Raw genomic sequence first — 562,063 nt, forward strand, 5'->3', positions numbered from 1 at the left:
AATTGATATTCCTCCATGATCTCAAGAAAAAGTAAAATTTTAATTTTAATAAAAGTGAAACGTAGAACAAATAGACGTTTTAAACCAAACAATTAAGAATACTAAACGAACATTTGAAAAAGCAAGATACATATTATTTATTCAAGAGAAATCTCTTCGACAATAACTACCGAGTGTAGTTAAATGTATACCTATATTTTAATAACTCTCGGTAGCTCTTACTTTTTAATTTATATTCTAAAATATCAGTGTAAATCTTAACATCGTCACTACGATTTATGTGGCCCGAATTACTTGACTTGAAAAGGGGTCGCGCATTCAAAAGTTTAAAAATACAACTGTTAAGGAATATCTTTTAGTCCGGTCGAAAAAGGCAAAAGAAATGGCAAGCTAGTAATTAATACACTAGTACAAAGAATATTTATTTATTACTTGTTTGTAATGTAAATATTATAGTCCTGAAGTTAAAAATCCAATTAACAAAAAGCTCCTATTGTCGTTCCATGCGCGATTCTCTTTGGCTTTTCTTTTAATCATTTCGCGCGGGATAACAGCTTAAATTATTTTTTAAAGTTGTACGAATGACGTTCTAAAATTGATTGCAGTTTTATAAAATCGGATACAATAACAAAATATAGTTTATTAAATATAAAATCATAATATAAATGTAACTACATAAAGAAGTATTTCTGACACTAGAAAAACAAATCACAGCGTTTCATGAGGCTCGACGTGAGCGAAAATAAGATCGTCAACGTTACTTTTTCACCACGACCATCACAACTAGAGACGAGCATTTAAACGATTAAACAAGAACATAAATATACACTAAACATACACACTAAAAACGCTAAACCCACTATACCCAATTATTTTAATAGTAACGTTTTTCCCGTATCGAAAAAAGCAACTCGCTGTTTTCGGTATAATTTCGGGCGGTTTTTAAATTGTGAGAACAGTTTATAAAAATTGCTCTTGACAAAAACCATTAATTAATTTTTATCGAAAGTACAAATGTTAAAGTTAAAAGACCGTTACTGTAGTTTAAGCAGTTAAATATTTTTGTCGTTTAGTTGAACGTATCCAAGATGGCCACATGCTTGTCATTGTCAATGTCACTTATTATTTAATATTTATCACTCTTCGAGTCTTTGACAACCACCGAGTTTTGTCTAAGCAATTTGGATTCTCCTATTTTTTTTTTACTTATATTCTAAAACAGCTATAGAGTAACTTATAAGGATAACATAAAAATTTTATCTACAATCATAGAAAGTTTTGTTATATATTGTTACAATTGGATTGAATAAATATTTAAAATATTGTTATCCGTCATTCCAAAAGCACTAAGAGGCATTCACGTGTTTATATTATAATGGATAATAGTAATAAAATCGTACCACCGCATTTAAATGCTGAAGTTTATCGAACGGACACAACAGGAACTTGTACTCAATCATATCTCGATTACATTCGCTTACACACTGGTAACCTTTTTTTTTTATCCTAATGCCGGTGTTTATTTTATCCGAGAACTTACTTTAATATATTAACTAAATAATTAAGAAAATTTATTAGAAATATTCAATACAAGTCATCGTCTGTAATATCTTGAATAATCTCTTAAACAAACTTCTAAGTTTTTAAAAAATTAAAACAAAACTTGCAATTTTAGATGGAACTGTATTGGTGGGATGTTCAGAGTTGACTGGAAGATATTGGAATGGTGGTGCCAGTATATTTGAAAAGAGAGCAGAAGATAACAAAATTCACAAAACAACAAAAAAAGATGTCTATTTGACCAGTGGGACTGCAGATGGCTGTTTTGTAGAAAATTCAAATAAGGTACACAAATTATAAAAATAGTATTCTTTAATGTCTACTTCAATTACTTAATTTTCTATTAATATACTTTCCTGTCTTTAATAGATTTTTCTATGCGAAGACAGTGGAGCTGTAAGCTTATGGTCGAGTAAAGAGGATGATGCTTGGAATCAATGGAGTGAAGATCTGTCAGTAGCTGAACATGATGGAGCTGTGTTAAGCGTAGACTGCTTAGATCCTAACAAGGAATATGTTACTGCTGGTGCAGATGGCAATATTAAGGTAAAAATTATGTTTTAGCCTAAGCAACATGAAATGAAAAAAAAAAATTAAACAACAAATCTAACAGAGTAAAATGTTGATAGTAAACTGTACAATTTTACAATATGAAATTGTTAAATAGCTTTTATTTTCAGGTGTGGGATACAATAGACTTGATTTGTATAAGAAATTACTTTGCAGCTCATAGTAGGTCCATCTATGGAGTCTCAGTCAGACCCAGGTCTCATACAAGTTTTGCTACTGGATCATTGGATTATTTTGTTTCTTTGTGGTATGACAAAATTGATTTACCAGCTTTAGGTAAATATTATCATTAAAAAAAAAATTGTTTATATTTTCAAAATCATGACATAATTAACTTTTATTTTTTATTCCAGAATTATTTAAAAATGATTGTGGAGTCAGATGCTTGCAGTGGTTCGATGAAAATAATTTGATATTTGGTGATGAAGCTGGTTTTATTAGTTTGATAGATATACGGAAACCAGAAACTGCAACTAAACTTATCGAACTATCAGCTGCTGTCCATAAAATAGTTATTCAACCAGAGTAAGTTTTTAATTGCACATTTCATACTTAAGGTTCACAGAGTTGATGTCGACTCAAATTTAAAAACAGTAGTTTATTGACCATGATTTACTGTAATAAAAAGTCTATCAATGATATACTGATAAGATATGTTTTAAAATAAATATGTATTTTTTTTTTAACTTTAATATTTTTATATGTATAAACATCAGTTACTTTTGAGTTAAAGACAAATAATTAGTAAATGATCACTTAAAATAAAAATAATTGACTGTGAAAACAAAAATACAATGAAAAAATACATAAAAAATCACATTTCACTCCAAAATAAAGAAAGGAATGTAAATGCATACTATATCTATATCCAAATGTATTTTTTATTTCAGATGTAACAGACTGTCTGTGTGTTGTGATAATAAAATTGTATCAGTTTTTGACATCAGTGAAGATTTGAAACTGAGTTTAATTTATGAAAATAGAAATTTACACAGTAACTTTGTAAGAGGTATGGTGTGGGACAATGACGAGAGGAATGTCTTACATACCGTGGGATGGGATGGTGAATTAAAGACCCATAGATTACCATGTGATTAGGTATATGTAAGAAACATAATAAATGTAACCTTTTTATAACATTCTATTTTCTTTTTTTTAATCAAACCTAATATACTACACATAAAAAACTTTATTGTAAGATTTTCTTTTCAATTATGTCATTGAAAGAAAACTTTATTAATAAAAAATTGTAGCCCAATTTGGAAATATTTTTAGTAATCATGATTTAAAGCTATTTACATGCTTGTTGTACTTTATGAGTACCATTTATCAATAAAAATATATGACCTTAATCATAAAAATTGTGTAGCAGATGAATACCGTCTTCTTTGGAATATCAAATCAATAATGACAAAGGGAGAGAAATTAATGTTAGCTGGTACTAAGCTAATTTAACACGTTCAGTGCCAGCGACAAGCCTAGCGTGTTCATGCGAATTTCTATAGCCACGCCGCGAACACGCTAGGCTTGTTCTAAGAATTTCAGTGATATCTTAAAAACTAGGCTAAATTATTCATTCAAACTAATTGTGTGCAATCTTCAAGCGATAAGCTACTGAATTTTTAAGTGGCCCGTTAAAAATAATATTTTTTTTAATTTTAGAAAAAAATGTCTTTTGTAATGCCGGCGACACGCTAGGCTTGTTCACTTATTAAGGATAATCATAGATTGTCAAACTTTTTTTTCAACAAACCACATTTTATTTATGGCTTATTACCAATTTGTTGACAATTGAACTAATTTTGTTATTGTTTTCTCAAATTTGCGGAACTTTGTTACATTTTTTTTTGTACAAATATTATTATAAAAATTTATACACCTTTGTAGTAAAACTATATGAGCCGTAATTCTGCCATTTAATGACAAAGTTTATACTAAATTGTCTTACTTTGTGTTATGTTGATACTGATACTAATTATGTATTACAAGTACTTATATGTTAGTTCGATTAATCATTAGCTACCACATACATACACCAAATATATAAAATTAAACACTAAATAAGGCTGATTTACCTTAAAAATGTAAACTCATGTCAACTTCAAATTCGTGTTACAAGAATTGAAGTAATGAAACAATAAAACGAGTTTAGCTTACAAGAAGCTTGATTATTTTTTAATTATTTGTTTATTAATTATTACTTATTTAATTTTTCTTTATTATTATATCAAGACATGACACCGAATCGATATCCTATGACCTTTGAACATTTCTAGCAACTAATAAGAAAGTGAACGAAACACGTGAGATAAAAATTGATTTTAGAAATTAATAAGTTTGTATTTGAGAAAACAAAAAAAGAAGGTGGATTTTTATGGACACTTTATGAAGCGAAATTTAAACTCTGTTTTAATTTGTATTGAAAGTTCTATTTTATTTTATTTGATTGTACCTTGCTACTTTCAAACTGACCCGCGTCCTTTGCAGGGATACAACAGTAGATAACAGGTAACAGTATATATCATGAACAATTTTTTTATTGAAATACGAACCAAATCATAACGCGATAAGAAGTATATATCAAATTCGACACCAATATAAATATGATATGTGGGAATTTATTAAAAAGTTTTACAGCCACTGATGATGATGATGACACATTATGATGTTTACTTACTATAAAAGCGGTTTTTTGTCATAATTCCAGGATAAAACACTGACAACATTATTCTAAACACCTTAATTATTGCATAACATAAGAAATATTAACTAAAAAAGACCGTTTTAACAAAAAAATAATCATTTTTTTGTTCCTGTGCCAGTGGACACGCTACGCTTGTCCATACAATTTATCTTGCGATGCCGGGGACACGCTTAGCGTGTTCGCGGCATTATGTATGCCGGCATCGCTATAAGCATAGGAAAAATTTAGGTGGCAGTGAACGTGTTAAAATATAGTGAGGACAAATTGCTTCTTGTGGATCAGATGAAAAGCGTATATAGTTTACAGTTAATCAATTTAAGATCCTACTCATTATTCTAGTATGTTGCAGTTAAACTGTAAAAAACGTCAATTTTATGTACCAAATATAAAATTTTCTTACAAAAAAAAACATTCTTGGTCTCTCCTGTAAACATAATTTAGAGTATGTTTAGTTAAACACAGATTTATCTCATCTCTGTTATATTGATTTGGCTTTCCATTGAAGAAGACAACAATATTAACTAATTACTTCCTGAACACATAAAGTTGTTAATCCATTGAAAACTTATGGAAATCAACAGAACATGTGTTATTTTTATTTAAAAATAATTTGCAATTGTAATAATCTGCTAAGAATTCGTCGAACGGACACCCATATATTATAGTTAGTCATATGCAATACAAATAGACTTATAATTGTAGTAAGAATGTTCATTTATTTCAATTAAAACTTCATAGTATTCATAAATATAAAAATATAACTTAAATAACCTAGTTGCACCAAAAATAATATAAATTATATTTTATAATATGAATATAACAAACGAATATATATTTGCATACCTTAATTAGTTAAACGTATAAAATAAAATTTATAAATGTTAGTTTGTAATATTATGTTGGCTAAATTGGCCGGACTGAAGTTAGCTATCTGAGAACTTAAGAAGCCACTGATTCATACTCTTTCAAAGATTGGTTTGAAAAAAGTCTTTTTGTCTGATAGTTATCTAAATAAACCACAAACATATTTGACGTCGGTGCTAAGCCTCAGAATAAATCTTCATTAGTAAGAAATAAGAATTATATTCTATTTATTTTTTAATAGTATTCTTAATACATATTATCACAACCACTGTATTAAAACAGGAAATCGCGATTCCATACAAATAGTTTAAATAAAAGCATTACATTTGCTCATTGACTTTAAAAATCAACCGCCAACGAATTAAAACATTTTTTTCAAATTCAAATCGCTGTTATTTAGCCGCTAAAGTTACTAGACAAATATTTAAATATTGATAACATATATTATAGATGTCAGTCAAGTTTTAATTATAAATCAATCAATGATGTTCTAGTAAACAGATATGTTCTTAACGCGCAAAAAGTGAAGACTAGAAAACGTCCTAATTGGGACGTTTGCCTTTAGTCGTTTTACTTAGTAATACGTTATAATACATGATAATTACGTAGTAATACGTTTTGCGTAATTAAAACATTTAGTTATCCCTTTTACTTGTTTATTGTTTTTATCAAGCTATCCTTTTTACTTGTAACGAAATGTAAAATAACCGACCCTGGCGCGGCACATTTTTTTCTGTTTTTTAGTATGGGTATAACATATCTGTTTATCAGAATATCATTGACATCAATACTAATTTTAATTATACAATTAATGAAATAAAATTGATATTAAATCTAAATTGATAATCGATAATTGACTATATAATATTTATAACTGCACATGCGTACTCGCACATCAAACCTCTTTTGTTCCCATAAATAATTTCTCCGACAAACTTGATAATATTACATCATTCCGGCCAACTTAGATTGCGCCCACATTACTTACAAACTTAATACACTTTTGAAAAAAAACCCTAAACAGTCAATAATAATATATCATTTCTTTACAAAAAATACACTTAAAAATGATCTTTAAGTATCCGCAAAATTAAGTATAAGTGTTATACACGATGGTATAGAATATTTATTTATAATTTAAGGTATAGAAACATTTACAAAACGTTTTCTGAATACTTCCGTAATTAGTTGTTCTTTGGGGTACTCTAAAATCTTCTCATTATTGGGAACGTAAGAAAATCCATCGAAATGTGTAAATTCCCTCGCTATGTGATCTTCAAGACGATGAATTCGAAAAGGCGTCGTAACTGCCATTAAGTTTTCTGAAAAAAAAAGAAAAAATATATAAAACTGGTATAGTACGACACAATTTAGATGTAGCAGAGTACGCTCTCCTAAATTATCAATATTTATTTCTCATGTGAATATTATCTTTACACAAACGTAATAACTTGTAATATCATATGACCTGATATATTCGTCAATTTGGCACGTCGATTTAAATGCACTTGTTTTCTCGGGTTGAACTGACGCAAGAATATATAGCAACGAATAGCGTCGAATGGCGCGACAGGGAGCTATTTCTATTGGTCGTGTAAATCGGCAGTAATCGGTTTTATATTCATTTCATTGCATTTTCCGATGCTACATATAATTTGTGTCATACTATACATTAGAATGACATAAACCTTACGATTTTTCGAGAATTCTGTATTTTTTTCGTAAAACCCTTTCATATTTCTGTTAAACAAAATTAAATAATAATAATATTCTTTATAATAATAATATTCTTTATTGTACACCAAGACAGACACCAGACCAAGACAAGAGCAGAGATGGCCCAGTGGTTAGAACGCGTGCATCTTAACCGATGATTGCGGGTTCAAACCCAGGCAAGCACCGCTGATTCATGTGCTTAATTTGTCTTTATAATTCATCTCGTGCTCAGCGGTGAAGGAAAACATCGTGAGGAAACCTGCATGTGACAAATTTCATACAAATTCTGCCACATGTGTATTCCACCAACCCGCATTGGAACAGCGTGGTGGAATATGTTCCAAACCTTCTCCTTAAAGGGAGAGGAGGCCTTTAGCCCAGCAGTGGGAATTTACAGGCTGTTACTTTACTTTACTTTTACACCAAGACAAGTATAACACACAGGAAATAAATATAAGAAAATAAAGCATGGCACAAAAGGCGGCCTTATCGCTGAAAAGCGATCTCTTCCAGGCAACCTTGGGGCAGAGGAAATGGTCTATTAAAGGCATAGGTGTACAATCTTTTAAATATTTATTTGTACACAGATTTTTTTTTAATTTTATGAAATAATACCTTGAGCTACATATCTTTCCGACTGGTCTCCCGCAATAACTCGATAAAATGGCTGATCCCGCCCGAGGCCGAGATTGTCTTCAGTGGGTATCCGTAAGTGTGAGCCATCGAGTTCCCACCCGAGTATGATGCACATGTAGTTGTATACTTTATGGTAACATATCATACCCACAGCGAATGTTACATAACTGCGGTGTTTCTTAACTGAAACCTAAATTAATAAAATATTATATTTAAATATGTGTAAATCATGGCTTGAATTCTGATAGCTCATTCAATCAGCAGGGTTCAATCCTATAAGCTTTTTTTATATTTGAAGGAGTTAAAATAGTTTGCAAACTAACTAAAATGGTTTGTAAACTTTTGCGAGCATATATTTGTTTACTGTTGCTTAACAAATCCAAATATCCAACAACAAACGAGATGCAAGTCATTATATTTATTGAAAATATACGTGACTAATAACAAAAAACATTCAACAATTTGTAACAATAATTTTTTTTTTTGGCATGTTGCCAACTGTCACTTGGAAATGTTGCTCTACAAAAAGAGCGCTTTTACGATTCATTTGTGTTTATTTTTTATTATTTACAAGTAATAGCGACCAACCCCGGCTTCGCATGTAATTTTTTAATTACCAAAATTACGAATAATGTGCTACCAGTAAGAAAAATTTAGATTTGGATCATTAGTTCCTAAGTTTACACCCTACATAAAATATTAGAATAGAAGTTTAAATTAGTGTCTCATAGTCGAGACTTATACTCAGTGCGATAATTAATCCTAAACTTAAACTGGATTGGGTTAGTATTGATTATTAAATTTAATTTATTGTCACTTACGGTGTGATAAGCGACTTCTGGAGCCGGATTTAAATTTGCTAATGCCACCAACATCTGAAGATGTACATCATGTATCTGAAAGAATTTTACCACTTTATTTAATAGTCTATGTAATATATAAATACATATTTAAAATTATATAATATATAATAAGCAAATAGTTACATATGTCATATTGAGCGGCGTATCCATAACGGGAGTATCGGAGTGTTCTATCAGATATGTAAAGAAATTTTTGTAAGGATTGTGATTTATGTGTCTTGTACCGAGGAAGTCCAGAAGGTGAATCGCATTTTGGGTTTTGCTGAAAATTAAGATATCAGACACTTAACACATTTCATCCGAAGAGCTATTTTGCATTTTCTCTTATATGACGTTTTGTTTTTGTTTTATATATATTTATAAGTTTGTTTTTACTCCTTTAAATATCGAGGCTATTTATTTTCAAGGTGACTTTCAATTATCCACTAGGATGGAATGCATGGGCTAATATTTTTAACTCACTTTATAAAGTTCCAAACTCCAAGTAAATAGAGTACATAGGTTATTAGCTATATTAAACAATACCATTGTATTATTTTATTATTATTATTAGTCATACATGTTTACTGCATATATAACATATATAAGTTTATTTTTGTAATGTTTCCCATTTTGCACCAAAAAAATATTATTATAATATTAAAAAAAAAATATTTTTCTAAAATCCAAACAAGCTATTACTGGAAATTTATTTACCAATCACGAATAGCCCCTTTCGATTTCATATAAGACGAATATATGTACTGCAGGAGGGAGTCGGGAACGTATTCGTATTCACTGCTTGCGCTCTGCGAGAAAGGACACCGCCTCTTAGGGTTCACGGACCCGGTGATGAGGTCTATTGTGAACAACGGCGTACTTGGATCTTCATTGTTTTTCCATTCTAAGAATAAATGATTTGGAAATGCGATCAGGTCACATTTCACGCCAAGCCTCTTTGCAACAGCGTGATATATCACCGCATATGTTATGATGTTGCCATTGCTTTCATCTATTACCTGTAAAGTAAAACAAATCAATCTTCAATAGTTCATTGGAACTAATAGACTATTTGACAATGCGAAAAATAAACTGAGAATTAATGTAGTCAGTGTATATTATGCGTTTAAAAAAGGTTATTTACTAAATAAAGTTAAAAATAATACTTAATTTATTCAAAAATCCATAAATAAAAATTTTATAAACTTTGTTTTTCTACTATATATATCACAGATTAAAATACAGGAAAGTGACGTCACCGACCCCATTGCAGCGCCATATTGTCCAAGTAGCGTATTTGCGCGCTATTTAAATATGGAATTTTTAATATGATATTTTTACTGAAAGTGAACTTTTACTGGGTTCCCTAACTTCTAATAAATAATATAAAATGGATTTTAAAAACCAGTCAATTGCACCCGTGTGGAGCCGGGGCGGATGGCGCTAGTAGGAAGTAAGCGAATCACATTTTTGTTTCTTTAATTTTATTCTTTTTTACTAAAATAAATAAGCAATATTCTTTAATTAGTACCTTTACCAAGTTTAAGGTTTTCACTTTGGTGCTCGCGCAAACAGAAAACTTTTCATCCTTATATATTACTTGCGTCAACGCAAGCAGCACCTCTTTATCGGAATATTTGAAATCCTCTTTTTCGTTGCTATTTTTTGAGTTCTCTTTTAGAACATTTTTAACTTTCTCTACTAAACCTTGGATCTAAAAAGAGAGAAACATTTTTTTTAATATATTTTTTAAGTTCTAACATATAAATATTTTTTTATAAATTGCAATACATTTGAATCCTACATACATGCTACCCTAATAAATATAGCCCAGACGCAATTAAGATCTGTATTATATAAAGGTAAAATGCATGTAAAGTAGGTAGCGTGCCCTAGTGGTTTGAACGGATGTAGCTTAGCCGATAAACCGAGTAATCTATTTTTAATAAAATTGAAATTGCCACATGTATCACACCCATCAACCCAAATAGGAGCACGGCGTTGGAATGAGCTCTAAACCATCTTTTGAAAGGGGAAAGTTACTTAATCCAGTGTGATATTAAGTGGACTGCTTACGATAAAAACATTATTAAGTTGGTCCCTGAAGACAAATTTTAAGTAAAATACTTTAATCGGCGGCTGACAAATTCGTCTAGTGACTATTTGATGGGGCTACTGTTTGAGGAAACTATTCCTGATTTCCTCGGATCCAAGAGCTCGTTGCGCAAAATTCTCAGACCAAAATTTAATAAAAATCTACCAGTTGGTAGATTTTTATTATTAAGCCAAATTCTCCCTTGTTAAATAAAATTCCCCTTATAACGAACTATGGAACAGACAGTACATCTGTATGTGCACACACACACACACACATAGATGCATTATATTCGATTGTTATAGCTTTTCTTTGGTATATCGTGTGCTTTTATTTTGTAGTTACCGTACCTTAAACTCAACCTCTTCATCCGTGTAAATGTTAATCGGGTCTATCCACTGCAGGAAGAAAGTTATAACAATTTCTGGCGTCAGCATGTTCCTCATATGCAGCTTTACCCATTTAATAGCAAGATATGTTTGGATCAAATGACGAAGGACTATTTTCGTATAATACATTACAGTCAATGTATACAGCGGTCTGAAACATCGCATGTAATTTAGAATAACATTTACACATAGTAGATACATTGTATTTTTTTTATGGTATATGTTGGAGGACGACCTTATGGGCCACCTGATGGTAAGTGTTCACCATCACCCGTAGACAATGACGCTGTAAGAAATATTAACTATTCCTTACATCGTCAATGTGCCACCAACCTTGGGAACTAAGAGGTTATGTCCCTTGGGCCTGTAGCTACACTGGCTCACTCACCCTTCAAACCGGAACACAACAATACTGAGTACTGTTATTTGGCGATAGAATAACTGATGAGTGGGTGGTACCTACCCAGACGGGCTTGCACAAAGCCCTACCACCAAGTAAATTGTAAATTGTACTGAAACTATTTTTTTAAATAATTATTGCTTAAAAGAAATAAAGGCACCAAATATTATCTATTAAGTATGATGCATGGATAGACAGAGCAACAAAATATTTATTTATATGTACCAATACAATGTAATACTATATTCCAACCAAAAGAGGAGAAAAGTAAATTAAACAACGTTTGACAGCAAATCAATTAATGCGATATCTTTTGGGGCTTGATTAATCTATGATATTCATTATAGATTTGCCAAATAATGGCGTCGAACTTCAAATAAAACTTATCTGCATTTCGGAAGGTTGTGTTTGTTGTATTCGAAAATAAGTAGTTATATGTCATAGTGTTGTATTATAAATGAATTATATTAATCGTAAAACCCTAAATAGGGCACAATAAAGCTAAGTAAATCGAGTGAAATACGTAAATCTATGGTTTGTTTATCTATATTCCTACGGTGGAATATCTTCCAAGCCCTCTCCTTAACCCTATACTTGACATTGTGCACTTAAATACACATTAAATTTAGATTTTTTTTTAAACACAATATTACATGGAATCGTTTTAATAATAACTCCAAGTGACTTTGTAAACGTCTCTTTACGTAAGAAAAATAAATCTAAATCTGTCTCGCTCACATATTGTCAGTAGTAAACAAAATGGCGAGCCGTCGGTCGGTGCATGCGCAACGCTCTGTAAGTATCGTATTTTATCTTAATCAAATTAGGTTATAAGTACGAAATTGTAATAATTTTAATTTTTTCAAGCTTTACGCAATTGTTTGTTTATATTATTTTTGTGATAAATGTTTTGAATATTCAGTAATTTACATTTTACTTTAGGTGTGCATTGAAATACACACTGCCTGGTGCATGGTGATTGACACAATAATTGTTGTGTATATTTAAATGCACACTGCTTGCTTTGCTGTGAATAACACCCTATTTGTCGAGTACATATAAATACACACTGCCAACGCTATAGACTATTACTTATTGTGAATGTTGAGTCTATAAACGCCTTTGTTTGAGCATTATTAAGGCTTCTTAGTACATATTCCTTGAAATTCCTATTTTTTAGCTTGCAATATTTTTTTTCAGATGACTAGAAGTCGAAAAATTCTAGCTTTGGTGCCTAAATGCGGAGCTAAATCTGATGTAGAATCTAGCGAATCTTCTGAAGATGAATTCCAGACCTGTAGGCCTCATCAAGATGTCTCCGAAGACAGTTCTTCTGTCCGATCAATAGCGTCATCCGTCGAAAATTTAAAGATCTCCGATAGTGATGACTGTGAGTATCGAGAAATATACGCCGTTGCGTCTGTCCATGAAGAGCCGAGATTTAGACACAGCACTACCAACTCTACTCCGTACTCACCTTCTATTCTTCAACATGATCCTGACATTATACCGCCTTCACCATCAGTTTATATTCCACCGTCACCATCTATAGACTCAATCTGCAGTCCCGTATCTTCAGCACCTGCCGCAACCACCGCTATTACTGCTAATGCTACTGTGCATCTTCGGCGGTATAAGAAAACTCCGGTGATCGTAAAAAGAACCGTATTAAAACCTACCAAAATGTCTCCTAAATGGACAAGATCGAAGTTTCAAGGATCAGCTCATTTAGAAGATAATATGCTTTTCGATTCTGTTGGTATTGAAAAATCGCCGCTTGATTACTTTAAGCTATTTTTAACTGACGATATACTAGAACTTATAGTTTATCATTCTAATTTATATTCTGTACAGAAAAAGGGCACTTCAATTAATATAACCAAAGACGATATCAAAGATTTTATAGCTATGAATATTTTAATGGGTGTTGTAGATATTCCGGCATACACTGATTATTGGTCAAATGAACTTAAATACAGTAAAATTGCTGACGTCATGACATTAAAGAAGTTTCAGTATATTCGACGTTATATTCATTTTAATGATAACTTAAAAGATGACGGTGACAGGTACTATAAAATAAGACCACTAGTAGAAAAAGTTCGTCGCAACTTTGCATTAAATATTCCTGAAGGAAAACGTTTCAGCATCGACGAGATGATGGTGCCTTATAAGGGCACTAGAGCCGGAAGTCGAAAACAATATGTCCGGAATAAACCCAAAAAATGGGGTTTTAAATTTTTCGTTCGTGCTTCACCATCTGGCCTCGTGCATGATTTTCTTATTTATGGAGGAGAAGATACTTTTAGACTTCATACTTTTACAGAAAAAGAAAAAGGAATGGGTCTTGGAGCCAAAGTTGTGATAGCTTTGGCCAATTCTATCAAGCAAAAACCATGCTCTGTTATATACTTTGACAACTTTTTTACGTCCATTGAATTAATGCATCACCTAAGGAGTGAGTACGGTATATTCTCCTTAGGTACAGTCAGGACAAATCGACTTCGTGGGGCAGAAAAAAAATTACCATCTGATAAAGAGTTGAAAAAAAAGGGCAGGGGAGCTTTTGCACAAGTCGTGTCTAACGAACACAATATAGCTGTTGTGAAGTGGTTCGATAACAAGTTTGTTGTGGCTGTAAGTACGTATGTGGACGCTTACCCTGTACAGAATATAATGCGGTACAAGAAAGAAGAAAAGAAGAAAGCTTTGGTCACATGCCCAAATTTAACAAAGCACTATAACGGAAACATGGGTGGAGTTGATCTAGCCGATATGTTAGTTGCTTTATACCGTACTGATTTGAAAGGCCATCGTTGGTATTTAGTATTGTTTTCACAGATTTTGGACATCTGCATCAATAATGCCTGGTTGCTGTATCGTCACGAGAATAATGGGAAACAAAAACTATTGCCACTTAAAAAGTTTCGAGTCGCTCTATTTAGGCAACTGCGTTTTTTTGAGAGGAGTTCTAATCTACAACCTGATGCTCTATACAAAGCTGTGAAAATAATAAAAAAACCAGTAGCGGAGAGGCCTGATAATGCTACTCGTTACGACCTAACGGGACATCTTCCTGCGTTTACGACAAAAGGCAGATGTAGACTATGTACGAAACATCAAACCAAATTTGTTTGTCCAAAGTGTAACGCACGGCTATGTATAGTTGAAGGTCGAAATTGCTTTATAGATTTTCATACAAAGTAGTATTTAAGTTTTTCATATTGTTACATAATAGATAGATATGTAAGTAAACTTTGATCTCAGAGCTTTAGGACTGAATATTGTGATTAATAATGATAAGAAGTTTAACTTTGTTTGAAAAAAAATGTTTAACTTATGTAACATGCGTTATTTATTGACCTAGTTCCTAACAGATCTCAAAACTTGTTAATATTTTTTAAGATTTATATTATTTTTACATTTTTGTTTATTTTTTCGTTTAGTTATAACATGGCAGTGTGCATGTAAAACCACGTTCTTCTTTATATTTTTTTTCTTGTGAGCTTGGCAGTGTGCACTGAAAGACACATAATATATCCTGAAAACTGAAATTCAGAGATTTTTTATTTTAATTTTCCTGGTATCCTTATAATCCAATTAACATAGATAAGTAGTAAAACTATAATTTTTTAAAGATTAAATTCTGTGCCAAGTATAGGGTTAATGGGAGTGGAGGCCATTAGCCCACCAGTGGGAAATTTACAGGCTGTTACTTTACTTTCTTTTTATGCATATTTCCGTCTGCACGAGAACCGTCCGCAAATTATAGGTACCCCTGACAATATGTATGCAAAATTTTGATAATGATCCATTGGGTATAGATAATATTAGTAGTAATCTATATTCATATTTTAATGTGAAAGTAACTCTGTCTGTCTGACGCTCTTTGACGACCAAACCGTTGAACCGAATTTGATGAAATTTGGTATGAAGAAAATTTGAACTACAAGAAACAACATAGGCTACTTTTTTGTCTGACACATGTCAACCACCACCTAAAATGCGAGCGAAACTGAGGGCGACTACTAGTATATAATAAAAATAAAGCAGTGTTATATGTATCCTATTTTAAACGTATAATGATTACTGTAATTTGTACAAATAATTCTCTGTAGATAATTAAAGACCATGTAGGTATTACAAGATATATTGAGATGGCCCAGTCGGTAGATAGCGTACATCTTTATCAAACAATGATTGCGGGTTCAAATCGATGCAAATTAAACTGAATTTTCATGTACTTATATATTTAGGAAAACTTCTTGAGGAAATCTGTGTGTGTCTGATTTGAATCAGACATATTTATATTCACCAAACCACATTGTAGCAACTTGGTGTAATTAGCTTCGAAGTTCGAACCATCTCCACAAAAGAAATCCGTCGCCCAGCTGTATGACATTTACAAGGCATTCCTTTTTTTTCATTCAAGGACCCAAAATTCAGTTGTATAACTTGATTATATATATGTTTAATACTAACCAACATTTGGCCCCAAGTACACTAATACAGTAGTATGACGTATTGTAAGTGTTAAGCGTAACTGTCATGCACACCAAGATAATAATGCTAACTTGTATGTTTCAGTTATTTTGTACTACGTAGTATGATATACTATTTAGACATAAAAAAAATCTAAGATAATATATAGGTAGGTATCCTTTTTGTCTAATACATAACAAATAATCCCCTAAAATGAAAGTGAAACTGGGGAGGACAACTAGTATCTAATACATTACTCAAAAAAAATAAGTTTTTGTATGAAGATATTTTTGCAATGAATAATTATGTTCTTAAAATATAACAAAGTATTTCAAAATACATACTTTACAATTGTTAGAGCATCTAAAATCTTAGTCCCTTTTTTTACAATGCCTTGTAGAATATGTACTGTGTAATAAAAACTTAAATTTGTTTCCGTTGCAAATGCAAAGAAGCTTCTCACATCTTCAATTGATACTTCATAGACTCTCCTAAAAAATATATCATTAAATAGAGTAAAACATATGTATTTTTTTATGATTATGCTAACACCCAGTACCCAGTATAAAATACCACAAAAACATATAAAAAATTTCATAACTTTATATACACATATACACAACAGATGTGATGTGACATATATGAATTATACAAAATGCAAAATACATTTTTGTATTTTTGTTGAATTATTTTTCATGAAACATTTGTACTATTTCATTTATCATGTATTATCACACTCATCCAAACATTATTAGTATTTTTATGAATAACAGATAATTACAATAATAAACAATTATATTGCTAATGAAAACCATATATAACAATCTACAAATATAAAAATACAAAAAAATTAAATGTTAGATTATTATTTTAATAATGTACTAGATATACTGTGAATCATAATTATGAGCATAGTTGAGCATTGACTAAGAAACATATTCCTGAGAATTCCCTGCCATTAAAATATCAATATTATCAGTATTTGCCATGATATTTCAATATAATCATACAATAAACATATCCAAATACATATTACTTACCAAAAAGATTTTGGAGACATTGAAACTAGTTCAATAAATATCTTTTTCTTTAGTTTATAATATTGAATCATTTCCCTTAACCATATGCAACTATTTTCTTCAACAACCGTGACAATTTCTTTGGGTAACCTGAATAATATAACAAATATATATTGAACAGTTATTTAAACTATAGTTCTTATGAATAATAATTCAAAAAAATAACTTACATTTCAGAATACTTAATTTTCCAAAGGTAATCATTATTTATTACAATGTCATAAAACCGTTTACATGTAAGAGAGAATCTGATGATATCTCGAGGCTCAATGTTTGTAAGAATTAATGATATTATTTCATCAGGCAAAGACGTTAGGGAAGTATTTATTTTAATGTTTTCCATGATTACATTACATGAATATTGCAGATATTTATATTATATTATTTACTCCGAATAAGTATTTATTTATGTTATATGAATTGAAATAAAAACAAAAACTGGCCGTGGATCTATTTACTTTTTGTTACATAAATATAATTTTGTGAAAATTAAAAGTGAATATTTTTTATTTTCTTGCGCGATTAATCGAAGTCTATTACGCTTCTACACGTTAAGTTCAATATTTATAAATTAATCATTAGTAGAATTACGGAATAAATATAATACGAAAATATTTTTCACAGATTTATTTATAAAAACAAACATGAAAATATTTTGATACTTCAAAGATTAAAGTCACAGTACTTAATCAATTTTGTCGTAAGTGTTGCACGATACTTAAAATTATTAATATTATGTATTGTATTTATATTTATTTTATGAACACAGTATTTTTAAACAAATCCGCATTATTAATAGGCTATTAGCATACATTATTCTATACTTCGATATTGTTGTTATTATAGAAAGTTAAAATTTGTACAATACAAATTGATAATAATCTCCGGGACTAATGAAACACTTCTCAAAAAAATAGAAGATTAAGTTATTTCTTAGTGTTATGGGCTGTAAATTATATTTATATAATATTATTTTCTTAATAAAAAAAATATACTCATGCGAAGTTGCGGCGGGTCGCTAAATATTTAAATAACTGTGTGGTGTGGAAAATGGAAGTTATATACTATTTAATAAAGTCATTTATTATTTGGGTAATTTGGAGACTCTGACAACCATCGTATAGTAAAAGGAATAAGAAGCAATTATTTAAGTCCATTGTTCCCATCCAGATATAGACTACACGTTTTATCGAATGGTGGCGAAAACAGTCCACTGTAACAATCCAGAAAAAAATTCAAAGTTCCCAAGTTTAAATTGAAATTAAGTATATTGTCATTTATAAAAACTAAATAGCCCTTTATACGATATACCTACAAATTGAATAAATGTTTGCATTCCATCATATTATTATATTACGATTATGCTGACCCCGAGTGTCTTCAATTTGACACCTTATGACATTGCCAAAATGACATTTTATTCATTTGACAGTTGTCACATCTTTCTCTTTTGAAGTTTTTGAATAGTTTTTTATCGTATTTCGTACATCTGCGTAAAATTAAAGTTAGAGATCACTCTTTGTGTGAATGTGGTCTAGACGAAGGTTCCTTATCCCATATATTGTTCTCCTGCCCCAATCTCATTCATCCTATATATGACGTTCTCCCTCCTAAAGTCCCTCGCCCTATTAACGTTGAATGTTTGTTAATGTTTGTGTTTAGTCCATTTTGTAAATTTCTATGTAAATATATTGAACGTAATAAGATTAAGTTGTAAATTATTTTGTGATTGTTGTTATGCATTTTAATAGTAGTTGCCTTATTTTATTTACTTTTTATGTAATTATTATTGTTGTGTTGTTTTAGGTTATGGGTCTCCAATTCGTCTAGTGCTATTATGCCTTCAAAATTAATTTGAGCATGTAATCTCGACCGAACCGATCAATCTCCATCGTGTCTTCTCCATCGCACGTGACATTGGCGAAATAATCTGTGCCTCTTTGGCACAAATAAAAGCCACAAAAAAAAAAAAAAAAAAAAAATATCGTATTTCGTGACTTCACTAATATTCAATTTTATAGGTTGTTAATTGTTATTTACGTTGATTTAATTACGTGCCTTGCATCGTGATTACCAAAATTTAATTTTAAGTTTCTTCATATATATAGGCTTGAAAAGTTTAATTAAATATAAGGTAAGTTTTCATAATATAGATTTTTACTTTTTTTATTCATGTAGAAAGAAAAAAAATATCTTAAATGTATGTGTTTAATTGTATATAAACAGAATTAATAAACAACGATAGTTTTCACATTAAAAATGGCCAAATTGGAAATGCTACAAACTTTGACTGGTCATAAAGGAATTGTTTGGAATGCTTCATGGCACCCTCATGGGAAAATGTTTGCATCATGCGGTGAAGATAAAATAATAAAGTTATGGAATAAAGAAGGAGAAAAATGGGTTATGAAAACTGTTCTAGTAGATGGGCATCAACGAACAATTAGAGAAGTAGCCTGGTCTCCTTGTGGAAATTTTTTGGCTTCTGCAAGTTTTGATGGAACAACAGCTATATGGGACAAAAAAAGTGGTGTGTATTAAATTTAATACTGCTATCTACATAAAAACAAACCTATCTATAAATTTCATATTTCATTAGGTCAATTTGAATGCAATGCTACCCTAGAAGGACATGAAAATGAAGTTAAGAGTGTAGCATGGTCCCCATCTGGTCAACTTCTAGCTACATGTGGCCGTGATAAATCAGTATGGGTTTGGGAAGTCGCTGGAGATGATGAATATGTCTGTGAAGCAGTTCTGAATGCCCACAATCAGGATGTCAAGAAAGTTTGTAAAATATTTAAATAAAGATGCAAATATATTACAGCAAAATGCAGAATAATTGTTACAAGTTTTTGTTTGTAGGTAGCATGGCATCCATCCTCAGACGTTTTGGCCTCTGCCTCATATGATAACACAGTTAAACTATACAAGGAAGACCAATTGGATAGTGACTGGGCCTGTATGGCCACCTTACATTCACATGAGTCGACAGTATGGGGTTTGGCATTTGATAAGACTGGTAAAAGATTAGCAACATGCAGTGATGACAAAACTGTCAAAATTTGGCAAGAATATAACGCTGATAATCAGGAGGGTGTTATTGTTGCTGATAGAGACTCAATATGGAAGTGTGTTTGCACCCTCTCTGGATATCACACCAGATGCATTTATGATATAGCTTGGTGTCACACATCTGGCCTGATTGCCACTGCTAGTGGTGATGATATTATAAGAGTATTCAAGGAAGCTGATAACTCAGATCCCAATGCACCACAATTTGACTTAATTTGTACCAAGCTTAATGCCCATTCACGAGATGTTAACTGTGTTAAATGGAACCCCTCTGGAAACCAGGAGTTAATATCTTGCAGTGATGATGGTGAAATCAAAATATGGAAATTGATTGAAGACTAAACAAATGGTGGAGTGATTAAACAAAATGATGAAAAATGTGTACAATGTTATTTCTTTAATAATGATATTTAGATATCATATTTTTTTTGTTAATATGTAAATAAAAATAATAAAAGCACAGTATCTTTATGATTTGTATTTCATTTATATTGTAAATGTTATGTAAGAGAAAATTTAATTTACATTTGGATGTGCAGTGTATGTGTATATTGTGAAAATCACTACTATTTCAAAAAATTTTCTTTTTATTTAAATTAGTAATAAACAATTTTAAAACCTTCAATTTTCCCCTGACTAAAAAAACTAACTTTTGTTTCAGTTATTACACAAGATCCTAACTGATGTTAAAACTTGTTAGAAATTTTGTAAAAAGTACTCATTTACAAAATTATTGTTCAACTCTCTCCAAAATGTCTAATGAAGAAAAAACTGGAGTTAAATTAAATGATGTAATATCTGTATTGGAAAAATTCGCTCCTAAACAACTTTCTGAGAGTTGGGATAATACAGGATTATTGGTTGAACCATATACACCAAGGTACAATGATGTTATTACAGTTGTAGAATTACTGATTATTTGCCTTTAATGTATATATTCAAGACTACATTGCTGTGGTATTTTCTTGCAGAAATATAAAGAAAATTTTACTAACTAATGATTTGACTGAAGATGTTGCTTTAGAAGCAGAAAAGAACAATTGTGAAATGGTAATTTCTTACCATCCTCCTATTTTTGCTCCTTTGAAGACTGTTATTCAAAGGTGAGTTATTAAAAAATAAATAGTTTTGATGGAGATTTGAGATACTAAATATAAAATATTTTAATTATTCTCTCTTTTGCAGCTCATGGAAGGAGCGGATTGTGTCATTATTACTTGAGAATCGCATTACATTGTATTCACCTCACACAAGTTGGGATTCCGTCAAAGGGGGTGTTAATGATTGGCTGGCATCTGCATTTCCCTTTGTTGAATCAGTTCCTATCATACCCGGCGTAGATCCTACAACAGGAGCTGGACGGTAAATATTCATTAGTATAATGCTAACTTTAAACCACCTTTAGCTAAATAGATCACAATCATTTAGTGAATTACGTACACTTAAAATTTAAATGAAGTCAACTCTGTTTAATGGATTAAAATTAAAACATACGTCCATTTGTAAAATGCTAAAGTTTTATTATAATTATAATATGAAATAAAAGGATGCTTAACTCTCTGCTCAATTGAGAGAGTCATCTAAAGTCACATAGTGATAGATGTTATTTTTCGATGAAATATATCGGCCCAAAAGAAGAATCATTAAAATTAAAACTCAAATCAAGTAAATTATTTTTTAACCCATATATTGTAAATGATACTTATTCTACGAAACTTTAAAATAATTGAATTCAATTTTGTATTTCAGGCTTCTGCATATTAATGAACACTTCGACTTATCTGAAGCTATTGAAAAAGTTAAAACTTTAACAGGCTTAAAACACGTGCGTTTGGCCATTGGCAAAGGGAGAGCCTTAACTGATCACGTAAAAACTGTAGCCCTGTGTGCTGGATCTGGAAGTTCTGTATTAAAAAAAGTCGCCGAAGCTGATTTATTTTTGACAGGTATTTTAAAATTTGTCAAATTCTTTACTGCTGATATTTATTTAAATTTATAATAGTTAGAAGTATTGCCTTATATGAAACTTGTACTTGTAAATTATGCAAAGTATTGTTTGGTTAAATTGACGACAGTTGAAAAAGTTTAAGCTATCGTAAATTATATAATAATTTAAACTTCATTCCATTTAAACTTATTTTAACAGTCTTGTTTAAGTTCACATGTTAGTATATTTGATTGTTAAGCCTTGCAATTGAATTTTAAACTAGTTACACCCAACCAATTTGAACAATATACATGTATACTTTTACATGTTATTTCAATCCAATTTAGTATTGTACTCGATTTGTGATTGTTTTTAAAAATGTTTTCTTAATCTAATTTAATTTTTTTAAGGTGAAATGCTTCATCATGATGTTCTCGATGCAACACAAAGAGGAATATCAGTAATTCTGACGAATCATTCTGATTCTGAGAGAGGGTTTTTAAGTGGATTTTCGTCTCACCTTCAAAACCAACTGGACAACAAAGTTCTAGTTTTAGTTAGCGAATATGATAGAGATCCCTTGACTACAGTGTAAGGAAGAATTGCAAAATAATAAAGAACTGTGATTTGTAATCATTTATTATTATGTTAAGTAATAGCAGTGTTAGGTTGATATTAAAATAATATTAAATACTAATTTGTGAGATCATTATTAATATTAAACAATACAAACTATCTTCATCCATGTATTTTCTTTCGTACAAGTATATTTAAAATATATCACCTTAATAAGCACATGAAAAACATTGAGCTATAGAAGTTGGCAAGATCGTATGTGCGTACTTGGTATCCGTTTTTTGTTTCTTAAATCCTCTTTGATTGTGTTCGACTGTCCATTGATGAGCTGGACTGAAATATGTATGTTGAGGTATGACTTATCTGCCATTCTTTTATTTTATTATTTATAGCATGCACAACTTTACTTTTTCAAAGCAATTTTGTTTATAATTTTATCATTATTACATTCTTGAGGGTTTTTATTTTCAACTGAAATCAATTTTCTTGTATACGTACCAGGCACCGATTTTATTTTGCAAATGGAAGAGACAGTTCCATTTTTATCGTCATAATTAATTACATATTTACTACGTTTTGATTTTGAGGACCGGTCGGGTTTTGTGTTAGAACTTGAGGTCTTTACTGTTTTATTGGTACTTAATTTCATAGCATATTGAAAACTTTGATTTTCTTCATTTGATTTTGTGGACGTTTTAATTTCTTTGGAAATATCTTTAGGTCGATCTACGGTCTTAGTTTTAGTAGCGTTTCGTATATTTGCTTCATGTTCCGCTGTAGCTTTACCAATATTAGCTACAACCATCTTTGAAATATCTTTATTCTCTTTTTTCTTTAGAGAGTTAGTATTAAATACTTCATATTTATTATTGCTCGTACTTGTGTTGATTTTATGTTTATCGTAAGAGCGCTGTCTGATAAATTTGTCTTGTAAGTGATCGGGAGTGGTTAATTTTTCAGTCCGTCTTGGATATTTTTTAGGTTGCTGACTGCTATCTTTCTTGATTTCATTTTTATTGTTTCTATTCACAACACTATGGTGTTCCTTAACTTTATCGGATACGTCGCCTTTATCAGCCGTCGCTATACTTCTTATTTTGTTAGTAGAAGATTTACTTGATTTGGAGTCATTTGCACTTATTAAAAGTCGCTGATCACTTAATCTTTGATTTTTGTCTTCAGAGATGGGAGTCTTCCGGTCTGGTTTTGTTTGTAGGTTAATATATACTGGTGATTCCGGTATGTTTCTATCTGGTTTTGTGTTTCGTAACGACTTAGAGCTCTCATTTTCTTTATTGTTTTTAACTCTTTTCAAAGATGTAGATTTGCTCCTTCTGAAAATAAATTATTCATATATAATAACTAAATTAGTTTTAAAGCAAAAATACATGAGTGATGTGTTGTAAAATAGTGCTTACCCTAGTGATGAATAATCATTTGTAAGATTGATTTTGATATCTTTTGGCCTTGGCATTTTTTCTTTCGTATATCTTGAAGGTACATTGTTATCAAAATGCGAAGATTTATATGTTTCTTTGCTTTTTTTGGAATTTCGATCTCCATCGGATTGAGGAAATTTTTCCAAATCTTGTTCAACAATTGGTTTTAAAATTCTTGGTTCTGCCCCTTTTCGTACTTGATCGCTGTAGATCGAACGCGGTTTAGGAGTTGGCGTAACGGTCAAATTATAGTTAGGTAAAATATTTTGATACTCTGGAGCTTCATCAGAATCGGCTTCGCTATTACAAACGCTACTAGATATTTGTTGAACTAATTTCACAGAATGAAATATCTCTTCTTGCATATTATCTTGACTGTGGATAACTTTAGATTTCTCACTGTCGTCGACTCCAAAATAGGCTAATTCGCTTCCACGCAGTTCTCTTATCTTAAGTTTATTTTGTGAACGAGACACCGCAGAATTTTTCACATCAGATGACCTATGTTTTAAAGGTTCTATAATTGCATTTTTCGTTTGTTTATAATTTGAGCTATCTCGCAGCTGTGGACCTGCAAATCGAACGTTTTTTTTATTGAACAAATGCGTAAGAAAGTAAAAATAAATATGAACATAATCAGAATAAATTAACATAAAAATTAGAATATATTAACATAAATGTAAAATCAACATAAAAAAAACTTGTCTATATACCTTTACTTCCTGTCCCAACGGTATTATTGAGAACAGTACTCAAATCACTTTCGCAGCTAGAATTAGTTTCATTACTGTGTCGTCTTTCTTGGAGTTGACGATTAATTAAAGAAACGGCACTCATAGTTGCCAAATGTTTCTTTGTGTCAAGATCATTTATACTATCATTAAAATTCCCAAATGCCATGTTCTCTCCTAGAAGATATGGTTTGGGTTTCGGGATTTTATTCTTGAGAATACTTTTAGTAGCTGCTGTATTCTCATCCGTTTCGCTTGTCTCGGTGTTTGAGATAACACTTTCATGAATATGATTATCCGTTAATTTGCTTTGTTCTCCAAAAAGTGTAATCGATTTATCAATTTTCTCATTCAAAGGAACGAAAGCACTTCTTCTTCTTCTAAAATCGTTAGAAGGTGGTGGTTTTTCATCGGTAGCAATAATATTAACTGTTCCAGTATCTACTGCAAAATGCAACTCAGTTTTACAAAATTCAACTTTTTTGGTCCTTCGGTCACTGTCGTCATACTTGGATGTTTCAGTTCGCTTTTCTTTAAAACTTTCTGTAGGTAATGTTATAGTTACTTTTCCAGTTGATTTTACTGTTATTTTATCTTCATTTTTTTGAAGTTCTGGAACATGAATAGGTTTGGGTGGGCTCATGTCCTTATATGAAGTTGACCTATTTCTTGAAAGCCATTCAGTGAAGGTCTCTTCTTGATTGGATCCCATTTTTTCAAAAATATTATGGTGTTTCTTACTGTTTAGTTGATCATTAACAATTTCTGAGGATTTACATATTCCACTATCAGTAGATGAGTCTATGGTGAAAGAATTGTTTTCAGATGATATACTTTTGTCGATAGGAGATGTACCCTCAAAGCTATAACTTTTCCTTCTATTATTCCAGTCATCACTGCCGTTTAACAGAGAAGTATACTTTAGAGTACTTAGAGCAACCGGTGCATCCAACAGAGGAGAAACTCTTGTGTTGATATTATGAATTTTATTTATATCCTCATTATGTTTACTTTGAAAACTCCTTCTTAATGTGCTTCTGCTACTAGTTCTAGAATCAAGATCAATTATACTTGCATTATCTGCTGAAGATGATTCCTCGCTAGGCATTCGAATAGAATTTTTTCTTGTCGAACCTCTCCATTTAGACGGTTCAGATATATCATAGTCGTCTGGTTCGGTAACTTTGTAATTTTCATTGTCTACTTCACTGTCTGGTAATAATTCTAAAGGCGTTGAAGATATTTCTAATGGTTTCGACGGTAAAGATGAAGGTTCTAAAAAATTATACCCCGATGATATGACCTGTAAATTAACGTAATTAGACGTTACTATTGTTTTAAATTAAAGAACCAATTTGATATTTAACATTTTATGGATTGAGACATATTTAAATAGCGATACATAAAATAATAAAATTGATGCAGATATTTATACGTCATGTTTACTAGTTTACCTTCTATAATTAAATCGAGGAGACATAATTTCTTACTAAAGTAACAAAGATTCAAAAAATATCTCAACACAAGTACTTAGTACGTGATTTTGATAATTATTAATTCACAAATCAGTGTATCATGTGTAACGTCAGCTAAGTTTTGACTGTCAACTGTTTTTTTTTTTCAATCAAAGAATTAGTACATACTTGTCTGGAGGAGTGCATCATGTAGGAAGAGGCCGGTGCTCCCGGACCCGCCGAGGAGTGGTAGGCGGCGCGCATTACGCGCACCTTCGCGCCCGGAGCACTCGCATGCAGAACTTCCATAGCGCGAGCGACTTGTCGTGTAACACCGCCTTCTATCACCTGGAATTATAAAATATTTTATTAGTATCTATTACGAAACCTCAGATTAACAAATGTTTAAGTTTTATTAAAATTTCCAACGAATTAAAGTATTTTCAATAAATCGTTTTTTTAACGGATTTCGTTAAAACATATTTTAAATAATCAAACCATACATAATTTAATCCTTTAAATCTATACACATACTCAGCAATGTCTACTTTAATATATTACTTACATTATTTCGCTCGATTCAGATGCAATATAATGAATATAATTACCAAAGAGAGATTAAATGACTGGTAACTGAATATCTAATATCTCGTAAATTAGATCAAGTTTGCGCAACTTGCAACGTGAACTTGCAAATGATATAAAATGATTACTAACCGACACCAGAATTTCCTTAAAATAATAGATCGTATTAATAAATGTAATACAAAAATTTTGTTAAACCAATGAGTAGAGTTTATACGATGTATTACGTACCTACATTTTGGCAGTATTTAATTAGACGATAAATAAAAATACAATAAATTGAATGAATTAATAATTTAATTTTACTTTTGGGCTGAATGATGACATTTTGCATCTTCCTTCTCACAGATCATTTGCTTATAAATTTCCTAATGGCCAATAGGCGCTAAATCTCATTAAGATGTAATGGCAAACTATAAATCGTAACCTGGTGATGTGTAAATCAAATTACTCTCAATGTACCAACAACATCGATGAAAATTACGTTTAAAAACGTCTTCAGTCTGCATTATGTCTAGTTGTAGGTTTTGATGTGAATTTAATAAGCACATTCTCATTTTGACCTTCATTCAAAACAGGTAAGTACATATTTATTGTTGTGAATGACGTGAACGTTGAGTGTGGGGGCGAAATGAAATGGTGACTGTGATTGCGATATTTAAAATAAGCGACGCTGTAAAGACGCTCTATTCGATATTATTAATACCACGTTATGTTATTATTACAGAGCCATTTTTTTTAATTAAATCGTTAGGTTACATAACAATGCAAGTATCCTTCCTGATTTAGTAATATTTCTTCAATTATGCCTTAAATGAATACTAATCATGATAAATTTCATAAAATAACAACAAAAACCTATAATTGTTAACAGTAAAGTCGTTTTATTTTACTTACGTTAAAAGTAAACTTATTCTAATTAGGATTGTGTTAGTCGGAAATACGGCTGTCTGTTACCTACTGGTTATAATAATGGATCAAGGTGACGTAGCTATCGGGTGACGTCATTATTATGCCAAATAAAACCAAAACTAAGGTCGTAATCACGATTTTCAAGTAAGTAAATAATATCTAGTATACATTTTAGTTTAAATAGGTACGTAACGGTTACATACATAAGTAGGTATATACTCCGTATTCATTGAACTGCGTCGGGATATTAAAAAAATATACTTGGCAACTTTTGTTCGGTCAACTCGCGTTATTGACAAAAGTTTCCTTAAATTAAATTAATAAAGTTGTCAATAAAAACCATAACGTTGTGTATTTGTTGGTGACTTTGTGCATAATTGCAATTTGTTAAAGGTAAATCACCATCAGAATTGTGCGAATTTTAGAAATGACTATGCGATGACCGGATGTCAGCCGCGAGGGACGCGGTAATCGGTCGATACTTGGTCATTGACATCAATCTGCATAAAAGAGAAATGTATTAAGCGCTCCCAAACACTAATGGTGACATCTTCTAATTCACTACCTTTTTCGTTTTTGTTCAATTGACTATAAATAATTAATCTCGATGATGAGACTTGCTAACTGTGCAGTATTAAAATAATTTAATACACAGGTGTACATATGTGTAAGTGCAATTGCAGGGTTCAGTTTGCTTTTACTTTCATTATCTGATAGGATAGCAAATCTAAAAAGACCTAAAGGTCAAAAGCCTTGAATCTGGAACGAAAAAGAGTGGACCCGAGGTTAACCCTAGGACCTCGAAATGAGCTTATAAGCCCTTAGACCATGATGATTGACAAAAATTGGTTTAAAAAAACCTACCTACCAAGTTCTACGATTACAAAATTTTGACATAATATAAAAATGTTCTGCATGAGTGAGATAAGATATCCCATTGGAAAAATGTAACGTAGATCTAAGTTATAAACAGAAGCCTAAATATCGATTTTCATATCTCTGTCTAATAAAAAAATTTTACACATTTTTCCCCTATTAGGACATGATTTGTTTTTAAAATAATTAGGTACATAGGTACTATAAAACAAAGTCTCTTCCCGTTGTGTATCTGTCCCTATGTATGTCTAGATCTCTAAAACAACGGAATGGATATTGAAGCGTTTTTTTTAATAGATAAAATGATTCAGAGCGAAGGTTTATTTGTAAAATATATGCATAATATAGTAGAGTAACACTGATGAGTATTATACACCTTAAAAGATCTATAAAAAGGTCGTGATGGTTTACGTATTGCATATGCGTTGTGTATTGGTGATGTTTACTTTCTACGAGAAATAATTCCTTAATTCTGAGGTGATTTTAAGCAATACATCATTAATCCTTATCCAATTAAGAACCTTAAATGCATTATGTAATTTTTAAAAATCAGTATAAACTGATTTAAAAGCTGTAAAAGTTGTATATACAGACATTCTGCGATATCGGGTCGTGTCACTATTACATTAATACTCTTAGTTCTCATCTTTATTTCAAAGAATAATGTTATAAGTTAAAATGTTAATGTTAATAAGGTAAAATGTTAACCTATGCGATTCAGCAGTTAGAGCATTGTATCGTATATGCGAGCATTAATCATTTTAAAATTTTCTTCAGTAATTTGTAGGCTAGGTAAGCATGTGGTATTAACCCCATTGAAAACAATTAGGTATAATACTTATCCATATATAAGATTTTAAATTAACATGGTTATTCTTATTACTAAAGTTATTAATTTCAGGATGTTTACCATGTTTCCGTAATGTCGAAATATCGAGCTCCACCGAATAAAAATAAAAAACATGGTAAATATCCCGAAATTAATAACATATCCATATATTTCATTTGCTAGGTACTTTGCATCTGTAGTTGCAGTAACATACTCGTGTTTAGACCGTTTGTCGGTAGAATATATGACGTACAAAATATGCACCTTAAAAATTTATATATTTACAATAATAAATTAAAACCTTAAAAATTGTAATTTTTAAGGTTTTGCTCTATACTTTTGGAAGTTAACCCAAAGTATCTACGCTTTCCGCTTTATTTAAGTGAACTTACCTACCATAGGTTGTGACTTAGACAATACAAAAATTAATGCAGATAATTCCATATATTTGTGACGCACTATATTGGATTTGAATGACGAAAATTTCTCGGAGTCTCCGGTTTTTCCGTTGTGTTTAAAATTAGAGTAATACAGATCGTTCTTAAAAGTTTTACGAAACCTACGATAAATATGATGAAATGGTAATCCTCAGCTTACGATTTTCAATTCGTATTATATCTAATATTATAATTGTGAAAAAAATTAACGTATAAAATTATATTTTAATTTATTATGTACGTATCAATGATGTTGTAGTAAACAGATATGTTATTAACGCGCAACAAGTGAAGACTAGAAAACGTCCAAATTGGGACGTTTGCCTTTAGTCGTTTTACGTAGTAATACGTTATAATACATCATAATTACGTAGTAATACGTTCTGCGTAATTAAAACATTTAGGTATCCCTTTTACTTATTGTTTTTATCAAGCTATCCTTTTTACTTTTAAAGACATGTAAAAATAAGCTAAAATAAACGGTCCCCGGCGCGGCACACTTTTTCTGTTGTTTAGTATGGATATAACATATCTGTTTATTAGAATATCATTGGTATGTATAGTATGTGTAAACGTATCAAACTGATTATCAACATGAAGAAAGAGGAGTCTCTTGTAAAAGTTCACCAAGTACCTACTAGTTACTACAAGTAATATGAGTTATAGATGATAAAAAGGCCTGGAGTTAATACCTGTTGACTTCCAAGTAGGATGTATTAATTTAAATAATTGTATTTAACTAACACGACTTTGTATTTTTTAAATGTTAAAAAAGAGTAACTACTGAGATTCTTCCCGGTTCTTCTCGGTAGAATCTACTTTCCGAACCGGTGGTAGCTTCACTTAATTATAAAATGACGATTCAAAAATGCTTGTAAAAGCCTACTTCAATAAAGTTTATTTTGATTTAATTTGATTTGGATAGACCAATATAATTATGTAGTTACCAGTTGCTATGGCCATATTTTGTCTTGTCATAAGACACGCGACTATGATACTAAAGATGTAAATAAATTAAATGTTAAAATAGAAATTGTATAATTTCATTGAACCTTAAGTGTTCTTAAATGTTCTTTACAAGTGTTATAAAAATATAATTCCAAAAAAATGTACAGCCCAGAAATATACTATAATTTATAAAACACAGTTACAGCTTAATGTACATTGTATATCGGCAGGAAAAAGAACACAAACGAATACAAAAATAATATTCGGTAGGCGCAACCTCACAGTATGGCCTTTGCGCAGGATGGATTTCCGGCATATTACACACTCTTCATGAATCGTGCTCAGAGATGGCCAAAACAAAGCGCAGCCAAAGCAGTTACATATGATTACTGGTATATTATTATGTTATTGTTTTGTTTAAGTACTAATTGCACTATACGCTAATTATTATGAGTCCTGCAGCGTAGACACCCTAGTTATACAAATTATACTCGACCAAACCGTAGACTATAAATTTTAGATATAGATAATTTTCTTATTTTTTTACTTATTGATTTATGTTCTTACAATTTGAGGTATAATTAGGATCAAGCGTATTTTCTTATAGTTATACATAATTTAATCGTTTTTTCTTTGCTGGGACACAACGTGTCGCGTGCTTAAATCACTTTCACTTTGTAAATGCCAAAGTGTGCAAACACATTTCTCCAACAAGTAGAAATTAGATATTTTTGAAAACCATCTCAATTACTTTTATTTGAAATTTAAATATACAACACGAGAAATAAGTAGTCATGAGTTATTTTTTCCCATGATTTGTGATTCCAATATATTAAAGGATATTTTATAATGTATCCAAGATGGGTGGTCGAATGCCAAATACTAATTTAATCAAAATTTCTATATTCAAAAGTCAAAGAGTAAAAGACATCAACGCGTTTGTCGCGTTAATATTAATATAATTTAAACAACAAAATAATTAACATGTTATTTATGTGTATTGATATTTCTAGCATTTCTGATGGTACTTAATTAAAGCTGTACGGTTATTTGAGATAATTTGTAGGTAATATTAAATTTTCTAAATGGCTATAGCATATTAGAAAATAAAATAAAAAATCATCATATATAGTAAACAAATGTTTGTAGGAAGTAAATTTTCCATGAGTTAAAGTTTTCTAATAGTTAGAAAATAACGTACAGCAAGAAACCTGGTAGTTTCCTCTAGTTGACGCTTTCTACATTGATAATGACGAGTGCTTCCCGCTTAATTGAATATGTTAGCGCCTTTTGTGTTCACTGTGTTAATGTTTACTTACACATAAGGCTCGCAACAAGTACCATCTAATTCATATTATATGATTTAGTGTTAAGGAAGACAATATTGTAGTAACTGTCGTAACTTTATGTAGAAGCAGACTTAGATATCAAATAAAAAAAATAAAAGATACCATAATTACTGTAACACAATAAAATAATACTATCAATAATCTGTACCAGTGCGTACAGTTACTTTTAAATAGACAAATAGGTACTTATTCTTATACATATATACCTATACTTACTTACCTATAAATAATCTATATATCCTATCTAGCCATCTACGTGACTTGTGTACGAAAATTCAACCAGACAATGTATGTTATATAAAAATAAAATTGAATTAAATGCAATTTGTTGGAAGTACAAAGTTAGTAACAACACAAGTATTCGTACGATTTTTTTTATATTTGATAAATGGCTCCAAAGTTTTTGCAATGTATTGTAAAACCTTTTGAAGTATAAACTTTTTATTTTTATTTTGTACGTAAATAAAGTGATAGTAAGAAGCAAGAATGTCAAATTAAGTGATTCGTATAAATAGGTACCTTCCTCATGCATACAACATATACATAATAAATATACAAAGTGTAAACAAAGACACACAAAATATAATTTTAACTGTGACTTTTAAAACAAATACTAGATAAAACTTTCAACTCATCAACTTCCTTATTTTCGATGCATTGTGTTGTTTAACCAGGTACAATTATTGATTTATATATTCCCCGAAAATAAAGAAACAAACTAAACTGGTCCAGTCTAGATACATTAAACGAATTGCTGTTGACCTTTATATCATCAGTATGAATGATTCATTTTCGCCTATCAAGCTATACCACTTGCCCGGGCGGTCGAGTCACGTTGAGTTTTTACACCATATTTGGAAATGACAAGTTTACGCTTTTGGCAATGACCGCTTGTAAACTTAAATGCCATAATCGTTGTTAAAAGAACTAAAGATATCTAGTACAAAAACATATCCAAATTGTATTGCCTATCCGGACAATTTGTTTAAATGACGAAAAAACGGAAACTAAACTATTACTTAAACAATGTGCTCTATTTCAAAAGGTTTCTAAATCATTATTTTCAGGACACTGTAAGCTTACTCCCACAATCAATGGAGGACATAACTTAATTCAAGGGTAACTCATATTTTGATTAATTCGAGATTGTTAAATTATATACATTTTGCAATAACACTTTACTGTTATTCTATTAATTTGAATAAGCATGTAACTTCGCACGTTTCCCATGGTACCTTCCCGTATTCGGCGGTTCCAGCCCACTCCCGGCGCCATTGACCCGCCACTTCCATGCCTGAGTCGTTGTGTTCGTTTTTCGATCGCTGCAGCTACACTCGCGAGAGATCAGATGAATCGCACTTTTACAACGCGACCACGTTCGCTCTTTGCGCTAGCGCGAAGCCTACTGTCAGCTAAAACTACAACTCATACCACGCAAAACTTACCTCACAAACTTTAATAAGTTTTATTTCTTCTCTTCGCAAAATCACTGTAGGCACGAATTCGATGTCAACGCCCACTATACATTTTAGCTACTACCCAGACTCAGGTCATTTCCTACGCATTTTCATTGTTGCAACAAGCCACATGGTATGCAATTCAAGTAAATTTTAGTTTGCATTATACTGAACGTCTTTTTACACTTTTCAATAGTGTTTTTTTTTGTTTTCTATTACGTAGTTATAAAATATAATAATTACTTAAGAAGTTTTTTCTATAAATTTGTACAGCACAAGGTATTAGGGCGATGACCTCTAAATTATAATCATCTTGCCACGCTTGTCCAGCTATTACTTATGTGTGTAAAGTTGATTAATTATTTTTAAAAACAAACAAGACGAGAGGCGACTTTCGGATGAAATTATTCACTTAATGATTTAAGTATAAGTGATGACGTAAGGATGGTGTAATTTAGAGTCGCTGCTATATTTGCTGCTTTTGTTTAAGAATAGTAAACATAATGAGGAATAAATGATCATTTAGCAATGTCCATAACAAATTTCTGATTGTTATGTTGCAATTACACTACACATATAATAATTTAAATAAAATATTTGCATGTTTGCCAATATACATTTAATAAAACATAACACTTATATTTTAATGAAGTGTGTTTGTGAACAGTTCACATACGGAATAAGCGAAACTCAATAATATACATTTTTAATTTTCTTTGTATTGACGCCAATGATATTCTAATAAACAGATATGTTATATCCATACTAAACAACAGAAAAAAGTGTGCCGGGAACCGTTTATTTTAGTTTATTTTTATATTTCGTTAAAAGATAGCTTGATAAAAACAATAAGTAAAAGGGATAACTAGGTGTTTTAATTACGCAAAACGTATTACTACGTAATTATGATGTATTATAACGTAATACTACGTAAAACAACTAAAGGCAAACATCCCAATTAGGACGTTTTCTAGTCTTCACTTTTTACGCGTTAATAACATATCTGTTTACTACAACATCATTGATTGACGCAATTTTGTTTCAATGATTTAAAAAAAAACCAAGATTATACAGAATTAGCATGTAAAAAATATTCCCCAATGTGTTGCTTATTTATTTAAATGGAATTAGTTACTTTTTATTTCAAAAATAAATACACTATTATTTAAACAATTATAAATATAATAATTTCAAAAAAGAATACAATATTATTTAAACGGCTCAAATCCATTAATTGAAATTTCAGTTTATTTCCAGGCAATAATTTAAAATAATAAAAATCTTTTTACTATATAATATAAAGTTGTTGAACAAACATGAGGTACATATTAAAAAAATCCATGATTTGTGTATATTAGACCTAAAAAATAAATAAAGATAAATGGTACTGTATCAAGAGCTATGGGCGTCCAACCTAAGATGGTTTATATAGAAATCTAAAATATAACTATTTGACTTTTTCAATTGGTGGATCTGGACCATAACATCATTCCTATCTTTATTTCTAGTATTATTTATTCTGCAGAATAATGCTATGAGAACATTTTCATATTGGTTGGTAAGACAAAAATTATAAAAAAGCTTTTGTTCACAACTGAAATTTCTACTTAGGCCATCTTTAAAAAATCTATAAAATAGCTGCTGGCCATTACTGCACATATTTTCAATTTCTGACCATTCTTCCTCATTTAATCCAAATAAGAGTCCAATCATTTTTCCTTTAACCACACATGTTACTTGCCTTGGTCCATCAGAAACTTTTAAGATAGCTGTCGATGAAACTAAGTTAGGCTTATATCGATTTATTTTTACTGATTCTAAAAAATAATCTGTCAAAACACCCCAACCCTTTGAATTTAATTTCATATGAAAGCATTCAGTCAATTTCACGGGGGTTACATTATCTACGAAGTCCTTAAATTGTTTTTCTACAGTAGATGCTTTCATAACCTTTAAGTCTTCTAAATTGATTTATAGCTTTGTTGAATATACTTTTTATGAATAAAGATTTGTTAAATCATATGTATACTGTAGTTTAAACTATTAAGCCTTGGATAAAGAATATTTCATTTTTTCGGGATTCGTTAGTTTTTATTTAAACTAATTGTTTTTATTGAAGTCTTCTCACTTCTCTAGATCTCAGATAAGGATAAGTAAATAGGAATTAAGTACTAGGTACAACTATAATATGTATGAATCGTTTTTATATTGTATTATCATACCTCTTATGTCAGAACAAGACAACAAGTAGTAAGTACCACAGACTACATAGTAGATGCATGTCATAATTGTGTTATAATATACTATTAAACTGTGTTATATGAATAGCAATAATGTTACACCTTTGTGATGAATAGTAATATTAATCTCAAATATTGAAAAAAAAAAAACTTTTTTTCATTATATATATTAAAGAAGGGATATTTTTGTACCAAACTAAAACTACAAAACAAAAATATTTAAAAATCTATGGTGTTATGTACCGTTCGTTCAAATTTTAATAAGAATATAAAAAGAATAAAGGAATTATCTATATGTATAATATACACATTCTCATGGTCTAAAGATCCGGAACATTTGGAGATTTCTAAAATACCATTTTGATTAGTTGTACCTACAACAAAATACAAAACAACCATTAAATAAAAACAAATAACATGTATTTTAAATAAAATCAAATTTCCACAATATGAACATGTTCCATTTTCTAAATACCGAATTTATAGTCATAAAATGATGTATTTTATGTGTGAGCTTGTGTAGTGAAGGTAATTAAAATTTGATATTCGGCTCAGTTATTGGTATAGTACCAATGATATTTTAATAAACTACTTTACTAGAACATCATTGTATAGTACCATATGGAGAATTTAGAATCTACCAATAGTCCAAGACTTTTAGATATCCGCTCTGCATAAAATCCTTCTACGTGATTTTTCGATCGGATTATGTCGGAGGGTGCCCCCCAAGTATAAAACCGAGTTTCTGTCGCCCGAAACCGCGATCGTTAGCCGCCATCTTGGATAAAGTTTTTTTGCATATATCTCGGAAACGGTGAGTTTTACGTCAAAAACCGAAGGAATCTTTTTTGTAAAGAATAAAATTTCCCACCTTTTTATACCAAACTTTTCCTCCTATTGCTGATATTTTCCGATATATTATTTATAGAATCGGTATAGCAATAATTGATAACTTGACAGTTGACAGATGACATGAGTGTTGGTCTATTGGTGAAATTAAAATTTACATAGGTAGCTATGACCGCATAATTATAGATTAAATGTAAGACTGAAGAGTGGAAGATATATTTTTAGTTTACATTTTAAACTTTTAGGTTATCCGATATTTTAGCATATTATTAAATCTATTACAAAACCACTTACTACAACCTGTACACAATATGGACTTCTGATACTGATTGAAAATGAGAATTGGTTGGTTTCATAAACTGGTGAACAAATGGCCCGGAAAGAAAATCTTTGGCATGTATAGATTTCTTCCTATGTTTTTCGTTTTGGGAGCAGCATTAGAATATTCTATGATCAATTGGCAAGTAGGTGAAGTGAGTTTTTATAACACTTTTAAAAAAAGGCAAGCAAAAACCATTGTTGAAGATAAAATTAAGAAATATTCATCAGCCGTTTAAAATGCCTGCTGGAGTTACTTGGGGTCAATATATTTCATTTTCCATGGCAGCTTTGGTCTCAATGCTAGCAGGATCACAAATGGTTCATATGCGTTATCACCCATTGGACGATCTTCAAAAGTATATAAATAAAGAATTACAGAACTTTCCAGAAAATATCCAAGAAAAGATAAAACAGGAGCTCAAAGAAGAAGGGGTGTTAAAATGAAGTGTAACAAATGAAGAACATGTGTTATGTAATGTTGTTGTTAATTCAAATTTTATTATAAGAGTTACTTTTACCCATTATTAAAATTATGTAGATAAACTAGTATAATATTGAAAAAGTTGTTGTTTGATTTCTAACATCATTTTATAATGATTTTTAATATTTAAATATGAAATAAAGTAAAATATCATTGAAGATGCTAAAAAAATAGAATAATGGATACTGTTTTACATACATAACCAAAAATGTATAAATCATGATCTATTTAAATAAATATCAACCTCATTTTTATCATTAATATATTGCAATTAAGTACACAAAATGGACATAAACACAATATTTTAAATTATTTCTAGAATTATCCCATCATCATCAGATTAATATTGAACATCTATTTACTATTTCATTTCTACTGATTAGCTTTGTGAGGCAGTGATCACCAACAATCTCATAAAATTAGCTAGTGACTCTTAGTTAACACTTGAAACAGAAATATTAATAAAAATGTATGGGTGTATATAAAAAACAATTTGATATTAAATTAATTTATTTATAATTTGGTATTTAACTTTGAGATATATTTACAATTAATTTACAAATTATATATAAATACACTATAATCTAGGTCAGACAAGAAAATCATTAGAAGGAAGTTATGATATAATATTATTACAGATTTTATTGTGTAATTAACACAATGTAACTTATAAATAAAATGAAGTAATATTTAATGGCATTTTTCAGGAGGCTAGCAGTTTTTTGCTAAAACTTAAGCTAAACGGTTTTTTATTTATTTTGAATTTTTTTCTCATATAAAACAAAGAAACTATTCTAAACATATTAGAAGTATGTTTATAGAAAAACTTAACAATGTTTAATACCTATATGGACATACTACTGAAATTATAAATCTTTCTGCAGTCTTTAATGATCTCTAGGATAAGGTCACCTTGACGAATTAGAAATAGTCCTTCGAATCCAATCAATATGTGATGTTACTGCGTCATATATTCTCGGACGACCTAGTCCAATTTTTGAGCAAGCAATACGCCATCCAGTTACACCTATTAAGGACCAGCGTTTCGAATTATCATCAAAGCACATCATTGAACTTCCTGCATATTCTTCTTCCTAAAAATACAAATTAGTTGAATAAAATATACAAAATAAAATATATATATCTGTTAAAAAATTATGGGACAACTTACATCACAATCATCTTGGTCATATAATGGTTCAGCACATATTCCATTTCCGGTAGCTATGCTAACATTTTCACAGGTATTCATAGAGGTTGGAACAACGTGCACTCTTTGTAACTGATCTCTATTTCTCGTCCAACCAAGAGTATTACAGACACTATTCTCATCCATTTTAAAACCGTCTTCTGGGAGGCAGGCTGGTCGGACAAAGTCTGTCATTTCGACAGGTTCCTCCAAACGCACCATTGCTAGCATGCTTCCTTCAACTGGCGAGCGTACCATACCGACGATGCGCTGTTCTTGCTGCCATGGAGTTGTGCTTTGAATTCTTACTGTACCTAATCTCGCAGTCCATTCAGCTTTTGGTTGGCCCTGGGATAAAGTATTACATGTTTAATTTGTCGCCAAAAGTTGATTTTGATTCTACCTACTATTCTATAGTATGTATGATCAACAATCAAGGATTATTTATCCATGTCAAAATAGATAATGATGGACTCACTTGGAAACATGATGCTGTTGTGATAAGCCACGATGGGTGCACGAGCACGGCGTCGCAGGCGTGTACGTGGGATCGGATTAGCGCTGCGTGCCACGGCCAGTCGCCCGGCCGCGCCGACCGCGGTAACCCTTCCACTCCCAGCGCCACTTGGGTACCACGAGCTGATGCAAGGCCGCATTCTGTTTACATAAACATTATGCATGTATAAATAATTTATGTATATAAATATTGTTTTGTGACCACAGAACACGGGTAGAGAGTCAGGCGAGAATAAATCTTTATTCTATTTATTTGATTGCTCAATGTTTCTCCATAATAATTAAACTCGAGGAAAGAACAAGTTGAGAGGGATAATAATATTAATCTTAAATTAGGAAGAGGCAGCTGCCTAAGTATTAGAGGCACATTTAAAAAATATATTACCCAGTGTTTTTTTTTTCATTTATATTTTCAGAAGCAAATGTTTGTTGATAATCTATACCAAATGACTATAAAATACTATACTACTTTACAAGTGTTTATGAACTATGAACAATTGAAAATAATGTTTACAATCGAGTTATGTGTTTATATATAAAATGTATAATATAAATAAAATCTCAATTGAGCACATGATAGTTAATTAACGGTAACTATACAACGCTGATAAACAGAATCACTAATTTGAAATATTCATATTACCTAAGTGGTCACAGATTATTTTAATGACTCTTCGCTGCGGACATTCACTTTTTATGAATGAAATTTCAGGCGCCGAGGGGTCAACGATCTCCACATATTCAGCGGTTTCTTTTCGATATTTATCTTTTATAGTTGACTCAGTCGTATCTTCATCGATTTCCTCCTCCAAATCAGGTACCGCTTCTGCTGATACAGCAGACCTATAACCATGAAATAAATATTTAAATAATGGTGATCGGAAGTATCCTGATCCGTTTCAGTCACGGTGGATATTTTTGGGACATTTTATAGTGCACAAGTAACTGCGTCGTATGTCTAATGGATATAAGACTGGGGATCCTAAGTTGCTGGTTGCAAACCCCAGGCCGGACGAATAAAAAAGAATAGGATTTTTTCTACAGAGAAATTATCAGTAACAACTCGGAGTCTAGAAGGTAGGAGTTGAGTTTAGTCCTAAACTGTCTCGGAAAGCACAAATATCCGCCTGAACTCTTTCCGGTCATTCAGGTATGTGATCTCATGAGTTTCAAAGAGTGATGGAAGGGAGAAACAGAAAGTGAACCTATGTTTGTGTGCAAACACAAATGTCTTATGACTCTGACTCTTATAACCCGGTCACTCTTATAAATCATATTTTCAAAATGAATTGAATATAATTAAATGTGAGCATACTTAAATGTGAGCGCAGTACACAGAGACGTGGCGACGTTCATAAGCGCGCGGCGGTCGGCCTCGTACGGCGCCGCGCATATCTTGCCCGCGCGCCCGCGCTCCGCCCACACCGCGTAGCCGGCGCGGCTGCGCACCGCGCCCAGTGTCGTCTCACTGGTTTCCCTCCTCCACGTGGCCAGGGAACGAGCTATCCACACTAAAAAGCCATAGTAAAATTTTAAACTATCTCAAAAAACAAGTTCATTATCTTAGCTTTAATCTGTAATTTAAGGATATTTAAAAAATTATTACAGCAGCCAGTTTCGTCGCTTCCGTCTGCACAGTCCGGCGTGCCGTCGCAGCGCAGGTGTGCGGGCAGGCAGCGCGGCAGCAGGGCGCAGCGCAGCGCGCCGGGCCCCGCCGCCGCGCAGTGCGAGCAGCTGCGCTCGTCGGACGCGTCCGCGCAGTCGGGCACGGCGTCGCATGCGCGCCGCGATAGTGCTAGTCGTTGCAAGCTGCCCATGCAATCTGTTTTTAAATAATAAAATAGACAGAATATAATTTTTTTTATTTCTATTAACAGAGATTATTCTTGAATTTTTTTCTCTTTAATGTTTCAAATTAGGATACAATTATATAGGTATAATAATAATCCTATTTTTTATTTGTAACTCAATATATTTAAAATATCTACTTTATTTATTTGCAATCATTAAAAAAAGGTTAAAAACACAGTAGGCAAAAAATGTACCTGGTTCTGGGGAACAGGAGCCGGGGCCGAAGTATTCAGGGAAGCGGGCGCAGTCAAAGTGTGGTCGCAGGCGCTCGGGCAGGCGCGCGCCGCAGCCCGCGTGGAAGGCGCGGCAGTACGAGCGACACGGCCGCACGAGCCGGTCACCCTCGCACCGAGGTTGTAACATTTGACATACGAAATCCTAGAATGCAAATCAATAACACCATCAAAAACTAAATTACTGTATTCACGGTATCAATGCATTTGCTTACTAGATACCTCAAGTAATATTTGACGCAATGGGTATATACTTTTTTAACTAACAGTACTTATTTTTTTGATTGATTGAATTTCAATATCTACATTTTCTGAAACTCATCTGGTCCGTTTATTATATTCAAATAATCTCCATTAAATGTGTACAATATAAGTCACAGATTCACAATACATCGTCGAATTGCCCTTTTTTCATTATTTTCAAAAGATTCAACGCGCAGTGAGGTGTAAATAAATATTTATAAAAACTAGTCGATTGTCAAATGTAGGTTAATCGAAAAGATTGCTACTCGACGAAAGATAAAAAATAAAAATTACTTGTGCTAGATGAGAGCATTCCGCGTCCAACAGCTCCCTGAACGCGACGAGATCACGCAGTAAGACTTCTTTGGAGCTGTGTCCAACCAAGTTGGGGTAAGTGGTTATGTTGTAGGGCAGGTACGAACAAAGTGTCAAAGTCAAGGGAGAACACTCCCGCAGATCTTCCTCGATTTCGAAAGTAACGATTTCGGTGGTGGGAACTTCCGTGTTTGGTGCGTCACCTTCTTTTAAAGCTTGTGATGATATCACCGAACTTTCCTATTTAATAAAAATGATTAGCTTTTAATTGGAATTTTTATAAGTTTCCAAAAATAACATCACTTGCAATAAATACTTCATTCTTTGGTTTGTGATAATACCACTGACTAGTCATTCGTTTTGTCACAATAACAACAACAACAGCCTATACATTTTCCCACTGCTGGGAAAAGGTCTCATCTTATTTTGAGGCGAAAGTTTGGAACATATTCCACCACGCTGTTTCAATGCGAGTTGGTGGAAAACACATGTAGCAGAATTTCTAGGTCTCCTCACGATGTTTACTTCACCGCCGTGGACAAGATGAATTATAAATACAAATTAAGCATGAATATTAAGTGGTGCTTGCCTGGATTTGAACCGGCAATCATCGGTTAAGATGCACGTGTTCTAACCACTGGGCAATCTCGGCTCTGTAATTACACAACAAGTCCTGTCCCTATATCTTAGTTATAATGATTAAATAAAAAAAAAACCTCTATATGTAGCGTTGCTGGAAGTACTCCTAAAGTTTGAAAATACGGGGACAGCAGCTCTCGAGTCATTACCGCGGTCACGTCCGCCGTGCTCACTGCGGTAAAGATCGGTTCAAACGACACTTCGAAGTGCACTCGTGTTCCTTTCTCGGCGCTAAAACATTAACATACAAATTATATACTGATACTTTATTTCCTCACAAAAAGCTCTCAGTCCTACTATTTTTATGAGTATCTAGGAAAAAGAGATGTTTACGTCTAATTTATAAAACACTTAACGTAAGCAGAGACTTTATTAAATATAATTAGCTTTATATATCATAAAAATAATATAGGTATATATAGTAATGTTGTAAATGCGAAAGTACATCTGTCTGTCTGTCTGTCTATCAGTTACGCTTTCACGGCGAAGCCACTGAACTGATTTGACGAGCTTTAATAGAAGCACCTAAAATAAGGATTTAGACTACTTTTTTACCTTACACCTGATCAACATTCAAAATAAGAGCGAAGCCGTAAAAGTAAAAACTATTTGCCTAAAATAATAAATCAATACTTACCTCTGTGTACCTACCTACCTATCTACCAAGTATACTGTAAACCTAAACTATTTCATTCTATATTTATTGATTATTGTAATTTTATTCAATACATTTCAAAAGTTACTAATAAGATTACTTTGAACCTATTGAATGAAAAAATATATAAACAAATTGATAACCTCCTCCTTTTTGAAGTCGGTTGAAAAAATGTAAACGTATTTATTGGCTTTAAAAGCAACTAATTTACTTACTATCATTACAGTTCTAAAATCTATGTATATAAAAAAAGTTTTATTCATGGTAATAAAATCCATATTGTAAAATATGACACAGTAGGTCAGTTAAATGCAGTGATCCGTTTACATTAACCACGGTGTGATACTTTTATCATATTGACATGGGAAAGTTAGTGCGTGCTTGGGTTTCTAAGCTTTAAACTTTCTATGTTGTGCGTGTCTTAAACCTCTTTGAAGGTCATTTTGGCCCTTTCTTTTTCTGATCTGAATTATAAAATAGTGAAAAACGGAAACGAAATTTATTTGCATGACCTTTTATGATATTTTATTTTGCTTTATGATTAATTCATAAAGAATAAAAAAGTCAAAATAATAAAGAGATAAGCCTAAGATTAACCCCCACAGCTGGGCTTCTCCTCTCTAAGAGTTATTGTTATCAAGAGTAAAGAGCGTATTTCACGAATGCAGATTGACTATTATTGAAGATATTAATTAATCTGATATTGTATTCGTGACATCTCAATTGATGTTGTTTAATGTGAAAAGGATAACGAATCGGATGAATGATGTAAGGTTTTCTATTTTTGCTATCGGAAATAAAAAAAACGCGATCTCTTTGTTGTTAACAGCCCAGTAGCACGCTTGATCTTACCGCATGAGACTCTAGAAAGCGACTTTCTCCCACTTAAGCTACTATTTCTGAACAAGTTCCTTATAAGTTGCATGTTATAATATTAGCTATGAATGATAAAGCGAAAAAAAGAAAACTTTAACAATTTTTTTTTATTTTTTTATTTATTTCTTTTCATAATAAAACATACACATTAATATATTTTACAAGCCATTAAACCATTTTCTGGTTTGTATTGGCTAAGAAAAGTATTCGCATATACTATTTATTAAAACTAATATAAAACGGCAACATAAACGCCAAACAGCCCGTACGCCCAAACAATGCAAAACTGCATCCTTATTTTGTTATCCACTCATGACACTTTAACTAATATTTTTTTATTATAATTACTTACATACGTAATTACATATTACTACAAAAACATATATTTAAATATAAATATATATGAACCTATCAGGCGTTTCATAGTAAACAATAGATTTGTTGAGTTGCAGTACGATACGAGGTACGATAAATATTTTTTTTCATTATCAAAATATACTTAGGTAATTAAAGTAATGGTCGGTCATCGAATTGTTGAAAGACAATATATAATATAAACCTACCACTGGTATAGATTATTTTAACAGTGGTTAAATATTCTGTATATGTAAATGATACAACATGAACTTACTTGTCTAATGCGAGAATATCAGCGGCAACGAAGCAAGATCGTAACTCTGATTTTGTATAAGAGTCAAAGATCGCTTGTCTCAGTTCGCCCTCTCGTGTGGCGTTATCCTTAGCTTCAGGTATTATTTGATCTTGTGTGCCCCATGACGTAGCCACGAATGAACCACGAAATGTTTGCCGATTTAATGGATCTCCAAACAGGTACATATCTGCAATTAAATGCTTAATGTAATCAATTTTAATAAAATAATAAAATCGTGTCAAAAAAAAATTAATGACTGGTAGACACAAATAAAATACGTAAAAGGTTATATTTTTGCAATTTTATTTACGTTTTCGTATAAGTCAGAGAGAGATAATTTATTTTGAGTTGATTTTTACACGCTGTGTGTATGCTTTTTAATATTGATTGAATTTTTAATCGTATTATCATTGCTTCTCTTTTGTAATTGACTCTACCCGTCTACCCGTGACCACGAACGCTGTAAAGTGCTCGAAACGTCGGGATGTGAAAAATAATTAATATACGCGATTCAAATCCGTTATAACTAGTTTTATTTCAATGTGTAATAATCGCGAAAATTTAAGTAACTTATCTGTATCATTTTATGTTAATTATTTGCTTTTAATATGATGCCGTTAACTATAGCCTGTTTTTGTTTTTTTTTTTTTATATAATAAATAGAGGTGTACGAGTAAATAACACATCTGATGATAGCCCATTCGGTCATCACCGCCCACAGCCGACATTAGCTAAGAAATATTAATCATTCCTTACATCAACAATGCGCCGTCAACCTTGGGAACTGAGATGCTACTTCCCTTGTGCTGTATTTGCACTGGCTCACGCTTCAAGCCGGAATACAACAATACTTAGTACTGCTGTTTGGCGTTAGAATATCTGATAAGTGGATGGTACCTACCCAGATGGGTTTGCATAGAGTCCTACCAAGTAAATTTTTTATAATATGGCTAATACTGTTAAAGTATTTTTCCAGATAATGTGTAACAGCTTTTTGCTTTATGTATTCAGAGTAGAGACAAACTTATAGTAGGTAGAGGCGAATGCAAGGCCGCTCAGAACGACGGCCTTTTAACAGTGACGGGCTCAGTTAAATGTCACAGTATAGTCAGAAACATGCGATACCATTTTAATTAATTAAAGTTTACTTATTATTATTATCAACAAATCATTACTACTTGCCCTACTATCTTTGCCCCTTTTTTAATGTGTTATACATGGGATAATATACAATCCTAAAACACAACGATAGTATGTATAAAAATAAAACAATACTATTATCCAATTTTGGAAGAATTAAGAAAAATATGTATATAAAAATCTGTTTTCTTACGATACCTTTAATTTAAAAAAAATATCCCGGACAAACAGAGAGACATAAATGAAAATTATGTTTGTTTTGATATTAGTAATTTGCAATTAGATATAATTATGATTGATTGGTGACGGTGATATAGGAAGGTGATAAATGAAGGTGTTTATTTGTGTTCTAGCTACCTGTTCTGGCTACACACAGGTCCATGAAAGGACTTCTAAAAACTTTAAAAGACTACCTGCTAGGAAAGTTAAAATAGGATTCGATACTCTATTGTGAAATGTATTTATTATAAATATAAATCTTCCTCTCGAATTATTCTTTATTCATGATAACTGCATTAAAATCCATTACGTAATAAAAAAGGAAAGATAATAATAAACGACACATTTGTATGTTCCAAAATGATGTCGGTTTGGAGTATCAAACTTTGCGAAGTGATGTTAATCGGCAAACCAGAGAAATTTATTATTTTAAAACAAATGAATAATATTGGAGTATTTTTATATAATACTAGTAGGTACCGTAACTATCAGGACCGGTTCTCTAGTTTAGAGTCCCCAGGGCAGCGAAGAGACCTTACATATATTTGAACTCGGGGAAAACGAGTCATATTATTGAATAAAATATTCAAATTATTTGGAAGTGTATTATTTTCTAAAAGACAACAGCTTCCTGTACAATGCAAACTTGGAAGGGTCTATTGTGCAAAATCCCAGCATGAAAGCTTTTAATCACTTCCTCCGAACTCAGTCCTGGCTTTTCTAAATTTTAACACGATCTTCTTCTGGCTGAATTTGTCTGAATCTTTGGCATATAAAGGAAAGCAAAATATAATAAATTCATTATACTATGATGCTAGGTGGTATTGATAATAATAATTATTCTTGTACGTATAAAATCAATAAGTAGGGAAAGTAATTCATTATGTAGTTAATTGTAAATTAATTATTTGTTACAATTATTAGAATAAATATTTTATTTAACAAAATTATTCGTAACGATCTAGTATTCATAGTAATCGTAGATATTGAAATATAGACAAGCAGAATTGAGTTTCTTGTGCATATACCGTGTCCACAGTATTTATTCGGTGCCAAGATACATGACACGTGAGCCAATGAAGCCAAGGATTACAAGATTCAACGAGTGTTTAATAAAAGAATGAACAATTTATTACACCAGTATTAAGTTCCCTTGTACGTATGACGACAGAGAGACGTATTAATCGACACAATTAAAGAGATATAGTCGTTGAAGCAAATATTAATACGTACGTAATTCACCTAATTCATTTTTTTGCACTTAAAGTTAATTTCGAGTCATTTTCGAATCGAATAGACCTAAATACCGATTTTCAATCGAAATAATGTTCATAATAACTTTTATACCCCATTTAACTAGAAACATTCCATAAACGGTTAACTGCGCAAAATTCGGGCAGCGTGATGTGCGTCAGTTGGTCTTTTAAAATTTTATTAAGAATATATTTTTTTAAATAAAGCACTGGTAATTACGCTCACTTCCTTCTTTCACTTTTAACATTATATGAGAAAGATATGTGACTATCTATTTATTATGGTCTGACTGCGTTAGTTAGTAGCTTCGTAACAATTTATTATTTTAATTTCGGTTTTATTTTTTATGATGCATAAGCTGCGTTTAAAGTATATTAATAGAGGTACCAACGGCCGAGGTAGACAGCGACAGCAGCGAGCAGCAGCAACACGAGTAGGGCTGCAAGAGCCGCACAGCATCCTCGGCAAGACCGGCTGAGCTTGCGTCGTGTGAATCTGATGTCACTGCTCACTGACATGGTCGATTCCGGCGGCCGATGCGAGCGGCACCGACGCTGACCATTTCGGGACCATCCATAACCCAGCTGAAAACATTACATACTTTATTAAATATATCTATTTGTCGGGTTTGCATCATAAGTAACATTTAAATTAATTTTATTTTAGGATTCTTTGCCTCTGAGTTAGAGTATAGAGTGCAGGTAAATAGTACTAAAAAATAATCATTTACTTGTAATTATGATTTTTGTAAAATGTAGGTATAGCTTAGAGGAAGGCTGTTAAAATAATAAATTGGTGTTAACTATTTTGCGGAAGTGATCTTAACAACCTATTCATCATAACTAATTGGTATATTAATGTAAAGAGAAAGCTTTGTACCCCTTTTTAAGCATAAGCATTAATTCGAGTATGGAGGGGTATGAGTGCAGACAGGAGTTAAATTTATACAATATATGCGTAATAAATACATAGTATAAGGTTTTTTAAATCGTAATATGTCGTGCAGTTGAGTCGCAGTTTTCCTATTATTTCCTATTCCTACTTATTAATATAAATATTTGATACAAGCCATGAATTTCAGTCAAATGCCGACCAAATTATTCCCCTTTCAAATCAACTACCGAATAAGTATGCAATACTATTTTAATATGAGTCAGAAAAGCCGTTATAAGTATTATTTATAACGCTTTTAATTATTTTTAATTAAACATTCACCCAGAGGCAAAAATATATTTATATATCACTTCGTAATTTAGAAACTAAATCAAACAAACGCAAATATCGTAAAATACTATTCAAAGTTGCTTCTGTGCATCGGAAAAACGTAAATAAAACTTATAAAATTAATAATCGAAACGTATAATGTGTACTCATTTAGCAACTATTTAAATCTATCGGGGTACGAAAAGAAAGCGAATCGTTAAATTTTGTAGAACACAGCATTGGTGTGTAAAATAATGAGGACGGAATCGAACCGGTTAACGTTTTTAGATACAAAAACAACCTTTCGTCGTTTTAAGGTTAATTTTTACATTTATATGCGATTAAAAGATGACCTCATTATTTTTAAATATAACCAGAAACTGTTCAAATTCCACTTCTTATAAATAAATCATCTATATTTATTTTTTAATTATATTTACAATGTATTTTGTTATTGAACCGTTAGTAATTTGAGTTGAGTTTTATGGACTCATTTTACCTACTTTTAGTAATCTAAGAGTTTTAACCAAGCAGTCATGCTTCGACTCCGCTGATGAGTTTTACGTAATATGAGCCACGTAATTCATTATAGCTCTTACAAATAAGATTTTTCTGTGGCTCATTACGTACCTTGTGACTTTATATAGTGTAGTAAATGCAATAAAACTTGTACACATAATACTTTTTATGTAATTCGACGATTAAAAGGGATTGCAGAACAACTCTATCTGTAACAAGCTTTAAACCAAGTAAAGTAATTAAAAGAAAATGCTGGTTTAAACTAGAACAGCATTCAACATTTCGATTGTTCTTATTTTCTAGAGTGAAGCGTTTAAGTACAGTTTGAAAAACGGCAATACTCAATAGAATCATAAACTTTTTTAATATTTATCGTTATAGTAATTGAATGAATTTAACCATTTTCAAAATATAAACAAGATGTCGCTTTAGTAGTTTTGTGAGAAATAAAATTACAAAACTTAAAATAGCCCTACAATAAATATATATTATATGTGGAAATGGAAAGCTTATCGACATTCCGTAATAGGCTACATTAGGCCATAAGCGCCAGAAGCGGTCAAAATTGGTCATGTTGCGCCAACCGACTGGAGACTCCACGGGCAGACATTCAATCAAGTCAACACAAAGGTCGAACTGAAATATTGACTATCGTTTATTGGAAAACAATATTTGATTTGATTTGAAAGAGTTCGATGATCGTTGATTCGATTTATGTAATGTGAAAAAGACGTAATTTACTTAATCGTCTCTGTATTATTAGTTACAGGGTTAATAAACTTTGTAATTCGTTACTCTTTTTTATTTATTTTATAGCAATAAATAGAGAATCAAAGTAATGAATATTTACTAAAAAAAAAAGCCACATTTTTTTCAATACGAAATAATATACCGTTGATTAATACTTTTTACATTTCATATAGAAACGGTATATTTATTTACTAGATAATGGTTGGTATACTTAAATATAACTCAATGATATAAGTGTTAATAGGAGTAGTTAGTTGCTTTATTTTAGATTTTTTTTTTGCAACATGCACAGACGGCTTACCTAACAACCAAAAAATTACTGGTTATTGTATAGATAAGTTGAGAACACTCTGTGAAAATTATCTGATAGTTTATCGCGTTTAACTCTTTGAAAGTTATTTCTTGAACTTTGTAACAAATTATTTCGTAACAAAATTCGTAATACCGCAAATTATAACGAAATTATTATGTTCTTGCCATACAACAGAATACAAAACGCTGTCCGCTATTTCATGGCAACAAAAACATGACACGTTTATACGCTGGCAAACAACTGGCATTTGAAAATAAATACGCCGAACAAAGAGAATATCGAAAAGTGTTTGGAGTCAATTCCGTGTCTCAGGTCTGAGGTGAGGTGCGAGCAAGGTCATGCTTAGAGGTCAAAGAGAACTGAATTCCTAGGATGTAGAGTTGTTGTAATTTCAATAATTTAATTTTTTAATTAATAAATATGTAATTAAGTGAATTTATCATAATATATGTCTAAGAATATTTAGGTATAATGTGCTCTTTGTGTCAGAACCGGTGATATATGCGGAAATTAATGTTTCGTTTTTATTTATATTTCTAGCAACGTATAAGGCAAGGAAAAAATTTACTATTAATTAAATATCTTGATACACACCGTAATTTAAAGCCTATATTCACAACAACTGTTAATATTACAATTATATAATTAATATATATTAAACTGCTGATTGTTTACTGGTATTGTTATCTAGTATTTTCTCATGTTGTGACTTCGTTTGTCAATTTATTGATAAAGAACGTAAAAGGGTTTCCATTACAGCATGAATTGTTCCTTCTATTCGTTTAGTGAGGCATGTGCAAATTGCACTTGCCGCTACGACCTACATCTCCCCACGTTTTTGCTCTCAGGCGGCGGCAGCAAAATGCAAAGTCGGGCACGCCTTAGCCTTTTCGCCGGTTTCTATTGAGCTCTCCAGTTCCAACAATGCGAACACCTTCACTTTTATTCGGTTGCACAAACAATAAACTTTAATATTTTGGTAAACTCAAATGTCAATGACTGACTCTGTAGTATTTAATCTATAAACATATTTCGTAGGGTTCCAATATTGGTGGCTTTTCTAACAGTATATAAAATAATTATTTAAGGGATATTTATATTTATGTCAAATAAGTCTATTAGTAAATAGCGTACAACGATAAACAAATGGAGATAAAGTATAACTTAAATTTAAATTCCCAACTTAAACAACATCAACCAGAAAGAATTTAACCGAATAGTTTAAAACTTGTATTTAAGCTTACAAAAAATTAAGGCTAACAGCGTTTTTTTTTTAAATTATTTTCATATAGATTTATTAAATATGTATTGTAATGTTTGTGTCATTCAGATAAACTAGTTGTATATAATATCTCGTGACTCTTGTGTCATTACATCACAAGTAGATATGTAGACTACCGTTGTTAGGTGCTACCGGTGAGCGTAAGACATAAATAAAGATGGAAACTGTACGTCGCGAGCCGGTATGGAAGTGCCATGGAACCTTCATGTCCAAGTTTACATACACTTTATATAAATAATCATGTTATTTATACTAATAATATAAGCGCGAAAGTACCTCTTACTGTTACTATTTCGCGGTCAAACTACTTAACCGAATTTGATTAAATTTATTACGAAGCACGATTGTACCTCAAAATATGAATAGGCTTCTTTCTATACCCTAACAAGGACGAAGCCGCGGGCTAAAACTAGCAATATTATAACTATTCGTATGATTATTTTTTGAATTTGAGATTGATGACTTTTGATTTAAAGACTCAAAAAAGAAACCTTTGTTTTCGAACTGTTATACACCTCGGTAAGTACGCTGATTATTATTTCCTTCAATTGCTAATGAACTAATACGGTAAATTATTTATCATAATCACATTTCATTGAAATTACCCTAATTAGCACATAATTCGATCTTACATAAATTATAGTCGTCTATAGTCGGTCGCCGTTTCTATTTCTGCCCTGAATGACAGATGTAATTAGATCGCTGTTGCGAGTATTTAGTACCTCTTTTGCAACTTAAGCCACAGTTATGTACATACTACATTATGTATGAAAAGACGCGTTGATTACCTGTGTCATTTATTTAATCACTAATTAAATGTTAAAGGTATAACAGATTTGTATATAAATATATATTTGATAAATACGTAAAAAACTCCTCATTATAAGAAGTTCGTGATTTTGTTGAATATAGAAGTCCGTGAACTTTTAGGATTTGATCACCTTGTTGCAACGTTCTGTGGTTGGTTGTCGATTTTGTTACGCAATAACTAAAACTAATTTATGCGAAATTGGCATCTTAGCATCATAACCGTCGGAGATGGCGATAATATAATATTTACAACAAAGTATGAGACATAGATATCTGTCAAGAAGGCTTTCAATCTTCTTTGTCTTAAGACAATCGGCATTTATTTTTATTTGAAATATTTGTAAGGGTTCAAATTAATTTGTTTTTTTTTTTTTTTAATTCAATTCTTTATAAAGGTCGAATGTTTAAAATGTATCTTTGTATTGAAGGAGTTTATTCTTTTTGTGGAATGAACTTTAAGTTTAGGTTAGTTAGGTTTTAAGAGTACAATGCGAAACAAGTAAACATCTTGTATACATGAGACTGCCACCGTTCGCGTTGTGGTCAGCGAACTCGCAGCGACCCGGATCACGGATCACACGGCGGTCGGCGCCGTTAACATCCACTGACACACTTCCACTCTCGCTCCGTGATATACCGAATTATCAGCGAGAATACAGGTGTATTGTTATCGATGCGGCGAAACAAACCTCGCTTGTAAGATGGCGCGTTTCGTTCGCTAGATATTGAGATCTCTACCTACTTTTGGCGATATCTTTAATATTATTGTGTACAATTAACATAAAATACATAATTAAGGTTGCGAAATGCGAACAAATATCCGACAAGTGAAATAACAGTAAATTCTCGGTAAAAACTTTAATAATTTAGTTTCACGAACTTAATTTGAAACATGTATTTTTATATTATATTCACAAAACTGTGTTAATATTTATTTAGTGAGTGGGTTTCTCTGCGGAAAGATTCGCGAAGATAATTATAGATAGTAGAGTCTGCATTGTATTTAAAAAATTCAAGATGGTCGTTGCCGATCCATATGAAGGGAAGCCTTTATTTTGTTTTTAAGAAAGTAGTGTCTATAACTATATTCACTTATCTATAATAAGAATGAACCCATTCATACTCTTATTATTACTAATATGAAATCAGCGAATGTGACGCCCTACTTCTTAAAATGTATATTTTATATTTATGTATGTAAATGTGCTCATTAAATAATATGGTGTGTTAAGGCGTGCCTTTTTCAAACAAGAAGTTTTGGAGTTTATTTCATCAACCTTAAATGCAGGCGTAATAAACTCTTAGTAGTCTGTTCTTCATTCCTACTTCCATTAGAATAGACTGTATTTATATTTAAGTAAATTATTTTCGTATTTTTGAAGACTGTTTGTTACATACTACTATATGTATGGTACTTGGAATTAGAACTTTGTGCAATCCCTTCAGGGCCGGTAGCTCAGGCTCATATATTCTTAGAAGCAAGACGTTGAAAATTTGAATTCAAATTGAATAATATACATTAAATAAATAGACAGTATGCTATACTTTCCATTTATTGTCCTAGGAGACAATACTCATTTCGTTTGCATATATGAAACTGCTGAATCAAATTAAATGCAACTTCATCAGAAGTTCATTACGCTTTTACGCGTCTGGTGTTTATTCCGAGTTGATTAAATCATATTTTGTTCACACGATCAGTGAGACGAAAGAAACCATCACGACTACACACTTCGCTTTAAATGGGAAAGTATGTGCTGCTGTTAACAAATATATGAGACTAGTAGTCGCCAGCGGCTTTGTTCGCATTTAAGGGTGATGGTTGTCATGTGGTTGTAATGCGGTAGATAGTCAGTTTGTAATGAGTTCTGTCTGTGTGTACTATCGAAAATAATTCAATTACTAGTAGTCGCTCTCGGCTTCACTAGTGTTTTTGTATGTTGGTTGTCAAAAGTTGAGTCGACATGGCCCAGTGGTTAGAACGCGTGCATCTTAACCGATGATTGCGGGTTCAAACCCAGGCAAGCACCGCTGATTCATGTGCTTAATTTGTCTTTATAATTCATCTCGTACTCGGCGGTGAAGGAAAAACATAGTGAGCAAACCTACATGTGACGAATTTCATAGAAATTCTGCCACATGTGTATTCCACCAACCCGCATTGGAACAGCGTGGTGATATACGTTCCAAACCTTCTCCTCTAAGGGAGAGGAGGCCTTTACCCCAGCAGTGGGAATTTACAGGCAGTTGTTGTTGTTTGTTGTTGTCAAAAGTAGCCTACATGTCCTTTCTTGGATATCAATTTTCCTTTATACCAAATTTCATCGGTTCAGCGGTTAAGTCTTGAAAGAGCAACAGACAGACAGATTAGTTACACTCATATTTATAATATTAATTTAGATCTTTTAGTTTTTACTGTAATTTTTAGTTAAAGTTTAACTATTGTAACAGTTTATTATACAGTGATCTCTACAGTCTTCTTCGCCAGTTCATTAAGCATAAATCAGAGAGCCATTTATGGTTAATACCAAATACGTTTAAATAAAAATAAAAACATTTGATCAAAATAGCGACTTCGATCAATATCGTGCTCTATTTATAAACAGTCGGTACCCGCAACACCACACGATCCACGAGTGAGAGGCAAACGCAAGGACATGCGACATTAAATCAGTTGAACTAAGTTTTAAATTTCCTACTCGCAGCGGAATGTGCGACCAATGCTAGATGCTACAACAACATTATTATAAATGTTTTATAACTCAATACACTATCATTTTTTTATGACGTAGGTGGCAGACGAGCAGGAAGGTCACCTGATGGAAAGTGACTACCACCGCCCATGAACATCTGCAACACCAGGGGGCTTGCAGGTGCGTTGCAGGCCTTTAAGAAAGGAGTACGCTCTTTTCTTGAAGGTTCCCATGTCGTATAGGTTCGGAAAAACCGTATAATTTAAATGAGCAACTGTTAAGTTTATTGCCGGTGCCCGCGCTCCAGTCCACATTTAGTAGTAGTGTAGTCCCGGAGGTAGTTTCACGTGTAATTGAGATTACAGATACGTAAAACATCTATTGACCAATCTTTGTCAATTATGTTATGGTTACAAAATTACACTTAGTTATGCCTAAGATACAGGAATCTCAGAGAATATACGTTGTGATTAATTTAAACAAAGAAATAATGGACAGGCTGTGTAATATTGATTTGTCACGTTAAATTATTTATATTGAGCTGGTTATAATATTCAACTTTATTGTTCTGACCTACCAGATACGTCAATTACTGGCAGCGATAAATCATCGTGTGGAAATAATCAATTAGTACGGTGTTTGTGGATAATAGCATTTTGGTTTTTATTCAAAAGCTCAAATAAGTAACAAAGAAACGTTTTTGTTAGGAGTATACCAGATTAGTTTATAGAAGTTATCGTCGAGACGATTATCTTCACGTTTATGTTGCGACAGTGTCTATACACTGGATAGCACACAGAAGACAGGGTGAGTCCTTCGCCCAGTCTTCTGATGTTTTATCTTCTGCAGAAATCCTTTTCTGCCGGACTACAGTAATAATAATACATTTTCATATTCAGACATAACCGCCTCTAGAGATTAAGTATAGTAAGACGGTTATTAATAAAGAAAATTTTAAGACACTTTCCAATAGCAATATATATGTTAATACTCATTGAATATCGCATGTCTCAATGCTGGAATCTATTTTATCGTATCAATAAACAATAAATTACCAATACCGAGAAATAAAAAAAAAATCATTCTTCGTTATAAAATAGTAATACTTATAGTATTTATATCGCTGTGTAATTTGTACATGTTAACAAATTATTAAGCAAAAGAAATCTATATATAATATTACTTACGAAATGACGTCAGATAGAGAAGTATGGAAGAAAGAAGATGCTACGCCGACCCCAAGTAAATTGGGATTAGGGCAGGAGAATGATTATTACTAGTAGAACTTTTACATTTATACTTTTAGCCGAGATTACTGAGTTATTGACATTTTTGTTTTAGCAAAACTAGAATTTGTTGCCCAAGATTTTTTATAATAATATTTCTTATAAACTGTTTCCGCAATCTATAAAAAAGCATTTGTCAAGTTATTGCTATTATGTTATTACTACTTTTTGTGTCTTTTTTTATGCAATAAGTCGGCACTTGCGACTATATTTAACTGCGACTTGAATTTGTCACCTATCATAGTTAAGTTATAGAACAAAAAAATATTAAAGGATTTAAATTACCTAGGTAGTTCTTTTTCTATGGCATAAATGTCGAGGAAAAAACTTTTATCAAACTATTAGCACATTAATACCAGCAATATAATTATATGCATATAAGACAATACATTCGCTAAAATGTTACACAATAATTAAAAATCTTCTCGGTTCACATGCATTTTGAAATGTATATAATTACATATTACGCGATTAGGAAAGTGAAACAATTAACTGGCTATTTATACATCTCGATTACTAGTCTCGTCTGGTCTGGTATGGTCTCTGGGGTAAGACTACAGCAATAATAATTTTTCTTTTCATTGTTGATTTATTCAAAAAAGGGACGCATAAATCTTTCAATATTTTATTGTAATTTTATAAATTTAGAAAAAATACTATGAAATTAAATTAACATGGTATTTTCAGATCATAGGTTTCGTATAGCATGTAGCATATTAGACTATAGGACTAAGGATATGTTCATTTATTGTCCATCACAATAGATACAAATCATACATTCAATGATCCCAATGGCGCTGACAAAATTATAATAGATTAATTAGTGATTTATAACTGAATTATATCAATAATAAATAGCTAATTTCCGAAATATGTACGTTGATTTGGCCTCTCATAAGTACATATTTAACAAAAACTCAGTAATCACTGTTGAAATAATGAATAAATTCACTACTTTAGATAGATTAAATCTATTTGTTAGCACACTATCAGGTAATCAATATCCAAATAAACACTATAGTAATTCGAGTTATCATAAGACTCAGTAAAATAGGACATGTAATTTCGGAAATACTAAAATGCGTTTCACAGAAGACATTGAGGAAAAGTTAAATGACGCGTACGATAACTAAATGTTTTAACATTAAGTATTTTATTGTTTTAGGAGTTGTTACGTCCATGCGTATTATATTTATTAGTAACAGCATGTAAATTTCCCACTGCTGGGCTAAGGCCTCTTCTTTTAAGAAGAAGGTTAAGAGCATACTCCACCACCCAGCTCCAATGCGGGTGACACTCAAATTCAATCAGTGTTCAGTGGTGTGTACAATCTGAACTCTCGACTTCATTTGCACGAATGCAACGCGATACAGCTTTTTGACAAGTCCTGGAAACTTTTACATTGGTAACTAAGAATAAATAATTATGAAATTGTATTTATGTTAAAGCAATATGAATATACTGATATATTAACTACGATCAATTCAGAGGTTTCCGTGTAATATCTACACAGAAAGACATTTTATAGTATATGAATATATTTTGCATTATGCAGTAATTGTTGTAGTATTTTTGTATTCTTAAAGTTATAGTAAAACATTAGATTTGAAGAGACCCTCATTATCTTTGTATTTGTTATTGTTTACAGTACGATACATTTTCCACGGTTAATAAAAGTTCCGTGGGTACATAAATATAAGTTTGAGGTCGCGTGAAATACTCAGTGCACTATAGAGACCATAAAACAAAGTTTCTTACTGCAGAGAAAGTGACAATTGTTTAGCGGTTATGAAGAAATTGTCGCGCAACTTAATAGATATCCCATTGATAAATCTTTCTATTCATTCCGACCGCTGTGAATCACATGCGTGCCAGATAAATTAATTAACACTTCACATTGCATTAATTAAAATCGCTAAACTCACCTCTGATTCCCAGCTGTCTTTTACGTTATGCGGTTTAGTCTCCTTCATGCTTCCAGAGAACGTCATCGCTACCCCTTACTCAGGGCGTTGCACTTTGCACGGTTTGTTTTTGAAGTTAACTTCGTAGAAAAAAAAAACAAACTATATCGAGTCCACTGTTCACAATACAAACCTTCACTTAATAGAACACTATCGCTTTCTGTTGTCTTTTTGTCGGATGGATGGGCAGAGTGTAAACATCGCGTGGAGAGCCTCTAGGGTACGTGACAGCGTGACACGTTGCGAGCCGTCGGAGGCCGCGAGTCGACTGGCGCGTGCGGCGGGCGGCGCGCTAACGGGTCCGCAGTCGCACTACAGTTAACTTTCTCCCGCAGCTTGTACGGCCATAAGTTGAGCGCTATCGAAAGTTTAAGCTACCTCCGCGGGTCAAAGTCTTCATTGAGACTCGATCGCTTTCATGGAAATTATATGATTTCATATTCGCTCGTATAATATAAATTGCTGTAGTTTTCTCCGCTGTCCATTTTAGCCGAGCAGCTCGGTTGTATATTTAGTAACGTTAGTTTGGGTCTGAGGTAAATCAAAAACAATAGAGTATAAAACTTAATGTATAATCATAGTATTTACAAACTTATGTTATATAAAACAAATATTTTATGGCTATCATTATATACTTACTAATACAACATGTCATTAATAATTTACACAATATTCAAAATAAAAGCAACAGTAAACCAAGTACTGACAGCAATAGTTCTAATAGCACAAAAAGATACGCGATATAAATGGAAATAAAAGAGATTCCATAATTTACATGGTACTAAAATTATGTACAGATAAAAAGGAATAACTTTCGATACAATTGAATATTATTTTCGTTAATACTTTAAATAATATGGCGATAATTTTGCATAAAACACCATTTCACAAATGAAGCAGTCAATGAAGTGAGAGTGTCTCCTCTAATCGTGTGGAATATGGTATAAATAAAGTAACATTTCGAATTCATCAACAAATTTATTTGTAATTCAATTAATGTAAAAACGCTTAGTAATCCGATACTAGATATTGTTGTACAAAATATAACTCTACCATGAAATACAAATTTATAGAAGAAAATCAACGTGTTGCTTTAGGACAGCACCATTCGACATTTTTCAAAGTCTTAGAAATTTATACAAATGAAAGTTTAATGTACTTAAATAATTATAAAACACTACAAATAAAAGTCTTATCACATTTTATGGTAATTAAGTATGTACATACTGAGTGACGCCGGGTGAATATCATTGCAACTTATTTCTTAACATTACTATGATCCACTGCAAAACTTAGTCAGTAATTTTGCATAATATACATATTTCAACGATTGCAAAAAGTTAGCTAGCTAAAAGAATTTAGTTGAGCTTTAGATCTTTGGAAATCTGAATTTCTTACGATTACAATATCGATAAACATCTACGTTTTATCTATACAACTTTAATTGCGATCTAACAAAATTGTTTAGAAAAATAAGTCGTCATTTTGGCTTCCACTTTACCCTAAAAATGGAATGGTCTCACGAGCAACCATCTTATTATTACTGAATAAATATTGTATTACCCGAACATTTTGAGTGTCGCATTACTTCCAATTGATTTGATGCCTAAGACTCTGAGCAATCCGCAACGCATCGTGTAGTGTGCGACTGACGACACATCCCGCCGGTATCGTATGGAGTTCCGAATACGCATCTAATGGCACCGCTACTGAACAGAACATTGCTTCAAATGCATCTTATCTATAAATTATTTTACGAAGTATTAAGATTTTTATAAAAATGTTAAACATTAAACTTCAAACCACACCACGATCGAAATCAAAGTATAACTCAGCAGCATTATTGCTCTCTATACTATAATTATTTCGTAAATATAATAGTAAATAAGGTAATGTATCATATACGAAACGATGGAGTAATCTCGAAGGCTTTATAATTATCTAATGAACAGCTACAGTTTTAATTAATTGTTTATATTTAATCGTTTACTCGATATCATCCAATTTCGAATGACTAACATTAGTCGAAGGCTAGAGCGCAACGAGTTTAAAAGTTGTTCCCGCCGGTTGTCCGCTGGCCGTCTGGAGCGACTGCACCAACTAGGGGGCACCACCGAGCACTCCCTACTGTACTGTACTGTACTGTACTGCAATCGTACCGTGTGCGAGCGAAGACATTCCTTACAATGTTATTGCTATTATTCATTTTAATTACAATATTTTCGATATAAATTATTTCGTTAAAACGTCAATTTCCGTGTGATTACTATATTCCGCTCTAGTCGTAAGTAGGCTCGATTGTCACACAACTTTTCCGAATCATCATTTCGAGACTCGTTCATAACTATAACAGGAATTTTATATCGTATTTTTTATAAAGTATCTCCCTGTACTAATCAATAAATAATTATTATTATCCGAATTTAAATAACGAAAAAAATATAATAACCAATTTAATAATAATAAAAAAACAATTTACGTAACCGAATATTGTGATCAAGTCAATAGTTTAAAAATATAAAGATATAATGACAGTAGTTGTATTACAAAATTAATTATTACCTTATGTATGATACACCGTAAACAACAGTTTATATAAAAATCTATTGAGTTATTTAGATAAGGTTAATTTAAGTGCTAAAAATACGTAAATACATAAGTATGCTAAAGTATAACTGGTGGATGTTTAGTCTTTAATATTACATTAAAATAATAATGGTTGTTTAGTATTATAAAAATAAATTACAAGTTGAAAATCAAGTGCGTATGCGTTCCAAGTTTAATTCAAATAGGTTCTAATCTAGCTACATTTTTATTCAACTTTAAAATAATATATGTTCTAGAAATTAAACAAACATATATATGCCGAGATATTTTAAAATGTCGACGTCAACAAGCTACGTCACAAACTCAGCGCATACGCCTTATAGGAATTAATCAAGTTGTGACCAAAAAACGACTGCAAGAAATAAATACGATAAAAATCGAAATCTAGCTTAACGACTACTTAGTTAAAAGCTAGCAATATAAGACAAATAAAAATCACAATTCTACATAATTACTAAATCGGATACGTCTCACATTCGAATACGACTCGCTAACATCTACGAGCTTCATAAACTCAATCTCCAACCACAGTAACCAGTATCACTAACCTTTCGCGAAGGTCAATTCAAAGAATGTATAGGTACGCTTAGGATACGCGAACTAAATATAAATCGTACTCGACGAGAATAAAGAAGACGAGATCTCACCACGCACGGCTCACACGCGACTTTAGAATATTTAACACTTTACCGTTCGTCCTGGTAGGTTATTGCATACGTATCTTCCTCGGGGCGGAAGAAGTCAATATATATCGAGAGCATCACAGGCACGCCGTCGGCTCGGGGACACGGGCACAGCCGTCATGGTCTATGGAACCTGCGAACAAGTATTCATATTTGACCACCAATCTGAAATACATTCACCAACATACCATTTAATTATTTTAAACAACAAACACATCTCGTGTAGCGAATACTGGGAAGGCTATGTTTCTTGTCGAAAGTATATTTTTACGCGTGGTAACCTTCGTAACAAAGGTCAGATTAGTACTAGAGTACTTCTGCCATTGTTGCCAACGCTAATCGTGCCAAAATATATGTTTACAAATAAAACCTGTCAGAAACAATTATACAATTAATAATTAATCTTAATTTCTCATTATTAATTTCATAAAATTTACACGGCACGAGACCATTTAGTTACCATAGTAATGCTTTATTGATATGATTACAAAACATACCGCAAGTCTTTTAGCAACAAGGCGACCAAAAGATACTGTGTTGATATTGAATATATCGACATTTATTATTATTAATAAATGTAATATTTTGTTATCTAACTAACTTATTTTTATTAGAATACATATACATTTTATTTTTTAATAATCCTACATCTAAATCAAAATAAACTTAGGCTCTTATAAGCACTTTTGAATCGTCATTTTACAATTAAGTGAAGTTACCACCGGTTCGGAAAGTAGATTCTACCGAGAAGAACCGGCAAGAAACTCAGTAGTTACTTTTTCTCAACATCTAAAAAATACAAAGTCATGTTAGTTCAAAACAATTATTTAAATTATTATATCCTGCTTGGAAGTCAACAGGTATTAACTCCACGCTTTTTTATCATCTATAAAATCTTGTATCGAATAATATGCTTTTTCTACCAATGTATTTTTTACAAACGATTTGAACTTACTAAACGGCAAAGTTAAAAATTTCTGCGGAATTTTATTATCATCACAAACATGTATTTGAAATACAGGTTTTTGGCGTATATTCCAACTATTTGATCGATTTCGCATTTATGGCTGTACGTTTGGTTCGCTCGTTCAGTGAAAGCGGGGTGATTTAACATAGCGGTGTGGTGTAAGTATGGCGGTACCTGGTGAGGTGCTTGCTGTCCTCGTGCACGGCCATCTCGGAGCTCTTGAACTCGTTGAGCTCTCGCCGTATGGCCGCCTTGTCGCGCGGCGTCAGGCGCGTCCACGGCTTGTCCGCGCGCCGGTCGTAGTCGTGCGCCTGCGCCAACACACGCACACACGGTCACAAACACGATACATAACAGGCAGGGCCGGATTTAGGGAAGGGCAACCGGGGCAAAAGCCCTGGGGCCTCCAAGTGGGGGCCACAACGGTTTTCAGAGAGTTAAAAAATACCGAGATATAGTCAAATTATAATAATGTTAATAACATACTATCTTTAAAGTTACCGATACAAATAAATAAATCGTAGCTTAGAGATTGAAATAAAAAAAAAACACTTATTAGGGTCTCCACGCTCCTGTTAGTCTAGGGCCTCCACTGCTTTGTAGCCCCAGGGCCTTCAGACATTTTAATCCGACTCTGATAACAGGCAGAATGTTATCGGAATGTTTTCTTTCGGATAATTTATAACGGCTCTTGGACAACGATTCGATGCCAGATAAAACGATTAAATAATAAATAAAATTGCACGTTGTAGTTCTGACAGTAGTCAATATAAGTACCTGTGTGACTTCAATGTAGTCACTGAATCTGATGATTTTCTTCTCTTTAAGTTCGTCTACCGTCGGCCGGAAGCTGAGTTTGCGCAATAGGTATCGTTTCTTTTCCTCTTTCTGCTTCTTCTCTTCCGCGGGGGACTGACCTGTAAAAAGTGACAAATTACAATTATTTTAACTGTAGGTGCATGTTTCTAAATCTTAATAACATATTAACACTCAATTAACACTTAATATAAAAAATATAAGTATGGCGCAGTGTCCATTCACGTACTTTTGAGTATGTTTCTCTCGACGAGCTCCTCGGCGGTGGGGCGCATAGACAGCCGGCGGATGAGGCGCGCTCCGATCGCTTCCCACGACTCCTGCCGCTCGTGTTCGCTCTGCACCACCAGGATGTTCCTGCGTGCGAACCACAACGATTTCTTAGCATTTATCCGTCAACGCTCGCCTACGACATTAGATCTTTCGGGTCAACTAACGCGAGACGATCTCCGAACGCCTTCGAGGTACCGATGAGACAATACATTCGCTCCAACTGATCGCGCGCACTGGCAATTGGCCGCCGACACAGAATATGCCAAAGCTTGTATGATGCCGAAAACACGTTCATAATGTGCGATTAACATAAACTCTTGGCTTAATCCCAAGACTCGTAATCTGGTCTAGATTTAATTGATAAGCTCAGATAGCTCTCCTTTCGATCGACTGTTCAATAACTTAAAAAAAACTCAGAACTTAACATGATATGGCAAAATATTTAACGGCGATATCACTTTTTTGAAATAAGCACTTCGAAAACATTTTATAAACATAAATAAGAGCGTCATAATTGAATTAAAAATCGAATAGAGGAAGTAGTTAAAATATATGGGTGTGAGTATGCAAACGAAAATAAAACTCCCAGGCGTTCCTACGAGCCGCGCAAATAATACTGTCACGAACGCAGCGGTCGTACTACTGAAGACTACGTGTCTTATACAACAATAGGAATCAATGAGATTGATTATTCTATATGAGGTTAATTTACTGAAATATTGTTCATTTCGCTCAACTGTATAACTACTTCCTTGAGTGAGCTAAATAAAAACATGCGGTCAAAATCGGTACTATATAAATAAAACTTTAACATTCAAAATTATTTTGAACCAGTAGACGCCCGCAGCTTCACTCACATTTTAGGGTATTGGTTGTCACATGTTAGGCAACAAAACCTTATGTTCAAGCCTTGGAGTTCAAGTTTTCTTTAAACCAAAATTCAAAAAATTCGGTTCAGCGGTTTTGTAATGAAAAAGCGATAAACCGACGTCTGACTGTCTTTAGTTACTTTTGCGTTTATGATATTTCCTAATGTAGATTGACATCTGATATGTCTATCACAATTTATAATTATTAAAAATCATTTTCTTTGTTTCCAAACTTAATATAAATAGAACCAAGAATTACAAAAAAATACTAAAAGTTATGCACCCGTCAGTATTTTGGTAAATACACAAAAGTTGATACATTTCGAATGACATTTCCTAAATTTCTACAAACTTTTATCAGATCACGTATGTGTATTAACGTAACGTGTTTTTTCGGTTCGTAACTATTGAATTCTCCCAGCTGTTCTAGAGAATGCGCGTGCCAGAGTTGGCTCAGTGCCTGAAAGTTTGATTATATTGGCAGCGTACAAGGTACTTCCTACTACAATTGTCTATTTACTACGATTTCAAGTGCGAATAATACGTAGAATAGGATTACACTGCAGCTCTAATAATATATTTACAAGCACGATGACAAAACGTTCGCAGAAATTCGATAGATGCTCTCACGATTAGTATATGTCTTAATTTTACATAAAACTATTTGCAGCTGGGCTGTGATCGTTCTTTCTGCGGTTGCACAACTCATTATATTGGCACGAGTAACTGAGCGCTCATTAATGTATAATGAACATACGAGACATTCAAAGTCTACTTTGCTCGTGTGCTTGTCAAGAGGGCTTTCGGTAGAAGTCTATCTGACGCCTTATACAACATTGTTACAAAACCAAGTGTATCAAATTCAAAGTACTTTATTTTTCCTAAGCCAGTATTAAAATGCTGTTAGTACAAGATGTGTGAAATTAGAAAAGTCGTTGGATGCATTAATACACAAACGCAACCTGTTAGATATTTAGCGACGAAGCAAAATTAACCATGAGCAACTGTAACCGGAATATTAAAAGAATTTAGTGAACGTAACGAAATTAACGAGAGTCGAGACGGCCCAGTGGTTAGAACGCGTGCATCTTAACCGATGATTGCGGGTTCAAACCCAGGCAAGCACCGCTGATTCATGTGCTTAATTTGTCTTTACAATTCATCTCGTGCTCAGCGGTGAAGGAAAACATCGTGAGGAAACCTGCATGTGACAAATTTCATAAAAATTCTGCCACATGTGTATTCCACCAACCCGCATTGGAACAGCGTGGTGGAATATGTTCCAAACCTTCTCCTCAAAGGGAGAGGAGGCCTTTAGCCCAGCAGTGGGAATTTACAGGCTGTTGTTGTTGTTGTTAGTGAACGACAAAATGTATGAGATCGCTTCCTGCAAACGACCGGAGAGCTATCAGGAGCGGGTTTAACCGACGGCTTAAGCCAGGGGGAGTGAGAGGCCTTGGGGCGGCAGGCGTACCTGTTGATGAGCTCCTGGCGGTCGGGGCGCAGCGCCAGCTTGATGTTGAGGCTCTCCTTGCGCGCGAGCTTGGCGGCCACGCGCTCCGACTCGCTGGAGTACTCGTCGCGGTACTCGGGCGCGCCCTCCCACGGCCGCGCGTTCTCCTTGTTCTCCAGCGTGTTGCCCACGCGCACCGGCCGGCTGCTGTCGAGGGGGCGACTGCCGTTATTACTCCGATAGCTCTTTGTACTATGGGCAGGGAACGAATATATAAATAAATATAAATATATAAATATGAGACAACATCACATACATTACTCCGATCCCAATGTAAGTAGCTGAAGGCACTTGTGTTATGGTAATCAGAAGTAACGACGGTATCACAAACACCCAGACCCAAGACAACATAGAAAACTAATGGTAATCTACATCGACTCGGCCGGGAATCGAACCCGGGACCTCAGAGTGGCGTACCCATGAAAACCGGTGTACACACCACTCGACCATGGAGGTCGAATACAAATCCAGTTCAGATTATAGAATATGTGTCGGGCGCGGCATTGAGGGGACGCGTGAACATTACACTACACCTGTTCTTTGTCACGTGCTATTGTTATTTCATTAGAGGTATTTAAATGTGCGAAATTACAATGTCCCAGCGTTCTGGAAAACGAGAGAAAAGCGAATGAATGTAATTTTATCGCTAATTAGTAAGGGATCGTCGAGGCAGACGTGCGTGACCGGCGTCGCACTCGTCGCCGTTATATTCCACAGCACGCTATTGTCATACGTTAATGAGATTTTAGTATTATATATTCTATTTATTAAATTGAAATGAAACATAAAATAATAAATAACCAAGGAATGAAATCAGATCTAATACTATAAGTGATTAAAATAAAATTCTTACATAGTTTTAATGAACATAGCGTTACTATTTGGTTCGCATATATTCGTTACTTTTATATGCAATTTAACCGACAGATACATAAACATGCAGTACAGACATAACAAGAGATAGAACAATAGCATAAACAGCCAAATATATCTATAAACATTAACCATTCAACAGACGACATAGAACTACGCGACTTACGATCTGGTATGTCAAGTACATTCAATCAGTTGTGGGTGTGTATCAGTTCAGCTAATTGTAGGATCTATTGTGGCGCGTGTGAGCGTGAGTTTGAGTGTGAGTGTGAGTGTGAGCGTGAGCGTGTGTCGTGTTAATGATCGTCGGCGCAGAGGTCGTGGAAGTGAGCGGACACTAGGTACATGAAGACAGATGATAGTCGGAAGCGTGCGATGCACGATGCATGGGCGAAGGCGAAGCGGACCGTCGGGAGGTCTGTGAGGCGCGACAACATCGACATAACGAGAGAGTGTTACCATATGCGGATCCTCGGCTTGGGCGGCGGCCGCCTGCTCGTCCGCATGATGGAAATAAACGCACACTTACAACATGGCCGCGGAAACCGATTCGTTGGCGATCGCTCATCGTTTACAGTATGGCAGTAACAGTGCAGTGGTACAGGAGTTGCAACACAAATTGCGACTCGCGCGGTCTTTTGTGTAACCGCGCGAAATTTTCCTGTCCACGTTAAGTATTGCTAATGCTTCTATTATTTAAATTGCTAATAAGGTTTACCACACGTATGAACGTTTATTCAATTGTCCACGTTTAACGCGCAATAACTTATTCACGTGTGTAATATGTTAAATATTTCAAAGCGACAATATTTTCATGTGAATTTTATGCACTATTCAATTTATTATAATTCGAATTAATTGTCAATGAAATAATTATTGTTTTATTCGTGGAATTTAGTCTATCGCACTAAAATATCTTCTAAAACTAAACAACACTAATTAATTTCACAGAAATATTATTTTAACAACGGAAAGTTTATAAATTATTTTTATCATTATAAAGTAAATATTGTAATTGTTATAGTATTGTTGCAAAGATTAAGAATTTCTGTTACTATTGATATCTCAAGTCACGTATCTTGCAAACGGTTATGAGTGACGTAAGGGGCGTATACTGACTTAAAGCTGGCGTGGTGGTGGTCCTGGCGCGGCGCGAGCGGCGTGGCGAGCGGCGTGCCGGCGGGCGAGGCGGCAGGCGCGGGCCGCTTCTTGAGCGCCGACTTGAGCGGCACGGCGTTGAACAGCGGCTCCTTCGGCGGGATCTCCTCCACGCGGGACGTGTCCGCCGCGCCCGCATCCGTCTCCTCCTCTTCCTGCGAGTCTTCCTCTTCGGCTGACGAAGCGACCGACCGGATCGTATTAATTTGAGTCGTGCGAGGCGAAACTTATAAAGTTTACATTTGATCAAACATATTATACAAACATAAAATATTATATTATATAAAATACCGGGAAAATTACCCGCAAGCTGGTTGCATTTAAGACCAATATTTAAAATGAAGGTGCAATTTTATATAATTTGAATATATTAATTTGTAAAGAAGCATTTCGATTTGTTATTCGTTAATACTAACAATCGGACTGTGTGTTCGTAAGCTGATGCGTGTGGTGGTGTCGCGTGGGACTGGGCGAGCTGAACATGGGTGGTGGCGGGATGGGCCCGATCTCCGAGAGCGCGATGGGCGGTTCCGGCAGTTCCGACAGCATCAGCTGCTCCTCCGCACTGACGTCGCCCTCGCTGCCTCCACCCACGCCACCCATGCCGCCATACCCCACTACAAGTACAAATATTATGTCAGCGTAAGGCAGTAAGCTAGCAACCGAAACCTTTGTGATATAGTAAAACGTCCAGACAAAATTGTATGTATTGCGAGAGATATAAGTAGGTGGATATATATTCGAAAGACGTGGCACATATTGCGAGAATAGATATTTCATGGTATAGTAAAATAGGAAATCGTTGGCAATGTTATTCATACTCATCGTAAGAGAATAAATTTAAAATAAAATTTTGATATTACTAAACATCATATTTGACTTTTAAGTTTTAACTATACATGTATAACATATTTATAAAGCAATTCAACACACGACACGTTACGATGGTATAAAAATGAAAACGATAGAGAATAGATAACTCACAATGCGAAAGTTTAAGCATAACGCTAAAGGAATTTCTCGTCATTGTGAGTGGTATGACGGATGATTTTCCTTAAGCGGATGATAATGATGGCATTCGAGACGTGACTCACCGTCGCTTTGATAGCATATCCGCCTCGGGAGCTTGCCCGCGCTCAAAGAGTTCGGTCTCTCGGGTCTCACTAATTCGCCACCATTCTCCAATTTATCTTTCTTTGGTTCTGAAAAGATTGAAAGAAAAAGTTAATAAAACATAAGTTATTTATCCATTCGGAAGACACTTTCTGAAACAATGAGTAGAGCCGAATTTACTAATCTTACTAAATAATGAAACATTCATTGGTCGCCTGTTGCGTCATCGGTCGCCAAGGACCAATTACCATTGAGATTAAAGTCAGACGAATTAATCTAACTTTAATCAGCTTGTCAGAAACTAGACGTATTAGTGATAACATATGTAACTCCAAAGTCTCCATGTCATAAGTATAATTACCTAATTTATAGTTTATTAAAATAATTTAATTCAATTCAATTCTTAGTTTAATGGCTTGTAGTTGTGCCGGCAGGGCACAAAATAATTTATATTTAAGTTATATATCAAATGAAAAAAAATCTGTAACTGCTGCCATAATTATTATTAGTATTTTTTTATTTATCATACCAATTAAATAGATCCTTAATTAGTCTGGCTTTTCGCTGGCTGATGTTGTCTATAAACTTAATAAAGGTAAAATCTAGATTTAACTAAAGATAGTTCTCGTTAGACCTTGTTTACTATTACACATGGCGTTTGACCTAAATACTTTTATTCGATATTTATGGCACTAGTGGTTTATAAACAGCGTGAATATCAAAGTTTCAATGCCATCAGGAGTAATTGAACAAGCGAACCGGGAACGCGGCGTCACCATACAATGTCGATAGGACTAAAAATAGCGACAGTCGAGCGACGATCTGTGGCACGCGACTCCCATTCATTGCCGGCGCCGACACCTATCGGCCTTCAACACATGCCGCTGTTTATTATTAACACGTCCTGTCTCCCGTACCAGGCACGCAGTAGTCAAATCTAGATCGCCGACGAAAGGAGTCTGATATACGTTTCGATACTGATAATACGATAAGTTACAACTCCGTCGAGTGCCTAACCTTGCGTGACGAAATACAATAACTTGCACCTGGCAGCGCCACTTTGCTATTTTCACGATTCGCAATGAAATTGCTTAAGAAAAAATTTCATCATAGTTCTATTACATTAGAATTCCTTATGAAAGAAACATTACGTTGGCCTTTAACGAATGATTCGAGATATCGAATAAATGTCAATCTGTCTTATTATAAACTTTGCGATCTGATTATCGAATACAATAAAAGCTGTATTGGGATAGGATTGTAATAACTGATAAGACTGTGCACTATAATAGACCGGACATTATTTTAGATGTTATAAAAATGACACAGTATACCATGCTTACATTGCTGTGTAATACTCATAACATAGCCTCAACTTTCACCGATAAAATTGCCAAGTATACTCATTTGTCTATCGAATTGTTCGGAAATTCAAGTAGTTGTAACTGTTTTTATGTTTGAACAAAATCCCACAAAAACGGAAACAAAAACCTCGATAAAACGAAAACGTTGAAAATAAAACAATAATAGTCTAAAAATATTGAAATATATTTTAAGTGACGGTATATGAGTCAACATGCATTTTTATAATTGCGCAAGTAGTTCAGCGAGTGCTTTGATTCAACAGGCGGAGTAAAGTGGTGCGCGAGCACGATTCGGGTAGTGGGCGAAAGGTCCCCGGCTGCGATCGATGCGGCCGCCCTTGGCCAAGGCTCTCGCGGAGAGGATAAAAGTCGTTATGTAAGTTACTAACTACATCATCTCGAGGTGTTATAAAACATATTATATGACAATTTAAGATTTATACTAATACCAACATTAAGATCGATTACAAAGTAATTTTAAGACAGAGTATTTCATTGTTAAAACTTAACGTAAAACGGAACTAGTACATGTTAACTTCATACTGGTTTTTAAAAATGACGTCGTATGAAAAATATGTCAATAGCGTGAAGGATAGATATTGGATAGTCAGAGGAGGCAGCTCAAACATTAATAGCACACACAATGTCAAGAGTACGCGTAGTGAAAACGCGTAAGCGGCGCTCTCTCGTGTTTCTCGTCATGATGCGTAAAACGACGCCGAAGACGTTTCGACTGAAAGCTTGTTAAAAATAATCACTGCGCTAAAATGAAATGGACCCATTTATTTTTGCGTTACTATTATACATTAATTTAACGAAGTGTGTCCGTATGCTATCAAATATTTAACTTTGATAGGAGTAGAAGTGTCTTTTTTTCAAAAATGAATTTATAAATGTATAATTTTAAAACGAAAATTAACACTACGAATCGTTAATATTAAAATTATAATTCAAAATCGGCAAATGGTTTGATTAACTTGTAATCGAGTTCTAATAATTATAATCAGTTACAACTTTTGTTGAAATAATGAATGAGTAAAAATCACACAGCAACAATGATTTAAAAGTATTATAATTCAGATTTCAATTATTTCTCACCCCATTTAGATTTTGAATCACATTAACAATAAAATGTCATAACAAAATACATTTTAAATAGACAGATGTAGGTCGGCAATTGCTCACAGTAGTATTTGTGAGGCAAAAACGTTTGCGAAGGTGACGAAATGTAAGTGGGCGACTAAAGAGCAACAAGAAGCATGAGATAACATTCTCATACCGAAAGTCACTAAACTTTAGCGATTTACTTTGATATCTAAGTATATAATTAATAGCGTTGGCCTATTAAATATGTGATACAAGATCATTATATAAATGAAATTTTTGAGCTAATTTATATTACAACACCGTTCCTACGTATGTTTTGCGTGTTACAGAATAGATGTGATTAAAAATAGCTTTAGCTCTTCGTATTTACCGTCCTTGTCCTAATAAAAAGAAATTCAATCATGAAAATATTGAATTTTAGGAGACAAATATTAAACCGTCAAATTAAAAACAAACAAAGAGAATTGCTTGCTTCGGAATTCAACGTTAATTGCATGAGCATTAAAGGTATTCATTGAAAGGTATTCAAATTATTTACATGAAATTATTAAATCTTAAATGTCAATGTCGATTCGTACTCGTTACTTCCATAGCCATTAAAACGCATCCTCCACTATTAAGGACTAGAATCCGAAGCATAATAAAATATCGTCTGTTCGGATTGGCCAATGCACATTTTTCTTTACTGCGGAATACAATATCGCACTTATGAATTATTTAAAAATACAGAAATGGTTATAGCTGGAATTCCGATTACTCCTTTATGGTATAGCAAAGATGCGGACAAATAAGATTTATATAATAAGTATTTCCATTAAAAACTGGAATCTTTGTAAACAATAGGATAAATGGAGCATTGATATCTCAACCGGGAGAGACGGCCGTCACGGGCGGAAGCAGCCGCGGTGGGTCAAGGGCGTGCCGCGGCCACGACCGTCAGCCTTCTCTCTATCATACGCCTGGCATTCTTCGAATTATTGCCTTTAGGTATGCCTTTTGTCTCAGACAAAGACTATTATATAATACCTAGCGAGCTAGGGAACGACCATTGAAATTTCTTTTTATTTTCTTTAATTTAGCTTTCAACTGAAATAAAACATCCGACGCTTTATTAAACGAACAATTTAAAATAAAATTAGTTTTTTATTTAATTATTATAGTCGCAAATCACATATAAGGCTAGAGTTAATTAAAATGGCGCACCTTGTTCACGTGTAAAAGGCTTGAATCAAGAATATCCATACATTAAACAGTTAGAGGTCACGTCGCGACGCCTCTGTCTATATTCACTGGCATTGACACTCGATGACCATAGTCGGTTCGATTATTACGGCAAAATATCTTTCGAATATCACTTACTCTTCTTCAAAATCTTTGAATCTTGTTTGATTATCGATGTTTACGTTATGAGTTATTTCATTTGATCATTATTATTGTCACACACAACTTATTATGAATATTTTGGTTGGGGTGTGTAATTATATAGTCAATTAAAGGAAAAATTATTCATTAATCATATTTCAACGTCTTGTCCTCCCGAGTACGATTTTGAAGTGACAGATTTCGACGTAAGTCATTTCCACAAGTATAAAAGTTTGTATCGAATGTAGAATAAACAAAGAAACATTTTTAAAGAAAACATTTCATTATAACAAAGTAACTGATGAATATTTTGGTAATTCACTGTTTTGGGCATTGACATATAACTATAGTAAAAGTAACTCTATACTACATTTCGTATTGTATAATAAAATAATTAGTAAGTATTAAGTCTATTTTAATATTAAATAACGATCATAAATTTAATTATAATGAATAATTTTATTACACAATGTTCTTAATTATTAATGTAAGCTCTTACGAGCAGTTGTTGTTCGTAATTTGAAAAGTTTATATTCAATTTAAAGTTAGTTATTTTTTAACTATGTATACATTATACCGGTAATAAAGTAAGTACTTTCCTGCTTCTATCAATTAGATTGTAAAAGTATGTCATATTTAATAAACGAAATTATTATAAGTCCTTTGAAAATTAACGAATTCGAACTTTTATCATGAATATAAGAGACGAAGAAGTAACAAACATAATCAAACATTGTACGTTGTTTTGAAAAACTTAATATTAACAATCAAAAAAATATACAATAAATAAGCTTCCATTATTTAACTGCAAAAAATGACAGAGAAAAATAAAATCGTATGACTGTTACCATGAAATTAGAAAAATATGTTGCGTGCGATGATTTCATGGTGATGTTTGTATGGGTTTAATGAATGCAAGTCACTGGCTTAAAGTTCGAAAGGTGCTTAGCGCAGAGGAAGTGCATGGTGCAACGTGGACTAGGTGATGTACCATTGGAGCGCGCGAAGAGCGTAAGGTTAGAGGAGTGTCTGGGCACGGGGGACTTGCGGCGCACATAGTAGTGGTCGTGGCGCTGCGGTGGCGGCGGTGGGACGAAGGGCGGCGGCGGCGGCAAGCGCGAGGGCCTTCGCCTCGCGCCGCCCGCGAAGGCGTCCATTGCGGCGAGCGTCCCGACGTCGCTCATGCTCGCGGCGCGCTGGCGGCTGGAAGACTGCGGGTGCCCGCGGATCGTTACCCCTCGCCTGCCCGCCCCGCCCGTTCTACAAGCTCAGCTCCGCGCGCGCTCTTCGATCGCCGCCCGCCCTCCGCACTTTGCCGACCGCCCACACACCGCTTCGCTTTGTTTTGAATTTTTAATTTAACGCCATTCATCCCGCGGCGGCGCTACGTGAAACGAGAAACTAGCACCATTATACTTGGCAAAGTTCGGTGACCGGCATTCATTACTTTATCTAATATATATGGCAAATTAAAGTTGAGTAACTTCTATATGTAGTCCTCAAACCTAAAGCTTACATAAACAAACCAAAGTTCAAGTAAAGTTTCATTTGTTTTTCAGAACATCATTTATCTATCTTGCTGCGAAAAGGAGACCCAAACTTAACTTTACTTTAAAAAGTAAGTTAATTAGATAGAAAAAAACTATAAATATGTTACACTAAAAGTGTCTAAGCTAAGATGTGCATCATGTCACAGCTGATATCATAATAATTTGAGTGCTGTGTCCTTTAAAAATAGCAGTAAAAGTTCTTTATGTGCGTGTTTTCATTTATAATTCATCAATATAATTTCAAGATGTAAAAATTACAGTCCACTAAAAATAAAAAGTACCAAAAAAAATAACTTAAGAATAGATTTCACCACTACTATTTCACTCAATGAATTTTAACTGCTTGATGTTTTTTACAACACTACTTTTATCAATTCAGTTAAAACATAAACACAGCGGAACAAGCGTCATCCTCCTACGCGCAATATTACTTCTTCTCGGCATGTGCAGCCAGCTCTATGACGTCAGCATGTCACGGTCAAGTGCAATCATCATTAAACGCTCTTATTATTCTTGCCTCTATAATTATCCAGCAAAATATATTCAAACGAGTGCATGCAATATTTATTTATTCAGACTTGCTAAAAGCAGCATAAAGTCTAAAACTTTAACCCTTTCCAGAACAATGGATTTACTCTTTAAAAGTCAAGGTCATTCGAGTTATTCTCTTTGATATAAATAGAAAGAAAAATGAACAGTGATGTATAAATAATTCATTCATACGATAGAAAATTCAACTATTAATAGTTTACTAAGTTAGCAAACGACTCTACTAATACTATTAAAACGAAAGTTTGTATCTATAGATATTTGTTAGTCTTTCAGGCAAGAACTACTGAATTAATTTTAATGAAACTCTACTATAACACACAGGCTGTAATTTATAAAGATATTTTGTGAATAAAACTTGATAACCATTTCCAAAACCGCGAATGCAAACTAGTATAGTACGACACAAATTAGATGTAGCATCGGAAAATGCAATGGAATGAAAATAAAACCGATTACTGCCGATTTACACAACCAATAGAAATAGCTCCCTATCGCGCCATTCAACGCTATTCGTCGCTATAGATTCACGCGTCAGAGAAAGCAAGTGCATGTAAATCGACGCGTCAAATTGACGAATATATATTAGGTCATGTTACAAGTTATTACGTTTGTGCAAAGATCATATTCGCATGAGAAATAAATATTGATAATTTGGGATAGCGTACTCAATTCGGATGTGATCGGTTTTACGAATTTTGCCGATGCGACATCTAAGTTGTGTCGTACTATACATGTAATATTACGAAAAATACATTAAGTTAAAATATTACTCATTAATATCCATCGAAATACATCGAACAATAGTTTATATGGATTGATTTTGACTAACGGTAAGGTTTGTGTATTCTCCTACTTCCTATTCGGAACAACCAATAATTAATAAGTCCTTATTAACGTAATTTTTAATAGATTCTTTATAAAACTTATTCTCGACTCGTTATTCACGTTAATAAGTTAAAGGAAACATTAAGATAGATTAGTTTAAAAATGAAACGATACCAAATACGAAAATAACTTCGAAGCAGGCCAAACAAACTCAGTCATGAATCCAGCAAAATTGCTCTTTTTAAGTAAAAGTCTAACATCAGTCAATAGTACCGGCTGCCATTTTTCAGCTCTTAACCCAAATCTTTCTATGAAATATGAGAGTTATTTTTTTTTTAAATTAATGAACATAATGATGTATCTTTATATTAATGAAAAGGAATGTTTTAAAACTCAATAATACGCTACGCTAAAAATACGCTCATAAACACTGACTTTTTAAAGTGTGATTGAAACAAGACAAAGAAAATAAGTAACTGGTAGAGTCGGCGGATATCACTAGTGTTCGAATGTCATAAATATTTCAAATGTGTTTGCGGAGTCCGTAATCTATTAGTTATATGTGGCGTGGGATATCCCATTACATTATTCGTGTGAAGTTCAAATATGAATTTCTATCATCCTTTTGATTAATTACTGTATGAAAACTTTATATCATCTTGTATTTATACAACATTAATTACATAATTATACATTATTCTCGTATCAATAAATATACATTAGATTTTTACCTGAATATTGAATATACAAAAACCTAAAATACAAGTGATAGGTTTAACACAAAAAAATGGCTTCAAATCCTACTGAAAGAAAATAATTTTAATAAAAAAATCATACCGTATTTTTTTACCCTTACCGCCGGGGACGGAAGGCGCGTGTGCGGGCTTTTCAAGCCGCGGGCAGTTGCGATCACCATAGCGTTTACAGACTGACAGCGAAATACATATAATATATTAACGTTGTCTCGAGTTAAGTGTGTTTTCTTTTTAAATATATTCAATTTGGTAAAAAAACACTGGAGAGCATAGTGAACAAATTGCGTCTTAATTTCTTTTCACTACCTTTTCATAGCATGTTTATTAATATATAGTAGCGGCCCGGCTTCGCATGGGTGCAGTGCTGATACTAAATAAACTACAGAGTTTTTCTTATTTATTTCCATGTATTATATACAAAAACCTTCCTTTCGCAATGATCTATCTATTAAAAAATAGCATTAAAATCCGTTACGTTATTTTAAAGAGCTGAGCATACATAGGGACAAACAGCGTTAAACAATTTTGTTTTATACTATGTAATGATCAATGAAAATATGTCAACAATGTATATTATTTTCTTTCTGCTTTGGGTAAAAAATAAAAATCGTTGAATGGTAAATGTAAATAAAAAATATAAACATATTTATTAAGTAACTCAAATGCGCCTATGTAAAATTTCAATATCCATAATTTCGCAACGAATACTTTTAACGAATTTGGTACCGAGACTATTTCTATCACCTTTCGGGTCCCCTGACGCGTTTCAGATTCGCCGTTTACGCTTAGCGAATATTCGCAATCCTGTGACCAGGACGCAGTATCTACTTTTACCTTATTTTTGTTGAAAATTTTGCTTATTCTTTTAAAAAAATACAAACAGTTCATAAATGACGGAGTTCTGATATAACAAACAAAAAATATACCAAAATTAGCGGAAATACAAACATACGTATGAATACAGAGTGTCTATGTGTTTTGGAACAGTCTGTAAAATTCCCACAGCTGGACATAGGTCTCCTCTCCCTTTGACAAAGTTTGAAACAGTAAAATAGATTGTTAGTCTTTCAATATGAAAACTAAATAGATAATCATTGTTGAAAATTAAATAAAAACAGAAATCCATTCCGTTAATAAGTGCTATCAACCCACAGCAAATTCTCATTTCGGCTTGTGGTGAAATGTATACAAAACAAACCCCTACTACTTAATATTATTAGATTAGAAAACACGATTAAATCAAACACTCAGGCTTAGATAAACACCACTACGGCCTTTACAAATATTTGGCATGTGATCGATTTCGAGACCGTTAGTGCAGAAGCCAACCGTTTCAGTGAATATAGTTATGGGTCTATATGTATTATACATATATGTTTGTGCTTAGTTAGTGATCCGCAATAAAAGAATGGTTATAAATTTGAAATGATGTGTGTATTATTTAACTTATTTCGATAAATCATTTTATCACTGGACGGGTTATTTCTCAAAAGTGATCTACCCTTAATTATAGAGCTATGTGTAAAAAGGGAGTAATTTTCAATTTCTTACCTAATCCGTGGCCTAATTGAATGTATTAATAGTCTGTAAATTTGTTAACTTGAAAATAAGATTCGTTACTCTGCCTAACATGAACCAATATGCATTGGAAAACGTATATCAATATTTCCCATACAACAGCAAGTTTTCAGATCAAGCAAAGTTAAAAATTTACATTTATATTGTAAGTAATCAGCATGCTTGTTAAATTTAAAATTCCTACATGAAAATAAAACAATAGCATGTACTTTTTGGTGAATTTTTAAAAGCAAACAAATAATTAACCAACTACTTTCCACTCTAAAACTAAAAGGGTAACTTTGTCAAATTAAGGAGTTACAAAATACCAGAGTTCGTTATCATCAAAACGATATAAGTAAACGTTCTCAAAAGCAAACGATTAATTTTACTTCTGTTACAGAACAAAGGATAATAACGTACAGTTTTACAGAACAGCAACGTGAGTGTATATTGACAGTGATGAACCGCGACCAGGTGGTCTATTGTCTGCCTGTATATCCTTAGCAAACGTATAATCAAAACAAGTGTTTCAATCAAAAGCTACTATATCACGTAGTATTATATTCACAAGTATGCAATCAATACAAAAAGTATTTTTTTCAATGTAATGTATTTTTAACCATTTTTACTAGTGCTTAAAAGTAGTCGAAATTTAACCACTGATATTCCATTACTCTGACTACAGAACATTGCATTCATTCTTTTTAAAATAGGTATATACTTTAAATATTTTTAATTAAAATGTGTGGCTGTCACTTAAGGTTACATATTTTGTGTTAAAAACATATAAGAGTTAATGTTACAGTAATCATCGATCCTATGTTTGACAAGGTGAAGTGTTTGTATTACACTTAACGAAAAAATATCAATCGACGGTTTTTAATGAACGATTATGTACGATCTATAATTTATTTTTTACCTTTAACTTTATAAATATATACATATACAATCTGAACCATTTAAGGATTCATTTAAATAAACACAGTTTTTTTATACAAATCGTAAACACACAACAAACGGACTTTTCACTTTATAGTACACAAGATTTATCTACGATAAAGTGAAAAGAAAGAAAGTATTTATAATTGAATATTAAATTATTTTATGCAATGAATTTATATGCACAACTAAAAAGGTTAAAGGTTACGTTAAACAAAGAAAAATATGAAACAACTTCATTTCGTATACAGCTGTTGCTTTAATATTCAATTTTAATTTGAAATATGGAGACAAGGTTGAGAGACGATTTTCACAAACATTATTCGTATTTAGATCATAATATTACTCTAGAGGCTGGATTATGAGTTGCAAAACTCCTATTTCTGATTCAAACCCCAGGTCTGAACAAATAAATGGCTATATGTTAATTTATTAACCTAATAATGGTTCATAAATCAAGGTATTTCCGTATCAGCATAAAGTATGACAGTGGGTAGTGTCAAGATTTCTACGTCTGTATAGAACGTAAAGCTGTCCGAGCCTGAGCAATCTCCGTTTGTGTCGGATTATCAACCAATTCGTTTATTAGAGAGTGCACCCGTATTTGCACACACTCAAGTGACTCAAGAACCATTATATCTCCCAGACAATTGGCTATTCTTATCGTTGTCGCTGTAACCGAAATCGTTTAAAAAAACCTTAGTAAAATAAGAATTCAATATAGTTTTTGCGACAAAATTAAGATAGTAGTGCTTAACGCTCTCTTATTGGACTACTAAAAGTGATCTTAACTTCATGCTCTACATATCAATCTCTATTATCTTCATCCACACTGGTTTTATAGTTTTTTTTACAAAAAAGGGAAGTGATTTGTATGGTTTTTACAACACAAGCATCATCATTTTCTGAGAAATTAATAATATTTCTATTTACCCGTAATTAAATACAAAGTTGCTACAAAAATGTGGTAACCGCTTCCAACAGTCTGTAAACTTCCCACTGTTGGGCTAAGGCCTCATCTCCCTTTAGAGGAGAAGGTTTGGAACATATTCCACCACGCTGTACCAATGCGGGTTGGTGGAATACACATGTGACAGATTTTATATTAAATTAGACACATGCAGGATTCCTCAAAATGTTTTCCTTCACCGCCGGGAACGAGATGAATTATAAACACATCAAGCACATGAATATTCAGTGGTGTTTGAAACCGCAATCATCGGTTAAGATGCACGGGTTCTAACCACTGGGTCACCTGGTCCATCTTAATCGTCGTAATTGTTGTAATCGCTTGAGGATCATGATTGAGCCTGTTTGAAATATTAAGCTCCAAAACTTGTATAATTAAAAAATAGTTTACCATATATATGCACAGAAAAATTGATATCACAAGACGGTATAATTTCGACACGAGTTAATACAAACGTCGCAACAGCACACAATGACTGATACAATTTGTCTTCAAACTGTTTTTCTCCGCTAGTGAGTATTTGCAATGGCGTCTGCATTTAAAGAATTTTTCGAATGCCGGTTTTGTATAATTTGTGAGAGTGAAGCAAATATAACAATAGCGAGACAGAAAGTCTCAGATATGATCAATTACTTTTATGTGAAAGTTTTTGTTGAAAACATTTTAACGCTGCGTGCCGATTCGCTTTGTGAGGTTTTATTGTTAAAACAATTCTTTCATTCTAGAGCTATTATTTTAAAGTTTACATTATAATTACCGGCAAGTATATCCACCGTGACTCAATTGATATATTCATCTTTCCATCGTTTGAGTCAAATAAAAATATAATTACAATATAAATACAGAAGCGAGTTTGGCAACGATCTTGGCCAATAATAATTATTATCATATTGAGATTAAGCCTCTTTTGGCTGTCTTTTAGTCTATGAATATAAACGATAATTTCTGTACATACTGCATACATTGTAGTTGATATTTATTTTCATATGATTAATAAATCAATACAAGGAGATTTTAAATATGAACGTTTAAATAAGAATTTACTTTATTCATTCAATTAATCTCTAATTTAAAGTGCAAAATGCGATAGTACAAAAGAGCTGTGTGACCGAAGAAAAATACTAATATACATCATATAAAAACAAATCATAACAATCAGACGAACTTTCAGATAAAACCATAAATCAATAAAAAATTAAGTTTTCCTTATGATTTAGGTAAACGAACGTGCAAATGGGCTACCTGATGGTAAGTGGTGACTCGCCCTTCATTCTGATGAACAGATATGCTACCACCAAACAGCTGTACACAATATTGTTGTTTTAATTTGAAGGGAGAGTAACCACTTACCATCAGGGACGTACCTTAATATTGCATTAATTAAACTTTAAATGTTAATCCTTAAGTGTTGGTGCAATAAAGTATAAAAAATAAATATTTTATTAATTATTATAAATTTTACCCAAAACATAGTAGGCATATCGTTTACTATATTAGAATCAAGTACAAACAGAATATGATAATGATTCAACTGACGTTTGTACATTGTGTTTAACTAGAAAGAAAAAAATAGGAAAGAATAGACTATATCAGTACGTACGACTTATAAATTATTTTACAATATAAAAGTTGAGGCAAATGATTTAGAAGACTTTGAATTAAAAGAAAAGCTTAGCAATATTTATTTCGACTATATTCTACTTGTAGATTAGCAATTACTTGCAAATGCAACATGCAAAGAACTTTTATAATTGTGGCCTGCCATAACTGTGGTCAAGTATTAACGTGCCCGAGCAACTATTAAAAATAGAAAAAAAATACTTAAAACCACAATTGGATAACAGACTTTTGGTTCATTATTTGGCTTATATCAAAAAAAGCAATAAGTCAAGAAAACATAAGAAGAAAAACATAATAATCTTTCCTAAACGAGCTTCAAATGTAGATTCTATTAAGGAAAATCGACAAGTAATTCAATAGGTATATACCCTTTTTACTCATCTAATTGCATTTAAAACTTTATACAATGCAATTTATTTTATGTTAGTACTTAATACGTATTGCAAATAGTTTGTATAACATTACATAAGGCAAAAGTTATCGCAGTTGTGCTCATTAAAATACATTTTAGTTGACGGTCAGCTGTTGCCTGTTGATCGTAGATATATCATGTTTATATTACAACAGAACTTTTTTATTAAATCAAATATATTATATTTATTAGAATGACAAAAGATATTGCTCGAAAAATATATAAAAATAAGTTAATGGTGGCTAGAATGCGTACACCTTAATCGATGCAAAACACAAGCAACTGAATTTTTGTTTACAACTCATCTCGAGTTTGTCGGTGCAAGAAAACATCGAGAGTAAACTTGCATGTGTCTAATTTAAACGAAATTCTGCCACATTTGAATGCATTAGAGGGGAGGCCTTAGTCAAGCAGTGGGTAATTTACGAATTGTTATTATTATATTATAAAGTTAAATACAGTTAATATAGCAACATTTGGGTCGGCTCGCTTAGCCGATCTTCTTGTTATAAGTAATCTCTTACTGACAACATATTAATAAAGGAAAACTTCAGAAAGGAACTGAGACAGCGCAATTATTAGCTTTACAGTCGCATAATAATAGGGAACGACTTGGAATTAATTGGATAGCATAATCAAGAAAAAAAATTGTCTTTAGACCGATAAGAATGGAATGGAGTGAACCAGATTTTTTCTTTCTTTTTATCATACAGTTTGGGGGACGATAAGAGCCACCTGACGGTAAATGATCACCCATAGACGTTGGTGCCGTAAGAAATATTAACGTTCATTAACAACATCAGTGCCCCATCAACTTATAAACTAAGAGAATACATCTCTTGTGCCTGTAGTGTCACTGACTAACTCACTCTTTCAATTGGAACACAAATACCACTAAAATAAATAACAATCGTATGGCGGTAGATTATATGATGATTGTTTGATACCTAACCAGAAAGACTTGAATAAAACTCTACCACCAAGTGGTGGTTAAAACGAATCAGGTGAGATGGCATGTAAAAAAGATCTGGATATTCCCTATGGTCGGTTATACATTGGTCTCTTTTCTATCATATCGGTTACTGCAAAAAATTATGCAAAAATTTTAGAATGTATTATTACGTAACTAATAAAAACTAAACTATTGCGTATAAATTATTTATAAGGTAGTTAAAATCTTTCCTGAAAATATATTTGAATATATATAGATGATGATGCTACTTACTACGAACTAAAAAGTAGCTAAATTCCAAATATATCTAAATTGGAAATTAGAATATAATTATTATGTTTAACGAAATAGTTAAGTACTGATATTAAGTTAATACAGCGAAATTTAGTAATAATATCCAATGATATACTTGATAAGCAAATGAACGCAGACACAATGCGCATGCAATCAGTTGAAGTGGATGCACTCCGAATACGGAGCGGTAACGATATTGTCATCCACTAGTAATATACTTTAAGAAATGTATTTTGAATTACAGAATAATTATTGTTTAGTTATTTATATTACATAAGGACGATTTTTAAAATATATCTAGATGAGTCATGTATTTTTTATGAAATGGTTGGATCCAACTTCACCCATTGCCATCAGGAGTAGTATGTCCCTTTATAATTATACAGGTTATTTGTAAATTATATATAAACACAAATTATTAATTGCTGCTCGGCTCTGGAATATGTGACTAGTGAGTGTTACGGTACCTTTCCATATGGACTTGAAATACGAACCAACATCGATAACATTTTGTTGTATCTTATAGTCGTATTAATAAGTAGTCATGAGCTGGTGTGAACAGCGCTACGCACCTCTCAAACAAGCACATCCCATGATATAGCCCATCATAGACACCCGCGACGCAGGCGGCGCGGGCGGCCGTGGCTGCGGCACGCGCCTGCCGCGCGGCGGAGCTCGCGACACCGCGTCCGCCTTTATACACCACACTCGACTCTACCGCTCTCGCAATATTCGCTGTGACCGCCTCGGTACCGAATCACACTCGACAAACATCCTCTCGATACCCGATTGTGTACTAGATTTAAGCAGACGTCGCCTATATGTGATTCATGATTCAGTAAATCTTACGTTATTGACAGGCTAAACTACGAAGAAACTATCTAATGATGATAACCAAGCTACAGTTTTCTTTTAATCTAACGTAATTTTCGTAATGGTTCTCTAATTAATCAGCGCCATGGGAACACAGTCGGTGCAGCGAGTACGATCGCGTGCTGCGACCGGTGTCGATCGATATAGCCTGCTAAGTTCGCGCCTCGCGATCCCTACAGACCGCAAGCAACACACGGTTTTTATATGTAGGTTATAAGGACTATTGAAAACAGCAACATATTTTTAGTTAAAACATTTAAATAAGAAACAAAAAAATAATACGAAATCGTTATAAATAAGTATCCAAACAACTTATATCATTATAACAGACTCGCTTGAATTAAACGCATGAAATAAAAAAATAATAAAAAGAACTTTTAACTAATTGCAACCATTTTTCAATTACGTATAAAATTGCTCACACTTAATAAATGTATGATATTATATCATACATATATGATAGTTCAATATTTATATTGACTTGAGACACATTTTAAACGATCCGCGAAGGGTGTCGTTGTCGACATCGATTTTAAACGTTTGCTAACACTGGGTACGATGGTGTGTTATCATGGGGGCTACTGGGGACAACGCAGGTGCATGTGTCGAGGAGCAGTCGAGTTAGGTTAAGTCAGTGGGCTCGGAGCGCGGGCGGGCGCGGGCGCGGGCGGGCCAGCACTGAGGCGCGCGCCGGACGGCCGCCCGCGCCCGCGCCCCGCGACACCCCGCGCCTGCAGCGCCCCTGTCACCACCCGACACTCGATCTAGACTTCCTACATCACCCCTATACACTGTAAGCGTATTTTTTATAACGACCAATCGGTAAAGCCCTAGCTTGAAACCGATCGTTTGATTACATGGGACAGTGTCCTGTTAATATAAATTTGAATAAAATATTCTTAAGTAGACAACAACTACGGTTAGAATTTAATCCCGTCAATTATTTCGACTTTGATAGTTAGAATAGTAAGAACGATACCTAAAAAAAGTTAAGAACAAGGATATCGAAATAATTGCAATCGCTGCAAAGGGAGCAATCGGAGCTTGAAAGGTAATTAATTCGTATTGTCTGTCTGGTGCTGACGTCACGTGCCGTTCGTCCGCAGCGGCCGCGCGGAGGGCGCCGGCGGTGGCGCGGTGGCGGGGGTCAACGTTCGCCGCTCGTCCTGCCAGGAAGCCGCTAATTCCCGCCACGCGTTGCTTTTCTTTACTCGTGAATACGCGCAACACGTATTTTTTTTCCTTTTCAGCGGTGCGTTAGTCAATGAGAAAGCATTTTAAGTACAGCAGTGTAAAGCTTTCATACTGAAAGCTACTCAAAAACTGTTACGCATTTACTTCCGTTCTAAGCCATACTACTAACAAAAAGAAAATCAACCGCGCCTACTATTCTCACTTGTGAAAAAACACGAAATAAACGATCTAGTGAAACGACTAATAAGCTATAAGCTGTCGCTTAAAATAACAAACGTAAATAAATACAAATTATTTACATTATAATATGCATGCATATATATTTAGTATGTGAACAATGTGTTGCCAACATACCGATAACGTTGTTGTTCTGATGATGGTGGTGCGCGGCGGCGGCGGCGGCTGCGGCGACGGCAGCAGCGAGCGCGGCCTGCTGCTGAGCCAGCTGTGACGCGAGTTGCGCCTGAAGCGCCGCGTGCATGGCGCCGCGCTCCGGTACACCATCACGCTCATTCCGCGTTTCTTCACCGCCGTACGTGGGGGATTCCTCATCTAGGCAATGCGTATTCGTAAAATATTTATATAGTAAACAACATAAAGACGACTCTACATTACGGCAAAATAATATATATAGTACGACACAACTTAGATGTCGCATCGGCAAAATTCGTAAAACCGATCATATCCGAATTGAGTACGCTATCCCAAATTATTATCAAAATGTATTTCTCATGCGAATATGATCTTAGTACAAGCGTAATAACTTGTAATATCATATGACCAATATATTCGTCAATTTGACGCGTCGATTTACATGCACTTTCTTTCTCTGACGCGTGAATCTATAGCGACGAATAGCGTCGAATGGCGCGATAGGGAGCTATTTCTAGTGGTCATGTAAATCGGCAGCAATCGGTTTTATTTTCATTCCAATACATTTTCCGATGCTACATCTAATTTGTGTCCTACTATACTTTGCACGATATTGCTTGATCTAGTAACTCATCTTGATCACATAAAATTGTTAGGATTTTATATAATAAATTAATAATGATAATATGTAAGCGCTCGTAATAATCATTATGAAAGTAACATAATTAAACAAAGAATAATTTTCATAATAACAGTTACTGTCTAAATAAGTATATAATTTAAAATTCACTAGCAATTATTTGGAAAAGTGTTACCAACCAACTATTTTGTTGTTTGTAATAATTGGAATTCATATTATGTATTTTAAACAATAACGCAGAAAAATATGAAGCACAGGCAATTAAGGAATAATAGTTTACTACGAAATGGTGAGATTGCGCTTCAAAATAATAATGAATTATAATTACCGTTTGAATTAATTTTGTACAAAATCACCGTAATTTTATTAACGGATACTGAGATCTGTTCAATTGTTTGATAATTATTTTATCACAAAAGTTTGCGCAGATGATTTTACAGTTGCATTATTCTTGCTCACATTCGTATTATTATTTAAACAAAAAATGTATATTATACCCTTCATATATATCATATTATTTACCAAATTATTAAACTATTTCAATTGATTAAAACGTATTGAAAACTTATGTCAATAAACACACATTATATACGACACATTACCCATAAAATAAGCTTTCTTTTTTTTTAATTAAAAACGGGACTCCAATCGCTGGCTGTGTATGTCATTGTGGTTGTTAATTGCCTGGTCACCCTTTTTATCATATATTTACAAATGCTTAGGAGATGTTTAAAATATCACTATATATGATATTCATTTATATACTTCAAATGACTTGGAGAACCAAATCATCGTGGGAACACTGTATGTACAGCATAGAAAGCATATTTTATCTGCCAATCAGCAGCACATTTATGATTCGATTAGACCTTAAAACAAATAATTGCTTCGCTTTCTAGACGGTGTTACAGAAAATTTGATGACCTTTACTGACACAACAAATCAGAACATATTTTAATCAAGAGGTTCATAAAACAGAATCGTGATTTTACAGCGCTGAATTAAATGTTAACGGTTCGTGAAACCGAAAAATAAAGTGGACACTAGTTTTCTTATACGTTTTATGTACATATTATACAACTCGGACAAAGCTTTTTGCATGTAGTATGTGAATATACACGTTTGATCGGATTTTAAATTCCGAACAGGCTCCACTGAGATTTCATTTACGTTTATAATTCATCTCGTGCTCCATGAAGCCAAACATCGCAACAAAAGCTACTGCTATCGGATGTTATTCTGCCAGAATATTTGACATGGTTTACACCAATACCGCAGCGTGGAATAAACTCTGCACCATGTCATTAATGAAAGAGGAAACATTTGCCCGTAATGGAACATTTACGGGCTGTCATTATTGTTGTACAAACTTATGTCTATTTTGAGGCTCATTAATTATAATGTTTCAGTTCCGTCCAACTGAAAAATCGACTGTCTGAATCGATTTATCAGTCTGATGGTTAATTTTTAAAATCTACATTTCACACCATTTACTACATTTGTATAATTTTATAACTTAAACTATTTTTGTAATCTTAAACCATATTAGAAAAAAAGTATATCTTACTGTCTTCGGGTACTGGGGTCACCGGACTCTCCGGTAGAAGAATTCCTTTTTGAACTAACTCATCTCTATTCGCTCGGACGGATATCTTCCTCTCTAAGGCTGTAAATAAATATATTATTAGCATTTCCGTTTAAAAACATAATTATCGAAATATCGTTGAAAATAGTTTATATAACAGGAAACAATTAAATGAGTCTGTGGGGAAGTGTTTATAAATGAAATCCGGCTACTTAATGATAGAATTATGAGAGGTGTCAATTTCTCCATTCGAATTGTAGGATAAGAATATTAATGGTGCTAAATTAAAATTCCTAGAGATGTTTAGAAAAAAAATATATAAAATAACATACAATAAAATCCACCAAATTATAAGTATGTATGTATTTTAGAATTTGAATAAAGAATACTTCTGTAGTAGTATAACCTAATAACGCACACATGTTGAAATTTTCAACATGGCGTCTAAGATGGCCGGTTACGTAAAGAGTCTTATAAATTCCTTCTACTTGAGCTTTACAATACAAATCAAATATTCACAGATGAAGAATTCAAAAAGGAAATAAAAATGTTGTAATCTACAAAAATAAAAATGCGGTTAAACTACCGCAAATATAATAGTTATTTTAAGCACTCGCTTCCAAAAATAACAAACGTGCAGTCGAAACAGGTTTTAACATAACTTGACTCGTTTTATTGGATAATGTGACCATCAACATAATCAATTAAAAAAAAATCATGTTATCATTCAGTAAACGAATCAACATACAATATGCGATTGACTCATTTCTTTGCATTACAACTGAAACGTACGATAAGTTTAATTTTGTATGAAGCATCAATTATAAACTGAAAGTGTCAGCTACTCCATAAGTAAGCTTTAAAGCGCACGGATTTGTGTACCAAAAATATCTTAATTAATCTTAATATCTTAACTTATAAAGCCAAAAGAATTTTATCAAAAAAATCACAAGACACTGATTAGCTTGCTTCATTTTAATTTACCAAGTATTTCATGCTCTATCTTGAAAGAAAGCATCATGATAAAAACCATGCCAGTTTATCTACCGTAACAACCATGACGCAGGCAATTCAACCAATATACCGTGAAGCAGTGTGTTTTTTTATAATAGGTGACAATTAAAATAGGTTTGGTAAAGAAACGTCACCACCAATAGACTTTGGCGCTGTTAGAAATAAGAATAATTGCATAAATATCCTATACCCTACAAAATTGAAAGGTAAGTCCCACAAACCCTTGATTTGAATCACATCAATACTAAGTAGTGCTGTTCAGAGGTAGAATAAGTGATGAATAAGCTGTTTGGTTAAACAGCAGCAATAACATAATCTATAGACTACAAAATTTATTGGCATACTTTTGTCCTACCGATGTTTAAATATCCATGGAATAACAGTTTATTTATATAATTAAATATACATTTTATCGTTGTTCGTTGATGGTATGTTTTTGTGCAAACCATCCGTATCGTAGGTACCATCCAAAAATCAAACATTTTCCTTCACGTTTTGGAGAGTGAGTGAGCCAAATTAACTAAAATGGGAGAAAACAAGGAACATAACATTTTAATTCCCAAAGTTAGCAGTGCATTGACAATGTAAGGATATTAGGATTCTTTCAGATTTGTAAAATCGGCGATGGTGACCACTTACCATCAGGTGGCCTATTCGTCAGTCCTAAATATATTTAGATTTCGCCGAACAAAAGTCTTTTGTTTAACTGCGTTCCAGTTTGAAACATTCATATATAAAGGCGGTGGTTACCACTTAGCCAAAAAGGATTTCACTTCTTAAGTTCAAATAGCCTTGTGGGCTTTATTTTAATTCTGCCTTCTTATTTTCCATAAAAATAAACACTAATACAATTAAATCTACTTTCGGATGCACTTCCAAAAATCCCCCACTTCCGATCGCTTTAAAACGTTATACAGATGGTAGATCTGGATTGGATGTCCCAACTCCCAAGACAACTTAAAGAGGATTTTTGGCGCATATCGATATTTTCCGAGAATTGGAATTTTGAAAATTGGATTGACAGGCGCGTCATATCTATATACTGGGAGTTTGCTATAGTCGGTACTGTAACTGGTAATTATTTACAAGTGGTCCTTTTGCGAAAAATTGTAGGTTAGGGTTTTTTTAGGAAAGAAAGTTACTGCTAAAGTAAAAAAAGTAAAAAAAAATAAAATAAAGAAGCTGTAGGTATTTATGATTGGTATGTATATTTGTATATGTATGGCAAAAAAACATTGACCTTAACAACGGAAACAATTACTGGTGCTTAGTCAAATAGAGGCAAGAGTTCTATACAAAAAATAGGGGTTATTAAATATCATCGCCAAATGTAAAAAAATACAAAGAAATATATTTCTAGGAAAGTACTTAAGACTTAAGTTTCAATACATCAATTTAGATGTTATAGAAATGGAGAATTATTCAGTATATCGAATCTAACCTAATGGAATTTCTTCCAAAACGTCCATTAATTTGCTTATTATTATGAGTCGAATAAATTTTCGATCTGTAAGAGCTTTCTGCAAGTCCATCAATTGTCAGCTCAGGTATCGTGTCGGACTGTAGCAATACTTTGTATTGATGTATTCCGGTGTGAAAAATAAGTAAGCCTTGTAACGCAAGTGACACGCGGGCTTAAAACTTGCTTGACGATCTTGAATTCATTAATGGTTACTTTTTATCAGCCCTGCATTATTTATAAATCGCTTTTGTAAATAATTTGTCTCTTTACAGTTTTATGAGTTAAACTAGCAGGAACAACAAATATATATTGTTCTACGGAAGATTAAGAATTTTAAGCTACTTACTTCTAGAAGCTGCTTCGAACTTTTCAGACTTCTTTTTCCGTTTCCACTTCCACGGCTTGAAGAGTCTACCGAACGCTGAGAATTTGGATTTGGTTCGTTCCGCGGGCGGAGTGCGCGCGCCGGAACCCAGGCTATTGGTACGCACGGCCGAACCATTCTGTTTTTTTACTGCAACAAAACAAATTACTGTAAATAACACGAACATTGATATTATAATACTATTTTTGAACATCGCATAATCTTTATAGAACTAAAGGATGACACAATACTTTTAGTTCCATCCCAGAGATTGTAACCGAATACTTAATTTTTTTTTTATATATGAGGTAGCTTCCTGCTATACACTAACATTTTTTTTTAAATTGTAATAACTAAATGTGTAAAAAAGTTCTTTTCGAGTTTCAATATTTTTTATGTTAAATATAAATTAATACTTGTGATTAGAAGTTATACGCAAAAGGTACGTACTATCAATACAATTGATTTACCAAACAACCAGCATTGTAACTTTATACACGGCACACATGTAATACGTGATAATAAACAATTTGAGTTTGTATTAAAACACAATGACACGCCCCAGTTTCCCTTTTGTAAATCCAAACAAAAAATACAGTTATTTTTTTATTTTAGAGCAGAACAAATGTTGTTATAACGATTCAACAAGCTAAATCATGCATGTGACTTTTTCTCCGGACCGATTCGGCCACGACGGCATCACTAAGTGGGACTAGCGAATTTCGCAAAAGCAAAGAATAATTTTACAGTGCAAACGTCTGTGCGCAAACGGTGCACTTATGAAATGTCAAATCGAAATCGACCAGAGACCAAAGAACGTGAGTATTAACAAAACGAATTTCTAGTTACGTAAAGGGTTGTTTTCTGAGGATTTCATAGCGAAAATACTAATAAGTGTTCATAGCTCCAACACGAGGTTTGAACCTATGACCTCGAGATTGGCAGTCTTATTAGCTAACCGCTCGACTAGTAAGACAAATTACCATACTTCAATCGTATAAATTTTTTATGCAATTCAGATTTCTTCTATTTTAAACGGTTAAATATAACCTTGAAAACTCTAACGCTGTAGAATGTTATATAAATGGAGAACAGTGCTTGTTTTGTGCATGCCACATACACTTGCCTGAAGCTTTCTGGCATACCGCGTAGTACTGTTATCGTACAATAGGTGGCGTATCATAATAAAGCATTAGCTAATACTGAATACAAAACTAACTTATTAAGTAACTAACATTGACAATGCTTGCAGATTCTTATGAAACTAATTTGATATTTCTAAAAGACGAACCTACCCAATACTGTTAATTAGAAGTACTGACAATAGATCTGCTGCTGTCTATAATTAATTACAAAATAATCTGCATAAATACTTTCAAGTCAACCTATATTAAATATGCTAAATGTAGATTGAAAATAATTAGGGTACAGTGGTTTTTTGTTATACCAAACGAATGAAGCACTAGACCAATATGTGCACAAAACGTATATCAGAAGAGGCAGTTCTATTCGGCTGAGGTATTCATATACAATTATACAATATTCTCTTCGCAGTTTCAAGCACTTTCCAATTTAAACTATTGGCATGACAGTTTCATATTTGTACTGTATACCTATGTAAAAAAGGTAAATTGCATTGTGTGTTTTTAATTTTCAATAACAGTGTCAGCGTTTTCATTAAATTTAATGTGACACTTCTAAGCATTTAATTTGAATTGCTTGTGCGATAAATATTGTACTGTCCTTACTCGTGCATCAATACATATAAATTTTGGGTAAGACTGTAGTTATGCGAAAAGTAAGACGAAAAAATAATTAACCGGGGCAATAGCAATCATAAAGTAGCTTAATGGGTATTCTGACCATAGACGTGAGTATCATGGGAATTATTATTATTAGTCATTAGATAGAATATAATGCGGTAGGTAGTCAGCTTGTAAGAAATACAGACACAACGTCTGTGTTCCGTACTATCGAAAATATTTCATTCACTACTAGTCGCCTGCGGCTTCGCTCGTGTTTCAGTGTGTTGGTTTTTATGTGTAGGCGAAAAAATAGCCTCATGTCCTTTCTGAGTTCAAGTTTTCTTTAAACCAAATTTCATCAAATTGGGTTCAGCGATTTAGTTGTGAAACAGCGACAGTCATACAGACAGAGTTCCTTTCACATTTATAATATAGATTATAAGGTTCATATTTTATACGAACTATTCTATTGTCATAGTTAAGGACATATACAATTAATTTATAGCGGTATTGAATATGCCGCAACTTTTATAAACCTATCACGATTTCATAACAAGTTAGACCTTCGCAGCGACACTGAGATAAAATCTGACGAACGCACGCCAATACACGCTTACATGCCGCCCGACATGTTTCTACAGGCAAAACCACTCTCACATACACATCGGCACAATCAATGGCCCCATTACGTTGTGAATCTATTGTTAAGAATGTCTGCGCCCATCACTATACAAGCGGGAACAATTTAAGTATATGTATACTTCATTATATTATGTTCATTAATTTTTTTTTCCTATTAAGTTCTTGTGTATGGCAAACATCCTATTCTATTTTAGTATATTTTTTAAGGAGTAACTTGCTTGGACACGTTTGTATGACAAAATAAAAATGAAAAACATTACCAGTACAAAAAACCTTACCGGAATAATAGTCTTTTTTGCACTTTAATTTTTCTATAACAAATAAAAAGTGTGAATTAACAATAAAGAGGAATGAGAGCAGTCTATACGAAAAGTCGGAATAGATTTCGTTGCTAACCTTATATTATTTACAAAAATACAAATCAATAAAATATACATGCAATTTAAATCGAGTTTTAAAATGTTCTAATCACTCAAATACTGAACGCCATGACTATGATATAATGACATAAATTCGGCCTTCTCAAAACCAACAAAATATTTTGTTGATTAAATTTTTATCACTTACCAGGCAAGTTAATATTATAATTTATGCTAAATTCGTGAATCTTAATTATTTGATGAGCTTATGGGAATATATGAGGAGCTAATCATATATAAGAAGACAAAATGTACGTCTATGAGAAGTATAGACACTATGTATCATCGCATTGCTTTCCTCAATTTTGCATAGTTGTACTTAGCTGAATATCCATATGAATACAAAATATCGTGAGCATACTAGAAGTGTGACGTCATAAAAGAAACATGACTCATAGCTGAGTGTTTTCGTTGATTTAAAAATATTATATTAATAATACAAATATATTCAATAGAGAACATTATTAAATTAAAGTTAACATATATTTTATTGGCGATTCTAATACCCATATTATTTTATATTATTTAAAAAAAACTATCTAGAATAACCGAGTTCAAAAGATTTATTATATTTAACGACAATAGATTACACATAAGGTTGACAATTACAGTTTTATTTTTTTGAACGATGACGATCTTTAATACTGAAAGATGAGCATAAGAAGATTGAAGGATGAAAAGGGGAAGACCTACGGAAACATAATATGGATAGTGTAAAAAGAGGATTTAAGAGAGATGGATGTGAACGGAGATATTACGAATTATAGAGGAGAATGTAAAGAAAATACATTCCGACCCCAAATTAATTAGGACACGGGCATGGAAAAGGAGAACGATCTTTGTTTAATATTTTTTAAATTTTTCTTTATTTGTCACATAAACATATGAAAATCTTTCATAATTTCTTCTTGGTGTTAAATATTCGGATGTTATAAATTTATTAATAGCTATGAATAACCCTCTTTACCCTGCAGTAAAATTTAAGTAAATTGTTGTTTATTTATTTGTTGCGTAGAATTTAGTGCAGAGATTATAGCTTCGAAGTTTAATGCAATTTCATTATATGATCGAGACATTGAAAAAATTAAATAATGGTTTTTACATTATGATTTGAAGAACTGTACATCTTGGTCAGCACAGAATCACTTATAATATAAAAGGTTTTTTTTCCGTACTCCTGTAAAATCAGATCGTATGCAGCCACTGCAGGGCGACATTATGCAACGTATTGCTAAGGCCTATATAACAGTTCAACGTATCTTACATAACATGTTCCGTTATACCGGAGAATTATTTTTTCAACAACATTAACTAATGAATGGCTAAGGAAACAGGAAACACTACTCAAACACATTACTTTTACACGTACAACGGATATTGAAATAATTATTATTGATAAATTAACGTTTGCACTAACTATTCCCTCGCGGATTATGAATGTTTTATTTTTATGTAAACGTTCTGTGCCGTTCAATTTGGAATAAACTAACTTATTTAAAACACTTATTTAGAATTGTGCATCTCATTAATTACCATTTTGTTTGCCTGATTCATAAGCGTTAATTGTTTGATAATTTCCTTGTTCTTTAGTGGATGTCCAAAGCAGAATAAAAAAGTTAATCATCCCCTTATATAATTAGAATAGACTAAACACTTAAATATTATTTTTATAGAATATATTATTATAATGTTAAAGTTGTCGATATGGACGAATATGATGAAATGGATCAATCAGTCGTTGAAGTCATCAGGTGATTTTTTTAAAGTGTTGTAATTAAATAACTACTAATATAAATTGATGATTCATTCACCGATGAAAAATATAACTTTTCACCTGAGGAGGAGTCAAAATTTATGGTGAATCGACATTAGACGTCCAATTATATCTGTATTATAGTTCCTTTAGGGGATGGTCGTCTGGTGTTAGTCATAAAAAAGAAAAGCGTGTTTCTATGGAGTTCAAGTTTGCTCCATACTAAATTTTATCAAATTTAGAATAGTGTTTTGATTGTGAAAGAGGAACATACAGATATTTTACTAATTACTGATATTTAGCGTCAACAACGTGAGCAATGCAAAATTTTATACAAATCTACCATGGCGATCCTACAAATAAAATGAGGCTTTTGAACATTAAGTAGTAGTAAATGATTATGTAAATGACATATTAACACTATCCGTACAAAGTTGGCAAGAAGCGCTTGTGTAACGTACAAGGGACATCATGTCTCAATTAATAATTTATATTACATATTACCCTTAAGTCATAATAATAGTGATATATTACTTTAAGAACAAATACATAATAGCTATTGTCAAAATATGTGCTACAGAAAAACGTTAGATTATGCTAGACCTATCTTATTAGACATACCGGCATTTAGATTTTTATTCAGTAATACATATCTATTTATTACGTCCATCAGAAATATCATATATTTTGGAACGTAAAGGCATGAAGTCTACTTAATTATTGAGACAAGACACTGGTTCTGATTAGGAAATTTCATGTAGGATTTAAAGTATAAGGTCATGGATAATTTTTATTCTTCGTGATTTTTAATAGTTCTATCGCATGTACGCATGGAGTGGTAGTAAGTGCCTGCTTTGATAGAAGTAGGTTTTGAATATACCATGAACACCGGCCTAAGGCTTCTGTTTAACGTTTTAACCAAGAATAAGATTTTCTTACGATGCATTTAGAACGCGCTACATACAATGAATTGTGAGTAATGGAAGATAAGTTATTCATTGATTAGAAAATATACATGATTATTTTTAAAATAACTTAATACCTTGTTTCCTTCAAGCAAAGGATATTTTTACAAGAGATTCCAATATACAATAAATATTTTAAGGGTTAGTTGTATAACAGGAGAAGCTTCGTTCAATTGGCAAAAATTTTTCTTTTTTTAAATTTTCAAAATACGTTTTAAATACTTCAAAATTAATAATAATTACTTAATTAAGTAAACATCACTTAATTCATTGCGGCTTTGGCTCAAGGCATTGAACATGGTATGTTTTATTTGCGAGCAATAGTATTTAAAGCAATTGTTACGATCTAGTTCACTGCGATTTTAATATAAAGTGGATTTTATCATTTATTAGCGAACTTTAGCAATTCGTTATTAGTATAAAACATGTTGACATTGGTACAGGGGAAGAGGTGGTCATTTTCTGATTTAACTATCAGAACTATAATGTTATTAATTCTTTGTGACCTAAAAATGAAATACGAAATATAATAAGATCGGTGCCCAACTAGATAATATATGAACTGCACGCTCTGATATAGTCAGCTCAATTGGGAAAAAAATAACAGTATATTGATGTACGGGCGATGTACAAACACCAAATTGTCCTTGCGACGTTAAGAGTAAGATACAGAAAAATAGCACACATAGAGTGTTAGGTACTTACGGTATCTATCTTAATATATTATATCTGAGGCTCAAATGATAAAACTTAAATGTTTACTAACGCTTTAACAAACAAGATAATTTATTTTTAACTATGAATAATGATATTAATGAAAATGAATCTTCAAAAAGTTCTTGATGAATCTTCAAAAAAATGCTATAAACATCTTGTCACAACGTTTATTGAGAATAATTTAGTTACATACTTTTTTGGTCAAATTATTTAAACATATCTATCTGAATATAATGGTGTTTTGTATTGAAATAATTGTTTATAGGTACTAGTAATACTTATTCTTCATAATATTTGAAACTTGCTTTATCAACTAAAAACCTACTCTTTATATCAACAGTAAGTGTATTTTATTTTCTGGCCATATTAAAGTAATTACTGTATTTATTATTCTGGATTGTATTGTCACCAGCGACAACAGGTATAACATTTCAGCTTAATGGATAACAAAAAATGTATATTAACAAAAATGTTACCAACAGCTAAATAAACGTTAGCGCAAAAAACTTATAAATAAGGCTTTTTACTTGATGATAAAAAATCGTAGAGCTAGTATTTGGAACGGTTTTAAAATCCATTTGCAAGATTTGACCCATGCATTGATAACGGGTAAATTTAAAATATCGAAGGTTTTAAAACTGAAAACTTGTAACTGAAAAAATAATTTAAACTTCAGTGCTAATATGTGTGAAATATGGACCAAATCGTGACTTTTGTTGCATGACTTTAAAAACGAGGTTACAAAATATTGTAATTTGCTCAAAAAGGCCGTTAGTTTAAATACGTATTTAAAAAAAAAGGCTATTTGTTTTATGTAACCGTTTCATTTCTGCTGCAGTATATCGTTATATCGCGACATAACCTATTAACCTTCGAAACTATTCAACCGATGGATCTCCTTTGTTTTTTCCTTATCTTAAGTGTCAACCTGCAGACTATTTGGTTCACTATTTATGCTGATATCAGCTGTATACGTGAATTAAAAAATGCTGAAGTTTTCCACAGAGTATTATTTAAAATCGATTTTTAATATGTAGAAGATACAATTCTATCTTGTCACTTAGAGGTTACTGATTTTTAGGAACACCGCGAAATTTTCAAGTTAGTATTTTTTCAATAACTCACTGATATACACCGCATTGCTAAACTTGGAACACAGATTCTAGATGAAACAAAGGATGAAACGAAATTATTAGGAGTGAAAGTTTGTATGGAAATTTGTCATTTATTCTGTTAAATATGAAAATACGAATTTAGGCTTATGTTAATGAGTTAAGAAGGGTGAAACTTACGTTGAAAGTTTATTTGAAAGTTCTTCGTTTTCGCGTATTATATCAAAATCGGTATAAATGCTTCTATTTATTAATAAAAAACAGGTAATAAAATATAACTCAAGATAAGAATTTAGTCTTATTACAATGTTTAAATTGTGGAATGGAATACTAGGCGCGTATAAGTCCTCAAGCAAATCTCATATTTTCCTTTAATTAACAAGACACCCAACAATAGTCAGACAGGCGCGGTTGAAAGGAAAAATATATACTGCATGTATTGTTACATTCACAATGTGTTCAACAGCAACGAACTAGGATAATCGCTAAATAAATGATGTTTATCAAGGTATGCATATAAATTTTACACGACGAGCAATTTATATTCAGCGACCGTAAGCAGTGTTACGAGAACGAAGTCAGCTCAAGCATACGTCTTGTAATCAGCGATTTTAAACGCAAAAACTGTTTGATATAAATTCATACGATTGTAATAGGGAAACATTATTATAATCATGTACAACAAATACTACATTCCATAAATACTCTCCTTATCATCTTGTTCTAATTATCAAGTAACTTAACGAGTTGATAATAGTAGCTGCTGAGATAAGAAATAGGACCAAATAAACATGGCTGATGGATAGTAAGTCTGAAAAACCTTTGCGTGTCAGATAAACTGACAAAAAAAAAACAAAAAAAAAATTATGAAACAATATAACACAACATGCAATTCTTTATAGACGCTTTAATACCTATTACTAACAGTACACACCACACCAACGCAATCGTCGAACACAGACATGAAACATAAAAGTTTATAGATGGTCTATAATAACCACCTCTAGACACACATTCAAACAATACAGATCAAAGCCTGCAGAATAATATAATATGCTCTGTATAACTCTAAACTTGGGGCATTATTATAGATTTTACATTGTCTTTGTAACTAATAAGCAACTTTTTAACGAAATTTATGCGTTTTTTAGTGTACTAAAGTGTATGTCGTTAGTAGAAAATTATGTATGTGACACTGTAATCATTTAAATCTAACACAAAATGCTCGACTCGACTACACGCTATTTTTGTACGTGATATATTTTAAATAATCCAATGATTGCATGTCAACTTTCTGGAATTTTTACGTTCGAAATTCGTCTCTACATTACGTTTCAATTTTGTCCTCAAAGAACAGCTTCACTAGTTATGAATTACTGGCCAGTCTCACAGCGAGTCACCAATTCTTCATTATTCATATGTCTGTCCTGAGCACGTAGCAAATAGATTGAGATGTATGGCGACCCATATATATTCTTACTACAATCGATGCTGCTAATGAAATTTAATCAAGGCTTACACATAGCAAGGGATATATGGAACAAACATATTTACAGAACGATTATCTTTTTTTTATCACTGTAATATTAAAGGATGGTGTTGATATATTTTTATAACATGGAATTATTATGTAACTCTTTAGCTCAAATGTTTGTTGTTTATCTAGATTTTATATTCAACCCTAATCAGTCTATTAAATCTGTTTATATGTATTTGTTTAATCAAAAAGTGTAATTGCGTAGGATAAGCCTGGTAGTATGAATCACTTTCAAATCCTAATCTGAACTGTTACAAGTGGTCAATGTCCCAGTAATAATGGGCATATGACATCAGCATAACACATTCGTAATATAGTTTTTTGGCCTTACAATTATTGTGATATTTATTTCGAATATATTCAAAAGAAAGACAGACAGAATATAATTATTTTTATTATCTGTTACTGATTTATTTTTAAATTAAACTATGTGGTAACGTAGGATATGATTTACATTTTACTAAAAAAACGAGTTTTTTTTTAAAATATTGTTTGGCTATCGACTTTTAAGTCAACTTAAAACTATTTTTATAACTAAAAGCGGTGTATATATATATTAATAGATATATTTTTTATCTTTAAAGGAAACAGGTAATGGCGCCACATTTATATTGTACATATATTGTTTGTACGCTTGGAATAGATAATAACGTAACCATAAAAAGATTTAAAATAACATCTATTACATATGCGTTCATCAGTACAAAAAAAAACACTCATTTTAAATGAGTTAAGTTCAAGCGAACTAACCGGCAACAGCAGCAACTTCTTTAGCCCCGACGTGAAGGAAGTCTGTGAGAGACAATGAGCTAGCAATCAGCTGCCTGCGCTCTTGAAAATCAAGTTGGTCGAGGCTATTGGTCCTGGTACCGCGCACCGCCTGAGCAGGCGCGCTCAAAGACATGTCAACTACACACGGCCATGTCGCATGCACGACATCTTCAGTATTGACAACAAAAACAGCACTTCACTGGTATTCACTACCAAATAAAGACACGATAATCGACACGAACAACACTAATAATTACAATATATTCATGGTACCTGCGTCGCTAGGGACGCACACCGACGGACTGGCGCGCGGGTCGAGACGGGCGGCGAGAAAGGGTGGGGGCCCGCCTGCTGTCGCCCCTGCATGTTGCACTCGACGCGCTTCGTTCGCTGATCCGTGGCATAACTGCCATGGCGATGGCGTACTTTAGCGAAACTACGTCATGACGTCACAGCAACAGAGATCACTAATTACCAATGTACCTACTTAATCGTGCCGTAGTAGGTACCGCCCGTTGTAAGCCGTTCTAAGGCATTTAACTTTTCATTTCATGCCTTCGCACTGGCTTATTGCCGAGTTTTATATATGGATATACAAATATCGTATTCAAACGCATATACATTATAATGAAACTATAAACTCCCATCTCTGATAACATTATCAAGAACTATTAAAATAACAAGTCAATGTATTTTATTTTCAGTTTGAACAGGATATCTCTAAGGAGTATTATTAGATATACTCAACAATGTATCTCCAACAAAACTATATAATATAATATTAACAACATGTTCAAGACAAACTAACAATGGATTAAAATGCGACGTAGCTGCTAGCGGTTGATTGTCCATTGATATTCAAAACACAATGCTAAGCCCGTGCAGTGTTTGCAGGTAGCGAGAAGTGAACGAGTATGTGAAGTACGGGGATCGTGCATCGACACCAGCGGCGGCCGGCGACGTACCGGGTTTACTTTAACGAAAAAACCCCGCGGTCTACCCCACCTACGCACCCACGCCTGTATGTGCAGGTGCAATTCGTAGTACTTACACTCATTTAGCATTAACATTTACCTTAGAAACAAACTATTTTTATACATTATGGTGATGGATATACCAAAATATTTACACTCGTACACATAAATAAACTTCGAGGTATTTTAAGATGAAAACGAAGGTAATAGCAATTATTAAATTGTTATTGTTATGTTACCTTTTTTTCACGATTTCCAGAATTTTGTGAAAATTTTGATTGAAAAAAAAACCATTAACTTTTTGAAGTTAATGTAAATATAGTCTAACAATCAAACACAAGGTCTGTTTATCTGTATAGTCTGAGTGACTCGAGGAGTGCGTATATCTAAAAATTGTATATCATAATTTGGAAGTCATAGAAACCATTTCGTAACTTTAGTGAGGAGAACGTATCGATTATATAGTACCTACTTACTATAATGCATTATTTGTAATTAGCTACCTAGAGCCATAAATGTAGGTATAGAATTAAGTCATACTAAAAAAATCGGCCAAGTGCGAGTCGGACTCGCTCATGACGGCTCGCAGCAAGTAACACAATATAAAACTTCTTGTAGTTCGTTGTAACTTTGATCGATGTTTTAATAATAGTGTACTTTTTATTACTTAGGCGCCTATTACAGACTTATTAATAGAAAATAGTTCAAGGTTTATGTTTATGAAATTAAGTGTTTTTTTTTTATATTTGAGTTTATTGAATGAAAGGTAAATTACGATTTACGATTTAGAGCGTCTATTAAAAAAACGACTTGCTAGCAAGTCGTTTTTATTTCGTTCAAACCAATATTTGGTGAAAGTTTGCATGGTAATGTATGCAATATCACCATGAAAATTTTCAAAGCAATTCCAGTTCCAGTTTGGCATAGACAGACGTTAATGTGGGCAGATAGGGTTTTCCCGTAGAATTGACTAAAAATTCAACCTATCTTATCTGGCAATCGCAAATTGATCAGATTAAATATTAAAAATAAAAAAAAATGTGGTACCGATTCTGTGAAATAAAAAAAACGATGAAAAGTGATCATATATATGTAAGTATACGTTTAAAAATCTTTCTCTGTTTTGTGTAGATGACGATGAAAAAAAGGTTTGATATAGTAAGTATTATAACTATCTCTACTCTAAATTCTTCTTAATAGGATAAATCTTCGTTCGTCTTATAGACAAATATTCATTTCCTTATGTGACTGAAAAGATTTTCCGGCATTATTTAATGAAACCTTTTAGCAAATTAAATGCATTTTTAATATTTGCCTTGTAGGAGAGTATGTAATTTTTTTTTATTTCAGTTACAATACTGCAGAGATTTCCATTTATTAGCAGATTCGGATATTTTCATAACCTTACTAACTTTTTAGCAGATCTATCAATAAGTTCAAAATTTATGTTTGACGGTGAAGCACGTAACGATAATAAGACATTTCTAAAGCTTATAAAATTTGATTTTGTGTATGCTCTCATTTAAATATTTGCAATGCTAGCGCATTAATCCGTACACCGATCGTAAAAACGAGCAGCTACTAAGTTCCTTGTCGATTCTTTACAGTAAAATCTTTATTTATAATCGGTGGTATAAGTAATATATTAAGTTTAATCTTGAAAAGTAATTCAAAAGATTTGCAGCTCATTATGTTACGTTCCTTGCCTTAATATTCTTGTCGAAAAAATGAAATTGCATGTAGCGCGTGTTTGCCAACCAACTTACAAGGACTTACCACCGTCAATCTTACTATTCTAAAGTAAAACAAAGTAGAATCTCTAAATCTAAATCCTCTAATTCCTCCAACGCCCCCTAGGAAGGCGTTAGCTTTCATGGGGGTGAGCGGGCGTTATTCCCCCCACTGGATATCTCTAGTTTAAGTGTATTGTCTTATTAGAAGACAATGTTGATTATGGAAAATGATAATTGTATAATTAATAACACTTTTTTTACATTTTTATTTAATGAAAATGCTAAAAAAACCAATCCGTCCATTCGTTCTCTTTTTTATCTTACTAAACACTGAAACTATTGAAAACAAGTGTAAACAATAACTTTCATGAAAGACAGCTTACGAGAGCTAATTATGCATTACGTTTTACAGTTTTTTTTTAAAGAAACGTGATTAATATTATCCATCTATAAATACACATTTATATGCCTCCTACAAAATAAAAAGAGTTGCAATTATTTTCGACACCGTCTTTGTATATCTGTTAAATTCAACCGACTAAATACTTCAAAACAATGAATCTACATATATGAATTATAAATTTACTAAATAGCCAGAGGATATATAAAAGAATTATATGTACAAAGTAAATAAACATTTCAATGTTTAACTCATAATTAGAAATATAATCGTCGAGCGTACAAAGAAGAACAATGAAATATGGCTGGAGCCGAGCGGCGATACAAATGATAGCATTTTCTATTTGTATATATACATATGTATAAAATATACAATCCCATTTCTGCCAAGTGGCAGCAGACAATGATATAACAGTGCTGAAACATGGTGGCTTATACAGAGTGCTGTGAATTGTATGATGATTGTACGGAGAGCCATGGATCGTTCTATACCATGTTCGACATTAAGGTTAATAACCTTTTTAGCGCCGAATGTAGATTTATTGAAGAAATCTAACAAAGTAAAAAACATCATATACAAACGCTTCAATCAAAAAGATTGATACGAAAAAGATACGGCCAAACTTATTTATGGCTAAACTTACACTAATTAGTAGGTTTGACCTACACCTAGTAATTAGTATAAGTTTAGCTGTAAGTCCTGCTATGCCTGAGTAAACTTCGAATGTTGATGATGGAAGCGAATCGCTAGTTAATCATCCACACTATCGATACCATAATCGTTGTCATTTACTTCTCAATATCCATTTTCTCCTAATGGACTCTCCGTGGAAGAATTACTTGACAAACTTTTACGACAGGTTGGCTGTTTGGCGTCAATCCTCCATGGGAATGCATTTAGTTAATTATCCGCCACCATACAGGTGTTCAAATCGCGTAAGTGTTAGATTGATGGGTACGCCAACAGCGGATCGAGATGGAGCACCTCTATTCTACTCAGTCGGGACTATATTAGCTCAGACAGTTGCTTAATTTAAGTAACCTCGCAATGAATTAACGTGATACCATTTATATTACATTCACCTATTTTGAATTGCGCTTACATTTGAAATTACTTGAAAATACTTTTTAAGTCATGGTAAACTTTTTAAACATTATTTGCACCAAAGTAAACCTTTCAAAAATTAAAGTCAAATAATTGAATAATAATAAAATTATTACTAGAATTATTTTCTGCAATAAAACTAAAGTCTTATGTATCTAGATAGCAATATATGTATAAGGTGTGCGATGCGTAATGTACGTTTTCATACATATACATACATGTTATATTTTTGTTTTATAGATAAAAATATTATATCGTAATAATTTTACATAAACTCAAGTAGTAAATGAATTAGTCATAAGCGACCTTGTCTATTAGTTCTCATAATCTATTTCCGTACAAATCATATCGTATTATATATAAATGAATAATTTCTAATGAAGCAAATAATTCAGATTAACTTACATCTGTTTACATTCTTATCCAAAACTCCACTTTCACTTCGAGTATCGTCGTCTATCGGTCTGTGTCTAGTTGTAGACTCTTTTGTTTTGAGAGCTGAGTCGTCCATTTTGCACCACCATGAACACATAACCAAACATTTTAAATATCGTGATTCATTTATAAAGTTAACATGTCCAAATAAATCGAAATGTGAATTACAACTAAGACATTGAATAGAAACGATATAGATAAGATAACGCTTGATAATACGAGTATATCATACTCCTCTTTATAGCATAATTTAAAACATTATTAACAACTGAATCAACAATATATTTACAAACCGTCAACTAATCTTTTAATATTAAGAAAACATACTAAATATATATGTACTTCAAGTTCTTGGGCTATATATTCTATGAATCCACGGAAAAAATAGCAACCTAAGATAAGCAATAACTACTGTCATTCCTATACATTCTAAATTGAAGCAGTTATTTTGAAATCGGAATTTTGTTTACCGCACTTATACTGCAGATAATTCATATCTAAAATATTTTCTTGTAACAAGTAAATTGATCTTAACGTCTCATTTTTATCTACTAAAGAAAATTTTCTTATTTAGTTAGATGAATTGTAAATATGTAAAAACTACAAATTAAGCTCGTAACTACAAAGTTTCGTCAATGAGGATCTAGCTTTTTTTAAATTACATGTTCAGAGAAAAATTTACACATTCAAAGTTATTCTGTATACAACAAAACTTGGTAAAGAGAATTTTAATTTACTTCGAATATAATCATTTATACGTCTACGAGGTTCTCATTAATTGCAAACAAAAACCTATGTAACACACAAGTGTGATTACTTGAAGCGACAAATGTTATTAAAATTTTATATAAACATTATCTGGTCGTTGTCCACATTATGGCCGATTCTATCGTGTGCTCAGTTTGATTAAGCGTGTAACCTTTATTTATTAATAGAGACACTCTGTCCTAGAAAATAAGTCGAGCGTATTTTCAAGCTCAAACCTATTTAAGCATATAATATATGCGACGAAGCTTGAACTGTTAAATATAAGTAAAAAGTTTACCCATCCGATGGACCATTAACGCATTACTTTATATTAAAATATACATGAACACATTACGTGTATCTATCTACAAACTTCGAAAGACGGAAACTAAAATATCGATTTATAAATCTCTCTTCGGCTGCGAGCTTTATCTTAACTCTCGAACTAGACATTAACTTTCTGTAATTACAGATAGGAAATACTCGAGAATAAAGACATTTGTAGAACGCCTAGTATAAATACAAAGAAAATTGCTTTAATCGTTATGATAGATATTATTTTGGTCTAACACTTACATTTTGTTTAGTTCAATGCCATTCCAAGTCAAATTATATTTAGAAAGGAATATCCCCTCACCTCTTGCATAAATAGGAAAATCGCCATCAGATCGGCTATGGGTAAGCATGGGTCCGTAGCACCGCCACGGCGGCCTGTCGCGCGCCACCCGCGGCCCCTCCACGGTTTAGTTCACCTCCAAGTCATCAGTACGCAATCGTGGCACGAAGCCCTACATTTAAACGGCACTCTTTGTGTGGCATTTATCTCGTAAAACACACAATAATTTTCAGATGATGGCGCCACGGAGGCGAGGGTACGAATGGAGGCTGCGCGGCGCATCTTACGCGCGCAACCCTCACCCTATCCCGGTCCCCGCCACATCAAGCAACCTGTCATTCTCATACTATACATACTATTGGAGTATAAATAATGTCTATAATATAATTTATATATTTACATCTAAAATTTAACATACATTGTAAATTATTTGCGGAATAAATAATATTTTTAATTTATAAATTAGATTAATAATTAATTAAAGAATTATTAGAAGTAAAAAAGTGAACCAATGAATTAGTTACTAAAATTTCTATTTAAACTAACCTTAGGGAGTGGTGTAAATATTTCTATTATTTAGTAATTATAAGGACGCAAATGTCCAGGTTCTGGGGTACCTATATTTATCTACAGCTTATCTTTTCGTTACCGCTATCTGTTCGATAATTTTTGAAAGTGCGTTCCTGAGGAATGCAATGCGAGATAAGTCTCTGTTTATTTAGTTTAATCGTAAATGACTAATGTTTTACGTTTATCAGTTCCATAACACTATATGAAGGTTTAATTTGAGACAATACATCGAATTATAAGATCAGAGTAGGCGTCATCGGATATGGAAAAAAATATCTGAACTGAAGTGTTGCAATTAGACTTATTTAATTAAATTTAATTAAATTAGAATATATTAACTGCGCGGTTGATTAGACCCATGTGATAACGTTCGCAAGAAATTGTTTTCTCTCCATTTACATATACAGTACTTATCTACTTGATTTTCTTTCTAAAATTCATCAATCATTTCTACTGGCTCAATATATATTTCACGTAACTTAAATTCTTAACTTCACTAATAAAAACTACCTCAAAATCTCATGTCTACGATACCCTACACGATATATGTGTACGTATATATATACTAAAAGTCCATCCACAGAGCTCTAAGTTAAAGAATGAAAGTTGTGTCGGCGCTGTCTACTGGATCCATAATTATTGTTCAAATGATTACTTTGAAATGCCTTCTCCATTTGTCTATAATCGTCTGTTTTTACTTAGAAATCTTAAGCTCTAGTTGAAGCCAATAAATGCAGGGAATCCCATAAAAATCGAAAGGTAAGTATTTTACCTATTGTTGGAGATTTCTTCAGGCTAAAACTAAAAACCCTATCAGTACATATACATTATATATAACACATGGTATAGTCGTGAACTCGTGACAATTAATTGATCACCATCCTGAAGCAGCGGCTTCATCTGATGCCTTATAGGATGTAGACATCTGGTAAGAATAAATGATGAAATGAATCCGCTAAAGTTTTCCGGAACTCCACCCCTATTGAGGTAAAACGGCGATTGGCAATTTGTGTTTTATAAATCGTGCACGGATAAAACCGCAGGCTCAGCCAGATAATCATATGGTTTATCGCTTCTATCACTAATAGTATATTTGTTATAATGATGACATCATATTACAGATACATAAAAGTGGAATTAGTATTTGTTGATTTCTAGGTAAGATATATTTAAATTTAATTGTACTTTACTAACATACCCTGTAATTAAAAAGATGGAAAAGCGAACGTGAACGCGAGCGTGATGTTTTTCTCGGTAAATGTACGTTCCGAACTGTTATAGTCAATTTTACACCTTTTGAGTGTATTGACCAAAGAATTCATATTTTGATTTTGACTAATATTCTATTGGTCGGTTTTTGTAACTGGACAGATTGTTTAGTCACTTTCTATTATATTAATAGATACGTTTACCTACAACATTTTGCAGCCAGAATAGGAAAGTTTAATAAAAAATAATTAAATGCAACACAAAATTGGTATATAGAAAAATGGGCATTTTTTCACATAAGACATTTAACGAGAACTGTTTTTATTCAACAAATCGCTCTCTATGTAGGCACCATATACAATAGTTGTCTATAAATCATTTTTGTTACTAACTTACGAATTGTTTAAGAAAGTTGTGTGTGTTTTACCTTCAACTTATATTAGTAACAAAAAAAGACAAGAAAAGTGTCAAGTTAGATTGAATGACAAATTAAATATGTACGTAATTATAAAATTAATCAAGAGAATGAAATTGGTTAGTACAGAAAAAATCAATGATAAAATACACTTACTTATATCACCATTTGCAGCTGCAGAGTCAAAAGGTATAGACAGATGTCGCCCTCCTTTGCCAATGGAATGTTGTGCACCCAGGTTTAATTTATCTCCACTGTCACCTACAGGAAATATCAATTTAAAGTAATATTTATTCACCACATATTTGTGCTTTTCTGTCCTCGTACATATCAAATTAGTAAATCCAAACAGTTTATTTTTAGGAAAATCACAATTTCATTTGATGATTTTGAAGTCCTCCTAAATAAAACCTAACATGATCATACAATTAAAATAGGTACTAAAGTGAAAAAATATATATAGGCTCTCTATCAATTACTTATATGTTACAAAGCATTCATGGCAGATCTTAAAATACACGACAGACATGAATTGAACATAAAAACAACTTGGTCTAATTAATTATTGTGATTATCATGGAACATAATTATAGTCTGAATAATTTCTGATCCAGTCAATCTGAACTCTGGTGGGATAACATAAAGTATTCCAATCAATATGTGGCTTACAAAAAATATGGAAGAACTTTTTACATCTTAAGATTTAAATTATTGTTAAATTAAACGCTTTGTTTAAATGTTATCTGTTTTATTTTATATAATATACACATAAATGTACGATTATATTATAACATCCCATAGGGGATTATCAATATATGACACAAAATCTGAGAAATCCATTAAATCATGTAATGTTCCGGTCAATCGGCATGACCTTCTTCTTTCTTCTTTTTGAGCAATATATGTATCCTTATATAATTTTTTCCAATCATTTGAGTCACTAACTACTTCGGTAAAATCTCTTAGGAATAGTTTATGCCAGAGTCTTGAATTTTCCAATAATACAGATAATCTTTTACAAGTTTTAGCAACATTTATTATATCATTTATTGGCAAGGTCAATAGTATATTTAGGAGTACCTCTTCGGGAAGGCCAAAAAGACTTGCACTAGAGTAGCCACAATAGCAAAGTATTGAACTCTTAACTGGAGCTACAATTTTATTTTTGAAAATGTATGTCAATTGTCTTAAGTCCCGAAAAATCATAGGAATGGTTGCAGCTTCAGGTGATGCAACAAATGTGTTTATAGGTAAGCAAATGGAGTAAACCTCTGAATTAACATCACTGATAAAAACATTGACCAAAACTGTTGAAGCCAATGGACACATCAATAGTTTCACAGGAATATCATTAAAGCCCGTTAATATAAATGTTATCTCACAAGCTCCTGTATTTAATGTCAATGTAGATAATTGTTTAACATCTAGTACATCTACTGAATCACTCTTAATTGTGTCTTGAACAATTGGCACAAAACCATTTTCTACAAACATATAAATAATTAATGCTAGAAATATGTCTTTCTGGGTCAACTCTGGGGGTTGTGTTTTTGTTATAATTCCCTTTATGATTTCTTCAAATTTAGGAGGTATTTTTTGACAAGTGCTATCTTCTAGTCTAAAATTCATTTCTATATTTCTAAGCATATCCAAGCACAAGTTTTTTTTTTTTAGATAATAAGCAGTATATATTTTATGCTTCAAACATAAGTACATTAGACAGAATAAAAATCCAGAAACAAAGTTTTATTACTCTTCTGTTTGTTTCTGTTAAGTTCTTGTGTGTTAAGTTCTGTTAATTCCTAGCATTTAACGATAAATTTTACCAAAACAATAATGCATTTTGTAATGTCATTTGTCAGTTGCTTTAAGTCATCACTACGTCAAGCAAGTTGCCATGTCTAAAAAATCAATTTGCTTGAACATTCAAAAAAGATTTTTTTTTCATTAACGAAAATACGACACAATAATGTTCTATATAGGTACTTACTTACGTAGGTAATTGAAAAGCAAAAATTGCACATGAAATGAAAATTAAATCTGGTTAACTTTTAGATTGCCTCTAATAAATCCGAATTATTATTGGGGGTGTCATTTTATTTCGAATAACTAAGAACTCAGGCTTTATGTCATTAAATATAACGCAAAATTATACATACGTATTTTATATTTTATATCCATCAGTTTTAGCTTAAAGCTTTTTTTAATGTCATATTTTTACTATATACTAGATAAAATTTTCTAATAGCATATTTATGTACAAATTTAAATACATATATTTTTCTTTCAAATGCAGGATATGTCTTTTGCGACAATGATTACTTAGAACAAGCATTCATGATTTTTTATATCACTCATTTGTACATCATGTAACTTATGATTACAGTGTAGAATAACATCATGATAATACCTCACTTGAAATTCTAGGTAACATATAAACAAACTCATGTTAGATCAGTGTGATAGAATAACTCAAAACTATGGACTCAAGAAATTGAACTTTATGTCAGCTGCTATAACGCTTTCGTAGTAGTTTATCATAATATAATACTACAAAAGAGAAAGAAACTCTGTCCGTCTATTAATTTTCATATATAAACCATTGAACCAATGTTGAAATTTTGTAAGAAGTAAGCTTGAACTACTACCAGCGAAGGACATGGGCTATCCTAAAAAGGGGAAAAAACCCTTAAAGCAGGGAAAGTTGTAGAAAGAAAAGGGCACAGGTCCTGAAAGTTTCTTAAGTTATTTTAACGAATTATTAAATTTCATGATTCTACTACTCTGACCTAGCTTATTCTATGGCATCATAGAATAAGCTAGGTCAGAGCGGTATAATCACTAGATTAAGAAAAAGTATACATAAGCCTAAAATACTATTCCAGCAAAAAAATTATTATTAGTAGTATTAGACAAACTGGTATAATGTATATAAAACTATACATTTTAACATGCTAATCCTGACAGGATTTTATTGAATAAATAACAAGAAAAATTTTAAGAATCAATTGTATAAACTTATATTGACATCATACATAAAGTGTAAAAAGTACTATTTTTTTTATAAAACATACCACCTGTATGTTTATATATATATATATTGGTTATGGAAAGTAAGTTATTGGTTAATAGTTGTAGTGTTTTTTTATTTTTTCTTCTCCTAACCCGCTGCATTGAACACTTAATGATGAGCATAATAAATTTAAGCAAGGGACAAAGCTAAGGCTAATTTTGAACCCAGAAATGAAAAATCACCCAGTTTAATATCAGTAATGCCAGTAATATGTAACAATTTTGGTGTGCTTTTTATGTATATTACGTCCATTGCTCTCAGTATGAATAAAAGAATAAGAGAATCTGCAAATGCTTACAACACTGCTCTTTTAAAGTAGCCAAATCAAGATTGGTATAATTTTAACTAAGGAATACTATAATATAGGACTAAAGTTAATTTTCTAGATAGCAATTAGCCTTGTTTTTATTTCATATTCTATTTATAATAAAGTTTTGACTAAAAGAAAGTATAAATAATTAACAACTGTGATCTTAACATGAGTAACGATGCTGACTTTGTAACATAATAAAAAATATGAGAGGTTATAGTTTTTCGATGGTTAGAATACTTAACTCGGTAAATACATATAACTAAAAATAACTAAGCACTTACCTGTATATCCACCGTTGTTTTTCTTTTTGTTACTCTTTAAGGAACCATCCGAATTGTTGTAATTACTCAAACTTTTTTCGTTGTCACTAGCCATTGAAGGATTTTCTTATAAAAACATTTGATAAAGATTCATTGTTTAAAAATACACTCTCAAAATCGTAAAACAGCTTCTTAAATATTTTATAAAAATAAAAAAATAGTAAACAATTTTTATTATTAGTAAGTAATATGATTACTAATACATGTTTACACCCTCGACAACTAAATACTGTTTGTTCGAAAACGTTTAAGAACAAATATAAAAAGACACATATTGGAATGTTTAATTAAAATAACAAAATGATAGTCGTTGCATTACGAAAACAACATTTGAAATATGGAAAACAAAAAATTATCTTCAAATCATATAAAATTCAGTTTTAAGGCACAGTTGAGTTGTTTACGATAAAGTTAGGCTCTTTCATTCGTTTTAGTGGACAAGTTTTTTAATTATCTGTGTAATGATGTAACTGGTTGCCACTTTTCCTGCGGTGCCCGATGACAATCATACCTTCGAAAACTTTATAAAAGTTTAATCTTTTAAAATATGAAATTCTTATACTTTCTTGTATTTTAAGAAAATTATTCATATAATTATCACTTACAAATAATTACAGTTAATTAAGCTGGCAACTTTCAAAAACTAAAATATATTTTTAATTTTTAATCTATATCCATTTATCCAATAATACTGAATATTAGCAGACAGTAGTCCTGTGTTTGACTTGTTTGTTCTATATTTTGCTTTCATATTTACGCATAAAATTATAAAAGATCTTTTTAAAAAACATATAATCAAATATTAATCACTAACTTACTCTTACGTGTTAAGTGTTTTCATATAATATAGTGCATTTTGCTGATGTGATTTTACTGAAATGTCATCGTATATGGCAGGTGTTTTTGATTTAGATTTAGATGTGGATACAGTTACAGTCGGGGATTCTGATGAAGACGATATCATCGAAGTAGATGAGGTATTTCATATAAATTGTCCAAAAACCATTAGAGTAGCAATACCTAACCTAAAATTAATACATTTTCGCAGCTTTATATTCAAGGATTTTTCTTTTTTCTCATAATGATAATGAATCTTAGTGTTTTAGTTATATATAAGTGAAAATCTGAATTCAGTAAGCAACTTTGATGTATTCTTGATTTAACTTAAAAATGTTTTAACTTCTAATTCATCAAATATTTCCAAATACAGGTTGATTATGATCCTGAACTACACGTGAATAATATAGTGGAGTAAGTATTATTTATTATGTTAAAGTATTATTAATTTTGAGCATATTACGATTTTGTTAAAATTTAAAGGTCTGAAGGATCAGAAACCATACAACTTTCAGAAGATAATGTTAATCCAGGTCAATGTAAAAGACTTGGACCCCAAGATTTTGAGTTACGAAAAGTACTGGGAAAAGGTGGATATGGAAAAGTTTTCCAAGTGCGTAAGATTACTGGCCCTGACCCTGGAGCATACTTTGCAATGAAAGTTCTTAAGAAAGCTTCAATTGTACGTAATCAAAAGGACACTGCTCACACAAAAGCTGAAAGAAATATCTTAGAAGCTGTTAAGGTAAAGGTTTCATTTAATTTTAGAATTAATAAAACATGGTCCTTGAACATGTTTGGTAAGTTTTTGTTTTTTTAAACTTAATCTAATATAAATTTTTTTTTGTTTTTCAGCATCCCTTTATAGTTGAATTAGTATATGCTTTTCAAACTGGTGGTAAATTATATTTAATTTTAGAATATTTAAGTGGAGGGGAATTGTTTATGCATCTTGAACGTGAAGGTATTTTTCTTGAAGACACAGCATGGTTAGTAAAATATAAATTGTAAAGTTTCTTATGTTTGATGTCTCAGTAATCTTTTAAATTAATCTAAGTTATCCAAAATTATCTTATTTTAAATAAGCATTAGCAATATACATATAAGATAAAAATCATTATCAAGATTTAAAAAAACCTTCATTTTTATTTTTCAGCTTTTATTTGTCAGAAATAATATTAGCTTTGGAACACTTACACAGCTTAGGTATAATTTATCGTGATTTAAAACCTGAAAATGTCCTTCTGGATGCTCAAGGACATGTTAAACTTACAGATTTTGGATTATGTAAAGAGCACATTCAGGAAGGTATTGTCACACACACATTTTGTGGAACTATTGAATATATGTAAGTATATTAATAGATAATGAGACATAGCTTACACATTTTTTGTGAATATTTTTTGCCTTGATACAAAATTTAAAATTTTAAGGGCACCTGAAATATTGACCAGAAGTGGTCATGGAAAAGCTGTTGATTGGTGGAGCCTCGGAGCATTAATGTATGACATGCTGATAGGGCAGGTATGGTTGGATAATCTAATTATCAGGCAGATACTTTTGTATATTCAGAATTGCTATACCAAGATACAAAAATGTATCTTAATTGGTATAGTGTGTATACTACTATGAATTAATTAATAAACACATTTTGCACATTTACAGCCACCATTTACCGGTGACAATCGTACAAAGACAATTGAAAAAATACTTAAAGGTAAACTCATGTTACCGGCCTACCTCACACAAGATGCCCGTGATTTGATACGGCGTCTAATGAAGCGCTCTGAAACACAACGTCTTGGTGCTACTGGTGCAGCAGCAGTACGAGGACATGCTTTCTTTAAGCATGTACAATGGGATGATGTTTTTGCTCGTCGACTGGAGCCTCCTATTAAACCACGTTTGGTAACTAACAGTTTTAGTTAAATAAAACAAAAATGACAATGTGGAACCTTTTTAGTAAAATTTGGTTTTTAGAGTGACATTTTATTACATAAAACAAAGGTGAAATCATTTTTAAAATAAATATTAGTATTCATAGTATATAACATGAATTGCGTTTATTTCAGACTGATGCTACTATTTTTTAATATAATATTTTAATGATTTTAATGTTTACAGACTAGTGAAGATGATGTGTCCCAATTTGATACTAGATTTACTCTGCAGACACCTATTGATTCTCCAGATGAATCAACACTTAGTGAAAGTGCCAACCTTATGTTCCAGGTACAGTTATATAAACTACAATATTTTTTTTATTTTGTATATAACAATTGTCATATATAATTTTTCATTTTCTTGTAGGGCTTTACATATGTAGCACCATCAGTGATGGATGAGATTCATAAGCCACGCGTAATAACCGCCCGTTCTCCTCGGCGTCCTAGACCACATCACCATAACGCATTCACGGTGCCTCCTGCTTCCACTGCCCATTCACATCCACACGCTCAACAAGAAGACCTTATGGATGTACAAGGTTTACCTATATAGTGAGTATTATGTTCAATTTTTTTTTTTTTTATTACACAAAATATGCATAAAACTATACTTTTGCATATAGCATAGAAATGTATGATATAATAAGAGGAAAAGAAGCTAAAACAATGAAATTTCTTTTATTTCCTATATATTAATATTTAGTATATATACTATCACTTAAATACACAACAGTAACTTTGTTAACTTATGTGGTATAAAAATAAAATAACAAACTACTTTGACAAGGCTTTTTATTGATTTTATGAGTGTATTTAGTAACTTAAAGAAAAATTATAATTTTGCAGATATTGAAAGTAAATAACTGATTCAAATGGATTCTTGGATAAAATCAATCTATACTATAAATTATTTAAGTAGTTTTATTCTCAAAAAGGACCTATAGTAATTTCAACCCAAAATATACTTTTTATTTGCTATAAAAAGTAACTGTTATATTCCTCTCATTAAACTATACAGTATACATACTTTCATCTGTATGTTTATACAGATTAGAATCAATGACCTTAGATTTTTTTTTCAGGCCTAGAGTAATTTATATAGTTGACCATTTTATACAAAGGATGAATTCAACTACAAATGCTGCCCATCTATTATGTCCGTAAAGTAATGGTACTGTTTTATACAACTATTATTAAATGTACATTTTATACAAGTTACCGTTTAGTTTAATATTTTGGTAGGAATATAACATGTATTAAAATGTTCTAACCCAACTATTATGACAGAGATATTAAAATTAATTTACAATATACCTTGTTACCGTGCTTCATAAATTGAATTAAAAGGTCATTTTTATTTTGTAAATTGGAGTTTAATTTAAGGTAATCTATTCTAATCTGCCTCCAATCAATTTTCAAAATAATTTAATTTTAGTTAAATAAAGTTTTTTTTTCGTATTTATAATTTGGTTTTAAATTTTTTTTAGTTTTACATCCTCATCCTGAATCCCGTATACATTCGTTACTCTTTCTGTTATGTTATCTGGCTGTATATTTGTGCATTTTAAACAAGCACATGATCAAAGCAACAAAGTTTTTTTTAAATAGCAGTTCTAATTTATTTGTGCATTATCAACGAGAGTAAAACATTCCAAGTAAATCTGAAGATCCAAATTGTTGGTGTTGCCATGAGATTGCGCTCTCGATAGTGGAAGGTATTTAAACTTAGTCAAATTTGAGAATAATAAGACCTTCACAAAAATGGTAAAATTAGATTGATAATTTATTTTAAGAGATAAGATTTATATTAAATATTGTACTTTGATTATGAACTTATATATGAACTAAATAAATTGTTATAACACAAATGAAAAGAAATCATTGTTTACCATTGCCATACTTATTCAGAAGGTTACAAATATAGAAACAAAACCAGTAAGTTCGATTACCTTTTTAAAGGAAATTTTTGATAATGAATAAAAGCTTTTAAGTTAAACCTATTTCTCTAAACTATTTATGTTACATAAAATAACAACAAACAAAAAATCAGAAGATTATTTTATAATTATCACAAAGTTTCATAATCACTATTCTTTGAATCAACGAATTCTTTACTTTAGAAACATTTACAACCTAAAGTTAAGTAATAAAATACAATTTTGCAAATTTAAATATTTTTTAAATGTTTTCAATAGAATTATGTTTGTATTGGGATCTGTCACTTGAAAAAACAAGCAATCTACAATTTTTTATTATTTTTGTACAAAATTTTCAAACACCAATAATTTAACCTGAATTGTTTCTATTCAAACCACCTGATAGTATGTCAATGTTTGTGACATTATGACAGAGATCCCAAATAAATATAATTATATTTTTAATCGGATTCATGCAAACAAATAAGATATTATTAACTTCCTTTTTTTAACAATGTAAACATAAAAAACAAAAAAATTGAAAAAATATAATAAACAAAAGAAAGTTAAACAACAAATTGCATATCCATACAATTTTCACAAAATAGGTAAATATGGGAACTGCAGGACTCTGGAACGGACATGAACTGCACACTACCATTACAAACATTACCATGCCTTTCTAAACTTTCATGTATATGTTTTTTAATGTTTGCTAATGACATTTCAGTTTTTATTTCAATATTACATAATGAACATGACAAACAATTATTAACCAGAATAAAGTTGTTTTTTTGACACAGAAAACAAATCACGCTGTCATCTTTTTGAATTGCAGACCAGTCAATAGTATCGCTTTGTGATTTTTCATATTCTTCAATCCACCTAAAAGTTAATATATACATATTTAAAAAGTAATGTTTTTAATGGACTACATATATGGTAAAAAATTTTAACTTAAACACTTAATGTAACCATATCTTTACTACACATATGAAAATAATTTATAAAAATTGAACCATCTTCAAAATTAGAAACAGACAAACTAGAGATAAAAAAATATATCCAATAAACTATTAGACTAATTTTAATGAAACTTACACTGATTCCTAGGTTGAAGTGCATCTAAATTAGATTAAAAATGAACATCTCACTTTTATTTTTCAAGAAAAAGTACTATTTACACATCAATTAAGCACACATGCTTAATTAATGTCTAAATAGTGAATAGATAATGATACTCAAATATAATTCAATTCTGATAATGTTACATGCATACATGTCGAACTGATGGTTAAAATATATGAAATGCAAAACTTGGGCAAGAATTTTGAGTGCAACAAGGGAGTATATCTGAATAGAAAAAAATCATTGAATGATATTCTAATATGATAATAACATAATAAAGCTAATTAGCTAATTTTATTATGTTTGCTTAATTAAGTGTGGGTTGTTTCAATGTAAATATTTAACAACTTTAAACTACATAACTACTATAGCCTACTCTAAAAACAGGAGGACTAAAGATCATGAACAACCTTACAACTGAATTGACATAATATAATTGATGTTATTTTAAATAGTCCACTTAAATTTTTTCAGAAAAAAGTGTTTTCAATGTCAGTGAAGTTGATTTTGGAACTGTAAAGTAAAACTTATGTAGACCCATAAGTAGTGAAATTAAATAGTGTTGCATTATAATGCAATTTTTTCAAATTGCTTTATTTATAAATAAAGGTGTATGTATAGTACTATTAGCCAATTTGATGGAATATGTACATTTAAGGTTTGTTACATATATATTTATACCTTCAATTTGAGTTAACTATATGTAAAGTAATATTTGAAGTAAACAACATACCAATCTAATTCATTTTGTATGAGTTCATTTTTAATTTCTTGCAATATTTTTGTTTCTTCGTTATCTGTTATTTGCTCAAATTCAATATCATCTTTGTTAAAATTGTTAAATGTATTGTTGTAAATATCTGTTAATGTCAAGCGAAGATCAGCTTCCACGGTAACGCCACGAATTCTGTTTAAGAGTTTGTCACGACATGTTTTCAAATTGTTTTTATAATCCTGCAATAAATTTACAATACTTCAAAAATAAAGAACAGTGGAACGAAAAAATTATCCAACAATAAAATTTACGTTTCTTATCTTCTCTTTTAGTTGTACAGGGGATTGAATTTTTTTGGTCTTTAGATTTTTAAAAGACGGCGAGGTGCCAAGTTTATTCATTCTCGAAGACAATAACAGTTTTGATTACTATAAAATTGTAAAAATCATAATCCAACAGTAACTACTTAAAGGTTTTAAGGTCTTTTATCTGAAACCTTTCAATGTTTAAATACACGTAGGAAAAATAACGATTTTATCAATAAAAGCAAATTGTGTAAAATATTCTTCACAACGATTTAAATGTAGAATAAATAAATGAAAAAAGTAGTTTATTTGTACAAAAAGCTACTTTTTTACTTGCTTGTAGAATTATAACATAGTTATGGCAGACTTTTGAAAATGACAAATACTATTCAAGGTTGCCAAATACAGGCAAAAACAAAAGCACGTGTTTACTGCAGGTATGTGTAACATTGTTGACATTACACTAAGACTATAATATACTGGTGGTTTATGAAAAGTCTACTCATACAGTTGTGCTTTTGATTTTCGGACAATATTAGTTGTGCAAAATTTGAAACAAGTAATTCAGATTTCAGAACTTTTCGTAATTTACTTAGGGCGGATATAGCATCGGATAATGTCTATTCTATTGTCCTACTTTCAGTAATAGTCGATAGTAATATAATGACGAGAACATAGTATAAAGATCCATACACATCAATGATACTCTAATAAATAATTACTAGAACATCATTGATACCCAGTAAGTGTAAAGAACCTTTAGGTTTTTCTTGAATCTTTGCTGTAGCAACATTAAGTGTAAATGTCAGATGGATGGAAATGGAAAAAAACAATGTGAGTGATAAGTGAAAATATGGCAAAATCTAAAAGTTAAGTTTTATTAAAGTAAACTTTAGGTATATTTTTTTATCGACTAAGTTCCCTAAGTTTTATAATATATAAAATAATGACCCACGTCGAAAAACGCCAAAGTCGCCCAGGCAAAGAGGCAATTCATTCTGGACATTTTATGGTATCGCAATTCGAAGCTGAAGATCAGGACGATTTTGATGACCTAGCTATTCCTGTACCTGATGAAGAACAAAACGCCCCTAAAGAATCTGCAGTAGCCACCTACACATTGCCTACGACCTCTGAGATATTTCAACATTCAGATAAAGAAGACAGTAAACAACATCAACAACTTTCTATTGAAATATCACTTACAAAATTATTTAAATGTATGACTTTAGCATATCGGTAAGTACGAACACATCAGTATTTCTGACTATTATTATATTCTTTATATAGTTCCGTTTAGAAGATGTTTATCTGTATTTTGCCAATATAAATTCTGATAAATTAAAAACTTAAAAATATAGTACATATAAAAGGAGAGAAACAACATTTTATTGCTTTTAAAAATATGAAATGAAGATGCCTAGGGATTGCAATAAAACAGTTTCATTATCCTTTACTTGTTAACCAGTACGAACAGCACACAAAAGTTAGTGTTAGTATATAAATATAGCTAGTTTCATGTTTTGAAATATTTTCTGACAGGGAGGAAACATCCATTTTCTAAATGGAATTGGTTTGCAAAGATAACAAAAGGTCATCAGAACCCGTATAAAAGACACAGGTCACTTGTTGTGATAACAGTCTGTAATACTTAGTTATAAACATTCTGTATAATAATAAATCTCATTATCAATAATTATTTTTGCTTTATTTAAATAAATTATATTATTTCAATAATTCACTATCAATATTTTTTAATAAATTTACATAGAAATTTAGATCACATTTGTTTCTATGATTAATGAAGGGATTTCTCTAGAGGAAAGAACAATTCGCTTTTAACCTAATAATCTGCAGTCTGTATCTATTCAACTGCCACAGCTGATTTGAATAGTAATAGTACTTTCCATATCTCTTTTGGCATTGTAATATGATATGTAAATATTTGTTAATTATTAAAATATTGCTAGATTGATACTGACACTAGTATAATGTATAAATAAATAATGCAAACGCTTTATTGTAAATATACACAATGTAAACTTTTTTTTAATTATTTAAATTTATCCTCCAAGTAGCTGCTTACTCTACACCGATTTATATTATTTGAATAAACATATCTATTTGAAAGGAATTAATATTTTTTATTATCTTTCTTGTATAATGCTTTAAATGATAGTAAAATTAACTGACTGGTTTCTTGAAATATATTTTCTTTTAGAGCAAATAAATTTTACAATTATCTCATCTACATTTCACATACATGCCAAAGAAAAAATCATAATATTTATGGTGAATGGAAATTACTATTAAAATAATATATATATTCCAAGATGTAATGTATATTATTCTAATATCAGCAGCTAGCAATATATATACATGTCTATTTAGAGTGATAGAAATGATGATAAGATACAGTCAGGTTTCATTCTTATCAAACAGTTATTTATAATAAGCTTAAGATCACTTATTGATAGCAACAAAGATAAGTGGCTTACTGTGTGCTCGTACGACAACCTTGTGTATCCCCAGTACGGTTTTACCATTAAGACTGTACTTGTATTTTTTGAATTGCTTTAAATTATTCCTAAATCTTATAATGTATAATTCCAATCGGTTAAAAGCAAAAATGTTTCTAATGGGTTCTAGAACTTTTATAGTAAATTTAATTAAGAAAGTGCTTTTGTCTAACAATAGTTTGTTACGGTGAAGATTAGAAAAATATGGTAAGTTGGATTGAAATGTATTTTATTTAAATTTCTCAGACAAAAACTAACCTCACCAAAATGGAATCGTTTCAAAGGTATAAAACTCCGGTGGAAGGACAAAATAAGATTAAACAACGTCATATGGAGATGCTGGCACATGCAATGTGAGTTATACAATTTAATAAATTGACTGATTTAAAAATATATGGATGTGTTTAAGTATTCATAGCGTATAATAGATATAAACAAGTAATAATATATGAAACTGTATGAGGTTGATATCGCAAGACACATTATGCATAGTTATGTTCATCTTATGATTCTATTATATTGATTGTTTGTGTTCATCATACTGTTGACAGTGATACAAAATACACATGTAAATGTGTTCGCCGCGACTGTTTTATTGTAGACGCAGACCATTTACATCCTGACTTGTTTTTTATTTAGTATTTTTGATCAAGTATTAGGATATTTAATACATAAAACTTAAACTCCATGTTATAATTATATCATATATGAGAATAATAGTTTAAATTGAAAGTGTTTTAGTTTCGTTTAGTAGTTTGAAGTCGTACTTATGGGGTCGCCTACCTATATAGATAAATATTCGATAATACGTATTTATTACGAAACTGATTATTATGGGCAGTAAAGTGGCCCTATTATTGATAACGTCCATTAGTAATTGACAATAGTCGTCTTCTGTGCTCGAGCTGCGACGCTTTGAGAAGTGCTACAATTCTCAAAATGTGCTGTCTATATATCTTGCGATCACCGACGCGATGTAAAATTAAAATAAAAGTGTTATGATTTTCGTCTTGATGTCGATTAGCTGTCTTTGTTCAATATAGTTTTAACAATGTTTGTAATAAAGTAGTGTTTTCCAATTTCGAAATTATTTATCACCTATGGTTAAGGTACGAAAAGAAGTTTTTTTTTTTTAAATTCTTAAGTAAACTCGTGGATTTTTATAGTTATAAAGCATGGTTCTTCACGTGGCCGTCGATTCGACGAACGCAATGTTTCTTTGAATAATAAAGTTCAATTTTTAGTAAAATGGCTATATTAAAATGTCGTAAAGTTTCGTATTCATCTTATACAGAAAGTGTCAGTTTCAAATTCAAAATTCGATTTTGAAAATAAATGAGAGAATATAAAGATATGCAAATAATTTAATTGAAACAACCATTTTCAGTTATAAAGAAACAAAACACTTTAGTCTGCCAGTTCGCATCCCCATTGGATGTTGACACGCATGTGAAACCAGAGGTATGAAGAAAAATATGAAGATTCAATAATATTGTTCCTATACTTCGCTAAACGAAACAATTAATTACTTAAAATATTTTTAGACAACAATATTAGAAGGCAAATATTGGAAAAGAAGAGCCGAAGCTGTAATAGCTGAATATAAAAAATGGCGCATGTTTCATATTATGAGGCTCTTCGGCAAGGGGGACACCTCTGTCCAGGATTCGGTAAATTGTTTACTTAGTTTTTAGAGTCTGTATGTATTTAAAAAGCTTTTTGAGACTTAGCCTCGTTGCTAATTATTATTTTTTTGTATCAGTGTATTGGTCTAATTGTTAATCCACTCTTAATTTATAATTTTTCTTTACTACCTTTACATCCTCGAATGAGCCATCGCGTACACGTAATGGACGAGGCTGTTTACTGCTTTTCTTAAGTAATATAAATGCATCAATGCATCAATTTGCAGATGTCAAAACTATGCGGTTTTCAGATGTCGGACATGGACACAGTGGAGTCTCAGTGCAGCGACTTTGCTGCCAACATGCTCACCGATGAGGACTACCTGACCTTCATGAGCGACACACTCTTTTCAACCATCACAAATCATCAACCTTTCGCATTTCCAGATTGCAGGGAAATCGGTATTCTCATTTACTTGAAAAGCGAAAAACATATTGATCTCTATGTCGTGTCATACAATGTTGTTTTCAATTTTAGCCAGAGGTGCAAGCTTAGCTGATTTCATTCAACCAAGCTTAGGTCCTCTGCAACCAAATCTCGATGATTTGATGGATACTCTTGAACCGTTCCAAGGTACAGCATTAGTTTGAACATTCGTCTGAATCCTTTCAACGTTTTATTGGGAAATTTATATTATTTTTTGTTTATTCACTAGATCTTCTTTCAAGTTCTCGCTTGCCGCCTGTACCGGAAGAGACGACAATTTCTACTGAAGATCCCTTATACAGGAGTGGAATGTCAGTAGATTCTTATAATCCACAGAACTATATTGCTGACAATCAAAATACTACAGTCGCAATGCCTACCAGTCAGATGACTATTCATGGTATTTGCGCTTTTATAATTTTATTAACCGTTAAGTACACGTGCATAAAATTTAAATAATTCCTCCATTCCAGGTACTAACAGTAACACCCAAATGATACCGATGTCTGAGCCAGTTAAAAATGACCAATTGCGTGTCTACAATGGCCGGCTGTTCGCGCCGTCGGAGTTGTCTAATAATATTCTCGGCACGCAGGAGATGATGCCGTCGTTTCCCCAGAACACTTACGAACAGCAAAATGCAACGCATGCAGAACAAATGCATGGCAACGTCTACGCGAACAAGTCGCCTCGAGTACAGTATGTAAATACGCAAACCAAAATTCTCCCTCAGCAGGATACATGCTACCCTAAATACAATTCGGGTGAGTATCATATATACGGGACAATAGTAGAATCTACAGTAGAGCGATTCAACCTTAATTTGATAATACGGTCTGTTCCCCAGCTTTGCCGCCATCACAGACGGCGCCAGAAACTGTATCATTGCTTCAGCAGCCGGTACAGAATTCTAAATATGCTTCTACTTTAGTGATACAAGGAAGGAGTGGATACGGTAGAGAGAAGCCGCGGTCTAGGCTAAGTCATTACTCGGGACAGGTGGCGAACAACCACTACCAGGGTTACTCGCAACCTCTGCAAAACCCAGTGCACGTAGCACCGCAGAACTATGAGGTGCGACCGTCCGTAAGGCACTCCCCGCCCCAAATGCAGTACCTGCAACCGAACCCGGTAGACTTCAAGGCGAAATCCTCACCGAACAGCGTCAACACGCGATCATTCAAATTGCCTTCGCCGCCTCTAGTTCCGGTTACGTCACAACAGGTAAACCCTAACAGTAACATTTTGCTAGCGCAGTCGCGTCATTAACAAATTGGGCACATAACGAGACTGCGACGTCACGTCACTCAGGTGCAGGTTGCGGTGGGTGTAAACGTGGTGAGCGGCCTGAGTGCAGCTAGTGCGAAGAGCGCCCGTAACAAGGAACAGTACCGTTCGCACAGCTTACCGCTGGGTGCACAGCTCGGCGCAGACTGGGTGGTGAGCGCGCCCGCGCACACACATACGCCCTCACACACGCATACGCATGCCCACGCGCATGCGCACTCGCTTGACGCCTCCAGTACGCACGCCTCGCGAGTGAGTCATCAATATATTATGGCGTAAGATAAATATCCGATCTGGGAGAGTTAAATTATTAATCCGTCGACAGGCGCGCGAGGTGACTCCCGGAGCCATTCGCATCCGGTCGAGGTCATCGTCTAGCGGTGTGTCTGCGGACGGCGCGAGTGGCGGGGTGGGCGGCGGTGGCGGTGGTGGTAGCGGTGGTGGTGCCACGCGCCGCCCCCCGCCGCTCACGAGTGTGGCCTCCGAGCCCACGCTCCCGCAAGCCAGCGTCATGCTAGCCCAACTTCTCTCAGCCCAACACTGTTAGTTTGGTCTCTTGCCACATCCATAATAATTTTTTTTGGAAATTGTAATCCTTAGCAAAGTTAACCAATAATGATGAAACCAAAATAATTATTGCATGAATTGAAAGTCAGTGACAGTCAATCAGTTATTGATTGTTAATTAAATAGGCTTAACAAAATGTGGGTCTCTAAAGTATTAATAATATGTAATACAATGCGACCAGTTGACAGGTTTGAATTGCCGCTTCGTACAAATAAACTACACAAAGAGAATACACAAACACTTAACGTACATTATATGATAAAAAATTAAACACAAGCTTTTTACTTTCAGCTCAAAGCTTGTATAAATTGAATAATAGCGCAGAGGAAGGTGTCGGCGTTAGTGATCCCACAAAGTCCCCCATCCTCAGAGGACAGCCCTCGCCTATTGGGAGTGACATCATATCGCCACACCATGTAAGTATTTTAAACGTGATTATTGATTGTAATTTATTCAAATTCGTAACCTATGAGAAACGTGAAAGAACATAGCATAGTGTTATCACACCACGCCCCCCCCGACGCGCCTCTAATAATCGGGCTCGTGTTGCCAGTTTATCTTCATACTTTTGCAAAAGATATATTATTGCAGAATAATTATCCTATTTGTTTATCGATTTAATATTACTAAGCTATGATATTTATCGTCTTATTGAATTTATTAGTTTTTAATACTTTAAAATCCCTGTTTTGAAAAAAAAATTGATTAGCTTTTTTTTTAATGTACATATTCAGAATTTTAGGTTTAAATTATGACAAACATCAATTCTTTACTTTATATTCGGAACGCATCTTAGTACTGTGCGAAGAACTTCAACGTGATTTTTTTATTTGTTCCGATAACAATGCAATTAATAGATATTTTACATTACAACTCTTTAAGCTGACTATTTAAATTGTTGTACAATATCCATTATACATATATATAACAAGGAAAAAGTTCGCTGTAAAGATTTTTAGGTTAAACAGCGAGGTTAGAAACAATCGGTCGTATTTATCTAATAGACCGTCGGTTATCAGTTATTTGCGAAATTCTTATCCTAATCAACGTAGTACTGACGATTTGTGACATTGTTTTCATCGCGAATCACGCTCCCAACTTGTGCAAATTTCTGTCGCCTGATGCCAGACTTCGATCCCGCGCCCGTTATCTCCGCCGAAGCAATAAAACGACTGTTACTATCTGTCTGTTGGTGGGTTTCTGGCAACGAATTGATAAGATACTCGACAGTAGACGAGCAATGTATTTGCGTGTGTTGTAACCTCCGAGAAATGTATTACTTCCTATATTTTTAAATAGGTCAGATCAAGTAATCTATCGAACGATTTATTTGTGTACTTATACAATGATAATTTTTTTATCATCCACGAGCTGTTTTTTCTTTTTTTACATTTTAAATAAGATTGCTTCCTGCCTCTATATCTTTTTTATTACTGGTAGTATGTATATGTAACAAAATAGGGGTTTTATACTAGGAATCACCCATTTATCACATTCTACCGTCAAACAGCTTATAATTGCTTTGTTTCGATTCGAAGGACTACTAAAGGACTACCAACTATTTCTATTATGCTTCTATTAGGCAGTTGTGACTATTTACTACCAGCTAGCCCATTTGCCAGATGGCTTTACATATGGATTCAAATTAAAATATATTTTATTTCAATAAACTTTTATGAATCTTAATTTTACAGAATTGTATTAATTGTAAAGCTACCATTGATTCGGAATGTAGATTCGGTAAAGAAGAACCGAAAATAAACTGTTTGGTTGATTACTCTTCTCTGCAATTAGTATTTTTTTATTATATATTTAAGCTTGTGTTCAATAATATAATATTGCCTTATTTATTACGGATTTTTTTTCAAATGATTCACATAAATTAGAGAAATTAAAAAATCAACTTGAAATGAAAGAAAATTGAAATGATCTGTAAATCATATCAGAAAAATAAAAAAATATCGATTAGAAAAAAAAAACTCACAATACTTAAGGTACTAGCATAATCTTCATAAAATAAGTTATGAACATATCACTTTTCATTAATATATAAAAAAAAATTAAAGATTTTGTTTAGCATAATTCAGAATTCAATTCATGAACATTGATATTATATGCATATAAGTCTTGCACATTCCCGTTCTCGTGTGTTTTAATATAAAATATTTATTATAAAAAAAAAATCTATTCTATTAAGTTATATATCTACGAATGTCTTGTTCACGAGACAACATACGTGAACAAGACACACCTGAGTTGCTTTATTTTTATCAGTAGAAACACACACATACACACTTTTATTACACAACACTACTACATAAATATAAGTACCTTATTATTATACTATTAATATAGTACTTTCACTGTAAACATTGCTATATATAATATGTCAAAAATATTTATTCAAAATAGAACTGGTTACACTTTCTTATTGATAGTCGAAAAATCTACCACCGGTTTGGAATTTAACAACTCAGACCTGAGAAGAACCGGGGAAAGAAACTTAGCGGGATCAAGGATTCATATCATGTTCCAATATATATATTTTTAATATAAGATTTTAAATTAACATGGTTATTTTATTACTAAAAGTATTTCGGGATACTTACCATGTTCACGCAGCAAACGTACGAGAAAGGAGGTAGTTCGATATGGGCACTTCTAACATTATCAACATGTACCCGCAAACTTCAGTCTCGTGAACGGGACATTCGTAGATAATGTCGAAATATCGAGCTCCACTGAACAAAAATAAAAAACATGGTAAATATCCCGAAATTAATAACTTTAATAATAAAAATAACCATGTTAATTTAAAATCTTATATAAAATATTTATGTTTGATTTACTCATTTTACGGATATATCCTACAATGCAGACGTTTGGATAATTTTGAGTAGTGGTCATAGCATTTTATTACGAGATTACTATTAGATATAAATCAGTAGCTTTGGTCCAATATATATTAATCATCATCATCGTCGTCATCATCATAATCCCTATGAATATTTTAGATTAATTCATTATCCGATTATTATTATTTTGGATGTTTATGTATACTTAGTTTTTATCTGTTTTACACTTAGTTATATTCGTTAGAATAAAAAGAATTGGCTTTCTGCATTGTGTAAGAATATGTCGGATTAAAGTATAGAGTTATAGCACTATATCGTCAATACACTAATCGATACTCTGCCTGCCACGCATCATAACATATTCTACCGCTCAGCAGCGAAACTTATTATTAATGTGTTGAAGGCTGTGTGACTCCAATGTAACACAAGGGACATTGAATCATAAGATCGCAAGGTTGGTAGCAGTGTTGGGCAAATTTTAATTGCAGGAACAATTAAAGATTAACAATTAATTAATTGTTAATTGTTACTACTACAGTTAACAATTAATCAATTGTAATTGTGGAAAATCACAACTAACAATTATTTAATTGTTAACTGTATTAGTAACAATTAACAATTAATTAATTTTTAATTGTTTTGTTAATTTTAATTAAAAATAACAATTAAAAATACTGCTGTAAAATATAAAGACTTGAGCGAAGACGACGACTTGAAACGTTTTTTGTTTTATACCTACGCTGAAGAAATATTTATCAATGCAACTTTATATTATATAATATAAAAATAAACACTTTTTTTCTGTGGAAAGAGAGATTTAGAAAAAAATAGCTTAATACTAAGAGCCTTTGACCACATTTTTATTCGTCTGAAGTCTAATACTTATAGCTTAATTTTCCTAAATATTTACTAATTTCATTTTGATGTATAAAGTTAATTGTTAGTTTTAATTGTTTTACAAAACAACTAAAAAAGTTAATTGCAATTATTTTAATTGTAAGCTGCAATTGACATACGTTAATCAAATTAATTTAATTGCAAGGTGCAATTAAAAGTGTAATTGCGATTAATTTAATTGTAATTAATTTAATTGCGATTACTTTTTTAGTCAATTAATAAGATAATTGACAATTACTTGATTAATGCCCAACACTGGTTGGTAGCGCTTTGGCGTTGTTTAAAACGTTTGGCGTTGTTAGAAACGTTCTTACGTTGGGCACTTATCCATTTTCCCTATATATAAACACTAGTTGTGCTCACAACTTCAAGCGCGTTTGAATTTAACAAAAAGTTATTGTTGTAGTGAAAATATCATCCAAATCGGTCCCTTCGATCCAGAGATTAGCCGAAATAAACAGACAGACCGAAACAAAAATTGTAAAACATGTTATTTTGGTCTATGTACCGTGTACACATATATATGCATTTAGTAAAAAGAGGGATTATTTTAATATTACAAACAGATACTCCAGTTATATATGTAGATGTACATAAGTTTAGAATGGTGTTATATAGATATAACACCGTTCTACACTTAATAAGGCTTATAAGGCATTGCACCATTATTCAGGTTTTTTTTTAATTATTATAAACTTGATTCTGTGGTTTTGTTCGCGTGAGCAAGGGGATAGGAAGAGTGTATTTAATGTATTTTCTTATCGGTTTTCCTCCGCGTGACACGTGACGGTTGATATTTTAAGACGTAAAGACATTTATTTGTAAAAGAATATATCTATGCGTAAAGAAAAAACTTGAACATATTCACTTTGGCGTTATTAATTTTAGTTTTTACTAGCTAGGATATTTCCTACTAGACTATAACTTGACATGCGTCATTGTAGAGTATTTTTCGCTCTCAAATAGATTATAATATGGCCGGGATACTTGTTTCTATGCTGCGTTAATTCTTATCTCCACAATCCACATCCGATAGTAACAAAGCTAATGATTAAGCAAATATCGATTTTCTATTACAAGGCTGTTATAGACATAATCATAATAGGGAAATACAGATTGTAACATGTCTGTGTTGTTATTTCACACATCATATGATAATTATCATTATCATTACATAGTATAAAACAAAGTCGCTTACCCCTATGAATGGTTTGGATCTTTAAAATTACGCAACGGATCTTGATGCTGTTTTTTTAATAGATAGAGTGGTCAATATAGTAAGGGAACAAGAAATCTGTAGTATATTTAGTATCAGCATTGCAGCCGTGCGAAGCCAGGACGGGTCGCTAGTGAAATATAAATGTACATATATATCAAATTGTCTACAGGTTTTTGACAGTTCATCATTATCACTTCGAGCCTTAACTTTGTAATGTAACTTATATAATATTAAATCGAAAGGACACTACGAATGCTAAAAGAATTTTTCAGATTGCATTCGTAGTTCCACAGATAAACACAATCACATATATGTATAGACTTACTGTCCAGCTTTTTAATATACACACACATAATAAGTCATTGCTTAAATGCAACATCAGATAGGTGAATCTATTTATTTATTTATGTATTTATTTATTAGGGAAACATACAGCATATCGTATAGTAGAACTAATATAATAATTATATTTTAACACTTATGCCAGTTAAGTTTCCACTACTGTTTTAACAGGGAAGTAGACTAATTTTGATGTTACATAAAATATAACTATTTATGACAAAGTAAAATTTTAACGTAAATATGGTTTTGGTTAATTACTTGTATTTTTTACAAGATTATAAAATTTACTTCAACTATTTTTAAACAGATCAATGTGGTTGTATTTTCTATTATGACTATTACAAAATCTTAGAATAAAAGAATTTTTGAAATAATTAGTTTTACAAAAAGGTATTGAAAAAGTATCCTGAGAGCGAGCGTTAAAACGAGGACATTTAAATAAAATCTTACTGAGCAGATATGGAAAATCAATTAAATTATTTAAAATTTTGTAAAGAAACATTTGGTCTCTTTGTTCTCTACGTTCTTCAAGTGGCATAACAACAGAGTCAGGAAAAGTAAATTTGTATAGCAACCTCCTGATAAATTTGTTTTGAATATTTTCAATTAAGTTGACATATTTTGCATATTGTGGATTCCAAACAGTTGACGCATACTCTAAATGTGATCTAACGAAAGCATTGTACAAAATTACAAAGGTATGAATTTTTAAAATCTGCTCCTTGCCGAAAGATAAATCCAAGCATTTTATATGACTTCATCACTATTTCCTCAATATGCTTATCGAATATAAGTTTGTTGTCTAGTTGTACCCCAAGGTCTCTCACCTCGGTTACCCTTTTTAATTTAGTATTAAATATGGAATAGTCAAAAATTATTTGTTCTTTTTTTTCTTGAAAATGTAATTACACAACATCGTAGTAATGATCGCGTGCGATTTAAAATACGAATCTATTGCCTTTGTTATGGCATTGGTAGGCGAGCAAATTGGCAACCTGATAGTGAGTGGTCATCATCGCCCATGGGCATTGACAATTAATTCCATCGGCCATTCACCACCAATCTTGGAAACTAAGATGTTACGTCATTGTGTCTGTAATTACACTAGCTCACTCACTGCTATTGCTGTTTGCCGGAAACCTCCAACCCAAAACCCCCACCACCGAGTTACATATATATATATTTGATATGATGTGATAAATGAAGATAAAAATGTTGAAAAAAGTTATTGAACTGTTTTGTCATTGTCATATCTTTATATATGATCTGAGAGATTATAGCATACGAGGAAAAGGTTGAAGATGAAAAGGTGAATGGTGATATATGTTATTATTGATCAGATCTCAATTTCATAACTTACAATACGAACGTACGAGACATACTTATACAGACGATTATATGCTAAATAAAATATTGATATATGCATGAAACTCACGTGATTGGTATTAAATGGTCTTTATAACTATATCTAATACTTAGCCAACGTGTATACAATATTCCAGGAATATGAATTTGATATTCGGTGTTTATTTTGGAAACAATCACTTTTAATTTGAATTCTTATCGTAAGAATGCATTCAAAGGGATGGCTGAAAGTATTCTCGGTCCGTTTCATTCAAATTGAATATAGGTTACGTACAAGCAAATGGATCAGTTATTATCTAATGTTAAGTGGTCACTATCATCCATTATTGTCAGACATTGATGTAAGATATTTTCTCCATCAAATTGAATGGGAATATTGAAAGTGCTTCAAGATTTTCAAACGCACCCTACGATTGAAATTTGCACGCGAGTGTCATGCGGCAGTTGCATTAATGACCTCGATCGAATGCCGCGTAAATGAACTGCTAAGCGATTTGAGCTAATGTGTTCATGTTCGGCAGTCGCGCGCGCAGTCGCTGTCGCCGCCGGGCTCGCCGAGCTCGGAGCGCGCGGGGTCACCGCGGGAGTCGCGCGAGGCGCGCCGCACGCATCTTCACGCGGAGCAGAAGCGTCGATACAACATCAAGAATGGTTTCGACACGCTGCAGGCGCTCATACCACATCTCAACACCAATCCTGCCGCTAAGGTACATATTTAAATTGAAACCTGATTGCCAGAGACCTTGGCGGTCGCTACTATCAACTAACATTGCAAATGTTTGATAATTTTCAGATTAGTAAAGCTGCCATGCTACAAAAAGGGGCCGAGTATATTAAGCAGTTGAAGGCAGAGAGGAATCAAATAAAAGAAGAAATGGAAAGTTTACGACAGCAGATCGAATGCCTGAATAATTCCATTTCGTAAGTAACTTAGCTATCTCATAAATGCAGAAAGTAATTATGTTTCTTGCTTTTTCTAGAATTATCACATTCTAATGTGTCTATAACCACTAATATTACGAATAGTATATTTAGCTAAGTAAGCTATACAATGAAATTAATATTTCGTGTTGTCATAATAATGAGATAAATATCAAGCGATAAGTGTTTAAATAAAACTAGTTATTACGGATTTTAACGAGCACTTTACAGGTTTCGTGGTCACAGGTAGACCGAGAGTCTAGCCGTGACCACGAACGCTGTAAAGTGCTCGAAACGTCGGGATGTCCAAAATAATTAATATACGCGATTAAAATCCGTAATAACTAGTTTTATTTAAATGTGTTATAATCGCGAAAATTGAAGACAATATCAAGCGATGAGTGTTAACACGTGCCCCGCAGCAACTGCCACTCGCTGCTGCCGGCGACGGGCGCGCCCGTGTCGCGCGGGCGCGCGGGCCGCCTGCGCGAGATGTTCGCCGCGCACGTGGCCGCGCGCACCGCGCACAACTGGAAGTACTGGCTCGTATCCTTTGCACCGACCGATCTGTTCCTACTGTTTACTTTCAACCTCGTCCTCACTTTTTGAATCCGACCAGTCGTTATGTATGTACGAAAAAATATTAATGATTTCATGAGAAAATGTGATACTCATAGCATTGGTACAAGGAACAAACACAAACTTGCTACTCCTGTTACTCGACTACATAGCGTCAGTAACTCCTTTGTGGGGCAATGTATACGGTTTTACAATAGGATCCCAGAAAGCGTTCAAAATGCCTCTGTTGCCAAATTTAAGAAAATTATTAAGGAACGCTTGTGTGCAAAAGGTTACTATACAATTGATGAGTTTATGATCAATAGCACACCTTGGGAATGAAACGATCGCCTCCTGGCTATTTCATCTCATATTAAATTGTTTAAATAATATATGAGACAAATAAAAAAAAAAAAAAAAAAACCCGCTGAGTTTCTTTCGCCGGTTCTTCTCAGGTCGGGGTATTTTCTTTTCCGAACCGGTGGTAGTGTTTCAATTGACCATCAATAAGAAAGTGTAATGCTTCTATATTGAATAAAGTTATTTGAGTTTGAGTTTGAGTTAGAGACGATCGGAGAAGATTACGTTAATTTGTAGGTGTAACTACGATTTAATAATTCTTGTTTTGGCTTATAAAATCGTATGTGTCTTGCTAGAGCTATATTTTCTTAACAAGCGCACAGTTCAGCGTGGTGAGCGCGGCGCTGGTGGAGTCTTTCAGTGCGTGCGTGTCGTGCAGCAGCGCCGCCGACCTCGTGCGCACCACGCTGCTGTGGGCCGAGCAGCACTGCTCGCTCGTCGAGATGCGCCCCGGTACGTAACAGATAACGCCCGACTTCAATTTCAATCATATCTTACTTACTTTGTGGTAGGGCTTTGTGCAAGCCCGTCTGGGTAGGTACAACCCACTCACTAGTTATTCTACCGCCAAATAACAGTACTCAGTATTGTTGTGTTCCGGTTTGAAGGGTGAGAGAGCCAGTGTAACTACAGGCTCAAGGGACATAACATCTTAGTTCCCAAGGCTGGTGGCACATTGACAATGTAAGGAATAGTTAATATTTCTTACAGCGTCATTGTCTATGGGTGATGGTGACCACTTACCATTGTACATTGTATTGTTGTATATTGTAGTCTAAAGTAAGTACAACCAATTAATTCCGTAAACGCAACATAAATTGCTATTTCTGCAGCGGTTTTGAACTCGTTACGAGTTCTCTGTACGACGACCGACATCCTGACGAGTCCAGAGCGACTCGCGGACGAGGCGCGCGCCGCCGCCGCCGCCGCCGGCGTCAAGCGCGAGCCCACGTAGCGAACGCCGACGACGCCGCCGACACCGCCGACATCGCCCGACATCGCCCGACACCGCCTGACACCGCCTGAAATAACCAGCCATCTACCGACCTACCAGTAGCGAGAATTGCACTTGATGTGAATTTCAGTACTTTACCGCAATTATATTATTCAGTTAATTTGTTATTATATTCTATGATTTGCTCGTGAAGATGCCTGCAAGATGAAATTCACGTATCAGTGTCATTCTCGCCGAAATGGTCATAGTGTAAGTTTATTTGCAGCTCGTTAGGTATTAATTATGAATTGAATCGAACATTGCTCCGTGTTCGAGTAAATTTGTCTCGACGAATTCATTCGACGTACTTTAATATTAGTTACAGCGCGAAATAAAAACGGCGTGAATCGGCTCGGGAGTCAATGTTCTGAAATTTACCAACTGCGTGAAATGTTGAATTGATTAACTAAATGTTATTTAATGATTATGCAAACAAAACGAAATGTAATTGCATATAAAATATATTTACATTTATTTTATATACTTGTGACAGTAAAATTTACAGTTGTAACAAACAAATGTGAAACAAAATGTAAACAACTAATTTGAGACATGCAAATGAACAAGAGGTATGTGCTTATATATTTACAGAATGGGTAAGTTCGGTGTCTCCGAGCTCGCCACTAATAACCTGCTTTGTACCTAAAATAATTAATACTCAACAGAGGCGTTAATAAAATGGCGGTGTTTCCGGCCATATATGAATATGTGCAATTGTTTTGGTGTTCACGTATTGATCGTATGATCAGAGCGCACAATTTTTATTTTATTAATATTGACGGGTAACGGTCGAGCTTAAACAATTCCGTAGTAAAATTAAAGTGTTATTATTATCTGACATTGTAACAATATAACAACTAATTAATAAAAATAGTTAATTATATTAGCTCAATAATTAAAAATCAACGAATCTTAAATATGTATTTTTTAATCCACAGAGAGAATGTAAATACATACTAATATGAATTATAATCAATCGAATCAGTGGCTTAATATTGTGCCTTCTCTATTAATATTTGACGTAACGATGTGGCGTTTACGCCTTTGTAGTTTCTACCAAAGATTGCCTCGTCCAATCTTAACGCGCCGCGCGGGGACTCCCTGCCCAGCTGTCCCGTCCCGTTGCAAGTGAATACCAATATAGTCATTAAGCGAAAAAAGAGAATTTATTAAATATGTCGAGATTTAATTTAGAATTACTGTAAGTATATTTACGCGAGTAAGGTACTTTAAGTAAGTAAATATTTTTATATGGTTTGTGTCGTGACACAAATATTTTTATATAAACTGTATAAATCGGTGCCAACGTAAATATTGTTGTAATTTGTTATATAGTAATATAATTGTCTAATGTATCGTTGACTCTGGTAGCACGTTGTATTTGGAGGCGCTTTCGCCCTCGAGTGAGCTTTAATGAGTTATTTGCAATTGTTGTTCTTATGGAAATACAGTTTGAAATGAAAACTTATATTATTTTTATTACTCCTTTATTCAGTAAACTACAATTGTGATTTATTATTTACAAGTAAATTGTCTAAAGTGATCAAAATTACATTACATTATTATTGCTACAGTCATTCGGTGGTCCTCGAAGTTATCAAACCAATAAATACGAGCAACTTCAGTCTTCGTTTAAAGCGATACATTTACGGAATATTTCCGAATAAATAACCTCGGAGTCGTGGCTGAGACGCCGGCCTCCTCCCGAATACTGTTGGGCGTATTCTATTCGGTATGACCAGGATCGGCAGGCCCGTTGCTGCGTGCGTAGAGTGAGGCGCGCGGGCTCAGCGACTCGAAGTCGACGCACTCTGAGGCCGTGCCGCGCTCCAGCAACATGGCGCCGTCATAGTCGCGCACGGATGATATGCGGTGCTGAAGATACGATTAATATATACGTTACGAATGATAAATTTATACAGATATTATAAATACGACAGTAACACCCCACTGAACTGAATTCGCAATTTTGGGATGAAGCAAGGTTCAACCTCAAGAAAGGACTAAGACTAGTACTCCTGCAGCGCGAGCGAAACCGCGGGCGATAGCTGGTAATTTTACTTATGAATAACTCAACGAGTCTGCCTCAGGACAAAAGTAGGACAAACGCAAGATCGTTCTTCATAGTGCCTACGTGTCTCCAACGTTATTTTCGAGGAGAATATTAGGAATGACTTTAGTTTTTATCTCGACCCAATTATTTTTTTAGCAAATTTCAATTCCCTTTGTCCAAAGTTGACGCACACTTATTGCCCATTAAAAAAGGTATATTTTTGATCAATTGTCAGATTCGAAAGTTCAGAAAGGAAAATACACAGAACCTAGAGGTATCAGAGAAAAAACTATTTTTACTTTTAACATATTTGCATGATAAACTGTAGAACGTAGCATTCGATCTAGAATAAAATTGTTTTTACGCATCCGTCATAAAACATTTGATACATCAATCTAAAAAAATTACCGCGACGGTAAGAATAGTAGCGTTAGGCGCGACGCTAGCGATCGCCTTCAGCAAGGCGCGCTCGGCGGCCGCGTCGAGGGCGGCGCCGGGCTCGTCCAGCAGCAGCGCGGCGGCCGGCCGGGCGTGCAGCGCCGCGCGCGCCGCGCACACCCGCGCGCCGCGCCCGCCGCCCCACCCGCGCCCGCACACGCTGCACTCTGCACGGACGATACGTGTGTAATATGACCATAATTACTTAATCCTGACCGATATCAGACACGGCAGCGCATCTCTAGGGTGACTAATCTGAGTATATAAGTAACCAATAGTATCTTCTTTATCAATTCACGGTGTTAATGCATTATCCAGTTACATATATGAAAACGTACCTAAACCGGCTGGCTGCGCAGTTACATAGTCAAATAATCCGACGGCTCGTAAGCTTTGCCAAATTTCTTCATCTGTGTGCACAGCGAGTGGGTCGAGGTTCTCTCGCAGTGTTCCGGAAAAAATGACGGTTTCTTGTGGCAAAACCACCACTCGGTGTCGTAGCACCCGCAACGGAACGCATGCAATGTCTTGACCGTCGAGCAACACGCGACCGCTGCGAATTGTCGTTGCTCCGGCACAAGTTAGTAGAAGAGTGGACTTTCCGCTGCCACTACGACCACAAATAGCGATCTATAATAAATTAAAAACCAATGTAAATACTCGCTTTATTAACGTAACACGTATTGTGTTAATGGCGAAATCACCCTACCTTTTGACCGGGATTAACTACGGCATTAATATTTTGTAGCACCGGTGGTGATTCTGGTTGGTACTGAATAGTTACATTTTGGAATTCTATTTTACCGTTCCGCTGCCAATCCGTAGGAATAGCACCTTAAATATAAAACGAGAATTATCCTATCACATCTAAGTTCAAATGAATTTGGAGTGTTATTAATTAATGTTACAATGTAGTATATATGTATATATATACGTACAATCTTCTCTGTAATCCTCTTGAGGCACTTCGATGTCATTGAGTAGGCGTTGCACGGATGCCAGCAGCGCATCCAGATCTGCGCGGCACTTGCCGAGGTGGGCGAGGTACACGGGCAGTAACAGAGAGTAGGTGCCCGCCAGGCCCGTGACCGCGCTCCCGCTGCCGCTGTACAGGGCTGCGGCCAGGGACACGAATACGCTCCATGCGCCCATTACGTCCTGTAAATAATTTGTCTATATTGTAATTTCATTTTTACTTCATGTTTACTTGTATTTTAGTGAGCATTGAAAACATCAATATGAAACGTAACAAACCAGCACTTAGCAACGAAATATTATTATTATACGAGCTACAGTTGCAATATTTGCGCAGAAATATTTTTCAGCTAAAATCGAGATGTAATTTACAGTAAATTGACTGAATTAAATGTTTCTTTTTTAATTAAAATTTACTTTCATAGGTCTTTTACTAGACGTACTAGTACCTAGCCTAGGTAATTAAATATTAAACTTCCAGTGATTGTTATTACCAGTGTGAGGCTTAACCAACGATTAGCAGAATTGAGCAGCAACAAAGCATTGTGGTTGCGATCTAGTCGGCGACAGAAAGCGTCTCGCATGTGAGGCCGCAGATCTCCTGCGCGCACGGTGACCGCGCCCGACAGTGTCTGCGCTGCCAGCGACACTGCTCGCGCCGCACTCTCAGCTTCTGCGTGTTGGAGCGTCCTGAGATTTGACACACATTTTACATATTGTACTTTACATAGCTAAATTAATTAATAACAAAAAAAATGAAGTTTTTATCAGTTTCCCCAATCTTACCTAGCATTTTTTAAATATACAGATTGTAGTAAAATGTACATTGCAAACGCTGGAATCATTACGAGTAGGGTCCATGGCGACGCAATGGCATTAACAAGTATAGCAGCTCCGCAAAGTAATGCGAGTTGAGCCCATCTGTTCACAGCCGTTGGCAGCTTCTGCAATGAAAACAATTGGTATATCTTAACTAGGTATATACCTATATTTGTTTTTAAAACCAGTCGTTGTTCTAGTGGCTAAGGCCATACATCCCATTGTCATGATCACATAAATATTCCAAGTCTGGCTGCTAGAAATTATTACAGGTTTTTCGGTTGAAAAATTAGCAGTAGCAATAATTTCACTCATGTACCTTATCAACAACAAGTGTATCAGAAGAGAAGCGGTGTGTCGTAGCGCCAGCCGAGCGTGCGTTGTGATGGTGCAACGGTGCGTGGAGCGTGGCGTGCAGAAGACGATCGTGGAGAGTTCGCCTCGCAGCAGCACCGGCACATGCGCATGCGACTTGCGCACAGCCTGCAGCGCATATCGCGCCCACGCCCCACAACGCATAAATACGTATAATATTCCATGTCTGGAATATTAAAACCAGTGGTTAGTTTAATAACTTTAAGGAATATGTCCTTATTTATACTGTATTTATTTATACGTCCTTATTGTATATGATTAAACAGTTTTTATATAATTAGTATCTTTCGTTCGATCGTTTTTTTTTGATTATACGACTTTTCATGATTGTTTAAATAATATCAATTGTTTCAAACTGTTAAATTTATTTAAAATTGCAAAAATAATGAATGTTTGAACCTCTTGATCGGAGAGTGGTGAGCGGGCATTCTCTGCAGCTAGTTGCGAGAGCCAAAAATCTGCAGCGAGTGCCACCGCCTGCGACGCCACGGCGACTACCCAGTAAGCGGCACCCCACCATCGGCACGCTCGGCCATATTCCCACCACACCGTTAACTATGCGCGTATACGTGTATTGGCATGTGGAGTTATAATGAAAACAGGTTTAGTGTCACGCTACGATACATTGTAAGGTAACGTGATGACAGATTCATTATAAAATCAATTGCTGTAAAATACTCATAGTCACCTCGTTCTGGACAACTTCGTCTTCTGTGTTGGGCTCAGAGATGTCCTCCTGCGCAGCGATCGTGTCAATTCCATTGCAAGCGGTTGAGTTGAGCGTCGCCTCTTCGGGTGGCACTTCCACTGCTGTTCCTATATATTTTAGGTTCTATATGAATATATTTTAAGCTCTATGGTTCCGTATTTTTTTTACAATAAAACTTGAATAAAAATAGTACCATTATTTTGGGTTGAATGAGAGGACGTATCAGAATCAGAGCTTAATAATCGAAGTAAATTTCTTGGCGTCCATCTGTAAATACATATGTTTTACGTGAATATTTCCTAAGACTAATAATGCTAGTTTGGTGGCTTATATGCCAATAATCCTTACGATATTCGTGTTTTGTTATTATTACCTGGACAATGTATGATACGGTCGACGGTTTAAAAATCGACGCATCAAGCTTGCTTCATGTTGTAAGACTTCATTAGATTCATCTGCACTAACAGCGCGTCGTAAGTCCCGATATCCTCTAAATATTTATGAATTGATGTATATCAAAGACCTTCAAAATTGTAAAATTAAATGTACAAGTAGGAGAGTAATAGCTTGATTACTTGAAATTTGGATCTGTCGGAGGCGGGGTAGAAAATTGACGAGATATTGTTGGCCGCATTCGCTTGGCGATCTGACGCCAACTGCCACCCGCACACGTGGGAACTTCTGCGAAGAGATGGGCTCCAGCCACTTCGTTGATGCCCACATGCTGGCATAATTATATTTTACAAACATTGACAAAATTAAATGACAGTAACAATTCTTTCTACATTTGCCTAACATACCATCGCATCATCTGACATATTTCTCTGAAGCTGCAACCGGCTTATTGCTCGAAGTAGTTGTTTTCTTTCCCGCGCAGCGCCTCCTGTTGGACCCGCACCAGTTCGAGATGCTGATGCACGGGCATCTGCAGCCAGTCTTGCCCATTGGCTCAAAACGCTTTCACCCATAGTATTCAGACGACCGACTTGACATAAACGACTGTCCTCCATAGCTATTATCTGTTTAACACAATTCCATCTTTGCTTATTACTCTAATCTATAAAATATATTTTTTTGCTCACATAAAATAATGTAACTTACAAAGTCCGCGTAATGTAAGACCTCTAATCTGTTCGTGGCTAATATGATCGTACGACCAGATCGTGCGGCAGGAATGAGTGCCCTCGCGACTAAATGTTGGGCCAGTGTCGCGTCTAAAGCACTGAGCGGCTCGTCAAGTACAATAAGCCTCGCTCTGGAGTATAAAGCACGCGCGACACACAAGCGAACCCGTTGTCCTCCTGACAGTGGTGTCCCATAGCTTCCCAATATAGTGTCATCACCTTCTACAAATGAACAAAATATTAATTTTCCATGAAAGTATATTAAAAGTCAAACTTCTAAAGTTATGTTACCTGGTAACAGCTGCAAGTCAGGTCGTAATCCTGTGGCACGTAGTACGCGAGCGTACCTTTTTGGGCACCACGGATTATTCATTAAGATATTATCTCTTATTGAGCCTTCAAGAAGCCAGGGTGGCTGACCAGCGTACCACGTTGAACAACGACTACAAATGAATAATATTTTTTTAATTATAATGGCAACGTGGAATTAAAAAAATGGAGAACAAAATAATACTACTCTAAAATTTGAAATCGATTCGGTTACGTCTGATATCTAATACGAAGTCTTATTATGTTTCCTATTTTTTGAGCGGAAGTTAACTGAATCGTGACTGTAACTTGATATACACTGAAATCAATAGTATTAAAGTATTCAGATACTACTGTTTAGAAAGAAAAAGAAATTCAGAACTATTGTTTAGAAATTTTATCAAAAACTGTACAAATAGGTGCCTCGTAATATTCAATGATACCATACTATCCCACTGTAGTGGTCTGGGAATTATTTCGTAAACTTGGCCTTGGTGTTAAACTATAAAATATAGTTAAACTTACTAATATTGTTATTTTCATTTTGTACTATAATACTCTCTAATGTCTAGAAAAATCTATAAGTAAGTTGTTTAGAAATTCATCGAATTAGGAGTCATGAAATCATTTTCACTAGAACATTCTGGTACAATTGAATTCTGGTACTATTGCTAGCAATAATATAAATGTAAAAAGTAGCTCACACATCAATATTAAACTCTCCTTTTTCTTGATACATTTCTCCCAGTATTGCTGAGAGCAACAATGATTTGCCAGAACCAGAAGATCCAACTACCATTATTAATTTTCCTGAAACCAATTTTGATTAGTGTAGAGTAAGTATAAGGTTAACATTTTACAATATATTCCCTTAAATAAATATTTTAAAGTAGAAAAGTTTCAATTTCTAAGAATGTAAAATAACAATATAACAAGCTATAGCTACTTAAATGAGTCTGATTTAAATAGCTATAACTGCAAAGATTCTTTATGTTGCTTAGCTATTGAGTCATCGTCTTCTCTGATATCTATCAGTAATAAGTGAAGTACCATGATCACTTAGAAGAAAAACTTAATTATTTATAATATATTAATTTTATAAATAAAATTATTCAACTTTGGCAGGTATATTACATGCATATTAATTTTATGTACAGCTTACCTGATGGTATATCTAAATTATCAACCTCTAGCCACACATTATCCTTCATTTTCCAAGAGAAAGCAGCATTTGTAAACCTCATTAGATATTCCTGTCCGTGGACAATTGGCACATTGCTGAGACACAAATTATCTTCGTCATTATTTAAATCAAATTCTTCCCTTTCAGAGAGAAGATTATCTTCTGGAATAACATCAAGAAAAGCTTCGTATAAATTGTCCGTGGATTGCTTAGTAAATGAATCGTCATTAGCATCATCCCGCGTATTATAAGATTCTGGGAGTTCCAAGAAATCTTTTATCCTTTTTGTGCTGACCTAAACATTAAGATTTTCTTTATTTATTGGTAGTCTAACGTCGAAAGATAAATAAATGTCAGTAATTTGTTTGGTAGATACATTGCAGACTTACCATGGCTTGGATCATCATAAATATAGTTACAGGTAATATTAACAGTGGTATCGTCAGCTGATTGAAAAGTGCCAACCCAGCAAATACATTTATAGAGTTTAATGTAATTGTATTCTCGATATAATAATGTGTTGTAAACGTAATAATCGTTATAAGTGCTGCGGAAACTTGTGTCGTAAAATCTGCAATGCCAAGAAAAAATAATAATAACATTATTGAAATGTGCATACATTTTAAATAGAGCCTGATAACTTACTAAGTAATCCCCAGTACCACGAATCTTTATTGAGGAGTTTTAATTCGACTTCCCTCAATTGTAAGATTTTTTCATTGAACAAGTCTTCCCACACGTATAATTTGATGACATTCATCCCCTGTAAAATTTCTGATATTTTCGAAATTCTGTGGTCCGTGCATTTTGATATATCTCTAGAATTGTCTGATATTTTCTTGCCAATGAAGAGTTGCAATGGGGTTATGAGACACAGGCTGGCTACCGAGCCTATTATCGCACTAACACCCAATTTTGTGTAAAGTAAATACAGGATAACAAAAACCTTAAAGAAAAACATAATAATTACGAAAAAAACATATTACAGTTACAGAAAATATTTTAATTCATATTTAGCGATATTATAAACTATATTATAGCAATAAAGTGCAATTTTTATCCGTTTTTGTTTTACATTTTCATACTTGCCTTCAATGGTATGGCCCATGTGTAATGAAAAACCCAAACGCAGGACATAATGTTGTATGTATCTTGAGATATTAAATTGGTTAGAAGCCCTGATTGTGTATTAGCATCATCCTTGGGATTTTGAAGTAATGGTGACTCCTCATTTACATCTGCGTCTGTAGACCAACAAGCTAATCGCGTACATTTATCGTAAATCATGCTCTACAAAAAATTGTTCTACCAGATTACACATGGTTATTGGTATTTTATAACTGAAACATATTTATCCCGTTTCACTTACCTGTAAAGCCATTTTTAGTCTAGAGCCTTCTACCATTAGTAAATGAGTGGCATTTTGTGACAATAACGCTTGAAGAATAAGAGCTAAAGTTACTATAACTAGCACAACGTAGCCATTTGAGAAAAACTCTTGTATGGTCACTTCAGATTCCATACCGTCAATTTTCGTGATATTATCGATGTACCAAATTAAAGCAGCTAGGCCTAACGCTGGAACGACGCTTGTTAAGTCGCTGAGTAATCTTAATATTCCTGCAATATAGAAGTTCGGCCACACCATGCGAACGTAGCATTTCCATATACTAACGATCTGATCTTTGCCAATTATAGCCTGAAAATCATTTTTAAAATATGTTTAAAAAATATATAGAATATCGAAGAACGTCTATAAATTGGTTTTGAGTCAATACCTTTATTTTTTTTAAATATGTCCTGGAGGACTCCTCTCCAGGTACTTCTTTCAAATCCTCTTTATCTAGAGGCACACAATAGCCCTTATATAAAAGTGTATTTAGCCAAAAAAAGGTTATTTTCGAGTAAAAGTGAGTATCATTATATAAATACAACGTATTTTTAGATTCTGTAGAATTTTTTGTGCGCCAAAGTGAACGTTTTGTAACCTGAAAGATTAGAGTGGTACAACATTAGATATATATATACATACTAATAATACATAGTAATAATATTTTGTAAATTTCAAGTTTGCATTAAAAATCCTGTTCCGAAAATTATAAGAGCAGTGGCGCCAGACGTGCGTCTCGTGGCTGGCGTCTGGCGTCTGGCTCCGGCGTCTTACGTGAGTAAGTACTTTAAGGAAATTATTTTATTGAGTCATCATCCTCAGTCATGAGGGATTATCACTCAATTTTACATCCTATTATTATATTACCTTAGAACTACCACAACTCCATACATGAAAATGTGAAACCTTTATTTTATTCCTAGTAATTTTTTAAGTGTTGATTGATTAAGAAATTTAATTATTTAGAAGAGTATTTATTTTTATTCTGACTTATCGTTAACGCTCAACTTTAACAATAAATATAATTTTTTAATGCCACACTTTTACTACACTTTATCATCAATCAATTTTTCTATCAGAAAAGAAGGAAGATATCGTGAGGAAACAGTCTTTTACTTTTAACGAATTTAATGGAAATCGACTCTTTTATTATTTTACTTATTTATTTTATTATTTTACTTTATTGATTATATGTTTATTATGTAACTGTGAGATGTTTATTAACAGATAATCGATAAGCATTATTTTTTATTAAAAAATTAAATCGAGTAATTATCACATATTTTTTCGCGATGAAAAGCGCTCAAAACAAAAAAAATAAACTACTTACTTCGTCATAAAAGCAAAGCCAGTCCACTCCAGACATTATGAATGCTAAAATTATTCCGGCTCCATGAAGATATACTTCAACATGGTTGTAAGGCACCTCATTGAGTAGAAAACGATATGTTATTGTTGCCGACGAGGCTGACGATAACGTCCAGTAAATAGCCAAATAGAGAATTGGGGCCGTTGAGCGCCGAGTCCATAATGTGATATGCATTGCCGCGGCAGCCAGCCAGGATAGGGGAGCCATTAGTGAGCCAACTAGTCTCACGGTGTTTCCAGGACGAAGAGATGCTGCAGCCGCAGCGCAACACCATAACACTCCTAAAGCGAGACTCACTATTCCCCGCGTGTTTTGCCCTCGCCATTTAACACCAAACCTATAACATTATAGTTGTTAGTTCTCATAAAAAAATAATTTTAAGTCAAATTTCGTGAAAATTAGCTATCAAAGCTTATGTAGTAAATGCATACCAGTGAGGCCGCTTTGTGGAACAGCAGCAAATAAGTGCAGTGCAGATGCTGGCGCAATAGAGGTTGAGCGAGTGCAGCGCGGCGGCGAGCCCAAACGCCTGGCACAACGCATCGGTGTGCTGGCATACCGCATCCATTTCAATCACACCTCAACAAATGATTTGAGAAAATCTATATTATATAAACGCAAAATTTCACTAATTGATTAGTCAAGAAATATAAGAAGTATAACACCTACAAACTTAAATTCCAGCAGGTAGATTCCTTATGGGATAGACATCTACTAGGAACGGATTTTACGAAACTCAGGTACTTAACTAAGGGGGTAAAACGGGGATTTAAAGTTGTATGAACTTTTATGTTGTCATATGTTATTCAAGTTAAAATAATTGTATTTTAAATGATATTTAAATGATAAATGGTATTAGAATGGTTGAAAAAAACAACTTACTATTATATATATAAGGAGGGATGTTTTTTACAATAAAAAGTATTTTAGCGTGGACCGCGCGAGACTCGAAGTGTATAATGACATTATGCATAAAGATTTGTTTGTTTATAATGGATAGAATCTGAATCTGTTGAAGCGATTATATCCAGCAATAACATTTTATTTATTTCAATATAAATGAGACTCCTACAGTTACTAACTAAAATAATTACGGAAAAATCCGCAGGCATAGCTAGTTTTGCAAAAATAAGATGTGTTCGACAAAGCTAGTGCCAATATACGGTACTACAGCAACAATTACTCGTATTACTAACAAAACATTATTGATTTTAGTTTTAAAATCCGCAAAAGCGGATGAGAGCGTCTACCAGGAATATTGAATTTCAAAGTTGATGAAACTTTGAGCTCAAATGTTGAGCGTTGAACTCTCTTATGACGTCACTTCTCCGCATAGCTCAGTTCGCCGAGCTCCGTATTCAGTAGTGTGTGAGATTTTAATAGGTACATAGGTAAAAACTGCGCATTTATATTTTTTTAGGCTCGGGTTCCATCACGGAACACTAATTATTATAAGAAACAGCATTGAAAATCTGTTTATTTGAAAAGAGCAACTATGCAAGTTACTTTTTTCTTTCTTTTCGCTGGAGGCCGCTTTCTGAAACTGGGGTAGTATTTAACTATCGACGATTCAAAAAAATTTTTGATTGTGGAGTTTACTTGAATAAAATTTATTTGATTTTCTTAGTCTCAGGTGTTCCTTTACCCACGTCATCATTGGTAAGTATTCGCTATATTACCGGCGACTTCCATTAATTTTATGGCAAAACGGACGCGTCGATAAACGTCACGAAACGTAATCATGCCACACCAAAGTGAAAAGTTATCGATAAACTCGTACGTGCAACCGGAACATTTAATACTATAAAAGCGTACTCTTGTAAAGATACGTAGTAATATTTTTTTATGTATAATAATTATTATTCGAATCTGTATCACTCTTATCTCGAGCAAAGGAAAACACGATTGGAGAATTTAGTGCACTTGTACTTAACTTATATATCACAATAATGACAATATTGTCAATCACCACCAAATAATTATGATCGTGATGAAATTTTCTATATTATTAACCGTTTTCTATAAGAAATATGTGAATATAGTAATAAAAAGAAAAGAAAAATATCTACTGCTTGGTAGAGTTAGTAAATCTATATAGATAAGCCGATTTAACGTGTACCTAACTTCGACAAAGTAAACCCTAGGGTGAATCCTACTATATTTAGCACATTGTGTAAGTTTGGTCATCAGTATAGCTGAAAATAACTCCACCAGCAATAGCAAAAAGGCAGTTGCAATTTTTTTTTTAATGCAGCGTATATAACTTGGTGGTAGGGCTTTGTGCAAGCCCGTCTGGGTAGGTACCACCCACTTATCAGTTATTCTACCGCCAAACAACAGTACTCAGTATTGTTGTGTTCCGGTCTGAAGGGTGAGGGAGCCAGTGTAACTACAGGCACAAGGGACATAACATCTTAGTTCCCAAGGTTGGTGGCACATTGACGATGTAAGGAATAGTTAATAATTCTTACAGCGTTAATGTCTATGGGCGATGGTGACCACTTACCATCAGGTGGCCCATATGCTCGTCCGCCAACCTATACCATAAAAAAAAAATAAAAAAAAAATACACACCGAACCGCACCTAATAAGCACCTAAATGTTATAAGGAACAATCGAATAAGAAAGCTAGCATACTTATGCATTCATAGGTGTTATAACTGTAATGTTTACTAATCGAATGTACTAAAAACATTCAGTAATAATTTTAAAATTATAAAATATTTTATTTTTATTTTCTATACATTTACTTGTATATTTTTACGGAGTGTGTATACTAGTATAACTTTAAGAAAATTGCATTGAGAAAAAATGTGTGTTATATAACAAAATGATGTTTTTATACGTTTATCATGTATATAAATCGTATGTGTATAAGAACGAAATAGTCTTTATACATAGCGATTTGAGAGAATGTCTAGAAAAAGTCTATTAAACAGTTAGTTCTAGCAACATACATATGTATTCATATGTAACATTGAACTGCACTATTTTATTATATTTATCGTTCTTTTTCAAAGCCATGATGGAAAACAAGTAATAATTGAAAATAATTTATTATTTTGTGTTCGGTACTTAATGAATTATCTTAAGTGTGGATGTAATTTATTATATACATAATGATAGTAAAAAATACTTGACATACATTTAAATTTACAGTTGATAAATAAGTAAAATGAACTCTGTCATAGAAATACTATCTCAAATTTCGTAAACGCTTTTCACTAATTTCAATTATTAAATAGAAAGTTTTATTAAGCAACAATAATGTAAACTTAAAAAGAACGTCACAAAATTGACCGATTACGAAATAATAGCGAGTACTTGTAATTTTTTTTACAAAACTTAATCAGAATTTACCCTACCGCAGTGCGGTAAGCGGATTATTCTACTCAATTAATAATAAACTGCTCCAATTTATAATATCCTCACAAATTAAAATACATATCTAATTTATCAATTAAATATTATTTATATTAGATATCAGAATTATTACACATATATTAATTTAAGTCGTATGGTAATTGCGGTTTTAAATTGACATTTAATAGCGAAGTAAACCTTTGGCAATAAGCTGATAAATGAAAAAACTGTCTTTAAATAACATTGCTTGATACAAAGTTTGAATTCTAAATGCGAAAATAAGTGAAGCATTTCTTAGTGAAAACTATTTTCACTTGCTATCAAAAGAATTCGGAAGTGACTATTTTATATATAATTATTTATGTAGAAGATACGTGTTTCAACTTTCAAACTGGTATTCGTCTATTAAAACATATGTGATAGTGAAAATTAATCCAGTTTGTATGCTTTAGTGATCCAACAACATTTCCATGTATTTGTTACATGAAAATTAAGTAGGTAATTTTCACTTTGCAAATGGTACAGTTACGATCGGCGATAACAACTTTGAAATGTACATTTTTCATCATAAAACGGCCGACTAAGTAGGTATCAGCTGTATATGAAGGCTGCCTCCAGTCAACATCCTGCTGCGGCCGATGTAAACAATTCACAAGTACTGCTTCGAAAGAAATGCATACCATACGTTGTATGGATTGCTTCAAGTCTTAAGTCGAGTAGTCCAAAATTTTAAATCGGTTCTGATAGATATAATATATGAAAACCTAACATAATAATATAATGATGTTCAAGTTGTGATACCTACCTCACCACAGTAGTAAAAGTACTTGTAAAAAATATTTCTCACGCACATGAAATAAAGTGAATTATTTAAGTTATAAAAACACCGCCACCAATTTATAGGCAATATTTATATGTTAAACACTTGAAATTTAAATGTTGATAGAAGCCACTTCACATTTAAAACCGCACCGTAGGAAACAAGAATAAATTATAATATTTTTAAACGACTGCGCATTGTATTCATGATGATTATGCCGGATATAATGGCATGACGGTCGTTCGGTGTTTTACATTCGTGAGTCGATTGTGTCGTTAAGATCGAAGAGGCGCCATGCACGCGAGCAACACCAGCCTTCCGGACACACTGGCGAGAGACTGAATGCGACTAGCACATAGCGAACGTACTCCATTGTAGCGGCATTCAAATAATATTAAGTTGGAACCTTATTCTGTGCGGTTATCAGCCGCCTGCAAGTCGCTTTAGATCACTGCACTCAGCTTCGCAGTAACCGTTTCGTTTGATGCATATATATTCAGTTAATGGAGAAGTTTGTTGTTAGGTACACATAGTTTTTCTGTGTACTTTTATGTAAAAGTGTAATGATGTCCACAGCGGGAGCCGCGGTGAGAAGAGCGGGGTACGAGGTCGACCAGCAACCTACATTTTACTTGCCGTGTTTATTACGCCCTCCTTTTTCACTTAGTTGAAGTAAATTTTAATGCGCTGGTTTTGTTTTAATGCCGCATATATATAAGTCTATTAAGGTCGATTTTTCATTCAATTACATCACTTTATTTAGTCTCAAGATCAGTCATTCCCGTCCTTGTCATGAGTTGATCAGACATTTCGAATTATAAAAATTGATCAGTTTGGTAAACATTTTTATGACTATTGTAATAACGAAACAAATACGAAAATAGTTTATTCGAAAATACCCGTGATATGATATGTATGATTCAGAATGCACATATGATATACGTAAGCAAGATATTTTATATATTCAGGTTGTTTTTATTGATAAAATTGTCGTTGCAGCAAACAAACGTAAGAAAAGTTTGAAGGTGAGAATTGTAAACATACTAATACTAAATATTTGAAGAAAAGTCCCCGGTGGTTTATATCAATTTCGAAGAGATAAGTAATAATACACGTTCATTATTATGTTTATGACAAATATATGTTTTAAAAGAAGGGGAAAAAATTCAAAATAAGATTTAAGTTCATTTTATTTATGACACAGTTTTAAACATTATTCAAAAATAAAATAGAATATTATCACCATTTAATAAAATGCCCTTTTTTCACAATGCATTTCGTAAAACAATACATTTTGTAAAAGGAATATTATGAAAAAATAAGACTTAAGGGAAAATGTATTGATCACAATTTATTGAATATATTATATTAATTATTTATAAGTACAATATCCCATTGTTAGCGGTTTCTAATACGTAAGTAGTCTATTGTTGATGTCTGCTGATTCACATGTGTAAACCTTTTAAAGAGTTTATTTTCAGGTCGACCAGCATAATTTTCACTTTTTACATTGTTCCACTAATTAGATGAAGTAGTTTTAATTTTACTACAAACAATAATAAAAATAATTAACATAGTGACACATTTGCTACAACACAAACAAAAACTTAACCATCAAATTATCTAAATATCTCTTCAAAAACAGCACCATTTTCAGAGTATGTTATATTTAATCTACTCAGGATTAAGTATATAAAAGAAATACAATATAAGTGTATTATTTTGGTTTTTATCTTAAAAATTAACATCCCAGCCGGAGGTCTCGTCTGGTGGTAACTTATCTTTGGGATATTTTTCAAAGTTAGATAAATCGAGGTCGTTGGTAACAGGTTGCACCAATGGCGCCTTCATCTTGCCTTCACGCAAAGCTTCAAAGTCAAAGCCGAGGAACCATCTGGAATTTGAAAAAAATTATAAATTGAATTTATTTTGTATCAGTATTTATATCATATTTGGTATTGTACTATGTAATACCACATATATAGTATATTTAAAATGACATATTTGGTAAAATATAAAGATAATATAGACAATATTGCGATTTCCCAATAATATTTTAAAAGGTCTTTCGGTATTACTACAATTATTTAAGTAAAAGAAGGATAAAATGTTTAAATTTATATTCAAAATATTTTTTATGGTCTTCTTGAGAGTCGGTAGTTATAATGTTAATATTATCGAAGAAATATTCCTAAATAAAAAAGTGTGGTTTCCAAACATACATATTAACTTCAACTAAATCACTAAACATAAGCATTTGTGAGTCATTTCGAAATTTAACAGGAAAATCCTAAAAACAAGTGAGAGTTAAATGATGTCATAGTTACTTGTGATTCTTGATATCCGCGATGCCGTTTTTGAGGTATCCCAGACGCTCGGCGGGCACGGCGCGACATAGCTTGCGGATGAGCATCTGAGCGGACTTGGGCACGCGCGGGTGGAAGGCGACGGCATCGATGCCGCGCAGGATGAGCGTGTATGTCTTCATGTGATCTCCGCCCGCCGCGCGGAAGGGCGGCTTGCCCACCAGCAGCTCGTGAATGAACACGCCCAGCGCCCAGCAGTCCACGGCGCGGTCATGACCCTGCTCATTACAATAAAGATGTTGGTCAATATAGTGTTTGAGTATGTGTTGAATTAGGTCTATGGTTAGATGTAACGGTTTGATTTTTATACATACATACATTTATTTTCTACATAGCATTAAAAACCATGTCGTGTATTAGCACACGTAAGGAAACGAACGAGTGAGTGCGTGAAGCGTGACCGCATTCGATAAAAGTGCTTTGCGTCAGAAACGAGTTTGAGAAATATTCAATTCAAGCATCTTACAGCATTTGAATCTGGTTTTAGATCATGCCTACAATACGGATATTGCTAGAGTTACATTACAATATCAGAATCAGTGTACCCAAATATATGTGACATTAACAAATAAAATAGTAATTAATTGCAGTCGTTCGAAGGCTACGTAAAACGTAATCGTTTATCGATTCCTACAACTTTCTACTACTAGTAGGTACCCAGTATAATCCCCTAAGAAATTATTGATTACACTAACAGCTATACATATTGCCTTGACCTCAGAGGAAAACATTTATATAAGGTTAAGCGTAATGAAAACCGTTAAAATAATGTTAACACATTTTCTATAATTTCCGACCAGAAACTTCCAGTTCAAACACTTTTATTTCTTTTCTCGATAGAGGAGAAAAATTATTGAAGAAATATTAGTAAATATAACAGTGTCATTTTCAAAGACACTAAATAAAAATAAGTAAAGAAAGTAACAGTTTTAATTCATTAAAAACCATGTCTTACTCATGAAACTTGTAATTATTTTAATAATTTTATGAGTATTGTATTATATATTTTTTTATTTGATTAATTTTTACACTATTGTTTTTTTTATTTTATGTATGATATAAATGTTAATACCGCTTATGCTGTGCATTGTGTATGCATAATTATATTTGTCATACTAATTTATTTCAACAAACTGCTTGTAGTAATGTACTTATTTTCATTGTTTGAATAAATAAAAAAAATATTGTCTATTTATGAACAAGTTCGTATTGAAGCGATAATCACTCGATCTTTTCTTGTACTTAGTTTTTCGTTGTTTCTACTCTAAAGTATATTATTGTACTATACGGATGTTGGTTTAGTTAAGAAGAAGCTAAGTAACAGGGTCGACTATTCCAAAAATATTTTAAATCTATAGCAGGTGTACTGTAGATAAAAAACAAATGACCAAAAATTATCGAAATATCTTTTGGCGGTATGTGTTAAAAAGCAAGACCAAGAGTATGTTCAGTGTTTAAATAAGTAGAAAAAAAATTGAACGTTCATGAAACGTCAGATTGACAATGAAGATGACCTTCAGTTAATCAATAAAATAAAATACTTTAATATCTCACAATACCTTATTCAGCACAATCTCAGGTGCTACATATTCGGGGGTACCGGCAAAAGTCCAAGTTTTGCTGTTTGTCGTCAATCTCTTGGCAAAGCCAAAATCAACCTGCAATTAAAACTTGTAATAAGCCGTATGTTACTATATTATTTTATTAGAATATAAGAAATTTAATGGAGAAAGAGATAATGAAATACAGTTTCGTCGTTTCTGGATACAAACATTCCAAAAAAAATACCATCAATTTCGTTGTGAACGGTATTATAACATACATTATTTTGAGTGAGTTTTTTGAAGGTACTGATAGTATTTATAAATACTATTTACGTACTTACACGATATAAACATATTTTTAATAAGATAATAATTCTACAAAAAATGAATACTAATATTGCTAATAAATCTGTTCAAGTAACTTAATCTTGTCGTTTAATTCTTGTCGTTACAACCTACAGTAATTAAATCATAATGAATATGATAATGTAGATATATATAAGGTAATGTTTATTTTTATTATTTCTAGATAAGACGTACTAATTTAATGTAGCCCCGTTTATCCAACATCAAGTTCTCAGGTTTAAGATCTCTGTATATGATATCTTTAGAGTGTAGGTACTGGAATGCTTCGACCACGCAGGCGGCCATGAAGCGGGAGATATTCTCGGGGAAGTAGCGTTGCTTCTGCAGTATAGTCCACACATCACCGCCCAAAACCGGTTCCATGAGAAAATATATATACTTATTATCCTTAAATGTCCGATATAATCTGTAAAAAAAAATTATATCATGTAACATCAATAGCAGATATATAAGTACGTACGTATATGTATATTAAATTATTTTTGCGTCATAATGATTAGTCATATGATACGGCTAGCGGTTAGATATCACACGCATCACGTACGCATTCTGTTATAGTTCTCGTTTCGGTTGCGTTTTACCAGTAATATGTCATTAATTGCAACTATACGTCTGCGCAAGCAGACATATAATAATAACATATTATTGTTATTAAATAATTGAGCTTAGTCATCTATTCTTAACAATGCTGCTCTTTATAAGAAATTAATGATTTAAAAAATAAGTGATGAATTTTAAATTTAAACTACTTAGATCCTCATAATATTACATAATTGGACAGGTTAGTTTATTATTATATTAATATAATATATGTTTAACAATCATGTGTAATGTTGATATCTTAAAAATTTGTACCATATTCGAGATTGCCATAGTTTCCAGTTCTAAAATACCTACACAGTTACAGTGAAAATTTACCTGCATATGAATCTACTTTTACATGCCATCATAAGGTTTTTCTCGTTGAAAGCATGTTCCTGTTGCTGCTGCTGTACCATATCTACTTTTTTAAGGCATTTCAGTGCGAAAGTTAGCGTCGGGTCTCGCTTATACTGTACGAGTTCAACTCGCCCAAATCCGCCTACTCCCATGGTACCCACAATCTCCAGATCTTTTAATTCCACATATTCGTATTCTATCAAAAGAAAGAAATATTTTGATTACTAAAAAACTAGGTGTAAACAAAATAATTTTATATAAAAAAAATCGGTGATTTTATTTACTTCAAATTAAAATTATATTACTTTTTTACAAATATTTTTAATTGAAGTTTAATAGGAAATTAGGACAAGCCATACCGCTTTTGACAACTGATGTCTTTTTTTGCTGAGAGGGCCTTGGATCTGAATGTCTTACATTTTTCAATTCGTCCAAATTACCCAATAGTTCTGTGAAAGGTCTGTAAAATAAAATACACCTGTTTAAAATCATGCTGTAAAACTACCGATTAGATTTCGACCACTAGCCAGTTGTGTGTTTATTTTAAATTATTATATGAATAGGTATATTTTGAAATAAAGTACCCGCGTTCCAGTGTTAGGCATTCCACGCCGGGCGGAAGAGCGGTGACACTGGCAAGGCGGCGGTCTTCGTGGAGTAACGCCTGCTCGCCGAAGTATTCTCCTCTCCGAAGAGAACCTACGCGTCTTTCTCCTCCATCTTCTTCTCGTTTAGTTACTATTACTGTGCCCCCACGAATTATGTAAAATTTGTCGCCACGATCTCCTTGTCTAACCACAGTCGTCCCAGCGGAAAAGAATTCCTGCCGAAAAAGTAGCTTTCATTTTATCTTCAATTGGTTTACTTTGGTTTCTAATTTTAGTTTTTACATATCTTTATGATTGAGTTATAATGAAATTGTTGTCACTATTGATAAGTTTTACATGGATATTTATTGAGACTATAAAAATACGAAAGAGATAGCTAATATAAATAAAAAGTAGGTTATAATCTCATAACAAACCCTTTTCAAAAATTCTGCAATCTTAGCTAGTTCTATCGCATGGATGCCTTGAAGAAGAGGTACAGATGACAAGAAACGAATGTTATCTTCCATTTCTTGACGACCACTACGGACCATAATTTTTTGGAAAACTCGTCGCTCTAGTGTCCATACTTTTGCTTCAGTGATGCCTTAAAATTTTAATATTACCAAATTGAGAGTTAAAATAAAATACAACGGCCTTATAACATAATATGACATTTAAACCAAGACCCAAGTATTCCAATGATAAGAGCAACGAAATTTGATTGATTATTAAGAAAGATAGATAAATTAAGGTTGCAATTTAATTTCGTCGATCTATATATATATTAAAATCATTTATTATAGCGTACTTAATGGTGGAAAGTATTCTTTAAAAATACCTACAACGAATAGAAGCGAATCTTTTGGCTTTGTATAAAATGGCAAGTTCTCCGAACGCTTCTCCAGGGCCGAAGTTCTTTACCACTTGACCTCCTTTTAATACTTCAAATTGTCCATACGCTGAAACGAATAAATGACTTCCACTTTCGCCTTCACGAATCATGAGACTACCGGCTGGAAATTCTTGAGAACTCATTGCCTCTACGACTGCAAGAAGACGTTCTTCGTCCATTATATTTCTTAAAAAGTCATTAGCCATGATGGCTTTTTTTATTTGTTTCGATGACCTGTGGAAACAAAGTTAAATTAAAATGAAATTAAAAACAAACTTTTCGTTTAAAAAGCGATTCAATATTTTTATCTGATAAAGTGATAAATGTACATGTTTTTTGATCTTGACAATGTATTAACGGGAAATAATCAAGGTATTTAATATTAATCAGAAAGAAATAAGTTTAAGTGTGATAATAGACAGTTATTGTATCTATATCGTGAAAATTTTTCACGTAGTGCAATATTTTATCAGGTGACTACAACATTAGAAAAATATTTAGATTGGATGTCGTTACTCACGTTTCATCTTTAGTAAACTTCTCATAATTTAAGTCGCTCGGAAATCTTTCACCATCCAAAGGTGTATGAGGCGCAATTATACCTCGCTTGCGCCGTGCACGTTTCTCGGGATCGGTTTGAACTAAATCTGAAATGGTCTTACGACCGGCGCTACTTTTTCTCTCATCCGCATTTTCACTGTCAGAATCCCGTTGATTGCTAAAGCCGGTGATAGATTTTTCACTTTGAATGCTCATGTAACTCGACTTCTTACTGGATCCCCCGGGATCAACCGATAATGAAATACTTTTTTTGAAATGTGATGCATTTCCATTGATGACAATGTTTTCGACCTTGGGAGTTTCAGGGACTACATCGGGAAATCTCTGAAATTAGAACAGTAATTGGTGCACTTTGGTATATGGTTGGAATAAGAAATATCATCCTGAGCACTATTAACAATAGGGGGGTCTTAATTGTCGAATGCACCGGTACTGGTGAAACTTGTGAAGCCAAAGTGTTCTTTAAATAATCTGTATTATAAACAGGTACACTGTTAAACTATAAAAACTTTTTATATTACTCTATTGATACTACAATATATACAGCTCATATATTAATAGCGCAAGCCAATTTTGTCCCAGTGGTTATGGGACGATAGATGCATAAAATCGATTACGGTTCTTTTTTAAGAGCTCAGGCTGTAGATCTGAAGAAAAATAAAGAGGAGTCTTTATAGCAATTTAATAAATATAATTTAGTAAAACATGACTTTTAGTGCTTCATTAAAAAAACCTAAACAAAATTAAAGTAAATTCATAAGTATACAATAGTGTACACAATATATCAAATAGTGTATACTATTATGGTGTATAGTATAGTGATATACAACATTAAAAAGGTTTCATAATTTTCGCGCCAACTGTAGTGAGTGACGAGTGACTTGCAGTTTACGATTAAATTAATAATACAGCTTTTGAAATTCCTAAAAATATTTTGATTAAACGCGAAATTTTGAAAGCGAAAGGGCGACCTACTTGTATATTTAAAATTAAGATTATAAACAGCTTTCATCAAACTGAGGAAGTAGTATATTTTCTGGATTATTGTACTAATACTTCGGTTTGGGTTCAATAATGTATATTTAAGAGTATTTTAAACATTTATTTTAAAAAAGAAAAGTTAATTACTATAAAATCATGTCAAATAGAGTGTGTTTAATTTTGCGCTATACAGTAAATTAATACGTCATTTTTATACCTATTAGCATATGCTTATTACGTTAATATTTCCTTCAATGTCAAATGTTAGATATTGTATAAATTCAGAAAAAGAAATATTGACTGAAAAAATCCTTTGACTTATTAGTCGAGTCGAGTATCGAGTATGTATTTAACAGGCAGGTACGGGTGGGGTCTCTGCCGATGGATGTATAAGCAGTTACTATTGTAAGCTATTTAAATATAAATAATATGTATTTTACATAAATATGATTATGATTTGACTATTTTTTTAAATGTGAAAATATGAGCAAGGCGGGTAGCCAAATAAATTGTAAATGTAAGAAGGGTAAAAGCTTTTAAAAGCACTGGGTGAATAGATTCACTCTCAGTTCGTTTGGGGTTTTGATGGCGAAAGTAATTTAAGGTAAGATCATTGTACTAATTGTAATGCTCATTGTAATAAGTTAAAAATGTATTAATGTTTAAAATGTGTTGTGTAAAATAAATATACTATGTGATGTGTATGTTCTGTTTTATTTTAGTATAAAATATTAGTAAAACGTTTACACTATATAATGTAATCATTAGGTAAACTGACTTAAACTTAATAGAGATAATATACCTATAAGTAATTATGTTTATAACTATCGCCCTGGCTTCGCACGGGTTTAATACTGTTACTAAATATACCTACTACAGAATTTCTTCATTAACGACATCACATTAGAATCTTTTAAAATTATCAGTTTTTCTCTACTATATTGTCCATGTATTAAATACAAAAAAAAAACGCATAAAAATCCGGTGCGTAATTTTAAAGACCTAAGCATACATAAGGGTAGACAACGGTAAGCGACTTTGTTTTATGCTATGTAATGATGATACATAACCTATATCTAGAAATATTTTGATATGTATAAAATAAATAATATTTGAAAAAAAATAAGTCTCTTAAGAATTTCTTGCCAGTTGCTCGGTAGAATCTACTTTCCGAACCGGTGATAGCTTCACTTAATATAGTTGTTAAATGGCGATACACAAGTGCTTGTAAAAGGCTACTCGAATAAACTAACAACTCATAAAACTGAAAAAGGCACACGTGCTAGAAGGTACTGTATTTAGAGAAGCCATGAACATCGTTTATTTCTCTAATACAGACGTTTGAAATTAAAAATCTATTTAAATAACACATGTTTTTAATATTAGTTTTATCTTTAGTTAAATCTTCATTCATTTTGATTTATCATTAAACAATTTATCAGTAAAAATGCTTTGATTTAACGATTGATATATCCGCCTTGGAAGAGATCGATGGTTTTATAAAAAAGATTAAATTATTTTTTTATGAGTTATCTGTTTATTTGATTTACAATAAGTAATTAACAGTATATAATGCTTTGTATGTATATTAAATATGTTTCTTTTGATCTTAATTAATTAATAATTTACTCAAAGGTAAATACTTACAATAGGTACTTTTACATCGTGAATTAATCAGGCGGTAAATGTTTAATTTAAATAATTTTAGTGTGTTTGGATTAAGATTTTATTAGAAGTATTTCCTTGTTCCTTGTTTAATTCAGAGACGTTTCCAATAGATACACATCAGAGATGTTCCGAATTACACGCTATAGTAAATGTTCGCTTTCAAAGTGATATCTGCTTTCTAAGTATTTAAGCTCTCGTATGTTACAAGTCAAGTGACAATTACATACAAGGTAAAATGTACATTGCATACAAAAGCCGTAACGAATGTACTAATAAATACTTATATTTTTACACAAAATTAGAATTATTACAAAAATACATAAGTACCTATATATTTACTTTTAACTACCGATTCATTAGTATTAAGTTTAATAAAACATTACTCACATGCTAAAATTAAGTAACGTTTATATCATCAATGAATTGAAAATTCGAAGAAAAATAAAATAACAACTATATTAATATGGATTAATATTTTTATGTAAATGATAACATATATCTGGGCTAATTTAAGTGACTCAATCAACTGCTCAGATTTTTCAGGCAGAAGGCAATGTATAGGTAGTGGATACTATGTAAAACTTAATATATCATAGAACGTATCGACGTAATATAATCGCGCATGGACTGTAATGGCTTGTAATTCCAACTTATATGTTTTGAAAGTATTTTTATACTAAAGTTGAATTTTCATTTAACAATACATGTTTACGTAAATTTGTTAGTAGTGATTTCATGATGTTAGTATTATTTTACTTTTAATTAGTATTTTTTTAATAAATTATTAATTACATACAATTAATAATAATAGTTACTCAAAGGAAACTCTACACATTAATAATATCAGTAACGGCTTATGTAGCGTGTATTTTACCTACTTTCTATTTTATGATAAGCTAGTTGGGAATTTACACCCACGGCAATTATTTTTGATACGCAAAGGAATACTTAAGTATATTAAGTTATCCGCTCCAGATTTTTAAAGACAAACGCCTTATCTAGTTTAGAATCAAAAACAATCAAATCAAAATATTTAAATTGCACAATCGTAATTAATACATACATGTAGAAATAGATATTGTATATACAATGCTCGGATTAAAAATTAAACAAAAGATGAGCATCTGTCGATACTTACAATAGTTTCCCTTCGTTGTACGGAATCAGAGCGCTCTCTTACGGGAGTGGCAAGATTAAATCCTCCTTTGGACGCCCATTTGAATGGCGGACACAGCACCATGTTAAATAATTGTATGAACTTGTCAGATATTGTGCATTATAGAAGTAAGGCTATCGCGCGATGCGAAGCGTTCACGTTGCGAACTAAGACTGCTCGATCGGCGCACAAGCAGCCCTTATCGCAAACACTAGATAATCTTGCCATACCGATTGTTTTAATTATTCCGTAGCAAACGATGATTACTATTTATTATCGAAGAACCTTGCAATCTTATCGCTACAAATTGTATCTTCTCACCAAATCAAAACTATTCATAATAAAACAGTCGTTAGATATCAATAATAATTTTATAAATACAATCATTTTGGCTTGTCTAATCCACACGTAAAATAACGTCGTTAGGACGGTTTTATTTCTGACGACAACAAATCTCATTTCACTTCATTAGTTTAAGGATACAACAAAGGGCATCAGGAAATAAAAACACATTTAAATTCATACTATAATTTATTAATAACGTAAATGAGTACACAATGCCAATGGCTTTAAATGATTTACTTCATTCAACATTTTCCATTTGAAAAAAATATATATTTACAATAGGAGAGAAAATCAGCTCTGCAATCTATGATAAAATTGCCACACGAAAAATCTATTCATTACTTTATCACAAATCGCACGAGAGGGATCGCTGTGCACTCGGCTCGATAACATTCGACAACAAAAAACCGCACAACGGCCGGCTCTGAGCTTCCGCGCTAGATTAAAACGTGCATCGATTCTATAAAACGTGCCGAACGGAAGACAACCATCAGGTATAACAAACGTAAGTTTTAAGGTATATCAAAAAACTTGAAAACGTTTCAATATCATACGTACAACATACAGATACGGAAATTGAGCACGGTAATTAGTATCTATCAGTGCCGCCGGGGCGTCGACGAGTGCAATTGACGAACAAGTGATACTTATGAATTCGCTACGTTAACAACAGGCCGCGAACGGGCGGCGGCGGCGCCGGTAACATATGTACAGTCGGTCGGTTTGTGCACAGCGCTATCGAATGATTCGATTTGATTTAACATCTCTTAAAAAACGAGAAACAATCGTTGATACAAAATACATAATATTATCCTTAATTTAACGATTATTATATTATAATACATTGATCTTGATGATTTCTTTTCAAAACCTTATTGTAGCACACTAACCATTTTGTCAGATATGTCATTTAAATTCAGATTTTTCTCCGAGTAACAATTTGGCTTAGAATATGAAACACCTAAAATCTTAAATAATTCATTTCGTATATTTTAATTTATACTTTAATTTCATCAAAATCATCTATAAAAGTTAAAATAAAATTATAAAATCAGCATCGATTTAGAGATAGAGAGAGATCAAGTACACGTGGCGACTTTTGGGCCGGTGAGACGCAGCAGAGAGCGCTTTCCTTAAACCTAATCTTGTGCCTCGTCCAAAACGCGCTAAGTGTACTTGCTTTACAAAACGATACTCAAAAATTTGATTCAACACAAACATTTGTGACATTGTTCAACACGACTACGAAAAATATATAAAATCATAATCATCGATAAGATTCACGTGTACTTGTAACTGTACTTAGGTACAAAATTGCATAAAAAATCTAAAAAATCAGTAAAGTATAAAACTAAAACCTTAAAGATAAACATTCATACATGAGTATTTAGCGATAAAGCACAGTATTGTTCGAAGCTGCAACATGACTACAGTAACGTATAATAATAATAAATTTAAGCCTAAACATAAAGCCAGTGGCACTACTAGGTGAGTGAAGTATACCAAGTCGGCAATCAGAAAATATGACACATAGAACCTCTACAGAGAATATTAACTTACAGTTTATAATTCAGATATACCAAAAGTGTACTTCGTAGTTATCACATAAAACCAGTAGGAGCGACGCGAGCACCTTTAACCTATACGATTGTGCGCGAAAAGACTAGAAATTCTAAACGGACGTAATTAGAAACCGCAAATTTATCTTTGAACCTTTTGTCTTATTGTACAAATGAGCGGCTCGTCTCCATCGTGTACGTAATTAAAGCTATTCATGCAGACGGCACTGCGCTATCTCACGACTTGAAACGAATGCCGGTGTTGCGACGGCAACGTCGGCCTGGCGAGACTGTAAACGAAACACCTAAATCATAAAGAAATGCACAGTAATTGTTCAGACGTCGATGATGACAATCCACGGTCGTCTTAATCCCTTCGCAAACACAACTTTGTAACAGCGCACTTGAAATCAGATCTGTATGACGATAAAACGAAGGTGAGCTAATCAGTTATGAGTTTTGGTTACGAATTACGAATTACGTGCACAACTTGTAGATTTTTTAAGTTTTTCTAACTGAAAGACTATTAAATCTAATGAGAAGAAATGAATGACATGCAAAGCTCTGCGAACGTATGAATCGATGGGTTTTTGTGCTTTGGTATAAACGTTGAGCGAATCCATAGATGGTTACAATATTTTACAATCCTAATGCAAACGTTAGATCTAAACATTACGATTCCTAAGGGGTTGGACCCGTACGCATATTTGTTCCATAAAATGAAGGTTATCAGATAGCACTGTAAAGTTAGATACAGTAGAAGTAGTATTAAACATAATTACAAGGAGAAATCTCAGTGATATGTAGAACTCCACGGAGTACTCTTTACTTAAACTACATCTAAAGCATTACTCGCCTACCTTCCAGTAAGTTAGACATTAGAACTAACGACCGATAAACGACTCGGCCCACTCTACAGGACTGCAAAGTAAATATTCCAATTATTCTATAAACGACAGCGAAGTGTACAGCGTGACTGAAATAAACACTTATTTATAGAGTATCGCTTGGACTTCGGAGTCGGAAGCGCGGCGCAATAAAATAAGGCGTCGAATAACTGACGCACTACTCCGAGTCTAATTCATTTCGTTACAAGTGACGCATCGACGCACGGCACGTACGTGTGCGTCGCACGCACGTCACACACACACACACACGGCGACGGCAATGCGGTAAGACCCAAACGATACTCGGAATCCGTCTATAATTACATTAGTGGTTACGATCAAAATGTAGAAGGTAACAATTGAAAAATATACGTGTAAATAACAACCGAGCAAATGGCACCACTATCTATACGCACCACATTGTAAATGTTATTAAAATATACTACAAAACGACTAACTACATACCGAAACTATGTAGGAGGAATTTCAAATGTATCCTTGCGTCGAATACAATCGATCTATAATGTAGGAGTATACGTATAAAATACAGATAAAATAAAACACAGTATCAAAAATAACATTTCACGGTAAAACAAATTTAGGGGACAGCACACCGTTTCACACTAGTTCACGCCGGTTCACACCGGTCCGGACCGGTTCCAGCTACCCAAACGCGAGTGTGTTTAGTAGCCAACCACTTCATTCTAACTGTTGTCCGGCGAACTACTCGTAGTGGAAGCGTTAAAATAATGATTTATTAAATTAAGAGTATGTTGTAAAATTAGTAAAACGTGTTCGAATTCAATATTTACAATTTTTATATGATATGCAAGTGCAAAGCTCACTAAATATATCGTTACATGAATTTGTCTATTGTCAACAGTACGAACGTAACAACTACTCTAGGGCCGCACATCGACAACGTGTCGGCTCGATATCGTGTAACTCTTACAAATATCTAAGAACGAATGCATTCCGTTAGCTGCTCGCACTTGTATATGCATTTCCCACGTAATTTACAATACAGTTCAACTTAATAAACTATTTCTGTTAGAAATTTTAATGACTTTGGTATTTATAAGTTCCCGGCCCGACGGGCCGACGGGCCGACGGGCCTAGTTGGACTCTTGAGACCGCTATCCAAGCTTACTTAGACAGTACTCGGCTAGCACTATTATTACTGATACCTATAATTAATTTTTGTACGTTTACAAAGAGAGTTCATTGTCATGTTACGTAAAGATGACGAAGTTTTCATATTCGAGTAATAAAATCCTACTTTGTTCCACTGGCTTAGTATGGCGCGAATCTGTTGTATCCGCTTCTGTAGACGGCAGTCTGCAACAAAAACTTTCTAGTTCAACACTTTTACGTATGAAATCGAACACAAACTGACATTTTAGAAGGGAACCAAAAAATGTAGTTCATGAAGTCCAAGTCCCATTGACGATATGATAATTAATTATCACTTCTTCATCAAAAGTATAACACCTCGCCTCATTGCCTCCACTGGTGACAGGAGGGCTGGTTCGTTTTTTGCCCAGAGGATCGGAATTGCGATTCAACGGGGAAATGCTGCTATCATTCTTGCCACCATTCCACGCGGTCAAGATTTATACAGTAACTAGTTTTAGTTTATATCTGTATATATATATATTTAAGCATTTAATGTTATTAATTCTTATGTTAATAAATTATCACTGACAATAAATGACTGGCAATGTTTATCTACCGATTGTTTTTCAATTGTATTAATAAAAAATATAATTGACATAATATTCTTACCCCATATCCTGTCACTGGTCCAATACCGTGGCCTAAATATGGGTCTGCATACTCCCGACCGTACCTGTATAACCGAAAACAGATTATTTTAATCGAACTGAAGGACGAGAACGATAACTGACTCCTTTGATTTTATTATAGCAACACCAAAGTGAAGGCACAGGTATATGCATAATATGAGAATTCTCTAATTGTTTCTTATTCATCGTCAAGCACAAAACAAGCACACGAACACTCAGAGGTGCTCGAATCAGCTGGATATGAACCAGCATAATTTTAAAATTCAACACGACATTTCAGCTCGCTTCGTATAAAACCTTTCAAAAAGAATATGAAAGGGATTCGGCTATCATAGATATCAGATAAAGTATCGGATCCTCGCGATAGTTCCTCCACGAAACATCGCTTATTATATAGATGGGCTCGTTCTGTAAATATACGGAATTTTTTTTTTATGGTATAGGTTGGCGGACGAGCATATGGGCCACCTGATGGTAAGTGGTCACCATCACCCATAGACAATGACGCTGTGAGAAATATTAACTATTCCTTATATCGTCACTGCGCCACTAACCTTGGGAACTAAGATGTTATGTCCCTTGTGCCTGAAGTTACACTGGCTCACTCACCCTTCAAACCGGAACACAACAATACTGAGTACTGTTATTTGGCGGTAGAATAACTGATGAGTGGGTGGTACCTACCCAGACGGGCTCGCACAAAGCCCTACCACCAATCATGCGAGCAAGCGAGGAGTCCGTAAGCGACGTCGAGAGAAACAAGTGTGTAGGGGGGGCCTTACGTGGCGGCGAGGGGCGCGAGCGCGGCGGGCGCGGGCGCCGCGTTGACGGCGGCGGCGGCGGCCCGCGCGGCCGCGCCGTAGTTGGCGGCCGCGGCCGCCGCCGCCGCGTGCTGCGCCGTCGTCAGCGGGGACTTGAGCAGGGGCGCCGCCGCCGCCGCTGCCGCCGCCGCGGCCTGGAACACCAACGCGAAACACTCACCATCGTTTAGGGGAGGAGCGGAAGCGTGCGCGTCGAGAGACGCGGCCGTGTTGTGACTTTAAGTTATGCGTTGCGTTTTGCTATTTGTTAAATATATTTCTGTAGTCGGCCCGATCGTTACGTCTCGTTTAGCTTCTGCGATGTGTTGCATCGTGTATTTTATGTTTCTGATGCATTGCATATATTTGAACAATGAGCCCACAGAGGCGCATTCGTAAAATATATACATGTGTGATTGCAATATAAAAATTTGATTATGGGTATGGGTTAGTTCTGGTATGTTTCGAGATGTGTCGTTCGATACCTGATATATGTGGATGATATCTTACCGCGTCGCAATATCCGAGATCGATGAGGTGTCGCTTCGAATGTGAACATAGGCCGATAATACTTAAGTTTGATAGAATAAAGCATAAGTGATGCATAAAAAATATCAAAACACAATAAGTAAACCGTCGTGTAATTTATTTACATTATAAACATGCAACGTTCCTTAAACACAAATCTGCAATAGGTTTGTGATAAATCATATATTTTTCCGCAGCAACGTTATGTATCAGAGACATCGTTCGCTGTTGCAGAAAAATACCGATTCGAGGTGATTGCGAGTGAACAGACGATGGGCATGCAATACGCAATCGATAAGGAACAATAGTCGCGTATGACACAAACTACAACAGTACAGTACAAGACGCGGTGTCTTACTCATGTCACTAGGCTAAATACGTGGTGATGGTTAGTAGTTACGAACGACAAGACGTGATCGAGTGTTGTGGGCTCAATGTTCTACTCGGAGCATGATGTCGATTAGCATCTGATCGTCAACTCACAGCTTGCGCATACGCCTATAACTAAGTCACCCACCACAATACTAACGGACAAGAAACAACTGAATGGGAAGCAAAGGGCCGCGCCGCCGGCGTCACCTCAGTTACCACAGCACATTGTGCACGCTGACGGGACCGCACTATATAATAATAAACAGCAACCAAAATCCCAGCACTCACTCCACAATGATTATCAAACTGTACTAGCGCGGTGGAACATGAATTAGGAAGCGATAGAAATACAGATATAATATTATCGGAGTCGCATTCGAGAGAGATCTCGCGACTCGCGACGGTTACCTCGGCTGCGGGCTTCGCCGCCTGTAACAACACACGGACGGTCACGGCCGAAACCTCACATCATCTCATCACACTCGTATTGTACACAGCGTTAGTCGGGAAGTAATTACCTGGAGTCGGTAGTTGGAGTCCGCCGTCGCGGCTGCGGCTAAGAACGGGTCGTAATACACACTGTGGATTGGAAAGATCAGCAAATTAAAGGCATTACTTTGAAAACATTAACACGACACGGTTTTTTAAATTAAAGAGCTATTTAATTAACCCTTAATTGAGTCAAGTAATTAAGCGTTATTACATAGAAAGAGTTTTTATTATTTTTATTTAAAAATATAAATTTAAAATAACTCAAAAAGGAAAAGGAAAATAATAAAGTTATTAAGTTAATATACACTTTAGAATAGCATATATTATAAATTAACTTACAATGGGCTTTTTATATTAAAACATTACGCACAAAATCAAATTAGACGAAATTATATACTCCTTCTATTAAAGCTAGAACATATTTAATATATAGGTTACTGTAAACTTCTGCCAACAGCTTATGTGCTTAGCATTATATGGTTATGTTAGATAAATATTTAAAAATAAAACCGGTGAAATGCAACATTGATGACATAATATGTTCACTACACCACTACTTGTTAAGCGTTATACAAATTTTAGTGCAGAAGAAAAGTTAGCAGCAATTATTTAAAAAAGAATAAAATATATTCTATGTGTCGAATGATTAATTAGTTCTGTATTTACTTTGTTTTAAATATATTTAATGCGTACAAGGAAAAGAAGAGTAGAACAACAACATTCCTTAAGCAAATTATAATCAGTCTAACCAAATACTAATTGTATAACTAGACTATTAAAAATAAGTATATAGATCATATTTACATGATTAAAGACTAAACATCTATAGACATACAAAATGCTAAACAGACGGTTAATATCGAGGAACGATTAAAAAATATTCTATAGTTATTACGATTATAAGTTACAAAGTACTACGAGTTAATAATCAAGACCATGAATAATACTTTTATTACAGCTCAAAAAGCGTTTTATGACCGTGAGTAAGTTTTGTTATTACTAGTACAAACTAAAAGTATTATTTGCTCATACCAATGATGTTAGAAGTCGGACGGGATGCGGTAGGAAGCTTAATGGTAACGGTTAAGGGGAAGACTATCAAGGGACAAGCCTCGCCTCCTGTTTAAATTTTGGAAGTGATTTGTATCTGTACTGAAGGCTGGGTCGGACGATTCAAAGAGAAAACTTTCTTTGATATTATTAACTCTCTCTGTAGATCAGACAATTTTCTCTTTAGATCATGGGATCGTGCGTCACACAGCGCTCGAGCTCGATAAATATGTTTAGCCAAAGTCGTCGTCGAACAAAGTTATCGCCTCGGGCGTTAGCGACATCGCGGGCGAGCGTCGAGGCCGGTGCGGGTGCGGGTGCGGGTGCGGGCGGGATGTGCGGTGAGTACTCACGGTGCGTAGGCGTGCAACGGCGAGGCGTATGCGGCAGCGCGGGGCATCACGGCGGGTTGGAGGGGGTGGGGGTGCGCCGGCGCGGCGGCGGGGGGGCGCGGGGAGCGGCCGCGCAGCACGGCCGCGCCGCGCAACGCCGCCGCGGGAGCTACATGCAACACACATAGGGCTACTGGCATGCGGGTGCGGGTCGGGTGCGGGGTGCGGGGTACCTGCGTCGCTGCGCGGCGCGCGGCGCCAGCACGAGCGGTGGCGCGGGCGTGGCGGCCGGCGCCGCGCCCAGCCACGGCCACGTCACGCCGGACACCCGCAGCCCTGCGCACACATCGCGCCTCTACACACTGACTAGCCACTGCGACCTCTGCGCGACCACTGCGCCCTACAGACGGCGACTCCCGGCCCGTTGTCTATGAGTGGCGTCGGTCGCGATTCGTACCCGTTCGTCGTTTTCGTGCCGCCGTATGCTCATAGGTGGATCGTAGTTTTATCATATCGTCCTTGACGCGAAGCGATTGAATCATGTACTGCGATCGTCGGACGCGACCGTTTAGCCCGTATTCGGTGACAAATGTCTTTCAAATAAAAATATTGAAAACTATTTCGAGGAAATCCTTAATTTTTACAAGTGACGTGGCAGCTATTCCCTTTGAAATTAGATGCATACCCAAATGACTAATACGTTATTTTCAACAATTATTCACAAATAAACAATAAATCTATGTTACTATTTACGATGCACTAAAATGCAATTTCAATGACTAGGATGAATATTATTGACATAGACAGGTACCGGGCGAACCAAGGCCATGCCACATTACAGCACGACTGAGTCGTGTATCGAGAGGGTCGTAATGCTCACCACCGTGCGATCGATTAACACATATGTACCTACTGTCTGCTCTAAAAAGCATGGCCGTTAGGGTTGATTTTTACAGATGCCTCGAAATAGATCTGTCACATACAACATCTCATCGAGCAATAGTACTAATAAACCATAGTCCCACCACATAAGTAAGAAAGATCATGCTCGAATGAATGTTATTATAACAATGTAACGCGTAAGCTTTGGTCGAGGAATGAACGATGAAGTAGGGAAGACGGCTCACCTTCGGGCCACTGGACACACACTGAAACAAATAAAGAGAATTATTACAATTTTGCAGACGCTCGATGTCGCTACGCTAATACAATGACACAGTCCTAGAAGACATTCTCCACTACAGAATGGAAATATTGATAGTGCAAGGCCGAAATCGCATTCATTCCAACATAGTTCAAGATAGAGGAAATATTTTCGTAATGAGAGTGAAAACTAACAAGCCCACTAGTTCTGGTGTTATCGGATAGTGTTTGTCAGGCAACAGTGACGCCGGAGACAGTCCTTGGTATATTATAGTAAAACAACAAAACGCATGAAACGATAGCGCGGAGAGCTCGTAATACCGCTACTTTATAAGCGTCAAACATCAATAGTGCAATATTAGTTGGCGTTTAATGAAAAAATGTTAACTGATAATAGAAAAGGCGAATCGTTTTGAAATGAACGCGCTAGTCGTTAGCCCGGTACAGTAAACATGGATCGTGAGGTGCGTGCGCGGCTGTCTCCGCCGGCCCGATCTCTACGCAGCATTCTCCTACGAGCATTCCAACGGATCTAACACGTAACGCGCGAACATCAACATGGACAACACCGATGTGTATAAGCCAGCACTCTCACCCAGAGTGGGAACCGATCCGTTTCTAGCCAGAATATCTGGATGGGTTAAAAGAGAAAATCCTATGATGCATTATATTAAAATACATATTACAAACATATTGTGATATTCAGTACTATTGGGGACTTTAGTGCAGCGTTAGTTTGTGGTAAATGACACATGGGACTGGCGAGTTGAGTAATAATGTCAGCATCGCTTACCGTTGGGGACCGCTGGCGATTTCTTTGTCTGCACTCGCGCTGTCGCATTATTAACCTGTATTTCAGAATTAAACAGCATGTCAGAATATATTATACAGAGTAAGACGTTACGGGGGCAAACAATACATTAGTTGACTTTTAATTATAAATTTAAAAAAAGACATTAATTGAGTGTTTTTGATATAAATACAAACTTGGAAGTTCATACAAGAATTTAAAAAATCTTACAATAAATTCATAGGACTCGAACCCATCATTTATATAGGAACTATTGAAATTAGATAATGTTTAATTAAGACATAATTTATTTGGTTTTTAATAAAAATATAATTCATTACTTTACCCTAAAACAAGTCTATGGAGGTATTCAATTTCACTTTCAAGGAAATGTTTCGCACCTTCAATGATAAAGTAACAAAAGACCTCATAGGGTACCTACCGTGGGTAGGTTACATGTAGCCAACATAAAAGTATATATTATATAAAAAGGAAAAGGACGGTACGGTTTTTACGTACCGGATCCGGGTACGTCGTTGGATTGTAAAAATGTGCGTTAAATAAATGGTCCAATAAATATTTTGTGTGGGATAAAAAATAAATAAAGTCGTAAATTAATAATATTTAGATGGAGTGTGTGCATTTAACATATTATATATTTTTTATTTGATGTTTATTATTATTAAAGGTGCGATTTTGACTACGACTTATATGCACGAATATAGCCATTTGTAAAGTACATAAATTAGTTGTTCGTACAAGTTCAATAGATACGGCTACTCTGTCGTTAACATTCAACAAGTTTCATTAAATACAGTCAGTGCTCGCACTGAAGTACAAAGTATTGTGTATGGTGTCTTACCTGAGTTACATCGAGATGGTAGGGACCGTTCTACATTCTCTGTGAGACACTCTCTCATTCGATCGGCATATTAAATGACCGTCTAGAGAGTAAAGGGATAAAATAAATAAGGTTTGTATGTGGATTAGATAAGAGGGCATACTTAGTGCTAATATGCGGGGCCGGGCCCGGCTCGGCACTAGCATGGCAGTAACTACAGAGCAGACGAGCGCAGGTTGCGGTGGGCGGTGGGCGTAGGAGCGGGATGTTAAAGTTACATAGTGCTACGGATGGTATTCATTGAGTCATGCACACCTCTATCTTTCTGCCCTCAACCACGGTGCCGTGTAGACGCTCTCGTGCTCGCTCCGCATCACCACTATTTGCGAATGTTACAAAACCGAATCCCTGCATGCAAGACAGACAAAACATGCATTAAAAACAGCGTCGCTCAAAAAACAACGTGCAACAAAAATTAACATTTATGCATTGCATATTTTTATTTAAATATTCTAGTGAAATAATCGATAGGATATTATTGATTTCATTTCGTTGATAGTTTGAGCGGAATCTAGCTTAATGGGTACACAGAAGCGTTCGGATTACAGTAAATAATACAATGTCGCTCGACCTAGCAGTTCGATCTATTGGAAAGAGTTTGTATCATTGTGTAAATATCGAAAATATCATAAGGATTATTCTATCTAATATGATAGACACTACTTCTTTAGAAAACACTAGAAATCTTTACATGAAGTGTTAGCTGCAATTTGATCTAATAGTCATCGCTCATGCAAGGGAACTACGTTTGTCTACTTTAGGAATACTTCGGGCATTTGCCTGCCCACGGGAGGTCTGTATTGTGCACACTTATTTAGCGATTCTATGCCAGACTTCTTTGGTTCTCTCTAATTTGCCTGCCAGTCTCTATCGCCTGTCCCAATTTAATCGTTACCGTATGTATATTATGTGCATTATTTGTACAGTGCTAAACACAGCAATTGAATAATAACAATTAAAAGCAATAATAAATAAGTTTGCCATAATTTTTACAAGTGATATCATTAACATATTTTAATATAACGCTAATAAAATACTATACATAGAACATATTAAATGTAATCTAAAGATTCATTAAAATTATTGACAATATCATTGAATTCGTGCGTAGGATATGATGCTACTGTCATTACACGGTGATAACCCATAGATACAAAAAGCAGCTAGCACAGCACACAATACAGTGGAAGACGAGTCGTGAAGTAGCAAACGTGTTGCCGGTTGTACGAGACGTTTTACAAATATAAAAGCATGACAGCTCTATTATCATCGCATTAACACGGGGTGCATGAGTTGAATTAAATAAGAATGGATACAGAGAGAGAAAAGTGGAGGCAGAACAGGAGGGTAAAGACAGAAAGACGAAGAATGTAATATGAAAAGAAAGCAGAGCTTGCGCTCTTCCATTACCCATGAGGCGCGATATTCGAAGACGCGTGATACACAACAAACAATCGCTAACGACACAGAACTCGATCCGATAGGCGAGGAAGACGCTAATGACATTCAAGATAAGCGAAACTAATAATAATTGATGCACCATTGTTACTTCTAGGAAGTACAGTTTGCGTTAACAATTGATTAATACGGCATAGGGTCAGCAAAGTTGACATGCCCAAAACTAATGAATAATTTTCCCTTGTTAGGAAGCGTATGACTAAAAAGAAATAAATATTACTTAAAAATCTGCAGAAAAAAATACCAATCTAAACATGTGAATCAGTCATCTCAGAAAATCCTATCGCGCAAATTGCAGCCGCCCCGGCCAAGTCTCCGTTTGCAACAAGAAATCAAGCACAGTCAGTGTGTGACCGCGTCGTCTATACGTTAAGTGAGACGCTCGAAGGCGGTGCAGTTTGCTCGATTTTCTAATGTAATTTTATTAGTGTTGAATAATAGAGCTGTCCTATAAATATGATTTAGAAAATCAGCTGTTATAGTGACGATGCATCATTCTCTAATACGGCATATCCCAATGTGAGGCATTGAAGAAAAAATAACTTGGAGCTATTATATCAAAAGAGTAAAATACGTTTTAGACATGAGCGAGCATGGACTACTGTAGGGGCGGTCACCAAACTGACACAAGGAAAGCAGTAAACACGAAAAAGCGGTCAATCCAATCAATTATTGAAAAATTCTTGTAAAATACTTCTTTCTTAATATGCCTTACTATTTAGGGTTTGACAATTACTGTGAGTTGTTTTTTGAGAATCATAAAAGTGAAAAAAAAACTGTAGATGATGCCGTTAAGACATGGATACATGTGACTCACTTTTTATTTTTGACTCAAAATTCTCTTGTACACAATCTCTGAACTCAACAAATTTGACAGGATCTACAATATCGTAATCTCTTTCTCACGCGTTGGGTCCTATCACATTAGCTTAGTCCGGCGGTTGTGTGTAACAGAATGAGGAGTTATCTTCATTTATATTGAATCATTACAAAAGCATGTCACGTGTATTACAAAATATGTTTTAATTGCAGTAGATTTATAGAAATTATTACGGAATGATAATATACAATGCAATTAGAGATACTGCACCAAACATTAAAACCAAGAATATGCTATGAGAGAAGTTTTGTTTTAATCACGATTATTATTAAAACTAAGCCCATTTGCCTTTAAATTTTTGTTAAGCTAGGATAAGTAAAGTTGCTTAAAATGAAAATAATTAGATTTTAATCTTAAATTAATGTTCTCTTTGAATTAACCAAATTACTGTTACTTAAGTTTGGGCAGCAGATATTAAAGTAATGATATTTGCAACCAACAGCTATCGCTTCTGTACTATGCGACTGATTGTCAATTTAACATATAACTGATCTTTAGTAATTTTAACATATATAATGTATACGCAATAGCTGTATAGCGCTCATCGGCGTACATTTCAGGAAAGTACAAATTAGTTAATGTAGTTTCTCCCTCTCTTTTTTATGAGTATGCTAGGAATACATTTTTTAGTCATTATAATAATAATTAAAATAAAGTATGGATTAAAACTGTAAGATATACGCTGTATCATATTTATAGCAATATTATGGCATTACAATAAATACAAAGAAAACATTCCTAAAATGTACAAAGAAGAAGCAATAAATACTTTTATTTGTTTCGTTTCAGATGAATACATATATTATTATCTATTGCTTCTTATCTTATATTATAAAATATCATCGTCAAAGTAGCCCCCAGGAATCAAAAACTGATTTCAGGGGGCTACTTAGTTTAACGACCGTTTCTAAGTCATGCTTACCTTTGAGCCTCGTTCGTTGAAGATAATTTCTACATCAAGTATTGTGCCATATTGCTGAAATACAAAAGATATCCTGTTAATTTTCCTTATTCCTAATTACAGATATCGATACATGCCGTGCGTGAAATCGTACGTACCCCGAACATATTTCTGAGGTCTGGATCTCGGAATCTGAAGGGGATGTTGGAGACGTGGAGCCGCTTGGGCTGCGAGGCCTGCGAGACGGGCACGAGGGTCTTGTCGGGCGGCGCGGGCGGCGCGGCGCCGGCCGCCACGGCCGCGCTCACGGCCGCCGCCGCCGCGTGCGCCGCCGCCGCCGCCACGCTCACGGGCGTGCTCTCCTCGTTCGACTCTCCTTCGCTTTGCTGTCGAAGCATCGCCGCCAATATCAGCAAGCAGTACGATACGATAGCACATATTACACATCATCGAGAGCACTGTTCCGGATTGGTTTATGAATAGTTAATAATATGTGACTAAGATGAAATATTGTATTCCGTCCTAGCTAAGATAGCAATTTCGTATTGTGCAATGTTTTATTACAATAAGTACTTACTGAATTATTATTTTGATTTTCTAGTGCATTTTGTGTGTGTGCCTGCGAAGATGGTTGCGGTGAGAAATTGTTGGGTGGAAGAGGCGCTTGTGACGGCGGGCCTTCGCTCTTGACGAGTGTGGGCTGTGGCGGTGCCGTGGGACCGCTCTCCGCCTTCACTCCGCTGAGGTCCCCGTTGGCTGCGAACTGGGCCGCAGCTGCCGCAGCCGCCGCCGCCGCCGGGAACGGGGCCGCCATCCCCGTGCCCACCATGTGCTGGAAAATACCGACACATATTATTAACATGAGTTAATGGCATAAAAGCGCCATTTTCGTTTAATGGTTTGCTTATCTGCGTGTGAGTGAAATGTAAAAAACGTACTGTTTCATTTACAACATATAATGCGATTTACTAATAGAATTCTGGAAACATGCTATATACTTACATAAAATAAGTGAAGTAATTGTTTTATTTTCATTACTTTAAACTCATACAATTGATAACAAAGATACTAAGTACTTGCTCCATAAAACTTGGAAATATAGACTTGTTAAATCTATCCATTTGAAGTTATAGTTTAAATACGCAACAGTACCTACGTAAATAATGAATAATAAAATATGAAAGGAAAAGACCGTATTTAAAAACATTTATTAAAATAATCCTAACGTCTCAAAGTGAAATAATTAGCAGGAAGCTTAAATATACGTAAAGGAAAGAGTGAAGCTTAAAATCTTTTGAAGAAAATAAACAATTCTCTTTAAAAATGTATATGAGCTGTAAAGCAAAAAGCTTTGATTTGCAAGCAAAGTTACGTGCGTCTTTACAAAAATAACCATCGAAATTGTAAATAATATCAGCCGCTACCCAGTCCATACTAATTACGTTGTAATAAATAAAGAGCCGCTTACAGTTGACGTTTCTGGGCTACGCATCGAAATTGAGTAATGAAATATTGACACAGAATAGCTGACACATACCAAAACAACAAAGACATCATACGCATAATTGGCAAAATTTAGATGTAATTAACATACTTTAATATAAATAACTATAAACGTGCGACAGACTTTATTTAATCAACAACTTAAACATACAATAAACACTATGAAAATGTTTTCAAATAAATAATTATAGTTCAACTCTAGATAATAATAAATTAAATCACTCCAGTAACAAAAAAAATGAACGACGATAACCACAATAATTTCATTGAGAGATGATATGTGTCAAGTATTAATAAAAAACATTTTCTACATTTCATAATCAGCATTTGCTAGATTTTCTTGTTTCTTTCAATAAAGTCGATTGTCATTAAAATATCGTTTACATCCATCGTGAGATATAATATCCGAACACTTTGTTAGCAAATACGTTTTATTACGAACGCCCACTCTCTTTTATTTCATATTATATATCTAATACTCGTCGGATACAAAATTAAATTGCGAACACGACCCTTATCCAACGCTCCTTTGATACTGATAACCTTCATTTAGATCAGAGAAAGTAGTAAGTCTTAAAACATTTTCTATTTAATTAGGGTTGCCTGTTCAATATAGGTTCAATAATAGTAATATCTCGAAGTTAAGCCGATTAGGTACGAGATAGGAACCTTCCCATGATATAAATGTTGATAAGACCAGACTGAGAAAAATTACGAATGGTATATGAATAATCATGACCAAATTCTGATTTATGGCTTTCATAAAAATGGGGATGAATCAAGAGAATTCGAAAAATAATAGCGTAAAACGACGGTTCCGTGCCGATGGCTCATTGCCTTATACCGATAGGTTCAGTAGTTTTCACTTCATAGTCAAAGAAAAATATTTTTTATACTTCTTCATGTAAAACCGAAGACTAAGTAATAGTTTTATTTTATACATAGAATACGATTACGGGTCTATGTTGTACATTGTAGCAAATGGCGCGCAGTGCCGCTGCGGAAACGAGAAAATTAGGAAGTGGTTATTGGTCGCAATTGCGTCGAGCTCTCCTGACCGCGCCTGTCTCAGCCTAGATATAACTTCGCAACGTAAAGATGCTGATTTGTGTATCGAACGCATGTTTTAACATTTTATTTATTATGCGCGGCAAGTATATTACATACTGAGCTGTGCATCGCTTTTATTTATTTTACCTTTACAATTTGATAGCGTACAACAAAGCGTTCCGTAAATTATAACGGTAATTAATTACGTTCTAAGAATGTGTACCAAAAACACTCACTTCACGCTATATACATTAGTCAATATGAAAGCACGAAGCAATAAAACAATAAGAATACACAAGGAAAATTTGACAATGGAAGCTATACCCAGGCATTAAAATGAATACATTTTCCATGAATAGCAGAATTTTGCTCTCATTGTGTTTCATTTACAAAAGGTCGACGGTGTAAAAAGCGTCATGAGGCTCATTTTGAAGGTCCTATAGAGAAGCAGTCAATAGCGGCGTGTTGCGGGGTGTGTTGAAGATATTAATAATAACGCTTGCTGTTCAATCGAGTCGCACCGACGTTGAGCCGTGAGCTTTTGTTTACAAAGTCATGGTAAATAATAACGCCACAAAAACGAACTAACGGTTTTACGACACGTTTATTCTATTTGCATAATGTGCTAACAAAAACACTCAATTCTGTCATTTGAGGTTAGGTTAAAAACTTAGATTCATATTATATATAATAAATTGCTTAGATACATGATAGAAGATTAATATTTATATACTTAACTTTTCATTTATTAATTATATAAATAATCAGCGATTATAGTTGTTTTGTAAAATTATTTTATTTAATTAATTTTATTTCAATATGTTAAAACTCAATATTGAAGTTTTGACTGGAAAATATTCTTATAACCTACACACAGTGATAGACTAAAATGTAAAATTGCTGCGGGTTCGCTTACTTTGAAGATATCATGTAGCAGCGAATAGGTAGGTACATAAGATTTTCTATGTAGCACAAACAGTTTACTTAATGTAGAGAATTTAATATCTAGGAGAAACGGTAAAACTTGCTTCTTTATTAAATTCACAGAGCTCAATAAACTGGCATCTAGCGTCTTATAAAATATCTCAATATATATATAAGAGTAGAATAATCTAGAACGGTCGGATATATTTAGAAGAATTTCATGAACACAGCTGCAAATTATATACGACACTAACTGGAGAGTCTCGACTCTTGGGCGGGAACGAAGAGCTCTCTTGTTATTTTCAATTATAATTGTCCACCTTGATACTCTTACCAGATGTATTACAAGCGATGCCATCTGTAATTTTGGCTGCATATGAGATCTTTTTTTAGTATAATTATTATACGAAATAATTCAATACCTACATGAAGTGTTACACGTACTTCAGAACATAAAATTTATCATAGTCACTCAAGTTCGTGGTATAGGCAATAAAGAAATAGGTGCATAAACAACATAGTAAAGCATGAAGAAAAGTTACAAAGATCATTTACACATGCGGCGCGCCACGGCCCAGTCATATCCGGCAAGATGGAGCTCCCGCGTAAACAAACTGACTTTTTATAGAGCGGCTCTGTAATTCGTCGAGCATTCAACTGTGATGCTGGTCTCTACTTCCAAAAACAGATGTTCAACAACAGCTCGTGTTGATAGTAATTTACCCTAAAAGACCAAAGATTGAAAGACTCACAGAACGGAAGCGTTATGTTAAATCAACTTCTAAGGAATGTTTAATATAAACACATTAAAAAGTAGTTAATTTATTAGTACCTCCTAATTACCAGGACGATTGATGTGTAAATGGCAATTATAATTTATACATAAATATAAATTAGTGTTTAAGAGTTCGAAGTCTCTGTTGACCCTACCCTTATCAATGTTGGAAGACAAATATGTCATAAATAATGGGATCGACGACAACGATATTCAAATTAGAGACGTGATTTATTAAAATATCAAAACTATGTACATATGAACATACAACAGCTTTAATAAATTATGCTAGAAACAATTAAAAACATTGAACGTTTGCACACATTTACATTTAATAAATATTCTAAGTTTTATAAAAGGAATAACATTAATATTTAATAGTCACTTGCGTTTGATGTAGCATTGAGAGGCAGATGTAGGGAACATGAGAGTTAAGCTCTACAAGGAATCGGGACCAAGTGGCATGTTAATAGAGTCTTAGATCTAAAGTGCTAATTGTTGTAGTATCGAGCAAAGGTTTCCTCAAACATATCCAGGTTTCACTACGTTTACCTTCACCACCGAGAACGGGATGAATTGTTACATAACGCAACACCGATAAAGCATTATTAAAAATTAGCCGTTGTTAGGTTTTGATCTCGATTTTCGGCTGGGATTTATGGGTTCTAACCACGGGGCCATCTTGGATTTTCAAATAATGAAGGTTATTGCTCTACGGTATAAATAAAATGTTTACACAATTTTAGCATTTCATCCAATGGTTTATTTGCGTGCAAGTAAAATGTGAAAAGTATAGTGTTTAATACAGAAATATATTAGTAATTCGAAGTAATACTTAATTTAATACAGAACTAGCAACAATTTCACTACCTACATATATTGATTTCTAGATAAAATTGTTTTTGAAATAAAATCATTTACTGTTTCTCGTTACCATTGAACATTTTTCTTAAAACTTATTTATCCGCATTGGCGATGTATCTTTATTTAAATGAGCGTAAAAAATAGTTAAACAGTAGAAATGATTTCTTTTATATTCAAAATAATATGTTCACATTTATAAATAGGTATGTGGGTATCGTAATAATCGTAAAATATGTAAAGATTTATTAAATATTGATCAACGAATTAATTCTTTAAAAAGATTAAATGTTTTTAGTGACTAATTATATTTGATGGCTTAGTAATAGAATAGGTCAATCGTATGTTAAAATCGTGGAAACAATAAGCAAAAAACTTCCAAAAAAAATTATGTTGTTAAATAAATTATAGTTTTTATATGTGTAGCTTATAGACACACATGCGTAAGGGGAACGCGTCATGTTGAACGCGTCTTTCAGACTAAAGATACTTTGGTATAAATATCTAAGAAAATGTTTATTCTTAAAACAAATACTTGAAGTGAAAAGAATAAAATTCAACATCTCGTATGTGTCACCCGGCACCCTGCTCACAATTAGATAATTATATCACGGACAATTAAACGTAATTGATCTTAACTGGACTACATAATATAAAATGCTGATGCGGTCGCCACGGATAAGTACATTTATTTTATATTACTTTAACAGAAGTTTGAATCTATTCGTGTATTTAACGTTCAATTCGCCTAGAACAATGAAACAATGCAACTGAAGGTGAAATTAATAATTTTTGAAACGATTGATCATTGTATTATGTTTCATCTTGTCATAGACATACGGTTCAACTCTGGCCACGAAAATATTAAAACAAAACAACAGCCGAAAATTACGAAATGTTATTATTTGTTCTATTAAGAGGGTTTTGTTTCTGACCATGAAACCCTAGTATGAACGTAGGCTGACGTGCTCGTCTGAATTATTTAAATGTTATCTACATCCGATTTACCGTTTTCAACTATTACAGCACCAACATACAGGCCAGACACAAAATACGCAATTTGATTGTTTTCGAATATTAATTTATCACGCTTTAAATTACGATAGCAACAACCAAATGATTTTTTAATGACGATTTTTGGTCGAGTCATTTGTTTATTTTAACGTGATTCCATTATATGTATTTGAATGACCCATTTTGGTACATCAATTACTAGTCACAAATAAATTGGGGTTACGTCAACAGCGGGTGTAGAATGTGCCAAGGAATGTTAAATTGCAGCCCCGGTCCTTCTTGTCTTGTCATGTCGCAAGCCCTGTCTTACATTCGTAAACACGCGCCGAACACAGTGCATGTGAAACAAAGCTCGAACATGCATATTTTATTTGTGCACTATAATTATGAAAGCATGGAAGCATATTTAGCAGACGAATCAATGAACGATCTAATCACTAATTGAAAAAAAAACTGTCTAATTAAACATATTAAACTTTTACACTTTTTAATGATTTAAAAAAAGAAGAAGCGTTTTGAAATGAAAAATTATATGAAACAAAACGCAGCGGCTTAACAATGCTCGAGAAGACTATCTTCACAAAAATATTTCAGTAGACTTGTCTTTATTCATTCATAGGTTTTCTTTTACGGAATCAATATAATCTGCTGGGATACCCTTATACGGAGCTGGTGGAGCTTTAATTTCAGTAAAATTTCTTTAGGTTAATATTATTTCATATATTAATATTCAACAGTAGCGCTACGTGACTAAGAGAGTATTTACAGTGCTTAGCGGAGCGCACAGCTTCAGCCGAAGTTGCGGACTACCCCTCTCGCACGGTAAGGCTCTATGGCTATGCATATGTATGATTCCGTGGTACTTGTTCTTAATATTATACTATTTGAATATTATACAATGTTGTATAAAATATTAATAGGCCAGCTGAGTAAAGCTTGTTTCTATATAAACTAATAGTCGAACATCAATCGAAATCGACCGTAATTTATTGTTAATAAAATTTAGGATGCATTGCTTTGATCGATAGTAAATATAAAGATCAGCGGGAAAAACGTCAAAAAAATGCGTTTTTGATTTTTAGATTTGAAAAAACGTGTGTTGTCATTGACAATATGTGCATGTAGTATGGTTTATTTTATTTGATAGAAAGCATGTATGCACATTTTATGTACAAATTTGAGCTTCAGCACAATTTCCCTTTATAAAATGTAACTATGCCAATTCAAACACTCCTCTCTGAGCGCGGAGCTCGGAGCTAGCCTATTGGCTTAAAAGGGGATATAATTTTCTATTCTTCTATTATTGTACACATATGTGACATACCAAAATTAGGATCCAATTTTGAAGTAATTCCATATGAAGTCTTTACCGGCTGAAGTCTTTACAGGCACAGTTTAAAAAGTAAATATCAAGAAAACATTAATATTTAATAAAATCTATAACATGTAACTACCAATATTGTAGTTAACGCACGTTGCAAATCAAGAGATGCGAGAGATTGTTTAAGCGTGTAGTATGTTTTAATTAATCGTTATACGTATAATCATCGAAATTAAGGTCAACACCAAAATAATTAAAAATATTATCTGTCTGAGTACCCAGAGCACCACTCAATGGATTTTAATTAATCAAGTCTAGTCTTATCCATTTGGTAGCTTATATTTCGTGGCTATATTATACATAATACCTTAGAATATTTTCTGGATATATACAGTGTACATAAAGAGAACGGCGACACGGAGACAAGGAAAAATTATCTTTTTAATGAAATAAATGTTATTCGAAGTTTTCGGTTTTCTTAGTACTGTTAGACTGTATTGATAAAATGATATATATTTTGTGATTTTATTTTTACTTTGAGCCTTTAGCTTAATATTTATAGTACTTTCTTTAACAATTGTGTCTATATCTATCACATTGTTTAGTAATTTCCATAAATAGGTTACAATATTTTTATGATTTAAAAATTGTCTATCTATTAAATTTTCATTCTACGTTACAGTTTATTAGAGTTAAAACATGGCTTACTAAATCCGTAGTGTTGGAAACTCTCATTTTACTATCAAAACTGTAGGAAAGTGAACTAGCTAAAACAGACTAAATTATTGTTCGCATGGTTTTTGATTCTAGAACATTCGAATGTGGTTAAAATTGAGAAATCATTTTCTAAATACATTACTTATTAAATTTTTTTATCACAATATTATCAAAAATATTTATTTAACAAAATATAAGTATTACATACGTAAGTATGTCTAAGTATTTAAGTTTTTACTTTCTAGATAATACATCTATTCAAAAATTTTATTTAAGAAAATTATCTATTTAAATTTGATTTCAATTGACAGAATTCAACGCGGGCATGTAGGGGCGCAATTGTAGACACAATTGACAAATTAGTCCCTAGCACGTTAGTTGCCTGCATTGAATACCATATCCCTATTAACGAGAGGAATGTTGACACAATTGGACGTGTAGTTCACTTTGAGCTAATCCAATGACGTAACGCTAATATAATAAAGCCCATGCTAAATGTAATTTTGCTTCGTTTGCAACAATTTACACTTCAAATTGCTTCGAAGAATTAAACTCACAGGTACGAATAACCGAAACGATTTAATCGTCTTTTTTTCTTATATTTAAGTTCATAATCCGTATATTGCTTAGTAATTCACCAAATAAATAAATTGTCAATGTGCTGCCTAACATAAAACTCGCGCACACGATCTTCGTATCGGAACACAATACCAAGATAGAGTTGATGATTAAAGGCAGAATAACTGGTTTCACTGGCATTCCATGACATAACTTCTAAGTTTGTGATTCTCGATAACATATAATTCAGACATAATATTAAAAAACAACGACATTATATGCAATCTATTATTACACCAAGAAGTATAAGTTTGTACTAAATCCGATATTCATTATTTGGCACAAATACCGTACGATGGCCTAACGTTAAACAACTTGCACATATGAATGTTGAGTTATTAGATTTTACAATTTCCTTTACGACTTAATAATGCTATAATAAATTCAAAAATACGCTATTAATGTGGATTTCACTGTGTCAAAAAAGAACTCTTATCGAGCTTCTGTGACTTCAGTACAAAAAGATTATTTCTCTATTATTATTTGAAAGATCTAAGCATACATAGGGCCCGACAGCGGTGAGCGAATTTGTTTTATACTATGTAATGATAATGATGATAATTTAAAATTAATCGTAATAATAGAACCCCTTAAAAAGGGCGGGTGCTTTATTTTGCATACTTAAATTTTACAATGAGAATTATTCTGTACAGAGTCTAGTCTAAGTGATTCAAGAACATTCAAGAACAGTAGACAAAATCAGTGGCACGCGAAATTGGGAAATCGTATTCACTATTGACTTGATATATTATTAAAAAACGATAATATTTATATTAGAAGATACATACAATATTGATTATAATGAAAGAATAATCACGTATGTTATATATCCTTCCAATCAGCCCACTACCAACAAATGCTTTATTTAATATTGTACATTATAAATGTCTCTTATACCGCGTCATTAATTTTTTTTTTGTAAACAATCTCGAACTATATGTTAGGTCTAAACAAGGCCACAAATTGGTTATGTTATATGTAAATGAAGCATTCCGCTGCTAATCTTGTCACTAAGATGATGTCTGAACCATGAGCGAAACTATCAAACTACCTTGTACAATTACAAATAGATACAAACATAGTATATTTATTTACAGTATATATACGAATGAATATTTTTTAGATTTATTAGCTCCGAAATTTTTCTCCTTCATATTCTAAGCGACTGACTCCAACTTTTTTCTACTTGTTAAAATATTTCGCACACGAATAACTTTGAAAGAAACCCTTTCTCGAATAAACATTTGAAATTCGAGAACTAAATAAAGAAAATGACTAATTAAATTCTTCTGTTAAATAGTTTAGTATCCGTAAGTCTGTAAATTATAAGATTAAAAGAAGTAAAAATATCTTTAATCAAATACAAGATTATTCAAGCGTTTACATATAGAGTATTAATGGAATGAGTATCAGCGTCGTTGCATTACAGCCGACCCGAGTGGTACAATCTCTTTGAAACAGAGCTAGGGGTGTGTTGCCGACTCTATTTTATGGGTCGCCGGTCCCCTTAATTAAGTCTTTTATAACGTGGCCTACTAAATACCGTTAGCTACCTTCTATATTAAATAAGAAATAGATACGTTGCAAAATTAGGAACATAAATATATATACATAAATGTGAAAAAAGTAGTACGGTATCATAACGATGAGCCTACATTTAGAAGTGTAAGAAATCGATTATCGAAATACTTTTTTTACATGGAAGCAATTAAAATTTAGAAATTCTCTCACTGGCCTACCGTTATCTCACGCGATAATTACCGTGTTTATATTAAATGTGAATCGAAGTAACATATAAGATATCTCTTTAAAATATTTGATGGAAATAAGTAATAAAAAATATGGAGCACAATTTAATAAAACAATAAATGAAGTACCTAATATTTTTTCGCGAAGTTGGACTTAATGTTGAGACGAAAAGTACTATTTTATTATGTTTTTAATGAAATAACCCATACACCGAGTAAGAGACATACCGATACAATTTAATATTTTAGAAATCTATTTTGTAAAATATAGTTTTAATTTTCTATACTTTAAATTGCTAAGTGCCAGATGGTTTAGAGTAGGTAATCCGACTTTATATCTAAATTCTGATAAGCCATTGTATTAAATTATTTTGCGAATAATATCGTATGTTATTTTAAATTAATTATTCTCTCCGACAAATAATTTATTTATTTATTCAAGTAACAATAGTTATGCTATATAAAACATAAAAACAAGTTAATTGTACTTCTAATTATAGGACATTACGACATGATAAAAATGATTTGTTACGGCTATAGGCAGATAAATTATATTATATACTTTTAATCAAAGTGTATTTGTATCCCAGTGAGTTCCCATTCATATTAAATTCTCTACTCTTTACTTCTCTAGTCTTAGTTATTAATTTTATTGGAAAAGGGGCAAAAAGACAATTTGAACTGCAATAAATATAGCTAAAAAGAAATTCGGAATGGAATTTTAGCAGTTAAATATTAAATGTGTTATAAGAGCTTTAGAAAAAATTCACTAGCGCGAATGTTGTGAGTGTTTGCTATCTGTTGTCTTTTGTTCAGCAGCATTGATGTAAACTTCACATAAAAACTTGCCTCGTACTCAAGTGCAAAGTGTCAGTAGGCCATAGGTACCTACCAGCTTCTAAGAAATTTACTCTCACATAGAACTGGTCCGTGTTGTCTAGACGCTAAAGCAACTCGGTGCTTGCTTTCTCCGATCCAAAAGTACTACGGATTTGATTATAAACGCGCACTCTCAGCCAAAAGATATTATTGTGTCAACGACTTATATTTGAAATAACCTTGTGTATTTTAATTAACGTGTTTACTGAGATACTCCAGAGACGTAAAGAGGTTAATGACATATATAAATTAAAGGTTTGGACAGTGTCCGGGCATCCATCGCCGTCGGTTGTATTCACTAATCCTGGCTGACAGGCGGGCGGCGCAGAACCGCGTCCCTGAGACCATCACCTACGGGAAATATTGATCTTATTTGAGCTTGATTAACTCGGACGTTGTCGACGTGCTAATAATATCTCTACTCTGGCACCGATCCAGGAGAGGCCTTAATGGTACTTCGATACACGACAAGTTTTAAAGGTTACACAGCCATCCGATCCATTTGATATCGCAAATTACTAGCGAATTAAACGATTATTTATACAAAATTACCACTGTAACAACTGTAAATACGAGTTATTATTTTTTATTCTTATCAAAGAAAAATATATGGTCGATGTTTATTCAATCAGTGTCAACAATTTAACTTTTTTAATTTGTAAAATATTAATAGCGAACATAAAAACTCAGTTCATTCTTACAATATACACGTGCAAATGACTTTTTCATTTCATAGTAACTACTTACATTAGCTGTTTGCACTAACGCATATAGTTTTAAAACTAATATCACTGAGCCTTTGAGAGCAGGATCAACTTGTTATTTATTATGAAACTCTGCTAATACTGAAATGTAAATACGGATTTCGTTATTCACGTTATTACACTTATATCCAATTCATAAAGGATATACATATTCCCATGACAATCCGACAATGCGCTCACAAAAACATTCGGCACGTGTATCGCCTCCTAACGAGACTTCTTTGAAACTCGTCTTTTGAAACCGATGATAATCCACTGTTGGTAACTTTTCATAACGGCTATTAAAGGACAAAGTAGGAATGCGTATAACGGTCTCGGTTTACGCTTTATATAGTTCTCTGAAACTTTCAAGTTGCTTGCGGTCTCGGGGGTCATGGGTCCCGATGTTTCGAAGCTTGCGAAGTTTGAACTTGTCCTTGTAAACTTTTTATTTCAAGTCTTAAAGGAATTGTAGAAAACTTGATAATAAGCCGAATATGTTTATATAACATACTATTAGAAAACTGGTTTCAAATAAATTATCATATAAACCAATTAAGTATTATAACATCTATCAAGTTAATTTATTTAAAAAAGGTACAAATACATGACACAACACGATTTTTATGTTCAACCACAGTGCAACTTTAAATATGAGAAAACGTTACAAATGGTGTCGTGAAAAGGAATTATTTCTTTAAAGTCCGCTCTTAACCTTTGCGAGAGGTACGTTTGCAGTTTCGTAATAAAATCACACTATTTCAACTTTAACAATACGAATAGGCTATTTATATGCATCGAAGTCCGGGAAGAAGTATATGTAATAGTCGACATTATAGAACACGTTCTGCGTTTGCATACTTTAGAGTTTAAAATGGCTTATAGACATGAATCAGCAGAGGTTAATTCGAATTCAAAACAGGTGCACGTTCGAAGGCACCATGCTCGTCATACAGAAATACGAGCCGTACGACACGTCTTCACAGGATAGGCGAAATATTATTATCACAAGATTTATATACAGACGCGTTGTATCATTTTTTTTCTCGACTATTGTGTAACTAAGCTGGGTTATATGTATACCGTTTTCGTTTCTTTGCTCCAATGAATATTATTGTGAGGTAACGCTACTAATATATTTATATATAGATTACCTTACGATCGCTCATTTAGAAGCATATTATGAAGGTACATAATACCAAGGCAGGCAAATGAACGCAGCTAATCGACATAACAATGACAAGATAGGAGTCGAGGGTTCTTATCCTACTGTGACGTATTTATTACGCGTCTTTTAGTTATGTACAATATGTCAATTCTTATATGAGACACTTCAATTCGAAAACTTCTATTACATTTGTAATTCGAAACTTATAAATCATTTATAAATCCGTGAAATATATATTACATACAAACGAAACTGTCTTAACTTCTAATAAAAGTCGCATTAAATATAAAGACAGAGAACAGACGACAGGTATAACAAGCGATGACATTCATATTTTTATGTTTCATCCATGTCAAGTAAATGGTAATTATATTGAATATTATGTGGCGGAGTAATATATGAATTTCTAATTTTATATAAAGATAGTAACTAAACCGGTACGTAACAAGCTCTGGAGTTAGTACTTAGAAACAGGTATCTTTAATATCAGTATTTAGTTACTTTTATATACTCATAAATGACTATTTTATGTGATCGATATGAATAAATAGTACATGCAAAGACAGCATATATATTCATGTTATTACGCAGGGTTGATGTTATTTTTGATTAAAAATAAAGCACATATAACGTTTAGTGCCGATTAAATATAAGCTATATAGAATAATACAACATAGGGTTGCCACCCGTGTTTTTGAGCATATTCGTAAATAGACTTTATTATTAAAAAAAACTTCTTCCAAATTAATGATAGTTAACACGCCAAAATTAATCATATAGCAAAAAGAAAAATACTCTGGATTTTCTTGAAGTACTAATATAATTCTAGGGACAGTTGGCAACCCTACTAAATGAACGTATGAGTTGATTTAAAATGTACATATTATGTTAATTAATACACGACATACGCATCACATAGCAAGACATGTATTGCATCCACATGCTTATAATGACAAATTTTAAATACCAGTAGGGTAGGTGTTCCTGTATCGATGACATTGCCGTTACTCACCTGAAACAAATGAAGCTATCGTTACTATTAGTAAGAGAGTTAAAAAACAAAAAGTTAATCAAACGAAATTAACTGTTACTAATCTAACGCAATAATATATTTTCCCCTGTGGTTTTTGAATAAGATGTCCTAATTAATGTTAATTGTTAAGAACGAGCTTACGTTTGAACAAAATCTTAAAAATGTTAATTATGTTATGTGGAACGCCAGTTAATGATGCGGCAAGTATTATTTCAACCATTAGCATGATGTATATATAATTACTGTTAAAATGTCTACTTCAAACGTCCAATAGTTTATTACAAGACGCGTTCGGTTACGATGTCAAGTGCTAAAAATCAAATATATTGTTTGAAGGCATTGATCGATAATGTGTTGTAATTCAATTCGTATTACGCATATGAATTGAACAGTGCACTTTAGTACGGTATTGCATTACTGGGCAATCGCTGTGGTTCGACGAGGCATCGCGCTTCGTCCGCGAGCTCGAACCACGCTGGCACCCGCCCAAATATTTTTCGTTTGCCCGCTAGAGACCGGGATAACTTGCCCTATTCACCTGAATCGGAATACATTTGCATCGCTTCGAATAGAAAATAAAGGCAATGATAGCCTAGGTTCGCCGTGCTCTGTGCGAAATAATAAAAAGTGCGTCATTTTGTTATTCAGCACTTGACTAAACAAAATGAAATAATATTATTGAATGATATATTAACAACTGTATATGTTTCGTCTTAATATGCATGACAGATAACAGTCAATGTACATAAATATAGATAACCTAAGGGTCAACTGAAGTAACCAACGCTGGTATTGGTTTATATTAAACGCGGTCGTCGCTATCATATGAAAGATTATTTGGTATCAATACTTTTAAATAGAGAAAATAGTAAGTGTCGTCGACACTACATTGCGATTGAGTTTGAGACTATATGAATACAGACTATACAAACTGAACAGATGACGAATTACTGCATTAGATACCATCAGGTATTATTTTCCAAAAAAAAACATGCTTTCGTTTTTAAATCGTCTTATTAATTTTTCGTTACAAAACAATCTAGACCCAAATATAGTTATTTTTTCAAAATAAATATTTAGCCAGTAGCCATTCGAATTCGCCAACCACATGCATTATAAAGTATCACAAACTCGAATAACAACGATTAACTTTCACCTTATAAATGAATTGAACAAAAGTGTCGTAATCAAATAGAATTAATCGTGATATTACAAATAGGTAAAAAATTAATAACGGTTACCACATACAGTACATTCGTCATTCATGCACGTCTAACCACTACTCTTTGTATAAGATATGTAATTATTTATCGATAAAATCAAATACAAATTTTGAAGGCAAACGAAACATTGATCGTTATCAAGGCAACCACCCACAGTTATAACTTAAAATGGATCATATCAAAACAAGGATAAAATTTATATAGGTATATAAATATATATTTATATACCTATATAAATTGTACAGTACTGGATCAATTCGCAACATCGCTTTCGTTCACTTTGTGATGACAATCCTCGCAAACCTGCCATCGTGACAGTTTCAATAGTCAAGAATCAGCAAGAACCAAGTGTTGAGAATGTTAAGACTGCATTCTTCGATAAGATAAAAACATTTGTTATTCCAGACAAAATCTCCGTGCCAAATATCATCCAGATTCATTCAGTCGTCTGTATAACATCCATCCCTCCAAACTTTTGTATTTATAATACAAAATAATCAAGTCAAAGGACTTAATTTGGTTAAATTATAATAGCCGCCCCAGCTTACTTTAGTTTGCGTGGACTTATTATTATCATATTACATACTATAAAAACCAATTCTCGACGTCCCGCCTATATGTTCATCTGAATAAAATAATACTCAATAACTACCGTAGGAGGATACTCTAAGGTAGGAGTAATTTAGTGAGAATATCATAAGAAATTAGGTGTACGTAAAAATTGTTAAAAGTTTGCGTAAATTGGCAGAAGTATGACGATGATTACTAAGGGTGTCGAAAAAATAATATCAACTGGAGGCGTGCACCGCGTAAGTAATATATTTTGCGAAACAAATGTTTTATGTAGACCCTTATTCTATCCGTGCGAAGGCGTTACACGGCTAACAAGCAGAGACGGTTACATCTATATTAAAATATTATAGCTCGGTATATTTTATATATAAAAAAATTAAGGATACACGTATACTGTATTGACGGTCGTAATGAAAGTATATTTTTACAATCTCTTCAAGTCTACATGTGTGGTATTTAGTATTTACCCAATATTTGACGAGTTTCGTAACAACAATGAAGACCCAGCGATGTTAAAGTAGGTAACCAATAAACCAGTTTGATTGGTTACCAGTGATAAATAGTACTTTCTTGATTGTTGATTCAACGCATCATTTTATTAAAAACGGTACAATTTATATACAAATAATTACTAAGTAGATACTTATTCGTGTAACTTTTAATAAATGGTGCCGATTTGTTAGAAATGAGTTTTTCATGACAGTGTTAATACCTGGATCAAACATTGTAAATCTTATTTCGCGGTGGGTTATTAATACAGGCACCAGATGCATACATCTCTTGAAAGATGAAGTGCGGCACTATATAAACATTACCGCGCTAGTTTAATGCAAGGCGAGCGAATTCTACAATGGAATGTACTGTGAAATTAGCTTAAATATAAACAATATTAATTAATGAGATAGTGCATTCTACGTTTAACACGTACATTTAGTTTAAAATCTCCTGCCTGCTGATTGGTGCTATATTTTCAGACATTCTTTCCCCAAACAGCAATACTCAGTGCTGACAACAGTGTGATCTGGTTTGTTATAGTGAGTCACTATAACAACACTAACAATAAGGCATATAACTTTTTAATTCCCATGGTTGATTTCATATTGGCGTTATAAGTAATGATTACTGTTTATTACAGCGCTAATGTCTGTGTGGTGTGTAGGTGACCACTTACCATCAGGAAGTACAAATAGACCACGATTTGTACTTCCACCAATTTATGTCATAAAAAACACGAATCTTTTATTAAGTTGCCGCGGTTGTTTTTATGGACAACTGATTTGTACTCATTACCAAACCGATTTTTCTGTTGTATGACTAATGAAGTATAAAGCGTACGGTTAAGGTAAATTCAATAAAATATCGTTTAAACGCGTCTTATCCCGCTTTCAATACTAGTTTAAGAACTTTAAGTTAGAACAAGTTTTGGTCTTAACTAATACGTCGTGGTCAGGGCGCACACTGTTAACCACAATCGCAGTTATTGAATGTAAAAACTTTGGCTGCGGTGTCCGTAGCTTTTGCTCACGCTTGCGCACGATTAACTTGCCAACAGGTATTTACCAACTGGTTCGCCTTCAAATGCCACATGCAATACTATGAACACGCTACGAAATTGTTGCAGATTTATATCTTCAGATAAAACTGCCAAAATGACGTGAGTGCAAACAACGGCGTAATCAATTTAAATAACATGGATTGAACACAAATACGCAACATTTACGATGAACGGAATCGAATAATGTTAAAATCCTTAAATCCTATCCACTGTTAACCACAAAGTCACGTAAACACAACTATACTTTCTTATATACTATACTGTCTAGTGAAAATCTATAATACATCCAACAGACATAAAAATCTTGTTTCGCTCAATTACTTGATAGCGTGACCTCGTTATCTGCGTGTAAACAACAAACAATGGCTTTACATTCTATGAACATATTATTGCAGGAGGACGCATCATAAAACAAAATAATGAAAAGCTGTCAGGTAAAAAAATCTAGTATATATAATTTAATTGTTTCAACATTACTTTATGCTTAATAAACATCAAGCCATGGCGAATTGTTATAACTATATTCACGGATCAGCGTGGAGGAATAGGCCCCAAAATTACAATTTAATTACAACGTAACGAGGAAAAGCTTTTATCGTTACAATAATTAGTTTTTTGCGAAACGATGAAGATAAAGCAGTTTGCTTCTATTTGAGTATGAGAGCAAAAACCACTGATACAAAACAACTGAACATACGTCTGTCTAAATATTAAGAGGTAAACTAAAACAATTATACTGAAACGTGCACAAGTCAACTTGACGTATTCATCCTGAATGGGGATATTATGGATATCATACACTAAATGGTTTTAGGTAAGCTTCGGTTTATTTGCAATTAATCACGTGTTTAATTAGACTTTACTTACTTCTTCTTTGTACAGAAATGAGATAATTATGTTTATAAAACAAACAGTTGCGTGGGAAGATCACTATATGTATAACCGCGGGGTGCCTAATAGCTAATGGGTGTCTGGCAGAGAATGGCTGTAATATTAAAACTTTTCGATGGATTTTAATTCACTTATTTTATTTTCTTAGTAAGTAAATTTGTTTATAGAGTGAAAATTACCGGCCTCTCCAGATTTTGGGCTGATATGGTAAAACTATGTAAGTATAACAAAATACCTACGAATCGTATACAAAACCTAAGTAGGTTAGAATATACAGGCAAATAAAAAGATTTCATTACCATTTCTATTTTAAGTAAAACCAGGCTAGTAACATAGTCAGTGCTGACGGTATTGTGTTGACTGTTTGACACTTAAAGTATTTGTAAATTTATTTTTAATTTGTAAATAAAATCGTATAAATACGTCTAAAATCGTCATTAAAGAGTGTGAGTTCTCATTTCTTCAAATATATCATTTACGAATGTACAATGTTAATTGTTTCTGTTACATAAAATAAAAGTACATGAGCAGAGATGATTTTTACGATGTATTAAACCGTGTTTACAGTATGAGAAAGGTCCAGTATTATGCTCGGTAGTTTTCCGACTTACAATAAGAAAAATATCTTTTCGTTGAACAGACATTTTACAAAATAAATATTTACTACAGTATTGGTGCTAAAACCTCATTACGCCATACATATATCGCATAGTTATTAATATTTTTCTGATTCAGTCCTAATAAAACATGAAATTTTTAGGACTTTTCTGCCGATTATACATTACTTATTCTTAGGAATTCCTCAAGTATAACAAAACATTTTTGATTTCAATAATACCTGAATACAAAAAAAGGTAAGAATGAAAAGGTTCCTCACGAGATATGTGTCCATCCGTCTGTCAATATGTCTGGCTTTGTATCCATCAGGATTTGCAATCACAACAACTTTACACTACGATGGATAATAACATTGAAATTTGGCACAACTGAATAATTTAAGATTTTTATTTGTAAGCTAACGTCGTATAATTTGAAAATAACATCGTTAATGTATTTTCCAAATATTTTCCACTCGCAGTCATAACGGTGAACATAGTAAACTGTTTGACAATCCCTATGCATGCTTAGACATTTAAAATTACGTTACGGATTTCGATGCGTTTTTTAAGAGATAGAGCGATTCGAGAGATTAGTTTTTGTGTATAATATATGGACAATATAGCAAAAAAAAAAAAAAGTAGTATATTTAGTATCAGTATTGCACACGTGCGAATCCGGAGCGTGTCGCTAGTATATTCTAATTCTATGTAGAATAGCCTTGCTTTTAAATACTAATACAGATTGTGGTTCGGGAATGCGAGATGTATATAGCAGTAGCTACTTATGTCGTCGTCGGTCGTGATACGATAGTGTTTAGCTCGGAATCCACGACTTCTGTTGGACTGATGCCAATGTGTATAATGATTTTTGGGAACATAAACGTGGACATAATATACCCATAAAAAAGCCACTTTAAGTAACATCAAGAATATTTAATCAGAATAATTATTTTGTCTAATTATATTTTTATACGTGTTTTAATATTAAAAATACTTTCATTAAGGTTTTTTTTTTCATAATTGTATAGTTAACAAAACCGAAGATATTATTAAAAAAATAAATAAATTTTTAAAATACTTTAACAGAATGAAGTAAAAATATAGTGTAAAATACCGTTTAATAAGTGTCGGCGATATTATAAAAGTTATTGTTTGCAAGATGCAATGAATGCCAAACCACAGCTGGAATACAAAGAAGGAAGTAAACGAACAAGTGGTTAATAAAACCACGAGCAGCGTTAAAACGCCACAAAAATATTCAAACGATTACCGCCTACGCCTAGATATGAAGAAAGCGGAGATGAAAATGTAATACATTGTCAATGGCGTGGAATTAATGAAATAATTTTGTAAGGCAAAGCAATCAAGCGTGTCACGTTTTTTGTAACTTTCAGCGTCTAGGGTATGTTTCATATATCTTGATTCAAATATACTGATTGTAGATACGTATGCTGGAAGACAAATGAACATCGCTGCACCGATGCGCAAAAATGTACACAAAGAAAGTAGGTGGCACACTCATTTCACCGGGTGGCATTATATAATGTCACGAACACTATCTCTGTTCAAGGTATACACAAATGAGATGTACTGCCGTCACATCAGCAATCACTGCCCTTTTTTTGTTTTGATCAATTTATAAAATGTAAAATACATTTTGAATGATAAGAATTAAGTAAGTAATCGCATGAACATACAAAATATATAAGGGTAGGATTTACGATGAAAATACAACATAAACAACCGCTCCACGTCGGTCGGGTAAAAAGTTTTCAAGATATTAAATATTTGAAAGAAAACGTAAGATAAGATGGCATAGAGCGGTATGAAGCGATGATAAAACCATTCAGGATGGTGATTTTATTGTAATAGTTGTTTAGGTCACTATATTTAAATGACAACACTCGTGCGAAGTCGAGCTAGGTCGCAACTCGCTACATTATTTTATACATGGAGACCAGCGACGCTACCATTATACTGTCTAAAGCACTTCACCGAGACTTCAGACAGAATTCATTCAAACTTCAAAGAGATAAGTTTTAACCTATTCTTTTTTTATAGTAGTCTTTAATAATAGTTTCTGAAAAAATGGATTGTTAGAGTACTTTCATCTTCTTACCCCTTGAACAAAATTATTACTCTTGTACTCGAGTGCTTCGAAACTGAAATAATGAATTATTCTTAATTTTTAATCAAATTAGGGTTTGACAATAGCCTTTTTAAATAGAGGGTGAATAATTTTCTCGATTTACCTTCAAAGTTTGGGACGGACGAAATAACTAAGTCATTAGCAGTCGCAACAAGGGCGACTGTGTTACGGGCATTAAATTAATTTGTAACTTTCTCGAAGCGAATACAACAATGAAGTCCCGCCATTAAAGCGGGCTCTGATCCGTTCTGAGGATCCGACTAACGAATTATGAGGAAAACAAGTAAAAGCTTTTCCTATAATTCCACGACCAGGCTTTATATCAGGAACCCGTATATAGCTTTAGCGTCTAAAAAATATTACAATTGTAATGAAATCATTGTTTGATATTGCTTTGCTCTTAAGATTCCCTAGTCGATTTCTGAACAGGGAATTATACTCAGTATTTGATATCATGCTTGTTTGTCGTACGTGTCAAAGATTGAAAATAAGCAATTTTCAATCGTTATAAATTAACAATTTAGAATTTGATGAATCACCTCTTTTTTTAAATGAACTAGTTTTACTATCGACTTTTAAAAAAAACACAAATGAATAAGGGTTGGTGTTCGCTCTCTGAATTTCTTAAAAGAAAATCCAAAAGTTTTTATTGAACCTATCCGCGATTCCATATATTGACCTCGGGATTTACGGCCGCATAAGAAATTTACAAGCGAGGCAGTTAATTACTTACAAATAATATACTAAGTGATCGCACCCATAATTTGTTCGAGTAATTTGAATGACTATGAAATTCTACTCTACGTAATTTGACAAGTATTTGACCTAACTGTCACTTTGAATGCAACCATATTTTATCATTACATAAATTCAAACTTCAATGCGTTTGTTTGAAAATAATATGAGTATATTTTGGTTGGTTCTTTTATTTTTATTTCCTATTTATAGAGGCAGATTGTGTTACTCGAGTTAAGAGAGACTGGTTCCTTAATTAATTTTATAATTACTATGTTTTCTAGGAGCCTTTGAAGTATATTTTATACAACACAACTGTTTTCGTTGTAATTTGTTTGTGTGGAACGAATAAAAAACAAAGACCGTTAAACTTGAACACGTCTAGAGCTAGCAGAGTTTATCATTCAGAGGTCGAATAGCGTATCTACAAAAAAACGTCATAACATTAAAATGTAAATTAACACTTTGAATTAAATTTTTATAAAGTCAATTATTACAGAGAATTTTTAAAAGTTTAATGTGTTTTTTTAATTATTTTAAAATTTTCTGCTATAAAACATTTTGGAATTATACTATGGAATTGTAATTGACAGACAAACAGAGCTTGATAGATAATATATAAAATCAGTTATTGATATTTAAAGACACAGACGTATGCTTAAGATGTTTGTGTATTTGTTAATGACAAAAGTAGCTCAATTAAAGTCGTGTTAACGTAAATTTCGGGGATAGAATAAAAACATAACAATCGGATACACTGAAAATATGGTATGATATATCGTGGCGTATTAAAAAGCGAGACTCAGTTAGAAAGTGCATGTAATAGAGGGACATTAGAGCTCAACGTACGTTGAACAGTGTAATTGAAGACTCGTACGACGTCACCACGCACCGGTAATATGCAAGCAACAAGACGTGATTACTCGATTTGTTCGGCCCCTATAAAGATATTGCAGAACACTGTGCCACTTTTATATAATAACGTACCTAGTGGCGTCTACTATATCTCGTTTTAAAAATATTTTGTCTCTTATGGAACAGTACTGTTGTATATAATATACAAGCTTAATAAACAAAAACATATTAATAAACTCATTGACATTGCCTCGATGGTAAGTGACCTTGTGTAAAATAAACACAATATAGCAATATAATATTTACCTGCATAACAAATGTGAATGTTTGTTTTTAGAAATAAAAAAATTAAATAGTTTGGAGAACGAAAACAAAATACGGTGTAACGATAATATCACGACTTCACATTACTACCTATTGAAGAAACAAAACAAAACTTTAAGATTTATAAATAATTGTTAGTGTACGTTTATAAATAACAGCCCGAGTTGTAGTTATGTTATTTGTAACCTACACTTATGGGATTCGACAAAAGCCTAGCGAGCCCCAAATCTCTTCTCAGAAATCTATTTAACAATAGCTACCTGTAAGAACTACAAAAATGAACGGTTCCTGGGCAGGTAGCCGGATGAACTGAAGTTATCGCGTCCGTGAACCCAAAATACGAACAAAGGGCGTTATGAGAATAATTTGTCGGTATTACAGGCTGCATCATGTTCACCTTGAAGTAGTGAACCAGTTCCTGTAATCTCCTCAAGCATTTTTTCGTATTGTTATCTAAACTTATCAATAATTTGAAGCCAAATTTCAATTGCTTTTTATGTCTGAGCGAATAACAATAACGAGAAGCAGCCTCAATACGATTTATTCAAGTTTATGAAACCATTGATAAATTAATCTATGCTTTGAGCTCAGGCTATTAAGTATATCTCAAGTTAGGAAAAGTTGGGATATATATTTTGAACTATTTATATTGTACTGTCAAAAATCAACATTGAAAGTTTAATTGAAATATAAATGATGAAATATTTTATTTAAATGCAGTTAAAATTGCCTACAGATTCAATACGTTTAATTATATACAATTTATAAAAACTATTGATTAGATTTATAAAGCTAAATGTTGAGTAATTAATTAAAATATGAATATGTATTTCGCTTGTTGCGCTTTTTTTATATATTTAAATCATTTTCTTTATTACAATTTTTTTTGGTGGACTGCTAAAGTACATACATAATCTACTATATACTTAAGCACTTAAAATAAATTCTTAACGCTGATTTATTTAATAACATTATATCACAAAGATACAAATTTGACAATAATAAAATCACAAAATCTATTGAATACGATAGATCTTAATTAGTTTATTGCTTTTTATCATAATATTAATAATGTACATATTATATAATCGGTAAATGTAGATCTTTTTACATTGTGAATTGCGTCTGATAACATTTACAATCGACGTCACAATATTGAACGACTCGTGATACCCCGCTCGTTAGATCACATACGTTAATATGGAATTAAACCGTAAGTGTTACACTGGTTTCCCACGCTGCGTCTTTTTCAGAAATAATTGAAACCCGGGTCGTTGCAGGTGCGAGGGATGCGATCGCGAATATGCGGGTTGTAGTACAATCATATGTGTTTTCATACATACTAGACTGAGATGAATTAACAGAAATAAGACCGTACAGAGCCGGTGTAATTTAGCTTCAATATGAGCAAAATTAACGTCGTAAAGATCACCGGTGCGTAAGCATGGAGCACAATCGTCTGTCGTTAGCCACAAAAACGAGAAAAGTTAAAAACCGGCTTAAAATTGTTGCAGATATTAGCATCAAGCATATACACTAAACTGTTGAACTGCATCGCTAATATCGCGCGGCATAGATTACGTTCTAATAACTTTTATATTGCAAAATATTTATTTACGTATATAAGGGAATGAGAAGTTTTTTGTATAACCACGATCATTAATTATAAATTTAACAAAAGTAATGTTCTATCCATTATTGGCATGGATGTGTATTGTATCATATTTAAAATTTGATTTAATTGCCGTAATTAATATAGTAGTTTTACGCATTCCGTCGCTAGATAAAATCTTTAATACATGCCTACCTACATCTAATTAAATTCTATAACAAATAAGTTATCAGTTAATTTAAGATTTTGTGTTCGTTTTGATTCAAAAATTAACAGCTGAATTATATTAAATGGCAGTTATTTGAGGATCAAAGATAACGCATAAATATAAGAATGTCAAATAACCAAAAATAATGTTTTTTGGCAAAGGAGCGCTGTGCCAGACATTCGTGAGTGGAGAGTCGAGACATTGTATATAACATGCATGACATTTACTTTATTTCGAAAATATTGGGACAAAGCACATTGAATATACTGCTTTGTTTTTCTTATTATTATTATGTCCGTGTATAATAATTAATCAGACGATAAATATGATTCAGTAAACAACTATAACGTGATATATATAATCGAATAATCTATAACCATTTCATATATAAATAGTTGATAGCAAAAAAAAAATTGTGGTACTGTTCCATTAATCTTTATATTATTATTTTTTTTAATAAATATAGATCAAACTATGTAATATTTTCGTATTCAAATTCCTTTACCACATATTTTTCATCTAATATCTAATAATCATAACAACACTGATTATTCCCATGTATAGGGTGATATTTTCATCCTCTGAACTGTTCAAACAGCTTGCGAGGGGCGACGGAGATAAAAATACCGCATGCGCTAAATAAACGAAAATTACAATGCATTTCGGATCCTCGATTTCTGTTCATTACATTTTAAGTTACTTTTTTTATTTAACGCCCAGTTTTGCTATATTTATACGATTTGGTAGGTACCTGGATCCTAGTTTTATTATTACATTGCGTCTCTTTTACCCATGCAAAAATATCCATGTATAGAAAGAAACAGCAATAACAAATTCATTCACGGTTCAATGTCACAACAATGGATTGGATCGTTTAGTTATTTACTTAAAACAAGCTCCTTTTTAAATCAATGAACAATATTTATTTAAGCTTGGTTTCAATTACCGACTAGCTATTCTCGTTAAGAACAAACGAAAGTAACTTTAATATATTTATAGTTAAATACAAAGTGATAAATTAACAATATAAATAAAGAATTGTCGCCATTGAATGAAAACGACTATACATTTTACAATGCTATTGTGTGTATTTATGTAGTCGTAGTGGCTTGGTAGTAATATCTATAGCAAGTCTGCAACAACTTCACTCCATACGATCGTGAGTCGTCTATTGTTTTATTAAAAAAATTGCTAGCTACCCGTACCGGCTATGAGAACAATTAACACCTTAAATTGATTTTATACAGCAATTTACACAAAATAATACCTTCACTTTGTAAGCAAGTCACGTCCGTGAGTAACGCCATGCGTCAAAATATATTTTTAACAATATAATAGTTAAATAAAGATTTGGTTTTGTAAATTTAAATATGATTTTTTAACTATCTCCGTTAAACAACACAGGCTCGGCTCAAGTTTATTCGAATAGATCAAAATACTTACAGGATAGTACATCCCCTGCGGCGGCAAAAAAAAGGCCCCTGAACCCCACAGCTTGCCGTTTATATTTACTTTGTGTTTCACAAAAATACACTCAACGAACGCCACTCGACTGGGCGTTAACTTCACACCACAACTTTTATAAACTCGAGGTAATCATGAGTATTAAATATATTAACAGTGAAATATGAACAATTTGTAAATTTTTAGGTTATGTAGATATAGCGCGGAGGAACGCGCTATAGCACTGAAAGCGGTTGACGTCGATGTGCAACAACGAACAGGCGCGCGTGGCGGCGACTTAACGAACCCATGCGAACCGCCATCTGTGAGAAAGAGATGAGACGATATTCCGAATGAGTTCGGATGTTTAACTGCGAATAGGCCATCTTATTCTAACATGTTAAACACAACTGCTCTATTCGGTGCTTTAACTTAGTTGAATTAAAGGGAGCTAAGAGAGTAATAATTTTTACTGACAACATAACTGTTTTATGTATCTAGCGCTAATACCTATAATCACAAAAGTCTTTGAACAGGCCCTTTTTTTTAATGAAATTTTACTTAACTTTAATTTAAACATATCATACACATTTGTTAAACACGAACATAATTATGAAATTAAAACTGATTCCTCGATCTTAATCCAAAAAAGCGTGGAATTGTTTACAATTTTTATAGAGAAAAGAGCGAGAGGCTCAGCAAACTAAGCTCTCCTTTGTATGTCCTTGTCGTATAGCCGAGAGTTCTTCGGATCAATGAATCGCTCCCGGGCCCCCCAGTCCCAGCGTCATCCCAACTTGTGTGCTCTGCGCTCCCTATTATTTTGTACCAATTTAGTTCCACACAAGCATATTTTAATGCAAAATATATTCTTAAAACGGTATACATCGAAAATATCTTTTAAATTCATTCGGGTAGATAAGTGAGTAAATGCAATTAATTCGTAGTATTTACTTTAAATAGTAAAGTGTGTAATCTTCTTAACTTTTCCTGTAGGTATACCTAGTGAAAATAAATAGAAAAAGGTACTGAAATTCTCAAAACCATGTCCGTCGTCTTTTTTATTGTTTCTATAATGTATATTATATTAAATATGTAAATGAATAAGAAGCCATTTATTAATTAACCAATTCATTATAAATATTCTAGTGAATTTTTAATAATACGTATATTTTAAATAACATTTTTAAGCTCTGTATAATCTATTGAAAAATGAAATATAGGTATATCGTATGTTCAAAAACAAAATAGTAACACATGATAAAACGTATGCTGAATGATTGCACACATCTGTTAGTTTCAGAGTTTAGTAATACAGATGGTTACTTTTCAAATCCATTTGGAGGGATAACATCCACAAATCCAGTTCAATTTTTTTTGTGGGATAAAGAACTACGGACGATGAAAGTTAGATATACGAGAACACATAGAAATTCAACATAACATATATTTATAAAACATTTACAGTTATTGCATTATAGATACACAGATACGTAATGGCCATGAAACGTTAGAATCGTAAAGAAACACAAATGATTCTAAAGTTTCCTAATACTGCAATCTACTAACTAGAGTATACATTTTATGTTTCCATAAAAATAAACTTCATAAGCAGTACTTTAGAAAATATTTAAAGCACCAAAATGCTCACGCTGTTTGTTGATTCAAAGATTATGCCAAAATTTTAATTTTCTTTAGTTTTTCTATAATGTAATTACAAATGTGCCTCATTGTATATAAGGAAAGATGATTTCGAGTGGTGGATTTATGGTAAAAAGTAAGTTTTCATGTATTTTCAAATCATAAAAAAATCAAAACTGACTTCACTGAATTCATCTCGTATGAGGAATGAGGTTGAGATGTAATGAGGTAGTATATATTATTTTTTTTTATTTTAAACATTAGTAAATAAACATTACACATGTCTAGTTGAAAACTATTGGGCTTCATCAACGCTCAATCATATCAGCTAGTTGTTGACAGTTAAAATACCTACTCTCGCACGTTTCACGAGGCGTTTCGTAATTATTATAAATTGTGATTACATTGGAAACCAGAGTTATAGGTTTCAAGAGCGATCGAAAAATTTCGACTAATCCTCTTCAATAAATGATTTACTAGATACACTTTGTAAGAGTAGTACTAGGCCGAGGAGTTTGTAGGTAACAGGCGTCGTCTATCCCACTTGGTTAGGGTGGCTCTTTTAAAAAATACAAACATCGTTAGATATTCAGATATAAATAAGTCACCGCCTTTGTACAAAATGGTTTGCAATAAATAAAGAGGAACAAAATTGAAAATAACGATTGACCGTTTTTTGAACTAAAGCACCCTAGTGGCTCGAAGGCAGAAAAAAAGGAGAATTATGTATTTCTACTTGTTCTTCGGTTGTAAACAAATAATAAATATTCCGGTGATCCTTATCGTAGGTTTTTGACTAGCCCCTATATTTATTGAAGAATATTATCAAATGAAAAAAAGATTTTAAAATCCTGTTAAAATCCAACTCAGGAAATTAGATATTCAAACTAAAAAACAACAACTACATAGGTCTACAACTTTCGTCATATTAATAAGTATAATTATTAATGATTATGAATAAATTTTTCGTTACAAAGAATATTAAAATATATAAATAAATATTTTAGCTAATTTCAACGATCTTTCGACATTCGCGCATTTGTGTATTGGGCGCCATCTAGTAGTGCACAGTGTAAAGTATATCACACCGCACTCTAGTGTATTATAAACGATTTATAGTGCTATAATACGTATTATCTTCATAGTTTACTATGGTTTCCGGTAGATATCGGCACTTGTTCGCAATATTTCACAAATGTATTGAGGAATAAGTTTAATATTAGGTACTTAATAGTCTATAAAAATAATTTTATTACAATATACTACTTACCCATATACAACCATTTATATAATCCCAGTCTTGATACCACTCAATCAATAAAAGATACTTAGCTTTCATAATGTCGATTATTTATTTAAGCCCGAAAAAAAATACATCTCTTATTTGTAATGCCTATACTTAGCAGTTATTTTTTTAGTCAAAGTTTTTTAGCCGGTGTGTTCTAATTTTAAAATTCAAAAAATTTAATACGTCATTGGTTGTTTTTTTTAATCGGTGTTTGAGGCGAAGTCATTAAACTTAAAAACCTTAAATATAATAATGTATGACTATATATACATACTCTTTGAGATTAATTTATTTAAAATGCCAGATATGTTGTTAACATTCAAAGTATTTCTTTAAGAAAAACAGTTGTTTTATTTTTAAATTAATCGAATCTTTTAAATAAATTTTAAGTTAAATATCTAAATGTGTATCTAGTCTGGTAATATCTATATCTAGTTAAAAGTTCGACTTGGTGCTAGACCAAACAAATGAACCGAATTTGATGAAATTTATTATTAAGCAAACTCAAGGAAAGAAATAGGATACTTTGTATGTATATCAATTGAAGACGCCCTAGAATGCGAGGGAAGCTGCCGGCTAATACTTGTACTACTTGTTACAATGTTGATTTGTTGTGTTAAGATAAAAGTTTAATACGACTACTATTTATTCATTTAAGCCATTGTTACTGAGCTTGAATATATTAAAGGTATATTAAATGAGTTACAAAATGCAAATGCGCGAGTGGCCTAAATACACATTGCTATCTATGCTTACCGCTCCGTCTACGAAATTAAAGGCTTCGCTTGTAAACTTTTAATAATGTTAACCTGTTCCATTTTCCTTTTATATTTGATAGCTGATCATATGCCGGTAGGCGTTGTTGACATGCAAGGTTAGGTTTCGGCCTTAGTATCATCTACGTACTATACATAGGTGACGAACGAGATGCATTAAATTTATGTAAACTACGTGAACTACAGTCTGTTCATTTCCCATAGTTGGACTAAGGTTTCCTTTTGTCTTGAGAAGGTTTGCAAGTGCTTCAATATAGGATCAATTGATTGACGTTTCTCTGAGGTTGTATTCGCAATCTTCATTTAATGTTCTAACTACTAGGTCAACTCTGTATATAGCAAGTATGTTATAAAATAATAACTAAAATTAAAGTAAGCACCCACAGCAAGTTTTAAGTGTTTTTGTTTTTTGGATGGGCATATATGAAAGAAACAGCTTTTTAACTCACAAAGAATCTCATTACTGTTGCTATTTTGTATGTTCTCGTATAAACTGAGTATCGAAAAAAAGTATGGAATTAAAGGTGGTTGAGATGGTGGAATTGTTTTAACACTATCGTATTTATTGCACAAGTAAGGCATTGTTTAAGTCGTCAATAATGCAGTTAATATCAATTAAAATTCTGGTAAACTTCTTATAAATATTTTTCTAAAATAATCAAAATAAATTTTTAGTCTGTAGAAACTTGTCTATAATCAGTTACATATTGATCGTACATTAATTTAGTCAGCTAGAGCAATCTCTGGATAAATTACATCAACCCACTATCAATATTATAATCGTATGTATATGCATAAATGTACTATAGCTGTTTATAGCTAAGGATTATAATTATATCTTATAAAACATCATCAAAGCTCCAATAAGCCATGCACCACAATCCTAGAGTATCATAAAAGAAAATATAATCCCTTTGAGTAGTGTATTATAAAACGAACGCGATGTAAAAAAATCAATTTCGCATTTTACTCCCGTAGTAACAACGTTCATCTACTTTTTATCCATTGTTTTTGTAATGTAAAGAAACTGGTGAAACGAATTGAATGAATACTTCATCAGGTATTCATTATGCAAATATGCGTCGGATATTGGTTCCGAGTCAATATCATCATTTGTCTTTTTGTATAAAAAATATTATATTATATAAATTATTATAACGATCTGCGAGGCAGAGTAAATACTTAAAGGTAAATAGTCAGATTCATGCAGTTCACATATATAGAATACTCTGGTCATATCACAATGTATTTTTTGATTCAATTTGAATTTCTTCTACCCAAAGCTTTCTTCTGTTTTAATAATACTTTTATAATGTTTAATAATTCGTCCAAATAAAATATTATAGAAATAGTAAAACTAACGATTAATGTAGAATGTTGTACCTGCATCTTAGCTATGTAGCTCATTAATTCGTATGAAAAGGCTAAGTATTAATGTAATATTTTTGTTTTGTTTTTGTATTTAATCTTCCACGATGTATAAATTCTTATTAATTTTGTCGAAGACAGCCAAAATTTCACCTGCATATCATGATGTAAACATAAACATGTATTATGTGTATTATGGATAAATTATTTATGTTTTATGACAACATATATTATACACTTTTATTACAATGTTAATCCAAACGCTGCCTAAGGTGTGATCGAGGTCAGGCGTGACCTATCTCTCTGACTGATGTACTTTTCACTTTATCTTTAAATTTATTTTTATAGAACAATGACGTATGTCTGTGCATAACATATTGATGTAACTTAATTAATAAATATATATGAACTATTATATCATTATTCAAGATTTACGTTATAAAAACGTTTAATTTCTAACAAAAAAGGGAAAAAACATCCACAACACTCTATAGACTGCGTCGAAAAGTCAACTTTAGGTGATGCATGATGCACTTCATCAGATATAAATAGCGAGTGTAAAAAGATACAGAAGTTGCGCCGGAATAATTACGCGAGTAAAAATAATGAGTATAAGTAAATGTAGATTATTTTACAAGTAGATTCGACTTTTTATAATTGTTTTGAGGAAATCATTTAAATTAATTAATTTAACAATTTATATTAAACTTATGGTTAAATAATCACGTTTGTTTCAAAAGTAAACTCGTTATTATATATATTTTTAAATCGTTGTTATAAATTATTAATTACTTGTTCTTGTATGTAAGTAGCTGGGAACATTTAGTTTTTTTTATTTTTTGCAGTATTTTTCATATATTTCCATGCCCTTCGAAAGCGTTTGATATACGGTCATTCTGTTTCACTCTACCTATTCCGCCCACAATTCCGCTAGCGTGGGAGGGGTGAGGCGTTAGGAGTACCTCAGACAATGTATATGCAAAATTTCATGATTACCGGTTAAGTAGTTATAAATAGAAACCGTTACAAACAAACCTTCTACATATAACAAGTCTTTTACATATTAGGTATAATGTGGTAGGGGTAGCGAATCGCATAATATTGAAAGTAATGTGCTTTCGTGTGAAATGAGTAATTATCAATTATATCATAGCGTAGTATTTACATTTTATGAGCAGAATATATAATCGAATAATATTAAGATAGTATCTTAAGGTCGATGCCCTTTCTTAAGTGTAGGTACGCTGTTTTTATACAGCGAAACGATATTAGGTGAATATTATTTCAAAAATGTTGCAACACACGGTAAGTCTCAACAACATTGAATCCCGGCTTAGATGAGAGTCGGCGTGTAGCACTGGATGTTTACAATCTCGTCTATGACGGCGGCTACACTTTTAACGCCAAGTGCTTTCATGAGTGCAGGTCATATTAAGTACAAACTCTTAAACACAATTTAATTTTATATAAAATATTTAACTTGTAAAGTTAAAGAGTCCTATCGAAACTTACTAGTATTATAAAAGAAAAGTTTTGTTTGTATTTAAAATGTTATACTCATTCATTTAACTCATGTAGAATTTAAACATGATGCTTATATATTTGTGACAAATTGTGCCATATTGTATGTATCCTGGTGAGCGTAAATTGATTCCGTATATTATACCTGAGTGATACTTGAACAAAAACTACTACTGAATCCTTGTAAAATGTAGTTTCAGCGGTATTGTAGGCTGAATACATTTGTCAGCACCACGATGCTCATTTAGTAGGTTGTAGGTTGATGGTTCGAAGAGTCGTAGAAGTAATGATTTCATCCATAATAGGTGTGCGTGGAGTACCTTTAACTTATTTTTAGTTCTATAACTTAGCAACATAAGACTATCCATGAAAATATATTCATATCTGGTAAAATATTATTGACATACCTAGTAAACGTGTTTTGTAGTTTTTCTTTGATGCTTTTTGAAACGCGGGTCGAGATTTCATTATTTTAAAAATAATCAACAAAAAAATGTAAGAAAAAAGCCGGTTGTATGATATTTTCGCCTTTGAGTGATTTCTGACCGAGGAAAGAGGGTGGAAGCGCTTGGCATGGACTTAATATGATTCATTAAAATATTTACGTATATTTTAAAGAAATAATTTCGTTAAAACACTAATTGCTCCCGGTTCAGATGGGTAGGTCGATAATAAATGTTGAAAGAGCGCTTTTCGTTATTATCTCTCGGCTTTAATCTCAAAGAAGCTTTTATAATTATGCAGGTTTGGATAAAACTTATAAAAAGATATACTAATTTGATAATGTGATTTATCTAACCAATTTTTTTTCTTTTACTTCTTAATTTTTGAATCATCATCTAACAGAATGGTTTTAAATGCTATACTGTCCGGTTCGGAATATGATTGATCCTACTAAGAAGATCCATTAAGAAACTCAGTAATAACTCAAAAATTTGACATATACTTATATGTAAAATAAAATAAAAGGATTATAGACGGGGTAAAAAATTAAAAGAAGGGAATTTTACAATTACGAGGACTACAGGAGTAAAATGAAAGTTTTATTATGCGTAAAAGTATATGATCCACTACAGCAAACACATCATAAAAGGTATATGATATTCTTCGATATATATATTATTTAGATATTGTATAAAAAAATATACCAATATACATCTTATTATTCTGGTCGATAATATATTATATATCTAATATAAGTATTCATTTACAAAACAATGTCCTTGGATTCAGTTCTTCATAATTTTGATTTTCAAAATATTATTAAGTATTGACAAACTCTATCTCTAATTCAATAAATATATGTTCATTACATAAACATGTCATTTGTTTGGGTTAGGTATATCTACATATACCTACCTGTATTTATTATTATAAAATAGTTTTGTTGAACCGGCCGTGAGAACGCATTAACTATACGTTTTATCTTTTGGAACGGAAAAGCCAGGTCACGCAGGGTAGAACAGTGTACAAAATTTTGTGGTTTGGCCGATCGTTGCGGAGTCGAAAACATTAAGTATTCGCCGAACCGACCACTTATGTCACAGCCGTAACCCGGACCTCGTATAAATCGTTTTAATATTAATAGGTTCATATCTACTTTTCATTATAAAAAAAAATATTTTATTTGAATTATTAGTCACAATATGGATAGAGCTTTAAGCGGTTACTGCTTATAACGTAAAATTACGTATTCTCCTTTAACGTGCATTAATTAATATTACGTACGTATTCTATGGAATCAATAATTACTCAAAAGCACAAGTGACCACAGGCTTACACAAAATATAATTTATGATTGATTCGATTCGATGATGATTCGATTTTACTATTAATGGTTTCAACTAATTTAAAGCTTTTAACTGTGCAAGCTGTGCAAGGGTTTTGTATTGATTGAAATAATATGCTCTTTATACGCGCAAAGCTTAATCCAGCTGAGCGGAAAGACATGAGTGTCGATGTTTTTAGGTCGTTGTTGTCGAATTCCCATTTTTCAACAACTGCTCTTGGGACGCAAGGAAACGTAGAAGCATTAATGCCGTAACTATTTCATGAGTGGAAAGTAAATATGTATAAAACTACTCTCTTACAAACATAGATTTATAAAATAATAAAAATAATTATCCGTTTCATGATACCATGTTTAATACTCTTGCTAATTTCGAGTTTTATATTCCTTTTCATAATTTATAGGCAGTTAAATAAGTAATGCCTTAACGTTTACGAGACTGAACTTTGGAAGTCTACTTAATGAATATAATAATTGAATTACGTCGGGCGATAATATTTTTATTAAAAATAAAAGCTTTGCATATAATAAAAACGTTTATCCGTGAAATCCTATTAGGGCATCGGCTCCAATATCGAAATGTGGTGAACATGATTGTGCTACAAAAATTAATTGCTACAGCGTAGCCTTATCCGACGGTAAATGACCAACTGATTGTGCTCGGACGTGACTCGGGTGGATAACGAAGATCACAGAAGGTCACTATGTTTTTCAACAAAATTTACATTTCAGCCTGAATAATTACATATATAATGGTACATGAATCTTTATTTACTAATAGATTTTCGTTTCTATCTGGAATAACCGCCTCATAAACTCAGTAGTGACACATTTTCATTGTAACATTACAAGGACAAGTCAATGGAATATAATTAAATTTACATTTGTCTGGAAATTATAATAATTCAACGTGGAAATGCTGCTAGCATTCTTGCCACTATTCGACGCGGTCAAGATTTATACACTAACTATTTTTAATTCATATTTATATAATATATTTAAGGACTTAATGTTAATTGTCATTTATAACCTTATAAATTTTGTGTTGATTTATATGCCTAATTTATTTTTTTAACATAATATTTGATAACTTTTTAGTAATTAGGACTTCTATCATGCAACATGTATTTTATATTAGTAGAACATTATGGCTGCTACGATGATTATATTGCGATTATCATAAAAAAGCCTAGGAATTAATTAAAAAGCTTTATTCGCTTCTGGTGATCAAAGGCTCCTAACGCGAGTCGGAAGTCTATCCGACTGAATTGTTAAGATTGTTGATAAGCAAATAACGACAACGAACTAATATCGTTTGAACGTACTAAAATACGTCTGTATTTAACCTATTTTATTTATTCATTTCTATTTTAGGAGAGAATTATACGTATTTTGTCTACTTTTTAACTTTCCTTTTTTGTTAAAAGCGTCGTTTCGTTTATAGTTTCTTTGGGCAAGTTGAGAGTAAACTCACAAGGTCAAGTTTGAGATACTTTTATGTAACATTATAACATACACGTTTCTTTTTGGATAGTGTGTTGAGTTTTATTCGTTTTAATTTTTTTATTTAGTTATATATATACAAACTTTAATGAAGGGCTTTTTATTTTTCAAAATGTATGTCAAAAGGTATTATGGTGTAAAGTAACTCCTAAAATAATGCCTTTCCCTATTATCAATAACTCTACTATGTATGCGCCCTTCCAATATTGCAAGTAATATATCATTCTTTAGGAGGTCACCATATTTTGTGCCTTTCATCATCACTTTTTGACAAAAGTGGTCTCCGAAAATGATTACATAGTTTTGACGATCGCTAGCGTCATTAGCTCGAGCTACTCGCTATCTCGTAGTAAGTAAAACATCACAATGTTTGATCAACTGTAAAGGTAGTTGTAATAAGGCACCGTGCGTAGCAATGACTCTGCCATCTCGTGACTCATATTCAAAACTTTTACCCTCAATTTCAGAAATTCTACTGTCAAACAACGGAAAATATTTCTGAATTATCGTATTATTTTTTGATAATTTGAGCTATCGAAATGTATTGTTGCATTTCTGGATGCCGTAATACATCCAAATACAACTTTAAGGGTGTAAAATTTTACTATTTCCCTACTAATAGTACTCACATGCCATGGCTTAGGGATAAAAGAGTGAAATGGATAAATGCAGTTATAAAACATACGTCAGTATACCTTCAAGTATTTAAAAAGTACTGTTTGATTTTATTTATATAAAAATCACCAATTTTGTAGGTAACTGTTATGGAAGACAGTTTAATTTTCTTCGATCGTTGAATCTAACCTATAACCGTTGTTTCTTTTAGTAAACATCCAAATAACTGGTTCCCATCTAAAAATACCACCATCTGCAGCGCCCATTTTATTGGCAACAGAAAATCCGAAAAAGCTCAACACCCCTCGTATGTACCTACAATTTAATATTATTTAATATTTACGATCATTGTTAATTGGTAAAAAACCATGTTTTATAATTTTGATCATTGTAAAATCATATTTACACACTTGACAGCTGCTAGCCTGCCACCAATGTGTCTGGGAAGTTTCTTTTTTACTCGCACGGTGTCTCTACTGTCGGAATTATAACGCCCTCTATTGTTTCTGCACGGTGCCTATAAATACATGACATCTTCAATAGATTTGTGGCGCATTGATAATATGAGGAATGATTTCTGACAATGTCTTTGAACAGTGGTGACTATTTACCATTAGATGGTTTATTTGGTGTTCACCTACGTATATGACGTAAGTAAATGCAAAAATAGCAAAATTCAGCAAATTGACAGTACAAACCATATAATAAAAAATAACCTCTTTTTAGTATATGCTTATGCATTATGTATTCACGGTACATAGACCAAAAAAAATTTTTTTTTTAATTTTTGTCCACTTGAAACAATTTTGACGGGATTTTGACTGGCAGACAACTGATGTAATAAGGAGTAATTTAGGCTAAAACAATAACTTTTTAGTTAATTTCAAAGGTGCTCGAAGTTGTGAGAACCGCTAGTCGTAATATATAAAATAATTTTTAGCCTGTTTTATACATTTTGCTAAAAATATTCATAACTGTTTTATTACAGCTATCGTGTTTTGCGTTATTCTACGGAAGTCTGCATGTCTATGAAGACAATTTCAGCGTCCCCATAACTGAAAAGGAGTCATTGTCCCATCCTTGGTACCTACATTTACAAGCTGTGTATATGGAAAGAGAGGCAGAAAACAGGTATCACTAACAATTCGTAGATTGTTTATGATTATTAATTTGAATGCGACAAAGCCTACTATTACTACTATTACTATTTTATAATTCGTTCTGTCGATCCTAAGTCCTAAGTGTTCCGTAACAAGTGACAATCAAAATATACATTATTCACGAAAGCTTTTACAAGTGCTTTTGAGCCGCTTTGTATAAATCTATCGAGTCAATTGAATATAAGCTACAACTGGTCCAGAGTGTTATTTGTTTAAATAAATTTCAGATTTTAGAGCCGAGAATGCAGTGGTCAGAACGCTTGCAATGTAACTGATGATTGCGGGTTCATTCTCAGGCGATTTCCGACACCATACAATCACCTTTTTCCGTGTACTTTCGTACTTCTATAGAAGTGCCTAAACTTACCCTAACAGCCCTCCATTATAACTATAACCACTGTGTATGTACTGTAATCTAACCTTATACGGTAAATTGTATCCAAACATACAATCACGACATGTGAAACACAACTATGAATAAATATAAAGCTCAAAATAAGGCGCAAACATCAGGAATGATTTTGCGACGTCTTGTTTACATATGTACCTGCACTTCATCTCTTAGAAAGTTGGGTCGTAACAGACAAAGCCAAGCGCACTTTGCTTAAAAACTGAGTAATTGGTAACACATGTATGCATTCATACCTATGTATGAAGAATTCATACGAAAATAAATATTAAACAATATAAACAAAAATGGTTTTTTATTTTAGTAAAACCAGTATTACTCGGGTTAAATATTTGATTTAGTTAACTACGATCATAACATGCGTTCCACAAAACTCATATACTTCACTACACGTTAGTGAACCACACAAAAAATGCATGCAGAATCGTGTTATATTGATTTTCTGAAGAATTGCAAACAGTTACAAACGAATTCAGTGGAAACAAAACATAATAAAATTGAAATATCACTATGGACACAGGAATCTTGTGGTTAATAGCTGACTAATTATGTTATTAAAATATGTAACTGATTACAACAATATATATAATTGAATTCTACAAATTTAGGTATTTTATCAAAAATGAATTGAATTAAACGCATTCTTAATATCGAATAAAGAGCTATTAAAACGGTATATTTCTAAAAGCTAACTATTAGAAATCGCGTGCTTTTAGCACTTACCCACGCTTCGCTTGGACTTCAGAAAATTCAACAATTTCAGCAAAAGGCCGCCTTGACCCGACATCATATAAATATTTAAACTATAACGTATTAGCTATTTCAGATACTTTCAATATGTCACGAGCTTATTATATTATATATAAAATACGTATTTTTATAAATACATACTTACCAACATTTTCTAATATATATTTTTATTGATAATTGTGAGAATTTTTCAAGAGTTCGAACGAAAATGTTTACATAAAATTTACCGACATAATTACACAAAAGAAGTATCAGAGGTAAAACTAAAATTAAATTAATACTTCTGTTATAAATAAATGACCATTGCATTTTTCAATTTATTAACATAAGAATTAATAAATAACATTAAATGCTTAAATGTATACAAATATGAACTACAACTAGTTACTGTATAAATCTTGACGGGGGGAATGGTGGTAAGAATGCTAGTAGCATTTCCCCGTTGAATTGCAAATCCGCCCCTCTGGGCAAAAAACTGACCCTTAGCTAAAATAATTGGTTTGTGCACAAGTCCATAACTGCACATAAAAAAAAATCTTAAAAGTAGCAAACAAAGAAAACTGTAATGACATAATTTAAAAAATCATTGAACTGATAAAGAAATCAGATTTAAAAAATATATATATCATTAACAACTATTGAATTTGATCTAACACAACTCCTCGAAAATGTACTCGATTTGATAACCTACTCAAGTATAAAAAGGATTAAAATAGGCTCATAATCAATAAATGAAAATCTGGGAAGATAAGTATAGTTACATATAGGTATTTGTTATCCACTAATTTCTCGAAAAACGTCGGTTTGTCCGATGAAATGAGTTAGTATTGGGTTACAGGCGGGACCAATACAGAAAAAAGTTCGGGCTACAGTGAGCAGCGTACCCTAGAAAAGGCCTTAGTCCAGCAATAATGTGTCGATATGTCGAACGAAGATTGATGATAATAAGTTGTTATGATAAATTGGACCGTTTTTGTTAAAATTTACCGACCCCCTTGGGAGTTCCAAGGGAGCCCCAATAAAAGTTGTTAAGACTTAAAAGAGAAAACCATTATAACTGTAATATTAAATTATATATGTTAATACATATTATTTTAAAGAAATTACTATTATTTAAGAACGCTGGTACATTTCTGCGCAACATCGTCCAATTAGCGTAATAAATATTCATACTTATATTCTATTATATTTTTAAACATTAGATTTTTACAATTCTCAACTACATGTACAAAATTATGATAATGGTGTCTTATACATTAATGGCTTCTTAAATTATGTTTAAAAATTTAATCCGAATATTCCAACAGTATTTTAATCGCTGTGAATATAATGAAAAAGTCAGTCCAAATACTAGTCCAAAAGGTATGATAATATTTAATAATTATGGCTACAATTTATTTATAAAGTGTTTTACTAATTTCTTCCGAAACCGATTAAAGGACTTGGTTGTTGATAATTTATTAAAAAGTTCTCAGAGCGACAACCTCTTTAAAATGACAACTTCACAAAATCCTTATTTAGCGAGTCTACTTAGAAACAAAGGTCTCCTCCAAAATTTCTAGTCAATACACTGGCCTTTATATCATTATATAGATAACAAAATATGGTCTACCTAGTGGCAATCAATACACAAAAAAAAACGCCATAGCTGAAGGTCTACTAATTGTAATTTTTTTTATGAGTTTCACATAATCATTAATGTCGACTCCAATAATAAAATAACCAATATTATAAAAGCTACTATAAAAATATGTAAGAACGTACTTGCTAAATATACTTACATTTTTTATCATATAAGTGACATATAAAGTTGCTGCATATAATTAAAGCTGACTGAAACGTGAATTTTATTTTACGGCGATAATGGAGCACTGCCTCGCCGCTTCGCGTCGTACGTGTAAAATATTGATTTATAATAGCTTACAAAATATACACTATAAGTAAGAATCGACATTACAAAAATATCCTTAGAATTTCATATCAGATATTTTATAAATTGCATGTTATTACCTATTTTAAAAAGTTTACCTCTTTGGTAAACATAATCTAAAAAACACGTTATTGCCTTTTCTCTACGTCTTCTACAAAGGTTTCAATATATTCTGTTTTCATTGAACTCTTTTTTTTAGAGTATTAGTTCTATCAATAAATAAGATGCCGTATTTTTTAAATAGTGTCAGATAATTTTTAAAGAGAAAAATAATTTATTAACTGTTTAACATTTATCAAATCCGCTATGATCGATGAGACAGTTCGCAGTGATAAATCAGTGTGTCTTAGCATGTATTCATAATAAAACATTTTCCTTCAGATTGTTTTATTAAAACGCTCCACTATAAGCTTACAACATCTCTTTGTTACATATGAATGCACTAATTTTGTCATACAGAATGCAGCTCGGTACTTCATGCCTCTCTGACATACGTCTCGCGCTCATTTTCTGAGACAAAAACCCTCACTGTTGTGTTATATCATCAGGAATTTAGGTTCATCAGATTTATTTCTTAAATTATTAATAATATTTAAATATATAGGTACATAGCATAATGTTATTTTATCTGTATCTTCTAATAATTTTCGCCAAATCTTTGGTAAGGCTTCACATAAATTTATTTCGCTTCGGTCGCTGGATTTGTCCATGCAGAAAAAGAAATAAAAAACATTTGCAGCCACTGTTATTATTTATAGGACCTCTTTTTGATCCCGCTGGAAAAATACTATTTCACTATTGTGCCATATTAAGAATGTGGGCTAAAAAAGTAATAGCACTCATTTCGCTTCCTCGGAGTCATCACGAAATCGCTTGCGCAGACTAACGTGGCGCCCCGTTAACTGGCCCACCTATACGGGACTAAGCCTACGGAGGCTTTTTTGGGTTAGAAAATAGCCATCTCGTTTATCGTCAGCACCTGGCCATCATCTTAAAGATTTACATTGTTTTTTATTTGTTATCAATAAAATTAAAGTATGTAGAGTATCTATATATTATTAAAAGATAATGTAAATATATATTTCCATATATATTAGAGATTTCTTTTTTTCTGCGTTTTCATTTGTTATTGACTATTTTTTTGCTACAGAACGATAGCCCTTCTCTTACTTGATTTGTAATTGCCGTTTTTACTAAATCTTTATACTGATATAATATTTGCATATTAAATGCGTTATACCTATGTTACTCTGAATAAATTACTTTTCTGATGGTGTGAGGCGGTTACAAACAGACATTTCTTATTATTTGCTATCATATACCTACATAAGATTTAGATATAAAAAATAGTCTATATTATTTTGTCGGCTCTAAACTGCTACTTCATTGCTAAAAATCAATTCGATACCTCGCTCTGCGATAAACAAAAACAAATCTCTCCCACGGGACTCGCACATTTTTCCGGTATCAAAAGTAACCTATGGCTGTATCATTCAGCCGCTCTGAGTGATTGAGTAATAAACGTCTATTTATTGAAACTTTTGTATTTATAGTAGTAGTAGTAGTTAATACAGTAGTAAGATTATATTTTATTATAAGATTATAGATTATAAGAGTAGTGCTGCAGGTATAATTTACTTAAAAGTATTATTTGTCTTTGAGTATGTACTTTAAAGCAAAATGTATTTTTATAAAGTATATATTAACAATATCTAATGAATAATTGAATATATTAAACACAAATTGAGAGTTTTTTTGTAATTTTTACATTCCTTGTATTTTTTGTTGTAAATGTAAATATATACTTTATCTATAAGAATGGGTAGGCCGAAAGCTTAAATGGGTCAACGAGTTTTACTGAAAGAAGCTAATCAAACAGTTATCCATCCTGATTCATTCTTGAACATGAATTTCGTACCAAATAAAAGCACAATATTGGATCAATGAAAAGTAATCAGAAACAGTGTATAGCCGTGCAGTCGACTACTAAATCATATTATTCTTAATCAGTTATTTGATTATATGGACCTAAGATCACAATATTTGTTGAAAACACTAAAACTCGTCAAAACCATCAATTAAAAAATTTTAACCGGTTGACAAACAAAGGAGAAAATGTAGTATATAATACGACACAGCTTAGATGTAGCATCGGAAAATTCAATAAAACCGATTAATGCCGATTTATACGACCAATACAAATTCATAAAAATAGCTTCTAAGCACGCCATTCGACGCTATTCATCGCTATCTAAATTGTGTCGTACTATACTGGCCTATTTTCTCAAAAAACCCCTCCGGACACATGGACACGGCGTTAATGTTCCTCTATGGGATAGAAAAAAAAACACTTTTTGTCCAAAAACATTTTATGTGAAATAAAGCAAACATTCAAGTTCGGCGTTAAGCACCTCTTTTCTAAACTTTCGCTTGTATACAGAAATAATGACGGGAAGTTGCGAAACTCTTTTAGTGTTAAATTTCTCACATTGCGAGGATAATATGATATTATCGGTCAAAGATGTAATTTACCATATCCATACTTCCTGATATTATTACACTAAAAAAAAAACTTTGTAAACTTGTAAACTTTGCAAATTTGTTGCAATATAATCCTACACAATTTTATGCCTGTACCACTTATACAGTAAAGGTATTATTAACAGATACAACTGCTTTATTTTCTAAAAAAAAACAGTTGCAGTTTAGTGCGATATAGGAATCAGAAATTACAGCTGGTTATATTATATCACATTTTCTTTGTGATTTCTTAACAAACTTTGTTTTTAAATGATGAATATCAGCTTGAATTTCAGTACCTTTTTCAGCATAAAAGATCATTAATATTTCATTTGTTTCGTATTACTCGAAAAAATGTTTGGTTTTGTATATAATAGTCTATATGATTTCTTCTGTTTGTCAATAAGGGCCGCCCCGGCCATGAGAGGGAATTAAGAATTTTATTTACTTCTCAATCGCAGCGCTATCAACCGGGTCCAATGTAAGCCACTCAGGGACCAACTCGAGCACCGATAGAACATTAATCAAAATTGGTACAATCTCTTAAGAGGAGTTTAGTGGCACGTGTCGAAATTTATACTAATATTATAAATGTGAAAGTAACTCGGTCTGTCTGCCTGTCACTCAATGAACCGAATTTGTAAAATGTAATTTGCTATGAAGCCAATTTAAAATCCAATTAAGGTTATTTGTCATGTGTTAAGCAAAAATGTAAATTTAACCAACTAACACTTTTTTCAATTTTTATGTGTCTATTTGTTCCGACTAATCTCTGAAACCTCTTGACGGATTTTGACACAACTTTAGTTATCCAGTTGATATAACAAGAGGTAACTTACGCTACGGCGACGGCGAGTACTATATATATTAAAAATTGTATAAATATGTTTTGTGTTTATTATATGCGTTCACACATTGTTTATAGGTTTCTGGCGTAGAGCTGGCATGCGAATGATATCGGATAACTGTTCAAAACAAATAAATAGAGACAATGCAATGCTTGTCGGAATTTAGATAATTAGAGATAATAACGACTTAATGTATCACGTATTAATTAATTGATGTTATATGCAAATAACTAGCGCTAACTTTGAGATGCTTCTATATCAGATCACAGGTATAGAAACCTCGTTCATGTTTATTTTATATTAACATATATAAGTACATACATTCATTTCAAACGATGGCTAATTTTAGATGAAATCTTATTTTTTTATTTTAAATAGCCAATTAACGATAGAATTAAATAGAGATAACAGAGAAGTAAAGTAGTGATTAAAAGTACAATGAATAATAAGCGTCAGTTGAGCAGTCGTTGGCGTTTATAAATTTTGATGTTTAGCATTTTTTTTTTAATCGAAACTTAAAATGATTACGTGGCTTTCAAAATAAGTTAAACTATGAAAATATCTCCGGAATACTGTAATATGTTTTCCTGTTAATTCCTTATTTCTTTAACGAATCGAAGTTTAATGTAATATAATATTGCAAATTGTATACATATTTATTTATTCGTAAATTTCAAATCATAAATCCAATTTCACGAACAGATACACAATGTTATGTAATAAATGGAAGAAAACCAAACATCAGATATTTCTGAGTTTGATGCGTTGTAAGTACTGGTTAACATCAATATTTATACAGGTATCCTCATTTCAGTTACAGCATCGGCAAAACATTTTGTAGCTACGTTTATTAAAATATGTATCTCTCTACTAAACATATATGTAATCCATATTTAGTATATAAAATCCATCTGTTCAAAGAAACATAAATAGTCAAGAGCAGTTAACATTCAATCGATCTTATATATGATAAGATTAGAAGTACAGAGACAAGATTTTAACTGAATATATGAAAAGTACTATTGAATTGCTGTCAGTATACATTAAAAAGAAAAACCAGATATTCTAGTTGTCTGTAAATGTTACAGCTTATTCCAATGCGTCAGACCGAGGTCAAAGTGAAAAGGGAAAAAAATTGCAACGATATTCGTCATAAGCGTAGCTGAAAATCCAGAAAAAGAAATTGGAATGCCGGTATAAAAAATTGGGATCAACATCAACTACAGTTGTAAAGCATAAACGGATTCCCCGTTTTGTTTCAAAATAACGCCAAAAATCGTTATTGAATGTTTTTTTTTGTTGATATTTGTAAAGTAAATTTTCAAAGCTTTTTAGGGCGGAATAAAATACGTAATCACAGATCCGTTAATACTCAATGATTATTTATTTATTATAATTTCAATTCAAAAACTCAGTTGGAACCGGATCTATAGTAAAGTAAGTCAGTATTTTTTTTTCACGCACTGGGCAGCATAAATAAATTCAGAATTGTATCCGGGCTGAGAAAAAGCGGGTTACATTGGATTTCTACCCACTAATACCACTGTGATGGCTGCCTTTTGAACGGAACAGATCGGCTGCAGGATCGTGTTAATATTATAATAACCCATACTCCCCGTGCTAATCCAATCCCGTACACTACTCCGCTCGTAACTCGACGGAGCTCTCCACAAAGGTGATCCGAAATTCTTTTCATCTAATTTCGTGGATCTGTAGCGTATGCTGGGCGGTGTCCTGGTCGGAGCCATAGTTGGGCACAGCTTAAGCCTACTTCGTAAAGCAGAGACGCTCTACATCCAAGCTCCCAATGAAATTAAAGAAAATTGTTTTAGATTCAGCGATACTACCATGTCTAATCTACGGTTGCCAAACATGGTCATTCGACACAAAATGTAAGACAAAAATTCAAGCCACACAAAGAGCAATGGAGAGAAGCTGTCTAGGAATCACCTTAAGAGACAGGGTGAAAGCAGTAGACATTCGCAACAAAACTGAAGTAACTGATGCCTTACTCTTTGCTAAAACACTAAAATGGAAGTGGGCTGGCCATCTAGCAAGATACACCGATAAAAGATGGACATTTACAATAACAAAATGGAAAGGACCAAAAGGAAGAAGAAGCAGAGGACGACCATACATAAGGTGGCAAGACGAATTAGTGTCGGTTGCAGGCAGAAACTGGATTGAGACAGCAAAAGACAGAAACGTGTGGCATTCTTTGGAGGAGGCTTATACCCGAAAGGGGTCCATACATTGAAAAAAAAAAAATATATATATAAATATACAACTAACTAATTAATTTCTAACGACTGATTTTTAATATTTAAATAATTGACATTAATAATACTTACAAAAGCATGGGAAATGGACATTTATTTTATTTATTTTATTTTTTTTTAATATTTAATGATTTATTTTTAGCAATAGTTGAATTTAATGTTTAATAATTAAATTTCAATATTTTATAATGATTTTTTAATGTTCATTAATTAATTTTTTATAATGTTTATCAATCAATTATTATTTTTTTTTGTTTTTATTTTTTTTTGAATAGATGGTAGTTTTTTATTAAATTGAATGGGAGATCATGAAAATCAAATGTCTAATTTATACGCTTTAATTATTACTGTAATGTATTTAAAGTTGATTTTATCACTAAAGATCTATTTGTTAATTTCCGTTATTATTATTATTATTTGTAATGTATGGAATAAATAAAGCTATATTATTATTATTATTATATTGTTATTTTACTTTTCTCTCTTATGAGGTAACTGAATCCTACACACGCGGGCCGTAGCCAAACGTTAGTAGGAGCTAAGTAATAGTATAAGCAGCTGAGATGGATGAAGTCGTAAGGAACTTGCGAGTGAGGCGGCAGGTGTTAAGGATTACTGCCTTTTGGAGTAAATCATTAGTGTGATGAGGAATGTGTAATATATCAAGGCTACGTTGTAGGCTTTTGGGTACGACCCCAGTTGATGAGATGACTATGGGAACGATATGGATGGTGTCCGCACGCCACTGACGCTTCAGTTCTATTGCTAAATCTTGATATTTACTGAGCTTTTCCGAAATTGTCGATTGTATGTTGTGAGTGTTAGGGATAGCTATGTCAATAAGGTAAACAGTTTTGTTAGTTTTGTCGTGTAGTGTGATATCGGGTCTATTGAAATGTATTGTTTTATCTGTGATTATGGTTCTCTCCCAGTATATCCTGTACCTGCTATTTTCTAGTATGGTGTCGGGTTTGTATTTATAGTATGGTATCTTCTTATTTATAAAATTATGTTTGTGTGCAAGATGTTGGTGTATAATGGCGCTTACTTGGTCGTGTCGGTGTTTATAATCAGTTTGCGCAAGGGCTCGGCAGGCAGAAGTTATGTGTTGAATGGTTTCAGGATTAGAATGACAGTGTCGGCATGTATCTGATTGAAGATTAGGGGCGCGTATTATATGCTTCTGGTAGTTCCGGGTGTCAATAACTTGATCCTGGATCGCTAACATAAAAGCCTCCGTTTCAGGAAACAGTTCACCACGCTTCAGCCAAGCGTTTGACCCTGCTTTGTCAACATATGGTTGCTGTAAATCGTGGCGGTGTCTTCCATGAAGGGATTTCTGTCTCCATAGAGCGGTTTTTTCGTTCATGTCAATAATCCGTTCGTTTTTTTGCGGGTGTCGGTCATTAAGGTTTAGTGGGGTAAGGCGTTTGTCTGCAAGCGTTACTGTTTCATGTAGTGGAGAATATTCTGAGCGTTGATGGAAGTAGTGTCTCAAGGATGTAATTTGTTTGTTATGCAGATTGACTATATCTATTAAGCCTCGTCCGCCTTCACCTCTGGGAAGAGTCATTCTTTGAACACAAGATCTAGGGTGATGTTTTCGGTGGGCAGTTAGAGTAGTATTAACGATACGTTGGAGGTTTTGGAGCTCACATTGGGACCAGTTAATTATACCGAAAGAATATGTAAGTACCGGGATTGCGTAACTATTGATTGCTTTAAATAAGTTATGGGAGTTGAGTTGAGATCGGAAAAGGATATTAAGACGATGTTTAAATTTAGTTTTAAGGCTATTTTTTGTTTCTTTTTGGTCAATTTTCCGAGCTTGTTGAAAGCCTAAGTATTTATAAGTAGATTCTTCATCTAAAGGTTCAATAATATTTCCTGACTCTAAAATGTAGCTGTTTGAGACGATTTTTCCATTTTTGACAGAAAATGTCTTACATTTATCTATCCCAAATTTCATGTGTATGTCGCTTGAGAAAGTTTGTGTAATGTCTGCAAGGCGATGTAGTGATTGTATTGTGTCGCTGTATAACTTAATATCATCCATGTACATAAGGTGTGTGAGAGTGGTGTCTTTGTGTGGAGTGTTTATAATGTAGCCGAGATTGGATTTGTGGAGCATATGGGAGAGAGGGTTTAACGCAAGACAAAACCATAGTGGGCTAAGGGCGTCACCTTGGAAGATTCCTCGTCGTATTAAGATGTCAAGTGTTTCTGTATTAGAATGTCCCGTGATTTTAAGGGTGGTTTTCCAGTTCTGCATTGAGTTTTTAAGGAAATAAATAAGTTGTGGGTGAATTTTATAGTGTTGTAATACGTAAAGAAGCCAGCTATGTGGTATGGAGTCAAAAGCTTTCCTGTAGTCTATATACATGGTGTTAATATTTTTTTTCTTAGAAGTAGCATGTTTCATCGTAACTGAGTCTATTATTAGCTGTTCTTTGCACCCTTGTCTACCTTTTCGGCATCCTTTTTGTTCTTCGGTAAGAATATTGTTAGCGGCAATGTGTTCGTGTAGAAGTTCAGTAATACATCCTGTAAGTATTTTGTAAATGGTTTGCAGACAAGTAATAGGACGATATTTAGCAGGATTTTGATGGTCGTTATCTTTTGGTATCATAAAGGTAAGGCCCTGTGTAACAAAGTGAGGCATTGTATTTGGTGTTTGAATAAATTTGTTGATATGTTTGTGTAGTAGTAAATGGACTGATGTGAACTTTTTATACCAATAATTGTGTATATGGTCGCTGCCAGGTGATTTCCAATTGTGCGCCTTATTGAGTACTCGCATAAACACTTCTAAACGTATATGTTCAAAATTCATAGGTTCTATAGAATTAGTTACTTCGTAATCTGTATCTAGCCATGCAGCGTCCGTATTGTGACATACTGGTTCACTCCATATGCCAGACCAGAATGTATGTATTGCATTGGTTGGTGGTTGTGCTATGTCTTGCGTATTTGTACTAGTGTTGCGTTGTGTGGCGGATGACAAGATTCTGTAAAACTTTTTCTCATTATTAGCGAACTGCGTGTTTTGTGATTTTCTAAGAGTGCAATTTAAATATCTTTTCAGTCTACTAGATGCGGCATTTAATTTTTGTTTGAGGGTGTCAAGAAATTGTTCGTTGCTTGAGTTAGGTTCTTCATGTTGAGAGTGTATTTTGTATTTATTTTTTATCGCTTCTACTAGTAAGGTAAGCCTATTTGTCTTATTGCCGTTAATATATTCCGTGAGTCTTCCGATGTCTCTTCTGAGATCCTGTATCTTTTTCTGTAACCTTTTCTGCCATGCGGGTACTCTTTTCTGGACTTGGGAGGATTGGATGGTGATGTCCTTAATATTAGTTCCATTGCAGGTAGCCGCTGTGTAGGCAGCACAGTAAATAAGGGTATGAGTGGTTATAAAATCTTGTTCATCTGAAATATGTTGAGGCAGTATTTTGGTGTTAATGATATTTACAATTTGGGCTAGTTTTCTTGAGCTGTTTTGTTTTGGTATGTAGGGACGGCTAATTGGGTTGGTGTTTTGAAATTTTTCTAATGTGGTGTGGTATTGATTTTTGATTTTTTCCGCATCTAGATAATAAGTGGTTTGTTCCTGATCAGTTACTGTAGGTATGTCTGTTATTGGAACATGTGTTTGTAGTGATATATGTGGGTGGTTGTTATTTTCTGCGGGTGCCATATTTTCTGGTATAGTCAAATGTTGTAAACTATTTTCAAGATGGCTACGACGCAAACAAAGATCGTTTGATATTTCTTCACGGATTTCTTTAAGTTTTTGATCACTAATCATTTTGTTATTTAAAATAACACGGAGCTGATCTGATATTCGCTGTTCACTTACTTCTGATAATTCTGGGTGTTCTGTGATTACCGCTTGATGAAGGGGTTGACGGTAAGCTGATCTATTTTCTTCTAATTCTGTAATTTTGTAGTAGTTTCTTATAATAGTTTCATTATACTCGGTAGTCCATCTTCTTCTCTGTCTTATACCTTGGGGGTTGTTGTGTATTTGCATGCTTAAATGAGTTTGTGCGTGAGTTCTATTTTGGTTATTGGTTTGTTGTAGGTACTCTGTTACTTCTTCTTTTATTTGTTCTAATATTTCTTGGGGAAGTAATTTATTTCTGACTATAGCTCGGCATTGGTCACCTAGTCTCTGTCTAGATGCCTGCATATGAGGAAATTTTAGTGAGAATTCTTGGTGTAGGTGAGCAAGGTATATTTTACTTGTGTTTAATTTTGTGGCAATGAGGTACGTGCGCCAGATGAATTTATTCATATCTTCTGACCATCTTTTACGCGCACGGTTTGTGTCTATGGCGGGTGCAGGTTCAATGGCTTGTGCCTCCTGCACAACATCCATAGACATAGGTGAAATTGTGTTTGATCTTGATGAAACCTGGAATGAAAGTGGCGATGAAGTGTTATTATTATTATTATTAATTTCGTGGATCTGTAGCGTATGCTGGGCGGTGTCCTGGTCGGAGCCATAGTTGGGCACAGCTTAAGCCTACTTCGTAAAGCAGAGACGCTCTACATCACCAAAATTTCAAACTTAATCAAATCAATCCTTAAATTAATAGAACTAGTCAGATAAGTAATAATTTATATTTATATAAGACTTATTTACACTACTTTCTTAAATAGTTGTTAAAGTGTTGAGATGAAAAAATATCAATGACAATTCGCAACGTAAAACTAAGAATTATTGTAAATAAATATTCAATTTTTTAAAATGAGATAGTGGTTTCTTTTAAATGTAACAAATCATTTTTATTTATTGCGAAAAAATACAACAAAGGCGCGTACGATGAAGTCGGTCGTAAATAAAATATGAAAACAAATATGAATTGTACGAGTTACGAGAGGGCAGAGCGACACGACCAAGTGGTTCGTATCTCTCAGGGGAACTGCTCGCGTTGTATATTTATGCGATATCATATGATAACATAACCTTCGATTCTCTCGTGATTTTCCAGAAAATTCAACTGTTGCAGCTTAGGATATTTACGATCACATGATAATGTGGCTAATGCTTTCAACGTCATAACGTGTACAACTGAAAACGGACTATCAATATCGCTTCTTTTTGAAAACGTTCCTGATACTATTCAACAACTCTTTATGCAGTTATATCGACCATAACGGAATTTGATAAATCGAGTTTCATAATAACGAAATCAGATTTGAGTTAGAATTAATATTTAATTTAAATACTCTATACGAGGCTTAGTAGGTTCATCATATAGATTTTTAATTACATACATAGTAACACATAAGCAAACACATCGATAGACAAAAAAAAGCACAGGATAGTGACGTAAGACGTCATTCTCAGTTATCATGTCGGTGACGAACAATCAGACGATTTTCTTCGGGCAAAAAATGTATTACGGGTCCCCTTTTTAACGAGCTGACGTATACTTTCTTAAATATACCTATATTATAAACGGTATATTTCAAAGTTATAAGAGAAAAGTAGTGTATTTCTATTCACATGTTAACGTTTTACTTAATTTCAATTTTATATGTAAAAAAAATATCATTTATTACGTAGAAGATAATGAATACTATTTTCATCATATTTCATTATATTTTTCATTTCCATCGTGGCAGTTACACAGGCTCTATCAATACACTTTACAAAGTACCCTCAGGTATAAGGAGCATATGTTACAAATAAGTTTTAATAAGTTCGTGAAGTGGGTTTTTGTGAAAAGGTTACAAATTATTTAATTAAAATACGGTCGAACCCTAGGGATACGGCCAGTAGAATAAACAATTTAGATATAAAAGTTGTTCAAGAAGTCAGTGAACCAATATCTACAGTGGGTACTAACACGAGTTAGACAAAGTTGTACGATATCAAATATTTAATAAGGAACAATATAAAACTTTTATTATAACATCTCGCTGTCTCTTTACATTCACCTTAAGGATAAATATGTAATAAAACTGCTCATATCAGATGGTTTGGTTAATAAATCATGTTTATATAGACAGAATGGAATATAATAAAAGTCACCTTTTCTTTAAACCTTCTCCTCAAAGAAAGAATCTTCTCCTTAAAGGGAGAGGAGGTCTTATCCCAGCAGTGGGAAATTTACAGGCTGTTGTTGTTGTTGTTGTTGTTTCTTGAAACTTCTAATTCATCAACTAAATTCATTAAAGTATAGTTTTAATTCAATTCCATGAAATTTTCTTTACGTGTTTATTATGATTCTTTCTAATAATTTCTATTGTGATACTAAAAAAAACTATAAAATAGATAACATAAACAAAATAAAATACGTTGATTTAACCATTTGATAATCATTAAGTACCCATTACTAATATCCGTCTATTTTTCAATATGGCGGACCAAAGACGGCTCAATGATAGACTACCTTAATCGTAGATCATTAAATGCTGAAGCAGCACAAATATTCGCTCCGCATTCCAAAGTTTATTTGCTTTGTACCCTTTGCAATTGAAACTCTCCTTGCAGTAATCTTGCAAAAGCATTTTTAAAAGTAACATTTCATTGAATCTTATTGGCTCCACTAGTGTTAGGGCTGGTTATTTTTTCGCCTAGAGAATTGGAACAGCATTGATTATATTGCAATAATGAATTGTGAAGTATTTAATTTTAATCTGTACAAAAATAATTGAGTAATGTAAGATTTTACGCAAGCCGTGCACACCTATAAATTAAAAATAAAACTTTTAATTACTATCCAATTACGATATAATCGAAATTTATAAGAGGCCAACCAATGCTCTAAAGTAGTAACGTCAATTGTTTTCCTTTTATCAATATTTATTTCGCTGTCTTTGATGATCTATGAACCTATCTACTTAACGGGCCAATTTGCATTTTTCCTAACTTAATCATGACTATGCTTATACCGTGGTCACCTTGACCTTAGTGTTCATTACAGTTTTATTCTATACAAACAAAGGCCAGCTTGGTTTTTCCTACAAATTGTTTTTAATCTCGCCTGGTTAACACCGTACACCTTAAGCCCTTTGTTGTTTTTATTGTAAGGCAGGAAAGTGTAAGTAAGTTTATACACAAATTAACTTTGGATATTCTTACAGCAACCGTTTCATAATTCGATAAAAAAGTGATCGTATTATTATAAACTTATTAATTGTTAGATAAAAACAAGCTTATTTAATTTCGTTATTGCTTAATGTTTTATTCATTACTAGCAACCCGGCCCGGCTTCGTACGATTGCAATGCTGATACTAAATACACTGCAGAATATCTAACAATGTTACAGAGTTTTTCAGTCATTCTCTACTATATTATGCCTGTAGGTATTATACATATAAACCTTCCACTTGAATAAATCTATCTATTAAAAAAACCACTTCGAAATCCGTTGTGCAATTTTAAAGATTTAAGCATACATAGGAACAGACAGCGGTAAGCGACGTTGTTTTCAACCGGCTTCAAAAAGGAGGAGGTTATCAATTCGTCTGTATTTTTTTTATGTTTGTTACCTCATATCTATTTACTGGGTGTATCGATTTTGATAATTTTTTTGTTTGAAAGGTAATGCTTCCCGTGGGGTCCCATTTTAATTTTATTTTTTTCCGATGATGGTATCCGTATGAAAACGACATAAGTCTTAAATTTGCATTATGTATGTGCGCGATAAATAGTTGAATAACTCAAAATTGATTTGCACAATTTTGATGATTCTTTTTTTATTATAAAGAATATACTTTAAGGGTAGTTTGGTGAAAGTTTGGTAAGGTTCTGAGCATAGCATCCATGACAAATTAAGGGAACGGGAGGGAACGGAACAATTCTGAGGAGCACGTTAGCAATACGCGGTCGAATCTTTTATTTATGTGTTATTTGGATATTTGAATCACCTTCCGGAACGTGGTTATGTTCATGTAATTGTCATAATCGAATATTATAATCAACTAGCGACCCGCCCCGACTGATCACGAGTGCAATACTAATACTAAATATACTAAAGAAATTTCTTTATTTACGACATCACATTGCAAACTTCTAAAATTGTCAGTGTTTCTTTACTATATTGTTCATTCATTATACACACAAATCTTCCCCTTGAATTACACTATCTATTAAAAAAAACCGCATCAAAATCCGTGGCGTAGTTTTAAAGATATAGGGACAGAGAAAGCGACTTTGTTTTATACTATGTATTGATGGAACTCCTAAACGGCTTACAGTTAGGGTGCGATTTGGGGCAATATTTCTTACTGTCTTTAATCAAATTTTGTGTATATGATGTGATGTCATATGATGTACGACATAGCATACGAATAGCTCTTTTGCAAAGATTTTTAACTGGGGTCGATTACAGCTCTTTCGAGGGTGGTACCTTGTAGTTTATGCCGCATGACGTATTAAAACCACATTTCGAAAGTCTATTTTTGCTTTATTCGAAATTTTCTTTTGAAATTGTCCCCGAAGTAGTTTCTGATTCATATAAACGGCACGCTTAATCTATCCATATTAAGAAAAAAATGTTAGTCAACATCAGCTTCACTTAAAATCAAAAAATAAATAAAATTTTAACAAAATGAAAAACCGACTTCAAACAAGACACTATTTTAAAACAAATAAAAATTTACTAAAAAGTAATAAAAATAATTGCATATTTAACATATTTTTGAGAGTCCTCCTAGGTAAAATGAAATGAAAAATATTAGACTACTTAAAAGTCGATTTACGATTATATAATGTAGTTATAATTATTGCTATATTTGGAGTCGGTGTCAGCTAACCCTATACTATATCTATCAAAAAACAATACGAGAATACTTTAAGAAATATGTTTCTTACAAATTACCTTTTATACGATATTATACTGGGCCAATCAAGAGGCTCGTATCGCTTCTTTACAGCAATGGTTACCGTATTCCATTAGGCATGTCTGTCCAATGTCTATATCAGCATATTAAATATTTTATAATTTTTGACAGTTCTACACTGGTTTACTTATCCAAGGAATTGCGACAGGCGTCCGTGTAATAAAACAGTATTTAGTCCTGACGCCGGAGCCTTAATCCTATACACTATACAGTTTACAGACATATTCAGCATTTTTTTATTTTACGCTACATCCACGGGCACATAGTTGCCCGAAACTTTTTTTTTAATTTAATATTATTGTGACAATTTTTAGCGTAGAGATTTACAGTAGTTACTATTCTAACATTATCAGCTTATTAACTACTGTACATCGAAAAGCAGCGAAGATCTCCTCCGCCTCCGATGTCTTTTTGCCGGAGGCTCTCACCCATACTGACTTTTATGTACATACTTTTTATATAGGTAGATATTTTATGTATATATATACAAATTATTATTTATTTATTTATTGTTAGCATATGTTTGTGCCTTTGTGGTGTGTGTTTCTTATCGGTAAGTAATTACATTTATTTATTTAAGATTTAATTGTACGTACATATATCTTATTATTAATCATAACCATGTATATTTATTATATCGTTTAAACAAATTATTTTAACTCAATCGACCTTAAAACTATACATTATGGAACAGTGGACCCTACCCCGTCACGGATCAGGTTGAACACAGCCTCAGCGATGATGTTGTTACGCTGGTGATGATCATCACACAAAACTGTTTCGTATTATAATGGCTTAGGAAAAATATTTTTTACCGCATAAGTAAAAGAATTACTAAAATGTATTATTTTAGTATGCGGTTAAATGGTGTGAAAAATGATCCAGGACCTGAAGCTGTAACGACACGGGATAACGTTCAACCGTTAAAAGTTGTCATTCGTAATTAAATATGCCCATTTCAGCAGAGTTCAAGTTATAATGGTCTTTACCCTAATGAAATTAGAGGAACATAGCGCTCGATGTTGATTTTTTTAAGTGTTTTTCGCTCATAGGTACCTATTGTTCTATAGCTGTGTCACAAAAACAATATTGTTCTGAGAAATATGTTTTATTCCTATCGAAAATGCAATATCGATATATCATTTTTTGTGAGAAAAGTTATTTAAATGTAATAAAGTCTCTAAAGAGAGAAATTTGACATAAAGGCACTTCTTATTACACTGTAGGGAATAATTATTGCAGCGCGTAACACGTTATGCATTACGTGTTTACTGTGTTTTACTAATTTATATAATTTTTTTGTAGTTTTTATATATAGTATGTTATTTTTCCGATTTGTCGCCCAACATACCCTACAAGGGTAGGGCTTTATATTAATCTGAATCATTGTGTACATTTAATTTTATATATAGTGTGTTCTTTCTTTAGATCTTTAAGAATCTATGCAGATTCATTAAAATATACTTATTTACTATTAACAATGTGGACAATAATTACATAACAACATCATTTTCCGATTTGAATTAAACTACTCTCACATTTAGCGTTTATCAGCTATAATTAGATCTTGTTTATACGAAATTTATTTATCATTAAAACTTGAAAATTATACGATTGTATGTCTATCTAAGCACATATATAAAATGGTGCTTGCAGCTCAAAGATGAGATGGCCCCGTGGTTAGAACACGTGCATCTTACACCAGCACCACTATACATATATATATATATATATATATATATATATATATATATATATATATATATATATATATATATATATATATATATATATATATATATATATATGTGCTTAATTTGTGTTTATAAATAATCTCGTGCTCGGCGGTGAAGGGAAACATCGTAAGGAAACCCGCATGTGTCTAATTTCGTCGAAATTCTGCCACATGTGCATTCCACCAACCCGCATTGTAACAGCGTGGTGGAATATGTTCCAAACCCTCTCCTTAATGGAAAAGGAGGCCTTATCCCAGCAGTGAGATTTGTTGCTCTTCATGGTCAAACCACTAACCCGAATTTGATGAAGTTTGTTATAAAAGCTACTTTAACTTATTTACCCGCATGCTTGACGATTGAAACGAGACCGACATTAGTTATCATATTGCAAGCTACGAGTTACCTATGATAAAAAATAAACATAAAAATTGATAGCACTTCTTTAAAAAATATTGACATCATTACAGATTTTTATGCTCATGTCCTATATAACGCTAACATTATGATCCAACCTTGACCGCATCAAATTAAGATCCTTAAATAAAAGGAATATAAATTTGCATAAACACAAACGACCAAATCCAAAAAGCAAACGTGATAAAGTGCACGGATAGCTTTTAGTCGACCTTGTGGCGATTGTGGCATTTTGACCAACTCCGGTCCACAACCCGAGTGCAGTCCGCAGCGGAAAACTACGCCAACGAGTTATTGTAAAAACAGATTTATAAATTCCGCTACGAAGCCGCTACGATGGTCTGTGCCTCATTTCGTTTCACTCAAATTATTATTCATATTATACACCATTTATGATTTTAAAAGGATAAAATACAGAATCAAATGATGTTTCAAATGTTTTGTTTCAAGCTATTAAACGTTTAGTAAATTTAGATTCCGCCCATATTATCATCACAGCTTAAAGTTGACGAAAACATTTAATAATGTGTTCCATATCCATATTATGATTTAATATCAAGAAGCTCTCAAAGATTTAAATATCGGTTAAGATCAACACAGTTTTTTTTAAATGATATTTGCCGACAATATACAGGAACTATCATAATTCTACTTTATTTTATTTAAATTTACATTTCATGCGTCTGTTCAGCTTTAATGGTTTAAGAACAACATTTGTCTATAGGTAAGTGATTGAGTAATGATAAGCAACTGTCTTACACATTCATGTTTTTACACTGTCTGATAAATAAGTACATGTAACATGCATATTCCTATCACTTCCTTTAGACTCGGTTACTTAAAACGTGAAGCCACAACTCTTGGCTAAGAGATACCACGTTCCTTCCACGGTACGTCTGTTGTTTATATAATCAAACAAAAACGTTCTATTATAACACATGTATCAAATGGGTGTACCCCGTAGCAAAACACTGCAATTTTGATCTTTTACTTACATAACGAAGCCTAAATGAATACTGCCGTATCTTTAAGTTAAAAAGTAATGAACTGCCATATAAAATTCATCTTCAATTTTACCTCTGTAAGGAAAACGCTTTAATGACCTTAATAAGCCCGAGCCTAATCATTTTAAGCATTGAAAATAGGCGAACTTCAATTCAAACTTTCATACCCAATTTCATACTCTTGGATGATTAATTTTCAAAAAAGCTTTAACCGCCATTTTCCCTCTTAGAGAAACCTAAATACCAATTGCAATATTTCTTTCTCTTCTGACTTCCATACAACTTTTATCCTAAGATGAACCTAAATCCCAGGATGTCCCTATCGGTCTGTCATACCCACCGATTAAAGCAGTATATCGTAGTCAGCCAGTCCTTTTAGAATTTCCATTTAATATGAAATATCATAATAAATAAATTAATTATTGCTACCAATAGAGAGAACTCGCAAGACAAGAATTAATAGTTCGCCAATAAGTAACTTTGCGAAATGACCAAACTTTAGCGCAAACTTATAGCCTGTTCCAACTATATTGTATCTCTCTTGCAGTATTTAAAGTGAATTCTGTAACAGATACATACATGATTTATGAATCTTCTTACTTCATAAATAATTCATTTTTATAAGAAATAAGATTAATACTTAGTATAACGCCGAATGTAACTCTATAAAAGTGCCAGAGATGTTCCAGGGATTATATTTTTATGTTAAGACAGATATTATTATTATATGTTATAGGTTTGCAGACGAGTATATGGGCCACCAAATGGTAAGTAGTCACAACACCACCCATTGACAGTGGCGCTGTAAGAAATATTAACCATTCCTTACATCGCCCGTGCGCCACTAACCTTGGGAACTAAGATGGTATGTCCCTGTAGTTACACTGGCTCACTCACCCTTTAAGCCCGAACACAACGACAATAAGTACTGTTGTTTGGCGGCAGAATATCAGATGAGTAGGTAGTACATATCCAGACGGGCTTGCACAAAGCCCTACCACCAAGTAGAGTTCGGGATTTGAAAAATAAATGTCTGACATAAGAATTACCAGTGAGGTATATATTGTAATCCAGATTATAGACTTTTATATCATAAGTCTGTAGCTATTCATCTTTCTCTACCTTTTTCCTATTATGCCTCGTAAAACGGATTAGGAAAGCGTTGTACGTTTTGTTAGCGGTACCGGATTCTCGGTCCTTGTATGGAGAATACTAAGCGTTGTTGCTATTAGCTTCGTGTACTCTACCTTTTTATACCACAATGAGATTTTGTTGCATTTTAGTCTTTATATATCGTATAATAAGAACCTGCCTTGCCCCATATTATACATGATACGTGAGTCGGTTCGCAAGAAGTAAACAAACGACGATATGGTCTCATTCATAGCGGGTTGAATATCTCGGGTTAAGTACATATCTTCCACATGTACCTATGTTTGTCTTTGAAAAGGACGTACGTACATAGATTACAAGTGATTGACACTAGTCACGATTACAATGATCAGTTGATATACCCATATAAACAGTACCATAAAGTATTTGGTAACGGGTTGGTAAATTTTAATCCGATTAATTGATTGTATCAAACAAATGACCTATAAATGAATTACTCATCGCAATCAATTTACAACGGTTAATTATTTTTGACGTCAATAAACGCAGTAAGTATATAACTAAATAACATATATATATGGCATTATCAATAACTTTGAGGAGTATATACGTTTAAGGTAAATTTATTATGTTGTTTTGTTGTCAATTTACATAGTGAAACGTATCGCAATATGCATGTAGATGCGTTATATCCGATGATATTAAAACCTTGCCAAGTATCGCGCATATTAAACGACGTACGGGCACAGTGATGCATCAGCATTAAGCAGACACGGTAGGCTTCGCCTTCACACGTCGATATGCATCACGAGTGCAATCCCGTTACCGTCAACAATACATTGCATTAATCGCCTTACATGGAATATGCCTCAACTAGCAATACCTGAAATACGATTCTGGATTATCCAGAGATCGGCTTATCGAGATCATTACGCTAACGGGTTGTAACATGCTTATGATAATAAAATTGATATTATATGATCTACGAAGATGACGATATTACAAATCACTACATATTAAACAAAGTCCCCCTGCCGCGTCTGTCTGTATTGTATGTTTGCGGTAAACTCCAAAACTACTGAGCGAATTTCCATGCGGTTTTCACTAATAGACAGAGGAATTTATAAGGAAGGTTTAGGTATTTAATTTATTAAGGTTTTTGTGTAAAAAAGTTGAAATAGGACGACAATTGTATACATGTCGGAAAAAAGCAACAAAATATATAAATAAAAAACCTGTATGCACCCGATTGCACCCTCTACTTATAAAACATTAACGTATTAGTATTTTTTAGGTGTTAAATAAATGAATATTTTATAATTTTACTTAAAACAAATTACCTAAAGACTTGACTTTGGTAAAATATTTATTTCTAAATGGCATAAAATTATTGCATACTTTTATGCACGAAGCGCTGCTTTTAAAAATAGTTACAATAACAACTGTGACATCTTAAGACACGGTCACGTTGCGATACCAAATAAATTATTAATTTATAATACAAACAATGTCTGAAACTTTTTAGAAAATTAGAGCTACTTAGTTTCTTAATACATAAAATTATTTAGTAACTATATAAAATTATAAATTATTATTAAAAGTTCAACATCATAAACAAAAGCCAAGTGTTTAATACAATACAAATGTATAACAATAGTTAGTCATATTTCCCGCCAAAGTCTATGCTTTGCTGTATATAAATAAATAAAGTAGTAAATATTTTTCTTATTTTATCTATATCGTTCGAATTAAATTAAATAATAATAGACTGCAATATCCCTCAACTAATAACACGTAAAAGCGATTAAAAATTAGCTCCTTATTTTAAAAACCGAATCAGCTATCTATCAATGAACAGCAGCTATTACAGAGCAATCTTACCTTTAAGAAGTCGAAGTAGGGACTAAGTAAGTGTTATTGTGGGTCACGTCGGTAGCGGGCCATGTGTTGTGGCGTAGCGAGTAGCGAGGAGGGCGGGCGGTCGTGCGCCGCGACGGGCTTCCGAGGCGGCACTAGGGCAGCCGCGCCACCTCCGCCCCCGCCGCGAATTCCTCGCTGTGATTAATCGCCGACCCACCTGCGGAGCCTTTGTATACCACTAATGTGTTCCTTCTCTAAACAATCTTAAAATACAATAAGTGTGAAATCATTTTGAAATTTTTGGTCAATGATATAATAACTCGTCGTTTCGTTTATGAAAAGATTTTACAATGGGTTTCGGTACCGCTATACAATTTAAAAGCAGATAACACGTAATGTTAAGATGATCTGATTTGATATTATGATGGAAATTGTTATTAAAAATAATTTTATTGCAAGGCAGAATTATTTAATAACTAGCTTTTGCCCGCGACTTCGTAAGTTCGTTCGCGTGGACTTCAGGTTCGTCCCGTCTAGTCTAGTAATCGCTTAAAATCGCTTCGTAAATAAGTCATTATTTCTCGTACAAAGTAAATATAGATAAAAATATATAAAAAATAGATAGAAAATGTTTATTCTGGATTATTCCTAAGAGATAAACATATACCATCACGGACTTTTTTGTAGACCTTTTTAAGTTGTACAATACTGTAAGTAAATTGTTTTGATCTATCTTGTGGGATTCAGTCAGCGTTTGCAGTGTAAGCGCAAAAAATGTGTTTTTTTACGACCTCACATTAGAAACCTCAATAATTGTAGCCTATGTGTTATTCTGATGTATAAGCTATATTGTGGTAAAGTTTCATTCAAATCCATTCAGTAGTTTTTACGTGAAAGAGTAACAAACATCCATACATAGAAACTTTCGCCTTTATAATGGTAGTAGGATATGTAATGCATTAATTCATTGGGTTACATGTGTTGGTATTATTATACATTAGATTACAATCAGAGTTCACAAACTCTGTTAAAATGTTAGCTTATTCCTTGTTTCTAGTTTTGAAACTCAGAACGCTTAAGTATTGTTGTGTACTATATACTTCATGTTACAAACACGCATCATAATTAGACTTTTATTTTGCTAAATTATTTATTTCAAAGGGCTTAGAATAAAATTGAAAATTCTAAATAAAATAGTTATTATAAATATTTAAAAAAACTAAAAAAGAGCATTTATTTATGTTTAAGATTTAATGCATCCCTACTGCGATTTTTAATCACTGCATAATATAAAACTTCCCGCTGTCTATCCGTCTATATGTGGTAACATATTTAAACCAAGGATTTTGATGCGGTTTTTTTAGTAGATAGAATGATTTAAGGGAATGTTTATATGTATAATACATGTATAATATAATTTTAGATTATGACAATTTTAGAAGTTTCTAATGTGATGTCGTAAGCAAATACAGTTTTTGCGCTTACATTGCTAATGCTGGCTGAAGCCTACGAGATAGATCAATATAATGTAGTACAGTTTTGTACTCCTTCAAAATTGTCTAATGACAAAAAAGCTGTGGAAGTTATACATAAAGTAATAAGTTACATATAAAGATATTCTGTAGTTTATTTAGTATTAGCAATGCGCGTGCGAAGCCGGGGCGAGTTGCTAGTATTTATATAATTTCACAAATTAGTAAGTAGACGTACTATAAATTAAGTAAATTGATAATATATTTATAATACTATAAAATGTTTGAATAAACTTTTCTTAATCCTATTAGGTTTTAAATATTTTTTTAAATAGATATAGATCGCATATCCATAATACTATTTTTATTTTTATATGCAACGCCAGGTACGTCAAATTCTTCTTGGAAGAAATAGCTACCTAACCTAGCCCCTACTACTACCGAAAAAAATATTTTGAAGTATTTTTAAACCATTTTCAATACACGTAATCATGTTAAGTACTAATATCAAAAGATAGCATTTTCCCCCTCTAATTCATCATCGAATTGGAAATAATTTCAATAGCTATCCTTACGTGACGTAATTCAGATTGTAGACGCATTTGCGTAGAGGCCAGGGATTGCGTAATAAATGAAATAAATATTTGATTTTAGAAGTTAATTTTATTAGGTATTTATAAAAGTCCACATCTGTTTTAATAGAGAAACTAAAAATATATACAATTACAATCATTATATTTGACATATCACATGATTATTACAAAATAAAATAATATCCAAATCTATACTGTCCATCTTATGCGTTTATATAATATAATAATAGTTGTGTGCTTTGATTACTTCATTAAAACAAAATAAAACTTATATTACTTACATTTTAAATAAATCTATGTTTTATATTACTCGATATTAATGTCGAAATAAATAACACTTTCTTAACTTCATACGATTAGTAATGGCACTAATTTATATTATTATTATTATAAGGCACTAGACCAGAAGAAGCGGCAGTACGTTTTTATTAATTATTAAAACACAATTTTCACAATCATAATATATGTAAAGTAAAAATAATTTTACATGAAATATAAATCATAGTCACATTATCGTCGAGTTTACATGAAAACTGTTTTGAAATTTGTTCGTAACTTATAATAAAATACTATAATTATCTCCAATCTAGAATCTGACACTAATAACAAACTAATATTCATCAAAGGCAACATGGTTTAATAAAGAAACCATATTTCATTCGATTTAAACAACCTACACACATAAGTACATACGTCAAACACACACACACGTAAACCATATTCCAATAGGTATTTCTTTTGTAAACAATATTTATAATAAAGTTTTAAATAGTAAAACTTTTAATATATATTACAAATAATTAATTTACAATCACTCTTCTTGTTATTCAGAGTTATTTATTATAAATATCAATAAAACAAAAGTTTTTATAATAAAAATTAGTAAAGTTACAAAAACATTGTTTACAAAAGAGAATTTCCTCAATGAAATTGGACATAAGTACAAAAAGCGTACTCTAAATAGATACAAAAAAAAATCTGAGATTTAAACAGATCATTCTTCTTTTTAAAAAAAATGCATTTTACAATATGTAATGTAAACGATGTTGAAAATGTATAAGAGATACGGTATATTCGATATAGCTTAGCGATTAAAAAAATATTTTATTTCAAAGGCACGTACTAAGGCTTCATATCTTCTACATAAGCTTCTATAACGTATACGTCAAAAACGTCATCTAAAAATGTCTAATATATCATAGCAAATACTGAATTTTAGATTATAGTCCAATGCATTTTATTTTACGATTTTTCTCTAACGTGTTGACAGCTTCGTAAACACTTTGTAAGCAGCTATACAGATCTCTTTATTGAGATTATTATTTACCGGCGTAAGTTGGATTTTTGAATGTGGATGTTGCTTGCTTGTAAATAGGATTCTCGCCCTAAAAAAAGAGAAAATTTCTTCCTTATATAAATACTTTACAAACGACACAAAATTATAATATTCATACGTTGAATTAAAACTAGTTATAACCCGTGACAGTCTACCCGTGACCACGAACGCTGTAAAGTACTCGAAACGTCGGGATGTTAAAAATAAAAATAATTAATATATGCGATTCAAATCCGTTATAACTAGTTTTATTTCAATGTGTAATAATCGCGAAAATTTAAGACAACAATATTCATACATATTTTGAAATGTATAAATATTTTATATAGAAAAGTATTGTAGTCAGAAAAATAATGGTTACATTAAACCATTAATTGAACATAAATATTGATTTGTGTTTATGATTATATATGCACGGTGTTAAAACATCAAAAATATAATGCAAAATACTAAATATATTATAAAAGGCACATATTTATTTCTAATATATCCAATAACATTATATTGGCTCTTTTAGCTCTCTGTTCAATACAACCACTTATTGTGCAAGTGCAAAAAAAGTTCAAACACATTACAATATTTATGTTTCTTGGTGGATGATGGTGACCTACATCCTTGGGTATTGAGATGTTATCTCCCTTATGCCTGCAGTTAAACTGGTTCACTCATTCATCTAACCGAATACAACAATATCGACGCCGAACAACTTGCCAAACACTAAACGAAGCCTATAAGTAACATGCATACATATAATAAGTGAAATGAATTTCTCTTTAAGTCAGTTAATATGAAGTCGGATCGAATAATGAAAATAATAATATTTGGTCCTCACCGTGTCCCACTTGGCCATCATGCGCTCCTTCTCAAAGCGCGCAAACTCGCGCCGGTCGTGTATAGTCGTCACCATCTTCCACAGCATCAGCAGAGCCAAACCCACCAGCACGATGGCGGCGATCACACCCAGCACTATACCGAGGATAAATACCTGCAGGCACAAGAAACAATAATTAAAATATATCATTAACAAGGTTTATAAAAAAAAAAAAACAATAATTATTTATCAATAAACAAGCTTAACCGCACAGGAAGGTTAAGGGTCTACATAATTTATATTGAATGAAAAACATATACATTAAAAAAAAGAAAAAAAGGCCCCGACGAATTGAGAACCTCCTCCTTTTTTTGAAGTCGGTTAAAAATCCATTGTATTCTTGGGCCAGAGCCTTAGCTGGCGTGATCGAAAAAACCTTGCCAAATTTTTATCACAATTGAAAGAGTATTTTAGGAACAATAGGGGATTGTTCGTATGGCAGGCACAAATATACAATTATTTGTATTGATTACGCTAAATAATGCGATACTTTAAATATTTTATTAGTGTTGTTATGTACCTTTCTCGGACATTCGTGTTCCTTTTGCGCTCGGATGTGCAAGTGTTGGGTTTCGTTGTAGGAGTATACGTATACGTAAAGACAGTCTTCATCGTCGTAAAAACTGCACAAATGTTCGTTCAATGTTTCGTTTGCTGCAAATAACAATATAAATTAAATTATCTACTACATTGTTTCCCAAATAATATTCATACATTAAACACTCGCATATACTCCATTTAATCGTTTAACCTATCGAAATAAACTATTTAGCAATATAAAACATATTTTTAATCAAGCAACAAATCTTTATAGGTCTTTGAATATTTAAAAGTTTATATACAGTAAAATTTCAAATGAATAGTCCTAAAATTGAATTGTACATATAAAACGATCGGTAAACGCTTAATTAGGGAGGGCTCACCTTCGATTTTCCCCTCGACGACCTCCGGGAAGAGGTTGCAGTCGCCGCAGTCGCGCGCAGGCTCGTCGGGGTTGTAGGCGGGGCCGCGCTTGTGCACCTCGCACAGCACGCACTCCTTGAAGTCCTCGCACTTGCCGGGGCACGTCTGCGCACGACACACGGTTAGTACCAATCGTACACCAGTACACCGAGGTATGTATAGTACGACACAACTTAGATGTCGCATCGGCAAGATTCGTAAAACCGATCACATCCGAATTGAGTAAGCCATCCCAAATTATCGATATTTATTTCTCACGCGAATATCATCTTTGCACAAACGTAATAACTTGTAGTATCATATGATTTAATATATTCGTCAATTTGATCTGTCGATTTACATGCACTTACTTTCCCTGACCCGGGAATCTACAGCGACGAATAGCGTCGAATGGCGCGACAGGGAGCTATTTCTATTGGTTGTGTAAATCGGCAGCAATCGGTTTTATTTTCATTCCATTGCATTTTCCGATGCTACATCTAATTTGTGTTGTACTTTACTTGTTATCATCATTAGTTGGTCACGTATCGATCAGCAATAACTCACCGGGCATTTGTCACAGTACTTTCCGGAGTAGTGTCGGTCGTCGTCTACATTGCACACGCACTGGCCGCACACACATTTTCCATTTCCACTGCATATTTTTCCATTTTCTATTGGGAAACAATTTAAAATATAAATATTACGAAGTCGTGACCAAACCCATATTATGATAGATGATGATTGGATAGATAATATTACAATCAAATGAAATCACTACGGGGTCTAGCAGCCCCAACTCGTCTGGGCATTCAGTTTACTTTCGTTATTGGAACGAGAAAGTACCCAACGTGTAAAAAATAAACGTTTGTATAGGAGTATAAAACTTACACGACTTATCTAATACAGTAAAAAGAACATTTTTTTTTCAACTATCAATGATTTCGAACATGTTTTACGAAGATAAGATTTCCGGTTTAAAATGCAAAAAATATGTCTATATATTTGTTCCGCTCGGAGCCATATACTATTTGCGGACCGGATACCATCCGGCGCAGGTAACTTATTGTCGGTCACAGATAGCGTACCTCGCGATATGCAGGGCGTCTGGTCCTTGAGGCACTGGCAGGCGGGCCCGCTGTACTCGGGGCGGCAGCTGCACTTGCCGCACACGCACTCGCCGTGCTCCGGGCCCGAGCACAGCAGCCCCTTGTTCATGTCGCACGTGAAGTTGTCGCACTCGCAGAACGGGCCCGAGATCACCTGGGGGCGAGGCAGCGATGTAGGCCGACGTCGGGGGGTGAGGGGCGAGTGCGCGAGGGGGGGGGGTAGTACCTTGAGCGGGTCGTCCATCTTGTTGCACTCGCAGACGCCGCAGATGCATGTGCCGCGGTTGGAGCAGAGCGGGCCGCTGGAGGCGTTGGTGGGGCGGCAGCCGCGCTCCTGCTCGAGCGACACGCCGCCGTGCGCGGAGCACTCGCAGCTCTTGCCGAAGCGGCCCGGCTTGCACACGCACACGCCGCACGCCGACGTGCCCTCGCCGCTGCACACCAGCGGGCTGTCGTTGTACGCCTGCCGCACACACACACGTTCACACACACACTCACACAGGCGCACGGTAATTATGTAACGTGTGTGCCTTCGTGAGTGTATATTTATAATGGATACCGATGTTTCCGTTCACACACACACTCACACGGGCGCACGGTAATTATGTAACGTGTGTGCCTTCGTGAGTGTATATTTATAATGGATACCGATGTTTCCGTTCACACACACACTCACACGGGCGCACGGTAATTATGTAACGTGTGTGCCTTCGTGAGTGTATATTTATAATGGATACCGATGTTTCCGTTCACACACACACTCACACGGGCGCACGGTAATTATGTAACGTGTGTGCCTTCGTGAGTGTATATTTATAATGGATACCGATGTTTCCGTTCACACACACACTCACACGGGCGCACGGTAATTATGTAACGTGTGTGCCTTCGTGAGTGGATCGTTATAATGGATTCTGATGTTTCCATCAGCGAAATTTCTTATTGATACTAAATACTAAGTGAATTAATGTTGTAGTATTCATAAAGAAACATCAATCACGATCTGTGTTAAGAAATATATAGCAGAGCTGCTGGCGCATGGCATAAAATATTTAAGTCTCGAATATTTAACTTTACTGCTTGCTGCCATATCTGCCATTGAAATTTATAATCTATCAAAAAAGTTACAATTAAAATAAACAAAACTATTCTTAGTTATGCTGCTTGTTTACGTTCTCTTCTATTTCTCTCGATAAACTACCTACATCAAAGAAGTTGAACCTTTGTTCAACTTCTCTCTTTTTAAAAAAAAACACAACAATTCTAATGAAAACATTAAGTATACAAATATACACAGCACCGCAGCAGGACTGTAAAACGTAACAACAAAAACAAAATCGTGTAAACAATAATTAACAGCGCAGTGGGGCAATTTAACCGCAACTGGGTCGACGAGTTTCTAGCAAAAAATAATCAATTGCGTACCTAATGGCAATGTTTCCATTGAACATAATAAAGTACTGTTAATTTCTTTTCTACATACAATATCGAGAGCATGTTAACCGTTCAGTTTATAACCAGGACGCTTCCATTTACATGTGGGAGTCGAGACATTTCAAAAGCTAATTTTAGAATATGAAATAATGAAAATAAAAAAATTTTAACTTATAAATGAGGGCAGCTGATTTTGCGTCTTGAAAATGCAAAGCGATGTATTTTTAGATAATTATACTTTTTTAATATTATTATAATTATAATTGAGCTCACCGAAGGTATACTAATTTGTTGTTAGTTAATTTCTACTCATGTATTTTAGTTGTAAGATTATTTATTTAAATCCTTATTGCATGCGGTATAATTGGCTTATCATTTTGTTTTAGAAGTTTGAAAATGCATACAATGTATACAAATGTTATAAGTAGTTGGTTAATCGAATAATCGAAAAAAATAAAATACTTTATAGTATTAAATATTGATAAATTAAATTCAGTTAAAAGTTTTTACTGATAAAAGGTATCTTTATCGACTCACATGATGTCCGGGATGTTCGCAAGGACAGTCGCAGAGCATTTCCAATTCGACATTGAGACTTTCCGACACTCCGACTGGATAGATACTGAAACTCTGCTTCCACTTGCTTGGGTCCTTGGGACATTCTTTGAGTGTGATTTCAGCTGAGAATTCAACAACATCACCAACCTACAAAAAGTTAAATACATTAATTACATCTCTATTGAAAATATATCATTTATAAGATTTTTTTTTTTTTTAATTCGATTTTTTTTTGCTAATTTGATATAGTTATTTTTTTTATTGGTAACACTGAATGTCATCAATATGGCTACCATCTCAGTTTAAATATTAAATACAGGCAACCAGCTTACAAACAGAGAAGGAAATGGTACTGAACTAAAGTATTCCCTATTTACTTATAGCAGGTGATCAATTCCAAACATACTTTGAGTCCGTCGCATTTGCTGGTCTGCACCATATTGTCCTTGCTTCCCAGACAAGAAGAGTAGTACAATATCTGCACTGCATCACTGGATGTGTCTTTCATTTCAACGGTTGAGGTAATTTTCTGTAACAACAAAAAACTAATGTGTTTATTGTTATTATTTACATTAAGATTGTGTTAATATTTATTGAAGAAATTTCTCTTATATAAATCTTAACACAAAAATGATATATTATTTTTTTATTTTTAATAGTACATTCAGACTTATTTATTTTAACTTGCTATGTGAATGCGTTTGTGTGCTAAAAATTATTTTATTGGTAAAATTAGAATATCAGTATGAATTTCTTAATGTGCTGCATTGAAGGTTAGCAATCATTAGTGCAATTTGAACTTTAACTTTTAAGGTCATAGAGATCATAATAGACAAAACAAAATACTTATGTTTTATCAAGTACAAGACATACAAATTAATTCAAAACTATTATATTAGAGCTTAAGATGACCTGTTGAATTAAAACATTCTCTTGTATTTGGCAATTTAAGTGTTAAGTGTCAAGGCAATAAAGGCATGGCGTCCGATGATGTCATAGGTGATCGACGTGTATGTATACTAACGATCCCTCACGACTTCGCACAGATAAAATACTAATAGTAAATATACTACAATACATCGCATTAGAGACTCCTAAAATTATTATTGTTTACTATATTGTCCATGTATTACATACAGAAACCTTCCATTCAAACCCGCTTTAAAATCCATTGCGTAGTTTGAAAGATTTAAGCATACATAGGGACAGACAGCGGTATGGGACGTTATTTTATACTATGTAAGGACGCATGGAGTTTTATGGTATGTAAGGATGCATGGGGGCTCACGTTGTACTGCTCGCGCACGAGGTCGACGACGTTGTCGGAGTCGTCGCTGAGGATGCCGGAGCTGGAGCCCTCGATGTGCTTGCTGAGCTGCTCGTACACGCTGATCTGTTCCGCCGTCACCGCGAATATCACGTTTATCGCGTGTTGCTTTACCTGCAGTCACAACATCATAACTGAGAATCGATAAATTTGTGAATAATATGTTTTTCTCATACTGACGATGACAAAAACAACATAATATCATGTGTCCCATGAAATGTTGCTCTATGTATAAATATATGATAACAGCGCCTTTGACCAGTTTCCAAGCAATTATGCATTGTTAATGTATTTCAATAAAATATTTACAAACTTAAATAATTATAAAAATAATAATTTTGACCTGTCAAATAAGGTTATTCTTATTAAAACATTATTTTTTTTACAAATACAATTTGAAAAAATGATAACATACCTTGAGATTAATTTGTGATATACTGGGATAGTCTTGCGTCGTGGAGTGGGTATATGAGTTGTTTTCCATGTGGCACTCTCCGTCATTTGGTTGCACGATACCTCCTAACTGCAAATTATTATCACATTGTTTAAAAAGAGTTTTAACATAAGTTACTGGCACAAAATACTGGAAGAAATAATGACCATTAATAATATAGGATAAGGAGAAATAAAATAAGTGCATAATATTATATCTTGTGTTATAACACAGCTTGAAAACTATTATTTTAATATTTAAACATGTATTTTGACAAGTATGATAAATCTAACACACACGTAGCAAAGCAGAGCTGTGATTGGCCTGACTGAAACATTAGAATCTTAACTGAAGATTACATAGCCACCCGCTTACTTTTGGCTTATTTGTACATATTCTTCTTTTGTTCATTTTAAGTAAATAAAATAACGAGAGGAAACAATAGGAGATAACAGGCTATCCCTTTAATTTTTAGTTTACATATAGCAACAAAATTATGAATTATAATACAAAGTTAAACAAATTACATTTGAATGACAGCATGATGTCATAGCCGAGAATACTATATGATGGATGAATGAACAGTGGCGTAGCTAGGTGAGTAAGGGCCCCGGTGCATAAAAAAGAATCGGGCCCTCACCCCCTCTTTCCCATCCCGCTTTAACTAATAATTACCCTTTAAAATTGTAGATACCAAATAAGAAATCTTGTGCTCGGGGTCGTGTTTTTCATCAGACGCTTAATGTTTAGTTTAGAATGCCCCCTGAACTCCGGGGCCCCGGTGCCCTGCACCACTTGCCCTACGATAGCTACGCCACTGTGAATGAAACATTTTAATAGCAAGATGTAAACAAATTACATTCGAATGACGTCATAATGTCATAGCCGAGAATACTATATGATGGACGAATGGGACATTGTAATAGTAGGATGTATAATCTGTCTGTGTCACCTTGCCGTCGCCGGCGTAGTGGAAGCCGGCGTCGGTGGAGAATACGAGAAGCTTGCGGGCGTGCTCGCGCCAGCCGATCTCGTCCTTGCACACGACGGCCTGCATGATGGCGTCGAAGCCTCCCTCGGGCGCGTCCAGGTTGCCGGACACGTCCGCGCGGGCCACTGCTTTCTAACAATATACAATCGAGTATTTTTATTCATTTTAAATCGAAGAGATCCTAACTTATTTTTATTTTTTTTTGCACCCAATTCTAAAACTAAAAAATAACATTTTCGTTACATATTAGTTGCATGAGGTGCAACAGGCGGTTAACTTAGTTAGTACTTTAAAATTAATGAGTCGAGATGGCTCAGTGGTTAGAACGCGTGCATCTTAACCGATGATTGCGGGTTCAAACCCAGGCATGCACCGCTGTTTCATGTGCTTAATTTGCATTTATAATTCATCTCGTGCTCAGCGGAAGGAAAACATCGTGAGGAAACCTGCGTGTGACAAATTTCATAGAAATTCTGCCACATGTACATTCCACCAACCCGCGTTGGAACAGTGTGGTGGAATATGTTCCAAACCTTCTCCTCAAAGGGAGAGGAGGCCTTTATCCCAGCAGTGGGAATTTACAGGCTGTTGTTGTTGTTGTTAAAATTAATACAATAACTATGCTAATGAACCAAGGTGACCCAGTTAAACCTACATCACCTGCACTGGAGGAATCTAGGTCCAGCAGTTGAAATGTAGTGCTGTTACTTTATTGTACTATGGCAAATGCAGTATAATTATAATAAATTGTAATACATAAATATCCGTAATTGGTGAAATTGTACGACTATATTTAAATAACAAGTTAAATTGGCTTTAGTATTGTATCCGCACAAATTGATGATTAACAAAACATAATGCTAGGGTCACATACGATACTAGAAAACATACTAACATCAAAAAAGTCCGTGTCGTTGCTGAGAGACATTTGATTCTTGTAGCCGTAGGGCGCCGCGCAGCCGTCGCAAGGTGATATTAGACTGGAAGATATAAATTATTCATTAAATACCATTACATAATCACATACCGAGAGTCGATCGAATTCATATGCAAAAATGTTGCCTTACTTTTTAGGTACGGTCGAGACATACGGCATGACGAGTTTGTCAACGAACGATCCAAAACCGATGCGGAAGTTCGAAGTGATATTTCTCATTGTACTCGAGAGTAGACTGCCGAGCATACTGAGCTTCTCCTTGTCATTCTTCATCGACCTACTCAAGTCCATGAGGTAGTAGAGATCCACCGGGTAGTCTTGAGCTTGTGCGTACGAGAACGTCATCTTCTGCATCTGATCTATAATGATAATCATTTATTAATATTGTTTAGCTTTAAATATTTCTTTTTATGTAATAAATTTTATTATTAAATAAATTAATAGGCTATTTGACTGGTTTTTAAAATCCATTTTATATTATTAAGTAGAGGTTAAGGAACCCAGTAAAAGTAGATTTTTTTTATTTCTAGTACATATTTGCCGAAAAATATCATACTAAAAATTCCATATTTAAATAACGCGCGAAAACGCTACTTGGACAATATGGCGCTGCAATGGGGTCGGTAACGTCACTTTGCTGCATTTTAAACTGTGGTACACATAGTAAAAAAGCAAGGTTTACAAGAAAGTGACTTCATCAGAAGCTCGGCCAATCAGGAGCGTTTTATGTCACGTGACAAACGTTTGAAAAAATGCATTTTTATTTATTGACTTTTAAATAAATTAAGTATTATTTTCAAATTTCGTTTGATTTACTGATTACAATAATTCAAAATTTATTTTTCGCATTGTCAAATAGCCTATTTAAGAAGAATGAATTATGAAATTTTTAATAATAAAACATTAAAAATATATTATAATCTCGTAATCGTTTATAAACAATCATGACCGCCATTAGCAAATCAATATTAAAACATCTGTCATGAGTCATAATACTGTTGACACTTACTCATCCGCAGTTGTAGCTTCACTCTTTGTGGCTTAATTTGAACCAAGTTCTCGCCGCCGGCGCCGGCCGCCATGTACCCGCCACCCTTACTGCTACTGCTGCTGCTGCTACTACTACTACTACTCATGGATTCCTCGTAATATGAAGACTCCATACCTACGCCCATTCGACCTTTCGCTGTAATTATAGAAATATTATTATTATATTTAAAAAAAACAGTTTTTAGTACATTGTAAAGATACGCTATGAGTAGATAAAATTTACCTCTTGTTAGTTCACGATTGTACATCGGATCTATAGACTGCTGATTGTCTGGATTGAATATGTAGGCCTCATCACAGCCGCCGGTGCCGCCCTCCATGGCGGGATTGAAACAGCGCGGTCCATTGAACTCCGGGGCGAAACACCACGCACAGGACGGCGTCCTTGCACAGTCACTGCACGTCGTCTTGCTGGAGCAAGGGTTTTGGGCAAGCAACTGCTCCGCGCGTTGCCCCGAGCAGGTAACAAACAGGCTCGCCCACAAGCAAAATAGTATACTCGTTCGTGTATCCATTTTACTGGTTTGTTTTGATTTCAGATCAATACCTGAAACAAACACGTTATGTTATATAACGATATAATAAATAAATCTCATATGAAGTTTAAAAGTAGCATTGGGAAGGTTTTGGATCTCATTCCCTCACACCACTTTACTTGGGCTTTATAATCTTCCTAACACGAGATAAAATATTGACATAGGTCACGGCACGATCAACTTATTTATTTTTTGTTCATTCAACAATATGCATCGTCCAATTTTGCAGAGTAATAAAACTGATAAATATCAAAGAAGAAATAAAGTCACAATAAATTAAAACTCTTTAGTATAGCGCCAATAAAACAACTACTTACATTTACATAAATATCAATGAAGGTTTTTTTTTTGTATATAAAATATATACTACAGAAACAAAGCAGAAGATTAAGCAATATTATAGATACATACGATATTAATAGTAAAAAACACTTTATAAATCTTAGGTATACTAGAATCGTATGTTATGAATGAAAATCACATCATATGGTCGGTAGAGTGAGTTAAAAAATCTGGTCTAAGCTTGCACCTGTGGGCGGGAGCGGGCGCTAAAGCGCCTACGCTCCGCCGTATCGAGGCCAGGAGCAGACAATCGGCGCTTTAAAACCGCTATCGTTTACACAAACTGGAGCTCGTAAGAAATACTATACTGAATATATTCCGCTAAATATAAATAATTATATGATAATTTTACTTAAAACATAATACTTTGAAGAGTAATTAAAAAAGTACTCCTAAAAAAGGAGTAAATAAATGAAATAAATCTTTTACCTTAACCTTTTTTATTATAATTTATATGAACTTATATGAATAAAATTATTTTGTGACCAACCTACATAAATATGTTAATAAAAAATATTATATCGCATGAAGTAGCGTCGTAGAGACCCAATGTTAATAAACAATTATTATACAGCGGTCAATCATAATACAATTAAATATATCATTTAAAACTTATAATTTCTTATAATATGCATTAAATGAATTCAAAAATACCTTTGCCTTATTCAATTCTCCGGTGCGAGAGTGTTAACTCTCAGTGATAATGTAGTTTATTACATCAATATTTACGAACACCAGTCACCTTTTGACAACAACGACCCACTTAATTTCTTAAACTCTCAAGAATTATTATTAAATATTATTTCGTTTTCCTATAAAATCAATTAGTCACATTACATCGAAGGGCAACTCGTCACCTTTAACTAAATCTTTTCCTTTAACAAATTAAAAAACAAATCTTCTACCGTTCGCGAATCCAACCATTGACACGACACTTATCACGAAATTAACGTTTATTAAATAAATATCTTTTACCGCAAATATTGAAATTATGATAAGACATAGAGTCGTAATTATGCGGTTTGTTTTGTCGTTTTTATTTTTCGAGATAGAGTTCGTATAAAACAGCAACGCGAGTGCGCGACCAGCCCGTGCCGGATACACGCGTGACTAATAGTACAGAAAATAACTTCGTCAGCGAATGATACAGCGGCGCCGTCACCGCTCCTTCTTCGAACCAATACGTGCCAAATCGCACTCAATACAATAAGCATTAAGCAATGTGTATTGTAGTCTGTATGGGATGCATTTAATTGACCACCTTAGCATAAACAGGTTCGCACTAGATTTCGTGTTTTGTTTACCAACACACATCCATAATGACGTGTACCAACTCCAGGTCATAAAATAATATGGATAAGAGGCTTGAATATTCGATAGGCGATTTCTTTATTTAAGTTTTTAAAGTTTTGATTTAAAATAAAAACTTTTTGAAATAAAAAGCGCTTGGTTAAACAAAAAACTGGTGTGTTTGTAGGTCAATGAAATTACGTCATGTTCAACAGAAATAAGATGATTCAACCGTGGTATCGTAATGTTCTTCTATTTGAATTCATACTTCACGCTTCTCATAATTGTCTTATCAGCTCTTATGTCCTTAGCGAGCCATATGGCATCCTGACATTAGTCCTTTTATTACGTACAATTCATCAGTAGGAGTTATTTATAACCATATTAGCCTTTCAGAATTATTTGTTCATATTCATTTAAGCCGGCCGTATAAAACGTGGACCTCAAATTTAAAATTATTTTACACTTATACAATACTTATAATATTATTTATGCACAATAATTGCATTGCATTTTTATGATACAGTAGGACAAGTTACGAAAATGTACAAGTAAAACATTATTGATAAACCGTACACTTGATAACCGTTTTAATCTAAGACTTGAAGGTAGAATGTTAAGTTTTTTATATTCTAGGAACTATACGTTATAACTGAACCTTGTCCTGTATTCGTAAAACCTGTGTCCAGATACCATATACCGTCGATAACGGTGGAGGGTGCACATCGGGTCGACGACCGCACCCGTCTGCTTTACGGGCGCGGCGCCACCGCATACATACATCCCTATAACAGCGAACTATAAACATCGGCGATGTTTTAATATGACTGGCGATTTAAAAAAAAATGTTTGTGGGGCTTTAACGTGAAATCTGTTCTTCAGGAGGATAAAGTTACATACTGATCCTGAACCTGAACCTTTTCTCTTTATTGCTAAATTTTTTTATTTTTTATTTTAATGAATACTTTATTTTCACACTAGCATGTATCACCAGTTTTAAGTTTTTACTTTTTTAAATAAAGGAAGAAAATTAATCTGTACTATTGTTGAAAAATAAAATTATCACAATATTTTCACGTTTCGGGTCATTATCAAAGGAAGACTAGAGATGCTCTACAAATATTTGTCAAAAGTGACCGTTCAGATGAATTAAACGATCAGAAATGAATATTTTATAAGGATGGCATATATGGTCTTATACTATTATTATTGGCCAAGCAAAAGAACATTTATTTTTGTGTATACTTAATTATTTATAATATTTTATTTCAAGCTCGGTAGTCAAGGAAATGCTTTGTAAGGAATCTTATGTACTTTTTTTACATATAAACATGATTTCATTTTTTTCAAAATAATCCTTGTTTTCACAGTATTTCTATGACACTTACTCTCACACACACTCAGACTTCTTGTCTGCTCTTTAGTGTTTTTGTAAGTACCAAAGCATAAAAGAGCGGACAAAAAGTCTTAGTTCTTTATAAACTGTTATTATAACTTTTATTTTTGAGTGTAGAAAATAGTTTTGTAAAAACTGATGAAATTTTTGTTTTTTCATAGCAAATATTAGTAAATTGTAAGACCCAACTCAATCCTCTCAACTTTATTAAGCAAATGTATAATTTTCATTATAATTTATGATTATTTATAGCAGCCTTGATGCAAAATGTCATCAAGAACTATTGTTGACACAAAAATAAACATTAACACTGACCTCACAAGACTTACAGTAAGCAAAGATATTTCAATAATAAAATCAAATTTTATAATATTACAATATTCTCTTCCATAATTCCAGTGTTAAAAATATAATTTAACTTTAACGTAACATGACCTGAATTAGTATTAATAAAAAGCGCAATAAAAAGCACGATAAGTTGTTGTTATAATGTTGAAATAGACTTTATTCATTCAACTATGTACACTTATTAAATTATTAAAATATTGTATTGTCTTTTAGATGACAATTATAATAGTAATTGACGTATTCGTAATATAATAACATATTTTAATAAGATAATATTTGTACTTCATGACCCATACAAGGTAAAGTGTATGTAGTTACTCACCAGCCTTAAAATATATTTGAGTCCAACTTTATTAACGAACCATGCATCTCTAAAAGAAATAATTATTACCATTAGTTATTATTTTTTGTATTTTCTCATTGAGTTTAGATGTAAGTTCACTAACAAATTAATCTTTTTAAAACAATACCACAATTTAAAAATAAATACATTTATTTACTGTACCATTCGCATTCACACACCTATGAACTAGTTAGGTACTTCATTCTATACTCTTTGACCATAATCCATTGCTCGTTTGATACCACAGATTATACAGAAAACAGATACACCAAGATATACAGAATATATGGATACGCCGAAGTTAGATCAAAACTTAATATCCTGGGACTCATTGCTTTCGCCTCCAGTATCATTTCTCCAAAGGATTTTTTAATAGTAGATAAGTTTCTGTTATCGCCAAAATTACGTAGCTTAATTTCTTCGACTCAGAAAGAAGTGACTTACCCATAAGAGATGTACTAGCACTTCCTTTAATATTATAGCGGTGTAATACTTTAACTTATTAATTTAAAATAGGTAGACATACTGGCCAATGTACCACTGGCAAGTTACCGATAAATCATTTAAACAACCAATGCGCTACCAATCATGGAAATAGTTACGTTTCGTTTTGCCTTGTGCCTGAAATTATAAATACTTTTACGATTGTTATTTTCTGGTTTAACAGGTAGTACGGGACGTACCCTACAATACATACGTGGTACATGGTATAAGCGGCTATATGTTGAACATTTAGTAATATTATTAAAAGTGTCTATAGTTTAAAGAAAAATTAAACAAATATATAAAGTCTGTTCTAATTAAAATATTTCTTTGAATTTAAGTAACATTAGATAAAACTTCATGAAATTGATTATGATTTATTATCCACTCAAACGTCCGGGCGACTATAGTCGCCCAAAAATTTTTCCGGTTGAACGTTAGGGCGACTATGGCAGCCCAACAGACTTGTTAATTTTTAAGTCGTTTTTCTTTATGTTATCGTTGAAATAGCTTATTTTTTTCGACACTATACGTATCTATGATAAAAAACGTGTACTGTTTCATTCATCAGAAGTCTGTGGCTACTCAGAAATTTAAAAAAAAAAATGTCAAATATCACTCTTGTGTTTTGGTGAAGTGGTTTGGTTGTGCTAGTGTTTATAATGTAAGTATTTCTGTTTTTACTATTTTAATGTATGATTATCGTATATCGAATTTATTGTTGAGATTCATACTCAACGAATATTGTCAAATATCCTATGAATAAAGTCTGTTGCGACGATAAATTGACATGGAAACAAAATATGTTTTGTTGTTCGCTAGATTTAAGCCATATTTTTCTGTTGATTCTAAAAAATATTGATTAATAATTACTTGTAGACAGTAAACAATTCATAATTACTGCTTAAACACCCTCTCAAGGTTAAAATGTAACAAAAGAAGTGAGTATTTTAAGTTTTATTGTCCTGTTCCGCAGATTTTAATGGCGGGCGACTACGGCCGCCCGTAACGTTTACGTATTTTGTCAAAATAAGGGTTTGTACAAACGGCAAACGGTACTGTGCGGGATATGGGTTTTCCACGTTGGCTTTTGCTTTTATTTGGTTTTGCGTTTTTAAAATTTGGTGTGGACCTTTTAATTAGCTTTTTTTATTAAAAACTTTTATTTGACTTTATTGTTTGTTCGGGTTATATCTTGCAACTAAATTTTAAAGCACTTATCCTCATCCTATTGAGTTTAAATTTTGCATACACGCTTATTATGAATGACAATCCATGATTAGTTCTGTGACGAGAAGAATATATAAATAAAAAAATATGCAGTATCATTTTTGTTGCTTTGTGTATGTGTGTGTGTTGGAGTTGGAGTTTTGGAAAATATGTCTAACAAAAAATCTTAAAATTTATTTGCTGCTTTGTATTCTGTTTTAACGTGAATGTGAATATTTTTATTTTTAAGAAATCTAACATTGAATTATACAAATTTTAGGTCTGAGAATATAAATGTTTGTGGTGGCCAAGGCAGTAGCAGCCAAGGCCGTGGGGGACGTGGTGATGTGCTGATTGATCAACTGTAAGTGAACGTTTTTTTAGTAAAAGGGTCCCATATGTGACAACTTTTTATTTTGCAACTATTAAAGCGTAAAGTAGTAGTAACAGTTTATAATTATTTTTTAGATCTATTAGTAACAATGCGGCAAGAGGGGCGCGTCGACGTGGACGTGGGCATGCGCGAGGACAAGGCCGTGGGAGAGGACGAGGTGGACAGGCGTGCGTATCTTTTTCTATGATAGCAATCGAAAAAGTCTGCAGGAAGACATATTTATACAGACATATATTTTACAGCTTTTTTAAAAATTACTTTTTTTCAGTGCTATTCAAGAAGACCCGTTACACCAAATCCGGGCGGAGAGGCAACTCACCCAACGCTGCATTAACGCGCTCCCGGCAGAGGCGAAGCGAAAATTTTTAACCCGCAAACGGGAAGCTGAACTGGAGCGCATGCTCCTACCGGATGCACCACCACGCAAACGAGCAACAAAGAATGAATATATATATACACACACACACACACACATATATATATATATATATATATATATATATATATATATATATATATATATATATATATATATATATATATATATATATATGTGTGTGTGTGTTTGTGTGTAATATCGCTATATATTAAAACTATCAGTTTGTCTTTTCAGTAACATATTACAATACATAATTATTTTACAGAAAGGCATCTCCAGAACGAATACCCTGCGTCTTCAAAGACCTACCAGGACGTAAGATCATTACCTCATTGTCATTAGTAATTTGCCTTGTTTAAAGTTCGCTACATGTAAATTTGTTTGTTTCAGAACACTCGTACACTCGTCCAGGTGAACCCGCAGCAGTTCCATCCACATCACGTGGCCCTCAATTTGTAGGTAAGGTCATGACTTGATCGTGTTGTGGTTATTAGTGATTTGCCATGTATAAAGTGCGCTATATCTAAATTTGTTTGTTTCAGAACACTCGTACACTCGTCCAGGTGAACCCGCAGAAGTTCCATCCACATCACGTGGCCCTCAATTTGTAGGTAAGATCATGACTTGATCGTGTTGTGGTTATTAGAGATTTGCCATGAATAAAGTGGTGGTGGTGGTCAAGTAAAGCTATTAATTTAAGAAAACTGAACAGAACCAGCAGTGGTTGCATTTAAGTCAGGCGTATCTCATTCTGTCGTTAAGAAGGTTCTTTCTTATGCCGCACTACTTTGCCTAGTTTAAAATACGTTACATCTAAAGTTATTTTTACAGAACGGTGTCCCTCTGATGCAGCTCTTATTATACCCGGTATGTTTTTTCTGTCTATTTGAATCATGGTAAGAATAATTTTGCGTGAAAAATATGTTTGTTTCAGTCAACAAAGCTGGAAGAAAGAGACTGGACCTAACAGCAAATGTCAAAAAGCAAATATTTTTCAGAATCTGATTCTGACTGCTAATTAACTAACTTTTACCAATCAAAAGTCAGAATCAGATTCTGATCAATTCTTATTGTTTTTAGTTCAATTAAATTTCTTTTGTACAGAAATCGGTGCAGAAGTTGTCGTTGCCGCGGCATCCACTTCCAGCCCTTGTAGTTCTGGTCCCCCGGCAATTTGTTAGTATTAATAGCCGGTGTTTATTCATACTAGTATCAGTAAGGGTGATGGGTTTTATATACAAAGTTTATTTCAGGTGTCAATGATCACAGTTATGCAACTGACATGGATGAGTGGTTGCGACTGCTTGACTTCTATGACAGTGACAATGATGACAACCTAAATATTGATGACTTGGACAGTGATATCCTCCCGATTAGATTGGAGCGTAACACTGCGGCTGAACCCGCATGCGTTAATGACTTAACTGCTTTTCAGACCAAAGTTTTACAGGCGGAAGATGACGCTAATGATCGAGCTGTACGTGACATTATGCCCGATGACAGTTACACTTTTAACTGGAGTAAAGACAGACAGACTTTCCACGGTCAGCGTGAGATATTTACTGGAACGTCAGGACCAACTTTTGACGTTAATGTCCAGACTCGACCGACTGACATTTTCGACAAGATGTTCGACGTCGACTTTATCGATGTTATTTGCACAGAGACCAATCGGTACGCAGAGCAGAAGATAGCTTTGCTGCGAGAGCAGAATCAGCTATCCACTCACTCTCGGTTCAACCGGTGGTCTCCTACCGACAGAAACGAAATGATCACATTTTTAACAATACAAATCCTACAGGGCCTCTTTCCTTTACCGGAAGAAGAGGCATATTTTAGATTTAACGGGTTTGGAACATTCCAATATTTTTCAAAAATAATGTCTTATAACAGATTTCTATTGTTAAAAACAATGATTCACTTTGCCGACACGCAGACATTACAGGACAAGACTAAACTATGTAAGATACGACCCATACTAGATTATTTTAACAAAAAGTTTTCGACTCTGTATATGCCTTCGCAAGTGATAGCCATTGACGAATCACTCCTCAAATGGCACGGCAGGCTGAGTTTCGCCCAAAAGATAAAGTCCAAGGCCGCAAAAGTGGGTGTGAAAACATATGAGCTGTGTGATTCGGCTAGTGGCTATCTCTGGGCGTTTTTTGTGTACACAGGCAAAGACACAGAAGTGACTGCTGACAATACAGACGGACAGGTGGACCAACCAGACGACGAACAGCCGATTGACAGACCTGATAATGACGAGACGAATAACAGTCTATCGACGAGTTTTTACAATGACCGACCTACAACGGCTACTGCCAAGATTGTATACGACTTGATCGAGCCCCTGCTTCACCGTGGACATACATTAGTAATGGACAATTTTTATAATAGTCCTTTACTATTGAGATGTCTTAAAAATCAAAAGACAGACTGTTTTGGAACACTGAGACTCAATCGTGAATTCCTTCCTGACGCAGTGAGACACCTAAAAAAGACAGAATTGCGACAAGGTGAAGTAGTGGCCACGTACTGTTCTGATTTGTCCGTTTTGGTATGGCGAGATGCTAACATTGTGAGCTTGATCTCAACATATCATAACCTTCAAATTGAGACTACAGACAAATACAACAGACTGACTTATAAACCAAGCATAGTACTCGACTACAACAAGACCATGGGAGGAATAGACAGGAAAGATCAATTTCTGTCTGCTCAGCCCGTGGAACGTGTGAGGAACAGAGTTTGGTACAAAAAACTCTTCCGTAGACTGTACAATGTTGCAATTTTCAATTGCTTTGTGATATTTTCCAGTGTTCACCGGAAAATATCACATCGTAAGTTTCGGACTGTACTTGCGGAAGACTTACTGAAAAGACATCGACAAATAGATTTGACAAGTGAATCACGACATTTGAATGTCAGATCAAATACGACTGGACAAGTAGTGACGACTGTGAACCGACCTACCGTACGACATAAAACACAGGCCAGACCCATAGTTGACAGCAACCACTTTCCGGTTAGAACAGGATCAAAAAATACATGTTGCTGGATGTGTCCAAAAAAAACCAGGACTATTTGGAAGTGCGAAGAATGCGACGTCAATCTTTGCATCGAGGGTTGTTTTAAGGCCTATCATAAACCGTAGGAAGAACAGGGTGAGTGCTTGAAGAAGAGAGAATTTCAATGAAATTAGACACATGCAGGTTTCCTCACGATGTATATGTATATAACAACTTTTATATATTAAGTATAATTAAATAATAAAACCTAATTAAAATTTACCTTTTATTTTACATAATATGATTTACATTTTTTATATATTAATATTAAATAAAATAATAGCATCTAATATTTGTCTTTTATTTCAAATATGACCATTTGCGCTAAAACTAGTGTGTACGAAACCTTAAAAGGTCGGCCATCTTGACGACATTTCGCTGTCGAGTGTTATCGCGATGCGAGTCGTGATAATTGTGGAGAGAGTGTTTTTGTTTTGGTTTATTTTAAGATTTACGGTATGTTAAGTATTGACTTTTAGGTACCAAATGAAAGCTTATATAATCTATTTTCACGATAAATAGATAAAATTACTATAAACTATAAAGTAAAGTACTAAAACTTGGTATAAAATAAAAGTTAACTAAAATTTTACCTATTTTTCTACATTTTTATTTTATTTTTTGTACTTTAAGTTAATATTTGTCTTTTAATATTAACAAATATCAATTCTCCATAGATTCAGCTATGTGTAGGTATTTTTTACTTTGCTATAGCTTTAGTAATTAGTCAGATATCATGCTTTAAAGTTGATAAGGGAACATACGCTCAGCGCTGCGAAATTACGATCGCGCGGGCGGACGTTTGACCGGAAAACAGCTGTCAAACTCGGACGTTCAAGTGGTTATAACCTTTGAGATTTTTAAAGTAGGTAATAGTATCTTAAAATAAATATAAATTACTACCTGAAGAACAATTTTTCGTAAAAATTAAAAATTAAATTTGTGTTACAAATTATATTTAATGAACGCACTTAAAGTGAAATATCTGGTTAGTTGGTAGCAAATCGATTTTTTGTGCTTTTGTTGGCAGCGTGGTGAATTTTCAACCAATAGGATACCAATTTCAGGCCTTTCTTCTTTACAGAATATGGCCGACATTTTGATACCGCTGTCATGAAGATTTCCCAGTGACAAATTCTAACTTTGTAGTTCTTCATGCACGGTTTTTGTTCCAATAACGTTTTATTTTTTTAATTCTATAGACGGTGTTTAGTGTAAGCTATTATTTTTACAAATATGGCAGCTGATCGTGAAATAGCTGCTGAAGACAGCATTAGAGTCGTATGCCGATTTCGGCCACTCAATGACTCTGAAGAAAAAGCTGGTTCCAAATTCATCGTGAAATTCCCTTCAGGACCTGATGATAATTGCATTTCCATAGGGGTAAGTGTGAACTTTGTCAATATACCCACATTGAACTTCTCTATCATCGCCCTAATTTAGACCATGATGACTAATACATTACGATTGCTGTTCACCTGCTACGAAATGGCCTTTCTTTTCTATTCCGCTTGGTTGATTATGATTGCAATCATTAAAATTTGAAGAATTTCTATGCATTTTAACCAAATAAGACTTCTAATTTTTGCTTTGTCGAAAATCAATACAAATACTTTCTCGACCTTGACCTGGGAATTCCTAGGATAATTTGTGTATTTATATTTTTATTATTGTTTACAATGATTTCTCGATGATAATAAAATATTATTTTCAAAAATTAATTAATATTTTAATATGTTTATAATTTCTTAATTAAAAAAAAATTGGAAATATGAATAAATTAGCTGCAATAAATCAGAGCATGATGATGGATTATTTCTTAATTAAAATCATAAAATAGTGATTTTTTTATAAAACATTGTTCACATTTACAATTATTTTTATGTTTATCAGCCATTATTAAAAGAAAAGACTGAATGTGATATAAAATTTTGAACTACTTACATATTGCAAATGGTAGGTTATTCAAAACATTAGTAAGAGAGGTTTACACATTTTCAAGTGCTTTGTGTCAATTTTTATATTTAATACATATTGATTATTTTTATGTCATGACATTTAATGAAAAATAATATTCTTTTAGGGTAAAGTATATTTGTTTGACAAAGTATTTAAACCCAATGCAACCCAAGAGAAGGTTTACAATGAAGCAGCCAAAAGTATTGTGTCAGATGTACTTGCTGGTTACAACGGTACCATATTTGCATATGGTCAGACAAGTTCTGGTAAAACACATACCATGGAAGGTGTCATAGGTGTGTATCGTAAATAAATTACATTGCATAACATATTTTAATGATCATTACAAAATTACCTTATATTGCATGTAAAACAGATGAAGTTTTATTATGCAGTTTTTTTATAACATACATTGAATTGCAGGGGATCCAGGAAAACAGGGTATTATTCCACGAATAGTCAATGATATTTTCAACCACATCTACGCAATGGAAGAGAATCTTGAATTTCATATTAAAGTTTCTTATTTTGAAATTTATATGGACAAAATTCGAGATCTCCTGGATGGTAAATATATAAATGAAACAAACATCGAATTCAGTTGTTTGCTTAAAAGCATATTACAATTAATAAATAAATATTTTTTTAAACAGTATCAAAGGTGAACCTTAGTGTACATGAAGACAAAAACAGAGTTCCATTTGTAAAAGGTGCTACGGAAAGGTTTGTGTCAAGTCCGGAAGAAGTTTTTGAAGTCATAGAAGAGGGAAAGTCAAATAGGCATATTGCAGTAACAAGTATGTTATTACCTAATCATACCTTCATTTTTAAAATGAATGAATAGTTTCACTCAAAATTTTCTCTTACAGACATGAATGAACACTCATCTAGATCTCATTCAGTCTTCCTCATTAATGTTAAACAAGAAAACTTAGAAAACCAAAAGAAATTATCCGGGAAGTTGTATCTTGTTGATTTGGCGGGGTCTGAAAAGGTGATAAAACACTTTAAGTCTGTTTTTAAATATATTGAATCTTTAAATCTAAAATTTTAAGTATAATTTTTAGGTATCTAAAACTGGTGCTGAAGGTACTGTGCTCGATGAAGCTAAAAATATTAACAAGTCATTGTCTGCTCTGGGTAATGTAATTTCCGCTTTAGCGGATGGCAACAAATCTCACATCCCATACAGAGACTCGAAACTCACTCGTATTCTTCAAGAATCACTCGGTGGTAATGCTAGAACAACTATTGTTATATGTTGTTCTCCTGCATCGTTCAATGAGAGTGAAACAAAAAGTACACTTGACTTTGGTAAAAGGTAAATACTTTTTAAATTGTTGCAATGAAGGTATGTAAATATAATAAATTTGTTTCTTATCACTTTATAATTTCACAGGGCTAAGACTGTTAAAAATGTTGTATGTGTCAATGAGGAACTCACAGCTGAAGAATGGAAACGTCGCTATGAGAGAGAAAAAGAGAAGGTGGCGAGGTTGAAAGGAAAGGTAATATTCGTCAGGTTTTCCTACAAGATGTATTTGTGCTTAAAGGATTCACTGAGCATATTTTTTTATATATTGCAAAGGTTGAGAAGTTGGAAGCAGAGGTCAACCGTTGGCGATCGGGTGAGACTGTACGTCCAGAGGAACAAGTCAACTTGGTGGAAATTGAAGCTGTCACTCCAGTTACATCGTTCATAGAAGAGAAACCACCGGTGGCTGTAAGTAGCACACACTTTATTTTAATTTTAGTGATTTCACTATTATAAATGAAAACAAAAATTAAATAAATTCAATTTATATTCCTATTTCAATTTGACCAAAGTATATTAAAGATAAGTGAAACAAATTGCTTTCTTCCTTTCTTTTTGATAAATGTATGTAATTTCAAACAGGATTCTTGTGTTTTAACTTGGTATGTAAGGCCTCGTTTATAATGGCGTCTGTTTATAACATAGAGCGATGACACACGCGTCGAACTGAGACGTAGGTGGAAATGCCTGCTACTGCATTAAGCTATTATTCGTTAGAAGCGTCCTCAGCGTCATTTTATTACTCATCAGTCAACATGAAATCGCATTAAATTCGCAAACGTTTGAAAGACACTAAATCATTCTTAGAAAACTATAAGAGCGGCTCTTTATTTGGAAATGTTCGCCTTTAATTAAAACAATTAAAAAAATGTATAATTGAAATTAATTGCATTGTAATTAATTAAGAAATTTTAGTAGCTCATGAATTGATTTAAAATTTGATATTTAATATTATTATTATTAATATTTTATAAAAAAAAGAAGTTTGAAAACTTCATAAAATATTGGTCAATACAACAGACCTGTCTAAATACAAAACTATCTTTAGAATTTAAGATAAATAGGTCACAATTTAAAGTTAATTAAACAGACTATAGTGTTTCCTTAAAGACTTATAAATACGATGTGTAGATTTGGTGCAAAACCCATCAGATCATAACCCATAGGAGGTGTCGTATGACTTGGGATATTTTCCTTTAGATCTTCATTCAATCGAATCAAAAAGTAAATTTTATTCAAAGCATATAAACGATCTTGGCGTTTACCAATACTCAAGCAAAAGCCTATCCCAACCGGGTTGGTCAGTAAGGTTGTCAATAGCTTGCAAATGTTTCATATTTTATACTCATGCAGAATGTACATTGCGCTGACCCCATCTAATGGGAAAGCGATTGATAGTGATAATTAACTTATAACATTATGTTTATATTATCACGTTGTACTTTGGACTAGTCAGTCGGATCAACTTTGAAGCTACTAAATATATCTTACACAACTAACTCAAAAGTACACCAAATAATACGGGCCTGAAATCACAGGAAGTTATAAGCGACATTGATTATTATAATAATTATAACATTTAGGACATACGTATCAAAAGATCTTATCGTAAATCGATTTTGAACATTTCGCGAATTTCGCGAATAACATTTCTTTTGAATTTTGATTGTATTTATTTATTTTCTCAGAGCTTTGCCGTTATCATTATACTATTAGAGCTAGGGTATCATTTTCAATAATGAAAATACTTTAAAATGTTGATGTAACGCTTTATCAAAAAAGAATAGAAATTTCAGTAAGATGTTTGTTTGATATTTATGTAAAAAACTAGATGAAAAAATGGAAATGGATACTCTAAATTATAAGTGAACTGAAGCGAAGCAAAATCTAATCGGAGATATTATATAATGTAAACATTTATAATACGGCGTTAAAAATATATATAAAATTAATGTTATTTTGTTTTACCGCCGGAAAAGAGGTAATTCTTGCTTTTATCGCCACTTCTTCTCGGTAAAATCCAAGCCGATGGTAACTTTAAATTTAATCTTGTAAAGTCTAACCTACTTTGTTTAAATTATAATTTGATAAATATCTTCGGGTAAATATTTGGGTTAATGGTGCGATTGTTTTTATGAAGCCTGTACCGGTAGCCGTATCGAGTGCCGTTGAGGATGCGGCTATGCAGGGCAAGTTGGAGGCGTTGTACCAACAGTTGGACGACAAGGACGAGGAGATCAACCAACACTCTCAGCTCGTTGAGAAGCTCAAGGAACAGATGATGGAACAGGAGGAACTCATCGCGTGCACGAGGTATTGTATTTGATGTGATTCCAGCGTATTAATCTAATTTACTTATGATATTATGAAGAGGCTAGTTGCCTCAGTGGGCGGTACACTTGTAATTTAAATTTGAATTTGAACAAGCTCTAATGATTTTTCATGTGTTATTTTGTGTGTATAATTCATGTGTTGTTATGTGTAAATTAATTTATGACCAGTTGATTTTCGTAGTAAAAAAACAGACCTTAAGAGAAAACGTGCCCATCCGTAGGTCCTTTAGAGACTGTTACTTATGCTTTTCATTACTCATTACTACGAAGTATGTTTGCATGTTCAACCGATAAGAAATATTACCTATTACTGTCGCATGTCTGAACAAATGTTCGTATTAATTAAATGTTAGTAGATTACTTCCTATAATGTTCGTTTCATAAATCGTGTGTTACATACACAATTTATAAAATGAAAAAAAAAAATAACTCTTAATCTATTACTGATTACATAACAAATGTGAGTTATGTTCGAATCGCCTTTTTGACTTCACGCTCTGATAATTATAAACATTTCAAGACATTCTATGTAATGAATAACCAGTATTTTAGGTTATATTTTTGGGGTTCCGTTGTCTTACAAGAATCCCATTAAATTTAGCCTTATCTGTGTTAAGTTATTGATGGAATCATTAATCAATCTTCATTTCGTTAATTTGTGATTATTTTCATTCATTTATATGTGTAAAACGTATTTTTAAATATATCACGCGAAGATAATTATCATAAAATGACCACAAAATACTTTCATGTGTTACGCAATAATGACCCGTCCGAAAGTTTAAGTGAAGCCTCGTTATTTTTTTTTACTCTTTGATAATAAATACCATTGATAATGATGATTGTGCAAATTATTTTTTTTATACAATCAAGATTATTTTTTCCTTGATATTGAGTTTTTGTACATGCGCAATGCCGCTCATTGAAATTGGAACAGAATTTATAATGAGATTGTAACTGGTATTATTCCATTGTGTTTAATTCCAATGATTGAGATCCTAATATTATATTCGTACGATGTAAATACACTCGGTCTGTTAAGGTTGTATTTCATCGCTACACGAAACGCTCATTTTTCGTTAGTCTGAATGTTCTTATTTCGTTCATAGCACATTTAATATGCCATTTCAGCGTTGTGGATACTGTTTTCCTTGTTATATTAAAATAATATGACTTTCGTTAATATTGGTAAATTTAAAGGGGGGTGAAACTGCTGACTTTCGTTAATATTGGTAAATTTAAAGGGGGGTGAAACTGCGATGTATTGCTATACTAATTTAATACATTAACCTCCAAAATACTCTATAATAATTATCATCTGGGATAAGTTTTATATACATATGTGTCCCGTATATTATTAGGTATTACAAAAAAAGGCTTCGCATTTTTTTGATACAGAAGATACACTGTTAAATTTTTTGACTCACTATTATTGTATATCCCGTACTTTTGGTAATTCATGGTTACTGTCGTGAATGTTTGATTTGTTACTGATTTACTAATTAGTATAATATGGTAACTGAACTCGTCAGGAAGAATGAGGGAAAGGAAAAAGAGATAGCTAAAATAGGTATTATTAAATTTCTTTACCGATCCTGACATGCTTAAATGTGAAGTTAATTTACATTAACATTTTCACGATCTACACGTCTATCAATTTACATGCATCTATTTAAAAAGATAATTATTTTGCTTAATTACAACCGACAATTAAGACTGGTGTGTTTTTTTATTTATTTTGTTGTTATGCTAAATAATTGCAAATATTAAATTTTATATTTTTACAGACGAGATTACGAGGCCCTCCAAGGCGACATGAACCGCATCCAACAGGAAAACGAAGCCGCTAAGGAGGAAGTTAAAGAGGTGCTGCAGGCTCTGGAAGAGCTCGCAGTCAACTACGATCAGAAGTCCCAGGAGGTTGACAGCAAGAGTCGGGAGTGTGACCAACTGTCGGAAGAATTACAGACTAAGCAGGTATGTTGTATATTTATTTACTTATATAATGTTTATATACCGAAGGATAATAGGGCAACAATAGAAATTATTCGTGTTTCGTTAACCATGAAAAATAAAAAAAAGAAGTAAAACATATTTCACATTTTCCTCTCTTTAAATTAAATTGAATAAGATAAAAATACCGAAGGAAATAAAAAAATAATCGCTATATTTTTGCCTTTAATCAAGTCAACGTAAGAAAACTCCAACGTAAATCCCTGAAACTTAACTAAAATACATAATAAATCAAAAACGCGGTACAATGTTAGACATGCAAATACGTATACGCGGTTGCGGTGTGACGTGTAAAAACGAGTATCATTATTATCGGCTATTTATCAATCAATCGATATTTATCGTCGATTGTGAAAATATATTTTTGGATAGTGCTATTATTGGTTTGTAAATGCAATAAATTATTTTAATACATTAATTATCTGCTTTGAAGATGAAATTGCCTCGAAAACAAACGTCATTATATATTTAATATCTGATATCATTATGACTATACATTATATTCGGGTGTATTTAATATAATTATCATAATAAGATGTATATTACCGATTTTTTTTTCACAATTTCCGGATAGTCCGTCCGGCTATTTTTTCTATTTGTGCACAAATATTTTATTACAATATAATTGTATATTATATACAATTATTTTTTTACGATACTATAAAAATAATTTTATATATTTAGAGCAATAATTGGTTTTTGTTGATTTTTACCAATCAATCAATGAGTTAAATCTGAATGTCAGAAAATTCTTAATCCTGATGTAAAACATTATGTTTGTGGTCACCCTCATATCAGTTGCAACCCTAAATATAGGCGAAGACTTGCTTTGTATGCCTTTCGTATCAATATGACGATTTTCCGCAGAGTGCACTGACGACCGCAACTGCAGAGTTGCAGCAGCTTCGTGATCTTTCCGCGCACCAACGTAAACGTATCGCAGAACTTCTCACCAACCTCCTCCGAGATTTGGCCGAAATCGGCGCCGCTGTGGGCGGGTCCGAGTTGGACTTCAAGTTGAATGTGGACACCGTCGGTAAACTCGAGGAAGAATTCACCGTAGCCCGACTTCACATCAGCAAAATGAAGAGCGAGGTTAAGAACATCGTGCAGCGCTGCCATTCACTCGAATCCGCTAACATTGATGCTAATCAGAAGGTAAGTCAGTCAATCGTTAGAGTAATCATGTGAAATGAGAGATTTGAGTTTTGTTTAGAATTACAAAAGATTTATTTATGTAAATTCAATTATCTCTTTTTAGGTCTCAATTTTCTATTTTATAGATTTCTTTTCTTTAAGTTTTCCGTCAAATATCAGTTTCGTCATAAGTTACAGTGTAACTTTTGTGCCCCTTTTTAACGACTTGGTGTGGGTTTTATTTTATTAAATGTAAATTAATGACACGATAGATCGAGGAGTACGAGCGGTCGCTGGGCGAGTGCCGGCTGCTCATCTCGCAGCACGAGGCGCGCTGCGCGTCGCTGGCCGAGTCCATGCGCGAGGCCGAGAACAAGAAGCGCCAGCTCGAGGAGGCGGCCGACGCGCTGCGCGAGGAGTGCGCGCGCCTGCAGGTGCGGAACCATCGCTACTTACTCACTAACGATTACACTCGAGTTCAACGACCATTAATAGTTTTGCGTTAGTAAACGAAATAAATTTCGCACTTTAAATTAACGCAACGCAATATATCGACGGATAATTAATTAATTTCGTTATTTTAAATATAGATTAGGGAATGATTTGAAATTAATCAAATACTTATTAAATATAATGTATGTATTCTCTTGGTGGTAGGGCTTTGTGCAAGCCCGTCTGGGTAGGTACCACCCACTCATCAGTTATTCTACCGCCAAATAACAGTACTCAGTATTGTTGTGTTCCGGTTTGAAGGGTGAGTGAGCCAGTGTAACTACAGGCACAAGGGACATAACATCTTAGTTCCCAAGGTTGGTGGCACATTGACGATGTAAGGAATAGTTAATATTTCTTACAGCGTCATTGTCTATGGGTTATGGTGACCACTTACCATCACGTGGCCCATATGCTCGTCTGCCAATCTATACCATAAAATAAAAAAAATAAAAATGTAATGTGTCCTTGTGTGTGTGTGTGTGTCTGGCTAACTAAGACGTGTTGCGTGGCAGGCCGCGGAGCGCGTGCAGCAGGCGGCGGCGGAGCAGCGCGCCGACTCGCAGGTGCGCGCGGCGCTGGAGGCGCAGCTGGAGCAGCTGCGCGCCTCGCACGCCTCGCAGCTGGCCACGCTGCGCGACGAGCTGGCCGCGCAGCAGCGCCAGCACCAGCTGCTGAAGGAGTTAGTACCGGCGCTATTCGTGTTGGGATCGTTTATTAGAAAACGAACTCACGGAGAGATCGTCGAATTAAATACTTTTTGAAATTCGAATACAGGCAGTCCTCGACTTACGTCGTTTCGACTTGCGTCGTTTCAAGTTACGTCCAACAATGTTTTGACACTATTCCTCAATCGTACGTGAATTGTTTCGATTTCCGACATAGGAGAGATAGAGATTCACTTGTAGCTAGGTCAAAGTGTCATAGCAAGAAGAAATAAACGAAGCAATCTAATATGTCTCGACTTACGTCGTTTCAAGTTATGTCCAACAATGTTTTGACACTATTCCTCAATCGTACGTGAATTGTTTCGATTTCCGGCATAGGAGAGATAGAGATTCACTTGTAGCTAGGTCAAAGTGTCATAGCAAGAGGAAAGAAACGAAGCAATCTAATATGTCTCGACTTACGTCGTTTCAAGTTATGTCCAACAATGTTTTGACACTATTCCTCAATCGTACGTGAATTGTTTCGATTTCCGGCATAGGAGAGATAGAGATTCACTTGTAGCTAGGTCAAAGTGTCATAGCAAGAGGAAAGAAACGAAGCAATCTAATATGTCTCGACTTACGTCGTTTCGATTTACGTCGCATATTACGAGAACCTAACATGCCGTAAGTACGAGGACTGACTGTATTTAATTTTATCTCTTTTTTCACAGCACATACCAGGAACTGACCCTCGCGCGACAGCAGTTGCAGGACGACTACGAGAAGTTGAAACGCGAGGAGACCGACAAGTCCGCCAAGCTCAAGGAGCTCATGTTAGTGTCGCGCTCACCGCGCCGTAACCTTGATAAATACGAGAAGGAGGTGGCCAACAAGCAGATATTGTATAGAGACGATGAATTCAGGGATTTTATCATATCCCCAAAAAAAGAAAGACTAGGATTCTCGTACGGCGCGAGCCTAGCCGTTGAGAAAGCGTCGGTCGGCGAGGAAAAGTCGCTCTCGGCAATCCCCAAGTCCTCCCGCCACTCCTGCAACATCCACCCCCTCCAACTGCATCTTCTTATTTCAGTCACCATGATCCTCCTCACTCATCGTTATCCTCAGATTGTTGTTTTGGTTTGAGCCTGTCAGCTTGTTTCTGTGATATCATCATGGGTCTCCACACAACTAGTAGTATTTGTTTATGGTGCCTTTAACGGTTGTATTTGTTATATGTTTCCACAGTTAATCGGAGACCCGTGGTTAAGTTCCAATCCATTACGCTTTCTTTTTCAATACGACTGTCTTGTATGAATACACGTGGCAATAATACAAAATAGTTCTAGGGATAAAAGTTCATATAAGACAGGTGTATGCGAAATAACATATTAGAAAATTATTTGATGAGATTCAAAATTTATATTTTTTATGCATTTTTAATGCTTCGCTTCGAAGTATGTCGTGACTTTCTAGTCAATAATTTGTTTAACAATCGTATTAAGTTTACGAAATGAATTGCTTGTTTGTGTAGTTATCAACTAATAGCATGTGTATATGTGTTCTATACCCGTGAGTTAAGGCATGACTACTTAAATTTAGGAAACAATTTTTCTCAATATTTAGTACTTTAGGTGTTTGTCGTTACATTAGGCAATTGTAGAGTCGTTTTTGTCGTTGTTGTTGTGAATCGGTACCTGTTACTAGATAATTCAACTTTTCGGTGTATTTAAAGACGTTGAATATATTTTAACTTGATTCGATATCACTGCCTCTTTATGTTAAAACTCGTTGAATTCGTTCAATTGAGAAAATTTGCAATGATCGGTTCAGAAACGCACTAAATTTATTTTTAAATGAAATGTTAATGAATTTTACATCGCCGATATGTTGCTCGGAAGATTAGCACAAAATTAACATTACAAAATACGATTAATTTAAATTAAAGCAAAAATCAAGATACAACTCCACTGATTTAATGCAATGTACATATTTATGTAAATAGAGTTGAATGTTTGTATAGAGAGTCGGTGCATACATATTTTTCTTAATATATTTTTGTATAACATGTGACGACCATACGGTAAATATATCTCCTTGATTAAAGAAATTTTAAACGAAACCACGTAGAATGTACTATTTACAAAAAAAATGTTCAAATATTTTAAATATAATTAATTTGGATTGAAAGTAGGGTTAGTGTAAATTTAGTAGTTAACACAATACATTCATTCATTACATGAACGAAAGCATTTATTCACAGTATTATTGAGCGAATCATTCCAATGTAGGCATTTTTTATTTATTTTCCGTTCAACCAATCATATCAAGTATAAAGTAACCGTAGAGCATGACACTTCATTCATCTATTCCTTTAATGGTCCACGCCTCTTTATTATTATTGCATTTATCTTTACCCTAGTATCCATATCACTTCCTTAGTCAATGTACGCACTCTAAAATGCCGAAGAGTGATTGTCGCCTCAACCTAACCGGTTGTGAACTTGTGCAAATAGATACAATTTCTCTGAATAATATTTTTTTAATTTCTATTTGCACATAGGTCGTACGGTGTCATGGGTTTTTTGAATCTAGAAAGCATTCTGTTATACTATTTCCGTTTGCTTTTTTTATTTCTAGATTAGAACTACCTATGACACGAGAAGACGAAATGGTTAACTATTTTGTGATACAATAATGTTAATTGATAATATTCTAGACAATGTAAGTACAAGTATATGTAGTGGTCTTGTAATGGCTCGCTTTTTATATTTTTTTTAGTTGTCATTTTTTCCGCACGTATCCCATTCATATTCATTCTGCCGGGAGTTGGCATTTTCAATATTTGGCCTTTAAGCATCACGCGACATAATATGGATGGGTGCGTGCAGGAAGATATAGCTCAGTCGCATTTTCAGGTAAATTATCTTACATTCAATTGTTTTGAGTAGCAAAATTTCATAAATTTATGCAATTTAAATTCATTTTACAATATACATATTTTACTTTTATATTACCCCCACAACTTATATTTCACTGACTCCCTGTTCTGTACTACATATGTCTTCTTTATTGTTAATATATTACAGTGCTTGATATTACTTTATAGTAAAAATCTTCATCTGTTTTCATTTCCATGACATGTACTCTGTAACATCATGTATTGTATTATCAAACAGCCAAAGCGTGGAACGACGCGAGCAGGCCCGCGCCGACCTCAAAGGACTGGAAGATACCGTGGCTAAGGAGTTGCAGACTCTGCACAACTTAAGAAAATTATTCGTTCAGGATCTACAGGCAAGTGTTGCACAGCTTGTACATTTTTTACACACATTTATATGCGATTAAATGCGCACCAAGAACTACGTAGAATATTTTTTGAATTTTTAAGATAGTAATATTTTGTTGTAACAGAATATATAAAACAATATCTGCTACAGGCCAGGATAAAGAAATCCACCAACTCCGAAGAAGGTGCAGAGGAAGAGGGTGGTTCTCTTGCGCAAAAACAGAAGATCTCGTTCCTGGAGAACAACCTCGAGCAGCTGACGAAGGTGCACAAGCAGCTCGTTCGCGACAACGCCGACTTGCGCTGCGAGCTGCCCAAGCTCGAGAAGCGCCTGCGCGCCACCATGGAGCGCGTCAAGGCGCTCGAGACCGCACTCAAGGTACGCATTACGTTGTGACTTATCGCTTTACTTCATTCATTCGTTGTTATTTATAACTTATCTTGTTAAAGTTTATCGAGAAGCTCACACTGAATTTGGTATTTTTTTTTTTTTTTTGGTAAGTGAAATTATGTTAATTTCTAATTGTAGGAGGCCAAGGAAGGAGCGATGCGTGATCGCAAGAGATATCAGTTCGAGGTCGACAGAATCAAGGAAGCAGTACGCGCCAAAAACCTTGCCCGAAGAGGCGTGCAGGCACAAATCGGTAAGATACATTCATCATCATCATCAACAGCCTGTAAATTCCCACTGCTGGGCTAAAGGCCTCCTCTCCCTTTGAGGAGAAGGTTTGGAACATATTCCACCACGCTGTTCCAATGCGGGTTGGTGGAATACACATGTGGCACAATTTCTATGAATTTGTCACATGCAGGTTTCCTCACGATGTTTTCCTTCACCGCTGAGCCCGAGATGAATTATATAGAAAAATTAAGCACATGAATCAGCGGTGCTTGCCTGGGTTTGAACCCGCGATCATCGGTTAAGATGCACGAGTTCTAACCACTGCGCCATCTCGACTCAAGATACATTATAACAGAAGAGGTGAAAGAAGTCTTGTCGTAGTTATAGTAAGTCTGTGTCCGTACTAACTGTGTTGTCGCGCCCGCAGCGAAACCGATCCGTGCGGGCGGCGGCCACCTGGTGGGCGGCGGCGCCGTGGGCGTGGTGCGGCCCGCCAACGCGCCCGCGCAGGACATCAAGCGGAAATCCATCATCGTCGGCGCGCGCGGTATGCCAACTCACTTATACATAATCAATAATACACAATAATGGCATATTTTGATTTAAACTTCATTTCAATTCCATTGATGCCTTGTTAGCTTGTTATTATGTTGTCTCTGATCTTGTTTCGATATTTTTTCCTCAAACTAAAGATCAAAGTACTATTTACTAATTTAAATTATTATTTTAATTGTTTATGAATGTGTATATAATTTAAATTATTATTTTAATTGTTTATGAATGTGTATATAATTATAATTATTTTTAATAATATTGTTAGGTGGACGTGCAAATTAGCCATCTAAATGCATATTTGGCGATACAATAAATTGAAATCGATATTTAACATTTAATTTTCATCAGTCATTATCGAGTGAAGTTAAAATATTACTTTACTACCATACATTTTATGCACTAATAAAATCAATTTAAAGTATTTTTCAAGTTGATGTAGTAATCATAAATAATTGTTAATTGTTATTAATAGATGTCAACTTTTTAAAGACGTCCAATGTTCGTATCGGTCGATAATGTTATTTTTCTTTTTCAGATGAGAGTTGAAGAGATAGCCGTTATTTCATAGAGAATCTAAATAAAACTTCATAGATATACCTAGAATAAGACGGCAAAAATCATTCTTGGAAAATATATCCATAATATAATTCTACTTATATGTTTATGAAAAGCCTAATATAAGCTACAACAAAATAATAAAAAAATAAAGTAGTTCTCTTAGGCTTAACGTTTCGAGCTGTCTAATCTTAAAGTCAATAAGTGCACATGTATTTAAAAAAGATTATAGCTTCTAGCGATCGTCGTTCTGTGTCTATACCGTTTCGCTTTGTTAATGAAAAGCGTTGAAATTGACCGTGTAATGTATAGGCACAGGTTTTAAACATTTTACTGATTAGCCATTAGATATGTCCACGAAAAGAAGTATTATTTTGAAACGGATATTGAGCTTGATCTTAAATGTCGCTTTCCAAGTTAAATCAGATTAAAATATTTTTATGAAATGACAAGTATTAAGTTTAGTTTCATTATAAATGCTACTCGCATTTCGTTCTAAATTTGATATCCTTGTAGACATTGCTGGGGTGAAATGGCATTTTGTATAAAGAAAAAACTATATAAAATCTTCAGTACAAAAACGACCGAGCCAGTTACCAGAGTACATTTGCAACACCAGGAGTGCAGCCATTTCCACCCCATTGGATACCAGGACTTACTAGATGCAATACGATGCAGTACGTTTAAGATTATGCTGTGAGTTATTAGCAAACTTGCATATGCTGCCGCACAAATAAAAAAATAAAAATGAAATAAAAATATCACGTTTAACCTCATGGTTGTTGCATTGCGTGTGGTAGCAAATGCATAAAGGAGTGCGTCTTCAATGTGTAGTTTAGTATAAGCTTCTTTTAATATATATTTTTATATATTGTGATAAGAGTTGTTATGCCGACATGCGAGCATTTAATAAGTTAACGAAACGATGAGCTTTTGTTTGTGGAAGAGGTCATTTGTATGATAACAAGGGCAGTCACGAAAATGTAATTAAAATTCAAAATTTCTGTAAAGTTTTAGTCCGACAGCATTGGTCTTCCGAGCGTGTGTACCTAGGCGACTTGCTGCAAAGAGCAAGTTCTAAGCTTCTAGGTACTGTCTGCGCCAGATGGATTCGCGATTTTAGTGGGTGGTTTTTATATTCTATAGCAGAGAATATGAAAATCTCTTTCAACTAATAAACATATTTCCTGGTATTCTAAAAGTTAACACAAAACCAATGCGAAATTATAAATACAGTTTACTATAACACAAAGAGTTCTTCACACGTTACTGTAGGTTATCATTCAATCACCTGTAGCACTGTACTGCGTTATTTTCACATTAGCTTTTGAGCTGTGATGTTTTAGGGAAGATCCGAATCGCGCTTGCACGATGGTATTTGTAGTCATTTATAGATTTAGTTGAAGGCTTGTTCTTGAGTAGTACACGTCCATTATATTCACACTTAACTATTTTGTCGACTATTGACAGATCCCTTTAAAACTTGACCTGGATATGCATTCTGTTTTTGGTTGAAAGTTCTCTATTTGCTTTTAAGATGCATTAGCTTCTTAGTAGATCTGCAACTTATTTAAGTACTTATAAAATAATTACGTTAGAATGCAATCAATAACGGGCTGTTTTGCATTCGAAATGTACTGAACCAGGCCTGTGCTGCGTCCTACGAGGAGTTATGGAACTATGGTCGACACATGTTTCAGAAAACCAAAGATAAATCACAACTTATAGATTTATTATTCGAGATTATTTTATTACCAACTGAAATTTATTATAAGCTCCGTTTAATAAAATGGTTCCAAAGCTCCTTAACGTGTTGCAATACATTTATATCATTTAGGTGTAAAGTTCTAGTAAATTATTCATACTTAAGTTAGGTACATGATTTTTACTATTTTTATTTATTGTATTACATAAACCTAAATTATCGAGTTTTTTTTTTTCACTTTTGAAGTGTAATACGCTTTTACATACCTCTATTTACAATATTTTATAATCATGATCAAATACATATTTTTTCATTCGAAATTGGGGGACGCCTACAAAGTTGCATTCCACAGGGAAGGCAGTTTGTATCTTTGTTTATTGATAAGTTACTTCCTTTGTTGTATGTAGATAAAATGAGGCTATCCTCGGTTTCACGCGCCTGTTGCATAGATAGCTCAAAGTGGAGGTCGGGAGGCGCGCTCCGCTCGGGCGAAACCCAAACCGACAGGCTTGCCTTTGCACCAAGTGATTTAGTTTGTATTGACATCTTTTGTACGATGTATTTAATATATGGAAAATTCTCAAAACGAGTGTCTTCTTGATTTTTATTTATTATAAAATAAAATTATGAATTTAATTTGCTACAGAGTTTTTTATTTACAACTTTAATTTAATCCCTTCTTATTATAATATTTGTTATGATCAACATTACTTCGCAATATAAACAATCTTCACGATTGGAGCAGCCAGTTTGGAGCGCATTCCGACATGTTGCGTCAATGCGGGCTGATTAAGTCGTTTGTTAAATTAGCCTAAACGGAACTGTACAACCAGCGGCCTGTTTAGTGGTGGAACGAGTATTATTATAATTATAAACTTATTGTCTTGGTTTAACTACTGATTGCACTATATTAATTATTGTAACAAAGTCCTCATAAAGTCGAACATAACCTGGTATACTATCAAAAAACAATTCAATTACATTAGTTGAGTGACATTTATTTAAACAGTCATTTTTACTGTTTTTACTAATTGTAATAATTCTAATACATATCTTGAATGAAAATAATTCAGCTCGCTGGCTGAACGGCCAAAGAGGAGGCTGTTAAGCGAATGGCTAACTAAGCTAGTTTCCCGCGAAATATACATGTATTATAGTTTCCTCCGACACAAGCAACACTCTTGAAGATATTTCATTCGCTCTTGCATTACCTCAGTTAGTGGTATTCTGACCTTTACACCATTTTAGATCTATGTTCCTTACTATTTAATTTGAACTCAAAAATTATATGTACTTTCAAAATAAATATAAACATAAGTCCTTTTTAAGTATACATATCTGCGTTAGAATAAAATTACTGATTATAGACTAATGTAAAAATAGGGATAACATTCATAAAAGACAATCATATTTATTTTTCTTTATTTGAAAAAAATAATAGATAGTCTGTGTTTTAGAATAACATTATTTACTAAATTAATGTATTATGTATATAAAACTACCTATTTATAATAGCTAGACGATTCTGTAATATTAGGAAAATAAAGCTTATTTTTAGGCTACGTGTGATATGATAATGCTCGATGGTATATGAAACTAAACAAAATAATCAGTGCAATCCATAATAAAATACTACAATCTTATTGTAAGAATACAAAGCATTATATAAACATTTTTATATCTAACGAAGCATGCTGGGAAAATTAGTTACGTGTAATAACTTGATTAATCATTACTACCGTCGTGTTTTTGGTATTTGACATGCAATGGATGCTACGGATTACATTATATACAAAAGAATTTAGTCAAAGACACATTTTATTTAAATATTATTTATCTTTTTGTAAAATTATATAATTCAAATACATAATTTTTATTCTATAATCAAAATATACATCTCAACATAACATCTATAAGATATAATATATCAAGATCTTTTTAATTTTTTAAAACAATAACTTCGTGCACGGTCTACAAAATGCTTATTGTTTTAAATTAAACTAATGCTTAATCTCTTAGTTGTTTGTTTTAAGTTGAAATTTAGAACATTCAGAATAATAACAATAAGAATTATTTGATGTTTTTGGCTAGTAACATTGGGAAGTAGAACTTAATCATACTTTTGTCAAGTGGTTGGGTTAGTTCAACCCATTTTAGGTAGATGCCACCCACTGGTCACGCATTCTGCCATCAAGCAACAATACTTAGTACTGTTGGGGTTGGAGTCACAGGTGACAAAACTTTTTAGTTCCCAAGACCGGTGGCGCATTGGTGATATAATGAATCGTTTTCTTAGGGCACTATAGGTCTATTGTCTTATATCAGATAAAAATAAAAATTCTACAAAAAACTTATTTACAGATTAAATTTCTATGAAAATACTAGACAATAGGCATTTTGTACAGGTTCTACTATTTAGTAAAACAAACGCTAAAAATTTCAATCCAAATAAATAATAATAACTATTAAAAAGAGACTCCTTTACAAACTGACGAAAAAAAAAATCAAATACATCGATATCTTAAATATTATGATGACTTCTCTTTGTTTAGTTACGAATAAATAGAAATAATTTACAATTTTAATAATAAATATACTTAATTTATATTTATTTTATGATATTACTTTTTAATAATTTTGGAATGAATGAACCTTTCAGTAAAAATTAATACTTTTCTATATAAACATCTCATATATAAGAAAGGTATACGTAAGAAAAAAGCCCAAAAGCTTTGATAAGATGAGGAGTACTTGTGGTCACTGCTTTATCGTGAGACCTTAAACACTACATAGAACTCTACCGTTGCTAAAAAAAAAAACAAAAATCCCAATGATGACGAAGACGTGTTGATAAAGGAGTGAATAAGGCAATCCCTATGGCAAATCAAATCAAGTGTATTTTATTCAAATAAACTTTTGAATCGTTATTCAACTCATTTGCATTTCAGAAAGCAGCCTCCAGTGAAGAGATAGGGTATAAAATTCGCATAATTGATCTTCTAAATCTAAAATAAACCAGCTTCACTTATTGCTGTCAGTATTAACTTTCATTATTTTTAATGAGAAGTCCTGCGTTGGAATTTTTATTTAAAAGCGCAATATATTTAATTTTTTTCGGTAATGTAATTTTATTATATTTGCGAATATTATTTGTCTAAAGACGTTCTCTTTATTTATATATCGTATGTATATGATCTTTTATGGAATATTTTGTATATTCTTCCGTATAAAGAGTATTTTATCAAAAATATACCGTAAAGCAAAAAACACCGATTTATTTTATTATTTCACGTAATTATGTCCTGCTCACAACCTCAAAATTATTTACTTTTCAGTGATGTTAAAAAATTTAAGATATTTCACCTGTCGGCAATTACATGTCGCAAATATTATTAACAAAATAAGGTAATTCTTTTACATATATTAAGAAAAGAACGGGACTTAAAATTGAACCCTACACTTATTTGTACCAGAACGCCTTTTATTTTACCCCGTTTAAAACAACTTTCAAAACTCTCTATTGAAGTAGGACAAATTTATTTATTTTTTATTCCAATATATTTAAGGGTTTTCTAAAATCAGTGGCATGTCTACTCAAATGAATAATTTGATAAATCACAAAAACCTATAAAAGAATATGACCTCATTAAAAGATACGCCCGCATCAATAGTACGACGAGATCACCTTCGTATTGCTGCTTATTATTGCATTGCCCCCATATTTACATATATTTCAAACTATATATTTACATATTTTAGCTCAATCGGTTAGAGAAAACTATTATAAATTTCAGTTGCAGAATTTGACCACATTCTTGCACTGAATTCTGGAATTACATTTCAGCGTTTTATTTTACCAGTCGTTTTGAGTATTTATAAAATAGACATGTAAGGAAACTTGTATTTTTTCTATTATATTTATTAGAATGCGTCAAAATATTAGTAATTATTTGGTAAGACGGTGAATATGCTTTTAGGTACAGGACAGCAGGTTTGTACTGTTGTTATTCGTAAAAATAAATAAGAAACATTTGTTTGATTATAAATGTTTGCTACTTTTATCGGTATAATGAAAAATTGTTTATGTCGACGGCTTAGACCTGACGTATCAATAAACAAGTTTGACAACTAATTCTTCCATAAATAAAGATTTACTCTTTTCACGGTTGGTTACCTAAATGCGACTTATTTTTTACATGAAACGCATATGCTCTTGAATTAACCAACCCTCTTTTACATGTCAAATATGTCATGGTACATCATTTTGACCTTAACTAATTACCTCTATGAATTGCTTATCGTTTATGGGTAACATTTCATTTTTTTTAAATACTGTAAACATTTCATGTAATTTGAACTAAAAATACACTACAATGTACACCGATTTTTGTAGCCGAGACGTTTTTATTCGCGTCACAATATATACAATTTATACAGTTGAATTAAAATCATCAATGTCGTTTTAGGGACTAATAGCTACATGAAACAGTATAGTTTAATGCGTATTATGACTAATGATATCACAGATTGTAATGTAAAGTTATAATACGTTGTCAATGTATTTGTATATTTTATGTATGTATATTTTTTTCTAATGAATGAAGTATGATAAATACACTTTTGAAAATACTAACAATAATAATTATTAGATATTAATTATAAATAATTATTTGTATACTTTTAAAGTGGAATAATATACGGTGCGATATTTATAACTAAGGTTGTGGTTATCTATTATGAAAAATATAATTTCAATTGAAATCGCTAAAAGTTTAATATTAAAATAACTTAACGAGAAATCAAGAATACATTTTGTCTATTACGATAATCGTAGTGACATGTCGTTTTAATTTTTTTTATATATAGATATATATAAATATCTACACTACTGACGAAATCTATGTCTAGGTCAACTTTAGAATGACGTATAAGAGTAACTATTTATGTTATTATATATTATTATTGCTTTACTTATAACAAATGAAATAAAATATCGGTGTTTTAGTATAATGAGGTTTTGTTTATACCTTTAGTGTGTGTCTAAATCGTTTCTTTGTTTAATTGTCAATATTGCGATCGTTGTTTATTTTTTGATATATTCTATTTTTAAATATATAATATTTATACGCTCATACTAACATCAGAGTTCGTCAAAGGTGCATACAGAGTCGTTGGATTGTTGACGCGTGAGCGTGTTGTTAAAGCCATTTTCTTTCACAGTAGATGAAGTCCTGAAATAAGTAATAATACATATTTTAAAGGAAGATGGATTACTGCGTTAATGGCTAATTATTCTTGTTATATATTGTTTTTATCTATAATAAACTACTATACAATATAAAAAACAATCATTACTCTATGATTGGTTTTTTTTTCGTTTTAATAATATCATATATAAAAAATAGGTGACCGTAACAAATATTTATAAAATACTAGTTATTGTCCACGGCTTCGCTCGCGTTTTAAGAATGTCATGTATTAAGCCTAAAAGAAGCCTATGTTCTTTCTTGAAGTTCATGTTTGCTTCACAAAAAATTTCATCAATTTCGGTTCAGTAGTTTATATAATGATAGAGCGACGGACAGACAGAGTTACTTCACATTTATAATATTAGTATGGGTTTTATTTCACTCGAGGAACTGAATTGTAAAGCTAGTTGTAAAATCAAATTCAAGGCTGACCCGAAGAATGGCAGCAAGGTAATGAGCTGGGCGCGGCTCGTGCACTCGCGCAGCTCGGGCAGCGTGAGCAGCGCGTGGCGCAGGTACGCCTGCAGCGCCGCGCGCCGCGCCGACACCACGCGCGCGTCCTGCGCACGCGCACACCACGTTACAGAAACATTGACGTCACCCATGACAACTCATACCGAATGTCCCGGCTGGGACCAACTTTATTAATTCCCTTAACGCACACCACGTTACAGAAGCGTTGACGTCACCCATGACAACCCACACCGAATGTCCCGGCTGAGACCAACTTTATTAATTCCCTTAAATGTAGCTAAATCTCAAAAACCCCGTAAAGTTTTTATTGTACACCCTTTTTGGGAGGAAATTTCGTATAAAAAATTAAACAATTCTTATTTTTGATTTCTTCACTTAGTTTACATTTTTTGAACTCTTATTTTCATTTTTTTTTGCTCTCCTCATATTCCTCATAGTTTAATAAATTATTTTGAGATTTTTATACTTCTCTCTTGTTAATTTTACATGTATCTAATACGCCTACTTTTCGGAGCTACCTTGACCCACTCACGTTTTAATTTAGCACACAATAGTACACTACATTGCTGTTTGACAGAAGAATATCTAAAGAGTGGCTTCACGATTTACACAAAAGCCTTACAAACAAATAACTTTACAACACTTTTTTACTTATTGAGTCTATATTTTTCTTACCCGTTTGCGTAAAGTTTTTTTTGGTGGAAATTTATAATTCGCTATATCAGGGTGGCATTTTTTGAGTTGTGTATGTAATTCATAAAACTTTGCATATCTGTGATAAACGTTCCATTCCTCTTGACCAATTTTTAGGAAAACCTGTAATTTAAATATATTACAATGGTAACTTTGTCAATAGAATTTAATCATAATTTTGCTACAAATTGAACTACTTGAAATTTTATTTATTTTAGGAATATATTGGGATATTATAATACCTGATAAACATGATAAGATTGAGTTTTCTTTCCGACTAAGAATGCACTGGGAATGTAAACTTTCACATTTGACTCGGGTAATTCAACTATTTCGAGACCGGAGCTCTCTAGATCTTGTAGCTTCCTTTGTAAATGCTGATTGAACTCCATTAATTCAGCGTGCATTTCCGCTACCTGGAAGTATTTAAATACATTCAAATTTATCATTGACATTTTCAGCAAAATAATAAAATGATGCTCAAACTCATACAATACCTGAACTAACTTTTTCTCATACTGATTAATTTCTTCATCATGGCTATCATTAGTTTTCAACGCTTTGCCCATTTCCACTGCAGACATATAGGTTCTTAACTGATCCTTTAATCTATCATTCTCTCTGCAAATAAAAGAAAATTTAAATAATCAATATCCCTTTTATAATACAACACTGCTATTCATTTGAATTTTATAGAACTTACTTGCTTAGATCTAAAACAACTTTTTCTAGCTTATTTATTTTCTCTTTACTTGATATTTCAAATTGATTGTACTTTAGTTGTAAATTCATAAACTCTTTCTCCCTATTTTCTAAGACTGAACTAAGACTTTTCTCATCCGGGACACTTTCATCTTCAGTGAAGCAGAGCTCTAAACACGATGTGCTCCCGTCAATACTGCCTGCCACCTCTTCACTATCACTCTCCGATATTTTAAGACAATTGACACTCAAATCAGACATATCATCTTTAACAACGACATTCTTGTCTATGCTATTCTGAGAGTTCGAAAATATTTCTTTGGCACTTTCAGACAACTTAGAGAGTATTTGCAAAGGGTTGTCCATTGACTTTACACTGTCAGGAAAAAAATGTCTTAGACTACTCTTGTAATCAGAGCTAGTTGGTTCACTGAGAGAAACTGCTTTTGACGTTACTTTAGGATCTGGCGAATTGAGACAAGTCGCTGGTGCACTATTCCAGCACTCGCTTGAATTATCTTTGGGTTCGATGGATTTTTTTGGCTTAGTTTCATTCTTTTCTTCATCTTTGTCGAAGGATATTACTTGGCGTATTGGTTTTCGTTTTGAATTACCAGACGTCTTAATAGGTGTGGGCAGCGGTATAACAAGTTCAGATTTATTTATTGTATTTAATTGCTGTGATTCATTGAGTTCTGCTCTGTCAATTGATAATGCAAACAAAACAGATGATAAGCCTGCAAAACAGTATAAAGTGAATTATTATCACAGAATTATTTATTTATTTAACTAATATACAATGTTTTACCTGCCGCTACACTCGGAAGCAAGCTGGCTTCCGGGCTACGAACAAATGCACCTTCATCATAATATTCAATTAGGAGACCATGTGAAACCCAACTTTGTAAATATCTGAGAAAAATTAGATGATATTAAAATTATGTTCCATGTATATATACTAAATATTAATAAATTATTTTCCCAAAATACCTTTCTAAAGATCTTTCATTTAAAGAGGCTCGTAGAAAAGCTCTAAAGTACCCCAAAGGAGTGTTAATATTAGACAGTATTTTGAACCTTTCCTTCTCATGTTTTGTAAGATGAAGACAACAATAGCTCCATAGAGAATTTCCTACAAAAAGAGAAATTAGAACTAAATGTTAATTACAAGTTAATTAGCCTTAATGATATTAGCTAGCTGGTAATAAATTAACATAAAATGTTATAAACATACCAACTTTTTTAACAAACACCACTTTTTTAATTAAATAAAAATATGAAGCTTACTCTCAAAATTTATAATTTTGAACACTATCTAAATTTTATCTTAAAATTAGTACTTACCAATGTTAACAATATTAAAAGTTAAATTTAAGCCAGCTGCTACGAAGTTTTGTATAGCTGAATTTGAAAGATTTGTCTTTAGCCCATGACTAAGGACTTTTTCCCATTTTTCACACAGGTTTAAAATTCTGTAAATTATGCTATAATTTAAAATATACCTAAAGAAGAATCTCGATTATCCAAGCACTCAATTATCCAAAACAAAAAATAAAACAACATAATAACATTTTATACTTTGTATTTAAATATGTAAGTCACATTAAAATTTTTTTTTTTTTTTGTAAAAAGTGTTTGTACTTGTTTAGTATTAGACCAAGGTATCCATTTAGATTATACAAACATTTGGTTATCAAAACTAGTCTTGGTCCCAATTCATTCACATAATCGAGGTTCTACTGTATTTAATTTTTGCCATAAAATATTTCAATTTCAATACAAGAAATATATTAAAAAAACATTACATACAATGAATTAGCTGTACCTTATATCATCTTCTGTAGCCAATTCAGATCTTCCCCCAAAACGGTTCTGGCAGTTTTCAACGCATGATTGCAGTTCACTGAAAGTGATTCTCCCACTGTCTATCCTTTTTCTAATTTCATCCTTATTATCTATTGCGTTAGCTAGAGTGTTTAATAATTTGTTATTCTGTAAATCAGACTTAAATATATAGAATAGTACAAAAATTATTTTCGCGACTCTTTGTTTAATAAATTTAAAATAACATTGAATTGTGTATTTCATTTGACAATACTATTCAAGTAGTTTATTTTAAATCAGAATTTCAATAATTGGCTTATATAAAATAATAATTAAAAATAGAATAAATTATAGATTTATTAAAACTATTGTGAGGAATATTTAGTAATTACACTAGACCTTAGTTTTGCTTTAATACATACCATTATTCATTTGAACGTTTTTATCAGAATTTTGTTTATGAAAATAACGGTTATAATTAAATCTAGAACTTGGGTAAATAACTAGGTTCCTATGGTTATTTATTTATTTTGTATACGATAGACAAGTCAAAAATTGGCAATTTGCGAATCGTGAAAAATGACATAATGACTTTTACTGTGAACATCAACACCAACTACCAAGGCAATGATTGACAATTGACATTCAAAGGATCGGTCGTGCCAAAAGAAAATATTGCTATTCTGTCTTGCTACACTTTATTTTAATAGATTCTACAATATGAATTCTTAATATTGATTAATTTTAGTTGCTTCATATAATTTTAATATGTATTTGATGATTTGTAAGTTATGAAAGAACTTACAAATGTTCAATTACATCAACAGCTCAACTAAATAAGCATTATTATTTTAATAATAATAATGATTTATTTTCTCTCACATTAAAGACCTTACAGTTTAAATGGTATAAATTATTAAAATTTAATTTTAGTGAATAAAGGTTACGTATTTCATGCTAATATAATATAAGTGGTTATAATTAGAGCTGGGTCATTTTATATTTTACGTGAAACGAAACGAACTAGTTTTTTTGTCGCAAAAAACAGTTCTGAAAAACGGTTATAAAAAAAACTGGTTTTTTGGTCGACCTTTTTTTTTTTTTTTTTTTTTTCACCGAAATAAATTTATATATATAAAATTATATCATATTTATTTAAATTAACTAATTTTTTAAATTAATTAAATTATAAATATTATATTTCCTTCTAAATTAATAAGTATGTATTATAAAATTAAAAACAATTTTAAACAAAACCTATGAACGAAACTAGCATTTATTACAAATTACTTCTACAATCAAAATTCTATTGTATGTCTCTAAACATAACATTCATCGTAGCTTGTTCGTTACGTAAAAACTAAAATGGTTTTTTGTAACTGGTTTAATATTCATACGAGAATAGTCCTTAATCGCATAATAATACAGTGCTTCATTACTTAGACGTGATCGAAAACCGTTTCGCGCCGAGCCTACGAAAAAAACTGTTTTTAAAATCCATAATTTAGCGACAACCAAATTTGTATCGTTTACTCCTACGCATAAGGTTCATCGCAGCTTATTCGTAAATTCCAAAATAAAACAGTTTTTTGTAACTGGTTTAGTATTCATACGAGAGTAGTCTTTAAACGCATAACAATACAGTGCTTAATTAGTTAGACGTGTAAAAAAACTGTTTCGCGCCGAGCGTACGAAAAAACTGGTTATTAAATCCATAATTTAGCGTCAACCAAATTTGTATCGTTTACTCCTACGCATAAGGTTCATCGCAGCTTATTCGTAAATTCCAAAATAAAACAGTTTTTTGTAACTGGTTTAGTATTCATACGAGAGTAGTCTTTAAATGCATAACAATAGAGTGCTTAATTAGTTAGACGTGATCGAAAACCGTTTCGCGCCGAGCCTACGAAAAAAACTGTTTTTAAAATCCATAATTTAGCGACAACCAAATTTGTATCGTTTACTCCTACGCATAAGGTTCATCGCAGCTTATTCGTAAATTCCAAAATAAAACAGTTTTTTGTAACTGGTTTAGTATTCATACGAGAGTAGTCTTTAAACGCATAACAATACAGTGCTTAATTAGTTAGACGTGTAAAAAAACTGTTTCGCGCCGAGCGTACGAAAAAACTGGTTATTAAATCCATAATTTAGCGTCAACCAAATTTGTATCGTTTACTCCTACGCATAAGGTTCATCGCAGCTTATTCGTAAATTCCAAAATAAAACAGTTTTTTGTAACTGGTTTAGTATTCATACGAGAGTAGTCTTTAAACGCATAACAATAGAGTGCTTAATTAGTTAGACGTGATCGAAAACCGTTTCGCGCCGAGCCTACGAAAAAAACTGTTTTTAAAATCCATAATTTAGCGACAACCAAATTTGTATCGTTTACTCCTACGCATAAGGTTCATCGCAGCTTATTCGTAAATTCCAAAATAAAACAGTTTTTTGTAGCTGGTTTAGTATTCATACGAGAGTAGTCTTTAAACGCATAACAATAGAGTGCTTAATTAGTTAGACGTGATCGAAAACCGTTTCGCGCCGAGCCTACGAAAAAACCGTTTTTAATATTCATAATTTTTCAACAATCAAATTTGTATCGTACGGTCCTACGCATAAGGTTCATCGCAGCTTATTCGTTACTTCCAATCGAAAACAGTTTTTTGTAACTGGTTTAATATTCATACAAGAATAGTCCTTAAGCTCATAGTAATAGAGTACTTAATTAGTTACACATGATCGAAAACGGTTTCGCGCAACGCGCAGTTGTACCAACAAACGGCTTGTTGGTAGTATTGCGCGTTGCGCGCGCTCTTGACAGAGAACGAAGTGTCCACCAAACGAACTAAAAACGTCAGTCGTCAACGTCAAATGTCAATGAAACCGAGTGCGGGCGCCTTCTCGTTCGATTAAAAAACCGTTTTTTCTATAATCGAGAAACAGTTCGTTCGTTTTTCTTGAAAGAACTAGTTTTAAAAACCGTTTCTACAAAAAACGCCCAGCACTAGTTATAATTTTAATGGTGGAAGAAAACGAATATTCAATTCGTAATCACATGTAATAATCATAGTATTAAATAATATTCTATGATCGATACATTATGCTGCAGAGATTGATTTTAAATATAAAATTATGATATTTTTGTTTACTCATTCGTTTATCGTTCTATATCTTGTGTCGTTGATCGTTCATTCACATTTCCGTCCGTCATGGCAAAATAACAAAATGGCGTTTGAGCTTGTCCAAAGTTTTATTGTACCCATTGAGTAGCATTTTACTTTTTCAGTTCATTAAATCGGTAACAGTTTGTGGTACATTCAATTTGATATCTTATACATTATTATTAAACAATAACATTGATTTGCAACAAAATAGCATTGTAGTGATTCATAAAACTGTAAATTGGTTCGTGTTCCTTTCTGGTTCATTAGAGTGAAATTGTATAGTTGAACCATGAGTAACTACGAAGATGATCAAAGTGAGGATGGTGAACTTGCTCGAAGTCCTGTTCAGGATGAAATGGACTTTAGGTAAGTAATCTACTTTTTGAATTGCTATTATTGATATACATTTATTAGTATTATGTACAAGGTAGGTTATATTGATCCAGTGATTGAGCGTTTTATTTGCGTTTTAAGTAATGTATTTTGTCATGTCGAATATTTTAGTTTATCTGATGAAGATCGGGACAACGCTGATTCTTTAGTTATCAAACCACCACAAGCGGTGATTCGATCTCATCGAGACAAAAGAAGTCACAAGCGAACAGCGAAAGACAGATACAAGGAAAGTGTAAGAAAAGAAAAGAAACACCTTTACAGGTTAGTTTATTAACATTGACTTTGATTACTAAAACTATTGCTTCTATGTATATCTTTTTATTAATATTGATCATATTATTTAAGGTCTGACTCATTGCTCTGGGGGTGTACAACAAAATAATTATTTTTTCAACAGGGAACGTGATAAGTCGGAAAAAAACAAACGTGAATTTAGTAAAACTTTAGAACGTGAAGAAATGCCTAAGGATTACTATAGGGAGAAGCAATACTACAGGGAAAAAGAAGCATACCGGGAAAAAGACGTGCGGGAAAAGGAAATGTACAGAGAGAGGGAGATTAGAGATAAGGACATATATAGAGAGAAAGATGTTTATCGAGAAAAAGAACTTTATAGGGAAAGAGAACATTACAGAGAACGTGAGATGTACCGGGACAATGCATCTTACAGAGAGAGTGGTCGACCCAAAGAAGCATATCGAGAAAAAGAAATGTATAAAGAAAAAGATATGCAAAGGGAACGTGAAATGTATGTAAATCGTGATCGTCAGTATAAATATTCAGAAAATGATAGAAAACGTATTGAAACTGATAGAATAGAATCTAGGTTAAGAATGTTGTCTGAAGAAGGAAGGACACAAAATAATGAAAAAGAGAATAGAGATAAAACTTCTGGTGATAAGGAACTAGAAGATTTAAGAACTAGGTTACTTAGTAAAAGAATATCAAAAGAGTTACAAAGTCAAGAAACCAAAAAACATACTGACTTTGACAAAGAAACAAAAAAACATATGGATTATGAAAGAGAAAAAAATTCAGATCGCTATGTATCTTTGGACAAACATCAGCAAGAAAGAAGAAAGAGGTTACTAGAAGCTGGTAAAAATTATTTTTAATTCTTTTTTTTGTTGTATTTAAAGAGTATTTCTTTATTTTTAAGTATATTTGTTTTTAATTTTAGAACGAGAAATGGTGAAAAGAAAGCATGAGTCTCGAGTTGAGTTAGAGGCTAGGCGTGAAGAGCGTCGTCGTCGTGGTAAGAAAAGATCTGTTTCACCTGAAGAGATGACAAGTAAGAAAAATAAAACAGATCATTCACCAACATGTGATGACTCAGTTGTGACATTGTCGGATGCTAGTGATGTGGAAATGAAGAGTGTTTCACCCCATTCTGAACCAGAAGAAGGTAAATCCCTAAATTTTTACAATTAAATCAAATATTTTTTCTACAGTGAAGGAAAATAAGCAGAGAAGTATAAGGAGTTAAAATGCAGATAATTCTGTCAAAATTGTTAAATCACTCAGTACTTTCAATAACCTTTATATCAATATTCTCTAGCAGAGCAATACTACATAATAAATGTAAAAATAAAAGCATTTAGTGCCTACTTCAAATTTCAATTTCACAGTGTAATTGTAGGTGCTCAAATTTAACTTTTGCATTCTAGTCAGTATACCTAATTGAGTTAAATTTACTAAATTAAGACTTGTAAAAAATTACAGGTGAACATACTAACACAGAAACGGAAGAAGAAAGTTCTGAGACAGAAACTGAGTCAGATAGAGATTCAAAGTCAGAAGTTGATAACAGAGAAGAGAAGTCAGAGAAAGAGGATGAGTTAGAAATTATTAATGAAAAAGAGCAATCTAATCAAAATTCTAAGTCACCAGTTGTATTAAAATCAAATAATCCAAGTCCATCATCACATGGATCAGTCAGGTAAAAAATTTTCATATCTTTTTATTTCTTTAAGTTATGAATTCTGTTGGGTGTTCCGAGATGCACATAAGTATATTCATTATTATTTAAATGTTCACTAATAATATGTTATAAAAAATCAAACTAATCAAAATAGCCACATAACCTTAATAATAAAAATTACAATATTTTTGTTACACTGCTAATACTTTTTAACTTCTTTAAATCTCATGTAATGAAAATAATGAAACATTTAATTTTATTTTTGTCTGGAGGGAAAATTCTTGTATAAATATGGTAGTTATAGTTCATGTAATGCTATTATAAAATGTATGATTGTCTACTTGATTTAGTACAGTTTATATTTAAGTTCTAATAATTAAAGGTCAAGATCACACTCAAGATCAAAGAGTAGAAGTCGTTCACATTCCTTTTCACCTCCCCCTCCTGGAGAAAATGGAAAACCTCCCACCGAAGAAGAGAAACCTCAAGAGGATGATGAGGAAGTGAGGTTGAGAGAAGAAGCTATGAATGCCCTACCACCCTACTTTCCTGCATTACAGGTATAACATCTCTTTATTGGTTCTTTATTTTAAACCAAAAGTGCAGTTTATGAAAAAAATAAAATGTAATAATTTAATCGACATACTGGATCAACTCAATTTCTGTAAGTCAAAAAATATGTAACCTGTTTTAATAGGTAATCTGTTTTTTTTTTTAATAACAACTGAAATAATGAACTTAATTTTATAGGGCTGTCGATCAGTTGAAGAATTTCAATGCCTAAACCGAATTGAGGAAGGCACTTATGGAGTTGTTTACAGAGCACGTGATAAAACAACAGAGGAAATAGTTGCTCTAAAACGTCTCAAAATGGAAAAGGAAAAGGAAGGATTTCCTATTACCTCATTGAGGGAAATCAATACATTGCTAAAGGTAGGATCACAATTCAATTTTTTATTATTCTTAGCTCATTCGAGCCATCGTAATGCAACAGTGCTCAATTTTTGAAGGTATACAAAATTGATTTTCTTTTCTCTTTTTTTTACCCATGCAGCTTTTATGAGCCATGAGTTGCAATACACTCGATGGCTCTCGTGCGAAATTCACAAAATTAATGCCTTGTATTTTATTCCTACAGGCCCGGCACCTCTTACCTGAAGAGGGTTGTGCTAGAGGTGTGACCCAATTGCAAGGGTTAACAACTTCGATACACGGGCGGGCCTAAGTATCTTATAAGGAATTTATTCCAGGGGAAAATCCTCAAATGCTCTCTCCAACAAAACAAATATTCACTGAAAAGTAATTTTCTTCTCATAATATATCCCTATTTTATGAACATCGAAAGTTTCTGAAATGGCTTTACAAAAATAATTATTTATATCATCGAGAGTAATTTAGAAACAGCAACATCGACCATCGTGAAGAAAGGTAAAGAAATTAAAGTGAAATAATATTGCGTGGTTTTACGAAAAAGAAATACAAATTTTTGTAATAAATGAATAAACTACTATTAATAAAATAAGTATGATATTTTAAAAGCATGACAATTTCTGCACTTTAAGCAACTTTTTAGAAAAGTTATGAAATAGACATAAATGATCATATAACACAATGTCACAATATCCAGATTCATTTATATAAAATCCTACAAGATTAAATGTTTGTTTTGACTTATTTAAAAAGTTTTCGAATTAGTTTTGTGTAGTAGTGGATTTGATTTAGTTAAGTTACTCTTATTTAGTGATATTTAATCTAAGTATGAGAATAAGATTTCAAATCTCATTTATCAGCATTATTGGTAATCGTTTCTTGTTCTTAAAGTTATTTCAAAATTCGTATTTTTCACGTTTCGTTAGATCTAATAGTGAGGCCGTTGATGTCTCATCACTCGAAAACCATAGACTTTTGTTTCAAAACTGAATGAAATATGAGGTGAAATTAAACTAAAAATTACTAAAATTTCAATTTTTACTTTACTTACAGTTTCTAAAAATCTATACCAAATAATATTAGTTAACATAAAAATGGTAATATAATGAAGTAATATTATGCAGACCTAATTCTTGTTTCTATTTTAAAATTACCTTTTTATTGTTTTTTTTTTTTGTAAATATACACTGCAAATTGATATTTTTTAAGAAACAAACAATATTTTTATACAAATCACAAAAACCGTTTTAAAAATAGAATTTAAAAAGAAGTTGAACTTTTAATAAGTAGATTGTATAGTTTCTGGGAGTTGTATAAGCGAGCATTATTAAGTTAAGTTAGGAAAATTAGGTTAGTTAGTTCTTCATTATAACTGTTAAGTGATACTAGAAATCGAATTACGTTTTAACTATTTGAACCAAAAATTTTGTACTTTAATTTAAATCCCTTAACATTGTGATAATCAATATAAAGAGCCCACTTAATGCAGAACTCATTGTATGTCTTTTTTCATTCATATGAACTAAACCAAACAACCTATATTTATGTAATTGTGTAAAAGTGAGTATTTTAAATATTTTCTATGTATTTTGGTCCCAAATTTATTTATACTAGTTCTTGGTCGAGTTTTAGGCATAAAAAGTAACCCAAATTTCATACAATTTGGTTTAGTAATTTGGAACAACGGACAGAAAGAGTTCCTTTCGCATTTATAATATATACATTGATAATGTTTCTTCATATTTTGTATGTTATTTTTATCATCGTCATGAAACAACTGGTAAATTTATTACTAGTGGTGTCTTAGGTAGAGTTTATGAATAAGTCATGCTTTTAAAATATACTACGAAGCTGCAATATCTAATTTATTGTTTGCATTTATTAAAATGGTCTATGAGGTGGACATAATATAAAGTGCTCAGATTAAACTTGTAATTACATACACATGTATGGTATTTATTGAAGCTGTTGTAATGTAATCAAGTACTGTCCATATCATCAGTTGTTTTCTAGTTATGTTATATATAGTTATAAAATATTTATATATTGTGTAACTACTGAACATCACATCTATTTCTCCCACAAATATTGTATTTTTCTTTATCAAAGTAAAATGGACAAGTTGCTTTGTATTCATTAAAAATTTCACTTTGTGTTCAAATTGAGCTACAAATGATCTGTTATTGTAGTGGTGACATTAGTGATGAATATACCTTATAGACCATTTTAAATGGTGTTATTGTATTAATAAAAGTAACAAAAATATGAAATGTTATATTGAAATACTGTCAAAATCAGTTGGATTAATTTCCGCACATGTCATATAACTAAGGCAAGTTAATACTATGAAGTATAAATAAATATATGTATAAAGTGTTTTAAAGGAACGATAAAAATGGGCCCAACAAATGCTTATTGAGATTTTTGTAACATTTGACTGAAAGGTTAACATGTATTATTATTTTTCAGTAAATAAGTGTGTTGCGCAACAGTCCATCGGTATTTAAGTGAATTATCGACAATCTGCCTTCTTGCGCTTCCTTGGGTACGGTTGAAATGTGTTACTGCATCTATTATTGTGCGGGATCTTCTATTAAGCTATTGAGACAATCATATGCGCGACCATAGGTCATCCCCTCTCTCTTTTATTTATATTTATCATTAAGAAAGTTGGCATGTCACTATGCGTTTTATGGAGTTGAATGATTGTTGGTTATATCAAAACCATATTCTGTCTGTGGATTGAGTATAAAAATAAATTTGATGCTCTGACAAAGTACTAAGAAATCACCTGTATATTTTTCTACTGGTAGTCAGTCCCTTAGTACTATGTTATGGGTATTTTAACCTAAGCTTATCCTTGAACATTGAACCCTTTAAGATTTATCGTTAGAAATTTTGTTACTAATTTGAGATGAAATTAATGATGGTAACATTCATTTATATTAAAATTCAAACTAATTTATAAGAAAAATTCTGTGGTTGTCACAAGCAAGTGTTGGGTCTATTTTAAAATAATACTATTGAAAATGTTATAATATAAACTGATTTTGATTGTAAACATTATATTTTTTCTATTTTGTTTTAAAAAAGTTTTAAATGTAATTTAGTGAATATAAGAAAAGGTTATTTTGTATTGCCATATCAGAACTAACAATGTTCATATATTCAAATTTGCAAAACAACAGATGAATACCATCTTTATATTTTTAAGTTTCTGAGATTCGAGGTTATTAATTTTGTGTATTTTTTAACGGTTATTTGATACCCTGACATTTTATATATATATTTTTTGATTAGTAATTAAGAATCCTTTTTAAGTTTATTTTTAATGTATAACTTAAATCGTTTCTGCCTAAGAATTAATAGGTTAAAATTTATGTGATAAATTTTTAATGCTTGACTTGCAAGTATGAGTGTTATTGTCACGATATGAAGTGCATTCTTTTTATTTTTAGGGGGAACGATTTAAGTTAAATTAATTATAAAACAGACTTAAAATTACTTCAGGCGGAAATCGTGTTTGTCTTGTTATAATTGGGGTTTAACAATAGAAAAATCTTATATTTGTTTTGCTAGCAGTTTGGATTACTGATATGGAGTTGTTTGAATTCCTACTGCAACAAAATAATTAAGATTGTTTTATTGAAATAAACAGTTATATGGCAGTATGACTTGATTATATCTGCAGAATGCGATCTCTAAAAAAATTTTAGTTTGGGGCGCTTTTGTTTGCGTTATTCACAATGTTTAATTAAATTATTAATTTAATTTTCTACTGATTAAGTTCCACTTTCTTTTTTTATGTAACATTTGGGAACAAACAAATTAAATGAAAAATAACATTTAATTTGATTGACGCGAGTAAATGAGGAGTTGCTTGATTCATATATTTAGTACAAAAACTAGTACTGTTGTCAAAATTTCATACACTTTCTTGTCGTTTTCTGGTTATGATGTTTTGTGTATCCGATAATTTCACGAAACTGCATGTTAATAGTGAATTTTTAACCAAATTATTACATTATTATCACTGTATTTTAATAATTACCGTATTAAGGTCACTACGATCAAAAGCGCTCCAAAAATATATGAATTAATTGTTTTGTTATGACAAAATGTTTCCACGATATATTGATTTTGTTTTCATCTATTTATAAATATAGAAATCGGATTTTTTCACTCGCATGTTTTTTAAAGAAAACTATATACTTTTACTCAGATTTTAATTAAGTTTAGCTTTTCTTTTAGTCATCTTACAATGGTTAAGCTGGCACCATACGGCAGCGCATCGTTGGATGAAGAGTGATCTCTTCTAAATATTACAAGTGTCATAGTCACCTTAGTACTAACAAGACGCACATCCTATTCGCTTGTTGCAGGGCCAGCATCCCAACATCGTGACCGTGCGAGAGATCGTGGTCGGCTCGAACATGGACAAGATATTTATAGTAATGGACTACGTCGAGCATGATCTCAAGAGTCTGATGGAAACTATGCGAGCTAAAAAACAAGTGTTTTTACCTGGTAAATAAATAAAATATTTTTATCATAGTGATTTACAGGAATGGTAGCCACCATAACTTTTAATATAAAATTGTTACTACTTTCAGGCGAGGTCAAATGTTTAATGACGCAGCTATTGAAGGCGGTCCACCATCTTCACGACAACTGGATTTTGCACCGGGATCTCAAGACCAGCAATCTCTTGCTTTCACATAAGGGAATATTGAAGGTTAGTTTTTTCATTTATTTTATTTAGTGGTATAGTGATATCGTCAATGGTATCGTCGAAACGCTGAAACTACCGCATTAAAAAGATACCAAATCCGACAAAGCGATAGTGAGACGTGTGACACCCAGGTGGGCGACTTCGGGCTGGCGCGCGAGTACGGCTCGCCGCTGCGCCAGTACACGCCCATCGTGGTGACGCTGTGGTACCGCGCGCCCGAGCTGCTGCTGTGCTGCAAGGAGTACTCCACGCCCATCGACATGTGGAGCGTCGGCTGCATATTCGCCGAGTTCATCACGATGAATCCGCTGTTCCCTGGGAAGTCGGAAGTCGACCAGCTGAATAGGATTTTTAAAGTGAGTTTCTGTTATCAGTTAGTTCTTCGGCTAATATTCATTTAAGGTGATTGGTCATTTCTTAACACGTTTTTATTTTTTTAGGATTTAGGTACGCCGTCGGAGCTGCTCTGGCCGGGGTACAAGGAGTTGCCCGCTGTGCAGAAGATGACGTTTGCAGAGCATCCTTCGGGTGGACTGCGTCAGCGAATCGGTTCCGATTTACTATCCGAAACTGGCCATTCATTACTTCAAGGATTCTTAACTTATAACCCTGCTAGAAGATTTACAGCTGACGCTGCTCTGGAACACGGATATTTTAAGGTTTGTTTATATTTACCTTTAGTATTATAAGAAAGAGATAATTTTTTTATTACCGTCCAAGAATCTTACGGAATAGATATGAAATTGAGTGTAAATAATTGTGTTAGCAACTGTGTGTCAATTTTTATTTTATGAACAATTTACATTACTTTTATTTTAATAATTGGTTATTACTGTTAGTTTATAGTCTATTTGTAACGTATGTGCAGGAGCACCCCGTGGCGATCGAGCCAGCCATGTTCCCCACGTGGCCCGCCAAGTCGGAGGGCAACCGGCGCACCACGCACAGCCCCAAGCCGCCCGCCGGCGGCGCCGCCTACGCGCAGTTCGCGCGCGCCGACTCCGACGAGTCGCTCGGCTTCCACGTGCAGAACCGCTCGCTCAACGTCGCGCCGGGCTTCTCGCTCAAGTTCTAGCGTCGCCCTGTGTTACTCGTGTTAGCGAAGTCTATTTATGTGTGGACGGAGGAGCGAGATTGTTAAGTTCATGATTAATTCCACGAGTATTGTTGTGTTATCGTGATCGTATGAGAGAAAAATGTTTTAATTGATTAGTGTTGTCACTTAATTAAATTAGTTAATGATGTTATAATCTATGACTCTCAATCAAAATTTAATCATATGGTTTTTTTATTGGAGCACTATAAAAGATAATCTATGGTATGACTACATATTGCAGACATATCATTACGACTACCTTTTTGTGTGTTTGAATGCAGAATATTCAATATATTTTTTGCCACAAACCGATATAAACCGTTAGTTAATTTTGTTTAAAAGATAATTTAATAACTTATAATTTAATAATTTATAAGGTCGGAAGCCATACAAACGAAACATGACCATTGTTTTAATTGGCAATCCTAAATTATGTTTAAGGGATCTTTTAAACAATTCTTTATATCCTCGCTAAAATTAAAGCAAGCAATTGAAACTACTAAAATGTGTTCATTTCTTACAATATACAAGTATTTGAATGTTATATAAACTTTTGTAATGACATTGTATGTAGCCTATACCATTCATAAGGTGCAATCAATTTGGATTTATTATTTGTAATATTAGCTCATAAAAATATCAACATAAAAACTTGAAAAAAAAAATATTGATATGCATATAACTTTAACGATTTAGTTATCAAATAAAAAGTAAAAAAAATATCTAATATGAGAGCTAATTAATATTAGAATTCCAAGTTGTAATTGTTTGCAAAATAATTTTAAATACGTAATATGCTACTCAATCGTCTGAGAATATTGTAAAAATAAATTTCTAAAATAACTATTTTCATATTTTGGAAACAGTACGTAACTTAAAAAGAAACTAAATGTTTTATGTAATTAGCAACAAATGTAAATATTCTTTAAACCGAATAGCGTACCTGTAAAAGGGTAACATTAGTTTTAGAAATAATATGGTACAATATATGTTTTGACAAAAGAAATATTTTTATTTTTATAGCCCCTCAATCATAAATTTGGTAAAGCCATTTCAAGTATACAGAAATGTGATACATTTTGATGTTTCAAAACTAACGACCGGCTTCAATTAAACCCTTGGGCAGACCCAGAAGGGAATTGATCAAGTCTCCGTTACGTTTGATCGTTTGATACTTAGTATCGATTAAAGCATTCGTTTCTATCAATATTTTTCCATTGATGCCTCCATTGTACGCGTCTATCATAGAATGGATGTGTCGTACGTACTGAAAGGAGAAAATGTATTAATTATTTTTATTTTATGAAAGTAATTAGCACGAGAGACTGAAAATTATAGCTTTTGAGATTTGTGGCGCTTTGGCCATAATGTGCCGAATCAACAAAAAAATGGTTGTTTCATGCTTAAAATCTACTACATTGATAAGGCTTTCGCTAAACCAACTTCTTGGGAATTTATGCAAAGGTCTATTGTCTATTTAAGATATATTATTATCTATTTTTACCTGACGGAGTATACTGATAATCGATTATATTTTATTAATAATCATTATTAATTAATAATATTAATAAATTTAATTTTTCCGATTTCGATATCCAAATCCTATTAAGATGCAAAATAACAAAGGTAAAGGTAAACTTTTGTTATTTTGTATCTTAATAAATGCTGGCCGTTAAATTTGCTTTTTTTCATAAATTTATTTACAACTATCAGTATTTTTTATTTTAATTAACGATCACGGTTACTTAGGGTGTTCTACATTGCTGAACTTTCGATGAGATAACGTTGAAAATGGTGCGTCACACTAATCGCCCGACTATCATTCTATCATTGTCATTAAGCGAATAGCGATAATCTGAATATTTGACTTGAGCTACTGCGCGATATAAAACTATTGAAGTTGCCGATCAGTAAGACGCCGAAAGCAAATATAGATATTTTGAGATTTTAGAAAAAAATATCGTGGATAATGTAAGAATAGATAGTTCATTGAAATTAAATTATTGCACGGAATAGTAGATGTAATATAATGTAAACAAACAATGTAAACAAGTACAGGTACCTCAACGTCCTTTGGTTAAGAGTAAGACACATTTGATTCTAAGCGTTCTTTTTATTTGTTAATAGCTGAATCGCGCAAACGAAATATTTTGTAAGGTTTCTATGAAACACTAAAATTTGTAAAAATTGTATTAAGGCATAAATATTTGTTTTACTTACCTCCTTATTTGGTAAATTCTGTAGATTCTGTTCGTCCAATTCATTGTCATTTAGGGAATTTAATTTGTATGCAAGAGTACATGTTACCATTATGAACACTAGCATCACAGCTAATTTGAACAAATGCAGTGAAGACATCCTGTAAAGATTTTTTTTCTGTATAAAATAAATTGAGTTATTTTAAGATTTATTTAATAATTGTTTGAAATTTTATTTGTAATAAGCGCTTTTAAAATGTTTATATAAAACTTATTGGATTTATAAAGAACTAGATACCTTAAACAATGACAACGATACTGCCGCTACGGTCGTTGACTGAGGTAGGAATGTTAGGTGGTAATCCGTTTCAGAAGTTTTGTAGGCGGTTATGACTAGGGTCGGAGAGTTAGACTTTCTGTCAGTTATATCTGTTCGAAAGCACGTATTTGCGGACGGTCGCGTGCGACAGCTTATAGCCAACTCAATCACATAACACTTGGGTGCCTGGCAATATGCGGCATTGTTTTGTTTATAAAATAGGTACATTTATTTTACGGGAATCTTGAAGTGTTTTAGTGTTCGAGTAAAATGAATAAGTATGTTTATGTAATTCTATGTTAAAAATAATAAAAATGTTTACAATCAACATAGTTTGGGACCTTTTCTATTGTGATTCACTATTAAAATGTGACATTTAAATTCGCCTAGATATATACATTCTACCTAGGTGAAAGTCGATATATATATTAATCAATGGGCTTATGTTTATAACAGATTTGTATGCCACGTAGAACGAAAATAATTTATAATCTTGGATCAGCATAATATTTGCTTTTCGAGTAGAGCAAAAATTTTAATAAACGTAAATTATTTATCTAATAATTTACCCCATTACAATGATGTTTTAGTAAACAGATATGTCATTAACGCGCAAAAAGTGAAGACTAGAAAACGTCCTAATTGGGACGTTTGCTTTTAGTCGTTTTCATCATAATTATGCCAGTAATACGTTATAATACATCATAATTATGTAGTAATATGTTTTGCGTAATTAAAACATCTAGTTATCCCTTTTACTTATTGTTTTTATCAAGCTATCTTTTTACTTGTAACGAAATTTAAAATAAACGGTCCCCGGCACGGCACACTTTTTTCTGTTGTTTAGTATGAGTATAACATATCTGTTTATTAGAATATCATTGCCCCATTAAGAAAAACTTTATTAAGTTTGCTCAACTCTAACTCTAATGTCATCTAATATACATGAAGGCTATCTGGGGTTCTAGGGGTCATTATAAACATGAAATTTAGACAGACAATCATACTGCTTTTAATCATTTGATATGTTCTTAACACTTACTCAAATAAAATATGCTGTTGAATGGTTGTCCACCAGCGAAAGTCACGAAATTTTAAATAAAGTACTGGATATGGTCAGATTATTGTATAAATAAGAGATTCTTACTCAGTTTGCAAATTTTGATTTAATCAAACATTTCAAATTTATCATAAGTATATTAATATGCAATTAATAGTAATCATTAAGTAACCGCAATGGTTAGCGATGTAAATAGTTGCAAGTTCGATTGTAGCCATAGGTTCTTACAATCGATCGTATTGACGTATGTGTCTTACAAATAAATCTTTAGTTGTCTCTTAGGACTCATCACTTGAGATACTATCACTATTCTGCCGAAATCACACTATAAGGCTCTCGGCTAAGGATATCGCATCAATTTGCTTCTTCTTGTTGTTGTTGGAATGGATAGTTTAGTTTTGATTTGTCGGATTTTATTTGTTCAATCATATGTCATTGAATTATATATTAACGCTTCGATTCGGCTAGTACCTACCTTAGTAGGTCTTATTTACGTACTTCAATAAATCTTAAGAGATTTATTGAAGTACTTTAAGGCGCCATTAGTTCTTCCACTTGGCATTCTTTGGTTTTCTTCTGTTTTTAAGGATGAAATAAAGGAGTATATTTATTGTGAAATTGTTTATTTATGTCGTAAATATTGAATCGCAAAAATAATAACATAAACTTTTTCAGGACTTAATTTGACGCTGTAACGTGACAATATTTGCAGATACTTAAGTCTACATGTATGTGTGATAACAAATGCAAAATATTGGTTAGATAATCGTGGTTTATTTTCATTTCAGTTCGGCGAATAATATAAAGACACATAAACATATACATTTATGTGGCTACAATTAAATTTGTTCATCAATTATAATATGATGAAAAATATAATATATAAGTAGATACATCCATCTAAATAAAAGAGGTAACATTTGTCCTACTACCTAAATTTCCAAAAATATTTATTAGATAATTGTATTCCATCTGACAGCTAAATATAATTCAATTTTTTCGTTTGGCATAGAGGCCGTATTATTAGCCAATCCTATACCGTTTCTTATCTTAATCTTATCGAAATCTTATTTAAATATCATTGTATTTTAATAGTTATGTGTAATAATGCTTTATTTACCTTTATTTGGAAATCAATGTGATGTAATTCTTGGTCTTTTGTCATATCCATTACCTTAAATGATTGCACTTGGTGCCCGTCTAAATAGCAACTCATCTAATCATCCACCACACACCAATACTTTATATCATTGTATTCCAGTATGAAGGGTCACAGACCTAATATAACTACAGCCATAACGGATATAACATCTTAGTTCCTGAGGTGAGTGGGGCATTGGTGATGGAAAGGAAGGAAGGGTTGTAAACATCACACATTGTCATAATTTAGTGGATTGTCGAGTAGATTCACCTTTGTAATTTATGTAGAAAAAAAATAATGACGATATTTATACGGCTCACCCGTAACGTTTTGTTTAGTTTCATAGTACAATTTCTGAATCTGTTTTTCTTGGTGTTAAGCACTCTCTGCCTATAAGATATTTGTCCACCGTTGAATGTAGATTTTTAGTATATATTGTCTAACTATACTTTTAGGAAATATTTTGATAACGAGAGCATTAAAACAATGAAGTTCTTTTTCTTTTCTCTTTTACATGCATTTCCAACAAAATATCAAAGTTAAGCCTTATTAAGTTTTTGTAATATTTACCGACATTGTCAATAAATGATAAGGAATTATACATTCCGAAAACATGCCCAATATATTATTACGACAATATTTAATCCTAGTAAATTAATATGATAAGGTACAAAACTTTATTGATTTTATTTATTGATAATGTTTGTTGATTATATTTTTTATGGGGCATATGGTTGTAAGTGATCATTACTGCTCAGAACCCTTGAGCATGTATGAACTAATTTCCATTACGTAGAGTATAGGCTATCAATACGCTGCAAGCATTAATGCTTAAGCATTAATTATGTGTATAGCCTATACTAATGAAAGTAGGAGAAACGATATATAAACCTTAGATTTACGTATTTCATGCGAGTTAGTAATAACTCAGCTATTATCGTGTGCACTACTAAGAATTCATTAATATATCTTTATTTTTTATACAATACTATTACACTTAACTACTTATTACTTCTCTAATTTTACTTCCAAACTTCCAATAGCAGTTTCGTCGATATTCAAAACGATACTTACTCGTAAATACAGAGTGAATATCACAGAGTAATCAAGTTCTATCAAATGTTGTGCATTTGGTTTTTATCCTGTTATGGTTCGCATAAAGTATAGTTATTAATGAAACACTTACTTGATGAGTATAAACACATTTTATAAAGTAAAATAGTACAATAAAGACGTTATGGTGTCACTGTTTTCATTTTTATTCACAAGTTGTAATATTGCCTTCTAGCCATTGATTCAATTCTTGGATTTGTTGCAAAACAGTGTTTCTGGAAGTGCCACCTTCTGTGGTGTACTGTTCTACGCTCGACTCCCAGGAGAAAATTTTCATTAGTTCATGTTCAGTGCCAAATTCGGGGCTAAAACAGAATATACGTACTAACAGAATGTGACAATTTTGTACATCACACATTATAACAGAAATAACATCAAAATAAAACATAGTAGGCAGGTATTAGTGATCTACCAATGAGCAGGTTTTACGGAGTCATTGAAAAAATTCAATTCCGTTTATGTAATAATGCCAATCATTCAATTCATTATTCGTTGCTTTTACAGGCCTCTTCTTATCCAAAATTTTTCAGTACAACTGAATTCAAATGTGGTAAGTATATAGATTATTTTTTCAGTTATAAAATTTAACATTATGTTAGTATTGATACTGAAATCGTATATTTTATTCAATAGTAGTAATCATATTAAGTACATTGTCTTAAAATTAATTTGTTACAATCTTGAAAAGTCTGATTTATATGTATATCAAGTTCATCCAGAAGCAAGTTTAATCACGATTGTAAATTCGTACCAAACAGATGAGAACGTAAATAAATATAAACATCTTAAAAGAACAGATTCATATGATTGTTGTTTTGATTTAGACTGTATATCCATAACAGCTGTTACCATATAGCGACATATTCACGATGCGGCAATTGCTGTAGATCGAGCCCGAGAGCGGCGGCGCGGCGCAGTGCGGCTCCGACCAGATGATGCGCGCGGCGAAACGGCACGCCGCGACGCACCAGGGCGTGCGCCAGATCCGTCGCCAGCATACCTGGTTCTAGCAGGCTGCGTGCTTTTTCAACGTCCACCTACATCGTCAGTACGAAAATTAGAAGTATTAAAACAAAACCTTATTCATACTTTCTTAAGTGATTTTACGCAGGGTATAAATTACGATTCAAATAGAAAATAAACCTACCATCCGTCCCGCCATTTCATATTACTTATACTTGATGCAGTTATTTTAATCAACTGGCGTTAATGTAAAAGAATTTTATATAGTTCAAAAATTCATTTATATGTTATATGTATTCATTTATATATTTTTGATATATTTTATATATCAAAAATTACATGATTAAAAGGTTCTAGCAGGCTGCGTGCTTTTTCAACGTCGACTTACATCGTCAGTACGAAAATTAGGTGTATTAAAACAAAACCTTATTCATACTTTCTTAAGAGATTTTGCGCAGGGTATAAATTACAATTCAAATACAAAATAAAGCTACCATCTGTCCCGCCATTTCATATTACTTATACTTAATGCAGTTATTTTTATCAACTGTCCTTAATGTAAAAGAATTTTATATAGTTTATGATAAAAATTTCATGATTAAAAGTTTGTGTCGGATAAAATACAAACATACTTTCATGGTAGATACGGTTCCCACGGTGACTTTTAAGCAATCCAGCAGTCTGTCATATGATCTGAACAAGATTTCCTTATCCGATTGTAAATCCTTATTGTATGTACTTGGTAAGCCTTTTAAAATACAGCTGAATGAGAATGCGTCGCCGAGTAATATTCCAGCCGCTCCTCGTACAAGTTCTAAGCCATCGGGATTACGTTTTTGGGGCATGAGACTGGAGCCGGTAGAAAATTGATCGGAGTGCTGTATGAATTTAAACTCTTGTGAGCTGTAGATTATTAGGTCCTCTGCTAATCTACTAAGATGTAATCCACATAGTGATGCCCAGTTCAGAAATTCAACTAAAATATAAACAATAACACTTCATTACCTTTTAACCTATTACTATTTTCGCTCGTAAAATGATAACTGTAGATACTGTATAAACATAAATAATTAAAGCCAAATATATTACATTATATTTAATTATATTTTGTGTAAATAATGTATGTATCTTATAACTACATATAATTATGTAATGCATATATAATGCAATTTGACATATTTATGAATTCGTTTGTGATTTAGTTACACATTATTTTTTTTACAGAATTTAAAATTATATTGTTTAATGCTATTTTGTTCGGTTAAATATACACGAGAACTGAGATGGCCCAGTGGTTAGAACGCGTGCATCTTAACCGATGATTGCGGGTTCAAACCCAGGCAAGCACCAGCAAGCAAGCATATGTGCTTAATTGTGTTTATAATTCATCTCGTGCTCGGCGGTGAAGGAAAACATCGTGAGGAAACCTGCATGTGTCTAATTTCATAGAAATTCTGCCACATGTGCATTCCACCAACCCACATTGGAACAGCGTGGTGGAATACGTTCCAAACCAGTTCCAGTGGGAAATTTACAGGCTGTTACTTTACTTTACTTTACTTTACTAAATATACACGTATCAGAAATTACCTATGTGGTCCCTCGAACCAACAGCAAACATGGAGTTGGGTGTAACATTTTGAAATCCCAAGCTCGTGGCTAATCGTTTACGGTCAATCGGCAATGCACAGCCGGCAATAGCCCCACTGCCGAGGGGACAAGATGACAAGCGAATTCTCTGCTCTTCTAATCTCTTCACGTCGTCTCGTAATGACCAAGCATAGCTGTTGGTGTATAAAATTCTCGTAGTATTCTTTAGGTTTTACAATTTCAAAATATTATTAATGGGGGTTACCAGAGTCGGATTTAAAGGTCTGGAGGCCCCCAGGCCACAAAGCAGTGGGGGTCCTAGACAAACAGAAGCGTGAACAACCTAATAATTATATTATCATGAATAAATTACTTTTTCATTTCAATCACTAAGCTATGATTTATTTACTTGTATCGTTAACTTTTAAAATATTAAATAATAACATTATTATTATTTGATTATAGTAATACCGAGAGTTATTGGTTAACTTCCTGAAAAATGTGGCCCCCACTAATGTGGAGGCCCCAGGGCAGTGGCCCCGGTTGCCCTCCCCTAAATACGGCCCTGGGGGTTACACTAGCTTAGACTTACCTTAATAAAAAGTGACTCCACCGGATGGGCTGTGCTCGTTGCAAATGAGTATATCCGGGACATATTATATCTATTTCTTGCTCTGCCCGTTTTACGAGAACCTTTTGAATGAATAAAATAGACAGTTGTAAATAAAGTTCAAAATATCCAAATGATTGTTTGTGTTGTTTAAAAATGTTACCGAGGCGAGACGTATAATTTCGTTTTGAATTCTTTTTAGCGAAGAAAGCATCCATAGCTTGGTGTCGGTAGCGGACTGATCGTTGCGACTGCGAGCGGTATGCAGGCGTAGAGCGGCTTCTCCAGCGTGCTCTGTTAGACGCCTTTCGACAACAGAATGTATGTCTTCCTCGGTATCGTTTAGCCTGCCATTGTTGTAGAGCTCCTCTGCGATCTCCTCCTCCACCTGATGTCATAATATTAAAATGTTTATTTGTTTTGCGTTATATTTTATCTAGGAACAAATTATCTTTTTTGAAAGTTTGATAGATTAGTGGAGTTGATTATACATTTGTAATGCTTCTATAATTAATTAAATTGCTTATACATTGACTGTATGTAAATACTTAAATACAATTACTTAAGTAGCTTACAGGTAAGTATAGTAGAATAGTACAACTTAGATGTAGCATCGGCAAATTCAATAAAACCGATTACAACCAATAGAAATAGCACCCTATCGCGCCATTCGACGCTATTGGTCGCTATAGATTCTCACGTAAGTGTAACCTCCGAAAGTGTATGTAAATCGACATGTCAAATTGACGAATATATAAGGTCATATGATATAACAACAACAAGCTATTACGTTTGTGTAAAGATCATATTCACATAAGAAATAAATATTGATAATTTTTGATAGCGTACTTAACTCAGTTTATGTGATCGGTTTTACGAATTTTGCCGATGCTACATTTAAGTTGTGTCGTACTATACGTATACATATGTACATATTGTGTTTTAAAGTAAAAAACTGTAACTTACTTTATCTAGTCCCTTTTGTATAGCATCATTGTCCTGCTTAGAAAGATGTCCACTTCGATGTAGTTCCTCCGCCCACGCTTTGCTGCCTTTGATATCTTCTCGATAAAGTCGCGAGTCTATTCCTAGAGAGTCGTTCAGACGCCGTAATACTGAAGAAGGTTCTTCTTCAAAACAGCCTCCCCAAAGTTTATATCGCTGATAAATATCAAAATATAACCAACTATAGTATTAGATTAATCTTACTTACATTTATAAATACATAATTTGTATAATTATAATGCTATTACTTACATCAGACATTATATATGGATATTTTCACAATTATAAAATAATACGCAATATAATTTACACAAGTCAGTAGGTATGTTGTTATTATCTTTGTACAAACTTGAATGAGATTATTTAATTGCTTTCTATTTCGTTACAGCATCCACTGTAGTTATCATATCTATAGGTTAACGTAGGTCGAAGTTAATCATTTTAAATTTATTTTGTAAATAGAATATAAAAAATAATATTTTTTAACTGATTTTTTAACTCTCAGGAAAGTGGTTCCATTAGCTAAATATGTGATGGTGTTATAAGCGTATTAATACTTTTTAATGTTTTTTACGGATATTGATCTGAATTGAAAATGAACATGACTTATATTATTTCATTTTTGTAGCGTGACTGGTGCAAATTTGGCCTCACATGGAATACTGCTCTCACCTCTTGGCGGGTGCTCCCCAATACCAGCTCCTTCAATTTGACTGTTTCCAACGCAAAGCGAATTATTAACGATCAAGCCTTTCTGCCTTCAAAACCGATCTGCTTGACCCCTTGGCTTTGCATAGAGATGTTAGATCACTCTGCATCTTTTACCGAATTTTTAACGGGGAATGTTCTGAGGAATTGTTTAGATTAATCCCGGCTGCTGAATTTCTTAGGGCAGAATTTCATCCTTGATGTCCGAAAATCTACAACAGCGCGATTTTTAAGACATTTTCTACCTCGCACAACAACTTTGTAGAACCAGCTTTCGCCGGCAATTTTTCCGAACCGATACGACTTAGGAACCTTCAAGAAAAAAGCGTACCTACTCCTTCCTTAAATGCCGGCAACGGACCTGCAAGCCCCCTGGTGTTGCAGATGTCCATGGGCGGTGGTAATTACTTTCCATCAGGTGAGCCTCCTGCTCGATTCCCCCCCCCACTATTACATAAAAAAACAAGAATCAGGGATGTTTTAGATATGTATGTAATTTCCGATCTGGATACGAATATATTAATAAAACTAGTTTTAAATACAGCTACCGTCACGAAAAGATTTCGAGTTATCTGATTGTTTCGAAAAGTTTTGGTTACAGATATTAGATTATTTAAAGGTTGTAATAGAAAAAAATGACAAGATATTTGATAATTTGACTTTATTTGTACCTAATCCTAGGATATAGGTAATTTCTTATTCACCTAAGTTTATTCCTCGTACATAATAACCGTATAAACACGTTGTCAATGGATTAACAATATTAAATATTAAAATAAAGAAGGCTTAATATAATAAACAATTTTGATCTCACGATGGAGGTTTTAAAGTCGAGTGGTTACAGTGGTTAGAACGCGTGCATCTTAACCGATGATTGCGGGTTCAAACCCAGGCAAGCACCGCTGATTCATGTGCTTAATTTATCTTTATAATTCATCTCGTGCTCAGCGGTGAAGAAAAACATCGTGAGGAAACCTGCATGTGACAAATTTCATAGAAATTCTGCCAAATGTGTATTCCACCAAACTGCATTGGAACAGCGCGGTGGAATATGTTCCAAAACCTTCTCCTCAAAGGGAGAGGAGGCCTAAAGGCCCAAAGGCTAAAGCCTTTCTAGCCAGTGGGAATTTACAGGCTGTTGTTGTTGTTTTGATGGAGGTTTTGGAATTTGTTTAATTACTCTTTAGTGGGGTTTGGCTGTACATTAAGTATATCTGAAAACAATAGAGTTGCTGTCTTCTATGTTATTCATACATATTTTTGGGGTATTTTTTTGTATAGTTAAGTAGGACAGGCAAGTTGAGCGGGTAGTACCAATTACGAACTCAGCAGGCTTGACAAAGAAGTAACACCATAGTTATAGCTGCACTCAAAATTTGTTTATACAAAGTAGATAAGGGATATTACCATTTATGATTAATTTTGCAACTGATTTTTTAAAAATTTTTATTTGTACATACATTTTTGATTATTGAATTTTTAAAAATTTTATAACACACGTTTTATCTCTCTGTCTCTCTCATACATTACTTTATAATGTATTACATTCCGCAACTGAAATACGTACATATTTTAAATTACTATTACATCCTGTTACCCATTAATGAAATTAAGGCAAAAACATTATATTTACGATTAAAAATTGCAATTTAACTTGTATAGATCAGTAATTACATCGCAACTATGACTAAAAATCTTTGTGTATTTAGCCAAAACTTAAAAGCAAAATAAAGAAGAATATTAGCAATATATTTTATTCACCGAGTAGGTGTCTACCGAAATGTTTGGTATACGAATTTAATGGCAGTACTATAGGTGTAGGATAAACCATTTTTTAAAATTAATATTCATACGATTTTTAATTGTTAAAACGATTAGGTTAATAAATATGATTAACAAAATACCAAGTATTAGCGCATTCCTTAAAATTTCAAAACAGCTCAAACACCGCTATTTACCTAAATAAAACATTTTATGGGTCATTTTTTGAACACAATTGTCAATGTCAATTGTCATTGTCATAATATACACATGTTAACTTGTTTGTATTTTGGTTAGCAAAATGGGATCTTGGGACTAAGAATATGTCGAACTATTTGTTTAATGAATGGAGCTGTTATGGAAAATTAACTTAATATTGATGTAGTTCTTTAGTTTTATATGTAATTACATAATATAGTGATATCTACCAATCCTAAGACTTAACCTAGCTTACTTAGGTCTAAGTGAAACTGTTTTGAATGATTATATATGTTCAATTTAATAAAAATATTTACAAATGGAAGAAATAAATTCTACTAAAGAAGAATTTAACTATGAATCGAATTTTCCACAATGTACTCTTTTTGATATTAAAATAGATCCAGGCTTAAAAGGTGATGATGGGGCAGAATTACCACGACCGTTTACAAAGAATCAAATGCGGAAATGGTTGAAGAAGGTTAGGTGGGAAAATAGTAAAGCTGAAAAAAGATCTAAAGAGAAAGCCAGAGCCAAGGAACGGCGAAGAAAAGCCAAGGCTGAAAATATAGATTTAGGTCCAAATAGAAAGGCATTAAAGAAAATGAAGTTTGAGAAACCGAAAAAAAATATTGGCATCATAATAGATCTTAGTTTTGATAATTTGATGATAGAAAAAGACAGGTATAAAGTGATTAAACAAATTTTAAGATGTTATTCAATTAACAGGCGGTCAGATTCACCTTTACAATTTCATGTAACCAGCTTTGGAGAAAAGACTAGAGTTGATATGTCTAGACATAATGGTTATGAAAATTGGGATGTAAGTTAGCATTGTAAATGTAAAGTTTTTAGAACATTAATAGTAATAATTGCATCTTATATTGCCTTATTTATGTAGAGATTAGATATGGGTGTATATGCAACAGCTTGAAACTTAAGTCCCTAAAAATGCATTCATCATCTTTTTCCAAGTTGCTAAGTTGATGTACAAAATTTATCTTAAGCTTTAGTGATATAAAAAAAATTTAAAGGAAAGCCACCAGCTAAAGAATGCGATTTGTACATTATTTCACAAATTTTTGAAAATTAATTGTATGATTTAAATGTAATTCATGTGAATTGCCACTAAAAGTATTATTTTATTTATATTAAAACTGGTTAGGTGTTCATTTTATTGCCATGCATCATAACATCTCTAAAGGCCTAAGTAGTAGGCCTAAAAGTAAAGTCTAAAAAAAACCTCATGTAACTGTATGCAATTAATTTTTATGATATATTAATTACTGAATGTATATTAATATTCCGTTTTTAGATAGTTTATCATGAAGAATCATATCTCAACAAATTTCCAAAGGACAAACTTTTTTATTTGACAAGTGAATCAGATAATATCATTGAATGTTTTGAAGAAGATACCTACTATATAATAGGAGGTTTAGTGGATCATAACCAACACAAGGTCAGCTGATAATAGTTTTAGTCCTAATTATTTTACTCTGCTGATTTATATACTAGTCAATTATGTGGATTTAAATTTATTTTATTTTCTATATTATTCTATGCAGGGTCTGTGTCATAAAATTGCAGTCGAACAAGGTATAAGACATGGTCAGTTACCTTTAAATAAATATGTCAATATGAAAACGAGAAAAGTTTTAACAATTGACCATGGTAAGAAATTATATTAAATAATATTAAAAACTTAACATTTATTGAGTATAAACTTTTTGATAATATAAACTGTATGTATGTACATATTATTTTAATGAAGGAAAAAATAATACAATGTAGATAAAAATAATTTATTGTTACACTGTTTTAAGTACCTTTTCATTGAAACTGTTTTAGCAAATCGTTTAATAATAATAATAAGTAGTCATCATGGATTATAAACATCCAAATAAAAAATGTTGTGATGTTACAAGGTCGACATTTAGTATGTCAAGTCAGATCTTATGTAATACAAAAAATACAATTTTTGTTACAGTATTTGAGATTGTGCTCAGAGTGTGTGAAGGTATGTCCTGGCAAGATGCACTCATTAAAGTATTGCCAGTAAGAAAAGGAGCACATGTTTGTGATTCCACTAATAGTTATTCTTCGAGTATAGATGTCTCCTTTGACAGCGATGGTACAAACTAACATCAGAATATGAACAATTATGTTATTGTTTGAATTGCAATATAAAATAAATATGTTATATATTTAATAAGTTATTTTATTGACATTATAAATATTTGTAAAAAAGAATATTGCACATGTTTTTTAATGTTCTTAAATATTATTACGTTGCTTAATTTTAAATGCAAGTATATAAAAATTGTATTAGTTTTGGTTTTGTGTAAAACTATGTCAATTTACAAAAATAAATAGGCCATTAGGAAGTCATTAATATTTGTATCACAATTGTTGCAAATAAATACTGAAATCACCTCACACTATTATTTGTCTATATTTAATATTTAGAAAGATATATTTGATTACTTGATAAACTTATATTTTTCTAAAAAATTTACAATAATAGGCAACACTAGTTCTGGATTATTTAAGTGCACATGGTGAGTGCCATCAAGAAAATGACACTCAAATTGACTATTGTTTTGAGCGATTACTTCTCGCATTTCTACCGAATGCTCGTCTGAAGCGAAAGGCGAATCTATTGCTTTAAGATAAAGTGTCGGGCATTTTAATCTTTTGACGAGGACTTCTACAAATTTTTTATCTTCAACGCAAAATAAAGTATGTTTTAGTCTAGGATCTCTTGAAAAATAATACTTATTTGGGTTAATGGCTGACTCTTTCGCTCCTCGTTTAATGAGATGAGGGACGCTCTCGTTAGAGACTGATTTCCTAGTCCCTAAATGCCATATTTTTATCATTTCTTCCATTGTGTAGCTTGGGGGCTCTCCTTTTAACGATTGCGTCATTTCTATTTTGCGTAAAATCTTTGGGTAATTCTCTACTATCTGATTTAAATCGTAATCATCGTATATAAGACTATCGACCGCGATGAAGAAATCTACCTCATCTGGAAAAACACTCGCGAAACGCATTCCAGCTATAGAGCCCATTGAATGAGATAGTAGTGACACTTTGTCCCATTTAAAATATTCCTTTAAATATAGAATAAAGCGAGCAAAATCCCACGTGTAGTACTGCATCCCTGAAAACATGTAATTTTTTTAACGGGTCTCATTAAAAATAAGTGAATTACAAAATAATTAATGTTTCCGTGTACATAACAATAGAATTTAAAGCATTAAATTTAATTGACATATAAATTGAGTGTCGCTTCATTTGTCGTTGTGCATGGGGTGCAATTAGCTGCCTTACTGTGTGAGATAGAATTCGTTTTTAGTTTAGGGTACGTTGACATTGCAGACCGATATTAAGCAAGGCAGCTATTCCGAATACAACAAAGACAAGTCAACGACAAACGTAACAGTAGTATATCACTATCAATCTCCTAAGGTCAGGGCAACGGATCATTTCTTGACAGAAAATATCAATAGGTTTATTTCCCGAAATAGGATTCCAGGAGACCGGAGAAAACGCACAAGCTAGATAAATTTTCAACCCTAACTTAAGATAAATTTACCTTCCGGAATCCAGGATGAAAGTCCATGGCCAGGAAAATCAATTGCTAATATCGGACGTTTCTTGCTAAGACTTGGCGCTAGAGTATCCCAGGTTCCGGCGTTATCTTGCCAACCATGCAAAGCTAGTATCGGTTTCTCGTTTTCTCCACCCCACAATTTTGCTGCCACGTGTCCCCATTTTACAGGGATTTGAATTTCTTTTACAGGAGTCTGAAAGATAAAACACAAAAATGATGACGCAAATGTAATGCTTTTATTTTTCAGTAAAATGAACAAGTGTCGATAGTATGAAATTGCAACTAATATAAAAAATAGTATGCGATATTATTTTACATGCGATATTTTTTTTTTGTATAGCACAAATCGATCATATCTGTAAACAAACAATTTCATAAGTGCTTTCAAGCGCTACAATCGATTGAATAAGGCAGCATTATCATTTTGCTGGTTAAAACGCATAGTCAATTAACGGTTTTGCCATTTTCATATTTAAAAAAACAAATTATTATCTACCATTGATATGAGCCTATAACATTATGTACACAATGACGAATGTAACAATATTAGCTAAGCTGTTTCAGCTGTCGGGCTTAAGGAGTAATATATAAACAATGAAGAAAATATTAACGTTTAAAGTCATGTGTTTTTGATTCTGGAAAATAAATATCAATTCATATAAATACATTGCGATGTATTCGTATGTTATAAATAATTTTAATTAATCAATAAGGGAACCGAAAAATGTATATAATTATATACATTATTATAATTAAGTCAATAATTATTATAGTCCACAAATGTTAGTGAAAATACGGGTTCACTCTTTATTCCCTTACGATTGAAGAGTCCAAACACAGGAACCTTTACCTAGTTTGAACCTAGGGCCTCAAGGCCTGTAGCCTCATAAACTAGCCACTTCTTTTTCAATCAAAAATAGTTTTTTTAGAAAGAAACCCGTCTCCCTGAAGGGTATCTGGGTTATGTGGGATTTCCATTACAATTCCTGTAATGGTAATCTTCGATACGGATCGGAGAGACTGCGGCAATAAAATAACTAATAAATTAGTTAAAACCATGATGTTGATATTAATTTATTTCAAAAGATAATTATTACAACACCTGATAATAATTTTATTTTTATGTTAAATATAATAGTCGTTTTAGAGTAATTACATATATTTAATACATAATATTTATGAGTCATATTATCATGTTATAATTATAAATAGAATCAAATCATTGGACCATAAATATTTGTTTTACACAGTAAGTAGAATCATACATGCATAATTAATTAAAAATATAAAAAATTGATGATACTCACCTCAGTATGAATTTGTTTCACCTGAATATCTTTCAATATAGGTCTTATAAACGAGCTCTTAGGGTTTAATATCGTAGAATATAGCAACTTTTTAGCCATTGCTTGTCACTGTGAAACAACTTCACGTCGTGTTTATTCGAGCGTGCTACAATCAATGTACTTATTTTATGTTATATATGCAAAACAAAATGTCAATAACTCTGTCACTTCTAAGCGCTTACTCTTTACGTTAAGTTATATAACAGACGATTAATCTGTGAAACTGTTATAATGTAAATTAATATAACATTCCAAGACGAAATCACTTATACAAATTGTTCATTTAGGTTAACAAAAACCCAATCAAATATTTGGGCACTCGCACATTTTAACTGTTAACCTAAAATAATTCGTTTAACCTGGATACTGAGGCCCGATACGAAGTTACTCAAGGCCGTATTACGTCAGTCAATAGTATGAAGTTGCAGAGTCATGCGACTGAATATTTTAGTTGCTAATGGTCATAGCTCTGAATAGACTTTGAACTTAGAGAAGCACGTCGCAGTCAGTTTATTCATTGACCTATGTACATATATTGTTCTTTAAAGTAATATCTTAGTTAGAACATAAACTTATTATGCAACATATAATAGTTGAAACATACGAAAAAGATAATTTTATAAGAACATTATTGGAGATACTTAATTCTAAAAAACTGTTTTTTATGATTTGTAGCTTACTCAATATATTAAAATTTATTTATTTATACTTTATTGCATCAATATTTATAATTAAAGTTTGTATATGGATTAAACAGAAGTCGCACGAGTGCAACGAGTGGCCTTATCGCAAAAAAGGCGATCTCTTCCAGGCAACCTTTGGACTGAGGACTGATTGTATAACAAATGTGGGAGGACACACATAAAAACTACTTCTATGTAACGCACACACACACACATATATATGAGAATTCAATAAACATTATAGAAATAACGACAACATTTGCTTATATTATTAATGCGACAAATAAAAGTAATTAATATTATACTCTTAAAAACTGCTAGTGATTAAGCTCATCACTTACATTGATAATTAATTAATATCTATGGGCGGTGTCGTCACCTCAACAACAAGTGATCACAAAGGTGAAGTGGTCACAACAGTTAGTATGATAATTATTTGATGAAACTGAAAAACCCTGGAATAGTGGAGTAATAGTGCAGAAACCTTAAATAAAAGTATAGCAACACGCCACATTGCCTCCATTGTTGACAGGAGGGTTGGTCCCTTTTTGGCTAAAAGGTCGAAATTCCGATTCAACGAGGAAATTGTGCTATTATTCTTGGCAACATTCCACCCGGTAACGATTTGTTTAGTATTTTTTTTATATTAAAACTTTAATGGTTTACCTTTGTCTACTCATTATTCAAATCTACTAATAATCTTATCTGTGAAGTAAATCTATACTAACAAACTAGCATATATCGCGAGACACTGACGCAAATTTGCCGACGATATCACTACTTGGCGGATCGAGCGGGTCCAAAGTTTTAAAAGTTCGGCTTCCATTTTGATTGCGCGGATTATACCAACATTACTTAAGACTAACAAAAGATCAAGGTATAATGATTGGGTTTAGCAACATTTTTTCCTTATTGTTGTCTTTTCGGATGATTTTTTTAAATGTAGGATGAAATGGTATGTACGTTTCATTCGATAAATAAAACTTAAATAATTTTTTATTCATCATCATTTATTCATTCTTATTTTTTTGTATAAATGTAACATTTGGTGATTTACGCTTTTGTAGGTATTTGTTACATATAAGCTTTTATGTACTCGTGTAGAGTACATTTGTGACGGACTCTGTATAATGTGATCAATGAGCACGTAGGTATCAACAATAACGTCCGACTTATGTTAGAACTTATAATTATAATCTTAATATTATGAGAAGTTTATTACAAAGGATTTGAGGACTGGTTGGTCAATGGTCCTCAAATTGAGTATCTTTTTTACAGTCCGTTTTCTTTCTTATCTATTCATATTTAACATGAGCAAAGCTCGAGGTAGTATATAGTAAATGTTACAGCACCGACATTAATCTATGTCAATTTTATTAAAAGTTGACCAGTTGAGGTTCTTCGAATGACAGTTTTTTTAATAAAGTGGCTCTGCTGTATATTTTTTTAACAGTTACTCGTACTGCGTTTTTTTATTACATTATTTGTAGCAAAGATTTATCATTTTTATCTGTTATTTTAATTCTTCAACAGAGATTTAGACTGCTTGTTTATCGATTGTCACTAATTCTCGTTATTTCAAAGTGATGTTGGTTAACGTTGCGAGTTCGTATCGTAGTGTCCGGGTGCTGCAATTTAACACACTAGGTTCTGCGAATTAGGTTCGAGCAAACCCTGTCTTAACGCGGTGAGGAGGGCACGCGGCGGGCACGAACACGCGCCGCGCCAGTCGTCCAGGTCCAGCGCCCACAGCGCCGCACCCCGCAATCCGGCCAGTCTTAACGCTGTCGTGGCTGCCATCACATCTCGAGGCCGCAAGTATGATACCCATCGCGACCCACTCACGGCATACGTACCCATTTCATTGGTCGTTACGTCCCACGAGGTAGATTCGGTTTGGGCGCAAATCTGCATATTTTTGGTTCATTTTACTCAAGACAGGAAATTTAAGAGCTATTAAAATTTAAACAAGTTAATTTGTCGAGGTTCATTTGAATTTGTAATAAATGGTATTGCTCTAAACTCGATATTATCAGAACTGGCTTTATGTTACTAGATATGAATTGATTAAATTTATCAAAAACATGTAAATTATGGAACTAATTTTGAATTAAATACCTCATTGTAGGCCAGGAATCCAGGTATTCGCGTGTAAGGGCCTGGCATACCCGGTCCGGCTATAGGTGCACCTATGCCTGTGCTCAATTCGCTTCGTAGAGTATAAGAGCGACCGTATGCAGGAACCCCCATCACCAGTTGATTAACTGAGACTATACTGGACCAGAAACCTATAATCGCAGCCTACAAAAATAAACAAAAGTAATGTAAAAAATATAGGCTCATAGCCAAGCTAAAAATTGAAATTAATTTAATTGATTATAACAGCAACCATCTACGTATTTTGACATTAATCCGTATTAATTTTTTGATCAATAAAACTGACAGGAATAAAGATAGCCATTTCTGTTTCAGTTTTCATATGTTTTACTTACTAAGCTGTCCAATTTATGAGGTTCATTACTCATTAATGGTAGAAGGTAAGCAGTTCTCTTGGAGTCTGTTTCGTAGTAATCATTTGCTGCTATCCCAATCCAGTCAAGTGTGGCTGTCAACACTGCAGGATCATAGGCCACTGCTGCAACTTCAGGGTTTGGAGCTACTATTGCAGATAACTCCAAATTATGTGGTCGTAATATTTTGGACAGTTCTACTAGAAGCATACTGAAATGGTCTTTTTCGGTCGTATCTTTTCCGGTACATGGTGCCTAAAAAAGAAATATTTTTTCAGGATTATTTTCATTTTTATTAAGTAGTAGTAAGATTTTTTAGCAAAATTATGCGAATTACAGTTAGAATCTCGGAATATAACATTTTTTTAAATATTTAAAAAAAGTTTAATACGAACAATTATATGTCATGGAAGTTTTGCGGTTGGTTGGCCATAAATATGGATCTACCACGTATATACTTTCAATTCTCATTATACAAATTTAGAACATTTAAAGGTCTTTTTGATTTTTAACAATTATTTTTCTCGTATTAGAAATATTTTATGCAGAAAAGATTTTCTTTTACCTCTTGGCAAACAGGATATTGCCAAGCGATCTGTACTCCATCGAATTTCCATTTTTGAATGAACTTCAATAGTGAACTTCCAAATGCTTTCCTTTTGTCTTGACTTGCAGCCATTTGACTCCATTTTTCATCCATCGAGTTTTCAATGCCACCGACCCCAAGAATTATTTTTACACCCTTGAATTTCAGCTCTGTGATTTTTCCATAGAAATCTGTGGAAGTAATTATTAAATAGATCAACATCAATTAAACATGACTTATACGTTCGATATATCATACTTGTATTTTATTTGTATATGCTTTATTTACCGTTACTAATGTCCAGCTCTGGATTACCAGCAACTACTGTGTTACTGTCACCATCGAGATGCGCCCAAGAATATATGATGTGTGAGCAAAGTGACGGCTCAATTTGTTCGGGACCAAAGCTGCCATTGCCTTGTCTATAATATATTAAATATATATTTATATCATAATAGTTTTATAATGATATGTTTTACCAAAAAATTACGATGTCTATTGTTTCATAAATTATTAATAGTCTATATTACATAGTTAAATAGTTCTTGTATTTTTTTTGGTTTTTTTTTAGAGTTAATGTTATTACAGAAGGTGATAATTTTTTTTAATATTGAGAATATGTAGGTATTCGATAAGATAAGTTCTTTAGACATACTGGTTTCATCTTTAAGTTTGTTACAGGCGTTACAGCTCATAGTTTAATCTTTTTACTTACCTATAGTAGGCCCAGTTAGTAAAGTAGCACGCAATGATAGGCTTGAATTCATAATCTACTTCATCGTTGCTATCTCTTATTTTCAAGCTATTTTTACTCTTACATTTCGACTTATTCGGGAAATCACAATGATTCTGTAATTATGAAGAACAGCTCATAAATGACGTAGATATTTTTATCTATACGATGTGTACTTTGTACTGAAGATTATATTTTTTATCAATATAAAAACATGAAGGTGATAAATTCGGATTATTCCATTCAATTAGCAGTTATATTTTTATCAATTAGAGTTTGTCGCATTGTCTATTTAGATTGATATTTATATCTATCTATCTATATGTAATGCTTAAAAAATATTTTGAGGGTTTGTCCTTTTCACTTTTAAAATAATGTGATTTTTTTTCAAAAAAATTTAATTGATTTCCAAAAAATCACATGCCGTAAAAAATGTATTCGAACATCACTTTCCTAAATATTTATGTAAAGTAACTACTTATTTAATTGTAATTAACTAATTAATAAGCTACTATAAGTATATTTAATATATTGTCATAGTAGCAAACAAGATGAATATAATATGAACTCCGATATTTACCTGATTCCAAACAAGTGGCGCAGGGCAAGTAAGTTGAATATACTGTTCATTGATGCACAAATAATATTTCGCACAATTCCTTTCGTCTTCTTTAAACACGACGCCAGAGCAAGTTTTACCCTCCAGCGATGATCCCTATGACATTTTAAAAATTATTATTTGTCACAATACAGTTTTTTTGATTCAGAAGAATATGAACTTACATCGTTGACAATTTCGACGTCCGAAAGAGAATCAGTAGGCGGTGTGACAGGTTCCTCCGTTGTCGTAGCAACGGCTGTAGGTGTACTTTGAACTGTAACAATAATAATTAAATACACTTGTCAAGTAATAATAATTAATTACATGATATACGAAATATGGTTTTGAAAAGGAAATCTGACACACCCTAAATCAATTACAGTAAAATTCATTATTTATATAAGTCTCTACTAACTCTCTTCAAAAACACAACGAGGTGGAGCTTCCCTTCCCCGCAGCACATGGTTGATGTTGGCCAACAGCGGCGATGGTCCGCAGCCACAGTGTCTTCCAGTAAAGTCATCGAGGTCGAGCGCCCACGCCATGTTGCCACCAAGTCCCATAGCACGTACGTATTCCGCCTTGTGGCGCACCATGAAGTCATCGTCGAAAGAAACCCATTGGTCGTTCAACGTTGCGTATGGTCCCATTCTACCGCCAGGGTCGCGGACAACTTGCCAGCCCTGGACTCTTACCCGTTCGCATATCTGAAACAAGTACGCAGATCTTTATTATAAAAATCAACACTTTATTCAAATAAAGTAGGTAATAAACTATTTTGGCCTTAATATTAGGCACATTGCAAATAAAACTATACAAATTCAATTGAGACCTGGCGTAATGAATTTGAGCATTAATTCTCTGAGCCGGGCAATGCTATAGGTCTCTGTATTTCATTTTTATAATTCTTTTTTTCTTGGGTAACATATTACAATAATACACAATATTATATTTTGTATGATTTCCAGTTGATGTATTTTGAATTTAGTAATAAAATAATATTTATGTAATTACCTCATAGAATGACAGAAATCCTCGTGCTCTGGTCTCATCTCCTGCTTCACCACCGGCGTAAGTGGGTGCTCCTAAGCCATTACCTGAGTTTTCTACTAATGAGAAAGACTGACCATAGAAAGGAACACCCATAACAAGCTTATTACGTGGAGTGCCTTTGTTTATCCAATAGTTTACCGTAAAGTTCTGAAAATTGATACGAAGTTTTGAAAAACTATTTTTTTTTTTACTTTCAATCATTAACATACATATTACGTTATTGCAATTTACCGTATTAAATGTTTTATCTTCATCAGCTTCGTGAGCATACATAGGTGCAATATGTCCAGTTTTCCCATCCCATTGTCCGTGGAAATCATACGTCATCAATGAAATCCAGTCCAAATTCTTAGCCAAGACCGGGATGTCATATGCTATAAATCAAAATGAAAAGAAGTAAGAGAATTTGACAAATTTGTTTAAAAAATTAGGTAGAAACTTATAATAACTTAGGCATATATATACCTAAGTCTATAACTCTTTTGCTTGCAGAGACAGCAGCAGACAGAAGAAGTCCTCGAGGTTCGAATGCAGCACGTAATTCTTTGACCAAATCAGCAAAACCTTGTTTATCGGAACTGGGTCCCTTTTCACACTCAACCTGGTATAAAATAATTTATGACATTAAGTATTTAATTTTTTCCAGATTCGATTATTATTAATTTGACGGAGAATTCATGTAAATAGTTTAAATAATGTTTTGTATTTGTTGCTTCATTTACCTGCCAACATCTTGGGTATTCCCAGTCAAGGTCTAAGCCATCAAATCCGTGTTGTCGAATAAAGTCAATGGCTTGTAAAATGAATTTCCTTCTTGCTGAAGGATTATTAACTAATCGTGAGTACTTGTCACCTGCTGAGTCGTTCCAGCCTCCCAAACCTAAGACCACTTTTACACCATTGCTTTTTAAGGCTACGACCTTTTCATAAAATTCTGAAAATTGTGTTCGTTCATTATTAATAAAACATAATTTTGTAGATTATTTACCATTCATAATGATACTGTAGGAACTTACTGTTTTCAACGTCCAACCAATTATCATGTGGTTTCATTACTAATTTTGTGCTGTCCAGTACAGCAAATGCGTATACTATATGTGTGCATAGAGAAGGATCTATATTACTGGGAGTATATTTACCAGCATTCGGCCTGAAAAGAATAATATTAAAAATTAGATTTAAGTTTAAAAAACAACAATTTTTAATTCAGTTTTTAGGAAAATACATCTTACCTGTACCAAGCCCAGTTTGTATAGTAACAGACAATTTTGTATTCCTCTACTACTTCATCGTTAACAACTGCAACTGTCGTAGGTTTCTTTGTTGTTGTTGTTGTTGTTGTTTTTGTTGGACGTGATGTAGTGTGTTTATTATGTGTGGGTTTAGTAGTTGGTTTATTATATGCAGGTTTTACTTCTATATCTTCAAAGTCATCTTCATCTAAAGAATTTTGGTCCACAGGTTTTAAGGGCACTGACTCTGAGTCTACTTTTGAATCCAATAGGCAGTTTTTGATTGCATTCAAAAGTGGATATTTCCCTTCATTACACCTAAAACATTTTTTTTTATAAATATTATACTTTTATATAAAGATAATATTTTTATCATTCTCATTCTAAGGAAGAATGGACGTGAAAAACCAATAAAATCGCATATTAAGTAGGTTTAATATCAATATGTATATCAAGGCAAGTCACTCTTTAAAAACTTTTCAGTTTTGTTAATAGAAGTTGTATAGCATATTAAATTTTAAGAACAATTATATTATTTACAACAATTATATACTATATTTAAAAAATAACTAACCTGTTTTTGAAATCGTCGAGATCAATCGCCCAAACCATACCGCCGCCCAAACCAAGAGACTTGATAAAGTTAACTTTGCTTTTTATTATATCGACATCATCAAACGATACCCATTGGTCGCCTTTATAAGCATATGGACCCATACGGTTATATTTGTCTTTAACTACTACCCAATTGCGATTTTTGATACGTTCACATATCTGAAAGTAAAAAATAAGATTTCAAATAAGCAAAATACATAATATGATTTTTTTTTGTAGATTGTAGATTTTCAATTATCTTTTGGTACCTCATAATACGCCAGGAATCCATTTGCTCTTGTATATTCTCCTGCGTCACCACCTGCTATCGCTGGCTTATTGAGTCCATTGGAAATACGGTTATCCCAATTTGAATATGTTGTGAATGTTTGACCGTACAGAGGTATACCCATTACAAGTTTAGATGCAGGTGCACCTTTTTCCATCCAATAATGCATGGTATAATTCTAAAAACAAAAAAAAAGGATTAAAAAGGGAGAAAAAATAAACAATATCTTCAATCGATATTATACAAAAAACATCATTAATTTCGAAACTACAAGTTACTTACAGCATTAAAGTAAGTGTTGTCATCATCTGGATGATAGTAAAGTGGAGCAAGGTGACCAGTCTTCTTGTCCCACTGTCCATGATAATCATAAGTCATCACCGCTATCCAATCTAAATAATGCGCCAAGGTTGGTACATCATAACCAGCGTCTATGACCATTTTACTGGGAGATACAGCAGAAGATAACAAAAGACCCTTTGGTCTAAAAACAGCAGATAGTTCTCGTACCAGATCAGCAAAGCCATCCTTATCAGAATCAGGACCTTTAGAGCAATCCACCTAAAAAGAATGTGGTTTTAAATAAGTTACTCTACGAGTAAAAAAAGTAATTATAACAAATAACGTTTCATAAATTCGATACTTTCTGAATATGAAAAGAAATGGTGATAAATAACATTTTAATTGTCTTCTATAAAATAAGGTCCACGTACCTGCCAGCACTTAGGATACTCCCAGTCCAAATCCAGTCCATCAAATCCGTATTGTTCTATAAACTGCACAGTATGACTAATAAATCTTGCGCGTGCTTGAGGATCGTTCACCAACTTGGAATATTTATCACCAGCAGAATCTTTCCATCCGCCGATAGCTAAAGACACTTTAGCTCCGTACTTTTTGTAGTCCACCACACGCTCGTAGAAACCTATTTAAATGAAATAATAATGCATTTATAAACTCTATATCGATTATATGTACTAGATTTTATTTTATTCTACTTACGGTTTTCAGTGTCAGACCAAGGATCGTGGACTGTTATCAGGCCGTCTTGTTCTCCTAATACGGCAAAACCGTAGACAATGTGAGTGCAGATTGACGGGTCCATGTCTTCTGGGTTGAACTTTCCTAGTCCAGGTCGATACCACGACCAATTTGTATAATAACATACGAGTTTGTAGCGTGCTAAAATACAATAATTAGATTGTTTTAAAATATCTTACTCTCTTTATTTTTAAGATTGTTAAATTTAAATAATTTATAAATATTACTGTTTAATAGCTGCGGCTTAGTTGCAGGGTCCACGAAATCCACTTCAGCAACAATTGGTTTCGACTGTACGGGACCGTCAGACTCAGAATCTATTACAGTAGGTTCTGTCGTTGTTGTAGTTGTAGTCGTAGTCGTCGTCGTTGTTACTTTCTGAACTTTACAGTGAGCGTTACTTGGCCAGTCGCAGATTTGTTTCTCCTAAAATTTTAAAAATCAAGTAATTTACCATTGTTGTTGACATTTTGTCTAATTATATACTCTCAGACAAAGCGCATTGTGCAAGATGGATAGATCCCAGTCACTCATTAGAAATACTACTAATTTAGACGTGTTCAAAACACATTACCTGGTTCCAGTGTAAGCCAGCACTACATGAAAACTCTTCGAATTTGCCAAACAGACAGTGTAAGTATCGAGAGCAATCTAAAGGATCAGCAGCGTATTGACCACTTTCACAGAACACTGAAAATAAAGCAGAATAATGTCATTTTAATATATTGAGTATTTTATAGAATACTGTCATAATGACAAATAACTAGACATAATGTGTTATTATGAAAATATTACATTCATTCTTTGTTCGCCACTTTTTTTAACTTCTAAAAATCTGAAAAATATACTTACTTGGTTTTTCTTCCGGCATTTGCAGCATAGCGCTAGGCTTAATCTCCGCAGGGGCAGAAGTTATTTGTCGCCTGTCCGTGCAAGAGTTTCTCGAAGGGAAGTCGCATTGTGAATGTTGTGGGTTCCATACGAGACCGGGCGCGCAGCTCTGTGCCACGAGCACGCCATTTACGCACACGTAGAACTTCTCGCAGCGAGGATGCGCGTGGTAAGTGCCAGTTGAGCATCGCTGAATAGAAAAATGGCCATACAATTTTTAGTTCTTGTGCACAAAGTTTTACAATTGTAAATATGAATGAAAATGAAAATATGACATATGAATTCTGTTTTCTAAAATCTTTGGATAAAAACCGTATAAAAATCGTCAGACAGATATGAAACTTTGTTTGATTAATGTAACAAGTGAAATTAATTTTTATCTTTTTAGAAACGACATCAAATAAGCAAACACATCATCTCATAAAATGTTCCAAGAGGAGAAAATGTGCTGGATGTTACGCAAAATTGCGTAATGAAATGTCCAGCCGTGAGGCAGATAAAAAAGTAAAAAAAATTGTCATACAATGTGTTGTTGTTGAATGTCAATCATTTTTATGTTTGAATTGTTTTAATGAAGAACAGCCCGTTCTAAAAACGATAGAAAAGAATTATTATTAAATTAATACTTACTGTTGGTATTTGATACTGGCCGCTTTGGGTCACAGTAGTAGAAGGTCTCGCTGTTGTTGTAGTTGTTGTAGTTGTTCTTCTAGTTGGTGGTCTTCGAGATGTCGTTGTAAATATACTCTGGAAGGGTGGTCTGGTAGTTCTGTCTGGTTGCCTTGCTGTAATAATACAAAAAATATCGTTGATGATTGATTATATATGAATTGATTATGAGATTTATTGTAATGTATTTTTATATATATTTTTACTAAATGAAGTATAAATATATGTAATATTTTTATTGCCGGTAATCAATGTTACCTTCACACATGGCGAATTCTTTCCAGTCACACCGATTTGTGCGCTTGTCCCAGTGTAGGCCGGGCGGGCACAGCTGCTTGCGCCAGCGTCCGCCAACGCACAGCAGATACGAATCGCAAGTTGATGCTGGGGCGTGCATTTCATTGGGACCACATTGGCCGTCGTCAGACGGTCTGTCAACTACCGCAGCTGCTGCAAAATATAAAAATATACTAACTATGCTTCCAACTTGAGATATTTATTCATATAGAAGAATTACGTGTGCTCATTGATATTATCTTTAAGTCAAATAGACATATATACCTCAGATCAGTAAAAAATCTGAGGATAGAAATTCGGCGTGCTTATAAATTTTTTCAGCAATTATTATTTACTATTCATTTAATGTATTCATTTATTTAAATAGACCTCCTTTTACCTCCTCCTCTAAATAGTCCGGAGGTAAAGAAGAAGGAGGAAAAATATTTAATTCCCTAAATTTGTTATCATTATAGTTACAAATCGAAAATTTTAAGCTATTCGGGTTCGTTTTGTCCTATTAAGAACTACTGATACTGCGTCATCTCATCTAATTTTCATACTTGATCTCCGTGAACCAATTTTTGGTAAAATATTTTACCAAAGTTTGGTAAAATACAAACCAATTTTTAGTAAAATATTTTACCAAAATTTGGTTCACGTTCTTACGTTCTCACTTGATATTATTATCAAATTGAACGAGAAGTTTTAAGGAGTATTATTTCTCTCTCTCTCTCTCTCGTTGGTATTTATGTTTGCATCAATGGAATAAAGAGACTCTTATATATTATTTTCAAGTAACTTACATGTTGTTGTCGGCGGTCTTGTTGGCTTAGTTGCCGGTCGAGTCGGTCTCGGAGCTGACGTAGTTGTTTTTGGCGTTGAACCTAAAGTAATAGAAATTTGTAGAATGTAGTTTATTAAACACTAAACTAGAAAACGATATACGTTTGTATTAACTAAGTACCATAAAATTAACAACATTAAATGCTTAAATATATATATACAAATATGAACTAAAACTAGTTACTGTATAAATCTTGCCCACGTGGAATGGTGGCAAGAATGCTAGCAGCATTTCCCCGTACCATAATACATTGAAAAAATACCGTACACAATTATCTATTTTTTTTTAACAAATAAAAAATTCTTACTTCCGCATTTAGCATATTTGGGCCAGTCGCAGTGTTTCTGCGTGGCGCTCCAGTGCAGGCCGGGAGCGCAGTGCTGCAGGCGCCATACGGAGCCGTCGCAGTGCAAATACGAGTTACAGTCACCCATAACCTCATGGTACTCCTGACCGTTACATGGACGACCTTCAGACACGCCATCTAAAAGTATCATCAGATCGTTTTAAAGAAATGATCAGATATTACTTACTAATACCTACTGTTACTAATATGTTTTAAAATCCTAAAGAAATAAAAATATTCATTTACCTTGAATAACGGATGTAGTTGGTCTACCAGTTGTAGTTGTAGTAGTTGTCGTTGTCGTAGTAGTGGATGTAGTGGTAGTACGTTTAGTGGTAGTAGGTCTAGGTGGTGGGCGTGAAGTCATAGGTGCCAATGTAGTAGATGCTGTGCTTGCTTCACTAATCGATGTTGCTAAATGAAAATATTTTTAGATTAATGAGCTGTATAAAACTTACCAAAGTTACTTTACCATTTAATTTAAATAAAAAATTGCAGTTATTGTGATAGATATAGAAATAAGTGAAGTGAAAATTGTAAAGTATTTTGTACCTGTGCACTTAGCGAAGCTAGGCCAGTCACACCGCTTAGTCTTGATGGACCAGTGTAGACCGGGCGCGCAGCGGTGTTTGCGCCAATGACCCGCCTCGCACTGCAAGTAGGCTTCGCAGTCGCCTGGTGCGTCGCGGTATTCGCCCACCTCACACAGTGAGTCTAAATCAAAAAAGTATATATTCGCCATTACAATTGGAATCTAAACTGTCATCGATATACATATAACTACATATATATTTATTTTTTCTTTCTTATCTTTGTTTTCTTCGTATCTTACCAGAATCGATTTGAGCTGTTTCAGTAGTAGTTGTGCTTGTAGTAGTAGTTCTTCGAGTAGTTGTAGTAGGTTTTTTAGTAGTCGTCATTGGAGTTGTTGTAGGTTGGGACCACCATGTTTGCATTGTGCTCTGAGTTGTAGTCGAGGGGTTCCATCCAGGCCAGGTTGTAGAAGTATGTTGGTCATGATTACCATGACTTCCGTGGTCACCACCACCAACAATTGATCCTTTATTTAATAGAAACATAATTTTTAATGTAAACACATACACTTTTCTTAACATATGAAATATATTTAAAAGTCCGGCATACGATTTTAAATAAAATTCATTTTACCGTCCGATTCAGCAGGTGTAGTTGTTGGTGGTGCTGGTGTGACTGGTTGTGGTGGTCTTTCACAAGCTGATGTCGGTGGAGGAGGAACTAATCTTCCCAAAGCACGGCTTGCAGCGCGTAGCAGCGGCGATGGCTCGTTGCAGCATCGATTGTTAAAGTCATCCAAATCTATTGCCCATGCTGTCACACCACCCAATCCTTGCTTCTTTGCCCATTCGACCTGGATAATGGTGTATGATATTACGTAACTGTTACATATCGATGATACATCATAGTCAATTTAAATACGTGTAAATTTTAGTAAAAGCGAGTAGGATTTTATTGCAAATATTTGAAAGTAATTTAAAGATAGCGGTACCTTCTCTGTTATAGATTTTGGATCATCGTATCCGACCCACTGGTTGTCTGAATAGGTGTAAGGTCCTGCTTTCTCCTGACGGCCTGTCTTCCACCTCAAGTTTTTCACTGGAAGAAAACGAAATACGTTATCAGAAATGTAATTTCATATATCATAGAAAGTTTCATATAAGTATTGAATGCTAAATACAATTTTTTTTCTCCATAGAAAATGAGACTGCAACAAAATTATAGTTACTTAGAGTTTTAAATACCTCTGTAGCAGATTTCATAGTAAGCCAGCATTCCAGGTTGTTTAGTGAATTCTCCAGGTTCTCCGGGACCTGCAGCTGCTGATCCTGGTCCACTTGATCCTTCCGTGTCGGCGAGTCTGTACGACTGACCATAGAATGCGAGCCCAAGTAGCAGCTTCTTAGGATCTGCTCCTCTACTTATCAAAGCTTTTACTGCATATTCCTAAGAAATACATAAGTATAACATATACGAACAAAAAAAAAGGGAAAAATAAAATAAAATTTGAAATTAGTAATGAGGTCAATAATATTAATTCAATAATATTATTGTTAGAGATATCTAAATAAGTCTTTAAAAAAATTGGTGTTTTTGTCCTAATGCCGTTTGGCGTCGAGAGTAAATAATCAAACCATAACAGGCCCCCATTTCTTGGGTATAATGGTTTAGTTTGTCTATTATATAAATAAATAATGTAAAGATTAATTTTTGATATTTGTTTTGTTTATAACTTACTATAGAATAATAGGATAGATCGTCGTTTTTTAACGGGACCAATGGAGTGTGATGAGCTGTGTTTCGTTCCCATCCACCATGATAGTCATACGTCATCGTGCTCATGAAGTCAGCAGCTTCAGATATGGCTGGTAAATCATAGGCCGATTCAATGACTTCCTTGTATCCGGAGAGTGCGACACCCAATTCCATATTTGCGGCATGTAAACTTTTCGATAATTCCTATAAAATTACAATAAATTGTACTTGTTTATAAACAATATAACTGTGAATGAATATGTAAATGTATATATGTGTGCATACTTGAACTAATTTTGCGAAGTTCGCCTTATCCGACTTAGCACCTTTCTTGCAATTACTCTGCCAGCAGACTGGGTAGTTCCAGTCTAAATGCAGACCCTTAAAGTTATGCATTCGTAGGAAGGTAACAATCCTCTCCGTAAATCTTGCACGTAATGTACGCGATGACACCAAACGGGAGTATTTGTCTCCAGCGGAATCAGTCCATCCACCCAATCCCAGCAAGACCTTAGCATCGCCCAGAGAAGTGACACGTTCGTAGAGATCTGAAATGTAAAGAATATTGTGACGAAGGCAATTTTATACAAATGTTATAAGTTAAGAAAGTAACAGTTTATAAGTTGTATTTGTTTAAATGCTCATAATATCATATATGAAACAGGCATGTAGTGCAATTGCTACTTGCATAAAATCGTAGATACTTTAGTGTCACTTACTATTGGTGATGTCAGCCCATGGATCAAACTCTTTAGCAATAAGTTCGTCGTGTGATAAAGAGGCATACGCATATACAATGTGAGTGCAAAGTCTAGTATCGATATGTTCTGGAACAAATTTGCCATCGCCTCTTCTGTAGAAAGCCCAGCTGGTCATGTAGCAGACTACTCGTTTTTCATTATCATTTCCTGAAAACATTTTTTAGATAAGTTAGTTTTTTCCTTAATATGAAGTAACAACATTACGAATATAAACAAATTTAAAAAAGTAATTAAAGAATTTTATATAAGTTTATTGTTTGCATGTAGATATTTAAGGATTTTCCCATAAAACTCGATATGCCTTTACGAATTTAATATCTATTTTGTTAGCATCAAAATTGGTGTATAATGTGCGAAAGGATATAACCGGTTTATTTTGCAAATGGAAGAGACAGTTCCATTTTTATCATCATAATTTATTCCATATTTACAACGTTTTGATTTTGAGGACCGGTCGGGTTTTGTGTTAGAACTTGAGGTCTTTACTGTTTTATTGGTACTTAATTTCATAGCATATTGAAAGCTTTGATTTTCTTCATTTGATTTTGTGGACGTTTTATTTTCATGGGAAATATCTTTAGGTCGAATACATATACATACATATACATATATATACATACTTAATTACTCTCCTCGGGTTCGGTTAAAATAAAACAAAAAATATTTCCATAAAATTACCTTTTCTATTTTCAGCATGATAAGAGTTAACTAGACGATCAGATTCCATATTTTGAATCTCCTTGTGTGTTCCACTATTCCACTGTGAAAGAAACATTTTATATTTGGGTGTACTTCCAAGAGACAACTTCAGCTATGTAAGATAATTTCCTTCAATTAATAACCAAATTACATATGATAGATACCTTATGTATCTATCATATGCAGTTTGGTTACACTTTATGGAAAAGATATATTTACAGGAACTTATGCATCTATGATAAAAATTACCTCAAAATCAGTTTCATACGCTTGAGCCAAGAAACGAGTAGCTTCTTCGACACTAATTCTAAGACTCTGGCCGGGAATACATTTGCCGACATCTTGGTGACTGTAATTAAATTAATCTTATGTAATTTTAGAGTCTTACCTTCAGGCAATATACCAATTAAACACGTATCGAATTCGATCTTAACAGGCTGATACTTTACTATTTACTGCTTAACTCACAACTTATTTTTATTTGTTTTATAATTGACAAAAAAAGGTTCAAGTGCAATAATATTTGTCTGACTGAACTAAAATAAAACAAAAATTTAAATTAATCTTACCCGCAAAAACCAGTCGAAGGATCGTAAAGTCTTTCATCTTCACAAATCATTCTGTAACTGATCCCTCCTGTACAGAAATGGAAGTGTGCGCAGGACTCTTCGTCGGAGGCCAAGTAAGGGTTAGTGGTTTCACATGATCCAATTTTGAGAGAGGATTGATCATTGTATGTTGCTTCACCTAAAATAATTTCAGATTAGAAAGTAATATTTATAAAGATTAAATGAAGATTAATATAAAATAAACATAAAATACCATTCAAGCTTGTAGATATAGCACTTAAGATTGGGAAAGGCGATCCACACAAGCCGCGGAAGTCATCCATATCAATAGCCCAGGCAGCGGCGCCGGCTAATCCTGTACTTGTGATGAACTTCATCTATACGACAAAATATATTTTTATAAACCTAGTATTCGAAATCCTCGACCTATCATGTATTGGAGCATTGTCATGAAATAATTTCCGGATGTTCTCCTGAAGAATGTTCAAAGTAAATTTGATAATTATAACGTACCTTTTCTAGAACAGTGTTAGGCGTATCATAGCTTATCCATTGGTTATCGAAGACAGCGAATGCATTTCCAGCTGCGTCTACCCCGCTTACTCCTTTACCTTCTCGTTCATTCATACATATCTAAAATTAAAAAAAGGGGATAATTTTTTCCATTTTCTTTTCTTTTACCTTAATTTTTTTTTTGCTTTAGTAATCAAATAGTTACCTCAAAATAAGCTTGCATCCCTTTAGTTTGGGTATATTGTCCTTCGTCACCCCAGCCATCGATAGCAGCACCAGGAGCGGGCAAAGTGGAAGCAGCTAGCGTGTAACTGCGTCCGAATAACGGAATACCAAGTACCAACTTATCAGCAGCCATGCCATGGCGTATTATATATTTCACCATAAATTCCTAAAAATCAATTGACAAATGTATACGTCATTTACAGATAATGGCTGAATCATGGATGTGCTGGAATATATGTAGATGTTATCGCAAAAGTATTTTAAGATGTTATAACAGTTCTTACTTGTCAACACAAATATAGTTAGAGACTAAATGATAAACTAAGGGACTTTTCTAAGGGAGTAACATGTGCAGAAAATCTTTTTAGTGCATTCCTGCTAATTATAAGCAACCGATAAACAAAGTGAACCTTTTCTTAAATTAGCAAGACTTAAGGTCAATGGCCAATGCACAAGCTAATTTTATACTTATATATATTTTTTTGTAAATTTACCTTTTTTTCATGATTCACACTAGCATGGTAATTATTTTAATAACCTTATGTTAATCGGCTGATTTTTGTTTTAGATGTTTTGCAGGGGTTGATTGGTTAAAATCATGCTGTGTCTTCCTCTTTCGAATGTAAAATCAAAGGAGATAGACAGAGAAGAAACAGTATTTAACTTAACAAGGATCATATAGATGGATACTTTTATGTCACTAATTAGATTTGTTATCTAAATAAATATTATTTAAAAAAAACCTTACTATGTTATCGAATCGTTGATCCCTCGAACCCGCACCGGGGTCTCTATGTAGAGGGCTGTGCTGTAATGCTTTTGATGGAGGATCTTCACGTTTCGAATGCGTCATGTCCCAAGCTTGCAGAATTGTATAATCCGTTGCTCCACTGACTGCGCTTAGATCGTACCCATCTTCTATTTGGTATCTGAATACATTATCATTATCATTAAATTGTATAAAACAAAGTCACGTACCGCTGTCTGTTCATATGTGTGCTTAGATCTTTCAAATTACGCAACGGTTTTTGATGCGGTTTTTTTTAATAGATAGAGTGATTCGAGAGGAAGGTTTTTGTATATATACGTACAATACAATAAAGAAACAAGAAAAAAATCTGTAGTATACTTAGTAATCAGTATTGCATTTGTGCGAAGCCGGAGTGGGTCGGTAGTAATTATTAAACAAAGTCTTAACTTTAACAAATACTCGCATAAATGCATCTGATATTTCGTTATTACCTGTATGGCGGAAGGACAGTCGATAAGAGATAACCATACGAAGAGAATTTTTCACGAAGCTCGTATAGGAGTGTAGTTAAAAGCTCTTTTTCCTTTTCATCCTTGTCGCCTGCATCATAAAATATTTAAATTTAAGTATGATGGTACTGGTTGACTGGTTCATGGGTTGCATCAAGTTAATTTCAGTTTTATTTACCTGCGTATACCCAGTGAAGGTCGAGACCATCAAAATCATGTTCTTGTAGGAAGGTGACCGCGCTGTCGATGAATGAATTACGTCTGTAGGGTTCTTGAACCATTTCACTAAATAACCGCTCCATGCCCTCCCCGCCGACACTTATGATAACACGAAGACCTGGAATACGACGCTTCAGTCCCGTCGCGATGCGGTAACCACCTGTACAAAAAAATCCATTTACAATTATACAGCATGTTCGAAAACAATATAATATGTTTATTTACGTTTTAAAGTAACAGCCTGTAAATTACCCACTGCTGGGCTAAGGCCTCCTCTTCAATTAAGAAGAGGGTTTGGAACATATTCCATCACGCTGTTCCAATGCTGGTTGGTCTAATACACATGTGGCAGAATTTCGATGAAATTAGACACATGCAAGTTTCCTCACGATGTTTTCCTTCACCGCCAAGCACGAGATGAATTATAAACACAAATTTAACACATGTGCATAGTGGTGCTTGCCTGGGCTTGAACCCGAAATCATCGGTTAAGATGCACGCGTCCTAACCACTGAGCCATCTCAGCTCATATTTACGTTTTACGATAAATCATTTACTTCTGGGTCGAGTTCAAATAGTATATCCTCGTTTTAAAAACTACTGATGATTCCAAAATAAATATTACCATAATTGTCATATCATACGTATGTTAACCAAGAACGTCTTTTATAGTTATATTCATGATTTGGAAGATAATATACCTTTAATAATATCATAGTCTTCGTTGGCTGATATAACTTCATATGTATGTGGATGCAGGACCGCAAAAGCGTAGTGTAAGTGCGTGCAAGATCGCGGCACTAGCCCCGCGGTGAAGGCCAGCGGCGGCGCGCGGTACGCCGCCCACGACTCCAGGTAGCATACCACGAGGCGCCGGGAGCTTGGGTCGTTCATCGTTTGCTGCATTTCTGTTATAAAATTGATTTTATTACAATAACGTATATGTACCTCTGTAAAGTAAAGTAACAGCCTGTACATTTCCCACTGCTGAGATAAGGCCTCCTCTTCCATTAAGGAGAGGGTTTGGAACATATTCCACCACGCTGTTCTAATGCGGGTTGGTGGGATGCACTTGTGACAGAATTTCGATGAAATTAGACATATGCAGGTTTCCTCATGATGTTTTCCTTCACCATCTAGCACGAGATGAATTGTAAACACAAATTAAGCACTTATATAAAGTGGTGCTTGCCTAGGTTTGAACCCGCAATCGTCGGTTATGATGCACGCGTTCTAACAACTGGGCCATCTCAGCTCATCATGTACCTCTGTATATAGTTAGTAATTCTGAATTATGTTTTGTCAAATCGCCTCATTAAAATCGTTTCACGTATTGATATCAAGTTATCAACATAGCCAATTACTGATTTAAATTGAAACTCATTTAGTATTTTACACAGTCGTGTTTTATTTTGTAAGTAACAAACCTCGATAATAATTAATTATAATGTTATTCGTGAATTTAATATAAAACTAATAATTGAAACTAATTTGTTTATTTATAAAAAAACATGTGAGAAAAATACCTTGAAGATTAGCGTTTCCCTGTTCTAGTTTTTCATCAGTCCGTGAACCACTGTAAAAAACCACATTTAATATAATAATTAATATAATGTATAATATTTAATAAAACAAATTGAGAGATTCTTCAATATGACCAATACTTAATTGTTTAATATCATTTTTTCGTAATAATTATAATACTTGTTTTATAACCCTTACTTGTTTAGGTAGCTAGCAGCCCCGTAGTATTTTTTAAACTCTTCAATGCCTTCCACATCTGCTCCCGCTCTTTTTGCATCCTAAAGAATTATTTTGTCAGTACAGATAATAGTAACATATTTTTATCGTGCTTAATGAAATAATATATTACCTCTAGGTATTTATACAAAGAATCAGGGTCGGCAACAGGTATAGGACGTTTTTCAACAGCATCTCGTAGAGGCAGTCTTCCTTGTCCTTCTTCGTTAATGTTCCTATAAATATGTTATTATTTCATATGGAATAATACATTAACATAAACATATTAACAACTATGACACATGTGGAGGCATTAAGTCTACGCTGTTATTATGGACGAATAAAAATATTTTCGCCGTCAGATTTAACCTTATAAGCTGTATTAAAATTATTTAGCACCAACCATTCCAAGATATCATTGACAGACCTTGGATTATTCTCCATTAACAAGCTTGTACAAGTTCGATAAAATATGTCCATATGGTAAAACTTGTACAAGACTACACATAACTTTATAATTACATTATTAATAACAATAGTATTTTTGCACTGACTATAAATATTTTTAAACTTTTAAAATTGCATGTTTAATTTATTGAATATTTACATGACAGCACTTATTCAAAGGTAAAAAGAGCAATTTCCTCTCAATTACTCGTATAATAAACAACAGTGATGAGAGGATAAGTTGCTGATATATTCATAAAAATAATGTTGTTTATACGACGTTGATTGTTTTGTATAAAAACAGGACACTCTTAGCGTAATATTTACCTGAGCGGTATGCTTTCCACCGAAGATCGAATAGGAGGTGCGATGGGATCATGGTCTGGTATTGTTTCAATAGCGCTCCGAGCGAAAGGGCTCTCATCTGGATAGCGCGGTGATGCGGTGACACTGATGTACAACACCGCACACTAAACAATAATTATAACAAACAATTAAAAAAATAATTTACTAACGCGTTTGCTCTTTATTCGAAATTCAATTAATCAAAATTTATTGAAAATTTAAAGAAAATCCAAGTACACTCAATTTACATATTTTGAACATATTTTTTGAACTTTTTGTTTTCATTTTATTGGTTACAACAATGCTCGTCGATGACTACCAAACAAAAAGCAAAAAGAAGACCAATTTATAAACACGAATGTTACCCAACTTTGCCAGTTCATACGTATAAATATAGTTAGTGGTATAAATTTAAATATTTAGTTATGATTTTCATATACTATATAATTGATCCCTCTACTTAAAAGGTTGGGAGAGATATATGTTCTAACGCCTAACCCATCCATTATATCTTATGTTACATACATATCTTTATATTCTCAGTAGGAGCTCGAATTTTGGAAACGTCATTAACAATCCCTCAAAAATACACCTCCCGTTCCTTGGAAATCATGTATTACATAGTCCTCCAATTGAATCTCCTTTCGTATAAATACCACCCCATCGAATTGTAGAAGTAAAGAATTAGTGAGAACGCCTTTTGTACACTGTAAAATTTCCTGTGATAGCTTTTCTCTCTTGAATTGTCGTGAAACTAGCGAGGAGGACGTAATCATCATAGCGCATGTAATATAATACATTTTATTAAATAATAAATAAAATATTTATATGACAATATCGAAAGATTTACATGTTTATTGTAACGTAAACGGCCACAAGTTTTCGTTATTGATTATACCAGTTATAGCTATTAAGATTCGGATAAATAATCAGTTTATCGAACAAAGGCTTGGAGGTTGTTGAACCTTTAAAAAAGTTGTGTATTTATTAGTCAACAATGGGAGTAGGTATACGTTCTATGGGCACACGATTTGCAGTCACTTTTTATTCAGTTTGATGTGCTATTATGACTTACGAGTCGTAATTAATTCGAATAAAAAAACGACAAAGTTGGCTCCATTCGAGGAATTCTAGGAGCTTTTTCAATGAGACTTTAAAGCTTTGACGTGACTCCTGCGTGACATACCGAATTAAAATCGTAAGCGTGGGCAATGTCGTCGGTCAACGAACTACCAATAAAACACCTAACTATATCTTTGCATAATTTACATAACATGATAGAGTCAAGACCAAGATCAACACTTGAGACAGGTTCACGTAAGTGTATATTTATTTACAAAACCAATATTCAAGTCAATGACCATATTAGCCACAAAAATAGTTTCGGAAGTTGTATATATTACATGGTACCCAAGAAGCATATTTATTAATTATATATTTTCTTATAAATTATAACGCTGGAAAAATATTTATTATTAACAAATGATTGAAAATTTTAATTTATAATCAATGCCGAATATATATAATTAATCCATATTAATCTAATTCGAAAGAATACAAATTTTCGGCAATAAGTTAAATAAAGTTGAATAATGAAGGAACAAAGGCAATGCAATGATTAATGTTAACAATTTCATATCTGTAAAACATATTGAATTATGTTACACCACGTTTTATTAACTAATCATTATTAAATACACATTTTTCCACCTATGTAGTTATGTACTAATATACAACCGCATATGTACATAAGTACGAAAAGTCTGCAATAAAAGAGAGACATGTCAAGTCTCATCGATATTGTTCTTTAATGTTTTGGTTCAACAATGAAACAAATGAGTGCAAGTAAAGAAGTCAAACGTTTGACATTTAAAATCTTAAACTAGATAAACTCCACATCGGAAGAAGTATACGGTAGAATGTTCAGCGAAATACAGATATTTGGTAAATGGCACACTCGACTGGCACTGTTTTCAAATTCCGCGCTTAAAACGTATATTTTATTAATTATCCTTATGTACCTAAACTAAAGAAGTTTAAATGTGGCAAATTATAAAAAAAAAACAGATGTTTTTATCCGATTGTATTGCAATTAGTTATAAATTTAATTGAATATGTTTAATATGTATCTAATACAAAAAACATTCAAAGCTATATATAAAATTCTATAATATTGTGTAGTTGTATCATGTTCAAAACCTTCCAGCCATTATGATAAAGTCATACGATACCCAACGATAAAATTGTAAGATTAATCGTGCAAAAAAATCCAATTTTGGTTTTTCTTCTAATATCAGGTCGTGATCTAATAAATAACTGCTAAACGAGCTAGTAGGTACGTTGACACGTCGCGTTCGGGAAACACGATTTGCATACAGGCATCATTGGCAGGTAGTCGAAGACGCTTCGGGGTCATCGTCATCACAACACGACCAGTTCATGGTACCTATTCTGAAGTGACATTTAGCTCACGTTTAGGACAAAAGGCTTGTTCTTTCATAAATAACCCTTCCAAGTTATAATAAGCAGTGATGTGCACATTCAATCTAACCATTGATTCATCGATTTGCTTTAACATTGAAAACAAACACCGAACTGCATGTCATTTTCAAAAATAGAAATGTTGATTTGCTTTTAAAAAGGCAATCGTATTTATGATAAAAAAAAAATAATGTCTAAATATAGAACCTCATTTCGCATGATTGATATTTATACTCTTACAACGTTTCAAGATCATGGTCATTCTAGTAGGTAATTTGTAAGGACATAGAATGAAGAAGTGATTTCTGATTGTTTCCATCGTCCTTGTAAAGTTCGTGCTCTGAATATTCTACGTTATCATTTTCTTAAGTTTATTTTAGATTCATATCTTGTACGGTAAAGTAAAAATAATATAATCATCAAGAGTTAATAATTAAAGATTTTAATCTTAGCAAGACCGAAAATGCTGAAATTGGAGATGTGACTTGACAGATCAATTATTGATATAATAACTATCTTGAGGTTTTTCATGATTTCACGAAATATGTTATTAAAAAAAAAAATATGGAATTTACTTATAAATACAGTTACAGTCCAAAGACAATGAGAGATAATGAATGAAAGACTTGAGTCAAGCTTCAATGTAAATGGCTTAAAAATTTGAGGACCATTTACAGATCTTATTAAAAATAAAATCTTTTAAGCCTAACATTTTTTATCTGTTATGTTTAATTTATATTCTTATTATTGTGACATAGTAAAAAAAATATTATAATACTTCATATAAAATAAGTTTAAACCATTGAGTAACCAAATCCAACCTGGATTTGGTATATACAGCATGATTTGAACTCAAAATTCATTGCAAATACGTATAACAGAAAACGCAAATTATATTTAAATTTTTAACAAGGTTTCAATCAAGTCTAAATAAAAAACACTAAGCATCCGGAGCATTATAGAAAAGTTATATTAAGGCAGGACAAAGCAAAAGTAGATTAAAAAACCAAATAATTACAAAAAGTGATGTTTTATCATGAGGAAATATATATCATAGTAATTTTTTTTTTTTTGTTAAAAAGGACACGAATTTAATTCATTCTGTCAATATTTTTTTGATATTCAAAATTTATGGATACGAGAAAAAATAAAAGAAAATTTTCGGGGTGGGATATACCTTAAGAATACCACAAATGCTTCGCATGTAACTGTATTGACGTTAGAGAGATATTAATGAATTTATCTCTTTTTTAAACTATTAATCATAAAACACTGAGCAGGGCGTGCCTTATGCGGCATTTCTTTAAAAACTATTTTTGTTTTTTTTTTCTTTTACAAAAAAATATGTTTATAATTTTACTTATTGTATAAGGATACCATCGAATCGATAAAACAGTTTTGCCCTACTGCCCGACAAGTGTTACAAAGGTATTTGTACGAGTTAATATGCGCCATTTATGACATGCATACAAAATGAGTTATAAGACCATAAAAGTGCACCTTTAAAGTGAAATTTGAAAAAGGAACATTTGTTTCGCACGCGTCCGTTATCGTTTTACAATACGTAACGAAACGATACATTTAAAAAAAAGTTACTCGCATATTATTAAACCTTCCCCTAAGTTACCTATTGCATAATATTTCCGCGATTCTAAAATAAATTAAATTTTGATTTAACTTTTTATTTGTATCAAATTGAGTGTATAAATAATTTATTGGCGTATCAACCTTTTCAAATACTTAAGCAATAAAAAATTAAATATCAACAACTGGTCTTAAGCTATTGTCGCGGGAAGCATAATTAAGGCTTCTAATTTAAAGCTTTCGAGAGTGACGAACGAACATGCTTTTTTGTATTTGTTTATAATACAATTATATATCTATTAATTAAACTTATCGCTAGAATGAAGTATAGCTTTGGATTCATTATATCACTTCAGTACAATGAACACATAGAACTGTAGTACATACATATTAAAATGTTAATTGTCATATTCTACGCCGTAATTGAAGATACCATAAACAAAAAAAGGATCAATTTACGCTTTTTACAATGTCGATTATTAAACGATCAAAAACCTTTGTATATTATTAATTTTACTAAACGCAGACGAAATTAGATTTTATAAAGTCAAAAAATGAAAGCGAAGAGTATAAAGTGAGTTAATTGAAAACAAAACCTAGAAACGTTTAACAAAAAAAAATTGGAAATAGAGGCAACTAACTGAACAAGTGAAAAAATATGTATGAATTAGAAATCAATACTAGCTAGGTACTGTTTGGACATATCTTAATTTGACACATTTTCATTAGAATTTTAATTAAAAAAAAACTTACCCATAATATTAATTTGAACCCCATTACGGGGAAGATATATATTTCACAGTTTTCCTAAATGTCTACCTGAAAAAGTTAAATAATTTGTCTATATGATTGATTTTAAAATTATTATTTATAAAGGTAACAAATGTTACTTACGTATAATATTTTATGTTAAAAATTAATTTTATGTCCGGCTGAGAAAATTGCAAGTTTTCTTGTTAAGGCTCTGCTTTCCCGGAGTCTGCGTTGTCGTCGCGATCGGCGTGCGACTGAACGGGCAGCGCATGAGTCTCCTAGTGTTAATACCTCGGTGTCATCGAGCTTCGCATCTCGCACCTACGCGTATCTGTATTATGTATCAATGGAATTTTGGGACAGGTCCATCCCTAATTATATATGTACCGAGATAACCATTTCATATCTGTAAATTGTGCCTTTAATTGTTAATAAAGCTACGCTGTTGTTCACTTTTTTTATTAGCACTTATGAATGATTTTTTTAATGCTAAAAAGTTGTCAGAAAGTTTTTATTTTTTGTAAAAAGTTTATATGTTAAATAAAGTTTTGCTTAGTTTAAAAGAATACATATTCCTGGACGAAATGCGAAGTATTATACAAAATTGCATTGTGCATATTAAATATATATGAGATTCTACAATTATCCGCATAAAAGTGTTACTTCTTTGTTTATCCTTCGTGGTTCTACAATTTAAATCATTCCGTAGCAGCTCTATGTTCGATTTAATTTTCGAATATGATGGCTTCGAATTTTTCGTGGAATATTATACTCTGCATAAAATAGGTAGATAATATTTATATAATTTCAGGTTTAATTTTTAGATCAAATACTGCATCCTTTGCATATTATCATACGAAAACAATATGTATTTAATTTTACAATAACTAAACTTTAAGGACATAACACTTTTTGGTATTTTATTGAGAAATTAAATAATCTGCATGTTTGATTGATTTTATTAATTCCTGTTATAGTATGTATTCAGTTTGAAATCATTTGCAAATATGTAAATTCATATTTTATTTTATTTAAGTGACATCACACAAAATATTATTTAGTAGTATTTATTATACAAAGTATTAGTTAATTGTTTTAAGATTTCATCATAGAATCGGTATAGTATCGACTACATAGTAAATTCAAGTAACTTACATATAATAAACTTACGTACATTTACAGCTGCTAATATTTTAAAATAATAATTTATAATAATATTTTAAAGACATTCAAATTCTCGTGATCTTTAAACACTTGAAAATTTGTAAGTGCAGATGTTTTTTTTTTTATTTTGTGTACTACACCAACCAAAAGCCTTTTTCTTTTTACTTGTATGTATGATTTATTATGTTGTTAGATAAATGTATCCTCAATGATGATATTCATAAATTAATTCTTTATAACAGCAAATTGATATCATTAGGAATGCAAAATAAATTCATTCATCATCAAAATTTTATGACTATCTTTTATGTTTCCACTTGTTTTGCCCTTATTGTACTATATTTTAAACAGTAAAGGTGTCTTGAAAATTTATTGAATGTAAATAATGCAAATTTAATTTAATTTAAGTCTGTTGCATTCGAACATAGGTTAACTATTTTTTTAATTTTTTCGTATTTGTGGCGGTAATTTACAGATTATACTTATGGAAATAATCTCTTTCTGAATAAAAATAAAGAAGTGTTTTCTTTTCTATAGTTTATTTAAAGTACTTTTTAAGTCACAAGTTCAATTATCTATAATTTATAATATTTTGATTGTTTCATATCATTCGTAATATTAAAAAAAATATTAAGTACAGTAAGTCGTGCAGTATATTCATTATTTAATAAATAAAAAAAAACACAATTATTGTGTCCAACGAGAAAGTTGTACTTACGTCATTTTAATATAAAAATAGCACCATTTTTTTTACATCATTTGAATAAAACAAACAAATTATCAACGAATAATCACATCGAAATTTAATATTACAATACAACTCAATAGATAACACTAGACACGAAATCGTAAAGCACTGTCTTGGTTGAAGTAGCTCAGGTAGTCGATACGTGGTTCCACGATGAGCAGACTCATAGCGCCATGATTACTATGCAGGTGGCGTTCCTTCCTTTCTTCCCGCCAATGTCACCGCATTGTTTACCGCCATACAGCCGTCGTCGTCACACCGACTAACAGTAAACTGACTAAGTGGACCCTGAAATTGAAGCGACCTGAACCGACGACCTAGCCTCGTTAAGGAAGTTATTGTTTAGCGCATATATGTTTCCGATGCCAAGTGCGTGTATGTCTGGCTAGACGTTTGTTATGACCTCTTTAGTGTTAAGAAAAGATTAGTAGACATGTTTTAACGGTTCATATAATAATACTGGGTTTCCCGCGAAACATTACATTTATTCAAAACATTTATTAGGAACTAGTTGTAGCCAGTGGTTTCGTTTTAGGGGGTTGTCATGTGTGAAGCAAAATAGTAGCCTATGCCCTTCCTTCGAGTTCAAGTTTGCTCCATACCCAAATTTCGTTCATATCGGTTCAGTGGTTTGGCAGTGAAAGCGCGAGGTAGACAGACAGACACAGTTACTTGTACATTTATAATATTAGTATAGATTTCGAAACCTAGGACAGGATTTTTTTTTCATTTCATTGTAAATTGCAAGTCACTCATCTATATTATGAACTCGTATTTAAAGATATTTTTCCTGTCAAATTATTTACGTTTTTAATAAAAAAAAAATTGATACAGCCGTACCGCCCGCTCTCTAACCGGGCAGTAATTTTCTTTTGCTCACAAAAAATAATTATTTCTTAAATTGTTACAATTTACTAAATTGCATTTAAGAAACCTCTTTATTTTTCTGCATGGCACATACAATGGAGCACAGGCTCCTCAAAATAAGACCATAACCGATTTTCTACGTGCAGCTATCGTCACACAATTACTGGGGCAAAAATCACCTTACGCTATTAATATATAAGACATCTCTTACAATTTTCCTAACATACTTTTAATCGGAAATAAGCTCATAAATTTATATATTTTTTAATAGATTTCACACTCGGCTTCGCTTGCTTTAAAAATGTGTATACATGAAGTCTATTGGTTGTTAGACTTGGAGCTTGCTTCGTAGAAAATTTCATAACATTCTTAAAAAGAGAAATACCAACTTTCGCCCTTATAATATTTTACCGTAACGGTTACGGACTTAATTTGTTTAGTAAATATCCTTCCAAATTTTCAAATGTTGTCCGGTTAGATTGAGGAAAAGTATTATAAAGTGCAACCACAATATTGCTATTATTTGGAGTGGTTGACATTGCTAGATTATCTGCCCTTTAAAATGCTAGCGGGAACCGGTCTAGTGTTTACTTGAACTAGGTCTTCAGAATCTGAACGAGTGTCTTGTACGCTTACAATATCATCGCATCGGCAAACGGGAGCATCTCGCCATTTAAGTCAACGTCAAGTTCAAGGTGAATCATTGGCATTTATTAGACGATTCGTCAAGAGTATCATCACGTAAAAACATTACGGGTTTGTAATTATATTTACCAGTTAAATAATGAATGACTCAAACTATGTTCAATATTTTTTACATAAAATTTATCAATATTTAAATTAAAACATAAATTATTATAATTTCGAAGACTGACTAATTTCAATAATTATTTAGAAGCGTTTTCATCTGAATAAATTGTGACGACAGATTTAATCTTAGATAAAATAATCTCCAGCGGGCCACCACGCGCTCAACGCACTTTGCGTTGGTATTTAAAATTATTATTATGGATCATGAAGTTTGGTTATACAAATTTAATATATTAGGGCGTCGTAAATTTGTATTGCAAACAATAGATAATAGACGAATGTGAAAAATACACAACACACGTACACTAACACGTGCTAAACGCCATCTAATTATTGACCCGATAATAAAAACATTATTACTTATAAACGTAAACGACTCCATTAATTTCACCTTTTCTATATATCTTAACACTGCGTTATCATATTTGCTATCGATCTGTGTACTCGAAATAAAAATGAACGAAAACATATTCATAAGATGAGCGTTTCAGCATTCCGTTATCATAATATTCTAGTAGTTGAGCCGAGTGCTTCAGTTTGTGTAGTTGTGTGTGACTCAGCAGCGATGACAGGGCAGTATCAATTGTTTTTAAGCAAACGCCTGGTAACAGAAACGAACATTTTCGATGGCGGAGTTCTTGTCAACGATTGCGGAGTAATTGAAGATGTTCTAAATAGGAATGACGCCGATAAATTGATAGCAGAACTCAAGGACAGGATTGAAGTAAGTTACGCCGTGTGGTATGAATATTTAATAACACGTTCTACACATGTGGTTAGTCGTCTCTTTCCGGCAATGCAGTTCCAACCTTGAGAGGTCGGTAAGGGCGTTTGCCTGGATTTTTTTACGAATGTGCCCGAGTTATTTGCTCGCAAACTTGCATACATTAAAAATGAACACAAGACGACATTAATGTATTATTATATATGTATCAATTTGATTTAAAAGTTAAAGTTTTAAGAATTATTTATTGTTAAAACAAATTTTATATTTGAAATCCAGTTTTTGTCACAGTTGATCGACTTCCAAATACCTGTTAGAAAAACCAGTTTACAATATTCTTTTATACACTTAATAGCGGCTCATATTAACACAACCATTTATTATTAATTTTTATGTTATTGCTTAAGTATTGGTATAAAGATGAAAGAAATATTTATACATTATGCCTTTATTTATATATATTTTTTGGCAGATGATGAGTTAAAATTGTGGTAGTACTTCGTTCAAGCCTCCAAGATAGGTACAACTTACACATCATAAAGTATAAAGTCAAACAGCAATACTTAATAACAATAACAGATTTTAAGCGTGAGTGAGCTAATGTATAGATAGAGTGGGATACCTATAACATCTTAGTTCCTATATTTAGTGGCGCATTTTTAATATGTGAGATAATAAAAAAAAAATTCTTACGGTGCCAATGACTATTGGTAGTTTTCTCTAGTTTATTATGTTAAATAAAAGTTGTCACTTTTATTAAGTGGCTAAAAATTTTTTTCCCCTTTTCGGGCGTTATTTATTTGACATTCGGGCGTTATTTATAGACTATTGTTTAGATAAAGATTATCTTAATAACATTTACGCAAAGAAATAAATGTTTTACATCTAAATCAGTGCTAATAACAAGCATTGTTAATTGTAATATATAAATGTTTCTTTTATAATATATTCGTAAGCCAATTTTATTAAAACTTTGTGTTTACCTGATATATATCTTTTTATCTACAAACTTAACTTTTTTCTTACTTCGTTTGAACGTTATTAAAAGAGCTTTTGCCGTGGGAATCTCAAAAACAATACGAATAGCAAACGAAATTAAGTAATTAAATTTAAATTATATAATATAATGAGTATAATTTAACATTATTATAAGTATTTTTACAGTGTTCGGTAAAATCTATTCTGTTTATTAATTATAGATGCGAAGGCGAAAGTCTAGTAACTCTGTTAACTATTCACTTATATGAAGTTTGGTATAGCGATCATTTGAGTCCTGGGTAAGAATATAGGCTCTTTTTTAAATCCCCCCAAATGGGTGGGTGGGCTGAAGGTCTGTATGTTATGAGTAAACTTTTATGAACTTCAACCCGCAAGTTCACCTGGTATCTAATTAAAAAGATGTTTGCTTTCATCTGGATATTGTCAATTCTAGTCATAAATTTTCTACTGCTGTGCAAAGGCTACTTTTGGATCTTATTCCATCACTCGATACCAGTGCGGTTTCTTGGGTAACTACGTGGCGGTGTTTAGAACAGCACATGTCGTTTATTCACGATATTTTCCTTCGATCATAAGATGATAAATAAATATAAATTGAACACATGAAACAAGACTTTGATGTTTGTCCGGATTGGCAGCCGTGGTTTTTAGTGTCTATCATATCGTAACTTGAAACTTTTAACAGTAACTCTATTTCAATAAAACTATTACATACACCTCTTTATCTATTATTTCAAATGATTATTATATATACTAGTAAAGACTTTATTTTGTATATACAATAGTAAAATACCTGGTATCATTAATCACATTGTTTTAAGCAAATTGTAAACATATTACTGATCGTAACTTTCTTGGTGGTAGGGCCTTGTGCAAGCCCGCCTGGGTAGGTACCACCCACTCATCAGATGTCTAAACAACAGTAGGTACGCAGTATTGTTGTGTTCCGGTCTGAAGGGTGAGTGAGCCAGTAACTACAGGCACAAGGGACATAGCATCTTAGTTCCCAAGGTTGGTGGCGCATTGACAATTGATGTAAGGAATAGTTAATATTTCTGACAGCGTTATTGTCTATGGGTGGACCACTTACCACCAGGTGGCCCATATGCTCGTTCGCCAACCTTTCTCATAAAAAAAAAAACTTATTTAAAATTCAAAATGGTCACTATAATGATGATTAATATTCACGATTTTATTTCTATTAAAATCATTTAAGCTTCTTTGCAACTCTTTTTCTTATTATTAATTAGTATATTTTATCTTTCGAATCGCTTACTTTAATAGGTAAACTAATCATCATTAAAAATGAATCTATTTTTATATTTTTCTTACTGTTATTAATTCTTAATCACCAAAAGCCTATACCTATTTGTCATGTTTTTTTTTGACACTGGACTGAATTATACCGAAACAGCGTATTTCTGTATTTTTTTTAATCTATGTATGTAACATTTCAATATTGTTAGACATTTACAGTAATAAAACTTTTAAGTAGCCGCTTTTTTGTTGGAATACAAATTTGATCTGAACTTTAACATTTCAAATAAATTAACATCGGAATCAATCTCGATTTTTTGTCAACAATGAAGGAAAAAAACGCCAAAATAATATAAAGACTTAAATACATCAGGTTATTTATAATGGCGCTAGTCATTCTCCGTTTTATCCGAAAAGTGATTACGTATATTAGTTACAGTTAGATTTTTTTCTATAAAATCAATATAGTCAATCAAATTTTTCTATATAATCAATATAGTAAGTCGGAGCTTGGCTTCTAAACAGGGAATAATTAAAATATCTCAGAGTTCTATAAATACGTATAATATATCTCGAATATTATTGAGATAGGAGAGGTTATTGACCTTTATTCTTTTAGCTGCTGATATCATAAACTCAAACTCAACTAACTTTATTCAATATAGAAGCATTACACTTTCTTATTGATGGTCAATTGAAACACTACCACCAGTTCGGAAAAGAAAATACTCTGACCTTAGAAGAACCGGCGAAAGAAACTCAGCGGGTTTATTTTTTTGTTTGTCTCATATATTATATAAACAATTTCATATGAAATGAATTAGCCATGAGGCGATCGTTTCATTCCCAAGGTGTGCTATCGATCATAAACTCATTAATTGTATAATAACCTTTTGCACACAAGGGTTCGTTAATAATTTGTTTTAATTTGACAACAAAGGCATAATAATGATTTAGAATGAATGATGCTAATTGATGTTTTCATTACACTATTATATCTGAATTAGAAATTGAATTGTCAATGTAGATGATGTTGGTAAACTAAATCGCAATAACAACTTATTAAAAGTTATCCAGTGGTTTGTCAATAACCAATGAGAGATAAGCCCAGTGTCCATATATTTGTATAACACTCTGAATTTATTTGTAGATCTTTATTAAGCAATAATTGTTCATTAGCTCCTGATGTACAAACTATTTATTTGAGGAATAATTTGTTTTTATGGAATAGGTTGGCGGACGAGCATATGGGCCACCTGATGGTAAGTGGTCACCATCACCTATAGACAATGACGCAGTAAGAAATATTAACTATTCCTTACATCGTCAATGCGCCACCAACCTTGGGAAATAACATGCTATGTCCCTTGTAACTGTAGTTACAATGGCTCATTCACCCTTCAAACCGGAACACAACAATACTGCGTACTGTTGTTTAGCGGTAGAATATCTGATGAGTGGGTAGTACATACCTAGGCGGGCTTGCACAAAGCTCTACCACCATTTAATACGACTATAAACTAACAAATATTTAATATAAATTTATTTTGAAATGGATTCATTTTTTAAGCTTGCTTTGAGTGTTTAATACATGAAAACTTCTTCGACTAAGTATTATTTTTATATGAAGATAAGAGTTTAACCTAATACAGATAATATAATACGTTAGTAGTTAGAAAAAGCGGTCTTTTTGGAGGTGTGTGTAAATAAAGAATAATGAAATATATTGCACTTTTCAATGTGCAATATATTACATATTTTTTATTAGATTATATTATATATCTATGTATAAATATAAATGTTGTATTATAAATATTTGGTAAGCTTTATCCTTGATATGTTTAGCTGTAAGATTTTATTTACACGTACTTAGAAATCACCTAAAGTTTAAATAAAGCATTATATGGATATTTAATTACAATCAAAAGTAATTAGGATGCACTTTCAATATACCTTTTATTTTTAATTTAAATCTTATAATAAAAATTAAAGAAATCGGTATAAATTATATAATGAACCTTGAACTTATACTTTAAGAATAAAACATTTTATTGCTCACTACCCAAAATACAAACTGTTTTATTGTGTTTAAATGTCTTTCGTTGACTTTTAATCTTTTGCATTAAATTGTTTGAAATTCTAAAAATAATTTTAATTAGACACAAACATTTAGCTCTTAACGCGAATGAATAATAAATTATTACAACTTGTTGTTAATTAAGCTTGTATTTTATTTTGATCTATTTCTTGTTGTAGGTAATAGATGGCGGAGAATGGGCCCTCATAGCGGGCGTTGTAGATTCTCATGTACATGTCAACGAGCCGGGCCGAACTGCCTGGGAAGGTTTTCGGACTGCGACTAACGCTGCGGCCGCTGGTGGAATAACCACAATTGTAGATATGCCTCTGTAAAAATTTATTGATTCATTGTGTAATTTTAATAAGAAATTGTCAGAGTTTTCAAAGCAAAGTCCTAAAATCTAGCTCATACCTCATAAGTTTCTCTCAATTTTAAGATAATTTTACACACAAGTCGTTAAAAAATACTATGTGTACACTAGTTTTAGTAAGATTCTTAAAATAAAATTTCAGCAATTCTATCCCACCGACGACGACATTGGAAAATCTTAAGATCAAAGCGGAATCCGCTAAAGGCCATGTTTATGTGGATGTTGGATTTTGGGGCGGAGTCATCGTGGGCAATCAGGTAAGATCAGATTTATTAATATTTTCATAATTTTATAAATCCCGAATTCATTTATCTTGATTTTCGACATGTTTCAGGAAGACTTTAAAACGTTATTATCATAGAACAGATATTGTCGCATCAAAATCACTCGAAAATGTCAAGTCGTGATAACACATGTCACTATGATGATGTGTTATTGGCGAAATAATCTGTATAATTTTGGCACAATAAAATCTATAAAGAAACAAAGGTTAACAATAATATTATAAGAAATACGGCTCTCTTTGTAACAGTAGTTGCAGACGCAGCAGTAGATATAGTTATTAAGTCCCAAAAATTCATTACATAAAAAATTTGAAATTTGCATTTTTTGTTTAATTATAGAATTCACTACGCGATTTAGTAAAAGCTGGAGTCGTAGGATTCAAATGTTTCTTATGCCCAAGTGGTGTGGATGAATTTCCAAACGTGGGTCCTAAGGATTTGGAATTAGCATTTGATGCCCTTGAAGGAACCGGATCGGTTTTGGCGGTAAGTTACATTAAATCTACTCACGGAGATCTTGTTTTAAATAATCTTTCAGTTATTTTTGAATCGTGATCTGATACGAGTAAATCCTATATGTAAATTTGGTATTCGAATCGAATTCACATTATGTAACCTAATTGTATTCAAACATTCCAAAAGAATCTTGTGCCGTTGTTTGGATTTAACATGCACCATGTCAAGAAACGAATTCCGTTATTTGAACAGCATTACTACATACTAATCTTTTAATGCTAAAACATTAGAAAGTTTATAAATAAACTCCCAAATACTTTTGACCAAATGTTACCTAAAAGTACCCATTCAATGCCTTAAGACTGTAATTGTATACAAAGACTGTTTCGTTTTTTTAAATAATTAAAAAGTAGATAATATAACTATGTAAATGTTTTTACAGTTCCACGCCGAACTTGAAGATGAATCTTGTACCAAAACTGATACCACTGAAGAAGGTGAGATACTTAAACATTATTTACATTCCAGAAATATCTGTGTGTTTGATTACTAGCAATAAAAAAAATTATATTCATTGTATTAAAGTGTAGCTGTATTCGACTAGGTTTTGGATTTAATTTATTTTTTGAGAAGCTATCTTACCCATCTCGAAAGAAATGCTCAATAACAATAAAGGTAAAATGATAGGGGAGTGTTATTTTAGTATTTAAAAGACCTTTTCAGATTAATGAGTTATTTCTCTTTCATTTATTTCTTTTCGGTGTCTTATGATAGTATCTAATTTTTCGATCTTTTTTTGAACACGAAACTGCCTCATAATATTTATTTACTTGTGATCTGTAATTTGAAAACAAATTAAACATAATGAGGACGGTGCTTAAAAATCCATAAAATTTTATTAGATATGCTGTGTGAAATAAATCTTTTTGATTTATTAATAGCTGTTTTATTGTTTCAGATCCCGAAGAATATAAGACATACCTTCAGTCACGACCGCCTAAAATGGAACTTAATGCGATCACGCTTATCACTGACTTTTTGGGGAAAACGAAGTCGGTTTTGTTCAATATTTTCATATTATCGTGATATTTATGCATCAATTAAACATGCCTATTCAATAATGATAGCAATTTGTCGCAAAAAAGCTTTTGATATTAATATAAATATTAAATTGAAGGTATTAATATAAATATGATATATTTGAAAGTGTTCGGGTCCACATCGTACATGTTTCTTCGTCAACGGTTGTGCCCTTGCTTGAGAAGGCACGAGCAGCGCGCATCGCCGCAGGACACGACGCGTGGCGCGGCGGAGTAACAGCCGAGACCTGCCACCATTACCTTACGTTGAGTGCTGATGAGATCCCACGGGGCCACAGCGAGTACAAATGCGCACCGCCTATTAGAGATATTAATAATAAAGTTCGTTTTCGTGTTATGTTAATAGATGAAATTAATTTAAATACAAATAAAAAATAATTTCCCAGTATAGTACGACACAACTTAGATGTAGCATCGGCAAAATTCGTAAAACCGATCACATTCGAATTGAGTACGCTATCCCAAATTATCAATATTTATTTCTCATGTCAATATGATCATTAGACAAACGTAATAACTTGTAATATCATATGGTCAAATATATTGGTTTTTTGTTATATTCTATATTATATATGTTATAATATATTCAAGCAATTTCTATTGGTCGTGTAAATCGGCAGTAATCGGTTTTATTTTCATTTCATTGCTTTTTCTGATGCTACATCTAATTTGTGTCGTACTATACTATGATATCCTTTGTGTAGGTGATCAAGGATACATTTGTGGTCTATAGAAATATTCAGAATCAATTGTGCATGAAATCGCAGTATACTGATTTTATTTAATTTAACTTTTTTACGGTTTATTTTTAATTCTTAATAATTTAAAGAAGGTAAATAGTGTAGAGTTGTGTTTTAATGTTGTCATCTTATATTTACAGGAGAAATTATGGAAGTTTTTATTAGAAGATAAGTTAGATATGGTGGTGTCAGATCACTCGCCTTGTACCCCTGAACTCAAATGCAGCAACAATTTAGAGGCTTGGGGCGGCATATCTTCAGTACAATTTGGTTAGACTAGTTAACAATTTTAAAGTTTATTTTATTCAGATAAACCAATACTAGATACATTTAGAATTGACTTTTTTACAGGTCTCTCTTTATTCTGGACGCAACTCAGTGCTCGTGGCTTAGATATGAGGTCGATAAGCAAATACTTGAGCGTAGGTCCGGCTCAACTATGCGGCTTACAAAATCGTAAAGGAGCGATTAAAGCCGGTCTTGATGCTGATCTAGTATTCTTCGACCCCGATGAATCCTTTGTTGTAACCTCTAACATCATTCGCCATAAGAATAAGGTAATTACGATATTAAGTTATTTGATTGCAACATAAAGTGAGCTGCTAATTTGTCGACAGCTTTACAGAAATCTGTTCTTTCGTTATACGAATATCCTTTGACTATAGCGATCATACACGAAAGCGGCATCATAACAAGCTTCGTACATTAGACGGATCCAAGGTGTTGATTGTAGAGCCGTAATGACTGTGATTGGGTTTCTCCCAAGGTTTTATTGTAATATTTTACAGATTACACTCATAGACCCAGCTTTATCGGAATATGGATAAATCAGCGTATTTTTTAATTGACATCATTCTATGCCTTTTATCTTTTTACTTAGTTTACTAAAGAACAATCATTATACCTCACTGTACCAGTGATTTAAAATTTCTAGACTATTTTTTACATGAAGACATATTGCTCTGTCCACGTCAGCGGTGCTTTTATACATAGAAAAAAGAGCTGTAATATTTAAAACAAACGTGACATTGCCAATGCACTGACAACCTTAGGAACTAACATATTAAGTTCCTTATGCCTGTAGTACACTCACCCTTCAAACTAGAACACAACAATACTAATTAATAAGTATATAACTTGGCGGCATAATGTATGAAGTGGGTGGAACGTATTCAGTCTAATTTTCAAGTAAAGTATGCTTACATTCCTTGTTTAACAGAAATTTGTAATAAAGCTGAGCATTACGTCACTATTTCATAATTATCACCGTGCTCGAAGTTTTAAATATTTTCTTCGCTCATAACATTTATAATACAAATAATTTTTGGCTCGTGATTTAAGTTACTTAGATCTCGTGATACAGTGTTTTTGTAATTAACATATCATTAACAGCTTCAGTGATAACGAGTTCAAATGATTGTGGGAAGAGTTGAATACAAATCAATTGTGTGATTATTTAGTTTGTTTGAATTAAGGTCGAGTGAAGAATAAGTTAAATACAGATGGCTTTTTTATATTTTAGACTAGTTATCGCCCTAGACTTCGGTTGCGTTTACGAAGTTGGTTGTCAAGTTTAATGTCTAAATATGTAGCTTTTGTTCTTCCGTGGATCTCAAATTTTCTTCATACCACATTTTCTTAAATTCTATTCAATAGTTTTGCCGTGAAATAGCAACAGACAGTCAGACACCCAGAGTTAATTTACTGTAGATTAAAACGAACTTACCCGAAGAGTATCACGTTTCACTCAGCATTTATGTATTCAAGTGCTGAAACGAGTGGCTGTAATCAATTAGTTAAGTCCAGATGTATGTGACAATAACGCATTAGCAAACAATATGAATATGTTTTACCCATAGCACAGCATAGCAAATTAAACGAAAACCGTCACAAGATTTTACTAATCAATAGTGTTATAATCAGCGACGTGAAACAAATCAAGAAAGAATATAATAAATAACTAAGTAATAAATTAAATACAATAACAAAATTATTTTCTAGAATAATTCAGTAGAAACCTTCAATATAATTAAATTGAAAGGCGTAACAATGGTTTTTGTTTTACGTTTTTGTATACCACAAAATATATATTTCAAGATTTTTAACTTGAGTCATATCAAAAGTATGTGCTGCAATTGTCCAAACCATTGATTATTACTATAACCATGATTTATTACTTATTAATACAATAATATCATTTATTTCAGTTAACACCTTACATTGGAAAAGAATTAAAAGGTGTTGTAAAAAAGACGTATCTACGCGGAAAACTCATCTACGCCGACGGAGAAGTTATCGGACAACCAAAAGGAAAATTGCTGCTCAAAAATTATAATTAAAACTTTCAAATTTAGAATGTATAATATCGATTGTTTAATAAATATTTTATTCGTTTCCTTATTATTTTAAAACCCAAATTTCCCGATATTTAGGTACTGTTTTTGAATTGCCTAATTAAACTCAATTATTAATAAACAAAAAAGGGAGAGAAATAGAGGTTATTGAATTCCAGAAAAATTGTATATTATTCATACAAATAAAGCATTTACAGAAGTTATAAATATTGAATTACATATAAATAAACAAATGGACGATTATTAATTATTTTAGTAACCGAAATTTAAATAATTCAGGTAAATTTTTGTTTGCTATATAAACCATAAAAGTAGCGCAATACGTATGTATGCAATTATGTTTAAGGACACATTATTTAAAGCTCTATTACGAGTCTCGTATCTTTATTATTTCGGAGAGTTGTCTTCATTACTGTCTCCCTAACTTAGTGGAAAATTTATATGTGTGAAGATCCCAAGTTCGAGATCAAACTTAAAAGGTCTAAACTATTAAATAATTTTCAGCAATAGAACGAAGATTGGAAACTGGCAGTTTTGACAGTTGATGGAAATTACTGTAAAAAGTTGGTCCTGTGCATCACGGCGTACCACATCCTGTACGAGTGTGCTGCTCGGGGGCCCCAGAGGCATATTCTTACTGCGACTATGGGGGGAGACCTCTCGCTGTCGAGCGTTATCAAAGCCATGCTTGGTAGCGAGATGTGCTCCTTCCGATCCTGTGCATCAACTCTAGATTGTTGCACCGATTATAGTCCTATTAGATTATGAGTGTAAGAAAAAGTAAAGTTTAAGTATAGCATGTGTATGTATGTGTGTGTGTGTGTGAGTGTATATATTTTGTTATTACTTACGACACGTAGCACTCGTCCATTTAACATCGAGTATACACCTCTATATATACATAACCAGACACTACAAACAGATGCGACAAAAACTTATTTGACGTATGTTCGTTATGTAAATAGATGAGTTGTTGTAAATATAGATATTATAAAAAAAGTAACAACAGTTGTAAAATCCTGTTAAGCATCTGAGATTTCACGTGTTTTCCTTTCAGTTTATTATTCACCTTCTGTTCGGCTGTAAAGAAAAAATAACGTCAGGTTGTATGTATTTGTCAGATTTCGTTTTAGATTAGCGTGATGGAATAAGCACAATCCTAATATCCTCTATTTGAACGTTTATTAATTTTATATCAAGACAAATTAATTTTTATGTATTAATATTAGTTAATTTCTTAGGAAAATATTATTATAAAATGAGCCTGAGTCTGAATATGAGGGTTTATAGATATTTGGAGATATTTTTTATGTTTCTTCGGGTGCATTTGCATTATCCTGGTATCTTCAATAATTATTGTCATGTTCCAACCAATTTAAATAAATTAATTATGAATTATAATTAATAACCTTTATCATCAAACTAACCGACCGTTTGTGGAATCCGTATAAACATCCGCTATCGTAGTTTCTGAGTTTATCGCGTTCAGACAGACAGACAGACGCGAAGGGGCTTTGTTTTGTAATATGTATTTATATATCAAATTGAAAAAAAGACTTATTTAAGTTTGAGAATCGGTATAATAAATATACATACTTATCTTTTATTTGGTGATAACAAATATTGTTATATTCATTTTACAATAATAAATTGCAAATGGGTTGCCTGCCTCATGGACCAATATTGTAAAAAAATCAAAATGGTTTATATAAAAAAAGATCTTTATCAAGTAACAGATCTATGTATTATTTGCATATAGACATGCTATAGAAGAACATATAAAATCGATAAGGAATCATATGAATACGATTACATCACAGATTATTCCGCCAATATCATGTGCGAGACACATTTTTATTCTTTTCTTGTAATTTCAAAGTGGACGTATGTACAATCATCCATATTATCAATAATACATGTGCAATTGTACAACTTCGTTACTATGTAAGATATAAATTATATAAAGAAATAAGGCTCGAATGTATATTACTTCTAAGGTTTTTTAAATCTAAAGGAATCGATGCTCAAGATGGCATTTAACATTTACAATTATGGAAGTCCATTGATATCATCAGAAGAAAAACAATACTCTATACAATGTACAGTTGTAGGCAACCAGTCATCAGCTAATGCATAATTCACATAATTGTATTTATATAAAATAAATTGCACCGCCTCCACGGAGTATCGCAATAATTAGCCTATCAAAAAAAATATTGAATATAAAACATTGAAAGTAAATATATATTTATTTACATAAATAATAAAACGAAACCGAAACAAATATTTCTTTAGAACACTATATTAACTGTTTCTACCAGTAACCCAAGTTATAAGGATAATGTTTACTGCCCAGTTGTGGTTTAGGGCTAAATTTTTTCATATTTAGTTCATTATGAAATATATTTAGTTAATTATATTTTTTGATTTGATATATATTTTTCTTTTATATATATTTGAGCTTATGTTATCTTAGGTCACGTGGCATTTTTTGTATTTTATTCAATAGAATTTAATGTCGCGATTCTACAAAAATCTTCAGTAGGATATAGAGCGCGGTGAGAAATCAACGTCGATCAATATGTCGGCGCTACATATATTTATATTAACAGCGCTTCTAGGTATTTAAACAAAATACATTTAAAAAATATTGAAGTCTGGGTACAATATCTTGTACTATATTTTTATGTTTAGTTGCAGAAATTTCGTGTAGAGGGTTTCAAGTAAAGAATCAAGCAAAACAGTTATTTCTAAGTCGTCGTGTAGTGACAGACTCAGGAGAATTTGATGGAGGTGTACTAGTGGACGAGGATGGAATTATCTCAGGAATATATACACGGGATACACTTAAAGGACTCAAGTTTGATGGTGAAACCGTGCAGGTAAACACAACAGATATACATCAGTGTCATTTGAACTTCAAACGTAAAATCAAAAAGGGATGCTTTCGGACCACGTCCTTAACCGTAATCTCAGGAAGATTACGGTTAAGGTTTATTATCCAAAAGAGGAAAAAACATAAATTAAATTGTATAAGCCTGATACATTTAATTTTTTAATTTATTTTTATCCTTAAATAGTGAATATTACAGATGATCTATATACACATTTTATATAATCGAGAAAACAAAATATGTTTTACGAACGTCCTAAATTTTAATGAGCTTTAATTTTCAGTTCATGTCGCTCACTATAAACTTTCGTTATTAATTTGCTTAGAGGTTAATTTAAAAAAAAATAAAACAATTAAATTGGGACTTAATCTTCTTGTGATTTTTCTGTAACAATTTGTATTTTTATGTATTTTTTTTTAAGGTAATAGATGGAGGCGACTGGGCTTTAATGGCGGGGGTAGTCGACTCACATGTGCATGTCAATGAGCCAGGTCGCACTTCGTGGGAAGGATACGTGACAGCCACCAGGGCTGCTGCTGCAGGCGGCATCACTACTCTCGTCGACATGCCTTTGTGAGAATATGATATATTTCATTTAGAACAACAACAATACATAGACACTACTTCCTACACCATTTCCTTAACTTAATAAGTTAGATTAGATACTGTAATTAATTCAAATTCCACCTTAATTGTCATTGAATATAAATTCATACCGCCACAATTGTATTACGCAAGAAGGCCATTATTTTATGAAGGTCAAGAACAACGCAAACTCGTGGTTCGCAAAAAAGTATTTTTTATAATGATCTTTTTAATAAAAGCTCAGAAAATTTGGATGGATAAAAATGAATTTGTTTTTTTTTTTTAATTAATATAGGAACTCATTCCCACCAACCACAACACTAGAAAATTTCAAAATAAAGGCTGCCATTGCGAGAGAAGAGGTTTACATAGACGTGGCATTTTGGGGAGGAATGATTCCGGGTAACGAGGTATGTCACTAGGAAAATTAAGTATAATTAAGTACCTACGTTGTTTCAATTGTAATTAATGAAAGTTACGTAATTACTTAAAATCTAATAAGTGTTAATTGTTAACTTTTAGGTAGAGCTGCAAAACATGATCGAAGCAGGAGTCATCGGTTTTAAGGGGTATCTCATTGACAGCGGAATCACAGAGTTTCCAAATGTCGAAAAGGATGAACTGGACAATATATTTTCTATTTTGAATGGATCTGACGTCACTATGGCTGTGAGATATATTGGCCTTGAATTTGTATTTTTGTTAAATTCCATTACAACTAATGATCCAAGTAATTTATTTTCAGTTCCACACCGAGCTACCGATTAGCGCCGGTAATGATACTGAATGTGAGAATTGTGAAGTTGCCGGTAAATATATATTTAATTTTTAATTTCTAACATTTTAAATTCATATATTTTGTAATTGTTTTTATGATAATATACAGCCCCTAACTCATTTATTTCTCCAAAATGACAGATCCGAATTTGTACAGCACGTACCTCGCATCTCATCCTCCAGAAATGGAGCTCAATGCGGCATCATTACTGGCCAGTTACATTCCGAAATATGAGTAAGTTTTAGTAATTTTAACACACAATCTATCAAATAACTTGAAATAGTCCTCCTGATATTCATAAAACACGGAAATGTATTAAAAGCAAAAATGTATTTCTTATGTTTTTTCTTACAATTAGTATTGAAAACAGTACTAAGATGTATAAAAAAGTTACTTTTAAAGTTATTTATACGTAGCTCATCTAATTTAGTGCATGAATTTTAATGATTTCCTTGCTTGCAGTGTGCACGTGCACGTAGTACATGTTTCAGCTGCAGGTGTTATACCAATATTAGAAGCGGCGCGAGAAGAAAGGATAAAGGCTGGTTCTAGACGCTGGCGAGGTGGTGTAACCGCGGAGACCTGTCATCATTACCTGACATTCAGTTCTGAGCAAATCCCCCCCGGACACACTGAGTTCAAGTGTTCACCACCTATCAGAGATATCACAAACAAGGTCTGTTAAATGTTTTATTGATGCTCTGTTAAACTCAACTAATAGTCTAAATTTTGTCTTGTAAGCTTCAAATATATAACAACAGTAATATGATGTTTTCTTCGAAATTATGAGAAACCTAATATGAGACATTTGAAGATACTTTTGTAATTATTGATAACGTTATTGACGTCACCTCTAAATAATAATAAACCGCTGTTTATTATTTTGTTGTACATAGATGTAGGTATCAACATCATTGTAATGATAAATATTATTAGAATTTTTACATTGCATTTCGTTCCGCCACAAGACTATAAATATTTTTTTACATTTTTGCGAGGTTTTCTTAATTTATTTATATAAGGATATTTAACAAGGTTTTTTTAATGTTTAGCTTCAACTATGGGAATACATAAAAGAGAGAAGAATTGATTTAATAGCCTCAGACCATTCACCTTCAGTCGCTACAATGAAAGGACCCAATTTTATGACCGCTTGGGGAGGAATCGCTTCTGTTCAATTTGGTAAGTGAATCATTGATTTATAGAAATCCTTAGATAAACTAAGTAAATAAACTAACTCTTAAGTAAGAAATGTTTGTTACTTCAAATGATATACATACATATATTACTAATACGTAGATATGAAATTTATAGAATTATGCCATGCCCGCGACATTGTACGCGTTTGAATGTAACAAAAAAATATAATAGCCTAAGCTACTCCTTATTATATGAATTACATGCCAGTGAAAGTCCCATCAAAATCGGTCCAGCCGATCCAGAGATCAGCTGGAACAAACAGACAAACAGACAGACAAAAATTGTAAAAAATGCTATTTTGATATATGTACCGTGTATACATACATATGCATTGATTAAAAAAAAAGGTATATTTTAATATAACAAACAGACACTCCAATTTTATTATATGTGTAAATAAATATAGATCAATTCGGTACGGTTTGAGTTTAGCACAAATTTACTTCTATAATTGCTTATTACTCTTTGTTGTAATTGTCTATACATAAAATGATTGTCCTCAGGTTTGTCTCTATTCTGGACGGAAGCAAAGGCTCGTGGGCTTAGTCTAAGCACTGTCAGCCACTACTTATCAGCAGGCCCGGCGCATCTGTGCGGCTTACAGAACAGAAAAGGAACCATAAAGCCAGGTCTCGACGCTGACCTCGTGTTCTTCGACCCTGAAGCTTCGTTTGTCGTTACACCAGACATAATATTCTATAAAAACAAGGTAATCTTGACGATAAAATGTTTTTATTTATTGTTATTAAATATTATAAGAATTCTGCTTTGCGTTGCAAATCATTTTGAACAGATAATATTAAAAACTTTTTATAAAAAGGTTAAATTTTAATTATGATTCGTAATATTATTTTATTTTAAGTCTACACATATTGTTTTTACAAATGTTGTCCTTAATGGTACATTTTTATCGAATAGTTGTTAATTATTTATGATAAAAAATTATATATACTAAAATATATGTTTGTATTTCAGCTAAGTCCATATATGTATCGCGTGCTAACTGGCAAGGTCATGAAAACTTATGTGAGAGGTCAACTTGTATATACAGATGGAGCAGTGTATGAAAAACCACAAGGACAGCTGTTAATAAATGATAAGGTGCTGTTTAACTCATCAAATCCTTAGACAAACTGAACAATCTCAATTAATAAATGAAAAATAAATGCAATAAATATATGTACATACCAAATTACCAAAGTTGTCTTATTTATATTATTTATTATTATGAAATATATAGTACAATAAACAGATATGACCTACATGTGTTTATTTGTTATAGGTAATTTATTGTAAGTAAATTACAATTAATTATAATAATAGATTAATGGAAATAGTCTTTAAATAAAATGTTTTACTTACTAAAGATGTTGTTCTTTTTTAAAATAAATAAAGTATAATTTAGTAATTATACTTAGAAAACTGTATAATCTCAAAAATGAATGCAATAAATCTCTATACATACCAAATTACGCCCCTTGTCTAATTTATATTATTTACTAGCTGCCCCTCCCGGCTTCGCACGGATGGACATAAGTTTTTTATATATATTTTGTTGCTTTTTCCGACATGTTTAGCAGTTTTTTTTATATTTCAATTATACCTAAGCCTTCCTCATGAATCCGTCGTCTGTTCGTCTATTAGTGAAAGCCGCATGAAAATCCTTTAAGTAATTTTGGAGTTTATCGCTAACAGTTCAATCAATTTAGACAGACGGACGCGGCTGGGAGACTTTATTTTATAATATGTAGTTATTATTACGAAACCTATAGTAGAATAAAATATGAGAAAAAAGAAAATAAGTACGTATATTATACTTAAGTTAGCCGAGTTATTCCGATCGAAGAAAGTATAAAAATAATATAATAATAATAAATCAAACCTTACATTTTCGTATTCTATGCGATTACATTGCAGCCCAGTTAAATTGTGCACCGCTAACAGTTCTAATGATTTAAATATAATTATTTATGATACAACACTATTCTACTTAATTTAAAATGACATTATATTCTTCAACCATTGATATTGCATCAATTAGATATGAAATGTTGTTTCTTTTGTGGTTGGAATGTATATGCTATATATACGTATGTATCTCTTCACTCACGTATGTGTTTATGAGACGACTAAAGAGTAAAAACAGAAAAGGAAATAAATTTAAAATAGATAGAGGATTTTTTTTACGAAAGTTGATCTATTCTAAGATATAGCTATTGCTTTCGCCCTCGCTTCTGAATTTTCCTGATCAACATATGCCCTAAAACTAAAAATATATATATAAATATTTCATATCAATCGGTAGTTTTATGAAAACGAAAGAAAATATAACAGCGCACGATTCATGATTGCCGTCCATCGATTCGAAAAAAAAAACAATTCTACTTGTTACAAATATTGAACAATATATTTTTTTTTATGAAGATATTCTCAATACAACTACATTCATTTATAATAAAAATTGCCTCAATTAAGGTTTTTTTTTGACAAGATATAGTGTTTTATCATTTCATTATCATTCACTTGATACACGTTGCTATTTTTATTGCTTTTTTCACTTTTCTATAACATTAAGTAAATTTTCTCGAAGTATCGAGTTGACCTCTATTACATTATCTTTACAACGGTGTGCAAACAATCTTAATACCGTGAACTAACAAGAGTTTAATACTAAAAATAATGTCACATATAAGGTGAAAAAAAGAACAAATAAAACTAATCTCTTTATAATATTCGTATATAAAATATTATGCAAATAAAATACGTAGATTATGATAAGCAGTAGAATTTATTGTATTTGCCTAAATTAAATTCATTAAAGAGTAATAAGCGAATATTGATATTTAATAAAAAAAGTAAATTGAGCTAACAGAATAAAGATTTTATTTAGAAAAAATAGCTAGAGACTCACTGGTTAATATTTTAAATTCAATAAACTGTAAACAAAAATATGTACCAATGAAAATACAATTTGAAAAAATATTATCGAACATTATTTTAGCTAACAAAAACGAATGATAAATGAGTACTTAATTGTTAATTGATAGATAAAGAAATTTCGGTGAAAATCTAATAAAATGTTATGTTATTATTCCTTGTTTATATTACACTTATTTTAACGCGAGAGAGATTTATTGCATTTCAAATTTTATTTCTCTCTCATGCAAATTTTTGCAATGTGTTATAAACAATATGCTATTTGAACCAACAAATAAACTATACAAAGCATAATTCTATATGTAACAAATTGTCATTGACAATATTATAAACATAGGTTTACACCTACAAAAAATAAATACGTTAATCGTTACCAAAATGAGCAAGTTTGGATTAAGATAGACATAAACTGCGTTACCGTTTAAATCGGCCCAGGTTACATTTTCTATCAATCTTGTTTGATTTGCCTCTAGAACAAATCATAAACGGTTAAATAAAAAGGTTTTTAAAAAAAGAATTTGACTATTGAACAGGCCGCCGTTTGAAGTCAAATTAGTCAGGAAATATAAAAACTGCAACTTCTTATTGTATCCAGGCCAACTTAACCAGTAACTATCTATGTACTTATAGAAAAATACAACATTGTTGTGACGTACTTAATAAAGCGCTCGGAGATGAAGAAAAATTATGAGGTAGTTGGAGTTTCATAAATGTTTCTTTACTAAGATTTCTCTGCGGAGACATTAACCGACTTTTTGTACGGCACTCTTATGGGGACGATATAAATGCGGATCCATCCACCATCATACATTTTTGTATGGTCATCTTATATTTGATTACATTATTATGTAATAGATTTGCTCAAAATTGTCATATTTTATCACATAAGGAGACAACGTACGACCCAATGTTCCATGATAACCTTATGTAGTTTTATAAATTATCATGTACCATGATAATGAAAAATATTTGTTGTTTATTGAAATCACTTTTAGGGGTTATCTCAACTTAAAATGCCTTCCTCTTAAATCAAACATATTAAATGAATGCAAATTATTTTATTACTATTCACATTAAAGGATTTATGTTGTATAATGTAATCCAAAATGAGACGTAGATAATTATCGCATTTGCAAATACCAAATATAAAGTGATATTTCGTCATGAATAACACTAATATTGCCATTAACAATTCCAATTCCACATTTATATAAAATCATTAGAAAAAAAATGGATTTAAAAAAATCCAAACTCTAAAAACTAAACAGATAAAAGAGGTTTTAGTCAACTTACCCTTTGACTTGGGTAGCTTGCAGACAAAACCAGTTTTTACCGGCCTTTGCTCGATAAGGTTTTTATTAGGCTTTTATATTTTAATTATCAGGTCAAAATACCTTCTTAAAAGTTTATAATAATAATAAATATTGATGTTGTTGCTCTATGAGATGTATCTTGTTATTTATTATTATAAATAATAAAAATATTTTTATTAATATTATACATAAGAATTAACAACATTAAATGCTTAAATATATATGTATGTATATATAAATATGAACAAAAACTAGTTACTGTATAAATCTTGACCGTGTGGAATGGTGGCAAGAATGCTAGCAGCATTTCCCCGTTGAATCGCAATTCCGATCCTCTGGACAAAAAACGAACCAGCCCTCCTGTCACCAGTGGAGGCAATGAGGCGAGGTGTTATACTTTTGATGAAGCTTTTTGCACCACTACTCCAAGGGCCAAGCGTTTCGACAGCAAATGGAACAAAAAAGTAATTAGATATAATACACGAATATTTAGTTATTTTTTTTGGTTTCAGCTTTTTCCGCAGCGGCACCGGCTCTTAACATTGTTTCTCGGATATGAGATGGGGCCAACGTGTCAACACATGTAGCGTCCCACACAAGGGCCCGGCCTCGTTCCCAGGGAAACAATGTTAATCCAATAATATTATACATAAAAATATGAAATCTTTACTTGTGGAAATTAAATAATAAAAAGCCACTGAGTTTTTTTCGCGGGTTTTTCTCCGGGCCGAGGTGTTAATCTTCGAACCGGTGGTAGTTTTTGACACTTTCATATAAAATAAATATTTTTAACTTATGTATTTAACCATATAATATTTATAATCTGTGTCATTATTAATACTAGATGCTCTTTCCGACTTTGTATCATTCTTTTACGGTGATGTTTCTATATTTAATGTGAACACTCATATCTTAGCCGTACTTATACGAAGACGATTGCAAATATTTCATTTTATTTTTGAATTGAGCAAATATAACGAATTCAAGTATTCTTATTAAAGATATTCAAATAATATGAGGTCATTTATATTTACAGTATTTTGAAATTCTTTTTTAATGTCTAATTATTCCCACGGATGAGCGTCATAAGTTAAAAAAAAATTAACTGCTTGTTTAGCCGATTCTTCAAGTGATTATTGATTTGAGCCATTATTGACAATCAAAAAACTTGAAATTTCAAGTTTTTTGATTGTTTAAATAAAATTAAATGATATATATTATAGAAGTAGACATCCTGCGCGGCTTGGCTTATCGGTTGATCGTCAGGTGTGGGCATACAAGAGGTATACCGTGTATCAATTTATCAAACGACCGCAGACAAGCAACAGACAGCAGACATACAGACTTACTAAGTTTTGCATTTTTTGCAGTATAAATAAACATTGCTTAACTTAAAGAAAAATATCAGCCATAGCTATGAGTTGAGTTCATAGATTTCATAGATTAAAATCATTGGAATTTAATGTTAATAATTATTGTAATCTTGTAGCAAATGGCCACTTTTTTAGATTTTTAACACCGACCAATTCAAGTTTAGCGAAAAAGTAAAGCAATTGGTGTCTGACTACTGGAGGGTTTTTCCAATAGTTTTTGATCTTTTGCTAGTTTATGCACTTAGTAGTATTTATATAGCTTTAACTGATTCTGTTTAACTTATGCACTTATGCTAAATACTATCTTCTATTCGGTTGGTTAGAGCTTGATGTTAGTCTATGAGATCGAAATTCAGTCAAAAGGACTTCAGTGGTTCAACTGGACAGATTCAAATACAATTTTGTATACAAATGGTCCTATGGTAATATGATCTTTAACATAGCCTTTTTTACCTTTAACTACTATAAAAATATATTTTTATTTTAATATGTGGGATTTCTAGCATTTGTTAAATCCATAACTTTAAAATACGTAAACAGAGAAAAAAGTGTTCACGTAAGATGAAAAAAAGGTTAAAAAGGTGAGTGTTTATCGAAATCAAAAAATATGTATAATATAAACTGTAAACAAAAATATGTACCAATGAAAATACAATTTGAAAAAATATTATCGAACATTATTTTAGCTAACAAAAACGAATGATAAATGAGTACTTAATTGTTAATTGATAGATAAAGAAATTTCGGTGAAAATCTAATAAAATGTTATGTTATTATTCCTTGTTTATATTACACTTATTTTAACGCGAGAGAGATTTATTGCATTTCAAATTTTATTTCTCTCTCATGCAAATTTTTGCAATGTGTTATAAACAATATGCTATTTGAACCAACAAATAAACTATACAAAGCATAATTCTATATGTAACAAATTGTCATTGACAATATTATAAACATAGGTTTACACCTACAAAAAATAAATACGTTAATCGTTACCAAAATGAGCAAGTTTGGATTAAGATAGACATAAACTGCGTTACCGTTTAAATCGGCCCAGGTTACATTTTCTATCAATCTTGTTTGATTTGCCTCTAGAACAAATCATAAACGGTTAAATAAAAAGGTTTTTAAAAAAAGAATTTGACTATTGAACAGGCCGCCGTTTGAAGTCAAATTAGTCAGGAAATATAAAAACTGCAACTTCTTATTGTATCCAGGCCAACTTAACCAGTAACTATCTATGTACTTATAGAAAAATACAACATTGTTGTGACGTACTTAATAAAGCGCTCGGAGATGAAGAAAAATTATGAGGTAGTTGGAGTTTCATAAATGTTTCTTTACTAAGATTTCTCTGCGGAGACATTAACCGACTTTTTGTACGGCACTCTTATGGGGACGATATAAATGCGGATTGCCACCATCATACATTTTTGTATGGTCATCTTATATTTGATTACATTATTATGTAATAGATTTGCTCAAAATTGTCATATTTTATCACATAAGGAGACAACGTACGACCCAATGTTCCATGATAACCTTATGTAGTTTTATAAATTATCATGTACCATGATAATGAAAAATATTTGTTGTTTATTGAAATCACTTTTAGGGGTTATCTCAACTTAAAATGCCTTCCTCTTAAATCAAACATATTAAATGAATGCAAATTATTTTATTACTATTCACATTAAAGGATTTATGTTGTATAATGTAATCCAAAATGAGACGTAGATAATTATCGCATTTGCAAATACCAAATATAAAGTGATATTTCGTCATGAATAACACTAATATTGCCATTAACAATTCCAATTCCACATTTATATAAAATCATTAGAAAAAAAATGGATTTAAAAAAATCCAAACTCTAAAAACTAAACAGATAAAAGAGGTTTTAGTCAACTTACCCTTTGACTTGGGTAGCTTGCAGACAAAACCAGTTTTTACCGGCCTTTGCTCGATAAGGTTTTTATTAGGCTTTTATATTTTAATTATCAGGTCAAAATACCTTCTTAAAAGTTTATAATAATAATAAATATTGATGTTGTTGCTCTATGAGATGTATCTTGTTATTTATTATTATAAATAATAAAAATATTTTTATTAATATTATACATAAGAATTAACAACATTAAATGCTTAAATATATATGTATGTATATATAAATATGAACAAAAACTAGTTACTGTATAAATCTTGACCGTGTGGAATGGTGGCAAGAATGCTAGCAGCATTTCCCCGTTGAATCGCAATTCCGATCCTCTGGACAAAAAACGAACCAGCCCTCCTGTCACCAGTGGAGGCAATGAGGCGAGGTGTTATACTTTTGATGAAGCTTTTTGCACCACTACTCCAAGGGCCAAGCGTTTCGACAGCAAATGGAACAAAAAAGTAATTAGATATAATACACGAATATTTAGTTATTTTTTTTGGTTTCAGCTTTTTCCGCAGCGGCACCGGCTCTTAACATTGTTTCTCGGATATGAGATGGGGCCAACGTGTCAACACATGTAGCGTCCCACACAAGGGCCCGGCCTCGTTCCCAGGGAAACAATGTTAATCCAATAATATTATACATAAAAATATGAAATCTTTACTTGTGGAAATTAAATAATAAAAAGCCACTGAGTTTTTTTCGCGGGTTTTTCTCCGGGCCGAGGTGTTAATCTTCGAACCGGTGGTAGTTTTTGACACTTTCATATAAAATAAATATTTTTAACTTATGTATTTAACCATATAATATTTATAATCTGTGTCATTATTAATACTAGATGCTCTTTCCGACTTTGTATCATTCTTTTACGGTGATGTTTCTATATTTAATGTGAACACTCATATCTTAGCCGTACTTATACGAAGACGATTGCAAATATTTCATTTTATTTTTGAATTGAGCAAATATAACGAATTCAAGTATTCTTATTAAAGATATTCAAATAATATGAGGTCATTTATATTTACAGTATTTTGAAATTCTTTTTTAATGTCTAATTATTCCCACGGATGAGCGTCATAAGTTAAAAAAAAATTAACTGCTTGTTTAGCCGATTCTTCAAGTGATTATTGATTTGAGCCATTATTGACAATCAAAAAACTTGAAATTTCAAGTTTTTTGATTGTTTAAATAAAATTAAATGATATATATTATAGAAGTAGACATCCTGCGCGGCTTGGCTTATCGGTTGATCGTCAGGTGTGGGCATACAAGAGGTATACCGTGTATCAATTTATCAAACGACCGCAGACAAGCAACAGACAGCAGACATACAGACTTACTAAGTTTTGCATTTTTTGCAGTATAAATAAACATTGCTTAACTTAAAGAAAAATATCAGCCATAGCTATGAGTTGAGTTCATAGATTTCATAGATTAAAATCATTGGAATTTAATGTTAATAATTATTGTAATCTTGTAGCAAATGGCCACTTTTTTAGATTTTTAACACCGACCAATTCAAGTTTAGCGAAAAAGTAAAGCAATTGGTGTCTGACTACTGGAGGGTTTTTCCAATAGTTTTTGATCTTTTGCTAGTTTATGCACTTAGTAGTATTTATATAGCTTTAACTGATTCTGTTTAACTTATGCACTTATGCTAAATACTATCTTCTATTCGGTTGGTTAGAGCTTGATGTTAGTCTATGAGATCGAAATTCAGTCAAAAGGACTTCAGTGGTTCAACTGGACAGATTCAAATACAATTTTGTATACAAATGGTCCTATGGTAATATGATCTTTAACATAGCCTTTTTTACCTTTAACTACTATAAAAATATATTTTTATTTTAATATGTGGGATTTCTAGCATTTGTTAAATCCATAACTTTAAAATACGTAAACAGAGAAAAAAGTGTTCACGTAAGATGAAAAAAAGGTTAAAAAGGTGAGTGTTTATCGAAATCGCCGTTTAGATTAGGCATTTTTACGCATGTGCGCACGCGCCTGCGTAATGGGTGTAATTCTTGTCAACCGGAACAAAAAATCTTGATCCTATTGTTTTGATATGCGTAAATTGGATATGGTATTTAATTACATTTTCTTATAAGACATGTTTATATCATCTCATACGACAACTATCAATTACGGAGGAGATATACTCTTTATTCTATCGTTCTCATAATGATGGGACGGCAATCCGACACAGTCGAAGATAGATCAGGCGCAGGACCTACATATTTACGTATTTTTCACTATAAACCAAAAAATTGAAACCACTATCAAATAATGTCATAACTTTTTGAATTGTAACAATTTATGTAACACTACACGGAATCCTCCTTACAGTACAACTATTTTATCTAGTTAGCATATTTGACGATTTTATTTATGTTATATTTGTCAAACGAGCATGAGCCTCACCTGATGGAATATGACTACTACCGTCCATGGACATCTGCAACACCAGGAGGTTGTAGGTGCATTGCCAGCCTTTGGCACCATGTAGTTTGTGAACACATAAATAGGTATACAATATCTATTCGCCAATATCTCATCATCATCATTTTATCATCAATAATTGTTATAAAATGTATAATACCTACTATAAAATTAAATTGTAATCGTAAAGCCGGGTTGGGTAACTAGTAACAATTGAAATGTAATTCAGATTTTAAATTTATCGAGTACAAGATCGTTCAGTCGTACTATAGATCATAGAGCACGCGTGAGTGCACATGGCAATGGCAAGCAGCAAGTGATCTGTGCGAAGGCTCGGCTGATAGCAAATGAAGTGTATGAATTTCGGCAAAATGTTTAATCCAATTTATTTTTGCTGTGTATTTAGGCAACGATTGTCTAGCAAACTTATCGTAAAAGCTTGTACCTTCAATTTTCTTCACTTCACTTTCATTAGATCTTCAATCTTTCATACCTTAGTTCAGGGTCTCACGTGGATGGTGGATGACTGTATACGCCTCGACAAGAAAAACAACAGAATGTTCCAAGGGAACATTGCAAGAACGAGCAAGTCGTACAGGAAGAATAATTAGTTTGATTTATTTCCACAATTATACAGACTTTAAGGACTTCCTCATTTTATTTATAAATAACAAACAAAGCAAGATAGTTACCAAATGTAAAACTACTAAGAGAGTATTTCTTAAATTATTTAATATATTAAAATATGACAATGAAAATAAATCGATAAAAAAAGATTAATTCTTAGATATGCTAAGTAGTTTCAAGTAAATATTTATTCGGTATGCATTTTTATATTGTAATTATTATTGGTTGTTAAAATTGTCATTTCGTATTAGAATTAAGCGTCACGATTCTACAACAACCCTCAGTAAGATATAGAGCGCGGTTAGAAATCAACGTCGATAATTATGTCGGCGCTGTATATATTTATTTTAGCGACGTTATTAGGTACTTAAAATTATTTATCAAATAATACTAAAGTGTGAAGAAATATTGTATTGATATTAATTATTTTTTCATATTTAGTATCAGATATTTCGTGTAGAAGGTTCCCGGTAAAAAATAAGTCAAGACAATTATTTCTTAGTCGTCGTGTAGTGACAGACTCGAGGGAGTTTGATGGTGGTGTACTCGTCGATGAGAATGGAATTATCTCTGGAATATTCACTCGGGAATCGATTGATGAACTTAACTTTGAAGATGATTATACCTTGCAGGTAAATAAACCATAGAGTAGTACTATATAACCATTTTGTTAGTTTCATTACATCTGTACTAATTTTATTAATATATATTACTTTACTAAGCTAGGAACAAAACCGTCAGACGTTATCTGGCATGTATAATAAACGATATCTGCTCAGAAATGCATGGAATATTATGTTATAAGTTTTATGTTAATTATTTTTATCGGTTCAGTTTTTGATATTAATATGTTCTAGTTATATTTTAATATTCTTTCGATTGTTTACATTAAAGGTAATAGATGGAGGCGACTGGGCTTTAATGGCGGGGGTAGTCGACTCACATGTGCATGTCAATGAACCAGGTCGCACTTCGTGGGAGGGATACGTGACAGCCACCAGGGCTGCTGCTGCAGGCGGCATCACTACTCTCGTCGACATGCCTTTGTGAGAATATAATCTATTTCATTTAGACCAACAACAATACACAGACATTACTTCCTACACCATTTCCTTAACTTAATAAGCCTCGAATTCTATATACTATTATTATTTTGTATTTCTCTTACAACAACAACATATTTTTTTAATTACAAATCTCTAGGTACTTCGTTATACTTCCCCCTGCTTATCTCCTATATGCATTACATTTTAATGAAATACATACATTTAACTCTATAAAAGCTGTAATATCAAAAGTGAGGTTTTGTCGTTTTAATCAAAATCCCTGAGACAAATAATCATGCCTGAGACAAAATTAATTTTCGTGTTTAGTACTGATAGTAGTTTAATTCTAATAGATTTATAGATCTCGTGAAACGACCGTGAGCGAAACATTGTATTTCTGGTAAAACGTAAGAAGAAAATAAAATACTTAAATACCAAATGTATTTTAAATGACAGCGAACATTGTAAAGTAGCTATTGGCTCAATACAAAGTAAGATCGCTTACTTGTCTAAGGCTTCATACTTAGTTAGAAGTTACATGTTTTTTCACCAGATTTTATGACATAACTACTTTTAATATATAGATACATTGTACAGTTGTTAATAAATATGTACCTAATTATCTCTTTCCAAAATAAACTGAAGTTGACGAGTATATCAGCTATCTAATGGCAAGTGTTTACCTTCGAATAGACAGACTCTACCGTTATAAACTAGTCATCGCAAAATCTATGGCCCATCGATCATGGGATCAAAGATGCCCTTTAGTGACACAAGCTTGTTTAAAACTAGATAATACCTACCTAGACGAATTCAGAGACACTTTTATCACTAGCTAAAATATACTTAATAGATAATATTAAATACCAATGCTACAAATTCACATTCATTTTAAATCATGGTATTATTTTTTTAATAGAAACTCTTTTCCACCGACAACATCAATCGAAAATTTAAAAGTTAAAGCATCCACTGCAAGAGAGGAGGTGTATATAGACGTAGCATTTTGGGGGGGCATTATTCCGGGCAACGAGGTATGAAAAAAATAATAAAATACATATTTTATAATATTATTAATAATAAATACCTAATTCGTATATATTGGTTAATTATAGATGGAGCTACAAAGTATGATCGAAGCAGGAGTCATCGGTTTTAAGGGATATCTCATTGACAGCGGAATCACAGAGTTTCCCAATGTAGAAAAGGATGAACTTGATAATATATTTTCTACCTTGAATGGATCTGACATTGTTATCGCTGTAAGAAAAAACCAACTTGAAATCGTATCTTTGTTTGATGCCATTGAAACTAATGATTGAGGTATTCATTTTCAGTTCCACACCGAACTACCGGTTAGTGCCAGTAATGGTACTCAGTGTGAGAATTGTGAAGTTCCTGGTAATAAATATTGATATTTTATATCCTTACATTTGCAATTCATATCTTTCCCCATTGTTTTTTACGATAATACTACAAAGTCTACTTTAAGTCACATTTATTATGACTCTTATAACAACGTGGTGGAATATGTTCCAAACCCTCTTCTTAATGGAAGAGTTGGAGTTAAACTTAAAGTTGGAATATGCTCCTAACCCTCTCCTCAAAGGGAGAGGAGGCTTATTCCAGCAGTAGGAAATTTACAGGCTGTTACTTTACTTTACTTTACTAATGACAGCCTGTAAATTTACCACTACTGGGCTAAGCCTCCTCTCCCTTTGAGGAGAGGGTTAGGAGCATATTCCAACATGCTACTCCAGTGCGGGTTGGAGGATTCACATGTGGTAGAATTTCGTTGAAATTAGACATATGTAGGTTTCCTCGCGATGATTTCCTTCAGCGCCGAGCTTGAGATGAATTATAAATACAAATTAAGCAAATGAAAATTCAGTGATTCTTGCCTGGGTTTGAATCCGTAATCATCGGTTTAGATGTACGAGCTATAATCACATGACTTTTATATTATGACTCTTATATTCTCCGTAATTACAGATCCTAATTTGTACAGCACTTACCTCGCATCTCATCCACCAGAAATGGAGCTGAATGCGGCGTCCTTACTGGCCAGTTACATTCCGAAATATGAGTAAGATTTTTTTTTGGAAAATTTAACGGAACACTATTTTATTTATTTTATATAATAAGTAGATGGACCGGCAAATGGGCAACCTGACGTTAAATAGTCGTCACCGCTTAAATACATCAGCGCTGTCAGAAATATTATACAAGCTTGCCAACTAAGATATTATTCCTTGTGCCCGTAATTACACTGGCTCATCCACTTTTTAAACAACAATAATAAGTATTGCTGTTTGGCGGCAGAATACCTGATGAATGGCTGCTACCTACACAGACGAGCTGGCACAAAGCTCTAACACCAAGTAGGTCTTATATTACAGACACTCTTTAAAATATAAAATTGAACTACCAACAAGTTTTATAAGAACAACATATAATACACAATAAGGATAGCGTTTTCTTTTAAGTGTCTCGTAGTTCTCCTGGCGCGAGAAGAATACAGATAAGTATTTATTATTTGGATGCTTGCAGTGTGCATGTACATGTTGTGCATGTGTCGGCCGAAGGCGTTATACCAATATTAGAAGCAGCGCGAGAAGAAAGGATAAAAGCTGGTTCCAAACGCTGGCGAGGTGGTGTAACCGCGGAGACCTGTCATCATTACCTGACATTCAGTTCTGAGCAAATCCCCCCCGGGCACACTGAGTTCAAGTGTTCACCACCTATCAGAAATATCACAAACAAGGTATCATTATGCATTTATTTGATGCTTATTGATTTTTACGGTAGTTTAAATCTCTTTTTTTCGTGGATAAGATTGATGGTTGAAAAACTGCGTACTAATCCTTTAGGTAGGTATAATGAACTGACATTAATTATTCTTAGATGAAATTACCTCAAAAAGCATAGGAAAATATATATATAAATATTATTAAGAAAAGAAAAACAAAAACTTATTTTTAGTTACAAGCTTTTATTTACTTTCACCTGTCCCGTTGTCTGTCGTTCTATAATCAAATCTTGCAACTTAAATTTGATCCACTTCCCGGTTTCCGATTGAGCTGAAATTTAGAATGCATGTATAAATCGGATGACAATTCAATGTTATTGTGACATAGAGCCGATCTGATGATGGAGCTGGAAGGTGGCCATAGGAACTCCGTAATTAAATGATGCAACCCTATCGAGTTTGAGCTCATTAGATTCGTCTTGACGAGTACTTTGATACTATATGGTAACCAGGGTCTGATGAAGGAGCCGGAAGGTGGCCATAGGAACTCCGTAATTAAACGATGCAACCCTATCGAGTTTGAGCTCATTGGATTAGTCTTGACGAGTACTTTGATACTATATGGTAACCAGGGTCTGATCTTGGAGTTGGAAGGTGGCCATAGGAACTCCGTAATTAAACGACGCAACCCCATCGAGTTTGGGCTCATTGGATTAGTCTTGACGAGTACTTTGATACTATATGGTAACCAGGGTCTGATGATGGAGCCGGAAGGTGGCCATAGGAACTCCGTAATTAAACGACGCAACCCCATCGAGTTTGGTCTCGTTTGATTCGTCTTGACGAGTCTCTTGCTTTCGTCCCATATTAATTATTAAAAATAGAGGTACTAAAAAGTTAAAAATAAAATTAAAGAAAAAAAAACCATTTTAAAAACAAGTATTGTGATAGCTTGAGGAAAATGTTGTGTTGTATTAAATGTAACACGCTTTTATTTATAAATGGGGACTATGATAAAGAGTGGGGACGAGATTTATTTTTAACTTTTTAGTTCATTTTATAAACAAATAATAAAAGCTTGTTTTTAAAAAGGTTTTTTTTTCATTAATTTTATTTATAATAAGCTATTAAGCTAGAAATTATAATCTTATTTTGAGCGTTTACATCGGTTCGTGTACTTGAAATGAATAAATAATTATTATTATTCTCACATAAATACAATATAATTAAGATAATAATTACTTTTTTATGCTTTAGCAACGACTATGGGAATACATAAAAGAACGAAGAATTGATTTAATAGCATCAGATCATTCACCTTCCATCGCAACATTGAAAGGACCCAATTTCATGACCGCTTGGGGAGGAATAGCTTCTGTTCAATTTGGTAAGTACTCTAATCACTAATTTTCTATTAAATATTATTTATTTTTCCTAATTTCCACGATATTCGGCTGATTATTCATCATATCAACATAATCAGTCCACTGCTGTAAGTAGACCCTTCTCATCCCTTTTTTGCCAGCCATCACGATTATTCGGCTACAATTTAAAGGAGAAATAAAAACAACTAGAAAGGAAGTTCAACAAAATTTAATATTTTCAGGGTTATCTTTATTCTGGACGGAAGCAAAGGCTCGTGGTCTCAGTCTAAGTACAGTTAGTCACTACCTATCATCAGGCCCAGCGCATCTATGTGGCTTGCACAATAGAAAAGGAACTCTGAAACCAGGTCTCGATGCTGACCTTGTGTTCTTCGACCCTGAAGCTTCGTTTGTGGTCACACCAGACATTATATTTTACAAAAACAAGGTATTCAAAATAGTAAACTACTAAACACTGTTAATCTAATAGAATACTATTTTCTATTAAGAATTAATGTAATACAGTAATTATTTTAATCGTTGCGTTTGTGGTCTAAGAAATAAGATGTTTAAATAAAATAGAATAATTGTTGTCTCACTTACGTTTCAGCAAAATAAATTTAATATTAATAGGTTAAATTTAAAGTCTTTAATATTTTTAAAAATCTATTTCTTAAAGTCGCGAAACGATTTAGCTTATTTTTCGCGAGAGTTGTCTTTTGCTTAATTACCTAATTGTAAATTGACTGTAATATTTTTTTTTACTGTAATATCTGTTAAATTTTATGGTAGAATATGTTTCTCTTTCAGCTAAGTCCATACATGTATCGCGTGCTAACTGGCAAAGTGATGAAAACTTATGTAAGAGGTCAACTTGTGTATGCAGATGGAATAGTATTTGACAAACCGCAAGGACAACTGTTAATAAATTATAATGCGTTGTTTAACACTACCACTACCGCTACTCCAGATGAACCGCAAAGGTCTATACTAAGAAACAACAATATGATGCCGATTTCTAGAAACGTCGCCGTCCCAACAAAATCCCAAGGAGATCTGCAAAGAAATGATAATTTACCCCCGAACACTAGAAATTCTCCTGGTCTAATTAAACCACAGGGACACATAATAAATCATAATCTGTTGTTTGATACTACTACCGCTTACCCAATTATGTCCCGCCGGCTATTTCGAACATACCTCTAAAAGCGTATTTTTATTGAAATGAAACTAAATAATAAACTTACTTGATTTATTACATGATGGACAATAAACTTTACAAATTGACGACATGATAATGATTTACTGATCCTAAGTTTACATTTCTAATTATTGTACTTATTAAGAAAAATCTAATTGAAAAGAAATCATAATTGAGCCAGTCTCACAATGTCGTAATTAAACTTATGTTACTATGAGACGTTCAATTGAAATTCAACAACTTTAAAGCCAGCTAAAATATAGCAGCACACAGCTTTTTAACATATTCTGCATTTTTAAGTTAGTAATTCTCGCTTTTCTTCACTCAAAGCAAATTCTTGACCAGCAAATTAGATCGTGCGTATCGTTAAGTCGTATATATTTTATTTGAGTCTTCTCAAACTATGGCTTACTTTTAGTATTTTTAATCTATTTATATTAAGTTTTAATTATTCCACCCAATTATTCCCATAGTATTCTTTAGTGTTAATGCAATAATTGAAATTACGTTAATGCAGATTGCTAGATTTTTTTGTGATGGTAAGTATAGACCATGTTCAGTACCATAAAGGCGCCTTAATGACACAAGAGAAAGTATAATATTAGTAACAACCATATATATATATACTTTAACTATTCTTTAATTAACTAAAGTTTTTATAATTGAACTAAATTTTACTTTAATAGATTATAATTAACCGAAATATAATGGATTAAATTGATTTATTTTGCAGTTAATCTTGTGAGATATATTATAATCGAAAGTTATTATCACTGACGACATATGGGGCATTTCGGTAAAATAACATAAATAACATTATATACGATATTGCTCCGTATATAGCAGTCATTTTTAACAAGAGTTTGGACAAGGGTTCATTTCCTAACTTGTTAAAATGTAGTAACGTCTTACCACTTTTTAAGAATGGAAATAGAAGTGATCCCAGTAATTACAGGCCTATTTCAATACTCCCATCTTTGAGTAAAATATTTTAAATCAACTTCTTATCCATTTTGGTACAAATACTATTTTCATAGTGAGCAATTTGGTTTTACAAGAGGTCGATCAACAACTGATACGAGAATTGCGCTTCTTAAGCATATTTACGATGCTGGGGAGAAATCACAGAATGCTATTGGAGTATTCTGTGATTTATCTAAAGCATTTGATTGTGTAGAACCCGAGACGCTTCTTTATAAACTCAAATATTACGGCGTTAAAGGTAAGGCTCTTGATCTCATTTCTTCATACTTAAGTCAAAGAATCCAGCAAGTTTTCATTAATGGAATAAAGTCTTCTGGATCTACGTTAAAAATGGGTGTTCCACAAGGTTCAATTTTGGGTCCCTTTCTATTTCTAGTATATATAAATGACCTTCCTTTCTATGTTAAAGGTATTTGTGATTTAGTATTGTTTGCTGACGATACTTCACTGATTTTTAAGGTTGACAGGAAAAAAACTGACTATGACGATCTGAACGGTGCATTATCACAGATACACGATTGGTTTAATGTAAATAATTTGGTTTTGAATGCTCAAAAAACAAAATGTGTAGCTTTTACCCTACCAAATGTTAGAAAGCAAAATTATAATATATCTTTAAGCGGTGGCCGGCTTGATGTAGCCGATACTACGGTGTTCTTGGGAATAGAATTAGATTCCAGACTTCAGTGGAGTCCCCATTTGTCGTCCCTAACAGGAAGACTCAGCTCCACAGCATACGCGATTAGAAAAGTTAGACAACTAACTGATATTGATACCGCTCGTTTAGTTTATTTTGGTTATTTTCACAGTATTATGTCATATGGCATATTACTTTGGGGTAACGCTGCTGTCTTTGTTTTACAAAAGAGAGCAATCCGTTTTATTTATAATCTTGGAGCTAGAGACTCTCTTCGGGATGTTTTTAACAAAGTAGGAATACTAACTGTTGCGTCACAATATATTTACAACAATATCATGTATATTCACAGTAACATTGATCACTTTGATAAAATCAGTGATAATCATTGTATATGCAGTGCATATACAATGATTGATTATGCATTAGAAGTAAGGATAAGCTTATAACGCCAAGTTTCCGACTTCGCAAAGTCAATAAATCTTTCTTGAGGCAAGGTATCCGTATCTATAATAAAATTCCGCAGACATTTTTAACTTTCGTCTCGTAAATTCAAATCGTTTATAAAAAATACATTGGTAAAAAAGGCTTATTATTCGATACAAGATTTTATAGATGATAAAAAGGCGTGGAATTAATACCTGTTGACTTCTAGGCAGGATATATTAATATAAATAATTGTATTAACTAACATGACTGTATTTTTTTAAATCTTGAAAAAGAGTAGCTAATGAGTTTCTTACCGGTTCTTCTCGGTAGAATCTACTTTCCGAACCGGTGGTAGCTTCACTTAATTGTTAAATGACGATTCAAAAGTGCTTGTAAAAGCCTTGAATAAAGTTTATTTTGATTTTGATTGATTTTGAAACGTTATTCTTAAGGCGATGATGGAGTACATTGACAAATTAGGGTATAGTACGACACAAATTAGATGTAGCATCGGAAAATGCAATGGAATGGAAATAAAACCGATTACTGCTGATTTACACGACCAATAGAAATAGCTCCCTATCGCGCCATTCGATGCTATTCGTCGCTATAGATTCTCGCGTCAGAGAAAGCAAGTTCATGTAAATCGACATGTCAAATTGACGAATATATTAGGTCATATGATATTACAAGTTATTACTTTTTTGCAAAGATCATATTCGCATGAGAAATATTGATAATTTGGGATAGCGCACTCATTCAACATTAATAACAATTGATGTTTTTTTGAGAAAATGATGAATTACAATCGTTATCGTTTGTGTGTAATGTACAAATACTAGCATTAAAATTTCAGGAAAGATGTTTAATAAAGTACCAGATGATATTGAAATAACAGTTTTCATCTGATGCTTCACTATGGTGGCTTGTGATATGCAGACAAAAAATCAATAATGCCCTATTTTGAGTAAAAATCGAAATTATAATTATATTTCTACATATATTTTTACTTTTACAATTGCGTATTTAATAAACAATAAACATAATTTATTTTTCACTAACGAAAATAACCTATTGTTCGACATAATTATTTAAACAATAATTTTATTCATAGTTTATTATATATACGTAGGCATACAATATTTGATTATTACGTAAAAAAAATACTATCTGAGAGCTTAACTGATAACTGTAACGATCGTAACGAACCATAGACTGCAAATGTAAAATTGCGACTGAGTGAACTATGAATATTATTTTATCTATAATTAATATTACGTATTGTCTATGCTTGAGTGCAACGATCGCTGCAATTCAAAAAGATAGGGTGCTGTTAAATGAAGGGGGAACATATCTTATTAAATTTATAAATTTAATCGTATTTAATTATGCGACACATGTAATGTTCAATGAAATATACTAAGAATTAATAGTTATTATTAAGAAAATAGTAACACATTAAGGTAAGTTTTGTGTTTCTTGAATTTGACATTTAAATTTTAAATTATTTTGACAGTGAAAGATAACTAACCTATATTGCCCAATTTCAATAACATTTAATATTATCTTTAGCCCTGTTTTTATGCGTATACAATTTTTAGATGCCAAGTGTTATAAGTGATTCTGAGAGACCAAGACAACCAGACGCTCCCAAAATGCAACTTGAATGCTTAGAACTTGCTGGATGCACTCTGGATCGGTACATAAGTGCCGACAATTCCCGCCCTTCGTTTTTAGAGGTTTGTTTTCAGTGTTTTTTCTTAAATAACAGTTAAATGTAAACTTCATTTTATAATAATTGTTATATATATATTTTTTAATTAGATAACTGGAATAGCTGCCCAAGGAACCCCAACATGCAGTGGTCTGAACGCCGGAGACTACAGAAATTTATCAGCCTTACTCAATCATCCAAACTTATCACAACTGAAGATATTGAATAAAGTTCCATTGCCACCAGAAATCATGGAACATTTTGCTCGTATCCTTTACTAGTTGCTTATTAGTAATTTTATTTAATTACTAAAACTAAATAAATAAAGAGTTACATTATTTTAGTTTTAGTAATGAATGTTAGTGTCTAAAACTAGGAAAATACAGAAAGGTTTCTGAAATCATTTTATAGAATTTTAAGTCGAAGTAATACTTAAATAGTTACATCACATTAATGAGAGTATAATTAATTAAATTTCCTTCAATAAATTTATTTCTCGGTAATATACAAATCACTAATTAAATATAATATAGTTCCTTATAAAAATTACCAGATATGCAATGCCATTGTCTAATGGGAGTCTTTCCAGAAATCAGTAGAGTATGGCTAGCAATAGACAGTAATATCTATGTATGGGCCTTTGAACATGGTAGTGATGTGGCCTACTTTGATGGTCTGGGTGAAACCATTGTCAGTGTTGGACTAGTTAAACCTAAGCCGGGAGTTTTCCAAAATTTTGTTAGATATTTATTAGTATTAACTACAACAGTGGAGATAGTGGTATTAGGTACGTTACTAACTAGAAAACAATTTTTGATATTAAGGAATATATTGGTTTATATTAGTTTCAGTACTAGTACTAATACTGTGATAAATATAATACAAATACATACATACATCTAACATATAAGAGCCTTTTTATCAGATATTTCTATGAATAGTTCTTTAAAATGCAGGCATCTTATATTTTTATTTTCTTATTTGAATTATTAACACTATAACCAAAAAGTCTGTTTTAGGTGTCACATTTTCAAGTAATAAACAGGATGGAACTGCAGAATTTGAAGAAATACATTTAGTTCCAGAGCCAGTTTTTGTTCTACCAACAGATGGTGTGTCTATGTTGTGTGTTAAATCTACTTCTAAAGGACGCATATTTATGGGTGGCAAAGATGGTTGTTTATATGAAATTACATACCAGGTATAATTATTATTTTTTCTTTGTAAAATTATAATATACAATACTTATTGAGCTAACATGGCTCAATGGATAAGTGTTTAAATTTACTTGGTAGTATGTCTATATTACAAGTACAAGAGACATAACATCTTAAGTTCCCAAGGTTGGTGATATAAGGGACGATTAACAACTCTTATGGTTCCAATGTCAATATTGTGTACCACTTACAATCATGCTGTCTATATTATGTCAGTCTAATCACCTATATGCCAATAAAAAACATCATGAGCACCACAAAGTGAGCACCACCAATTTGTTTACTGAGTATTTATGTCATATTGAAAGAAAACATTTAAAAAAATCTGTCACTTGGTAGTAGGATTTTGTGCCATCAAATTTACTAATGCCAAAGAGCAATACTTAGGTATTGTTGTTTTCCAGTGTATATGTATTCCATTAAATGGTGAGTGGGCTAGTGTAAGTAGAGGCACAAGATACATCTTAGTTCCCATACAGAATACAGCGCCAGTGTGATATTTTTGAAATTAATTTTTCATATTGTATATAATATTTTCAGGCACAATTGGGATGGTTTGGAAAACACTGTAAAAAAGTTAATCATTCCACCAGCGCTTTATCATTTTTGGTTCCTTCATTCCTCAATGCAGCCTTATATGATGAAGATCCCATAGTTAAAATCGAAGTAGATAACTCTCGGCACATATTATACACATTAAGTGAAAAAGGCTGTATAGAGGTATTTGACCTAGGAAATGATGGTGAAGACATGAGTAAAGTGGTCAGATTATCTCAAGGGAAGATTGTATCATTGGCAATGGACATTGTAAAGTAAGTTGTGACACATTGTGAAATAGGTGTTTAGTGTTTGGCAACATTTTTAATTTGTATGTAATTTTTAAGGACACTAGAAGCAATAAATTTTAAACCAGTAATATCAATATCAGCTGTCGAGGAATCTGAATCAGATCATCTTAATCTGGTAGCTGTTACACAAACAGGTGCAAGGCTGTATTTCAGTGCTGGGAGTGGAGAGTGAGTTATTGTGTATTCTATTATTTTATATTTATACATGGGCAACAATTTACAATCATGACATTCATATGAATAATTGCTGAAATAGAATTGTATATAGTATGGCATATATTTTTATTTGTTTTTAACATTAAATGTAGGTTATTTTAATTAATGTGGATTAAAGTGATTTAATTGTCACAATATATAAATAAATAAAGTAATAAGCGTATAAATAAGCCAAAGAAAATTCCAGTGATGCTTAATAGTTTATTAAGACTTGTAAATTGGTCCTGTTAGTATAAAAAACAGATATTTCTTATATAATCCATTATATGTCGTGTATGTTATTATTACAGTTCAAATCAAGGTGGCCCCTCTCAAAGGCCTCAATACTTAACATTACTCCATGTGAGATTGCCACCAGGATTCACACCTAATGCTTCCGTATTAAAACCTAAGCAAGTGCACAGTGCTGTTTATGATAATGGTGAGACACTCTATTATCTTTGTATCCTATCATCATCATATATATTGTATCATCCCTTCAAATTTGGATATGAATGTGGTTATTGCATTATCAATTTTTTATGATATATAGATAAAGCTTACTTAATAAAAAAATAGATTTATGTGATTTTAGTATATTCTATAACCAGTGTATACTATAATCAAATAACCAGTTTAATATTCGTCTCAGGTACTTTGGTGATGGTGTGCTCGGCGGGCGGTGGTGAGGCAGAGTCTCTGTGGTGTCTATCGCGCGCTCTTCCCGCCGCCGGCTTCAGTGAGGCACACACCGTGCTAGCCCTGGACGGGCCTGCCTGGGCGCTCACAGCCCTTCCGCCAACTCAACGGGACCACCTCTCGCCAGCGCTGCTCGCTAAGAAAGGTCAAATTATGTTCTTGCTACCTGCACGGAACCCTCCAATTTTAACGCAAAAACCTTAGTATTTTACCCTATAACAATCGAATCTCAATGTCTTATAATTTTATATTGGAAAGCTATTGTGATAGGTTAATGTTGAAAATCAAACAAAATGTAACAATTTCAAAAAATTTTACTGTCTTACTAATTTATTCGAGACCATTCTAAAATAGAAGTAAACTGTGTAAATAGAAGTAAAAAAAAAATAACAAAAATCTTTATGGCCAGTAATCATTATTATAGACCTAATTATTATTTTATTGTCATTTTGTACGACCCAATGTCTTATGACATTGTTTATATTAGACAGCTCTGATACATTGAATCCAATATTATTAGAGCAGATTTATTTATATTTAGAAAAATAATGATATATGAATCGAAACACGAAACAAAACAAATAATGAAAACACACATTTACAATAGCATTATTATATATGAATAGAAGTGTGGTCGTCGTCTCGCTGGGCGGTGGTGAGCGCGTGGGGCGCGGCGCTGCTGTCGGCGGGCGCGGCCCCTGACTTACTGCGGACTCTTCTGCGGGACTATCGCGGCCCTGACGCTCAGCCTGTGAAGGATATGTTTCAGGTACCGACTATTTTAAATCGCTTAAAATAATTTTCTATTCATAGTTTTCCTGAAATATAAACATTATTGAAGGATTCATTCAAATAATATTTTAATGCATAGAATACTTTCAGCTTTTGCCGACCTCCGTGGTCGTGTGGTGTGTACACCGGTTTTCATGGGTACGCCACTCCGAGGTCCCGGGTTCAATTCCCGGCCGAGTCAATGTAGATTATCATTAGTTTTCTATGTTGTCTTTGGTCTGGGTGTTTGTGGTACCGTCGTTACTTCTGATTTTCCATAACACAAGTGCTTTAGCTACTTACATTGGGATCAGAGTAATGTATGTGATGTTGTCTCATATTTATTTATTATTTATTTTATTTTAGCTTAATGGAGCAGATCAGGCCTGTGCTTGTGCGCTGTACTTAGTATGTGAAGACAATTCCAGCGGGGACTTATCGATAAGCGAGTGGGCCGCCCGTGCATTCTTCCTCTATGGCAGTCAGGTCGCACCCGCTCCTTTCTTTCCTCAAACTTCACAAGTACCATCTTCAATTGGTAAATATGTTTTATTACTGTAAACAAATTAATAATGACATGCATTAATGCGCATTTAACGCATGTAATACATTTACTAATGTTAGTAAATTTCAGATTTTACTTAATATAGTAATAATGAAAATATTGTTTTTAAGGTTCGCCCAAATTTTCACCAAGACAAGTGTCAACACCGATGTCGACAAGGCCACAAGATCAACTCAGGCAAATGAATCAGTCATATCAACAAGCACAAATAAATCAATCCATGGGAATGCCAAACCAATCCCTAATGCCTCAAACATTCCAGCAAAACATGATGAGTCCGACACCATTCAATCAGTCCTCCTTCATGGGCAATGTTACACAGCAGCAGAGGGATAATTTCCCAATCCAGGTTGAATACAGTGCCAAGCACAATGGCCTGTATATATATGTGGGAAGGATTCTTAGTCCAATTTGGAATTTGAAATGTGTTACTAAATCCATGACGCCGGATAATAAAGAATTTGTAAGTGTTCTATTAAAAAATATATTAAACTATTAACTGTTTAAATGATATAGTAAAGATTTTTTAGAATCTGACTGATTCTTATAAGAGTTTTTACGCAATTGATTCAATTAAAGTTTCACCCAAAACAATGTAGAATATTCATTTTTGTAGTTTGTTAAAAGTGGCTGTCAAATATGTATTTTAAATTTTGACCTCTACTAATTTTTAAAGTATTTCTAATTTGTTCAAGATGTCGAGTAAAGTGACAGGCGAAGATTGTGCGTACATAGTGAAGAAATTGCAACGCGTGTCGGCGTTTGTGCAGCGCGTTGTTGCTCCTCCCCACACGGAGGAACAAGCATCGTTACATGCTTTGAAATTATTTATCAGTATGTCATGAAAAATTAATATTGATTGTTTGAAATGAGACGAAAATTCATATTTTATGTGTTGTAATACTATAGTCTGTTCGCGTTAAGAATGCAGTGAGTTGTCATTGTTTACCGGCCTGACTCCGCCCCCTTTGACCAATCAAAGAAAAATTGTCATTATATTTTTATTACACTTATATTCATAGTACAGTTTGTAGTACTAAATAACAGTAATCATTCATAAAGTTTATATATTAAGTTCAAGAAAAACGAAGAGAAAATGTATTTTTTATGTAAATTTCTAGCTATGGCCATTGAAATGTTGAGCCTGTGGAAGGTTCTTTGCGAGCACCAGTTTCACGTAATAGCCGCCAGTCTCCCCCCTGAGCAACAAAGTGCGTTACAAGCGGCTAGTTTTCGGTAAGGATCTTATAATTCAGTCTTACATTTTAAGAGTTTATAATATAATATCTTTGCCAGCGAACTTGTACGCGTTTGAATTTAAGAAAAAAAAAATATTGTAGTTACTGCCTATTATATCAGTTATCAGCCAGTGAAGTCCCGTCAAAATCGGTCCAGTCGTTCCAGAGATTAGCTGGAACAAACATACAGACAGACAGACCGACAAAAATTGTAAAAAATGTTATATTTGTGTATGTTCCGTGTACATACACAATGTGTAGATACATATGCATTGGGGAAAAAAGGGGCTATTTTAATATTACAAACAGACACTCCAATTTTATTATATGTATAGATTTAGTTTCTTTAATTAATTATTTGTTATTTATTTTTTTCAGAGAATTACTTGTGGGTGGACAAGAAGTTGCTTGCCTGTTGCTCGGCTCTCTCGTGGCTGGCTACTTGAGAGATAATGCGTCTGTTGACGGTATTTCGCAAAAGTTAAGACAACTGTGTCCAACACTGTACAGACAAGAAGATGCTACGTGTTCTAAAGTGATTATCTTTAGTTTATTGTAATTATTTATTCCTATGGAACATCACTATACAATTTATTATCTTTTAGGCAAATGAACTATTGATATTTGCAAAACAACAAAAAAATCCAGCAGAGCGTGAGGAAATGCTCCAACAGGCATTGAAATTGTGTAAGGTATGCCAATGTTATTTATATTTTCTACATTATTAATAAATTAATTGATTGAATAGTGTGAGATTCATTTTTTTGTATTTCAATTTTCAGGATGTAGCGCCAAATGTAAACCTGCCATTGGTGTGTTCGAAACTGGTGTCAGTTGGTTATTACTCAGGGGTTGTAGAACTATGTGTCACTTGCGCGAGCAAACTCGACCCTCAGGATAAGGCTGTGTATTATTACAAGAGCGACCAACCCTCGCAGGATAGAGAAGGACATTTAACTTATTATAGAAGGTAGTTAATAATAAATATCCATAAAGTAAAGTAAAGTAATAGCCAGTAAATTTCCCACTGCTGGGCTAATGGCCTCCTTTCACATTAAGGAGAGGGCTTGGAACATATTCCACCACGCTATTCCAATGCGGGTTGGTGGAATGCACATGTGGCAGAATTTCAATGAAATTAGACACATGCAGGTTTCCTCACGATGTTTTCCTTCATCGCTGAGCACAAGATGAATTATAAACACAAAGTAACATATATATAGTGGTGCTTGCCTGGACTTGAACCCGAAATCATCGGTTAAGATGCACGTGTGATCATATCCATGTGTGATCCATATCCATAATATTTATCAAATTTTAATAATGAACTATTAATAGTAATTGTTAACGTTTCAGAATGGAGATATACCGTGAAGTATGCAGTGCTTTAGAGCGCCTGTATGAGCGTAGTGCAGAAGCGACCAGTAATGGCACGTCTTCGACTTCAGATGCTTTACATACAATATCACCTGCAGATGCCAATTATCAGGTACTACAAATTAATAAAAATCTAAATATATTTATCCCAGTAAGACAAGTGTTTTACAAGCACTTATGAATTATTCAATTTCAATAAATTTTATTTAATTTTATATGTATATAATATATCCAGCATGGAAGTCAATAATTGAAATAAATCAGCAAGTAATAGTTATGTTATATATTGCAATCGACTATTACTACTTTTAAAATATATTTTTTGCCTTTTGTGTAATAATGCTGGTATTCTTATTTCAGGGCAGAAAACTAGTCTGGGATTGCCTTTGTCGTGATGACGAACTGTTGCATGTCGCAGTTTATGAATGGCTCGTTTCTAAAAATTTAGGTTCAGGTACTGCCTTCATTGATACTTTTTAATGAATAATATATTATTCTTGTTAACTTTTGTCATATAAATAATTTAATTAAAAAATATATGTGTACAGAATTATTGTCTCTGAATGGCGCGCCACCCGCATCCCTGCGAACGTACTTGACGGCGGCCGCGCGACAGGCGCCCGCCCCCGCCGCGCTGCACCTGCTGGACTTACTATGGAAGGTGCTCGAGAAAGCGGGCGACCACCTCGCAGCCGCGCACGTGCTCGAGGGGCTCGCCACCAAGCCCGGGTGAATATTTTATTATTATTAATTATCGATTTTTACTTGGTGGTAAGGCTTTGTGCAAGCCCGTCTGGGTAGGTACCACCCACTCATCAGTTATTCTACCGCCAAATAACAATACTCGGTATTGTTGTGTTCCGGTCTGAAGGGTGAGTGAGCCAGTGTAACTACAGGCACAAGGGACATAACATCTTAGTTTCCAAGGTTGGTGGCGCATTGACGATTTAAGGAATACTTAATATTTCTTACAGCGTCAATGTCTATGGGCGATGGTGACCACTTACCATCAGGTGGCCCATATGCTCGTCCGCCAACCTATACCATAAAAAAAAAAATCGATGACGTCAGTGATCGCGTGGTAGTCGAGCTGACAGTAACGTTCTCCGAGCAGGACGGGCGCGACGCTGGCGCAGCGCATGTCGTGGGTGTCGGCGGGCGTGGTGTGCGTGCGCGGTGCGGGCGCGCGCGCGGCGGGCGGCGCGGAGCTGCTGCGGCGTTTGGAGGAGGCGGCCGAGGTGGCGCGCGTGCAGGCCGCCGTGCGCGCCGCGCTGCGCTCGTCCGCCGCGCACGCGCCCGCCCTGCTGCTGCAGCGCCTCGACGACGAGCTGCTCGAGATCACGCAGGTCTGTTACCCACTATCGGGCTATGACTATCGATACTAACATTTCTTATCTTATTGTAGATATGTGACAAACCTTGCTCTATATTATTGTAAATGTAACATCATGCTTTATATGTTTGTCCCTAAATATATAAGGGTTTAGTACAGCAATAAATTCAAGATTGTTAAGTTTCGATTTTTTATATTTAATGTTTGTAGCTTTATGAGGAGTATGCGGACCGTTTCAACCTATGGGAGTGTAAGCTGGCAATCGTGCAATGCTCCGGCCACAACGACGCGCTGCTAGTCGAGAACATCTGGAGCAATATTCTGGCAGAGGCCGAAGCGGTGTCCCGCAGTCTGCCGACGCCCGATGAGAGACTCTCGTCTGTCCTTTGCAAACTCACTACTTTAGGGCGGGAATATGTCAACACTGGCCACTGTTTCCCACTGTGTAAGTTTCATTATAACAACAACAACGACGATGCATTATTTCGTATTTAAGGTTAATTCAATATTTATATGCTAATTAATGTTTATTTTTTTTTGTAACAGACTTTATCGTTCGTCAATTAGAAATAATGAGCTGCAAGTTACAAGCCGAAAAGAGTATGGTATTTAGAGCTGTACTAAATATTGGCGTTTCGTTGGAGCAAGTTTTGGATATTTATATAAAGTAAGTCATCTCAACAGTATTAAAGTATACTGCTCTTGAGTATACTCTTGTGGAAGTAAATCTAAAGGTTCTCAATATTTGGCCTCAAAAAATGACTACGGTACGAGAGTTTTGCCGTCCGCAGACTGGTGAGCGTGAACGAGCGCGTGTGGCTGGGCTGCGGCGACGAGTCGCACGTGTGCGCGGCTGCGGCGCTGCTGCTGGCCGCCGCGCGCGCCGAGCTGGCGCCGCTGTCGCCCGCGCTGCGCCGCCGCGCGCTGGCGCGCTGCAAGGACCTGCACGAGGCCGCGCTCTCCGCGCTGCAGGTGCGTGCCCACTTACGTACCATTTAGAATAGATAGCAACAATTAGCACGACGACCTCCATGGTCGAGTGGTGTGTACACCGGTTTTCTTGGGTACGCCAATCTGAGGTCCCGGGTTCGATTCCCGGCCGAGTTGATATAGATTACCATTAGTTTTCTATGTTGTCTTGGGTCTGGGTGTTTGTGGTACCGTCGTTACTTCTGATTTCCATAACACAAGTGCGTCAGCTACTTACATTGGGATCAGAGTAATGTATGTGATGTTGTCTCATATTTATTTATTTATTATTACTCCTTATCACACATATGAAAGAGTAGTTGTTGCCCACTTCGCTCTTGTTTTACCGGTTGATCGTCAGGTGTTGAACTTCCTTCATACCAAATTTCGTCAAATTCGGTTCAGTATTTTGGCCGTGAGAGACCAGACAGGTATACAGTCACTGTCGCATTTATAATATGAATATAGATTACCTACATACAACAACAACAACAGCCTGTAAATTCCCTCTGCTGGGTTAAAGGCCTCCTCTCCCTTTGAGAAAAAGGTTTGGAACATATTCCACCACGCTGTTCCAATGCGGGTTGGTGGAATGCACATGTGGCAGAATTTCTATGAAATTTGGCACATGCAGGTTTCCTCACGATGTTTTCCTTCACCGCCGAGCACGACATGAATTATAAAGACAAATTAAGCACATGAATCAGCGGTGCTTGGCTGGGTTTGAACCCGCAATCATGGGTTAAGATGCACGCGTTCTAACCACTGGGCCATCTCGACTCATACCTGCATATAAAGTATATATTATCTGTATTATATTTAATCCATATATATGATAAGCTTAATGTAAATAAAGAAATGGTTTTAGAATGTTGATTATCTTTTCACAGAGCCGACCGAACACTCAACACCTCATCGACAAGCTGTCGGTTGCGCAGGCGCATTTAGATCGTATGGATTAGTTAGTTTTTTTGTTTCGATCAGCACTCGAGAGACGTTAGCGAATTACTTCAGCCCCATAAACTGCTTTAACGGATACGTTGAAAATGAAACGATGTTGACATCATAAATTTGTTATTTATATTGTTAAATGCTATTACAGTACAATTCATAAAGGTTCATATTTTTTTATATAAAATATTTTACATAATGATAAATTCATAAAGTTACAATGTATGTTCAGGATGGCAGTGACTGATAAATTAATTATTACTTAATTTAATTATGTTTTGATTCCTTAGTCTAAAAGTGCTATATACATTCAATGCATTACTATATTAGCTACTTAATTAATTACTTTCTAATTATGTGCATGTATAAGACAAAAAGCCAATAGCGAAGTGGTTCTGCCAGACAGAATACACAGTGATTTCTATTTTTGTAAATAAACAATCATCCAATGCAATCTGTTGTATTATTGCTATGTCTGTCCCTTCCAAAATCAAAAATATAAAAAAATTAAATATATGTATATTTACTTTCAATATGTCCAAAATGATGCAAGTCCTTTGAAACAGAGAAGTAAATTGTATATAAATGCTAAGTATGTATAGTAAGACACAAATTAGATGTAGCATCGGAAAATGCAATGGAATGAAAATAAAACCGATTACTGCCGATTTACACAACCAATAAAAATAGCTCCCTATCGCGCCATTCGACGCTATTCGTCGCTATAGATTCACACGTCAGAGAAAGCGAGTGCATGTAAATCGACACGACGAATATATTAGGTCATATGATATTACAAGTTATTACGTTTGTGCAAAGATCATATTCGCGTGAGAAATAAATATTGATAATTTGGGATAGCGTACTTAATTCGGATGTGATCGGTTTTACGAATTTTGCCGATGCGACATCTAAATTGTGTCGTACTATACTGTCCCCACTACGGTGTGTCGCCAAATGGATTCGTAGTTACCTGATCGTCCTCTGGGTATGTGTACACGCTATTCTGTGTCCCGCTAATGCTAGGCAAGCCCACTGTATTCATCGGAGAGATAATGACATTATTGTACTTGGTTGGATCTTTACCCGTCGAGTTGTGCCTTACGATTGTTGTGTATGTTGGTGTTGATTTAGTGGGCATGTCCCTGATCTTCGTCGCTGCCCGGTAGGTGCCGAACTCGTCTGGCGGAGGTGGGAGGGAAAATCCGTCGGAGGCCTGAGTTATTTCTGACGTTTCGTCGCTTATTTCCTTGGCGGCCTTATGACGCATCTTACGTGGCATCGTGTAAAATGTGTTCATCTAAAAAAAATATTAAACTGTCGTAGTAATAATCTACAAAACCACACCATATTTTGTATTGTTATGGCTTATATGGTATTGGGCATGTTTGACTTTTAATAACATTATCTTACATTACTACAGTTTCCATACTCTTAAGGTAGCCTTCTGGCATACTGACAAATATTTTACTAGTAATGACATTTATTCATAGACAATTGTATTACTGTTACTATTTGTAAAATTAAAAATTCCAATCAATCTAACGATTATTTCTCACCGGTTTTGGCACATTGTAGTTGGTTTCGGGCGGTAGATGCATTACTAAGTGGTCACATAGGACGTCCATTTCCCTCTTCCTGCTGATGTTTTGCAGCGAGTGCACCCTGCAGCTGCCGCCATGTCGCACTACGTCGCTGTACTTCGGCGCGTCGTGGTCGTGCAAGTAGCGCGCCGAGTGGAACGAACTCGTCCTCTGCACGTCGTAGTTCCTCGGAGGATACTTGGCCATGGCTCTTCTGAAGGACTCAGTGCGTCGCACGTTGCACTCGCTGCCGTCGTCACTGTCGTGATACGTTTCGCAGTTTGATTCTAAATTAATAAAAAATTGAGCTTGAATTTATGTTGTGTAAGGATTCAAATCAAATCAATTTTATTCAAGTAAACTTCACAATGTTGCTCGCAACTCGCATAGTTGCTCTTTTCAAATAAACACATTTACAATGCTGTTATTGACAGTAATTAGCGTCCTACGATGGAACCCGAGCGTAACTCCAGGCGTTTCTCTCTAAAAAGAACTCTTTTAATGAATAGTATGATTTATTTATTAATTTAGTCTTAATAATATTTTTAAATTTTGAAAATGGTAAATTGATTATATTTTCCGGTATCTTATTATATATGCGTATACCATTGCCCAAAAACGTTCTATTTACCGTATGCAAACGGAAACTGGGGGTTACAAGTTTATTCTTATTTCTTGTATTAATAGTATGTACTTACATTTGAAAACTACAATTGAAACTTGATTACAATTGAAAATAAATTAGGTAAGTAGGATATATATATTAACATTGGAACTGTCAGAATTGGAAAAGTCTACATAGAAGTCTGGTAAATGTAAAGGTCGCTATCATGTACCGTCAGTGTTGTAAGCGCACAGCGGCGGGTCGGCGGCGGCGCGCGGCGCGTCCCGCTCGTGAGCGCACAGCACGAGGCCACACGCCGCCAGCGCCAAAAGCGCCACGCCGCCGCACAGCGCCAGCGCCAGCGTCGTGATGTTAGTCACCGCGCTGATAGTCTCCGGAGACGCTGTAGTGTGTGCTCGGTTTATATATCGCTTTCGTAATGTATCATCGCTCGAAATGACAAGGTATACTTTTCAAATTGGAAATTAAGTTATGGAAGTAGTAAAACGAGATAATGGTGTATTATAAGTAAACATACGTTAGTCAGGAAATTTTTATAATGCGTAATACAGCAGAGCTATTAGCAAATTATGAAAGGTGTAAATCTATGAATTTAGTATCGTTTCTCTTTTTTTCGATTAGCATGGGCAGGAATAGCATTAATTAATAGTAACTATCTATCTATATTATTAGCTCTTTCAATGAAATCCTTCGCTGTACATTCTAAATATTAAGTACAATAATGATTCTAGATACCTGCATTTTCATCGACTATACTGTCCGTGTCGATTTCAACACTCTGACTTTCTCCTTTTTCATTAAACGCGATGATCACAAACTTATAGTTATCTTGCTTTGGTGCTTGTATCATGAACTTCGGTTCTTGGTTGATGATCGATACGAGTTGGTCATCAGTATCCAAAGAATTCACAGTGAATTTGAATTTCTGCAAGAGAGTATATTCATAACAATACCATTTCTCCAAAGGAATTAAACAGATAAGTTGAATTTGATAATCAATGTATCTATATACTAATAATTAACTAACAATTAGTATGAAAGTATTACCTGCTGCAATCCGCCGTTATGACCCTCCTCACAAGTCACCGTGATTTCACCCAAAAGATTCTTAAAAGCCGTGCAGTCGGAGGGTGGTCGTGGTACGGTTTCATCCGTGACCATGAACGTACATCTGTGCTGCTGCAGCTCGTTCGAGATCACTCCATTCAGTCCCCAGCAATATATTAAAGCTGCCAAACAATTGAACAATATTGCAAATTTATTTTATTGAAAATGTAACACCATATATACTAACCAAGATTAATAGTAAATGGACAGAACCAGAACCAAAATTCCTAACAGTTTACTTTAATTTTGTCGCAATTACTTTTATTAAAATTTTATTCTTACAACAAATACAACTATTTATTTGAAGTGTTCTGGAGTTCTGCAAGATTTCGTGTAGAAATCTCGAGAAAATCCCAGCTCTAGCAATGTTCGATATTTTGGAATTTATAAAAATATTTTTTTTTCTTAAAATTTGCTTTACAATTGGCAATTCAAATATTCAAAGGTTTTAAGCCCTAGAAAATTTTTGAGCGAAAGTGTTTGTTGCGTATGTTGTAAGGGCCTTGTTGACTAGTCTTTTGACCATTTTAATATTTTTGTATAAAATAAAATTGTACCTACTTGTTGTTCCGTTTGGTCTTCTATATACTAGGTTTGGATCGGGTGTTTCTAGGGTCACGGATTGGTTGCTTCTCAGCTTGGTGCCCTCGACTTCGCTGACAAGCAGCCAGTAATAGGTCGTTGGTTCTGGGTTAGCTTTAATTTTACATGTCAAGTTAAGACATTCATTGTCACCAATCCCATATTCAATTACACTTTCGTCTTCACAATATGGTGGATCTAGAAAAAATAAGATAAAATTCGTTAAAAAAACCTTTTCATTACCATTCATCTATTGCTACCTGCGTATTTTTTAATGCAAACAAAGATAGTTTTGAAAATTAGAAAAAACTTCCAAGAAGACTATCACGTTGCACAAAATATATTTTTTTTATGGTATAGATTGGCGGACGAGCATATGGGTCACCTGATGGTAAGTGGTCACCATCACCCATAGACAATGACGCTGTAAGAAAAATTAACTATTCCTTACATCGTCTATGTGCCACCAACCTTGGGAACTAAGATGTTACGTCCCTTGTGCCTGTAGTTACACTGGCTCACTCACCCTTCAAACCGGAACACAACAATACTGAGTTATTTGGCAGTAGAATAACTGATGAGTGGGTGGTACGTACCCAGACGGGCTTGCACAAAGCCCTACCAACAAGTAAATAATAATAAATAGCAGAAAACTCACTAATATATAAATAAAAATGTATTGTAATTGTAATATAGGACTCACAAGTGACGTCGATGACGACTGGTTGGCTGTAGGCGGAGCCCTCGTCGTTGGTGGCGGCGCACACGTACTCGCCCGCGTCGCTCGCGCTCACCGCCGAAAGGCTCAACGTCGGTAGGATTGACGTTTCGGTTTGATCTGTATTCTGAACGACTATGTCGTCCTACGAATCATAAACAGATGAAAATTAGTCATTATCTCTTCAACAACAACAATAGCCTGTAAATTCCCACTGCTGGGCTACAGGCCTCCTCTCCCTTTGAGGAGAAGGTTTTGGAACATATTCTACCACGCTGTTCCAATGCGGGTTGGTGGAATGCACATGTGGCAGAATTTCTATGAAATTTGTCACATGCAGGTTTTTGCACGATGTTTTCCTTCACCGCTGAGCTCGTGCTCAGCGGTGAATTATAAAGACAAATTAAGCACATGAAACAGCGGTGTTTGCCTGGGTTTGAACCCGCAATCATCGGTAATGATGCACGCGTTCTAACCACTGCCATCTCGACTCAATATCTCTTAATTTGTATAAATTCTATAAAATATGATTGTTGAATTATGCCGATCGGGAGCTGTAGTGGCGAGCACCGCGTAAACCAGATAAGTATATGCATCGCGATATGGATGTAGATCCTTATTGTAATCTTGGGAAACCTACTTACCTACTTGACCTAATAGTACATTAGTATTTCATTTATACTAGTTTTTTTTTCTGTTTATTTCTGAGAGTATTATTGTTAGAGTTATATTGAAATATTTGATTCGATTATGATCATAATTTTAGTGATATATTATATATTTAATTTTTGAGTTTACACATGTTTTGAGATGACTTACCTCATGGAACCAAATCAGTTGATACACGGATGGATTTGCGTGATAACTGCAGTTCATAGACACATTCGATCCCTTGACTACGGATATCGTATTATTCTCTATCTCTTCTTCAGCAGTTATTTGTAAAACTGGCGGATCTGAAATATTATATAAATATGACGCTAAAGCTTTTTGTTAAATGGGTAGTTTCTCTTGACTTTTTATTTGGTTCGGGTGACTATTCTTTGAATACTAAAATAATTATACAGCTCAACTTTAAGAATATAAAAAAGTGCTCTCAATAATAGTCTCATCGTATTCCAAATTAAAAAGCACTTTTGTGCTGCAAAAAAAAACAGAGTAAGCTCATAGTTTCGTGCAATGTTTGGAGTGACACTCACAGAGCACGGTGAGAGGCAGCGCGGCCGCGCACACGAACTGCTCGGCGCCGCGGAGGTGCGCGGGCGCGCAGCACGACACGTGCGACTCGTCGTGCTCCGCCGTCACACTCAGCTGGATCTCGCTAACCACAAGTCGTTGTGAAGCCTCGATCTGGAAATTTTGTATTACAAAGTTTAAATAATATGAGACAACATCACATACATTACTCTGATTCCAATGTAAGTAGCTAAAGCACTTGTGTTATGGAAAATCAGAAGTAACGACGGTACCACAAACGCCCAGACCCAAGACAACATAGAAACATAATGAATTTTTTCTACATCGACTCAGCCGTAAATCGAACCCAGGACCTCGGAGTGGCGTATCCATGAAAACCGGTGTACACACCGCACGACCACGGAGGTCGTCAAATAAAATAAAAAATAAATAAATGATCTGGTCAATATAGAAAAGGTATACAGCTCCCCCGTTTCAGAAATGGCAAATGTTAATTTGAAGTCGTTCTAAGTAGTAATTTAACTGTTTCCAATATTAATCTAATAGCGATTTCCTTTGACTCTCTTCTAAGGTAAAATACGAGTATGATGTTACTCAGTGCCTACTGTAGTGTTCTGCTCCAAGTTGACGAGCTGTGCATCGTTCAGTCTCCACACGATTGCGGGCAGAGGTCGTGCACCAAGCACGCGGCACTGTAGCGACAATGGCGCACCCGCGCGCACTCGGCCCGCGCCCACACTCGCGCCCGCCTCCGCGCTCGCCTCCGCCACGCGCACCGACACCAGCTGCGGGGGTACTGCGTAGAGTTAAGTGACTGATGTTAAGACCTAGAGCTCAAATCAAAATAAATAATTATTCTCCCAGGAATACAAGACGCCACTTTTTAAGAAGTATCCTTCAATTCCACATTGAAATTAATGGCAGTGATCTATTAGGGACGTCTATATTTTTTATATTAAATGTATATATTTTATAGTATTAATTATATACTTACAGTACATATCAATTATGACATCAATGGAAAATGGAGGCGTCTTTTCATTATTATTAGCAAAGCAAGTGAGCACTCTGCCATGATCTTCTCTTCGTAAAGGACCGTATATAAGATCACTGCGCACGCGCTGCTCAGAGAGTGGCGTCGAGGTATCTTTGAGCAAGCGTTGTTCCGTCCACCAAGACAAAGAAGGTTGCGGTTTACCTAAAAAATAACAAAAATTAATTGAACTCCAGCGATCAAGAAATACAACACAAATATTTTTATTAGCAAATTAAGAATAAATAAATTACAATTTTGAATGATTTTACGTTTTACAAAATGGGCTCGTACCTCCAAATGCGACACAGAAAAGGTGCACCGTGTCTCCGACGTAATACGGGCCAATATTTCTGCTCGTATTGGATCCAACGTTGGCAGTAGTCACGCGTGTTCCGTTCTCATGTATCACCCACAGTCTTTGTGGTGGCTCTGTTTTAACCCAGGGGAACATTAAAATACTATAAACTATAGGTACGTCGTAGTCGATGGAAGAAGAAAATTAAAAAAAAACTATTAAAATTTACCGTAGTAGTATGTAAATATTGAAATACGCTTTATTATAACTTTTTTAAATTTAATGTACGTAAATAAAAATCTAGTTTTTGATGTCTGTGTTTTATATATTTTTATATATATGCTTTATGCAATTTAACATTGATGCCTGAAGTACCTATTTATTTTGAGATAATGAAATAAATGATAATGATGTACAACACGTAATTGTTCGTAAATGAAGTGAATAGGACCGGCGCTGTCAGCTTCCTCATTAGCCCGCGTACCAATTAATCGCAGCCACGAGCGCGCTATTTAACTATGAAGGTAAACATTTGCATTTCAGCTTTCCGCTTAACTTTTGTTGCTAAATAAACGGACTATATAAAAAAGAATATTACAAAAAACTGAATAAAGACTTCATTATTTAAGTAAATTACTTAATATTTATAATGATTACTAGCTGAAGCTGCGGCGAAATTTATAAAACTACCGTTTATAGTATACAAACAATCTAACTCCATTGAATAAAAACTATCTCCACATCAAATTTCATCAAAATCGGTTTAGCGGTTTAAGTGTGGAGATCTCTTCAACAGAATACTACGTTTAGAGATACGTTCGCATTTACAAAATTAGTATAGATTATTGTTATCTGTTAAAAGACTAATCATATAATTGCTAAATGATTTTCTTTCGTAAAACATCTCGTCTTCATCTTAGTGACGCTCGTTTCGCTTTTCAAGTGTCATTAATACAAAACACAGCAATATACACGATTGAAATCTGGTATAGACTGTCTTACCAACAACAACAACAGCCTGTAAATTCCCACTGCTGGGCTCCCTCCTCTCCCCTTGAGGAGAAGGTTTTTGGAACACATTCCACCACGCCGTTCCAATGCGGGTTTGTGGAATACACATGTGGCAGAATTTCTATGAAATTTGTCACATGCAAGTTTCCTCACGATGTTTTCCTTCACCGCTGAGCACGAGATGAATTATAAAGACAAATTAAGCACATGGATCAGCGGTGCTTGCCTGGGTTTGAACCCGCAATCATCGGTTAAGATGCACGCGTTCTAACCACTGGGCCATCTCTTACCAATAACATTTAATTGTGAGTAGGTCTTGAGTGTCGGACTACCAGCAAAGTCAGCGTGGCAGTGATAGAGCCCCGCGTCGGAAGCGCGCACGCTTAGAATCTGCAACTTATCCAGACCCTCGCTCTCAGAAGCCACCAACTGGTACCGACCACCCGAGGACATCACACTGCCTTCACCACGTAGATCGCGACTGCTGGTACAAGTAAACGACCGATTATAATGTTTTTTTTTTCTTAATTTTATTAAAACCATTGATAGTCCTACATATTAAGTATTAAAAATATACATAAATAAAAACAGTCGAAAAAGAAAAGTAAGCTTCTGAAAGTTTGTATAATTTTGGTGATTGAGAATTAACGTGAAAAAGAATATTTTTAAGAAGAATAAATTTAAATTGTTTAATATTTTTAGTTCATAATTATAAATAAACAAAAGAAAAATCAATGGAAATATTTTCAGTCATTTAGTTGTTACGATAACTAGAATGTCAGTAGGTTTGTAGGTAGGGTCCGCCATACGTTTAAGGTCACAAATCATTTTTCAATTAGCAACGTTGGGTAGCTAAATGATGTTCTGCGTACTTCGACTAAGCAATTTAACTTTGCATTAATAGGGATTACGTAAAACGGTATATTGTAAAGAAATTTATATTTTCATAACCAGTACCTAAGGAAAAATTGGTGTTGATATTATATTATAATTACAAAATATCATTAATTTAGACAGATTGCTTGATCAAAATTTTACTCCATACGTGAATTAAAAAAGATTGATAGATATTAAATTGTTGAAAGAGGTACATCAATACATATTATTGTCTCAAATTTTATAGTTCGATAGTATTTGTCACTAAAACAGGATGAGATGTAATTTATAGCTAAAATCCTTTAAGAAAGACCGCTGTATTCAATGTCCGTGCTGACATTAGATTAATGGTTTGATAATCACCTGTAAAAAGCCGTTGTAGAAGTGTTTCGATACCATGCTAAAATGTTAAGCTTGTCATCTTCCTTCTCGGAAGTCACATTACACGGTAGCTCAGCACTGTGTCCTAATACAGCTTCCACTAGAAATAAATACAGTTATTACTATCACATAATTATAATTATCATCATCATTACATAGTATAAAACAAAGTTTGTTACCGCTGTCTGTCCCTATTTATTATACCCTTAAAATTACGGAACGGATTTTGATGCGGATTATTTCAATGGATAGGGTGATTCGAGAGAAAGGTTTTTGTATATAATACATGGACAATATAGTACAGATACACTGATAATATTAGAAGTTTCTGATGTGATGACGTAAATAAACATTCTGTAAAATAAAATTAGTATCCGTTTTGCACCCGTGCGAAGCCGGGACGGGTTGCTTGTATACAATAATCCTGATTAGTATTGAATGTTCACATTTAATGGAACTCGTATATACATATACAACGAATTAGACTGTTACTATTACTTTCAGGGCTACTATAATATTTTTTGATTTATTCATAATCAATAATATGATTCATGATTGTGAATCATAATAATGAAAACTTGAATGAGCGAGAATTGAACTTGTGTCCGTCGACACAAAAGCCGACAACCGATATAATTGAAATTGAACGATAACAAAGTAATTACTTTTGTTGAGAAATACATTTAAAAAAATAGGTTAGATATTTTTACTCCAATTGAGATTAGTACATTTGGCATTCATGTAATCGTATTCCAACTCAAAATAAAACAGCGTCATTAAAACTTTATAAAGGATCATATTTTTTATATAATTATTTATTTATGTAACGAATTATCGCTACCTAATTGTCTTTAGGTTTTCTTTTTAAATTAAAACCCTATTCAAGTGTTAATATTATTCTATGTAATTCTTTTATTAACCAAAATATAATTGGCTAAATATTTTATCCGAACGAGATCACTGCTTATATCAGTATAAACAATTGTTAATTTTGTATAGAATGCCATTGAATATGAATATTATTAAATTATATTTTAGTATTATGTATCGATCCTAAAATAAAATCTCAGAACATCGAACACATCGAAAGTGTTTATTTACAGGACGTGGAGATTACTTTTGCGGTCGTTCGTACATTTGAGTTGAATACGTATTGTTATCGAGGTTGAGGTTTTGAAATTGTGCATAAGATATTGCATGTAAAAAGACTGTGTTTTTATATCACAGTATAGAAAACAAAATACAATTCGATGTTTTTTAAAAGTCTTTAAAATAATGTATATAAGGTATTATAAAAATCAAATGCAAAAAACCCCCAAAAAAAAATATCTTTTATTATATTAATATCATATATTTTTAATGTAAATTGCAATTATTAATTATTATTAGGTACGTATTTTTGCTGAAATTATTTTATAATATACTGCGATGACTCCAAATAAATGGGACATATACTGATGATTATGAACAAAGTATATAATATTGGAATGAAAAAAAGTTATTGTAACAATAGTATTTATTAATCACTTTAAAAACATTTGTTAACTCACCTGTAATAACATCCTGAGCATTTAAACTTTTAAGTAACACAAAAGCTATAACAAACAAACAAATACTGTACATTTTTACACTATTAAAATCTTAGAAAAATATTCATAAAACCTAATGAAGTTTTTGAAATGCGAAATTGCACATATTATTAGAAGTCGAAATTGTCGTGATTCGGCGCGAGCATCGCTCGAGTGGGCGAGCAGCGGACACGCGTTTCAATTGGCGCGTTAGGTTGCAATAAACGATGTCGTCGGTCCAGGGAGCCAGGACTCCTCTACCGGCGAGCGCCTCCGGGTCGCTTCCGGAGCGCCGGCCGTGACGTCACTCCCGCCCGCCGCGCCGCTTAAACACTGCCCGGCTGCCTCATCGTTTACCTTACACTTTTTAATTGGTGAGGTCGAAACAATTTGGATTTGGGTCACTTCAGTTGGATTTACTTATTCGCGTCGGCTGTTTTTGTATAATTCCAAACATCCGATTCGCCAATTTAACCAATTTCCTGTTCATTTTGTTTTCAATAACAGACATGAATCAACATCAATATGTTTGAGCATTTTTGGTAGGGTTACATTTTTTTGTAAAGGCACTGTTATACATGGTAGCTGGTAACTAAATAATAAATTACATTTTTTTTTGAAACAACAACAAATTTTTATTTTATTTTTTATAAAGAAAAATAACTGTTTTACAAACACTTAGTAACTTAAATGTAATAATAACATTTGAATACATTTGAAATGAACGTATCTTGAGCAAAGGGATTAAAGAGGAATTAAATATTTTTGTTTAGTATTAACTATTTGAAGTAATTCCCACTGGATCCAGCATATCACACATAGGTACCTTAGTAGAGTTACAAAAAGGATATAAGTTTTTTAATTTAATTTCATAATTGCTTTAATGATCTAACAAACAAAAGAGATAACAATCCTATAACTGCGGTACCAATTGTTCCAACGATAATTTTCTTTGTTCTTCTTTTTTTTGAATTTCTTGACAAAACCTTAAAAATATACAAATAAAATAATTATTTGGAATATGACAATAAAGCTGACATGTATATATATATTTTTAAAATAAACATACTTTTATTTGAGTGTGTAAGGCAATATCCATTGAGTTCAAGATATTTGTCATGTTACTTAATGTAGAAATGGCAATATTTGATGCATATTTATCTTTATAAATCAAACAGTCGCCTACTTTCTTCTTTTTTAAAGCTAAAGTATTTGACATCATACTTAAATATATCCGATAGAGGTGTTGAGAACTTTCCTCCAATATATCAATTATTTCTAATATATCTAAATTAGACGTTGTACTTCTGTAAGAACAAATGAAACATTTATTTAATTATAAAAAAATGGGGAAATTTTGTATTGATAAAATAATTATATTAACATACGTATGACAAGTCTCCTCATAAATGGGCAAATTTTTAACTTCGTCAATTAATTTCACTCTTACATCGACATCGTCCACTCCTAATTTAATCAAGTCTTCATCTGATAATTCCATTAAAGTACACTGTCCAATATTGTGTTTCCTATAAACCATTGAAACAGTTAGATTTTGATTATAGTAATAGCAGTATAGTAAATTAACGATGTAAACTATAATCACCTAAAAATATTAATATATTTTTCTGCGCCCAATCCGATAAGTAATGCGCTCATAGTTATGTCAAATCCAGTCGGATTAATGTTGTTGTGTGGGGACAGGTTAGATAACTCATTTTCAGTATCCATATTATATTCGTGGTTTTTAATTTTCAAATAAAATTTTCAATGTCATGTGTAAATAGAAATTGCAAGTTTTGAATTATGATCATCTGTCAATGTCATAGCATGAATGTCAAAATTGTGACCGTTAACGTCGAGAAATCTGGAGTTCTATGCATAACAATTGTGTTAAAATTCATGTTTTAACACAATTTGAGTCGGCGAACTATAATATAATATAACGAAAACGAAAAAAATAATTAAATAACATTTTAGGTGTTGAAAAGAAAGACGAATGGCATATAATAAAAGTTTAGTCTAACAAAATTTGTCATATTCACAATTACTCAGTTGATGGGAATGAATGGGAAAAAAAAGAATATACATTATTTATATCGCATTAATTGTTACAAATCTAAATTAATATTAAAATATATTTTAATTGAACACTTATTGCACTGGGTCACAAAAACATTGCAAATAATTTGTTCAATAATTAATTAATATAAAATTATTATATTTAATTTGTTAATTAATTATGGAAAGAGAGAATAATTAATGCAATTTTATAATAATTAATGCCAGGCATTTTAAACTAGTCTAACATTTACGAAAACCCTAAAAGCTCAGAAAATAAAAACTCCTTTTTTTAGCATTTAGGGCGCTATCAATTAACAATGCCGTGTCATCCTGATGGCAAACCTTAATGTAAACGTAAAGTAAAGTAAAGTAACAGCCTGTACATTTCACACTACTGGGCTAATGGCTTCCTTTCACATTAAGGAGAGGGCTTGGAACATATTCCACCACGCTGTTCCAATGCGGGTTGGTGGAATGCACATGTGGCAGAATTTCGATGAAATTCGACACATGCAGGTTTCCTCACGATGTTTTCCTTCACCGCTGAGCACAAGATGAATAATAAACACAAATTAAGCACATATATACAGTGGTGTTTGACTGGGTTTGAACCCGTAATCATCGGTTAAGATGCACGCGTTCTAACCACTGGGCCATCTAAGCTCTTAATGTGCTTTATGGTATAGTTATTTTTATTAATAATATAATCATTTATTTCCATAATATATTAATATTAATAACATAGATTTAATCTTTTTAAATAAATTTATTCTATTATATTTAGAATCACCTTATTGTCGGCCATAATGTAATATAGTACCATATTTCTCAAGAAAATTCGGTTTCTGTTATTGGATAACATACCCAAGTCAAGCTTTTATATCATTTAAAAAAAATATTGTAATAAAATGCTAGATGATTTGCTGGGTGATATTGCAACAAAATGTACCAGAATGGTATTTAATAATATTTGTCAAAACAGTAGTTTGTAGCTTAGTAATGTTTACACTCCCGAGCATTTAAAAGTACGTAAAATGTATAATGATTTCATCTAATAATGATAATTGAGAGTATTTAAAATTATTAAAAAACGCATACTATTTAATATGCTGCACTGAAATCGATCGAATATTTACTAATAATTAGAGAAATATTAGCTTATAGTACGACACAGCTTAGATGTCGCATCGGCAAAATTCGTAAAACCGATCACATCCAATACCAAATTATCAATATTTATTTCTCATGTGAATATGAACTTTGCATAATCATAATAACTTGTAATATCATATGACCTAATATATTCGTCAATTTGACGGGTGTATTTACATGCACTTGCTTTCTCTGACGCGTGAATCTATAACGACGAATAGCGTCGAATGGCGCGATACGGAGCTATTTCTATTGGTTGTGTAAATCGGCAGTAATCGGTTTTAATTTCATTACATTGCATTTTCCGATGCTACATCTAATTTGTGTCCTACTATACGTATATACTTAAATACAGAGCAAACCGATAAAATGAAATCCTTACTATGCATAGCCATACGTTTGCTAAATATTATTTTTTAGACTTGCTCACAGGGTAGGATAACCGTTTATTACTTACTTTTTATATAATTATTACCACTTAAAGTTTAAATTGTTGTGGTTAAAAAGTTCATTATTCAAGCACGTTTATATTTAACGAATCATAACTTTAATTTCAGGCTTGTATTAAGCGATAATTGTTTTCTTTGAAACACAATTATAACCTTGTTTCGAAAAAGCTTGGTAGCGTTTGTTTTTTTGTTTTGTTTTTTTTACAGGGCTGTTGATTGGGGCTACGAAAATTCGAGTAGAAAATGCATCAAAACATATATTTAATAAATCACAATCAATTACTATACGTGTGCCCGGTGATAATATCTTAAAGAAATCAGAAACCATCACTTTTCTTATTTTATATGTTTTGGTGTTTTAAGTTGCAGTAACAATGGTACCATGCTCAGTGCCTCTTCTTTCTCTATATTTGTAATTTCAAAATTCCTTTACAATACAATTTATTCCATTGTCTTACCCTCTTTATGTTGAATGAATACCTGTATAAAAACTCGGTACACCTGCCATTTATGGATAAATAGAAGCCTGCATAACAAATTACTATTTTCTAGCTCCAAAAGCAAGGAACTATAAAGAACACTTCTTCATTCATTTAAGATAATATGTATTCATATGTTCTGTTTTCGTATTCACTTTTGTAATGTAATGGACAACTATATAATACAATCTGGTGCAAAACGTTGTAGTCATAGAGTCTATATTATATAGTATTAAATATGATAATAACTTGCAAATTTTAATTGGAGGTTTGCTCTTTCTTTTTTTTTGCGACATAAAGCAGGCGTCACCGGTCCATAAATGATCTCGTCTATGAAAATATACTTGTAGCTGTGTGAAAGAAGGACAACCTAACAAATTAACAAACATACTTTTTTAACCAACCTTAGGAATTAAGATGTTATGGCCCTTGTGCCTGTATTCACACTGATTTACTCACCATTCTTACTAGAACACAACAATACTAATTATTGCTATTTGGCCGTCAAATATGTGAGGAATGATCTTCCCTAGGCGGGCTTGCACAGAGCTCTATCTCAAGTATTATAATGAAATTATTCCGTGAATTGATCGGCAGAAACTATTCTTTCAGTATTGTATTTACTACTACATTTGTACTTTCATGCTTTTTTGAGTTCAGTTTTTGTTATTACCATTTTTTATATTTTATGGATCCTGAACATTATTATTTATAAAATTTTTAGTACATACTACAAATGGATACTCGTACATACATTATACATATTACTATGATATACACTTATTTTAGAATGTAAAAAAATAAAATACACAGGACAATGAAAAAAAATTATTAAAACATATTATTTTATTTATCTATTTAAAATAGGGGAGGACATTAAATTACTACTTAATAATAACCTTAAGAAAACTATAATTCAAACCTGCCTGTCAATAATTTACTGTAATGCCCTGACGATATACAGTGATATTACGTTTTGGTTTCCACACGTCCATCGCCAAATGGTTCCTCATTTTAAAACACGCAACTTTATAATAATTTAAGTTTTGGTAATATCTGCTTATCATACTTCAGCGTTTATTTAAGGTCAGGCGAAAGATTATCTACAATTGCTCTCACAGCTTGCCATGTCTCGCGAGCTGTGGAGACTATTTGTGACCCTGGCAGCAGGAAACCATATGGTCCAAAAGAGTCTCTGAGGTCAACGTGATAAGAGAATTTAATTCCAGCTCTAGCTTTTGCCCAGTCGTGGGACATCCCTGAAGCTGGCTGTCGGAGTTGCGCAGCTGTTCCTACCTGAAAAAATACACATAGATCACAAAGATCAATTAAAATCAACCAGTCTTACGTTCTTTGATAAAAAATACTATTGATTACAAAAAATATATATATTTATGTAATTTATGCTTAGGCTATCTGTATATGTACCTATATAAGCACAATTATTTGATATTTTAGTTTTAGTTTTTAAAAAAGGTGCTTTAATATTATTTTCTCTAAATAAAACAACGTGTACCTGATATTTGGTTCCATACATATCAGCAAGAGCAGCCGTCGCAAGTTTACCCATCTCCATCAACATTCCATCATCAGCGAATGTCGCGTGTGAGTGAGAGCTTGGCAGGAGCCAAGCTTGCGAGTACGCATGCAAAGATATATAAACCTGCAAATAAAATTACACATGGATCTTTTATATATAAAGTAAGAGTATTCGAAAGTTAGACAGGCCCATCCATCTTGCTTTATGCCTATTTTAAAGGCAATTGATGTCATAAAACCTGGTATGACAATATGATTTATACGATGGTATGACTTTTTCCTCACATGCTTGTTAATAAGAAATTTTAATAAATAACAATATCGCGAATTACTAGTCGAAAGCAAAGTAGAAAATGTTTTGAAAGTAACGATGTGGGCAAATACCGTATTCCGTCACAATTTCCCGAGCAATATGCGGTCTACCTCGGTTTTAAGCGAGCTATAAATTGTCTCGCTGGCGGACTCAAAAATATATCTACGTGATTCACATACTAATTTAAAAAAAAAAAAAAACATTTGAGTTACATCTATTTAGTAAAAAAAGTAAATACTATTATAAATCTATATAAATAGCGTATACAATGTCGATTATTACAATTTTTGTTTAACGAGTGAAATCCTAAGAAAGCGATATCACACGGTCCATTAAGTGGTCAATTATTACGACAACGAGTTGCGATCGCCTATGTACACGGAGTAAAAGGATATGCACACACTCACAAATAACATTTGGACCATAGACGGCGGCGTCGGTCTACTTCCATATGAAACATTTTTAACTTTTAATCTAAAAACATCATCACTGTTATAACTATTTTTTTGAAATATTTTATAATCTACCAAAATTGTAAAAAATAAACAAAACAAAACTAATATTTACTTTTGAAATGGTTATTATTTAGTTACCAATAACTTAATTTTATAATAAAAATGAAATTTAGATAACATATACCTTTATCTGCCCCCTGCGTTCTGCCAAGAACTCAGAAACAGCCCGCGTCTCTGGCTCGCTGAATGGGTGGGGACCGGCGTAATTTTCCGCGCAAGGGTCATTAGAAGTGTCCTTTTCACCCCAGTGGTAATCCCAATTACGATCCGCATCCACACCCACACATTCCGTACGGCCCCAGTTCCAAGGAAACCTTTGCAAGAAATAATCATTTTTACTTTTACAATCACTACATATTATAAAACAAAGTCCCTGACCGGGTCTGTCTACTTCTACTACTGAACGGATTTTCATGCGGTTTTCACTAATTGATAAAGGGATTTGTGGGAAAGGTTTAGGTATAAAAAATATACAGTGAAAAGGTAAAAATATTAAAAAAATAAACTTCTGGCCACCCGTGCAAAACTGGCATGGGTCGCTAACTCATTATAAATTTTATCTAGATATCTATTTTTGTCTTTATATGTATAAATTTCCCAAGCAGTTTGATGGATAACGCGCAGCGTGAACTAATATATTAAATAAAGAAACATAGTAATAACATTACAGCTGTTCTTTTTGTGAAACATTGTTGAACTCGGTAAATATTTTGCGATTTTAAAAATCGATATAGCCATCGATTAATTCATTATCGATTTCATACACTGAAATACATAGTGTCATTATTTTTCAAGCAAAAACTTTATTTACATCATATACCTATAATAGACTTATAAAGTTATTTCCAGTTACTCGTTTGTTCGCAAACCGCAACGGTTAACTTACAATTTTTATTTCAATGATTGAAGTTTTTAATTATTCGTCACTACACTTTATGTTCAAATATTAAATAGAATTTGTTAAATGAGTGTGTGTTTAAAATGAGTATACTTTAAAAAGCTATGTACCTTGTTCAGTATAAACCTATTACGATAAAGACACTAAAACTAGTTAATAAAAAATAATTTATTTTGTGCCGCTCTATGTTAATATTTTCTACATATTACTATTAAATGTCATAAATGAAGCAAATAAATCAAAAGCAAAATAGGTACTTCCATGCAGATGTAACCGCAGAACACAGTCTTGAATAACTGTAACGGATTCCAAAATCTCAAACACAAGATAACAATGGTAACTTTAAAATTTCTCTTAACATAACAGTTATTTTAATATTTGTCACTTCAACATTCCAGCAACAGGAAACCGGCACTGTTACAGTATCTAAGTTAAACATTGCGATACATTAAACACATTCACTAACTTCCTTTACTTTAGAAATCTTACAAATTTTTATTAACAGTATTTACAAAGAAATCGGTTACACGCTAGACTTTAAGATCATTTATATGCTGAATGAGCGAACGTATATTACACTCTATACGGAAAATGCAACTTTTAACCAGTTTTATCGTTAAGTATATTTATTTTGATTTCATATAATTTCCAGCCGTAAGTATAACGTGAAGATAATAAACGATAATAAAGTGTGACAAGTAATACTATCAAGTGCTGTCTTATTAGTACATATTTATAATATTATATGTAGGATATATTGCAGGTCAACGGTTTGCAAAGAACGTCTTGCTCCTAAAACGATCTCTTCCTGACACCTGAAACCTTTTTGGTGGAAACTCAACTATAATAGGCTAATTGACAATGCGAAAAATAAATTGTGAATTACTGTAATCAGTGTATTTTACGAGTTTAAAATGGTTATTTACTAACGAAAGTTGAAAATAATACTTAATTTATTCAAATCAAAAATCCATAAATAAAAATGCCTTTTTTCAAACGTTTGTCACGTGACTCAAAACGCTCCTGATTGGCCGGGCTTATGATGAAGTCACTTTCTTGTAAACTTTGCTTTTCTACTTTTGTACCACAGATTAAAATACAGAAAAGTGACGTCACCGACCCCATTGCAGATATTGTCCAAGTAGCATTTTGCGCGCTATTTAAATATGGAATTTTTAATATGATATTTTTCAGCAAATATGTACTAGAAATAAAAAACACAACTTTTACTGGGTTCCTTAACTTCTACTAAATAATATAAAATGGATTTTAAAAACCAGTAAAATAGCCTATTATGTACGACATATCATTAACATTACTAACAATGTTATTGTTTACGTACCATCCGACGTAGTAATCATCCGAATGGTCAGGGCTTCGTGATCGCGTTTTCCTCCAGAGTCGATCGTGTGTGTGCGAATGCTCGTAGCCATCAGGGTTTATCACCGGCATGATATAAAAGTCAGCTACATTGAGTATTTCGCGATCAGCACCTTTAGAAATTTAACGTATATTCAAATTAATAATTACTCGACACTATTGATACTAAACAAACAAACTACTAAGGGATATCTTTGTGTGTAAGAGGGGATGATACACATTGAGAATTCATTGCTCTCTTCCAAATCATTTAAAATAAAAAAAATATAATTATATTAAATAGAACCACTGGTGGTCTATTTTTGTAATCAATAAATAAGCATAAAATATCAATTGTTTCCTTTAATGAAGAGGTCATTATAGAAAACAATTGAGTTTGAATTGTAAAGTATTCGATAATCATGTATCATGTTTTATAAATAAGGTTAATACACTTTTAAACTTAGACGAGGTATTTGGTATAACTAAATGAAAATAATATATTATTAGTTACATGTTTAAAAATATCACTGTAGCGATTTACATGATTACACCTGAACTACTTTCTAAAGATATTGTCTATTCATTTCCTGTATAGTGAGTGAAGTATAAAATACATTGATTTTGTTCATCATAATATGTGATGTACAATACAAACCTAAGCCTTTATCACCCTCTATTAAGTTATGTAACATCCAAGTAGCAACTGCGGGCGATATCCATTCCCGAGCATGAACGCCGCCATCCAACCAGATGGCTGGTTTCATGTGTGATCGTAACTTCCATTTCTTCTTTTGAGGCCTGTTGTTGGAATCTCTCGTTTGCGATTCGTTTTTTGGAATAGATACCTTCAAATTAACGAAGAAATTAATTTGATTGTTATTGAATATTTTGATTTATTTTAGGACGGTATGCGTCACTGGGACCTATTTTCATTGGAGGAAAATAAAAAAGATTATGGGAACGAAACGTTTAGAATTATAACTTCTGTGAACCGAGGAAAATTGGATCTTAATATTATTGGATCTTTTTGGGGCTTGTAACACCTGAATATTTGTTTATATTTTTTCCATCAAAAGTACTAACATGTCTTTCTCATATTGTTCGCTTAGACTACACAAAAATGCGCCATTATGTTTTATAACGTTTAACAAAAACTGAAGGTAGATAATTACTAATATTAATTTATTATTACAACGGTACGTTACCTTAACCGCCACTAATGGTAATCCTTCTGAAGAGAGACCCAACGGTACCAGTTCAACAATATCAGAATAGGAGTGTTGTAGGTATTCGAGATATCTCAATATATCGGCATAGCGGTGATACCGTCTCCAAGTCATGGGATGACCGCGTAGTTGTTCTAGTTCAATACGCTGTTTCTTCGAAAGCTTTGGGTTTTCATATGCAATTGCTTTCTAAAACGCAAACTTACAATTACTATATAAAAACAAAAAACTCTCTAAAACTCATCAATCCCAAAAATTACCTGCAAATCCCAAATAACAACGTCGAAATCTATTTTAGACGATTTTAAATGATTTTTGATATCAGTTAGTAAATCGGGTGGAACGAGCAGATCAGTTGAGCCGTTGAGAGACGGAGAGGTCCACCACATTAGACCCGACCCATCGGCCTCTTCCTGCAAATCTAACAACGAATGCACTTTCCACTGCAAGTCTGGGTATGTTCTTAGTAATTGGTAGCCTTTGTATGTTTTCTTGAGAGATTTTTTCGCGGATTTTTTTACTGAAATTGTTATAATAGATATAAAATTTATAAATATATTTTTGGATAAAATATCTATTTGAAATAATCCAATATTAACTTACCCTTTTCATTAACTACAGTTGAACTATCTGTATCTTCGGAATCGAGGAATACTTGAAACCAATTGCCCGTCGATGTTGACGGAGGGTACGGTGTAGTCGTTGTAGTTGCCTTCTCTTCGAACCACCCACCATTCAACCAATTTGTTTTTGATTGTACAAACCAGTTGTAAAGCCTGGAAAATAATCCTGCAAATAAATTGCAATTACTATATTATTGATAACTATTAAAGATATATGATAATATGTATAAAATTGTACGAACCTTTTAAATAATGGTGATAAGAAAATGTAAACAGTGAATAGGTTTTGTGATCAAAAATACTAAACGTAAAATAAGAAATTCAATGAATACCAATGGAATTACACAGGTCTATAAAAAGGTGAAACTTTATGTGTCAGTAGGACGCAAAGTAGGTAGCACAAGATTGCTTAAACTGGAGCCGGTGCGGGACTGCGCATGCGTCTACAATTTTCCTTCTTGGGCCGTTAGAACAAAATCTACCTTTACAACTATCTTATTGTACTTTAGACAAGCAGTAGTTAATATTTATTATGTACATTATCCATGATTATTATTAGGATTTATTATAAATTTTACATGAAATAATAAATGAGAGGTTTACATTACAAACGTATAAAATGCTGTTAGTATTAATTTCTGTATGGCAACGAGGACTTTATGAACCGATGTTATAATAATAACCAGCCATCACCCAAAAAGTAAAAAATTTGAAGAATTTACCACGTGGTTAGTGAGTTATACTTATTATATATATAGATCTATTTTTCATCATATCATCATTTATCACTTACGAAGGCGCGCCCCTCTAAGTAAAATTATTAGCATTTTATTATTAGCAGGAGAAGTGAGTGATGTTCTTATTTGAAATATTTAGTGTGCTAGGTTAAAAACAGCAAAATGCATATTATATTATATTCTAAAAATCTATTTTAATAAAGAATAATTAATTCAACATCGAGTGATATGCCTTCTTGTGTATAGATCATCAGTGTTAATTAATAATATGTTGGTTTTTAATTGGACTCAACAATCTATATGATCAAGATATCTTTAAAAGTTGTTTGAAAGTTATGACAACTATAAAATTACGTTGTGAAATTAAAAGCAAAACAAGACGGCTAGTTTGAGGAAAACGTTAGCTAAGGATTGCGAGCCTGTTATACAAGTACCGGTGAGTTTTTCTGCAAGTTAACAAAAGGTGTACTGATAAACTTCTGTTTTGAGTGAAGTGAAAAACGACACGTTTGAAATAAATTCTTATATTTTGTAGATAGTTTTGAATAAGATTATTTTCACATCATTACATGTGTCTATTTCATCGAAATTCTGCCACATGTGCATTCCACCAACCCGCATTGGAACAGCGTGGAGAAATTTGTTCCAAACCCTCTCCTTAATGGAAGAGGAGGCCTTATCTCGACAGTGGGAAATGTACAGGCTGTTACTTTACTTACTTTACATAGTATAGAACAAAGTCGCTTACCTCTGTCTGTCCCTATGTATGTTTAGATCTTTAAAATTACGCAATGGATTTTGATTGCGGTTTTTAATAAATAGAATAATTCGAGAGGAAGGTTTTTGTATATAATACATGGTACAATAGTAAAGAATCACGAAAAAATCTGTAGTATTGCACCCGTGCGAATCGGGGGCGGGTCGCTAGTTAGAAATGAATCATTAAGAATAATATATTATTTTACTCTGTGTAATTTTTATCATAACTTGAAGTAAAATATATTTATTTTCTCTCTTCTCTTCTTCATAAATTTCATAAACCGTTTTAATGTACCAGTTCATTCACAATTAAAATATATACACTTGTTAAACAGATAAAGCTAACAAGTTTTCACTTTTCAGTTGCCCGTGACGGTCTCGTCATGGCGATGTAAATTTTTGCTTTATGACTATAATAATAAAATTAATCAACAAAAGAAAATATTATGTAACAATTACAAATATATAATAATAATAAAAATTAAAGGTATAGCTACACTTTAGTCAAAATGTCCCAGTGATGAAAATACGTGGGGTAGCAATGACTGCGGTTTCTAATCTGACCGAACTTCACGCAGCTATTGCTATTCATTTGTAATTATAAATCATCGCCTGTATAAAAAACATCGTGAAATAATGCAGCATCTTGTGTATTTCAATATTCTACCACATTAGGGTAGCGTGGTAAAATTGATTCCAAATCTTGGTCCAACATTTACAGTATCCCTGTTAATTTTATGGTTTAACTAAATACTTAAAAAAAGTGATTCTAACAGGATGTTCAATCATTCATTATAATTAATAGACAGCGAAAATTTGATTCGAAGACTACATTTAAAGATTATTTCTTCATCCCAGTGAGATGCTTGTATATGAGATGCTATGTAACTAATGACTTTTTCGGTCATATCTGTCCTATCGGTCTTTTTGGAGTGATTCAGGCACAGGGAAATAGGTAAGTACGTAGCTTGAAAGTAGGCCTGACACATTCAAAACGGTACGTATAACATATACATATTGGTACGGTTATGTTAAGCTTAAAGCTTATAAGGAGGTTGGTTTTTCTGGTAACACACTATTCAGTCCAAATATATTTCTAAAATATAATATAAATATACTGCAACGCCTTGAAGTAACTGTGTGATATTTGGGATTGTGAAAATGTTCATAAATCCAAATATGCCTGCTGGCATATCGAAACCAAATAACAAATATTTTATAACTTCATTCGTTAAAAGCACATGCTCTTCTATTTTAGAAAGAACGAAGATATGTTAATTAATAATTATATGGAAAAGGCAGACTGCGATCATATCTACTGCAATATCTTATAGAAATTATCATAAGACACGAAAAGAAATCTACTTTTATGATGTTGCTTATTATGCACATTTATAATACCTACACATGTACTTGTATAACTTTAAGTATTTTTAATAGCTTTTTTTCAAGTTGAGTGATTACCTCCGCTCACAGACTTCGGCAATAAAATAAAAGATATGAAACCCTCTTTTTACGCCACAAATGCGCTACCAATCTTTTAATCTTAGAAGTTATGTCCCTTATGCCACTTAAAACTGGAACATGGCAATACAATATTCATCAGTAAGAATAGTTAGTTTGTGTTTACTTTTGTCTTGATTTTAATAGTGGCTTCCACGGTCCCAGTACCAGTCCGTAAAAAGAGTATTGTATGGTCTATACTACTATACTATACTATATAATATATATAACAAATCAATAAAATCTTATTTGATTACGGTTTAATTTAATGCGATTTATATATTTTTTCCAATAAATTTATGTGTCCAATAATTTACAATTTTATACATCACGTATAAAGAAGCATTTAATTAATAATGAAATATATAAGTTAATATCGTTATATTGTAACTAATATACTTAATTTTGAAAACATAACCTAAAAACTCATAAAAAACACGCGTTACAACCATTTACATCATTAATCATTTTTAATATTTCAGAAAGGCAACATAAGACACGGGTTAGTATTAAGTATATTAATGTGCAAGAGAATATGTTATAATGTATTTTAGTACTTTAAGCCTATCTCATGTTTATTAATTGTAATTAAGCGTTATACTTCACGTATCCGTTACGAAGGGAATTATATTATCATTAATGTTGCCATTTTAATTTCGCAGATGTCAAAGAGAGATTTTTTGATAAAATAATAATAATAAATAATAAATATTGGACAACCTCACATACATTACTCTGATCCCAAAGTAAGTAGCTAAAGCACTTGTGCTATGAAAAATCAGAAGTAACCACGGTACCACAAACACCCAGACCCAAGGTAACATAGAAAACCGATGAATTTTCTACACCGACTTGGCCGGGAATCGAACCCTGGACGTCAAGGTGGCGTACCCATGAAAACCGGTGTACACACTTCGCGACCACGGAGGTCATCGAATGATGGCTATATTTCATTAAAAAGATGAAATATTAAAACATCTACCTCGTAATCTGCCCCACACTAGGGGATGCCTACGCTTATACTCAGTAAGTATCATAAATAAATCGAGTATCATTGTGAATTGACATTATGAAAGCAAGTTTCGTTTAATATAGTAAAACTGATATGTGACTACGTAAATAAAGTGACTTTTTGAGTAAATAAAGTAACACCACCAGTATCTGCTACCAACTTTTCCGATCTACACCTATAGTGGTTATAGGATGGGAGAGACGTTTACTGGGTTTATTAATGATTGCGCTTAGCCAACGTTATTACTATTATAATTAACGGTTATTATTTTCAATTTCTGGCCCAGTGGTTATAATGATTTCGGGTTCAATGGGTTCAAGGGTTGCTTGCCCGAGGCAAGCACCACTATACATATGTGCTTAATTTGTATTTGTAATTCATGTCGTCCTCGACGGTGAAGAAACACATCGTGAGGAAACCTGCATGTGTCTAATTTCCCCAAAATTCTGCCACATGTGCATTCCACCAACCCGCATTGGAACAGCGTGGTGGAACATGTTCGAAACCCTCTCCTTAATAGGAGAGGAGGCCTTAGCCCAGCAGTGGGAAATTTACGGGCTGTTACTTTACTTTACTTTTTTATAACTCGGACGATACCATTGGCTTCCTATTTAGGATTCAAAAGGCATTTGACCCTTTGATTTCTAAGTAAGGTAAAGGACAATTAATGGACAGTAAAGTAAATATGTAACGACTAGATGTAAAACGATCGTTTTTTTAATTAAATAAAATAACCTGATTAAAATGGGTCTTTAAGTTACAAAAAAATGTTATGATTCTGGTTTGACATCATTTTTTACGTGTATAATGTTACGTGTAAAATAATCGCTTTTCCTGTTCGGTCGATAAGTTTTCTTAAATCTCAATCAATACGCAACTCAAAAAAATATATATTGTGTATAATTTATACTAATATTCTTAGCTGTGGGAAAATTTCTTTGTCTTGAACCAATTTTAGTAATTTTTTCACCATTCGAAACCTACTTTATCCAGCAGTCACATAGGGTATATTTAAGTATCTAAAAATAACATTTCAGTATATACATATGTATATTGTATGTATGTACTCTTATAGTGGAGCAATCTGATTCTAAGAGAACGAAACCATGGGCATGCTATAAATTATAGATTTTAACATATAGTATCTCGGTCTTTCTTGTCTATGCGCTGAAAACACTAATTTTATTTTTAATTTGATATCTTTTAGACTCTCAAAATAAACATGCACCTCTAAAACAATGCAAATCATAATAACAGAAATTATACTATATTGTCTGTGGATATTTTATGAGAAAAAGATCAGTTCGCCAGAACAATGCTTGCACCCGATCATTGTGCTTAAGACAGGTCAGTTTCGAGATCCCAGGTTCATTGGACCTACTTCCCAGTATCTATTAATACACGTAAGGCCGGGATGAAGAATCATGTTTTCGTATAATGGAATAAAAATAAGAATCCACTAATCTGCTGCACAATTACTATTCTTAAGATTTTCCAAAAAAGAATAATATTCTACAACTTTATATTTTTAAAAACGTAAAAATAACGATGTTACATTAAGAATTTGAAAAAAAAACGAAAGACAAAATTTCTGATACACGTCGATTAAAAATGATTATACCTATCTTAAATTTTTGGTTTAATAAGCATCAAAATTAAATGAGGTTTTACCATGTATCAAAAATTATAAAAAAAGATGAAAACATGCATATTTAATTGATACAGTTTATGAGTTACGTATAAATAAATAGATAATTGAAGGTTAATTACAATTTACCGTGTTAAAAAGTATCCTTATGTTAGAACCTACCTACTAACCAACCTGATTTCACTTCATTTTTCGGAGTTTTTTTTAAATTATTATCTTGAATATATGTCGATAACCAACTTGGATTTTTCGGCGGACATGTCACTTTTGTCGTTTTTAATTTCCGACGAGTACTAGGTCGTGTCGTGCTCGTGCGTGGTCGCCTCGTCGTCGATGTGATCCGAGGGCTGTTCGTCTTAGGCGGGCGTCGAGTCGAAGTCGATATCGATACCTGAGGCTTTGCCGGCTTTCGTGTGCTAGGCCTCAATGGCGGTGTAGACGGCCGGCGATTTACCGGCTTTCTTGGGCTCGTCGTCGATGTCGGTATCGATGGTCGAGGCTTCACCGGCTTTCTTGTACTAGGCGCCAATGTCGATATCGATGGCCGAGGCTTTACTGGCTTCCTTGAACTGGGCCTCGATGTCTGAGTTGCACTATCTATCCATAGCTTATTTACATTTGTAAACGTCTCGTAGGGAAGACGCGAAATTGAACTAGATAACGTTTCGACGTATTGAGGTGGTTTAGTCACTATAAAGTTTGTTTGACTCGAAATATTTATTGTAGTTTTAATAACTTGAATCTTCTCATCACTTTTAGTTTTTTTCTTTGTCACGTTAAACTTGGGAACTTTATTCCTAACTATCACTTTAGTTTGGGGATTGAATGTGACATGTGTTGGAAGAGATTTTTCAAGAGATTCATCATAATCGTCCCAAAGCACTATATCGTAGGATTGCGAATCGGAGGTATCGGTGGATCGTAAAGGCCGGCGGTTCGCGACCGCCGCGCACGCCAGCAGCGCAAGCAGCGCCAGGCGACGCGCCATGTGGTGAGCGTGTTCGCATGGCGAGGTGCGCGCGCACTATACTCACTGACGCGACTTGCTTGCGCCAGAACGACCACCTTCCCTGCCACTATCATTACACGACGATGTCGCTTTCAACGCACCCGCCACCACTAGGTCAGCCCGTTTGTCCGCCCGAGTTTTACATCGAGCTCTCCATCTAACTATTATGTTCAGCGCATCTCGTTACTAGCTCTTTTCACCCTTAAGCTATACTTACCTGCTTGTAGTAAATTTTACTATGGTCGAGCTTGATGTTTTATTAGATTATTATAAGTTATGAGTTATACAATTATACTATAAGATAACTTTATCGCTTAATGCAAAGAATCAGCTGAATACTTTTTCCTTTTCAAAGTAAAAATCTAATTTCAAGTTTAAAATATTTTAACTTAAAAATACCTGAAAGCATATTGTGTTAATTATGACACGTCTGTCAAGCATAAACTAGATGTAGAAGTTGATACGACATTAGATAACTCAATTGATCAAGACCTAGGTAATACACCTAGCAAACCTGGGCATATATGACAGTGGTGTGGGTCTTTGATTCAATGTGGTCTCAGCGAATCACAAGCGATTCTTGTATTTCAAAAACATTTTTTCTAGACAGACCAGTTAAAAAAAACTACAAGCAAAGGGGTCCTATATCTGCAATGCACAAATTATATATTTATATTATTTTTACATTGTCGGAAGGCCTCGTTCGTTCGTTTTTATGATAGTTTTTTTTCGCATTGGTACCCAAAAAACGGGCCACTGACGAAAGACCAACTTTTCAAGTGCATTTATGCTCACAATTTGCCACGGAGATACGATTAGCATTCAAATAAGTCCGAAAGGCAAAACATATTTTTGAAATTTTTGACAAATTGGATTGAACTCCATAATAAGTGTTTGCTTTGAAGAAGTGTTATTAGTCTTCGTGAGATTCTTTCTATCAATATCTATCAAAAGAACATAATTCATAGAGTTTATTCCTAATCATCTAATTATATCGAAACGGTCACTTACAGTAACATACGGTAACAACCACACGTTTGATAAAAGTGGATGATACTAGCTTATTGTTCGCAAGGGAAATGTAAATAATCAAATTAGTTACTTTGAAGCGTGAAATGTAGTCCATATCACACGGTTCGTTTGAAGTCGCAGCGGACAGTGGGGATGTCGATAAAGTGCAATAAGCAGACTCACTTAACGGGTCACTGACTAAATAATAGTTATAATAAAGTGATAAGTATTGTATTATGTCTAGTATGCTATTTTAGCTTTCCATTATTTTCTACTTGAAGCTGAAGATTGGGTCACGTTTTTTACACATCGTTCAATTCAAAACTTGGAATCTAATTTTGAAAATGACAAAATTCTAATATTTGATACTGTTTTTATGTTCTGTTCCAATGCGGGTAGGTGGAATACACATGTGGCAGAATTTCTATGAAATTTGTCACATGCAGGTTTCCTCACGATGTTTTCCTTCACCGCTGAGCACGAGATGAATTATAAAGACAAATTAAGCACATGAATCAGCGGTGCTTGGCTGGGTTTGAACCCGCAATCATCGGTTAAGATGCACGCGTTCTAACCACTGGGCCATCTCGCCTCTAAATATATAACATGCCATATTTATCCATATATCCAATATGCGAGTGCACTAGAGGGTTAAATTTTACAAGCTTTTACTTTCACTTACTCTACTTGTCTTAGTAGTGGGTCAAGTCTAGCAACTGAATCGTAAATATGGTCAGTTTACTGATTGTGCTCAAAGTTTCGTGTTAGTGACAATCTCTACCTCTCTATCTCTCCCTTATTTAAATTACTGAAAATGCTCCAGTTCACCTAACTCAATAGGTATACTAAACCAAGACTTAATGACATCAACGATTATCATAAATGGTTATTTATGTTTTCATCAGACCTTCGACCTTCGAATTGGCCAATTCAATTGAAATTTTAGAACAATTTTAGCCATCAATTCGTCAAAGAGGAATTACGAGTACCTACTTATTAGTAATGACTTCTTTCCGTGTTTAAAAATACAAGTTGATGAGAAAACAATGACTTCGGCTAAATAGGAAACCGTGATTACTTTAGTGACATTGTCTTCTTAATTTTTTGTTAATTATTTAGTATATTTAAATAAAAAATAGCACAAAATAGAAAGGATAAGAAAATTACGGCTTCTTTTTTACTTACTTAAAACTTTAATATTTTAGGACCTCCTCTTCTTTAAATATATTTTTTTTTAAATATGAGACAACATCACATACATTACTCTGATCCCAATGTAAGTAGCTGAAGCACTTGTGTAATGGAAATCAGAAGTTACGACGGTACCACATACACCCAGACCCAAGACAACATAGAAAAGTAATGGTAATCTACATTGAGTTGGCCGGGAATCGAACCCGGGACCTCAGAGTGGCGCACCCATGAAAACCGGTGTACACACCACTCGACCATGGAGGTCGTCTTCTATATTTGGATTTTGTCTGCGACTCTTGAGTTACAATAAAATTGTCGTTTAATCTACTAAACCTATAAGGATACCTATAACTTATATATAAAAAAACGTGTACTACAACGAGAAATAAAAACAAATCATAAAAGGAAAAATCAAGAAAGGTGATTACCAAGAAAAATCTTTATGCAACAGTCGAAGAAGAAAGTTACCGAGCCTTATATCCAAGTCGTTAGACGAACAAAGACTTATTTGGAAATTACCCGACAATAGCGCATTAGCTCTTAGTATGTATATATGTCATTATGTATGAGTTCTTTGCATTTTTTAACTTTATTACAATGCAATGTTTAGCTAAACGTTAAAAACTTTATTCCAACTGTGACTATCTCATCGAATATGAAAATTACCTTATATAAATGAATATAGTAATGAAATACACAAAATGTTTTAATTAATTTTAATTAAAAGTACATTAAAATAGTTGACCATTATGGATTATCGTTTATAAAGCTAAATATATTGTTGCTTTTGTTTTTAGTTCTATTATAAATAAAAACTCAATAACGTTTATTTGAGCTGGACGATCTAATCAGCAGAAGATAAAATCTAGTTTTTGGAACATTATGGATAATATACGAAACACTTTGAAACTTTCTCTTGAAATTTTCTCCTACAATTCTTTTATTCTTCATACAATTCTCCTATCAACAGTTTATTGCCTATCTAATTAAAAAAATATCGTTCAAGGCATGTTAAGACATAAATATGAGATATATATTACCTTAATCGTATATGATGTTCTGTTGGCCTAATGGTCGAAATTTGGCCTTAATCAATTGTTGAATGTGCTCATAATTCTTGCAAGGGCGACATTCAACTATATGCAACGTTTAAGTGATAATGCCAACGTATGTCAATTTTCATGTAATCAAATTAAAAAGAAACGGTTAAAGACAGATGTCTACTAAATATTTAGTATTGATACGCCTACCTGATGTAGTTTAGTAAGTATTAAAGATAAATAAAGTAAAATGAATGGGACGGAAGCAAAACTGTAGGTAGAAACCGATTAAATGTACATACTTATTTATATTATTTAATAAAATGATATATGTACGTTCTGTTTTTTTTATTTGAAATAAAAATGGCGGAAGGTATATAAAGAAGAAATCTTTTACTTACCGTTTTGCCTTATATTAGTTGTTCATTTGAAACTATGAGGGATTTTTTTAAATTTTTCAATTAAATTTTTTTTGTTACTGTATATTTAAATAAGTAAATGGAAGAGCAAAAAATAAAAACCAAGTTTTCTAAACTTTTTTTCTCTTATGAAACGTATGGTTTTTGATAAAAAAAATCCACGTCATCGTCTTTCGAGGAAATATACCAAGAATAAAAATATATCAGTGCGAAGAAATTATAAATTTAATGATATTTATAATTTTAATAATAAGAGGGTAGATACTATATATCTCTTACCTATAATCTTTTGCCTTGCTGGGTGAGAAAAGGATACAACATAAACGGAATTCTAGAAAGTAATGTCCTTAATTAGACCAACCGACGACGCAGAATATGGATGATTCTGCACCGATTGTTCAGTGTCATATCTATATATTTGACAAAATAAGTAAAGAATGTTGCCTATAAATAAAAATATATAGTAACTTCGTCGTGGATTTTTTTCTTTTTAAATTTCATTGCTTTGTTTGCATTAATAGTAGTTAAATACTCTGAAAAATTTAATTTAAATAGAGTGAATTTGACTTTCGAATGATAGTGATAAGAATATGATATTTCATCATATATATTTTAGAAAATTCTTGTCCGAAATGAGCAGTGTTACAGTATTCTTGAAAAATGAAACAGCTGGTTTACTGGGTTAAGTTTAACGTTATTTTAGGATTCTTATAATGTAAAGATTAATTGAGCTTAACAGAAAACTTTGTTAATTTAAGTACTTATAGTTAGTTATATTATATTAAATACTTTCTAGTTTTGGTCTAGTTACCATATAGGTGATTAACATCTTATTAAATACTTGAGTTCAGATAATATTTTAATAAGGTGTAAATGGATCATGCGAGCGTAAAGTTAACATTACATTAAACTATGGTTTTTATTTCCGCAAAACAAGAGTTTTCGCGAATTCGTTCTACTTCTACTTTGTATATGATTGTAATATATTGACCTGTAGCTTATATATATACTCGAAGTATAAGTATATACATCAAGTGTACTATATATACTATACATACATCAAATATATTATATATACTTGTGTGTGTCTATTGTTCGAATATAGAAGTTTATGAATCGTAAACGCTATTTACTCCTCTCTTAGCTTTTTTTTTAATAAAATGGAATCAAATATTAACAAAACCTTCATTAATAAGGCGTATTACTCGATAAATAATTGTGTCGATGTTTAAAAATACGTAGAGTCAGTATTCGCTGATTTCTATTCCACATAAGTATACATATATACTTCGTACTTGACTGTCTAGACGGTTATTGTTTGAAGAATATACCTTCTTAACTGGCGGTAGTTATAAATTTAATTTAATAATATAAAATCACGATACAAAAGTACTCGCTAGAGCCTCCTTATTTTTTTTTTTTTTGACAAATAGATCAGAAAATGGCTCTAAACTATTTTGCCTTTGTCTATTAATATAAATATGTTTTTATTTTACATATAGTAAAAAAACGTGTGTCAGGCAAGCACGACTGAAATCGAACGTTCTTCAACTGTATTTATAACTACGGTGAAGTTAAAACAGTGGACGAGGTCCTCGCTAAGGAATGGATTATCGGTCTCTTGCTTTTGTGATTGAATTTTTAACATATGCTTAAAAACGGTAATATAAAATAAAACAATTATTATAACAATGTGCAGGTACTGCGTACTGTTTTAATAGTATTAATATGTCTACCTCGGTATAATATTATTTAAAATAAAATAAATTTTAATAAATAGGGCGGAAATAAAAGTGTTGCGAAAAAATATTACAAAAAATATAATATATGTAGTTCTGGTTTGTTTAATATAAGCAAAAACGGCAGAAGGTATATAGAGAATTAAAATATACCGTTTTGTACACATATACACATGTGGTTTTATTATTAATGTTTTTGACTAAATTTTTTTTGACATAATAATTATAACTTTAATTTAAAATTCTATGTACATAAGAATGGTTTTTAATAGAAAAAAAATCTAACGTACATAGTGTTTTAAAATTCATACAAAAATATAAGAATCAGTGCGAGGAAAATGTACATTTTAATATAAATTAAATGTTTGTAGATCACGTTAAATATAATAATTATTAGGGCACTATATTATTGTCAGTATTGGTGGGATTAATTATGAATATAATCAGGTATTTTTAGATATAGTGTTAAGTAAAGAAAACTATCACGGAGAGGCAACAATTTGTTTATCCGCAAATATTCTATCAACGTCGAATTACATATTTTTTCAAAAAGGTTTTATAATTAAAAACCTATAATAATAATTGCATAGATAATGATTTAGTTCAGTAAAAACTACGTAAATATCACATATGTTGATTTTGACATTTCTAAATAATTTTCTTTATCTAAATAATTTAAACTACTATTTCAAAGTTGTCGCATTTGTGATTCGATATCAGTTTCATATTTATTCTTAACATAAACTTAATACCTGGTGTGATAATGATGGTTATGCTTAAATCGTTTGGTCAACGCCTTTCTTCCCGGAGTGTTTGAACTTCTCACAAGTCTAGAAAACCTAATGACATCCAGGTTTATTTTTGTAAATAAATATTACGTGAAACTTGTCCTTGAAACGTCAAAGCATATTCAAAGACCGACACTGAACGAAATGGATGATGATGAAGAAAATAGAATTTGGCTATGGAGTAAATAATTATGTTTGTAAGTGCTATTATATTTTTTATTCTTAATGGGTTGAACATGACATTGAAGGGTGAGTGAGCCAGTGTAACTACAGGCAGAAGGGAACTAACATCTTAGTTCCCAAGGTTGGTGGCACATTGACTATGTAAAGAATAGTTAATATTTCTGACAGCGTCATTGTCTACGGGTGATGGTGACCACTTACCATTAGGTGGCCCATATGCTCGTACGCCGACCTATACCATAAAAAAAAATTAAAAAGAAAGGAAAAAGACCAGAGGTTTGACAGACATCTATAGTGTAATATAATAACAAAACAGTTCGCCTAATTAATTTCTTTAGGTAGATATATCCTATGTAGTCTTATTCGATCCATACATAATCGCTTTAAATCTCGATTGATTCATGAAATCATGTCCAACGAAATAACAAATGTATAAACCTTTATATCTATACGTAAAGCGATTATTTCATTTTAGATGAAAAAATTAAGCGCCTATGTAACTGGGTCAATTGATATACTTAGTTTCATTTATAATTTTTATAGATAATAAAATTTCGTTGGACTTCTATTTCACTTATATGGTAGATTCATGTTAGATTTGGTGCAAAGGTAACCCAGCGTTTTCTAAACAAAGTAAAATCGCTTTAAAGCTATAAGACCGCCGGTTGTACCATCTTTTCTTTATATATACTTACTATAAGGCTAACCTGTTTAATTTGTGGTGTACAATAAAGTATTTAAATAAAATAAAATAAATAAATAAAACTAGCGCTGTTATGGTAAAAGGTAAAAATAAAAATTTGTAATTTAAGTTTTAAAAGCCGATACTATAATTAAATATAATGTTTATCGCTTAGTGAAATAGAAAACAACACAAAATAAATATGTATGTTTTAGGTACCTATTCAAATCAGTCGGGGCGGTGTCATTAGTAAGTTATCGCAATAGACGCTTTAATTATGAATTGTAATATTACATACCTTCTTTGCAGTACTAATTTGTACTGATTTGTATATTTATTTACATTAGAAATATTACTAGCATTTGCATTTGTAAATGTCTCACACGATGGAAGGAGGTCACCACTGGCCGAAGTTAGTAACGCCGTAATTTTTTTTAACCATTCCTCGTACCGGTAAAGCGCCACCGACCTTGAGATCGGGGATGATGTGTCCCTTGTGCCTATAGTTGGCTCACTGGACTTTCAAATCAGATCACATCAATACCACCAATATACCATATTATATTCTAATTATTGGATATTGTAAGTAGATAGTAATTACTCAGACGGTCTTGCACAAAGTTCTACTGTCAACATGTAACAGTGTAGTTATTTCATCAGTTTTGTATTTAAGTTTAGAAGGTACATACATCATAAACATTATTCTTATTTAATTTGTATTAAATAAGAGCATCTGACAGTGCAGAAACTTGCAGAAATGTTTTGAATTTACAAAAATGATCTTATATTCTGATGCTAAATCATTATTCTTTAAATTTGACAGGAAAAAAATTAATTATGACGAACTAATTAATACCTTATTGAGTGATAATTTGATTTCCAAATACATATGTTACCTAATGTAACGCAAAAAAATAGTCACCTAGTCTTCGATAAAGGAGATCCCATTATAAATGATAGCAAGGTATTTTTAGGAACTCTATTAGATTCAAAGTTCAAGGTATTCCTATTTATCATCCCTAAAAAGTCTCAGAATTAGCTCTGAAGCATAGGCGTTTAGACAACCAACTGAAATTGATACAATTCGTTTGATACTTTAAGTCATGTTGTATGTCATCATGTTTTAGACTTTATTACTTTGGGGTAATGCTTCTGACTTAAAACGGTATTCGCTCTTCAGAAACGAATAAGTTAGTTAGTAATTAGTCTAGTATTTACGATACCACAGATTATACATGTACATAGAAATATGAAAAAAATGGCACATAAGCAATATGTTACTCTGGCTATTTTAGAGGCTAAAAACGCTATACTTTTATATCTGCAAACAAGTTTTGGTTTTACTAATAAATATTTTATTCTTTTTGCTTAGATGATCATTTTTGTTTATCACAACATTTGTATCGTGCTTATTCATATACGTTTGAATCCCATTAGAGGCTACGTAACTAAATATAACGCACATCAACGCTTGACTTCAAAATTTAAATATATATATATACGCTTATGGCAATTGTATGGATTATTACTTACATTTTAAATACTGCAATTAAGGTTAATCTGTAAACAAACGCTGTCAATTAGTGGTTGTTGTGTGTTGGGCCAATAACACAAATAACTAAGAAAAGAGAAGAGTAATTATTACACTATTAATTAAAATAACATTTTCTAATGATTTTTAATGTATATGAGGTCCAAAAGTCTTATTAAAGGGAAAAATACTGCATAAGTAGTTAGTAGTTTTATGACGCTACAGACCTAGTAAAGAAGTGTACCGTTAGGTATCTATAAATTTTAATAACGCTGCTTTATTGTAAATAACTTACCTGAGGTCATACTGTCGTTTTAATAGTCATAATAACCTCAGCGTTATTTAGTTTTATGCACATTTATTCATAATAATCTTGACGATTTGTTTATTTGTATATGCATTTTATGCGCATAAAAATCAAAAAGGAAAATACCTAATAAATAAAAACGAAATGATTCGTTACGATTAGTAGCGTAGTAACAGGAGGTGATAAAGTCTGATAGGTGCCTAACGAAATATGTTACAGCCGGGCGAAACATTGCACATGCCTGTTTCGCCACAGGGCCAAAGTCATCGAGTTTCCGAGGGAGTGGCAAAGCGAGCGGTCGTGTTGCTTGCCTACGTACTCCTCGCTCTAATAACCTAGCTACTTTACACTCGTCCGTGATTGTCAAGTCGGGGCCAAGAGAGGTCACTGGCACTCGAAGACTATCCGACGGGGTCATTGTCGCACGACCGGTAAGGTACCGTCCGTTGTATTCGATAGATGAACTTTATTATGTCTTCTTACGACGTTTTTTAATTCGAGTCTGCTCTTTCCCGCCTTGCAATCAAGGAGGAGTAAACGAATTAATAATCTTACTACATATTGCAGTGAAATATATTGTTACATTTTTAATTTTAATTCACATAATATGCATTCCTAGAAGATAGTAAATTATATTTGTGAACCAAAAAAATTCCGATAACCCCTAACCTTTGCATTTTAAATAACAACAACAAAAATAAAAAAAAAACATTTAGGCACTTTAAATGATTGAATTTTTATTTATCAGTAATTATTAAGTCCGTCGAACATAACGATGTTCGATGTTAAATCCCTAATTGCTAATAACTTATCGAAACTCACGAGTCTCTTTTTTCTCTTACTGTGGTAAGCTAAACGAGAATTGCCATCAACAGATATCATATAAATGTTTATCTGACATCTGGAGAAACATCCAAACCTAAAATACCTAATTTATACCAAAGAGTATACAGTAAAAAGTATGTATATAATTAAATTTTTTGCATGCAATGTAATAATAATTTTATTAAAGTTATAATCATCTGACTGTGAAAACTAAAAATATACATAATTATAAATATGCTAATTAATTTAAATTATATTTGCCATATATTGTACAGTTTATTATAATAGAGGAGGTCTTGATGGTAAGTCTAAGTCTACCACCACCACTCATAGTTGTCGGTACCGTAGAAAATAATTATCATTGTCGTCTATACTTCACCAACCCTGGGAACTAAAATGTTCTTTCTACTTGAATTTACACTGACTGACTCATCTTTCAACAAGAACACACCACTAATAAGTATTGATGTTTGGTGGTACAATATATATTTTGAGGGTGGTAACTACCCAGTCGGACTACTACCAAGTAATCGCTCTTTCATCGAAAACTTTTTTTTTCAATATAATTAATGTCCCTTCATCATATCAAAAATGTCACATGACTAGATAGAGCACTAGATCTAGATCACCCAGGTGGGACTGAACTGTTTTTTTTATTTAGGTATTTTTTTTTAGATAAATAAACTACTTTAAATAGATAAATGCAATATTACTTATCTAAAAACAAAATTAGAAACAAATATTTAAAGTCGTTTCCAAAACGTACGAAATAAATTATATATATATATATATACATACTCAATAGTACTCATTTAAAATTAGAAGTTAATTACGCTGCCGTAAGCTGTTATTACTGCCTAGTTTCGCATATCGTACATGAATAGCCAATTTATCAAAACCGACAAGTATTGTTCTAAACTTAAGGTCATTATTCGATGTATTAGTTAAAATTCTAAATTGAAAATTGTACTCGAAAAATACAGCTGTTATTTGAGTCAAACTCACAATGCATAATAAATATGCAAAGTAGAACACGGTCGATTTACACTATGCGTCAGTTAATCAAACATAGTTATTATAATATACATATTACTTAGATCAGAATAATGTATAAAAATTTCTACAAAATGAATGTAAGGGCAGATATAACGATATATCTACCTATTTATTGCTTGTTATTTTTACACATTAATCGAAATAAGTCTTAAGTCATCAAGTTATTTATGCTAAGTATGTTATGTACGCTATGTAAGGTGCAACCATAATAAAAGAATGACATATTTTAAATAAGTATCATATTTTGTTTTTGTTTAAAGTAATGGGTATATTAAATTTTTAGTATTATTTGCACCTGTGGTCATTTCGTATGACCTTGTTTATATTCCAGCGTTATTCGGGTTTCGGTTCAACCGAAAACAATAAATTACGTTAATTTTCTTGTTATTAGTTTTGCATTTTCATTCAATGCAAATGCATTCGCATAGTATATGAATTGCAAAATTATAAAATTTCCTTTTCGATCTAAATATGATTGATGATCGACTGTCAAGATTATGATGAAGTTTTCATTTTAACAACTATAAATAAATGTATCTTTATAATTGTAAAATGTCAAAATAGACCTATTTGAAATTATACTCTTGATATTTTAATATAACTTGTCACTCAGAGAATCCGATCCTTAGAGATGATAATTACTTAGCCGTATAATCGTAAGCTGAATAAGTAGGTATATCATTACACATAGTCATGGCTTTGTCCATTTAAAACAATAACAGTTAGAATTCAACATACAGTAAACAGTCTCTTCGAGTCGAGGTTGTAAATCGTGTACCGGATGTATCTAATTAAATCAAAATTTTATACAATCAAGTAACTAAATTATGAAAGAGCATTCATTGGTATTCAACTTCTTTGGTAGCAGTTTTTTGTGTCTAGACTGATAAAAAATAAAGTTTAAATATTGCATACATCAAATGATATGATACCTACTACTGACCTCAAATTAAACCTTTGTAGGTTACAATCATCTTATTATTTCGTTTTTATTAATGTAGCGAGAGTCTACTGTCGCCAATTATCCAACTTCTAATACCTATGTATAAGTTAGGTATAATCTAAGCAGTTTCATATATGCTTAACCTAAGTCATAATAGTTGGAATTAAAAATACTATAGTCATTTATTTTGTTTGCAATGATTCAGAATTTCAATTTTTTTTTCAAGCTACTCGTTAATGATGATTTTAACTCGATGTACTGCTTGCCAGTCGAGATGGCCCAGTGGTTGAATCGCGTGCATCTTAACCGATGATTGCGGGTTCAAACCCAGGCAAGCACCGCTGTTTCATGTGCTTAATTTGTCTTTATAATTTATCTCGTGCTCAGCGGTGAAGGAAAACATCGTGAGGAAACCTGCATGTGACAAATTTCATAGAAATTCTGCCACATGTGCATTCCACCAACCCGCATTGGAACAGCGTGGTGGAATATGTTCCAGACCTTCTCCTCAAAGGGAGAGGAGGCCTTTAGCCCAGCAGTGGTAATTTACAGGCTGTTGTTGTTGTTGTTGTTGTTGTACTGCTTGCTATGTGTTATACTTTGACTAGCATTCAGCTACAAATTAATATCGACGGTCTCATTGAGATGCCATATTATGAGTAGGAATGAGGACCATGTTTGTAAGGAAGGTTGAGCATGGATGCGGATGGATATAGCGGTAGTAGACGCCCAAAGAAACGATGGATAGATTGTGTGAAAGAAGATATGGCCAGAGAGAATTTTACTTATGAGATGACGACTGACAGAGAAGTATGGCAGGAGAAGACATTCTGCGCCGACTCCAAATAAAACTGGGATAAAGGCAGGATGACGATGACGGTATTCTCTTTAAGTTGACGACGATTGGAACCAATTACGAAGCTTGCACATCATGAAGAATTTACATAAAACTAAAAAATATTTCCTGAAATGAGTATTAATTTTATTTAAATAATATTAACACCTCTTAGACTCTGTATCAAAAGTTACCATATTATGGCCGCTATTTGTTGCGGAAGATTGATGGATTTTGCGATAAGCCAGAACGGTTTAAACAAAAAAATCTTCCTCATAGTATTAACATCTTACCTTACGGTAATGTCATTGAAATAGATAATTATAAAACAATTTCAGTTGAATAATGTTCCGCGTTACACAATTCCATAACATTGTCTAGTTCGTGTATTTTCAATACTAGCATTTGTTTTTCCTCTTGTATTGCAGATAAGCGGTATGAAGCAAGTATCATGGAGGTTCGTTTTCATACCAATATATTTGTGCATTGCACTGTCGAAAACAGTTTTGCCTCAAGTTTTGGATGATCAAAGCCTGAGTCCTGAAGTGATTCAAATCAAGGAGACGACGATTCAAGGAAGTCAGCTTTCAGAAAAAGATCTTCAGGTAATTTTATTAATCAATTTCTTATTACTGATATAAATAATAATGATCATTTTATCGTTATTTTTTCCGCCTATTTTTGATAGTGATAGAAAAAAATAATTAAACAATATATCGTCTTGCTAACATTATATCGTTATCGTCCAATATTGTTAAATATTTAGTACATTAATGTCATGATAGTATGTATTTTTTTATGTATAACACATGGCCGTGATGTTAATCGAAATGGTATTAGTTACATACATAATAACTTTAATTATATATTTATAACATATGTTATTGTATGACAATCTGCATATAAAATAATAACTATAATTGAATGTTCTCTAATTGGTATGATTTTTTTTCTGTCAAGAAATTCTAGTGCCTAGAGTTAATAAATTCATGTTTTTGAAAGTACGCAAACCCAAGCCTGATATATCTTCGATCGTTTTCGAACTTTACCTGTGTCACTTACACTCCTGGCCTAGAAAATATATTATGCACAATTGGATCCGTCTTAAGAATGTCGTGGCCGCAATTTAATCGATAGTAAAATTCATGTATTTTTTAACTTTTTAGTGCGAAAATTGTTGAATGTATGTAATTGATACTCGACCTTGTTTTTCGGAAAATATTAGATTTTCAATTTCTTGATTGAAAACACTGTAGGTAACCTAACCTATTTGCGAATAAAGTGGAAACTTAATTATCAAACAATTATATTAATTACAATATACCATAGAAATGGTAAAATCAGTGTCTTTTCAACCGACTTCAAAAAGGAGGAGGTTATCAATTCGTCTGTATTTTTTTTTTCGTAAACTGATTAACAATGCGGATCACAAAGACTAAATTCATTGCATACGATAGAAATAATTTTAATTACAAAATCCATTAAAAAATAACATTCATTTATAATTTCAATTCCAAAGTGTCAATTTTAACTTTATTAACTTTTCGTATTTCACAATGGTTGATTAAAGATGCGCTATTTGAATTCCCAAATAAATATTTTCGACCCAATTCCTCTTTACAATTGTTATTGTTGTTCTCATTAATAATATTTTATAGACGAAATATCTTTTATTGATTATTAAAAAAACTACTACTACTCTCTTCATACTGTCCCTAATAATGAGGAAACAAAATAATAAATACACAGTTTTACGAGAAAGCTTGCAGAAGGAAGTACTCCAGTTTTATGAACTCGCATCTTATCATTAAAGCAGAATCACGCATATTCATTCGTCTGTAATGCTTTCTAAGTATATTTAATCACGAAGTTCAATTAAGCAAGCACGGTACCTAATTTAATTCTAAAAATAATATATACTGACGCTTTGTTTTTTGTAAATCTTTTGCAGACTAGTCGTAATATTAGCATACAAGGCAATGACTTCGTTTTGGATGGAAGTACTTTTCGGATTATGTCGGGGTCTCTGCATTATTTCAGGCTACCGTCGGAATATTGGCGGGACCGATTGAGAAAATTAAGAGCAGCTGGTCTGAATACTGTGTCCACGTAAGTAAATTTAAATAAAAGAAAAACAAGACAAGAATCCAATGATATTCTAATAAACAGATATGTTATACCCATACTAAACAACAGAAAAATTGTGTCGCGCCGGGGACCGTTTATTTTACATTTCGTTACAAGTAAAAAGGATAGCTTTATAAAAACAATAAGTAAAAGGGATAACTAGATGTTTTAATTACGCAAAACGTATTACTACATAATTATGATGTATTATAACGTATTACTGGCATAATTATGATGAAAACGACTAAAGGCAAACGTTCCAATTAGGACGTTTTCTAGTCTTCCCTTTTTGCGCGTTAATGACATATCTGTTACTAGAACATCATTGCAAGAATCCGTATAGTTTATATGATATTCAAAAGCTAGCAAGGATACAATAATATACATATCATGAACTTTCACGAATTAGTGTCTACTTTAAAGCTCGTAACTAAAGTTCGGTGTTAGAGTAACTAGCCCACTGATTTGTATAATTTTAATTTCTACACGAAACATTTTACGGCTTCAGCTGTTCAATTATTGTTAGGTTTTTAAGTTTCTAATTTCTCTAAGAGGTCGGCAAAGGTTGTAAGGCTACGCGACACACTTTCCAATATTTAAAATTAAAATATTACAAACACAATTTACGAAAGTACAATTTCTATGGCTTCGAGATATTTTTTATGTTAATTTCCTTTTGAACTTTTTGACATATTTTTTTATTTTCCATTCGAAATCGAACTTGTAACCTGGCCTATTACTAAAATAAATAAAACAAAATATAATGATGATTTTATAAAACTATACATTTTAAGCTATATCAATTTATTTAAATTTTATTAAAACATTATATTTTAACATCAAAAGAAACAGAATTACTGGTATAATAATTTAATAACTTTATTTAACCACCTTAGCTAATGCGCTTTACATATAGTCTTCAGAATTAAAATTATCAACAAAGCATTAGGTATGCAATTATACAAAACAATTTATCGTAAACATAATAATTTCCTTTAATTGCGTGTAATTTACTTTTCCAGGTATGTAGAGTGGAGCAGCCACGAACCGGAAGAAGGTTTGTACACGTTTGACGGAGACAACGATATCGTCCGCTTTATACAAATAGCCGCAGAGGAAGAACTGTACGTGCTCCTGCGACCAGGGCCTTACATTTGTGCCGAACGAGATCTAGTAAGAAATGGTTCATATCCTGATCGGGTTTCGTTCGTAGAAATAAAATTAATTCTTAAATATCACGTATAAAACAATACCCAATAACAATGACTAGTATCTACGTATTTAAATTTCGAACAATTTAAATTGTAAAATTTTAGTAAAACCGATTGAAAGAGATAGTATATAATAATTTGCGCTCAGCCATTTATTAAACAAATAAAGCACCAATTCAATTTAATGTTTTCCAAGAATGGATACACAGACATATAGACAGTATCAAATGTAGAGATGAAAATTTGTTTAGGTACTAATAATCGTTAATTAGGCGAGTGCATCACATAATCAATGTATTTCTTTCTGATTATATTCGTCTGCATCCTTAAACCCTTAGTTATTAAAATTTATGATGCTTAAATTTATTTTGCCTTTCCTTACAGGGTGGTCTTCCTTACTGGCTTCTCAGTAAATATCCGAAAATAAGATTACGGACCACAGATAAAAGTATTTTTTTTTAAATCTAATAAATTCATTTATACCTACTAACGCGAGTCGACTTTGCTTTAATTAATGTCATTTTTATATTTGTAGATTTTATAACTGAAACCGACAAATGGATGACTAAACTATTTAGCCAACTTAAACCTTTGTTATACAAAAATGGAGGCCCGATAATAATGGTGCAGGTAAGAACATTACTTTATTATAACTACCTTCTTATTCAAATAAAATTCTTCCATAACAAAAATCTTTTGTTTCAAAATCATTACATAGTATATAAAACAAAGTCGCTTAATTATCTGTCCCTATGTATGCTCAGATCTTTAACATTCCGCGACGAATTTTGATGCGGTTTTACTTTAATAGATAGAGTGATTTAAGAGGAAGGTTTTTGTATATAATACATAGACAATATAGAAAAGAAACAAGAAAAAATCCGTAGTATATTTAGTATCAGCTTTGCACCCGTGCGTTACCGAGGGATAAAATGTGTAAGCAAAAAAGCTAAGTAAACTCCTTGCAGGTGGAAAACGAGTACGGCAGTTACGGCAGCAGTAAGGCATACATGAAACAGGTTCGCGACCTAATAAAACAACACGTCGACGACGACGCTTTATTGTACACAACAGATGGTCCGTATCATTCGTATTTTTATGACGGATCCGTCCCGGGCACTCTGACTACCATAGACTTTGGACCGACAGGTATGCGATACAAAACAATTTAAAAAAATTAAAGCATATTATTCACTACAAGATGATATTAAATATAGTAAGCGTGGACTTAGTATTTATTGGATGGATACGCCTATAAAAAATTGGAAAAGAGTAGCTACTGAGTTTCTTGCCGTTTCTTCTCGGTATCTTTAAATTTAATTTAGCAGTGTAACACGACAATTCAAAGTGCTTTTATAAACCTACTTAAAAACACTTAAATAATATTTACATTTTTAAATCTAGGTTTTTTTACAAGTTGTAAACTTGTAAAACGTAAGTTATTTTTAGTAAGTTAACTATTTTTCAGGCAAAAGAAAACATTTCAGTATTATCCTTGCACACCCAGTAAAACGCTTTTCTGCGCTTGCTGCGTTTGTTTTGCCTTTGACAATACACTGCATTTATTTAATATTTACATATAAAATAGTAATAATTCCTATAACAATTTACAGCTAGTAAAGCAGTAGACATGTTCAAAGAGCTGCGCGCGTTCATGCCAGAGGGACCTCTGATGAACTCAGAATACTATCCCGGCTGGCTCACCCACTGGAGCGAGGATTTGCAAAAAGTAACCACGGAACGTGTTGTTGCAACACTAAAAGATATGCTGGATAATAAGATCAACTTCAATATCTACATGTTCTTTGGCGGCACCAATTTTGAATTTACAGCAGGTATTCACTGGACTTGTTCTTTACTTACTTTACATTTGACTTCCTTTACACTTGACCAGAATCTGTGCATACATTTGTGCACTATAATTTAATTAAGTCCCAGTTACCCAATGTATGTAAGGTAAATATGACCTTACTCTTAGTACGTCGAGAATGAGAGCCATGTTTATATTTCAACAGTAAAAGATCAATTTACATTATTTAACAGACATTTTAAGAAACAAAGTATCTAACTACTTTAACCTATTTATGAGTGTTCTCGTATACCATGACATTCACTTTCACTGTATTCTACTTATACTGTTTGATTAAAAGCAAAATTAATCATTATACAGTAATAAATATTAACCACCTTTACATAAAAGCAATCCAAACAATTTTGGCTTCTATGTATTAGCCAGATAGTATTGTGTTTCCGAAGCATTTTATAATTACTTGTAGTTGATTCTTAAATTGACCAGCCTTATGTAAAACCGGTGGCTAATAATAATATAAGATAAACATAATTAGGGCGCATGCTAATATTTCTTACATCAATATTAGCGAAGTAATGAATTTGTACTGATAAGAAACACCAAAGTGATAGTACAGGGATTCAATATACCTACTACAAAAGACACTCTATATTAATTGTAACAATAAGGACTGTAATAACAAATAATACTGACAAATTAGAAAAATTATGATTTATTTTACGTTCTAATCCTATATATTATTAATAAATCGTTAACTTAATAAAATATGTTATATGTAATTATTAAAATTAGTAGGCACCAGGTATTATGTGTTATGTAAAAATAGACTTATTAACTAAAATACGTAATTTCTATAATATAGCTAATTTATTTTTATTTTAACTTTTAGGTGCTAATTATGCTTCTAGTTACCAACCTGACATCACATCTTATGATTACGATGCTCCACTATCTGAAGCTGGAGATCCGACTCCAAAATATGACGCTATACGCGACACATTAGCCAAAGTAAGAATAGTACATCAACTATTTCATTAACAAAAGAATTTATAACTTATAATCAAAAATGTTTAATATTTTTTTTAGTATAATCTTGTACCCGAAAATATACCTGCCCCCGTACCGTCTAAAAAAGGGGCGTACGGCCAAATAACTCTGAGTCCAAAAATCAATTTACTATCTCCGGATGGTCGTTCGAAACTTGGAATAAAATACAAAGATGTTAATGGACCCAATTTACCGACGTTCGAGGAACTGCGGCAACGCAGCGGTCTCGTGCTATACGAAACGACGCTTAATGAAACCGACGGGATTCTGTCAATAACAGCGCCACGCGATTGGATATTTGTTTTCGTTGATAATGTACGTATAGTTATATACATGTATGCTTTTATTAAATAAATAAATAAAGAGCTGACAAAGCGTTCTTAACAGAAGTGAAAATCTTCTATCAGAAATGTTATGTCTATAAACGCGCCCAAGAAGTTTCACTTCTAAAATAAAAATGTTTTTTAAATATGTAATCATGTCTCATGTAATCAAGTCACTATCAGGATAGTCCCGAAATATTATAGGTCAAGATTTATTTTCTAAAACTATATATGTATTTCAGAAATATCAAGGTGTAATAAATAGAATGCAGAAGCTATTCAATCTGAGTATAAAAGCGAAAGAGGGCTCCACTTTGTCTTTACTTGTTGAGAATCAAGGACGTATTAATTATGGTAACAGACTTCATGATTTTAAGGTAATTATGACCTTACTCTTAGTACGCTGTGCTAGACTAGCTGGTTTTATGTGACTCATTAGAACCCACCTAACATTAATACTCTCTCTGCTATGTTTGAGCTTAAAAGTTGTACAAAATCAAGAAATGAGATTGTCATACTTGTACCATTTCAATTATTTCTTGCATTTCCAATACTCCGTCAACCTTGGTAAGATTTTATGACCCTTGTGCCTGTAATATATTGGCACACTCATTCTGCAAACCGGAACACAATAATACTAACACCGAGTAGTACCAGCTCGATACCTGGTACCTACCTACACAAATAAATATATGTATTTACGTTTACAAGCATAATTTTTCTGTACGAAAATAAATGGAATAATACTAATACTTAGACTTTATATACCTATCATTTGAAAATAAGTGTAGTGTGCAAATTGTTGATTAAATTTTTCACACGCAAAAGGAGTACAAAACTGACAAGTGCCCTAATTTAAATCAAATATTGATAATAAATTAGACAAAAATACCACATACTGTTGATATATAATGATTACAATCTCAACCAAAATAGATAGCGATATTCAGATTTTTTATTTGTTCAAACTTTTCCTATAACTTAGAAAAGAGTAAAAATGTACATTGTAATTTAGTTTAATCCGTGAACTAAAAAAAGTAAATTATAAACTGATGCGAGCTGCTAGATTGATATAATTCATTATCGATATGTCGTTGTACTACAATTTTCCACAGTGACAATATAAATACGCCATACTTTTTATACTTTGTATGTTGCTTTTGTCAGTCAGTAGTACAATTTAACTATAAAAGAATGAAAATTTTGATTATTGATGTTGTGTATTGGCTTTTTTAAGGGAATACTGAGTCCAGTTACTCTAGAAAGTAAAAAAGGATACGTTAGATCCGGCAATTTGGAAGGTCCGTGGACGGTTACTGGATATGGTTTGGATGCAAACAATAACATCGAATTAGGGTCAAATAACATTGTCGGTGAAAACAGCTCTTCAATGGGACCCACGCTATATGAAGGAATACTAGTTTTACCTCAGGGTCAACCTTTGGACACTTTTGTCGATCCCACTGGTTGGGGAAAGGTAAATTTTTTGGCCTTGTATCTTATATTATAGATAGATTTTTCAGACTATGACAATATGAGTTTCTTGTTTTAAACAATTGCGTTCTTGCAATATTACCCCTTGTATAAAATGTATTTCGATTTTATTTCTAGGGTTATATTTTTGTAAACGGACATAACCTCGGAAGATATTGGCCGAAAGTGGGTCCACAAGTGACTCTTTATATTCCTGGTGTGTGGTTGAAACCGGCACCTGCTCAGAATTCCATCAAAATACTCGAACTGCAAGAAGTTCCGACGACTCCAACACTTAGTTTCATTGATTATCCTATTTTAAATAGAACTGGCAGTCTAAATAATTATTTACAATTTACTTAAATTCTAGTCTTGCTACTTCCAGTAGTCACAATTTGTCAGTACACGAATAAAACAATTGTTTATTGTAATGAGTTTTATTCTACACATGTATAATTTAACTTAGCAAATAATACAATGTTTGTTTTTATGAAAGAAAATATTGTTTTATTATTGTGTGTAACAAGGAAGTTCATAGAATGAAAAATAAATAGGTAAGTATATAGTTTTACTTATATTTTGTATTTTATATTAATTAAAACTGTACTGTACCTACTCGATACTTTATAAAATATAATTATTTATCATTGTGTTTTATTAATCCTTAACTTTAAAAAAGGCCTGGCTTTAAAATAATGCCAATGAAAACATATCATAGTCTAGAAAAAAAAAACTCTCGAAAATACAGTCTCACAAAAAGCTACTCTTAATATAATTATTGATATTTTTATATTTAACAATAGCTCACGTCGATTTTAAATCAATAGGAAAGTTGATACACAACATCTTTAAGCAATTTCTTTTAACGCATCTAACTTCGCAGTTCGCAGTAATTATTAGTTAATACCACTTCATACCATTGAAAACCGAGTTCTATGAAAGAGCGAGACAGGTATATTTTTGTGAATATGTGAATAAGGGAGAAGGCTGTTAACTGGTTGGTAAAGTGATGGCGTATGATAAGATGGTTCGAGTTTGTGGGAACGCTAAGCAAGTAGGTCTGTCGTAGCGAAGCTCGCGACAGCGCCGGACCGTTCGCGACTCACGCGAAATACCACGTGGCCGGCAAGTTGAACCTAAAATATAGTAAGTATTTAAAACTTTTAGCGTAAAGTGAAACGATTTATGTCGGCAATTGTTTGTGTTTTTTTTTTAACTGACGATTGTTCTTTTGGAACATGTTTGAAGTTATGCACATGTATCAATAGCCACGATGTTACTGATGTTCAAATATTCTGTAAATTTTTTTTTATTAGCAAAGTGACTTGAAAACGATAATAGTTCGACTTTTAAATGGGATATTTGATAAGTCCATAGCATTTGTAAATATTCTGTTCATTTTATTGATATTTCTGACCCATTTTAAATGAATGATTACTTACTGGCTATAAATATCCTCACACGTTGCTTGACAAATTTGAACCTTATTACCATAACTAACGCAATACCTTTTCGTTCCTGACTCCTATGTTATAATTTCGTCTGAATCAATCCCCAGACCTTGACTTTGAATCTAAGTCACGACACCCGAACTCCTCTGGTACTTACAACATGCCTACGATATTTTATGAATTGCGCGTTAATTTTAATATATAGCGATTACCAATTATAATGTTCAAGGTTTATGTATAAAAATAACGGTACGTTTTACTTATCACTGTCCACTTCGACGTATCTAACTGTAATAGATTCATATATACCTATAAAGGATATTGAATACTATGATAGTAATTACTTGTAGATTCATATTTCAAGATCAAAATTATGATTTTTTAGAAAAATGGAAGACTTGAGTTGCGAAGTTGGCCCACCGTGCTGCCTTGTGCTAGCAGACGGTTCGGTCTTTCAGGGCAGAAGTTTCGGTGCAGAAGTTCCTGTGGAGGGAGAAGTTGGTGGGTATAATTATAATAATAAATATAATTTTTTTGCCCAGTTTAAAGGCAAAGGCACCACCCGATCTAGTTAGATAATATAAATCATGGAGTCATAGCTAGCGATATATTAGTTGTTGGAGGTAAAGAAAGTAGCACCAAAATTGATTTTTATTTTAATAAATAATGTTGTTAACGTTACCTGTCTTAAATTTTGTTGATTCTTTAAAGTATATTTTGTAAAATTTTGCCATTTAAAATTAAAAGGTGAATTGGAAAGAGATCTTTAGACAAAATTTTAACGTAACAATTTTAAATGTTCAGTAGTTCCTCACAGTGGAGTATTGTGAGACAATGTTTTTAAACTAAATAGGTGTTATTGAAACGATGTTATCGTTTTGTGCCTTTTTCACGATAAAATTGACTTAGAAATCAATCAATTTACCAAAATAAAAAATAATTATTGAATTTTTATTTCATCTAAAAAAAAATTGCCTACAGGATACATCGTAAAGATAGACCGTCTAATAGTGTAGTGTAAAAAAAAACTGTTCAATAAAAAAAAACAAAGGATTTTTTTTATGTTATCACTATATTTACCCTTGTGAACTGCTTTGTATTTTTACGTAGACATATCGGTGTCATGCTCCGATACAAAAATAGATCGCGTCACAAGTATTGACATAATTATGACACCTGTCTTTCATAGTATCGATATCAGACACTATGAAATACAGTTATGTGAGATGTTCTTCATCTCTATCGGTCGATAAACTTTATATGTGTTTGGAAACATGTTTTTGAATGTATTTATAAACCAGGACAATATCGAGTGTTTCGAAACATAGCTTGATTATAGTCATTATCATATTAACGGCTGTCTTCTTTTGGATTCCTTGAAATCTTCTCATTATAATTCTGCACTAATAATAATTGCAGGCACATAATGAATTACAAAATATTGTAGTCCCAGCTTCAGATAAACTGGAACATCAAATAATTAACAATATTTATAATGGTTTACAATGTTTATTTTTACAGTTTTCTTTACAATCATCCATTATCTTCCGTATTTAAAGGCTGATTAACAATTCCCACGTCAAATTTAATAATATTCTATTTCTACGTTTATTTATAAAAATGTCAATCCAAAAATTATTCATTACATTTAAATAATTCTGTGACTGAATATAGCTCAACAGCTAGAAGTTATACAACCTTTAATGATTATTTATAATTAAAATTATATTTAAAATACTTTATAGGCTTACAATATACTAACAATAATTATGATTATAAAATTTTCTTTTTCCTTTTTTCAACTCAACTATAACACACGATGACAAATATAAATTGGGAATGTTAATATTCTTAATTTATACTTATAATAAAATAGTTCCTGTAAGGTGTGAAATCATATACTTATTTCGAGTAAGTTGATACTTAAATAGCAGTTTAGCGACGAACTTCTTCGTTTAATTTATATAACTTCTTGCAAGCATAGGGCATAAAAACACTCTCGTAAACTTTTTCGTACCATGCCAAAAGAAGTATGAATTTAAATGAAACCAAACGGGAAGCATAGCCTCCCAAACCAAAACAAAATCCAAATTGAGCTTACAAATATCATATAGGTATATAAATACAGCTGGATTTATAAAGTCATCCTTTTTCTTCTAATATTTCTTTGAAGGCAAGGTTACAATACAATAAGTATATAAAATGATTGTTTATGTTAAACGTTGATTTTAATTGAACGTTTTCTTTTAGAGTTGATCTCCATCCCTAAGCTGTATTTTGTTTGCTTTTGCTAAAAGTAGCAAAATGTTTCACAAATACCTCATTTTTAGTTTTTCAGACGGGCATGGTCGGATATCCAGAGTCTTTAACAGATCCATCGTATCACGCTCAGATATTGGTTCTGACGTATCCTCTGATTGGAAATTATGGTATACCAGACGAAAATGAGAAGGATGAACACGGCTTACCGAGGTATGTATTATCTGTTCTCTATTGAGAAATATTTTACTCCTGACGTTACTAAACTCCAGAGCATCGTTACTGAACTTCCTTGAATTTCATTTAGCATTTATTACAATTATAGAGGAAATAAATAATAATAACAAAAATACTTTAAACAGAAAGACAGTTTTGTATTCGCTAAATATATTTTGTTAATAAGAACATACTTAAAATTAAACAATTAGTTTTCTGTGTAAAAGTTGCGAAAATGTTGCATGCTGCCGTAAAAACCTTTTTCTGAACGAGTATTATATTCCATTATCCTCAGATTTCCATTTTAATAATATAAATTGTTTTAGATGGTTCGAATCGAAGCGTATCTGGGCGACCGGACTTATAGTTGGTCAAGTTAGTACACACGCATCACATTGGCGTGCTCGAAAATCATTGGGGAAATGGTTGGCCCAGAACGGTGTACCTGGTCTTTGTGAAATAGATACCCGTGCTCTGACAATTAGACTTCGCGAAGGTATTACATTGGGCAGAATTATCCAAAGTGTATCACCAATTGGCACACTACCGCCGCTTCAGGACCCGAACGAAAGGAATTTAGTTGCAGAAGTGTCAGTTAAGGTAGGTTATGTGAAATGGCAAATATTAGTTATCTATACATATAATAATATTGGAGTGCCTTTTTGTGATATTACAATACCTGAACTTGGCTGACACACAACCGCGTGTCTAGATAACCACTATTTACTAAATACGCTTGTATATATGTATACTAAATACATACATGTGCATATTTTTGGTACATGTATCAAAAAACATTTTGACAATTTTTGTTTGTCTATCCGTTTGTTCCGGCTAATCCCTGAAATGGCTGGACTGACTTTGACAAGTCCTGTCACTGGCATATAGACAACAATATTTTTTTTGTTAAATTCTAAAGCGCACGAAGTCGCGTGCAGTAGACAATATACAATCAATTAATGTCTTAAATAATAACTATGTTTATGATATTTATACAATTAATTTTAATATAATTAATAACATTCATTTATTAGAGTAAGACAACATTTAAAGTGCACACAATGACAATTTTTCTTTATATTGTTAACAATAGCTTTTATCTATCTTTTTACTTTCCAACTTAACGTAAACTTATAACTCAACTTGCATACAACAAATATTTTATAAGATTTAACTATATCGAGCTATTATATTTTTTAATAGATTTCTATATGTTTATATTCTGTGACATAATGTTTCTATTTGATCATTACAGGAAAAACAAATATTTAATCCGTCGGGTAGTTTTACAATTTTAGCAGTTGACTGCGGCTTGAAGTACAATCAAATCAGATGTTTAATCAAGAGAAACGCCAAAGTCGTTTTAGTACCCTGGAACTACAAATTTGACCCAAAAGAGTATGATGGACTGTTTATTAGTAATGGTCCCGGCGATCCTGAAATGTGCAAAGAGGTTGTAGATAACTTAAGAAAAGTAATTAAAAACGAAACTACAGTTAAACCAGTTTTCGGTATTTGCCTGGGCCACCAGTTACTCGCAACTGCGGCGGGTTGCAAAACCTACAAAACACGGTAATTGTAAATTTGGTCGATCAGGATTCTAGCCATGCTTAGTAACTGAGGTGTATTGTGAAATTTCTTTGATTGTTTAAGACTCCAGACGCTTGCTTATTCATATTATATATAGTTTTATCTTATCTTGCACTTATTACTTATCATCGATATTTAAATTAATATGAACCTTGAGGTTTAGAAGTAAAAATAATATATGATAAATCATTTTATATCTTAAACTAATTTATTTAATTTATGAATGAATAACATTTGATGATTTGGAATTTTTGAAAAGATAAAATTATTCAGAGCCCGTTTTGTTTTGGGTATATAAACATTAGGAACAGCTTGCCGTTCTTATTTTGAGTTTAAATAGACTAAATTTTATAACGCTACATAACAAATATAATTTTGCAGATATGGAAACCGAGGACACAATTTACCTTGCACGCATGCCGGCACAGGAAGATGTTTCATGACTTCCCAAAATCATGGATTTGCAGTCGATACTAAGTCACTACCTCAAAATTGGGAAATTTTATTCACCAATGAAAACGACAAAACCAATGAGGGAATCATCCATAATTCACTTCCCTATTTCAGTGTGCAGTTTCACCCAGAGCACACAGCGGGACCGACCGATCTGGAATGCCTTTTCGATATATTCGTCGAAACAGTGCATTCATATAAAAATAATACAAAATGTGTTGTAAATGACATGATTTCTGAGAAACTTAAGTACACTCCAACATTATATGAAAGACCAAAAAAAGTATTAATTCTAGGATCAGGTGGTTTATCTATTGGTCAAGCAGGCGAATTTGATTATTCTGGTTCACAAGGAGTAAAAGCTATGCAAGAAGAAAAAATACAAACTGTTCTTATAAATCCTAACATTGCGACTGTTCAGACATCAAAAGGATTAGCTGATAAAGTTTATTTCTTGCCCATTACACCTGAATATGTCGAACAAGTTATAAAAGCTGAGCGTCCTACAGGAATCCTGCTAACATTTGGAGGTCAAACAGCTCTAAACTGTGGTGTAGAATTGCAAAAGTCAAAAGTATTTGAGAAATATAATGTACGTGTCTTAGGCACCCCGATTCAGTCTATAGTAGATACTGAAGACAGAAAAATTTTTGCAGAGAAAATTAATGCTATTGGTGAGAAGGTAGCACCGAGTGCCGCTGTTTCTTCAGTAGAAGAAGCTTTAGTTGCTGCAAATCAAATTGGATATCCAGTGATGGCTCGTTCGGCATTTTCTTTGGGCGGTTTAGGATCAGGTTTTGCAAATAATGAAGAAGAGTTACGAATTCTTGCGCATCAAGCATTATCACATTCAGAACAGCTCATTATAGACAAATCTTTAAAAGGATGGAAAGAAGTTGAATACGAAGTTGTGAGAGATGCTTATGATAATTGCATAACAGTTTGTAATATGGAAAATGTTGACCCGTTAGGTATACACACAGGAGAGTCGATCGTGATTGCACCGAGCCAAACATTATCTAACAGGGAATATTATTTATTACGGAACACTGCCATTAAAGTAATAAGACATTTTGGAATAGTCGGAGAATGTAATATACAATATGCTTTGAATCCAAACTCTGAAGAATTTTATATCATAGAAGTAAATGCAAGATTGTCAAGAAGTTCTGCTCTAGCAAGCAAAGCGACTGGTTATCCACTTGCATATGTAGCTGCTAAATTAGCTCTTGGAATTTCTTTACCGACAATAAAGAATTCTGTTACCGGTGTAACTACAGCATGTTTTGAACCAAGTTTAGATTATTGTGTAGTTAAAATACCTCGATGGGACTTAGCTAAGTTTAACAGAGTTAGTACCAAAATTGGAAGCTCAATGAAAAGTGTAGGGGAAGTTATGGCCATTGGTCGTAATTTCGAAGAAGCCTTTCAAAAAGCTTTAAGAATGGTCGATGAAAACGTGAATGGATTTGATCCTTATATCAAGAAAGTAAATGAAAATGAACTGAGAGAACCAACTGATAAGCGCATGTTCGTTTTAGCTGCTGCTTTAAAAGAAAACTACACTGTTGAGAAACTTTATGATTTAACAAAAATTGATCGATGGTTCCTTGAGAAACTAAAAAATATTATTGATTATTATAAAATACTGGAATCCATTAATTCTGGTTCAATTACTTTTGACATTTTGAAGAGTGCAAAGCAAATAGGGTTCTCGGATAAGCAAATAGCTGCTGCAATTAAAAGTACAGAATTGGCTGTGAGAAAACTCAGAGAAGAATTTAAAATAACTCCGTTCGTTAAGCAAATTGATACAGTTGCCGCTGAATGGCCTGCCACAACTAATTATCTATATCTAACATATAATGGTAGTACACATGACTTGACATTCCCTGGAGATTTTATAATAGTTTTAGGATCTGGGGTTTATAGAATAGGAAGTTCAGTTGAATTCGATTGGTGCGCTGTGGGATGTCTAAGGGAATTAAAAAATCAAGGTAAAAAAACCATAATGGTAAACTACAATCCCGAAACAGTAAGTACAGACTACGATATGAGCGATCGGTTGTACTTCGAAGAAATATCATTTGAAGTAGTAATGGATATATATAACTTAGAAAAACCGGACGGTGTTATACTTTGCATGGGTGGCCAATTACCTAACAACATTGCCATGGATTTGCATAGACAGCAAGCTAAAATTCTAGGTACTTCTCCCGATATGATAGATAATGCTGAAAATAGGTTCAAATTTTCCCGTATGCTCGATCGAAAAGGTATTTTGCAACCAAAATGGAAAGAACTTACAAATCTAGATTCAGCCATAAAATTCTGCGAAGAAGTTGGATATCCATGTTTGGTTCGACCATCCTATGTACTAAGTGGGGCAGCTATGAATGTAGCATATTCGAATCAAGAATTAGAAGCATATTTAAAATCGGCTAGTCAACTTAACAAAGATCACCCTGTAGTCATTTCAAAATATATATTGGACGCTAAAGAAATAGATGTTGACGTTGTTGCGGCTGATGGAGTCCTTCTCTGTATCGCTGTTTCTGAACATATTGAAAATGCAGGTGTTCATTCCGGAGACGCTACCTTAGTAACCCCTCCTCAAGATATTAATAATGAAACATTAGACAAAATAAATGAGATAGCTAGAATAATTGCAGAAACTCTTGACGTTACAGGGCCATTTAATATGCAACTTATTGCAAAAGATAATGAATTAAAAGTCATAGAGTGTAACGTTAGAGTTTCGAGATCATTTCCTTTTGTTTCTAAAACCTTGGACCATGATTTTGTTGCTATGGCAACAAAAGTAATCTTAGGAGTGTCTGTTGAACCCGTTAGCGTTATGGGTGGTTGCGGAAAAGTCGGGGTTAAGGTACCCCAATTTTCTTTCTCAAGATTATCCGGCGCTGACGTTACTCTTGGTGTAGAAATGGCATCAACTGGTGAAGTTGCTTGTTTTGGAGAAAACCGTTATGAAGCTTATTTAAAATCATTAATGAGTACAGGGTTCAGAATACCTAAAAAAGCTATTTTGCTCTCAATTGGTACTTTTAAGGTAAGATACTTTGACTAGAATATTATATAATTGTTGAACGTAATATATGAGATGACATGGCAGTAGGATGTAACATGTGTTTATCTTTTTTAGCATAAAATAGAACTATTACCAAGTGTGCGTTCCTTGAAAAAACTCGGATATAAGTTATATGCCAGTATGGGTACAGGAGATTTTTATAATGAACATGGTATAGAGGTAAGTTTTTAAAGGGTATTTGAATATATATATTACATTTATAAAATAATTACGATTTAAATTAATACGTCGTGTATTTCAGATAGAAAGTGTTCAATGGACATTCGATCATATTGGTGATCCAGAAGATGTAAGGTCCGACGGCGAACTCATGCATTTGGCAGACTTTATGGCTAGAAAGGAACTTGATCTCGTTATTAATTTACCAATGCGAGGTGGAGCCAGGCGCGTTTCCTCTTTTAGCACACATGGATATCGAACTCGTCGTCTAGCAGTGGACTATGCTGTCCCCTTAGTCACTGACGTCAAATGTGCTAAACTTCTTGTAAAGGTTTGTAAAGGTTATTTCTATTAATATTTTAAATTAATATTATTACATAAAAACCTTTTTCATTTTGTTATGGAAAATATTTTAGTCAAATAATATTGATTAATTTTAATTATTCCTACGTGTATTATCATGTAGGCTGCAATATAAGTATTTAATATAAAATTATTGTAATAAAATAGTTATTTCCACTTTACAGGCAATGTTGCAATGTGGTGGTGCACCACAAATGAAAACACATACGGATTGTATGACATCACGTAACATAATTAAATTACCTGGATTTATTGATGTGCACGTTCATGTTCGAGAACCTGGAGCTACATATAAGGAGGACTTCGACTCATGTACTGCCGCTGCTCTTGCTGGTGGTGTCACTATGATTTGTGCAATGCCTAACACAAACCCTCCCTTAATTGATCGTTCATCATACGACTATGTTTCGACGCTAGCTCGTGTAAGTGCTCGATGTGACTTTGCCCTATTCGTTGGTGCATCTACCAGTAATTGTGATACAGCAGCTGAATTAGCGCCACAGGCAGCAGCACTTAAAATGTACTTGAATGAAACGTTTACTACATTAAAACTAAATGATATGACAGTTTGGCAACGTCATCTTCAAAACTGGCCTAAAAAAATGCCAATATGTGCACATGCTGAACGAGAAAAAACAGGTGCAATTATTCTAATGGCTTCACTACTCGATAGACCTATTCACATATGTCATGTAGCAAGGAAAGAAGAAATTTTAATAATAAAATCTGCTAAAGAACGGGGCCTAAAAGTTACTTGTGAAGTATGCCCACATCATCTGTTTTTAAGCACGGCTGATATAGAACAAATTGGAAATGGACGTGCTGAAGTCCGTCCTGTCTTATGCAGCCCCGAGGACCAAGCAGAGCTTTGGAAAAACATGGATATTATAGATGTTTTTGCAACAGATCATGCACCTCATTCTGTTGAAGAAAAAAATTCTGACAAACCACCACCTGGCTTCCCGGGCTTAGAAACAATTTTACCGCTACTTTTAAATGCTGTTCATGAAGGACGGCTAACTATCGATGACATAATAAATAAATTCCATAAAAACCCAAGAAGAATATTTAATTTGCCAGAACAAGTTAATACTTATGTTGAAGTAGATATGGATTATGAATGGACAATACCTGAAGCCTTAGAGTTTTCAAAATCTAAATGGACTCCATTTGCTGGCATGCGAGTTTGTGGAGCTATTCACCGTGTTACATTACGTGGAGAAATCGCTTATGTTGAGGGTCAAATACTTGTGCCACCAGGCTTCGGACAGAATGTACGCGAATGGCCTGTACCTAAAAAACAAACGTTGCCTGCTTTCGCATTCGAAAAGTTTGATAAAGAGTCAAGTCGACCAAACTCAGCTTTAGATATTCATAATTCATTAGAATTTACCAAATTTCATGATATGGATGTAGAACAAGGAGATGCCAAGATAAGAGATGATAAACCTGATGGACAAAATAAACTAAACGTCCACTTCCATGAAGTGCCTGGATTAAGAAGTATATCGCCGTTACCTCCTCAAACACATACTATCAGACAACGCTGTGACAGCTCTTCACAATCAACAGGCCCACAACGACAACGAAGTGATTTATTCGGAAAAAGTATATTAACAGTGGACACATTTGGTAAAGAAACATTAAATGACATTTTCAACTTAGCTCAATTCATGAAAACTAGTGTCAGTAAAGGTCGCGTACTGGATGATATATTACGAGGCAAAGTTATGGCATCAATATTTTATGAAGTTAGTACACGTACAAGTTGCAGTTTTGCAGCAGCTATGCAAAGACTTGGTGGTTCAGTAATTCATACAGATGCAACTAGCTCATCGGCTAAAAAAGGAGAAACACTAGAAGATAGTGTTACAGTGATGGCTAGCTATTCAGATGTTGTAGTGTTACGACATCCTGAACCAGGGGCAGTCACCGTAAGTATAAAAAAATCCTAATCGGAAACTTTATAAGATAAAATATGATAAAATTAAAATGTCTTTAAAATTTTAGCGTGCATCACGCCATTCACGTAAACCCGTAATAAATGCGGGTGATGGAATCGGAGAACACCCTACACAAGCACTTTTGGATGTTTTCACTATTAGAGAAGAAATTGGTACAGTCAATGGCCTTACCATTACAATGGTTGGAGATTTAAAAAATGGGCGGACAGTTCACTCTTTAGCCCGACTTTTATCCTTATACCAAGTACAATTACAATATGTCAGCCCGCCAGGACTTGGAATGCCAAAACACATCATGGAGTACGTATCATACAAAGGCATCTCGCAAAAAGTATATGAACGTTTGGAAGATGTATTAGGTGATACTCACGTTTTATATATGACTAGAATCCAACGTGAGAGATTTGCAAGCCAGGAAGAGTATGAAAAGGTAACACTAGTTTATATCTTTAAATTATGATGTAAAAAAACATCTGGTACGTAATAAAATAGTTATTTATTTCAAACTTACAACAAAAAATACACTTCTATAATTTATCAATTTTGTGAACATTTATCAGATGAATATATATGAAACTATTTATTATATCGCAAGTGCGAATAACCTGGCAAAAACAAAATAGTTACGTCACTAAAAGAATAATCATACTGTATATGTAATCTTCTCAAACCATCTACAATTAATGAATATTCTAATATCTTATATCATATTCTAATATCTTACTTTTTATTAGTATCAGGTGATATGTAATTAAATTCTTACGTAAACAAATGGTCTAGCCATATACAGTAGATATATAATTAAACTTTAAAAAAAATTTATTACCGTTGTGCTTTGTATTTTGTAAAGTATTTACTATTAATATTTTCAGATGCGTGGATTATTAGTTGTCACTCCACAATTGATGACTAGAGCTCGTCGTCGTATGATAGTAATGCATCCTCTACCACGAGTTGATGAGATCTCGCCAGAATTCGATTCTGACCCTAGAGCGGCCTACTTTAGACAAGCTGAATATGGGATGTATGTGCGAATGGCATTGCTCGCTATGGTAGCAGGAGTGAATCCACTCACATAGGAAAACGGAACCATCATTAGTAACCAATCGTGCACTTGTTTTGAAAACAATTATTTACGTTAAAGATAATTTTGTTAGTTTTATAAGTATTCATTCATTGTGATAAACTTTTATTCCATTAAAAAGTATAACAACAATCTTATTAATAATAAGTACTTTTTCAAAGTAAAGTTCGATTTATTAATATATAGTTTTATTTCAGTTTTATACGAAAAATTCCTTTTATTTTATCATTTTCAATTAAAAAAATTATTCAACTTACAAAAAATTATTTGCTACATTATATTAAGAGAGATTCGAATTATTTTATAATATTTCTCCAAAATTTTTGTTTTATTTTGAAAAGTTGTACACTTTAATCATTTCTTTCGTACCCTCGTTTAAAAATCAATATAAATTAAAATCAGTACAAATTTTTGCAATAGTAACGTAAAATATTAAATGTTAAATTGTGTCGATGCACATGTGACTTCTTAAAATTAACTAGCTAATCTACATCCTCTCTCATATAATTCAAATTACAATTTAGATTCTTCATTGCCATTAATATCAAGATATTTTTTTGTTTCTTGGAATGAAATATTTTCAACATGAACATCTGCAAATGTAAATGGTTGTATGCTGGAAGCCTCAGAAGGGGAATCTTGGTTTATTATGTGTTCATATCGCGGACGGTGTTTACGCATCAAATGTGAGTTTGAGACACTGTGTTGCAGGTTGCTTTTTTCTCGCGGCGGTAATTTATAACCACCCTGATTCACTAATTTACGCCGGCAATCAGCTAATTTATCAGTTATCACATCTAAATACTCATATGCAGTACTATCCCCGGGTTCTTCCCTCAAAAGATAAGATAATCTCTGAGCTTGTTCAAGATATATTACAGCCTGACGTAAAGAGTCGAATTTTTCACTTGAACGTGCCATTGCAATGAAATGGGGTATGAAGAATTCTAATACAAGACGTCGCCGTTCTGCATCCATTTTGGTTGGTAATATTATCTGTTAAAGAAAAAAATACATAAAAATATATTTAATGTTTAATATTATATTGAAAAAAAAAAGGTTCAAAGTAATAACATTTTGAAACAGAGCAATACCACTCGAGTGGCCAATTTGTTTTATAATTTATCTCGTGTTGCATGAATTACTTTCGGTTAAACATAACATGAGAACTTTGGACTTATGACCTGAGCAGGATATTTACGGGATTTTACTTGATTTGGTACGATGATTATGTTGATGAAAATTTATAATTTGAATTGTACTTACATTTTTATTGATATCTTTTTCTACTTTCACAGTCGTCTTCTGTTTTTTATTTGCTACATTAGCACGTCTTCGTTCTTTCATTTGACGTTGCCTCTCCTTCTTCCATTGATAGTGTTTGTCGTGAGCTTTTGCTTTGTCCCAAATATTACTTATTTGTTCATCGTCGCTGTCTGTACTTTCGTCGTAATTAGGCACAACAATAGGTAAGTGTGGATTTAAAATACGTAATGGATTCTTACACGTTAATATTTCATAAAGCCTGTGACAATTAAATGTTGGATAAAAGTCTTTCTTCGTATATTTAATTTTTTCAATTGCATGTAGTAAATGCATAACTGGGGCTTCAAGAATATCCGCCAACTTTCTCTGAAGCTTTAACAGCATCGGCTTCGGAATGCACTTAAACTCATTACAATTTTCAATAAAATAATTTGGAAAACGTGACTGACCAAAGTGAACATAAAAACTTCGCAAAAATAAACGTAATGACTCTCCGAGTCGATCTTCCGGCCACCTTGCGTAATTTTCTTCACATTGCCAAAACAGATGGTTCTTGATATGACTTGCATCTATGCCTATTTTAGATGTTTCATGCTCCATAAAAGTTTTATGGAGAGTCAAGGCAAACAAGTAACATCGCATATGAGAATGAGCTAAACAGCTTTCTAAGTAACGTTCCGCTGCAGGAAATATGATACGCCACTGTATTCTTTGGTCAGGGTTTATTCCACGTTTTGGTCTAAATCCTAACGGAACTAGCAAGCAGCCAAAACCAATGGCTTTGCTTACCATGTATCTTGTCGGCCATTGGTAGCTGAAGTTAGTCCTTGGATTTTGTATTATTCTTCGCTCCCGTATAATCCATTGATTAGCGGCATTAGGCCAAGCAGCTATTAAAGCAGGAAAAACCTCATAACTAATACTCGAACCGTTATTCACCGCGTTACAATATATACTCGCTCCTTGCGTTAGAGCATTTTTTATCGTATCTTGTGAAAAACCTAAACCAGATCCTAAATTAAGTATGAAGTTGTCAACAAAATCGTTCATGAAAATAATTGAACTTAGGTAATGGTTGGTTTCATATAAACTTCGATTTAATGATTCTTTTGATTCTGTATCGTCGTCCTCATCATCGCTCCAATCAACGGCCTTAACATTGACAGCTATCCAACTTTCATCTGGTAAAACTCCTGATGTTGATGTGTAATTCGTTTGTAAGGTGAGCTCAACCTTCTTAGGTGTTGTTGATTCAGTAATTGTTGCATAGCCATAATCTGATTCTGTTTCACTCGATTCTGTTTGACGACTGCTTGTATTCGATCGATAGCCGGAAGTCTCTGTATCTTCAGATGTTATGTTTTCTAAAGAAATGTGCCGCGTATCACCAAGTAATGTTTTGTTTAATATCTCTTTGGTAGGTCCACTAAAACGCCTGCTATTTTTTAAAATAGATTTTCTTGGTTTAACGTCGCGGTCATCAATATATCCTTTTTCTTCAATATTAAAAGAAACTTCTTGGTTATTAAAATTTGGTGGCATATCTGTTGTATAAACATCACCAAAACTCGACTTTATATTTTTAGCATTCAATTCGATGGTCTTGTTTTTATTATTTTCTTCGTTCTTCAGATCAGACAATCTTTTTTTTATTTTTCGCAAAACATCTACACTTTTTTCTGAATATGGAGGATCATCTGACGCATTTGATTCTTTCTCGGAATCCGTATATATGCTGTCATCAGAATTCATCTGGGGTACAATATTTGACTCAGTTTCTTTGGAAAGAGTGCTTTCTAAAACTTCCAATTTTTTTAGTTTTACATATCCTGAAAAAAATAAAGTTAAAAAATTATACTTATTATGGTAAATTTTATACTAAAGTATGTATATAGTTCTTTTTTAGTAAATACCTGGTTCCTTACAATCCTCTATGCGAAGTTTATAAAATGGCGCATCGAGGACTGCGCAGTAATCAGATGTATCGCCAGGCTCGCTTGCTTCTACGTTATCATAAATTATAAAAAGTCTCGGAGCGATGAGGGGCTCCGTTTGATCTCGCCGTCTTTGGTAATATACATGCTCTTGTACACATTCTTGTATTCTGTCTGCGAAAAATACATGCTTATGTCGCCGTACCATCGCCTCATCCATTGTATGCTGATGCTCGCTAATGGGGTTGTTTTTTATATCGTGAACCTCCCTAAAAGTAAAATAAATAACAATTTATATTTACTCTATGTTCAAAATAGGTCTTCCAAATTAATCCTATACTTTACTCGAAGTTACTTCTTAGTATATACTATATTCGCAATGATGCATCCTATTCTAATAAAATTATTCACTAAGAAAATATGCATTCCACAGTACTCTGTGACGTCAACAAATATGTTTATAAGCCGGTGCTACGTGATTTATTAAATCATAAAGAAATCACCGCTAGCAAAGTATGTGATAACAATATCTGAAATATGTTCTTGAGCTGTTATCGCTATTTAATGCCTTTATTTCAATATCATATCCGCATAATTGTTTTAATTATTTGTCGGAATGATTCTTTTCAAAGCCCTGGATTGCTTGAAACAGTTATCGGAGGTGTCTGATCAATTTTCGCAATTATTCGAGTCTTTATACACTGATAAAAATATAATCACATAATCACATATACATAAAACAGTACATATCATTAAGCTTATAACTTTTTTCCAATTAACTGTACGCATCGGCGCTAAAGTATTTGTAATATCCTCTAAGTAATCATTGGATATCTTATAATGTAGGTAAACAATAATGTGACAAAAGAAATTTCTAAAAACTGTGACTAATAAAAATGACTATGTCAGAATTAATTGTAGAATAGGTGATATTAAATTGAAATCATCAATTATCAATTGGAAATCATATCATAGATACGGCTAGCTTTTAGTGCTATAGTTATTTAAATCCACGGTATAATGTATATACCTCATAAAGTCTTTACGCAAATACTCAAAAATGGAATGCATTTTTGACATAACGTTCCAGGATAATTTAAAAAATAAATTGTGTAATATTAATCAAATGTCATGAAACGTTTGATTACTAAAAGATAATTAATTTATAATAACGACCTTAAAGATGATATTGATCACTCAACAATAGACTAAAAACCCTTCCAGTCGTTTTAAATTTAAATATGACGCCCAGAATCTTCGCCAGTTTTTTCTAGTCTGAGGTATTGCTTTCCTAATTGATAGCTTTAATAATCGCAATAGAAAATCAAATGTATTCCAAAATTAAAGAAATATTTTGACATTGCCTGAAACTGATCCAAATGTAATTTTTAATAATACAAAATAATTCATGTTTCCTAATTGCGGCAAATTGAAATTTTGTAAAGTATGTAAATAAATTTCCGTGTATTTTTTCTTTAGAAGTTATCTAGAAAATATTTTTAGCAAAAAAATGAAATCCTACATTATCTTTAATAATATAAATTAATTAATAATTTAAATAATATTTCGTAATAGTTTCTTAGGTCTCTAACTTTTACGTCACGGTAGCAAGCATAAGTGATCCCGTGGCGCCCGCCGAAAGACGGAGAGGGTACCGCTGGTTTTTTTGTGGGTAAACCCGGCGTACTTAGGCGCACTTGGCATCTATTGCTCCCGGGAGTCCCACAACCCCCCACCCCCCACTTTCCATTATGTGGGGGAAGCGCATAATGCGTATTTCCAGCGAGAAAAAAAAGGTCTCTAATTTCTAGAACATTCAACAGCCCCTATTCTTTAGAATCTTAAATATATTATAATAGATATTTTAAATACATATATGAATTCATAGAACAATGGATCAAATTAACCTAAAGGATACTTCTACTACTATTAGGATTAAAATCTGTACAAACTCTAGTTTTTATTTCAATAGATAAATTAGGCTTATAATCACGAAAGGACATTTTTTCATACGATTTTTAAGCCTAAAAAGTATATTTTTGTAGTTATTTTATCTAAGGAAAACAAAATATCTTTGCTTGAAATATCATGATAGATTTAAAAATTATATCTTAATGTAAAATCTGCTGACCGGATACAATATTACTATACATTGAACCGAAAAACTGATTCCCGTCCCAGAGAAAAACATGACTAACCCGATCTCGCGCTAACCTTTTGAGCTGTGTCCTTATTTTAGAGATTACGTATAATTGCTGGAATATGCACTTTAATAATAACTCTAAACACTTTTAAAATATTTACAAATTAAATTTAATGGAATAAATCTTTCATATTTATTGCAAAAACCATAAAATTGTAGAACTATATTTTATAACCAATTTGTCTATATTTATATACTTATACATATATTTATACTATTATATTTTTTTATTTTAATTAAATTGATCAGAGAAAGCTTCTATGTTGCAAGCATTTCTGTTCCACGCGGTTATACTTTGACTGTATTTGCATTATATTTATTTATTTATATAGGTATAAGACATATATATCACTTAAATGACCAATTAACCCCCTACATTTCATCATAGTTATATTGTCCTAAAAATAATAATTTGTAGAAAACCATTACTCACCGAGAACGTCATCATTTCAAAGAATATTTAATAAAATTACTAAATGCGTAGTTATTATTGGAATATATTTAAAAACAAAGTAAACTCACCGCTCGTAATTTTCAAAAAACTGCACCGACAAAAGAATGTTATTTAACAAGAATGCATCGCAGTCGTTATTGAGCTGATACCGCATACGATCCAGGGCCTCTTCGTCGTAGGAGCGAACGTGCGCCGGAGACGGTGCCGGGCCAGGCCCGGGCACAGGAGGCGACAATGTAACCGAGGAACTGATGGGCCTTTCCTTAACTGCCGACCTTTTGTTTTGTATATTCTTCTTCTTTTTCTCTTCTATTTTTTGCTGTTTCCATCGCTCTCGCTCAAAAAACTTATCGGGTTCCTTTTGGACTTTCTTGGACTTTGCATTTCCCATATCAAATTGCTTTATATAATCCGAATGAAGTGTAAAATGATGATATAATAAAGGAAAACAATATCACTTATGCCATATTAAAACAACGTTCAAAATAATTGTTATGTATACGTATTTGAAAACAATTAAAAACACAAGTGCACTGGATTCCTCGATAATTAAAACAGTACTGTTTAAGTATTCACAAAATCAAATCACCATTATTTATCTAATCAATACTTGATTAATTTATCGATCGCCATTGTGCCGATTATTACTTGTATCTGGTTGCAATGTTATTATTCAACTTACACGTTACTAGAAAGAGTGTACGCATCACTTGAAAGAACGTGTTGACTACTACATTGGTAGCCCTGAGTGGTCTACTCTTTCGTCATATACATACATACATACATACATACATACATACATACATTTACATAATCACGAACACATTCAAATTCTCCCTGTATTATATTTATGTCTTTTTATATAATACTTTTTTTATTTATTATCTTTCTGGCAACTTATTTATTGATTTTTTAAAATATGCGGTTTTAATTATTTGTATTTTTAATAAAATTACTTGTCGAAGCGAAGTGTCCAGACAAAGCGGTTAGCCGAATTCCTTCTACCTTTGTTGCGACAAATATAAAATATAATAATATGCGTTTAATAAATTTACTCTTATTAGTTTATATATAAAGATTTATAATACATAGTAAGTGTAGTAAAAACCTTCAAAGAATGCAAACAAAAAACGACACAATTCATGTCATAAATTTACATAATAATTACTTCAACTTATGCAATGCTTTCGCTTCATGCTTCAAATAAACTGCTTTTTTTAGAAATGTTTAAAATAATTTTAATCTTTTATCAGTTGTACAAATTGAACAGTTTATTTTATGATAAATATAACCCTGTCATGAGACGATAACTTTGTACAATCTTTATGGGATTCATTATCAAGAAATATAGTGTACGTCATTAAAAGGTAGAAACAAGAATAACAAAATCAAAATGCATTGTCAAAACAAAAGCAATTAAGACATTTTATCTTGTAACATCTGCAATAATATGCTAATTTGATTTATAAATAATGTAACAGTGATGTTATTAAAAATGTAGTAAAATTGTCTATGCCTCATTCAAAGCCGGGCGGGCCCCACTGAAGGCGCCCTTAGGTCACCCTTCCAGCCCTTTAGTAAGCTCCCAACATAAGGCAGTGTTCTACCACTCGCCAATACTAATGAACATTCCGAAAACAAAAAAAAGTCCTTCAAACAAAAAAAAACAGATCTAAGAAGGAGTAGGAGCTATGACATTTTTGGTCACACTAAGAAATTATTTGAAAAATCATTATTATTTTATCGCAACGTACAACTTTCTGATATCAGATTTATTATAAAGATACAGGTGCGTGGGACATATCTTTCGAATTTGCATATACTTATATAATTGCAATGATTCTAGAATAATAAGTTACCCATCTTATCGGCTTATAATTTCTATAAAATTAATATAAAAAATGCATCGTTTTGTGATACTTTGTAATATAAAAAATAATATTTGATGTTTTATAATGTTAATTAAGATAATAATTATTTTAGCTTTTTATTAGCAAGACTTTGTTTTTACGCCATACTTTCACTAGTATTTAATTTGAATTATGAATGAATAAAAACGCTATTTTATGCGATTTACATTAATTAAACAATTAAATAATTATCTGCATTAAATAATTGGCAAAAAACTGCATAATAAGATAACAATAATTTGTGTAATATTTCCAATCAAGAATAACTACATTCCAGGTAATCATTCGAGCTTTGTTTTATGTAAGTAATATGGACGCGTTATGCATTGCAATTATTTTTTTACGTTGAACATACATATATTTAACGCCTAATAGCATAATGAATTACCTATCACGATTATTACTGTGAACATTGTGTATTCACAGATTCACTACTAGTGGGTTTTTTTACTCACAATGGAATAATTATTTCCAGAATCAAAATACTTGACTTATCTGAATAAAAGAAAATAATTAATATAAAGTAACAAAATTATTAAATGTAAATTTAAATAAATACTACTACTACTAATACTGTAAATTTCCTACTTCTGGCATAAGCCTCCTCTTCCATTAATAAGAGGGCTTGGAACATATTCCACCACACTGTTCCAATTCGGGTTGGTGGAATGTACATGTGGCATAATTTCGATGAAATTAGACACATGCAGGTTTCCTCACGATGTTTTTCTTCACCGCCGAGCACGAGATGAATTATAAACACAAATTGAGCACATATATATAGTGGTGCTTGCCTGGGTTTGAACCCGCAATCATCGGTTAAGATGCACGCGTTCTAAGCACTGGGCCATCTCAGATCTTATTATCTGAATACTTAAACTAAACCATTTTATTACGCAGAATATATATCTATAAGGGCAATATAAAAAATGTTACGTATGTACGGTATGTTCATGTCTTGTTATTGATAACGACCAAACTCGTTGTCATGACATCAAACCTTTTTACGTAATCGATATTTGTATAACATATTTATTCTTATTTATATTAAACCTCTATGCGTTGGATTAAATTGTGCCATTGTGTGTATTCAAATACATATTAGAGTTGAGGAGGGGAGGCCTTAGCCCAATAGTGGTACAGGCTTTTACTTTACTTTCTACTATGTATATATTTATGAGTTGTATATTGAATATTAAACAATCCATGTTGCATAAATAAGTCGTTGTAACATTTCCATATTAATCCTAAATTGGTATCTACTGTTATTTTCATAATATATCTTTTAACTTTTTAAATCCATATAAATTATAAAAGTTTATTAAGATATTCATTTTTACTTCACTCAGTAGACTCATGCTTTGGAAATTATGCTGTCAAATTTGGGTAAAAAAACAAATAATACATCCTTATCTCTTACATTTTATAAAATATTAAATTTATCTATTACATCAAACTTCATATTATAGTGAAATTATCTTAAATTAAATCTTAATACAAACTATTACAATAGTATTTATTTTAAAATTCATTCCTGGTAGTCAATTAAAATAACTGGACATCTCTAACAAAATATATATCTATGTCTTAAAACATTTTAAATAACATTTTTCTATTACATCAATCTCCATATTATAGTCAAACTAAATAATATCACAATACATAAAATCAGTGTAAAATACTTTAATCAAATAAATTGCTTATTACTATACTTAAAGTAAACTTTTGGAAGGAAACGTTTTTGGTGAAATATAAGTTTTTTTTCTTACTAATTACATAAAAAACAATGCGACAATATTGGTCTAATGCATCTTTTAAAATAAGTGTAACTTGGTAACGTGTAAAGTATACCTTTCAGTTCTTAGATGAAATCAAATTATACTTTTCATTTACAGTGTACGTAATCAAAAGGGCCGGATTTGGAGAATTTCAACACTATGGCCATACAATCACACAATAGATACATATTACATATATACACAATATGTTCCAAACATTCTCCTCAATAGAGGAGGCCTCAGCCCAGCAGCGGGAAATTTACAGACTGCTTTTGTTATTTGGAGGCATAGATAAAAATAAAGATGGAATGGATATTTTACATACATTACACAGTAATATAAGAATGGTATAAAAGATGTATAAAGAGTAAAAAGAATTTCATTTGTATTTAATTATTCAAATAATCGACTAAAAAAAGAATTAAATTAAGAAGTTTTTGTAGGGAATTACATTAGAAATTTTGTTGTCCCGTGACTTTCAGACCTCTAAATCGTATATTTAAGTCCGTACGTTTAATCGTTTCAATACAAAGATAAAAGCTTTAATTCTTCCTTTCATGTAAAATAGTTCAGCAGAAGTGTCAAAACAATTATCATCAATCAATAACAAAAACAATTAATCGGTGATCATAAATTTCCCAATAATTCTATTAGACTATAATTATTATAAATCACGACACAAATATTGATATTGATTTATCAAAAATAGTTAGTAGAAATTCGGCTTAAATGTGTGTTCAAATTAAGCTGTATTATAAATTACGATAAAACTGGAGCTTTACACTCTTAGGCATACATTTGAGACTTTTGGTGATTGAAATATATAGTTGATAATTTTATTGGTCTATGGTATGTGCTTGAGGACTTCCGCTGGTGGCGTACTAATGCCCTCTTCCTCCATGTTGTTCGCTATGCTGACCACGTCTGCATCAGGGTGTGTGTTGACTCTTTTATGATTTTTCATTCGTTTCACTTCCCCCATCTTCTTACTAAGTAATCGCCTGAAAATTGTTACAATTTTTATATTGTAATGCACGTATAGGAAAACAAAGTATTTTATATATTTACTTACATAATTACATATTAAAGAAAATGAAAAACTTTAAAACTGATATGGCTCTAATAAAAAAAACGGCGAAAGAAAATGTAACGTAATCCACATTTTGATGTATTTAAATGAAAACTTACTGCTGTCGCCAGTCAATAAGAACTCCTAAAACGAAAACTACAACTATAGCGATGAGTATGACAATGGTAACTCCAAGAATAGTGGCCACGGTTAGAGTCGGGACTTCTTCGGCTATCATCGATATGCTGGGTTCTTCCGTCGGTTTGAACAGATCTAAAATGGAAAAAAGTAAATGATGAGGAAACTTATGTTTGTAGAGCAATTCTTATTCATTTTAATTGTTGGTCTGGGTGCATTTAATTTGCACCATTAGGTGCATATCTATATTGGAATATTCCCCAATATAATAAAAATAAACACCAATCTTTTTTGTTCCGGTATGCAGGTGGGCTTTGAAATGGGCCACCTGATGGTAAGTGATATTGGCACCGCAATTAATTTCAATCATTCAACACCAATTAGTGCACCACCAACTTAAGGAACTGAAATGTTAATGTGCCAATAGTTAAACTGGCACACTCGTCCTTTCAAGTAGAGCTATTTGGGGGTATAATATCTGATGATTTGCTGGTACCTACCCACTCGACTAGCACAAATCCCAACCAACAAATAAAAATATCTTTAACATTATTCTTATATAACAGATACCTTACCGTTACCTTCTGTCCAACTCGAACTTTTGATTTCATCCATTTTGTTGTAATATTGCTACAAGTGTTGATAAATAACCATCAATCGCATAAAGTAACTCAAGTCTCCCTTCGTCTTCGTACACCTCGATCTGAAGTAAAAAAGGAGTAGATTAGAACAAATACATACTTAGTAACATATAATAAGTTTAAAATAAGCCTTTTTTTTTTCTTCTTCCACCAACCCGCATTGGAACAGCGTGGTAGAATATGTTTCAAACATTCTCCTCAAAGGGAGAGGAGGCCTTTAGCCCAGCTGTGGGAATTTACAGGCTGTTGTTGTTTGTTGTAAGCCTTTTTCTATTTTAATTTGTCTTGTAATTCTCATATAATAAATATGCGTTCAATTTATTTGTATAATGTTGTACAACGTTATTATTTATTGTTAATGATGCTCAATAAAACACTTCATATTTCACGCGTACCAGGTCAAGGGAATAGCTTGTATTCAAACAAAACGAAACCGAATAATGAAAATATAATGTATTTATAAGTTGTATAAAGTATTACATGAAGCGTTCTCATTTTAAAGTTGATCGAGTATTTTTTCTATGTATAATTTAAGTTACTTAATAAGGAAGTAAAATGTAAAGAACCCATTCTATTATTTACAATCACCTCTCTAAAACGCATTACAGAACATTCGACTCGGAGATCGTCTAGTGTCCGGCGTTCAAACTAATTATGTGTGTTCTGAATTTAAAAGCTGGCTATCTGTCTAAATTGTGTAATTCCGGTAGATCGAATTTCTTCAATCGCTCGCAATCATTTTATTTAATTCTTGTCACATAATAAACTTTTGTAAAAAGAAATATACGTATTGGTGCAAGTCTAAAATATTATGCCATATAAAATAAAACCTAAAGTTTTTTTTTAAAGATTTAATTAAAAATTTATTTTATATATTATAATAATGTAAAATAGTTTCGGTTTTAATAATTATAAAATTAAAGATGACATCCTTTGCCATAGTACCGTGGAGGCTAGAGCTACGTTTACAATTAGTGTAATATTTTCATTTTTCTCCTGTGGCCTATGGAATGACAGTTGACGCTATCGCAGAGGTACTGGGCACAGGGCCAATTTAATATGTTTCCATACACCAAGGGCAGAACACAGTCCACTTCCTCAGAATTCTAATGAGAATTATTTAAATATCTTTCAGTAACTGACAGCAACAAGATCTTTATTAATCATCAATATATATCAAGAGACAAGATACCTGCATATTAAAAATAACTTAAAAGAAAACACATGATATGCAACAAAAACAATTCTCGGAAATGAAGTCAAATGTGACGTACAACAATTAAGATTTTTTGATAAATATGTGAATCGATTAAGCAGAAGATCGTTATCGGCTCGAAGACTACCAGTCATAAGAATATTACTGGTAGCGACTTGTTATCTGATTGATATTTTCAGAGATTGGAAAACGCTTTTAATCACCTCGTACCGCCCCATATTAATAAAGTTTTAAATTAAAATTTATTTTTGTAAAATTATTTTGATAAAAAAGGTTTGGAATTTTGTATTCCAATTATATCACATACTCAATCCGATTTGTCAATAAATATTGAAAAAAATAGGGCAAATGTTTTGAAAAGTCGAAGCTGAAATCTGATTCCTTATTATTTTTAACTATAACATTAATATACTTTTATAGAAATTTAATTTTCTCCGACATAACAACAAAAAATTTGAAATCCGAAGTAGAATATAGAATAAATAAGCCAAGCAAAAAAGCACAACATATTTTATTTGGTTATATTGTGACACAGTTCTTCAATTTTCCTTAAGAAAATGTTTGCACCTGTGCTGCCCTTTTCCTGGGCGTAAACGATCATTCGACGAGCAGGTTTTTTGAAGATGTTTCTTGTACCCTGTGTTTAGATTTCTCTTTGGTAAAGACATACATACAATATTTCCATATAAATATGTATTGTTGACAAATTGTGATCACAAATTTACATTTCTCTTCTACAATAATATTATGTATTAATATGTACCAGGTACATATGTCAGTTATATGACAATGAACAAGTAGTTTCAGACTACGTGACAAATTAAAAAATAAATAACAGTTACATGACGCACGATGCCTTCACGTCTGTTTTAGTTTGAACAAAAGATAATAACATTATTACCACTGTTAAGTGAAGCTGGTTTTTTACTAGTATATAATGTAATATATCTTAACATTCCTTGATGTAAATATATGTAAAATTATGTGTAGAATTTTAAATACTTAACTATAAATTTGGATGTCAGTATATCGGTTTGAAATTAAAAGAATCCGACATTTTTTAACTGATAGTCATTAAAACGTGTAGTAAATACGTTTTATGATGATTTTTAATACTATTCGCTTTCAGCAGATCGCCGGAACAATTGTATAAACACACAGACAGAGGTTTTGTTGCGTTTATCTCAGTCTGTTGTATATTGAAAGTTTTATACATATTTGTATTCGATGTTTTGCAAGTGTATATATAGCGCTTCGCGTACCCTTCAAACCTTTAATGAGTCATTGGAGTCATAATCACCTTTCCAACTGTCAATGACCGTATGTGTTTACATAGATCCCAAATTTACTGATCAATAAAATATAAAATTGTATTATAATATAATATCCTCATATAAAAGCATGGAAAATTATATCTATCTAATTATATATTGGGAAATACTACCTATTATATTTCATAACGAAAAACCAGTCTTACATCTTCGCTTTAATTTATCATAATACAATCTATTATCTTAATATCAAGCATTCCATCACGTACTGCTGATGGTGACTAATTTCGACCACGATGACCATCAAGGACTCTAAAACAATTGCGTAGAAAATATTATGAATATACAGTGCACTCCTGCTCCAATAATAAGTCGGATTTGGATCAATGACTTTGGATTTTACATGTTAGCTATCGCAAGAGAGTGAATTTTTAAGTTAAACGTATACGTTTAACTTAAAAATTCCGGTTAACACAGAGAATATCTGGCCCGAATAGCAATAACAATTTATTGATACTATGATTGCTATGTACTCAGACTTGTACAGGAGATTCACTGAACTACATGTTCTGAGAAATTAATAATAATAAATAAATAAATATTAATTATGTAATACTAACATAGAATAAGTTAAATTGTATACTAACAAATATGGACTATTATTGTCTGAAAATAAATAAATAAATTATAAAAAAAAAATTATGTGTGTGTTGTTATAAGCGATTGGTTATTATTTTAATAAATAATAATTAAATAATATTGATTTTATATACGTTTTCTTGCTACACAGTGTATTTGTATGGTGGTAGGTATTTAAGAATAGTACAGTGTAGTCTTAAATGACAATTTTATAACTTATCCATAATATATTGCACAAACAGCCGTTTTAAAATCGATTGGCATTATTACTACTTGTTTCAATCTAGTGTCAAATTCCTGTTTCCTCGTTAATGATGTGCTCAAAAACTTAAAAAAAAAAACATGTTAACGTTGATAACATATGCAATGCAACCTATTTCAATGGTGTATATTTTTACTTTAATATTTAAAATAATACAATACAAAGGAACCCTAAGAGCTGTTTTCAGTTTACGTAGAAAAACACACAATGTATAAAATTCGTGTTATTCTTATATCTTCTCAGAGAAAGCATGCGAGCGTTGCTTGGTATGCGCGTTCCATGACATCCTTGGAATGTCCTTTGCTGTGAATCGCACCTATTTGTTATTTTTAGTACGCGTTACGGAAGTACGTGTCTTTGACTATTTCGTAACTGTGGTACTAATGAAACATATAACAAAATTGGAGTGTCTGTTTGTATTATTAAAATTACCGCGTTTTGCTAAATGTATGATATGTATAAATGTAATGTATTTTTTTTACAATTTTGTCTATCTATCTGTTTGTTCCGGTTAATCTTTGGAACGGCTGGACCGATTTTGAAGGTACTTTCAAGCACACATAGATAGTTATTGTGGTAGCCTAAATTATTCCTTATTACCTGCATCAGGCACATTTACCTAGCTGATTCAATAAGGAGTAACTTAGGCTACAAAAATATTTTTTTGTTAAATTTAATCGCGCTCGAAGTCGCGAGCACAACTATTATTCTAGCTGCTTGTTTTGTAATTGATTTCCATAAAAGTTTTTATCTTTACCCCATTGCTAGAATAAAACTCAACTCAATCATCAGAATCCAACGGATTGTTTGTGAAGCATTCTATAGGCAGACATAAATTTGCTATTAACATTTTGATTGTAGTCTACACAATAAATGTTTTCAATTTATTCGATGATCATGCCGACCCCGTTACAACTTCAACTACTATACAGCCGATCGATTCGATTATTTTAAAAGTATCAAATGATTATCACGCCTGATAACATTTTGTTATCAATTAATATCTAATTTCCTAATAACAGCTTTGTTCACAATTTTAATGTAAATGACTTATTCGAGCTAAGGACCTCAGTTATTCATTGTCTAGTTCATATTGATAATAACAATTGTGAAGGCAAAATATTATCTACACGTTTGTAATATATAAATGAAAATATATTCTCATCGTGATGTGGCTTTATGCAAGTGGTACTAACGTGGGTACCATTCTCTCAATAATACTGCGATTTACTGTCATATAATATTACATATTGTATTATTATTTTGTTCTGATTTAATGGTCAGTGAGCAAGAGTAGCTGCAGGCACAAGGGACGTTACAAATTAGTTACCAAGATTAGTGGCGCATTGCTGATGTAATGGATGATTAATATTTCTCACAGTGTCAATGACTTTGGGCGCCTATTTGCCAGTCTTTCTACCTCTTCGTAATAAAAGTACATGTTTTGAAAAATTTACATGATATTGAAAAAACTTTTATTAAAGTACATATTTGTAAATCTGACATTAAAATTTGCAACCAATTCGACAAAACGAAGATCTTTTACGAAAAAAAGTTCTATTTTTCGAAGTTCTTTGAGTATACTCTATATTCTATATCTACTCTATATCCATCTCTTTCTTATTCTCTCTGTCTCTTTCTTTTATACGTATACTGTTTAAAAAAACATTTATTTTTTGTTATTTTACCAGAATTTTAAGAACAATTTATTTTCTTGTCACTTAATTATATTTAAACGTTGTTAATTTCATTGTATGTCATATTTAATACATCATATAACCAACGAAAATTGTATTTGTAACTAAACAAGCAAAAGACACGTTTCAAAAGATACCACACCCAAGACTAGTAAAAAAAATCAATTCTATATTCGAATGTAATGTCTTTACTAACAGACCGATATAAATCTGATATCTTGTTTAGATTTCATAGAGATTTAAGATTTATTGATATATTACAATAATCGTTTATTGTGACATGAATCGGTGTAATCTATACTGTGGAGTTAGATAGAGTGCGTTATCTAAATGTAAACAAACATAGACAATAGTATTTAACTTCTGTTACGACTCGACAACAGATGAACTATTCTGGTTGACTGTTATTGTTGGATAATATTACAGCATCAAGTTTTTATCTATAGCACACACATTTATCTATACACTGCGAATTGAAAGCAAAAAAATTAAGCAAAGAATTTCACCATTAATTTATTTTTTATTGAAATCAATAAAAAGTCCCTCAATAATTTTAAAATATTAGACACGTTTTAACTCTTAACCAATACGTTAGTAAATGAACAATATAAGTAGATAAACAATTAAATATAAATTTGTTTGTTGTATATAAGTATTTGCCTACAATGATTAGCTTTATTTTGGAACTTATTTGTTTTTTGTTTTACAAATTTCCTCACTTTAAAATTATAAAGGAGTGTCAATGTATGTTTGGGAGTGATAGTGTTTGTGATTGATGTGTGATATTGATATTAACTCCAAACCAGTCTGCCGCATAGGTTGTCAAAAATATAGTAATATCGCTATTTTTAAGATAATAATCATTATATAAAGTTGACATAACTTTTCCCCTTATCATTTATTAAAATGAGCCGACAATTTGGATTGTAGTTTAGTCATTTTTTTTATATAATGAAATAATATTTCAACAGATATTCTACAAAATACTAAATAAAAGTACATAACTCAAGGTAAATCAAATCTGAACAATTGTATAAAGTGTACATTACGCAAAAAGCGTTTTTAATAAAAAAAAGATCTGTCTTTTGCAATAGCATCGAATCCAAGTTGTTTTGATAGCAAATTCGTTTGTATATCAAACACTTCCTTCAACGAATTAATCTGGTATTGTCTTCTTATCGCTTTAAGACGGATTAAGAGACGATAGCGTCGTACAGAATTACATTGAAGTAGAAGTAGGTCAAGAACGATTTCGGTACAGTGGAAAGCAGCAATGGACGCTCATGCTACAATCAAATCGTATGTAATGTTTTCCTTACTAACAATAGCGATATCAGTTGTGTATATTGTTGAAAAGATTAAAACACACTTGAGAAAATTCCCCTTACATAGAATCATGTTAAGTCCCAATTGTTTAGCAAGAGCTTCGAGTATTATAATTATCTACAATGCATTAGAATTATAAATGTATATTCGCATCTAATAGATGACCTTGATAACAATATCTTTGTTATAATGACTGATAAAAATAAAGATATATTGTATTTGTTGTTATTAATATATATAAAAAAGCATTACGAAAGTATTCATTATTTAAGTATTAAATACTACAAGTTACCAAACGTTAATTTAAAATTTTTAACATTTACTTTACTGATCATAAAGCACCTATACGAAAATAATTAATTAGTCACAAGCAACGGGTATGAAATAATAGGTATAAAGTATATTTCCACTAACTTACATAAACACGGCGAAGAAGTTTGTTGCGACTGGTCCTTTCACTCGAAAAAAAAAAACTAGTCGTCGAAACAGGATTGTCTACGGATATTCAGTACTTTGGCACCATTTTTTTATCACAGTGAATAATAACAAAGTTGTATTTTTTAAAACGATTTCTGCGTCATCTATGGGCGCAAGCGGTGCGCTCCAAAGCGCGTCTCTCACTGCTGCGTTAGCTACCTACCAACGAGATCACCTTACAGACACGGTAAACCTTGCCTTAACTGTTGACAATATTTCGTGAACTGGTGACACGGATCAAATAATTATGTTATGTTATGTCGGGTAGTCACACATTGAAGTGTTAAGGAACATACATAACGGTTTTATAGATGTGCCTGCGCATTATTGATACTAAACTGTCTAAACGCCGTGACTCATCGAGGAATGTACGTTCTATCAACGCCCCTTCGTGTGTAAAACTTGCGCATTATTGATAAGATTCATTATTTTTCCATATGCGCAAATAGTTTCAAATAACATTTGTATAATTGTAAAGTTTTATTTAAAAAAAACATCAACTACTTATAGAATATTGAAGAAATAATATATTCTATATCTAATAAAAGTACAAAATAATCTTCAATCAATTGCTTCGAGGAGCAATCGTAAGGAAAATATTAATACCGATAAAGAAGACGAATAAACTACTATATAAAGCATTGATAAACATCGCTATGTGATTAAAATTTTATGGTATTGATTTGGTAGACGCGCGAGAAGATTATATATTTTTAGGTACTTCTAGTAAATGTTAAAAAAAATGTAAATTTGATAATACATTATTATTCATAACGTATTTATTAAATACTGGACGCCCGTGGCTTCGATCCCGTTTTAGGGCTGGTTGTCTTGTGTTAGGCAAAAAATATGGTCCTTCCTTGGCGTTCAAATTTGCTTCACCAAATTGGGTTCATTGGTTTGGTCGTGAAACAGTAATGATGCAGCAGAGATGGCCTAGTGGTTAGAACACGTGCATCTTAACCGATGATTGCGGGTTCAAGCCCAGGCAAGCACCGCTGATTCATGTGCTTAATTTGTCTTTATAATTCATCTCGTGCTCAGCGGTGAAGGAAAACATCGTGAGGAAACCTGCATGTGACAAATTTCATATAAATTCTGCCACATGTGTATTCCACCAACCCGCATTGGAACAGCGTGATGTTCCAAACCTTCTCCTTAAAGGGAGAGGAGGCCTTTAGTCCAGCAGTGGGAATTTACAGGCTGTTGTTGTTGAAACAGTAATAGACAGACAGATAGAGTTACTTTCACATTAATAATATTAGTTTAGATTTTTTCTATAATGTTGTTTAGAAGAACTTTAAATAAATTACTTATGAGTTGTTACTCCTGTTTAGTTACTATTTACAATATATAAACTGATTATTACTGGTCTCCCTACATATTATACATAGTCCCCTGGTATACAGTTGATGTGATTTACGCATAGGCAGTTGTACTACTTCTTTCTAATCTAACCTAACACATTTAAAATGTGCCGAAACATTTTTTACCATCATTCATGAGCCATTAACAGTTTTAGTCAGCCTGAATCTATTACATCCAAATACTTTCACTCTGTTTACTTGCACGAATAAAAATGTTATGTACTCACTACTGTATAACTTAACAACCGTGTCAGAATATCCACTTATCTTCGCCCGCATGGCAAAGAGTCCTTAAAACCGGCAAAAAATGGGAATTTTTTGAAGCCAAATATATCTGTTTTTTGAGATGACTAATAACAGACTCTAGTTAAACAGTGGAAGAAACATCGTAATTATGAATAAATTGCATTGAGATGGACAAAAGATATTTCAGGAAGTTAACAAAAGATTAGAGGAACTCTGAGAAGTGGAAGATTAGTGGACCGGAAATGTCTAATCCGGCTGTGTTAACAAGAATATTAAATTCATACTTGTGACGTCAAGTGTAAATTAAAAGCGAATGAAATTGCAGGGTACACCAACTTAAATGAAAGTATTACATAATTAATAAATTATCGGCAACGCTTGGCATGTTATAAGTTTTATTTTTAGTTAGACATTGCATTAGATTATTATGCCAATAAAAAAAGCAATCTTTAACTTATATTATAATGTCTAATATTGAGAGCCAAATACGCTAATAAAAGTTATAATTAGTGATTGCGAGGCTTAATTATTATATTTAGTAAGAAAACAATAACTATAATTTTTTTACGATAAAAGTTATAAATATATTTTTTAGAAGATTTTCAGTATCAATTCCAATAAAAATTATGGCAGAACTAATAAATTAAAAACTTAATATGTATACGTTATGTGACAAGTCTCCAGTAAAATAATTAACATATATACATATTGAGCAAGCAAGTCTAATCAGGACAGCCTTAGATTCAAATTTGTGCAAAGAAGATGTGATTTCGCAAGTTTACATATTTGATTTACAACCGTGTGTACCAACGCCAGCGCCAACTTCTTCCGTTACATTTTATAAACGGAAATTGTGGCCTACAACCTATCGGTAGATAAGAGCAAGGCGGAAAGGTTTATGTAGTATAAAACTACTTTTATTGACTTAAATCGAAATATATTCATTTTTTTTAAATAACGAATTATAAACACAAATTAACCACATAAAAAATCTGCGGTACCCCAAGTTTGAAGTCGAAATCATCATTTGAGATTGAAAAAGAACTAGAAACGAAACAAGATGTGATTAAGGCGTTTTATTATTAAATTATAATTCTGCGTTTAAATAAAAAGTATCTCGTTGTTCCGAATGTAAGTCATGTATTCAGTGTATTCCGCAGTTAGCAGCGATAGTCTGTTCTCAACAGTGCTCAACATCGCTTCTTCCTGATGGACTGACTTTCCGTTTTGACAGATTGCATCATACAAAGTCCATATGTATATAATGTTTATAAGTATTCACATTTTTTATTACCTCAAAAGTAGATGTAAAGATGTATTATATACAAACATGGAACCCCAATCTTAGCGTAGTTTTTAACCTTTCCTTACTTTTAGGGTGACCTACTCTAATTTCCACTTCTAACTAGTTCTAAACTAGTTCCTGGTTGCTTTAACATAATTTTAATTGTTCCTTAAATAACCTTCTTGATATTAATAAACCCTCATAAATAATTCCCTGTCTGGGCCTGCCATCAAGATCGATAGGGAAGATGCGAAATTTTTGTTTTTGTGTTTATTTTAAAAACTCCATATAAGATAGACTACAAATATATTAAAATTCTAAAACACTGTAATTTACGGCAAAAAATGCGATTTCAAAATGTCAATTTCAATTTTCGCGCGAAAACGGATCTATATTTCGTATGACGTCAGGCCCGCCGCTAGCTGTTTTGTCGCCCGCGTGCAATACCTATTATGCCGCCCTTTTTTTCGCTGCAAAAACGCATACCACTATTCCTCCACATGAGGTAGGGGGCGGGTTGTATACCTGCTAAAAAACCAACGTTAGCGACCCACTCTGTCTTTTTGGAGGATGTTACGAAATCTTTTGTGCATACTACCGTGACGTCCTAACGGTAGGCTCACCTCTGCGGAGTTCCACTACCTAGGGAGTTCTCAGGGTACAGAAACCCTTAACCCCGGGACACTTATGGCGGGAGGAGAAGACATCCATAGCGAAGACTCCTTCTACTGGTCTTCTTCGGCGAAGCGGGTCAGCAGCACTGTTACCACGGTCCCGTAAGATAAGAACCTTGTTACGAGCATTGAGTCCAACCAAATAGGTGTATTTTCCGTCCAAGTACAGAATCAGCAAACAAGTCCCATACCATTGCATCAAGGTGTGAGACGATGGGACGTTATTTCCCCCAAATTGTTTACTAATTCAATGGAGGATATGTTCAAGACGCTGAACTGGAAAGGACATGCCATCAACATCAATGGCGAATACATCTCTCACTTAAGATTTGCAGACGCTTGCTGATTCTTCTATGCGTATCGGCCTACGGATGAACTTGGATAAAACGAAGGTCATGTTCAATGAACATGTTCTACCGGAACCGATTGCGATACACGGTACCGCCCTCGAAGTTGTTCAAAAATATATCTACCATGGGCAGACTTTGCGATTAGGTAGAAACAACCTCGAGGACGAGGTGAATAGAAGAATTCAGCTGGGTTGGGCAGCGTTTGGAAAATTACGTCGAATCTTTACATCGTCGATCGCACAGTGCCTTAAGACGAAAGTCTTCAACCAGTGCGTCCTACCCGTCATGACATACGGAGCCAAAACGTGGAAACTCACGGCAAGGCCGGTCCACCAGTTTAAAGTCGCGTTTAGCGTGCTATGGCAAGGGCTATGCTCGGCGTTTCTCTGCGGGATCGCATCAGAAGAAATGAGGCGACCCGCCAGAGAACCAAAGTCATCGACATAGCCCACCGGATTAATAAGCTGAAGTATCAGTGGGCGGGCCATATTTGTCGCAGAACCGATAACCGTTGGGGAAAACGTGTTCTAGAGTGGAGGCCGCGTCTCGGTAAACGTAGTGTAGGACGTCCTCGGGCACGGTGGAGTGACGACATACGCAAGACGGCTGGTAGGAGCTGGATGCGAAGAGCCCAAGAACGATCTCAGTGGCGTGCATTTGGAGAGGACGGGACATATCCAGCAGTGACCGGAAATGGGCTGGATTGGATTAGATTTATTTATTTACAATAAATAAAAAATACAATGCCATAGAGCGCACGCAGGCAAGGTGTTTGGTTTAAGAGGTCCTCCTACGTTGGCATTGATGAGCTTTAAGCTGAGTTGGACAAAATGTTGCACGAAGCTCCATCCAGGATGAGGCCCTGATCCTTCAAATGTGTCTGCGCCTTAATTGCCGTCTCTTGGAGGGCGGTAGACGCTCCTCGGGGAGACCTCAGCAAGGACCGTGGATTAGGAGGCCCTCCGTTTTAGTTAGAGAAACCATCAAGACCAGCATCTCGATTCGATCCACCGTGAGCGACACTCCGACTTTAGGGCCGCCACCTGAAAGGTTCGCCCCGTCACCGTGACACAACACACCCATCCCGGGCGAGGTCGGTGCCCGCAGGAGCCAGTCAAACCAACTTCAAACGCCGGACAAGTCGTCCATCGCCCCCTCCCAAAGGATCACCTGATCCTGGAGGTATGCCCCAACGGCCTTCTGAGATAGGAAGGCAACTCGTGATATCGAAATGGTCCTATGGTCTCGAAAGGAAGACGGCGAGCTTGAAGTCTAACGAATATCTGCTGATGTTAAGTAAAAATATAAAGTATAAAACGCCAAAGTGTAAAACGCCAAATGTAAAATATAAAAAAGGCATGGGCCTATGAGCCCGTGGATGCCGTAAATTAAATTAAGAAAAAAAAAGAAAGGAAGACTATTGAAGTCGTTCGCCACGTACGGTGATACCGTTAGGACTACCGTTCCCTTGGACCAACGCCTCCATTGTCCGGGTCTTGAGAGTGTTTTAGGGCATCGATGGTTGAATGACCCGCCCTTTTCCCCGGAAATAGCTCCCCGATCAGTCGCAGGAGATCTGGCGGTAGTTATTCCGTAACAGGAGCGCCGTATGTTCGGAGCTTCCCTCGCAAACCACGATAGGGGCGCCCCTTTGCTCTCTGTTTACTTAACGCCTTTTCTAACTCTTTTTTTCAACTGACGATGTGCAGCCCGCAGGTGTACCTCTAAGTTTGCGTTGAGCACGTTGCGCCTGCGACAGCGAACGTATGCCCTCCGCGCCCGGTTTAACGGTGCCCGTAGCTCTGCTATTTCGAGCGACCGCCAATATAACTTACGGCGTGATACCCTTCAAACCGCCCTACGACAACGCCCTACTACAAGTAACGGATACCTAATCTACCGATTGATAAGGAAGCTAAAGGGGATTCTCGTAACTTCGACAGTATTGTTTTTCATAGGATAACAGACGACGGACTTTTAACTTTACTCAGTGCGATATTTTTCGATGCTTTGAATAATTTATTTTACTTAAGGATTTGTGGGAATTATAATAATGACTTGAATTAGGTACGTGATGTATTGCTCAATTTGCCGCCCCCTGGACGTGCCGCCCGCGTGCTGTGCACGCGTCGCACCCCCGCTTACGGCGGCCCTGTATGACGTCACTGCTGTCTGTCACTGATCGTACTTGTCCTCGCTGACTTTGATACTCATGCATTTTTTCTCGCCTTTCAAGATACTTTTTTTGTAAATTTTTAAAACGGCATATCGATACTCCGCAAATAAGCTTTGATGACGTATGTTTTGTGCCAATTTATTCATCTACTTTGATAAAGTTTTCAAATTAATGGTTTTTGAGTGAACCTTCTGACACAAAACTGAGATAAAAGTGGGTTCAAGCTGAAAAGAGGAATCTGGAGTTCACTTTGACAAACCCAACTTCTATTTTAATTCGAAAAACGCAATCAATTTTCGTTTCAATGTTCAATTTTTACAACTATAACCTCAAATAAGTATTCATAACAGGAGTGACGTCATTGAACGCTATATTAGTGTTTTGAAATACGTTTCGTTTTACGTTACTTTAATTCGTATTTATCATTAAAAAAAATTATATAAAATATTTAAAACCTTGCAGTGGCCCTTCGGCCTTCTTTTTCACTTTTTTAACATTTCAATAGCAAATTTTTCACAAATATTATATTTGCATATTCCCTATTCATACATTTCAAACTAGAGTTAAAATAAAAGTATTCGAATATTTTCATTCAAATATAACATAAAATTTTATTAAAATAAACTTGTTAACAATATACACAATCTTTATTTAATTTGCTAATACTTTTATAATTATATGTTTTTATCGTATGTTTAATTATACGTTAGATTAATTTAAAATTAGATTGCGAACATAGATTGCGTAAAATTAAAATTCTTTTTTTTAATTTTATTATATAATTTCACAATTAAATGATCTATAGTATAATTTGTCAACACGTGAATTCTGTGTCATAGTATGCAAAGGCAGAAGGAATATTTTGAATGCAAACTACTTAATCATTTCTTAATCAAAATGCAAACACTCCTTTGCTTCATTTTCTTTATCAGCAAAGATCGCATGGTAAGATCCCTTATATGGTGTTCTACTTTCTTGCGCTGCCGGCGGATGCAGGGCTATGTCGAAAGCTATTTCGTTGCAACTTGCTATCGTTGGTACAACAAACCCCGTCTCACTCCAATGAACCGTCAGAGAAAAGATAAATTACTGAAATATAAATTTTAGCCAACAGTTGCGTACGACTAATACTAGATAAGCTATTCGTTTTTAAAGTAAATATTATGTTACTAATATAACAATGAAATTATTGTAGATTATAGATTACATTATTGATATTAGAATTTTTCTTTTCATTATCTAGGTGGCTAAAAGGAAAATTGTATGTGACTATCAACAACAGACATTGGCGATAAGAATTTTAATCATATTTTATAACACCAATGTGCCATCAACATTGAAAACTAAGATGTTATATCCCTTATGCCTATAGCTACTATGTCTAAACTTTTTTATTTTGAAAAGTGAATGAGCTGTACACTAGCTCACTCACTCTTAAAAATTAAAAGTTTATAGTGCATTTTACAATAACTTATATATTAGTATAAAAAAAGTACGACACAAATCAGATGTAGCATCGGAAAATGCAATGGAATGAAAATAAAACCGATTACTGCCGATTTACACAACCAATAGAAATAGCTCTCTATGGCGCCATTCGACGCTATTCGTCGCTATAGATTCACGCGTCAGAGAAAGCGAGTGCATGTAAATGTACGCCTCAAATTGACGAATATAATATTAGGTCATATGATATTACAAGTTATTTCGTTTGAGCAAAGATCATATTCGCGTTAGAAATAAATATTGATAATTTGAGATAGCGTACTCCATTCGGATGTGATCGGTTTCACGAATTTTGCCGATGCGACATCTAAGTTGTTTCGTACTATATCTATCTAAAATTAGTGCGTTCATAGTCATACAAATTCTCCAGCGTCAAGTAATATGGTATTATATATTGAAATGTCAACATGCACTCTTATTTCTTACGTAGTAGACATTCAGAGGGAACTAGGCTAAATTCAGAAAAAAATAGATATTTACATTGATGTGATAATAATTCGTTTTATACTAAATACGGGTTTCTAAATATATTTTCTAATGACAAAGCGATACATATTTCGTACTGGGAACGATTTTCTTTTATAAAACTTTATGCATTTAATATTAAGCAATCAAGAACTGTTATATAATTAAATGCAATACGATTAGTGAACAACAATATTTGACAAATACTATCAGAAAACTCTGTGACAAAACTTTGATTACGTCATGATAATATTAATTTAATTTCCGTATAGCTTTCTAATCGAGGCTGTTTTTATACGTCTACCACCACTTCTAATATAGAAGCAGCTTTACTGGTATAATATATACATATAATAAAATTGGAGAGAATGTATGTTCCGGCCAATTTCTGGAACGGCTGGCCCAATTATGACGGGACTTTCACTGGTAGATATAGTAGCTGATACAATAAGAATTGGTAAGTTAGACTACAACAATAACTTTTTTGTTAAATTTAAACGTGTACGAATTCGCGGACGGAATTAGTCTTATATATTAATAGTGTAAGCCGATTTTTGTCCAAGTGATTATGGGACGATAGCTGTACATAGAAAAACGGCAATGAACTCATTTTGAACAGCTTCAGCCGTACACGTAATAAAAAATTAAAATAAAAAAATACAGACGAATTGATAACCCTCTCCTTTTTTGAAGCCCTTTGAAAATGATTCTTAACAGCAATTTCTTAAGTTGTTACAATTTAGCAATAAAAACAATTTTAGGGAGCGGAAAAGGGTAAACAAAACTAAATTGTTATTCACAAATCCAACTCTAACTGAACTACATATATTAGTTCAGTTAGAGTTGGATCTGTTTGACATAAAAAAGAAAAAAAAAACCTTTGAAAAAGGTTTTATAATTTTGGCGCCAAATGTACACACGAGTGACAGTTGCAGTTTACTATGGAATGATTTAAATCAAAATCAATCAAAACAGAACCTGTCATAGGTTTCGAAATTCAAACAATCTCTAAGTTCCGCGAACGACTCTAAGTTTAATATTTTATTAGTTAACATGTGCTATCAGCGGCTGACGTTAACTCGTACCTGGTACGACATAACACAGGCACTGACTCCGACGCATACAATGGACGGCATAAAAGAAACAACATCATACTTCTGTAAATTTTATTTAAGAAATAAAATAATGTGAAATATGTAATAATATTTTTTGTTTTTAATAATATTCGACAGTATTAATTTAAAATCTAATTATAATTTTGCTTATATCTAGATGATAAAGATATGCTAATGGTTATTTTATCTTATTCAGATATTTTGGTGATTACGTGATTAAAAAATTAACACATTTTTTATAATAGACAACTATATTGTCACACAAAGAAATATTTTACGAAATATACATTAACATTTAATTAGTACAGCTGAAAATAATCTCTCTTTACATTTCTTATGTTAGTATTATTTATATATTTTTCATAAAAGAGATTTCGTTAATATCAATTATAATAATATTTTCACTTTTACGCTGTATAAGGCTATACATGTAACGTAAAGAAAATAAAAAGTTTCTGTAAATATTAACTGTGTTCGAATCCTTACCTTCAAAGGAAAAATTATGGAATAATAGAATTTCATTATACGAGGTAAATGGTTCTGAGAATATTAATTAGTAGATAACAAGTTTTATGTTCGTTGAATCGCTTTATACCGTTGCTTTATAAAATAGAGATTGGAATGAAACTTAAAATGTTTATTCGAAATTTGAAATCTATTCGTACATTTATCTTATTCCTTTATAATATTTGTAGGATATGTAAGCGTCCACTCCGTGAAGTATTCCAACGACGACACCAATGTACTAAAAATAAAAACAAATTATTTAAAATTTTCGAACGTAATCCAAAAAACATTCAAATACTTGACCCAACAAGGTAACATTTAATTACATCATACTTATATCTGTCATTATGGAATGAACATAATTTATCATTTTTTTTTTTGATATCGTGTATATCTGATGACAGCTTCTCTATCTAAGTCTAGATCTACTGATATTAGCAAATGATAACATAAATGTACGCATATATTTATAATATGCACATGCATCTTCATTTTTATTACATGATAATAATATTCTACTAAGTGCTAAATCAGGCATATTTTTGATGTCCACTGGATTAACTATTTATAAAATATATATATATATATACTTTTTAATTCTTTAGCATTTGATTATTGTCATTAAAATTTTTACAATATTACACATATATATATTTTTATTGCATTTTGTAATTTGGCATACTCTCACAATCTATCTTCTCACCCTTTATCATACTGTCTAATAAAATACAACGAGATATAAACATCGAATCAATTTCACTATTTTATATATTCCTAACACTTTTAAATTGTCAAAACATGTTATATGCTCGTAATGCCATTACAGTGCAACTGGCGGCTTTATCGCAGCACTGAGCACAACACAGGAGTAAACTCTTCCAGGCAAATTTTGGCCCACGTAAAAATATCTGAAAAACCATATAGTGTCGGTATATTTCTGTAAGAGCCCATCATCAATTTGCCCGTGGAAATTGAATTTAAACAAAAAACAGTATCCCAATTCTACATTGGAACAGTTTCGAAAATTCTCCAAACCTCGAAAACTCGTCAAGTGCATCGTCATACTATAATGTGACGTGTCGCACTGACAACGCATAAACGTCATTACATATATGCGTTTTCACGACACGTTTTCAAATTCTTTAAAAATATAAATGACTATTTATCTTGTTGTGCTAAACAAAATGACAATAAAAGAGTAAATCGGTTCATCCAATTAGATTGAGATAACAGAGACACTAATCCTACAGCTAAATTAATCCGCTTAACATAAAAAATCACGTATAATCCTGCCTTAATCCTACAATAGAAAACACAGCTCTACAACAAATTTAGTTTATCTTTTTTTAGTTTAAAAAAGTTTAAGTCGTTGGTCATTCAGCCAGGACATTATGTGTATATGTAGATTTACACTTACGTATACTGCTGTCATTGCGGGATATGCTGCATACATGTTGACCAGCGCGTAGCGAGGATACAAGTATATATTTACAGCCACACCCATGTACGATGATGCCGACAAATACATAAAACAGGCCACAGCGTTGAATACAAATTCCTGTAAAAAAAAAAGAGGCATATATTTAGAAAGAAGAAAAAAGTAATAGCTTATAAATGTGCCAGTAATGAACAAAATATCTTAAATAGCAAATGTTTGTGATTATTTCAATACAAGTTTGTATTCAAATAACCAAATGACCAATACTGAAACAATCTCACAAAGTATCAAATTTAGTACATCCACGGTAAAGTTTATATGAAATAGACGATTTGTGCTATTTGCTCGTAACTTCAAAGACTTAAAAAAATATTGCTTTAATCACAAATAGAAATGGATTTCAAATGTGTTCATAAAATATTTTGATGAAACATTTATGGATCTGCAATTAAATTGATTCGTTTTGATTTAAACTTAAATCGTTATCGATTAAGCGCTTCCTGGTAATAGATGCCTATTATCAAAATTGGAATTTGATAATAGGCACCCGTGACCAAGTTTGTTTTAATTCTATTTGGTCAGAGCGTACCAAAAATGACTGCATAATAGATTGAATTAAAATCTACTTAAATAATAAATAAAAAAAATGATAAACAATTAAAAAATATATATACTTTAGTAACCACATTCGATTCTATTCAAATCTTTCAATTGCAATTGTTTGAAAAACTACATCACTTTATTGCTGCGCAAGAAAATCTATTCCGCAAAATCCAAAAGGCGAAAATAAAACTGATTTTTTTTTATTATTACTTAAGTTTGCATAAATGAATACATATTCGGTTTTCATCAAAAATATATATCCAAAACAGGAACAATAGTTCGTGTCGTCAAATGCATATTACTTTTATAAACACAATTATTATATTTGTGTAGTAAAGACCCTCCAAAACCACTTTATGATTTCATAAGATAACGTTAAATTACTCTAATAAGGTTATCATTGAGTACATATCTCTTAAGATAATATGGAATCTTAGTGCCTATATCCACATGTAATAAAATCTCTTCAATTAAGTTTTGCACACTTCGAAGGCGAAGCTGCGAATTATTATCGTTTTAAAATAAAAATCGCAATTAACTCAGCTTTAATTATTTTTATAAACAGCGTTAAATATCTTTAAATATTTAGTACATGTTGTATTTTATTTACTTCACATTGTATAATGGTTAATTATGATGTAATTTTAGATACGTACCTATTAGTAAAAATATTTCTATAAAATAAATTAATAATATGTAAATACCGACATTTTATATTATGTACAATTGACGAAATGGTTTCAAAAATATATGGCGGCGTAGAAACAATCGGGACCGACGTTTCACGATGTTATTAATATTATATTCAACGTAATGGTATTAAAATATAGATCAAAAGTAATCCATTACTGAAAGAAATTTTGAAGTCTATCAATAAATGACTTAGAAATAGATTATTAAAGTGTTCGCATTTTAGTACGGAACGTCTGTAGTTTAAGAATCGTATGTGACGTCATTTGACCTGTTCGGTATCACCGCAACGAGAATCATTCAAGTATTAGTTTGCGGGTCGCGCTCTTGCTTTGTTGTTTTATGTAATTTCTTCTATAGGTGCAAAATATTAAAAACTCATTCGATGAGCTATTAAAGGAATAGTTTTATTGAATATTTTACTAAGCTTTTACATATATCAAAATCCAGACGCACAGAGGAATCATCTAAGCGAATTATCTTAAATGATATTAAAATATCTCTTACTGGACTAGCAATAATTTTAGAAAGTAGTTTGCAAGAAAAAAAATCTGGTAACCCCATACATAAATAACGTAACGGCTTGATTGTGACAGAGAAAGAACTAGTTGGTAGTCGATATTCTTGATGGAGAGTGCTGAGGATATTCGTAAACGATGTTGGAGCACTTATTTCCTGTATCTTTTGGACTATGCCTCAATTTATTATGTTTACTTGAACTCTTTTGTTTCTCTTTTTATTTCTGATTCTGGAAATGTCTCTGTTTCATCTGACTCCATGGTATCACACTCAATAATTTCAAAGCATTGTAAAGAAGATGATTTGACTGGATGATTGACTTGAAATCGTTGGTGCTTCTTTTAAAAGAGTGTCATAAAATTGAATCCGACGTCTTTTTTCATATGCTCCTCGTTCTTTTTGAGGTTTCAACGTCCTTTGACAGTCAAACTTATGAGGATATATTTCGAGTTTTAACTTTAATGTTCCCCTAACCATAAAATATATAGTTATTTTTACTGAATCGGTTAATCCAAACTTACTCACGACTCCATAAATATATATTATTAATAATTACTTACATCAAAATTTTGACGCACATATTTAATAAACATTAATTTGCACCACTTTTTCCGTACTGTAATATTATTTGGTACACGAAAAAATATTTTATTGGGATTTTTAACTGTTGTGCTTTGACACATAGGATATGCAATACAATAGGTATATATAGGTAGGCTTTTCCTTTAACTCCTGCCATCGGGTAATAAACAAAATCAGAATCGACCGGTCTGAGGAACTACACAATTTCGTACGCATTTGGCGAACACCCGCTGGGTCGCAGGTCAGATGACGTCACATGACGGAACGCCGCGTATAACAAAATTATTCTAGCAACCGCAACTTCAAAGTCCCATAATTTTCTAATTTCTTGAGATATTTTATCGATTCTTTCTCGTGATTTTTTTTATTTTATCTAAATTTTTATAATGTATCAATAAAAAAATTGTAAAGTGTCATTGAAAAAACGACAAAACGACTTCAAACGTGTATAGTTTATTTCAAAACAAATTGATATGCACTATAAAGTAAAAAAAATAATCGCGTTTTCTTCTTCGTTTCTTAATCGTTTTAGTTACAATTATTATTATTTTTGGAGTCAGAACTGAACCAACTTAAAATGCAAGCACAAAAAGCACTAATTTTCAAAATAAGAACGTCGGTTAATTACTGACAATTTTCCGCAATTCTTTAAGAGTCGTATAAAGCCAAGTATACAACGATGCATAGACATGAATCAATGTATAGAAATCAATCGTTGTATATGTAAGTATATCGACTTTGAGAGATTCGAATCAGGTCAGTCGTAATAACAGTATGAAATATTGAGAACACGATCACGAGTTGTTTATTTTAAATAAAAAATTAAAGTATTCCTGATCGTTTTTCATGATGAAGTTGCAAACTTTTCAATACATTTAGAGACATAGGTTCTTCATCAAAATTACATTTGATCACATGAAATTTTGAACCTATGTGTATGATCTCTACCGTGATAATATTTTTCATGGTATACGTTGGCGGACGAGCATATGGGCCACCTGATGGTAAGTGGTCACCATCACCCATAGACAATGACGCTGTAAGAAATATTAACTATTCCTTACATCGTCAATGTGCCACCAACCTTAGGAACTAAGATGTTATGTCCCTTGTGCCTGTAGTTACACTGGCTCAATAATAAGATTTGTCAAATATGAAATACTAACGAAAACGGATTGTCGAATCAAATGTTGAGAATTCGATGACAGGACGTAGCAGGCGATGAGCAGAGCAGTGGTCAGCAGGCAGGCTGAAGCAGTCGTCAGAAAGCCATGGAACGCTGAGCCCATACTGCTAGCTTCTGATAACCCATACTTTACTAACAGACTTTGACATAAACTTCCCAGCATCTGTAAAACATTTGTAACACTATAACATTTATTTAATATTTGTATCTATTGAAATAAATAAAATTTAAATTTAAATGATTAATAATTAATATTCGTTTATGTCGCTATTTTAAACTTAACAAAACTATCCTTTTATTATGTTTGTGTATATGTAGCTATGTCCGGGATAATATTCAAAATCACTTAAAAATACTTTAATTCATATTCCAAGATCATTTGTCAAAGACATCGTTTTGATCAAAATTTATAGTTACAATATAAATTAGTGCCTATGCCTAGTGTTCATTATGAAAGTTTTATAGTGCTTGCTAATATTTCTGCGCAGATTAGCTAAAAAGTTGAAAGGTTTAGACGCTTTTCTTTTATTTGATTAGAAACTATATGAAGAATCACGATTAAGCAAGATAAAAGAAAACGGTTTTCATGTTATGTTAGCAAGTACCTACTATTAGACATATTGGGACCTAAATTCTTTCAAGTATTTCACACACAATAACGTAACCCAAATATTCCTGCATCTTCGAATTTGAACGAAATATTATTATTTTGATATGATAAATATATTATATATCTTTAGCTTGTAGTTTTTAAATACATTTGTAATTAATTTGTTCCTGTGAAAAGTTTTAAGAATTATGTTAAAGCTAAGTAATACAAAGACAAATTAATAAGTCGTATTGAATCGAGTACTTACCGCTTCAGCCAACTTTAAAGCACCGTGCTGTGATGTTAGGTACCCCAAGTTGAGACATTCGCAGCAACGACAACAACAGCATTTAATACCTCTGCTATTATTGCCACTTGGGGCCACCCGCACGATAGTAGGGCCTCGAGTCATTATGTTTATAGAAACAATTAAAAATGTCTTTTTTCTATTGTTTACGTTTTATGTCCACGAATGTATCCAGACAAAAGCTCAACCAGCACACGCTAATGGACCGACAGGAAATTTAGGAGAGTTAAAATATTTCCCCATTTACACATCAACATTAGTCACACACAATATTTTTAGACGTTTTGCGAACGTTTACAATTAAAAAGTTCGATGAACTACTTAACCCATATTTTTTCAATAAAATTTATAAACTTTACTTTAGGGCCTTTTTATAACGATTATTTACTTTTAAATATATCTATATGTTAATTTATTTGATTGTCTCTTCAAGATATAATAAGTTCCCGCAGGAATAACACGTCTGAACAGTATATGAATGTTATTTAAATAAGGCGCGCGTCCGCCGGCACGCAGTAAAAATAGTATGCGCACGAGCGCTTCGCGGAGGGTTATTTCTATTTTGGGGTTAATGTTTACCGCCTTTTAACCTTTATTTCTTAACTTTAAAAAAACAAAATATGGTCCATTCATTCATTGAAATATTTATCTCTCATTTTATTTTATATAGAAATAATTATAATAATAGCCTTTTTATTCGAATCTCTTAACAAGTTATGATAAATTGGAACTTAAAAACTAATACTAACGCTAACCTTAATAAAGTGTTTAGACTAATATCTGTTTCTTCTTTATCATTTATAGATCTGTTTGCCAGTCGGCAAAGGCCTCCTCCAACCTTTTCCGCTCATACCTTTCTCCAGCCACTCTGTTCCACATGATTCCTGCCACTTGTCTGATGTCGTCATCCTACCTATTCTGCGGTCTACCTCTCTTCCTTTTGCCTTCTCTGGGGTACCACCGTGTCACTCTTTTGCTCCATTCGTCGTGTTCTCTTATCAAGTGGCCAGCCCATCTCCATTTCAGTCTTTTCACTTTGATTGTTACATTAGTTTTTGTTTTCCTTCTGGTCACACAGTTTTTCAATCTGTCCGACTTTTTCACATTTAGCATACTCCTTTCTATTGCGTATTGGCAAGTTGCTAGTTTGTGCAATATTTCCTGGTTTAAAGTCAAAATTTTTATTTTTATAGGGAGTGTTCTATCTTTCATAACCTCTTTCAAGCTCCAGTATCTCTTCCAGCCATTTATTATTCGTCTCTCCACTTTTTTTAGCATAGGATCTTTTTGAGTAATAAACTGTCCCAGATAGACGTACTCATCTGTATAGCCAATTTTGCGTGTTCCCTAATTTTATAGTGTGCTTGATTCCGTTTGTCATCACTTTAGTTTTTTCCGGATTCAATGTCAATCCCACTCTCTCACTTTCTGTTGTAAGTTCTTCTATCATTTTACTTAAGTCGTTTGAATTTTTTGCCAGTAGCACTATATCGTCGGCGAATCTCAAATGCGACATCAATGCACCATCTTAATTCAACCCGAGATGATTCCAATTAAGTCTTCTGCAGATTGATTATAGTACTGCGGAAAATAGTTTCGGAGATAGGGGATCTCCCTGTCTGACACATTTTTCTACTTTGAAGGGAGCACTTTTCTTCTCCAATTGAATAACTCGAATGTATTTATGATCAATTCCTTCTAGAAGTGCATATTTTTTCGTGTGTAAGAGAAGCAAATGTTTTTCTCTAATCAATAAATGCGATATATTATGTTAATTGGTATTCTTTTTTTTACATATTTATATGAAATAGGCGTTTGTCTTCCATCTCACCCGATGGAAAGTGTAGATGAAGACGAAGGTGGTACACGCCCATCCAAAAGAAACCTGTTCACTCTACTCTTAAAGGCTCCGGAGTTCAACTTATCAGGAAAAATAGACGCAGGCAGGTCGTTCCAAATCTTAGCGACTCTTACCAAAAACAAGCTGTCAAACCGTTTAGTTCGGCTTCCAGATGATATTTGACTGCACCGTCCAAGAGATGACTGCAGTACTCCATGCATGATCGAACTTGTGCAGTGTAAAGATTAAGCAGCTGAAGTACCGCCGAACTTTTGAAAGGATTGATATTTTCTTGGATGCCGCTTGTACCATAGACTCGATTTGTTGTCCAAAGTTGAGGTTAGAGGTGACGGTAATACCTAAAAGCCCTAGATGGTCTGTGATCGGAAAGGATACACCTTCGAAGGTGGGTGTTAAATCGAAGCAACTCTTTTTAGCGGAGAAAAGACACGCTTGGGTTTTGGAAGGGTTGAAATGGACAAGATTGGCGTCACCCCAATCGGACACCCACTTCAAAGTCACGTTCACCCGTTCAATCATGGACTCTCTCAAGGACCGTATTTCAACTAAAAACGAGCTAGTCCGTTTATTAATTAATTTATTTTTTTTAACTGACTAGATCGTATTGTACTTATAGCATTAACCATCTACAAATCACGAAAATTTAAAAAGGTTAATAGGGACACGATTAATAATAATGGAAAGACCTCTCTGTACAAGGTGGTAGAGCTCTTGGTATTAGGGCTCTGTGTAAACGCGTTTGCGTGGGTACTATCGACTCATCAGATGTTTTACCGCAAAACACAGTAATCAATATTGTTGTGTTCCGATTTGAAAGGTGAGTAAGTTAGTGTAGAGACACAAGGGATTGTTATTATATCTTACAGCGCCATAGTCTCGACTCCAAGTCCAAGCATAATTAAATGACAATAATAAACTCGGGATATCAAAATAAAATAATAATCCTGTAGATTGTTTTATTTCAAAAGTTATATAGATACATAAAAAATATCATTATCAAAAGGAAGCACAAATTGTTATTCCATGCCCAGCTTTGGCTGGAAGGAAAAAAATATGTGTAGTTTTTTATTTATTACATTTAACTCAAATCAGTATGTAACATATAAATAGTAATAATAATATTTTATTAAGTAATGAGGCTTTATTACCCATTATTATAATATATCTTAGTCTTTTATTAAGGACAGGGGCCGTTCCGTCAGATTCCAAAATGAAATTCAGCCACAGTTTAACAACGGTCTGGTCGACGACATAGATTGTTGAAAAATAAAATTAAAACATCTGCTTAAACATATGTCTTAAATAATGAATATAATATATACAAAAATTAAGTTTTCAATTTGTAATTTGCTGGTTAACAGTAGGCGATACTAATATAGGTCAGGATTTCCCAAACTATAGGTGGCTATAAACCCACTGGTGGGTCGCGGGCGAATATTGAGGGTCCTGTGTGTAGGACGACCTTGTACTAAAACTTTGTTTATTATTTGAAAACTCCATATCGGTAACGGTTAAATTTCCTAGAGGTGGGTCCAGAGCTTTTGAACTAACGTTAGATGGGTCTTAGCCCAGGCACCTTTGGGAACCACTGATATAGGTAATTATGGTTTCGTTGGCTCCGTCCTCTAGACAAAACCATACGAAAATAACTTCATAAAACTTAACCTACTTATTAAATAACAATAAGGCAGTTTATTGTATATAAAAAGAGCGCATCATAAAAAAAATTGCTAAATAATTTCTTGAATATTATCCAATTGAGTAAAATCAGTACAGGTATAATTGGAAAATAATTGTGTTAGAATAATCTTAATATAAATGATTTATTTTTAGGATATAAATTTGTTTAATTGTTGTAATGTAAAAGTTACATGTGTAATAATTAAACATCTTTTTTTCGTTATGAATGGTCTAATAATAACTACAAACCAACGAATGCTATAACTGTTACTAATGACTCAATGCTAATAAGAAATTATTAGACCTGTTGATATCTTCATTTTTTCAAAACCGTAACGTAACTAAAATTTATACTGAACTACATACTTACAAAATGTTTATCCAAAAATCTTTAAAAAGGAACAGAATATAAAAATAAATGCTTGTACGTGTTTCAGAACTTTAACATTAGGTACTTATATAAATCCTATAAAAAACTTTATAAATACTAAACGTTAAAATCATATTATTCGGTAGGTACACTTATACTAAATTATATTCGATTTATGGTATGATTAAATATAAAGTATATACGCTGTTTAATATAGGAAATCTAAGTTTGTGTACAATCTAGAATAATTTAATTGTGAAACAAAACAACATCTAAAGCTTTGCTAAAGGTATAACCTATTTTTTGTGTCGTTAACTAATTGTTTTTGAACGGTTTAATGACACAATTTAGTTTTTAAAATTAATTGTAAAATATAAATAAATAGAAACTGTTCATTAAATATCAATATAAAAATATTATTATGTGCTATTTATTTAATATTTGTAATATTTGCCAAACAGATTTATAAATATTAAATAAATAGAATATCTTTCATGAAAACAACTTCTTTATAAAAATCTTGTAGAGAGGAAGAGTTTTTATTCTTAAAAATCTCTTAAGGCCTTTGCAAGACGGTACTTATACTGTAGATCAAAATATAGTCTTGAAATATTCCATCGTTTTACAATAACAATATTATTACTTCCTCGTTTAGCAAAAGGCAAGCATGACATACAACAGTTGCATATTTAAGCTTATTTGTAAACAGTAAAAAATACTCAAAAATTACAATATTCTTATGCAATTATTAAATTCAGGAACTACCTGCAAACATTTACACTTGTATTTTGTCATGTATAAAAATTAAAAACCGCGATAAGAACGATTCGCCAAGACTGTACTCAGCAAGTAGAGAGCAGCCATGACCAGCCCCATTACCTAAATGAAAAAAAAACTGATTATTTACACTTATCCTTTACTTCAAAAAAAAGGGAAATACAAATCGGACATTTTAAAAATAAGGTTATTAATTTATTAAGGTTATTAATATATTTTATTAAAACGTATGTGTATTAAAACAACAGAAGATGGCCTTTCGTTCAAAGATATTATGCCAAATTCGTTACATAAAAGTTATTTGGGCCGCGTTTAGCGCCAAAACAAATCATTCAGAATTGCACAATAAGGATCTCAGAAGCATATTAACTTCTGGTAGATTTTAATTGAATGTTTATTAAAACAAAAGTTTATCTATTATTCACATATTTTGATTATCCTACGTCGCCAACGTAGCAGACAAACACGAACTCTAATATACTATCACTGGATACTATGAAACAAATGTCTCCATCGCTTATGTCTGTTTCTCGTACCGCAATAATTATGAATTGAGATCACATGAACAAAGTTAATTTTAATTAAGATTATATATACATTTGCTTGATTGCCTATGGTTTACGAATAGTTATTACTTATTTCGACGGTGATTGTTGAAGTAATCGGATATCATACCGACGGTGACCTACACTTGGATGCGCCGCGTTTATTAAATTAAACTATTTTTCATACTTCTAAGGATGTAAGTTTTATTTTATAGCAAATTTGGCTCAGGCAATGCAGGCATATTAAAATATAAGAGCTCATAAATTTTATCTGTAAGTCGTTTGCGTAATACGTTTGATGGATGAAAACATCACATTAGGCTACGGTAAAATATACAAATTTTAAGACACAATTATTGACTATTTTGTTATATTGACAAGTCGTATGAAATCTTTTAAATTAGGGGAAGAAAAATAAAGGACCGAGGATTAATTGTTAGAACTGTAAATTTTACTATAATTAGCATATAGTATTATTTCACTGAAACCTAGACCAAAATTTTGCTAATGTTTATTTTGTTAAACATTCTCATCTTAAGAACTACTAGTCCATTATGATGTCTTAAATTTTCGCGATTATTACTCATTGAAATAAAACTAGTTTAAACTAAGAACTAAGGTAGACGTGACCACGAACGCTGAAAAGTGCTCGAAACGTCGGGATGTTAAAAATAATTAATATACGCGATTAAAATCCGTTTAAACTAGTTTTATTTCAACTACTAGTCCAATTCAAATAAGTCAATAACTATACGGAATAAACATATTGTTATGTTGTTAAGTCTAAACTCGCTAGAAATAATAATAAAAGTACATACCGCCGCCGCTAAATAAGGTTCAAAGTCGCGCCTGTAGCTGCTTTTCTGATGATTAACTTCAATCATAAGAGTGAGACCCGCCGATAAGTACAAAATAAATGCAACGCCGTGATATATCACTTCCTGGAATTGATAACAATTAAATGTAATGATTATTTTCTACAAATGCAAACATATGTATGTATATATTTTGGTAATATTGACAACAATCTAAAATAAAACAGTTATTACCAGTAAAATTATTTAGCAAAAATTGCCGTTCCGAATTCTATCAATGTGTAAAGCATACTTATTTTTCTTACATTCAATTCTGGATTTAGCTTTTGTCGCCAAAATTAGTGATCATAAACAAAAACTACAATTAAACAATGCCTTGAATTTTCGACAGTAAGTGATATTTACATATATTTATAGCTATATATATTTTAAATGGTTATAATATATAATTACAATTATATATTATAACCATTTAAAATATATAATTACAATCAAATTAATTAATTCATTTATTATAATTTATAGTTATTTTCCTTCACCGTAATTTACCTTTTCATAGTATATTTTTGTGAATGAAAATAATTTAGAATATTAATAAATGCCGTATAGCAGTTCTAGAGTTGCACAATTCTTTGGTTTTTTTTTCTTTTGAATTACATAACTCTGATGATTAAATAATGCAATTGTAACTGGAAGCAATATAGTATCAAATATGGAAATAAGCTTACTGGGTTTAAAAATATAAATATCGAACTTACATATAAAGTTTTGGACATGATTGAAGCTGTTGATAATGACATTATACAGGATAGGAGTATACAAAATGTGCCGATTAGGAATGTCACCGAAACTAGTAGGTAGAACAATTCAGGCTTTTGTCCATTATAGCGCACATATCCTGGTTCCAAGTAATAACCAACTACGCCGACACACGCCGCTCCCAACAACTGGAAAAAGATAAAGAAAACATCATTTTAAACAATTACCGGTATTTTTATTTTATTTAATATAACTGAATGTGCATTTAATATAGGTATTTTAAAAGTTCGTTCAGTTTTTAAAAGGGAATGGGAATTAAACGAAAAAACTATTTCTTTATTAAATATAAGACTATATAAAACATAATAACTGAGAAATAAAAAAATATTATTTTTAGAAAAATGAATTATTCTATTTTATATTATATTAAAGTATTAACTTTTATTATACATGTTATCAGTGCAAAACAAATATTAAAGAAAAAAAAGCTTATTGATTATTCAACTAAAAAGGTTTTAAATGAAAGTGATCAATCGTATAAACGGTTTTAGTTTCGCCGAATATAAACAGTGCCTGCTCAATGTTGCGATATGATTCTCTAAAATAGCCGGAGAGCTTGCAGTCGCGCTAAATAAGAAAATTTAAGTACCTCCTCTCATAACAGAAGCGTAAATATCTATAAATATTACTTACAAATATTTTATTTAGTTAACTTTATCCTGACTGACTCTTGTTATTGAAACTATAACCTGTGCTTATCGTGTTTATTTGTCGCAGTATAAAATTATATTACTTATAGTTTATTCCACTGATTAATTCATAAAAGCGGGCTTATTCCAGTAATATATAATATATATTATAATTTATTAGAAAAGGAAAATTACTTAGGTAACTCTAAAAGACGTGCTCCAGAAATGGTCATATTATGGTTATGTATAAAAAATAAACGAAATAACCAATTAAGAAAATATAAATTACAAATTAACGCCTTTGACATTAACATCGCTGGCTGTTTGTCACTTGAGCTCAGCCTCAATTCTCACTCGCGTGTAAAAACAATGACGTGATGTGGACGCTAACACCATTCGGACACAATTCAAGGAAAATCGCAAGGATACACATTCGTATCCTAAATCTAAACTCATTAAAACAACCAATTTAATTAAATTCAAAGTTACTTTAGCTTAAAACTGAAGTAAATATTCATTTGAAATATCGATACTGAAATAATATTAAGACCTTTAATATTAAAACTAATGAAAATATTACACCAAAAAATATTACAGGTCGAAGTAAAAAGCTTATATGATAATTGGCACAAGGCTAGTTGTTTATTTAATTGATTGCATTGCAACTTACCAATTGTGCGAGTTTCAGCAACCCCGGTAGTGTACCGAGGTAGTTGGAATTATAAAATATAGTATTCCCCCCCGTCGTCATAGTGGTCGTCCTCATGATAGTGACGTTGTGAGACATGTTGGAATGACACTGGAATATCATAAGAAAATTGTTATCAAGCATATTCATGAATGGCTAAACAACACATATCGAATATATTTATTACCAAAATAACAAAAGAAGTTTACGTAAATTTAATGAATATTGTTTTAATTATTTCTTAGTAAATGCACTAATTAGTGAACTCAACAATTACATGAATTTAACCTTGATTTCAATATTTTATATTTACTAAAGCTCATAATGCCACTTTCGTTAATTAAATAGGTATATAATTATAGGTTTGAAGTTCTTTTATTAATTTGTTAATATTCGAAGTGATGTATATAAATTCTCCTCTCATTTTATTTTCTCCGAGATCTGTTTTGCAATAAGGTGTCTCATCTCCGAAAACGGATGTCTAGGTCGACATGTTGGCGCCCGCAAGGTTTGTATGCCGAGGCCGCTTGCTCCCGCCAATAAATAAACGCTTTTTAAACATTTCATTTCAAGTTAATAAGACTACTATACGATTACTTATGACGTCATACCATTCAATAAAAATGAAAATAAATATAAAATTACAACAATAGGATTAAGAACATATCTAACACAAGATTACATTATATGTTGTATGGCAGTATAAGTATCGCGATGTTTTTAGACGATGACGCATGTTTGCATTACATATTTAAGTTATTCACGATTATTTTGGATGATTTATAAATAATGAAAAATCTCATTACTCAAACGTTCAAAAAACTCATTTATTTCGAAAACTGTTGGAGCACCGTATAAAGAAATCAAATACAAGGATAACGTTGTTCAATACAAAACATATTTAATATAAACAAGAATGGTAATGAAAATATAAAAAGTTTAATTGGATTATATTTTGTTAATGTTAGTAATGAGTAATCCTTCATACTTACATTTGTCCTCTGCTAAAAACTGAAGATAAATATTAAAAGAAAAGCGCGGATTCCGAGCACTAAGGTAGAGCGCTTGCGGGCGACTGCATTGAGCCATTGACAGAGGGACTGAGTCACTTTTTGTATCGCGCATGCGCAACGTCAGGCTGACATTATGTATACAACAACAATATGTACGATGTACATACACCATCGTCACGAAAATAACTTTATTCGAATATAAACTTAATCAAAGAAGATTTTCAATATCCGTTAGAGCGTTCTACAATATCCAAATACTTTTTTCCATATAATATAGCTTCCAAATTCTGAATACTATAAGAAAATAAGTGTTTAGTACTTACTGTTGAATACTTATGTATCACATAGCTTTACTTTAAAATATTATTTCGATATAGATATTAATCGAAATAATATTGACAATATTAAACGTTAAGGGTCATTCATTAATGAAATCTAAAAAGAAAACAAATATGTACCTATCACATATAATAAATAATATTATATATAGATAAAGTTTAACTTACTAAACTACTACTTACTTCAAATTATTGTTGCTGCATTTCTGTATGATGTCGCAAAACTTTTAAAAGCCTATTTAATGATTTATAAGACTTAAACGAGACTTACGACTAAGTACATATAATATGTGTCTAAACACATACGCATGTTTACGCTATTTCTATCTGTACTTATTATAATGACATTAAATTTAACAAGGATGCTGAGACGTATCTTTATTTTATTCCAATTCCCTGTATAAAGGAATAGAATGAATTAATATAATACACACAGTAATTATTAAATACCTAAAAACTATAAATAGTTTAAAATAAAAATACCTTCTGTAAGTTAAAGTTAAAATACTTTCTGTAACTATAAGATTCAACTATTCAGCTTCTTAATAGAATAAGTAACAGCCTGTAAATTTCCCACTGCTGGGCTAATGGCCTCCTCTCTCATTTAGGAGAGGGCTTGGAACATATTCCACCACGCTGTTCCAATGCGGGTTGGTGGAATGCACATGTGTCAGAATTTCAATGAAATTAGACACATGCAGGTTTCCTCACGATGTTTTCCTTCACCGCTGAACACGAGATGAATTATAAACACAAATTAAGCACATATATACAGTGGTGCTTGCCTGGGTTTGAACACGAAATCATCGGTTAAGATGCACGAGTTCTAACCACTGGGCCATCTCGGTTCTTAATAGAATAACAATCAACAACAACAATCAACAACAACAACCTATGAATTAGTGCTGTTGGGCTAAGCCACCTCTCCCTTCGAGGAGAAGGTTTGGATCATATTCCACCACACTGCTCCGGTGCGGGTTGATGGATTCACATATGGCAGAATTTCGTTGAAATTAGACATGTAAGTTTTCTTACGATGTTTTCCTTCACCGCCTAGCTCGAGATGAATTATAAACATAATAGACACAATAGAAAATGTACCCAAAATTTGAGGATTCACAATTATCATGCCAGAGTACTAGATTAGTTGATAAAACCCTCCTGTTAGTCCTGATGTTTTGACTGCAGTAAACTCTTAAAGTGAAAACATCGACGTAAAACAAAATGAACTAACGAAAATAACCACAAAAGTAGTAAATACACGTCTTTGCAACTTGATTTTCTTTGACAGTGGGGAAAGGCCTCATATGTTATAAAACATTAAAAAAATAGGTTCAAATATATTACATTACGTTTTTACTATATAAAATAAATTAATATATATAAAAAACAATCGAACAAACGACTTTCAGTCTCATATCGAATTCCAAATTTAAAAGAATTTTATAATATAACTTTGACACTTATCTGAAAAAAATATCTTGTTCATTTATTTTCTCAACAATCGTTTTTATTTACATTTTTCTTTTTATGTGATACATAAAAAGTCTGACTGTTCTGTCAGTTTTTTCCGGCTATTCTCTGAACGGCTGGATCAATTAACTAGCAGATAGCTGATGTTGTAATTAGTAAATTAGGCTTTACTTATATAATAATAAATTCACGCTGCCATATCCAAATGCTGTGAAGCCCTCACGCGAGCCACCTCTCGCTGTCAAATTGGACGCCTCCCACCGACGACTTAATACCACAAAAGCTACTTAATACAGATTTAAAATTTTATAGTAAAAACGGGGAAAGGGAAACGAGCTCTGACTGGCACTTTTATTTTTGAAAAAAACTTTTTTTGTTAATTTTCAGTTCAGCTAGTTTTAAAATAAAACATTCTAATTAGGAGTTATTTAAAACGAGTATCTAAATACTGACAAGTAAATTATTTTGTATGCATTTTCGTAAAAGTTACTCAAAGTGTGTACATTTTATAGTACTTAAAAAGTCCTACGAGTATAAGATTATATGAGAACGTACTAAAAAAATTGATATCTCTGAGAAAACAAAAACTAAATGTAACATGAACACAGATCAAAATTGAAAATCAAATATCAAATATTTCGCAGGACGATTCCGCCTATTTCTTACAAAGCAAATAAAAACATATAGTGTTACTTATAATTATATGTTTTTCGAAGGCGAACCAGTAACGATTACTTGAAAATTATAGAGATTGTTTCATACGAACTAATTAACATAAACCAAAAAAGAAAATAAATATAAATTTACTACAATAGTATTAAGTACATACCTAATACAAGATTATTTAATATGTTTTATAGTAGTATAAACATGTCGATGATTTTAGATTATGACCATTAGTCATATAATTTATTACTACTACCTCTATCTACAAAGATAGTGCTAGTAGTAATAAATTATATAATTATATTGTAACATGCATCGAGCCTTTGGGTAAATTGTTTCACAAATAAAACGAAAAAAAAAATATGTTAACACGTGTTTTATTAACTCATTACATATTAGTTAAATTAAGCTAGTGTGTAAATAATAACCCTCACATTCTAATATTAGGTACTTAGGTATGAAATCTTATATTTCATAACTTAACAACAATTGACACATATGTTTAATCAACATTATAGTACAGAATATAAAAATAATATTAGGGATACATGTAATACTATGGTATATTCTAATTTGCACCGTAAACAGATTATTTATATAATGCTGCTCTATTGAAACGACACGACTTGGGAACGAATTTATATCGAGAATTTGAAGATAATTATTTCACAACCTTCAATGCTAATTGTAAATATATCTGTTTTAATGTTCGTTGCTGACTGTAGCTGTACAAAAGTAGGTACCGTTTACAGTAATTATAAAATGAATATTTGTAGAGTTAAGTAAATAAAATAAAGATATCAATTTTCGAATCTGAAATAATATGTATATATGTAAATTATATTGTAAAATATGAATTTCTTAATTTTAGAGATTAAGTCACTCGATTTCATTCTATAAATGCGACTAGTTGTCAAGGGAATCATAACGATCGTATTGAATAATAAAAATGTGCAAAGTGCCCGTATATTGAAACGTCAGTGTAAACCGAATATAATTACTAAGTAATACCTACAAGTGATATTTGAGAAATCTTAGCGTATAATAAATGTAAATGAAATATTTGACCTCAAGCATATCCCATGTAATATGAATCAGAACCACAGTCACACTTTATCATAATTTATGGTTACTTTAGTATAGAAGTTCGTTCTCAAATTATCTATGGCCTTTTGATTTCGTAATAATTTATATTATATAAAAATAGCTAAGATTTTAAATTCAATACACGTAAATAATTTCATCAATAATTAATTAGATAAATACGATATATTTTTCTTTTATCAAAAATCGTCAAATAAAGTTTTTTAAACGACTGTACAATAGACTATAAAGATTTCTGTGAAATAAAATTAACAACAAGTATTGTTCTTCTGTTGCACCCGCGCAAGAGTTACTTTTCACGCAGCAGCGGCGGTTGCACTGCTTCTATGCTCTTGGTACAAGTAGTACGAACTGGCTCCATACGCCAGCATGTTGAATATACCAAATACCTGAAAATTATGAATTAGTAACAATTAATTAATATACAAAAAAATGTTTAGAGTATTTAATATATAAATAACTATTTCTAAAAATTCGTAAAATAAAAATATTACATTAATGATTACTACTATTTTTTTTAAAATAAATAACATTAATTGATGTAATTCTCATTTAACATTGATGAAGATAAAAAGAAAATACAAATGTTTTAGAATGTTACTATCTTTCCTGTTGAACTTATTCTAGAAATAAATATCTACTTTTTGTATGGTTTTTATTTTAATTATTATAAAACATCAACATGATATAAAGTTTATTGAAAATAACGTTCAATCATAAATATATATATAGATTTAGACCGGCCGACGGCGTATTTTTTATAGGTTCTTATTTTATAAATTAACCCAATTAACTATCAGTGTCAAACACCGTTCTCATTATTTTAGTAACTAAAATAAAAATCCGACCATTCCCCGGTCTTAAAACTGGTTACGAAGATATGACGACTGGATGTCTTATATCTCACACCTCTCTTCTACTCATCAATTCCCCTATTTTACGACTAAAAGAGTTACTGTCGTGTACCCTTTTATGATTAATAATTATTTAAAAATCAATATCCGACTTACAGCAGCGGCTACGTTGCGTCCATAGTTGCCGTAGACTGATGTAAACATAACTATGAAGGCTATGAGGTAGAATAAAGTCTCCAGACTTGTGCTGATGAGTTCCTAGAAAGTAAATGAATCTAATTAACTAATGTTTTTAAATATATTATTTTGTATTAAATTAATAAATTATATTTAATTTATAAAGTCTGTGTTCTAAAGTAGACATTATTTGTTACACAAGTACTCAGATTTCATTTGAAGGAGAATTTATTTTTATATTTAAAATGGAGTATAAATGCAGATCTTTATTGACCAATATTTTAAGACACTTACTGATAGTACCCAATTGATGGGTATCTTAAGGGCCTCTCGAATGCTGAGCAGATAGACGAAGCTCCACATGAGGGTAGTGATGAAAGCGGTGACAGCCACGAAAACATACCACGCTGACGCCCACGGAGTGCCCAACGACATACACAAAATACCTAACACCTGAAACGAAAGAGATGGAAGATATTAAAAACAAATCGATTTCAACCGTAAATTTTTAATGACTAATCAACTACTTGAGCGCAGGGCCGTATTTAGGGGAGGGCAACCGGGGCAACTGCCCTGGGGCCTCCACATGAGAGGGGCCACAGTTTTCAGCAAGTTACCAAATACTGAGATATAGTCACATTATAATAATGTTACTATTTAATATTTTAAAATTTACCGATACAAATACAAAACAAATCATAGCTTAGGTGCTGAATGAATTAAAAAAAAAAACTAATTAATTCATAATAAGATAATTATTAGGGTGTTCACACTTCTGTTTGTCTAGGGCCCTCACTGCTTTGTGGCCCCGGGGCCTCCAGAGCTTTAAATCCGACTCTGCTTGAGTGTGAATAATTAAACGATGAATACCGTTTGAATGTTTTTTGAGCTGATTGAAATATAGTGAAACAGTTAAATTATTTCATAAAGATGTCCGTGTTTCAATTCCCAACAGAGTGAACTTGTAATTATTTTTTTAATTCATTTGTTGGACCTGACATCATGGCTGTCTAGACAAAGTCGTTATTGATTATATCGTTCTACTTAAACAAGGATTAAATTTTATATACTATTTTAATTACTCAGAAAGACATAACTAATAAATATATGTGTTACGGGACTCAATTGCCACCTAATTAAACGTGTCACGCACTTCGTCACGTTTAATTAAATAAATTGCAATATCTTCTACGAATTTTGCATTAATTGCGTTTGATATCAACTTATTTTGTATTAATAAGCAACTTAAAACAAACTAGTTTACTCAGTAATAAATGCTTGGTTCAAAACACGTCACGCAGGTACTACCTATTGTTGTTTGCTTGAGTTGCAAATAGAGTTCGCAAATAACAAATTATAACAATCGTCTACGAAACAACTACCTACCTCTATTTTATTATCTCGCTTATTACAATTATTGCTTTTAATCATGTGTTCCATAATTTATTCTGTTCCATCCTAGACCTCTAACCTTAGAATTGCGATATATTATATTCGATATAATTATATATACAACTCATTTACCTCTCATATTTTCAATAAATAAATAATTATATTTCTTTATCATAAAAACAGAGTCGGTAACTTTCAAGCCGTTCATTTATTTCTTATTTATACTTAACACTTTAAAGTATTATAAGTTCTCGATAAATACTTCTTGTAAAAGAAACAATAAAAATTATTCTTTGAAAACATAACATGGTCTAGTTATTGCAGTACATTTTCTATAATAGGTGTTTAACAGAAATAACTAGCGGTAATATGTTAGTACCACTAGGGCAACGGTGTCCGTTAAAGCCTCCTCCCGCCTCGCACATAAACCGGTTTCATACAAACCGTACCCGCGCCCGCTCCACCGCGCCGCCGACGCCGGTACGATGTAGTTGTCGCAATACTCATAAACAGGTGTTGTTTGAAGAAATTCCTAACAATCGATACTAAAATATCACCCAAATCAATACAAGGCAAACAAAGATTTGAATTTACATCTATCTTATCTAGATTTGCAATGAGCATAAGTAATTTTATGAGAAAAGGTAATTTTAATAGTAATCCGATTAAACTCATAGATTTATAATTAGCTCAACGGGTACGTGTCAAATTAAATCACTTAAAGCAAATAACGATATACATAGAAAAATAGCATAAATCAATCAGTCATATACCGATGCCAAGCAATTTATCCGAAGTTAACATGAGTACATCTCAGCGTGCGCCCTTCACCTCGTGTTCATTCAAACATATTTTAAAATTTAAATGATATAAGTCTATATTATAATTAAGCTTATAATTATTAAATATGTACAAAGCTTTATTATATTGCTGCGATGTGTTGATATGTTGATGTATTTTTTATTTATACTGTTTTGTTTTTGATTAGGTGTACGGCTGTACTTAATATAAAATTGTAAATATAGCCGTGAGTCGAAACTTTCAATGATGCTAAAATTAAATGGGAACAAAAATCGATGTCACGTGTGGCTGGTGAAAGTGGCGTGCCTATGCCGCCATGCATACGTATGGGCCACGACCGCCATTCGACTTCTATCAATGGGACCACTGAGCATCAACGCTTTTACACGACCAAGTTTCGCTCTAAATAACAAAACGTGGCCGGATTTCCGAACCCAGTAGTTGAACTAAAAGACACACAATACGATAACTTATTCGAATATATATTTGCATCTGTCGTGAATTAACTAAACCAAACTGAATTGTTCTTTTATCTTTTGAAATTCGTTTTTAAGAAATTTTTATATATAAAAAATTGTTTTAATTTGTTTTAAGGGATAAAAGAACATCTCAAGAGAACTCTATCAAATAACTTATAAACTTTACGTATGTACGATTTTCACAGATTTTTAATGAACTATTTTTTATTGTTAAATTAATGTATATGATATAATTAAATCATTCATTTGTATTTTTGTCACACATTTTTGTAACTTATCTACATTTTGTAGGTTTTTCTAGTGAGAGTTGTTCTAGACATGTGACGGGCGACATTTCATTTAAATTTCTTTCACACATGTGTTGAATTTTAAATCCTAATGTTAAATCGAGTCTAAGATATTTAAAGATTTCGAGCTATCTTCAGAAATAGATCCGCTTAAAATGTATAAAAAAATAATACTAAGCAGAATGATTTAAAATTACAATATGTAACAAAATATATGATAAACGAATATAATAAAATATATGTAACGGAGAAACATATATTAGGAATGTTATAAAATAAAAAATTGACCCCGATATAAACAGAATTAGAAATGGCCGCCTATCGGGAGAACTAAATAGCCAAGAGCTAAGAAATGATCCTCACATATTAAAATATAGTATAATGAAATGGGGGATGTGAAAGTTACAGAAACTTTTACAATAATCATACAAAATGTAATACTGCATCAGCATTCGAAAATTTGCCGCCATAAGCTATAAAACCGTTTTTTCACTCAGTTGAGCATACAGAACCCGAGCTAATGTAGGAGAACCGAGCTATGTAGGATTCTTCCCCACTAAGATCTCTCCAATAGCCATGATCATCCAGGATTGGAAAGGCTATAAAATTGTTTTAATATAATGCTGTACAACTGTACAACTTCCAAATTAAATAATTTATTTTAAATCCGCTATCCGCCCTATTTTCTCCCTTTTTGAAAATGGACAAAGTTTTAATTACTCTTTGCTGTTATTGAGGCAAGTTATTACAAATTAAAATAATAAAAATGATTGATATTAAAGTTAGAATATGAAATCAGGGTCTTGAATTGAAAGTTTGATAACAAGGCCAAATCGAATATAGATTTCTAACACATATTATTTATTACAAAAATATTACTCTTACATTTAAAAACATATTCGATTTCAAATAATAATCAATACTGTTCGGTAAATAATTATACAATACGTATCTAAGATGAAAATCATTATTCTATTTAAATTTACAAACTATTTTGCTCTTTTGGATGGATATTAATATATACTTGAAATATTTAGAGGTGTCTTTGATTGCCTAAACAATATACGATACAAAGTATTCGCTAAACGACGCAACCTTCAGGCAAACTACATAAGCATACATTGGAACGCTACTAATATACCAGTTATCTGCTTGAAGCATAAATACTTGGTCTATCTATCAGTTCGTAAGTTTAACTAATCGTATGACAAATATACAATAATAATAATTATTTATTTTGCAAGTACAAATCTTAATAACCATTAAACGACTTAAACCGTATGAAATAATACTAAAATCCATATTGACCAATAATTAATTTATAGAAACAATCTGTTTTCTTTGGACGTTTCTAAATTTTAATCAAAAGGCGAGTAATTATAATGACCGACATTAAACAAACAGGATATCTTGTTATTATGAATAGAAGTTTATTTCAAATATATTTCTATTATTAGTATAAAAAGCTACGATACGAGATGACAAAACCACAATAAGGCCAGTGACACGTAGTGAAAGAAATGTCAATCACACATTTCCTTGTCAGATTTAAATAAGTCGTTGCACTAACATCGCAACAAATGTCACTATCACAGTATAGTACGACACAAATTAGATTTAGCATCGGAAAATGCAATGGAATGGTAATAAGACCGATTACTGCCGATGTACTCAACCAATAGAAATAGCTCCCTATCGCGCCATTCGACGCTATTATTCGCTATAGATTCACGCGTCAGAGAAAGCAAGTACATGTAAATCGATGCGTCAAATTGACGAATATATTAGGTCATATGATATTAAAAGTTATTACGTTTGTGCAAAGGTCATATTCGCATGAGAAATAAATATTGATAATTTGGGATAGCGTACTCAATTCGGATGTGATCGGTTTTACGAATTTTGCCGATGCTACATCTAAGTTGTGTCGTACTATATATGTCTATTTAAAAACTAAGTGATATAAGAAAATGCTTGATTATAACAAAATATGTTTATTTAGATTTTTTGATTAGATTAGTTTATTTAGATATAGAATAAACCAAACAAGTTGTCTTTGAGTTATCTATCTTCATTTCGTTTGGTAGGCTTCGTAGTCGTTCACGTAAATGAAATTAACAAACATGTTCTAATAAATCAGGTAACAATGAAGTATATGAGAATGGGAGAAATCACAGCATAATATTCTGTAATTTATCCAAGACTTTTTGACTTTGATTGTGTAAAACACGTAACTTTTTTATAGTAGCTGAAACATTACGTCGAAGTTAATGCTCTAGATAGCATTGCTTCATAATTAATTCGAGTAATAAATTGTCAAAATTTCATTTATGCAATAAAGTTACTTAGATATTTCCGAAGAATACATCTATCTTCAATGACACACACATTCAAGAAAATGAGACCTATAATTGATCCTTGTGGAAAGTTGACAATGACACTCTTCTTTTTTATATTGATAAACGATGTATTTATTTTTATGTTGAATGTATTTCTGATATTTTCTTATTTACTATTAATCTAGCATAAATCCTCAGCTCTGCAGAATACGTATAGAATTTTTTTTAAGTAATAATAGCTAGCGGCATATCATTTTAGAGTAACGCTATTAAAACTTTGTCTTTTTGTATACTATACAAAAAAGAGCTACCGATCTATTTATATTCTTCGAGCTCGAGACTCCCTTGGAGATGTTCTTAATTAAATAAAAATACTTACAGTGGCGTCACAGCATGTTTGCAGTAATGTTATGTGTATTCACAATAACACCGATCTACCACACAACGGGTAACCCTACTTGGGGTAAACTTAAAGCAAGTTTTTGATGAAGTTTTAGACTCCAAGTGAATCCAGGGACGAGTTATTCCATTCTAAAATAAGTCCACAGACATTTTTAAATGTACCTTTAAAACATTATTTGGTAAGGCTCGCTACACATTATAAGAATATAAAGATAATAAAAATATGCGATGTCATTATTCGTTGATTTCCTCATTCCCTTAAGATACAAAGTCATCGTATAATATACTATTCAATTAAAAGGATATATGTACTGAGTTTCACAAAACTATGTTAAATTAATTTATGTTATATATAAAAATAATAATGTATGTTAAAAATGCTCATTTTATCAAACAAACGGCCAATGTTCCAACCGCGTTAATTATTTGGTTTATACTATTTCATAAGCATAATGATAATAAATGGTTTCTGAATGAGATGGTACTGGACCATCTCATTCAGAAAGCAAGATGTTTTGTAATTATTACTTCAATATAAGAAATATATTTATTATTTCTAAGCAAAGTCTTGATTTAGTTTTAACATATAAATTATTCCGCTTTATAATATTAATAATAATGTATATTATGTATTAATAATTAAACTTAATATTTTCTTTGATGATAAGAGCGGTGTGTGAATGTTTTTTTATTACAATGCAATTATTAGAAACGACGCGAACGTTACGAACGCGTTAAGTGAAAATGTGTGAGGTAACATTGGGGTCAGTGGGTACGTTTACCGACGCACCCGAAAAAACGTCGATTGTTCAACAACCATATTTCCGTCCGTAGCTTGTCCGATAAAAAGATAACCATGCGTCGGTGAACTACAGCTTATTACACTGATGATTGAAATATTAAATCAAAAACCTTTGTTTATAGATATTAAACATAATTAAATTGGTAATATAATTACTATTATTTTTTTGGGAAAGTTATATGTATGTTTAATTGTATATTATTGGTATCGTATTTAACTTATCGGTCAAAAGATAAAATCATAAAGATAAACATTTGTATCGTACATAAAATAGCAAATAATCGCCATATTTCAGACAATTCCGAAACATACTTTTAGTCGGTAATAGATACAGAAACGGTTACTGCGTTGCGTTGGTAAATAGGGATTTCATGTCAACGACCGCAACGCGCCATCACTATGCACTTCCCGTTACCACACACCTTACTTCTTCCGCAGTCGCTCCCCATTCAGTATGCACCAACTCTAGGAAAGTAGAACTAGTTACCTCAAACGCTAACTGAATCGGCGTGAAGAAATAACCGAATCATTATATCCATATATATAATCGAGAATTGGAGCTAAACTGGCAATTTATGACTGTTTGAGGCGCACGCATGCGGGAATGACGCAATACAATCTCGAAAATGCATTATTTAATGTGAACACCACTCTTGTTATGTTAGGCCAAAAACGAACACTACTCCGCCCACTGCGCATACGAGACCCGCCTACATTCTTATTTCCTTTGTATTCATTTGTTTTTAATTATTAGTAATTTTGTAAAAGATAGCTTCGTCGCGATAAGTATACGTCGCTTACTTTCCGTTATCGTCACAATAGATAAAAATATAGAGTTATGTGCCTTATGATTCATTATATTACCCGTAATTTCTTAACAAAGTCGCTTAAAGTCTTATAATTTGTTGTCATAAAAGAAAATGAGCTACAATAGCTACCTTTTTACAATCAGAGTATACAAGTATACGAAACAATTACGCTAATCTGCCTTTTCTTACGTTGTGATTTATATGTGTTGGATATTTAATGTATAAAATAATATACAAAATACAAATAGAAAACTTTAAAAATATATCTTGTTATAAACACTTCGATTTGTGAATAACTTCTTATTAAATCATTTTTAACGATTGTATTGTCGAAACGAATACTAAAATAATTGGTATCTTTATACAAAAACATCTATTTAAAAGTACAGGGTGTGTAATGTTTTCGTTTGTAACGTAAATGTTGACTAACTCGCTCTAGATTGAAATAAGTATCGCGTGTGTTGAACACATTGTTATAAAAAATATTTTTAGTTTCTTTACGTTATTGAAATGAAATATAGCTAAAGCATAAATATAAAGGTTATTTAGAACACGGTTGAATGTTAAACTTGTTTGTACCGGACTGCTTGCTGTTTTATAGATTCTTCAGCGATGATTTCACTACTCACAGCTAATGCTCAAAAATCAGGTGATACGAAGACAGATGTCAAAAATTAATTGAGTCACTTTTATCATCTATACAAATAGATAATCGTTATCTATAATTTCCAAAAAAATAATGAGTCAACCAGGGACTTAAATATCGATAAAAACACAGTAACGTTTTCTCTGCAAGTGCAAGATAACGTTATGTTTGAGAGAAACGATACATAAAAACGATATTTTGCTATGCTTTGTATGTGTATAACGTTTAAATTACGTTACGATACCTTTCTAAATTAAACGTTTCTAAAATATCGTTATAAAAAATAATAACGTTATTATTTATTGTTCTTTGCCATCTCTTTTACTCAATGCTGTTTACTCTCTTTTTCGTATTTTTTATCGAGCGTCGTATCTAAAGCAATAGCGTACGTTTTGTGATCGTCAGCGCAGCTATTTAACTGAGACAAGATTTGACTTAAGGAACTAGTGACCAGCTCTGAGTTTGTTTAAAATAATTTATAAATCTTTTGTATTTTTTCTAAATTATAATAAAATCTTTAGCTATATGCGTTACGTAGTTAACAACCGTTTTCGATATCCTATATGTCTATTTTTTTTTACTACAGATAGAAGTTTTTCGTAAATAAATATTTTGTTAGGGGCTAATTTCAAACACCTATCGTTAATAAATGGATCCGCAGATTGATATAATATTGGAACCAGTTAACTAAGCCAACTTGATAACTTTCCTTATTAAAAAATCGCTCGCGATTACTTATTAACGTTAATTAGTTCCGCGCGATCCTAATGTTATATAACGTATTGATACCATTTTAATATTTCTTTTGCAAACAATTTTTCAAATATCTGATTTAAATATAGATACCATAGCAATACAAATATTTAATACTGAATTGAAAGAAAGAAGACGAACACTAGTTATTATAATCGAACTAATCAGAAAGCATGAAAAAGAAAAAAAAATGTACTTGTATGTTATTCTAAACTAAGTAATAAAAAAAAAAACTTTTTACCGAACAAAATAATAGTTGCAGTAAGAAGTAGCATATTTTAACGTCAAAGGTCCAATTGGTTTTATAGAGCTTTTATTCTATTTAATTATATAATTTCTATAAACTTACATGGTTCTGCAGGATGAGAATTAACTGAAATATCTATGTCTTTTGAAATTTAGGAATGAAGCGAAGTATTTCTCCTGATAGAATGGACCCGGAAGCAAATAATCGCCCAATATCCCCATCGTTGTTACGGCCTACGAGATCCAATACAGATGAGAAAAATAAGAATAAAACACGTTTCAGCGTCCAAATATTTAAGCCTGAATGTTGTACTACGCACATATGTGACGATAGAAGAAATGAATACTTTGTCCAATGGAGAATGTTCACTAATTTTGATTATTAGCGCTCTATATTGTCTGTCAAAATAAAAAATAACATTGAAAGAATTAATTCGATACGTCAATTAGTTTCCGAGTTATAAGTAAAACAAGTTGTTACGCACGACGCGGGCCGGTGACGGTGTGACGTCATTGTACAACACGCTCAGTCTGGCTCACTCGGTCCGCCCGCGACTGCGCGCCCGCGCCGTCGATATTATACCCAAATACTTTTAAAAATGTCCAGTCCAAATACTAGGAAATCATGTGTTTAGATTAAATGTAAAAATACAACTACCAATTCGCCGGAAAAGTTGTATTTTGTAGTTCCAAAAGATGTTAAAACGCGAAAAAAATTGATAAAAGCTATGCTTTTATCAATTTTTTGTAAGCGATTAGATCGATTACAATAGCGTATTCATAGTACATATACTTGTATCTCGTCGCAGAGCTCGATACCATCGAACATGAATTTCTCATCTATATCATGTACTACCTGAGGAGAGGAATAATCAAAGGATACGGTCGACAAAGTAGACGAGGCGATGGATGTAATTTATTCCTTTCTGAAAGAAAACTCCAACTAATGTCAATTTTCTATTAGCGAGTTAATGAAAAAGACGAAAAACGTGTCACAAAAATTATTACGAATTTGTATGTCGGAAGATACTGTATCATTTTCATTACAGTAATTTTTCGATATCTTTCACAAGAATAAAAGAAACTTTGCCGTTTCGTAAATTCAAATCGTTTATAAAAAATACTTTGGTAAAAAAGGCATATTATTCGATACAAGATTTTGTAGATTATAAAAAAGCTTGGAATTAATACCTGTTTCCAGGCAGGATACATTACATACATATATATATAATGGTATTTAACTAATATGACTGTATTTTTCAAATATTGAAAAACTGAGTAACTTCTGAGTTTCTTGCCGGTTCTTCTCGGTAGAATCTACTTTCCGAACCAGTGGTAGCTTCAATTAATTGTTAAATGACGATTCAAAAGTGCTTGTAAAAGCCTACTTGAATATAAAGTTTATTTTGATTTTAATAGCGAAAAAAAAAAATTTTTCTGCCAAAATTCGTGTATTTTTTATCGAAATCTCGATAACGATGATCGATACATGAAAAATGTATAGGACCTTAATTGTAGATCGTACAAAAAGCAGAAAAAGTATTCCATAAAAAAAATCGTATCTCGATAGGGAACCGAGGAATGATAAAAAGTGATACTAAACGGTACGCTTCCCGCGCGGCGTGTTGTGAAATGACGTCACAACACTCGCGCGGCTTTAAGCGGGACTCGATATTTTTCGAAACTTTGAATGCCTATAAAACCAAAACTACTAGGTATTTTGAAGTAAAACAAAAACTAGTGTATTTGTATACATACAGGCTTTACTGAAAAAAAAATCAAGTGATTTGGCATACCTAGTAACATTCTACATTACTAACTGAAGAGCTCAAATATATTAATCCATGTATGAGAACAAGATGCTACATCAAAATACTAAATTTTTTAAATGAGTTGAAAAATTACCATACAAATAAAATAGAGTTAACGGACACAGAAATAATGTCAGCTATACATTGCAATCGATTAGAATCAATTAGAAGCAATACTTTATTTTATAAATTATTATATTATTATTTTCATTATTAACTGATCAACCAATGCTCGGCATTAAAATAAATAAAAGACGAAAGCTAGGCAGCTAATTTTTTTTTTATTATTTTTAACAGACACAATTTTAGTGGATTTTAAATAATTTATCAATAATTATAAAGAAAGTAGTTACCTAATGTAACGTAACATTCAGTTTTATTTCACTTACATGTTTTCAATAGCCAACTAAGAATGACTTAAAACAAAGTTGTTAAAAAAAATTGAAGAAAGATATTATTTTTTAATTTTAGTTATTTTACTTAGCAACTGTGAACACCGTGTAAACCAAATTCTGTCTTTTAAATTGAGTTATTCACTACAATGGATAAATATATAATAACATAGGGTGAATTAACATATATTAAATTATAAAGGACAATTTAATTAGAAAATTCAACACTAAAAACATAAGAAAGTGTCGTGAGTTTTATCTAAAAAAATATTATAATATAATGTTATAGTGTCAAATTGAACCAACAAATTATAGACTACGATAATATTAGCAATTAATTATAGTATTACGATATTATTAGATATATAGTAATACTTCGCAAACGGTTTATGTCTTTATTGTTAAGAAATGTCCATGCATTAAAACGTTGCCAGCTTGATTCACGAACCTAGCCTGAGCTATCTAATAGGCCAATGAGATCCTAGCTCGTAAGTCGCGCGTATTCGCGCACTTTTGGAAGATAATAAGTTTGGCAACGTCGCCTTTTTATCGTTATATTAACGTTATATTGCCTGTCATTATTTCGTTCTGTTATTTTTAAAACGATATAAAAAATATTGAAAACGATATGTATGCTCAGGTAACGATACCATTATAACGTTATTATATCGTTATGAATTATGTTATGAGTAACGTTTTAAGTCCCTGGAGTCAACATTATTATCCACGTCTTTTACAAATACACACAAATAAATAATAGTTATCTATAATTTCGATACGATACCTAACACTAGTTAAAGTTAAGAACTGTCTTAATACAAATGATTCACGTAAAATCTATTTTTATCACTAATACAATATCGAGGTGTTTTAAATTTTCAAGCTTAATGGTTCAATAGAGAAGACATCCTCCAACCTTTTCAAACAAACGCTGTAGTGTACTTACGAAATTCTTTGCCTATTAAAGTGGATAAGTGCTCTAATAAAGCAAATGATGTTAAGAGTTAAAAGGGCAAAGTTGACATGGTCGCTCGGACAGGTTCTCTAGATGAGTCCTTTAATGATTACTATACGAGTATAAGATTTTTGAAACCAAACAGTCTTTTTAAACAGAATCAAAACGATATCAAGAATCTAATTTTTAATTTTAAAATTGATAAATAGGTATACATTTCTGACGACGACTACCATGACCCGTTTTCTAACAAGATAATAAGAGTGCGTCTACCAAAAATAACATACCTACTGTTACTGTAGCAGCGAGTAAATATAAACGGTAGTAAAAGCTAATAAAAAGGCGTGACATAACGTTGGCATATACACCGATGAATCTTGTCCGCGGACCATTGTTATTTCTGTTTGGGAATCTGTGATCTGTGTAATTTCATTTGTATTTTTGTGCGCTTATTAAATGGAACGTGTCGATTCAATGAACTTATAGGTTCTAGAGGAACAGAGCCTATCTATTAAAATCAAAGTGCATTCTTAGTCTTAGACCAGTCGAGTCGTTGCCCTTTATATAGATCTTGAAGCTACATTATATTAAAAACAATCTATTTATATTACATTACACTCATCAATAAACGTTAACAACCTTTTTTCAGATAATTAATGATTAATTAATAATAAAAACTCGTCGTTGATTAGCATGAAACCTGTTTATAATGTGTTAATGATACGATTATGTATGGAATTTATATTGAAATAATAAGAAGGATTTTACACATAATCGAGAAATGACAAGAAACATTAGTATTTCGTTTCAAACTACAAATGAAAGGTAGAAGTCATTATTTATTTTTACGGTATAGGTTGGCGGACGAGCATATGGGCCACCTGATGGTAATTAGTCACCATCATAGACAATGATGCTGTAAGAAATATTAACTATTCCTTACAACGTCAATGTGCCACCAATCTTAGGAACTAAGATGTTATGGCTGGCTACACTACACTACACTGGCTCAATCATATCTCTATCTGGCTATCATATCTCTATCTATCTGGCTCAAATTATATATAATAAACTTAAATACCTACGTCTGATTACGACAACTAACGACACTTATGTTCTGAGAGACTATTACCGATATCGATTGTTAGAAATTCGATCACGTTGCAAACCGCAATGGAATTAAGTATTAAGGTCACCGGGTAATGTTTAAAAAAAAACACATACAAGTAACATGAGTGGTGCAGTTTGATACCTATTCTGTGTTTAAGGCATTTTAAACAATGTAATTTTTGCATGATGTGAATTGTGTCAAGACCATAGAACAACTTAAGGATGTCATCAATTTTTGGGTAAAATTTCACTTTCATTTAAAGTAACTTAAATAATACGTCCTCTTTGTTTAATCGTTACGTATATTCTCGTCTCTTTAACTCTTTCGCAAATACGCAACACAATAGGTGTACATACTGCGGTTTCTTGAGTTACAACACAGTTAAGTTTTGTAATTTCGTAAAACAATACTATCTCATATCCAACTTCATTCTGGATAAATACAACTCATAACGAAATACTTTTTTGAACGCAGACCAGATTTAGCATATTGATGTTCGTTTAGTTATCTACTTTTATTACGCCTTTCAATACGGTGTTAATTTGTAAACATGTATGTACATTTATGTATGTAGATATCAAATGAGTGAAATGATGAGAAAACAACAGGTTGTCACACCGGCTGCGCCGCAGACTTGGACGAGGCAACACCGGCTGTCGACGGACCTATGTGTAAACGCCAGAACTACTTTCATTTCGACATCAGCTTTCACCCAATGCCGCTCTCATATAAAAGCTACGACTGCAAAATTTCAATTCTACGATAGCCAATTAGAATTTTAAAAACTAATGACCATAATACAAAAAAAAGGAAACTTAAATATCTATAATTTATTAATTCTTGTCAGGAAAACGCAAGTACGGGACGGATTTGAGAGGTATACAATTAAAACTTGTATTTAAAGTTTTTACCTAAAGTGCTGCGTATGTAAAGATTTTATCAAAATATTCGTTATGCTTCAACTCACACAATCGTAGTCATTGCAAGCCATGAGAACATTTGATTTTAACCGCAAAAAAATAAAAGTATTAGTTTCAAGTTGAGGTAAAATACATACAAATATTATCAACAACAGCGCACCTCTATAAATAAATTACTTGTTTTGTTGTAAACATCACTATGTATACATATCGATAAGAATTTATTTTATTTGTAGAAAACTTTTGACAATCAAAGCATCATAAAATATGTATTTAAATAGGCTTTATATTTAAGTATTTAGCTTAAAGTCATTTTTATGTCATTTTCATCATCAATTGTCACTTATGATGTCTTTAGTTTAATTTCAACGTTACAGTGGCAGATGTAGTTCTTCAGATTAAATTGATAAAATTATTATCACTTCATATCATATCGAAGTCGTAAAATATTAACTATCCCACTTTATAGATGGTTGTTTTTATTTTACTTATTCAGTCTTAACCTTGACAAATGCTGTTAAGTTCCACGGTGAAAAAAGCGTCATAGAACATATTTTTTATTTATTTTAATCTCACTTTAAAGCGCAAATGTACGTGAAATGGCTTCATTTAATTTACATTAAATCCTTTTTCCTCGGTAAATTTTAAACGGAAAATCTTTAAAAACTTTTTTTGTACTAAACGAATAAAATAAAACTACAAATAGTTTATAGCTTAAATTTGCTACTATTACTGAATTTCTTTAATTCTCTAAGGCGTTAAATATATAGTACCGAACACGAAACTGATTTTAGGGCAATGCTCGCCTTAACTACCATCGACCGATAATAATGCTATTTGACTCTACGTACATGCGACAGCTCAAGGACTTCGCTTTAATACTACCTACCGATGTAATCAAAATTCTTGAACTCCAATGTTAGTCACCATTGTAACGTGCCCTTTTTTGTATCTTTGATTTTTACGTCACACGAATATTAAAATAATAAAACCAAACCTAAATTAATATGAATAAAAAAAAACCTCAAATATTCTATCATCGATTAAATTATATTATAATTACATCGATTTTGAACATTTCAGTGTATTTTTTTCATCTAAAAACCAAACTAAGAAATATTAAAATATATTGTGAACAATGACGTCTTGTTTTTTTTAATTGCAGGTCCTATGTGGGCGGGCATGCGAGTATGTGAATAAGGTAATGTCAGTGAGGTCAATGATTTCCGACAATTATGATGACATAAGGCTAATTAGAGAGTTAACTATGACCATAGGTCACTTAAATAATGCAACCAACCGACAGACTGACCGCCCAACATTTATGAGAAGGGCTACCTAGAGTACCTTATTCTTTGTCTTAAAAAATATTCAAATATTTTTCTTGATATTTTCCCTTATATTTAGTTTAGATTAGTTAGAATTTAATACTATAGTTAAACGGAGGCAAATTTTAATAATTTTACAATTAACAAAAATATTAATAATTTAATTTCTGTTCTCTTTTAGCTTTTAAATATGGCAAACGTAAAACTCTACTGTGTGTGTAAACTGTATTTCTTAAGCGATGAGTACAAACCCGGGACATACAAGATGCTTAATTTTAGTTTATAATTCATCTCCAGTCACTCATTCACCAGATTTATTCATCTACTCGCGTGGAAGGAGCGAGCTGAAGTAAACTCCAATCATTCTCCTATTTCTCCTCGAAGGGGAGAGGACACCTTTAACCAATAACTGACTGTTTTTTTCTGCCTTACGTCATAAATTTTGTACATAGAATAAAGGAAGATCATGCCGTCATTGTAACGTAATGACTGTATTCTATGTAAATGAGCATAAGTAAATTTAGTAATTACTAATATAATAACTAATGTAATGGAATGTTTCAGATGATGTAAGAAAGTCCATTACCAAATAACTATTAATAGCTGGTGCTTAATTTTTGTGCCCACATAATGCCCTATGTATGTGGAATAATCATTTTGGTGATTAACCTAAATACTAATGTAATAAACTAATTCCTATACATTCAATAAGCGTAAAATATTTTATGTATATTGTGTTATATGTACCTACTCGTACGTACACACTATAAAAACCCCCGAAGTAAAAACTTTCATAACTTTCTCAAATGATTTTTTTAACCTTATAATTATTATACAATTTTAAAATATTCATTAAGACATTTATTATTAAAAAGTTATGTTATACTTTGCTTATATATAATATCTGTGGTAATCATTTTTCCTTCCTTCTTTAGAGATTGTTGGATAGGTAGGCAACAAATGAACTTTACAATAATGATAACATTATTAATGTCTAGTAAAGTAAAAATTCAGATTGAAAAACGGCTTAACTGTTTACAAATACGATAATCTCACACTTGTTATCTTTAATAAATCCATTCAAGGTCAAGCTGAATTTTTATCATTTATGATTCAAAAGTTGACGTGACGACTTGTATGTTAAAACTAAATGTAGAGATGATTCAATATATAGGATACGTAGAATGAGCACAGATGCCTACGTAATAATTGCAAGGATACTGTAGTCACCGAATGATATCAGCACGGATTTTGTTGCGTAGGCGTTCGTTCCTAATTCGATATAAGAAATACAAGTTTTCTTATTACGAAAAATTTTACTTGAATGTATAATTTATATACGCATTTATCATATGACGAGACGATGCCTCTGTACATGTGTTTGTGTTGTGTAATATTGTTTTGTGCAGTACGTTTCAAGCTGACAAGTAAAATACAAGATACGTGACACGTCTGACATCAAAGTGATGAACATTGTGTTTTAATACATTTGTAGAGCGTTAAGTACCGCACCTTGTACCTGAGTAGTACAATAATATTTTATACGTCTTAGAAATCCCTTCTTGTCGGCATTCTTTGCTACGCTAAAATAAAAATGAATAAGTCTGTTTCAAGAACGTAACCTTACACAGGTACTTATTACTTATGTAAATGAGAAGTAATTTATTTTTTCGCAGGTCGATTTTTATTCAAAATGAGTTTTATAACATTGTATATCCTTAAATGTTTATTTTTAAGTGCTTATCTCAAAAACCATTGGACAAGTTTCAATGTACACACATAACGATTGAATATAATTTCGGATGTCATATTTTTGGAACTGTAATATTTCAAGTTTCGCAATCGTTTCCACTCAATATTTCATTTTATATCGAGTTTCTGCACCTCAATGTGACTATTTAATGCTTTACAGGTTCAGAGCCAGGCAATGAATAAATCCTTACAAATGTAACAGACACGAAATTGTCTCAAATCTCAATTAAATTATTTATATGATGTTACTTTACAGTTCCCTAGACGTATCTAAACACTCTGTAAGACTTATATATACATACCCACGCTAGTATAAAACAAAATAACAAAGATGTCGCCATCGTTAACATAAAGATTACCCTATAAGGTGTGTTATGCGTAGTACCAATTATGAAGTGGGTTCATTCTTGCACCTCCGCAATCTTTGAAATTTTGAATTACATTATTGTAAATGTTATCTCCATAGGAAAGTTTAGCTTCCTAAGCAAAAACACAGTGACCTTAATAAGTAACTAGAAGGAACCAATCACTCTATTAAGTAGAGTTCATTGCTTTTCGATGTCTTAATCCTAAACTTTCAGTAAATAATAAATATGTGTGATTAAGATCATAGAGACATAGTATTAGTCTTACAAGGTTTTTACAAGGACTACAGTTTTTGCAAGGAGGTGACACGATCACCCGTTTACCTACTCGATAATTCAAAGTAATTAGTTGCAGCAGGTGTATAATTAAAGTTAACTAAAACTTAAAGTTGAAATCTCTTCAAATACTCACCAGTTGAATAATTTTCAGTATACCGGGTGGTGTTTTGAAATAATTAACATTGATTTTAATCCAGTCAAGCGCACCGCCTTGCTGCTGTTGCGGTGGCGCCTGCTGCTGTGCTGGTTTGTTGTGATCAACAGTCACCACTGTCTCGGGAGCCATCATCCTCTAAGTTAATTCTTGTAGATCGATTGAAAAGTTAAGATTTGAAATCACTAGCACTGACACTTGAAACCTTAGCACACTAATACGCGTAAAACATTTTTGTCCGGCGGCAGCGAGCGTAGTACAGATCGTGCGGTGCGCAACTGAAGAATGACGGGGAACGAGAATGGGTGGCGACCGTCCTCGAGTCGCTCGTCGCGCTACAATGTGCGGCGTCGCGTCGTCAGCAGCTGCTGCCGGTACCATTCGCCCGGTAACGGAATGCTATATACAAACATATCGGCTATTTGTACATTTGTAGGCCAAATTATACGGAAAATATACATTTTTTATGCGACAGCCACTAGTTTATTCAAAACTAAAACATGTTATTCGAACTTGAATTGTAATTAAAAAGGAAATAACACTTAAGACAGAGTTATTATTATAAACGGTCCATGCTAAAATCCGAACTCCAAGGAATGCGAAGAAAATTGTATTTCATCTCGATACCAAGGCCGAGGTGTGCCCTATGTTACTTGCCTTCAAGCATTCAATTGTGCAATAAATTGTCCGAATAGCAATTCAAATTACATTACACGTACTATTAAATAACATTAAATATTTAAACAAAAGGACTAAAATACACATACTTAAAATCGAATGGTATTTTAATTATTGAGTTATTTTAACTAAATATTTGTTCGATCGATGGAAAATAAGTATTGATTAGTAATTTATGCCTCAAGTAGCAGATACCAAGGCAATGCACAATTTCATAGTTCATATTTATCCGTTAGGACTGAATTAAAAATTTTAAAACATAAAAAGCGCCTGATGTAATCTTGAGCAAAAGAAACAAATCTGGTTTCGAAGAAATGACTTAAATAAAATTAATATCCTAACCAAACTAAAATACTACTTTCTTACTATTTACAGACTTAATAATTAATATTACTTATAGCAAATGAGATAAGTTATATCATTTTACACTAGCCGAAGGAATATTGCTTCGAATTTGAATTTGCTTGGTAGTATTTAATTATTGATGATTCAAAAACGCTTTATTGTGAAGTTAACTTGAATAAAATTGATTTGATTTTAATGGTACAAAAACACACCCAATTTTCTTGAATATCAGAATGCTTTGGTGAACTGCGTTACCTATGGACCAAATTCCATATATTTAACTCCAAACATAAACCCTACTATGACCCTGCCACGCTCTTCTGCAAATTTACGACAATATTACTTGTAGAGAAACCTAAACATAATTCATTTTGATTCCATATCAACATCACACAAAAACTTATATCCCTAAGCTCTTTATTTATCTCAGCAGAAACGGTATTTACTCTTTACCATGTTTCTAACATGCTTTTATCGCATTTCTACGATTTTTTTTTTGTCTATGGATGGTATGACAGTAATTTTAAAACTTTATTGAGACAAGAAATATATAAATATTAGGTGGCAAAGGAAAAATCATAGTATGTTATTGGTATATTCTTTTCTTTCTAAAGGATGTGATTTTGCCATACGAATCGCTTTTGTATGAACTTCAGCATTGTGGTGAACATTTTTATCACTTATGTGTTAGTTATGTCTGGTTTTGTTTCTATATTTACAAAATTTTGACTGATTACTACTATAAAGTCCTCGGCAAGCCAAAAAGCTAGGTTACCAAATAATTACATGCCGAAGCATAATGTCAAATATAATATACTAGCGATCCGCCCTGCTTTGTACGCTTTGCTTTGCATGCAATTGCTGATACCAAATATACAAAAGTCTGTCGTTATGCACAACGTTCACAGTTTTTTTGCATTACAAAAAACGAATGTCCTGCATTGTAATTCTGTAATATTTTCGAAAATGTTCTTTTAAATTACATAATGTAAAGTGCCATATTGATCTAAATCAAATGTGCAATGTATTTAAAGTACTTCATTGAAAGAAGATTAATGCTGTATTGCTCGAAATCGCTTCGTAAATAAACCGTTGTTTCTCGTATTTTTTTATTGTGGGTTATCCCTAACAGATAAAACATACAATCATGGCAATGATATTCTAATAAACAGATATGTTATACCCATACTTAACAACAGAAAAAAAGTGTGCCGCGCCGGGGACCGTTTATTTTACATTTCGTTACAAGTAAAAAGGATATCTTGATAAAAACAATAAGTAAACAATAACTAGATGTTTTAATTACGCAAAACATATTACTACATAATTATACTGGCATAATTATGATGAAAACGACTAAAGGCAAACGTCCCAATTAGGACGTTTTCTAGTCTTCACTTTTGCGCGTTAATGACATATCTGTTTACTAGAACATCATTGCAATCATGGACTTTTTGCAGATATTTTTAAGGTGTTCAATACTGTAGTACATTATTTTATCTCATTGGGTTCAGCTGCCGTTTATAATACGCAACAAAAGTATTTATTAACGTCACATTAAAAACCTCTAAAATTATCAGTGTGTTTCTAACAGATTGTGCATGTATAAATAAAATCCTTTCCCTTGAATCACTCTTATCTGTTTTTTGTAAAAAAAACACACCATAATCTGTTGTCTAATTTGGAACACAAAGCGTGAGGAGACTTTACTTTAGACTTACTACATTTTACTTATAAGATATATTTCAAACACATTAATTTTATCCAAATATACAAGGACTAAGCTACTACTTAGTCTTAACACTATGTTCTAGCTGATGTTATTACAAAGTGACCTTAATAATACTTCTTAACTTTAATAAAAAGAATCAATGCACAAATGTTAAAAAGCATTAAGTAAAAAATATTAAAGAAGCATTATTAATTCTAATGTTGAAAGTGTCAATGTTTTTTCAACAAAAAAGGCACATTATTACATGAACATTTAAAAATATGTGACATGTTTATTTTGTGTTATACACCCTTTTGTGAAACAAATTGCATTTAAAATTGGGCTTAGGACTCGGAACACAAACCTTCAGTATTGATCATATTAACTACAGAACCCCAAAAGTAAATTTAGGGACTACACCCTTCTCTACTAAAATTAATTTATTGTTATTTTTCTAACAAAATAAAAATCAAATCATTTTAACTGAGTCAATAATTTAAATTTAAAAGACAAGGATTGATGAACAAGAAATAAAACAAAATAAATACATTTTCAAATGTATTGAATAAACTTAGAAAAAGAAACCTAATATCTTCCCTCCAAGATGTTTCCTTCTGGCTTCTTCATGATCCATGATTCCTCCACTGGTTGTAAGAACAAGGTATCTGTGAAACAAATTTAAAGAAGTTGTTACATGTGAACCATGAAAACGCACCATTAAAGATACATTAATTATAAATGTTGACAATGGTATTAACAATGTTTGCTAAAAAGCAACACCAAAATCTGCCATTGACATTTATTATAGCACAACATATCAAATGACGACCAACAAGAACTATTGGCGATCCGCGGTAGTTGTGCCGATTTGTATAAAGAAATGACCTATAAGGCTTTATATTTGCCACGGCTGGGCCAAGCCTTCTTATTATATGTGATAAAATATTTTGTCTTAATTGGTTTTGTACGTGAAATTAACCTTCTTTGTCAAGGAATTTACACACTTGATAACTGCAAACTTTGAATAAGATATACACATACAAGCTGTATCTAATCAGCTATCTCATAGATATTTATTTGAAATTTATATTTCTGTTTAATTGTATTCTAAACATTACAAATACTTAAACAATTTAACTAATTAAATTATTGCATTTTCATAACACATTTTTGTTAATAAAAAAATAATTAAGTATAGTTATTATAGTAATGAATGAAAATTAATGATAGTGAATAGATGGTAACTAAACCACACTTGTTACTAAAGAAAAAACATTCTCAAGTTGTACTCGTTCTTGCAGTCTTAGCAAAATTTTCAAAATGTTGTGGTGTATTTCCTCAAACATATACTTTTCAGTTTAATTTACAAATTAAAAACAAATGTGCAGCTTTCTTGTTTAATTTTGTACAGCTGCTAATTATAAAAAAGGACAGAATCACGCAACTGAACATACACAGAACAATGTTTATTAGTATGGCTGTTACTGTGTAATACTATTAAATAAATCACTTCTAGAATAAATACAAGATCATAGACAATATATATCAACTACAAGATCAATAAAACACAACCTGGAGAATAACTTTGAACTATGTAACTATGTGAAACATGTTTCAATATTGTTGATTTATTATCAATTTCAGTTAATATTTTGGTATTTCGGGTGAGTTTCTTAGATATAATATGAATATGTGTACTAAGGGTACAATTGGATAAACATATTAGTCTACTGTACACTTACTCTTGTTTCAATCTTATAAACACACAGTAAATAAACAAGTTCTGATATAAGCAATTATAGAATATAAATTGAAAGTATAAGACATGTTGAGTACTGCTTACTAATGATATATATAATAAATAATGAAAGCTTTACAAGAACGCAAGACAACTTTTTAACTATTAGCAATCAACTTAAGGTATCAATACAAAGTACTTTTTTAAATTATAAAAAGTAAAGAAGCTTACCCGAACTGCCGGGATGGAAGGAGGTTAGTCCATCTTTCAATGTCGTTAATGGGTACATCAAATCGAGGAGAAATGACTCCACATTTGTTCAATCTGCCTGTGAGGTTTACTACTATTTTGCCGGCTCTGTGGTCATCTACGATCTCAAATTCACCAATGTAACCGTGCTTCATCATCACTGTTAGAAACTTGACGATAACTTTCGAGCAAGGCCGGATAAGCACTTGTCTTTTGCCTCTTTTTTCGGCATTGTGAATTGATTTTAGAGCATCACTCAATACGTTCATACGCACCATGGCTGAAATAACAAGAATTTAATATATATTGGGAATATTGAGGTTGGAAAACTGAACAACATGAGTAAATGTCAAAACACTGCTAAACTTATAATGTAATTACTTATTGTCCGCAGCTATGAATGAAATATTATTTTATAGGAATAACACAATAACCACTATCACATAAAAAAGTATTTATTTCAATTTAAAATCAAGGAAAACTATGATTACCTAGGATTTAAAACCCGCCTCAACAATCCGTAATGACAGGTTAACCCAAAAAGAAAGATATATTTTTTTGCCTCTAGGGTTGTCAGCAATGATTCCACAGATAATATATAGATATTTAGTAGTAGTAGACATTAAAATTTATTTAAAATTAAATTAATAAACTTATTTAAAAAAATAGTATGTATTATGTATTAATATCCAAAAATATATTTGGTGAATTTAATAATTAAATACATTTTTTTTTAAATACATCCTCATATTCGATGTCTTACTTATTTATCGCAATTTATTTAAAAGCAATTTAAATATTTGCCATGATTATTTAATTTACAAAATTATTTTATTTAAACCAGAAAAGAGAATGAGTAATTATAAATCTTAAAAAAAAGTAGAATGTAAAAGACCGAATGGAACGGTTGGAATGAACGAAATGGAGAATTATTCTTTTGTTTGTATTTGAGATCATACCCGTCAGCTCTGCACGCACGCGTTTCGCTCGCGTCCTTCAAATGAATTAAGTGATTGTGAAATAAAGTTTTTGAAACTTTCAAAGTTTGATTTTTATAAAACAAGTTACGTGTTGTGTGTTATGTGTCAAATGTGTCTAAAAAAGTTGAATTTGCAATTTAAGAAAACAAAGAACATCAGTCTAAAGTAGTGTTTTATAGGGCACAAAAGTTGAGTGAACTTTCGTACTTCGTTACTTTGGAATCCAGTGAATCCTACAGGTGTTTTTGTAAATTGTATTGTTGTGACAGAAAAATCCTAGCAACAACGATACGATGAAATCTATCAAACTAAGCAGTTTTCTTACTAGTAAAGTTCAAATAAAAGTTGATTACATAGAAACGATATTAGATACCGTGCGACCATTCTGAAATGGTGTTTTACGAACTTTTTTAACTTGCAAAGATTGAACGAGAGTGGTTGGTCAAGATGTATTTAAATAAAACATGTGCAGCTTTAGTGATCATCTTGTGCTTTTTTCCAATCTCATCACCAGCTGAACCAGGAAGTAAGTAAATTTATAAACAATGTTGTACATCACTAATATTTTTAAAAATGCTGACACCTAATTTAATTTTAGTTTTTTTTGAGTACCTAATAGTAAAATTCTCAAAAAAAAAAGTTACATATTTCATTTGTGTGAGCTTATTAGAGACCTGAAAACTTTAACTTTAAGTAAATTATATAATTTAAGTATATAATAATTAATTTAATTACATAAAAGTGAGCAACTTATTAGCTTAAAATTAGTAGCAGCAGCAAGTAGCATTTTTATTAATTTAATAATAAGGAATAAGTCAGCGTTGTTCACAAATTTTAAAACAATACATATTATAAAAGTTGAAGTCAAATAAGGTTCAAATAAAATTCACCAGTATTAAATGTGTCTTGAGTCTAAAGAAAAAGTTTAATTGAAATTATTTTCTTAAGTCAGATTAAAAATGTTTTTTTATAGTAGACAGGGAAAACAACATTTTTTTTATATATAAAGCTAAATTATTTTTTGTGAGTAATCCAATTGTGTATCGGTGATAATGTATTGCTTGCAGCATAATAATTAACTTGTTTCCTTGCTAGAAAAGTTAATGTAGAAAGAAAGATCAATTGTATATACCACAAAAGAAATAGGATGCAAACTTGACCCTTGTGGAACACCTCCACCACCACGGAACACCACATTAGTAGAACTTTTAAAATACATAATAGATAAATCACAAAATACACTAATAGCATTTTATTGCTTCCATGAATTGCGTAATGTTTAAGGTAATAAACATTATTATAGAGACAGTAATTGCTGTAAAATGTTCAGACTCAGGATTTGATTAATCGTTCCTGTATGAAAAAAACATTATAAGCTCTAAAATAATATTATTAGGAAGTTGTAAGCGTTTAATATTAAATTTTATATATTACTAAAAAAAAACTCATGAAGAACAACATGAAGCTTTTTTAAGACTATTACATTGTAAAATAGTTTGTAACATCAAGTAAGGATATTGATTTCAATTCAGTACGGAACTGGCTACACTTATACAGAATACACTTTTAGTGCTTCTTTTGCAGATTTGAAATAACTAGGCTATAATTACATGGCTTCATGTTAAACCATCACTGGTATTCGTGAAATAAAATAACAAGCCAATTATTTATTTGACTTGTTATTTTCCACACACTAAGAGACTTGACATTTTCGATATTATTAAAATAATTTAAGGATCTTATGCTGAGATAAATATAAGAAGATTTTAAAATATGTTTGGGATCAGTACGAACCTGTTATCGTAGGCCAAAGACAATCATGCTGATGTTAAACTTGGGAATTTCAAGAATGCGAAAAGCACTAAGCATAATTCACCAACTGACACAGGAGTTGGGTGACGCTCCCAACTCCAGTGTAAGTTAGCGGATTGAAATGTGCCATAATTTCACCGGGGAATAACTTCTTTCGTCTAAACGTCTTTCTTCGATGCTCAGCATGATATGAATTATGAATCCAAAGCATTTAAAAAAGCAGTCGCGCTTGTTCGAATTTGAACTCTCAACTTTTGGTCAATATCAACATTCTATCCACTGGACTTTGTCGGCTATTTGAAATAATTAGATTATAACAACTTTCATGTCGACCAAAAACCGGTACTCGAAATATTTGCCTGTCTTGTTATTTGTCTGCATTTCTAGAGGCAAGACAATTTAAATTGTTTCTAGCTATTTTGAAAGGAAAATATTTTAGGCCCCATAAGTATTTTTATATTTCAAATCGTAAAAAAATTCCGTAGGTGTTTTAAAGAAAATTAAAATCAATATCATACTCTGTGACAAGCTACCTATGTCGTGTGTTCGAAGTAATCTCGAAAAGGTCTGCTTTATATTTAGCCTTCAATAACTTCACATATATTTAATGTTCAGTACATGTTAGGCTAATGTTCAAAATCGTTCAATAAGCAAACATTACTAAAATTTTCTGTGCAGGATGACTGGCAAAGGATCGCGAACATACTTTATACTAATGTTATAAATGCGAAAGTAATTCTGTCTGTCTATCTGTCACGCTTTCACGGTTAAACCACTGGACGGAATTTGATGAAATTTGGTATGAAGCAAGATTTTTTAATACCTTAAACCTATGACCTAACACACGGGCGAAGCCGCAGGCGACAGCTAGAGGTATATAATGTAGGGTAATTTATGTTGCAAATTTATTTACTATTGTTTTATGCTTGTAAAGTACAGACGCACCGCACACAACTCAATCAAGTAACTTAACAAACTTCACTAACTTTGAGTGGTACTAAAATATTCAATATAAATTAACGCCTGTCCTACTCAATTTGCTTATGTATGGAAAGGGAGATTGCTAGCATCTTAACGTTTGTCAAATTAAACGGGACAATTTTGTGATACAATGACTCCAATTGGTTAATAAATAATAATCGTCTAACGGCCACTGCAGCTGTACTAAATGCTATTCTAAAAAGTTAATGAAACCCGTTCTTAATTAAATCTTCCATGCCAAAAGTATGCGATAAAATTGTTAGGTCGGGGATAAAAGCTTTATCATCATTGTGAAAAAAATACAGCCTACCCCAAAGCTAATGGATCTAGTCTTAATAATATAAATACGTATATACAACAAAAGACGAATTCAAAGCGCTGAGATTAAGGGAGATAACGTCTATAGAATACAATTTTACATGGCATGTTAGATGAATTCGAGAGAACATTGTCGCACACTGTGCCCTCAATGATGGACGGGGTATGTATAGTTAGATAAGAAAAATGTCTCAGCTCTCAAACACATCAAATTACCACACTGATTACTTATGATTAGCTACAGCTCCTCATAAAGTCCATTACGTATAACGTGTACAGTATAAATAACTGTAAATAACATTAGATAAAAATATTTTCACAGATGATCACAGTACATTAATAATATGGAAATTATATAATTAAACTAATTTAATTGATAATTATAAAAGGATTTTGGTAGGTTGTTGTCAGGCAAGATTTATTTGTTACAGTGCCCAATAAAATATTATTAAATAAAAGTAAATTATATCAATGGTGCAAATTATACTTAAGCATTTCTATGACCAACAATCTTATATTTCCGTTTTCTATATTACATGAACAGTTGCGAGTTATTATACTCGCTTCATTGATCTCATTATTCTCGTAAGAAATGTGTGAGATACGCTATTCAACTATCGGTATTCTACATAGATCGGGGATATGTAACGTTACTTTTGTTTTACTTTGCAAAAATGGTCTTTAAACCAATAAATAAATAAAAAAGAGGGGACTGTAAATGTATTTTCATCGTTTACTTGTAAACTGCCTTGCCGATTTGCGTTGTTTTATTAAGGTAACGAACAGGGTTCTGACCCTTGGATATTTATGTATATGTATATATGGAAATCGGAAAAAATACACCTTTGCTTGGTTGTCGTACATTCTTCTTCTGTAGCTGTGACCGTTTTTGTAATGCATAACTGATAAAAGTAGTAAATTAATATGCATATTGATTTAACAGTTTACGTTTTACCAGACAATGCAACTCGTTCTGTAGGTATCAGTATAATAATAGTCCCAGTTACGTATTATTGAGCATTACTTTTGTTAAAATATTACTACCAAAATGAATAAACTGGTGCCAAATCTTAGAAGAATTTATTAGTCGTAAATTTAGACGATATAAACTTTTTTTATGAAAAACCTTATTTTTTTACTTAAGGGTTTTTTAAAGTCTAATTAATATATATTTTTTTATATTTACGGCAATCACGGCACGAGTAGAATAAATGTGGAATATAATGTTACATGGCATACGTCAGTTAAGCTCCCAGTCCTCACGATTTTTTTCGACATCTTTGCTGCAGATGCTGCGCTCTTGCTGAGCCTGATTTCAGATTTTAATACCACATGCCAATGATATTGTAAAGCAAAACAGCAGTAACTGTTTCCTACACTGCCCTTTATCATAAGTTTTGAAAATCTGTACCTTTTTATAGGAACACAGTACACTTTCACATCAGTAGTATTTTTGTACATATCTATTTTAGTATTTCAAGAGCATGATGACTAAAATAATGAGGGAAGGAATATAAAAAAGTTGACACGTTTTACTCACAGTGCAAAATACAAGGGTTCCATAAATAGCAGAACGTTTTTATGAAACTTTTCTTAGCAATGACATATTGTTACCTATATTTGTAAGCAAGTAATGAACAAATTATAGACAATGAGATTTTGATACGTCTAAATGAATACGATTTTTTATGGAATAGGTTGGCGGACGAGCAAATAGGCCACCTGATAGTAAGTGGTCACCATGATGGTGTCATTACGCTGTAAGAAATATTAACTATTCTATCTAACTATTTTTATTAAGAAATATTAATTTGGGAACTAAGATGCTATGTCCCTTGTGCCTGTAGTTAGGTACACTGGCTCACTCACCCTTCAAATCGGAACAACAATACTGCGTACTGTTGTTTAGCGGTAGAATATCTGATGAGTGGGTGGTACCTACCCAGGCGGGCTTGCATAAAGTCCTCCCACCAAGTAAATTTTTATTTTGTGATTTAGATGCAGTTAGGTTTTTTTAGATATTTAGGGTTAAATTTTAGAATAGTTAAGTATTTTATTGTAAGTATTTATTCGAAAGATTTACATTATAATATTTCACACTAATCTAGGTTATTCTTACAATTCTAAGCATTGTATTATATTTGTTTAGTAATTTATAAATTTTAATGAACAGGGCTGTATAACAATAAACTACCCTTTGTTTTAGAAAACAGTGATTTCATTACCCTTACTGCTCTTTACAAATAAAATTCCCATTTATTTAGATATAAGAAATCCAGATATGAAAAAAGATCGTGAACATTCCATAAAATCAATAATCAAATTGAATAAATGATTAGAAATCTGTATGAAAATGACTGAACGCATGGAGTCAAAGACTACGGTTTTTGAGTCCAATTTTCAATCAGACATACAGCTTGGGAACTTTGTTTTATAATGTATGTATGATGGATAAGTTTGAGGATAAGAAAAATATACTTAATAATATCAATATTGCATCAAGTGATCTCATACTCAGCAGGTTATCATCCAACACTCATGACATTAAACATCAGCTAGGTCATAATTCTCACAAGCTTATTCCGACAAATGAAATCTAAAGATTTATAGGGGAATAATCTTAAAACTATTTTCATTATTACTGAGCAATAGCAACAAATTGCATTAGACATAAGGCGCATATCAATGTTTTTTATGTTAAAAAAACACTGCAACTGATGCTTGTCCATAAAGTATGTACAAGTTTATGTCGTTGGGGGCCTTTTTGTTCTAAAAATTTTCATAGAAAGTTTTTATGTATCTGCAAAGAGGGCTAAGGACCGACAATTTCAGTTGTTGACATAATTAAGTCTCGTAAAATATACAGAATACCAACATTACATAAGCTATACAATACAACATAAGCTGATGAAAAAGTTTTGTGGTTACTAATATACTTGTTAGCTTAAATCGGGCTGAAATTTTAACATGAAGTTCTACTTTTTGACATAAGGGCAATTATACATTTTTGAAAATAAATATGATAGCAATTAATGGTCTCATTATACCCTTTAATGCTATATCTTCAGGTACCGTTCAGGGTCACATAGACTACATTAATATAAAATATGTTGGCTTATATAACTTTATGAATCGATTTTTATTTTATTTTTTTCCCCCATCAGATTGTGAAAAAATAAAACAATTAACTGTGTATATATAAATACAATTCATATACAATTATTAATATTGATTATATATAATATAATCTCTAAAGTCTAATAATTATTAGACAAATTGAATCTAAATGTCTCAGAAATATGATAGAACTCAAATTAAATGACTATTGTCAACCGAAATAATTGATAGCCTTATGATAATAATGAAAGCCTTAAAATTAATTGTTTCCTTAAAATTTGATATAAAGTAAACTGAACAAGAAATTACGTAAATCTAATTTAGGATAAATATACGTATACTTCAAAATATTAGGCAGTGCCTCGGCATTCCAATTCTTACGAACTACCCTGCCACTTATAGAACTTTATCTTAATCAATTTTGCGATATTGTATTAAAAATCTTATAAAGATTATTTTTAGAATTATAAAAATGTTATAGTAACATTTTGTTATGTATTAAGTTTAAGTATAACGGGACTTAATGAGTAAGCATGGACTCTGTCAAAGTGGCTTTGTTCCCAGAGGTGGGAATTACGGCGTAGCGGAACTTAGTGGCGTATTACTGTATTAACTTAGCCTGTATAAAATACTTTAGCCGCATAATAAACTTTCGTTGCCGTGACTTTTAAGTATCTTAACATGACAAGTGGAAGTGGGAACAAAAGTGAAACGGCTTCTTAAAAACATATTTAATATAATTCTAAAGTTAATAAATAAAAGAAAGAGACGAAAATGTATATATTTTTTGTTAAAGAATTAAGAGTTTACTTAAAATTGATTGTAAGTTTGAAGACAGTGACCTTTTCTGTAGGTAGACTCCTTTGTGACTGAATAACTCTTTCAGAGGTTTCGAGGACGTGAATACAAGCGGTCTTACTGAAATGCATTCCCAAGCACGCACGCAAAGTGCAGCAAACCTATATTGGATACTCTTCTACATATTTTCCAGCCGTTTTATTCAGTTAATATTTAGCGAGACATAGTTTAAATCTCATACAATTAAAATATCAATGAGGGTTTCCAAGTGTAAGCTTTATAAAAAAATATATTTCGATATTTTAATAATCCTACTATTTATTTCGCTCATTTATTTTATTTCGCTCATGATCTTCGAACGACGGGCTAAATTGGGCTTTATTTGATTTTTAATTAAAATATATATTTTAATAATTGCGTAGGAGAGAAAAGTTACCAGACTTTATTGTTGATCGTCGATCGATGGGAGAAAGGAACATTCGAAATCTATTTACAGTTTAAACTAATACCCAATCGTGAATATATTTAGAGCAAAACCGATGGAATGTCAATTCTACGACGATCGATGTTCTTTGGACGCTTTATCGATCAGCATTTGTCCGATTCAACCATTATATCAAAATCAGAGTTGAGACGGTTAGATAATTAATTTTCTACGTATATACATTCAAATTAAAATAATCGAAACATTAACTGACGGAGAAAGAAAGACATTTATTTAATACATTAATATTATTATCGTGTATATATATATTGATGTCGATTAAGAGTATCGTTAAACAATCTATTACAACTATAGAATATAGAGCTATATAAGTACTTACAATTATAAAAATATTGGTTAAAAAAAGCTTAGCTAAGCTAGCTATATGAATTAGGTAAGCAAGGTAAGTTGAATTACAAGGTGTATATATAATAATATACATTATATTAAATACTCTTATTATCAATAAATAATTAATACTGTTGGTATAAAGTAAATTATCCGCGTGTTAAACAAGTATACAAATAACGGGCGTGCTATAAAAATAAAATCACGTTTGTACACACTTAACGTAGAGAAACTTACGTGACTTAAGATTACAAAATGTTGATTAATGCTCGGTTTTTATAATTATTATATAATATCACGAAACTCAAACAATATTAAGTGAGTGAAAAATATAATATTTTTCTAATCTTAGTTTATAAATAAATTCGACGCTATAAATTGACGTTATAAATAAATTAATAAAACCTTATTACAAGACATACAATGCTGGTGACGAATATCCGTGGCGATTTAGATTATAGGCAGTTTCTACAAGAGTTTAATGTCTCTTTTACGTAAACACCGGATCGGAATGTTAATTCTAAGAGAACCGACAAGAAAGTCAGTAGTTAGACGTCAATTAATTTAAACTGTAGATTTTAAAATAAGTCGAAATTGTATACAAAAAAAATTTATTCGTTCTGTGAAATAGGAGTACAAGTAGCTTATTCAAAATTAACAACTCTGACGTCATATAACTTCTAAATCTTATGATACTATGACACCAATCTATTGGTTATATTTATTTATCTAATAATATAAAATAAATTAAATATTTATGAGAAGATATTAATACAAGAACATAATAAGTTACCCATAAATAAACAGGTTTAATTTCATTGAATACTCAGTATTGTTGACAGCGTTTAGTCTTTCATTTGTTCGTGTATTTAATCCACCAGGGTACTTAAATATGATTAAACAATTATTTAGATATTATGCCCACACTTATGTAACGTGTAATTTGGCTTTTATACAAGCTATATAAATTAAGTGAAACAAGCGTACCATAGAGAAGAGAAAATATAATTATTAAATAATTATAATATTTTACATATATTAAAAAAGAAATTATTTATATAAAACAACGTAATTACTTTATAAAATACACAATTTTAGTTCTATATTTTCACAAGAGTGTTCTTTCCGGATAATAATAAATAGTTATGCATAGTGTACTTAAGAGCTTATCGAATATTAGCATAATTTAGGTAGTATGCGAGTGCATTTTGAGGACAAAAGCCGAGGGCAACGGATGGTGGCGCTACCGGTAAACATAGTCATAAAGGCTCGAGTCTCACATGCTAAGAAGCAGCTGCAGGAGCTCACTTGTATAGGGTTATTAATATTAAATCGTGTTGCTCGCCGAGTAAATACTGCCTATGAGGCACCGCACGAATATCAACGCTCTACTTAAATGTTTTTGAATCAACTAAGCGTTGACTCGTTAATGTTACTGTAAGAAACGAATTCGTATGAGAAATTATTAACAGCGGTTGTCGATAGCGATGCCATTTCGTGGAATATCGACAAATATGCAATACAAAAAAGTACCAACTTTTGATCTTTGCTTTATTACTGAGATTAAATTCTAAATTTTTAATTAGTTTTTTTCTAATTAAACGATTTCAACATACATAACATTCCTTTATGCATCTCGGAATTACAGTTTTTTTTAGTGTTTTTTTATTGGGCAGAAAAGTAGCTTAGTAACATTAAAGATTCGAATTAGGCCCAGCCTCATTTTTTTATCTGCCCAATGTTGTAAAATCTAATTTTATGGATACAATTATGTAAATCAACTTAAAAAAATTCAGGATGAAAAATATTCCTAATATAATTTCTATTAGAGATGAAGCTGGCGTTTTTGGGATGATACTCTACTACTTTTATTGGTCGTATAAAAGTATTAAAGTCAAAGCAACTGGTTCAGTGATCTATTAAACGACTTGGCAAAGCAATTTTATTTTAAGTTTTTATAAAATATATTATAAATGTGAAAGTAACTCTGTCTGTTTGTATGTCGCTCTTTCACGACCAAATAGCTGAACCGAATTTGATGAAATTTGGTATGAAGGAATATTGAACTTTAGAAAAGGACATAGGGTACTTTTTTGCCTGACACATGACAAACAACAACTTAAAAAGCGAGCGACACCGTGGACGATTACTAGTTCAAATTACTTTATCTCGTACTAAGCTATCTTTGCCCTCGTAGCCTATATCTACCTATATAACATCACACATATACGCAATCGCGTATTCACGGCGCTCTTCTATGTTTACATTTAAACATATTTAAAAAGATTCAAAGAGAAACGGATATCTCATTAAAATTTTACATATTCTATAATTAGTGCTTAAAAATTTATAATATCACATCATAATTAAATGAAACCGGTGTGACCACTCACCTATTAGAGATAGATGAATTTGCATTTGAGCTCTTTTTTACATGCTTTGTTTGACATCACTTGTATTTTAGTAAAAGTAAATGTTAAGTATAATTGAATCAAATTTATATATTATAGAGCTAAAATTTTTTGCACCCTTTTGGGTGACTAGATCGCGTACATCTTAACCGATGATTGCGGGTTCGAACCCAGGCAAGCACCGCTGATTCATGTGCTTAATTTGTTTTTATAATTCATCTCGTCCTCAGCGGTGAAGGATGCCACATGTGTATTCCACCAACCCGCATTGGAACAGCGTGGTGAAATATGTTCCAAACCTTCTCCTCAAAGGGAGAGGAGGCCTTTAGCCCAGCAGTGGGAATTTAGAGGCTGTTGTTGTTGTTTGTTGTTGTATACTAAATGTCTTAAGTTGTTTTTATATATTTTTTTTAATGTATTGTCGCTTATATTATTTTCCATACCTATTCGTTACTGGAACGAAATAACAATGTAAGCAAATAGAACATTCGAACCTTCTATACTAGCTACTTTATACTGAGTTATTTTTTTCAATTGTCGAGTAGGTCAGATGAAATTTCATGGGTGACGTTTGGTTCCTTGAAACAGTAACCCGAGAATCCCTTCTTTATAATTCATGCACCTAACCTCAGAAAGTAGCGTGGTCTACATTTATTTTACACGTGATTGAATTAAAAATAAGCATTTGTTTTTGGCATTCCATACATTTGTAATATACCTTTACAAATTGTTTTTCATTAAACTACTTTTATGACAGAATAAGAAAGTCTGTACGATATAAAATATACTAAATATGAAATTCTTTGTAGATAGTCTATGATAAACTAATAATTAATAAAAAAAAGTATAGTAGATACATTGCAAAAAATTATCAAACATATCTTCATGGACTAACATATGATTTAACACAACTATACATGATGTGCAGATACAATTAAGAACGACGAACGCGTTTGTTTAAAACTTTATTCCGTAATAATTTCCCATAACTAAGTTGTGGATACTCCTTGCGAAGTCATCTGTATAGTTAGTAATATACAACATAATTCAGCATTAAGAGAGTATTTGCACCTAGCCTATGTACTTGCTTATATCAGCATTCCACCGCGGCCATTGCGATTCTATTGAGTACGAGACAGGACAACTACTTCAAGAATCAGCGTCAGTCTGTCAAGTAATTCGCCGTCAATCGGACTCTATTTTTGCTACTAAAATTATGTTTATGACTGTACAGCAAATAATTATAAAAAAAAAAATGTTTTCCTTAATCCAGTAACAAATTCGTATTCATTCAATTTATTTGTTACAAATGTGAAACTTTCTTCTCCAAATTTATATGCGGACGGGACGCGTCGCGCCTTACGGGATATTTTACGGCAATTCGTGCAAAAGCTTCGGGTACGCAAGCAATCAGTCATTTATTTAATATATTCAAACGTATCAACAACACAACATTCTCTGAATAGCTACAAACAAACATAAAAGACTCAATGGTTAATAATTTACAAAGTTTAATATTAACGCGGAGTTTAATGTTTTTGAAAATAAAGAGAAACTTTGAAAATAAATTGTTTTAGTTCGGAATTTAAGTAACTTTTAAGAGTTTCGTTCCAAATATCAAATTTATGGTTAGGTTATTAAATTATTTTCTTTTATTTAAAAATATGTATTATGTTTAATACTTTTTATATCCTTTAACAACTGCGCAAAAATAGTTTTTTGTAGTCAACGTGCTATTAATTACACATGGGGGCTGGTCACGGCTCGGCGACCGTACCGTTTAAAGTTGTAACGTATGAGCTCGATCACGGCAGGATCGCCTTGCCCTGTCGAAGCCATCATAATAGCGCATACATTACTTACTCTACACGATACGGTCACCGTTCTGTGACCCTGCGTACGTGCAGAGGCATCGGTCGTTCGTGGTTTAGTGACCAAACGATTTATAATTCCTAAGCTAGCAGCTCGTTCGTTACGATAACGATAGCTATATAGATATAGTTGTTAATTAATCGTTGTTTGAAATAGGTTCCTGTCGACCGACTCCTGCTGAGGTGGCGAACAAGTGACACGAATAAAGGAATCGATTAATTTCTATTTTTACTCTTGCTCGTGTCGCGCAGCTCGTTACCCGCTGGGCTGAAACTCTGATAAACAACGGACATCATAAACGATGGACCCTGAAAGCCTTTTTATGTTTTTACGTACATCATTATATCGATTGTCATAACGATGCCGCAGAGTTGTATTCATGGGAGGACTGCATGATTGAATATAAGTAGAGCGGTATATGTTACAGGTAACATGCAAAAGTGCAATTTAAGATTTAATATTACTTAACCTACATAAGTGCCATGGGAGCCAAGACTGATTAAAGGAAATTAGATTTTCTTTTTATGGAGTATCACAGAGATACCGCCTTGGACATTTTAACTATATAACTAAGTATCCTTAATGAAATCGCGGCTTGGCCCTCTTAGTCAAACATTCAATTTTGACAAAAAATATTCAAGAACTTATCTACAACACTTTATCCTCACTATAATCCCCTTATTGTTTGAAAAAATAAATGTCGTTTGATGGTGTTCAAGCTTGCTTCATACGAGACTTTATCGAAATCGAATCAGTCGTTTCACTATGACCGCGTAACAGACGGACAGTTATTTTCGCATTTATATTGTGATAACAAGAGTACAGATTAAATAATGTAAGATAACGAAGCGTCTTTTGTAAATTATAACACAGACTGACTGAGCTGTAGCAGGCAGTCTCGATGTCATTATAACTTTTTAATACATTACTATTGTTAAGTTTTTGAGATAGGTAACTTAAACGACCTTTTAACTTAAAAGTAAGTACCATTGAATCAAAAAAGCTCCTTCATTTAGAGTTTTAGATCCACTGAATTAATATTTTAAGATACTTTAGCACATAAATAAAATTTTAATAAAAAGAAAAACCGACTTCAAACAAAACACTATTTTAAAACAAATGAATATGCACGAAAAAGTAATAAAAATAATTGCGTATTCAACATATTTTTTAGAGTCTTCCTAAGTTAAATGAAATGAAAAATATTAGACTACTTAAAAGTCGATTAACGATTATATCATGTAGTTATAATTATTGTTATATTTGGAGCCGGTGTCAGCCACGGTGCCCTTGCCCCAACAATCAAAAGAAAGAAGCGATACGGGCCCCTTGATTGATCCAGTATATTATTGTGTAAAAGGTAAATTGTAAAAAACATATTTGTTAAAGTATTCTCGTATTGTTTTTTGATAGATATACTGTAGGGTTTTATTGGCTGACACCGACTCCAAATATAACAATAATTATAACTACATGATATAATCGTTAATCGACTTTTAAGTAGTCTAATATTTTTCATTTCATTTAACTTAGGAAGACTCTAAAAAATATGTTGAATACGCAATTATTTTTATTACTTTTTCGTGCATATTCATTTGTTTTAAAATAGTGTTTTGTTTGAAGTCGGTTTTTCTTTTTATTAAAATTTTATTTATTTTTTGATTTTAAGTGAAGCTGATGTTGACTAACTAATTTTTTTTAATATGGATAGATTAAGCGTTCCGTTTATATGAGTCAGAAACTACTTCGAGGACAATTTCAAAGGAAACTTGCGAATAAAGCAAAAATAGACTTTCAAAAATGCGGATTTAATACGTCACGCGGCGTAAACTACAAGGATCCCTCGAAGGAGCTGTAATCGAACTCAGCAAAAAAACTTTGAAAAAGACCAACTATATTTCGTACATCATATGACATCACATCACATACACAAAATTTGATTAAAGATAGTAAGAATTTCTGCCCCATATCGCACCCTAACTGCGAGCCGTATAGGAGTTCTATCACTACATAGTATAAAACAAAGTCGCTTTCTCTGTCCCTATATCTTTAAATCTACGCAACGGATTTTGATGCGGTTTTTTTAAAAGATAGTGTGATTCAAGGGGAAGGTTTGTGTATATAATACATGAACAATATAGTAAAGAAACACTGATAATTTTAGAAGTTTGCGATGTGATGTCGTATATAAACAAATTCTGTAGTATATTTAGTATCAGTATTGCACCCGTGCGAAGCCGGGGTGGCTAGCTAGTTGATTATAATATTCGACTATGATAATTACATAAACATAACCACATTACGGAAGGTGACTCAAATATCCAAATAACCTATAAATAAAAGATTCGACCGAGTATCGCTAACGTGCTCCTCAGAATTGTTCCGTTCCCTTCCGTTCCGTTACTTTGTCATGGATCCTGTGCTCAGAACCTTACCAAACTTTCACCAAATTTGGTGAAAGGGTAATTACCCTTGAGGTATATATTTTATAATAAAAAAAGAATTATGAAAATTGGTTAATGTGATTTTCAGTTATTCACCTATTTGTCGCGCATATACATAATGCAAATTTAAGACTTATGTCGTTTTCACATGGATACCATCATCGGAAAAAAAAATAAAAAAAATGGGACCCCACGGGAAGCACTACCTTTCAAACAAAAAAAAAATATCAAAATCGGTCCACCCAGTGAAAAGTTATGAGGTAACAAACATAAAAAAAAAAAAATACAGACGAATTGATAACCTCCTCCTTTTGGAAGTCGGTTGAAAAAAGCATAGGAAATGTGAAATACTGATGATGCCATTTCGACCATTCAACACGTTGTAAACGGCTGTAGAAATTGCTAAACAGCTTGCTGAGTATTATTGTTTTTCGGTTTTAAGGGAATGAATACTATAAAGTAAAATAATTTAAAAGAAAATTCTATACAAAAAACTCTTTCTCAACATCCGATGTTGTTAAATGTTTTGATTTAATCCAATATATGAAAGTCTTATCTAAAAAGTAAGAACTCCGTACTTAATTTGTATTTAATAGAAGGTCGTTTATATGATCTTGAACTAAAAAAGTCGTTTAAACTTGTTTTTTGCTCGTCTTTACAATACTCGTTAGATCCTTAATAGGATTCTTGTCAAGGGACCAGACAAGTTAGGATAACGGGTGAATCTGACAGAACTAGTTTTAGCACCAATAACGGTACATTCTTACAGGTGATAGAAGTCTATATATTTTTTTAAGAAAGTTCCAAGCTCTTAGGTCTTTAACTCTTTGAGGTCATGGCAAACTATAACTCTCTGACTCTCTCACACTCTCTTTCTCTGTCTTCTCGTTTAAATGGAAAGGACACATGCAGCTTATCTCAGATAACATTTGACATAATAGATTTTATACAGTTTAAGGCCTTAAATTTGATTTAAATTTCGTGTAATGTTTTTGTATTGAATAATTTCCTTTACTGCCAGCCTTGTTTTCATTATACGAAACCTTTAGTTCTAGAGGTGTCATAAACTCCCACCCCTATCGCCTTATTTGTAGGATAATATGTATTAAGTATAAAATTACCCTTTTAATTATAAGACTTTAATGCAATTATTCTTACACATTTGTATAACAAACTCTTTGAGCAATACATAGCACGAATACCTATTTAAATAATTATAATACATCAGGACATGAAATTCGCGATCGTCACGTCAATAATCTAAATTTAATGTGAAACGAGTATATCTGCTCTTATATGATATGATAATATTATATATTAAAACGTGGCGCATCTTTTGGTATGTAGTTTTATGTATATTGGCTAAGTAAAATTTTTAATAAACGACTACTCATTTAAAACAGACTGACGTGACGAATTTGGTATTATTTTTGTATTGAAAGTATGTAATCATTACATAAGTGATCAGTCAACATGTGTTTCTACGGCTCATTTTTCTTTGGTTTATTTGTTAGCAAATGCTTCATTGATTTATGAATACTATTAATTCGTCATTTTATCCGCTATTAAATTTAAGGACCGGTTGTGGTGTGCGGTCATGCTGCACATAGACGCCTGCTGGGCGAACAAAAGTTGAAATAAACGTAGCAAGTACAATGTATATACACTACGAATACGAACCCAGTACAATAGCCCTGCAAAAGCTATTTGATTTATTCTCAATATCGCTTTTTATTTATTAATACCAGTTTCATGGAAATGTCAGTTATATTATACGAGAATTTATGCGCTGAAAGTGACCGTTTGGATTATACGTACCTCAAAATCAAACAATTTATATTTATACCACATATTGTACATTTATTAATTACTACGTAGCATAATGACTTATTGAAAGTATTTAAAAGCTGCTTTGAATCCGAGACATGAAACTCGATCTTAGCTCTAACGCATCCAGTTTTAACATTAGTATATTACGCATACGTGGTCAACATTAAAAATCACCAATATTCGTGTCGGAATCGGACAAATGACGTTAACATTTTTTGAGTATTTAAAAACTTTGATAATACTGTGGTCATAAAAACAAAAAATATCAATTTGGTATTTCAAAATTATTATGTTTAAACAGAACTCTGATTAATATCGACTAAAAGAAAGATAAAAGTAAAATATTGGCAAGTTAAAGATATATTATTATTTGTGATTGTAAATTTCGAATTTCTGTTATATTAACAAACAACTGTTCAGCATTTCCATTAATTGCTCAGCATAACGAGCTGAATTTGCTATTAAAAAATTTAACCAAGCTGCAACGAGGCCATAAGCTTCTGTTGTGATTTTATCATTCAATACTTATTTACATTTTTATACCCTAGTTAAAAGTTTGTATAACCACCTTTTACAGAAGATATCACTATTAAGTTCTTATAAGTTAACCGTGAAATGAGCAAAACGAATCATATAGTTTTCTGTACTTTATAACTGAACTGGAGATTTATATATAGCGGAGCGACTTGTAGGGCTTCTTTGTAAAATTGAAATAAGGCATGCGAACGAAAGGTTTCCTCGGCCAGTGTGTGAAGTAAGAATACGCCGCGGGTGTGGTCGGACTCAAATTACACGACCAGCTGCCCAACTAGCGAACCGCGACGACTCACTATACTAAAAGTAGACAATACTGGCTTCTCTATGAAACTTTTAATCACTGTTATGTCATTATTATATATCATTCGAATATATTTCAACAGTAACGTTTAGATACATCGGGATTGACGATTATATAATGATTGAATACATATCTCATCAATTCAAACGCCGTCAGAGTTGGAAGTTTCTCGGAAATAAAAATGGCCTTTCAAGCCTCTCGATTAGTATGTTAGTGGTCTAGCATCGGTCGAACGTGCCATAGGTGTGAGTCACGTAACGGAAACGCACTCAACTTTGAAATTCACGTCTGTATCGGATACATTTTATATCTTACGAAACTTTAAGCAATCATTTATTCATTTGATTGCATTCAATAAGTTTATCGTAACTCATACATGGATGTATCTTTTCTTTAAAAGACAATTGTACAATTCTTAAAATTAGCGGCATACTGAGGCAGGCGAAGCGTAAATTTAATGATTCTTATGAATTAAACCATTTATCAGCAAACATCTGGGTACGGGCTCGTTGTTTAAATTAAACTTGTTTGAACGACTGTTTCTCTTAACAAAAACTCAAATAAAGTGACATCTTAATAAGAAAATGTAGATTACATTTTCTAAATCTGAGTTATAATTAAAGCGTTTCATGTTTTATGTAAATATTAAAATAATCATTAAAATTAAAGTGGTCGTTTCGTCCTACATAATTCCCTTACCTGAAGAAACTTATCAACTACTCCATGATGCCTTCAAACGAAGCTCTTTGATAGTGCGTCTTTGATTGAAACTTAGACAATGGACCTGAGACTTAAATTCTTTAACAGTTTGTCGAGAGTGGACTTGGACACTGGCATTCTGCCAAAGCCTCTTCCGCTATAAGGGTGAAGCGCGTTCAGGTGGATCGCAACCTACAATTATGAACTGAATTATTTGTTAATAAGAAGTATTTAAATTATTATTCAAGATTAAAATCGATATACTGCTATAAATAAAAATAAAAGTTATGACTTTTAACTTATAAAATGCCATACTACATCTAAAAGTGCCACGCACGCTTGAGTTACTTTAATTAATATTTTATAGAATTTTATTTATAAGCTATTATATATTAAATTGTTAGTTTAGTCTACATATCCAGACGACACAGTTAATAAATTGATATGACGAAAACCCTTAGTATAATTTAAATGACGCAAAGTCGCGGGGGAAACGAATGTTGTGTCGTGTCCAAATTCCTTCGGTCAACTAATTTTATGACATCATTACTTATATAGTATGCCATTATTGCTTCAGCCTCAGTAGTTATGCATGCTTATTGTTATTATCTCACGCTATAGCGTGAGTCAATGACATGAATAATCAACGTAAGTGATTAATATAAAAGAAAATAATTGGTATTTTTTTGAATCTTTTAATTTATGTTAAAATTGTATAACTACCTATCAACAATCGCAGAGGTTTATATCATATTAGCACCAACAATAGGCACACTGGGATTCTTATTGTTATTTTATCTTCCATCTTCATACGTCGAACTTATTTTATATTATAAATAGAAACGACTGATTCAATTTTAATTATTTAATACAGCAGTTATTTAAAGTACTTGCTAATACCGGGTATACGAACCAGTCTCTTTATTTATTTTGGTTAATAATTATCATATACGACTCGTAGGTCGTCTATTTAACAATTGGTACGTAGATGGTCGAATGCTCATATATTTATTTATTTATTATAAGGACAACTTACAAAACATGCACCATTTATAGGTTTTAAAACAAAGGTAATTACATTTTTAGCCAAGTGTTATTTTAATTAAAAGTTATCACGGCACGGAAAAGGACAGTATTTTCTATTAACCTAACACAACTTTTTTTTTCTATTTCTATTATACAAACAAAAAATACTACCAATAATAATACAATATTATTCGCTATTGTCAACGACTGTCCAAAGATTTCATTTAATTCGTTAAAGGTATCAAGGCTTAAGGGACAAACAAACATTTCATTTTTTAAACAACTAGCTGAACTTAGAGCCTTATCCGCGCGAAATTTATAAAACTTTACCAATAGCTCACAAGCCATCACCCACACCCCCCTTACGCCCCTTTCGCTCTCTCGAGGGTGCATTAAAAATGCCTATGTCCTTCCCCGGCAGTCAAACTATGTCCACACTAAATTAAGCGTGAAGATGTAACAGACACAATTACTTTCGTATTTATAATCATTACATAGTATAAAACAAGGTCGCTTACCGCTGTCTGTACCTATGTATGCCTAGATCTTTTAAATTACGCGTCGGATTTTGATGCGATTTCTTTCAATAGATAGAGTGTTTTGAGAGGAAGCTTTTTGTGTATAAACATGGATAATATAGTAAAGAAAAACTGATGTCGTAAATAAACAAATTCTATAGTAAATTTAGTATCAGTATTGCACTGGCATTTGCAGCTGGAGCGGTTCGCTAGTATTAGTATAGGTATGTGAATATAACTTTATGAAAGTTGAGGTGTGGTTAGATCAGATAGCACAAAATGCATAAGACTACCTAATATTTGTTAAAAAGATAAATCGTCCAAAATGTTAGCAGGGCCTTTCATAATAAGTAGGTTAGGTTTAATCGCATTTACGAGTGTTGATGTACATTCAGTATCTTATCGTTATCAAACTTGATTACCAACGTGTTGAACTATTCTATAGCATTATTGCAAATTGTTTTCAATTCCATAAATCGATTAAAATAAATAACTACCGTATTCGTATAAAATCGAGATTTACCTCCTCAGTGTATAGTTACACAAACGAGTTTCTCGTTTTTTAAGTAACGGATATAGGTGCTTACATTACGCCTGCACTTCCGATTATAACAAAACCATGTGAAACCCTAAGATCATGTGACGCTGATGCAGTAAGATGCGTCGTTGTACTTTTTATTTCTTAAGTCTATGGACTTGCGTCATTAATTCTTTTCAAAAGTTCTAGAAAAAAACAACATTTCCCATTACGTAATGATGAATCATAACATGTGTTAAATGGTACACCGGGGAACATTATCATCGTTGTTTATTAAATAAACAAATGAAGTCTGCTTTCTTATAACGGTTTTTTATTTGAAATATTGGTTATCTGAGTTGAACAAGGAAATAGTGAAGGAGATATCTAATATATTGAAATGTAGCAAAAAAAAGTAGTGGAAATGGTCACCCATTTGTAACTATTACAATTCCCACGTTGGTTGTTTTATTGCTGGATTAGCGGTCAAAGTATAAAAAATTGCCCGGTGATCGGTGCGATCGGCTTAAGATGGTTTTTCGTATTTATTTGGGTGAAAAACGTATAAAGTTAGTCGTACAGTAAAGAACGAACTTATTTAAAAGATTTAATCGTGTGTTATATTTTTAATAACTGTAGTATTCGTGATAAATGAGTTTACAGACTACAATATAAATTTTAGAATAAAATAAAACGATTTAAATCCAGGTGAAAGATGAATAACCTTCTTATGAAGCAATACAACGTAGAACTTGACTACAATAATGGCGGGTAAAATCAAGCTGAAAGAGAATTTATTAAAATAGCAAAGAGCTTACATTAATCGAGCTAGCTTTCTGCTATCCGTCATATTGTTAAGTGCCTATCGATATTAAAAAGCATCAGTGTCTTATGTAACCGTGACTTCATGTCATAAAAGCGGACACTCATCTATGTATGTACTACACACATATTGTACAGCAGCTTTTAAAGAAATTACTTTAGAAATTAATCATTATATTAAAAACAGATTAAGATAGATTACAGTTATTATAATTTTACATCATATCAGTAATATTCCTTCACAGAAAAAAATATATAACAAAAACAGCAGCCTGTAAATTCCCACTGCTGGGATAAAGGCCTCCTCTCCCTTTGAGGAGAAGGTTTGGAACATATTCCACCACGCTGTTCCAATGCTGGTTGGTGGAATACACATGTGGCAGAATTTATATGAAATTTGAAACATGCAGGTTTCCTCACGATGTTTTCCTTCACCGCTGAGCTCGAGATGAATTATAAAGACAAATTAAGCACATGAAACAGCGGTGCTTGCCTGGGTTTGAAACTTTGAACCCGCAGTCATCGGTTAAGATGCACGCGTTCTAACCACTTGACCATCTCGACTCTCAGGAAAAAATATCAGGGCGCAATTTTTGTAATACCTATGTACAAAAACTATCCCACAAGTCGAATTTATGTACCATAAAGTGTAAATTAGCCATAATGTATGTATGTATGTATTAGATACCAATAACAAAAGGATATATTATTATCTACTATGTGTATACTATACCAGAAAATTTTAACATTGAAATCAAATAAAATAATACATTTAAAAAAAAGCAATAATGTTGCCTGCCTATAATTGTTTCATGTATACTTTTTAAATCATTTATAATAAGCGTTGTTAGAAGTTACATGAATATAAGAAATGCATTATTATTGAAATGTAGAAACAACGCTGCATTTAGAATGTGCCTTCGTGCCTTTACGAAGATAAATTCGGTCAATGAGCGCTTCGCTTTATTAATGATACTGGTTGGTCAGATCGTCTGAATTGAATGAGAGGTCTCCTAATTGCGTTTTTTACTCTTTTACTTACGGTCGTCCCTGAGTCACGTGTGCTATATGAAATAAATCATAAATATAACTGAATTAAGGAAAATGTGCTTTGTGGCGTGGAAGCTAAGAAAGTTTATGTACCCATATTTAAAAAAAAAGGTAATAGTAACAGTCTTAATATGCCCATTGTTTAGATAAGGTTTGATGAGCAGCACGTTTAAATCTTATTCTACCGCAATGCTCCAATTATTATAGTTGGTAGATACACATGTGGCAGATTTTCATCCGATGTATGTAAATATGCTCATGATATTTCCCTTTCCCGCCGAACTCGAGATGAATCATTGACACTAATTAGTTTCTAAGTTCTTGCTCGTGTTTGAACGCGCAACTTAGTTTAAAATTCACGTTTTCAATGATTACGCCCTTAATACGCCTTTACATTTTAATAGACGTTCATTAAAATATTTTGAATAGGTACTCAATATTGATCTGGCCACGTAAAATTCATTCAATATAAGAATTTTAGTATAATAAACCCGATTTATTATAAAGTTTATGGTATTAATGATTAATTAATGTTCATTTGTTTCAGGTCAAATGCAACCGCCTCGATTTACAATGCAACCCTCGTCGTCAAATAGCATAGTGAGGGAAGGAACAACGAAGATATTACAATGCTCTGCCATAGGTAACAATGATTTATAGCTATACTATTGATATACAGGTCATATCTAGACGGATAAATATACTCTGTGTCATTTATTTATTAGGGATACCACAGCCTATGTACAGATGGCTCAAAAACGGCGATCCACTAGGCGACTATTCATCGGAATTATTTTATAAAATACACAACACACAGCGCCAAGACGCGGGCGCCTACCAGTGTATAGCAAAGAATGATGTCGGGGCGATTTTTAGTGAAAAAAACAACATCATTGTCGCTTGTAAGTATATTACTAATCTATTTCATCTATTAATTACTTACAACTTTTAATGAATAAATTATGCTGTGAATATTGTAAAAATAAATGTTTTTTATTTTCCTAATAATGTGAACACTTACAGTCATGGGTGTTTTTGAGAACACTATAGAAGAAGTGATAACAGTCGAGTCGGGTAACGCGGCTATTCTAGATTTTCCACACATAGAATCTGAACCTCCACCGTCAGTCATTTGGCAGGACGAAAACGGCGTAAATGGTGTACTACGTTACGACCAAAAATATGCTATCACCGATAAACACCAACTAGTAATATTATGCGCATCCCAAGACGACCAGCGAGCTTATAGGTTTGTGAATATTCTAAACTAAACTCTTTACAAATATTTACACTTCTATCTTTAGACTCAATACTTGCTATTTTCCAGAGCGCGAGCAATAAACACCCAGTTGGGTAAGGTTGAAAATAGTCCGTACATTAGATTAAAAGTAAACGGAGACGATGACAAAGAAATAGCGCCAGAAATTATTATAAAGCCGCAAGACACGAAGATAATAAAAGGCCAAGAATATACAAATATATACTGCATCGCCAACGCACGACCGCTGCACGAGCTCGAAACTTTATGGTTTAAAGACGGAGTATTGATCGATTTAGCGGGAATCACTTACGACCTCAATGATCAATGGAACCGAACGCTGAGTCTCATATCGGCCAATTTAAACCACACCGGCCAGTACACGTGTCAAGCGAGACTCAAGTCTGGCGGATTCGCGACTGTGACCGCGTCGGCGTCTGTTACTGTATTCGAAAAGCCAGTAATGGTATCCGTTTTGAAATCGGAAACATTTGGTGAGTTCGGTAGTACCATCGTCTTAGAGTGCAACGTACATGGCATACCTATGCCTGGAATCACGTGGTATAAGGACGCGAAGAAAATCGCGAGCGTCGGAGCCGACACCGAGGAGTCCGACAATGCGGATGTCGACGACGGCGGAGGCAGGTACAGGGTGGAAGTAGACAGATCGCTCGTTATCAACCAACTCAAGATGGAGGACATGGGCATATACCAGTGCATAGCGAGTAACGACGCTGGGGAATCGTCCATCTACACCTGGTTAAAAATAAAAAGTGAGTATCTACTTCACTATCCTGCTTGATCGAGAAAGCTCATAAAAATAAATGCATTAATTATTAACACTTAAACAGCCAAGGAAAATATTCGCGTTCCGCGCAGTCACATGAAGTTAATAAGAATGAGGACTGCAGATAAAAAGGCAAAAACGTTCAAATTTGATACCGGCAGTAAGCGATTTTGTTGGTGTATATTTGCACACTTTTTGAGCATTTTTTTTTTCTTTTACACCACAGAGTTTTTGCTTCGATTTACATTTAATTAAAACAATCACGTATCAGATCCCATTTATTTCAGTTGTAAATAATATTTAGGTTATATTTTCTTTTTATAGATTAATTCAAACATTATATATAAGTATAAATATTCCCGGTTGCTTTGTTATCGTTTTTTTACTGAACTATTTGTTGTACCCCTATTTTTAAATAATATAATATATATAGTCCAAGTTGACGGAATCGAATCTGTGCCCCGCACTAAACGCTCGACCTTTTTATCGTAGATTTATTATAGCTAATGTATATTTACTATCACGAATACAATTTCAATTTAAAAAGTATTTGTGACATAAATATTATAATTTATAATGCACCATTTAACAATCAAACTCAAAATCAAAGAGCGTTGTTTCAAAATTAAAATGTTTTACTAAAATGAAATCAAGATTAGTCGATCAATATCTTAAAACTTAATAAAATACTTCTCTTTTAAACTATTCTTAATCCTCGACTTGTTTATTCAAAATAAGCTAATATTTTGTTAGCTCCTAGAATACCCAGCTGGTATTAAGTTAGCAGATATCATATTGCGACGTCGTATCAAGTAGCTTGCATGTGAAAATATAAATTTGCATTGTCGTTGTGTCTTAGTGTTATTTTAAATATAATTCATGAATTTATTTTCTTTTGTATACAATATTTCACTTAGCTTGTACATTTTAATCATTTATGCATCAAGGAATTTTCTTTCATATTACGGATATTATTTCTCGTGATCATTTATTTATTATGTATTCACAATACAGATTGGGATTCGTATGTGTATTTATTATTTATGTGATTATTCGATGTTTATTGGGATGAAACGTCGAATGATCTGTAGTCCGTATTGCATGCTGAACTTTCGATTATAATTGTATAATTATAGTTACAATCGTTCGACACATTTTTGACACCGCAATATTAATACGAGTTTTTGAGTGACTTCTACTAACCTTTTCTTTGATACACGATTCATAGACGAATTCAAGTGATGGGTAATATTTTTTATTATAGAACTAAAACCTTTTTTGTGCCAACAACGTTTTAATTAACACGCTACATTCGATGTTTAATTTATAATGAAACGTGTAGCAAGATAATTGATGCACTATGAAAGTGCCTAGTATTCTAGTGTACAATGTAGTGCTCGTACTAAGTTGCGTGTGTGGCTTGTAGCGTCTCCGCCCATAATGCAGAGTGCACCGGCCAACCTCACCGTGCTAGACGGGAAGGACGCCACCATCGCCTGTCGGGCTATCGGAGCCCCCACGCCCAACGTCACGTGGTACTTCAATGGTGAGATATGAGCACACTGAATTGATCCGTAGGCTAGCCCTTAGCCACACAGTTTTAGTTAGTTAAAATTACCTTACAACTAACCACTGTGTACATATACATACATATATACTTTTTGTGTTAATAATGTTATATTTAAAACAAATACATACCTATTTTTTTAAATATAAGCCAAGTATATACATTTATACATAACATATTTATTCCAATATTATAAATACGGAAGTAACTATGTCGGTGTGTCTGTTGCTTGTTCACGGCCAAACAGAACAGATTTTGATGAAATTTGATATGAAGCAAGCTCGATCTCCAAGTAAGAACATAGGCATACTTTTTATGCATAAAATTCGATATCACACTACTAAAATGCGCGAGAAGCCGCGTTTGATATCCAGGTTGTATGTAAATGATTTAGTACAATAATCATACTCGTGATTTAGTTTGGATCAGTCCACCAGACTAAATAACAAGTATGTGTACCAATTAAAGAGGTGCACCCCGTTTTACAATGACATAATCCGTTTTGGCCTTGAAGACACTAAACACTACTAACTTACAAACAAGCAAACCAGGATTTAACCCAGTTCCTTAGGATCTACATCCTTATAAGCTAGACAATGCGAATGTACAATATGTATATAAGTATTTAGATATCTAAATAAACTATTTCAGATTCTCTGATAATAAACCTGTCCAGAAGACTGCAAACGCTAGATGAAGGGGACCTGCTAATAACGGCCACGACCACAGCGGACACCGGGAAATATACTTGTATACGATCGAACGACGCGGGTAACGTTTCCGGTGAAGCCTACCTTACTGTACTCGGTAAGTATTCATAACATCAATTATTAAAACCTTCGTTTCATCCACCATCCATAAACTATAGAAACTAATAGGGTTCTGTGTACTCTAGTAAGGACGCAAGTGATCGCCCCTCCCGTCGACACCCGGGTGTTACTGGGTCACACGGCAACGCTGCAATGTAAAGTATCCAGCGACCCGAATGTCAAGTACAACATCGACTGGTTCCACAACAAACAGTAAGATCTATATTAAGACGAGATCGAGTTCTCGATCTTCACGCTTATAATTTTTACGCATGGCTACCTCTACTTTTGCTTTCGACTTGGGATGTATACAATTACATGCAAAAAATGAAAGTAGCTTCTCATTACGAGTGGAGGATAACCCGCCGGCTCTGGCCCGCAGGCCCATGACGGCGGGGTCGCGCGTGTGGGTGTCGGGCGACGGTGCGCTGCAGGTGCAGGCCGTGCGCGCGGGCGACGCGGGCGAGTACACGTGCGTGGTGACGTCGGCGGGCGGCAACCACACGCGGCGCGCGCTGCTGTCCGTCATCGAGCTGCCGTTCGCGCCCACCAACGCGCGCGCCGAGCGCCTCGACGCCGCCCCGCAGCGCGCCGTCAACGTCTCCTGGACGCCCGGCTTCGACGGCAACTCGCCCGTCAACAAGTACATCATCCAGCGGCGCGTCGTGCCCGAATTCGGTAACCTTCCTTCCTCCTTGCCCACTCCTCGATTTTGAGGATACCAGCGCATTACTAAATGGTGGTTTCTATTGCAGGCCCCACCCCGGACCCATTACTGAATTGGGTGACGGAGCCGATGAACGTATCTGCGAATCAACGTTGGGTGCTTCTGACCAGTTTGAAGGCGGCCACTTCGTATCAATTTCGCGTATCAGCCGTGAATACAGTGGGAGAGGGTCCTCCTTCCGAACCGACGGAGGTTTTGACTCTACCGCAAGAAGGTAAACATTACAAACGTATTCAAATTTCCAATTATTTCACTTCGAGTATAACTAAATGACGTCTTCGTAATTTTGCACTAACGTTTTCTTGTATATAAGTTTGTTTTCGCATACGACGTTCTATCTCTTGTATCAACGACAATACAATGTTTTTCTTTTTGTGATCAAGCAGCCAGCGACATAATATGCTGCCAAGGTATGCAGAAAAGTTAAGCCCTATGGTACCTAAAAACTATTAATAATTACCTTTTTGTTTACGCTTTTGGATTGTACGTCACCAGAGTTTTGTCAATACTTTGTCTCGTTACTGTCTTTTTTCTTTTAATGGTACTTGTTACTCATTATGTTTGCATGTCTTATGCCTGTGCAATTTATATCGCGTATGATGTTCATTTATAATGTAACTATATCGAATATTTTATAATTTAGCAGGTTTTATACTTGATATTGTAAAGTATATGAACTAATGCATGAATTATAATATGCATTTACGGTCTATAGAATTGTAATTGTAAACTTTATAACATGTTCAAACATACATTTACTTTTAGCGCCCTCTGGACCTCCTCTGGGTTTCATGGGATCGGCGCGATCCTCGTCCGAGATAATAACCCAATGGCAGCCGCCCCTGGAAGAACACAGAAATGGACATATCCTGGGATACGTAATCAGATATCGCTTGAAAGGCTATGACAACAGTCCGTGGACCAATCAGAATATCACAAACGAAGCGCAACGGAACTATCTCATCCAAGATTTGATAACTTGGAAAGATTACAACGTGCAAATCGCAGCGTACAACGACAAGGGCGTCGGTGTGTTTTCGGATAGTTACACGATAAAGACGAAGGAGGGCGTGCCTGAGGCGGCGCCCGACAGCGTGCGTTGCGAGGCGTTTAATTCTACCGCTATACAAGTATGGTGGACGCCGCCGAATCCTCAGAAAATTAATGGGATTAACCAGGTAATCCATCTGTGCGAAATTTATAGTAATTGAGAACTAAGACGACCAAACTTAATTTGACATGTTCTAACGTAGCCATATAATTGTTGGGCAAGTGTCGTGAGTTGCATCTTTTTTATTTGGTTTATTATTTACTGTTTTTTAAATGAGCTATGATTGTAACATTGTATTCCTTTCTGCGCAGTCACTAGCATTTAAAATGACTTAAGTCCATCTAATATAGATACTATAATATCAAATATTTTTAACATACGACGATCTCCATGGCCGAGTGGTGTGTACACCGGTTTTGATGGGTACGCCACTCTGAGGTCCCGGGTTTGATTCCCGGCCGAGGCGATGTAGATTACCATTAGTTTTCTATGTTGTCTTAGGTCTGGGTGTTTGGTACCGTTGTTACTTCTGATTTCCATAACACAAGTGCTTCAGCTATTGGGATCAGAGTAATGTATGTGATGTTGTCTCATGTATATATTTATTATTTATACTATTATTCTAGGGATACAAAATTCAAGCATGGCTTTGGGACGAAGCGACGAACGATAGCGTGGAACAGAAACTCGTCAGCGTACCACCGAATTTGTTGGATCCCCTCACCGAGCAGACGGCAATCATAAATGGCTTGGAAAAATTCACCGAATATAATATTTCCGTTTTATGCTTCACGGAGCCGGGCGATGGCCCCCGAAGTGACTTCGTCTTGATAAGGACGAAAGAAGATAGTAAGTTGGAATATAATACATTTATAGTTTTAAATTATTGATTACTCACATAGTGATTGCGGACAAATAATAATGCAATTGTATGTTATGGTAACCCTGTAACATAACTATTGAAAAGTGCTTTTATTTAAATTTGTTAGGTTAATTGCTAGGCAATTTGCTAGGTTTTTTTTAAATTTAAAATTTTAGTTTCACATAATTTTCAAACGGTTGAAGAGCTTTTGCAGAAAAATCTGACTTACAACTATTTTTATGTACACATTTCTAATCTGGATCTTTTAAAATATTACTATAGTTTATATATATATCACTTATGTGCATAAGGTTTTGTTTTTTAACCATATTTGTTTTTGTCATTCCAGCACCTGATGAAGTAACGAACTTACAATTCGACGACGTATCCGACAGGGCAGTCAGAGTGTCCTGGTCGCCGCCGAAAAAGTCGAACGGCGTGCTCATCGGCTATAAGCTCAAATACCAAGTCAAGGATAGCCCCGAAACTATCAAGGAAGAAATACTGCCGCCCAATGTTACCAGCATACGAGTCGAACATTTGCAGGTGACATTCATTTCACCAATTAGTACTTGTTATATATTACTATGCTACTCACACGCGTATCAATTCTCCATGTATATGAAATATTATACATTTCATACCTATAACTGGCTACTGCCATGCCTTTACAGGCTTTTCATCAGCCCCAATGAGTCGTAGCTTGATTTTTTTTAAGTCGTAAGTTAAAAAATCTAACAGACTCCAGATTTATGTAATAGAGCATTAATCACATCTCACTAGCTACAAATATGTATATTAAAATTAATAATATTTAACTACCTATAGTTCGACACAACTTAGATGTCGCATCGGCAAAATTCGTAAAACCGATGACATCCGAATTGAGTACGCCATCCCAAATTATCAATATTTATTTCTCATGCGAAAATGATCTTTGCACAAACGTTATAACTTGTAATATTATATGACCTAATATATTCGTGAATTTGACGCGTCGATTTACATGCACTTGCTTTCTCTGACGTGTGAATCTATAGCGACGAATAGCGTCGAATGACGCGATATGGAGCTATTTCTATTGGTTGTGTAAATCGGCAGTGATCGGTTTTAATCTCATTCCATTGCATTTTCCGATGCTACATCTAATTTGTGTCGTACTATACACGTGAATAAACAAAAAGTCGTAAGTGAAACAATGTAATAAGTACATTGGTCCGGGCGGCAGGCGAGCACGTCGTACCGCTTCTGGGCGAGCGCGCTGTCGGCGGCGGGCGAGGGCGGCGCGCGCGCGGCCGACATCCAGTCGGGCGTGGAGCCCGTGCTGCCGCACGCGCCCACCAACCTGGCGCTGTCCAACATCGCCGCGCACTCCGTGCTGCTGCAGTTCACGCCCGGCTTCGACGGGAACTCCTCCGTCTCGCAGTGGACCGTGCAGGTACCCTCGCCACTCACTCCTCTTCCGAATTCCCGTAATTTGTACGAACGATAAAACTGAGTACGATTCGATTGGAAGGCTATTCGCTTAAAACAATAAGTATTATTGAGCGATTTCCTTAAAACTAAAAATAAATAACACATTATGGTTGATTGGCTCATATCGTTTATAAAAAAGGTGTCCCTGTAAACTAAATGAAACCACAAATTTACAGGCTCAAACTGCGCGGAACTCTTCCTGGGTATCGATTTACGAGGTGAACGCCCCCGACGCCCAGTCGATCCTCGTAACCGACTTAATTCCTTTCACAACATACCGCTTGAGACTGATCGCGACTAACGTCGTCGGATCCTCTCCGCCCTCGGAGCCCTGTAAAGAATTCCAAACCATCCAAGCTCCTCCGCAGCACCCTCCCAGGAACGTGACGGTGCGCGCTGTCAGCGCAAACAACCTTCGAGTCAGGTGGATCGTAAGTACCACAATATTCAAACTCAAAAAGTTGAACCATTAACAAAGTTGTATCGGTTTAATACAGTTGAATTAATTATTCTAGCCATTACAACAAAGCGAATGGTACGGTAACCCAAAAGGCTACAATATCACATACAAGAGAAGTGGTACCAATGACACCCTACATAGTATAATCGAAGACCATACGGCCAACTCGCATGTGCTATCAAATTTAGAAGAATGGTCCATATATGAAATAACGATGACTGCCATTAATGAGGTCGGCACCTCCGCTACGAGTCCGACTGCAACGGAACGAACTAGAGAAGCAGGTAACGATATTTAATTAGTAATTAATTTATAAATCATTAACTTATGTAAAATGTAATTACTTGATGTAAATGTAAAATATAAAAAAATTACCATTCTCAAAATTTAAAAAGATTATTAAGACTAAATTAATAAATAAATCATATTATTCATTAAAAGAGTACTTTTTAGAAAGAAACGCCTGGAGTTAGGCTTAGGTTCCATCATAGGACACTAATTACTGTAAATTGCACATTTACAACAGCATTGTAAAACTGTTTATTTAAAAAGAGCAACTATGCGAGTTTCATGCCGTTTCTTCTCGCTAGAAGCTACTTTCCGAAACGGTGGTAGTATTTAATTGTTGATGATTCAAAAACGCTTCTTTGTGAAGTTTACTTGAATAAATTGATTTGATTTGATTTGAATTTTTAGTTCCATCAAGTGGTCCAGTGGGTGTATCAGCTAAAGCGACGTCGTCCACTACTGTTGTTGTTGTCTGGGGGGACATCCCATCGCAAGATCAGAATGGCCTCATTGAGGGGTACAAAGTGTGCTATGCGGCAGTGGTACCACCACCTCGTCCAGATCAAAAGAAAATAGAATGCCACCCTATTTCTTCTAACCAGACCCATACAGTTACATTGACAGAGCTTCGGAAGTATGTCGTCTATCAGATTCAAGTCCTCGGGTATACGAGACTGGGAGATGGAGCGCTCAGCGATCCGCCCGTCACTGTTAGGACTTTTGAAGACAGTAAGCATTGTGATCTAAGAAATAATTACAGTATTTTTCAATAATGAACATTTGATTAATTTTTATTTTATTTTATAGCACCCGGCCCGCCGTCGAATGTGTCCTTTCCCGATGTCACTTTTAGTACGGCGCGTATAATTTGGGATGTTCCTGAAGATCCTAATGGCGAGATACTGGCATACAAAGTGACATACCATCTCAACAGTTCCACTCAGCACATGTTTTCCAAAGAGTTTCTACCTTCCGATAGAACTTTTAGGTTAGTAACTATTGTCTTACTAATTTTTGCATCTCGTTAAACAAAGAATCTACCCGATTGAGCATATAAAAACTGCTCTATAGTCTATTCGCGTTAAGAATGCAGTGAGTTGTCATTGTTCACCGGCACCTTTGACCAATCAAATCGTTTCAAATTACAAAGTCAAGTTCACATTGAACATAAGTTCGAACGTGATGGTTGTGGTTTAATTAATTAGTAACTGATATTTTTATAATTTAAATTTTTTTTATTATTATTAACTGATATTAAAAAAATGAATACCACACCACTTTGTAAACATAAAACTGCGAGAAATGCTGCCACCACGTCTTAAAAGAAGAAATTGCCATGTGGGATTTAGATAATATTATGGAACTCGCTGCAGAAAATTATTTTATTATAAACACTAACGACGACAGTAATAGTGTAAGTAATAGTGATTAAAATATTAATGACTTAATTTCGATTTTTTACGTTTATGTGTACTTTTTAAATTCATTACACTTTGATTTCGTTAAATTTCTAATTGGGGGCCGGAAAGTCTGGTGTGAGGTAATTGGGGCGCAGACGTGGGACAGATTGCATAACAAGCGTTGGTGTCTGGCGTCGACAGGGCGACGGAGCTGAGCGCGGAGGAGTACTACCTGTTCTCGGTGACGGCGCAGACGCGCGTGGGCTGGGGCGCCACGCTGCGCGCGCTGGTGCTGTGCACGGCCAACCGCGCCGCGCCCGCGCCCCCCGCGCGGCCCTACGTGGCGCGCTCGCTGCTGCAGCCGCACCAGATCACCTTCTCCTGGACGCCCGGCGACGACGGCTACGCGCCGCTCAGGTCCGTGCGCGATGGCGCTGCTTATGCAGATAAAGTATTATCTTTTGTTTTTATTTAAATAAAACTAGTTATACCGGATTTGAATCGCGTATATTAATTATTTTTGGCATCCCGACGTTTCGAGCACTTTACAGCGTTCGTGGTCACGGGTAGACTAAGGTGGCATTTGTCTATTTGAGGAACAAAGAAATATTATTTACAACTACCGCCAACGATTTCTCAATATATAATTAATATACGCGATTCAAATCCGGTATAACTAGTTTTATTTAAATGTGTAATAATCGCGAAAATTTAAGACAACACTTTTTTTTTTATATTCTTTATTGCACTAAAATATGTTACATTGATGGCACAGTAATAAATGTACAGGCAAAGGTGGACTTATCCCTAAAAGAGATTTCTTCCAGTCAACCTATGGAGGTCAGTGACAGGGTGATGTAGCGGGCAAAATAGTACAGACTGTAGTGTAGAAAATATAAATACTCACATAAATAAAAAAATATAATACATAAACATACATAAAAATACAATACACAAAATACATATACTACGTATATTATTTATATATACTACATAGATACATATACATACATATTTACAAATCAACAAAATTACAGTTAGAATAATTGAGACTGGGTTATAACCCAGATATAATTCAAATGGCAATATGATGCCATCTGAATTTTGTAGCTACAAATTCTTAGATATGATGGAAGAGAAAGGGAAAGATAGGAAAAATTTGCTTTTTCTTTAAGTGAAAATTTCTGTCTGTTCACTCAACTAGAAACCACGTAAGAAATTATTTCTTTAAAATATGAATTATCATAAATGTATTTTTTTATGTCGCGAGAATAATATAAATATAACTTCAAAATAACATATAGATAAGCAAGGGACCCGGCTGTAACTGAAAATTATTAAATAGACAAACTGAATAATTTTTTAGTAGTCTAATTTGGTGTTTGAACCCAAGGCCTCCGGATATATTTCCTTATATTTAGCCACTATACCAACGAGGTACTCAGACTGGACAACATACATCTACATAAATATTTATTATATAGCTATTTATGGTTAAGTATTGCGAATCGCTATCGCAGTCTAACTAGCGTATATCGGCAGGTACTACACGATACAGCAGAAGGAGGAGGGGGGCACCTGGCAGACTCTTCCCGAGCACGTCGACCCGTTTGCGACCTCGTACACCGTGGAGAGCCTGAAGCCTTACACCGCTTACCAGTTTAGAATCCGCGCAACCAACGACATCGGACCCAGTCGATACAGCAACGCTACAGAAACAGTCCGCACTTTACCGGCAGGTATGCTTACAAACATGTCTAAGAATAGTTTTTATGGAATTAGCTTATTTTTTATAATAACAATACATAAAAAAATAATTTAAAATACTGCAAGTAAAGCGACGGACCTGACTGATCAACTTATATTTTGCCATTCTATACTCTACCACTAAGAACGGATATTGAAAGAATTGATTGACATATTTTTTTTAAATATATTGTGTGCGGCTCTGTTCTACTCTACCAGAGATCACACTTATGATAAAATAATAGCACTGAAACGAAGAATCATTAATCCACTGCATTTAAACCTTTTATTGATATATATTAAAATATTGATTAGGATTAATGTGTTTTTTATTCATATATATTATATATATTTCTTATATATTAAACATAATCGAACTTTACATGCTTTAGCTATTGTACCTTAACCACTTAAAATTTGAAGATTTCCTCCTGACCAATATAAGCTTTGACCACTAGTCTAGACTATCTTATTACACCGCACAGTGATTACACGAACTCATTTGAATCACGTTCTCTATCCAATAGAACGATAGAATTGTACATGTAAAGCTGTAATACATTAAAGTTGTAAATACTGTCAAGTACCAAACTCCAGACTAGTCCAAGGCCGAAACTCCCGTTATTTTTTATTGGATCAAGTATCAGATCAGGGTCTAAGTTCGAAACGAAGACCTCAGATAGGTCGGCCACTTTACCAACTAGGCCGTTGTAATGATCCCGTGCGTGCTTAGCGCCCAGCAAGGCCGTGGAGAACCTGCGCGTGGTGCCGATAACGCCTAGCAGCGTGCGCGTGCAGTGGGCGGCGCTGGGCGAGCAGCACTGGAGCGGCGACGCGCGCACGGGCGGCTACTCCGTCTCCTACCAGCCGCTCACCGACTTCCCGGCCTCGCTGCACACCACCATGAAGCAGGAGGTGCCCGGCATTAAGGTGCGCCTTACAATAGCTTACAATACTCGTGCCGATTGACGACCTCCGTGGTCGAGTGGTGTGTACACCGGTTGTCATGGGTACGCCACTCTGAGGTCCCGGGTTCGATTCCCGGCCGAGTCGATGTAGATTAACATTAGTTTTCTATGTTGTCTTGGGTCTGGGTGTTTGTGGTACCGTCGTTACTTCTGATTTCCATAACACAAGTGCTTCAGCTACTTACATTGGGATCAGAGTAATGTATGTGATGTTGTCTCATATTTAGCTATTTATTTATTCATTTAATTACTGACCGAGTAGATTAGAAAATAAATAACGGTAATTCGACTATTTTGTGTGTCTTAATTTTCATACAATGTACCAAGATTGTCCTGTTGCGCCATAATTAACCGTGAAGACTCTCCGTAGTAGTTACCCGAATAGTGATATTTCATATAATCTAAATGTTTGGTCAAGGAATTTCAAGTTCACCGTAGGCCACATATATCAAGAATAATTTCTTTCAGAGCGAAGAAGTCGTGCTGACAGATTTGGCGTTGGACCGCAACTACGAGATCAGCGTTTGCGCAGTGAACTCGCAGGGGTCGGGCCCGGCGGGTGCGCCGGCCGTGGTGTGGGTGGGTGAGGCAGTGCCCACCGCGCCACCGCAGAGCGTGACCGCGCACGCACTGTCCCCCACCGAGGTGGCGCTAACCTGGGGCCCACCACACCTCGCGCAGCAGAACGGGGACCTACTTGGATACAAGGTTGGACTTGGCCGGTTATAACATTAAGCTATTTATGACACGTTACAAGTATTTCAGTAATTCATACAAATTATTTTTTTACTCCGATAGATATTTTACCTAATGACCGAGTCTCCGGAAGAACCGGAACCTGGGCGACGGGCAGAGGAGGAGATAGAAGTGGTGCCGGCCACTTCCACCTCGCATTCGCTCGTATTCCTCGACAAGTTTACGCAGTATCGAATTCAGGTATTTAAATTGCTTCAAAGTATTTTTATTCGCATTTAATATAAAAACAAATTTATAATTGTGCTTCATTTTATAGGTGTTAGCCTTTAATCCAGCCGGAGATGGACCAAGGTCGAATGCGATTTTGGTACGGACGCATCAGGGTCTGCCCTCGGCGCCGCGTAACATAACATTCTCCGAGATCACCATGAACAGCCTCATAGTGTCGTGGGAGCCTCCCCACCGGCGCAACGGCCTCATACACTCCTACCTCGTCACCTACGAGACCATAGAACAGGACGAACGTAAGGAACAATTCTCATAAACAGAACTCTTTCATAAAAAAGGATCTTCAAACAGCTCCCTCACAATGGAACAAAAGGATCGAATATTAGAATAAGTATAGTACGACACAACTTAGATGTCGCATCGGGAAAATTCGTAAAACCGATCATATCCGAATTAAGTACGCTATCCCAAATTATCAATATTTATTTCTCACGCGAATATAATCTTTGCACAAACGT

The 562,063-nt window shown here is 32.9% G+C and overlaps 40 protein-coding genes and 1 long non-coding RNA gene across 78 annotated transcripts in view; 17 read left to right on the plus strand and 24 right to left on the minus strand.

Moving 5' to 3' along the window:
• Positions 1–1,200: 1,200 nt before the first annotated feature.
• Positions 1,201–3,264, plus strand: LOC124533541 (methylosome protein 50-like). The gene is made up of 6 exons (XM_047108895.1): positions 1,201–1,487; positions 1,676–1,845; positions 1,930–2,106; positions 2,241–2,406; positions 2,484–2,655; positions 3,021–3,264. Exons 1-6 carry the CDS (start codon positions 1,376–1,378, stop codon positions 3,226–3,228), a joined length of 1,005 nt encoding a protein of 334 aa, XP_046964851.1. The 5' UTR covers positions 1,201–1,375; the 3' UTR covers positions 3,229–3,264.
• Positions 3,265–6,528: 3,264 nt separating this feature from the next.
• Positions 6,529–17,769, minus strand: LOC124533388 (F-box only protein 21-like). The gene is made up of 11 exons (XM_047108617.1): positions 17,508–17,769; positions 17,299–17,427; positions 16,603–16,749; positions 11,338–11,527; positions 10,424–10,606; positions 9,610–9,911; positions 9,037–9,175; positions 8,868–8,946; positions 8,556–8,569; positions 8,030–8,240; positions 6,529–7,020 (listed from the first exon to the last, which is right to left on the minus strand). Exons 1-11 carry the CDS (start codon positions 17,678–17,680, stop codon positions 6,836–6,838), a joined length of 1,752 nt encoding a protein of 583 aa, XP_046964573.1. The 5' UTR covers positions 17,681–17,769; the 3' UTR covers positions 6,529–6,835.
• Positions 17,770–19,319: 1,550 nt separating this feature from the next.
• On the plus strand, positions 19,320–23,029 carry LOC124533434 (probable cytosolic iron-sulfur protein assembly protein Ciao1). 2 transcript variants are annotated; one of them, XM_047108687.1, is made up of 6 exons: positions 19,320–19,471; positions 21,074–21,292; positions 21,384–21,515; positions 21,598–21,774; positions 22,162–22,358; positions 22,750–23,029. In XM_047108687.1, the coding sequence occupies exons 2-6, from the start codon at positions 21,096–21,098 to the stop codon at positions 22,932–22,934; spliced, it is 888 nt and encodes a 295-aa protein (XP_046964643.1). In that variant the 5' UTR covers positions 19,320–19,471; positions 21,074–21,095; the 3' UTR covers positions 22,935–23,029. The 2 variants fall into 2 exon arrangements, with proteins under 2 accessions (XP_046964643.1, XP_046964642.1); XM_047108686.1 differs by lacking the exons at positions 21,074–21,292; positions 21,384–21,515; positions 21,598–21,774; positions 22,162–22,358; positions 22,750–23,029 and adding exons at positions 19,564–19,867; positions 19,937–20,124; positions 20,203–20,883.
• LOC124533433 lies at positions 22,859–33,886 on the minus strand. 3 transcript variants are annotated; one of them, XM_047108685.1, is made up of 6 exons: positions 33,697–33,886; positions 26,729–26,887; positions 25,068–26,388; positions 24,334–24,925; positions 23,414–24,249; positions 22,859–23,248 (listed from the first exon to the last, which is right to left on the minus strand). In XM_047108685.1, exons 1-6 carry the CDS (start codon positions 33,748–33,750, stop codon positions 23,151–23,153), a joined length of 3,060 nt encoding a protein of 1,019 aa, XP_046964641.1. In that variant the 5' UTR covers positions 33,751–33,886; the 3' UTR covers positions 22,859–23,150. The 3 variants fall into 3 exon arrangements, with proteins under 3 accessions (XP_046964641.1, XP_046964639.1, XP_046964640.1); XM_047108683.1 differs by having other exon boundaries at positions 33,711–33,885; XM_047108684.1 differs by having other exon boundaries at positions 22,859–24,249; positions 33,711–33,885.
• A 3,470-nt stretch (positions 33,887–37,356) lies between these two features.
• On the plus strand, positions 37,357–38,342 carry LOC124533499 (small integral membrane protein 4). Its single transcript, XM_047108833.1, has one exon. It carries the CDS (start codon positions 37,357–37,359, stop codon positions 37,576–37,578), a length of 222 nt encoding a protein of 73 aa, XP_046964789.1. The 3' UTR covers positions 37,579–38,342.
• Positions 37,580–38,342, plus strand: LOC124533500 (protein brawnin). The gene has a single exon (XM_047108834.1). It carries the CDS (start codon positions 37,580–37,582, stop codon positions 37,784–37,786), a length of 207 nt encoding a protein of 68 aa, XP_046964790.1. The 3' UTR covers positions 37,787–38,342.
• On the minus strand, positions 38,340–58,721 carry LOC124533495 (atrial natriuretic peptide-converting enzyme). Of its 2 annotated transcripts, XM_047108821.1 has the most exons (12): positions 58,387–58,721; positions 47,997–48,189; positions 44,972–45,179; positions 42,887–43,040; positions 42,150–42,410; positions 41,574–41,757; positions 41,135–41,350; positions 40,844–41,039; positions 40,172–40,371; positions 39,491–39,669; positions 38,995–39,360; positions 38,341–38,917 (listed from the first exon to the last, which is right to left on the minus strand). In XM_047108821.1, exons 1-12 carry the CDS (start codon positions 58,450–58,452, stop codon positions 38,732–38,734), a joined length of 2,409 nt encoding a protein of 802 aa, XP_046964777.1. In that variant the 5' UTR covers positions 58,453–58,721; the 3' UTR covers positions 38,341–38,731. The 2 variants fall into 2 exon arrangements, with proteins under 2 accessions (XP_046964778.1, XP_046964777.1); XM_047108822.1 differs by lacking the exon at positions 58,387–58,721 and having other exon boundaries at positions 38,340–38,917; positions 47,993–48,128.
• A 257-nt stretch (positions 58,722–58,978) lies between these two features.
• On the minus strand, positions 58,979–113,056 carry LOC124533496 (phosphatase and actin regulator 4). 8 transcript variants are annotated; one of them, XM_047108825.1, is made up of 14 exons: positions 112,595–113,056; positions 109,084–109,188; positions 91,046–91,213; positions 88,206–88,304; positions 85,981–86,178; positions 69,279–69,386; positions 68,601–68,801; positions 68,146–68,359; positions 67,486–67,518; positions 66,115–66,300; positions 63,728–63,855; positions 63,460–63,599; positions 62,857–62,993; positions 58,979–61,848 (listed from the first exon to the last, which is right to left on the minus strand). In XM_047108825.1, the coding sequence occupies exons 1-14, from the start codon at positions 112,686–112,688 to the stop codon at positions 61,833–61,835; spliced, it is 1,827 nt and encodes a 608-aa protein (XP_046964781.1). In that variant the 5' UTR covers positions 112,689–113,056; the 3' UTR covers positions 58,979–61,832. The 8 variants fall into 8 exon arrangements, with proteins under 8 accessions (XP_046964781.1, XP_046964779.1, XP_046964785.1 ...); XM_047108823.1 differs by having other exon boundaries at positions 66,115–66,345; XM_047108829.1 differs by lacking the exon at positions 67,486–67,518 and having other exon boundaries at positions 66,115–66,297.
• On the minus strand, positions 109,250–110,798 carry LOC124533498. The gene has a single exon (XM_047108832.1). It carries the CDS (start codon positions 110,641–110,643, stop codon positions 109,708–109,710), a length of 936 nt encoding a protein of 311 aa, XP_046964788.1. The 5' UTR covers positions 110,644–110,798; the 3' UTR covers positions 109,250–109,707.
• Positions 113,057–113,305: 249 nt separating the features above from the next.
• On the plus strand, positions 113,306–116,881 carry LOC124533465 (ribosomal protein S6 kinase beta-2). The gene is made up of 10 exons (XM_047108758.1): positions 113,306–113,610; positions 113,844–113,884; positions 113,954–114,215; positions 114,326–114,459; positions 114,627–114,818; positions 114,904–114,994; positions 115,136–115,378; positions 115,595–115,702; positions 115,781–115,968; positions 116,499–116,881. Coding segments are annotated over exons 1-10 (1,359 nt in total). The 5' UTR covers positions 113,306–113,511; the 3' UTR covers positions 116,500–116,881.
• A 300-nt stretch (positions 116,882–117,181) lies between these two features.
• Positions 117,182–119,867, minus strand: LOC124533466. Its single transcript, XM_047108759.1, has 3 exons — positions 119,487–119,867; positions 119,194–119,414; positions 117,182–118,217 (listed from the first exon to the last, which is right to left on the minus strand). Exons 1-3 carry the CDS (start codon positions 119,574–119,576, stop codon positions 117,899–117,901), a joined length of 630 nt encoding a protein of 209 aa, XP_046964715.1. The 5' UTR covers positions 119,577–119,867; the 3' UTR covers positions 117,182–117,898.
• A 394-nt stretch (positions 119,868–120,261) lies between these two features.
• LOC124533464 (carbohydrate-responsive element-binding protein) lies at positions 120,262–136,944 on the plus strand. Of its 4 annotated transcripts, none has more exons than XM_047108753.1 (17): positions 120,262–120,719; positions 122,246–122,352; positions 123,387–123,460; positions 123,544–123,669; positions 123,912–124,086; positions 124,163–124,258; positions 124,341–124,511; positions 124,585–124,875; positions 124,959–125,335; positions 125,423–125,650; positions 125,724–125,940; positions 126,257–126,381; positions 133,165–133,350; positions 133,437–133,564; positions 133,987–134,110; positions 134,806–134,935; positions 135,316–136,944. In XM_047108753.1, the coding sequence occupies exons 1-17, from the start codon at positions 120,427–120,429 to the stop codon at positions 135,435–135,437; spliced, it is 2,970 nt and encodes a 989-aa protein (XP_046964709.1). In that variant the 5' UTR covers positions 120,262–120,426; the 3' UTR covers positions 135,438–136,944. The 4 variants fall into 4 exon arrangements, with proteins under 4 accessions (XP_046964709.1, XP_046964710.1, XP_046964712.1 ...); XM_047108754.1 differs by having other exon boundaries at positions 120,263–120,719; positions 123,936–124,086; XM_047108757.1 differs by lacking the exon at positions 120,262–120,719 and adding an exon at positions 121,976–122,206 and having other exon boundaries at positions 122,284–122,352.
• Positions 136,945–136,955: 11 nt separating this feature from the next.
• Positions 136,956–150,947, minus strand: LOC124533463 (ATP-binding cassette sub-family C member Sur-like). 2 transcript variants are annotated; one of them, XM_047108752.1, is made up of 26 exons: positions 150,810–150,947; positions 146,652–146,799; positions 146,182–146,557; positions 145,240–145,449; positions 144,831–145,160; positions 144,551–144,751; positions 144,107–144,407; positions 143,851–144,032; positions 143,441–143,756; positions 142,983–143,088; positions 142,261–142,412; positions 141,947–142,191; positions 141,646–141,864; positions 141,421–141,569; positions 141,219–141,335; positions 141,039–141,112; positions 140,825–140,952; positions 140,536–140,691; positions 140,081–140,302; positions 139,729–139,886; positions 139,437–139,632; positions 138,906–139,125; positions 138,677–138,801; positions 138,306–138,597; positions 137,938–138,134; positions 136,956–137,351 (listed from the first exon to the last, which is right to left on the minus strand). In XM_047108752.1, the coding sequence occupies exons 2-26, from the start codon at positions 146,786–146,788 to the stop codon at positions 137,202–137,204; spliced, it is 4,959 nt and encodes a 1,652-aa protein (XP_046964708.1). In that variant the 5' UTR covers positions 146,789–146,799; positions 150,810–150,947; the 3' UTR covers positions 136,956–137,201. The 2 variants fall into 2 exon arrangements, with proteins under 2 accessions (XP_046964708.1, XP_046964707.1); XM_047108751.1 differs by lacking the exon at positions 150,810–150,947 and adding an exon at positions 150,389–150,785.
• Positions 150,948–151,687: 740 nt separating this feature from the next.
• On the minus strand, positions 151,688–161,659 carry LOC124533834 (cGMP-dependent protein kinase, isozyme 1-like). The gene is made up of 11 exons (XM_047109367.1): positions 161,449–161,659; positions 157,621–157,985; positions 157,051–157,334; positions 156,643–156,812; positions 156,203–156,441; positions 155,978–156,078; positions 155,598–155,814; positions 154,854–155,085; positions 154,329–154,427; positions 152,731–152,987; positions 151,688–152,297 (listed from the first exon to the last, which is right to left on the minus strand). Exons 1-11 carry the CDS (start codon positions 161,548–161,550, stop codon positions 152,138–152,140), a joined length of 2,226 nt encoding a protein of 741 aa, XP_046965323.1. The 5' UTR covers positions 161,551–161,659; the 3' UTR covers positions 151,688–152,137.
• A 319-nt stretch (positions 161,660–161,978) lies between these two features.
• LOC124533658 (RNA binding protein fox-1 homolog 3) lies at positions 161,979–237,746 on the minus strand. Of its 7 annotated transcripts, none has more exons than XM_047109072.1 (13): positions 202,231–202,542; positions 189,998–190,057; positions 176,287–176,541; positions 175,868–176,095; positions 175,731–175,784; positions 172,726–172,818; positions 171,573–171,627; positions 170,764–170,784; positions 169,658–169,805; positions 168,281–168,341; positions 166,845–167,017; positions 166,043–166,106; positions 161,979–165,595 (listed from the first exon to the last, which is right to left on the minus strand). In XM_047109072.1, exons 1-13 carry the CDS (start codon positions 202,240–202,242, stop codon positions 165,551–165,553), a joined length of 1,269 nt encoding a protein of 422 aa, XP_046965028.1. In that variant the 5' UTR covers positions 202,243–202,542; the 3' UTR covers positions 161,979–165,550. The 7 variants fall into 7 exon arrangements, with proteins under 7 accessions (XP_046965028.1, XP_046965031.1, XP_046965027.1 ...); XM_047109075.1 differs by lacking the exon at positions 169,658–169,805 and adding an exon at positions 169,870–169,972; XM_047109071.1 differs by lacking the exons at positions 161,979–165,595; positions 166,043–166,106 and having other exon boundaries at positions 166,956–168,191; positions 202,231–202,543.
• A 3,187-nt stretch (positions 237,747–240,933) lies between these two features.
• Positions 240,934–255,150, minus strand: LOC124533421 (integrin beta-PS). 6 transcript variants are annotated; one of them, XM_047108664.1, is made up of 18 exons: positions 255,085–255,150; positions 254,902–254,950; positions 250,891–251,214; positions 250,627–250,803; positions 249,748–249,976; positions 249,576–249,660; positions 248,642–248,812; positions 247,672–247,779; positions 247,218–247,370; positions 246,336–246,458; positions 245,909–246,076; positions 244,164–244,400; positions 243,917–244,091; positions 243,396–243,502; positions 242,810–242,954; positions 242,407–242,540; positions 241,848–242,000; positions 240,934–241,064 (listed from the first exon to the last, which is right to left on the minus strand). In XM_047108664.1, the coding sequence occupies exons 3-18, from the start codon at positions 251,180–251,182 to the stop codon at positions 240,999–241,001; spliced, it is 2,523 nt and encodes an 840-aa protein (XP_046964620.1). In that variant the 5' UTR covers positions 251,183–251,214; positions 254,902–254,950; positions 255,085–255,150; the 3' UTR covers positions 240,934–240,998. The 6 variants fall into 6 exon arrangements, with proteins under 6 accessions (XP_046964620.1, XP_046964621.1, XP_046964623.1 ...); XM_047108665.1 differs by having other exon boundaries at positions 255,102–255,144; XM_047108667.1 differs by lacking the exon at positions 254,902–254,950 and having other exon boundaries at positions 255,085–255,136.
• A 641-nt stretch (positions 255,151–255,791) lies between these two features.
• Positions 255,792–257,488, plus strand: LOC124533592. Of its 2 annotated transcripts, XR_006966701.1 has the most exons (4): positions 255,792–256,069; positions 256,382–256,978; positions 257,083–257,175; positions 257,277–257,488. It is a non-coding gene; the product is annotated as an uncharacterized LOC124533592 (long non-coding RNA). The 2 variants fall into 2 exon arrangements; XR_006966700.1 differs by having other exon boundaries at positions 255,792–256,978.
• A 73-nt stretch (positions 257,489–257,561) lies between these two features.
• Positions 257,562–260,554, plus strand: LOC124533643 (piggyBac transposable element-derived protein 4-like). Of its 4 annotated transcripts, XM_047109049.1 has the most exons (6): positions 257,562–257,702; positions 257,778–257,846; positions 257,930–257,998; positions 258,219–258,254; positions 258,492–258,563; positions 258,641–260,554. In XM_047109049.1, the coding sequence occupies exon 6, from the start codon at positions 258,670–258,672 to the stop codon at positions 260,542–260,544; it is 1,875 nt and encodes a 624-aa protein (XP_046965005.1). In that variant the 5' UTR covers positions 257,562–257,702; positions 257,778–257,846; positions 257,930–257,998; positions 258,219–258,254; positions 258,492–258,563; positions 258,641–258,669; the 3' UTR covers positions 260,545–260,554. The 4 variants fall into 4 exon arrangements, with proteins under 4 accessions (XP_046965005.1, XP_046965008.1, XP_046965007.1 ...); XM_047109052.1 differs by lacking the exon at positions 257,930–257,998 and having other exon boundaries at positions 257,999–258,254; XM_047109051.1 differs by lacking the exon at positions 257,930–257,998.
• Positions 260,555–261,512: 958 nt separating this feature from the next.
• LOC124533741 (kinesin heavy chain) lies at positions 261,513–277,723 on the plus strand. The gene is made up of 19 exons (XM_047109196.1): positions 261,513–261,841; positions 262,542–262,713; positions 262,841–262,984; positions 263,071–263,214; positions 263,287–263,411; positions 263,485–263,738; positions 263,817–263,925; positions 264,006–264,140; positions 265,873–266,045; positions 267,853–268,042; positions 268,946–269,236; positions 269,488–269,649; positions 270,223–270,389; positions 271,089–271,190; positions 273,534–273,651; positions 273,795–274,022; positions 274,173–274,287; positions 274,693–274,812; positions 275,356–277,723. Exons 1-19 carry the CDS (start codon positions 261,695–261,697, stop codon positions 275,364–275,366), a joined length of 2,907 nt encoding a protein of 968 aa, XP_046965152.1. The 5' UTR covers positions 261,513–261,694; the 3' UTR covers positions 275,367–277,723.
• Positions 277,724–280,541: 2,818 nt separating this feature from the next.
• Positions 280,542–286,632, minus strand: LOC124533669 (sorting nexin-29-like). Its single transcript, XM_047109088.1, has 11 exons — positions 286,445–286,632; positions 286,024–286,190; positions 285,543–285,670; positions 285,189–285,330; positions 285,007–285,110; positions 284,200–284,935; positions 283,994–284,117; positions 283,739–283,912; positions 283,479–283,619; positions 282,762–282,889; positions 280,542–282,311 (listed from the first exon to the last, which is right to left on the minus strand). Exons 1-11 carry the CDS (start codon positions 286,445–286,447, stop codon positions 282,221–282,223), a joined length of 1,938 nt encoding a protein of 645 aa, XP_046965044.1. The 5' UTR covers positions 286,448–286,632; the 3' UTR covers positions 280,542–282,220.
• Positions 286,633–289,217: 2,585 nt separating this feature from the next.
• Positions 289,218–299,258, plus strand: LOC124533352 (cyclin-dependent kinase 11A). Of its 2 annotated transcripts, XM_047108576.1 has the most exons (12): positions 289,218–289,555; positions 289,694–289,846; positions 289,983–290,683; positions 290,766–290,990; positions 291,308–291,524; positions 291,889–292,066; positions 292,257–292,439; positions 296,819–296,963; positions 297,050–297,171; positions 297,300–297,524; positions 297,609–297,827; positions 298,037–299,258. In XM_047108576.1, exons 1-12 carry the CDS (start codon positions 289,479–289,481, stop codon positions 298,241–298,243), a joined length of 2,652 nt encoding a protein of 883 aa, XP_046964532.1. In that variant the 5' UTR covers positions 289,218–289,478; the 3' UTR covers positions 298,244–299,258. The 2 variants fall into 2 exon arrangements, with proteins under 2 accessions (XP_046964532.1, XP_046964533.1); XM_047108577.1 differs by lacking the exon at positions 289,218–289,555 and having other exon boundaries at positions 289,931–290,683.
• A 15-nt stretch (positions 299,259–299,273) lies between these two features.
• LOC124533353 lies at positions 299,274–300,942 on the minus strand. The gene is made up of 3 exons (XM_047108578.1): positions 300,761–300,942; positions 300,485–300,623; positions 299,274–299,531 (listed from the first exon to the last, which is right to left on the minus strand). The coding sequence occupies exons 2-3, from the start codon at positions 300,620–300,622 to the stop codon at positions 299,358–299,360; spliced, it is 312 nt and encodes a 103-aa protein (XP_046964534.1). The 5' UTR covers position 300,623; positions 300,761–300,942; the 3' UTR covers positions 299,274–299,357.
• A 3,226-nt stretch (positions 300,943–304,168) lies between these two features.
• Positions 304,169–308,638, minus strand: LOC124533870 (argininosuccinate lyase). The gene is made up of 8 exons (XM_047109417.1): positions 308,516–308,638; positions 308,225–308,419; positions 307,422–307,646; positions 307,241–307,341; positions 306,649–306,842; positions 305,691–306,034; positions 304,945–305,132; positions 304,169–304,400 (listed from the first exon to the last, which is right to left on the minus strand). Exons 1-8 carry the CDS (start codon positions 308,522–308,524, stop codon positions 304,241–304,243), a joined length of 1,416 nt encoding a protein of 471 aa, XP_046965373.1. The 5' UTR covers positions 308,525–308,638; the 3' UTR covers positions 304,169–304,240.
• A 2,338-nt stretch (positions 308,639–310,976) lies between these two features.
• Positions 310,977–313,142, plus strand: LOC124533553 (tRNA methyltransferase 10 homolog A). Its single transcript, XM_047108912.1, has 4 exons — positions 310,977–311,753; positions 312,246–312,392; positions 312,499–312,604; positions 312,921–313,142. The coding sequence occupies exons 1-4, from the start codon at positions 311,250–311,252 to the stop codon at positions 313,073–313,075; spliced, it is 912 nt and encodes a 303-aa protein (XP_046964868.1). The 5' UTR covers positions 310,977–311,249; the 3' UTR covers positions 313,076–313,142.
• On the minus strand, positions 312,722–316,285 carry LOC124533552 (probable serine hydrolase). The gene is made up of 3 exons (XM_047108911.1): positions 315,857–316,285; positions 314,532–314,742; positions 312,722–314,096 (listed from the first exon to the last, which is right to left on the minus strand). Exons 1-3 carry the CDS (start codon positions 315,953–315,955, stop codon positions 313,414–313,416), a joined length of 993 nt encoding a protein of 330 aa, XP_046964867.1. The 5' UTR covers positions 315,956–316,285; the 3' UTR covers positions 312,722–313,413.
• Positions 316,286–317,735: 1,450 nt separating this feature from the next.
• On the minus strand, positions 317,736–342,480 carry LOC124533468 (probable chitinase 10). The gene is made up of 52 exons (XM_047108761.1): positions 342,273–342,480; positions 342,132–342,197; positions 337,296–337,438; positions 336,655–336,757; positions 336,504–336,583; positions 336,308–336,357; positions 335,483–335,689; positions 334,741–334,941; positions 334,545–334,653; positions 334,051–334,231; positions 333,283–333,468; positions 333,078–333,197; positions 332,818–332,941; positions 332,565–332,742; positions 332,245–332,344; positions 331,975–332,056; positions 331,255–331,443; positions 330,821–331,083; positions 330,518–330,739; positions 330,025–330,226; positions 329,772–329,878; positions 329,414–329,633; positions 329,079–329,306; positions 328,799–328,960; positions 328,493–328,660; positions 328,208–328,384; positions 327,860–327,940; positions 327,036–327,227; positions 326,739–326,893; positions 326,070–326,298; positions 325,792–325,907; positions 325,445–325,643; positions 325,179–325,358; positions 324,890–325,101; positions 324,459–324,737; positions 324,157–324,354; positions 323,868–324,067; positions 323,294–323,611; positions 323,078–323,211; positions 322,784–322,995; positions 322,527–322,662; positions 322,293–322,435; positions 322,023–322,208; positions 321,424–321,715; positions 321,191–321,282; positions 320,988–321,122; positions 320,390–320,523; positions 319,963–320,096; positions 319,654–319,865; positions 319,071–319,343; positions 318,697–318,879; positions 317,736–318,486 (listed from the first exon to the last, which is right to left on the minus strand). Exons 2-52 carry the CDS (start codon positions 342,153–342,155, stop codon positions 318,214–318,216), a joined length of 8,724 nt encoding a protein of 2,907 aa, XP_046964717.1. The 5' UTR covers positions 342,156–342,197; positions 342,273–342,480; the 3' UTR covers positions 317,736–318,213.
• A 3,740-nt stretch (positions 342,481–346,220) lies between these two features.
• On the plus strand, positions 346,221–356,126 carry LOC124533467 (allantoinase-like). Its single transcript, XM_047108760.1, has 10 exons — positions 346,221–346,444; positions 350,957–351,108; positions 351,293–351,407; positions 351,774–351,920; positions 352,333–352,387; positions 352,849–352,942; positions 353,098–353,311; positions 353,871–354,000; positions 354,082–354,287; positions 355,938–356,126. Exons 1-10 carry the CDS (start codon positions 346,286–346,288, stop codon positions 356,067–356,069), a joined length of 1,404 nt encoding a protein of 467 aa, XP_046964716.1. The 5' UTR covers positions 346,221–346,285; the 3' UTR covers positions 356,070–356,126.
• A 2,467-nt stretch (positions 356,127–358,593) lies between these two features.
• Positions 358,594–362,736, plus strand: LOC124533605 (allantoinase-like). The gene is made up of 11 exons (XM_047108992.1): positions 358,594–358,705; positions 358,779–358,966; positions 359,400–359,551; positions 359,859–359,973; positions 360,086–360,232; positions 360,309–360,372; positions 360,482–360,575; positions 360,804–361,017; positions 361,394–361,523; positions 362,045–362,250; positions 362,517–362,736. Exons 1-11 carry the CDS (start codon positions 358,666–358,668, stop codon positions 362,667–362,669), a joined length of 1,503 nt encoding a protein of 500 aa, XP_046964948.1. The 5' UTR covers positions 358,594–358,665; the 3' UTR covers positions 362,670–362,736.
• A 9,680-nt stretch (positions 362,737–372,416) lies between these two features.
• LOC124533606 (allantoinase-like) lies at positions 372,417–378,566 on the plus strand. The gene is made up of 11 exons (XM_047108993.1): positions 372,417–372,535; positions 372,614–372,804; positions 373,067–373,218; positions 374,138–374,252; positions 374,334–374,480; positions 374,556–374,619; positions 375,211–375,304; positions 375,769–375,982; positions 377,225–377,354; positions 377,574–377,779; positions 378,142–378,566. Exons 1-11 carry the CDS (start codon positions 372,496–372,498, stop codon positions 378,535–378,537), a joined length of 1,749 nt encoding a protein of 582 aa, XP_046964949.1. The 5' UTR covers positions 372,417–372,495; the 3' UTR covers positions 378,538–378,566.
• A 3,302-nt stretch (positions 378,567–381,868) lies between these two features.
• On the plus strand, positions 381,869–392,913 carry LOC124533530 (nuclear pore complex protein Nup154). Its single transcript, XM_047108878.1, has 25 exons — positions 381,869–382,045; positions 382,184–382,321; positions 382,407–382,563; positions 382,850–383,083; positions 383,316–383,497; positions 384,054–384,325; positions 384,398–384,529; positions 384,868–384,998; positions 385,209–385,400; positions 385,882–386,024; positions 386,393–386,564; positions 386,702–387,054; positions 387,287–387,425; positions 387,713–387,827; positions 388,208–388,364; positions 388,435–388,521; positions 388,612–388,799; positions 389,186–389,318; positions 389,567–389,660; positions 389,755–389,935; positions 390,321–390,552; positions 390,750–390,984; positions 391,086–391,206; positions 391,331–391,511; positions 392,399–392,913. Exons 2-25 carry the CDS (start codon positions 382,184–382,186, stop codon positions 392,468–392,470), a joined length of 4,041 nt encoding a protein of 1,346 aa, XP_046964834.1. The 5' UTR covers positions 381,869–382,045; the 3' UTR covers positions 392,471–392,913.
• A 391-nt stretch (positions 392,914–393,304) lies between these two features.
• On the minus strand, positions 393,305–403,999 carry LOC124533884 (protein turtle-like). Of its 2 annotated transcripts, none has more exons than XM_047109438.1 (15): positions 403,421–403,999; positions 401,853–401,970; positions 400,904–401,094; positions 399,599–399,736; positions 399,266–399,469; positions 398,877–399,067; positions 398,274–398,424; positions 397,894–398,030; positions 397,060–397,219; positions 396,336–396,554; positions 395,715–395,896; positions 395,403–395,592; positions 394,879–395,049; positions 394,019–394,329; positions 393,305–393,759 (listed from the first exon to the last, which is right to left on the minus strand). In XM_047109438.1, exons 1-15 carry the CDS (start codon positions 403,491–403,493, stop codon positions 393,400–393,402), a joined length of 2,796 nt encoding a protein of 931 aa, XP_046965394.1. In that variant the 5' UTR covers positions 403,494–403,999; the 3' UTR covers positions 393,305–393,399. The 2 variants fall into 2 exon arrangements, with proteins under 2 accessions (XP_046965394.1, XP_046965393.1); XM_047109437.1 differs by having other exon boundaries at positions 400,904–401,097.
• A 304-nt stretch (positions 404,000–404,303) lies between these two features.
• LOC124533637 lies at positions 404,304–405,244 on the minus strand. The gene is made up of 4 exons (XM_047109042.1): positions 405,045–405,244; positions 404,827–404,967; positions 404,508–404,745; positions 404,304–404,424 (listed from the first exon to the last, which is right to left on the minus strand). Exons 1-4 carry the CDS (start codon positions 405,167–405,169, stop codon positions 404,308–404,310), a joined length of 621 nt encoding a protein of 206 aa, XP_046964998.1. The 5' UTR covers positions 405,170–405,244; the 3' UTR covers positions 404,304–404,307.
• Positions 405,245–408,440: 3,196 nt separating this feature from the next.
• On the minus strand, positions 408,441–420,773 carry LOC124533800 (carboxypeptidase A2-like). Of its 2 annotated transcripts, none has more exons than XM_047109318.1 (9): positions 419,892–420,773; positions 414,039–414,224; positions 413,696–413,955; positions 413,415–413,624; positions 412,865–413,054; positions 412,190–412,340; positions 410,074–410,263; positions 409,099–409,245; positions 408,441–408,878 (listed from the first exon to the last, which is right to left on the minus strand). In XM_047109318.1, the coding sequence occupies exons 1-9, from the start codon at positions 420,703–420,705 to the stop codon at positions 408,660–408,662; spliced, it is 2,367 nt and encodes a 788-aa protein (XP_046965274.1). In that variant the 5' UTR covers positions 420,706–420,773; the 3' UTR covers positions 408,441–408,659. The 2 variants fall into 2 exon arrangements, with proteins under 2 accessions (XP_046965274.1, XP_046965273.1); XM_047109317.1 differs by having other exon boundaries at positions 419,880–420,773.
• Positions 420,774–429,850: 9,077 nt separating this feature from the next.
• On the plus strand, positions 429,851–454,118 carry LOC124533798 (CAD protein). 2 transcript variants are annotated; one of them, XM_047109314.1, is made up of 23 exons: positions 429,851–430,051; positions 433,708–433,884; positions 435,231–435,388; positions 436,429–436,579; positions 437,002–437,065; positions 437,153–437,247; positions 437,586–437,766; positions 438,231–438,452; positions 439,317–439,435; positions 439,514–439,789; positions 440,040–440,174; positions 441,035–441,274; positions 441,409–441,539; positions 443,107–443,222; positions 445,052–445,193; positions 445,523–445,796; positions 446,452–446,768; positions 447,168–450,309; positions 450,403–450,507; positions 450,590–450,838; positions 451,035–452,804; positions 452,881–453,264; positions 453,707–454,118. In XM_047109314.1, exons 2-23 carry the CDS (start codon positions 433,717–433,719, stop codon positions 453,911–453,913), a joined length of 8,646 nt encoding a protein of 2,881 aa, XP_046965270.1. In that variant the 5' UTR covers positions 429,851–430,051; positions 433,708–433,716; the 3' UTR covers positions 453,914–454,118. The 2 variants fall into 2 exon arrangements, with proteins under 2 accessions (XP_046965270.1, XP_046965269.1); XM_047109313.1 differs by lacking the exons at positions 429,851–430,051; positions 433,708–433,884; positions 435,231–435,388; ... (8 more) ...; positions 441,035–441,274; positions 441,409–441,539 and adding an exon at positions 442,313–442,416.
• Positions 453,312–460,504, minus strand: LOC124533799. Its single transcript, XM_047109316.1, has 4 exons — positions 459,844–460,504; positions 457,098–457,387; positions 455,185–457,013; positions 453,312–454,914 (listed from the first exon to the last, which is right to left on the minus strand). Exons 1-4 carry the CDS (start codon positions 460,164–460,166, stop codon positions 454,432–454,434), a joined length of 2,925 nt encoding a protein of 974 aa, XP_046965272.1. The 5' UTR covers positions 460,167–460,504; the 3' UTR covers positions 453,312–454,431.
• A 2,583-nt stretch (positions 460,505–463,087) lies between these two features.
• On the minus strand, positions 463,088–472,495 carry LOC124533709. Of its 2 annotated transcripts, none has more exons than XM_047109160.1 (4): positions 472,141–472,495; positions 465,252–465,373; positions 464,652–464,805; positions 463,088–464,464 (listed from the first exon to the last, which is right to left on the minus strand). In XM_047109160.1, exons 2-4 carry the CDS (start codon positions 465,283–465,285, stop codon positions 464,308–464,310), a joined length of 345 nt encoding a protein of 114 aa, XP_046965116.1. In that variant the 5' UTR covers positions 465,286–465,373; positions 472,141–472,495; the 3' UTR covers positions 463,088–464,307. The 2 variants fall into 2 exon arrangements, with proteins under 2 accessions (XP_046965116.1, XP_046965115.1); XM_047109159.1 differs by having other exon boundaries at positions 465,246–465,373; positions 472,141–472,480.
• Positions 472,496–481,485: 8,990 nt separating this feature from the next.
• Positions 481,486–488,194, minus strand: LOC124533424 (protein singles bar). Its single transcript, XM_047108670.1, has 4 exons — positions 487,766–488,194; positions 486,889–487,071; positions 483,308–483,448; positions 481,486–482,128 (listed from the first exon to the last, which is right to left on the minus strand). The coding sequence occupies exons 1-4, from the start codon at positions 487,907–487,909 to the stop codon at positions 482,051–482,053; spliced, it is 546 nt and encodes a 181-aa protein (XP_046964626.1). The 5' UTR covers positions 487,910–488,194; the 3' UTR covers positions 481,486–482,050.
• Positions 488,195–490,607: 2,413 nt separating this feature from the next.
• LOC124533425 lies at positions 490,608–497,139 on the minus strand. Its single transcript, XM_047108671.1, has 5 exons — positions 496,981–497,139; positions 495,971–496,099; positions 494,611–494,799; positions 493,856–493,978; positions 490,608–492,594 (listed from the first exon to the last, which is right to left on the minus strand). Exons 2-5 carry the CDS (start codon positions 496,085–496,087, stop codon positions 492,520–492,522), a joined length of 504 nt encoding a protein of 167 aa, XP_046964627.1. The 5' UTR covers positions 496,088–496,099; positions 496,981–497,139; the 3' UTR covers positions 490,608–492,519.
• Positions 497,140–499,839: 2,700 nt separating this feature from the next.
• Positions 499,840–519,983, minus strand: LOC124533536. The gene is made up of 4 exons (XM_047108887.1): positions 519,616–519,983; positions 501,908–502,066; positions 501,593–501,694; positions 499,840–500,971 (listed from the first exon to the last, which is right to left on the minus strand). Exons 1-4 carry the CDS (start codon positions 519,769–519,771, stop codon positions 500,879–500,881), a joined length of 510 nt encoding a protein of 169 aa, XP_046964843.1. The 5' UTR covers positions 519,772–519,983; the 3' UTR covers positions 499,840–500,878.
• Positions 519,984–522,915: 2,932 nt separating this feature from the next.
• On the minus strand, positions 522,916–524,940 carry LOC124533768 (40S ribosomal protein S15Aa). Of its 2 annotated transcripts, none has more exons than XM_047109274.1 (3): positions 524,849–524,940; positions 524,340–524,637; positions 522,916–523,035 (listed from the first exon to the last, which is right to left on the minus strand). In XM_047109274.1, exons 2-3 carry the CDS (start codon positions 524,633–524,635, stop codon positions 522,942–522,944), a joined length of 390 nt encoding a protein of 129 aa, XP_046965230.1. In that variant the 5' UTR covers positions 524,636–524,637; positions 524,849–524,940; the 3' UTR covers positions 522,916–522,941. The 2 variants fall into 2 exon arrangements, with proteins under 2 accessions (XP_046965230.1, XP_046965231.1); XM_047109275.1 differs by lacking the exon at positions 524,849–524,940 and adding an exon at positions 524,739–524,756.
• A 368-nt stretch (positions 524,941–525,308) lies between these two features.
• The window catches only part of LOC124533382 (protein sidekick), a 41,257-nt gene continuing 4,502 nt past the window's right edge, over positions 525,309–562,063 (plus strand). For both annotated transcript variants that reach the window (XM_047108610.1, XM_047108611.1), the window contains exons 1-24: positions 525,309–525,863; positions 547,770–547,865; positions 547,948–548,124; positions 548,246–548,471; positions 548,550–549,253; positions 550,694–550,813; positions 551,486–551,641; positions 551,730–551,856; positions 552,026–552,321; positions 552,399–552,584; positions 553,136–553,548; positions 554,048–554,270; positions 554,633–554,829; positions 555,512–555,721; positions 555,936–556,190; positions 556,275–556,503; positions 556,916–557,236; positions 557,315–557,495; positions 558,109–558,324; positions 559,450–559,646; positions 560,387–560,583; positions 561,090–561,329; positions 561,420–561,557; positions 561,634–561,841. In XM_047108610.1, coding sequence (XP_046964566.1) covers positions 525,785–525,863; positions 547,770–547,865; positions 547,948–548,124; positions 548,246–548,471; positions 548,550–549,253; positions 550,694–550,813; positions 551,486–551,641; positions 551,730–551,856; positions 552,026–552,321; positions 552,399–552,584; positions 553,136–553,548; positions 554,048–554,270; positions 554,633–554,829; positions 555,512–555,721; positions 555,936–556,190; positions 556,275–556,503; positions 556,916–557,236; positions 557,315–557,495; positions 558,109–558,324; positions 559,450–559,646; positions 560,387–560,583; positions 561,090–561,329; positions 561,420–561,557; positions 561,634–561,841 — 5,392 coding nt within the window. In that variant the 5' untranslated portion in view covers positions 525,309–525,784. The remainder of the gene's footprint in view (positions 525,864–547,769; positions 547,866–547,947; positions 548,125–548,245; positions 548,472–548,549; positions 549,254–550,693; positions 550,814–551,485; positions 551,642–551,729; positions 551,857–552,025; positions 552,322–552,398; positions 552,585–553,135; positions 553,549–554,047; positions 554,271–554,632; positions 554,830–555,511; positions 555,722–555,935; positions 556,191–556,274; positions 556,504–556,915; positions 557,237–557,314; positions 557,496–558,108; positions 558,325–559,449; positions 559,647–560,386; positions 560,584–561,089; positions 561,330–561,419; positions 561,558–561,633; positions 561,842–562,063) is intronic.

This window comes from Vanessa cardui, chromosome 11 (genome assembly GCF_905220365.1).
Source record: "Vanessa cardui chromosome 11, ilVanCard2.1, whole genome shotgun sequence".
Taxonomy (NCBI): Eukaryota; Metazoa; Arthropoda; class Insecta; order Lepidoptera; family Nymphalidae; genus Vanessa; species Vanessa cardui.

Bases quoted from the DNA above. Each gene is read 5' to 3' on its own strand.
- LOC124533424 (XM_047108670.1), bottom strand. From the start codon at position 487,909: ATGACTCGAGGCCCTACTATCGTGCGGGTGGCCCCAAGTGGCAATAAT. The intron at 487,072-487,765 runs GTAAGTACTCGA...AATGTTTTACAG, and splicing joins CTTTAAAGTTGGCTGAAGCG to ATGCTGGGAAGTTTATGTCA. The intron at 482,129-483,307 runs GTAAGTGTAAAT...TTTTATTTTTAG, and splicing joins CCGCAATGACAGCAGTATAC to TACATTGGTGTCGTCGTTGG.
- LOC124533553 (XM_047108912.1), top strand. From the start codon at position 311,250: ATGGAAGAAATAAATTCTACTAAAGAAGAATTTAACTATGAATCGAAT. The intron at 311,754-312,245 runs GTAAGTTAGCAT...TTCCGTTTTTAG, and splicing joins ATGGTTATGAAAATTGGGAT to ATAGTTTATCATGAAGAATC. The intron at 312,393-312,498 runs GTCAGCTGATAA...TATTCTATGCAG, and splicing joins TGGATCATAACCAACACAAG to GGTCTGTGTCATAAAATTGC.
- LOC124533464 (XM_047108753.1), top strand. From the start codon at position 120,427: ATGACCCACGTCGAAAAACGCCAAAGTCGCCCAGGCAAAGAGGCAATT. The intron at 125,941-126,256 runs GTTAGTTTGGTC...TTTTACTTTCAG, and splicing joins ACTTCTCTCAGCCCAACACT to CTCAAAGCTTGTATAAATTG. The intron at 133,351-133,436 runs GTACATATTTAA...GATAATTTTCAG, and splicing joins ACACCAATCCTGCCGCTAAG to ATTAGTAAAGCTGCCATGCT.
- LOC124533552 (XM_047108911.1), bottom strand. From the start codon at position 315,955: ATGGCTAAAAAGTTGCTATATTCTACGATATTAAACCCTAAGAGCTCG. The intron at 314,743-315,856 runs GTGAGTATCATC...TTTATCTTTCAG, and splicing joins TGAAACAAATTCATACTGAG to ACTCCTGTAAAAGAAATTCA. The intron at 314,097-314,531 runs GTAAATTTATCT...ACATGTTTTCAG, and splicing joins TTCATCCTGGATTCCGGAAG to GGATGCAGTACTACACGTGG.
- LOC124533870 (XM_047109417.1), bottom strand. The intron at 307,342-307,421 runs GTAACATTTTTA...TTCATTCAAAAG, and splicing joins AAATTATACGTCTCGCCTCG to GTTCTCGTAAAACGGGCAGA. The intron at 306,843-307,240 runs GTAAGTCTAAGC...ATACACCAACAG, and splicing joins TGGAGTCACTTTTTATTAAG to CTATGCTTGGTCATTACGAG.
- LOC124533536 (XM_047108887.1), bottom strand. From the start codon at position 519,771: ATGATGGCTCCCGAGACAGTGGTGACTGTTGATCACAACAAACCAGCA. The intron at 502,067-519,615 runs GTGAGTATTTGA...CTTTCGTTTCAG, and splicing joins TACTGAAAATTATTCAACTG to GTGTTAGGTATTTTGTGTAT. The intron at 500,972-501,592 runs GTAAGTCGGATA...CATAATTTTCAG, and splicing joins GACGCAACGTAGCCGCTGCT to GTATTTGGTATATTCAACAT.
- LOC124533496 (XM_047108823.1), bottom strand. From the start codon at position 112,688: ATGGCTAGTGACAACGAAAAAAGTTTGAGTAATTACAACAATTCGGAT. The intron at 69,387-85,980 runs GTATGTTGGCAA...CAATCTTTTCAG, and splicing joins TCAGAACAACAACGTTATCG to AACCAAAGAAAGATAAATTG. The intron at 68,360-68,600 runs GTTAGTATTAAC...TCGCTTCGTCAG, and splicing joins TACGAACACACAGTCCGATT to CCGAAGAGGAAGACTCGCAG.
- LOC124533709 (XM_047109159.1), bottom strand. From the start codon at position 465,285: ATGGATGAAATCAAAAGTTCGAGTTGGACAGAAGGTAACG. The intron at 464,806-465,245 runs GTAAGGTATCTG...TTTCCATTTTAG, and splicing joins GAGTTGGACAGAAGGTAACG to ATCTGTTCAAACCGACGGAA. The intron at 464,465-464,651 runs GTAAGTTTTCAT...AACAATTTTCAG, and splicing joins CTTATTGACTGGCGACAGCA to GCGATTACTTAGTAAGAAGA.
- LOC124533500 (XM_047108834.1), top strand. From the start codon at position 37,580: ATGCCTGCTGGAGTTACTTGGGGTCAATATATTTCATTTTCCATGGCA.
- LOC124533834 (XM_047109367.1), bottom strand. From the start codon at position 161,550: ATGGTGCTGTGTCCGCCATTCAAATGGGCGTCCAAAGGAGGATTTAAT. The intron at 156,813-157,050 runs GTAGGTATTTTT...TAAAATTTTAAG, and splicing joins AAGATTCGCTTCTATTCGTT to GCATCACTGAAGCAAAAGTA. The intron at 152,298-152,730 runs GTAACTATGACA...TTCAAATTCCAG, and splicing joins GCGGATATCAAGAATCACAA to ATGGTTCCTCGGCTTTGACT.
- LOC124533467 (XM_047108760.1), top strand. From the start codon at position 346,286: ATGACAGGGCAGTATCAATTGTTTTTAAGCAAACGCCTGGTAACAGAA. The intron at 351,921-352,332 runs GTAAGTTACATT...ATGTTTTTACAG, and splicing joins GAACCGGATCGGTTTTGGCG to TTCCACGCCGAACTTGAAGA. The intron at 352,943-353,097 runs GTCGGTTTTGTT...TATATTTGAAAG, and splicing joins GACTTTTTGGGGAAAACGAA to TGTTCGGGTCCACATCGTAC.
- LOC124533498 (XM_047108832.1), bottom strand. From the start codon at position 110,643: ATGTACTTATGTTTGAAGCATAAAATATATACTGCTTATTATCTAAAA.
- LOC124533606 (XM_047108993.1), top strand. From the start codon at position 372,496: ATGTCGGCGCTGTATATATTTATTTTAGCGACGTTATTAG. The intron at 374,481-374,555 runs GTAAGAAAAAAC...ATTCATTTTCAG, and splicing joins GATCTGACATTGTTATCGCT to TTCCACACCGAACTACCGGT. The intron at 374,620-375,210 runs GTAATAAATATT...CCGTAATTACAG, and splicing joins TGAGAATTGTGAAGTTCCTG to ATCCTAATTTGTACAGCACT.
- LOC124533463 (XM_047108752.1), bottom strand. From the start codon at position 146,788: ATGGATGCGGTATGCCAGCACACCGATGCGTTGTGCCAGGCGTTTGGG. The intron at 144,752-144,830 runs GTAAGTGAAACG...AATTTTTTGTAG, and splicing joins GACTAAAAATGGCTTTACAG to AGCATGATTTACGATAAATG. The intron at 141,113-141,218 runs GTAATAATAACA...ATGTATTTACAG, and splicing joins CCGTATCATACATTGTCCAG to ATGGACGCCAAGAAATTTAC.
- LOC124533425 (XM_047108671.1), bottom strand. From the start codon at position 496,087: ATGTCTCACAACGTCACTATCATGAGGACGACCACTATGACGACGGGG. The intron at 494,800-495,970 runs GTAAGTTGCAAT...ATCTTTTTCCAG, and splicing joins TGCTGAAACTCGCACAATTG to TTGTTGGGAGCGGCGTGTGT. The intron at 493,979-494,610 runs GTAAGTTCGATA...TATCAATTCCAG, and splicing joins TCATGTCCAAAACTTTATAT to GAAGTGATATATCACGGCGT.
- LOC124533799 (XM_047109316.1), bottom strand. From the start codon at position 460,166: ATGGGAAATGCAAAGTCCAAGAAAGTCCAAAAGGAACCCGATAAGTTT. The intron at 457,014-457,097 runs GTATTTACTAAA...TATTTTTTTCAG, and splicing joins AGAGGATTGTAAGGAACCAG to GATATGTAAAACTAAAAAAA. The intron at 454,915-455,184 runs GTAAGTACAATT...TTTCTTTAACAG, and splicing joins AAAAAGATATCAATAAAAAT to ATAATATTACCAACCAAAAT.
- LOC124533466 (XM_047108759.1), bottom strand. From the start codon at position 119,576: ATGAATAAACTTGGCACCTCGCCGTCTTTTAAAAATCTAAAGACCAAA. The intron at 119,415-119,486 runs GTAAATTTTATT...AATTTATTGCAG, and splicing joins TAAAAGAGAAGATAAGAAAC to GATTATAAAAACAATTTGAA. The intron at 118,218-119,193 runs GTATGTTGTTTA...ATTAACTTTTAG, and splicing joins ATACAAAATGAATTAGATTG to GTGGATTGAAGAATATGAAA.
- LOC124533884 (XM_047109437.1), bottom strand. From the start codon at position 403,493: ATGTACAGTATTTGTTTGTTTGTTATAGCTTTTGTGTTACTTAAAAGT. The intron at 399,068-399,265 runs GTAAGTATATAA...AACTCTACGCAG, and splicing joins TGTCATAATTGATATGTACT to TACCCCCGCAGCTGGTGTCG. The intron at 394,330-394,878 runs GTACATGATAGC...TTATTAATTTAG, and splicing joins GTGCGCTTACAACACTGACG to AATCAAACTGCGAAACGTAT.
- LOC124533658 (XM_047109071.1), bottom strand. The intron at 176,542-189,997 runs GTATTTAAAATT...GGTATTTTCCAG, and splicing joins CAGGAACACCTACCCTACTG to CACATGGTGGGCACGGGGAT. The intron at 175,785-175,867 runs GTACGTACGATT...TTTGTATTTCAG, and splicing joins ACCTCAGAAATATGTTCGGG to CAATATGGCACAATACTTGA.
- LOC124533741 (XM_047109196.1), top strand. From the start codon at position 261,695: ATGGCAGCTGATCGTGAAATAGCTGCTGAAGACAGCATTAGAGTCGTA. The intron at 263,412-263,484 runs GTGATAAAACAC...TATAATTTTTAG, and splicing joins ATTTGGCGGGGTCTGAAAAG to GTATCTAAAACTGGTGCTGA. The intron at 263,739-263,816 runs GTAAATACTTTT...ATAATTTCACAG, and splicing joins ACACTTGACTTTGGTAAAAG to GGCTAAGACTGTTAAAAATG.
- LOC124533465 (XM_047108758.1), top strand. From the start codon at position 113,512: ATGTCATCGTATATGGCAGGTGTTTTTGATTTAGATTTAGATGTGGAT. The intron at 113,885-113,953 runs GTAAGTATTATT...TAAAATTTAAAG, and splicing joins CACGTGAATAATATAGTGGA to GTCTGAAGGATCAGAAACCA. The intron at 115,703-115,780 runs GTACAGTTATAT...ATTTTCTTGTAG, and splicing joins GTGCCAACCTTATGTTCCAG to GGCTTTACATATGTAGCACC.
- LOC124533798 (XM_047109314.1), top strand. From the start codon at position 433,717: ATGAAGCAAGTATCATGGAGGTTCGTTTTCATACCAATATATTTGTGC. The intron at 435,389-436,428 runs GTAAGTAAATTT...TTACTTTTCCAG, and splicing joins GGTCTGAATACTGTGTCCAC to GTATGTAGAGTGGAGCAGCC. The intron at 437,767-438,230 runs GTATGCGATACA...AACAATTTACAG, and splicing joins CATAGACTTTGGACCGACAG to CTAGTAAAGCAGTAGACATG.
- LOC124533352 (XM_047108576.1), top strand. From the start codon at position 289,479: ATGAGTAACTACGAAGATGATCAAAGTGAGGATGGTGAACTTGCTCGA. The intron at 289,847-289,982 runs GTTAGTTTATTA...TTTTTTCAACAG, and splicing joins GAAAAGAAACACCTTTACAG to GGAACGTGATAAGTCGGAAA. The intron at 291,525-291,888 runs GTAAAAAATTTT...TAATAATTAAAG, and splicing joins TCATCACATGGATCAGTCAG to GTCAAGATCACACTCAAGAT.
- LOC124533530 (XM_047108878.1), top strand. From the start codon at position 382,184: ATGCCAAGTGTTATAAGTGATTCTGAGAGACCAAGACAACCAGACGCT. The intron at 385,401-385,881 runs GTCAAATTATGT...ATATATGAATAG, and splicing joins AGCGCTGCTCGCTAAGAAAG to AAGTGTGGTCGTCGTCTCGC. The intron at 389,661-389,754 runs GTACTGCCTTCA...ATATGTGTACAG, and splicing joins TTCTAAAAATTTAGGTTCAG to AATTATTGTCTCTGAATGGC.
- LOC124533495 (XM_047108821.1), bottom strand. From the start codon at position 58,452: ATGACGTTCTCTGGAAGCATGAAGGAGACTAAACCGCATAACGTAAAA. The intron at 45,180-47,996 runs GTTGGTACCTCT...ATTTAATTGCAG, and splicing joins TGTCGCTGTCTACCTCGGCC to ATATGTACCTGTTTGGAGAT. The intron at 41,040-41,134 runs GTAATAATTTTT...ATGGCTTTTTAG, and splicing joins AAGCGACGAAACTGGCTGCT to TGTGGATAGCTCGTTCCCTG.
- LOC124533421 (XM_047108662.1), bottom strand. The intron at 247,371-247,671 runs GTATGTTATCAT...TTGTGACTGCAG, and splicing joins TATCACAAATTAATCTCAAG to GTAAAGCAACACGCGATAAA. The intron at 246,459-247,217 runs GTGAGCCCCCAT...TTGTTGTTACAG, and splicing joins TCGTGCGCGAGCAGTACAAC to AAAATTACCTCAACCGTTGA.
- LOC124533643 (XM_047109049.1), top strand. From the start codon at position 258,670: ATGGATGAGTGGTTGCGACTGCTTGACTTCTATGACAGTGACAATGAT.
- LOC124533353 (XM_047108578.1), bottom strand. From the start codon at position 300,622: ATGTCTTCACTGCATTTGTTCAAATTAGCTGTGATGCTAGTGTTCATA. The intron at 299,532-300,484 runs GTAAGTAAAACA...TTCTCCTTTCAG, and splicing joins AGAATTTACCAAATAAGGAG to TACGTACGACACATCCATTC.
- LOC124533605 (XM_047108992.1), top strand. From the start codon at position 358,666: ATGTCGGCGCTACATATATTTATATTAACAGCGCTTCTAG. The intron at 358,706-358,778 runs GTATTTAAACAA...TTTTATGTTTAG, and splicing joins TATATTAACAGCGCTTCTAG to TTGCAGAAATTTCGTGTAGA. The intron at 361,524-362,044 runs GTAAGTGAATCA...GATTGTCCTCAG, and splicing joins AATCGCTTCTGTTCAATTTG to GTTTGTCTCTATTCTGGACG.
- LOC124533541 (XM_047108895.1), top strand. From the start codon at position 1,376: ATGGATAATAGTAATAAAATCGTACCACCGCATTTAAATGCTGAAGTT. The intron at 1,488-1,675 runs GTAACCTTTTTT...TTGCAATTTTAG, and splicing joins TTACATTCGCTTACACACTG to ATGGAACTGTATTGGTGGGA. The intron at 2,656-3,020 runs GTAAGTTTTTAA...TTTTTATTTCAG, and splicing joins AAAATAGTTATTCAACCAGA to ATGTAACAGACTGTCTGTGT.
- LOC124533768 (XM_047109274.1), bottom strand. From the start codon at position 524,635: ATGGTGCGTATGAACGTATTGAGTGATGCTCTAAAATCAATTCACAAT. The intron at 523,036-524,339 runs GTAAGCTTCTTT...TTTGTTTCACAG, and splicing joins CTTCCATCCCGGCAGTTCGG to ATACCTTGTTCTTACAACCA.
- LOC124533499 (XM_047108833.1), top strand. From the start codon at position 37,357: ATGAGAATTGGTTGGTTTCATAAACTGGTGAACAAATGGCCCGGAAAG.
- LOC124533433 (XM_047108683.1), bottom strand. From the start codon at position 33,767: ATGGAAGTGGCGGGTCAATGGCGCCGGGAGTGGGCTGGAACCGCCGAA. The intron at 24,926-25,067 runs GTATATAGACAA...TTCGATTTGCAG, and splicing joins CGTTGGGACAGGAAGTAAAG to GTCCACAGCTGCGAGATAGC. The intron at 24,250-24,333 runs GTAAGCACTATT...ATTTATTTTCAG, and splicing joins AATGATTATTCATCACTAGG to AAGGAGCAAATCTACATCTT.
- LOC124533434 (XM_047108686.1), top strand. From the start codon at position 19,597: ATGGCCAAATTGGAAATGCTACAAACTTTGACTGGTCATAAAGGAATT. The intron at 19,868-19,936 runs GTGTGTATTAAA...ATATTTCATTAG, and splicing joins TATATGGGACAAAAAAAGTG to GTCAATTTGAATGCAATGCT. The intron at 20,125-20,202 runs GTTTGTAAAATA...TTTTGTTTGTAG, and splicing joins ACAATCAGGATGTCAAGAAA to GTAGCATGGCATCCATCCTC.
- LOC124533800 (XM_047109317.1), bottom strand. From the start codon at position 420,705: ATGGCGCGTCGCCTGGCGCTGCTTGCGCTGCTGGCGTGCGCGGCGGTC. The intron at 413,956-414,038 runs GTAAGTTAATAT...TAACAATTTCAG, and splicing joins AACTGTAGTTAATGAAAAGG to TAAAAAAATCCGCGAAAAAA. The intron at 413,625-413,695 runs GTAATTTTTGGG...TTTGCGTTTTAG, and splicing joins TTGTTATTTGGGATTTGCAG to AAAGCAATTGCATATGAAAA.
- LOC124533669 (XM_047109088.1), bottom strand. The intron at 283,620-283,738 runs GTATTATAATAT...TTTAAATTACAG, and splicing joins AATCTTATCATGTTTATCAG to GTTTTCCTAAAAATTGGTCA. The intron at 282,890-283,478 runs GTAAGAAAAATA...GCGCGTGCGCAG, and splicing joins AAAAAACTTTACGCAAACGG to GACGCGCGCGTGGTGTCGGC.
- LOC124533388 (XM_047108617.1), bottom strand. From the start codon at position 17,680: ATGGAAAACATTAAAATAAATACTTCCCTAACGTCTTTGCCTGATGAA. The intron at 16,750-17,298 runs GTAAGTAATATG...TATATTTTTTAG, and splicing joins ATGTCTCCAAAATCTTTTTG to GAGAGTCTATGAAGTATCAA. The intron at 11,528-16,602 runs GTATGTATTTTG...GCGATGTTTCAG, and splicing joins GATGCTCTAACAATTGTAAA to ACCGCTGTATACATTGACTG.
- LOC124533468 (XM_047108761.1), bottom strand. From the start codon at position 342,155: ATGGGGTTCAAATTAATATTATGG. The intron at 333,198-333,282 runs GTAACTATTTGA...TTTTAATTTTAG, and splicing joins GGATGCAAGCTTATTTTGAG to ATATGTATGAATGAACGAGA. The intron at 322,996-323,077 runs GTAAGTTCCTAC...CACAATTTTCAG, and splicing joins TTGGTTGGACGTTGAAAACA to AATTTTATGAAAAGGTCGTA.
- LOC124533637 (XM_047109042.1), bottom strand. From the start codon at position 405,169: ATGGATACTGAAAATGAGTTATCTAACCTGTCCCCACACAACAACATT. The intron at 404,968-405,044 runs GTGATTATAGTT...AATGGTTTATAG, and splicing joins AAATATATTAATATTTTTAG to GAAACACAATATTGGACAGT. The intron at 404,425-404,507 runs GTATGTTTATTT...TATATTTTTAAG, and splicing joins CCTTACACACTCAAATAAAA to GTTTTGTCAAGAAATTCAAA.